Source organism: Dendropsophus ebraccatus, chromosome 3 (genome assembly GCF_027789765.1).
Source record: "Dendropsophus ebraccatus isolate aDenEbr1 chromosome 3, aDenEbr1.pat, whole genome shotgun sequence".
In the NCBI taxonomy this organism is placed as follows: domain Eukaryota; kingdom Metazoa; phylum Chordata; class Amphibia; order Anura; family Hylidae; genus Dendropsophus; species Dendropsophus ebraccatus.
This window is the reverse complement of record NC_091456.1, coordinates 113789378-114366093: the sequence shown is the minus strand read 5'-3', so window position 1 is coordinate 114366093 and position 576716 is coordinate 113789378. Positions and strand designations below refer to the sequence as shown.

General features: G+C 43.9%; 2 protein-coding genes across 2 annotated transcripts; one reads left to right on the top strand and one right to left on the bottom strand.

The window, feature by feature from the left end:
• The first annotated feature begins 119173 nt into the window (after positions 1-119173).
• LOC138787292 (hepatocyte nuclear factor 6-like) lies at positions 119174-223516 on the top strand. Its single transcript, XM_069964520.1, has 2 exons — positions 119174-120206; positions 223197-223516. Exons 1-2 carry the CDS (start codon positions 119174-119176, stop codon positions 223487-223489), a joined length of 1326 nt encoding a protein of 441 aa, XP_069820621.1. The 3' UTR covers positions 223490-223516.
• Positions 223517-258651: 35135 nt separating this feature from the next.
• On the bottom strand, positions 258652-576048 carry ATP8B3 (ATPase phospholipid transporting 8B3). The gene is made up of 28 exons (XM_069963518.1): positions 575975-576048; positions 555558-555632; positions 519016-519107; positions 512610-512723; positions 500895-500993; positions 498902-498963; positions 487969-488041; positions 482262-482332; positions 472494-472576; positions 435622-435780; positions 432949-433037; positions 432357-432550; positions 426874-427082; positions 426740-426768; positions 388094-388250; positions 385330-385518; positions 385131-385243; positions 382055-382219; positions 372490-372601; positions 367605-367680; positions 358588-358729; positions 311466-311742; positions 309421-309644; positions 305731-305814; positions 303098-303337; positions 288628-288766; positions 267178-267308; positions 258652-258873 (listed from the first exon to the last, which is right to left on the bottom strand). The coding sequence occupies exons 2-28, from the start codon at positions 555613-555615 to the stop codon at positions 258652-258654; spliced, it is 3603 nt and encodes a 1200-aa protein (XP_069819619.1). The 5' UTR covers positions 555616-555632; positions 575975-576048.
• Between the last annotated feature and the right edge of the window lie 668 nt (positions 576049-576716).

The following is a 576716-nucleotide window of genomic DNA, read 5'->3' as shown; positions in this document are numbered from 1 at the left end:
CCATTCTGGAAAAATTCAAAGTTACACCAACATTTTAGTGTAAAAAATTAAATTTTTCATTTTCACGGCACATTGTGCCTGTCACCAGTGGGGTCCATATGCCCACTATACCCCTTGTTACATTCCTTGAGGGGTGTAGTTTCCATAATTGGGTCACTTGTGGGGGGTTTACAATGATTTGGCAGCACGGGGGCTCTGCGAACCCGACATGGCCTCCGTCCTCCATTCTGGCCAAATCCAGCTTCCAAAATCCAAATTGCGCTCTTTCCCTTTGGAGGCTTTCCGTGCGCCGACTTTGCACTTTGTGTCCACATGTGGGGAACCCCTGTAATCGGGGGAAATTGCTCTACATGATTAGTGGTTTATTTTTTCTTTTAACCCCTTGTGAACATGAAAAATTCAAAGTTACACCAACGTTTTAGTGTAAAAAATTTAATTTTTAATTTTCACGCCACATTGTTCCACATTTGTGTCTGTCACCAGTGGGGTCCATGTGCTCACTATACTTCTTTTTAAATTCCTTGAGGGGTGCAGTTTCCATAATGGGGTCACTTGTGGGGGGTTTCCACTGTTTTGGCAGCACGGGGGCTCTGCGAACCCAACATGGCCTTCGTCCTCCATTTTGGCCAAATCCAGCTTCCAAAAGCCAAATGGTGCTCCTACTTTTTTAAGGCGTGTCCTGCACCCGCATGATACATTATGTCCCCATGCAGGGTATTTTTGTACTTGGGGGAAATTTCTCTACAAGTTTTATGGGTTTTTTTCCCTTTTAACCCCTTGTCAGCCTGAAAAATTTAAGGCTAGACCAAGTTTTAGTGTAAAAAAAATTTCATTTTTCAATTTCACGGCACATTGTGTCTGTCACTAGTGGGGTCAATGTGCTCACTATACCCCTTGTTACGTTCCCCCAGGGGACTAGTTTCCTAAATGGTGTCCCTTTAGGGGTGTTTGTTAGGTTTTGGCACCCCAGAGCCTCTGCCAACCAGAAGTGGTACTTTGAAAATTGGCCAATTGTAATGAGGCTTCAAAATTCACTAGGCGCTCCTTTGTATCTGAGGCTTGTGGTTGTGTCAAAGAGCACAATAGGGCCACATATCGTATATTTCTATAAACTGCAGACATGGGGCAATACAAATTGTGGTGCATTTCTCTGGAAATAGGTTTTCTATTATGAGAGATATCTGATTACAATATAATTTCTGCAAAGAAAATTGAAATTTTCAATTTTCTCACACACTTAGCTTTTATTTCTGTGACTCACCTAAAGGGTTAAAAAACTTTCTGGAATTGATTTTGAACAGTTTGGGGGGTGCAGTTTCTGAAATGGGGTGCTTTGTGGGGCTTCATGATATACAGCCCCCTCAAATCCCCTTCAAATGTGAACTGGTCCCTTGAAAAATCTGATTTTTCAATTCTTGCGAAATTTTCGAAAAACGCTGCTAAACTTTGAAGCTTTCTATTGTCTTAAACAATTGAACGCAAGTTTAATAAATGCTGCCAACATAAAGTAGACATGTTGCTAATGCTATTTCATATCTAATTTATGTGTCATAACCATTTTCCTTACAAGCACAACATTTCAAAGTTAGAAAAATGCAATTTTTTTAAATTTTTCACGTTATTTTGGGGTTTTTCATAAAGATAAGCTACAAGTATTGACTCAACTTTACCCAAAAAATTAAGTATAACATGTCACAAGAAAACAATCTCAGAATCAACCGGATAGGTAAAAGCACCCCGAAGTTATTAATAGATAAAGTGACACTGGTCATATTCCTGAAATTTGGTCCGGTCCTTAAGGCCATTTTGGGCTCCGTCCTTAAGGGGTTAACCCCTTAACCACTAGACGACGCAGGGCGTATAGTTACGCCATGGAAGTCTGTCCCCAGACGACCTAGGGCGTAACTGTACGCCCTGGGTGTTTCTCCCGCTATGAAGCGCGCTCCGGAGCGGAGCGCGCTTCATAGGAGGTGGGGGCCGGCTGCAGTGAGCAGCCAGGACGTCCCCGGTAATGACACGCTGCAGCGATCGCGCTGCCGCGTGTCATTAACTCCTTAAACGCCGCGACCGCAGCGTTTAAGTGTAAGTGACAGGGGGAGTCCCCTGTCACTTACCGATCGGGACCCCCGCAGTCACACTATAAAACGGACTGCCGGAGGTCTCTCACCTGCCTCCGTGCGGTCCGATCGGCGATCTGCTGCACTAAGCCTGCACAGGCAGGCTCAATGAGCAGATCGCCGATAACACTGATCAATGCTATGCCTATGGCATAGCAATGGTCAGTGTAAAAATCCAAGTACTGGATGTAAAAGTCCCCCAAAGGGACTTCAAATGTGTAAAAAAAAAAAGTTAAAAACACTAACACACTACCCCAAAACCCCTCCCCCAATAAAAGTTGAAATCACCCCCCTTTCCCGTTATATAAATAAAACATATAAAAATAAATAAACAAATAAACATATAATATACCGTAGCGTGCGTAATTGTCCAATCTATTAAAATATAACAAGTGTCATTGCGAACGGTAAACGGCGTACACGGAAAGAGGGAAAAAAGTGCGCGGATTACCTATTTTATGTTACATTATATATAAAAAAAAATTATAAAAAGTGATCAAAACGTCCAATCTTCTTAAATATGGTATTAATAAAAACTAGAGATCATGGCGGAAAAAATGACACCACATACAGCCCCATAGGTGAAAAAATAAAACCGTTATAAGCGTCACAATAGTCCCATTTTATTTATAATTAATTGCCAAAAAAAAGGATTTCATTTTAAAAAAATATATAACATTAGAGAATCTGTGTAACCTGCATATGGTTGTGTTCGGGCTGACCTATAGAATAATAGTGTCATGTCGCTGTTACCATATAGTGCATTACGTAGACACAGGAACCCCCCAAACGTTACCATATTGCATTCTTTTTTGCGATTTCACCAATTTATATCTTCATAAATAATAATTTTGGGATTCCGTCATACATGTTATGGTAAAATGAAAGACGCCATTACACAGTACAACTATTCCTGTAACAAATAAGCACTTACATGGCTTGTAGATAGAAAACTGAAAGTGCTAGAGCTCTTAGAAGGGGAGAAGGGAAAAACGGAAACACTAAGATTAAAATTTGCGCGGTCCACTGGGTCATTTTGGGCCTGGTCCTCAAAGGGTTAAGGACCGGGCCTGAAATGACCTTAAGGACCGGAGCAAATTTTATGAATATGACCTGTGTCACTTTATTCATTAATAACTTCGGGATGCTTTTATCTATCCGGCTGATTCTGAGATTGTTTTCTCGTGACATATTGTACTTCACATTTCATGTAAATTGGAGTCGATACTTATAACGCATCTTTATGAAAAAACCCAAAATACAGAAAATGGTTATACCACATAAATTATATATTAAATAGCATTACCAACATGTCTACTTTATGTTGGCGGCATTTATTAAACTATCTTTCTTTTTTTGGGGGGGCAATAGAAAGCGTAAAACATTAGCAGCAAATTTCCAAATTTTCTGTAGAATTTCAAAATCAGATATTTTTAGGGACCTGTTCAGGTTTAAAGTGTATTTGAGGGGACTGTATGTTAGAAAGCCCCACAAAGCACCCCATTTCAGAAACTGCACCCCCCAAGCTCTGCAAAAGCACATCCAGAAAGTTTTTTAACCCTTTAGGGGAGTCACAGAAATAAAAGCTAAGGGAAGCATTTATTAAGTCCGGCGTTTTTTACGCCGGACGTAAAAATGCCCCCGCAGCTCCGGCGCTACGGAGATTTATGTAGAGGCGGACTGCCTCTACATAAATCCCGTGTGCGCCGTTGCGCACCGCCGAAAACCTACGCCAGCTGAGGACTGGAGTAGGTTTTCGGTGTACATTTTGGCGGAACGGATGATAAATCGCGCGGACTCTAAGTCCGCGCCCTCCGTTCCGCCCACTTTCCGCCCCTTTTCCGCCCCCTGGCGTACTCGGCGGAAAGTGCCGATTTGCGAATATTTTATTCGCAAATCGGCCATTTGCGTATTAAAAAATACGCAAATCGGCACTTTCCGCCGAAAATCATCCGTTCGCCGGATGATACATGTGGCCCTAAGTGTGTAAGAAATGTGAAAATTGTAATTTTCTGTGCAGAGATTTTATTGTAATCCAATATTTTTCATAATTATAAACCTATTACCATAGAAATGCACCCCAATATTTATTGCCCCGTTTCTGCAGTTTATAGAAATACCCCATATGTGGCCCTATTGCGCTATTTGACGCAACCACAAGCCTCAGATATAAAGGAGCGCCTAGTGAATTTCAATGGCTCCGTTATATTTGGTTATTTCTGACTGTACCACTTCAGGTTGGCAGAGGCTCTGGGGTGCCAAAACCTAAAAAACACCCCTAAAGGGACACCATTTAGAAAACTACACCCCTCAAGGAATGTAACAAGGTGTGCGGTGAGCATCTGGACCCCACAAGTGCTTCACAGATTTTCCGAACAATATGGCATGAAAAAAGACAAAAGTATTTTTTACACTAAAACGTTGTTCTAGCCTTCAATTTTTCATTTTCACAAAGGGATAAAAGGGGGAAAAAAACACAAAACATGTAGCGCAGTTTCTCCCGAGTACGGAAATACCCCACATGTGGACATAAAGTGCCAAGCGGGCGCAGCACGGGCCTCCGAAGGGAAGGAGCGCCAATTGGCTTTTGGAAGCTGGATTTCACTGGAATGGATTTCAAGGGCCACGTCGCATTTACAGAGCCCTCGTGCTGCCAAAACACTGGAACCCCCCCACAAGTGACCCCATTCTGGAAACTACACCCCTTAAGGAATCTAACAAGGGGTGCAGTAAGCATATGGACAAATGTGACGTGAAAGTGAAAATTTTCAGTTTTTCACTTTCACGGCACAAATGTGCCCGTCATCAAGGGGTCCATATCCTCATTGCACCCCTTGTTAGATTCCTTGTGGGGGTTTCCACTGTCTTGGCAGCACGAGGGCTCTGTAAATGCGACATGGCGTTCATCATCCATTCTAGCCAAATCCAACCTCCAAAATCCAAATGGCGCTCCTTACCTTCGGAGGCTTGCCCTGCACTCATATGGCGCTTTATGTCCACATGTGGGGTATTTACGGACTCGGGGGAAATTGCTCTACACACTTTGTGTTTTTTTTCTCTTTTAACCCCTTGTGAAAATGATAAATTCAAGGCTAGACCAACACTTGTTCCACATTTGTGCCAGTCACCAGTGGGGTCCATATGCTCACTACACCCCTAGTTACATTCCTTGAGGGGTGTAGTTTCCATAATGGGGTCACTTGTGGGGGGTTTCAACTGTCTTTGCAACAGAGGGGCCTTATAAATGCAACATGGCCCCTCGAAATCCATTGCAGCCAAATCCAGCCTCAAGAAACCAAATGGCGCTTCTTCCCTTTGGAGGCTTACCCTGCACCCGCATGGCGCTTTATGTCCACATGTGGGGTATTTCCGTTCACAGGGGAAATTGCTCTACCCATTTTGTGTTTTTTTTTATCTTTTAGCCCCTTGTGAAAATGAAAAAATCATGACAAGATCAATGATTTAGAGTAAAAATTTTAAAAAAAATTACACTAAATGTTGGTCTAGCCTTGATTTTTTTCCATTTCCACAAGGGGTTAAAAAAGAAAATAAACGCAAAACGTGTAGGGTAATTTCCCCTGAGTAAGAAAATACCCCACATGTGGACATAATTTGCCATATGGGCACAGGGCAAGCCACCAAAGGGACAGAGCGCCATTTAGAGGCTGGAATGGAGGATGGAGGCCATGTCGCAATTACAAAGCTCCTGTGCTGCCAAAACAGTAGAAACCCCCCACAAGTGACCCCATTCTGGAAATTACACCCCATAAGGAATCTAACGAGGAGTGCAGTGAGCATATGGACCCTACTGGTAACAGGCACATATGTAGAAAATGTGCCGTGAAAATAAAAAATACCATTTTTTTCATTTTCACGTCCCAAATGTGGCTGTCACCAGGGGGCCATATCCCCTCTGCCCCCCTTGTTAGATTCCTTATGGGGTGTAGTTTCCAGAATGGAGTCACTTGGGGGGGTTTCTACTGTCCTGGCCGCACAGAGGCTTTGTAATTGCATCATGGCAAGCCTCTAATGGGAATGGCGGCCATACCTATTTAGCTGGGGAAAAGGGACAATTCTAATCTATTTGGGGGTATTAGGCTACAGTAGCTCGGGCAGCGAGGGACCGGAAGAGGGGATGCTGGTATAAAAGTTATCCCCGTACAGGTGGTAACCTTTATCCAGCAGTGGGAAGATCAGTTCCTGAACGATCTCCTCACTAACTCGGAGGAGGGGGGGGGCATCTGGGGGCTGGATTCGGGTGTCCCTTCCTTCATACACTCTAAGGGTACGTGCACACTGTGGAATGGCTAAGGATAACCCTTTGTGCATTCCGCAGCTGGCACCCACCGGCGGACTGATGCGGGCGCGCGTCTCCGTCCGTGTCATAGACTCTATTCTATGCACGGGCGGATTTCGCTCTCCGTCCTATGTGTTCATTCTTTGGATGGACGATGGAATCCACCCATGCATAACATGGAGTCTATGACACGGGTGGAGACGCACGCCTGCATCAGTCCGCCGGCGGGTGCCAGCTGCGGAATGCACAAAGGGTTATCCTTCGCCATTCCGCTGTGTGCACCTACCCTAAATCTGTAAGTGTACCCTGAGGTACTCTCACAGAGTTTGTAGAATTTCACGCCATACTGTCATCTCTTATTGGGACGGTACTGGCGGAAAAGACGTGTCTGGGGTGCAGCGTACGCTACGCTACCCCCAGACACGTCACTGGATGATGAGGATCCCCCCATTCATCCTCACTGGCTGTTTCGGTGTGCGAAGCAATAATAACGTATGCGTCTGATACCAAAAACACCCTGGGGGCCACTTTTATATGGGGATTGGTATATGGGGTATGTAGTGGTGTAGTGTCAAACTTTATTCAGTGTAGTGTGGTGTAATGTAGTGTTTTTTTACAGTAAGTATAAAAAAAAAAATTATGCCGAAAATGGTGTTGCTGATAAATGCCGCACTTATGTGCGGCACTTATGAGCAGACCGTGACAGTAGGATATAGAAAAAAAACACCCTACGCAAAAAGGAGGAGTTGCTGATTAGCAGCGCACTTTTGTGCGATGCTGATCAACACTCAGCGGCGATAGGATGCGGAAAATAGAAAGAAAAAAAATTTGGAAAACAAATTTTTTACTACATACTGAAAATCCCTATAGCTGCTGATAACTGTATTACACTTATCAGCCGCTAGAGGGTAGCAGAGCGCAAAAGACGACGCTGGAGCCGAAAAAAGCCGAAGGGGACCGCACGGAAGAAGCCGAAGCCCCGAAGAGAAGACGAGGATGCCACGAACCCGGAAGACGCCGATCAGGACCCTGGGACAGGTGAGTAATGTACAAATACCTGCTCTGGACCCCTCAGCTACCTAGCTGAGGGGTCCAGATCAGGTATTTATTGCTTTTGGGGACTTTGATCCCCTCCATGCCGACAGGGAGAGATGGCCTGCAGTGTATTTCAGCAGGCCATCTCTCCCGATCGCATGCGGCCGGTCCGCGGCGCCCTCTTAAAGGACCCGCGTACCGGTACGTCATGGGTCCTTAAGTGACAGTGATCCATGACGTACCGGTACGCCATGGGTCCTTAAGAGGTTAAGCTTTCGAATATTTAACTAATTGCTCATCTGTACTAATTATCCACAAGTTTTCTGTACCTTGAAAAGTATGGAAATTGAAAAATGAATGTAAAACAAAGATTGTACTGTAGAAAAAAAAAAGATCGGTACACCAAGTATGGTTTATGAAGAAATTATAAGCTTCTTTGATTAAAAAGTAGGAGGAACTAGATTCAAAATATAGGTGAAAACGTATTATAACATCTAGTTACATGATTAGTTTAGTGTAAGCTTTCTTACACACCCTTCAGTGGAATATATATTTTGATGGCTTGCATTTACACTGCACCCTTTATCACAGAAACCTTATTGCTGCGGCCATTAGAATATATTGTATTTTGAATTAAAAATCATGCATTTGACAGTGTTGTATATTCTGAAGTGGTGAATATTCTGAATATTGAATAAGATTGTACTATTGTTTCTATGTTGTCGGTTCAAATTATAGTGTGCAGCCAGAAGTCAATGTTTGTTGTCACAAAATAGCTGTAAGAGCTCAGCCCCCTCCGGAAAAAAAAAACAAAAAACAGTTACTCTATATGATATGAATTGCAAATGCTCCCTGTCTCATCTATGTCTTGTGTCAGACAAAAACCCAGCACTGTCTAAATTCATCCAGATAGTCTATATTCAGTAGGTTATCCTACATTAACTGTAGGATTATTGAGGTTTCGAAATGTATTTTCAAAGCACTGTGGCTGTTGGAGCTGATTTGCTAGGTCTAGCAGGGTTGAATCAATATACTGCCAGGGGAGAAGCTTTTACTCGACCACTGCGGTACTTGTTCTCCCATTGATCCGTCCTCTCTGCTTCTATCTGAAATCCATCTCTTTTCTCGCGGGCTGTGGTTACCAAGCAACAAGGAAGGGTGTGGGGAGGGGGACATATAGGTGTAATGAACTGTGATTGGCTCCCACTTACTTTGTCCAACCAAGTGGTCAGCTGGCTGCAGAGCGATGTGTGCTCGGACATTGGCTCTTGGATCTCCACTTAAAACCCAAAAATCAATTTAATCTTTAGGTTAACCTTTATCAAAATATCGAGCTGCGTCTTATCAGGCTTTGCCACTGCTCCCTGTCCAGAGATTGGGGAGGCTTTTTTGGAAGGTATAGAGATAGATGGTTAAAAATGTTGAATGAGAATGGAATCAAAATAATTATACCAAGTACAGTAAATTTCTCTTTAATTAGGGGTATACAGGATCTCTTTGAATGTGCAATGTCAGCTTTGTCAGAGGTTAGTATGATAATAACAGTTCTAGGCATAATTAAACTGTGCCTGGACAATGTTCTAGGTCAAGCAGTGTGTGATTAAGCACCTCTCTATATTTTCTATTTCTAAAGTGCCAACATATTCTGCAGTACTTACAATTCAGGTGGTATGTATAAAGACAAATATCCGGTGAGTTCTAGTTGACATAAGTGACACAAGGAAACATGGATTTGTACTAAGGATCAGTTAGAAAATATAAAGCATACATTTCTATGAAACCTTAGCTTTTTAAATTTGTCTGCAAAAAAAAAAACACAAAAAAAAATCAAACACTTGGTGTTTCATATTTATGCATTAAAGCCTTAATCTGTACTCACAAAATCTATAGATTGGTGGGGGTCTGACCCACTGCACCCCTGCAAATCAGCTGTTAACTTCTGTCCATCCTTCACATCACGGTACTAATATTATTGGCAGGGCATAATACAGTGTTTTCCTATTAAAGTACAGTATCTTAAATCTGTATTGCATTCATTTTTTGAAGACAGTAATGTTGTGTAATTGGTAATTAATTGGACTATTCACATTGATATATACACTTCTCAAAAAAAAAAAAAATAAATAAATAAAGGGAACACTCAAATAACACATCCTAGATGTGAATGAATGAAATATTCTCATTGAATACTTTGTTCTGTACAAAGTTGAATGTGCTGACAACAAAATCACACAAAAATCATCAATGGATATCAAATTTATTAACCAATAGAGGCCTGGATTTAGAGTCACAGACAAAATTAAAGTGGAAAAACAAACTCCAGGTTGATTAAACTTTGATGTAATGTCTTTAAAACAAGTCAAAATGAGGTTCAGTATTGTGTGTGGCCACCACGTGCCTATATGACCTCCCATGCTCCTCATGAAGTTGCAGATGGTCTCCTGAGGGATCTCCTCCCAGACCTGGACTAAAGCATCCGCCAACTCCTGCACAGTCTGTGGTGCAACGTGACGTTGGTGGATGGAGCAAGACATGAAGTCCCAGATGTGCTCAATCGGATTCAGGTCTGGGGAACGGGCAGGCCAGTCCATAGCTTCAATGCCTTCATCTTGCAGGAACTGCTGACACACTCCAGCTACATGAGGTCTAGCATTGTCCTGCATTAGGAGGAACCCAGGGCCAACCGCACCAGTATAGGGTCTCACAAGGGGTCTGATGATCTTATCTTGGTATCTAATGGCAGTCTGGCTACCTCTGGCGAGCACATGGAGGTCTGTGCGGCCCTCCAAAGTAATGCCACCCCACACCATTACTGACCCACTGCCATAGTGGTCATGCTGAAGGATTTTGCAGGAAGCAGATTGCTCTCCATGGCATCTCCAGACACACATGTGCTCAGTGTGAACCTGCTTTCATCTGTGAAGATGAAATGCCAAGCGTCCTGCACAGTGTTGGGCTCTGAGCACAACCCCAATCTGTGGACATCGGGCCCTCATACCATGCCATCCTCATGGAGTTGATTTCTAACAGTTTGCTGCTGGGTTGTTGCCCTCCTATGGCCTCCTCCATGTCTCCTGGTGTATTGGCCTGTCTCCTGGTAGGACCTTCAGCCTCTTGACACTATGCTGACAGACACAGCAAACCTTTTTGTCACAGCTCGCACTGATGTGCCATCCTGGATGATCTGCACTGCCTGAGCCACTTGTGTGGGTTGTACAGTCCCTCTCATGCTACGAGTGTGAAAGTACCACCAATATTCAAAAGTGACCAAAACATCAGCCAGAAAGCATAGGTACTGAGAAGTGGTCTGTGGTCCCCACCTGCAGAACCACTCCTTTATTAAGTGTGTATTGCCAATTGCCAATAATTTCCACCTGTTATCTTATCTATGAATTTGAATGTCAATCAGTGTTGCTTCCTAAGCAGACAGTTTAATTTCACAGAAGTTTGACTTACTTGGAGTTATATTTTGTTGCTTAATGCTGTGTTTACACGGAACGATTATCGTGCGATTATCGTCTAAACGCTGATCGTTATTAAAAAAAAAAAACATTGTTCTTTCAATATTGTTAAACATACGATCGGGCGAATTATCGCTCCGTGTAAACACAGCATAAGAGTTCCCTTAATTTTTTTGAGCAGTGTATTTCCAAGCACTGAGTTTGAAGATGTTCAGCAGCATCAAAGAGAAAGAAGAGAGAGAGCTAACCACTCATGCACTGTGTGCACCATTCTTTCTCGGGAAAAATTTTGCTCTTAGGATTGATTATGGGTCAAAGTGTTGTGGACAGGGATAACCAAACTGAGATGGGAATACCCCTTTAAAAATTTTAACTCTAGAAACGGCATGGGGGCATGTGGATGAGAACTTTTTAAAAGCCATAACTCTTTAATTTTTTCATCTACAGAGCCATATAAGGCCTTTTTTCTTTGCAAGACCAATTATACTTTTTAAAGACAACTTTCATTTTACCATAAAATGTATGTTGAAACTATTTGTTGGGTTAAAGAAAAAGTATAGCAAATTTTGGGGGTATTGTTTTTACCCCATGCAAGTTACAGCAAAACATGTAATCATACTGACCCGCAAAATACAGATAACAATGATACCAAATTTATCCATATATAACCTACAACTAAAAGATGCTGGACAAAATACTAAATTTTATCAAAAAATACTTTATTATTACATACAGAAAATATATTTTAAAAACATATTAAAAAAGGGAGCAGAAAATCATACAACACATACATCAGATGGTATACAAGGCAGAAAAAGTTGATATGATATGTTCTATATACTGAACAGATGATGGTATATCACTTGACCCACAGAGGTGCGGAAAGTGCACACAAAAAAAAGGGGTGTACTAAAAGATAATAATAATAAGTATATAATGCTGCAAGTGCAGACTAAGGTGCAAGCTATGTGCAATCTCAATAATGCAAAACAAAAAAATAAAAAATTAGGAAGAAATATATATCACAAAATAATACCTCAGACCTCTGGGTGTAAAAATGTCCTGCCTAGTACGGCGAAACGCAGCGTTGGGTGAGTGGTAGTACTAGGTAAGTAAAAAAATTATTTTGCTTAATTTGGAAATGTATCTATGGGAAAAGGTTCTATAATAAACTAATATGTATGCCTGTATTTTAGTTGTTCTACAGCAATATTTCATTTAAAAAAGAAAAAAGAATTTTTTTTATGGGGGGAGAAGAATAAGTCTTGGGGTTTATGTTCCTAATTTTGTTAGATCCTAGCAATGCCCCAGGCTCACTGCTTCCTCTGACATTGCCAACACATAGGCAGAGAAACAGATTGCTGATCTCAGGGAGACCAGCCAAACCTTAACACTGCCGACTGCTAGAGAAAGCGCTCAATGCAGTGAAATCCTAGGTGCATTGCCCCCTGGGAAACATAAATATGTGAAAGAAGAGCCTATGGAACCTCATTGAAGAGCCTCGAAACAAATGACTAGCCACATATCCCTCCAGGAAGGACCCAGCCAAGTACCCAACACACAGGCAGGTCACTGTACAGGAAATGCTCAATTACTTTGAATATCAGGGACCATGCACCATGAAAGCAGCAGGAGATAGGTTTCAGACAGGTATTATTTTTATTTTTAAAGGGCATGTATCCTGTTTCTAAATTGTTTCTATTTTATGATTGTAATTTTTTGTATTTTATATTTATTTAATTTTTGAGGCCTACCATCTTGTCTGAGCTGTTTTTAACAACATTCAGTGATATGCTTTACAGCAAGCCCCCTGAACATTGATCTCTGATCTCCTACTGAGATGAATGTGAAACATTACTGAGTATATCCTGTGAATATCAACATTTTTTTTTCAGTATTTCAATTCAAAAAGGGACCTTCATTACATGAAGAGGGAACTTTTTCAAGCGTTTATTTCTGTTAAAGTTGATGATTATGGATTACAACAAAGAAAAACCCAAAAGTCAGTTTTTCAGAAAATGAGAATAATTAACCCAATAAACAGAGCCAGAAGCGTCTTATCTGGGCCAAGGAAAAGAAGAACTGGATTGTTGATCGGTGGTCCAAGGTGCTGTTTCAGATGAAAGTAAATTTTGAATTTCATGTGGAAATCAAGGTCCTAGAGTCTGGAGGAAAAGTGGAGAGGCACACAATCCAAGCTGCTTGAGGTCTAGTGTGAAGTTTCCACGATCAGTGATGGTTTGGGGAGCCATGTCATCTGCTGCCGTCTACCAGGAAATTTTAGAGCACTTGAGGCTTCCCTGTGCTGAAAAGATTTTTGGAGATGGAATTTTCATCTTCCAGCAGGGTTTGGCACCTGTCCACACTGCCAAAAGGACCTATACCTTGTTTACTAACCACAGCATCACTGTGCTTTATTGGCCAGCTCGCCAGATCTTAACCACATAGAAAATTTATGGGGTATTGTCAAGAGGAAGATAAAAGACACCAGACCCAACAATGCAGACGAGCTGAAGGCCGCTATCAAAGTAACCTGGGCTTCAATATCACCTCTGCAGTGCCATCAGCTGATCGCCTCCATGCCACACCGCATTGATATCTTCATTCATGCAAAAGGTGCCCCGACCAAGTATTGAGGGCATTTACTGTAAAGACTTTTCATTTGGTCGACATTTCTGTGGTAAAAACTTTTTTTTTTACTTGGTTTTATATAATATTCTAAGTTTCTGAAATACTGACTTTTGTTTTTTTCTTGGCTGTAATCCATAATCATTAACTTTAACAGAAATAAACGCTTGAAAAAGTTCACTCTGTATGTAATGACTCTATAGAATATATGATGTCACTTTTTGAATTGAATTACTAAAAAAAAAATGTTAGGGTTGATATTCAAATTTATTGCAAACCACTGTTTATATATATATATATATATATATATATATATATATATATATATATATATATATTGTAGACATGTCACAGGAGAAGTGCTCGAGGGGGTGTACATCTCGCCTAGGTTACTTCATAGTGTGAGATGGTAAGTCCAGGAGGGATCTGTTGCTCAGCAGTGTTATGCTGCTGAGTTGTTATTTATTTTTACCGGGCCTGGATTTACATGGAATGGCAGGTAGGTTTTGGTAGTGGGAATTGCCATTCCCTCCCCTCGATCCAGTTCAGGTGTTGGGATCAGGTGATCTCTGACCCTAATCAGCCTGAGAAGGTAAAAGATGGTTGCTCTCAGCCAGGAGTGATCAGCCTGTGTGTTTGGTGGAAGCTGCGAATGCAGCCTCTGCTGGAGCTTATATACACCCTGCGATATCAAGGTGAAAGACGCACTGTTATCAAGTGTCAGATAGGTGAAAAGACCTGTTAGTAAGCGCCCAGACGGGCAAGACCTTTTTGTTTGTTTTGTTCTTAAAAGCACGGTGTTGCTGTATTTATGTTTGCTGGACTGTTGATCTTTTTTAAGTCCAAGTCTGATGTGAACTGTGTCCAAACACACCATCCCCCGGGAGGATCTCTACAATATATATATATATATATATATATATATATAAAATATGATTTACGGCAAGAAAAGACCAGTGCATGTTTCTAGTCTGCCCTTTTAGTATTTCCCTTTCTATTATCTTGGGATAGATATACGTTTTAGGTCAGGGGTCTCAAACTCGCGGCCCGCGGGCCAACTGCGGCCCTCGGGACACTAGTTTGCGGCCCCCACCTCAATGGTAGCTTTCCTGTAAGTGCGGCCCTCATCAGCTGCTCAGCTGCGATTGGTTGAGCTTAACTTTATGCTCAGCCAATCGCGGCTGAGCAGCTGACGATGCGGCACAGGTGGGCCGGCATCAGGGACGAGGGAGAGGTGGGCGGCGGCGGCGGCGGCGGTGGTGATGGGAGGGGAGGTGAGCGGTGCAGGGGCCTACAGCCACCTAGCAGAGCCGCCGCCCCCTAGCGTCCATGCCACACATGCAGCTCCCCGGTCTCTGGAGGAGGAGGCCGCGGGGACTGCAAGGTGATCGCATCGCTGCAAGTCCTGGGGCTGTTCAGCAGGATCAGGGGAAGCAGTGCAGACCCCCAATCCTGCTTTACAGCCCCAGGACTTGCAGCGATGCGATCACCTCACCCTGCAGTCCCCGCGGCCTCCTCCTCCAGAGATCGAGGATCTGCATGTGCGGCTGAGAGGAGAGTGCCGGTGCCGGGGGTGAGAGGAGGAGGAGGGGTGTGTGCCCAGCTCCCCCCAGTCCCCTCTCAGTGACCCCCAGCTCCCCCCAGTGCCCTGTGTCACCCCCCAGTCCCCTCTCAGAGACCCCTAGTCCCCTTTGTCACCCCCAGTCCCCTCTCAGAGACCCCCAGTCCCCTTTGTCACCCCCAGTCCCCTGTGTCACCCCCCTGCTCCCCCCAGTCCCCTGTGTCACCCCCCAGCTCCCCTGTGTCACCCCCTGTGTCACCCCCTCCTCCCCCAGCTTCCCTGTGTCACCCCCTCCTCCCCCCAGCTCCCCTGTGTCACCCTCTGCTCCCCCCAGTCCCCTGTGTCACCCCCCTGCTTCCCCCAGTCCTGTGTCACCCCCAGCTCCCCTCTGTCACCCCTGCTCCCCCAGTCCCCTGTGTCACCCCCAGTCCCCTTTGTCACCCCCAGTCCCCTGTGTCACCCCCTGCTCCCCCCAGTCCCCTGTGTCACCCCCCAGCTCCCCCCAGTCCCCTGTGTCACCCCCAGTCCACTTCTTGTGGAAAACCTAATGCGGCCCAGCTTCACCGAGACTCTACCTCCATCGCCCCCCCGGGTAAATTGATTTTAAGACCCATGTTTTAGGTAATTAGGTCTCCTCTGTTCCCCCATATACTAGCTAAACCCTTCAGTGCTTCCCGATGGTAGTTTGCCTCCCTTCCCCCCCCCCATTTTCCCATATACCATGTTTCCCCAAAAATGCAAAGATGTACTATGTCTTATTTTCAGGGGATGTCTTATTTTTCCATGAAGAATTCACACAAAAAAATGAACAAAACAAAAGAATTAACATTTATTATATACTGCACAGTAGTTGTCATCATAAACGAGCATAACCACACATATCCCTGGTGGTGGAGGGGGTCTTACATTCGGAGGATGCCTTATTTTCAGGGGGATGCCTTATTTTAAGCTATCCTGTAAATCCTCCACTATGCCTTATTTTTGGAGGATGTCTTATTTTCAGGGAAACAGAGTAGTATTTAGGCCTCTATGCAGGCTTGGACTGGGCCAACGGGGAGCTAGGGAAACCCCAAGTGGGCCCCGAGCTGGAGTGGGGCCCTACCTCTCACATTGATAATCCCCCTTGTAGGTATCCCGGGTAGGTAGTGCCTGTGGTAGTTGCCTTGCCCAAGTGAATAATAACTCCAATGTTGGTACCTCCCCCATATATCCCATGGCATTTGCCCCCACTGAATAAATAATATCCCCCTTGCAATAGAGTTCCAGGAATGTCATGCTGTCCCTGCCTTCCCTTGCTGTCCCTAGTGGCGATCGGGCAGCAGGAGGAGGCTCACACAGCCCCCTCCTGCTGCCCCTTCCTGGAGGGGAGCCGTGCTCCCTCCCGGGCAGTTAACCCCTTAAGCGCCACGGTCTGTGGGACCATAGCTTCTATGGGGAATCGGAGGGAGATCTGTATATAATACACTAATCAGTGGCTTTGGAGTCAAGAGGTAGCTTTTTTTTTTTTTTTTTTTTTTGTGTGCCCTTCCGCTGCTGAGTGCCGATCAGCATTGGACGTAAGTGCGGCATTTATCAGCAACTCCTTTTTTGGCGTAGGTTTTTTTCCCCCCTTACTGTTAAAAACAAGTATAAAACACTACATTACACTACACTAGCCTACATTACATTACTTGAAATAAAGTTTTACACTACACCACTACACTACATTACATTTACATACCCCCATATACCAATCCCCGTATAAAAATGTCCCAGAAAGTGTTTTCGGTGGAGGAGGTATACACGCTTATTGCCTCCGACACCGAAACTGCCAGTGAGGATGAATGGGGGCAACCCCATCCCGCCCCCTGCCCCCAGACAGGTGACCCCATCCATCCTGCCCCCCTGCCCCCCCAGACAGGTGACCCCATCTGGACCCCAGACCCCCCAAATTATCAGCCCGCTTTGTGGCAATGGCGGGAATCCAAATTAACCCCATAGGTCTCAGAGAAATAGACTTTTTCAAGCTTTATTTCTCTGGTGACCTTGTAAAACAAACAAACCTGTACACGCACCAATTTATAGCCCAGAACCCCTCCTCTTCTTTTGCTAGGCCCATGGTGTGGACCCCTTGTGATGCAGGTAAAAAGGCAACATTTCGGGGGCTCCTGCTGCACATGGGCCTAGTTAAAAAAAAAAAGCACAATTCGGCAATACTAGAGTGGGGATATTATGTATAATACCCCACTTTACACTATGGCCATGGGACGGTTTCGATTCAAAGCCCTCCTAAAATTCTTGCATTACAATGACAAGGCAAGATGCCCCCCGTGAGATGATCCCTCATATGACCGACTGTACAAAGTACGGCCGGTCATTTAGCATTTCTCAGCCAAATTGACTGAGATGTATGTCCCAGAGAATACATTTCAGTAGATGAGTCCCTCCTGAGCTTCAAAGGAAGACTCCATTTCCGCCAGTACCTTCCCAATAAAAGATTGCGGTATGGCGTGAAATTATACAAACTCTGTGAGAGTACCTCAGGGTACACTTACAGATTTAGAGTATATGAGGGTAGGGACACCCAATTCCAACCCCCAGAATGCCGCCCCATCCTCGGAGTTAGTGGGAAGATCGTTTGGGAACTCATTTACCCAGTGCTGTATGTTGATAACTTTTATACCAGCATCCCCTTGTTTCGGTCCCTCGCTGCCCGAACTACTGTAGCTTACGGCACAATCCGAAAAAAAAAGAACCCTCCCAAGTCATCTGGTTAGGCAACTGATGGCAAGGGGTGCAAGCAAGGCCTATGCCTGTGAAAATATGTTGTTGGTCAAATATAAGGACAAACACGATGTCCTTATTTTGACCACAATTCACAGGAATAGCGTCACCCCTGTCCCTGTGCGTGGTACCACAAACGTGGTGAACAAACCTGATTGTGTTCTAGAGTACAATCAGTATATGGGAGGAGTTGATCCCTCAGATCAAGTCCTCAAACCATATAACTCCACGAGAAAAAACAGACGGTGGTATAAAAAGGTGGCCGTATATCTGGTACAGACAGCAATGTACAACGCTTTTGTGCTGTACCAATGTGTCGGCCACCCTGGGAAATTCCTTCAATTCCATAAAGCAGTGATCAAAGCCCTGATATTCGGCAGCCACGGAGCGGGCCCCAGCGCTTCTGGATATGAAGGACCCCGTATCGTACAGGGACAACATTTTCCAGGTGAAGTCCCGCACACTGGAAAAAAGGGGAGTTCCCAAAAGAAGTGCAGAGTGTGCAACAAAAGGGGGATCAGGAAGGACACCATTTACCAGTGTGACACCTGTCCTGATCACCCCGGCCTCTGCATAAAGGATTGCTTCAAGGCGTACCACACGTCATTGGAGTTCTAAATTTTCTAAATTCTGTCCCTTATTCCTATTTCAGGGTCACGTTGATCCAGGGATTATTCTGATTGCCATTATGGAGTCGGGAAGGAATTTTTTCCCTGTGATAATGCTACTGTTGTCTGCCTCACAAGGGTTTTTTGCCTTACTCTGGATCAACACAGGTTGAATTTGATGGATTCCTGTCATTTTCAACCTTATAAACTAATAATTGGCCTAATACCCCCAAATAAATTAAAATTGTCCCTTTTCCCCAACTAAATAGGCATGGCCCCCATTCCCATTAGAGGCTTGCCATGTTGCATTTACAAAGCCTCTGTGCTTCCAAGACAGTAGACCCCCCACAAGTGACCCTATTCTGGAAACTAACAAGGGGTGCAGTCGGCATATGGCCCCCTGGTGACGGGCACATTTGTGCCGCGAAAATTAAAAAAATGGTATTTTTCATCTTCACAGCACATGTTCTACATATGTGCCCGTCACCAGTCGGGTCCATATGCTCACTGCACCCCTTGTTAGATTCCTTGAGGGGTGTAGTTTCCAGAATGGGGTCACTTGTGGGGGGTTCGAACTGTCCTGGCAGCACAGGAGCTTTGTAAATGTGACATGGCCTCCATCCTTCATTCCAGCCTCTAAATGGCGCTCTGTCCCTTTGGTGGCTTTCCCTGTGCCCATATGGCACATTATGTCCACATGTGTGGTATTTTCGTATTCAGGGGAAATTACCCTATACGTTTTGCATTTATTTTCTCTTTTAACCCCTTGTGGAAATGAAAAAATCAAGGCTAGACCAACATTTAGTGTAAAAAAATAATAAACTTTTTACACTAAATCATTGATCTAGTCTTTATTTTTTCATTTTAACAAGGGGTTAAAAGATGAAAATAAACACAAAATGTGTAGCGCAATTTCCCCCAAGTACGAAAATTCCCCACATGTTGACATAAATCGCCAGGCAGGTGCAGGGTAAGCCTCCGCAGGGAGGGAGCTCCATTTGGCTAGAATGGATGGTGAATGCCATGTCACATTTTCAAAGGCCCTGTGTTGCCAAGACAGTGAAACTTCCCCAAAAGTTACCTCATTCTGGAAAGTGCACCCCTCAAGGAATCTAACAAGGGGTGCAGTGAGGATATGGACCGCTTGATGATGGGCACATTTGTGCTGTGAAAATGAAAAAACTAAAATTTTCACTTTCATGTCACATTGTTTCACATTTGTGCCTGTCACCAGTGGGGTCCATATGCTCACTGCACCCCTTGTTAGATTCCTTGAGGGGTGTAGTTTCCAGAATGGGGTCACTTGTGGGGGTTTACCACTGTCCTGGCAGCACGAGGGTCTTTGTAAATGCAACATGGCCCTCGAAATCCATTCCAGCCAAATCCAGCCTCCAAAAGCCAAATGGCGCTCCTTCCCTTCAGAGGCCCGTTGTGCTGGTGCATGGCGCTTTATGTCCACATGTGTGGTATTTCCATACTCGGGACAAACTGCTCTACACGTTGTTTTTTTTCTCTTTTAAACCCTTGTGAAAATGAAAAATTCACGCTAGGCCAATGTTTAAGTGTAAAAAATTTATTTTTATACAACATCATTGATCTAGTCTTGACATTTCTCATTTGCACAAGGGGTTAAAAGAGAAGAAACAGAACAAAACATGTAGAGAAAATTCCCCCGAGTACAAAAATACCCCACATGTGGACTTAAGGCGCTATGCGGCCGCAAGACGAGCCTCCAACGGGAAGGAGCGCCATTTAGCTTTTTGGGGCTGGATTTGGGTAGAATGGATTTCGAGGGCCATGTTGCATTTAAAAATTCCCTGTGCTGCTCTGGACAGTTCCTATCTCAGACAGACTGAAAAGAAAACAACGTTTACTGCAGGACGTACAGCAGCAAGTATGGGAAAACGTAAATTAGAAGTAAATTATAAATCTATATTCATATAACTTTCTGAAACCATTTGATTTGAAAGAAAAAAGAACATCTTAAATAGTATAGGAGAGAAATAAGGAGTAGATTGATCCAGCTTTCCATGGTCATAAAAGCTTCAGACGACAAACTAAATATAAGAATCCATGAAGACTTCTGGAAGCTACTGTACATGAGAAACTTCTCTTATCTGCTGACAGTTACATTATAAAGACTTTAGAGATTCATATATAACCCTTTTGTGTCTTTCCTTTCCTTGTCAGGTGCGAGGCAAATGGGAAACACCACCTTGGCAGGTCAGTAAAGTGGGGAACACCCCCATGAGAAATGCTTATCTAAAGCGCACAATAGTTGTACAATAAAATACAATGTGATACAGAAAAACAGGCAAGTCCAAGTGCTTAAACATAACAGAATCGGGGTCTCCCACTACCAACCCCACTTTTTCAATGTAAGTCGAGCCCCATGTTTCACCAACATCCCCCTGGCAACGCATTTATGAGCCTCCCGACTACGATTGTGACCGACGGGGGAGCATACCAGGGAGGAGGAAAAACAACCAAGAGAAGATAGGTGCTCTGTAATGAAAAAAAAGCGCCCAAGGTAAAAGTAGGTTCGCCGCAAGAACCCTAAAAGAAGAACACAACAGAGCTGTCTCAAGGCAAGCAACACAACAGAACGTTACCATTGAGAATGATAGTTTTAAATGCGTTTGTTTTATTTCTTTACTATTAGCAAAGTTAGTTAGTTAGTTAGTTGTAGGGGGTGGCTCAGGACACCTGGCAGACTGGAAGTGAACAAGGCCATCAGCAGGGCAATGGGCGTGGCCATCAGCAGGAGGCAAGACATTGTGAGGTGGAGACAAGGAGATGGAGCTGGAATCACCAGGAGTATACTGAGTAAAAGCTGTATTACAAGGCCCGAGGATCATTCTAAGCAAGCACCAATCTGCTATCTCGGTGCCTGCTTACAGAACCTATTACATGGCTATGTGTAATTGGGTCCTAAGGAAGACTGGTAGCCCACAGAGTATCTCTGTCAAACCATTTGCTGGTATTGAAAGTTGCAAAGCTACTATTATACTTGTCTCCATGCCAGGGAAGTGACATAGGAAATCACCCTACTATATATAAAAAAGTATTCTGCTGTTCATTGTTGTCCACTGGACCCAGTATAGCAAACATTTGTCCCTCAAGGCAGGACAATTACAATGATAAGTAACTTGTTTAACTTTCATTTTACCTGATTGGTCTTAAAAAATTAAAACTTTTAAAAAAAAACGAAATGTGTTTAAAATTACTCTATTACCATTATTATGACATTTTTACTTATTGGTAAACGTCATTTTTTCCATTATCTCTATTAGTAGCTTGCTTGCGTATATGAGACTTTTTCATCACTTTTTAATACAATTTTTCTTATTTAACCAAAAATCTGCAATTTTGCACATGTGCCGTTAATTCCATATGCCATAATTTGAAGTCATTAAGAAACATATTGTCAGCGTCATGTATGGCAAAAGGCAGTCTGACAAGACACGGGTAGTGAGCTCTAAGCTGACTCCGCCCACTGTCCTTGCTTACTTGTCACGAGACAGTCTTTGGCGACTGCGGACAACCATGGTGAAATAGGGTGAAATACAGAACAGAGACAAACAAACACAATTAATCCAAGGTCAACAATCCGGTTTGGTAAAGGCGGGCAGCAAAAATACAAAATCGTCAGACAAGTCGGGTCAAGGAGAACAGGCTATAAGTCTGCAGGTGGCAGACAGGATAGAGAGGGAACAAGCAAGGGTCAGAGAAACACACAGCAGATATCAGAGGGAGTACGCTTAGCCTAGATTTCTCTAATAGTCAGGAACTACTGCTGGCCACAGAGACTATTTATAAGGAACCAGGAGTCCGGTCCAGATCCCATTGGACTGGCGCTTAGCTAATCAAAGACCCTCACTGGCAGAGGCACCTGCCTGTCAAGGTAAGCCCAAGACTGCTCAGCTGCAGGAATCAGCTAGCCGTGAACAGTAACCCTATCATTGCCAGAGGCTGAGAGGCAAAGCGGGTGTGGCTGAACAGATAAAAACAGAGCCCTGTTCACACAAGGTTCAGTGCCTTCTGCGCTGCAATCCCCTAACTGAGGAGCGCAAAGGCATATTCCTGACACATGTTCAAAAGATTTGGAGACTAATACTGACCTCCACAATACCTCTAGTAACCAGCCTGAGTGTGTGCCAACAATAACCACCCTCCTGTTTCATCTAGCCAGTTGCTTACCCATATTTATTAATTTTCCCAGAATCCTCAATTTATAAACTAACCTTTCATGTGCCATAGTATAAAATGCCTTTGAAAAGTCCAGCTACACAACATCCACAGCCTCACCAAAGTCCAGACTATAACTGACCTCCTCGTAGAAGGTGATCTGAAGACTAATCTGACAGGACCAATCCCTCATTTTCATTAGGACCATTACATTAGTATAGCATCTCTTAGAAAACTCTCAAATACTTTACACAGAATAGATCATACTTACAAGGGGAAAGGGGGAAGAATCTGCACAACCCACAATGGGGTTCTTCCTAAGACATACCAAGAATAATGAGCATGCTACACATAGAACAAAGGGTTATGTCACCAAAGAAGTAGCACACCCACAATATTACAAAATGTAAACTATTTTTATTTTAATATCACAAAGAGAAAAGACTTTAGAAACAGCAGTCAGAGGAAGCCAAATCCTTATACAAGTTTAAAAACAATTAAAAACATCCTAACCATGGGAAACCCATACAATACAAGGGGTCACTCGGGCCTGCAACACAATAAACAATAGAGAGAAGCTTACAAACCCTCCAGCTCTAGCGAATAAAGTGCTGTATACATTAACCAGTTTACCTACGTTACATGGACAAGAAGACAGGTGCCTAAGGTGCCAGACTGGCTAATGCACATGCCTCCCCTTATAGCTCAATAAAACAATGATCACACTCTGTGTAATAAAAAGAAATTCTGTATGGAGAAACAAAATGACATTGTAAATGTAAGTATAACATATAACATAGGTCAAAGAACGCATACGCTATTTTGATGGCGCATACGCCTATCCAAAATGGAGCCCTTAGTTTGTACCATAAAACGCATGTGCAAGTCAAGAAGTAGTTACTGCGCATGCTGATCAGTCACAATAGAAACCAAAATGTTGAAAAATTGTCCACATTCAGAAGATGTTTAGGCACTGGATTATGGGAGCATGAGCAGTACAGTCCATATGTAGCACAGACTAAATATAGATATGCACAACTGCAACGGCGACTTGTATGCACACACAAACGTTAGAATGGCATGTTAGCCTAAAAGTCTGCACAACATGTATCACACTAGACACACCTAACAGTCGAAGAGTTTTTTACTCTTGTTTTGCGTGGACAAAGTTGATACATTAGGCTTGTCACTGTAAGTTCCATATATTGACCAGATCAATAATATTTAGTGAGCCAAAAAGTTCTTATACTTTTTATATTTAAAAAGCAATATACAGAACTTCAACCAAATCGAGCCACACGACATTCGACACAAACAAGTGGAAAGGTTTGACAAATCTCCCGGATTGAGGCACCATCCCTGACTGATAATATATGACAATAGTGATATCTGTCGGCCCAAATGGGCACAGAATACATGGCCACAAAGAAATCAAACCGGCATAAGTGGTGCTGTAACTATTATACATAGTGCCACAACAGGCACATTACAGTACCATGCCAGAAATTACAAAAATAACAATACACATTATAGAAGTCCAAGGGGTCCAAAACTGCTGTATAATGTATAATCTTGTAGGAGATTGAGACTTAAAATCCCCTAGGTAATCGTGACGGGTATATCCAAAGAACAGAGGTTGAAGCTGATCCACCAGAGTCCACAAAAAGAGTAGATGTTTAGGTAGAAAAGTAAGTCATCATCAGAACAGGAACCACCATCACTACAAGGACAAGGCCTAGTGAAAAACCATACACAAATCATTAAAGCAGTGTGAGGGGGAAAAAAAGGTATATGTGTGTTGGTAGACGATGTGTATTAAATGCAATAAGATAAGATATGCGATAAGGTGCAAACGTGTTAACAGTGAACGTATATGAGGATAGGAAAAGAGACCTGGTCCGAAAACGGATGGGGAACAATAAGACATGAACAAAAACCAAATAAAAATTTTACAAAAAAATACGTAAAAAACTAACTCTAAGGAAAAATTTGTATAATATTATTCATATTGACGATACTTACTAAACAGCCTATTTGTAGAAACCAGTATACAAGAGCTCTTCATTCATCCCATCAGGGACAAGACAGCCAAGCTTGAAGATCCATCTGGATTTTGTACGTAAAAGAAGTTTACTAACATTACCACCCATCATACCCACAGACATTCTCTCCAGACCAATTACCTTTAAACCCTCGCACCTACCACCATGTTTCTCATTTCTGCTCTGACAATTTATGTATTCCTTCAGTTTATGCTGGTCATTGTCTCTGGGGTTACAAAAGCTCTGCATCGGAGCCATAAACTTGCATATACTACATTTCCCGCACCGGTATGAGCCCCTCAATCATGGGCCCTGTCCCTGTTGTAGTGGATCGGACAAAATGGCTGTGGGGGAGAAGATCCTTTAAGTTCCTTGCTCATTTAGCCATGAGGGGGATCAGTCTGTTATGTGTGGAATCAAGTGAGGTTCAACCTTGAGTATTTTCCAATTTTTTTCCAAGATGGAATGGATGTCACGCCACTTGTTGTTAGAGGTTGATTTCAGCCTGGGTTGAAAAAGTTGTACCCTTTTAGTATCACGAGCACGTTGGAACACTCTTGCAATTGTTCTTCTGGGATATCCCCTTGCTTTAAATCTCTGGGTCAGGAGGCCAGCTTCACTTCTAAGGTCACAATCATTTGAGCAGTTCCATCTGATCCTATAGAATTGTCCCACCGGGATATTGATATATTGGGGATGAAAACTTATATAATGGAGAAGACTGTCACTGTCTTCTCCTGGAACAAGGTAGTCTTGTTTCTGTTTGCAGCTAACTTCAATTTTAGGTCCAGGAATTCCGCCTCCGTCTCTGAAATGTGAAATGTAAGAAGGATGTTAAAACCATTCTGATTTAGTAAGGTCCGAAAAGTTTCTCATTCCTTCCTGCTAATGGTCCATAGAACGAGTACATTGTCTATGTACCGGTACTATTTTAAAACATTTTGTTGAAAATTGGCCATGGGTACTCATGGCCGTGAGTACCCTCCCACCACCCGAAGAAGAGTTTGGCATAGGAGGGGGCACAATGAGCCCCCATGGCCGTACCCAACACTCTGTCTGTATCACTTCCCATTGAATGAAAGATAATTCTGATTGAGTATGAAGTAGAGATGTTCCAACAGAAATTGAATATGGTGAATGTCATCCAATGGCAAGAATGTTGAAATAGCCCTTACCCCCAATTGATGTTACAGGAATGTTATAGGAATTACAGGCTTATCCACCTTCAAAAATTTCAATTCATTCTTAGTAATCTTTCTTGTATTATTGGCTGCTTCCAACAATCTGTCTAGTTTTCCCTTAAAAGTCTATGTTGGATATGAGGGTAGAACAGAATAATAATTACTGTTACTCAGTTGGCACCCAGCCTCTTGTACATACTGATCTGTGGGCCATAGAACAATATTGCTGCCCTTATCAGCTTCTTTGATAACAAATTCATTATTGTCCATCAAATTCTTAAGGGCCTGAGGTTCACTTCTGTTCAGAGTCTCACCACTGTTGTTATTATTCCTTAGTTGCTTAATATCTCTCATTACAGTATTAAAGAAGCTATGGACACATTGGAACAGTATGAAAAATGTAGTTGCCTGTGATGTAAGTCTTAAAGGGAACCTGTCACCCCCCGTGCCGGGGTGACAGGCTCCAGACCCCCGCTACAGCCCCCTATACTCACCTGATCCCGCCGGGTCCCACTTCTGGATCCGGTCGGGTCACGGAGATATCAGCTGCTGCAGCCCAGCGCGTGCGCTGAGAGATGAGTCCAACGCTCATAGAGAATGATGGAGCGCTGGACTCTCCGTCATTCTCTATGAGCGTTGGACTCATTTCTCAGCGCACGCGCCGGGCTGCAGCGGCTGATATCTCCGTGACCCGACCGGATCCAGAAGCGGGACCCGGTGGGATCAGGTGAGTATAGGGGGCTGTAGCGGGGGGTCGGGAGCCTGTCACCCCGGCACGGGGGGTGACAGGTTCCCTTTAATGTAAATTTCTTCCAACCTGTTGGAACCTCACTATCCTCTAAAAGTGACAATAAGTTCAAAAAGATTCCTCAATCTTCTTCCACTTTGGTATCAATGACAGATGGTTGGTGGTATAGAAGCTTGAAAGTAACTTGTCTGCAAAATAAATATGTTTTTGATAACTTCAAACTTATCCAATCTATTCATTGGTACAAATGATGATGCTTTTTGTAACACCGGTTGTTCCGTCTCAGTCAAGACATAAGAAGACAAATTGATGATTTGCATGTCCGTTGGGTCAGTCTTACCTTGTTCTATCCGTGAGGTATTTAATGTTACTAACGTCTCTTATGAAGTTATAGGTTGGGGGATTTGCCTGTGCTGTGGGCTTTTTTTTTGCAATTTTTTACATCCCCTCCGGGTTTTGTGTCTGTGTCGCTTACATCTGAGGATATAAAAAAATCGCTTGATTGCACATCAGTTGTGTCAGACATAGTATGTTGTTTGTTTGGGGCCTTGGATCTCCCACGTCTGTTTTCAGAGTGTGTCCATTTGAAAACATAGCCACTTTTAAAATCACTTCTATCGCTTTGGAATTTACGTTTTTACCAGCTATAATCTCTTTCTCAGATGCATCAATAATTTCTTTCAATGTACTCTGAAAGGGTAATACCAAGACGTCTGATTAAACTTTGCTAAGGCTGCTAACAGCTTTTTTTTTTCTTCCTCACACTGTGCTTCACTGATTTGTGTATGGTTTTTCACTAGGCTTTGTCCATGTAGTAATGGTGATTCCTGTTGTGGTGATGACTCACCTTTCTACCTAAACAGTTATTCTTCATCTTTCTGTGGACTCTCGTGGATCAGCTTCAGCCTCTGTTCTCTGGATATACCTATCATGATTATCTAGGGGATTTTAAATCTCAATCTCCTACAAGGATATGCATCATACAGCAGTCTTGTGTTTATGGTTTACATAAACTTTGAGGTCTTCTTTCACTATGGACGAACTTTGGAGTCTGTCCTGTGCCCAACAATAAAGATTACTCCTTGGACTTCTATAATGTATATAGTTATTTTTGTATTTTCTGACATGGTACTGTATTGTGCCTGTTGTGGCACTATGTATAGTGGTTCCAGCTCCACTTATCACTTGGTTACAGCACCACTTTCCGGTTTGATTTCTATTAGTATTGTCATATATTGATCAGCAAAAACAATCCAGAAAAGGATCACTCAAAATGCAGGACAACTAATAATATAGCAAACAAAATTTTATTTATTTAATCCATATACAGTGGAATTTTGGATTACGAGCATAATTAGTTCTGGGACCATGCTTGTAATCCAAATGCACTCTTATACCAAAGCATAATTTCACAGAAGAAATCGTTGAAATGCAGAAAATTGGTTCCCCACCCCAAAATAATATTTTTTTATTCAGAATAACATGTAGAACAGATGAAAAAAAACTATGAGAAACAGTTGAATCTTTGATATTATCAGTTACTGTACAGTATCGCAATCAGCATGTGGTGTATAATGTATAGTAAATGCATAAATCTGGAAAACGCAGCAGTTTGTAGATACATGATGGAGCTGCAGATCCCCATAGTGCAGTAGTGTTACAACAGGCTGTTACAACAGGCTGCTATCAGAGGTCTGTGTGGTCACATGACAGCAATAGAGAAGGGGGGTGTTAAGCATGGACCAATCAGGAGTGAGCAGGGTAGATGTGAGCACAATATAGCAGCACTCTCTATCCGGGGAGGGAGGGGTTACCGCTATAAAGAGATTACCTCCACAGCCCTGTCCCCTGATGCAAGCTGCAGCCTGAAGTGGATCTGCTATGATTTGGAAGTTTAGGGAGACTTCCTGGCAGTGTCGGACTGGCCCACCAGAGAACCGGAGGATCCTACTTTGGGCCTCTGGCTTTGGAACCTGCACAAACACTGACTGACATGTTGTTTCTCATTGTTTTTTCATTGGTGGGCCCCAGGATCCTTTCCTCTGGTGGGCTCCAGGTACCCCAGTCTGACACTGCTTCCTTGGTCAGAGTACAGTGCTGTAGACCACCTGTGCAGACCATGCCCCTCCCCCACTCCCCTTCCCACCCAGTACAGAAAGCTCTTAATCCAAGTTGCTCTTAAACCAAGGTACCACTGTAGTTTATAAAAACAATAAAAAAAGGAGACTAGAAGCAGTACCAAACACAAAAAGAATACAGTGAGGGGACATAGAAGTATAATTCATATAATTAAATATTGCACATGCTCAACAATAAATATATATGTATACGTATAGCAATGCATGCATCCACCACTAGATAGTACAAAATAATTAGACCAAACAATATCGATGCAGGGCAATCTGAAATAATAGAAAGTATTTAAGGACCAAAAAAGATTCAACCCATAAAGAAGGACAAACAGAATAAATGAATGGAACAAAATATATCACAAAATTAGAATGATGGATGCATGTGCTAAATGCCTTATTCACCTACTCACCCTACGCGTGTTAGGGTTAGGGTAATAAGGGTAATGAGTAGGGAGGAAAACCTGTGTTAAATCCCAAAACTAGCCAATGAGAAGTGTCTCCCACAGGTGAGACCTACTCACCATTATGACATGTATAGGTAGAGCAGGGAACATCACTTGGATGCCAGACATAACATGGCGGAGTTGGCACTCAGTACCGGTCACATGACTACAAGCATGTCATGTGACACTGGAAATGACATGCTCGTGTATAGAGGCCTTATGCTGCCTCAACCCCGGCGCTTTGGCTTTCATGCAGGGCCGGGACAATGAGTTTTGGTGCCCTAGGCAGAGAGGGCAAATGCCCCCCCCCCCCCAAAAAAAAAAAATTATATATATAGAGAGAGAGAGAGTCTCCATACACCCCCTCAGATAATATAGCCCCCACAGTGTATAGCCAGTGTATATACAGTCTCCATACACCCCCTCAGATAGTATAGCCCCCACAGTGTACAGCCAGTGTATATTCAGTCTCCATACACCCCCTCAGATAGTATAGCCCCCACAGTGTATAGCCAGTGTATATACAGTCTCCATACACCCCCTCACATAGTATAAAACCCACAGTGTACAGCCAGTATATATATACAGTCTCCATACACCCCCTCACATAGATCCCAGTGGATGAGGCAGCCTGGAAGCGTCCTGCCCTCTGTCAGTGTGGGGAGACAGGGGACGATTTTTACTTCATCAAAAGAGGTATTTCCCATACTGTACTGTCTCCTGGCTGCTGTTTAGCTATAATTTAAAATATATAATATTTATAATATAATATGAAAACGCCACGATTTTGCGCAAATCAGGACTAAACAGCAGCCAGGAGACAGTACAGTAAAGAGATGGCGAAGGAGGAGGAGGAGGAAGAAAGAAAATACAGGGGTGTGGAGAGGGGAGGACAATCAGGGGTTCACAGTGTGGGGAGGGGGGTGAAGGTTGCCCAGTGTGGAGTGAGGGGGGGGGGGGGCAGGGGGGTACAGGGTGACACCAGTCTGGGATGGGGGGAGACACATAAGAGAGTTGAAGTCCAGTGTTTATTTGGGGGTCTGGTCTGGTTGTACATTATTCTATACTTAACCCCTTAATAACTGCCCTCTTCAAATATATATCACATTTATATAAACCTTACCTACTATCTGCAGGGGTAGGGAACCTTGGCTCTCCAGCTGTTGCAGAACTACAACTCCCATCATCATACCTCCCAACTTTTTGGACAGCCAAAGACGGACACTTTGGTTCGCGCTAGGAAAATTTTACAGACAATTCTATACTTTTTAATTCAAAGATGCATTCACACATCCAGGATCTTTCGCGGATTGATGGATTAAGTTATATTGATATCTGCACATCCTGTATGTGTGACTGCATCCTTAGGTCCCATTCACACATCAAGAACCCTGTATGTAATTGCGGACCCACAACTGCGGACAGGATTTCTGATTTAAATAGGTGATACCAACGCACAATGGCTTAACCATTTTTTTTTTTTTTTTTGCGGCATGGATCATGTCCCCAAAACGGATCTGTAACACCTACAGATGTGTGTATGGGGCCATATGGTCTGCATGTGTGACATGATGTGTGACAGCGGCCATAATGTCACATGACTCATCTGAATATAACAATTTTTAGAATCCAACTTGCACCACATGATAGAATAATATGCACATTTGGTTCTATTATAAAGTAAGAACAACATAGAAAACATAGAACAACATAGAAAGTATATTAATGCAAATCTAATTCAGAGGTCAAAAAGAGGGACATGTAAGTAGTAAAGAGGGACCTGTCCCTCCAAAAGAGGGACACTTGGGAGGTATGCATCATGTCTGGACAGCCAAAGTTTTAGCTTTGTCCATGTATGATGGGAGTTGTAGTTTTGCAACAACTGGAGAGCCAAGGTTCCCTACACCAATCTATAAAGCACCTGTATCTGTATATACAGTGACCATGATACAAGAGTCATTTTTCTAAATTATTTTTATTTTGAATTTGGTGATGGTGAGTGGAGTTGATTGAACATCCGCTGGTGAGTGGAGTTGATTGAACATCGGGAAATCTTAGGTGCTATAGAACGCGAACATTCTTGAACCTGCCACATTAGATTGCTGATGCCTTTCCAGTCCGTGGGGAAGGAGGAGACTGCCCGAGTGCCACCTGGAATTCTAGGCTGAATCCCGGAATTCCATGCAGTACCTGGGCACTCTCCTCCTTCCCCACGGACCGAGAAGGCATCAGCAATCTAATACGGCAGGATTGTGAGTGTTCGAGTTCAATCAAACCTAGGATTTCCCGAGGTTTGATCGACTCTACTGCTGAGCGTACCTGTGCATTAGGAGACGGCACCATAGAATCACATTACACTGGGTGTCACACTGGAGATAGATCAGGAAGCTTCCCCTCCTAATTCACAGGTACAGACAGCAGGGAGCAGAGACAACTGCGCCTCCTCAGGTACAGACAGCAGGGAGCTGAGACAACGGCACCTCCTCAGGTACAGACAGCAGGAAGCGGAGACAACGGCGCCTCCTCAGGTACAGACAGCAGGGAGCGGAGACAACGGCGCCTCCGTTAAGGTAGTTAGGGACCAAATTTTAAATGGGAAAAATGGAAGTAGTTTAAAAAATGCTGATTGAGCCCAGAGCTGCCTGATAATCATTCTTCATAAAAACATTCCCGGTGCACAGTAAATATGACATTATCTATCCCACATTGTGAACACCACACTAGTGCTGCCAGGAGAGATGAGCGAATCGCTCATCTAAACTTCATAAAAATATATATATATATATATATATATACTGTATATGTTATATACCAGCAGTGAAAGGACGACATGGACCCCCTGTGCTTACTGTGCACACGGGGGTGGAGGGAAATCTTTGCCCTGGGTGTAGGAGACCCTAGCTACACCTCTGGTATAACCCCCACAGTGTACAGCCAGTATATATACAGTCTCCATACACCCCCTCACATAGTATAGCCCTCACAGTGTATAGCCAGTATATATACAGTCTCCATACACCCCCTCACATAGTATAACCCCCACAGTGTACAGCCAGTATATACAGTCTCCATAACCCCCTCACATAGTATAACCCCACAGTGTATAGCCAGTATATATACAGTCTCCATACACCCCCTCAGATTGTATAGCCCCCACAGTGTATAGCCAGTGTATATAGTATTCTTACACTCCCTCAGATGGTATAGCCTCCACAGTGTAGCAGCAGCCCCCACTGCCTGACCTGGAAGCAGCTTACCGGGTTACTACCAGGCCACACTCCTCTTCTCGCCTCCCTGGCTCCAGACAGCATGTAACATATTAGTAAGAAGCTCATTGGTCAGAAGGTGCAGAGCCAAGCAGAAGAGGAGGAGTTGTAGATGTCTGCCGCCGCGGGACTATAGCCCTCAGCCATGGAGAAGGGATGCTGTGCAAGGGGTGAGGTCGGGTGAGGGGATTGTTTCTTCACTCATTGTCCGCCCGGGGGAGGGGGTGGGCGGTAGCACAGAGCTGCAACAGCTTCAGGGAGAGAGGAGGAGTGATCACTGTCTGCCCAGGGGAGCGGGGAGGGAGGGAGAGTGAGTGGGAGGAGGACAGGTGCTGGTGTAATGTAAGGTGGAGGGGCGGCGCTCGGCAGCGTGGGGCTGGAGCCTGCAGCACCTTCACGGCTCACTGTCTGTCCGGGGTGGGGGTGCTGGTTGTATGTGAGGCGGAGATGCAGCGCTTGGCGGCCATCAGGAGTACAGTAGCCTAGTAAAAAAAATAAATTTTAAGACATTGAAATTGCGCCCCCTGTATTTTACCACTAGATGGCGCCCTAGGCCATCGCCTACCTTGGCATACCCTTTGTCCCGACCCTGCTTTCATGTGTTCAGCTTGTTTGGGCCAAATGTCATGTGACTCGATTTGATTTGAGTGAACTTCAAATGGTAAGCCTTTTACAGTAAATGGACACGGTTTATGTTAAACAAGTACTTTTTGGCACACTATATATTATTGATCTGGTCTAAATGGCGGATATGACACTTCCAGTGACAATATATTCCTATACTACCACAAGCCTGCCCAGGTTAAACAACATATATCTGTCAGGATTGTGCCTTTTCGCTCTTCAGTTTAGACTGTGCAGCGGAGAAGGCGCTGATTCCTGAACCTGGTCTGAACAGGGATCTGTCTGGCAGTGAAGGAGTTACTCTGCTGCTAAATTCTTTGCTACTCAGGATTCCTTCAGCTTCTCAGTATTGTGTTCTCTTGACTGACAGACGCCTCTGCCAGCCAGAGTTTACTTGCACAGGTGGATTCAGGCGGCCGTTGCAACGAGATTATGGATTGGGCTCCTGGTCTATTATAAAAGCATGACACTCCAGCAGTTTGATGCTGGCTATTGAGTTATACTCTGCTACAGCTTTTACCTCTGCTATTGCTGTGTATTTCTGACTTTTTGGGTTTGTTTCCTGACTTCCCTGTTTTGCAGCCTGCCCTGACCTTGCCGCCTGACTTTGACTGGATCTTGATTTTGTACTTTTGCCGCCTGATGTGCCGACCCAGATTGTCTACTCTGGCCCATTGTGTTTGTTTTGTCTGTCACTGTTCTTTGTTACACTTTATAGCCATGTTCACACAATGTAAGTTTGAATGCGCCCACATCAGAACTCTGCGGCGTTAAAGATCCAGCCGGAATGATCTTTTCTGAGACCAGCCGTTCCATGACACGGCCAGGTCACGGAACGGCCGGTCTCATACTAAGTGTGCACATAGTCTATCAGTGTAGGGACTGCCATCGTGGTTGTCCACAGCCACCTAGAGCTGTCCGTGGCAATTAGGCAAGGAGAGTGGGCGGGTTCATCTAAGGCTCACTGTCTGTGTCCTGTCTGACTGCCTTTTGCCATAACCTAACGCTGACAATATTCTTCAAAAAGACTATAAAACAAACGTAATCAAATTACAATGCTTTATTAAATAATCAAATACATGATAAGAAGTAGACAGAACTGATTAAAAAATAATTCTTCACACAGGATGAAAAGGCAATGCCAAATCTAAACCAACTCATCCAAAATCACATACAGACATGAGCTCTAGTGATCCACATGGGGAAGCGGAAAATAGGTGCACCCACCAAAGTTTGCAAAAAAACATAAATTCTTTATTAGTAATAATTTATAATGTACAAATAACAAAAAACACAAAAGCTGGACACAAACATCTAAAAACACTTAAAAAGCCCAAAAGGGGCACAATGAACAAATAATTGAACAAAATATGCTCACTTCCAAACCGGAGAGCTACTACTATACTGTTCCAGGGTCAAATTGCAGGTGACATATACTAAATTATTATCTAAAACATGTATTGCACATCCTCAAATGCCCTCTTAAAAGTATGCAAATAAGATTTATAAACCCATGATTCCTACACAATACCATCCATGATTACAAAGAATTCATATATAACTTATACTGCTAATTAAAGTGCTTGTGCCAAGACATATACCAATTCTGAAAACATAAATGAAAAATCTATACTATCACAATAGCATGCAAAGTCATCACAAGAACATTAAATGTAACAAGGAAAAGAGGATGGCAATAAAAGAAAGGTTATAACACAAATATCACATAATGAAGATGTCACCAAGAGCCCTGGTAGCTACTCCAGACCAAGAACCCTACACGTATCGTCACTCCCAAATGGTGACTTCGTCAGGGGCAATGATTCAGAGCAAACAGCCCAACTTATGTATCATGTATACCGGAAATAACATAACATGTTAATTAAACAAATTACCCTCTTGGTTGGAGTGAGACTGCCACACATGTGTCCTAATGGGCGTCCATGGCGTGCGCCTCATCTACCACGCAAGTCTGCAAGTCTAGATGCGTTCCATCCCAATCCTACCCTGGAAATGACTTATGCGTTCCACCACATGATATCCTGCATTCCAAAGCACGTATCCCGGTGCGTCATCACGCCCGCTTATTGGTGACTTAAGATACGTTCCCTTAGAAAAGATTGCGCTCATATATGTATCCTCTCCCATGGTCACATTTAAACAAGACTATCAACCTGTGCATGCGCCAATGCCTGTCTTATTAAATCTCGTAAAACATTATCTCCGCACTTCCTTACATCAATCAATTCTTACCTATCCATCATATCCCCTAAGCAGCCATTGGTGTGGGACAATCTAGGGGGGTGGGGCCTAGAGCTTTAGGTTGGCACTAAAAGTGGAGCGACGTGGCACATAGGCCGCAAGGCCCCGCCCACATATACCAATCCACAGGTGATAAAAACGACTTTTTACCAAAGCAAGCACCATGAGGTATAATATAAAATAGGTAATGAAAGTGGTAACATTTACCTTTTACACATGTGTAGAGCAGTCAAAATGCAAATAGGGGGTGACAGTGTCACTTTAAGCTCCCTGATTATGTGTTTCTGCCACATGGGGAAGCGTCTATACGCCAGCGGCCTAGTACATTGCACATAAAAGGGAGTGATTAGGTGAGGGAAGTGTGGCCTCCGTGATCAATCCAGACGCAAAGAGCACGTTGGAGGTTAACTACACGCAGTCTGACAGGTAATATCACAGCCTAGGATCCATTTACACAGAAAGATTATCTGACAGATTATCTGCCAAAGATTTGAAGCAAAGCCAGGAATGAATTAGAAAAGAGGAGAAATCTCAGGCTTTCCATTATGACCTGTTCCCTGTTTATAGTCTGTTTCTGGCTTTGGCTTCAAATCTTTGGCCCATAATCTGTCAGATAATCTTTCTGTGTAAATGGACCTTTACATTCCCTGATTCTTACCATAAATGTTACATTGTTGCCGCACTTGCACTCTAGGATTTCAGAGGCGCATAGAGGTTAGAGAGCACTAGAGCTGGGGCAGTGCAATAAACACTCGTATCTGTATGTGATTTTACCCATTGTGCGTTTGGATTTGGCATTGCCTTGTACATCTATCCTCTTAGATGTAATTATGCTGCTGTGAAATTCCATCCTGTGTGAAGAATTACTTTTTACTCTGTTCTGTCCATTTTTTTTATGATGTATTTGATTATTTAAGTATTATTTAGTAAGAAATATTAATTATTTAAGTATTTTGATTACATTTGTTTTATAGCCTTTTTGTAGGATATATATACACTTCCAGTGACAAACCTAATGTAAAAACATTGTCCACCCAAATCAATAGAAAAAAATATTCGACTGTTAGGTGTGTGTCTAGTATGATACATGTTTTGCAAACTTTTAGACTAACCTGCCATTGTAGCGTTTGTTTATGGACGCAAGTCGCCTTTGCAGAATGCACATATCTATTTTCAGTCTGTGCTAAATACAGTCTGTACTGCTTATGCTCCCATAATCCAGTGCTTATACATCTATAGGCTGTGTTCACACTACGTATATTTCAGTCAGTATTGCAACCAAAACCAGGAGTGGATTAAAAACACAGAAAGGATCTGTCCACACAATGTTGAAATTGAGTGGATGGCCGCCATATAACAGTAAATAACTGCCATTATTTCAATATAACAGCCGTTGTTCTAAAATACCAGCAAATATTTGCTATTAAATGGCGGCCATCCACTCAATTTCAACATTGTGTGAACAGATCCTCTCTGTGTTTTTAATCCACTCCTGGTTTTGGTTGCAATATGAGGACCACAATACTGACTGAAATATACGTAGTGTGAACCCAGCCTTAGAATGTGGACAATGTTTCAACATATTGCTTTTTATTGTGACTGATCAGCATGCGCAGTAACTACTTCTTGACTTGTGCATGCCTTTTATAGTAGTAACTAGGGATGAGCGAACCGAACCGTTACGAACCAGATTCGTTACGAACTTTGCAAAAAGTTTGGTTCGGTACCGAACCGAACTTTCAAAAAGTTTGTGACGAAGTTCGTTAAAATCGCAACGGCGTCGCAAAACTGTACTTTAATCAGAGAATAGAACAGGCTACAAGGGATTATTACTCCTATAATCCTTTGTATCCTGTTATTATGTGAATATCAAGGTGTGTGACGTCACTCCAGGAACAGGAAGTGCCTGAGCGTCCATGTTCTTTCTCATTGTGTGTCTAGACTGCAGAGAGAGGAGGTGTACGTTAGGCAGAGAGGGAAAACACATAGATTACATATCAAAACAACTGGATAAGTACAGGGAGAGATAGAGAAGGAGTATATATTGTTTGTGACAGAAGCCGGAGAGAGGAAGAAAAAAAAAAAATCACAAGATCCAGGGAAAGCTTGATAAGCTCATACATAGTGAAAGAGGCTGAGAAATCAAGAATTAGGTAGAGAGAGGGAGAGATAGCCATCTAACTCAAAAATCGTGATATCTAGGGAGAGAAAAGTGAGAAGAGTCACTCAGGAGTCAGGACATGTAGCATTGAACCAGCTACTGTGACAGAGAGGAGACGCTAGACTTTTGTTTGTTTGTGATCAGCTGTTGTAGGTGACGCTAAGTCAGCGCCTCACAAAAGCTGTCCGTTTGTGCTCTGCTGGTTGCCGTTAACCCCGGCTAGCTGCCCACAACCAAAAAAGTTTAATAAAAACCTTAAAAAAAAAAAAAATTGGTTTGTTTGTTATCAGCTGTTCTAGGTGACGCTAAGTCAGCGCCTCACAAAAGCTGTCCGTTTGTGCTCTGCTGGTTGCCGTTAACCCCGGCTAGCTGCCCGCAACCAAAAAAGTTTAAAAAAAAACCTTAAAAAAAAAAAATTGGTTTGTTTGTTATCAGCTGTTCTAGGTGACGCTAAGTCAGCACCTCACAAAAGCTGTCCGTTTGTGCTCTGCTGGTTGCCGTTAACCCCGGCTAGCTGCCCGCAACCAAAAAAGTTAACAAAAAAAACCTTAAAAAAAAAAAATTGGTTTGTTTGTTATCAGCTGTTCTAGGTGACGCTAAGTCAGCACCTCACAAAAGCTGTCCGTTTGTGCTCTGCTGGTTGCCGTTGCCGCTAGCTGCCCGCAACCAAAAAAGTAAAAAAAAAAAACCTTCAAAAAAAATTTAAAAAAGTTGGTTTGTTTATTTGTGATCAGCTGTTCTATTTGAGGCGAAGTCAGCGCCCCACAAAAGCTGTCCGTTTGTGCTCTGCTGGTTGCCGTCAAACCCCTCTAGCCACCTGCAACCAAAAAAGTTAAAAGAAAAACCTTAAAAAAAATTTTTAAAAAAAGTTGGTTTGTTTGTTTGTTTGTGATCAGCTTGTTCTATTTGAGGCGAAGTCAGCGCCCCACAAAAGCTGTCCGTTTGTACTCTGCTGGTTGCCGTCAAACCCCTCTAGCCACCCGCAACCAAAAAAGTTAAAAAAAAAACCTTCAAAAAAAATAAAAAAAAGTTGGTTGGTTTGTTTGTTTGTTTGTTTGTGATCAGCTTGTTCTATTTGAGGCGAAGTCAACGCCCCACAAAAGCTGTCCGTTTGTGCTCTGCTGGTTGCCGTCAAACCCCTCTAGCCACCCGCAACCAAAAAAGTAAAAAAAAAAACCTTAAAAAAAATTAAAAAAAGTTTGTTTGTTTGTTTGTTTGTGATCAGCTTGTTCTATTTGAGGCGAAGTCAGCGCCCCACAAAAGCTGTCCGTTTGTGCTCTGCTGGTTGCCGTCAAACCCCTTTAGCCACCCGCAACCAAAAAAGTTACAAAAAAAAAAAAAATTGTTTTTTTGGGATAACCTGTAAATTTCTCCTTTGCTGGGTGCCTCCAACCCACAAAGCAATAGTCACTGAAAATTTGTGCCTTCTGCCCAATAGATTATTTCTTTTTCAAAATTTACACCAACCAAAGAACTATGTCCAAGCGTCCTACTTCCAGCACTTCCCAGGCAAGGACTGCAACGGCAGGCGGTGAGGGTAGGAGAAGTGGCAGCACCAGGCCCGGCGGCAGCCGGGGCAACAGACGTGGCAGCAGGGTGCAGCTACCCCAGACAACCAGTGGTTCTGTAAGAACCACACAGCCAGCGGTTCTAGATTGGCTTACCCAATCCTCCACTTCCACCGCCCAAAGCTCCCAAACGAGGTCGGCTGGATCATCCGACACCACCCTTACATGGGAGGGTCAGCGACAGTCCTCTGCCCCCTGTTATTACTATGCCACCCACCTCTGGGGCACTTTCTGCCAGGGAACTGTTGGCAAATCTTGATCTGCATTTGGATTCTCTACCACTTTTTAGTGATGATGAGGAGGAGGATGAGGTAGTCCACCAAAGGCAGCAGGTGGAACGTGCAGAGACTGCAGAGGAGGTGGTGGCTGTAAGCCAGGGAAGGGCATCCAGTGCCCAACCTGAGATCCTGTCCCAGCCACTGGAGGACGGTAGCAGTGGTGGTGATGATGATGTCGCCGATCTGACGAGGCGCCCCCAAGCACCATTATCCTCAGTGTCATCAGGGGAGGAAAATGAGGTGCTACCGAAGCAGCAACATCCCACTGCTGCAAGGAAGCGAGGCACAAGAGGGAGGGGTAGAAGACAATCTACCAGGCAGAGTCCATTACCTCCAAGCTTTGGTCCTGAGAGAGGACCCTCAGGCAGCAGTGACAGCCAACAGACCGCAAGACCCCCCGTGGCTGGCAGCAAACTACGGTCCTCTGTCGTCTGGCAGTTCTTTCGGCTGGGGACAGATAAGCACATCGCTCTGTGCCTGCTGTGCAATGAGAGGGTCAGTCGTGGGAGGGGTGATAATCTTGGGACAACATCCATGAGGAAGCACATGGAAAGGCAACACCAACAGGCCTGGAAAAAACGTGACCCCAATACCAACTCCTGTCAGGATGCACCATACACTGCAGATCCCATCATGCAGCATCTTGTCACTGCAACTCAGGCCGCGTCAGCCTCAGTTGCCAGAAGCAGCACAGTCTCACTGCCATGTACACCCCTAATGAGGCAGCAATCCCTGACCGAGTCCATGGGCAAACGTCAGGTGTACTCCAGCAGCCACCCCATGACACAGAAACTGTCCGGACACCTGGTTAAGCTGCTGGTGCTTCAGTCCCTGCCATTTAATCTTGTGGACTCCCAGCCTTTCAGGGATTTCGTGGCTTGTGCGCACCCCAGATGGCGAGTCCCCAGCCACCAATACTTCTCGAGCAAAGCTGTCCCATCACTGCACAGTTATGTGAAGAGAAAGGTTGGCGACTCATTGGGACTCTCGGTGTCCAAGACCGTGCACCTGAGTGCTGATGTCTGGTCCTCTAATTATGGGCAAGGCCAGTACATGGCAGTTACTGCCCATTGGGTCAACATCCTCCCAGGAGACCATCAGGAACTTGGCCCATTCTTGCCACTGTCACCTCCACCGTGCTTTAGGGGGCCAGCAGCGGGTAGCACAAGTTCTGCCTCCACCACCACTGCAGTCCAACCTGACCCAGTGTCTTACCACCGATGTCAGGCCCGCCACTCTCAGGCTGTCCTCTATTTGGTGAGCCTGGGTCAACGAAGCCACAGTGGGCAGGAGCTCCTCCGAACCATCAGGGAGGAGATAGCTGAATAGCTGACCCCACGTCGACTAACGGTGGGAAGTGTCGTAGCGGACAACGGGAGGAACATTGTCTCTGCAGTTCAGCGGGGAGGGCTGACTCATACACCTTGTATGGCACATGTGATCAACCTCATAGTGCAGAGGTTTCTCCGATCATTTCATGCACTACATGACCTTCTGAGGATGTCACGTAGAGTGTGCAAACATTTCAGCCACTCCTACGCTGCAAGGAACACCCTGCTCAGAATACAGAGACAGCGCTGTATGCCCCAACATCGGCTAATCTGCGACGTGCCAACCCGCTGGAATTCTGCCCTCCATATGCTCGACCGCCTGTAAGAGCAAAGGTCAGCCGTAACAGACTACCTCATGGGGCAATCAGGCACCTTCACGCCACACTGCGACTTCCAAGTAACACACTGGCAGTTTATGCGGGAAGTCTGCCAATTGTTGATCCCTTTTGAGGACGCGACTCTCTTTGTGAGCAGGCAGCACTATGGGATCAACGACATCATCCCACTTCTCCATGTTCTGGAAAGTGCGCTGAGCAACATCATCAGCGAGGATTCCCAGGCCATAACTCCAAGGCTGAACATTGCCTTGAGCCCAGAGCTGGATGAAGTGCAGATGGAGGTTGAGGAGGGGGAAGATGTCTACGCCCAGCCATTCCGCACACCGCCACCTGGCTTCTCTGCCCTCCATCACAGGAGGAGATGGAGGATGAGGTGGTAGAGGAAGAGGAGGAAGACCCCAGCAGACCCTGGAACTACACCAAGGACAGTGTAGAGGAGAGGCGGTCATTGTCCTTGGTGCAGATGGCAAGGTGTCTGCGGGAGTGTCTGCGGAATGATAGCCGGATTGTGGACATCTGCCAGAGGGACCAATACTGGCTGGCCACCCTGTTGGACCCTCGCTTCCGCCGCAAAATGGCAGAATTCTTCCCGCCATCACAGAGGGAGGCTAAACTGGTGTACTACAGGGACATGCTCACCAGTCAGTTGGTCTCAACTTACCTGCGAGACCAGCCAGGTTCCCAGACAACATCCTCTGGGGGGAAACCAGCGTGCTCCACTCCCACCACCACTAGTGGAGGCTTCAGAAGTCGCTACAGCCTGCAAGCTCTCATGAGCGATTTCATGCAGCTAGCTGGTGAAGAAGGGACACAGCACCGGACTCATGGCGTGGACCAGCATGAGCTCAGCCACCAGGTCACTGCCTACCTTGATTCTACCCTGCCCCAAAGTGTCACCGACCCCGTGCAGTACTGGGCAGAAAAACTAGAGATTTGGCCTCAACTGGCAGAGTTTGCCTTGGCTCTGCTGTCCTGCCCAGCCAGTAGTGTGGCGTCAGAGAGGGTATTTAGTGCGGCGGGTAACATCATAACACGACAAAGAACAAGGCTCTCTTGCCACAGTGTGGAGATGCTCACTTTTGTTAAGATGAATCGTGCCTGGATTACATGGGATTATACCACCCCCCTGCCTCATGTGAATGACTAAGTCATCAGTCACCCGTCTTGCATGGCAATCCGTGTGTCCAAGAAATTGACCTTGATATCCTAAATATGTGCCCAACGTAAAAATCCGTAATTTAACTTATTAAGTAATGTTCCCCCTTTAGACCCCAAATTTTTTAAAAAAATCATCTTAAAAATTCCCAACTTAATTCGGATACATTTGAAAGAACAGATCCCCATTTCCAAATTTGATGCCCATGGTGTGTTGGCCATTTAACATCTCCACACCAGATTAATGCCTTGCACCAGTGCACCGTCCAACCCATACTCCAAGATCAGTAGCAACCCTAAAATAATCCCCACGACTATGCTTCAAAAAGTGTGGATTTCACCTTTTGTTAACTTTAGCCGTGGGGTTCTATCCCTGACACCCGTGCCAAGGAACACTACTCACCGTTTTGTGAGCGCTTACTAACTGTTCTTGAGGTATTTTGTGGATATCATGAGAGTAGTGAAATCTTGCACCGCAAATCCCGATGGGGTTCTTCTGTGTGCAAATTATTTCACGCCTCTCATGCAGTCACGCGTGGAATAAGGCTGTCTATGGGGTATATATCACGGAGGCTGCTGTCCTTCAACTGTGATATAAAAAACCACCACAGTTAGTTACAGCAAACAGTTGCTGAAAGGCAGGTTATCTTGCCTTCTTTACGGGTGCCTTTACAATAGGAGGCTTTTTTGTGGTTCCCTGCTGGCTAAAATCCACAGCGCATCGTTGGCTGATTTTATGCCACCTACAGTACTATTGGGCTGGGCGCAAATACCCAGTTCAGCGCAGAACTGCGTGTGTCCGGCCGGCACCCTAGTACTGAATGCCATTTGGTGAACGGTATAAAAAGGCCCTGTGGATTTTACTCAGCAGACCCGCAGCCACATGTGAAGGTACCCATAGGGTGAGGTTTTTTGGGAGTGACAAAAGCGAGGGTGGGAGGTCACTCCCATACCCCATCAGGGTTTTTTTCCCCTACCCACTTTAAAAGATAAGTCCAGGCAGTCAATAACTTTCTGTACCCTTACTTGACCCAGAAACTTATTAATTGACCGGACTTATCCTTTAAGCCAGCTGGTGACAGCACTTAAAAAACACAAAAGCATACATCCATGTATTGGATGCTACACCCGGTTAGGACATCAAACTGGTGTTAAGAAAAAAAAATATATATATGTGTATCGCCAACAGCCATAGGCCCAGATTCAACAGGTTTGACACCAGAGTAGTTGCGTCAATTTGTAAAGCAAGTGCCAGTGAGGTGTCAATTTAATGAAAATTGGACACGTATTTTTGGATAATGGAACTGGGGTAAAGCCTTCTTGAATCTGTACCTTTTTAAATGTCCTTTCTTCACCTCATGGATTCTGAGGGTGAGGTTCTCTGTCTATTTTACCGTATCCGTATCCTGCTAGAATAGGTGTAATGTTAGAGGGGGTGTTTTTTAACGTTGACTGTTCTGTGCAGAACTCTACATTAACATGATGTCATGTTTAAAGAATGATTTTTACACACATGCATATCCTTAGCTTCAAACTTTAGTTGTCTGTGTAACGCCTGGAGTAGTGGATCCACTGGACCGTCACCAGCGATGGCACTAACCTCACCAGGGAGCGGAGGCTAAGGGGCCGCTGGTTTTCACTAGAGCCCGCCGCAAGGCGGGATGGACCTGCTGCGGCAGGCGACCCCCAGGTCGCTACCCCTGGCTTGGTTGCTAGTGACGGCAGGCGAGGCGTGGCAGGAGCAGTAGGCGGGAGATGGTGCTGGCAGAGGTCTGTAGGCGTAACCGCAGGTGACAGGCTGACCACAGGAGCAATAGTGTAACAGAGGAGCAGGAACCAGGAACAAGGACTAGGGACCAGGTAGCGGATAGGAATCAGGAACAGGGACTAGGGACCAGGTAGCGGATAGGAATCAGGAACAACAGGGAGCTGGGCCAAACACTATGGGAAGCATGTAGAGGCTCCAACACGAGGGACAGGGCACGCTGGGATTTATAGGGAGTGATTGGGTGCAACTACCAATTAGGGGCGGACTGGCCCTTTAAATCTGAGACAGCCGGCGCGCGCGTCCCCGCCTCCTAGGGCGCGCGCGCCGGCTGTCTCAGATTTAAAGGGCGGCACAGACGGAGACCGGCCGGCACAGACGGAGACCGGAGCGGGACGAGGTGAGGCGCCCCCCGGGGCCGAACAGACAGCAGCGCCGGGTCCCTGCACAAGGACCCCGGCAGCTGCGTGGGACAGAGGGAGGTCGCGGCGGCGCCATGACAGTACCCCCCCCCTTTGGCCTCCCCCTCTTTCTAGCCTGCAGGAACCTCTTGATGAGATCTTTGTCCAGGATGTTAGCCTCGGGTTCCCAGGACCTCTCCTCAGGACCAAATCCTTTCCAGTCCACCAGGAAGAATTGTCTCCCTCTGACAGTTTTCATGGCCAGAATGTCTTTAACAACGTAGACGTCGTCAGAGACGGCTTGTGGAACAGAGAACAGAGACTTATCTGAGAACCGGTTGAGGACCACTGGCTTCAAAAGGGAGACATGGAAGGAGTTCGGAATCCGCATAGTAGGGGGTAGGCAGAGTTTGTAGGTGACAGGGTTGATGCGTTTTAGCACCGAGAAAGGACCAAGGAATCGAGGACCCAACTTGTAGCCGGGAATCTTGAGTCGAACATATTTGGCCGAGAGCCAGACTTTGTCACCTGGAAGAAAATTCGTGGCAGGTCTCCTCTTCTTATCAGCCTGGTCCTTCATGCGTTCAGAGGCTTTGAGTAAGGACTGTCGAGTTTGTTCCCAGATCGACTGCAGGTCAGATAACAACTCCTCCACGGCTGGGACCCCAGAGGATGGAGAGAGAGGCAGAGGAGGACAAGGGTGATGCCCGTAGACCACATAGAAAGGAGACTTGCCTGTGGAACTCGAGTCCAGATGGTTATAGGAGAATTCCGCCCATGGAAGTAGATCGGACCAGTTGTCTTGGCGGCTGGACACAAAATGACGTAGGTAGTTACCCAGGATCTGATTGACTCTCTCCACTTGCCCGTTGGTCTGGGGATGATAGGCCGATGAGAAGTCCAGCTTCACTTGGAGCTGCGAGCAGAGGGCACGCCAAAACTTGGAGACAAATTGAGAGCCTCGGTCGGACACAATGTGAAGAGGAAGTCCATGCAGGCGGAAGATGTGTCGGAAGAACAACTGAGCCAGACGAGGAGCAGAGGGTAGTCCAGGAAGGGCCACGAAGTGAGCCATTTTAAAGAAGCGGTCAGTCACCACCCAAATGACTGTATTGCCCGCAGATGGAGGTAGGTCCGTGATGAAATCCATCCCAATGTGGTGCCAGGGATGGTCCGGGACTGGCAAGGGCAAAAGTAGGCCGGCAGGTCTTTGACGGGGAGACTTATTCCTGGCACAGACTGCGCAGGAAGCCACAAAGTCCTTGACATCCTGGAGGAGATTGGGCCACCAGTAGTGACGGGAGATCAATTGCCCGGTCTTTTGAGCTCCTGGATGCCCGGCCACCAAAGAGGAATGCCCCCACTTCAAGATACGTTTTCGGAGTGCGGGGCGCACATAAGTCTTACCGGGAGGCAGTCTCTGCAGAGCAGAAGTGGCAACTGGTACTAGGCGATCGGGAGGTATTATATGACGAGGAGATTCCTCTTGCCCCATGACATCGGATGCTCGGGATAATGCATCGGCCTTTATATTCTTCTCGGCTGGACGGAAATGAATGGTAAAGTTGAACCGAGAGAAGAAGAGGGACCACCTGGCCTGCCGGGGATTGAGGCGTTGAGCCGATTGGAGGTAGAGGAGGTTCTTGTGGTCTGTGTAGTTAACGGGATGTTTAGCCCCCTCTAGGAGATGACGCCACTCCTCCAGTGCCAACTTAATAGCCAGGAGCTCACGGTCTCCAATCGTATAGTTCCTCTCGGCAGGGGAGAAAGTCTTAGAAAAGAACCCGCAGGTTCTGGTCTTGCCTGATCTGTCCCTTTGCGAGAGGACAGCTCCTGCGCCCACAGAAGATGCATCGACTTCAAGAGAAAACGGCCTGGAGACATCCGGACGGACTAGAGCAGGAGCAGAGGCAAAGGCAGACTTTAGGCTATTGAAGGCTTGTTCGGCCTCTGGAGGCCAACGTCTGGGATCCGCCTTCTTCTTGGTGAGAGCCACTATGGGTGCGACCAGGGTTGAGAAGTGAGGGATGAATTGCCGATAATAGTTGGCAAATCCAAGGAAACGTTGGATAGCTCTAAGTCCCACAGGGCGTGGCCACTGGAGGACAGCTGAGAGCTTGGCCGGATCCATTTGTAAACCCTGGTCGGAGACGATATAGCCAAGAAAAGGAAGACTGCGCTGATGGAAAACGCACTTCTCTAGCTTGGCGTATAGATGATTGGCCCGTAGTCTTCGTAGGACCTGACGCACTTGTGCCACATGAGTCTGCTGGTCAGGGGAGAAGACCAAAATGTCGTCAAGATAGACAATGACACAGACATAGAGGAGGTCTCGGAAGATATCATTCACGAATTCCTGGAAGACCGCTGGGGCATTGCATAGGCCGAATGGCATGACCAGATATTCGTAGTGCCCATCTCTGGTGTTGAAAGCGGTCTTCCATTCGTCTCCTTCACGAATACGGATCAAGTTATACGCTCCCCTGAGATCCAGCTTGGAGAAGATCCTAGCTCCACGAAGACGGTCGAATAGTTCGGGGATTAGCGGAAGAGGATAGCGGTTCTTGACAGTCACCTTATTTAAGCCCCGGTAGTCTATGCATGGGCGGAAGGAACCATCCTTCTTCTGCACAAAGAAAAATCCAGCGCCAGCGGGAGACGTGGATTTACGAATGAAGCCCTTCTGTAAGTTCTCCCGGATGTAGGAGGACATGTCTTGAGTCTCGGGCACAGAGAGGGGGTATACTCGACCCCGTGGAGGAGAAGTTCCTGGAAGAAGGTCTATAGGGCAATCATAGGGCCGATGAGGTGGTAGGGAGTCCGCCTCCTTAGCCGAGAAGACATCAACGAAGTCTTGGTAATCCTCCGGTAGTCCAGACAGAGGCTTGGCGTAAGCAGGTGACCTCGTAGAGCATTTGGGTTGAGGAGACCTCAGACACCTATTTGGACAGTTCTGGCCCCAACTGAGAACCTCCCCAGTTCTCCAGTCAAGCTTAGGGGTATGTAATTGCAGCCAAGGAAGACCCAGCAGGATGTTGGAAGAGGAATGGCGCAAGACGTAGAAGGAGATCCTCTCCTGATGTAAGGCGCCCACCTGGAGGATTAGGGGTACAGTCTGGCAGTGTACAGCTTCGTTAAGAATCTCGCCCGTGACCGAAGAGATAGACCGGGGTTGGGCTAGCTGGATCACGGGTAGCCGCCATCTTTGGACCAACGAAGCAGAAATGAAACTGCCAGCAGCACCAGAGTCGATGAAGGCAGTGGTCTGGAGAACTTGCCCAGAGGGTGTCTGGATGGAGACTGGCATAGTCAACCTTGGAGAGGTGGCATTCACACCTAGGGAGGCCTCTCCCACCGGACCTAGGTGCGAGCGTTTCCCGGACGCTGAGGACGTTGGGGACATCTCTGCCGATAGTGATCAACACCACCACAATAAAGGCAGAGATTCAGCTCCAGTCGACGGGCCCTCTCATCAGTCGTCAGGCGAGCTCGTTCCACCTGCATAGGCACTTCTGGAGACGACTGAGGCATAGGAGCAACGGGATTCTGGAACACCGGTGCCAGACGAGGGTGACGACGGGGCAGACTCAGACGCCGTTCTTGCCGGACCTCCTCCTCTCTCTCGGAAAACCTGGTGTAGACTCTGGTAGCCAGTAGAATGAGTTCGTTCAAGGAGGTAGGCAGGTCTCGGGCAGCGAGCACATCCTTCACTTGACTGGACAGGCCCTTTTTAAAGGTGGCAATCAGAGCGGCCTCATTCCAGTCTAGTTCTGCAGCCAGGGTGCGGAACTGGATGGCGTAATCACCAAAGGAGGAAGTTCCTTGGGATAGATTGAGGAGAGCAGTCTCAGCCGCAGACGCACGGGCTGGTTCCTCAAAGACAGAGCGGAACTCGGCCAGGAAGATTCGGAGATTGGCAGCAACAGGATCATCACGGTCCCATAGTGGTGTGGCCCAGGCCAGAGCTCTACCTTCCAATAGGCTGATAATGAAAGCCACTTTAGAGCGCTCGGTGGCAAACTGACTGCTTAGAAGTTCGATATACATAGTGCATTGGGTCAGGAATCCTCTGCACAACTTGGGGTCACCTCCATATTTACTTGGGAGAGCCAGTCGTAGTTTTGAAGAGGCTGCAGGAGGTGATGACTGCTGAGCTGTGGTATGCTGCTGTACGGCTGCAGTCAGTTGTTGGATCAGCTGTGACTGTTGCTGGATCTGTTGAGCCTGTAGGGCGACCACTCGGGCTACTTCGCGGATATCAGGCACCTCGCCGGGATCCATGGTTGGAGCCTACTGTAACGCCTAGAGTAGTGGATCCACTGGACCGTCACCAGCGATTGCACTAACCTCACCAGGGAGCGGAGTCTAAGGGGCCGCTGGTTTTCACCAGAGCCCGCCGCAAGGCGGGATGGACTTGCTGCGGCAGGCGACCCCCCAGGTCGCTACCCCTGGCTTGGTTGCTAGTGACGGCAGGCGAGGCGTGGCAGGAACAGTAGGCGGGAGATGGTGCTGGCAGAGGTCTGTAGGCGTAACCGCAGGTGATAGGCTGAACACAGGAGCAATAGTGTAACAAAGGAGCAGGAACCAGGAACAATGACTAGGGACCAGGTAGCGGATAGGAATCAGGAACAGGGACTAGGGACCAGGTAGCGGATAGGAATCAGGAACAGGGAGCTGGGCCAAACACTATGGGAAGCATGTAGAGGCTCCAACACGAGGGACAGGGCACGCTGGGATTTATAGGGAGTGATTGGGTGCAACTACCAATTAAAGACGAACTGCCCCTTTAAATCTGAGACAGCCGGCGCGCGCGCCCTAGGAGGCGGGGACGCGCGCGCCGGCCTGCACAGATGGAGACCGGAGCGGGACGAGGTGAGGCGCCCCCCGGGGCCGAACAGACAGCAGCGCCGGGTCCCTGCACAAGGACCCCGGCAGCTGCGTGGGACAGAGGGAGGTCGCGGCGGCGGCCCGGAGCACGGGACGCCGCCGCGGCCTTGACAGTCTGTACTAGGTCCTTCTGGGTCCAAAAGAATACTACTCCTACTAATGCCCCGACAGTCAATTGTCTATTTGGAAACATACTGGGTGGAAACTGCCTTCTCAACTTGTCTGTCTGAACAATACTAGCCTGAGAGCCATCAACTGCTGCCTTCTCCTGGTCCTCAACTGGTCTGTTTTAAATAATACTGACATGGAATCAATCAAATGCTGCCTCCTCCTCAAGTAGCCGCTTCTCAATAATACTGGCCTGAAATTGATCAACTGCTGCCTCCTCCAGCTGCTCAAGTAGTCTTTTTTTAATTACACTGGGCTGGAATAGATCAACTGCTGCCTCCTCATCCTCAATTAGCCTCTCCTCCATAATCCTGGCCTGGAATAGATAAACTGCTGCTGCCTCCTCCTCAAGTAGCCTCTCCTCGATAATACTGGCCTGGAATCAATCAACCGCTGCCTCCTCCTGCTGTTCAAGTAGTCTGTTTTTAATTATACTGGCATGTAATCGATCAACTGCTGCCTCATTCTCCTCAAGTAGCCTCTCCTCGATTATACTGGCCTGTAATCAATCAACTGCTGCCTCATCCTCCTCAATTAGCCTCTCCTCAATAATACTGGCCTGTAATCGATCAACTGCTGCCTCATCCTCCTCAAGTAGCCTCTCCTCGATTATACTGGCCTGGAATCAATCAACTGCTACCTCCTCCTGCTCTTCTAGTAGTCTCTTTTTAATTATACTGGCCTGTAATCGATCAACTGCTGCCTCATCCTCCTCATGTAGCCTCTCCTCGATTATACTGGCCTGGAATCAATCAACTGCGGCCTCATCCTCTTCAAGTAGCCTCTCCTCGATTATACTGGCCTGTAATCGATCAACTGCTGCCTCATCCTCCTCAAGTAGCCTCTCCTCGATTTTACTGGCCTGGAATCAATCAACTGCTGCCTCCTCCTGCTCTTCTAGTAGTCTCTTTTTAATTATACTGGCCTGTAATCGATCAGCTGCTGCCTCATCCTCCTCAAGTAGCCTCTCCTCGATAATACTGGCCTGGAATCAATCAACTGCTGCTGCCTCCTCCTCCTTAATTAGCCTCTCCTCCATAATACTGGCCTGGAATCAATCAACTGCTGCCTCATCTTCCTCAAGTAGCCTCTCCTCCATAATACTGGCCTGGAATCGATCAACTGCTGCCTCATCTTCCTCAAGTAGCCTCTCCTCCATAATACCGGCCTGGAATCGATCAACTGCTGCCTCATCCTCCTCAAGTAGCCTCTCCTTAATAATACTGGCCTGGAATCGATCAACTGCTGCCTCATCCTCCTCAAGTAGCCTCTCCTCAATAATACTGGCCTGGAATCGATCAACTGCTGCCTCATCCTCCTCAAGTAGCCTCTCCTTAATAATACTGGCCTGGAATCGATCAACTGCTGCCTCATCCTCCTCAAGTAGCCTCTCCTCAATAATACTGGCCTGGAATTGATCAACTGCTGCCTCATCCTCCTCAAGTAGCCTATCCTCGATTATACTGGCCTGGAATCAATCAACTGCTGCCTCCTCCTCATATATCCTCTCCTCGATAATGCTGGCCTGGATTCGATCAACTGCTGCCTGCTCCTCATCAAGTAGCCTCTCCTTGATAATCCTGGCCTGGAATCGATCAACTGCTGCCTCCTGCTCCTGAAGTAGTCTGGTTTTAATAATACTGGCCTGGAATCAATCAACTGCTGCCTTATCTTCCTTAAGTAGCCTCTCCTCAATAATACTGGACTGGAATCAATCAACTGCTGCCTCCTCCTGCTGCTCAACTTGTCTCTTCTCAACAATACTGGACTGAGAGGCGAGCAATCTACTGCTGCCTCCTCCTGGTTCTCGACTTGTCTCTTCTCAACAATACTGGCCTGGGTGCAATCAAGTGCTGCCGCATCCTCCTTGTAAACTTTTTTTTCCAATATTTTTTTTTCACTATTTTGGCACTTTGATTCACTATATTTTATAAATTTTATTCCTATTATTATTATTTTTTTTTTTTCTCATTATTTTTGGAAAAAAATTTTCCCACTTTTTTTCATTGTAATATCAACTGCAACTAAACGAAACTATACCCTATCACACTCCCACTATTGTAGCTGCAATTATTCAGCCGTTAGAGCAAGGTTCGTTTTTGGTTCGGTTCGGACCGATCCGAAATTCACGAAAGTTCGCCAGATCGAACCGAACCGAACTTTTCAAAAGTTCGCTCATCCCTAGTAGTAATTGAATATGGGCTCCATTCTGGATAGGGGCAGGCGCATGCGCCATCAAAACTTTGTTGCATTAGCTGGGATATATACAATAGCGTATGCGCTCTTTGACCTATGTTATATGTTATATTTATGATCTCATTTTGTTCAGTCTCATAATAAATCCTTACGGCAGAGTTGTGTATTGATGATACGCAGTATTTGTGCCTCCAAACATAATTGCTTCTTCTTATACAGATCATGCTCATTGCTTTATTGATCCATAAGTTACACTTTATCCTTTTGCTGTTATACACATACATTGCCTTACCAGTATTGTAGCACTGCAGGAAGTTTTGCTACTGGAGATGTTCTGAAAGGGCACAGGCACAGTGCCTGCTGGAAGTTACGTCTATGCCCTCTTGTTGTTACACATATAACAAATTTTTGCCGATTCTGTTTTGGCGCATACGCACTCTCTTATCCTGTACATCGCAGATGCTATCTTGCTCTGGCTCTTGGCATGCATCCCCCACTTGGCTGCTATGATATATAAATAGGATCTCTATACAGTATTCCCTACCGCTGACGAAGTTCCTATCGGGATGTAGTGCGTAGAGCATTATGGGTCGCCACGATGTGTTGCTTCTCTCCCTCTTGACATGGTGATATGATTTATTACTTTTTTTAATCTCTTTTTTACTTCGTTTGCACTGGTTCACTTTGATCTTACTATTTAGTGCAATAATCAGCTGCATATCACTTTACATCACATGCCTGATTAAGGGCCCTATTACATGGCCTGACATTACACTAAACCAGCGCTGATCTGCTAGAGAGGCTGCACTACACTGCAAATATCCTCCCAGTTTGGGAGGCTTGTCTGACTAAGGGTCCTATTACAAGGCCCGTCATTACACTGTAAACGAGCACTAATCTGCTAGATCACTACTAGCTTAACAAGCCCATACACGGCTCAATTTGCGCAACAAGGGCTTCACTGACATCATTAGTGTTTCATTGTAGCCTTTGCTTTGGGATAAAAACAATGGAGATACTTGTCCAGGCTCCCCTGGTGTCCGCCAGGCTTGTTCCTGTGTTTCCCACTCATCGTAACTGCCTAAGGTGAAAGATCCAAACTCTGGCCGAGATGGGACAATGCCACTGCCAGTGATCAGCCAAGCGTCCTGTCACTTCAGAGACTAGTTTGAAGGTGCCAGTGGTGGGTGCGGTGAGTGAAGAACACAGGAACATGGGGGAGCATTAACAGGTAAGTACAATGTTTTTTCTTTACTCTAGCATCAGCCATGCATAACTATTACACGTAACAATTCTTCTTTAGTTACATCTCTGAGATTGCCTACAGGCATGCCTCCAATCCACAAGCACTGGAGACATTCTTGATATTAGAGGGGGACACAGAAGCTGTCAAAGACATACTTACTGCTCCCGGTGATCCTAGTCACGAAGTGACGTCACAGCACGGCCACTGTTCAGAGAGTGGTGGTTGGTAGCCAATGCAAAGAGCTGTTAACTATAGGGGAAGAGAAGAGGGCCAATATACAAAAGTAACAAACAGCAACAAAATTGCTTATAATTACATTTTCTATCTAATAGTAAAAGTTTAGGAGATGTCCACTTCGGGAAGATAGCCAGGAAAAGTGGACATTTTATTAAATAGACTGCCGCTAATAATGTTCATTAAGGCCCTATATTCTTTCACCTGTAAAAATGCTTTTAATAATTGGTGGACAGTGTCACTGAGGAGGGGGTTCTAAGCTGTTGAGTCCTACTGAAATAAACACTGGACTGAAACAGGGAAACGTGACTCAATGGACCGGTCCCCAAATGATTAAACCAATTATTACAAGGAATAAGAAGCCACAGACCCCTGTTACAGAGATAAATCTACAATGCACAGCATGGCTGCTTCTGCTGTGAATTTAATCCATTCAAACACAGGTGGCAACTGTCACAACATATAGTGCATTGCAGTGCAATGGCACCAGCTGGTCACTGGACAGAAGAACTAGCTACATGAACTTAAAGGGGTTATCTGGGGAACAACTTTTTTTAAAGGGAACCATTCACCCCGTGGCCCCCATTAGAAACAGACATACAGTGACATAAAGGTCAATATACTTACCATATCGCTCCCGGTCCCGTCCCGGATCTCGTTGTTGACACGGAGAAATCGCTGATTCTTCTTCTCCCGCCCATTATGGTAATGAGCTGAGATGAGTCCAACGTCCATAGGAAACGACGGACGAGTCCAACTTATTCATGAGGTCCTCTTCTCGTCGCCGCCCATCCACGCCTCCTGGAACTTGATTGACGTCTTCAGTCTTCAGTCTTCTGCCGAATTCCAGCGCAGGCGCCGCTGCGATGGTCTCGTCACCTCTTCTGCGCCTGCACGGTAAACAGGATGCGTGTTCGAGCCAATCGGCGCACGCGCAGTAAACAGTGGAGCTGCAGAGCGGCTTCAATTGTGAACTGCGCATGCGCCGAAAACGACCGTCACGGCGCCTGCGCGGGATCCGGCGAGAAGAAAGAAGACGAGGAGGAAGAAGACCCGGCGTCAATCAAGTGTCGGAGGCGGGGAGAAGGCTGGACTTCGGGCCGGCGGCGCTCATTACCATAATGGGCGCGAGAAGAAGAATCGGCGATTTCTCCGTGTCAACAACGAGATCCGGGACGGGACCGGGAGCGATGTGGTAAGTATATTGACCTTTATGTCACTGTATGTCTGTTTCTAACGGGGGCCACGGGGTGAATGGTTCCCTTTAAATGTGTGGTGAGGCTGGTGGAAAAAAACAAACTGTTACCTTCCCTGCTTCCCCACTAAGGGTGGGTTCATACTGAGGAATTCTCGCGGATAAACTCTGCGGAATTCCGCAGTATGTCCGCGCTCACGGCCGCGCGCCTTTCCGCCGGCTCCATAGACACCATTCTATGGGCCGGCATATTCCGTTATCCGCCGAAAGAAGTGACAAGTGACTAATTGGAGTCCACAATTGAATGGCAAATAATTGCCGCTATTTTAAAACAATTGCCGTTATTTGCCATGAACTGGCGGCCATCTACTAAATTTCAACAGTGTGTGGACATAGCTTTTTTTGTGTTTTCAATCCACTCCTTGTTTCGGTTGAAAAATACTGACTAAATACTGAGCAAAAATAGTCTTTTAAGTGCAACTGCTATGAGAAAATATAGTTTGTGAAAAGCATACTATTACATCATAATTTCTCCCAAACAGCCATAGCCTGTAGCAAGACTTTTATTAGACATACATTTTTTTGTCTATTAAGACTGATAGATTTCCTAGCAAATAGCAATATATATATATATATATATATATATATATATATATATATATACAGTGATGCCTTGCATTAGGAGTATAAAATTCGTCTCTGGGCCATGCTTCTAATCCAAATCCCATAATCCAATCCATTTCCCATAAGAAATCATAGAAATGCAGACAATTGGTTACACACCCCAAAACTAATGATTTATTATTCTGAATAACATGTAGCACAGATGAAACAAACATTCAGAAACAGCAGAATATGTGATATTATAAGTTATTGTACAGTAATGAAGAGGATGGGAAACACAAGGGCTGACAGAAACTGCAGGGAGCATGAAGGAATGAGCAGGGCAGATGTGGGCACATACATGCAGGGCTCTCTGTCCGGGGAGAGAGGGGTTACAGCTATGGAGAGATTACCCCCCACAGTCCTGTCCCCTGATGCAAGCCCCAGCCTGAAGTAGATCTGCTATGATTTGGGAGGTGAAGGAGACTTCCTGGGTCAGAGTACAGTGCTGTAGACCCCGCTATGCAGACCATGCCCCTCCCCCACTCACACTCCCACCCAGTACAGGGAGCTCTTAAACCAAGTCACAATTTTGAAAAACTGTGAGCTCTTAAACGCTCTTAAACCAAGTTACTCTTAAATCAAGGTACCACTGTGTATGTGTATATATATATATATATATATATATATATATATATATATATATATATATATATATAATTATATAGTACCCATTTATTTGGGATCTTTGTTTATATCAAATAATGTAACACAGGGGTTAATTATTTAGAATTCATCTTCTCAAGCAGGAGCAGCAAACACTATTGAGAGACCGGATTTATTTGGAGTTTGTTTCTAGCAGGGGAGGGATTTTACTGGAAGCTTTGAAATGACTGAGGGGAAAGAAGTCTGTGGTGGGTTGGAGAGAAAACCACTCAAGTCTTTCAATTCATCTGCAAATCTCTCCATGAAGTAAAGCTTCTCAGAGACATGCAGAGGGTTAACACAGTCTAATAACTGACAGTTCCCAAAAGGAGGGGCCTTGAGAACCTTATTTGTTCCAGGAAAATCTGTGCAGGTGTCAGACATCTCCCCACTTGTGTCTGTCTGGTAGAAAGGAAGGTCATACCTTCAACAGATTCTATCACAAGTTCAGCTTCACTATATGGTATATTATACCCTAAATCGTAGCATTCATCATCGTGTTTTATAGTGTATTACTTTGACAACCTCCTCTTGATGTGCATTTTATAGGGGGGGGATCTACTTTTCTACCTTAGTTTACGGCCACAATGGCATACTAAATCAGTATGCTTCTGTGCCATGCTCTGTAAGATGCAGTTTAGGATAACAACACATAGAGCAGTAAGTGACAATCCCAATTGGCACTGTATGTTTGCCATTAGCCATGGGCACAGATTGAGCATGTTTGATTCAGCATTCGATTACCCATGGCTAAAGAAGTTGGATGCAGCCTAGGGAGTTTGGGAAAACAAGGATACAGCCTATTGCTATGTTCCCACTATCTAAAAATAAGGGTAAATAATGGCCATTGTTGCAAAACAACGGACATTATTAATGATCATGATTAGAGATGAGCGAAGCAGCAGGAAATTTGCAAGGTTCTTTAATATGGGGGGCAGATTCGACAATATTCTTGAATTTAAATGAATCTCATTAAAACAGCCAAACTATAATAGCTACAATAGTTGAACTATTACAGAGTAGCAATTTTTTTCAACAGATGTTGTTCTTACAGTGTAAAAAATTGGAAATTTACCCTAATGGTGCATTCACATGTCATTCCCTGGCTGCTGTGTAAAACCATCATAAAATCATTATGGGAAATATGTAGTTTCAGTGTTGAACTTGGTAGTTCCGGACTAAAATTTGTATTATCTGCCCGCCTCATAGTACTGAAAGGTGGCTGAAAAAGAGCTGCGCATCTGCAGAGATTTTTAGGCAGCAGAAACCAAAAAGCAACTATTTACAGATGAATGATCTATAATTATGGGTCCATTTACACAGAAAGATTATCTGACAGATTATCTGCCAATGTAAATGTCAAATCTTTGGCAGATAATCTGTCAGATAATCTTTCTGTGTAAACGGACCCTAATGCTGGGTTTACACGGAAAGATTATCGTTCGAATTTGAACGATAACGATGGAATTCGAATGATAATCGAACGTGTAAACGCAGCGAACAATCGAACGACGAGCGAGAAATCGTTCATTTTGATCTTTTATCTTGTTCTTAAATCATCGTTCATCGTTCGCAAAAATTTCGCAGATCGTTCCGTGTAAACAGTCGTCGCACGAAAGTCCGGCCGCTTGCAGCCCGGCCCCCCGCTCATCTGCAGCCCCTGCGCCGGCTTGATCGCCACCCCCGCCGCCCCAATCGCCACCCCCGCCGCTCCGATCACCACCCCGGCCCCCCTATCGCCACCCTCCCTGCCCCCACCGCTCTGATTGCCGCCCCCGCCGCCATGATCGCCACCCCCGCCGTCTCTCCGTTCGCCATCCCTGCCGCCCAGATCGCCACCCCCGCCGCCGCTCCGATCGCCCCCGCCGCCCCGGCCACGAGCATACGTTACCTGCTCCGCGTAGCAGGTCTTCGAAATCCCCGGCTCCCCTCTTCAGTGCATTGATTGGCTGAAGAAGTGAGCCGGAAATTTCAAACGAGCAGAAACAGAGCTGTTTAAAATTCCCGGCTCAACTCTTCAGCCAATCAATGCACGGCAGCACTGATTGGCTGAAGAGGAGCCGTTTGAAATTCCTGGCTCACCTCTTCAGCCAATCAATGCACTGAAGAGGGGAGCCGAGGATTTCGAAGGTAACATATGCTTGCAGAGGCGGGGGGGGGGGGAGGGCTGGCGACCGGAGCGGCGGCACCGGGGGGGGGGGCGATCGGAGCGGCGGCGGCGGGGTTGGCGATCGGAGTGGCGGCGGGGGTGGCGATCGGAGCGGCAGGGGTGGCGATCGGAGCAGCGGGGGTGGCGATCAGGGCAACGCAGTGGGCTGCGGTTGACCGTGGGGCTGGGCTGCGGATGAGCGGGGGGCCGGGCTGCGAGCGGGGGGCCAGGCTGCGGGTGGGGGGCCAGGCTGCGGGCTCGCGTTAGCAAAACGATCGCAAAACGATTTTTCCGTACGATATATCGTACCGTCTAAACGCTGATCGTTATGAAAAAATTATCGTTACTCCGACATCGTTAATCGTACGATCGGGACAATTATCGTTTCGTGTAATCCCAGCATAAGGCAGGGTAACCTGCTTTTCAGCAACAGATAACTACTGGTAGTAGCTTTAGGAGTTTCTTTTATCACGTTTACAGGACATCATCCTCTGTGATGTATACCCGATCAAGGACCCTTCTTATAGCTTTAAACCACTCAAGAAATCACAAGAGCCATTAAAACATCACACCAAGTACCCTATCAGGAACCATTGTGCGAGCTCTAAGTACCCTTGCGATAACTTAAAAACCCCAGGACCAGTTATGGTCCAATTACCATTCTTGTCCTTAGAAATAGAACACAAATGGCAAAATTCCTTGGCACAAGTGCCAGAGTTGAAATCCCACGGCTATGGTTAACAAGAAGGGAGATGTCATGGGGATGTGTGTCTGTGTAGTGTCCTAGCACAGGTGTGCCACTAAGTTTCTATGCACCTGGGAAAAGTAACTCACTCATGTTCTCACAAAGGGAATGAAGAAAAAGTGTATTATGTGTTTTTCCTAACTAGGTGTCACTGCTGTATTCTTGTATTATGCATAGCTGAAGAATGCATTGGGTTAACTGTTATTGTCACATGTTTGTTCTTGTCCTATAACAGCAGCAGGCCTGTTTCCCTAAATTTTCTACCCTATAACCTCTACTCTCTCTTTTACACGCACAGCACCACCAATCCTACACTAGCTAAGGTAACCCTGTAAAAAGGAGCTATTTCCTGGTGGGAGGGTCTTTTTTTACTTGAATCAGTGGAGAGAGCAAGACACACAGAGAGAGATTTCTTCTATGCTACTACCTCTCAGGAGGAAGAGAAGTCCTCTGAGGAGCACATTGTCCATGCCAGGGATACAGTACCTTCCACACCACACAGGGAAGTCTCCTAGAGTTTGGTAATGACCCCAGTAGAACAAAGCAGCAGTTTAGCCTAGCCTATCCTACTGCAACGCATAGCTATTTTTGGAAGTCTTGCAAAGTCTGCTCAAACCAGCGCTGGGACCTCAAACTACCCTAGCAGGACAGGTATCCCAACACTTGAGGGCATAAGGCGGTCCAATCACAGATATCTTTAGAGTATTTCTCTTCTCAACTACGTCGTCCCAGCAGAGTACATTGATTCATTGGACAGGGCCCTCAAGACGCTGCTTTACTCTACTCTACTCTTACTTACAAAGTCTATTACAACTACCTCTTGCCTGCACCTGCATCCCAAAGTATATTATCTTGTATTGCACTGAAGATCTAAAGTAAACGGAAGTTATCCTGTTTAAGCTACTGGACTCTGGTCTGTCATTTTGTACCTGCACCTACAAGTGTAACCTACCAGGTTACACTTGGGTTACCTCACACAGGGGGCAACATAAGGGGGGGCATCTATAAGGGGGATAACACTGGGGGGTCATTTGTAAGGGAGACAACATGGAGGAGGGCAATCTGTATGGGGCTAAAACGTGCGGGGGGCATCTATAAAAGGGACAACACAGGGGGCTTCTATAAACTTAGCAACATAAGGGGGCCATCTATAAAGAGGGGAAACAAATGGGAGCATCTATAAGGAAGGCAACATAAGGGGGCATCTATAAGGGGACAACATAAGGGGGGCATCTATAAGGGGAACAACACAGAGGGACATTTATAAGTCTGATAACACAGGTGGCCATCTATAAGGGGGAAGGACAACACAAGGGGCCATTTATAAGGGGGAAAACACAGGGGGGCAGAGGGGGACTAAATAGAGGGGGCCACCTATTAGAGGGTATACACAGAGGGGACATTTATAAGGGGGGATAGACAGAGGGGGGCCATATATAAGGAAGACTACACATAGGCGACATATATAAGGGGCACTACACAAAGGGGGGCATCTATAAGGGGGACTACAAAGGGGCCATTTGATAGGGTGACTACGGGGGGCAAATAATATAGGGGATACACAGAGGGGGGACAACAAAGGGGCCATGTACAAGGGGGACTACACGGGGGCATATACAATAGGGGATACACAGAGGGTGTCATCTACTATAGGGGAAACAACAGAGGGGGGCTCTCTAGTAGATGCACATGGAGCCATCTATATGAAAGACTGAACAAGCGGCCATCTATAAAATGGCTACACAGAGGGGGGTTATACTTTAAGGGGAACATATAGAGTCAGCCCACCTACTAAATGAGGGAACAAAGGGGCCAATACAGATGAGCAGTTTCTAAAGAGATGATGGTAGTGCCAGAATGGTGCACACTAGTGGGAGTACAAGTATTCTCCTTTACCTCTTCTACTTCTACACCTCTTCCAACAGAGCACACTTACTACAGTGGGTAGGGCTCCTCTGGCAACTTCTCTCCCCTCTCTCTCTCTCTCTCTCTCTCTCTCTACTACAAAACACCTACTACTACAAGCACTGGTCCTACCTTCACTGTCAATACCTGAGTTCTCTGTAAAAATTTGCACTGTTTAAGTACATGTACTATTTGCAAGTTACTATTCAGTAAAGTATTCTATTTTATTAAAACACACAGTTGTATATTCGTACGGTACCCAGAGGAATAACCTTGCAAGTAATGTGGAGGGGGCCTATCTTTTAGGCTATGCCTGGAACATCGCTGCCATCTTAAAAAGCCGACATATTGGATCATGAGCAGGTTTTTCCAATAGGAAGGTAGTCCCATATCATAGGAGCATAGGAGCAGAGCTGACCCTGGTGCTGGACACAGAGCGGAAGGCTCTGAATCACAAGAGAATGTGATTTCGACAACTCATTTCTGAGACAATTCATTTTCTCTTTTTGTTTCTGAAAAAAAAAGTGTTTTTTGACTCACCATGTATATTCAGTATTGCAAGCCAACTCTGCCTTGTGGGTCTTTGGAGTAGTCTTTCAAAATCTTTGCTTATCAATACTTAAATATATATGCACAAACAGTGAAAGGGACATTTTGCACAAAAACAACTTACAGTATGCCTCTAGATAAGTACAGTGGTGCCTTGGATTACGAGCATAATTCGTTCCGGGACCGTGCTTGTAATCCAAATCACTCTTAAACCAAAGCAAATTTTCCCATAAGAAATCATAGAAATGCAGACAATTAGTTCCACACCCCAAAAATGATTTATTATTCTGAATAACATGTAAAACAAATGAAACAAACATTCAGAAACAGCAGAATATGTGATATTATAAGTTACTGTACAGTAATGGAGAGGATGGGAAACACAAGGGCTGACAGAGACTGCAGGGAGCATGAAGGAATGAGCAGTGTAGATGTGGGCACAGTATAGCAGCTCTCTCTGTCCGGAGAGAAAGAGGTTACAGCTATGAAGAGATTACCTCCACAGTCCTGTCCCCTGATGTAAGCCCCAGCTTGAAGTGGATCTGCCATGATTTGGAAGGTGAGGGAGACTTCCTGGGTCAGAGTACAGTGCTTTAGACCCCGCTATGCAGACCATGCCCCTCCCCCACTAATTATATGCCACTGCTCCACCAATGTCCACTGCTGTCTTTCGAGAAAATTGATGTTACGCCGCTGGTCCACCAATGTCCACTGCTTTTCTGGGAGAATATTGATGTTACCCCGCTGGTTCACTGATGTCCATTGCTGTCCTGGGGAAAAATTGTTGTTACACCGCTGCTCCACCAATGTCCGCTGCTCTCCACTGCAGAAATTGAATGATCGACTGGCTGTATTACATTTTTTTTTTAAATGAGATTTTCCAAGAACATGCATTAACAAATTTGTCATTCTGTAATGGCCCAAGCACTGTAGCTACTATAGTTTCACACTTTTCTTTAAATTTGTTAAGATTCGATTTGCAAATATTTATAAATTTGACCCAATATTCACAAAACTTATTAAACCAATTTCCGGCTGTTTTGCTCCTCTCTAGTATCGACTCATATAGGTAATAATGCTCTGTAGCACTATATGGAAGCTTTATCGATTCATGTAAGAGGTGAACCACTGCGAAGTTATAGTAGGAGTCATCATAGGGCAGATTAGTAAACAGTGTCAGTTCATATGGATAATGATCTGCTGAAGTATTATAGTATGACTCACATTTGTCTATTAGTGGAGGCTTGTTTGATGCTAGACTTTAGTAGAGTGGAATGAAATAAAATGGAATATTACTTTTGGCGCACAGGACCTCTCACCACTCTGGAGAGCAATCATCCCATTTAGCATTAGGGTAGCTTCACACGTACCGACTCGCAGCGTTAATAACGGCTAGTCGGCTAGGTCCTGGCGGCAAGTTATTAACGCTGCGAATCGGTATGTGTGAAGCTACCCTTAGGGTGTGAGCCGTAGACTCTGTCCAGATGTCTGAGGTTGGAGATGTTGATTGCGCTGTGGTTACAGTGGCCCAGGAGACATGTACTGGACACATGTCTGTAACCCCATTGCAGATACTTCCGGGTGTTGGACCTGGTGGGGATCTGGCACTTGAATTTGGCTCTTGTTTGCATGTCCTGACTTGTGTTTTGTACATTAGTAGCTCATCTTCAGAGGCTGTTGTGGACTAAGCAAATAGTCAAATAGCATGATGTCATAAATGGTAGGTTGCATATAAATGTCTAGAGGCATTTTGGAGCTATACTTCAGCTCTTTCCTCAGTAGAAGTAATGTTCATTTACCTAAGTCACTAGGTATTTAAAAAAGCTTCCAATAAATTAAATTTATTACAAGATTTAATGAAAGATTGATTATATCATTGGCATAGTAATGTATTTGAATTGCATAAAATAATGAAGTAGATGATAAACTAAAATAGAGTGGTCCCTAATAGAACTTCTTAATATATATATTTTTTTAAAAAGTAATATTCAGTGTCATATGTGAATTGTACTGTATGTACTCGAAGTACTAAAGGTGAATAGAATTAAGAAAAAAAATAGAATGCATGAAGTGTAATTTGGCTAAATATTTTCATTTGTATATACAGTACTACGATGAAAGAAGTTGGCCATATTTACATCATGATTTAAAGTGTAACTATAAAATATTTTGACCTTTCAGTTTTAGTTATGGTGTGTATCAATCTAAAACATAACTTTTACTTCTTATATTAAAATACATGGACATACATAAAAACTTAAAAAAAACTCTGCCACATTACATACAATGACCACAGATGTTAGGAACCGGACAGCAGGACAATACAAGACAGTGAGCCCTAAGCTTAGCCCCGCCCACTGTCCTCTACCTACTTGCCACAATCCGCCCTAAGATGGCGGCGAGCAACTGGGCGACAGTCCCTGCACTGGCCAGGTGGAACACAAATACAAAATAGACAGACAAACACAATGAAGAATAGTCCACAATCCGGGTCACAACAGTCGGGCAGCAAAAGTACAAAATCAGAATCCAAAGGCGTAATCAGAAAACAGGCAATATGATCAGGGACAGGCAAGCAAGGGAGGTCAGAGATACAATGCAGTAGTCAGGAGATGCAAAGAAACAGAATCCACAAGCAGGCAGAGACTAAGTCAATAACCAGCAATGATATCCCAGACTGAGGTAGTTATATAGGAGGCCAGGGTTCTGATCCAGAACATAATTGGACCATCCCCCTGATCTCCAAGCACAGACACCTGAGAACAAAACAGATCCACTGGCAGGATGACCTGTCAGTCACAGCAGAACCAAAACACAGGTTAACCCTGACATGGCCAGACAGAACTCAGCAGGTGAATTTGGGTGTGTCTCCCAACAAAAGTGAGCAAATAAACCAGTGTTCACACACTGCAAACAAAAACACAAACAGAATACAAGAATTTCAACGCCTTTTCGGCAGCACAGCATGAGCCGAGGGGCGCATAACGCTCCGCAAAGATACCATCCTGACAGTACCCCCCCCTTTTACGAGGGGCCTCAGGACCCTCACAGGACTCAACTTCACTTAGAAGATTGCCATCTGACTCCCATTCATCAGAAGAAGAGTCCATGGCATGGAGAACAGGTTTACTGACGGAACGAGCAAAGGAACATGATAAATTCACATCAGATATGGGCAAATCAGTTACAGTAGGACTTGAAATATTTATTTCACATGAGGGTACCTGTGCGCCCAAGTGACCTTCCTGGGAGTCACCTGGACGCCGATGATCCGGGAGCCGGTTAGCTTGCCGCTTGGGATGCTTGTGGCAGAAATTGATGAAGTGGCTACTGTCACCACAGTAATAACACAGACCGTTGTGTCTACGATGTTCTCGCCTGGTCCTGGCATCCAATTGTCCCAGCTGCATGGGCTCGTCCTCATGTATATCAGGGATAACAACAGAGTGTTTGACAGAGCAGGGGACAGAGGTCTTAGAAGGGTCAGAGCCTACTTTCTCCCTATGTCTGTCACGGAGCCTACGGTCTATGCGAATAGCCAAATTCATGGCCTGCTTTAGGGTGGAAGGATCTGGATGTCCTGTCCAGGCATCCTTAATGTCATCAGATAACCCCTGCTTAAATTTGCATCTAAGCGCAGGATCGTTCCATCCGGATGGAACGCACCACTGGCGGAACTCGGCACAATATTCCTCCACTGGTCGCTTGCCTTGTCTCAAAACTGTCAACTGCCTTTCAGCTGCTACTGCCCTGTCAGGGTCATCATACAGTAATTCCAATGCGGAGAAAAACTGATCCACAGAAGACAATTCAGTGGCATCTGGAGGCAAAGAAAAGGCCCACTCCTGCGGAGGTCCTTGTAAGAGTGACATAACTATGCCCACTCTCTGGCTCTCATCCCCAGAGGACCGGGGACAAAGTCTGAAAAACAACTTACATCCCTCTCTGAAGATCCGAAAGGCCCTTCTCTCGCCCTTGAACCTATCAGGAAGCTGCACTGGAGGTTCTGGGGAAACAGCAGCAGATAGCATGGCATTTTGGCCCAGGAAAGACTCTACCTGCTGCACCCGTTGTGTAAGGTCCAGAACAAGCTGGTTGAGACTTTGCATTTGCTCAACCAGAGCTTTCATGGGGTCCATAGCAAGGTGGAGAGAGAGAAGAGAAAGAAAAAAAAAAAGTAAGGCTGGTTATTCTGTTAGGAACCGCACAGCAGGACAATACAAGACAGTGAGCCCTAAGCTTAGCCCCGCCCACTGTCCTCTACCTACTTGCCACAATCCGCCCTAAGATGGCGGCGAGCAACTGGGCAGGAGTCCCTGCACTGGCTAGGTGGAACACAAATACAAAACAGACAGACAAACACAATGAAGAATAGTCCACAATCCGGGTCACAACAGTCGGGCAGCAAAAGTACAAAATCAGGATCCAAAGGCGTAATCAGAAAACAGGCAATATGATCAGGGACAGGCAAGCAAGGGAGGTCAGAGATACAATGCAGTAGTCAGGAGATGCAAAGAAACAGAATCCACAAGCAGGCAGAGACTAAGTCAATAACCAGCAATGATATCCCAGACTGAGGTAGTTATATAGGAGGCCAGGGTTCTGATCCAGAACATAATTGGACCATCCCCCTGATCTCCAAGCACAGACACCTGAGAACAAAACAGATCCGCTGGCAGGAAGACCTGTCAGTCACAGCAGAACCAAAACACAGGTTAACCCTGACATGGCCAGACAGAACTCAGCAGGTGAATTTGGGTGTGTCTCCCAACAAAAGTGAGCAAATAAACCAGTGTTCACACACTGCAAACAAAAACACAAACAGAATACAAGAATTTCAGCGCCTTTTCGGCAGCACAGCATGAGCCGAGGGGCGCATAACGCTCCGCAAAGATACCATCCTGACAACAGACTTTTGATAATGCAGAGTAGGGATAGGGACAGTATAACTTACGGTTCTGAAGTTTTCAAGGTCAGCCGACCCCAAACTTACTGATGGTCTGGGAAACAAAAAAATCCCACAGTGAGTCACATTGATTACTGTACCTCAAAAATTAAAAGAACCTTGATAGCTGGAAAAATACCCTAGTCAACCCTCAATGTAGACCAGGCTCTCCCTAGTCTGTCCCTGTCCCAAAACACAAGGCCATTGAAAAAACAGAGGTATAAGACGGGCTCTGGATGAGGTCACAGTTTATCTACATATAGTGATGTGATCCCCATCCATTGTAGCCCTATTAGGACTGTTTTTTCAATGGCCTTGTGTTTTGGGACAGGGACAGACTAGGGAGAGCCTGGTCTACATCGAGGGTTGACTAGGGTATTTTCCCAGCTATCAAGGTTCTTTTAATTTTTGAGGTACAGTAATCAATGTGACTCATTGTGGGATTTTTTTGTTTCCCAGACCATCAGTAAGTTTGGGGTCGGCTGACCTTGAAAACTTCAGAACCGTAAGTTATACTGTCCCTATCCCTACTCTGCATTATCAAAAGTCTGTGGTCATTGTATGTAATGTGGCAGAGTTTTTTAAATTTATGTTGTTATGTATGTCCATGTATTTTAATATAAGTAGTAAAAGTTATGTTTTAGATTGATACACACCATGAATTTTTTGCAGTTAATGTTTTGGACTTATAAGTGGTGAAACCCGACCATTATTCTTTTGCTGTGATTTTGTTTTAGTTAGCTTAGGCCATGATAACAATTTTTGCAATATACATTAATAACCTAAAATGAACAGTTTTTTAAATACATAAGGCGGACTATGCCCTTATAGCCCTCTCTGGTTCTGACTTATTTCTGCATTCCTGCTGGACACGCCCCCTCCCTGCAGATCCGTACTTAGTGTACAGACTCTGACAGCAGCATTAGATAACAGCCCTGACACAGAGAGAAACAGAAACAAAACCTCCTCCCCCCCCTCTTAGCAGCACGTTCTCCCCCCTCCCCTCACAAAGGTGACTAAGCAGAGCTGAGGGTGTTGTGTGTGAGGAGCAGCGCAGGGGAGGAGCTGGATGGAGGGACAAGTACTCAGTGCTTCAACAAGGAGGGACATGCCAGTCATGACCCAGCCAATTTACTGCACGAGGGAGAGTGGGTGAGTCACTGAGGGGAGGATTACAAGTCCCAGCACAACACAGCTGTAGTCCTTCCATAGTACATATAACATTCACTATCAGATGTCTGCAGCAGGTGCCCCTACCTCCATGGCTGACATTATCCTACAGTGTAATTAAAGCAGATGACTGTATCTAATCCCACTGTGTGTGATACCATCGGCTGGTGCTTTGTATCTAATCTTACATTGTGATACTGTATGCTGGGGCTGTATCTAATCCTGCTATGTGTGATACATGTGCTGCTCAGTGGATAGAGAGACCCAGCCAGGGAGATGAGGGATAGGCCACGCCCACTTTCATGCAGCCAGGGAGATGAGGGATAGGCCAAGCCCACTTTCTCTTAGCCAGAAGAAAAATTCATTTATTCTTCTGAGCCAAACAACTGGGGATATCTCAGCGAGCGCACAAGCTATCAACGCAGTTTAGGGCTCTTTTTAAAGGGTAACACTTGGGCTTTTTATTTGAGAAATTTCTTTTTTTGGCTACTGAAATTATAGTTATGCTTTAACAAAATAAGATGATTATAACAATAAAAATAGAGGAAATAATCAAGACTGACGAAAATAAAATTGATACAAATATAACTGTACAATATAACAAAGTACATACAAAAAGGGGCATAGGTAGAAAACAACCAAAAATAAAATTCCACAGATTTGGACACATAGATGGATTATATGATCAAATTCTGAAAATATTTCTATATGATATTGCCTGATTAAAAATGCATAAAGAAATATACAAAGCTTGAAATGCATGAATGAAAATGAGATTGAGACTGGGAAAGGTCTGTCCCCTTCTCCAATTGACTGTGAATATAATCTTAGATGGATTTTGATTGTGATAAGATTTGAACTGTTCTGACAGGGGATGTTTGTCCTTACCTTTCTTGATGATACAAATGTGTTCTTCTAGTTACACTTTGAATGTCTTTTTGGTCCTTCCTATGTATTGTTTATTACATGGGCATTGAATCAGATATATAACTCCATTGATGTAACAAGTAAGGGCCCTATTCCACCGGACGATTATCGTTCAGATTATCGTTAAATCGTTCGAATCTAAACGATAATCGTTCGGTTGAAATGTAGTTAACGATTAACGACCGAACGAGAAATCGTTGATCGCTTTATAAGACCTGGACCTATTTCTATCGTTGCTTGTTCGCGAAACGTTTGCAAATCGTTCGCATTGAATAAGACATCGTTCGGTTGTTTGCAATAGATACGAACGCAATAGCGAATAAATAGCGAAGAAAAACAATCGCAATTACGATCATAAGTAATGATTATCGTTCCATGGAAATGAGTGAACGTTTTCAGGTCTTTCGCAATAGCGGTCGTTTGAGATTGTTAATCGTTAACGATTATGCAAACGATAATCGTCCGGTGGAATAGGGCCCTAATGGTGGTTTTACATGGAACGATGTATCGTTCGAATTTGCACGATAACGGTCGAATTGGAACGATAATCATACGTGTAAATGCAGCGAACGATCAATCGACGAGTGAAAAATCGTTCATTTTGATCTTTGAACAAGTTCTCAAATCGTCTTTGATTGTTCGCAAAAAATTCGCAGATCGTTCAGTGTAAACAGTCTTTCAACGATTTTCCCTATGTGTGAGATAGGCTTAAGCGATCGCAAAACGAATATTCCGTACGATGTATCGTTCCGTCTAAACGCTGATCGTAATAAAAGAAAATTGTTCATTCAAAATCGTTAATCGTGCGATTGGGCGAATTATCGCTCCGTGTAAAACCACCATTAGAGTTGTGTGAGTGCAGGGGGGGATGGGGGTCAGGTGGGTTGTGTGGGGAGGGGTCAGGTCGGGTAGTGTGTGTGTGGGGGTCAGGTGCAGTAGTGTGTGCTAGAAACCCTCCTTTGGCCAATGATTGGCCCATGTAAAGGTGTCCGCGATCACCTGAGGAGCGGGAAACACAAGCTCAACAACTGATCGCCTCTTTTTTGCTGGCAGTAAAAGCTATTGGTATTGATAAAACAATACATTTAAGTGGCCAAACAAATGATGGAATTAACACCAGTGTAGCCCGGCTGCTTGTTTAATCATGCCACTGCAAGTAAGGGCCGATCTGCATCCTTGCACAGCCATATCAGCCGTGAAAAAGGACCTTAATAGAGATTAGCGAACCTCAGGCATGCTCGAGTCCATCCAAACCCGAACTTTTGGCATTTGATTAGCGGTGGCTGCTGAACTTGGATAAAGCTCTAAGGTTGTCTGGAAAACATGGATAAAGCCAATGACTATATCCATGTTTTCCACATAGCCTTAGAGCTTTATCCAAAAAGAAAAAGAGGAGCTGGAGAGCTATACACAATTTTTATCCATTAGTGCTAAACAGTACTATTAGTAATACTATATTAGTAACTTATGTGTCGGGTGATTGTTTTATTTAAATATAATTTTCTTATCTTTGATTAATGAATGTAATGGGGGCAGGTAAACCTTTGCTACCTTTAGCTTTTTTTTTTAAACAATATTTTATTAGTGGCTTATGTAATATTTGAACATACATATTGAAAATTCATTACATATTCAAAAAGAAAGTCGCTCACAGGCAACAAAGGATTGTATGTTTACAATATCATACAGATACCATGAGCCTTTGTAATAACCTTAAAAGATATATTATCATATACAATACAACATAGTCTTACCAAAAACATAGGTAGAAAAACAGTAACCTATAATATCACCTTAAAACATGGTATAGATGTCAGATATTCAAATATGCTACCAATAGAATGGAGAGAATTGTCTTTAACAGAGAAAGGGAAAAGCTTAAGATATTTGGAGTGCTCCCAGAGTTCCCTTTTGGGCGGCCATGCAATACCAATCAGTGTCCTTAAATTGATTAATGACAGAGTCTCTCTCTTCTATAGTAAAATCATGAATTAGAAATTGTGTCCATTTGGACATAAATGTTTTTGTTGATTTTTCTTTGGTGCGCAATACATCCAAAAGTTCCCAATGAAAGATCTCCTTCAGAGCAGAGATTACCTCAGAAATGTCTGGTAGAGTATCCAGTATCCAGTGTCTTAATAAACATTTCAGGGAAACTAATAGAGTTAAATGAATTCCTTTAGAAGTAAGTAATTTAGGAGAGGGAGTACTAGAGTCTATATCAATAAAATAAAAAAGATAACAAAGAGGGAGAAGTGGTATGGCATGGCCCCAAGTGGACAAAAGATAGAGCCGCACAGAGTCCCAAAATTGCTGCACTCACGTGCAGGCCCAGGCGCAATGAAACAAGTCTGCTTTAGGAAGTGAACATTTCGGGCAACTGTTTATGTGAGCAGTGTGGGAGTTGGAAAAAGGAATATTAAAGGCATATATAGCCTTGTGTATAAAGCGGAAATGTATTTCACGTAGAACCACATTAGGAGTGGCAGAATGCACTAGTTGAGATCCTCTCAATATTTGTTGGGTCAGATCCTCTGAAAAAATTACGCAGGACCATTTTTTAAAATACCTTTAACTTTATCGCTGTTTTGCAGTGATTTGCTACTTTTACAGAAAAAGAAGATTCTGACTTTAGACTAAAAGTACAAATGCTGGTGAAGCATGTAGCTTTGCTTACCTTCAAAATCCATTTGTTTTATCTGTCCATAATATTCACTTTTACCATGTCCCCTCATTACTTTCTTAATTCTCTGAATGCATTGTTTTCTATTAGCTGTTCATCGCAGCCCTCCCACCCTGCTTACTCCCCTCCAACAGCACTCCTGACAGTTCCCTGTCCAAAGCTGCTGCAGAACATTGCTCTACACAGCAAGTTTGCAAAAGCTGCTGTATCATTTCCTATCTGCTATTTTGCCTGTGGCATTACTTAGCACAATGCAGCATGCTTTAAATACACCACATTCTTCCTTAAATGATGGAGAGGCTGGTCAGAGGTGATGACATCACTCAAGGCAGAGCAACATCTGAGAGACAACATGCAGCCAAGCCAACTGAGACAAGCTGTTGTGATGATGTGTTGTCTTGTGACAGGTGAAAAACGGTGGAGATGGATACCATATTATGTAGGCTTTTATTTTCAACCTTCTGTCAGGGTTAAATCAAACAAAATTATGCCGAAGCCAGTATTATTAGTGATAATACTATATTAGTAAGTTATATACCTTGGGTGGTGATGATTTACTTTTCAGTTACTTATCATTTTTTTTAATGCGGAATACCCCTTTAATCTAGAACTGTATAGTATACATATGCAAAATAACTTCTGTATTTTAAAACATATTTATTTACCCAGCTAAATTTTTAAGTTGAATTATATGCAAGTCATCTCCTCCAATTCTGATCCATTCTAAGTTTAATGAAGTCGACAGCAAAATTGACATGTTCATGAAGGAGAATGATGTCAATAATCTTCCTATCTAGGAACTACATTGGAATCTGATTAGCACAGATTTTACAGGACTGAGGTCAGGATAAGACAAAGAAGAAAACAGAGAATTGAAAGAAGCTTCATCACTGAATAACCTGTGAGTGTAGACAAGGGTGAGAAGAGAGCACACTGCACAGAAGGTGGAATTATTCAAGGTTAGTTTGAGAGAAATTTTAAGATATATACTTGAAAAAGACAAAGAAAATGTATTTACCAGGATAACATAAAAAATATATAAACCATAAATTACATGTAACTCAAGGACAGGGCACTCACAGAGATTGAATTTAAAGGGAACCCTGAACTGCTGTATACAGCTCCTGCAGCAGCCGCGGCACGTACCGGCCGCGGCTGCAGGAGCAGTTGTATACCCGGAAAAAAAGGACTTTAATGCCTCGGGCGCATTACAGGCTGCGGAGGGGAAGTAGTCATCTGGGTTGCTCCCTGACGGTATCTAGCGCCCGGCCTGTCAGCGCGCTCAGAGAGGATTATTGACAGGCAGAGAGGTCCTTTACAGGCCTCTCTGTCTGTCAATCATCTCTCTGGGTATACAGCTGCTGCTGCAGCCGCGGACGGTACATGCCGCGGCTGCTGCAGGAGCTGTATACAGCAGTTCAGGGAACCATATCAGCCAGATTGGGCTAATTGGTTCCCTTTAAGCCTTTATCTGGGTATTGTTCCAGATTCTAACATATATACATTACAGATATACATATATTATTATTTTTCAATTTTAAGGTTAAAACTTTGCTCTTTATTGTCATCACTGATGAGCTACATATGTGAAAGGATTATCCGTAGAAAATCTTTTTCTTTCAAATCAACTCAAATCAAATCAATTTCAGAAAGTTATATAGATTTGTAATTTACTATTTAAAATCTCAAGTCTTCCAATACTTATCAGCTGCTGTATGTCCTGCAGGAAATGTTTGTGTTCAGTTTGACACAGCGCTCTCTACTGACATCTCTGTCCGAGACAGGAACTACTGATTTGCTGTTGCTCTTGAAACTTTGTCTCAGAGGTGTCAGCAGAGAGAACTGTGTGTAAATTACAAATCTTTATGACTTTCTGAAACCAGGTCATTTGAAAGAAAAAGATTTTTGATGGATAACCCCTTTAAGGATGCATGATACTTTAGTCATATGACCCATTCTCGACAGCTTCTGCTAAAAGAGTGTTATGAAGAAGGAGTCTCCCAGGTTAACAAATTTCCCAGATTGTGACCAGTTTCTGCAAACTAAGCCCAACCTTCTCTTCCCAGAGGGCTGGATTTTTCTAGTAAGAACTAGCTAGACCAGGAAAGGAGCAGCAGGTGTAAGTCTAGTCCAAGGGCAGGCCCTGTGTGAAACAATTTAGGCCTAATTTAGATTTGTCTAAACGTGCGGTTCAGAGGGGGACCTTAAGACATCACAGGAGAACCCCAGGGGAGAGTACTTAGGTATGAATAGGATGTTTATTATCAAAAAATGTAAATGACCATAGTACCCTTTAACCCCTTAACGACATCGGGCGTAAGTGTACGCCCCCGCAGGGTGGGCTTTAACGCAAACGGGCGTACACTTACGTTCGGTGTTTCCCCGATCGTTGTGTGTTCACCCACAGCGATCGGAGAAGATGGCCTGCTGTAATGTATAGTAGGCCATCCCTGCTTGTCGGCGCGGGGGGTGATTACCCCCCCCCCCGTGCCGACGATCGCTGCTATATGCTGATCAATACAGATCAGCAAATAGCAGCTAAATTAAGCTTTCCGGGTCATCGGTGACCCGGAAAGCAATGGCGATTGGTGCTGTCCGAGACATGGCGACGATGCCACCCCCACGATAGCCGTGATAGGCCGGCCAGTACGCGTCTTCATCGGGTCGCTTCCGGGTTTCGTCGGGTCCAGCGTCGTCTAACTTCGGAAATGTTCGGCTCTTCGGGCTTCGGAGGCGTCGGAAGTCTTCGCCAGCGTCGCTCTACTGCCCCTACTGAATATTATTCACTTATCAGTTGCTTTGGGTTAAAAAAAAAAAATAAATTTCCCCAATTTTTTTTTTTCCTTTTTATGCGCCCTAACGCCGCTGATTGCTGATCAGCATTGCACGTAAGTGTGCCGCTGATCAGCAACTCCTCCTTTTTGGCGTAGGGGCGTTTTTTCCCCCCTATATCCTACCGCCACTGTCTGCTGATAAGTGCCGCACATAAGTGCGGCATTTATCAACAGCTCCTTTATTGGCGTAGGGATATTTTTTCTTACTGTCAAAAAAACGTAAAAAACACTACATTACACTATACTACATGAAATAAAGTTTTACACTACACTACATTACACATTTACATACCCCATATACCAATCCCCGAACAAAGATGGCCCCCAGGGTGTTTTCGGTGGCGGACGCATACACTATTATTGCCTCCGACACCGAAACAGCCAGTAAGGATGAATGAGGGAGATCCTTTTTCCCTCCATTCATCCTCATCCTCATCATCCAGTGACGTGTCTGGAGGTAGCCCCCCAGACACGTCTTTTCCGCCAGTACCGTCCCAATAAGAGATATGGGGATGGCGTGAAATTCTACAAACTCTGTGAGCGTACCTCAGGCTAGACTTACAGATTTAGGCTAGGTTTACACTATGTAACTGTGCGGCTGTATTTTTTATGCGGCTGTAAATGTGCGGATGAAACTCCGGCCGTGGGAAAAAATAGACATGCGGCTCAAAACATACGGTCATTTACTTGGAAATCTGGTTCAACTAAAAATAACAAATAAAATCTTAAGAAAGTAATGCAAACACCTCTGGATGCATTTGGGAAAGCAGGGGACACAGTTTACATGAATTGCTATTACCGGGGTTTGCGATCCTCTGCACTAATGCCGATGTCTCTCATGGTTAATCTATTAAAATAATAAAACACATTTTCGTTGTAATAAAGTGCCTTTCGTTGTTCAATAATTAAATTTAAACTAATCCATCATTTTGCAATTAAATATACTGTTAAAATAAATAGATATATAAATAAATGTATATTTATATATATATTTATTTTTTGACAGTATATTTAATTGCAAAATGATGGATTCGTTAGAATTAAATTATTGACCAACGAAACTGAATTTATTTCAATGAAATTGTGTTTTATTAATTAAATTAATTAGTACAGGAAGCTCCATAAGCCGTTAATTCATATGCCGGCAATAGAGCATTCTGTACTAATCATCACTTTACTTTAATGAAAACATCAAATGTTTCTTCTAATTATGTTATCACAATAGCATTATTAGAAGAAACATTTAGAATTATATGTGCGCTCAGCTGATAGGCTGATCGGCTCAGCGCACATATAATTAGCGGGTCCGCAGCACAGTGACTTCATTGTGCTGCGGACCAGCGAAGAGGCAACATCGGGGTGAGTATAGAGCTCTCCCCACCCCCTCCCCAGCACTGCACCCCTCCCAGCAAGGAAGGGGGGGTCAGTTAACCCCTTCCTTGCTGGGATGGGTGCAGTCTGACATCAGTCTGGCCCCCAAGGGGTTAAGGGGGATGCAATACATCCTCCCTTAACCCCTTGGGGGCCAGACTGTAAGCAGCGATCTGTAAAGATGCTGCATACTGTAAGGTGCACAACACCGCTCACAATGATGGGTGTTGTGCTCCTGTTTGTGTGTTTTTTGTGTGTTTCTCCCTTTTTGTTTTTCAGATATCGGTATCCTGTGGATTACGTGGACTATGTCGATGACCAGCGTTTTTTTAATGTTTTTTTTTAATAAAATGGTCAATGAGGGGTGTGGGGGTGTTTTTATTTGAATAAAAACATTTTTTAACTTGTCTCTTGTCTTTATTTCTTTACTTTATAGACTTAGTAGTGGAAGCCGTCTAATAGACGGAATACATTACTAAGTTGGGGCCTAGTGTTAGCTGGTATAAAATGGCTAACACTAACCCCCTATTATTACCCCAGTACCCAATGCCACCAGGGGTACTGGGAAGAGCCGGGTGCCAGTGGTCCCGGAGCGTCAAAATTGGCGCTCCTGGACCGGGCGGCAGCAGGCTGGTAAGATTTAGGCTGGGGAGGGCCTAAACCAATGGCTCTTCCCACCCTGGTGTTACCAGGCTGCTGTCGTTTGGTTTTTAACTCGGCTGGTTATAAAAATAGGGGGGACCCTATGCGTTTTTTTTAAATTATTTATTTATTTAAAAAAAAACGCATAGGGTCCCCCCTATTTTTATAACCAGCCGGGTTAAAAACCAAACGACAGCAGCCTGGTAACACCAGGGTGGGAAGAGCCATTGGTTTAGGCCCTCCCCAGCCTAAATCTTACCAGCCTGCTGCCGCCCGGTCCAGGAGCGCCAATTTTGACGCTCCGGGACAACTGGAACCCGGCTCTTCCCAGTACCCCTGGTGGCAATGGGTACTGGGGTAATAATAGGGGGTTAGTGTTATCCATTTTATACCGGCTAACACTAGGCCCCGACTTAGTAATGGATTCCGTCTATTAGACGGCTTCCACTACTAAGTCTATAAAGTAAAGAAATAAAGACAAGACACAATTTAAAAAAAAATTTTATTTAAATAAAAACACCCCCATACCCCTCATTGACCATTTTATTAAAAAAAAAACATTAAAAAAAACGCTGGTCATCGACGTAGTCCACGGAATCCGACGTAATCCACAGGATACCGATATCTGAAAAACAAAAAGGGAGAAACACACAAAAAACACACAAACAGGAGCACAACACCCATCATTGTGAGCGGTGTTGTGCACCTTACAGTATGCAGCATCTTTACAGATCGCTGCTTACAGTCTGGCCCCCAAGGGGTTAAGGGAGGATGTATTGCATCCCCCTTAACCCCTTGGGGGCCAGACTGATGTCAGACTGCACCCATCCCAGCAAGGAAGGGGTTAACTGACCCCCCCTTCCTTGCTGGGAGGGGTGCAGTGCTGGGGAGGGGGTGGGGAGAGCTCTATACTCACCCCGATGTGTCATCTTCGCTGGTCCGCAGCACAATGAAGTCACTGTGCTGCGGACCGGCTCATTATATGTGCGCTGAGCCGATCAGCCAATCAGCTGAGCGCACATATAATTCTAAATGTTTCCTCTAATAATGCTATTGTGATAACATAATTAGAAGAAACATTTGATGTTTTCATTAAAGTAAAGTGATGATTAGTACAGAAAGCTCTATTGCCGGCATATGAATTAACGGCTTATGGAGCTTCCTGTACTAATTAATATTTAATTAATAAAACACATTTTCGATGAAATAAATTCAGTTTCGTTGGTCAATAATTTAATTCTAACGAATCCATCATTGTGCAATTAAATATACTGTAAAAAAATAAATATATATAAATATACATTTATTTATATATCTATTTATTTTAACAGTATATTTAATTGCAAAATGATGGATTCGTTAGAATTAAATTATTGACCAACGAAAGGGACTTTATTACAAAGAGAATGTGTTTTATTAATTTATTATATTAACTATTAGAGGCATCGGCATTCGGCATCATTGCCGGCTATTTTTGAAGTACTCCGTACGGACCGCCTGTCAATCCTCGGTCGCATGTCCAGCCGCAAACAATGGTCTTGTTCATTTTTTACGGGTCCGTTTACGATCGGGCCGTAGATTCATACATAGTGTGCACTGTGCAGCCGTATATCCTATACTTTCCAGCGTACGCATGAACCACCAAAAATACCGCCGCACAATTACAGCCGCAAATACAGCCGCACAGTTACATAGTCTGAACCTGGCCTTAGGGTACGTGCACACTGCGGAATGGCGAAGGATAACCCATTGTACATTCCGCAGCTGGCACCCGCTAGTGGACTGATGTGGGTGCGAGCATCTCCACCCGTGTCATAGACTCCATTCTATGCACGTGCTGATTCCGTCGTCCGTCCAAAGAATGAATGCGTTCATTCTTTGGACAGAGGGCGGAATCCGCCCGTGCATAGAATGGAGTGTGACACGAGCGGAGACGCACGCATCCATCACTCCGCCGGTGGGTGCCAGCTGCGGAATGCACAAAGGGTTATCCTTCTCCATTCCGCAGTGTGCATGTACCCTTAGAGTGTATGAAGGAAGGGACACCCGAATCCAGCCCCCAGATGCCCCCCCCATCCTCGGAGTTAGTGGGAAGATCGTTCAGGAACTGATCTTCCCACTGCTGGATAAAGGTTACCACCTGTACAGGGATAACTTTTATACTAGCACCCCCTCTTCCGGTCCCTCGCTCCCCGAGCTACTGTAGCTTGCGGCACAATCCAAAAATATCTGAAGCAGTAATACCAGCCCTAATAATTAACAGCCATGGAGCGGACCCATGGAGCGGCTTCTGGATATGAAGGACCCCGTATCGCACCAGGAAAACATTTTCCAGGTGATGTCCCCCACACTGGAAAACAGGAGACCCCAGAAGAAGTGCAGAGTGTGGCGTAACAGGGGGATCAGGAAGGACACCATTTTCCAGTGTGCAACATGTCCTGATGACCCCGGCCTCTGTATACTGGATCGCTTCAAGGCGTACTACACGTCATTGGAGATCTACATTTTCTAAATTCTCTCCCTTATTCCTATTTCAGGCGTCACGTTGATCCAGGGATTATTCTGATTGCCATTATGGAGTCGGGAAGGAATTTTTTCCCAGTGATGAGGCTACTGTCGTCTGCCTTACGAGGGTTTTTTTTTGCCTTTCTCTGGATCAACACAGGTTGAATTTGATGAACACCTGTCATTTTCAACCTTATGAACTAATAATTGTCCTAATACCCCCAATTAGAATTGTCCCTTTTCCACAGCTAAATAGATATGGCCGCCAATCCCATTAGAGGATGCCATGATGCAATTACAAAGCCTCTGTGCTGCCAGGACAGAAGAAACCCCCCCACAAGTGATCCCATTCTGGAAACTACACCCCATAAGGAATCTAACAAGGGGGGCAGCGGGGATATGGCTCCCTGGTGACGGGCATATTTGTGCCGAAAAAAAAAAAAAAAATGGTATTTTTTATTTTCACGGCACATGTTCTACATATGTGCCCGTTACCAGTGGGGTCCATATGCTCACTGCACCCCTTGTTTTATTTCTTATGGGGTTTCTACTGTCCTGGCAGCACAGGAGCTTTGTAAATGCGACATGGCCTCCATCCTCCATTCCAGACTCTAAAGAGCGCTCTGTCTCTTTGGTGGCTTGCCCTGTGCCCATATGGCACATTATGTCCACATGTGGGGTATTTTCGTACTCGGGGGAAATTACCCTACACATTTTGCATTCATTTTTTTTTAACCCCTTGTGGAAATGAAAAAAAAATCAAGGCTAGACCAACATTTAGTGTAAAAAATGTTTAATTTTTACACTAAATCATTGATCTTGTCTTGATTTTTTCATTTTCTCAAGGGGTTAAAAGATAACAAAAACACAAAATGTTTAGAGCAATTTTCCCTGAGTACAGAAATACCCCACATGTGGACATAAAGCGCCATGCGGGTGAAGGGTAAGCCTCCAAAGGGAAGGAGCGCCATTTGGCTTTTGGAGGTTGGATTTGGCTGGAATGGATTTCGAGGGGCCTTGTTGCATTTGAAAGGCCTCTGTGTTGCCAAGACAGTTGAAACCCCCCACAAGTGACCCCATTATGGAAACTACACCCCTCAGGGAATGTAACAATGGGTGTAGTGAGCATATGGACCCCACTGGTGACGGGCACAAATGTGGAACAATGTGGCGTGAAAATGAAATATTACATTTTTTACACTATAATGTTGGTTCAGCCTTAAATTTTTCATTTTCACAAGGGGTTAAAAGAGAAAAAAAAAATGTGTAAAGCAATTTCCCCCAAGACTGTAAATACCCCACATGTGGACATAAAGCGCCATTTGGATGCAGGGCAAGCCTCCGAAAGGAAGGAGCGCCATTTGGATTTTGGAGGCTGGATTTGGCCAGAATGGATGATGAACGCCATGTCGCATTTACAGAGCCGTCGTGCTGCCAAAACACTGGAAACCCCCCACAAGTGACCATATTCTGGAAACTACACCCCTCAGGGAATCTAACAAGGGGTACAGTGAGGATAGGGACCCCTTGATGACGGGCAAATTTGTGACGTGAAAGTGAAAAAATTTAAGTTTTCACTTTCAGGTCACATTGTTCCATTTACATTGTTACATTTGTGCCAGTCACCAGTGGGGTCCATATGCTCACTGCACCCCTTGTTAGATTCCTTGAGGGGTGTAGTTTCCAGAATGGGTCACTTGTGGGGGGTTTCCAGTGTTTTGGCAGCACGAGGGCTCTGTAAATGCGACATGGCCCTTGAAATCAATTCCAGTGAAATCCAGCTTCCAAAAGCCAATTGGCGCTCCTTCACTTTGGACGCTCGTGCTGCGCCCGCTTGGCACTTTATGTCCACATGTGGGGTATTTCCATACTCGGGAGAAACTGCGCTACAGGTTTGGTGTTTTTTTTTCTTTTATCCCATTGTAAAAATGAAAAATGAAGGCTAGAACAACGTTTTAGTGTAGAAAATAGAATTTTTCCTTTTTTACGCCACATTGTACTGAAAATCTGTGAAGCACCTGTGGGGTCCAAATGCTCACCGCACCCCTTGTTACATTCCTTGAGGGGTGTAGTTTTCTAAATGGTGTCCCTTTAGGGGTGTTTTTTAGGTTTTGGCACCCCAGAGGCTCTGCCAAGCTGAAGTGGTACAGTCAAAAATGACCAAAAATAACGGAGCCATTGAAATTCACTAGGCGCTCCTTTATATCTGAGGCTTGTGGTTGCGTCAAATAGCGCATTAGGGCCACATATGTGGTATTTCTATAAACTGCAGAAATGGGGCAATCAATATTGGGGTGCATTTCTCTGGGAATAGGTTTATAATTATGAAAGATATTGGATTACAATACAATCTCTGCACAGAAAATTACAATTTTCAAATTTCTTACACACTTAGCTTTTATTTGTGTGACTCCCCTAAAGGGTTAAACTTTCTGGATGTGCTTTTGCAGAGTTTGGGGGGTGCAGTTTCTGAAATGGGGTGCTTTCTGGGGCTTTATAACATACAGTCACCTCAAATACACTTTAAGGCCAGGTTCAGACTATGTAACTGTGCGGCTGTATTTGCGGCTGTAATTGTGCGGCGGTATTTTTGGTGGTTCATGCGTACGCTGGAAAGTATAGGATATACGGCTGCACAGTGCACACTATGTATGAATCTACGGCCCGATCGTAAACGGACCCGTAAAAAATGAACAAGACCATTGTTTGCGGCTGGACATGCGGCCGAGGATTGACAGGCGGTCCGTACGGAGTACTTCAAAAATAGCCGGCAATGATGCCGAATGCCGATGCCTCTAATAGTTAATATATTAAATTAATAAAACACATTTTCTTTGTAATAAAGTCCCTTTCGTTGGTCAATAATTTAATTCTAACGAATCCATCATTTTGCAATTAAATATACTGTCAAATAATAAATATATATATAAATATACATTTATTTATATATATATTTATTTTAACAGTATATTTAATTGCAAAATGATGGATTAGTTTAAATTTAATTATTGAACAACGAAAGGGACTTTATTACAACGAAAATGTGTTTTATTATTTTAATAGATTAACCATGAGAGACATCGGCATTAGTGCAGAGGATCGCAAACCCCGGTAATAGCAATTCATGTAAACTGTGTTCTCTGCTTTCCCAGATGCATCCAGAGGTGTTTGCATCACTTTCTTAAGATTTTATTTGTTATTTTTAGTTGAACCAGATTTCAAAGTAAATGACCGTATGTTTTGAGCCGCATGTCTATTTTTTCCCACGTCCGGAGTTTCATCCGCACATTTACAGCCGCATAAAAAATACAGCCGCACAGTTACATAGTGTGAACCTAGCCTAAACCTGAACAGGTCCCTAAAATTATCTGATTTTGAAATTTTACAGAAAATTTGGAAAATTGCTGCTAAAGTTTTAAGCTTTCTATTGTCTAAAAAAGATAGTTTAATAAATGCCGCCAACATAAAGTAGACATGTTGCTAATGCTATTTTATATATAATTTATGTGGCATAACCATTTTCTGTATAAGCAGAAAAGTTTCAAAGTTGGAAAAATGCATTTTTTCAAAAATGTTCACGTTATTTTGTTTTTTTTCATAAAGATTCGTTATGAGTATTGACTCCAATTTACCAGAAATATAAAGTACAATATGTCACGAGAAAACTATCTCAGAATCAGCCGGATAGGTAAAAGCATCCTGAAGTTATTAATGAATAAAGTGACACAGGTCATATTCATAAAATTTGTCTCTGTCCTTAAGGCCATTTCAGGCTCTGTCCTTAAGGGGTTAATAGAGATTTATGAATACTATTCGATCGAATAGTACGCTATTCACGGTATTCGGCTGCCATCGAATATTCAAGCCAAAACGCTGTAAAAATTTGATTCGCCCTCCCACATCCCCTGACGCTTTTTTCCAGACAATAAACATGCAGGGGGAGGGACAGGCACTAGGAATAGGGAGGATGTTAAAAAAAAACACCTCTAACTGTGATTGGCTGGCTAAACCATGTGACTTCCTGAATACAAGAATAGTCATTTGAGATTCGTGTCAAATGCTGTTTGAGAAGGACAAACTGTATACCAGGGAGAGAGCTTTTAGGTGAAGTTAGGTAGGAAGGGACCCCCAAAAGCCCTTGTTAGGGCTAAAACTATTACAAAAAAAAAAATACAATTCCCCAAAAGCCCTTGTTAGGGCTAAAACTATTACAAAAAAAAATACAAAAAAACCCCAGAGATTTTAAAGCTGTTGTGAGACAGGCAGTGTATACACAACCTGTATAAGCTGTTGTGAGACAGGCAGTGTATACACACACTGTATAGACTGTTGTGAGACAGGCAGTGCATACACACACTGTATAAGCTGTTGTGAGACAGGCAGTGTATACACACACTATAAGCTGTTGTGAACCAGGCAGTGTCTATAAACTGTATAAACTGTTGTCAGACAGGCAGTGTGTATACCCACTGATAGTGTATACAGCGGTATAGTGTGTGTGTGTGTGTGTGGGATAATAGCTGTTATCTTGCTACTACTGATTTGCGCAGTCTGCGTCCAGTGAAAGTGTATACCATCCCTTTATTTCTATTGTAAAAACAATTCTATATCCGGTATACGGCTGTATACTGTAATTGTGGGATAATACCTTTTATCTTGCTACTACAGATTTGTGCAGTCTGCGTCAAGTGAAGGTGTTGACCAGCCCTTTATTTCTATCATTGTAAAAACGATTCTATATCCGCTATACGGCTGTATACTGTTAGTATGGGATAAATTAAAAACTGGTACAGCTAAATTGTATTGAAAAAAGTTAAACGGCTACTACAAAGCGTAGCGCAAAGCAAAGAGGACAGAGACGCGGAAATGCTGCTGGGGTTTCAAGCCGCGGTCAAGTGAATAGGCATACAGCGCGTGCTTCAGAGGAACGTCCAGTATCGCACGCATCCCTGGCTTTATAGGACAGTGGTGCAGGAGGCAGGGTACAGAACTGTTGAGGCCCAATCAGTGTGATCAAGTTTTACGATGAATGGCGAAGAGTGCTTCCAGTCATTTATCCACTCACTTCAGTCTCGAGGCTAGCCAAGAGTGTTTCACTCATGTCTTCAAATCTGCACAATTAGTCCATCATAGTCATCCCACCCTTGCCCACTCCGAGGAGCTCTTTTCAGGTCTTTTTCCCCAGTTGGAAAGTGTTCAAATACTTGATGAATCCCAAGAGTTACCTGAGGATTTTATCTGTAGCGATGCGCAAAATCTGGAGCATTCGCCATGTCCAGTTGATTTTGCTGTTGTGGACCGGCAACCTGAAGTCGTGAGCACTGACTATGAGGAGGCCCAATTGCCATTAAGCCATACAGTTGGCAATCTCAGTGTGCAGGAGGAGCAGCAGAGTGAGGAGATAGAGGGGGAGGGGCTGGACGATGAAGCGAACGACCCGACCTGGCAAGGGGTGATGTCCAGTGGGAAAAGAAGTGGAGGTGTGGAGGCCCGCGCCACACCAAAAAAGGCGCAAAGAGGCAGAGGGATGTCCAGAGGTAGAGGACAGATGAATCAGCGAAGGCAGCCCAGAGTCAACAGGAACAAAGTTTTTCCCAGAAGCAGCCAGTCACGCCAAGCTCCCCCCTTGAGGTCACGCAGTTCTTTGGTGTGGAGGTTTTTTAACGTTTGCGCGAATGACAAGCTGAGCGCGGTGTGCACGCTATGTCACTCCAAATTGAGTTGACGCTCGGAGAACAGCAACTTGACCACCTCGGCCATGTGGCATCACCTGAAAGCAAAGCACTGGGCTCAGTGGGAAAGAGTAAACATAGGAGAACCTGTGCCGGTGTTGCCACTGCTGACTCTTCTCCTGTTTTCTCTGCTAGCGCTACAGTCCAGACCACCAGCCGGGACTCACCACCTCGCCATCTGCCTGTGCTTCGGCCACTTTGGTGCCTTCTTCACCTTCCCCTTTGCCAGCGTCTGCTCCTTCGCCTGCACCGTCATGTGCCTCTGCACTGCAAATGTTAATCAGTCAAGCATTTGATTTCAGGCGTAAGTGCGCCTCTACCAGGGTTGGACTGGGACTGAAAAGCAAAAACTATATTACCATCAGATACCAGGTGTACACAGATGCTGCAGACTATAGAAGAGAATACAGCTGTGATCAGATGCAGTCACAGGTAGAATACTATAGATGACCTGTCCGCTCTTCTGTGGTTGTGCTGTTCCCCTGTTATCACTCCTGGAAATCTAGGAACACATTGATCACAGCAAGAGCTGCATGAACATCACCAACCACGTCCTGCCCCTTACCATTCCTTGTCCCCACTGTCCAATTATGACTGACTGTAACAGACTATGTGGGGACACATTCTATTGACCAGAGGATTAGTAACTGTGGGATACATGGAGTAATGTTATATTATTGTGTCACTATAAGTCCCCATGTAGACCAGGCCTGCTGTCTCATGTTTCCAGGAGGAATAACAGAGGAAGACAATAGAGATGAGCGAACCGGGTTCGGGTTCGAGTCGATCCAAACCCGAATGTTCGGCATTTGATTAGCTGGGGCTGTTGAACTTGGATAAAGCTCTAAGGTTGTCTGGAAAACATGGATACAGCCAATGACTATATCCATGTTTTCCCCATAGCCTTAGGGCTTTATCCAATTTCAGCAGCCACTGCTAATCAAATGCCAAAAGTTTGGGTTTGGATCGACTCGAGCATGCTTGAGGTTCGCTCATCTCTAGAAGAGAACAACACAAAGCTCTAACTAAAGTTGCTCTGCAACTGTTATCTCATGGAGGGAGCAAATAACAGGAGAGCTGACAGTGACTTCATATACCAGGCAACACCTTCTTTCATCACTCTCCTGTACGACACTCCTAAAAAAAATCAACCCCAGATGCCTGAATAAACTAATTCTGCAGACCCCTAAACAAAATTAATATCCCAGACCCCTGATTAAATAGAATCTACCAACCCAAAAATACATTTATGACCTGGACCCCCAAATAAATTTATGCTGCAGACCTAAAATAAACATGTAACTTCAGACCCACATTTACTTATACCCCAAACACCAAAAGAAATACAGATCCCAGACCACCTTCCCCTACACAGCTTAATCCCCTCAACTTCCATTCTCTACAGTGTGCACCAAGTCCATACTCTGCCCTTCTCTATAGTGCACCAACTCCATACTCTACCCTTCTCTATAGTGCACCAACTCCATACTCTGCCCTTCTCTATAGTGTGCACCAACTCCATACTCTGCCCTTCTCTATAGTGCACCAACTCCATACTCTACCCTTCTCTATAGTGCACCAACTCCATACTCTGCCCTTCTCTATAGTGTGCACCAACTCCATACTCTACCCTTCTCTGTAGTGCACCAACTCCATACTCTGCCCTTCTCTATAGTGCACCAACTCCATACTCTGCCCTTCTCTATAGTGCACCAACTCCATACTCTGCCCTTCTCTATAGTGTGCACCAACTCCATACTCTGCCCTTCTCTATAGTGCAACAACTCCATACTCTACCCTTCTCTATAGTGCACCAACTCCATACTCTGCCCTTCTCTATAGTGTGCACCAACTCCATACTCTACCCTTCTCTATAGTGCACCAACTCCATACTCTACCCTTCTCTATAGTGCACCAACTCCATACTCTGCCCTTCTCTATAGTGTGCACCAACTCCATACTCTACCCTTCTCTATAGTGCACCAACTCCATACTCTGCCCTTCTCTATAGTGTGCACCAACTCCATACTCTACCCTTCTCTGTAGTGCACCAACTCCATATTCTGCCCTTCTCTATAGTGTGCACCAACTCCATACTCTACCCTTCTCTGTAGTGCACCAACTCCATACTCTGCCCTTCTCTATAGTGCACCAACTCCATACTCTGCCCTTCTCTATAGTGCACCAACTCCATACTCTGCCCTTCTCTATAGTGCATCAACTACATACTCTGCCCTTCTCTATAGGAAGCACCTCCTTCTCCTCCAGGTAACACAGAGGGGGTACAACCATAGTTACACTGCCAGGAGCTGCACAATGTGTGTGCGATGTGCTGCATTACTGTCTCACACAGAATTAATAATGATTTTATTACTGTGTCACACAGTAGTACTACTACTATATAGTGTGTGAGCAGCAATATTAGCCATCAACAGGGGCAGACACAGACAGCAGTAGACCTCTGTGCAAAGAATGTGCCTGAGTCCCCCATAAAATAAGTGTACCCCCTCTCTCCTCCCCTATAGAAGTGATTACACAGTGGTTACACCCAGGAACTCACAGGGCCCCCATATAGTTTATATAGGCCTCTTCTGTGCCCCTACAGTGTATAAAGGCCTCCTCTGTGCCCCTATATAGTGTTAAAGAGGAGTGCAAGCTAACTTAGAAAATGATAACTGAGAACAAAAAAAGGGCGAGTCTGAGGGGAAAAAAACGCTGAGCACATCCAATTATATATATATATATATAATATATCATTGGACGTGCTCAACGTTTTATTCTTCAGGCTTGCCCTTTTTTGTTCTTGCTACTGTGCCCCAATTAGTTATATATGTCCCCTCCTTGCTCTCCCCTACGAGAAAAAAAACCCCTCACCTGTCACTAGCTCCCCAGCCACTCCTCTCTCTCCCGGCAGCATTCTCCCTGCAGCTGCTGGTCCTCTCCCGGCAGCGCGGGTCTTCTCTCTCATCTTCCGGCACAGGCAGCTTTGGTAAAGAGACTCTGCCTGAGCCGGATGTGCCCCGTAGCCGCTGTCATCCACCTGTGCGTGTGCGTCTTAAAGACACGCACAGGAAAGATAGAGGCTGTGTGGCACATCCGGCGCAGGCAGAGTCTCTGTACGAAAGCTGCCTGCACCGGAAGATGAGAGAAAAGACCCGTGCTGCCGGGAGAGGACCAGAAAGGATCGGGTGATAGGTAAATTCACTTCTTCCCCCTCCCCCCACCCACAAGCAGCCCGCAGCCCACGGCTGCTTATTAAGCAGCGCTGCGGTAGAGGGCTGTAGCGGTGCTGTACATTTTTAGTAATGTAATTTTTTTTAATCACGCAGCCCGGGCGCCACATGGAATGGGCCGCCCAGCAGGCATTTGCCGGTTTGCCAGATTACTAGTCGGGGCCTGGCCTCTACTCACCCCTCTGCCCAAGCCTTAAACTGCCATATCTCCAAATTGCTGGCCATGGAGATGTTGCCGTTTCGGCTTGTGTAGACGCAAGCCTTCCGTGACCTGATGGCAGCTGCCGCACCTCGGTATTCCGTCCCTAGCCGCCACAACTTTTCCAGGTGTGTTGTCCCCGCCTTGCACCAGCACGTGTCCCGTAACATCGGGCGGGTCCTGAGTTACGTGGTTAGCGTGAAGGTCCACTTGACCAGCGATGCATGGACAAGTGCTTGCGGCCAGGGACGCTATATCTCACTGACGGCACACTGAGTGAATGTTGTGGAGGGGGGTACTGGGTCTCAAGCAGGGAAAGCCTCCCTCCTCCCCCGGCTTAGATTGCCAGCACGGGCTCTGACAACCCCTCCCTCTCCTCCTCCCCCTCCTCCTCCTCTATAAAATCGTCCTCAGCGGTGAGCTAGAAACTCTGCAGCACTGGCATGGGGAGACGTCAGCAGGCCGTGCTCAAGCTTATCAGCCTGGGTGATAAGAAGCACAGCACCCCAGAGGTAAAGGATGCCATCTTGCAGCAGGCAGAAACATGGCTGTCGCCGCTGCAGCTGGGACTAGGTCATGTGTGATAATGGTTGTAACTTGGTGGTAGCTCTGGAGCTTGGAGAACTCCAACACGTTCCATGCCTGGTGTTGCAGCACTTTTTAAAGACCTACCCAGACCTGCCGGAGTTACTGGTGGAAGTGCAGCGCCTGTGCGCCCACTTTCGGAAGTCCACTGTGGCAGGGCCGTCTTAACAGCATTATGGGCCCCTGGGCAGAGGTGCGAATTACCCCCCCCCCCTCCCTAGCTGCCGCCGCCCCTCTTATCTGGTAAGGTACAGTGGTACCTTGGTTTAAGAGTAACTTGGTTTAAGAGATCACAGTTTTTCAAAACTGTGACTTGGTTTAAGAGCATTGTTTTGGTTTAAGAGCTCCCTGTATTGGGTGGGAGGGCGGGTGGAGGAGGGACATGGTCTGAATAGCGGGGTCTACAGCTCTGTACTCTGACCCAGGAAGTCTCCCTCACCTGCCAAATCATAGCAGATCCACTTCAGGCTGGGGCCTACATCAGGGGACAGGACTGTGGAGGTAATCTCTCCATAGCTGTAACCCCTCTCTCCCCGTACAGGAGTGCTGCATGTATGTGCCCACATCTGTCCTGCTCATTCCTTCATGCTCCCTGCAGTCTCTGTCGCCCTTGTGTTTCCCATCCGCTCCATTACTGTACAGTAACTTATAATATCACAATATGTTTGTTTCATCTGTTTTACATGTTATTCAGAATAATAAATCATTATTTTTTGGGTGTGGAACCAATTGTCTGCATTTCTATAATTTCTTATGGGAAAATTTGCTTTGGTTTAAGAGTGATTTGGATTACAAGCATGGTCCTGGAACGAATTATGCTCGTAATCCAAGGCACCACTGTATATTGCCTATAATAGTGATTGTCATATATGTTGCACACATACAGTATATCACTATTACAGGCAATATACCTTACCACCTATTTATCTACCATATAGATACAGGTATAAGGGTGGAGCAGTAGGTAGGTGGTTATATAGCCTATAATAGTGATATATGTGTACAAATATATATATGGGGGGTACAGGTATATGTGGGGTATACAGGTGGTGGGTAAAAGCCTAATTAATATATATTGGTGCCCCTCTCTATATATGAGACATGTTGCTGTCCCTCTGCATATACGCCATGTTGTCTCCCTGTATACTGTATAATACAGGGAGTCTGTGTATACTGTATTATACAGTATACAGGGAAACAACACGGCTTATATATAGAGAAGGGCAAAACAACATGTCTTATATATACAGAGGGGCAACAACATGACTATTATAGATTAGAACCATGTTGTTTCCCTGTATGTATACTGTATAATACAATATACAGGGAAACAACATGGTTCATATATAATAGTCATGTTGTTGCCCCTCTGTATATATGAGACATGTTGTTTTGCCCTTCTCTATATATAAGCTGTGTTGTTTCCCTGTATATTGTATTATACAGTATACATACAGGGAGACAACAATGGAGTGATAGGTGAAGGATAAGTATATAATACACTGCTGTATACACTGAATGGAGATATATATACACACTCAGGAGGAGGATAAGTATATAATACACTGCTGTATACACTGAATGGAGATATATATACACACTCAGGAGGAGGATAAGTATATAATACACTGCTGTATACACTGAATGGAGATATATATACACACTCAGGAGGAGGATAAGTATATAATACACTGCTGTATACACTAAATGGAGATATATATACACACTCAGGAGGAGGATAAGTATATAATACACTGCTGTATACACTGAATGGAGATATATATACACACTCAGGAGGAGGATAAGTATATAATACACTGCTGTATACACTGAATGGAGATATATATACACTCAGGAGGAGGATAAGTATATAATACACTGCTGTATACACTGAATGGAGATATATATACACACTCGCTGCAGAGGGCGGCCGGCACTCGGGAAGATCCGCTGGCCTCCCGAAGAAGACGTCACTGCTGAGGATCGGAGACCGTGGTCGGCACGTGACAGGTAATGTATAGCGCACCACACTTCCGGGTACACGGGTGGGGGTGGTGGGACACGGGGAAGGGGGCCATTCACAGACATAACATACATTACAAAGTTGTATAACTTTGTAATGTGTGTTATTCTGTGAATAATTTTTTATCGCCAGACAACCCCTTTAAATCTGAGGCAGCCGGCGCGCGCACGCCCTAGGAGGGGGGGACGCGCGCGCCGGCCGGGACAGACGGAGACAGGAGCGGGGCGAGGTAAGACGCCCCCCGGGGCCGAACTAGTAGCAGCGCCAGGTCCCTGTACATGGACCCCAGCGGCTGCATGAGGCAGAGGGAAGTTGTGGTGGCGGCCCGGAGCACGGGACGCCGCCGCAGCCGTGACACCCGGCCCGGTGAGCTGAAGGGATCCGCAATCGCATTGGGGGGGGGGGGGAGGGTTGGGGGATCCTGCCACTAGACCCCAGGGAAGGCTGCAGGGAAGACTTTTAGATGCAGCTGTCATGTTTGACAGCTGCATCTAACGGTCTTAATTAGAGGGAGCGGCAATTGGCCGCTCCCGCTAATAGCCGCGGTCCCGTGTTGCAGATGGCTGTCGGGATCGTGGCAGTTCCCTAGTGGACGCATGGCGTACGGTTGTCATTGTAAATAACTTTTGACATGTCATTGAGACACGTCAAAAGTTTTGATCGCTCTAGGTCTGAGTTTACCGATTCTGAGAACAAGCCAGGAGAAATATTCGCTCAGTTTGGTCCTTTCCCCTCTTATAATGTAAGTCTATGGAGCAATACTCACACATAGTGGGGAGACGGCGCGCTGTAGCGCGGTCCTCTTCTATCTCTTTCCCACAATTGGTACAGGTCTAAACACACTGGCCCGGACCAAACTTTTGACATGTCAGAGAGTCATAGCAAGGCAAGTTCCAACAATACCACTATAGTAAATGGGTCCACAGGGACAATAGGATGGGGGATGCACGCTAGCAGGTCAATAATCCAAGAAACTGACACTCATGTAACCAACCGTAGAGAGAAAGTCCGACAGCATCCAGGAATGAAGATCAAGTTTCTTTTATTGTACATCCAGGTATATCAGTGAACATGCAATGTTTTGACCGATCCGGTCTTTATCAAAACGATGCATGTTCACTGATGAACCTGTGCAATAAAAGAAACTTAATTTGACATGGGGTAGAGGAGGCATAACAATAAAGCATTGCTCACTTTTCCCTGTGCCAACTGACTGGCCATGGGACCCTGCCAGAAGGCATTTTCCCCCAAGTTGTGATGACATCACGATTCAGGGGAACAGGGACATCCTATCTTATAGACAGGCCACTCAGCCAATAGGTGACTGGAGCGGCGTCCCGCCAGTCCATCAGCCGGGTCCTGACGTCGGCTCTGGTGGAGATCCCGGAGCCTGGTTGGAGTTCCGCAGTGGCAATTCGTCACTAAAGAGGCACAGGAGAGGTGAGTTAGTACCGTTTTTAGTACTACTTAAAAATTTATTGTTGACCACACATCTTCCATGTAAAGGTACTGCAAACTAGCGCTGATCCGCGGCCCACAAATCTTTTACTCTAAAAGGACCCTAAGCTATTTGCGCAACTCCCATTAAAGGCAATGGGAGTTATGTAAATTGTGCTTGTGCTTTTTTAGGCTGCTGACCACATATGGTGGCTGTAAACTGGCTGGAGGGTTTGGGGGGGGCTCTGATCTGAAGAAAGGTGCAGGTCCCAGAGGTGGGATCTAGGGGACAATTATGGCATGTTCTGTGTCCCAGATGGATATACACCTTCTAATGGGTTTAAGCCACTGGTCTCACACTGCCAACACACAGGGGAGAGGGATGCCTCACAATAAACAAATTTGGGAGTGAGGTTTATGTCGTATCTATACACCGTTCTTACCGAAATCCCCATTTCCATGTCCCATACCAGATTTATTGAGAGGTGTGTACCTCTCAGTGGAATCTGTCTTATCTACATTAGCTCTGGAGCCAATCAATGACTGAGATGGGAGGGCACCACAGTAGAGCAGGCTGCCACTGCAGAGACAAGTCCATCTCAAAAGTTATGGGTGAAGCATTCAGCTAGGGACTTAAAGTGACACTGTCGCCTCCTTTTTGCATTCTGACATCTCTACACCAGGGCCGTCTTAACAGCATTATGGGCCCCTGGGCAGAGGTGCGAATTGCCCCCCCCCCCAGCGGCCACCGCCATCAAAACCCCCTTATCTGGTAAGGTATATTGCCTATAATAGTGATTGTCATATATGTTGCACACATACAGTATATCACTATTATAGGCAATATACCTTGCCACCTATTTATCAACCATATAGATACAGGTATAAAGGTGGAGCAGTAGGTAGGTGGTTATATAGCCTATAATAGTGATATACGTGTACAACCATACCATATATTATAATATATATATATATATATATATATATATATATATATATATATGGGGTACAGGTATATGTGGGGTATACAGGTGGTGGGTAAAAGCCTAATTAATATATATTGGTGCCCCTCTCTATATATGAGACATGTTCCTGTCCCTCTGCATATACGCCATGTTTTCTCCCTGTATACTGTATAATACAGGGAGTCTGTGTATACTGTATAATACAATATACAGGGAAACAACATGGTTCATATATAGAGAAGGGCAAAACAACATGGTTCATATATACAGAGGGGCAACAACATGACTATTATATATGTTGTTGTTGCCCGTCTGTATATATGAGACATGTTGTTTTGCCCTTCTCTATATATAAGCCATGTTGTTTCCCTGTATATTGTATTATACAGTATACATACAGGGAGACAACATGGTTCTCATATATAATAGTCATGTTGTTGCCCGTCTGTATATATGAGACATGTTGTTTTGCCCTTCTCTATATATAAGCCATGTTGTTTCCCTGTATATTGTATTATACAGTATACAGGAAGACAACAATGGAGAGATATATACACATTCAGGAGGAGGATAAGTATATAATACACTGCTGTATACACTGAATGGAGATATATATACACACTCAGGAGGAGGATAAGTATATAATACACTGCTGTATACACTGAATGGAGATATATATACACACTCAGGAGGAGGATAAGTATATAATACACTGCTGTATACACTGAATGGAGATATATACACACTCAGGAGGAGGATAAGTATATAATACACTGCTGTATACACTGAATGGAGATATATATACACACTCAGGAGGAGGATAAGTATATAATACACTGCTGTATACACTGAATGGAGATATATATACACACTCAGGAGGAGGATAAGTATATAATACACTGCTGTATACACTGAATGGAGATATATATATACACTCAGAGGAGTTACACCCCCGATCCCTCCCCCTCCCTGTTTACCAGTTCACCCAGGGCCCTGTCTGCATCCCTACAGAGAGCACTCCCATGATTAACCCCTTCCCTGCCAGCTAGCCTCCCCCCTCTGGTATCAGCACATACTCACTCAGGCTTTGTGCTTCAGGCCTCCAGCTTCTCCTTCCTCTCAGGGCTCTGCTGGTGACGTCACTCTCCTGCTCCGCACGGGAATGCAGGGGGTGAGAGAGACCTCTAGTGACCGGAAGCAGAATGTAGCTTCCGGCCACAAGAGCGAGCTGTGCACAGCCCCTATCTGCCAGCGCTGATCAGGAGCACTCCCAGTTAAAGGGCCAGGGAATATGACACAGGGCAGGGGCCCCCTAGGACGCATGGGCCCCCGGGCAGCCGCCTACCATGCCCAATGGTTAAGACGGCCCTGCACTGTGGCGGCTGCTAGCCTTAAAAGGCTACAAAAACAACTGCATTTGCCCGAACACCGGCTGTTGTGCGATGTAACCACTCGCTGGAATTCTACTTATCATATGCTGTCCAGGGTGTGTGAGCAGCAAAGAGCTCTCATGGAATACCAGCTTCAAAACCCACGGGTGCCTTTAACTCCGCTCCCTAAGTGTGCCAACCATGAGTGGCCATGGATGACAGATTTATGCAATGTTTTAAGGATATTCAAGGAGTCCACCAAGAGGGTCAGCTGCGACGATGCCATAGTGAGCGTAACCATCCCACTCCTATGCGTCATTAAAGAATCCCTCATCACCATCAGGAAGAATGCCTTGCACGCATCGGAGGCCGGGATAGGAGGAGATGTGACAGAGCTAGACAGTCACAATACACTCCTTTAGCTTCCCAGCGTCAATTCCTGGAGGAAGAAGAGGAGGAGGAGGCTGTTGGCCACACTGTCGGCGAGGCTAGTGGTGCAGTTGTGTGTGTCCCATTGGTCCAGCAAGATTGGGGCGAAGAGGAGGAGGAAATATTGAGCGATCCTTCTGGTGGGGGCAGCCAAGTAATGCCAATTCACAGTCTGGCACACATGGCTGAATTTATGTTGGGCTGCTTTGCGAGGGACAAACGCGTTGTCCACATAATGGGGAGCAAAAAATACTGGGTTTTTGCAATGCTGGACCCCCGGTATAAAGATAATGTCTGCTCATTCATTCCAGTAGAGGAGAAGACCACCAGACTACTTGAGTACCAGAGAGAACTGCTGCAGAATATGATGGAGATATTCCCACCTTCCATTGCTGGCAGCAGAGAAGAGAGTTTCTCCCAAAGCCGGACAACATCCATCAGGTCCACGGCCACCAGGGGAACACTCTCCAAAGTATGGGACACGTTCATGGCCCCCCCTCGCCAAAGTACCATCACTGCAGGGCCTAGTACGAACAGGAGGGACAAGTATCGGCGGATGTTGCAGGAGTACCTGGCCGACCACAACCCTTTCCTCCTCAATCCCTCGGCGCCCTACACATATTGGGTCTCCAAGTTAGACACCTGGCTCGAACTCTTATTATACGCCTTGGAGGTGCTGGCCTGCCCTGCTGCCAGCTTTCTATCTGAGTCTTTGATGCAGCTGGGGGCATCATCACAGCCGCCTGTCAACTGGCATTGCTGACCGGCTGACACTCATCAAAATGAACGCTTAGTGGATAGACCCAGACTTTGCTTCTCCACTAGTTGAAAGCCTTGAGAAGGGAAGTGGCATGTTTCAGCTCTAGGTCATTTCCTCTTCCTCCAATACCATAGAAATGGGCCATTTAAAAAAAAATTATCAAGGCTCACCTGAAGGACCATGTTCACAATTTTTTTAAGGGCTCACCTCATGGGCCTAATATCAGAGGCCTCTATACAATTTTTTGAGGGTTCACCTCATGGGCCTAAGTTCATATGCCGCTATACAATTTTTTTGAGGGCTCACCTCATGGGCCTAAGTTAGTATGACGCTATAAAAAATTTTTGAGGGCTCACCTCATGGGCCTAAATTAGTATGCCTCTATACAATTTTTTTGAGGGCTCACCTCATGGGCCAAAGTTCATAGGCCTCTATAAATTTTTTTGAGGGCTCACTTCATAGGCCTCTATACAATTTTTTCAAGGGCTGACCTCATGGGCCTTAAGCTAATTCTTCAAGGGCTCACCTCATGGGCCTTGTGAGAAGATACTATTTGTCATTTTAGAGGACAGATACGTGTCACGAGGTGCCTGGCCTTAGTAAGGTGAACCCGTAGCTTTAGACAGTAACTGTAGGTTATTGACACTTTTAATAAATGCGCCAGCTGTTTCCACAGCTGATCCGGTTCCGGCTTTACTGGAGCAGTCAAAGTAACAGGAGGGACAACTGCTCCCACATATTCTAGGCTTTTACATTGCCTCAAAAAAATAAAGGACTGCTGTTTGGCTAAACAGCATGGGGAGAGAGACTCTACTGCCTTTTAAAGTAATCCCCACACCAACTGTTTTTTATTATTTAAATGGCTGCATGATGAATTTTCTTTGGCTTAATATTTGGCTTTCTGTCCACGCTAATGTAGAGGAAATAAGTTGTCTGAGTATTTTTTCCATTATACAAAGCGGTTATATTGTGTTTGGAGTCTATAGTTGATAGTCTGTGATAGTGGCGTAATACTGAAAGTGGATATATATACCATATTTTTCGCTTTATAAGATGCATCTGTCTATAATAGCCATCCCTGATTTGGACCACTGAAAACAGGAAAAAAATATTGTATGCTAATTAAACTTCCCTGGTGGTATAAGGTCATGAAGGGGATAATGCAGTGAAGGGGTCAAAGTTTATTAAAATGAAAGTGTCTTGTATCTGCACATACACAGCTGCTGCATGCACAACACACTCAGCTCTGCTACACCATACACTCTCAGCTCAGCTACACACTCAGCTTTGTTACACCATACACTCTCAGCCCAGCTACACACTCAGCTCTGCTACACCACAGACTCTCAGCTACATACTCAGCTCTGCTACACCATACATTCTCAGATCAGCTGCACCACTGGTCCCACCCCATTGACGCCCATTGGTTGGCCGACATAAAGGGGGTGGGGTCTAGACCTTTTAGCCAGCCTGTTCCAATGGCCGGTGAGGGGGTGGGGCCAACTGTGATGTTGTGGGCGGGCCTAAGTGGCGCTAATGGCATGAGGCCCCTCCCACTTAACACAATCTGCAGTTGATAAAAGATAACTTTTTACAAGCACCGTGACATATGATATAAAATAAGGTATGAAAACCGCTAAATTTACCCTTTACACCTGTGTAGAGAAGTCAGAATGCAAAAAGGAGGTGACAGTGTCACTTTAAGAGCCGAGCTTATAGGTCTAACTCTCAGTTATGTTGGCAGCTATGTGAGAAAATACAGAGTGATCATACATGAAAAACATTTAAAATAAAGCCAACAAAGGGACCTTAACCCCTTAACAACATCGGGCTCAAACTTACGCCCTCGCGCCCTGGTACTTAGCGCATCAGGGCGTAAATTTACGCCCGATGTTTCCCCGATCGCTGCGTGTTCGCACACAGCGATCGGGGAAGATGGTTAACACCCCCCGTGCTTACGATCGCCGCTATTGGCTGATCAATTCAGATCAGCCAATAGCGGCGATCGGAACCGTTCCGGGTCATCGATGTCCGAGGACGGCACCGACCGCCATTACTGTAAAAAGTAATGGTGATCACGGTGCCACCGGCCCGATCGCCGTGAACGGCCGGCCGTTCACGGCGATCGGGCCGGTGGCACGGCGATCAGAGTCCCCCAAAATAGTAAATACCTGCTCTGGACCCCTCAGCTACCCCTCAGGTATTTGTACATTACTCACCTGTCCCGGGGTCCTGATCGGCGTCTTCCGGGTTTGCGGCGTCCTCAGTCTTCTCATTCGGTCTTCGGCTTTTTCCGGCGGTCCCCATCGGCTTTTTTCGGCTATTTTCGGCTCCAGCCTCGTCTTTTTCCGGATTTTGCGCTCTGCTGCCCCCTAACGGCTGATATGTGTAATACACTTATCAGCAGCTACAGTGATGTTCAGAATGTAGAAAAAGGTTGTTTTTTTTTCCAATTTCTTTTTTTTTTCTATTTTCCGCACCCTATCGCTGCTGAGTGTTGATCAGCATCAGCAACTCCTCCTTTTTGGAGTAGGGTGTTTTTTTTCTATATCCTACTGCCACGGTCTGCTGATAAGTGCCGCACATAAGTGCGGCATTTATCAGCAACGCCTTTGTTGGCGTAGGTTTTTTTTTATACTTACTGTAAAAAAAAAAACACGTAAAAAACACATTACACCACACTACATTGAATAAAGTTTGACACTACACCACTACATACCCCATATACCAATCCCCGTATAAAGATGGCCCCCAGGGTGTTTTCGGCGTCAGAGGGATACGTTATTATTGCCTCCGACACCGAAACAACCAGTGAGGATGAATGGGGGGATCCTTCTTTCCTCCATTCATCCTCATCCTCCTCATCATCCAGTGACGTGTCTGCAGCGTACGCTGCCCCCCAGACACGTCTTTTCCGCCAGTACCGTCCCAATAAGAGATGACGATATGGCGTGAAATTCTACAAACTCTGTGAGCGTACCTCTGGGTACTCTTACAGATTAAGGGTACGTGCACACTGCGGAATGGAGAAGGATAACCCTTTGTGCATTCCGCAGCTGGCACCCGCCGGCGGACTGATGCGGGCGCATGTCTCCACCCGTGTCATAGACTCCATTCTATGCACAGGCGGATTCCATCGTCCATCCAAAGAATGAATACGTTGGACGGAGAGCGGAATCCGCCCGTGCATATAATGGAGTCTATGACACGGATGGAGACATGCGCCTGCATCACTCCGCCGGTGGGTGCCAGCTGCGGAATGCACAAAGGGTTATCTGTTGCGATTCTGCAGTGTGCAAGTACCCTTAGAGTGTATGAAGGAAGGGACACCCGAATCCAGCCCCCAGATGCCCCCAGATGTCCCCTCCCCCCCCCATCCTCGGAACAAGTGGGAAGATCGTCCGGGAACTGATCTTCCCACTGCTGGATAAAGGTTACCACCCGTACGGGGATAACTTTTATACCAGCACCCCCCTCTTCCGGTCCCTCGCTGCCCTGTAGCTTGCGGCACGATCCGAACATATCAGAAGTAGTAATAGAGCCCTAATATTTAGCAGCCATGGAGCGGACCCAGCGCTTCTGGATATGAAGGACCCCGTATCGCACCAGGACAACATTCTCCAGGTGACGTCCCCCACACTGGAGAAAGGGAGACCCCAGAAGAAGTGCAGAGTGTGACGTAACAGGGGGATCAGGAAGGACACCATTTTCCAGTGTGACACCTGTCCTGATCACCCTGGCCTCTGCATACTGGATCGCTCCAAGGCGTACCACACGTCATTGGGGTTCTACATTATCTAAATTCTGTCCCTTATTCCTATTTCAGGGGTCACGTTGGTCCAGGGATTATTCTGATTGCCATTATGGAGTCGGGAAGGAATTTTTTCCCTGTGATGAGGCTACTGTTGTCTGCCTTACGAGGGTTTTTTGCCTTCCTCTGGATCAACACAGGTTGAATTTAATGGACACCTGTCATTTTCAACCTTATAAACTAATAATTGGCCTAATACCCCCAAATAAATTAGAATTGTCCCTTTTCCCCAGCTAAGTAGGTATGGCCACCATTCCCATTAGAGGATGCCATGATGCAATTACAAGGTAGAAAGGGGTAAGGGTGCACAACGGGTGTGGGTTGTTGGTGCTTTTCACGGACGGGTTTGTGACCCCAATATATAGTAATAGAAAAATCTGTAGCACTCTTTTCATGCAGCAGTGATAAATAGTTTATTTACAGCGTGATGGGAACAAAGCCAGGTACATATGCAATAATGATGCAAGCAAAAAATTATTTTGGTAGAGGCGACTGATGACGTTTCGACCCTACCAGGGTCTTTTTCAACGTCGCTGTGGGTAGTGTAGGCAGGAGTGCTCCTGGCGTTCTCCTGTGCGTGTCAAAGCCTCTGTGCGGCCAGGACAGTAGAAACCCCCCACAAGTGACCCCATTCTGGAAACTACACCCCATAAGGAATCTAACAAGGGGGGCAGCGGGGATATGGCCCCCTGCTGACGGCCACATTTGGGACGTGAAAATGAAAAAAATGGTATTTTTTATTTTCTCGGCACATGTTCTACGTAAGTGCCCATCACCAGTGGGGCCCATGTGCTCACTGCACCCCTTGTTAGATTCCTTATGGGGTGTAGTTTCCAGAATGGGGTCACTTGTCGGGGGTTTCTACTGTCCTGGCAGCACAGGAGCTTTGTAAATGCGACATGGCCTCCATCCTCCATTCCAGCCTCTAAATGGCGCTCTGTCCCTTTGGTGGCTTGCCCTGTGCCCATATGGCACATTATGCCCACATGTGGGGTATTTTCGTACTCAGGAGAAACTATCCTACACGTTTTGTGTTCATTTTCTTTTTTAACCCCTTGTGGAAATGGAAAAAATCAAGGCTAGACCAACATTTAGTGTAATTTTTGTAAAATTTTTACTCTAAATCATTAATCTTGTCATTATTTTTTCATTTTCACAAGGGGCTAAAAGATAAAAAAAAAACACTAAATGTGTAGCGCAATTTCCCCTGAGTACGGAAATACCCCACATGTGGACATAAAGCGCCATGCGGGTGCAGGGTAAGCCTCCAAAGGGAAGGAGCGCCATTTGGTTTTTGAAGGCTGGATTTGGATGGAATGGATTTCGAGGGGCCATGTTGCATTCAAAAGGCCCCTGTGTTGCCAAGACAGTTGAAACCCCCCACAAGTGACCCCATTATGAACAATGTGGCGTGAAAATGAAATATTACATTTTTTACACTATAATGTTGGTTTAGCCTTGAATTTATCATTTTCACAAGGGGTTAAAAGAGGGAAAAAAACAAAATGTGTAGAGCAATTTCCCCCGAGTCCGTAAATACCCCACATGTGGACATAAAGCGCCATGTGGGCGCAGGGCAAGCCTCCGAAGGGAAGGAGCGCCATTTGGATTTTGGAGGTTGGATTTGGCCAGAATGGATGATGAACGCCATGTCGCATTTACAGAGCCCTCGTGCTGCCAAAACACTGGAAACCCCCCACAAGTGACCCCATTCTGGAAACTGCACCCCTCAGGGAATCTAACAAGGGGTTCAGTGAGGATATGGACCCCTTGATGATGGGCACATTTGTGCCATGAAAGTGAAAAAATGAAAATTTTCCCTTTCACGTCACATTGTTCCACATTTGTGCCCGTCACCAGTGGGGTCCATATGCTCACTGAACCCCTTGTTAGATTCCTTGAGGGGTGTAGTTTCCAGAATGGGGTCACTTGTGGGGGGTTTCTAGTGTCTTTGCAGCACGAGGGCTCTGTAAATGCGACATGGCCCTCAAAATCCATTCCAGTGAAATCCAGCTACCAAAAGCCAATTGGCGCTCCTTCCCTTTGGAGGCTCGTCCTGCGCCCCCTTGGCACTTTATCGCCACATGTGGGGTATTTCCGTACTCGGGAGAAACTGCGCTACACATTTTGTGTCTTTTTTTTCCTCTTATCCCTTTAAGAAAATGAAAAATTGAAGGCTAGAACAACATTTTAGTGTAAAAAATAATTTTTTCTTTTTTCACGCCATATTGTTCGGAAAATCTGTGAAGCACCTGTGGGGTCCAAATGCTCACCGCACCCCTTGTTACATTCCTTGAAGGGTGTAGTTTTCTAAATGGTGTCCCTTTAGGGGTGTTTTTTAGGTTTTGGCACCCCAGAGCCTCTGCCAACCTGAAGTGGTACAGTCAAAAATGACCAAATATAACTGAGGCATTGAAATTCACTAGGCGCTCCTTTATATCTGAGGCTTGTGGTTGCGTCAACTAGCGCAATAGGGCCGCATATGGGGTATTTCTATAAACTGCAGAAACGGGGCAATAAATATTGGGGTGCATTTCTCTGGTAATAGGTTTATAATTATGAAAAATATTGGATTACAATAAAATCTCTGCACAGAAAATTAAAATTTTCAAATTTCTTACACACTTGGCTTTTATTTCTGTGACTCCCCTAAAGGGTTAAAACACTTTCTGGATATGCTTTTGCAGAGTGTGGGGGGTGCAGTTTCTGAAATGGGGTGCTTTGTGGGGCTTTCTAACATACAGGCCCCTCAAATACACTTTAAACCTGAACAGGTCCCTAAAAATATCTGATTTTGAAATTTTACTGAAAATTTGGAAATTTGCTGCTGATGTTTTAAGCTTCCTGTTGTCTAAAAAAAATGAAAGATCGTTTAATAAATGCTGCCAACATAAATTAGACATGTTGCTAATGCTATTTAATATATAATTTATGTGGTATAACCACTTTCTGTATAAGCAAAAAAGTTTCAAAGTTGGAAAAATGCATTTTTTCACATTATTTGGGGTTTTTTCATAAAGATTCGTTATGAGTATCGACTCCAATTTACCAGAAATGTAAAGTACAATATGTCACAAGAAAACAATCTCAGAATCAGCCGGATAGGTAAAAGCATCCCGAAGTTATTAATGAATAAAGTGACACTGGTCATATACATAAAATTTGTCTCTGTCATTAAAGGGGTTATCCAGCGCTGCAAAAACATGGCCACTTTCCCCCCTACTGTTGTCTCCAGTTTGGGTGGGGTTTTGAAACTCAGTTCCATTGAACCAAATGGAGCTTAACTGCAAACCACACCTGAACTGGAGACAACAGTAGGGGGAAAAGTGGCCATATTTTTGTAGCGCTGGATAACCCCTTTAAGGCCATTTCAGGCTCTGTCCTTAAGGGGTTAATGGTAGTAAAGGTCTAAGGACCTACAACCAGGCTACATAGTCCTGTAATCTGCTCCAGCTGTGGCTAATACAAAGAAATCACTTTTGCCAGGGGAACACCAGTTAAGATAGTCTCACCCTGCTCAATGCTCACCCATAATCCAAGCTTTTCATAATAGGTTTCTGTTACATGAATTCATCCATTTGTCTCTGGCATATCCTGACTCACAACCTGAAGATTCTGAAAATCCTCACTTCCTGGTCCACTCTGTTTCCACTCCCCTGAAACAGAGGTCACATGATCTCTGCCCCTTCTGTTGCCAGGCAAGCTGTAATACCTCATCTGTAAACCTGCCTGGCACTGACATCATACAGTGATCACCTGGCCAAGGGCTGGAAACAACAGCCTCTCCTAAGTGTTAAAAAAGGAGACATTGTGAAGACATCGTTGAGACATTGCTCTATCTCTAATTTATCTATGTAGATTATAAGATAGATAGATATGGGATGACCCCGCGGAGAGTATAGGCCCCGGATAGCCACTTGCCAGATGTTATGGTCACGGTTATGGTCCCCCCCCCCTATCACCCCTCCCCCTTCCCTGTATCCATCCCCTCCTTGGTTTAACTTGATGGACATGTGTCTTTTTTCAACCATATTAACTATGTAACTATGTAACTATGGTTATGGCACGAGGGTATGTGGCTAGTCCACGGGAACCTGACACCGCAGGTCCCCAATTCTTCGTTGCCCCTAGTCAAGGCACCAATGACTAGACCAATGCCAGGGTTCAGAAACAACGGGAGTTCTACGTTTATTGGAACGGCAATGCTAATAGCAACAGTCTCTGGATGCAACCAGGAATAGGCAGAATCAGGTACCAAGGAGGAGATGGGTGGTGTTGCAATAGGCCGTAGTATATGAGTGTCTCTTTGGTTAGGAGGAATCTTTACGGAGAATGGGAGTAGTAGTTCCCTTTGGAGAATGATGCTGGGTACAGCGGTGATAAGGAGAATACTTGCAGTTAGCGATGAGAAGAATATGGCGACTTTGGAAAATGGACTCAGATCTTTGAATAGACAGGAATCTTGAAGAATACGCCAGATCACACCATGTGACCAACATATGAACAAAACAATATAGATAGCAGAATAATGACAATATAAGACATAGGACCAGACTTGACTACTGGGGGTACATAAAATAAACATATGCAGTGGCCACTAAACTTTCCAGCACCATACCATGTAGAATATGTGTAAAGAGAAAGAACCTTTAGTGCTGGGACACGAAAGAAAGAAAGAAAGAGACTGTGATTAAGCTCCGTTCACACAAAGGAAAACTGGCGAAAGAATCCCACCAACCTCTGTGTCATAATGGCAGTCTATGGGAGGCTCGGGCGCCTCCTCCACATGTTCATTCTTCATAGAACCGGATTAAAGGGAGGGCACCAGGGGCACGTGCCTAGGGGCCTCCACCACTAGGGGGCCTACACCAGCCCAGACCTGGAAGTGGTGTCTGGGAGCCAGTCCGACGCGCAAAAAGCATGTGGAAACCCTACCTGGACACAGCACTGGCCACACTGCATGCTGTCCAGGAAGGGAGGGAGGTGTAGGGTTAATCCTGTGTAAGCATCTCCCTCCTGGCAGGCTCAGACTCCCCGTGGGTATTCCTGTCAAGCTTCCGGGTAGATGTCTCCTGCCGAGGTCCTCACTCCCCCCTCGCCCCTCCCCCTCACTGAGGAGAGGACAGCGTGGGACCTCAGCAAGGAAACCTGATCTCTCCAGCAGGGATGCAACATCTTGAAGCATGCTGGAGGATCTGTCACAGTGGCTTTCAGGCTGAAGGAACAGAGAAGAGCCAAAGGAGAGAAGACCTGTCATCTGCCCAGATCAGGTGAGTATGAGGCTTTGTTTTGTATTGGCACATCAGAGCAGGGATATATACTATAGGGGCATATATCAGAGCAGGGATATATACTATAGGGGCATATATCAGAGCAGGGGGCATATACTATGGAGGCATATATCAGAGCAGGGGTATATACTATAGGGGCATATATCAGAGCAGGGGTATATACTATAGGGGCATATATCAGAGCAGGGGGCATATACTATAGGGGCATATATCAGAGCAGGGGTATATACTATAGGGGCATATATCAGAGCAGGGGTATATACTATAGGGGCATATATCAGAGCAGGGGTATATACTATAGGGGCATATATCAGAGCAGGAGGCATATACTATGGGGGCATATATCAGAGCAGGGGTATATACTATGGGGGCATATATCAGAGCAGGGGTATATACTATAGGGGCATATATCAGAGCAGGGGTAAATATATATATATATATATATATATATATATATATAGCACCTGTGTGCAGCATATCACATGTAGCCTGTGTGCAGTGTATGATATATACAGCCTGTGTGCAGTGTATGATATATAGCCTGTGTGAAGTGTATGATATATAGCCTGTGTGCAGTGTATGGTATATAGCCTGTGTACAGTGTATGATATATAGCCTGTGTGCAGTGTATGGTATATATCCTGTGTGCAGTGTATGGTATTTAGCCTGTGTGCAGTGCATGATATATATCCTGTGTGCAGTGTATGGTATATAGCCTGTGTGCAGCCTATTATATATAGCCTGTGTGCAGTGTATGATATACTGTATAGCCTGTGTGCCGTGTATGATATATAGCCTGTGTGCAGTGTATGATATATAGCCTGTGTGCAATAGATTCTACACAACCTTTAAGTACTTTCTGGGTGCTCTTCACTGCTTCAGGTAGTTTATATGGTTGGGAACTGAAGATGGGACCTAGACTTGCAAGTCCAGGTTCTGCCTGCGATTCACAACTGCATATGCTAGCTGTGGTGGCTAACACAGTGGGCAAGAGAGCACAGAAAGTACTTAAGCGCTGTGTTCTCGCATTTAATTAAGTGGGAACCCACCGAGATACTCACCCCTTCCCCATTCTGTTTCTAGGGCCTGGCATCTTCCTCTGGACTGCAGCCTCTAGGGACCATCATATGCAGAACAGAGGAGGATGCTGAGCCATACAGCCAGGAGTGAGGAGGGGTAGGTGCTAAGTCCCCTACAGTAATCAGCCACCTATATAGATTGCTGTATGGTTTCTTTGTGGGGGAAGAAAATGGGGGGGCCCCCAACAAAATTGTTGCCCCGGGCCTCCACCAACCTTAATCCGGCCCTGATTCTTCAGCGCGGAGAAGGGAGGTGCGTGAGCCTCCCATAGACTGTCATTATGGCACGGAAGCTGGCGGGATTCCATGGCAGAGAATTCCGCTAGTTTTACTCCGTGTGAACAAAGCCATAGGGCCCTAATACATTAATAAATTATCTGACAGATTTTTTTTAAGCCAAAGCCAGGAATGGATGTAAAAAGAAGAGAAATTTCAGTCTTTCTTTAATTACCTGTTCTCTGTGTATAGACCATTCCTGGCTTTGTCAGATTATCTGTTGGTGTAATAAGGCCCTTGCTGTGCAAAGCAGAAGCAGATCCAGCCAGTTGTGCACAGATACTACAAAACAGGGGCAGGTATCTGGCAGTTGGTTCTTATGTGCAATGCATGCTGGGAGATGTATTTCCCGGCCGGGTACCATGACACATCCTGACACCCGGATCATTTGTAAATATTTGAATCTGGAGCTAGCAGCAGTGTAGACAAGTAGGAAAAGTGTCAAACAATCAGTGGGGGGATTGATGAGTGCTTTGGGGATCTCATTATTTTTTTTTCCTGAAAGTGCTGGATGAAAGCAGTGCTGTGGCTATCCAGACTACAGCAGTTTTTGCAATAAAGAGCTGACAGATATGTTAGCAAAAATTCAACTTAATGGAGAACTTTGACCAAATTTAGAAACAAATCTAAAGCAGGGCGAAAACTGCTCACACCAGCTCACCGATCACCGCTGGGCTCCAGTTTCTCCCGACTTCCTGTGTCGCCATGTTCTGGCGGGAAGTACCTGCTCAGCCAGTCAGTGACTGCAGCAGTGTCTAGTCCCAGTCAGTGACTGCAGCAGTGTCAAGTCCCAGTCAGTGACTGCAGCAGTGTCAAGTCCCAGTCAGTGACTGCAGCAGTGTCAAGTCCCAGTCAGTGACTGCAGCAGTGTCAAGTCCCAGTCAGTGACTGGCTGGGTGGGCATTTCTCAGCCGGGATGTGATGTTGCAGGAGAACTATGGGGACACAGGAACAGGTACGTTTTGCTTCTTTATTATGTTCCCCCCACCTAATGCCGACCCAGGGGTTTTTTCCCCTGGAGTTCCCCTTTAATCCCTGGATAGTTCAATGGATTTTAGGTTCGTATTGGCAGCTTTGTGTTAGTGAAGACTGCAGGAAAAAAGAATTTAGAGATATCTAGCAAACTCAAAATCAGTCAGAAGTATGGCTCGGCAGTAGAGAAACCAAGTTAAACGCTTGGCTGCATAGCTAAAGGTGTACCCAGTAGGAAGAGGGAAATTGCGATCCTGCTGTATAGAGCTCCAACAAGACCACATCTGAAATACTGTGTTTAATTCTGAAAACCTCACCTACAAAAAGAGATTGGTATAAAAAAAAATAAAAAAAAACTTGTAAATGCATACAGCTTATGAGGAAAGACCTAAAGATCTGTGTAGCCTTGAGGAAAGTAGGGAAGATGATATGTTACAACATTAAATAGGGGTTAGAAGGAAAGAGCTAAAAAAATTGGGCACAATACTAGGCACATTGTGGAAAGGTAGAAGGCAACATGAGGAAATTTTAATTTACTGAATACTGAGTAGTAGATGCTTGGAACAAACTTCCAGCAGATATGGTTGGTAACTGATTTTAAACACGCCTAGGATAAACATATATCTATCCTAAGGGGAAAAAAAAGTCAGACTACATGAACCAGGTCTTATTCTACCAACAATCTTGTACAATATACAATGTACAATAAACAATGTTTCTACAATATATATGACCATACGTGGATAACCCCTTGCTTTTGGTAAGCTCTGGGTTACTGTGTCCTGTGTATTCCTCCAAATCTGTGCTACAGTTGCACCTCAGGCTCATAAATTAGCCAGTATGCAGATACCGCAAGTATTTATTACCATCTTTTTACAGTATAGGGTAGTGTAGATTTGATTACCCTTCCAGGCTGGGTTTACATATATTCAGCAGTCCAGCATCCTTCTTTTGATGACAAATGATGCCACAACGGATGGCAAAAATGCATCAGTTGTCATCATGTGTCCTATCCTTTTTTTCATTAACCATCAAAGCCGGACAGCAGAACGCTGCAAGCTGTGTTCTGCTGTCCGGCCTGTTCAGCAATCTGGAGCACTACATGCTTTGAACTGCTGGATAAATGTAAACCTATAAGTTACCAATCCAGAAAGTCACTCAGCCAAGACTTCTGCATATCTGAAATTGGCTCCTCCACTTTTCAGGGGTTTTAATATACATGAAAATGCAAATATAAAATTGCAGCTTCTTAAAATGTATCATTTACTATGTCGTTCTTACATGTTTTTTTCATTGTTTTTTCAAGCATGTTTTCAAAACCTATAGAGACCTACAGTAAGGGTAAAAAATAAATTAAAGGAGAAGGCTGCATTTATAAAGATACACCCCTGATGCCAAAAATGAGACAAAATGTGACATATGTGTAAATATAGATAGAGATCAATGGTCCAATTTATCAGAACCTTGAAAAATCATGGCAGGTCCAACTGTGGTCATACCATAGACACTAAAATGTGGCTACATTAAACCATCTAAAATCTGCCTCAGATTACATTCAGACAAAGGTAATTCCTTTTCCTTTTTTTCTGATTATTGCAAAATTAGAGATCATGATTTAAATGCTGGACCAATTTTTATCCTATTGGAATGAATAGGATTCATCATAGGATTTTATTCATTTGTGACAAAATATATAAAAAATTAGGCTAAATGAAAAGATAGTGTTAACTCCATATCAATTACCAATCTCAGTGTCCTCACCAATGATCAGTTATCCATGTCATTTACTATTATTATTGCATGAGTAAACATTACAAATATTTTTAAAAAACACAATCCCCACACCCCTTTACTTCTTCTTCTTCTTCTTCTTCTTCTTCTTCTTCTTCTTCTTCTTCTTCTTCTTCTTCTTCTTCTTCTTCTTCTTCTTCTTATTATTATTATTATTATTATTATTATTATTATATACCATTTATGTGTTTCTGATTTTGCCTTTGATTCAGACTCCTAGATAATCTAGGTGGAATGCCAGTAAATACTAAGTTAATCTAAGGCCATATTTACATAAGTGCCTATTCATATGAAGACTGGTTTGCTGCAGGTATTATATACATGCACGTTTTTCAGTGGGACACATGATACTATCCTCCCAGTCTTTTAATGCACCTCCTGCTCTTTGGAATAAGCACAAATACTGAGCAAAGACTGTAATCACGTGTATCTCAAGACTCTGTGCTCTGTAATGAACCAGCGAGCCTTTATGACTGTATTTGTCAGGTCAATACCACCTACAGAGGTAAGTGAAGCTTCCTTGTCTGCTGTACGGCTAGTCTCAGTAGTGGTAGGAAGAAGAATGACTAGGATGTATATTGTTGCTACTACAGCTTGGTCCAGAAGCCTGTGCCCCATTTCCTGGCAGCCTGGGGACTGTGGTATAAAGTTCACACGAAGGGTGGGAGTTTGTTAACTTTACAAATAAATGACAAATTAAACCTAGGTAAATGTCTGACATTGATTTTTGGATGTCGCAGCCACTTTTCTTTTGTGCAGCTGTTTATGGAGAAATAATGTGCAGGTGGAAGAGCAGCTGGATGTGTGGGGTAAGCGGCAGCCCTGGGCACAGGACGGGCACAGGGTGGGCATAGGACTGGCACAGGGTGGGCACAGGACAGGCACACGGTGCTAGAGGCTTCTACAGGTCTAATGCGGGCTACAATGTCTGGCCGTCTGATATATATATATATATATATATATATATTATATATATATATATATATATATATTATTTATTTGTTATTATTATTCACTCAATTATAAGTAAAATTTATGTTTCTGTATCTGCAAAAAAAAATTGAAAGTCTATGTAGCTGAGTCCGTGGATGTACTATAACTGACAGTATACACAGCCAGCAGTCTTCTTGTATAGAAACCTCGCTGGATTAAAGGGAATTTTACTGGAGTACTACATGCACGGGCAAGGATTCTCGTCATTGTAGATATTACAATTTGGAGCTCTATATATTATTGTATATGGTTGTATAAATTACATTGTATCGCTGTACATTTATTGTGGGGCTCTACATATTATTGTATATATCGTATAGGGTTGTACATATTGCATTGTATCGCTGTACATTTATTGTGGGGCTCTACATATTATTTTATGTGGTTGTATATATCACATTGGATGGCTGTACATACATTGTGAGGCTCTAGTTATTATTGTATGTATTGTACGTGGTTGTACATGTATTGCTAAACATACATTGTGGAACTCTATATATTATTGTATGTATTGTATATGGTTGTACATATTACATTGTATCGCTGTACATGCATTGGTGGGCTCTACATATTTTATATCTTTGTATATATCACATTGGATGGCTGTACATACATTGTGAGGCTCTAGTTATTATTGTATGTAGTGTACATGGTTATACATGTATCGCTGTACATACATTGTGCGGGTCTAGATATTATTGTATGTATTGTATATGGTTGCACATATTACATTGTATTTTGTACATTGTGGGACTCTAGATATATAATGTATTGTATGTGGTTCTACATGTATCACTGTACATACATTGTGGGGCTCTAGATATATAATGTATTGTATGTGGTTGTACATGTATCACTGTACATACATTGTGGGGCTCTAGATATATAATGTATTGTATGTGGTTCTACATGTATCACTGTACATACATTGTGGGGCTCTAGATATATAATGTATTGTATGTGGTTGTACATGTATCACTGTACATACATTGTGGGGCTCTAGATATATAATGTATTGTATGTGGTTGTACATGTATCACTGTACATACATTGTGGGGCTCTAGATATATAATGTATTGTATGTGGTTCTACATGTATCACTGTACATACATTGTGGGGCTCTAGATATATAATGTATTGTATGTGGTTGTACATGTATCACTGTACATACATTGTGGGGCTCTAGATATATAATGTATTGTATGTGGTTGTACATGTATCACTGTACATACATTGTGGGGCTCTAGATATATAATGTATTGTATGTGGTTGTACATGTATCACTGTACATACATTGTGGGGCTCTAGATATATAATGTATTGTATGTGGTTGTACATGTATCACTGTACATACATTGTGGGGCTCTAGATATATAATGTATTGGATGTGGTTGTACATGTATCACTGTACATACATTGTGGGGCTCTAGATATATAATGTATTGTATGTGGTTGTACATGTATCACTGTACATACATTGTGGGGCTCTACATATATAATGTATTGTATGTGGTTGTACATGTATCACTGTACATACATTGTGGGGCTCTAGATATATAATGTATTGTATGTGGTTCTACATGTATCACTGTACATACATTGTGGGGCTCTAGATATATAATGTATTGTATGTGGTTGTACATGTATCACTGTACATACATTGTGGGGCTCTAGATATATAATGTATTGTATGTGGTTGTACATGTATCACTGTACATACATTGTGGGGCTCTAGATATATAATGTATTGTATGTGGTTGTACATGTATCACTGTACATACATTGTGGGACTCTAGATATATAATGTATTGTATGTGGTTGTACATGTATCACTGTACATACATTGTGGGGCTCTAGATATATAATGTATTGGATGTGGTTGTACATGTATCACTGTACATACATTGTGGGGCTCTAGATATATAATGTATTGTATGTGGTTGTACATGTATCACTGTACATACATTGTGGGGCTCTACATATATAATGTATTGTATGTGGTTGTACATGTATCACTGTACATACATTGTGGGGCTCTAGATATATAATGTATTGTATGTGGTTGTACATGTATCACTGTACATACATTGTGGGGCTCTAGATATATAATGTATTGTATGTGGTTGTACATGTATCACTGTACATACATTGTGGGGCTCTAGATATATAATGTATTGTATGTGGTTGTACATGTATCACTGTACATACATTGTAGGGCTCTAGATATATAATGTATTGTATGTGGTTGTACATGTATCACTGTACATACATTGTGGGGCTCTAGATATATAATGTATTGTATGTGGTTGTACATGTATCACTGTACATACATTGTGGGGCTCTAGATATATAATGTATTGTATGTGGTTGTACATGTATCACTGTACATACATTGTAGGGCTCTAGATATATAATGTATTGTATGTGGTTGTACATGTATCACTGTACATACATTGTGGGGCTCTAGATATATAATGTATTGTATGTGGTTGTACATGTATCACTGTACATACATTGTGGGGCTCTAGATATATAATGTATTGTATGTGGTTGTACATGTATCACTGTACATACATTGTGGGGCTCTACATATATAATGTATTGTATGTGGTTGTACATGTATCACTGTACATACATTGTGGGGCTCTACATATTTTATATCTTTGTATATATTCCATTCGATGACTGTACATACATTGTGCGGCTCTAGATACTGTTTCCTGTGGGTGTAAATGTTGCAGTATATGGCTGTATTGGAGTGCATATATATTACAATTTTGTTTCTTTTTTTTATTTTCACAAACTCTCATAAAATAGGAAGCCTGTCTGATTTATATAGGTTTCTATAGATTTATGTAGGTAGTCTTAGTGTTAGTCGCCTATGTACAATAGGATTAACAATGGCAGCTCTGTGCCCTCTGTCCCCACATTTAGCCGCTTCTCCCCTATAGATTATTTCGATTTTGCAGCAATCAGTAGTGACGCGGATACTCAGGCAATTTCTTCCGATCGACTGCGAAGCCCCAGACAAGGCTTTAAGATGTGAGAAAGTAACGTGTGCCTTAAATAAGACTTCACTGATCAATGAGAAGGAAGCTTGAGGAGCCGGGAACCAAGTGTTCTATCTATCTATCTATCTATCTATCTATCTGTCTGTCTGTCTGTCTGTCTGTGATCTATCTCCCCTTTTATCTACGTTTTATAAACCATAGCAATCTTCCTATATTCCTGTTCCTAGTTCTGCTTCCGTGTGTGCATACATACTATATAGCAGCTCTTCAGTATACCTTGCTGTTTGCTCCTGTGCAACAACGAATTCTCACCGATCGGATACAAAATTCTGTACAAAGTGAATGGAATCTATCAAGCGTCTTTTGCTTTCACAAGGCAGCATATTGGTCAGTACTTATAGCAGTGAGTAGCACGAGATATAAAACCCCATCTCTTCGTACACACAGTGCGTTTCCTCCACCCCAGGTTTAGGCAATATTCATGCTAAATACAACAAAAAGTGTGAAAGTCACCCAAAGGGTGATGTTTTGTGTAACACAAATACTAGTTTCGTCTGCCCAATTGAACCCCTCAATGCACATTGAAGGGTGCGCATTAAAGAAACAAACAGGCAAATATTCTGGTGAAAGGTGGACACGGAGAGTCCATAGCCCAGCACCTGCAGGACGAGCCGAGGAGGCAGGGAAATGGAAGAGGGACAAGAAGAGTTAAGAAAGAAGAAAATGAGAGTGGGAAGAGGAATCGATAATTAGCAGCTGTCAGATGAAGAAGCCGAGCTCAGCAGCGTCCGCACATCACCTCCCATGTCAGGCGGCGGGATATGGCGGCTGCACATCAGCACATCACTCATCGCTCCTATGGAATTCCACAGTGGGCAATACTGTATAGTCCACAGTGGGCAATACTGTATAGTCCAGAGTGGGCAATACTATATAGTCCAGAGTGGGCAATACTATATAGTCCAGAGTGGGCAATACTATATAGTCCAGAGTGGGCAATACTATACAGTCCAGAGTGGGCAATACTATATAGTCCAGAGTGGGCAATACTATATAGTCCAGAGGATACAATACTATATAGTCCAGAGTGGGCAATACTATATAGTCCAGAGTGGGCAATACTATATAGTCCAGAGGATACAATACTATATAGTCCAGAGTGGGCAATACTATATAGTCCAGAGTGGGCAATACTATATAGTCCAGAGGATACAATACTATATAGTCCAGAGTGGGCAATACTATATAGTCCAGAGTGGGCAATACTGTATAGTCCAGAGTGGGCAATACTATATAGTCCAGAGTGGGCAATACTATATAGTCCAGAGTGGGCAATACTATATAGTCCAGAGTGGTCAATATAGTCCAGAGTGGACAATACTGTATAGTCCAGAGTGGGCAATATAGTCCAGAGCGGACAATACTATATAGTCCAGAGCGGACAATACTATATAGTCCAGAGTGGGCAATACTATATAGTCAACAGTGGGCAATACTATATAGTCCAGAGTGGGCAATACTATATAATCCAGAGTATACAATACTATAGTCCAGAGTATACAATACTATATAGTCCAGAGTGGGCAATACTATATAGTCCAGAGTGGGCAATACTATATAGACCAGAGTGGGCAATACTATATAGTCCAGAGTGGGCAATACTATATAGTCCAGAGTATACAATACTATATAGTCCAGAGTGTACAATACTATATAGTCCAGAGTGGGCAATACTATATAGTCCAGAGTGGACAATACTATATAGTCCAGAGTGGACAATACTATATAGTCCAGAGTGGACAATACTTTATAGTCCAGAGTGGGCAATACTATATAGTCCAGAGTGGGCAATACTATATAGTCCAGAGTGGACAATACTATATAGTCCAGAGTGGACAATACTATATAGTCCAGAGTGGACAATACTTTATAGTCCAGAGTGGGCAATACTATATAGTCCAGAGTATACAATACTATATAGTCCAGAGTATACAATACTATATAGTCCAGAGTGGGCAATACTATATAGTCCAGAGTGTACAATACTATATAGTCCAGAGTGGGCAATACTATATAGTCCATAGTGGACAATACTATATAGTCCAGAGTGTACAATACTATATAGTCCAGAGTGGGCAATACTATATAGTCCAGAGTATACAATACTATATAGTCCAGAGTGTGCAATACTATATAGTCCAGAGTGGGCAATACTATATAGTCCAGAGTGGGCAATACTATATAATCCAGAGTGGACAATACTATATAGTCCAGAGTGTACAATACTATATATTCCACAGTGTATACAATACTATATAGTCCAGAGTGTACAATACTATATATTCCAGAGTGGACAATAATATATAGTCCAGAGTGCACAATACTATATATTCCAGAGTATACAATACTATATAGTCCAGAGTGGACAATACTATATAGTCCAGAGTGGACAATACTATATATTCCAGAGTATACAATACTATATAGTCCAGAGTGGACAATACTATATAGTCCAGAGTGGACAATACTTTATATTCCAGAGTATACAATACTATATAGTCCAGAGTATACAATACTATATAGTCCACAGTGTATAATACTATATATTCCACAGTGTATAATACTATATATTCCACAGTGTATAATACGATATATTCCACAGTGTATAATACTATATATTCCACAGGGTATAATACTATATATTCCACAGTGTATAATACGATATATTCCATGCACACATTGCAGTACAGTATCACACTGTGCAACAAGCACTTGCTTCTAGAAACTTCCTATCGAGCTGTCCGGGCATGGTGGCCTCATACTAGAGACCTCACTTGTGCTGTACTAATATTGGGTGTGCTGTACTAATATTGGGGTGTTCTATACTAATATTAGGGTGTACTATACTAATATTGGGGTGTGCTGTACTAATATTGGGATGTGTTGTACTAATATTGGGTGTGCTGTACTAATATTGGGTGTGCTGTACTAATATTGGGATGTGTTGTACTAATATTGGGTGTGCTGTACTAATATTGGGATGTGTTTTACTAATATTGGGGTGTGCTGTACTAATATTGGGGTGTGCTCTACTAATATTGGGGTGTGCTCTACTAATATTGGGATGTGTTGTACTAATATTGGGTGTGCTGTACTAATATTGGGTGTGCTGTACTAATATTGGGATGTGTTGTGCTAATATTGTGGTGTGCTGTACTAATATTGGGGTGTGCTGTACTAATATTGGGATGTGTTGTACTAATATTGGGATGTGCTGTACTAATATTGGGATGTGTTGTGCTAATATTGTGGTGTGCTGTACTAATATTGGGGTGTGCTGTACTAATATTGGGGTGTGCTCTACTAATATTGGGGTGTGCTATACTCACCGTGTAGAAGGATTAGGCGTCTCTGTTGTTGTCTCTCCCCTTTGTGGACCCCCTCACACCCCAGCTCCCCTCCCCCGCCCGGCTGTTCCCTAATGTCTTTCTTCCCCACTCTGTTTATCAGCACATTTTTCTGCCTTTTGCTTAATGATATTGTATTGATTAACAGGGAGCAATGGGGTGTCTCCGAATGGGAACTCACGCTAGCAGGGCTCAATTATATTTTACTAATTACTAAAAGGACCTCTCTCCGAGCTCCAGTAGGGATGTTCAATTAATAACAGTCCTGGAGCAAAATTAAGAGCACCATTCATCTGAGCCGAGCTGGACAAATTATGGATCGCCATCAGGCCACGGGCTTGGAGGCAGGGCTGTGTGGGATGTCTACTACAAAGAGACCGAGAGGAGATATATATATATATATATATATATATATATATATATATATATATATATATATATATATATACTTGCCCCAGAGCCCTGGGATTGGGATGTTCTGGTGTTTGGACCCCTGTAGGTGAGGCCACAGTTACCCTGTACGGGAGTGACAAGATACTGGTGCGGATTCCCCCAGGGTCCTAGTCTCCCCCCTACAATCCCTGAGATCCCCTGTGTTTTGCCTTATAAATGTAATCTTCCTGTGCACCTGATTGTCCTTTCTCCTTTTCCTACAAAAGAAGCTTCACAGCTTCGAGCAAAGCGCCTTTTCCATCCCAATCATATTGATCTGGCTGATACATGGAGATGTCTTATGAACAATACGCATATTCTGCAGGCAGAGCCATCCACGAATGAGCCTGGATATACAGGGGTATTGGGAATGTATTCAACTCCATACAAGCATTCTAGTATATAAAGACAGGACAGTCTCTCTCTCTCTCTCTCTCTCTCTCTCTCTCTCTCTCTCTCTCCATAATCAGGTATATCACGTATATCTGTCTATTGTTGTCTATTATTCGCAAGCATAGGATAATAATTGGACAGGTTGAGAAAGCAAAACTTAAGGATGTGACACGAATCTTCTGTGAATGTATATATGTATTTCAACCCTATGTTATCTATGATATATATATATATATATATGGTGTTGTTGTGGCAGCAGCAGCATATATCAGCCTGATGCAGCTCACACGAGGCATGCTGACTATATGAGTTATTGCAGAAATCCATTTCATTGTGGAAAATCAAATGTTTCCCCTTTCCATTATAAATTACATTTTGTAATAGGAGACTCTCATTCAATAACAATTTCAGATAAGTCATGCTCCCACCCCCCTTCTCCACATTGGGAATACATTGCAATGATTTGATAGAAATAAACTCTATCAATAGATTTAGTGGTATTTGGGGTATCAAAGAGAAAGAGGCTTGTGATATTGACGTCTTCTTTACAGATGCAGTTTCACAACGGGCTAAGGATTTAAAATGGCGAGATATAGATTTTACTTTGCTCAATGCAATTCTTCAGTCTGTTTTTTTTTTTATTATTGACCTGTTAGGGGGAAAAACACATAATATTGGAACTTTTTCAATAATAATTTAAATATTAGTTGTTGTCATTAGTGAGTTTATAAGATAATAATAAAAACAAAGCCCACACCTGAGGAGAGGAGGAGAGATGTCCCAGACCAACTCATCGTGTGAACAATGCGTGTGTGACAGACCAGGGGAAACATGAGACAACTCTACAGAGGCTATGCTGCTGAGGAGAAGCCATCTCACCTGCCCAGCTATTGCTGGACATAGCATACATTATTGCCTATGGGGAAAATACAGCTCATCTATCAAACAACTGGTCAGAAATAGGGACATCCACTTTACTCTATCTCAGCCCAGGAAGTTTCATTGTGGTTGTTTTCATTGTCGTCTTTGTTTATGTCGACATATAAATGTGTAAAATATCTATAAAATAATAACTACAGAACAGATAGGGGCATTGGCTACACAAATGCTTCCTTCACTGTTTTTTTTCCTTTACACTTCCCATTACCCACTACCCCTGTACATTTTCATTTACCTACATCTACATACGAAACATATATTACTTTTTGGACTGAATACATGCTTGAGGACAGCCTTCGCCTTCACCTCCACCTCCATAGGAAGCCCAAGGGCCTGTACTTCCATAGTATGTCCCACTGTTATAGAATTAGTGCTACTTGACTCTTATTGTAATCTATCTATGGGTCCATTTACACAGAAAGATTATCTGACAGATTATCTGCCAAAGATTTGAAGCCAAAGCCAGGAACAGACTATAAACAGAGATCAGGTCATAAAAGAAAGCCTGAGATATCTCCTCTTTTCAAATCCATTCCTGGATTTGGCTTCAAATCTTTCGCAGATAATCTGTCAGATAATCTTTCTGTGTAAATGGACCCTATCATTTATCAATCAATCAGTATCTATCTATCTATCTATCTATCTATCATTAATCAATCAGTATCTATCTATCTATCTATCTATCTATCTATCTATCTATCTATCTATCTATTGGTGCGTTTACACAGACAGATTTATCTGACAGATCTTTGAAGCCAAAACCAGGCACAGACTATAAACAGGGATCAGGTCATAACGGAAAGACTGGGAATTCTCCTCTTTTCAAATCCGTTCCTGGCTTTGGCTTCCAAAATCTGTCAGATAAATCTTTCTGTGTAAATGCACCCTATCTCCTATCTATCTATCTATCTATCTATCTATCTATCATTAATCAATCAGTATCTATCTATCTATCTATCTATCTCCTATCTATCTATCTATCTCCTATCATCTATCTATCTATCTATCTATCTATCATTTATCAATCAATCAGTATCTATCTATCTGTCTATTGCTGCGTTTACACAGACAGATTTATCTGACAGATCTTTGAAGCCCAAACCAGGAACAGACTATAAACAGGGATCAGGTCATAAAGGAAAGACTGGGATCTTTCCTCTTTTCAAATCCATTCCTGGCTTTGGCTTCCAAAATCTGTCAGATAAATCTGTCTGTGTAAACGCAGCATATCTATCATTTATCAATCAATCAATCAATCAATCAGTATCTATCTATCTATCTATCTATCTATCTATCAATCATTCTAGCATCTCTGCGTCTGCTATATTTCATAATTCATAGGTAATGTATAAATTGTGGTCCAGATTTATGCACCGCCTGTGATAGTCACTGTCCAATTGTAAGCGAGTCTCGTTAATAAAATCTCTCTCTCTCTCTCTCTCTCTCTCTCTCTCTCTCTCTCTCTCTCTCTCTCTCTCTCTCTCTCTCTCTCTCTCTCTCTCTCTCTCTCTCTCTCTATAACATTTCCATGTTATTATTAGTTAGAGCCAGTAGTGAATCTATGTACACCAGGTGGTAAGGCATATATGTGTGGCAGGCTGTGTGGTGGCGGTGGAGGTGCCCAGTTGCAGCTCGCTGTGGAGTGTGCTGAGGAGCAGGAGTGCAGCAATGACAGGTACTTATCGATGGGCAGAGGGATGCTGACGTCAGGCAGTGCTGGCTGTGAGACTGAGGCTGGCAGGAGGTCTGAGCTCCAATATTATCTGCAGCTTTTCAGCTCTAGACACACCACAAAGCCAGAAGCAGCAAGCATCACTGGAGGAGAGGAGACCTCTAGCCAGCAATCACCCAGCGATTGTATCCCAGCAAAGGAGGGGGGAGTGGAGCAGGGAGAGCTCATCAAGTCATGCAGGATTGACTGCAAAGGAGAAGCTAATCGATGGCAAAGCTTTGAATCTGAATTAGCTTGGAAAGCAAAAGGAGAAGAAAGGAAAGGAGGAGGAGGGGGCACGTAGAATAAACCTGCAAGCAAGATGGAACTTACAATGGAGAATTTGGGGAACATTCACAGTGTATCCCATTCCCAAGCTGGAGAGCTCATGAGCTCCACACACGGCAGACAAGCTTCCCACAGGAACCTGGTTTCTCACGGCCGACCTGCTATGGTGACAAGCATGGCTTCCATACTGGACGGGGGGGAGTACAGAGGCGAGCATAGCCTATCTGGCCCACTGCATCCTGCTATGAACATGTCTTGTGAATCCCCATCTGGAATGAGCCTAAGCAGCACCTACACGACCCTAACCCCCCTCCAACACCTACCCCCCATCTCTACGGTATCTGACAAGTTTCACCACCCGCATCACCACCACCACCATCACCATCACCACCACCAGAGGTTGGCAGGGAACGTCAGTGGAAGTTTTACTCTGATGAGGGACGAGAGGGCCTTAACATCTATGGGCAATATCTACAGTCACTACCCAAAGGACATGGCCACCATGGGCCAGCCGCTGTCTCCCCTATCCAATGGCCTAGGCACTTTACACAACTCACAACAGTCACTGGGCCCCTATGGTCCTGCAGGCCACTTAGCCAATGATAAAATGTTGACACCAAATGGATTTGAATCTCACGCTGCCATGTTGTCGAGGAGCGAGGAGCATCTTACAAGAAGCTTAGGTGCTCCGGGAAGTGGCATGATGCCCCCTCTGAATGGCATGCATCCTCATGGTCACCATCACTCATCGTCCAGTGGCTCAATAATCAGCGACAGGGACAGGCAGGCATCCACTTCTGCTGCCCAGGCTGGTGCCAATGGGCAAGTGGAAGAGATTAACACTAAAGAGGTTGCTCAGAGGATCACGGCCGAACTGAAGAGATACAGTATACCACAAGCCATTTTTGCCCAAAGGATCTTGTGCAGGTCCCAGGGAACCCTTTCTGATCTCCTGAGGAACCCAAAGCCTTGGAGTAAGCTGAAGTCGGGGCGGGAGACTTTCCGGAGAATGTGGAAGTGGTTGCAGGAACCCGAGTTCCAGAGGATGTCTGCCCTCAGGCTGGCAGGTAAGTCTGCTCCCTATAGTACACAGCATACACATATTGTATGGAGAACCTTCTGCTCACATCAACCAATGAATTGGTATATATGATGATAATAATAATAATAATAATAAGCTAAGAAACATAAGGAATATAACATAAGGAATAAACATTCAATTTCCCAGTCAGACAGATTCATTACAGCTCCCCAAAATAGCAGGAAGACTTTGTGACTCTAAAAGTGATATTCTACATAAACAGAGAGGTCAAATACCTTTGGATACAAATAATACTTAGGGGTATTCCACTAAAATATCCATATCATGTCAATAGCCGTAATATCCTAACTCCACGTGTTACACAAAGATGCAAACGGCTACTATGTGCCATCCTTCAACTCGACTGAGTCCAGTGCAACGTTGGAGGCTACTCTATTCTATTCTATACAGACCCGGGACCGATTTCTAGTAGGTCAGACCATTTCATGTGCTATGTGGGAATAGGACTGAACATTTGGAAAACAAATCTGCATAAAAATATTGAAGGCTATTATTACTCCTATTTTCAGATATATCTAGAAAGATGGTGTTTATGAGGGTCTAGGAGGGTGTATATGCATCATCTTTATTCTCTGCTAACCTTACTCAAATCTTATAATGCTACAATTCTACGACCTTGTAAACTGAACCGTATTCATGGGAAATGATAGCAACTACGATGACTTAAAGGGGAACATTATTCTGGAGGAACTACTCTGCAACCTGCACTGATCTTGCAGATTGCAAACTTTGTTATGTTCCACCTTGACACACAGCTTCAATGCCTATAGGTTGGAAAATCTTTTCACCTTAACCTCTTGTTTACTTTCTCATTCTGTTTGTTGTGTTGGAAACAGCAAGATCATCTAGTATGGTTTATTGATATAATACCCATAACAGCTCACAGAACATAGGCATAATTCTAGTTTTTACTTTCTCCAAGAAGGCCAAATGGGCCTGGAAGCTGCCTAGCTCCTACCACATAGCCCGGCTCTACACATAGCCACGTCCGTCACATAGCCCTGTCCGTCACATAGCCCTGTCCGTCACATAGCTCTGTCCGTCACATAGCCCTGTCCGTCACATAGCCCTGTCCGTGACATAGCTCTGTCCGTCACATAGCTCTGTCCGTCACATAGCCCTGTCCGTCACATAGCCCTGTCCGTGACATAGCTCTGTCCGTCACATAGCTCTGTCCGTCACATAGCCCTGTCCGTCACATAGCCCTGTCCGTCACATAGCTCTGTCCGTCACATAGCTCTGTCCGTCACATAGCCCTGTCCGTTACATAGCCCTGTCCGTCACATAGCTCTGTCCGTCACATAGCTCTGTCCGTCACATAGCCCTTTCTTCCACATAGCCCTGTGCCTCACATAGCCCTGCTCGTCACATATCCCTGTCCGTCACATAGTCCTGTCCGTCACATAGTCCTGTCCGTCACATAGTCCTGTCCGTCACAAAGCCCTGTCCGTCACATAGCCCTTTCTTCCACATAGCCCTGTGCCTCACATAGCCCTGCTCGTCACATATCCCTGTCCGTCACATATCCCTGTCCGTCACATATCCCTGTCTGTCACATATCCCTGTCCGTCACATAGCTCTGTCTGTCACATATCCCTGTCCGTCACATAGCTCTGTCTGTCACATATCCCTGTCCGTCACATAGCTCTGTCAGTCACATAGCCCTGCTCCTCACATAGTTACCTGTCTCAGGGACCATTCTGCCTTATGGCACTTGCCTTTTTTATTTTCAGGACCACTCTAAAATAACGGAAGTATAATAATAATAATAATAATAATAATAATAATAATAATAATAATTATTATTATTATTATTGTTCTTGTTCATTTCTATATATAGAGGATTGTGTAGGCAATATAATGGCTGTTTACTAATAATAGTTCTTGCAGACCTGTAATTTTAAAATACAAATATTCCATTTAGAATCAGGAAATCATCTAGAAATGACAGAGCAGCTGGAACAGATAGTGAAGAAAAGCCCTTCAAAGTGAAGTCTTGATTCAGACGTCTGAAAATCGGACAAAACGTCCATATAAGTGATAGTAAACTATAGGCAGGGATTTGCTGACTGCTGTAAATACTTCTTCTGTATACACAGAATCATCATCATCATTAATATTAGTATAAGACATATGGATTGAACTTGGTCAATATTTTGCGATAGTTATGGACACAACTCCTGAGGAAGAAAACTTCCAGTAGATCAGTGCCAATGGATCATTAGTGTAAACCTAGCATTTGGCCTTGACTACCTATTTCCTATATACACAGGGAAATACAAAAGTGAGGGACCAAGAATACAGAATCTTGCTTCTAGATCCTCTCTCAGCTGCTCCCCGGCCTATCGATCCATGCTAGGCCTCTTCATCTCACAAATGGCAGATCCAATCAATTATCTATAGCACACGGATAAAACCCCCAGGGATTTACCCTTCTGTCCGACCGACTCTCATCACACCAGTCACAATGCTGATCTATCTATCTCCTATCTATCTATCTATCTATCTATCTATCTATCTATCTATCTATCTATCTATCTATCTATCTCCTATCTATTTATTTATTATCTATCTATTTATTTATTATCTATCTATCTATCTATCTATCTATCTATCTATCTATCTATCTATCTATCTATCTATCCATCCCTCTGCTCCCCAGGAATTATTATTTATTGTATTATATTGATATCCCTATGGTAGTGTTTCTATGCCTTCCTATACAGACATTGCCTCGTTTGCCATTATTCCAAATAATTGCAATAACCCTGATAAAATGAAACTATACAAACATTCTGGACACAATTTTCTCATCAGACATACTTAAAGCTTTAGTTTTTTTGCGTGGATTTTGAAGGAACTGATTGGTGTGACCAGTAGATGTATTACAGCAGAATAATGGGGGCAGGAGATGCAAGTGGGATGAAGTCTGGGCACTTGTGACTTCCCTGTACCTGTCCCAAGCCAGTCTGCCTATTAGCTGCCGGTGCCAGCCTACAGCCGCTTGTGGCTCTCCAGCTGACAACAGGCGGGCTGTCTCCTTCCAGCCTTCAGATGGAGGCAATGCTGGACTGAGGATTCATATGCCTGTAGTGTAATTCAGATGGCTGCAATTAGGGCAGGATAGTGGCATCCTTTAGTTCCAGTCAATGCCCTATTGAAAAGCAGTTAATAGAATGCAAATTGTTCTGGCTTTACAAGGTTCTGGTAAATAAAGATTTAAACACTGCCACAATTGGCTCTTTAAGTACCTTTCTTGTTCAATCTAATTGAGCAGTTTCAGTTTTATATCTTGCTCACTAATATAAAAATAATCACCTGGAGACCACTAAGGCGATTGTCCATTATTTGCAGATAGATTGACACTGTTTAGTCGGTCATGTAATATCCTGTATCATATCAACACGTGTATGTTATAAAAGAAATAAAAAGAATATATATATATATATATATATATATATATATATATATATATATATATATATATATATATATAAAAACATACACCTCATAATATGATGTATACACCACAATACATCTACACTATATTGTACCGCATGTAACCTTTTTTTTTATAAGCAAAATTACACAGACACACACGCACAGATAGTACAACCCAAAATAAAATGTAAGTAATTTAATTTATGAAATTACACACACACACACACACACACACACACACACACACACACACACACTACGTATAGTGCACCATTTCAGTAAATATAATAGCCTTTACCCTACAAATAATTGTGTGAATTGTCTGGGGTGTGTTCTGGGGTTGCTGCCACAAACCTTAATGAATTGACCACCCTTTTCCTAGGTACATTTAATATTCCATGCTAATATATTAATCAATGCTTCGGGAAAACAAAGGTATAAACCGCAGATTAATAATTAACCATGCATGTTGGAGATTGCCTGCCCTGCTATCCACAGCCGGGAGATTTCCCAGCCAGACATCTGTTGCAGGATTCTGTATTGCTGCGAGTGCTAACAATGTACGGACAATCTAAGGTTCTCTTCTATATCTGTCTGTCTGTCCACCGGTCTATCCGTCTTTCTATTGATGTATGATCTATCGATCTATCTGTCTGTCTGTCTATATGCTCCGTGTATTTGTGTATATGTATTTGTTGCTGGATGTCTGCGAGGGGCTCTCCTGAGAAGGAATAGAGGACATCTGCATACTCCCTTGCATATCCAATTCGCTGATTACATTTAAACTGGTAATTATATGGAGAGAGGAATTGGTTTGGGGTGGAAGAAGCATGCAAGAAGTGGATCAATAAATTCGAATTACTATCCCTAATTCATCACAGTCAGGGAAATCGATTTAATCTGTGCCTTCTACAAATATTGTTTAGATAGCAAGTTAAAAAAATTATATATATATATATATATATATATATATATATATATATATATATATATATATATATATTACACACATAATATAAACACGTAATAAATGTACATGAGTAGTAGGTTATATTATCGTTTTTTTCTATATGTTGTGTATAAAAGCAAGATGATATTCAGTGTATTCTAGACCTAATATAATACAATATGGCTTCAGCTAGTAATACTATATAATACATGGCACTTTCTTGTGTTACACCACTGTACAATAAGACTCCTAGGCTAGTATTACAGATCGGCCGGTTTGGGATTTGGCTGGTCCTTCATCCTGAGTGAGTGTCACAATAAATCCAGCAAACCTATATGTATACATTATTGATTGCAATGATTCCCCATTCTCCTTAATATGCCAGAGTACATTTCTATCTAAACGCTTTTACTTGTTATAAGGTGACTGTGTCATTTTTCTTCCTGGAGCAAAGATGAGGCTGACAGGAGTCTCCTAGCACACATGCAGGCACCAATATGACAGTACAGGTGTAACAAGTATGTACATGTACACATCCCCAGCACTGTACTGTGCACACATTACTCTTGTCTATGTATAATCTGGGCACCTGATGATTTCTTGTAAAGGAAGAGGGATTGAAACATAGAGGTTGTGTATTAATCCACAGTCTGTCTGTCTATCAATCAATCAATCAATCAATCAATCAATCAATCATAACTACTCTACTTTAGAATGTAATACTTCTGGCTGGATGGGCATCCTCCTGTATGGCCTGCTGGTTCACTATCTCTCTCGGGCTTGGTAGTGAAATACCAGATTGAAACTGATGCTAGGACTGATCCCATTGTTTTCAAAGAGATTGGTGTCCAGCTTCAGTGGAGACACCATACTGGTCCAGACCCCAGATAGGAAACACATTTGCAACATTTTGTAGCTCTGAAACTTTTGTTCTTGAAATTGTGAAAAAGCCTGATGACAACAGATGCATTTCTTTCATCGGGTGCAGCATTAGCTTGGATCAGTTTTTTTTTTTTAAGAAGAAAAAATGCAACTACAATGTAGTATGTAAACTAAGCATAAGGCTATGTTCCCACTACAAGTACTAACAACGGCTGGAATTAATGATAAACATTAACTGCGGTCGTTGTTTTACAGTATATGGTGGGAATATAGCCTAAGGCCAAGTTCACACAATATATTTTTTCACTAACTAATGGCCGTTGCTGCAGGATTTCAACAACAGATGCTATTTAGTGAAAAATCAAATAACATTGTTTTCTATAGAAGTCCGGCCAGAGTATATACACACAGTATACACTACGGCCGGGATTTCATGCGGCCGCATTCAAAATTGATATGTCAATTTTGTGCAGCCACTATTAATTGAATAGTGGCTGCACAATGTTAACAGTCCAGACAATGTAAAATGCATCTCTGGCCGCACCTTACATTGTCTGCAATGGTTAATTAGAATGCGGGCACACCCGAATGTTCCCACATTCCAATTCAAAAGAAATAAAGGTTATCCAGCCGTTACTGGTCATACATTGTGTGAACCCGGCCTCAAAGTGTACCACTCACGACAGCCTGCTTCTGTGATCTTCTATTAATCTGGAAGTTAAGGTCTCCATGGATACAGACACGCAATGCGCCTGACCCCCATTGGATCTAATGATCTGGAAGTGGGCTGCTGGAACAGGTACACTTGAAGATATTCAAATTTTTTTCCATAAAAAATCATTTGTATGTGTGTATAGAGTTGCCACAGGTGGTGGACCGTTAGTAGCCACACATGGGCCTCAGTGGCACTAAATGCCATTTTCCATTTAAAAGAATACAACTATTAAAAGAAGACATGATATTTGTGGGGCCTTGTTACAGAGTTTCATACACTTTCATCCATGCATTTTTTGTATGATAATGCAATTATATTATAAGATATGATCTATAAGTCTTTTTGAATAAAAGAACACATTCAGAAAGCAAAGGCTTTTGTACCACCTACCAATTATTATTCAAATTTGTCTCAGTCAAACAGCTCAGTGACATTCTATGGGATACATATCCACGATACAGCTATATTTCCAGATCAAGTGGCATCAATGTATCGATTACATCAACAATACTTCTTCATATACCCGATGGTGTTCTAGAAAGGAAAAACATAAAACAGCTCTTTTGCAATATAGATACAGTTCTTATGACTGCTTTGGCCAATTTCAGATTATTATGTTTAGCGTTCATGTCGCTGCTGTATTAGTCTTATGGTAGAATAAGTGTCAGTCTTGGAGCCTGCCATGTGGTCACCAAGAATATGATAAACAGCAGTAAACTACAAAAAAGTGCATGTAATAAAAACAATGCCATAAAACAGCATGCCAGCTTTTACTGCTGGCCATATTGTAGCCCCACCTAGGGTGGACAGTGGCTGCTACTTGTCTTTACCATAAAGGTTTCTAAGCAGAAACAGTCAATCTAGTGACCAATAGTTCAGTAAGAATAGATTGGTTTTGCTTCAGTAGACAAAGCAGTTATTGTTAATGATCTGAAAATCGGTCGGATCAGTAATGATTATCAGTGCATCTATGGCCAATGGCTATTTATTTTCATATGCAAATAGTGTGGCGGCAACCAATTCAAAATTCTTTTAGAAGCTGTTTATATGCTACGTTTATATTGGTGATGATTGGCAGACAAAGATTTTTTATAATTTTTTTTTTCTGGCATATGAGGCAGATTTTAATCAGAACAATCACGCTTATACACTGGAATGTAGATTGATATTGGTTTGATTGGATGCACATTCATTAGAAATGTGTATGTCTAACGTATGTATAATGTAGCCTTGGAGTGTTTTCACAAGAGCCAAATATTATTGGTACCGTGCCTCAAGGGAAGGTATCACAATGTGGTTTGTGGTTGCAAGGTGGTTTTGGTTGTTGCTTCTATAGGTGTAACAAGTTGCTTAAAGTGGTACTCCAGAGAGGAAAAAAATGTTTTCAAATAAACCAGTTATACAAATGTGTAAAATACTTCTATATAAAATATCAAGTCTTCCAGCTGCTGTATGTCCTACAGGAAGTGGTGTTTTCTTTCCAGTCTGACACAGTGCTCTCTGTTGCCACCTCTGTCAGTGACAGGAACTGTCCAGAGCCGAGAGGGATTTGCTGCTGCTCTGGACAGTTCCTGTCATGGACAGAGGTGGCAGCAGAGAGCACTGTGTCAGACTGAAATAAAAACAACACTCCTGCAGGACATACAGCATCTGAAAAGTACTGGAAAATGAGATTTTTTAAATAGAAGTAAATTGCAAATATGTAAAGCTTTCTGAAACCAGTAGAATAGAATTTTTTTTTACCAGGCTATTCATTTAAGATGAAGTTTAGTATAAAAATATTTGGTGTGTGTGGGAGGATGACTTTAATATTCTCACCTTTGCATAGAACTGGATGTTTTCCTGTTTTAAAGTGAATGTACCATCAGGTCTTGTGGTGTTGCCATGTACAGTGGCCCTCCAGCTATTGGTACTTCAAACACTGCATAGCAACAACATTGATTACTAAAAAAAATACCTTTTTAAACAAAGTATCCCTTTTCTATAGACTTCTATTCAATAAAAAAAAATACACTGTTATTTTTTATACTTATATTTCCCTCAAAGTGAATGTTCATGAGGTTCATGAAGTTTATGAATAGACCAGCGCTCGCCCTCAGTGTGATGAAACCCCTTCACATTGTGTGTGTGTGGATTAATTGATTGTAATGGAATTGTGTCACAGAGGGAGGGGGTATCGTCACACTGTGCGTGGACGGGCCCGCCTTCAGTGCATCAGGCTGGGCCGGTGCCTGGGAATAGACTGGGGCCAGTCTATTCATATAAAAAACGTAAAGCGATGTACCTGATGTACATTTGCTTTAAGCGGAAAAAAAAGCGAAGGTGTTTTTTTTTTTAAATTGAATAAAAGTCTATAGAAAAAGGGATTTCAGCGCACACATTATGTAAAAAGCATTTTTTTTAGTAATTAATGTTGTTGCTATGCAGTGTTTAAAGTACCAATAGCTGGAGGACCACTGTACATGGCAGCACCCACAGAGCCTGACACCAGTAGTGGATTATAATAGGTCCTTCTCAGGCGGTAGGCCCTCAGGGCCCTGAGCTTCTGGGGGGCCCATGGCCACCCAAAAAGACTTATATTTAGTGGTGTATTGTCTCCTGGCTACATTTCTACCATGATTTGCAAAAAAATTTGCAGCTTTTTTCCGCAATTTTGCACAGATCAAGGCATCATGACATCATCTATCCCATACTATGCACACCACGCTAGTGCTGCCATAGTTACAGTGGGGTGGGGGGGGGGGCACAGGCTTGGTGAACAGCCCGGGGCCTATGGTAAAGTTAATCTGCCCCTGCCTGATACTAAAGTGTTGGGGAGAGTACTAGCATTTAGTGGTACGCATCTCATCATTTTTCTTCATTGAGTCAGTGTGGGCACTGACCCAGAATGGGAGAGATCAGTGAGATGACTTAGCATGACTCTGTCTATTTAGTTCTCAAAGAATGAGTAGACTTGAGGGCCTAAGATGAACAGTGACAAGCCACATAGTGGAGAATAGTGCAAGTGTCAGGCTTTTCTTTGTAATTTTTGCCTCAGCTATGGTGATTTCCATCAGGGTTTCTATTTGTTTGCCGGATGGAATAGAACAGACTTACGCAACACCACACAGGCGTAATAAAAGTATACTGTACATTACACCAAAAGGCAGTCATCATAGCTGTACAAATTACCCTATTTGCAGCCGAGCACAGCTGCAAATGGGCACCAATCAGCGAGATTGCCGCTTGTTCGCAATGCCTTTACACTGGTTGTTCATGTGGCCATTTACGTTAATTATTATTGGCCTCACGTCTCCTGTTTACACAGAGAAATGTGAGGTCAATAACGCTAATATTTAATGCCGCACTAAAGATCCAATCAGCTGACAAGCTGCATTTTTCCCGCTCATTGGCTGGACGCTGGCACTTTTATATAGCCAAATTACCAGCCCAAATGAGCGTTTCTAGGAACATTTGTTGGCGATAATCGTCCCGTGTAAAAGGGCCTTTAATTAAGCTCAAGAGTAGGGGGCAACAGAGTGGAAGTATAGAACTGAGTTTGGGCAGGGTTAAGAGAAAGACAACCGGCACCAACGGAAATAGGGCACACTCAGCAGAGCATAGAGGACTGGATGTTCCAGCAAAAAATCATCATTTTATCCAGGAAGTGGAGCCTCGATGCAGTAGTAAGTGCAGGGAAAAAAGCACTTTATAAGCATTTCCCGTAATAAGTGTATAGTGGCAATTTGTATAACTTTTGGGGGGCAAAACAATAATTTAATAAAAAATTTCACCGGACTTCTCCCTTAGGCTATGTTCACACAACGTTTTTTTCAGCTCCATTTAAAATGACGTCCATTATTTTGAGTCTAAAATAATGGAGGTTTTTCGAAGCCTGGCATCCCCTTGCAATGATGGGTGTTTGCACATTATTTTAGTTTGGGGTCACTAATTGGCCTTTGGTTGTGGCTTAATTGAAAAATCCATTGAATTTAAAGAAGCAGTTCATTTTTTTTGGGCCCCCCCGGTAGCCTGTGGCATGTATACTTACAGAAGATGATTGGTGTCCCGCGGCGTAGCTCCGGTCCCATCCCGTGGTGCCGTTCAAATCTGGTGCGCGCTCACTTCCGCCGGCTGCTGTGAGTCTTCTTCTCTGTCCTGTCATTATACGCCGGAAGTCACTCGCTTCCATGCATTCTCTATGGAAGCGCGTGACTTCCGGCGTTCAAATTACAAGGCCGAGAAGAGGAGTCACAGCGCCAGCGGAAGTGAGCGCGCGCCGGATTTGAACAGCACCACGGGATGGGGCCGGAGCTACGCCGCGGGACACCTTTCATCTTCTGTAAGTATACATGCCACAGGTTACCGGGGGGGCCCAAAAAAAAAAGTGAACTGCTTCTTTAATAGTAAAAACGGAGAAAGAACGGTGACAAAAGAAGAACTGTGTGTGAACAACTAATAAAAAACGTCCACTATTTGTAAAAAACGTCCAAAAATAATGTTCATGTTCATTATTTTGACGTCCGCGGCAAAAACATCCGTTTTTCAGTGCATTGTGTGCATAGGACATCCGCCTTCCCATTGACTTCAATGCAATTGCATTGAAGTCAGTTAAATTGCTGCAAAAACGGACGTTTTTTAAATAGTGAAATCGGACGTTTTTTTTCCCATTTTTGACGTTGTGTGAACATAGCCTTAACCTGCTGTTATATTAATTATTGTTAAGTACACAAGTTAAATACAGTTATATACAATGGTTCCTTTAAACATATTGGACACCTTTCTGGAAAATACTCAGATTGGAAGTATCCACTAAGTATCCTGGGACTATACTATTGTATTTTAGGTATTGAAGCATCTGTGAAAGGGGCTTAGAACAACATCCATATTATGTTACCATTGGTGTACAATAAGAGCCCCATACAGCTGGGACAGGCCTTCTGGACACTCACAAAGACAACTTTGGTGAAACTAGATGTATTGTGATTGTGAGAATGTTCAGAGTGAGAATGCTCAGAATTTAGTCAGGCCAGTGCCAGGCCAGTGCCAGTTTACACACACACACACACACACCGTCCAAATGACGGACGTTTTTATTAGGTGCCATATAACAGCAAATAACGGCTATTGTTATAAAATAATGGTTGTTATTTGCTGTTACATTGCGGCCACCCAATAAAAATGGCCGTTTTTGGACTGTGTGTAAAAATAGCGTGAAAATCTTTACTACGCATGAAATCCCGCTTACATACCTTTATCTTAATAAACAAATCATCCAAGTAAATAAATTTTACAGATTACCTGAGTCCATGGCATTTCATCAGACATTCATCAATGCAAGGGATGATTATGGATAAAAGCAACTAAACTACTGAAAGAGACTACTAAATGAGACTCAATCCGGGAAAAGTCAGGAGTCTTTTAGGCTATGTTCACACGCCGTGGAATAAAAGAAAAATGCAGCCCTATATAGCTTTGAGGGTAAAATATCTTTCTGTTTTCAATTTAATACTGCACTCCATCGAAGTAAATAGAAAAAATGGCCATCATTGCACACACTGTATAATGAACATGCTTATTATTTATGACCTGCTTTTGCAACAAACAGCCATTTTTGTTACCTGTTTACACATTGCTTTATTTCTATTTTACAACTATATATTTTTTTTCTTTGTGTTAACAAGGCTTAAGCTTTAGGCTTAAGCATTAGCTTGTGTAAAATTTTTTAGCTGTAATGGCTGCGACCACACAATGTCTTTTTTTGGCCGTTTGACTGGCCTTTTAATTTTTGGCCGTTTGACTGCCTTCCTTGATTTTTCAATTATTGTCTGTTATTTAAATGCCGGTCGTCCAGAAAGATGGCCATCAAACTGCCAGAAAAAGACAACGTGTGTTCATGGCCAAATGCTGCTTTACGGTAAAAAAAAATCTGCTAAAAACAACAAACAACAGAATAATAAAAAAAACAACACAATTATTATTTTAGGCTGCCATTATAAAATAATTGACGTTATTTTGCCTAAAAAGATGTTGCGGAACATAGCCTATGATTATATCCATTGCTGTATCTATGTTTTCCAGGACTCCCTAGAGCTGCATTCAACTTCTTCAGCCACCAGTATTCAAATGCCTCGAACTGCCCTTAACTGCCCATAATTATTATTTATGGCTGTAAATATAAAATAATGGCATATATATATATATATATATATATATATATATATATATATATATATATAGTCTGTTTTCACATAAAAAGATGTTGTGGGAACATAGCGATACTGTGTTTTATTGTAGGCAATGGAAAAAAAGTTAAATATCAGCTGTGTGAACAAAGTCTAGTTGGAGTCAGAGAAATTAAAAAACTAGTCAGCATAAAATGTGAAGAAAAAAAGAAATTACTATTACCATTAAACAACACATATAAGAGGCTGATAAACAAAACAATCCAAATATCACATAATATACATCAGTTTATAGAAATGTTATTCATATCTTCAATACAGAGTATCCTATTTTAATTTATTTACCAATATATTATTTACAATCTTAGTTTCTCTTTTAAGTATACAGTCAATCCCAGCTTTGGATGGTATGTTCAATATATGCTATAGTGTTTACTATAAAGAGAAAATTCTGTTTCTGAAGATGAACTCTCTTTTTTGCTAATATCAATGGATGACCTTGTGTCCTTTGTAAAGAACTGAATCCCAAAAGGATTATTTGTATTGACTGTGAATATATTTGTTTATAGTTGCATTTAACAACTGATTTTAATGCATTTAATCATAGGATATGGCCCAATATGGCTAATGGCTAGTGGATTCCTTAATAAACATTTTATGTTTTTGTTGTGTGTACACAGTATTTTGTTAATCAAAATACTTTGTACCTTAAATAGGTTAACTAGAAAGCAGAAAAGGTCCTACCTTTTCTGCTCTCCGGCACTAAACTTCCTCCCTCTGCCCTGATCTGTACTGATACTTCCGCAGACTAGAGGGGGGTGGGAGCTTATTGTGAACAATGATCAATAATTGCCCAATCTTATGGTGCGTTTACACAGACAGATTTATCTGACAGATCTTTGAAGCCAAAACCAGGAACAGACTATAAACAGGGATCAGGTCATAAAGGAAAGACTGGGATCTATCCTCTTTCCAAATCCATTCCTGACTTTGGCTTCCAAAATCTGTCAGATAAATCTTTCTGTGTAAACGGACCCTTACAGGTGTTGCTGTGTTGGACATTGCATGTTGTTGTGGTTTCGTCGAAGAGTGCTCCCGTCCTCTCTCATTTGGGGAAGTTATCAGCACAGATGTACAGAAGGGACCAGAAGAGCGTTGGAGAGCAGAAGAAGTAGGACCTTTTCTGCTCCCTAGATGCTCGATTAGCATATTTTTTACCTTCCCTTTCTTTCTTTTTTCTTCCTATCCATCTAGACAGCAATTTCCTGCATAATCAAAGATAATTAACATGCAGTTTATACAATCAGATAAATAAATGGATGATCTAGTAGATCGGGACTCATTTACATCCGATTCCAGCCCTGTCATACATCCTTTAGACTAGGCAGTGTAAGGTTTACCATGTTGATAAATCTGAAACATTCTTAGACTGTTTAGACTGTACCTTGATCAAGCTCAGGTACGCGAAACGTGCGTTGGGGAAAGGAAGGTGTCCACGGACCATCGGACTTCAAGATATACATACTTAGCTGCACTGGCACTTTGCTTTGTGTTCACTTATTTTGGAAGCTGATTGCCCCACGGGGGACGGATTCAGGAGTGGCATTTCTATGTCAGGGAGACTATAGGAGATATGTTTGCAGCACTTGCTCTTTTTATTTATTCTCATGCTCCCCTCTGATACCTATGTGCTTCCCCTATAATTGTTTTGTCCAGGTGGGATCTGTAGTGTACCCATACCACTTCTGCATTTCTGCTAATACATTTATATGTTTTTAATCATGTTATTTTTTGAATATGTCTAATAAAGGATTTGTGATTTGAATATTTCAAAGTGGTGCCTTTATTGTAGAATTTCTTTGTGGTATACAGGTATCCACGGTACATAATTTTGGTCTATACAGGATTTATTATATGTTTAGTCTACACTGTCTAAAGGCCCTAGGAACACCTATTTACCCTATAATCATCGAGCAAACACTCTTTTATCTTTTGTGTGGCTGGTAAAATCATTGTTAGTGCTTGTATATATCCCGAAATATGAGCTGTGCAGCCAATAACAATGTATTTCAGTTGCCACACAAACATTACGGCGACTGTTCTTGCAGCCCGGCCTCTCAATTGCTCATGCCTAAAGGCATAGAAAGTTGGCGGCCATGTATAAGGGTCCCGAGAATGGTGGTTTTCGTAAGCCATACAATTGTTCCTCTGGGGTCAAAGGGGTCTTCCTGCCCTTTACATTTTTGTATATATTACTGCCTTTAAATATGAAAAAGAGTTTATACTTACCTAACCACGCTTCCAGGGGTTCCTTCTGCTGCATCTTCAGCTCCCTCTCTGAACGCTTGGCCAATCACTGACTCAAGTGGAACAGTGCCGCAGCCAGTGATTGGCTGAGGGGGCTGTCATCTCACTATTCCCTCTCAGTAGTGGCCACAGTTCAGCGAGGGAACCTGAAGATGCCGCAGGAGGACATCAGGGGAGCATGACATCTAATTTTTGCTATGCAGCCCAAGCACTATATAAAAAAATTAAATAGCTGGAGCGCTCCTTTAAATGAAAAAAAAAGATCTTCCACAGTTGCCAAAAGCCATCAGACAGCTATCACACTGGTGAAAGTGGCCTCAGCCTCCATCATTCCCCATGTTCCAGTCATTTTCTATAACCTTGAACAGTGTTTTCTAGTATTTGCCTTGGTAAGTTTAATGTATGTGTGTATTTCCAGAAAGCACATTCACCTAAGAGCACATCTTCGATACTACCGGCTCTTTAATGGGACTTTATTCCCATCATATGTCATTTTGCTTTTTTTTTCACATGCAGGCTATGTTCACACACCATCAAATGTCAGATGTTTTTATTGGATATCTGCAATGTAAAGCAAAATAATAGCCATTATTTTATTACAATTGGCAGTTTTTAAATGAATAATGGTCATTGTTATAACATAATAGCCATTATTTGGCATCACATTGCATCTATTCAATAAAAAGGTCTGTCATTTTGACTGTATGTAAGAAAAAATTTCTTTGTAGTATAATGGAAATCCAAACATCCGATATACTGTTTGTACATGCTGCATTGTACTGAAAAGTTTTTCTCCAGTTTAGGGAACTGTAAATATAGTGTAAGCATAAGGCTATGTTCACACTATGTAAAAGTACGGCTGTTGTTGCCATCAGCAACAACGGCCGTACTTTGTACGGGTGAACACACCGCATGTTGTTTTATCAGAACACTGTGCCGCATAATCTTTTTTTCAGAAAATTGCTGATACTTTGCTGATACTTAAGTACCGGCCGGGATGATCTTTGCAGAGACCGGCCGGTCTCTTACGCTGTGTGAACATAGCCTTAAACATATGTTTAGACTAGAGATGAGCGAATTTACTGTAGGAATGAAGTGAATGGCTTTGTTCCTATCTGCATTCTGCTCATCCGTCTGCGGGCTCTGAAGTGTGCTCTGCTCTCTGCTGCTCCTCAGGTGCTGGGAAAACATGGATCCAGTCCTGGGAAATGTCTCCCAGTTTCCCAGGACTGGATCCATCTTTTTCCAGCACCTGAGAAGGAGTGGCACGGAGCAGAGCAGCATGGAGTGGCGCAGACTTCATAGCCCTCGTACAGATGAGCAGAATTCAGATAGGAATGAAGCGATTTGCTTCATTCCTACAGTAAATTTGCTCATCTCTAGTTTAGACCTGTTTTGCAATTCAAATATATTTGCCAATTAAATAATCTTTTCACAATTTTTTTTTGTTCAATATAAATATTGATACAAGAGGAAAATGAAGATCAATATCCCCCTTAATTCTCATTAAGACATGGGAAGAATTGATTAAACAGACCAAGGGGGAGATTTATCAAACATGGTGTAAAGTGAAACTGGCTCAGTTGCACCTAATGCAACCAATCAGTTGCAACCAATCAGATTCCACTTTTCATTTTCCAAAGAGTCTCTGAGGAATGAAAAGTGGAATCTGATTGGTTGCTAGGGGCAACTGAGCCAGTTTCACTTTACACCATGTTTGATCAATCTCCCCCTTTATTTCCTTGCCCTGTGATTTTGTGCCTCCTCTGAGATGCAGATTGTGGAATTATGTCATCATATCACCTGTATCAGTCCACAGAAGCTGGGCCTGGTTAGGCAAGGCCATACCAGAGTGAGAACAGGAACATGTCAGTGTCATGAGCAGGAAGAAGTCTTTTTAGAGGTCACAGTGCAGAATATAAAAACTTTTAGAGGTCACAGTATGTACTATATTTATAATCAGGGTCAGTATCGGTTAGCATAAGTTTTTTCCATTTTTTCCATTCAAAGGTAGTTAGCAGAGGCAACACACGAGTAGCGGATGAGTAGTAGGCATCCGCTGTTTAAAAGCATGCTTTGACATGCAAAATAGCTGTTGTCTACTACTCATCCGCTACTTGTGTGTTGCCAGTTGATGGAATTAAGTTACTCTTTTTTTTTTTTTTTTTTTTTTTGCTACAATCGGTGAGTGTCTCTGCTATCTATCTTTGTATAAAAATGCTTGGACAAAACTGTCTTTTATGTTGAGAGAGCACCACTGATAGCATTGTTTCTGAAGGACGCTACAACGATCACCCCTGTGTCCCATGCTCATAAAAGGGAGTGCTGAGGTTTACCTGTGTTTGATTGAATGATTACACAGACAGTTTTTTTTTATTTACCGGAAAAAACCTTAAATTTTAGGCCGTGCACAGTGTGCATTCAAATAAATAGGTACTGTCATTTCAACTAATTTTGCATAGATCAATAGTCCAAGCGAATATAAGAAACTTTGCATATCTTATCAGACAAAAATGTCATTTACTCTGAACTACCAGCTCAGCAATGCCGTTTATTTTTGAAGGGGGAGGAGTGAGATGGAAGGGGGAGTGCCTCGGGACACATAGTCTGCAGAGATAGAGAAAGACAACTAGTAGACAACTTGCAGAGCAGAAATCTGCAGACAAATGCCATACATCAAATAAATATTAAAGATATTATATTATATATTGTATTAAAAATACAAATGTATGTTTCTCCTATTTTATAGTGCGTGCACATAGCCTCAAATGGTGCACTGCATCATGTTCAGAGGGCACAGTGTTTGGCAATATAATATTCAGAGGACACAGTTTGTGGCAGTATAATATTCCAAGGGCACAGATTGTGGCAGTATTATATTCAGAGAGTGCACTATATATAAGTATTATGTTCAGAGGGCACAGTGAGTGGCAGTATTATATTCACAGAGTGCAATATGCAATAGTATTATGTTCAGAGGGCACAGTGTGTGGCAGTATTATATTCGGAGGATACAGTGTGTAGTAGTATGAGGAGCCAAAGATGTGTGGGCATCAAAGTCACTTGGCGTCATTGTGCAAAAGTAAATATTGGGCTAGGCTGGTTGGCACCTCCTTTCAGTCTCTGTCCTATACTGTTCAAGGAAGCTACACCGTTTATAAAATTATTACTTAATTACTTAAATTATTACTTAAATTATAAATTAAAAAACAAAACAAAAAAGGGTTTTGGGGGCATTATGTCCTGCTTGCTGAGGCAGCACATATGATACATGGATCCCATTAAAAAGAATTTGATCTGCATACGATACATAACTTAGCATGAAGTAAGGGTGCGTTTACACCATACCTCCCAACTTTTTGAACAGCCAAAGAGGGACACTTGTGGTTCACTCCAGGAACATTTTACAGCAATTTCAAAACTGTTTAATTCAAAGAAGATCCTGTATGAGTGACTGCATCCTTAGGTCCCATCTACACATCAGTAACCCTGTTTGTAATTGCAGACCTACAACCACAGACAGGATTAGGAACGTGGTTCAGCAACTGTCCGCATTTGCAGGGGCCCACTGTCAAGTGGCTGACGTGGACACACAATGGCTTAATATTTTTTTTGTGCCATGGATCATGGCCCCAAAACGGATCTGTAACACCTACAGATGTGTGTATGGGGCCATATTAACTGCATGTGTGAAAGGGGCCATAATGTCACATGATTCATCTGATTTTAACAACTTATAGGATCCAACTTGTACCACCTGATGGAATAATATGTAAGTTTGCATCTATTATACAGTAAGAAACCAGACACTTTCTAGAGCAACATAAAAAGTTAATTAATTCAAATCTAATTCCTAGGTTGAAAAGAGGGACATGTAAGGGGCAAAGAGGGACAGAGGGACGTGGGTCCAAAGTAGGGACTGTCCCTCCAAAAGAGGGACACCTTGGGAGGTATGGTTTACACAGAGAGATTTGTCTGACAGATTTTTGAAGACAAGGTCAGGAACAGACTGTAAACAGAGAAAAGGTCATAAAGAAAAGTCTGAGATTTCTCAAATCCATTCTTGGCTTTGGCTTAAAAAATCTCTCAGATAAATCTCTTAGTTTAAATGCACCAATAAAGCTCTAGTTTGCTCCATTAGGGTCTACGAATGACCCATTCACATAGACTAGAGTCTTTGTGAATGGGTCAGATCTTCCTGCTGGCTGGGTGTGGTGCACAATGAGTACAGGAGTACACTTCAAATAGTACACTGGTGCATAAGAGGCAAACCATTGTGGCATTATTAGTAAATGAGGGGTACAGTTGGGGCGTTATTGGAGAGGACATTATCATCGTATGGTACACTAATGGGGGCACCATACTTCGCAGAGACAAGTCGCAATTGGAAGAAGTCATCATGGCCGTCTGAGTGAGATGGAGAGGAAAAGGGAAGAGAACACCTTCAATCAGAGAAGACGTCATCTGTGAGTCACTGGTTGTAACATTAATAACCTATACAGGCTGCAAAACTCCTATATAATACTAATACCTACCACTATATGGGCACTTTATGACAGGGATATTGGTTTTGTTGGTTTTTCAGGTAGATACAGTCTATGTGGTAGTGTAGTAGAGGGATGATTTGGCCCTTGTATTGCATTACTACATCTTATAAGTGCAGGACTGTATTTTCCAAAGATATGCACTCTGAGATCACAGGTGCCTCAGGGTTAAGGGTTAAATATGTTCTTTGCTCTGTTCACTGTTTAACCAATCACAGGTGCAGGTACCTTACACATTAGTCTACCAACTGTACTTCTTCCCTCTCTTTTCTTTGCACTGTTCCCACCAATAGGAGTTTAGTCCCAGTCACCTCTATATAAGGATAGCTAGTTCCTGGTGAGAGGTCTTCTTTAATGGATGGTGGAAAGAGACAGACTGAAACAGAGAGTTCCTGCTGCAATGGATCACTGGGCCTTGAACAAGAGAGACAGGTTTTCTTCCATGAGAGACTTTTAATCAAAGATGCACTAGTAAACTCAAAGGTGGGCTAACCGTCCTCTGGGTTAACCTTGTCTACGCCACAGACAGGACAGTCAGGAAAGTCTACAGAGTCAAGAGACTGATTTCCAGTAGGACAAAGAGCATACGCTGATGTATCCTACTGATCTTCGCTAGACCACCTTAGGAAGGCTCGAGGAGTTAGCTACACCCAGTTTTGAAGGACTGGGGCTTGGACTACTAAACATGTCACTCCCTGTTCTGTTTTGGCAAAAGGCGGAATTCTCTCTTCTGTTCTTCTAACCATGAGTATGAGGATTCTCAACAGTACACTCAGTATTCTGTCAACGATACACTTCTATATTAGATAAGGTCCAAAAGATGGTCCCTTACACCTAGCCTAAGTCAAGCTACACTTTTCCTACTATATCCAACTATACTTCTTCTATCAGCTATATTCTCAAGTCACTACCTCAAGCACTACTATCATTTATATCTGCACCTAGTAAGCTGTTTCTTGTTGTATCTTGTATCGCACTGAAACTTTGCACTAAAAGTCACTGTTTGGTTAAGTGCTGGACTCTGTGTTCATTTATCCGTTGCACCCTTACCCGTTACCTTTTTTCAAGTGCCTGGACTTCCAGGGTGGGTAACGCCACTCCTAGCCACTGTGAAAAGGAGTAATATATATATATATATATATATATATATATTACCACTGGTCTCATAAATAAATACTAGTGAACTATGCAAACTGATAATTCTGCCACATACTACCCATAAACAATACTGTACAATATTTCAGTTTTAGAAAGCTGAGAAATCATGGTTTGAAGACTACTGATATAAAGACCACACAGACTATTGGGGGATTTATTTAATTGCTGGAGGCGTGGCAAATAATCAAATTATGCCTTTCATTTAGGGCCTCTGAGAAATGAAAGCTGAACTCAGGCCTCCTTCACACGTCCACCCTGCCTTTATTTTCAAACACATTCTGTTCTGCTCTAATCTGTGCAAAACAGCCCAGCAGTTCTAGGCAGAAGAGGGAGGAGTTTGTATGTCATAGGCTTGCAGCTGACAGAGGTGTTCACTAACATAGTGGGCAGGAAGCTGTCTGTTCTTGTGTCAGACACTGTCTAGAGTGTCCACAGTGCTAACAACTGGACAACCAATAATGCCCAGCCAGGAAAGAGGACAATATCCAATTGCTTAAATTATTGTCATTTTACATACAAGTATACTTGCTGATGGTTGTAAAATTTCCTTTTTCATTTTTTTTGCAATGGAGTTGTTTGCCTTATGGTGCTATCATATATCATATATATGCTTTTCTAATTTGGAAATCTGCCTTATAAGGAGGCTCTGATTTCTGTTGTTAGTCAATACACATAATAGCATTCTTCTAGCACGTTTGGATTTACATTATAGTTTCATAGTGATACATGTATGCCTTGCCTTGAAACATTTGAATCATTTGTGAGAGGTTGTAGAGGATGCTTAATATGCTGATCTCCAGTTTCTGTGTGTTTTTTTTTCCTTATGTGTTTTATATACAGCTGGCTGCTAAGAGACCTGATCTATAGCGGGTTTGAACTGAATCTGTATTGATTTTTGCCCTAGCTTTGCAGAGAGACAAGCTCACCCCCTCTCTATACTAAGTCAGAAACCAACATAGCCTTAGCTTCAACTGTGATCAAGCAAATAGTACTCCCCAACCACCTCTTGGAAAAGTTATTACACAGACAGCTAAGGATGTGCAGTACATCAAAATAAGGGTGGTAGGCAGGAGGAGGGCGCAATTTATAGACCTATCTAGTTGACTCATTAAGACCAGCAGAATTACTATACTCTGGGATTTAAGGAGATGCAATAGATAAATAGAAGATGGTCTGTAGCTATATTAAAACCGAATCTTTATAAATAGATTTTAAAGTGGCAGAATATATAGAGTATGTGGTAAAAAAAAAACACACACACACACATCAATAACAATTAATTGTCAAGACATGTAAAAGATATCCTCACTAAAGCCATTTACAGAGGGGGTTGTATATATTAAAGGTATATAATTTCTCAACATTAAGATTAATCTTCAACATATATGTTACAGTGCTATGTGTTAAGAAAGTCTTTCATACTAGATGAGGTTATACTGGACAGCATGTAAAATTAATTTATTATAGCTTGGAGCCTTGGTACAGATGAATCTGTTCATTTGCCCATGTTTGCTTAGGGGGTATTGATGGTGTTATTTAACCCCTTCAGGACCGGACTAATTTATATTTTTGCACTATATTTTTTCCTCTTCGTGTTTAAAAGGCCATAGTGATTCCTTTTTATCACCTACAGACCCACATGAGCCCTTATTTTTTGGGCTACTAATTGTACTTTGCAATGGCAGACTTAATTTTTCCATTATATATGCTGCGAAAAAGGGAAAAAAAATTTTGCGTGGTGAAATTGAAAATAAAATGCATGGTAAAACTGACATGTTATCTATGGTGCTCAAGTCTGTATGATTGCAAGGATAGGTAACTTGTATAACCTTTTGATCACTTTTTATTCCAATTTTTCTGGATTTAATGTGACAAAAAATCCGCAATTTTGCTCTCTGGCATTTTTTGCGCCATTTACCGCGCGAGATCAGGAATATGATAATTTAATAGTTTAGGAGATAACGCTTGCTGAGATATATTTTATTTCTTTTTATTTATATAATAGGAAAAGGTGGGGTGATTAAAATTTTTATTAGAGGAAGGGATTTTTTTTACACAGTAATTAGAAGTTTCCCCTATAAACTACATTTTTGTGCTCTCCTCTCTTTCTTTGGCCTAGGCCTATGTGAGCTGTCATCCAAGGTTTCTCTACCCCCTGCCTATTATCCCCCCATTATCATTAATACTAAGTGTGTGGATAGTCCAGGTGTCATTAACAGAGCATTTTATTTGCTGAAAAAACACCCCAAAACAGCCAAAAGTTTTTCCTGCTATCATGCATTTTTTCCTGGCATTTCATTGTAAATTACTATAGATATTTTTAGCTCTGGCATGATTATTTATCATGTGATTCCAAGATTTCTATTGAAGAACTATTAGGAAGTTTGCAAATAGATGTAACTTTTTCTTTCCACTGCTGTTGAACACAGGCCCTGCAACCTAAAAAGACTGCAAAAGACTGAAAAAACGCTATAGCAAAAAATGCCATGTGGGTATTATGTTTAATTTTTCCCCATTGACTTTAACATCCGGCTGTACTGCTGTTGAGCCAGAAAAAAAAAAAAACGCTTTACACCAAATTTGCTGTTTTTAGTGCAGTTTTACCAAGCCTCTGTGGCTGCCATCAGTGATCTGCTCTTACAGCTTGCCATAGGCACAAAAAAATGAGCCCTTACACAGCTTCATAGCTGGAAAAATAAAACTGTTATAGAGGTCAGAATAGGGCATTAAAAAATATACAAAGTGTGTATCCTCTTGATTGTAGTGACCTGCACATTACAGATAAAATGTTAAGTTTACTGTATCATTCATGAACGGTGTAAAAACAAGACTTCACATAAGTTTTTTGAGTTTTTTGGTAAAAAGGTTTACAGTAGAATGAAGGATGTGATCAAGTACAATTAATTCTCAAAAAATAGGCCCTCCTATGGCCTGGAGATTCAAAAATGAAGGAGTTATGGCTCTTAAAATGTGAGGAGAGAAAAACAAAAAATTGGCTTAGGCTTTAGGCTATGTTCACACACAGTAAAATAATACCAAAATATGACCATAATCTAAAACTAATCTGAAACTAAAACAGTGTGCGAACAGTTAAAATAAAATGGCTGTATTGGAAAAATAATGTGGCAAATAAGGTTCAATATTTGGACGGTCTTCATCCAGTACATGAATATGCAAAAGAGGAGCCCGTGAAGCCTCATTGAAGAGTCTCAAAACACAGGACTAGCCAGATATCCCTCCGGGAAGGACCCAGCCAAGGGGCAGCTCCTGTTAGGAAACCACCAAAACCACCATATTAAGTGGCCCTATAAGTCAATGTAATGACAAGGGATAAACCAAGGCCAGGTTACCATCCACATACAGCTGTTTTGGGGTGTTGCCCCTCATCAGTGTGGAGCAGGATTCTGGCTAGGTGGGAGCAATGCCTAGTAGAGCCATAAGAGATCCCGGAGGGATATCTGGCTAGTCCTGTGTTTTGAGACTCTTCAATGAGGCTCCACAGGCTCCTCTTTTGCATATTCATGTTTCCCAGGGGGCAATGCACCTAGGACTTCACTGCATTGAGCGCTTTCACTAGCAGCCGGCAGTGTTGTTGTTTGGCTGGTCTCCTTGAGTTCAGCAATCTGTTCATCCGGTACAGTCATCATTCTATACAATGTGTGCAATGCTGTCTAATTTCCCATTGACTTCAATGAAACAGATTATTACATTGAAAATACGGTTGTATTTTTTTAACCTTAAGACGGCCATTATATTTACATTGTGGGAACATACAGTAGGCTAAAAATGTAGGTTATGTTCACACAACGTCAAAAATTGAGAAAAGGCGTTCAATTATGATATTTAAAAAAAGTCAGTTTTTGCCGCGATTTAACTGACTGCAATGGCAATGCATTGAAGTCAATGGGAAGACGGACTTCCAATGCACACAGTGTATTGAATAACGGATGTTTTTACCACAGACGTCAAAATAATGGACATGATCATTATTTTCGGACATCTTTTGCCAACAGCGGATGTTTTTTATTAGTTGTTCACACACAGTTTTTCTTTTGTCACAGTTCTTTCCCTGTTTTTACTATTAAACTGGACTTTTTATTTAAGCCACAGCCAAAGTCCAATTAGTAACCCCAAACTAGAATAATGTACATACACCAGTCATTGCAAGGGGAGGCCAGGCTGCTAAATGACGTCCGTTATTTTAGACTCAAAATGACGGACGTTATTTTAAACAGAGCTGAAAAAACGTTGTGTGAACATAGCCATGCTCTTAAAATGTCTCTAATTTGACCCCTCTATTTTTGTATTTTTCTGATCTATGGGGTTGTATAAAGGATCTTTTTTGTGCTGTGTACTGTATTCTGTAGTTTCTATCAGTACCATTTTTTTTAAACAAAAAACAACTTCTGATACATGATGTGACCAAAAATCAGCATGTTCACACAACGTTTTTTCAGCTCCGTTTAAAATATTGTCCGTCATTTTGAGTCTAAAATAACGGACGTCAATTAGCAACCTGGCCTCCCTTTGGTGTTTGTACATTATTCTAGTTTGGGTTTACTAATTTGCCTTTGGGTGCGGCTTAATTGAAAAGTTAATTGAGTTTAATAGTAAAAACGAAGAAAGAACGGTAACAAAAGAAAAACTGTGTGTGAACAACTAATAAAACACGTCCGCTGTTGGCAAAAGATGTCCGAAAATAGTGATCATGTTCATTATTTTGACGTCTACAGTAAAAATGTCCATTATTCAATACACTGTGTGCATTGGACGTCTTCCCATTGACATCAATGCATTGCCATTGCAGTCAGTTTAATCGTGACTTTTTTTAAATGTCAAAATCGGGCACCTTTTCTCAATTTTTTATGTTGTGTGAACATAGCCAGTTTGGTGTTTTGGCATTCTTTTTTATTTTATTTATGCTGTTAACCATGCAGGATAAATAACATATTTTAGTAGCTTAGACAGTTCCACATGAGGTGATACTAAACATGTTTATTTTAATTTTTATTATTTTATTGGACAAATAGGTGATTTGAAATTTATTAACAGAGGGTTTTCTTAAAAAAAAAACCCAACCTTTTTTTTTTATTTGTTGTCATTTAGGGGACCCTAGGGGACCTTTATAAGCAATCATTAGATTACTTATACTCATCCCTGCAATGCCATAGCATCTGAGCTCTGCTAGATTTACTATTGCTGGCTGCCATATTAACAGATCAAATTCACATTCATAATCACATTTTGGGGGTGCCAATCAGACACCTGACAGGAGCAGCATATTGATTGCAGCATTCGAAAGGTTAAATGACTCACAGCAGCATGATTGCTGATGTCACTTATTAGAAGCAGGTGTCTGCCACAGAAAGTAACCATTACTCACCATGTGTAGAGTGGGCTCAGCTCCTTCAGTGGGATACAATTCAGTGGGCTGGTAAAAGCCTTAGGTAGAAGTACAGTAGAGTTGAATAAAAACTAGATGTGCATTTCCAGGAGAAAATACATAGTGCTTGAAAAGAGCACCCCTTTAACAATGACTTCCATTTAATAGAAACTTTAACCATTGATACCCTTCCTTTAAAAGAGACTTTGGTACCGTCCCTCAAAGAGCAACTGTGGTGCAGTCCCTCTAAGAGCGACTTTGGTGCTGGCCCTTTAAGAGCAACTTATGTATCGTCCCTTTAAGAGCAACTTATTTAACGCCCCTTGAAGAGTGACTGATGATTTGTTCCTTTAAGAGTGACTTATGTACCACCCCTTGAATAGCAACTTATGTATCACTCCTTGAATAGCAACCTATGTACCACCACTTGAAAAGCGACTTTGGTGTCATCCCTTTAAGAGTGACTTTGGTACCATACCTTTAAAAGTTAGTTTGGTACTGTCCCTTTAAGAGTGAATTTGGTACCAGCCCTTTAAGAGCAACTGATAATGACCTCTTAACAGTGACATCCAAAGTGACCTTATAATGGTAAAGAAAATCGCTTGAATTGTTTAAATCTATATTTATGTCAGTGGGGCAAAATCATAATGCCAATATGGGACATGTAACAAGGAAAAACGTGTCTGTGTGAACAATGTCCACTATCACATGTATATCTCTCTCACTGATATATATGTGGATTTATGTGCTCCCAGTGATCAGGCTGCCACCTGCCTGTTTGTATACATCTGCATCATAGTTTTCTGGTGCACAATGTTCAATACTTGTCTGTCTTATAACTTCTGGTACATCCAATAAAGAAAAGTATTTCACTCACATTTAGTCGTTCTGTTTTCTGTTTATTCTTAGATGTTTTTCAGTTGTTTGTTTCACATTGTTAGCGTGGGCTCTCTCAGGTGTGCATCAACCGGAGGGGCGTTCCTTGCAGCCGTGACGCGACGTTTCGGGGTCGCCCCCTTACTCATGCGTGCAGGCTGATTGGACATGCTCCTCTTTATTCACTGTAGCCCGGCCCTTAGTGTCTCGTCATTAGGAATACACAATGATAAGTTACAACCTTATTCACATCATAGTAAAGACACATTATTGTTATATATATAGTCGGCCAAGCCTATGATATAAAAAGAAAGCTGGGAGATTACCTAAAGTTGTATTACAAAAAAGATTTAAAACTACATATTTCATTAAGTCCTTGTGGTTCAAGGCTATGCATAGTCTTAATCCAGTAGCATTCTCTTTGCAACAGCCTTTTTCTAACCTCTGCCTGTGTGCCAGTCACGTCTAGTTCTTCTAATATAACCCATTTCAATTCATACACATGATGTCCCATTTTTTTGAAATGTTGAACCACAATGACTTAATGAAATATGTAGTTTTAAATCTTTTTTGTAACACAACTTTAGGTCATCTCCCAGCTTTCTTTTTATATCATAGGCTTGGCCGACTATATATATAACAATAATGTGTCTTTACTATGATGTGAATAAGGTTGTAACTTATCATTGTGTATTCCTAATGACGAGACACTAAGGGCCGGGCTACAGTGAATAAAGAGGAGCATGTCCAATCAGCCTGCACGCATGAGTAAGGGGGTGACCCCGAAACGTCGCGTCACGGCTGCAAGGAACGCCCCTCCGGTTGATGCACACCTGAGAGAGCCCACGCTACCAATGTGAAACAAACAACTGAAAAACATCTAAGAATAAACAGAAAACAGAACGACTAAATGTGAGTGAAATACTTTTCTTTATTGGATGTACCAGAAGTTATAAGACAGACAAGTATTGAACATTGTGCACCAGAAAACTATGATGCAGAAATATGGGACATGTGACTGCGTGGATGTTGTCAGGCAGGAACTGAGTGAAAGACCTGCGAGTTTCTTTTGCAGCTTGAACGGAGTCTGTGTGCAAAGTAGTTTGGGCTGTATTAGTTGCAGAAAATAAACTGAAAGGAGAAGAATAAAGAAAAAGGATTACAATTAGAGATGAGCGAACCTCGAGCATGCTCGAGTCCATCCGAACCCGATCGTTCGGCATTTGATTAGCGGGGGCGCTGAACTTGGATAAAGCTCTAAGGTTGTCTGGAAAACATGGATACAGCCAATGACTATATCCATGTTTACCACATAGCCTTAGGGCTTTATCCAACTTCAGCAGCCACCGCTAATCAAATGCCGAACGATCGGGTTCCGATGGACTCGAGCATGCTCGAGGTTCGCCCATCTCTAATTACAATACAGTGCTTTTTCAAGGGGTAGTCATAACAAAAAGAAAGATAACATTTTGAAACACATTTCTACATTTTTTATTTGTTGTTTAATATATAGTTAAAGTCATAATGATTACTTTATTCACCAATAATAAATAAAAAAAAATGCAAGTTATAACTTACAAGTATCACTGGTCAAATTCTTTGACAAGTCTTGAATTAACAGAAATATGTGCGTGTAATGCCTTCCTTACACTATAAGGCTATGTTCACACAACGTGAACAACTGGCTGTTCCGTGACCCCGGCCGGGCCACGGAACGGCCGGTCTCTGCACAGATCATCCTGGCCGGTACTGCAGTACCGGCCGGATGATCTTTATGGCCATAGTGTTCTGATGCAGGCGCATCAGTGCGCGTCCGCATCAGAACTCCCCATAGGACACCGCTCGCTTCATTGTGTGAACTGACAGGGTTTTCTACAGCTGCAATTCACTGAATTGCGGCCGCAGAAAACTGACATGTCAGTTCTTTGCGGCGCCGCACGGGATCCCTGCCGGAGCAAATACGATGTGTATATGCTCCGGCCGGGATCCCATAGAACAATAGGCTATGTTCCCCTCCGCACAAAGTACGGCCGTTGTTGCCGATGGCAACATTGGCCATTTTTTTCCATAGTGTGAACATAGCCTAATACTATAAAGAGACAACATGTGTGAACTCCTATTTAGATAGACAAGTACATAACAATAGTGCAAGTACAATCACCATCACCTGACGTCATCACGTTACACAGTCCTTTTAAAGGCAAACTAATTACACCAACCAAACCTATACAAAAATTCCACCAATAATACACCAGTTAAAAAGAACAAGAACGTTTCTTATGCAGTTGCGATATATCATGTTTTTTGTTTTCAATAATAACCATGTAAATCAGAACGGTCATTGAGACCAAGTGGTCCATAGACTTCAGTCCTCATTATAAGTTCTGTTTCCTTCTTTATAAGACGATTGTCTCTGCCACCTCCCATCAGGGAATTCTTAACCTGTAATAGTCCCATAAAGCGCAGTTTACACACATCACTACTATGAACAGATCGCATATGTGCTATCACCTTCGGGCACCCTTTGCCTGTTCGTATGGACCTTACATGCTCTGCAAAACGCTGGTACTTAGGACAGATGGTATTACCAATATAATAAAAACCGCAACTGCATATTAATGCATAAACTACAAAAGCAGTGCGTCAGGTAATAAAATCCCGTATCTCGCACATAGTACCTCCTAGCCTCACTGTCTTTGTCTCTTTTAAGTTACCACAATAGTTACAATTCCTACACTTATGATTGCCACATAATCTATTTTGACCCAATTATGTTTGCATGTCTTTGTTTTTATCACAGTTTTTAAAACGGCCTCTAACCAGTTTATCACGTATATTTTTACACCTATCTATTAAAAAGCCATCAATGGTTTCTTTTGAGTGAGGTCACGTAATGCTTCTTCACCTTCTAATAAATGCCAAACCTTAAATAACACAGATCCAACAGTGTTGTCCATAGGTCCATGTCTGAATGTGAATACAAACCTATCCATTTTTTCTTTTTTATGTCTACCTCCATGAATTAGACTTGCACTAGGCTAGGAGGTACTATGTAGGAGATACTGGATTTTATTATATGCCGCACTGCTTTTGTAGTAGTAATATGCAGTATGCGGTTTTTATTATATTGGTAATACTACCCGTCCTATGTACCAGCGTTTTGCAGAACATGTAAGGTCCAATACGAACAGACAAAGGGTGCCTGAAGGTGATAGCACATATGCAATCTGTTCATAGTAGTGATGTGTCTGAACTGTGCTTTACAGGTTACGGCTGGGTTCACACTATGTATATTTGAGGCTGTATATTTGAGGCTGTATAGCAACCAAAACAAGGAGTGGATTGAAAACACAGAAAGGCTATGTTCACATAATGTTGTAATTGAGTGGATGGCCGTCATTTAATGGCAAATATTTTAGAACAACGGCTGTTGTATTGAAATAATGGAAGTTATTTACCGTTATATGGCGGCCATCCACTCAATTACAACATTATGTGAACAGAGCCTTTCTGTGTTTTCAATCCACTCCTGGTTTTGGTTGCTATGAGGACCTGACATGAGGACCAAATACAGCCTCATATATACATAGTGTTAACCCAGCCTAAGAATTCCTTGATGGGAGGTGGCAGAGACAATCGTCTTATAAAGAAGGAAACAGAACTTATAATGAGGACTGAAGTCTTGGGACCACTTGGTCTCAATGACCGTTCTGATTTACATGGTTATTATTGAAAACAAAAAACATGATATATCGCAACTGCATAAGAAACGTTCTTGTTCTTTTTAACTGGTGTATTATTGGTGGAATTTTTGTATAGGTTTGGTTGGTGTAATTAGTTTGCCTTTAAAAGGACTGTGTAACATGATGACGTCAGGGCCGAGAGGAAGCGTGGTGTTTGAACACGCAAAACCGGCTATCGCCTATTCTTTCATCTGTATTTATGTTCCTGCATTTATGTGAATAAAGAAAGTTATTGTATGAAGATGCAGTGGTGAGTGCCTCAACTTTCAAGAGCTTTTGTGAAAACTACCTACTGTACAGTCTAAGTGTTGATAGAGCACCATCTGCGTTGTTCTGGAATCAAGGGACCATCTACATGGTGCGGTTTTACCCTATAGGTGGTAGTGCCGAAATTACCTTTGATAAGGGATAGTGCAAGTACAGTTGTAGTGCATAGGAGTAAGGGTACCTTTTACTATGGACATTTGAAGACATTTGCTATAAAGGAAGGCCGTCACCATCTCACGTTACTTTACTTTCAAGGGTTAACTCACACTGTGTTGTTCTGTTGTGCACACTTGTACTGTATTGAACTTTGTTTTGTATGTAATGTGTCTTTGTAATTGCACTGTACCTGCACCATACTCTAAAGGGGTTAATACAAGACCAAGCTATGACACAAGCTGGAAGATTTATCAAACTGGTGTAAAGTAGAACTGTCTCAGTTGCCCCTGGCAACCAAATTCCACTTTTCATTCTTCACAGATTCTTTAAAAAATGAAAGTTAGAATCTGATTGGTTGCTAGGGGCAACTGAGCCAATTCTACTTTACGCCGTGTTTGATTAATCTCCCCCACAAAGCTTAGAAGCTGGTAGTTTTCCATTGTTGCTGTGAGAAAGCATGCAGAGCTTTCGGAAAGAAACTTTTGGAGGGAAAAAACAAACAGAACTTTTTAATGTTGTTTATGTCTAGAAAAAAACTGCTGTGTCATTCCCATAGACTTGTATGAAAACTTAATACAAGTTTATGGCAGACTAAAGTTTAAATCACATATGCAATAGCTATTGAAAGTGCAGTGAGAGAGTGTTGGAAACACAGAGACCCTGCTGGCTTGATTCCTTACCTTACTGCTGAATTCACAGCTTACACTGCTCACTAATGCTTTGTGATAACCTCTACCCTGCTGCTACTTCTAAGGGTATACTACAGAAAAATAGGGAAGCAGGACCTCCTGTTATTTGTGTGTCCAGGAAAAAAAAAAGCTATTCTCCACCCACTTGGAAGCTGAGGTCAAGTTTCTGAAACAGCTAAAGCTCTTTGCTACTGAACTGACAAGGCTGTTTTACTATGATAGCGAAGACCTTCAACTGTTTTGGAGCTTACTGCATCATAATGAATTTTATTGCAAGGAGTTCCAGCAGTTTGGGACAAACAGTGTGCTTACATACAGAATATATGGAACATGGGAATCCAGCCTTAGGATCACCTACACTGCAACTTGCTGTAATACCTCAGATTGATTTTAAAGTCAATGAGTCAGTGACAAGTGACTATCCTATTTTGTGCAGACAGGACATTACAAATATATGGCATGTGAAAAAACAGTCCAGTGTATTGCTCCATAGAAGTTCATACATTCTAGATTGTCTGTGATTACAGGTAGTATACGGGTAGAAATACACAGTTATGTGAAGGAGGCCTAAACGGGACACAGTATCTTTCCCTGTATGATTTTCAGTTTTATGACACTTGACCGGGGAAAGGTGGGGAGAGCAAAAAAGAACGTAAGAAAGAAATCAGTCACGAGTGACCTTTGATTTAGTTTGAGGAGACTCATTTAGTTGATAAGTTGCAGACAAGTCCTCAATGTCTCATTATTAAACCCTTATTGCTGGAGCCTAGAGAAAGGTATGTGAAAATAAGGGGTTTGGCACAGAGATAAAGGGACACATTCCAAATAGCTATAATTTAAAGTTGGACATTTCTACAAATATATTTTTAGTATAACTAGAAGCAAACAAAATAGGAGCTGAAAGTCCAAGCCAATATGGAATGGAATAATATTAATAATAATAACAACAAAAAAACAACAACATAATAATAATAATAACAATAACAATAATAATAATAATACTACAATAAAATAGTAAATTTCTTTTGAAGATTGAAGATATTTTGTAGCTTTGTGTTGCTGTAGACTGCCATCACACATGGCATCTTTTAGAAAGCTTCCACTGCAGGTTTTGAGCCAAAAACTGTGGATTTAAAAGAAATGGGGAATATAAAAGAATGACATCTGGTTTCTGCCGGATCCACATCTGGCTTTGGCTCAAAAACTGCAGCAGTAGTTTTCCAAAAAGTATATTTCACTAGAGATTTTCAGCTACCATGTGACTGCAGTGTTTTGCTGTGCAGGCTCACGGCTGCATGTGAGTTGCAATGCTACCTTATTCACTTGCATACAGCGTGCAACCAGAAATTGCCATGTTCCCCTAGCCTTATGCTTATGTTTTCTTTTGACTTAAATTACAATCAATAGTTCACCCCTTTTAACCCTCCTTCTTCCATAAGATTTCTAAAAGACAGAAACAGAAGCATACAGAAAATCCTGAGATTGGGGCATGTTAGTTAGATTAATTTCCTGCCTACTCTTAATCCATTAGTCATTTCTAGGTTTATTGTTACATTAATCCTTCCTGGAAAAGGAGTTGCCGACACTTGCATTTTAACACTCCGTTCCGGTACCATAACCTGGTTAGCAGATTTATCCAGGACATACGGTTGTTACATCTGACATATTTTTACGTGCTGAGTTTTGGAGTTTATTGCCCTTTTGCTGGATGTGGGCCCAACTACTGGTACCATGACATTACGATTTGTTCAATCCCCCACTGATTGTTTGACACTTTTCCCACTTGTCTACACTGCTGCTAGCCCCAGATTCAAATATTTACAAATGATCCGGGTGTCATGATGTGTCATGGCACCCGGACGGGAAATTACATCTCCCAGCATGCATTGCACATAAGAACCAGCTGCCAGATACCTGCCCCTGTCTTGTAGTATCTGTGCACAACTGGCTGAATCTGCTTCTACTTTGCACAGTAAGGGCCCTATTACACCAACAGATTATCTGACAGATTTTTTTTGAGCCAAAACCAGAAATGGACTATGAACAGAGAACAAGTAATAAAGGAAAGACTGAGATTTTTCCTCTTCTCAAATCCATTCCTGGCTTTGGTTTAAAAAAATCTGTCAAATAATCTGTTTGTGTAATAGGGCCCTTAGCCTTCAAAGGTGACAGCATGTGATCAGTATGGAGCTGGATCTGCAGAGCTGTGTGTGCTATGGCCCCTCCTGTATACCACCATCTGCAGCATTACCTATGTGAAGACCTGACCCCTCCACTGCTGTCCTGGCTGAAAGTGGGATAAAAGGGGAGACAGACATGGGAGGTTTCTATTGTAATGGATGCACCTGTTATATTGACTGTCTGTTCCAGATTATATAGTTAAAAGGTCAGCACCATATTGTAATGGCGTCACTAAATATACAAAATATCGTCATGACATCCTTAAAATTATACTCTATAAGTGTATGTATGTTGTGTATAAATGTGTGTGTGTGTTGTGTATAAATGTTTGTGTGCACCCTAGTTACAGGGAGCCAGTTACTTGTCATCAGTGGTCTAGCATCAGCACCTGGGCAAGCCAGGAATCTGTGTCCATTAAACCGTGGAGCACTAGCAATCCCTGTCTCCCTACAATAGTAAAGGCATCAGAGATGCATATGATCCAAGAGTTAGGGGGCTCTTGTTTCACCAGTTCAGGGATGAACCTTACGCTGCTATGGTGTCTTTGACTGTTTAATTCTCCAGCAGATCCTTACACAGTTCTGTATTTCCTATAGCGTACTACGCAACGCGCTCCTAAAATACATAATACACACCATGATGGCCTGAAATTAATTATAATACACAATGTGTTGACCTAAAATTCCGTATAATACACACTGTGGCCCCCTGAAATCCCTTATAATACACACCTGATCCCCTAAAATCCATCATAATAAACACTGTGCCCTCCTGAAATTCACATTGCAGCTCCCTGAAATTCATTATAATACACACTGTGATGCTCTGAAATTCATTGTAAGGCACTGTTCATAAATAGTATTTCCGTCAGTCTTTTTTCAACCAAAATATGGAGTGGAACTGACGGCAAAATTATAATGGAAACATTTGCACAGTTACTTGGGGTGATTGATCAAACATGGTGTAAAGTGGAACTGGCTGAGTTGCCCCTAGCAACCAATCAGATTCCACCTTTCATTTTCCAAAGAGCCTGTGAAAAATAAAAGGTGGAATCTGATTGGTTGCTAGGGGCAACTCAGCCAGTTCCACTTTACACCATATTTGATAAATCTCCTCCACTGTGTTTTAAACCAACCCCTTGTTTTGGTTGAAAAAAGACTTAGCAAAAGACTGATGGAAATACTATGTGTAAACATAGCCTAAAACATACTGTGACCCTCTGTTATCTATTAAAATACACACTGTGATACCCTAAATTTCATCATTATATATACCATGACCCCCGAAAATTCATTATATTACACAGAATGACCCCCTGAAATTCTGTATAATATACACTATGTCCCTAATATATCTATATATATATTTATCTATCCACATGTAAAATTATGCCCTAATAAAGAGACCCTAGTCTGACACTGATCAATAGCACCTCCATCCCCCAGAGCTCACTCAGCAGTGATCCATAGCTCCATCTATCTCCCCCCCCCCCCCCCCGACCTCTCTCTCCCCTATATTATTATTATATAGTATTTTTTAAAGGGGGAGTGCCTAGGTAACCAAATACCTTGTTGAAGCAGTAGCGTAGCTATCATGTAGGCAGACCAGGCAGCTGCCTTGGGGCTTGGGCTTCCAGGGGGCCCATAAAACTACTGGAAGATCTCACTTCTGATAACAGCTGAGAGTGTCAGCAGTGTATAAGATCACGGATGCTCACTAGTTGTGCTGATTTCTAGACATCAGGGGGCCTGATTGTTCTGTTCCCGCTCTGTGTGTAGATGACCTGGTGACCTATTCTCTCTCCCTATACCATCCGCTGTCCCACACTGACCTCACTTAGATAATCACATAGATAATGGCCCTCTTACATATCTAAAGAGAAGTAGCGAGTTTCCAGGTTTTTTTCAGAGGCCCTGCTGCTCCATGCAGCTGCTGCAGGACTTATGGGCATATGTTCTGTCTACATCTCTTGATTTGCAATACATTTCTGTAAAAAGAATGCAGCAACACATTTCCATAGAATCAGTAGATGTAGACACAGTCATTGTGGAGCCCGGCTAAAAGTAGATGGGAATAAGAATCTTCATAATGTGAAGCAGGTAAGAAATATACTGTGTATAGGTAGTGTATTATACAGTATCAGGCTATGTTCACACCACGTTGTTGCCGATTGTTATAATGGCCGTGATTAATAAGAATATATACGTTACATTACCGTCTATGAAATCCCGGCCAGAGTGTATACTATGGCGCGGCGCCGCAAGAAACTGACATGTCATTCATTGAATACCGGCCTCAGAAAACCCTGTCAGTGCACACTATGGAGCGTGTGCCTCTGGCCGCACGCTCCATAGTGTGCAGTGGGGAGTTCTGAAGCAGGCGCATCCGCGCATGGCAGTACCGGCCAGGGTGGTCTTTTCTGAGACCGGCAGTTCCTTGACCCGGCCAGCTCATGGAACGGCTGGTCTCTTACAAGGTCTGAACATGGCCTAAGGCTGGGTTCAACAGTATAACAGTATAATAGTGGCCGTTCTGTGACACGGCCCCTGTCTGTGAAGTTCATCCAGGCCGGTACTACATTACTACAGTACTGGTCGATGAACTTCATTTCTTTTTAACTGGAATGCAGGCGCATTCGGGTGTGACCGCATTCCACCTAACCATAGCCAAAAAGTGCGTCCAGAGACGGACTTTACATTGTCTGCTCTGTCAGTCTTGTGCAGCCGGTATTCAATGAATAGCGGAAAGACATGTCAGTTTTTCCTGCAGCCCATTGGAATCCCGGAAGGAGTGTATATGTAACGTCCCACCACGTTGGTTCTTTTTCTTTTCTTTTCTTTTTATGTGTTATAGACCTGTCCAAAAAGTTCTTTCGTCAGCTTAAGTGATGCTGCAGTGTTTAGAAGTTATTTTATTGTGCACCACTAGATGTCAGTATTGTATATGTCTGAGTATTGCACAGCTGATGGGTTACATTTTTTTTCCCTTCTGTACCACATGGTTCTGTGCACCAATGAGAGTTCTCTCTCTTCTCTACCTGTCCCTATCTTTCTCTTTTCTCATACTCTCCTCTCACCCACTCACAGCACACCTTACAGGGGCTGTAGAAGGAAGTCACATGAGGAGAGAAAGTGTAGCTCAGTCCTAGTCAGATTCCTCAAGTAACCTCACTCCACACTATGCAGTGTTAAGCTTCCACAAGAGAGGACAAGTCAGGGATCATCCTAACCCACACCATAGACAAGGAGGAACACAGTGCAGGACAGTATCCATAAAGAAGAAAGGAACTGATCCGGATAGAGCAAAGTTGCTAGAAGCCTATGAACTCTATCCCTCAGCATTCCGCTCATCCCAGGTAACAAGGTCTGGGGCTTGTGTCACCCTCTAGGATGGGTCACTCGACACTGGTGGGCAATAGGTGGTGCAAAGACCAAAGAGTCAAAAAATAGGCACAAGTATTCTCTCTACTCTCAAGTATACTCCTATCTTTACCTCCGAAGTTCCGTCAGAGCACAGTACTAATTTGGGTTGGGACTCTCTTGACATCCTCCTCTCTTCTGATCCTTTATTTCACCTCTCATCACGCAACTCAGCCAGCACGACTGTACCACTGCTTCTACTCTCAGTGCAGATCTGAACTCTCTAAAGTATTAAGTAAATCAAGTGTAAAGTATAGTATGAAGGCAAAATTGTATTATCTGCTGCCTACCTCAAGTATCTTCAGAGAAAACAAGATTGTAGTTATGCTAAAGAGACTCTGTGATTCCTTTTCAAGCACCGACACAGCACACACAACTTCCTGGGGTCATCTCCCCTTTCTGTGGATAGCAGTACCAATAGTCCGGGTGGGTCACTTCTCCACTCCGGACCACCGTGATAAGTACTCAAGGGACCCCGCAACAACCCAGCAGGTAACTGCACACAGGGGAACAAGGTATAGCCAGTCCATTAAACTAAAAGCAGGTGTGCCACCATACCTGTGTGCCCAACTGGCACTGGCGTCACGACACAATACCACCGGGCAAGGCTATATCTCCGCCAACCACCATAAAAAGCATGTGATCGGCCGTCTGTACCTGCTCACCGGCGGGGCAGTCACCACATATACAGAGTGTATACACTCTGGACAGGATTTCATAGATTTCAATATGATCAGCCAATTCATTAAATAACGTCCGTAGTTGCAAAACTCCAACTATGGCCGTTGTTTAATGAATTTTCACGCTGTGTGAGCTTAGCCTATTAATGTAAAAGACTTCCTGCATATGTAGATTTGCAAAAGCATGTTGGTGTGTGTAGAAGTACAGTATGTGTGTAAATGTGTGCCAATGGGTGTAAAAAAAAAAAAGTGCATGTGTGTTTTAATACACTGGTGGGCCCGGTGCAAAGCCCTCAAGAGTGGGCCCCCTCCCCCCGAACCCAGCATTATCAATCAGAATCGGTCCTTATGCACAGTATAATGCCTTGAAAGTGCCCGCACACTGTATTAACCCTTAAGGACCGGGCCAATTGCAAGTTTTGCATTTTCGTTTTTTCTTCCTTGTGCTTAAAAGGTCATAGCACTTGCATTTTTTCACCTAGAAACCCACATGAGCCCTTATTTTTTGCGCCGTTAATTGCACTTTGTAATGACAGACTGATTTTTTTCCATAAAGTACACTGCAAAAGCAGAAAAAAATTAAATGTGTGGTGAAATTGAAAAAAAACAAATTTTTTTGGAGGGTTTTTGTTTTTACGCTCTTCGCCCTGAGGTAAAACTGACTTGTTTGAATTGCGAAAATACGGGCGAACCGTGAACATAGGCCCGTAGTATAGTTATGCTTCCTAGCTTGTTTCGAAGCGGTCTGAAGCAGGTCATTTACTTGGAAATCTTTGCCCAGCCCCGTAAACCACATAGAACCTTTTTAATATAAAAATCAAGTTCGATTTGGCTGAAAAAAGTATTCCGTACGGGGCCGCATTGAAATCCACGGCCGTGAGTTGAACCAGTTCCGGCCGCAAACAATGGTCTTGTTCATTTTTCACAGGCTCATACGTAGTGTGCATTGTGCGGCCGGATATCGTATACTTTCAAGCGTACGCATCAACCTCAAAACTACGGGCGTATATTCGCGGTTCACACTACGGCCGGAAATATATGTAGTGTGAACATAGCCTAATAGCGCATTTATCCTTTGGTCTATGGGGCTGTGTGAGGTGTCATTTTTTGCGCCATGATCTGTACTTTCTATGGGTACCTTGATTGCGCATATGCAACTTTTTGATCGCTTTTTATTACAATTTTTCTGGATTTGATGCAACCAAAAATGCGCAATTTTGCACTTTGGGATTTTTTTGCTCGATAAAATTAATATTTTGGGTGATTACGCATGTGGCGATACTAAACATGTTTATTTATTTATTTTTATTTATAAAAAAGGGGGTGATTCAAACTTTTCTTAGGGGAGGTTTTTTTTTTTTTTTATTAATAATAACTTTTTTTTTTTTTACACATACTAGAAGTCCCCCTGATCTCTCATTGAGATCTATGCAGTATAGTAATACTGCATAGATCAATGAGATCGGCACTCGATTGCTTTTAGCTGCTGCAGCCAAAAGCAATCGAGTGCCGAACCGGGATCAGCGCCATTACGCCACAGACCCCGGCGGGTGAGGACACGGGGATCGCTCCTCTGCGACAATGGTGTGTGTGTGAGGGGGGCAATCCCCCCACTAGACACCAGGGAACAGGCTGCAAGAAGTATTCAGATGCAGCTGTCGACTTTGACAGCTGCATCTGAATACTTAGCGGGCACGGCGATCGGCCGTGTTCCCGGGCTACAAGCGGTACCCAGGATCGCGGCGGTTCAAAGCACTGCTTCATTGTGACTTTAACATCCATGCATTAATGACCTTTGGTCATGAAGAGGTCCAAGGGAGAGCTGAATGCTTTTCTTGAAAAATATAATATTTTAAGTTATGGGCACTAGATTACATGTAATAGGACATTGATCCAGGGATTTATTCTGATTGCCATATTGTCAACAATTTTCCTCCCTTTGATGGGGCAATTGGCATCTGCCTCTTGAGGTTTTTTGCCTTCCTCTGGATCAACATTGTAGGGTTATACTGTAAGTTGAACTTAATGGACTCCTCTCTTTTTTCAACCTTATTAACTATTTAACAATGTATGAAACTATGATGCCAATACACCAATATAGATTGTTGTATTGGTAGATTGCATTGTATTATTGTGTGAAAAAAAAAATTAAAAAAAGAGCTGTGATGAGGAGGCTACAAAGAATCCAAGCCTCTGTTTACATGTTGATGTATGCACCAGAAAAGATCCTGATACCTACCTAATGGATCCATAGGGACCCAGGTACTCTGCGTTTGTTTCTGGATATATTGGAATACACCTGGCACCTTTTTTTCCTATAAAGGAAAGTGTGGTTTGCTTAAATGTTGATGTCAGTGGTGGTTGGGGTTACAGATGAGGTATTACCGCTTCCCTGGCAAACAGAAGAGACAGACCATGTGATCTGGTTCCAGAAGGGAGGGAGAGGACAGAGGAGTGGAGACAAAGTGGACCAAAAAGTATGGATTTTCAGCAGCTTCAGGGTGTGAGTCAGGATGTGCTGCTTTGATTATAAGTTTATGCCTTGTTTGGCCAATAACTGTGTCCCCCTCCACTCTGCAGTATGGTTGTTTTTCTCTTTAATCTCCCCCTAAGCAGCCAAATACAGTACATGTATCCCACCTGTGCAGCCACATACAGTACATGTATCCAACCTGTACAGCCACTTACAGTACATGTATCCCACCTGTGCAGCCACATACAGAACATGTATCCCACCTGTACAGCAACATAAGTACATGTCTCCCACCTGTGCAGCCACATACAATACATGTATCCCACCGGTACAGCCACATACAGTACATGTATCCCACCTGTGCAGCCACATACAGTACATGTATCCCACCTGTACAGCCACATACAGTACATGTCTCCCGCCTGTGCAGCCAGATACAGTACATGTATCCCACCTGTGCAGCCACATACAGTACATGTATCCCACCTGTGCAGCCACATACAGTACATGTATCCCACCTGTGCCCCAACAGTGATTAAAGGCTGATTTGTTCTATCCTCTATTAGTGCTGTTTTGGAGTCACTTCCACACTCTATATATACACTACATATATACTCTCATCCCCCACACAGCATACAGTGTACAATGCACCCAGGACCCTCCAAGTACAACAGCTGCAAACACTACAACTCCCAGCATTTACTGTCTGCAGCCCTCAGGATGGCTGGGATTTGAAGTACATATGAATAGACAACTCAAGGGGTTGTCCTCTCAGTAAGTACAACTCCCAGCATTCTCTGAGAACTTCATAAGTGTAAGGCATTCTGAGAGTTGTAGTTATTGTTATTCAGGCAGCTGTGGTCACAGATACATCAGTACAGGATGGGACCAGGTCAGCATGTTGCTTCTGATGGGTTCTTTATTTAGGTTCCCCCATGATCAGTTCTATTGGTGGGCCACAGGTACCCCAGTCCCATACTGGGGCCTGCACAGACTGCAGTACAGTCCTCTAGTGGGCCCTGACATTTGTGTTGTAGGACCCTCCAGAGAAACCAGGACACGTACTGGATACCTGGGTGTACATATGTGTGCGCCTTTAAGGCAGAAAGGTGGAGAAACAAATGGGTTATGGGGGCCCAAACACATTTTTTCATAGGGGACCTCTGCAGTCTGTGTCCGCCCCTGTTTACAGTATAATGTCTAACTAACTTTATCTTCACATGACAATCATCAATCATATGAAGAAAAATCTTTTACAATTTAAGATGTTTCATCTTTTTAGTTAATTTAATTCTGTCCACTGAAAGGTCCTGGCAACTGCTCCAAGCTTGTCTAGGTTTCTCTGTCAAGGTAGCTCGATGGTATTGATGGTGTTACTTGAAGAGCGGTAACTAGACCATACTCTGTCATCATGTAAAGATTCTGCTTTCAATTCACCCACTAAACCTGGCTTTCATTGAGATATATTGAAGCATTAGTTCATGGAAAATTGAGCTGCACACTTTACTCCAAACAGTTCTGTTCTGGTTTGTATTTACACTGTTAAATTAACAAAGAAAAATAACTACTTGCTAAAAAGTGCAAGACTGAGAATATGTAACAAAGCTCTTTCACTGTATTTCACCAATGAAGAATTAGAGAATTGTTTATTTTCTTTAGCAACTTGTGCCCACTTTCACCCTAAATTGAGAAACTATTTCTTATTATAAGTAGTTATTACTAGTTATAACGTTCAAGGCTCACATTTTATTCTCCCATGTAGTAACCACATTGAGGGTGCCCCCAGCGACAGCTTTTATGCAGCGTTTTTCTGGCCTCCACAAAAACACCAGAAATACTACCAAAGATTATATTTGCATTTTTTTTTGCTGTATTTTTTTTTTGCATTTTTTTGGGGTGAAAAAAAAAATGGCTTTTTTGATACGAACAGAAGAAATTACATTGAACTCTATGGGAGAGAAACGCCACAGTTTGCAGAAAAACTAAAAAAAAACTGTGACAGAACCAAAAAAACGCCAGAGAGGAGAATAAAAATTCTATTGACTTAGCTAACATCTGCCTGTAGCACCCATGGTGGTTTTTTTTTTTGCTTTTTTGCAGGTTTAGCCAGTGTAAAACCTATCCTTAGAGCCCAATTCTCATCCCTCTTGGTTAGTGATTACACATGAAGAAGGAAAGGGGGTGGTTTTTGAAAGTGCTTATACCAAGCTCCGGTGTCCTTGTGGTGAACGAGATGCTGATATCTAAACAACACCAGAAGAGTAGTTGAGAGCAACTTTAAGAACTATGCCTTTTTAAGGCCTGACAACCTTCTTCCTCAGATGCTAAAGGTGGTCAAGCCTTTGAAAAACGTAATGCCTTAATAAGTCTCTCTCATCTACACTTCTGGTGCCGCTTGGATATCGCCGAGGGCACCGTAAGGGCACCGGAGCCAGGTATCAGTACGAAGCCACTTCCTCCTGCATTGGATCATCAGCCAATAGTAGCTACTCTTTGGCTTGAGTTACTTATACTATGCCCATATAGATGTTGTACCTGTATGCACAACTAACCCAGATGAGTAGACTCAGGGCTTACATCTCTTTCACACATTCCACATCCAGTGGGCACACAATTTTACCAATAAGCTGTACTCTGAAAACCATTCATCTATTCACCATCTCACATGGCCATGATATCTTCTGCATGCACTTCTCAGCAGTAATCACATTATAGGTTCATTCAAAGCTTACATCTCATTCCCCCAGTAGTAATCACACCAAGGGCACACAACTCTTCCCCTCTGTAGTAATCACACCAAGGGCACACAACTCATCCCCCAAGTCCCACCTGGAAAACAGGAATACAGCCTAGGTCATATGCTGTATTCCTGTTTTCTGGGTGGGACTCTGACTGTCTCCACACTCCCTACGGAAAACAGGAAGACGGCAGGATTCAAATGTTGATGGTTCAGGTTCGCACAAACCTGAACCTTGGCACACAAGTAGTAATCACTTTCAAGGTTCACAGCTTATCATCTCCCCAGTAGTTATTTTAGGACTCACAAATTATTCCCCCTTCCCCTGCACTTATTACGACTGACATTCCATCACTAGCACCCCTAATAATAGTAATTTTTCATATATTTTTGCTTTCCCTGGCCTTACACCTTCCAAACAGAAGTCATGCCTCATCTTATTCCCCTATCCTTGCAGCAACAGTCATGCCCCTTTGCATCTACACACTCTCCCACTTTTGTAGATGCTTGGAACAAACCTCCAGCAGATGTGGTTGGTAAATCTACAATAAGTGAGTTTAAATCTGCCTGGGATAAACCTATATCTATCCAAGATAATAAGAAAGGAATTACTAAGATGGCAAGCTAGATGGGCCAAGTGGTCTTTTTCTGTCAACAATCTTCTAAGTTTCTTTTTCCCGACACATATTAAAACACAGCTGACAGCCCATCCTACACCTTACCTGCTGCTGATAAAGTGAAAGCATCATACCACAATTACGGCTCCCCATCTGGTCTCTTGCCCCTTTCTGGCTGGCTGAGTCATGGGTGCACATAAAGCATAGAGCTGGAATAGAGCTCATGCATGGAAATTGTCCAGTGTAGGACGTATCTATGGCTACATGGTCTTCCACTGGGCAAGATTTATTGTGACAAATACCCTTTAAATTTCCCTAATGCACTAAAGGCCCTCCATATGCCTTGAAATGTAGTCCAGATACATAGCTGTATAACAGAAAATACCTAAATAATACGGCCGCTTATTGAGCATGTCATTATTTGTTCAGTGGAATTCATACATTAAAAAATTGTACAGTATTCCACCATAGAACAGTGCCCCACTAATTATTATCACTTCTCTAATATATATTTTATTGTGGCGCAGAGATGTATTATACCCGCATGCATGAGCCCTTTGCAGATGCTGTTGTATAAAATGTATACTGCAGGCATATAACTAGAGATGAGCGAATTTACAGTACAAACAAAGCAAATCAATTTGTTAGCTCCAGAATCTGCTTATCAGCCTGCTGCTTTTGAAGTCCATGCCGCTCTACCCTGGGTGCCTGGAAAAACGGGATCCAGTCCTGGGAACTTCTCCCAGGACTGGATCAAGTTTTTCCAGGCAGCTGGGGTGGAACAGCAGGGAGCAACATGGAGATCAAAGGCAGAAAGCTGATAAGCAGATTGCCAAGCTTGCTTAGTGCTGTAAATTCGCTCATCTCTACATATAAGACATTCTACAGGAAATAGCAATGCTCTGGAGGAAATATATATGCCCCGCCTTGCTGGAAAAACTGAAGCAGCTGTTGTTTCTGTTATCATAGGACAGTAGCAGCTTTTCTGATATGAATTATAAGACAGAAATGAAGCTTACTCCCTCGTACGTCTTGAATAAATTTTACAGAATGTGGAATAGCAGACTACCCATATCTCATTATCTCTGGCCAAGTCTTAACAACCCCAAGACACGTAATTATCAGGCCAGTGTGCCAGTAATATCAAACATGTAGTTAACGCTTCTCCAGGGGGTATCAATAAAATTGACAGGCCTAGGCATTATTGATTCTCTTCTCTGCTTCTCTCTGCTTTTCCTTACAACCATCCCCCAATGTCAGGGGCTCAACAAAGCAAAGTCTGCATTTGTGATACACACACTTACATATATTAATGTATATGTAATGCATATGACACGTCACAGTTTTAAATACACACACACACACACACACACATATATATATGTACACTGAATTAGCATGGACCAATCATGGTGCATGCCTACCTTAATGTATCATGAACCTTGTTCCCATAAACATTAAAATGTGTGACATTTTACAACAGTAATAGTGATAGCCCTATGAGGCAGTTATCCACAAATTTTTCAGCTTAAAATGAGGTTACATGCTGCTTGATTTCCTGCATTTTTATGTGTCTGAGTGCCATTATTAAGCCAGAAACAAAGCTAGTCATCTGCTGTTAACTTGAATATGTCCTTTTGTCTTTTATGGCTTCATTCTGTATTGCTGCACACTATCGCTTTGCACACTATATCGATATGAGGCTGATCCACCATTAACTATTTTATGAACAATGACTCCCCCTCTTCTGAATGTGCAAGACTCAAAGAGCATGACCTCCCTATAAAATATATTTCCCTCTTATGAGCCCTTAATATTGATCAGATTTATAAATATCACATGCCTTTTTATTGGCAGAGAAACATAAGATTATCTTTTGGGTACCTTAAAAGTACCCCAAATTCTCTGTCACAATAATGGGGATATAGCTAGTAAGATAATTTGCAGATTGGCTACGTTAATAAAAATGTATTATATTTATTGATTTGGAGGTAGCCCTTCACCATAGTAACCACTGCACAGTAGTTTAGCAGCTTGGAAGAAACGTTTGCTGGAATAGTGTTAGATTATAGCCATTCCTCATTTATAAAGCCTTGGACTCCTCTAGGGTTCCTTTTCTTTTTTGTGATAGGAAAACTATTTAATACAAAACTTACATATACTGGATCTAGTGTGTGTTTCCTATATGTATATACATGCATATTCATTACTACCTTTACAATGCCTATTTGCTGAGCCTATTGATAATGTCTGATTTGTTAATATATTATACAGTCTAGATATAGTTATTGTCCTAGTTTGATTTTCTAACCCTTTAATATTAATAATTCATGTGCTTTCAGTTGTCAGCATGATGTGCATGCAGAATTGGTATTTTTTTTTTTTTACTGTACAGGAGTACAGTAGTATAAAGCCAGGCTGAAGCATCAGATTGACACGTATCATGATGGAAACCTGACAGACACCATGAAAGTCAATGGTGTCTGACAGGTGGCGCCATTTATGTCCATTATGTGGGAGATCTCACTCCACCATTGTTTTTGTTGTTCTCCTCTCCTGTTGGTTTTATGCACCATTATCTAGTAGTATATTATACTAAGATTCTCTGGTCTTCTTCCAGAGTGTGTGTATATATATATATATATATATATATATATATATATATATATATTTATATATATATACGCACACACACACACACACACACACACATCTATACATCCACAATTTTTATATATACCAGCCGGGCCACGATGGGCAGCCGGGAGCCTCCAAAGCAAGCTGGAGTGGGGACCAGGTACTGTATGTTCCTGGGACACGGGGGTTAATGGCGCTGAGTTTGACATACTTGCAGCAGGATGACAATCCCTCTGCCAGTATGTCATCCCATTGAATTGAACGGATCCGCAGCTGATTTCCCTGTGAACTCGCAGCGTAAAATCCGCTGTCAACGTACCCTTAAAGTGAATGAAAGACCAGGTTTTTACATGAACACTACATGCTGGTGCCGCTGTCCTTATTTTGAACCATCTTTCAAATGGCCGATCTTTTCCCAAGAAATGGGCCATTCTGAAGCGGGCTGGCCAGGCCCCAGTGTAGCGAAACCCCCTTTGAGGCTGCTTTATTGATTCTAATATATAAAATATAGAAATTATCATACTAATGAACAAACAATGTGTACATACACCAAAGCATTTGGGCACAATTAACCCCTTAAGGATCAGGCCTAAAATGGCCTTAAGGACCGGAGCAAATTTTATGAATATGACCTGTGTCACTTTATTCATTAATAACTTCGGGATGCTTTTACCTATCCGGCTGATTCTGAGATTGTTTTCTCGTGACATATTGTACTTCACATTTCTTGTAAATTGGAGTCGATACTTATAACGAATCTTTATGAAAAAAACCCAAATAACATGAAAAATTGTAAAAAAATGCATTTTTACAACTTTAAACCTTTTCTGCTTATACAGAAAATGGTTATGCCACATAAAATATATATTTAATAGCATTAGCAACATGTCTACTTTATGTTGGCAGCATTTATTAAACTATGAACTGGAGAGAATGGAACGGCTGCACATCCCATCTATGGCTGATACTAATGCCGCTAGGCCTATATTAAAAATCAACACCAGAGTGTCTGTATATGAATTGATCAAGCCATATTGCCCCGTGTACCACCGCGCAGGTCCTCTGGTCCACACGGGTCCCTACGCTAACTCCACACCGTGTCGGTCAGCGACCGCCAACCCCGCAAAGCGTGCACATGCAGGGAAGGGAGGCCATGGAATGGTCCTGCAACCCCAATGTCACAGGACCAGACCCAAAAAGCCCCACCAAAACCCAGCCAGCACCACCGGCGGGGAAGGCTGCCCCCAAACGACACAAGTATGGATATGGTATTACACTTACCATTGCTGCTCTCACAGAATGGGGAAGGCATAAGGTCCAGACATGTGAGCACAGGCATATCCTGCTAATTTTGGTCATGTGGGTCTTATAAAGGAGTGCGAGCTGTTCAGAGAGGGAGAACTGTGAAATACGAACTGGAGAGAATGGAACGGCTGCACATCCCATCTATGGCTGATACTAATGCCGCTAGGCCTATATTAAAAATCAACACCAGAGTGTCTGTATATGAATTGATCAAGCCATATTGCCCCGTGTACCACCGCGCAGGTCCTCTGGTCCACACGGGTCCCTACGCTAACTCCACACCGTGTCGGTCAGCGACCGCCAACCCCGCAAAGCGTGCACATGCAGGGAAGGGAGGCCATGGAACGGTCCTGCAACCCCAATGTCACAGGAACAGACCGAAAGACCCCACCAAAACCCAGCCAGCACCACCGGCGGGGAAGGCTGCCCCCAAACGACACAGAAGGCATAAGGTCCAGACATGTGAGCACAGGCAGACCTAAAGTCTTCCCCATTCTGTGTGAGCAGCAATGGTAAGTGTAATACCATATCCATACTTGTGTCGTTTGGGGGCAGCCTTCCCCGCCGGTGGTGCTGGCTGGGTTTTGGTGGGGCTTTTTGGGTCTGGTCCTGTGACATTGGGGTTGCAGGGCCGTTCCATGGCCTCCCTTCCCTGCATGTGCACGCTTTGCGGGGTTGGCGGTCGCTGACCGACACGGTGTGGAGTTAGCGTAGGGACCCGTGTGGACCAGAGGACCTGCGCGGTGGTACATGGGGCAATATGGCTTGATCAATTCATATACAGACACTCTGGTGTTGATTTTTAATATAGGCCTAGCGGCATTAGTATCAGCCATAGATGGGATGTGCAGCCGTTCCTTTCTCTCCAGTTTCCGTGTTTTACAGTTCTCCCTCTCTGAACAGCTCGCACTCCTTTATAGGACCCACATGACCAAAATTAGCAGGATATGCCTGTGCTCACATGTCTGGACCTTATGTCTTCCCCATTCTGTGAGAGCAGCAATGGTAAATGTAATACCATATCCATACTTGTATCGTTTGGGGGCAGCCTTCCCCGCCGGTGGTGCTGGCTGGGTTTTGGTGGGGCTTTTTGGGTCTGGTCCTGTGACATTGGGGTTGCAGGGCCGTTCCATGGCCTCCCTTCCCTGCATGTGCACGCTTTGCGGGGTTGGCGGTCGCTGACCGACACGGTGTGGAGTTAGTGTAGGGACCCGTGTGGACCAAAGGACCTGCGCGGTGGTACACGGGGCAATATGGCTTGATCAATTCATATACAGACACTCTGTTGTTGATTTTTAATATAGGCTTAGCGGCATTAGTATCAGCCATAGATGGGATGTGCAGCGGTTCCTTTCTCTCCAGTTTCCGTGTTTTACAGTTCTCCCTCTCTGTACAGCTCGCACTCCTTTATAGGACCCACATGACCAAAATTAGCAGGATATGCCTGTGCTCACATGTCTGGACCTTATGTCTTCCCCATTCTGTGAGAGCAGCAATGGTAAGTGTAATACCATATCCATACTTGTGTCGTTTGGGGGCAGCCTTCCCCGCCGGTGGTGCTGGCTGGGTTTTGGTGGGGCTTTTTGGGTCTGGTCCTGTGACATTGGGGTTGCAGGGCCGTTCCATGGCCTCTCTTCCCTGCATGTGCACGCTTTGCGGGGTTGGTGGTCGCTGACCGACACGGTGTGGAGTTAGCGTAGGGACCCGTGTGGACCAGAGGACCTGCGCGGTGGTACACGGGGCAATATGGCTTGATCAATTCATATACAGACACTCTGGTGTTGATTTTTAATATAGGCCTAGCGGCATTAGTATCAGCCATAGATGGGATGTGCAGCCGTTCCATTCTCTCCAGTTTACATTTATTAAACTATATTTCATTTTTTTTTAGACAATAGAAAGCGTAAAACATTAGCAGCAAATTTCCAAATTTTCAGTAAAATTTCAAAATCAGATATTTTTAGGGACCTGTTCAGGTTTACTAAAAGTGTATTTGAGGGGCCTGTATGTTAGAAAGCCCCACAAAGCACCCCATTTCAGAAACTGCACCCCCCAAACTCTGCAAAAGCACATCCAGAAAGTTTTTTAACCCTTTAGGCAGGGCCGTCTTAACAGCATTATGGGCCCCTGGGCAGAGGTGTGAATTGGGCCCCCCCCCCCAACCGCCGCCATCAAATCCCCCACATCTTTGCATATAGTGCCCCCCATAGTAGCCAATCCCCCCATATAGTGCCCCCCATAATAGCCAATCCCCCCATATAGTGCCCCCCATAATAGCCAGTGCCCCCTTAGTAGTCAGGCCCCCCCCATAGTAGCCAGTGCCCCCCATAGTAGCCAGTGCCCCCATAGTAGCCAGTGCCCCCCATAGTAGCCAGTGCCCCCATAGTAGCCAGTGCCCCCCATAGTTGCCAGTGCCCCCATAGTAGCCAGTGCCCCCCATAGTAGCCAGTGCCCCCTTAGTAGCCAGGCCCCCCCATAGTAGCCAGTGCCCCCATAGTAGCCAGTGCCCCCATAGTAGCCAGTGCCCCCCATAGTAGCCAATCCCCCCATATAGTGCCCCCCATAATAGCCAATCCCCCCATATAGTGCCCCCATAGTAGCCAGTGCCCCCCATAGTAGCCAGTGCCCCCTTAGTAGTCAGGCCCCCCCCCATAGTAGCCAGTGCCCCCCATAGTAGCCAGTGCCCCCATAGTAGCCAGTGCCCCCCATAGTAGCCAATCCCCCCATATAGTGCCCCCCATAATAGCCAATCCCCCCATATAGTGCCCCCATAGTAGCCAGTGCCCCCCATAGTAGCCAGTGCCCCCTTAGTAGTCAGGCCCCCCCCCATAGTAGCCAGTGCCCCCCATAGTAGCCAGTGCCCCCATAGTAGCCAGTGCCCACCATAGTAGCCAGTGCCCCCATAGTAGCCAGTGCCCCCCATAGTAGCCAGTGCCCCCCATAGTAGCCAGTGCCCCCATAGTAGCCAGTGCCCCCCATAGTAGTCAGGCCCCCCCATAGTAGCCAGTGCCCCCCATAGTAGCCAGTGCCCCCATAGTAGCCAGTGCCCCCATAGTAGCCAGTGCCCCCCATAGTAGCCAGTGCCCCCTTAGTAGTCAGGCCCCCCCATAGTAGCCAGTGCCCCCCATAGTAGCCAGTGTCCCCATAGTAGCCAGTGCCCCCCATAGTAGCCAGTGCCCCCCATAGTAGTCAGTGCCCCCCCCAAAACAACAAACCAGTTACTCACCCGTCCGCCGGCCCCAGCAGCTGATGTCTCCCGTCAGCGCGTCACTCCCGTCATTCTCCGGGCAAGGCAGCGGGGTACAGAGATGCTGCTTGTGCCGGAAGTGTCCTGCAGCCTGTATCATGAATGATAGAGGCTGCACAACACTCCGGGACAAAGGCAGCGTCTCTGTACCCCGCTGCCTGTGCCCGGAGGATGACGGGAGTGACACGCTGACGGGAGACATCAGCTGCTGGGGCCGGCGGACGGGTGAGTAACTGGACAGCCCGCCTCTTCTATCGCTGCTTAGCTGAGCCGATCAGAAGATCAGGAAAGTGCTGCTCATTGCACTTTCCTGGGCTTCTGATCGGCTCAGCTGAAAAGCGATAGAAGGGGCGGGCTGGGCGGGCGGAGGGGGTCACTCAGGGCCGCTCACTATGCATATGCATTGTGAGCGGCAATACAGGGGGCGGGCAGGACGGCTTCCTTGCGGTGCTCAGCACTGCTTGGGAGCCGTCTTCGCTTTATAGGACGCACTTAGTTTTATAAGTGCGTCTTATAAAGCGAAAAATACAGATATGTCACAAAGGGCAGGGGCCCCCTAGGATGCAAGGGCCCCCGGGCAGCCGCCTACCCTGCCCAATGGGTAAGACGGCCCTGCCTTTAGGGGAGTCACAGAAATAAAAGCTAAGTGTGTAAGAAATTTGAAAATTTTAATTTTCTGTGCAGAGATTTTATTGTAATCCAATATTTTTCATAATTATAAACTTATTACCAGAGAAATGCACCCCAATATTTATTGCCCCGTTTCTGCAGTTTATAGAAATACCCCATGTGTGGCCCTATTGCGCTATTTGACGCAACCACAAGCCTCAGATATAAGGGAGCGCCTAGTGCATTTCAATGGCTCCGTTATATTTGGTCATTTCTGACTGTACCACTTCAGCTTGGCAGAGGCTCTGGGGTGCCAAAACCTAAAAAACACCACTAAAGGGACACCATTCAGAAAACTACACCCCTCAAGGAATGTAACTAGGGGTGCGGTGAGCATCTGGACCCCACAGGTGCTTCACAGATTTTCCCAACAATATGGCGTGAAAAAAGACAAAAGTATTTTTTACACTAAAACGTTGTTCTAGACTTCAATTTTTTATTTTCACAAAGGGATAAAAGGAAAAAAAAAAACACAAAACATGTAGCGCAGTTTCTCCCGAGTACAGAAAAACCCCACATGTGGACATAAAGTGCCAAGCGGGCGCAGGACGAGCCTCCAAAGGGAAGGAGCGCCAATTGGCTTTTGGAAGCTGGATTTCACTGGAATGGATTTCAAGGGCCACGTCGCATTTACAGAGCCCTCGTGCTGCCAAAACACTGGAAAACCCCCACAAGTGACCCCATTCTGGAAACTACACCCCTCAAGGAATCTAACAAGGGGTGCAGTGAGCATATGGACCCCACTGGTGACGGGCACAAATGTGGAACAATGTGACGTGAAAGTGAAAAATTCAATTTTTTCACTTTCACGGCACAAATGTGCCCGTCATCAAGGGGTCCATATCCTCATTGCACCCCTTGTTAGATTCCTTAAGGGGTGTAGTTTCCAGAATGGGGTCACTTGTGTTGGGTTTCCACTGTCCTGGCAGCACGAGGGCTCTGTAAATGCGACATGGCGTTCATCATCCATTCTAGCCAAATCCAACCTCCAAAATCCAAATGGCGCTCCTTCCCTTGAGAGGCTTGCCCTGCACCCACATGGCGCTTTATTCCACATGTGGGGTATTTACGGACTCGGGGGAAATTGTTTTAAACATTTTGTGTGTTTTTTTCTCTTTTAACCCCTTGTGAAAATGATAAATTCAAGGCTAGACCAACATTATAGTGTAAAAAATGTAATATTTCATTTTCACACCACATTGTTCCACATTTGTGCCCATCACCAGTGGGGTCCATATGCTCACTACACCCCTTGTTACATTCCTTGAGGGGTGTAGTTTCCATAATGGGGTCACTTGTGGGGGGTTTCAACTGTCTTGGCAACACAGGGGCCTTTTAAATGCAACATGGCCCCTCAAAATCCATTCCAGCCAAATCCAGCCTCAAAAAACCAAATGGCGCTCCTTCCCTTCGGAGGCTTACCCTGCACCCGCATGGCGCTTTATGTCCACATGTGGGGTATTTACGTACTCAGGGGAAATTGCTCTACAAATTTTGTGTTTTTTTTAATTTTTTAGCCCTTTGTGAAAATGAAAAAATCAAGACAAGATTAATGATTTAGAAATTAAAAATTTAAAACAAATTACACTGTAGGTCTAGCCTTGATTTTTTTCCATTTCCACAAGGGGTTAAAAAAGAAAATAAACGCAAAGCGTGTAGGGTAATTTCCCCTGCGTACGAAAATACCCCACATATGGGCACAGGGCAAGCCACCAAAGGGACAGAGCGCCATTTAGAGGCTGGAATGGAGGATGGAGGCCATGTCGCAATTACAAAGCTCCTGTGCTGCCAGGACAGTAGAAACCCCCCACAAGTGACCCCATTCTGGAAACTACACCCCATAAGGAATCTAACAAGGCGTGCAGTGAGCATATGGACCCCACTGGTAACAGGCACATATGTAGAACATGTGCCGTGAAAATAAAAAATACAATTTTTTTTCATTTTCACGTCCCAAATGTGTCCGTCACCAGGGGGCCATATCCCCGATGCCCCCCTTGTTAGATATGCTGATCTGAATTGATCAGCCAATAGCAGCGATCGTCAGCACGGGAGGGGTTAATCACCCCCCGTGCCAACAAGCAGGAATGGCCTGCTATACATTATAGCAGGCCATCTTCCCCGATCGCTGCGTGTGTACACGCAGCGATTGGGGAAACCGCGGACATAAATGTACGCCCGTTTGCGTTAAGGCACGGGTTTTGGGGGCGTACACTTACGCCTGCGGTCGTTAAGGGGTTAAAGAAAGATTAACAATGATTTTGTGGTCAGCTCAAAAGATGCAATCAACCAGACATTAACAAATTTTCATTAGTCATTTGATCAAATTATCAACAGATTAGACTAATCTAACCTGCTGATAGTTCCCTTGTGGGCATGTGGCACTGAGGATGAGGGTATGTCTCTAAACTTCATCCTCAGCACAAGTGCTGTTAGGGACACTATTGGTGGAGCTACCATTATTAGTGGGAAGCCCCCCCTCCTGTGCTCCTGACGGCTTTCCAGGCAGAGGATTTCACTACTAACAGCACAGGAACATTGCTGAGGATGATGGTAAGAGACATACCTTCATCCTCAGCGCACCATGCCCACTAGGGAGCTATCAGCAGGTTAGATTTGTCTAACCTGCTGATAGTTCTACTTAAACATACACCATCATTTACATTATCATTAACCCTTCTCTACCATAGACCATAAATTATGTAATCAGTAACCCCCTTAAAGGGAATGTGTCATAAAAATGACATTGTTTAAATAATGTTTTTACGTTAAGCATATTTTTTTCGTGATAAAATATTGCTATTTTTGTCGCAATTTAGATGGACTGTTCAATTGGCTGCGAAAAAGTGTCAAAAGCGTAGCAAAAACGCATAATGCAAAAAAAAGCTATGTGTGAATATAGCCTTATAGTCCTCAACACATTATCATTAATAACTCCACTCTCCTGGATCACCAAGGAAGATATCACTAACCCCTCCACTACACTTGGACACCTAGTTGTGCTAAACACATCAATACCTTGGGCCAGGCATTCTAACATTAACCAATTCATTACCCTAGACAAGACCAGATCATGATCACTTGTGGTCTATTACAGTAAAATAACTCATTATAAGGCACTTGTGTGTTGCTTATAGTATGGGATAGATAATGTCTATGCATAAACAACAAGAAGGTAGACACCGGCACTACCACTGGAGAGATAGATGAAGCGCCGTATCCCGTCGGGTTCGACACTATATAGGAACCAAATCTCCTACGACCACTGGTTGGTGCTCACTCTCTTAGCTAGCAAAGACAGCAATAATAATCCACGTAGAGAGAGAATAAAGAGGGCACTCACCCTATGGTGTGATCTTCTTTATTGTAGCGTTGTGGTTAAAAAATTTACAGGACATATGCGGGCTTCTTGCAGGACGCCAGACACCTGTGAAATAGGTAACAGCTGGTTCGCGCTTGCGCGCTTCGTCAGACCTCGCCTCTCCTGTCCGTACTGGGTTTAAAAACATGCCCCCGATGACGTACAGCAGTGGGCGTTACATTCTGGATAAAAACAAATGTGGATTTCTTGGTACAAGCATATGCTTAAATAAACATATTCAGTTCAATCTTGTCATTTAAGCCTATATCGGCTTGCGCTTTTGTTCTCAGTATAAGTCGGGCTTCTTTTTGCAACAATATTTTATTTGTATCCTGCCCGGCTTTATTGAACACGCGCTCTAAGCCTACAAACTTCAAGCATTTTGTGTTCCCTCCATGGGTTTCATTTACGTGTTTAATCAGTTTTGTGGCTCCTTTTTCTGTCCTACAGGAATATATATGTTCATAGAATCTTCTATTAAGGTTTCTTATAGTTTTACCTATGTAATGGACACCGCATTCACACACTATGGCGTAAACTACTCCCTTAGTCCTGCAACAAATAAAATCTGTGATATCGCAGGTATAACCCCCTAAAGTTACGGTTTTTGTTGTTAGGCATTGTTCACACCACTTACAATTTCCGCATTTGTGCATACCTTTGGGGGCGATGTTTTTTATCCATGACTGGTTTCTCTTTTTTTCTTTAAACCTGCTGTGCACTAGTATATCTTTTAAATTTTTGCATCTTTTAAAGGTTACTATGGGTTTTTCTGAATAGATTTGTGAAAGGACCTCATCTTTTTCTATAAGATACCAGTTTTTTTGGATGGTTTCACGTATTTTATCCGCTAGGGGGCAAAATTTAAAGGCAAAGGCAAACCTAGAGTGTACCTTATATTTTTTATTATTATTTTTTAGTAATTCATTTCTTTGTTTTTTAAAGGCTCTATTTTTTGCTACCTCTAAATCTGCCCTCGAATACCCTCTCTGAACTAAGCGGGATGTCAGTTCATTTGCTTTTTCCTGATATGTTTCATCTGTTCCATTTATCCGTCTTAGCCGTAGATATTGGCCGTATGGAACGGCCGATTTCACGTGTGTAGGGTGGTAACTTCCATAGTGGAGCAGGGTATTTGAGGCCGTAGGCTTACGGTAGCTTACTGTTGTTATAGTATCATTTTTTATTTGGACTAAGACGTCTAAAAACTCGGTCTCTTTACTGTCTATTTTGCTAGTGAACGACATATTGTACTCATTACTGTTCAGATAGCACACAAACTCAGTGAACAGTTCTTTAGTGCCTGTCCAGATTATGAAAATGTCGTCCACAAAACGCAGATAACATTTCATAAATCTGGAGTAGGAATTTTTTATACTGAAAATGTTTTCACGCTCAAAACCGGCCAGGAATAGGTTCGCCAGGGTGCATGCGACCGGCGTCCCCATCGCTGTACCGCTGCGTTGTCTATACCATTTGTCGTTGAAAACAAAATTGTTATTCTCCAGGACAAATAGTAAGCCGTCACAAACAAAGTCACATAAATCTGTGCTTATTTCAGTTTTTTCGAGGAGCTTACGGATGGTATCTACCCCTAATTTTTGGGGGATTTTTGTATACAGGCTTTCGACATCGATGGTAGCCAGGTATGCTCCTTCTTGCCATCCGATGTCGTTTATTGCCTTTAAAAAGTCATTAGTATCTTTGATCAATGCTGGTATTTCGTTCAGTAGCGGACGCAATAGCCAATCTAAATATTGGGAAAGGGGCTCTGTGACTGATCCTATCCCAGAGACTATAGGTCTACCGGGAGGGGCTATAAGTGTTTTGTGGATTTTGGGAACGAAATACCAGCATGGATCTTTTGGTATACTAGGAAGAAGTTTTTCTGCTTTTTTGCGGGATAGGGTACCCTTTTCTACATGTCTACGTAAAAACGTTTGGAGTTTGTTTTTTACTTTTTGTGTCGGGTTTTCTTTTAATACTTCGTAATTGTCGTGGTCATTCAACTGTCGTGTGGCTTCCTGTAAATAATAGGTTTTACTCATAATCACAGCGTTACCCCCCTTGTCCGCTTTTTTTATAATTATTTCATCATTGTTTTTCAACCATTTTAGGGCTGCAATGTCTTTTGCGGTAAGATTTTTTGGAGGATTAGGGTATATCAAAGCCTTCATGTCCTCTAGGACCTTGAAGCGGAACAGATCAAGATTACTCCCTGCTTGGACCGGGGGGGTAAAGCTGGATTTTACGCCACCTGAAAAAAATGGTGAATTACAGTCAACATTTAAATTCTCCACACCTTGACCTGCTAAAGCTAGAAGATTTTTTAAACATTCTACATCTTCTTCTGTGTTTGCTCCCGCCAGGCTGAAACCCAATTTTTCTGACGTTATAGGGATTTCTCCCTCTAGGTCGGGAGTTTGGTTCTCTAACCCCTGTGCGAAGAACCTTTTCAGATTTAGTTTACGTATGGATTTATATAGGTCAATTTCAAAATTTACTAAGTCAAAAGGTTCTGCCACACAAAAATTTAAACCTTTATTTAGCAAGTCTATAACTTCTTGGTTTAGTTCCTCATCAGTTAGATTCACTACCGTCGGTGGATCGTTTAGTCCTTCTTCCACGTTACTTGTTTTTTCCTCACTACTGTCTCTTTGTTGGTTTCTATTCCTTCGTCTACCTCTCCTGGTTTTTTTCTTTCTCCTAAAGGGATCTGTTGATTTCCTTGACTTTGTTGATTTTCTTGCTCACTTTGTCTTTTATCCTGGGTTTTTGGATGTGTTGGACCCGGTATAGCGTTTTTTCTTGTATGTTTGTCATATTTTGAGTTTTCATCGGTAGAGGATGATTCTGATTCTGTAGTCCAAAAATCTGTGGTCTTTAGTTTTTAGACGTCTTAGTCCAAATAAAAAATGATACTATAACAACAGTAAGCTACCGTAAGCCTACGGCCTCAAATACCCTGCTCCACTATGGAAGTTACCACCCTACACACGTGAAATCGGCCGTTCCATACGGCCAATATCTACGGCTAAGACGGATAAATGGAACAGATGAAACATATCAGGAAAAAGCAAATGAACTGACATCCCGCTTAGTTCAGAGAGGGTATTCGAGGGCAGATTTAGAGGTAGCAAAAAATAGAGCCTTTAAAAAACAAAGAAATGAATTACTAAAAAATAATAATAAAAAATATAAGGTACACTCTAGGTTTGCCTTTGCCTTTAAATTTTGCCCCCTAGCGGATAAAATACGTGAAACCATCCAAAAAAAACTGGTATCTTATAGAAAAAGATGAGGTCCTTTCACAAATCTATTCAGAAAAACCCATAGTAACCTTTAAAAGATGCAAAAATTTAAAAGATATACTAGTGCACAGCAGGTTTAAAGAAAAAAAGAGAAACCAGTCATGGATAAAAAACATCGCCCCCAAAGGTATGCACAAATGCGGAAATTGTAAGTGGTGTGAACAATGCCTAACAACAAAAACCGTAACTTTAGGGGGTTATACCTGCGATATCACAGATTTTATTTGTTGCAGGACTAAGGGAGTAGTTTACGCCATAGTGTGTGAATGCGGTGTCCATTACATAGGTAAAACTATAAGAAACCTTAATAGAAGATTCTATGAACATATATATTCCTGTAGGACAGAAAAAGGAGCCACAAAACTGATTAAACACGTAAATGAAACCCATGGAGGGAACACAAAATGCTTGAAGTTTGTAGGCTTAGAGCGCGTGTTCAATAAAGCCGGGCAGGATACAAATAAAATATTGTTGCAAAAAGAAGCCCGACTTATACTGAGAACAAAAGCGCAAGCCGATATAGGCTTAAATGACAAGATTGAACTGAATATGTTTATTTAAGCATATGCTTGTACCAAGAAATCCACATTTGTTTTTATCCAGAATGTAACGCCCACTGCTGTACGTCATCGGGGGCATGTTTTTAAACCCAGTACGGACAGGAGAGGCGAGGTCTGACGAAGCGCGCAAGCGCGAACCAGCTGTTACCTATTTCACAGGTGTCTGGCGTCCTGCAAGAAGCCCGCATATGTCCTGTAAATTTTTTAACCACAACGCTACAATAAAGAAGATCACACCATAGGGTGAGTGCCCTCTTTATTCTCTCTCTACGGGGATAGATAATGTCATATTACCATGTACCTGTAAAGTTTTATGAAAAATGATTATCAGGCAACTCTGTGCTTACTTTTAATTTTCTAAATTACTTTCATTTTGAAATTGGTGCCTAAATGACTTAACAGAGGTGCCATTGTCTCTGCTCCTTGCTGTTTGTACCTGTGAATTAGGAGGTGGACCTTCCTGATACGTCTCCAGTTTGGGACCCAGTGTTATGTCATTCTATAGTGCAAGGCTGGAAAAGGGTGTCATCAAGGGGTTAAAGTATAAAAATAGTGTACTACCCCCCTCCCTCTCAATTCAATTCCAGACCTCAACCTGAATGTATGAGTCTGTTTGGGCCGCCATGGGTCCCCAGGAGTTCAGGGCCCTGGCCTACCACCCAAAACGGACTTATAATTCTAATAGTTAAAAAACTTGAACAATAGAAATATAAAGTGCAGGAAAATGTTTTCTTATAGTGCATTGATAAAATTAGCCATAGCTAAGGATAGGTTGGATAGTGTACCTCAAGACCCCCACCCCCGGACCTACACCTAGCCTGGTTGCCGGCACACGCTGCTGAATCCTCCCCTGCCGCCGCCACACATCACCTGCTCAGGCCGCCCCGCATCATGTCTGTGCCGCCGCTGCCCCTGCAATCAGCTTAACTCAGCTGGAAAAGTCATGTGTGCTCTGCTCAGCTGAGCCCACATGACTTTTCCAGGCCGCGACCGCCTTTCCCTGGCCTGGATGTCTCTCCTTCCAGCAGGTGCACTGATATGATGTCATTGCGCCTGCTAGAGGATCCGTCCCAGCGGTGACAGGAGAGAAGATCCGCAGATAGAGGGACCCGCTCCGTGCCAGGATTAGGTGAGTATAATGTTTGTTTTTTTCTGATGGGCAATGCAGGGGACAGCACAGGGGACAGAATTACAATAGGGACAGCACAGGGGACAATATTACAATGGGGACAGCACAGGGGACAGAATTACAATGGGGACGGCACAGGGGACAATATTACAATGGGGACAGAACAGGGGACAGAATTACAATGGGGACAGCACAGGGGACAATATTACAATGGGGACAGCACAGGGGACAGAATTACAATGGGGACAGCACAGGGGACAATATTACAATGGGGACAGCACAGGGGACAGAATTACAAGCACAGGGGAACAGTATTAGAATGGGGACAGCACATGGGACAGTATTACAATGGGGACAGCACAGGGGACAGAGTTACAAGCACAGGGGAACAGTATTACAATGGGGACAGCACAGGGGACAGTATTACAATGGGGACAGCACAGGGGGACAGTATTACAATGGGGACAGCACAGGGGGACAGTATTACAATGGGGACAGCACAGGGGGACAGTTTTACAATGGGGACAGAGCACAGGGGGACAGTATTACAATGGGGACAGTATTACAATTGGGACAGAGCACAGGCAGACAATATTACAATGGGGACAGAGCACAGGGAAACAGTATTACAATGGGGACAGAGCATAGGGGACAGTATTACAATGGGAACAGTATTACAATGAGGTCAGTATTACAATGGGACAGATCACAGGACATTATTACTTTGGGGACAGTATTAGAATGGGGCAGAGCACAGGGGACGTTATTACTATATGTAGGGCACAGCAGCAGGCATTACTATATGGAGGCAAAGCATGGGGCATTATTACTATATGGGGGTACAGCAGGAGAGCAGGGGGTATTATTACTGTATGGGGTACAGCAGGACAGCAAAGGTTATTATTACTATATGGGGGACAGCAGTAGGCATTATTACTATATGGAAGCACAGCAGGGGGCATTATTACTATATGGGGCACAGCAGGGGATCCTAAACACAGGGGGCAACCCACATACATACTAAATATACTGCACATGACACAAAAATGTGGAAAGAAGTTGTTGTAAAAGTATGAAGCCTAAGATGTTTGTCTGGCAGGTTCAGAAGAGATGAAGTGTAGCTGCAAGAAATCATCATGGTGGTCTGGGCCAGATGGAGAGGGAAAGGAAAGTGACACCTCAGATCAAAGAAGACGTCACCGGTGAGTCACTGTATGATTTTTGAAGGGTTGAGTAATACTGCTCTGTGCCCTGGCTGCCGCTGTCTGTATACATTACCTCTCTCCTTGCTGCACGGGGTCCCGGCTTCCTGCTCTCCCCCCAGCGAATCAGTGGCTGCGGCTGGGCACCACACTGATTTGCTGGGCGGGAGAGCAGGAAGCTGGGACCCCGTGCAGCAAGGAGAGAGGTAATGTATACAGACAGCGGGAGCCGATTAAGGGGTTAAGGGGGCGGGTGAATTACATACTCGCAGCGGTCTTTCAGTATGTATTCACAGGGATCTGCCAGGAACTTACCTCGTAGCAGATTTCCGCTGCGATTTGTCCTGTGTGAACCCACTCTTAGACTTCCTCTTTCCATTACCTGTTAAGCCATGTAGATTTTATAGAATGACATAGCTGGATTAGGGTTGCCGAAGGTCCCTCTGCAAAAAATCTGTTGAGGCATCCACCATACTTATAGGAACGAACTATAGCTGCATATTAAAACTGTGGTAAATCAGGACACAGTCAAAGTGCAAATGCTTAAACAGATTAGTGCACAGTCTAGTGTAAGTGCTGCCACCAGTCAGTGCAGAATCTAGTGTAAACACTGCAGGAGCTCAGTGCACAGTCTAGTATAAGGGTATGTTCACACTATGCCATGGAATCCCACCTGCCTCAGTGTGCCATAGCCTGTCTAAGGGAGGGCTTGCGTTCCTCCGTTGCCGCTGCTCTTCACTTGGGGAATTGAAATGTCAATTCTTTAAAGTGAATGTACCATTAGGCCCAGGCTAAACAACTGGAGTCGGGCCGACCCACCCCCAGTGGGAGGAACCCCCCGCCCCTCTATGACACGCCTCCATTAAAATCAATTGAGCCGTATCATAGAGGGGCGGGGTTTTCTTCCCACTGGGAAGACTCCAGTGCTTCAGGCTGGGACTGATGATACATTTACTTTAAGCGGAGAGCACAGCAGTGGAGGTGCGCGAGCCCTCCCATAGACACTGAGACAGGTGGGATTCTGCGGCAGAGAGTTCTGCCAAGGAATTCCACCTGATTTACTCAGTGTGAACATACCCTAACTTACCCCCAATCAGTGCGCAGTCTAGTGTAAATGCTACTTCTGGTCAATCAAGACTAGTGAAAATGCTGTCTCTGGTTAGTCCAAAATCAAGCATAAATGCGCCTCCAAACAATCTACAAGTTATTGTAAATACCCCACTGTCTAGTGTGAATGACACCCTTGGTCAGTGAATATTCCTCTGTAAACCCTGAAGTAGTTCAGAGCAGTCTGGTGTAAACACTTCCCTGGTCCCCCACAGTTAAAGGGAACCTGTCACCCCCCGTGCCGGGGTGACAGGCTCCCGACCCCCCGTTAGAGCTCCATATACTTACCTAATCCCGCCGGGTCCCGCTTCTGGATCCGGTCGGGTCACGGAGATCTCAGCCGCTGCAGCCCAGCGTGCGCGCTGAGAGATGAGTCCAACACCCATAGAGAATGACAGGAGAGTCCAGCGCTCTGTCATTCTCTATGAGCGTTGGACTCATCTCTCAGCGCGCGCGCCGGGCTGCAGCGGCTGAGATCTCCGTCACCCGACCACCTCCAGAAGCGGGACCTGGCGGGATTAGGTAAGTATATGGGGCTCTAACGGGGGGTCGGGAGCCTGTCACCCCGGCACGGGGGGTGACAGGTTCCCTTTAAGTGTAAATGTTGTACCTGGTCAGTCCACAGCCTGTCTAGTCTCTGAGGGGAGGGGATAGAAGAAACAGGAAGTAGCAGTGGGGGACATGAGGTACTGTATGGGGAGGGAGAGAAGGAGAAAGTACCACTTGGTAGTAAAAGATTCACGATGTGTGCTGGGGCCCTGGGTATGTGGGAAACATTGTATAGCAGGTGTTTTGTGGGGGAATAAAAGGGCACAAAAATAAAGTCACTACTGCTTGTACAGGACACAGGTGGGCAACAGCTTCAGTAGCTTACTGACTCAGCTACACAGGGATCTGGAGAGGGTCCCACAGCCCGCTTAGTTGCCCCTAGGGCCATATTATCACGGAGATCCAGCTCCATACCATCCAGGGTAAGGATGATGTGAGAATTAGTGACAGAACTTACCTCTGCATGCACACTCCTCCAAGCAGGTTCCTGTACCCCCTGCTGGTAGACAGCTGGCAGCCTTTGTTGTGTCCAGCCCTGCAGCTGAATAGTCACTGACTAACTGCAAAGATATGCCACCCATAAAGCAGCTGCAGGAGCTCAATAGACAGTCAAGCTGCACGATGTAAGCATTAAACTCTATTAAAGGGGACGTGTTACCTACATTGTCTTTGACTGTAATTTTTTTTTATTTCAGTTTTTGTACATTGTTAGGGGGGCTGCCATATTGCCTGGGCTGTTTTTAACGCCATTTAGTGACATGAGCAACACTCATGAGTCCCCTTGAGATCAATGTAAAACATCACTCAGCGTGCTCTATGACCTTTGGATCTGCTATTGTCTCCTCTATCTACTGGTGTCACATATGTACAGATCACTTTACAGCAGCCTCCACTTATCACTTCAGACAGACTAGGAAGTTTCCACTTAGCTTTGGCCCCAGTGGTAAGAAGAAAACTGCAAGATTTCAGGATTATTTTATAATATAGATAGAAAATGTGAAAAAATGTCACTAAAAATTCTTATATCATAATACGAACCTTGCATAAGTGATGTGGTTATAGGGACCCAGACACATTTTTTGCACAGGGGCCCTGTGCGGTCTTGTGTTCGCCCCTGGCTTGAGATTAAGGACATTTGATAAAAAAAATTTCCCAGGAGTTTTCTTAGTTATTTTAACATGACTCTAATAAACTTGTCTTGCCATATAATTAATGTGTCTTTGTCTTCTGAAGTAACCGACCCAGCCGGCCTCTGTCTAAGTATGTGCTTCCAAAAAGCTCTCTGGATGGCCCTACCCTGTGTGATCAGCCTGTGTACTCAGCTGACAGGCACTCTGCATACGGGACAGGATATAAACCTCTCGTGTCCTGCACACAGAGCTCCTGTCAGCTGCTGGAAGATGCACCGAGAGTCTCTTGTATACTCATCCACACAACACAATAAGGCAGATATCATTTCTGTTTTCCTTGATAAACAAATACTAGAAATAAAATTGGCCTACACAGCTCTGGGAGTCGGGTCGTGACTAGAGATGAGCAAACTTTTCAAAAGTTCGGTCCAACCGGATTTTTTTGGAAAGTTCGGTTCCTCCGAATTTCGGATTACTTCGGATTTCATAGTTTAAAGCATCTATAGGATACGGGGGTAGTGTATTTGGTTGAATTTAGGGCTCTACATGTCAGTAACATCGTTATCTTTTCGATATCTCAAAGTCATTTTTTTTTTCTACTTCAATATTCACCATCACATGGTCTATGCAGGAAATTCACCATTACAGGGTCTATGCAAGAAATTCACCATTACAGGGTCTATGCAGGAAAAAGGTCACAAATGCAGTGAAGGAGCAGCAGTAGTCATTGGAGGCCAGTGCAGGATCTGCAGTAGCCAACATGGAGGGCAGGCAGGATCAGCAGTAGCCAACATGGAGGGCAGGCAGGATAAGCAGTAGCCAACATGGAGGCCAGGCAGGAGCAGCAGTAGTCAACATGGAGGCCAGGGAGGAGCAACAGTAGTCAACATGGAGGGCAGGCAGGATCAGCAGTAGCCAACACGGAGGTCAGGCAGGAGCAGCAGTAGCCAACATGGAGGCCAGGCAGGAGCAACAGTAGCCTACATGGAGGCCAGGCAGGAGCAACAGTAGTCAACATTGAGGGCAGGCAGGATTAGCAGTAGCCAACATGTAGGCCAGGCAGGAGCAGCAGTAGCCAACATGGAGGCCAGGCAGGAGCAACAGTAGTCAACATGGAGGGCAGGCAGGAGCAGCAGTAGCCAACATGGAGGCCAGGCAGGAGCAGTAGTAGCCAACATGGAGGCCAGGCAGGAGCAGCAGTAGCCAACATGGAGGCCAGGCAGGAGCAACAGTAGCCACCATGGAGGGCAGGCAGGATCAGCAGTAGCCAACGTGGAGGCAAGGCAGGAGCAGCAGGAACCAACATGGAGGCCAAGCAGGAGCAGCAGTAGTCAACATGGATGCCAGTTAAGTCCCAGCAGTAGTCAACATGGAGGCCAACTAAGGCCCAGCAGTAGCCAACAAGGAGGCAAGGGCAGGCACCACAGTAGTCAACCTAGATGCCAGTTAAGGCCCAGCAGTAGCCAACATGGAGGCAAGGGCAGGCACACCAGTAGTCAACCTGGATGCCAGTTAAGGCCCAGCAGTAGCCAACATGGAGGCAAGGGCAGGCACAGCAGTAGTCAACCTAGATGCCAGTTAAGGCCCAGCAATAGCCAACATGGAGGCAAGGGCAGGCACACCAGTAGTCAACCTGGATGCCAGTTAAGGCCCAGCAGTAGTCAACATGGATGCCAGTTAAGGCCCAGCAGTAGCCAACATGGAGGCAAGGGCAGGCACAGCAGTAGTAGACATGGATGGCAGTTAAGGCCCAGCAGTAGCCAACATGGAGCTAAGGGCAGGAGCAACAGTAGTCAACATGGAGGCCAGGCAGGAGCAGCAGTAGCCAACATGGAGGCAAGGGCAGGCACAGCAGTAGTCAACATGGATGCCAGTTAAGGCCCAGCAGTAGCCAATTATGAGGCCAGTGAAGGCACAGCAGTAGTCAACATGGATGCTAGTTAAGGCACAGCAGTAACCAACATGGAAGCCAGTACAGGAGCAGCAGTAGTCAACATGGAGGCAAGGGCAGGCACAGCAGTAGTCAACATGGATGCCAGTTAAGTCCCAGCAGTAGCCAACATGGTGGCCAGGGCAGGAGCAGCAGTAGTCAACATGGACGCCAGTTAAGGCACAGCAGTAGCCAATTATGAGGCCAGTGAAGGCACAGCAGTAGTCAACATGGATGCCAGTTAAGGCACAGCAGTAGCCAACATGGAGGCAAGGGCAGGCACAGCAGTAGTGAAGATGGATGCTAGTTAAGGCGCAGCAGTAGCCAATATGGAGGCCAGTGAAGGCCCAGCAGTAGCCAATATGGAGGCCAGGGCAGGAGTAGCAGTTGTAATGGGGTGACATGAGCAGCAGAAGCAGAATAATGAGGTCCATGGACAGGCGAGAGGTAGCAAGGCAGCAGGAATGGTGGAATGACCAGTAAGGTCTAGTTCACATATAGGCCATAATAGATGCAGGAAAGGTCCTACATCTTGGTGACAACAGGACCAAATCCTACTCTGTGGTATCAGTAGAAGGTGTCACAAAGTCCTTATCTATCCATATGGCAATCATTTTGATGAAAGTTAGACGTTCCACACTATCACAGGACAATCTGGTTCTCACAGGGGTTCTGGCACGTTAGGTGACAACTTAGAGTCCAAAAACACCTGGACTTGCTGTTTGAGGTGTGCCGCCATGTCCTGCCGCTGTGCTGGTGCTCCTGTTACCCCAGCCTGTGGCTGCATGAAAGCGTGCATCATGGACATCAGGCTCAGACTGGTGCCCCTGCTCATGCCACCCAAGCTGCTAGAGGAGGATGTGGAGGAGGCAGCCATGCTGTTGTGGCCCTGGTGGAAATGGCGTGAATGAGAGTGCCGTGTTCCAAAGGCTGCCACTAACTGTGCACCCAGCTCCTCTCTATAATAATTAATTTTTTCCTCCTGTTGGGAAGGGTGAATGAATTCACAAAGCTTGTTGTGATACCATGGGTCCAGTAGCGTGGCCAGCCAGAACTCATCCTGTTGAAGAATCCTTTGCAAGCGTGGGTCAGCCCAAAAGCATATCAACATGCGCTTAGCCATTTCCACTAAAGGAGTCCCCGCCTCCTTCTCCACAGCATACTGCCAATGGGTACTGCCTCCATCCTCCTCATCCTCCTCATAGCACTGCATATCCTCCTCTGGCCCCCCTCTGGTCTGGCAGGAAGGCTCATCTCCTTCTCCTCCACCCGTCTCCCCTAAGAGTTCCTGTGCGTTCAGGTCCTCCTCCTCCTCAACTTCCTCTCCCTGTTCTTCCGCCAAGCCTTCCTCCAGCGACCCAGGCTGCGACAGTGGCAAGACCTCTTCCCCCTTGCCACTGAGTCACATAAGCATCAGCTCCAGTACATGAAGCATGGGTATGATGGCGCTCAGTCCTGTGTCTTGCCCACTGACCAGAAAGGTGGCCTCCTCAAAGGGTCGTAGCAAGCAGCACATGTCACGCATGAACTGCCACTGGCCGAGCTCCAGGTTACACAGGGGAGTCGCCGTGTTCGCCTGCATCAAGAGGAAATCAGTCAAGGCCTTCCTCTGCTCATAGAGTTGGTACAGCATGTGGAGGGTGGAGTTCCACCGCGTAGCTACATCGCAAATGAGACGATGGTTGGGAAGACCATTCCTCCGCTGCAGGTCGAGGAGTATGTGGTGAGAGCGACTTGAATGGCTGAAATGGTTACACAGCTTTCGAGCCATTGACAGCACAGTCTGTAAATGGGATGAAGACTTTAGAAAGTGTGTAACTATTAGGTTTAAAACATGTGCTATACACAGGGCGTACCTCATACCTCCTCGACGCAGCACAGAGAGAATGTTGCTGCCATTGTCACTCACCACCGTCCTAACTTTAAGATGGCGTGGAGTCAGACACAAGAGGATTTCCGTCTCGAGCAGGCGGTGCAGCACTTCCCCTGTGTGTCTCCTTTCACCCAGGCAGGCTAGATGCAGCACAGCGTGACACCTCCATGCTACACCCAAGTGGTACAAGGGAGGAACACTGGCGGTTGAGGAGGTTTTGGACGTACTGGAGGAGGTGGAGGAGGACCGCGACACAGGAACTCTGCTGTGACAACGGGGTGGTGTGATCGCCCTTCCCTGGCCAAGTTGCTGGGGCCATATTACATTTACCCACTGAGCAGTAATGGACATATACTGCCCTTGCCCGTAATTACAGCTCCAGATGTCTGTGGTTAAATGTACATGTCTGCTCACTGAATGGCTCAGCGAGTCAGCAACCTTTTCGCGAACATAGCTATACATGGCCGGGATAGCTGTGTTGGAAAAGTAGTGTCGACTCGGCACTACTCTGCACACGACATCAGTTCACGGAGAGTCGACAACTTTAAACGGCAGAGCCTGGAGCACCAGCATTTTGGCCAGGTGGGCATTCAGCTTGACTGCTGCGGGATTGTAGGGTGCATATGTCTGCCTCAGGTATAGGGACTCCATGATGCCAGGCTGCCTACTGCTAGCAACACAGGGGCCACCAGCCAAAGAAGGGAGTGAAGCCACACTCCCTTCCACAGAGGAGGTCTGACTCTGTGAAAGACCCCCCTGACTAATGCTGCTTCCTGCTGCTGTTGACCGCGGGTCTGCCTGGGCCTTCTGTGACCCACTATCACCCCGTTTCTCCCAGGAGGAAAGGTGGTGGCGCTTCATATGGGCAGCAATGGCGCTGGTGCCAGGATGGCAACTCTTGCCTCTTTTAATGCACCTGTCGCACAGGCGACAGATGACCACATAGGTATCCTCCAGGCACTTTTAAAAAAACTGCCACACAGGCGAGGTGTAGAGTCTAGTACCGACAGGTTGCGAGGATGGGTGGGCGCTGCCGATACTAGGACCTGCAGTGGAGGAGGTTTCCCCAGTGGTCATCTGCTTGTCCCGGCTACGCTTCCAACTTGTTAGTTGACTACTGCTGCCTGTCTGCTTTTTAGTTGTGGCGGGCCTGCTGGCGGACGGATTCACGGTTTTCGAATCCATCGAATAAGCCGAATCCTGCAGTGGATCCCATGTAACATCCGATGTAGCATCATCCTGTTCCAGAATGATGCTATCATCCTCATCAGGCTCCTGCCCAGCCCTCTCTCGTCTACTGCCTACTGCTCTCCTGCCAGGCCTAACATGGGCCTGCTGTGATATCGCCTCCGACACAGCTATGCCCTGCACTTGATTGTCCCCTGTCTCTTCCTCCACGTGCTCTTTATCATCAAAGAGCAGTTGGCTGCTCATAGACGCCAACAGTTCCCTTGCAGGCGGCGGTTCAAAAGTTGGAGGATGGAGGACGTGGGGGAATTGCTGCGTGCCCGTGCTAAGTCAGGGTCACGTCCGAGGTACTCACAAATACCTGACTGGCTGTCTCACTACTCATCCTTGTGGACGTCAAAGTGTGAGCCAGCCACTCCAGGACTGAGGAATTAGACTTGTGGACACAACCCTTGTGTGACAAAGGAAGCTCAGGCCTGCCACTGGACCCTCTTCCTGTGCTACTTCCTCTTCTGCCCCTTGAGCCAGACTTTCTGCCCTGCCCTCTGCCTGAAACGCTTTGTGAGGTTTCCTGCTGCCTCTGTGCCATGACTTTATATTCAAATTCTGATTGCTACACTTGGTAGATGAGAACAGTATTTTCTGTAATATACAGGACTTGTGTATATATATATATGACTTGTAATATATAGGACAAGTATAGAAATTGTCTATATATATATATATATATATATATATATATATATATATAGCACGTTTTTTAGGGTCCAAGTATAGAAATTGTCTATATATATATATATATATATATATATATATATATATATAGCACTTTTTTTTAAAGATATAATGCTATACACCTGCACCAGGTATTTTTGTCTCTCAGGGTAAGACGGATGTGATATACACACTATCAGAAGTATAGGACTTGTATATCTGTACAGCACGTTTTGGTTCCGTGCACCCTTTGCTGTCCTATGCCTAATCTATCTATCTTTCGCCCTCTCTATAATTCTCTCTCAATCACTTGATGTTTCTCCTCTCCGCTTTCCTAATCTTTCCTTTCCTTTCCCACAATATCTTCTCAGTAGTCTGTAGTACACAATAGCAGCAGCAGCACCAGCAGCTTGCTTCCTCTCTCTCTCTCTCTCTCTCTCTCCACACTGCGTGGTGCAGTCATGTGACCGCTCCTCTTAAAGCAATACCGACGTCACACAGGGGGTGGGCTAGTGCAAGATCCCTGCTGATTGGATGTGTTCCGGGCATCATGGGAAAGCGCTTTTCCTGCCCGGAACACTTCCTGCTTTCTAGAATGGCGGCTGCCATTTTAGAAAGCAAGGAAAAAAAAGAAAAATCTGAGTTGATTTCCAAAAATCCGAATCCGATCGGACTCGGATTTTTGGAAAAATCCGAACTGGATCCCATACTGGCCGAACCCGTTCGCTCATCTCTAGTGACATCACTATTTTATCCAGGAAGTGAAGCCTTGATGCAGTAGTAAGTGCAGGGAAAAGCACTTTATAAGCAATTCCCGTAATAAGTGTATATTGGGGATTTGTATAACTTTTGAGGGGCAATACAATACTTTAATAAAAATTTTCGCTGTACTTCTCCTTTAGGTCCTAAAACGACCTGGGCATTGAGGCATCAAACAAGCAAACAAACTGTGTATTCCTACTAAAGTGCCTTCACTCCTTAAGGACCAATACGCCAATGGTGTATATTAGTGATTTGTTTAACTTTTGGGAGGCAAAACAATACTTTAATATTTGCTATGTTGGAGCCTAGTGATCAAAAGCATACAAGTTGTGCTACCTAATTCAGGATAATTTTATTCCCAGTATTTGTTTATCAAGAATAACTGGCGTATAAACGAAAAAAATTCCAAAGAAAAAGAATAGCTTTTTTTTTTTTTAAATTTAAGCGCGCATAAAAAAATTTTTTTCTGGTTTCGCAGCATATTTTATGCAAAAATCAAGTCTGCCATTGCAGAGCACAATTAGTGACGCAAAAAGTAAGGGCTCATGTGGGTTTCTAGGGGAAAAAATGCTAAAAGTGCTATGGGCTTTTAAACACAAGGAGGAAAAAACGAAAACGCAAAAACGAAAATTGGTTCCATCCTTAAGAGGTTAAAAAGCACTCAAGGCATTCGGTAGAACATCGAGCGCGATCAAGCACCCTGATGCTCATTCGAACATTTTGCTCGACCACTCATCTCTAATAGTAAAGCATCAAATTGTTTAAATGACTGTATTTGTTTGTGTCTGTCTGTCTGAAGCATCATCACAATGAACCTGCTGGCCTGCCACCCTCTAAAGACAGTGTTGTCCCACCCAAAATACTTTTTTTATTTATTTTAAATGGGGATATGTGATACAGTTTACTTGCACAGGAACCTTTGGTTTTCGTTGTCTGATATATGGCTAATGATGTTACTACAACTACTACTAAATACTTGTAATAGCAGCAATGGAGGTAAAATACTACACTCAACCCAAAGTATATATGTTTTTCAACAATATGCACTGAGTTCACAAGATTTCTTAGGATGTTAGCTATGGTTTAGCTGTTTATTAATAATAAAAGATCATTGATTTCTTGTTTAATGAATAGCCTTCACCAATGCGTTCAACAGTTTCATCCTGCAGATTTATTGGGGTATGGAACAAAGGGAATAGGAGAAAGCTATAATACAAAACTCATTGTCTACTGAAAATATGGACCAGTGTAAACAATGAAGAGGCTTCAGCACCTGCCTGTGAACATAGGGCTTCTTCAGCCACCATTCTAACGATGTCCTATACTACTTTTAAAAACTGAATAGCTTGTTTCAGAAGCTTGTTGTGGGCTGCTGATCTATGACATCCAGGGGCCTACCAAATGACCCTGTATGACTTTCAAAGGAGCATATATTTGCTGGTGGCAAAAAAAAAATTATTGTATTTATATTTTCCATATACAGTAAAGTTATATATCTCTCTCTGTCTATATACAGTGGTACCTCGGTTCTCGAACTTAATTGGTTCCTGAAGGCAGTTTGAGAACCGAGCAGTTTTAGAACCGAGCAGTGTCTTCCCACAGGAAATTATGTAAATGTGTTTAATTGGTTCCAGCAGCCACCGATAATTTCCTACAATACTATACTGTACAGTACATTACAGAGCAGCACTATACTGTACAGTACATTATATACAAGAAACATTTAACAGAACCAGCAATTATAGTACAGTAGTCACCAACTCCTCACTCACAACCCTTTACTGTATAGAGTCTCCCCTACCCCAGCACTGTAACGGATGGGAGATGGTGGTGCACTGCCTGTACTACTACTGTACTGTATATGCACTCCAGCAATCTTATACAATACAGGATGAGAGATTATGGAGCACTGACTATACTACTACTGTGCTGTATATGCACTCCAGCAATCTTATACAGTACTGTACTGTATGTGAAGCCTCACCAGTGCTAAACTCACCAGGCACAACCCACCATCCGCGCTTCGTTCAGAGTACTTCATGACTGGGGGCCCAAAAAATGTTTGAGAACCAAGCAAGAGTTTGAGAACCAAAGCAAAGTTTCCTTGAAAATACAATTTTTCCATAAGAAATCATTATTGAAATACAGTTTATTCCACATCCCAAAATAATGACTTTTTATTCTGAATAACAGGTAAAACAAATGAAAAAAAAAAAAAAAAAACATTTAGAAACAGCTAAATATGTCATATTATATGTTACTGTAGGGTATAGCAATTAGCATGTGGAGTATAATGTATACTATGTGCATAAACCTGAAAAAACAGCAGCAGTTTGTAAATATTGGATGGAACTGCAGACCCCTATAATGCAGTAGTGTAGTTCAACAGGCTAGAATAGAAAAGCAGAGCAGCTGTCAGAGGTCTGTGTGGTCACATGGCAGCAATAGGGAAGGGGTGTGTGTTCAGCATGGACAAATCACAAAGTGAGAATCACAGAGCTGTGCAGGGGTACAGTGACAGAAACTTCTCTATACAGCAGTGTGAATGGCTTAGTGTAAGTGCAGGCACATTATAGCAGCAGTGTGTATAGCTGAGTGTAAGTGCAGATACATTATAGCAGGAATGCACTCTTTGTGGGCACAACATGCAGCACTCTGTCTAGGGAGAGAGGGGTTACAGCTATGGAGAGATTATCTCCACAGTCCTGTTCCCTGATAAAAGACCTCGTCTGAAGGGGATCTGCTTCTGAATAAAACATGAAAAAACTTGGTGCACCATGACGTAGAGGTTTGTCATAGCTAGCTGTCAACCACATTCCTGCCACAGCTGCGGAAATCTATGTCTGGTCTCGAAAGTTTAAGCCTGTAGATTTATAGTGATGACAGGGGGAGGAGGCTCCCCCTGTTGCCCATTGGCACCCTCTACCAGCTATGGAATTGTGGCGCCCCACCACGGGTGTTTCTAGTTTGGGCATGTGCCGCAAAAACCTTGTACTTAAGAGTTAAGTGGTGATAAAGGTGTAATGTAAGTTTCACCACTAGATGTCACTATGTATTTCTTTGTATGTTGCAGAGCTGTAGTCATTCAAGGGTTACTGTCTTATTATGTTATTCAGTGCACCAATGAGAGATGCCTTTCTTTTTCTACCTATCTCTGCACTATATACATACACAATACCACCCCAAGGGAACAGTTCAGTTCAATATAGACTAGTGGTGATAGTGGACACACTATACAGCTATACTTACAGTCAAGATGCAGTGCTAAGCACTTAAGGAGGACAACACTCCAACCGACACTAAACAGCCTAAACAGAGGAACTGACCCGGATAGAGCAAAGCAGCCGTATCCAAGGCCTACGTACTCTATCTGGCAACGCAGGTGACACCTGCATACAATCGGACACTTAGCCCAACTCAGGTAACCAGGACTGGGGCTTGTGTCACCCTCGTAGGACGGGTAAACCGACACTGCAGGGCAGAAGGTGGTTTAGCGACACTCATGTCGACACACGGGCACAAGAATTCTTCTCACAAGTATTTCTTCTTCAAGTATTTCTTCTCACAAGTTCCGGCAAAGCACATTACTAAATTGGTTTGGGACTCTCCCGACAAACTCCTCTCCACTCCTCTGAACTCTCCTATTCTACCTCAGCACGTCAGCATCTCTCAGCACAAATTCAGTGAACTTTAGTCTGTATCTTAGAAGTCACTTGTTAAACCACTATCCTGTATTGTCAGAGACTTTTCAGTAAAGATCATTTATTCTACTGGGACTCAGTGACAATTGCACCAGCACCTATACACACAGGCTACACCGTCCTTGGGTCATTTTCCCCTTTCTGTGGGTGGCGGTACCAACAGTCCGGGTTGGTCATGTCCCCTAACTGGACCACCGTGATAATAGCCCAAGGGACCCATCAAAGCCAAACAGGTCACCGGCCATTGGGGATCAATATAGCCAGGCACAAAAAACTAAAAGCAGGTATACCATCACACCTGTGTGCACACCTGAGTTAGCACTGGCATCATGACTACATCCTAACCCGCTGAGCTGTACTACACAACCGACCAACCACCACAGAAGTGGCGTCACCATGAACAACTTAGCAGGTGAATGGTCGAGCTACCACAGAATCTTTTAGATCCAGCCACAGGCTGGGTATCACAGGCTGTCAGAATAATACTGAGTGTATAGAAGTACAGATGTACTGCTGTGTGCTATACTAGCGATCTGATGATTGCAGCGTCAAGGCCCTGAATAAATTCCTTGAGAGTGTAGTCAGTGGCTGGCTGGCAAATTTTAGCTTGGGGGGCAATCACACAGCACTGTCCCGCAGGTAGTGGCCAATCGTTAGGGTAACTCAGTTCTGAATTTGATGTTGCCCGTATAGCCCTTATATACAGTCACTGGCAGAATATATAACCAGTAGAGAAGATATGTCAGCTCTGCTAACATGTCTGCTTTACAATGAACTTATTCCCTAAATAATAACTCTGGCCTCTACAGCAACTCAAATAAATTCAGACCCCAGACAAGATCCTCAAGTGAGTTATTAAGACCTCAGACCAGAGACATGGCTGATAACAGGTCATACACTCTACCTCTCCACAGCCTGAAATGGCTGATAACAGAGATCAACAGACTTTCATCCATCCTATAGTGAGCTTCTGCAGGATGTAGAAGGGAAGCAAGAACTATCACAGTGACCTCTGGCAGTGCTGGGACCTCTGGAGTGGCCTCTAGTTCATGTACAAGAACTTTTACATTAGAGGTCACTGAGGTGACAAGTACAGGGGCTGAAGTGACCAGGGCTGGGCAGCATCCTCCTGAATACTGTGCCCACAGTATCCATGCAGATCTATGCACACAGATGGTCAGATCAACCCCTATATTTGTTCAGTCTCCCCCCACAGAATAAAAGACTTTACACTGCCTAACCAACCTGTGGGAGCTGTGGGAAGCCGTGGACAGCCAGTGGAAAGCTGTGGGCGGCCTGTGGGAAGCTGTGGGCAGCCTGTGGGAGCTGTGGGAAGCTGTGGGCAGCCTGTGGAAGCTGAGCTGGCTCCTAAGAGAGAGGAGCACTTACAGAACGCAGATGTGTAAGGTCGGGGGGCGGAGCTATGTAATCTTCAGGAGGTGGAGAAGTCCTGCGGCTCATGGAAGACAGGATGCTGGCTATGCAGGCTAGCTCAAAACTTGTGGATGACTCCACAAAGATGTCGGCCGCATACAGAGTAGTGCTCCTGGCTTCTGCTCACAAAGTATAGTAAGGCACACCCTTTGTGCAACGCTGTGGATGCTGAACAACTTTATGTTATGTTTGCAAATACCAGCGGCCCCAAGCATCCATCCTGGGTTTAGTTTACTCATTAGGTCACTTGTCAGGGGTTCCACCTGTACTGGTATCTTAGGAATTGGGCTTATGCAACAGGACACCCTGAAACCAGTCCAGCAAAATTTGTGCTAAAAATGCTGCTCCTTTCCTTCTGTGCCTTGGGGTCCTTGCACAATAAGTAAAAGAGCCTAAATTAACGACCGGAGTTCCCACGGCGGATTCCGCTCAAAATTCTGTAACTGTATAACTGTTATATACAGTATGAAGCACAATTATTAATGTGCACCTTTGGCATTCTCCGCGGAAAAGCCCAGATTTTTGCCTTTCAGTTGTGTACGCCAGGCATAAGCTCTAGTTGCCTAATGGGGTGCAGCAAGGCGGGGAGGAGGCATAGCCTCCTCTGGCACCTAATTTATCATAATTTAAGCCTAGAAAAAGGTATTAACCATGGCAGAAATCTACACCGGCTGCAAAGCAGGTGTAAATTTCTGAGCACACCACATGAGCACGCGGCAGGTGCAGGTCCCACCAATTTTACTAAGAGGCATGGGGCTTAGTAAGGGTGAATAGGGGCGGAGCTTGATTTAAAGCGACTCTGTACCCACATTCTGTCCCCCCAAAACCATTTGTTCCTTTGGATAGCTGCTTTTAATCCAAGATCTGTCCTGGGGTCCCTTCGGTAGGTGATGCAGTTATTGTCCTAAAAAACAACTTTTAAACTTGCAGTCCTGTGTCAAATTGGTGTGGCCTAGAGTGTCTATGCCCTAGGCTTGCACAGCCTCTCCGTCCTTCCTCCACACCCTCTTAACCATTAGGAACGCCCCTGGGCAGCATTTCTCCTATTCGTCACTTAACGATCCAACACATGTGCAGTGTTCACACAGGTGATGAACAGCAGAAATCCTGCCTGGGGGCATTCCTTATGGTGAAGAGGGCTGGGAGGAGAGACGGAGAGGCCGTGAAAGTCTAGGGCATAGACACTTTAGGCCACACCAATAGGACAATAAGTGCATCACCTGCTGAATGGACCCCAGAACAGATCTTGGATTGAAAGCAGCTATAAAAAGATGCAAGCAGTTTGGTTTTTTTTTTTTGGGGGGGGGCAGATTGTAGGTACAGAGTCGCCTTAAGACTGGCATAAGAGTATGCCAGTCTTAATAAATATCAGTATTCAAAAGGAGAACCTGTGGAGCCTCATCTAAGAGTCTCAAAACGCAGGACTAGCCAGATGTCCCTCCGGTAAGGACCCAGCCAAGGGGTGGCTCCTGTAAGGAAACCACCAAAACCACCATATTGAGTGGGCTTATAAGTCAATGTAATGACAAAGGAAAACCCAGGACAGGTATCCATCCACAAACAGCTGTTTCCGGGTGTTGACCCTCATCAGTGTGGAGCAGGATATCTGGCTAGTCCTTTGTTTTGAGGCTCTTAAATGAGGCTCCACGGATTTGTCTTTTGCATATTTATGTTTCCCAGGGAGCAATTCACCTAGGATTTCACTGCACTGAGCGCTTTAACTATCAGTCGGCCGTGTTATCTTTGTCTGGTCTCCCTAAGATCAGTGATCTGTTTCTCTTAATAAATATCAGGTGGTCCCAGGAGCGTTGGCCCCACCTTGCCCTTCCCAAGGAGCTACACTTTTGATACACTATACTGTGGACTGACCTGGAGACAGCTTCAACTGACAAGGGTCAGGGTTAACACTAGAGTAAGGACTGACCAGAGCAACCAGACCAGAGCATTTAAAGTCTACCTGTCATAAACCTTTTTTTTTCTTTTTTTTAAGAAATCAACACTGGTTGTAAATGCAAGCAGTTTTGCAGTATACTGTTTTAAATCAGTGTATACAACTTTCAAACTGCTGTCCATGCTCCTTCTCTGCTGATATTTGGTCTTTTCTCACTTCAAAAAAGAGACCAAACATGTTCCTTTGCATGTTCATGTAAGGAATGCCACCTGTTCATCATGCAGATGGTTTATCAACTGAGAGAAATTAACTTGATCTTATTATTGACTTCTTGTAACAGCACACGGCCGTGTTCGTTAGCCCCTACCTGTTCTGGGTCACACTGTGCTGTGATGATCTCCCTCTCTCTTAGCTTAGGCTCTTGGCCTCCTGTAGGATTGGGCAAGCATGTGCCTATCCATCTGAAGTATGTCCTAACATTGCATCCTGCACTTCTACCACAGAAGAAGAGTACCTATTCCCGGACTCCAGCACTCCTTCAGTTCTTCAATCGGTGGTCTCCGAGGTCCTTCCCTAATGGTAGTGACATGGGAGTTGCCAGCAGCGAAGTCCATCCTGCCTTGCGGCAGGCGCTGGTGAAGATTGGGTGCTCCTTATACTCCTTGGGGAAGAAATGCCATCACTCCTAGGTGATCCAGGGGATTCAAAAGTTTGTGCTTGGACCATCCATTACACTTATGCTAATTATATTATCCAAAAAGCAGGTTACCAGAAGAAGGCACAGAGGGAACATAGACCACAGTTCGATAAAAAAGGGAGAAACATAGTGGCCATATGTAAATGTTCATTTAAACTTTAAAAAATAAAAAATGATTTAAGTATATTGTCACAACCCCTGTTCATTTAAAAAAAAAAAATTGTGACCATGCCTCTTTCAGCCCTAAGGACCAGGCCAGATTTTATTTTTGAACTTTCGTTTTTTCTTTCTTGTGTTTAAAAGGCCATAGCGCTTGCATTTTTTAACCTACAGACGCAATGACAGACTTAATTTTTTCATAAAATATTTTTTCATAACTGGAAAAAAATTAATTGCGCTGTAAAATAAAAAAAAAAAAAAAAAGCAAACAATCTTTTTCATTTGGGGTGGGGTGGGGGGGTTGTGTTTACGACATTGCGTTCACCCCTGGATACACCAACAAAACACTTTTTTAATACGGGTGTAGGTGTGAAGTAAATCACCAGAGTCAGTTTAAATTTGAACAAGAAAACTATTTTTCACTGTAATCCCTCGAATGCAATACAGGGTAGTAAGTCCTTTCTTTAAATAGAAGTGTAAATTTTATATATATATATATATATATATATATATATATAATCCAATCCTTAAGCTGGGTATCTTTAGATTTGGACACAGCTTCTCGCTGGAGGAATAATGCTTAAATACTTTATTTAATTGAAAAGTCTTTGAATACTGTAGCTTGGCTTTAGGAGAGGAGAGAGGAGTGTACTGAGGGTTACTACAGGGTTAAGGGGCCTACCTAGACCCTGAGGTACTCAACTGAAGGGGCTTTAAGAGAAAATAACTATGCCCATGGGTATTATTCTTCCACCTATCGCTGTCTATGGGCACCTAGTGACATAGAGCAGGAACATAGGCCCCACCTTATGGGTAGAGCTAGCCTTAGGGGTGACCCCTAAGGAACCTAGCAAACTGCAGTGAAGTCTTTCAGCATACAACTTTTACCTATTCACTGTCTTGTAGTCACGTCTTAGTTATCAGGAGAGAAAATAGCCGCCCAGTGCAGGTAGAGTATCCCTTTAGTTCTCTTTTACCCCAGCCTCCTCAGTATGCCTTTAGCCAAACATGGCTAAGATGATGTTGTTTTGAGAGAAGTAATATACTCCTTGTTTTGGGGTCTTTAACTGGGGAGCCATGACATCAGCTCCCTCACTGAAATCCTCTTAGAGAAAATCCTTACTCGACTGACTTTCCTCAGGGGAATAATCTAATCCCTGATTGGCCAGACACTTGAGGCACCTAGCTCAGGGATTGGACAGTGAACATCACCTCATACCTAATGACAGTTAGACAGTTAACCCTTTCCTTCATTTAGGCATATAATTCATACAACACAGTGACATCTTGTGGCATAAAATAAAAAGTGCAGGAACACAGGAACAAACAGGGTATACAGGCAGATAATTATAGAGGGTCTGGGAGAGAAAGGATACACAGCAGGTCATAAACAGGCAGCTTCCCCTGCAGAGCCCTCCACTACATGACTTTAGTGATGTCTTTATAGGAGGTCCTGACCCCGCACAGCCTCCCGGGGTGTGTGCAAGTCTGCAAGTACAGTAAGCAGACAAGTCTAGAGAAATTTAATGTACACTACCGTTTAAAAGTTTGGGATCACCCAAACAATGTTGTGTTTTCCATGAAAAGTCACACTTCTTCACCACCATACATTGTGAAATGAATAGAAAATAGAGTCAAGACATTGACAAGGCTAGAAATAATGATTTGTATTTGAAATAACATTGTTTTTACATCAAACCTTGCTTTTGTCAAAGAATCCACCTTTTGCAGCAATTACAGCATTGCACACCTTTGGCATTCTAGCTATTAATCTGTTGAGGTAAGCTGGAGAAATTGCACCCCACGCTTCTAGAAGCAGCTCCCACAAGTTGGATTGGTTGGATGGGCACTTCTGGCGTACCATACGGTCAAGCTGCTCCCACAACAGCTCAATGGGGTTCAGATCTGGTTACTGCGCTGGCCACTCCATTACCGATAGAATACCAGCTGCCTTCTTCTGCTGTAGATAGTTCTTACACAATTTGGAGGTGTGTTTAGGGTCATTGTCCTGTTGTAGGATGAAATTGGCTCCAATCAAGCGCTGTCCACTGGGTATGGCATGGCGTTGCAAAATTGAGTGATAGCCTTCCTTATTCAGAATCCCTTTTACCCTGTACAAATCTCCCACCTTACCAGCACCAAAGCAACCCCAGACCATCACATTACCTCCACCATGCTTAACAGATGGTGTCAGGCATTCTTCCAGCATCTTTTCATTTGTTCTGCGTCTCACAAACGTTCTTCTTTGTGATCCAAACACCTCAAACTTGGATTCGTCCGTCCACAACACTTTTTTCCAGTCTTCCTCTGTCCAATATCTGTGTTCTTTTGCCCATCTTAATCTTTTTCTTTTATTGGCCAGTCTCAGATATGGCTTTTTCTTTGCCACTTTGCCCTGAAGGCCAAAATCCCGCAGCCGCCTCTTCACTGTAGATGTTGACACTGGTGTTTTGCGGGTACTATTTAATGAAGATGCCAGTTGGGGACCCGTGAGGCGTCTGTTTCTCAAACTAGAGACTGTCATTTGCTTATCTTCTTGCTTAGTTGTGCAACGCGGCCTCCCACTTCTTTTTCTACTCTGGTTAAAGCCTGTTTGTGCTGTCCTCTGAAGGGAGTAGTACACACCGTTGTAGGAAATCTTCAATTTCTTAGCAATTTCTCGCATGGAATAGCCATCATTTCTAAGAACAAGAATAGACTGTCGAGTTTCAGATGAAAGTTCTCTTTTTCTGGCCATTTTGAGCGTTTAATTGACCCCACAAATGTGATGCTCCAGAAACACAATCTGCTCAATTCATTTTTTTCCTCTAATACAGCAAATACTAACTGAGAAATGGAACTCAATATTTATTCTCCTTATTTTAATGTTTCTAGAAATCCCACATATGTGGCCGCAGTGCGTCACCTGACTCAACCACAGGCCTCAGACAGGACAGAGAACTGGTGAATTTTGGGCCCCTTTTTTATTTCAGATTTTTTAAACCATTATACCATGTCACAGAGGCCTTACGGTGCCAAAATATTTGTGTAAGACAAGTTGACATTTCCATTTGTACCATTCTGGGAGACATGTGACACCCTGATAATTTTTATAAAAATTTTTATAGGTGGTAAGAATAAAAAACACAATTTAGCAGCTGTTTTTTTATCATTTTTTTGTACACTGTTTAGTATATGTTACATATGACATGTTATCGTTATTCATCAGGCCGCTACGATTGCAGTGATATCCATTTTATATAGCTTTTGTTATAGTTTATGGCACTTATACTATAAATACGGTTTGTGTCTTGCATATTGTAAGAGCAGTACTATTTTTATTTTTTTAACAATAGAGCTATGTGAGGGCTTTTTTTTTTTTTGCTGCATAAGCTGATGTTTTAAGTGGTACACCTTTTGGGTACATGTGACGTTTTGTTTTCTTACTATAATTTTTTTTTACGGCATTAACTGGACAGGACAATTAATGTAACAGGTTAATAGACGGGGTCATTACAGACGCAGCGATACCAAATATGTGTATTTTATTCATAGGGCATATAAAGGGGGGGGAATGTTTATATTTATTTATTTATATTTATTTATTTAATTAATTCATTTATGTAACTTATTTTTTTATTTATGTATGTATATATGTGTGTTTTTTCCACTTTAACCTTTGCAGGTACCTCTATAATACATTACAGCACATGATCAGTGCTGTAATGTATTATAGAGTGACTGAGCTGTCAGAACACTGACAGCTCATTCAAATGATCAGGTCCCTGCCTCATTATATCATTAACCTCCTGGAGCCGTGCGATCATTCGTGGGGGGTGAAGGGGGGGTTGGAGTGAGCAGATCTCAATATGGGGTTAACTTCCCGGGGAGAGGGGGGGGGGGCGGTTTCTCTATGGGCAGGGGCATTGTGACACAGCCTCCTCCCGCTTCCCTTTCACCTCTAGGGACAGCAGGGGGTGGGAGTGAAAGCATGACGTTCCTGGAACGTCATGTTGCAGGAACTACCTGCTTTACATGGCGTTCCGGGAATGTCATTTTGCGGCAAGGGGTTAAAAGGTTAAGCTGCAGGAATAGTCTTTTATTCGGGTGCGTGAGGCAAGGGGAGAGCCGGGATCTACTCATCTGGGCTGTAACTAGTCACGGCTCTCTGCCTGTCAGCGTGCTCTAAAGAGGTGATTGACAGGAAAAGTGACTTCTAACAGGCCCGAAAAAAGGACGAATTCCTGCAGATAAAGGTACCACAGACCACATAGAACACATGGTAAAGCAGAGGTTTACTCCATCTATCAGCCGCTGCTAGTAGCTTTAGAAAGAAATTCTTAGTGATTGGTTCGCTCTAAGGACATGGGTCCCACACTTTGGACACTTATTGCTCATTTGCCTAGATAAAGAAATGCCAATTCCTTAGCTTATAAGCAGAAGTCTACTATAAAATATAGATTTAAAAAAAGTTTTCAAAAATAAAGGTATGCCTATGAAGGTGCTTTTTTTTATTCTATTTCACCACATGAAATGTATAATGCAGCCAGAGGCTATGTTCACACAACGCTTTTTCAGCTACGTTTAACCCTTAGACGACCCTGGACGTAGGGTTACGTCATGGAAGTCTGTCCCCAGACGACCCATGACGTAACCTTACGTCCTGGGTGTTTCTCCCGCTATGAAGCGTGCTCCGGAGCGGAGTGCGCTTAATAGCAGGTGGGGGCCGGCTGCAATCAGCAGCCGGGACCTCACCAGCAATGACACGCTGCAGCGATCGCGCTGCCGCGTGTCATTAACCCCTTAAACGCCGCGATCACGGCGCGACCGCGGCGTTTAAGTGTAAGTGACAGGGGGAGTCCCCTGTCACTTTCCGATTGGGACCCCCGCAGTGCGATTGCGGGGGTCCCGATCATTGAAACGGACTGCCGGAGGTCTCTCACCTGCCTCCGTGCGGTCCGATCGGCGACCTGCTACACTGAGCCTGCACAGGCAGGCTCAATGAGCAGATCGCCGATAACACTGATCAATGCTATGCCTATGGCATAGCAATCATCAGTGTAGAAATCTAAGTATTGTATGTACAAGTCCCCCAAAGGGACTTCAAAAGTGTAAAAAAAAAAAGTTCAAAACACTAACACACTACCCCAAAGCCCCTCCCCCAATAAAAGTCTAAATCACCCCCCTTTCCCATTATATAAATAAAACATATAAAAATGAATAAATAGATAAACATATAATATACCGTAGCGTGCGTAATTGTCCGATCTATTAAAATATAACAAGCGTCATTGTGACCGGTAAACGGCGTACACGAAAAGAGGGGAAAAAGTGCGCAGATTACCTATTTTATGTTACATTATATATTAAAAAAAATCAATAAAAAGTGATCAAAACGTCCGATCTTCACAAATATGGTATTAATAAAAACTAGAGATCATGGCGGAAAAAATGACACCACATACAGCCCGTAGGTGAAAAAATAAAACCGTTATAAGCGTCACAATAAGCCCATTTTATTAATATTTAATTGGCAAAAAAAAGGATTTCATAAAAAAATACATATATAACATTAGAGAATCTGTGTAACCTGCATATGGTTGTGTTCGGACTGACCTATAGAATAATAGTGTCATGTCGCTGTTACCATATAGTGCATTACGTAGACACAGGAACCCCCCAAACATTACCATATTGCATTCTTTTTTACGATTTCACCTATTTATATCTTCATAAATAATATATTTGGAATTCCATCGTACATGTTATGGTAAAATGAATGACGCCATTACACAGTACAACTATTCCTGTAAAAAACAAGCACTTACATGGCTTGTAGATAGAAAACTGAAAGTGCTAGAGCTCTTAGAAGGGGAGGAGGGAAAAACGGAAACACTAAGATCAAAATTTGCGCGGTCCACTGGGTCATTTTGGGCCTGGTCCTCAAAGGGTTAAAATGACGTCCGTTATTTTGAGTCTAAAATAACGGACGTTTTTTAGCAGCCTGCCTCCCCTTAGTGCAATGACTGATGTTTGCACATTATTTCAGTTTGGGATTACTAATTGCTCTTTGGGTGTGTCTTACTTTAAAAGTCCATTGAGTTTAATAGTAAAAACAGAGGAAGAACGGTTACAAAAGAAGAACTGTGTGTGAACAACTAATAAAAAATGTCCGCTGTTTGAAAAAGACGTCTGAAAATAATGTTCATGTTCATTATTTTGACAACCGCAGCAAAAACGTCAGTTTTTCAATGCATAGTGTGCATTGGACGTCCGTCTTCCCATTGACTCCAATGCATTGCCATTGCAGTCAGTTAAATCGTGGCAAAAACGAACGTTTTTTAAATAGCGAAATCGGACGTTTTTTCTCCATTTTTGATGTTGTGTGAACATAGCCATACACTAGCAAGAGCTAGATACAAGATATAAATACAATCTACTCAGAAAACATTGAACATATTTGTAGGTAAGCCTATCTTCTATGTACTACATGGATTAGGGCAGAAGACTAAGGCCCCTTTAAAGGCTGGCTGTTTAGAGGCCTACTATCATAAGGTGAAAAGGAATACTACCCTATGACACATACACTTTTATCTGACAGATCATTGAAGCCAAAGCCAGGAACAAACTATAAACAGAGAACAGGTCATAAAGAAAATACAGAGATTTCTCCTTTTTTCACATCCATTCCTGGTTTTGGTTTTAGGGTGCGTTCACACCTACAGGATCCGCAGCAGATCTGCAGCAGATCCACAGCAGATTTGATGGTGCAGATTTGATGCTGTGTTCAGTTAATTAAATGAAATCTGCTGCGGATCCTGTAAGTGTGAACGTACCCTTAAGAATCTGTCAGATAAATCTGTGTGTGTAATAGGGGCCTACACTGTCCCTTCCCAGTAATGCCTGGTAAGCCACTCATGGAAAGTGAAGTGAAACTTCTTAAACCTACATAAGTGCAGGCAATAACACAGCTATATTCCAAACAAAACCACAAGCTGCCGCTCTTTTTCTTGACCCTGGCTGCAAGCTACAGAGCTCAGAGCTTTGGCTTTGTTAACTTTGTTATGTTTTTCCATTGCTCATGTTTCTGTTATGGTGTTTAAAATTTTTCTGGTCAAAACATGAATGAATGTTTCAGTATTTTTCCTGTACCACCCTTTTCTGAGACCATTTTAGTTTTTGTTTTTTTTAAGTATAGGGTCTTATAAGACGGCATCATTTTAATTTGACGCTCTTTAGAATTGTCCAGCCTTTATTAACATAAACGTTTATTTTATTATTCTGTTTAGAAAAGGTGCTGAATATTTACTTGTGATAGTCTGGAAAATGTGTTATTGATTTTTTGCAAAGAAGGTTGACTGAAATGTCTTGCATACAGTGCAAAAAGGACATGAAAAGGATGAGTAAAGAACACTCTATTAAATCTCAAGCTTGTCTGCACTTAATGAGTTATGCCACAGACCAGTAGCTATCCAGAGTAGAGAATTGTGGAACATTTGTAAACGGACTAGTTGAGTGGGGCAGGAAAATCTATCTTCACACACATGGCTGAGTGGACCCACAATCTGTCGATAGAATAGATCTTTAAAGCTACACCACAAATGCATTGCAGGCAAATTCTATGCTATGTATGTAAAATCACTCTCTGGAGAGATGGCCAAAATGAAATCTGTGTTCTGGAAAGGAAAGAGAAGCAAAAAATAAGGCTGCCTCACATTAAAGTTTTTGCCGATGTATGAAATAGACTGCGGGCATATTTTAACATTAGCTGTCCAATCATCACTCTTCAAAATAAAGGGAAAAGTAAAAAAAAAAAACAAGTCGATTTATTGCTGTACTGATTATTTATTCAATTCATATTCATTCTGCCTCATATGTATGGATTTCTGCAAAGCCCACATGATTGCCCAAAGAATTGGGCAATCATAAATGTCTGCAGCAAATCTGTTGTAATTGAAACTAGCCTATGGGTTCACACATATCACATAAAGATGCTACTGCAGGCATACATTTTCAGAAAGACATATGCCAAAATCCAGAAGTGTAATATCTAGACATGAGCAAAGTTTTAAAAAGTTTGGTTCAGCAGGTTTGGCATAAAATTCACAAACTTGCAATCTGAGGCTATATTCACACAACGTTTTTTCAGTTCAGTTTAAAATTACTTCTGTTATTTTGAGGCTAAACGGACGTTATTTAGCAGCCTGGCCTCCCCTTAGTGCAATGACTGGTGTTTGCACATTATTCTAGTTTGGTTAACTAATTGGCCTTTGGGTGGGGCTTAATGGAAAAGTCCATTGAATTAATAGTAAAGACGGAGAAAGAACAGTGGAAAAAGGAAAACTGTGTGTGAACTACTAATACAAAACATCTGCTGTTTGAAAAAGACTTCCGAAAATAATGATCATGTTCATTATTTTGACATCTGCGGCAAAAACGTCTGTTATTCAATACACTGTGTGCATTGGACGTCTGTCTTCCAATTGCCTTCATTGCATTGCTATTATAGTCAGTTAAATCACGGCAAAAACGGCTGTTATTTTAATTATAAAAATCTGCCACTTTTTCTCTATTTTTGACATTGTTTGAACATAGCCTGAACCTTAATGAACAACAATACTTACCAGTCTGTGCTCCCCGGTTGTCCTCCTCTTTCTCTCCAGTCCCCAGCAGCCAAGATCCCTGGTTCCTGGGGCAACACCGTGGCCAGTGATTGGCTGAGCAGGCTATCACTCTTGTCTGGAGAATGACAACCCGCTCGGCCTATCACTGGCAGCAGCACTGTCCTGTCTCAATCAGTAATTGGCTGAGTGGGCTGGAGGTGGCTGGAGACACCAGAGACACAGAGAAAGACACCCTGGGAGCATACCTTTTTTTTTTTCGTGCAGCCGACATTTTGTTCAAATTTGAAAACGAAGCTTTGAGAAATTTGCAAACTTTGTTGCGAACCCTGCTTCACTTTGGTCATCCCTAGTAATAACACTTTTTGCCAATAAAAGTGTACCATAAAAAAATGAAACGCAACCATATACTAGAAAGAACTAAGTACAAGATATAAATGCGATCCAAATACATTTGGTAGATGAGTGTGTCTTCTCCAGAAGATGAAATGGGTGGGGTAGGGTAGAAGACTAAACTGTCCCTACCTACTAAACCCTAGTAAGGCCCCTATTACACATACAGATTTATCTGACAGATTATTGAAGCCAAAGCCAGGAACGAATTTGAAAAGAGGAGAAATCTCAGTCTTTCCTTTATGACCTGTTCTTTTTTTATAGTCTGTTCCTGGCTTTGGCTTCAATGATCTGTCAGATAAATGTGTATGTGTAATAGGGTAGTATTCCTTTTGATCCCATTACAGTAGGCCTCTTAACAGCCAGCCTTAATAGGGCCCTTAGGGCCCTATTCCACCAGACGATTATCGTTCGCATAATCGTTAACTATTAACAATCTCAAACGACCGCTATTGCGAAAGACCTGAAAACGCTCACTCATTTCCATAGAACGATAATCGTTACTTATGATCGTATTTGGGATCATTTTTTCTTCGCTATTTCTTCGCTATTGCGTTCGTATCTACTGCGAACGACCGAACGACATCTTATTCAATGTGAACGATTTGCGAACGTTTTGCGAACGAGCAACGATAAAAATAGGTCCAGGTCTTATAAAGCGATCAATGATTTCTTGTTCGGTCGTTAATCGTTAACTGCATTTTAACCGAACGATTATCGTTTAGATTCGAACGATTTAACGATAATCTGAACGATAATCGTCCGGTGGAATAAGGCCCTTAGTCTTCTGCCCTTATCTTGTATTTAGCTCTTGGTAATGTATGGTTGCATTACACATTTTTGGGGTGAAATAGAATCAAAGTGAAGCTTTTCTTTTAGACTTCTGGGTTTTAGTATACTAATTCAATTTGAAAAAGTGTCAAGTTTTACCTCCTAGCATAGTGGTCTAGAACAGCGCTTCTCAAACTCTTTCTACTGGAGCCTCACCCAACACACTAAGCTATCACCAGGCAGACAAAGGGGAAATCTGGGCTTCATCATCTGTGGTGGAAGTCCTTTTAAAAGTGACAAATACTGCTAGGGCTACCTTTTATCTGTCTCCTAAGCTCTATATACCAATAAAGCAAGTGTAAAATAATTTAACAATGTTGCTAAAATGGAGATTGTTGAAACAAGTGAAAGGACTCTGCAGATCATAGTCACTTTGAGACTGTGAACTGCCTCCCTATCTGTGCCTCACCAATATCTAGGGGACGCCTCACAGTTTGAGAAGCACTGGTCAAGAATAACATTAAAATGTATTTTTTTTTTCCTTTTTTAATCAGAAAGTCACAAGATGTGTGTGCTTTCAGGTAGAGTGTCTTCCCATTTAACTTTGGGAGTAAAACCTAGACAATGCGCTTTGAGTTGGTGTTGTAAATCCCATAATTATATAATTATTGTGTGGATTTATTAGTAGATGATGCTATATGATTATAATAATATATGTATATATAATATACTGATTCAGGTTCCAGGTGAATAGGAGCATAGTGCACCTAAATGATCCTTTTATATAAATTAATAATGTATAGAAATTAACAAAGTCTAAGCACTTACCAATTTGCAAACAACTACGTTCATCTGTTCTTCATATTAACATATATATATATATATATATATATTATATTATATATTTATATATATATATATATATATATATATATATTATTGCTGACAGTTTTTATTGAGTGAAATGCAAGTGCAGTACAAAAAAGAGAGCTAGTTAAACAACAGTGAGTATTTTCATTTCAGTAACCAAAATAGCTAAATGTAACAAAGAAAACAAACACTGTAAATAACATTAAAACAGCTGTTACAATTTTTCCAAGTTTTTATTGCCCTCCCAGAAACCCTCATGGAAAAAAACGGAATTTGACAAATGACCAACTGCAATGGGAGAAATAAAAACATAATCAATATATTTAAAAAGCAAAAAAAAAAAAAAAAAAAGGTCTGGTTACTAGTTATTAAACAGAAAACACCTCTTTGTGTATTCACTCATGTATAGACTGCAGTGGTTAAACTACCCACTTAGGGACAGCAGGTAATCTTTGAAAGCAGTTGGCAAGTCATTGTATTTTCAGCAAATCACTTGCACTTAACTTAAATGTGGTGGAAATTGTAGGTTATATTACAGAAAAATACACTAGGAATATTGCCAACATTTAGAAAACAAGAAAGGAGAAGGATGTTTTGAGAGTATAATAGTGACTTTGTAAAGCTGACAGAAGAGATAGAGATAAAGCCATCAGGTCATCTTTAAATGGTCCATAGATATCTCCATGGGTGGTATTATTTGTCTACTGGACTTGTAAACCATTGCTATCTTATTACTAGTATGTAGCACTTTATTATCTAGACTCTTAGACTTTCATCATTAAGCACATTTGAATAAATATAGGATTGCACGATGGTCAAGGAAAACATATTCTTTAATGAAAAGACAGGAAAAGTCACTTGTTTCCCCGCAACACTTTGAATATAATTTGTCAGAAATCTCAAGTTTAAATTCTGAGTGAGTAGGAAATTTAGCAGTCACTACTATTACTATAGTAATCATCCTTTGAAACTATTAAAAAGAATAATAATAATAGTAATTATATGATGAACATGCAAAAGCCTTAACAAGGACATATTGATTAAGCAACACTCATAATAAGGGTCAATTTCTAAATGTAGAATTAATAATAACTCAATGTAAAGAGTACATATTAGTAAAAGTTTCTTATGGAGATACCTAAGAAAAATTTCTGACACATCATTATAGTCATATATTTCATTACCCATCCTATACTGACATCACCACTGAGATCACCACAATATTCAGTAGGACAGTTAAAACCTTCCCACCACATTCATACCTGTACATTACTGAAGGGGTTGCCTGGGCAGGGCACTTTTTAGTTATCTCCTTGGGAATAGGGTAACATAGACACAAACTGATACATGAACAGTAACACGTCCGTTCATGCATCATTTTGTTGTTCGAAAAAACATTCGTTGAAAGCCAATCAGCAAGCTGGCACACGTTACCACTTCCCTGACAATCCCAGTCATGCCCCATTGGGTGAAAAATGTCCACAGGACCAGACCTGTGTTCTCAATAGGGCAAAGTTAATGAAAGGTTACTGATTACAAGGGTCCTAAAACAGTGGGATTGTATGTGCTGGTAGCTGTGATACCATTACTGAGACAGGATGAGGGGGTGAAAACAGAAAAAAGGAAAAAATGGCAGCACCTCTATGCCTCTGTTCATACTGCAGGTTGCAAGTTGCATGTGTCTAAAGTACAGACAAAAATACAAAAAATGCAACAGCAACCCACAGATGCAAGCTCTTACCGTATATACTCCCCCGGTGTAAACACGATAAAAACCTGTGTAAACATTCACAGAGCCTTCTTTAAATTGAACCACAATTGTGCTTATTGTTAACGGTTGCAGTAAGATTTAAAATATTTTTTGGAGAGTCACTATAATTGGCCTTGCATGTTATCCACCCCACCCCTTCCTAACAGTTTATCGTCTCAATCATAAAAACCTAGACACTCTATCTCTGGATAAGGAAGTCATTAATTGTCCAAGAGGGTTGCCCTACAAATCTATCACTAGCAAGCAAAAATTTACACATCCTTTTCCTCAGTCATGTGTTCATTGCAGTCTAGTTTATTTAAGCATTTGCAGCCTAGTACAGAATCGCCAAGCAGGCAGGGATTAGGGCTCAAACTCTTTTTGTCACTCTTTCACGTGACAGAACATTTGTATCTTGTCTCCTCATTCAGGCAGTTGGATGGACAAGTCCTGTGGGACTTCCACAGGTTTATTTTTTATGGATGTTGTCTTGTACACGTTGGCTGTGGATAGGCGGATACATTTGCCTGTGATGACTACTCCTGGTGTGTGAAGCAAGTTTGTTCCATTCCCCCTAGCTTGCATTTGCCACTTCCTCCACCTGGGATTTGTGCTTCCACAGAGCCCTTGCTTTTTAACCCAATGGGTGATACAGCAAGGTGGGCACCCAGTAATTAGCACTGCTGATGTGGGCAACTCAGTGGTGGCTTTGCTGGAACTACTGCGTGTGGTGTCTGAGGTGAGCCTGGCAGCCAGCCAGCCAGGAGAGGACAAGTTGTCCTTGGTGCAGAATCTCTCCTCTGGGTCCACTGCATCCCCCTAGCTACGCTACATTAAAACCCTTGTGCTGATGGGGTTTCCACCCTGCTGTAATGACAAATCATTGCAGCATTGTGTTTAAGTCACATATGAGTGGTGGGTGAGAAGGTCCAAGTAAGGCTGCAGTGCAGAAAGGCAAGCAGCAGGGTGAAAATAGGTAAAATTCGCACACATGCCTTGCACTTTATGCAGCAGCTTTGCCATGGCAGCTCAGCACCAACAGGATATGTACATGCGTCAGGCAAGGGATTTAAACAGGCTTGGGCAAGCAAACAGGTTCGGGCCACTGCTGGTCTGAATTTTCGCCCATTATTGCACAGCGCCTTTCCTGGATTGAAGATAAGTGACAGCAACTGCTCGTCTGTCTGCTGGTCCATACCCCCCGACAGCTCTGACAAGGTGTGTGGTTTGTCCCTCAGACAGCTGATTTTCAGAACAACAAACTCTTGCTCATCCCCAGCTATGCTGAAGTTGGTGATGCATCAGCTATGCTGAGAGTATGAGAGGTGGCAGAGCAGGAAGATTGGTATTAGGAGGAGGCAACGATTGACATCTAGTGATCCAGTGTGATGGTAGGACATGTGACAAAACACTTCACGCCTGAGCCCCAGCCGCCGGTACCAGAACCAAGTGGAAAATTAGGGAGATGTAAGCCCCCGTCCGGGCTTACTGGTCCACATATTGGTAATCATGTGGACCTTGCCAATGATGTTGCACAATGCACACCTTATTTTCTCCCCAACCTGTTGATATAGAGCAGGCATGTCCAAAGTCCGGCCGGAGGGCCATTTGCGGCCCGCGTTCCGAACTTTTACGGCCCCCAGGTATCCACCTTGCTATTATCTGCCTGTGTTATAAAGCATATAGCATGTAAAATGGTCGGCCCTCGCACATGTTCACTTCATCAAATTTGGCACTCTTCGAAAAAAGTTTGGACATGCCTGATATAGAGGCAGGAATGGTGCACCTTGAAAAGCAATGGCAGCTTGGAATCACCTAGAATAGTAAAGTGCTGTGGAATACTTGGAATACTTTGACACTATATGAGTAAAAAATAGCACTTTTAATACTAAGGGCTAGCCATCCCAATTAGAACCAGGGCTTGTGCGTGTGAGTGCGAGTGTTTTGGGTATGGAACACTAAAAAAAACTTCCCTAGGTCAGTGGAGATTCTTGTTTCTGATGGTGTTACTGATATTTTCACACCAGGGCCATATCTCTTCTGTGGTCTTCATTTTTAACATAGTTAATAATGTTGAAAGAAGACAAGAGTCCATTAGGTTCAACCGAGAAAAAACTACTGTGTTTATCCAGGGGAAGGCAAAAACCCTTATGAGGCAGATAACAATTGCCCCAACACAGGGAGAAAAATCCTTTCCAATAGCAATCAAAATAATCCCTGAGTCAATGATCAACATTTTGATATTCTAGTTTAGTGTCTAGTTTGTGTTCCTATTTTAACTACTTCCCATAACTTAGTATTACGCATCCTTACTCCAGTAGTCATCTATCTATATATCTGTTGTTACCCTTATTTTACTTCACTTTTCAGCCCTCTACCCCCTCCTGGAGACACAACTTGCAAAGCACAGTGTCTTGTCGTCACAGGGGAGATACCACACCCTGGAGCTCCTCTGAGCTGGCTTTGGTGAGCTCAGTCTCTAAGTGTGGTGGCCAGTACCAGCCAACCAACTGGCTTCTGGCCGCTGAGTAGTTGGGACTGGTTATCTGCCACCCTGCCCTCCGTACTTTCATGGGCTTCAGTCCATGATGAGTCTAGGACCTTGTCATTGTTGTTTTGTATCTAGTATTGGACAACCCTTATTTTGACCATTCACTTATTTTCTCATCCACCTGTTAAACAGAATAACAGTCCAGAGATTGAACATCTTTTACATGTAATTAATAGTACATTTTGGGGGCCAAACCCCCTTTCTCAAGCATGAAAGGTTTACATAGGAGGTATTGTTAAAAGTTTGAGCACTTTGGGTTATATGTAAAAAAATTAGAATTAATAAGAATAAGTTAAAAAGATTATTTCCTGTGTGTGTTTTGTCTATTTAGGGTGCCTTCACACCTACCGGATCCACAGCAGATTTGACTAAATGAATGAACACAGCATTAAATCCGCACTGTAAAATCCGCTGCGGATCTGATGTGTGTGAAAGCACCCTTAAGAAGTTTTGGAATCAGAGTTATAGGAAAGTTTCCTGCCGTCACCTGATGCAGGACTAAAGGGAATTTTTCAATATTGTAATTGGGAATGTTTTAATATTGTAATTGAGAATATTCTAGCTAAAACATACAGCATAACTCAATAGATGAAGTAGGAAAAAAATGGGATTAATGTTAAGACTCATGTACTGTATATGTCAGCAAACTGTCAAAATGGGATACCGAAATATAGATGTAGCAAAGTTAATGATCCCAGTCTGGTGCAATATCATGATACAAAGGAGTACTATGCAGTTGAAGCAGCTTATTTTTCTAATAACATAACCCAGAAATTTGTTGTCATAATCCAAAAACTGTGATTGTTAATTCTGCTGCAGGCAGGGGCCTGATTGACTTAAGTTATCTAAATGAATCTAATAAGTGAGTGCATTCAGACCAATTTTCTAGTGTATACTGTATGGGGGGCATTTATTAAGTCCAGCGTTTTTTACGCCGGACTTAAAAATGCCCCCCCAGCTCCGGCGCTACGGAGATTTATGTAGAGGCGGATTGCCTCTACATAAATCCCGTGCGCGCCGGTGCGCACCGCCGAAAACCTACGCCAGCTGAGAACTGGAGTAGGTTTTCGGCGTATATTTGGGCGGAACGGATGGTAAATCGCGCGGACTCTGAGTCCGCGCCCCCGGTCCGCCCACTACACGCCCCCTTTCGCCCCCCTGGCGTACTCGGTGGAAAGTGCCGATTTGCGAATATTTTATTCGCAAATCGGCCATTTGCGTATAAAAAAATACGCAAATCGGCACTTTCCTCCAAAAATCATCCGTACACCGGATGATACATGTGGCCCTATGTGTTCTCACTAGCTGTCACTATCTGACTATGTTTGGGCCACCGAAGTTAATGGGGTCTGTGGTTATCTGTGCTTTTATATGTTGGCATCCCATTTTGACATTTTGATGTATATTTCCCTTGGAAACAAGTATAAAATGGGCACCACTTAATAGTTAACAAAATATTAAGAATAGGGGTTCACCTATGCTCCAAAAAATAAAGTGGAGTAAAGTGAGAAACAACGCAGAGCATGATAACACGTGCACACCCTATGCGTGATTAAGGTTTTTTGAAACTGGCTAGAAAAAGTATTTTAAAAAAATCTAAAATAATATACATACACACCCCCAAATAGGGGATGTGTAACAACACTTTTGAAGCGCACAATACGCTACTATAGGATTCCCCGGTACACAGAAATACAGAAAATAAGCATATAAAGAACATCCATGTGTTATGGATGCTTAACACATGGATACCTGTGAAGTGCATAAATGTGCGAACAATAATATGGATGTTGGTATGAGACTATGTTCACACAACGATTTTAAACAGCTGATATCTGATACTAATAATAATGGCCATTATTTTGAGTACCAAAACAGCCGTTTTTTAACATACTTTGATGGTCGTCATTCCAATGACGTCCGTTGGTACATTATTTATATTTAAGTTAAATGATGGCCACTTTCATTAACCTTTTGGGTGTGGGTATTTTTAAAGATCATTGAATTTTGTTAAAAGGTGGTGAAAAAAATAGTTTGTCAACAACTTAAAATAACGGCCATTATTTGCTCAATAACAGCCAGCAACAAATGTACTGAACATTAATTTGACAGCCGCTGCGAACAACGGACGTTATTCTATGCATTGTATGAACAGCCGTTGTTTCCATAGACTTCAATGAAAATCATTGAAGATTGAAAATGATGGCCATTATTTTAAGTATCAAATAGCCATTATTTTACTAAAAAAGACAAGAAAAGTGTGTGAACATGGCCTAACCGTATAAAAATGCAACCTGAGAATCTGATGTCCAGGACAACAGCATGTAAAAGACCCCATACCTTATGCTATACTTCATGTAGCTTCATTAGGAGTTAGGTATTATGGGGGAGATTTATCAAACATGGTGTCAAGTGAAACTGGCTCAGTTGCCCCTAGCAACCAATCAGACTCCACCTTTCATTTTCTAAAGAGTCTGTGAGGAATGAAAGGTGGAATCTGATTGGTTGCTAGGGGCAACTGAGCCAGTTTCTCTTTACACCATGTTTGATAAATCTCCCCCAATGTGTGTAATTTATTATCAGATAACTTACATGTGGAACACTGTACAGTATACCTTACAGTATACAGTATGCCTTGGAAGGTACAGTCATAATGTAAACCTAGTTTTAAAAAATAAGAAAATTTAATCTTTGTTAGGGTCCTATTAGACTAGCTGATGGCTGCCTGATCAGTAATGTAAACGAGCAACGATCTGCTAGATTGGCGCTCATTTACTGAGCCTATTACATAGCTAGATTATCGTTTAGCAAGGGCTGCTCGGACATTGTTGTCTGTGCAGCCCCTGTGCTAAACTGTTCATACATTACCTCTTCACACTCCCAGTGTTCTCCTGCCTTTTGCTCTCTTCCCAACACTGCGCTTCAGCTTCTCTGAGCTGACAGGCCGCGCAACCAATCACTGGCCAGTGATTGGCTGAGCAGCCTGTCAGCTAAGTGGTGTCCGGAAGAAAGCAGAATGTAAGAGACCGGGAACGTGGAGAGGTAATGTATGAACAGTTTATTTAACCCTTTAAGGACAGAGCAAATTTCGATTTTTGCGTTTTCGGTTTTTCCTCCTTGTGCATAAAAGGCCATAGCACTTGCATTTTTCCACCTAGAGACCCACATGAGCCCTTATTTTTTGCGTCACTAATTGTACTTTGCAATGACAGGCTGAATTTTTGCATAAAGTACACTGCGAAACCAGAAAAAAATTCAAAGTGTGGTGAAATTGAAAAAAAAAAAACGCATTTTGTTTATTTGGGGGAAATGTGTTTTTACGCCATTCGCCCTGGGGTAAAACTGACTTGTTATATATGTTCCTCAAGTCGTTACGATTAAAACGATATGTAACATGTATAACTTATATTGTATCGGATGGCCTGTAAAAAATTTAAACCATTGTCAACAAATATACAACACTTAAAACCGCTCCATTCCCAGGCTTATAGCGCTTTTATCCTTTGGTCTATGGGGCTGTGTCAGGTGTCATTTTTTTGCGCCATGACATGTTCTTTCTATCGGTACCTTGATTGCGCATATACGACTTTTTGATCGCTTTTTATTACAATTTTTCTGGATTTGATGCGACCAAAAATGCGCAATTTTGCACTTTGGGATTTTTTTTTGCGCTGACGCCATTTACCGTGCGAGATCAGGAATGTGATTAATTAATAGTTCGGGCGATTACGCACGCGGCGATAGCAAACATGTTTATTTATTTATTTATTTACTTTTATTTATAACCTGGGAAAAGGGGGGTGATTCAGACTTTTATTAGGGGAGGGGGATTTTTACTAATAATGACATTTTTTTTTTACTTTAACACTTATACTAGAAGCCCCCCTGGGGGACTTCTAGTATAAGTGCTTTGATCTCTCATTAAGATCTCTGCAGCATAGATATGCTGCAGAGATCCATGAGATAGGCACCGAGCCGGGGACGGCGCCATCTTGGAGCGGTCCACGGCCGGCTTCATTTACGGAGATCGCTCCTCCGGGACAACATCCCGGAGGAGCGATCTCCCCACTAGACACCAGGGATGACGCTGCGTCCGGTAATCGGATGCAGCTGTCAACTTTGACAGCTGCATCCGATTACTGTATTAGCGGGCACGGCGATCGGACCGTGCCCGCTAATACCTACGGTCCCGGGCTACACGCGGCACCCGGGACCGGCGCGGTTCAGAGCGGGGCCGCCGCGCGGCCCCGCTCTGAACTCCCTTGCCGGCATCAGGGCGTAAATTTACGCCCGATGTCGTTAAGGGGTTAATCATTAGCCGTCGGCCATGCATCGCTATTTCACATATTGATGCTATACATGCCCACTCCAAACATTGCCTCCTCCATGTTTACTGGATAATGTAGTTAGTTTCAGATCATGAGCACTTCTTTTCCATCTTCATTTTGTTCCTTTTACATATTTCTGGTACAAGTTAATGTTGGCTTCATCTGTCCAAAGAACTGGCTAGCTTTTTATTACGTATTTATGCCAAATCTTTCCCTTCAGTATGAGTGTTCCCATTGGTTTGCATTTTAAGATAATCTTCTGTATTAACATTCATGAAGGCATCTCATTTTTCGCTTGGCTAGATGTTGTCCTTTAGTGTCTGAGCTTGCTTGCAATGCTTTCCTTATTTTCTGACAATATGCAGAATTGTAGATTTGAACACTCCTATCGTTTCTATTATGTTGATGATTTTTTATGCTAGAGCACCGTGAAAACTACCTACCAAGCAGGAGGTATATGGTGCATGCCTCCTGCTTATTGAGCACATGCTGGGCTAGGTGCAGATGTCTCAAGCCAGCGGGTGTTAAAGGTCTTTTACAGGGTCTGATTATCGTTCAGGAGTTGCTAAAAACGCTCCATTGGCTGAAAATTTACCCTTGTGAAAGTGACAGTGATCCTTGGAAGGCTTTAAAATTTATTGTTATCGGCCACACATCTTCCTGTGTAAACAGGGGATGTGCGGCCAATAACAATAATGGAGAAACTGACATCACAGGTATGCATATATATATACTGTCAGTTTCCATGGCTGTACACACAATCCTTGTACCACTTGATTTGTTGTGCCGTGTGAAGGCACTGCAAATGCGCCCTGGTCTTGCTCATCAGTGACCTCCAGCAGCCCGCGGACAAACAATCTTTACATTTAAAAAGACCTTGAGACTCTAAGTAGTAATGTATACAGCATTGCAACTTACCTCAGGCTAGCACATATCTGCCAGATCTGTGTCTGACCCAGTGAATCTTGTAAAGATTTGATCAAAATGAGATTTGGCCAAACTGTACAGTGCATTGTACAGTGCATTTTATAGAGGTGAAGAACCTATTTCATTCTACTGCAATATTTAACTTGTCATTCTGGGGAACCAAAGGCCGTTCAAACAATAGATGCCTTTATTCTCCATCTGCATTTATACCTTTTTTGTGCATACAGTTATTGACTGTACTTTTCCATACATAACCTTTATGTATCATTGGATGAGGATACCCTATCTATTATACCTTTGGCCCTGATGGAGTGCACAACAATAAATGCATTGGTGTGAATCTAATCTCGCCATGTCTGGTGTACTGTTAAGTGTCATCTAATAGATGTATTGAGCTGAACACTACAAAGGTGTATATATCAATTAATTTTTGATTTTTCCTGCCTTATATGGGCAAGACTAGTCAGCAAATGTACACATGCAAGCATCACATTCTGGATTCTGCCATACGTACAGCTGTGATTGATTTTCTTTGTATGCAGCTGTAATAAGACAGATGGGGGAAAATTATGTTGTGCAGCATCAGCAAAATGTAAAAACAATGACTGATCATCAAGCAGCCCTTTTTACTGCAATATTTTTGTGTATAAAACAATTATAAATTATCTCTATTGAACACAGTACTTCTAATAAATTTCTAATACCTATACAGTCACAGTAACACTGCCACAAAGTTGTCGGTGAGGCACAGTTGGGAATGTAGGTTATAGACAGAGGTTTTTTTTGTGGTTGCACCCACCCCTGATTTAGCAACATGGTTGACCTGCAGTACTGTGAGCTCATGTTATGCACCTTGCTTGTTATGTACCAACAGCCGTCATTGCACCAAAGGGCGGCCAAACAGTGAAATGATTGATGTCCTTTTTGAATGGAGAGGAAAAACCATTGTGTGAACATAGCCACAGCCTTTAACGGATGGTAAGATGCTTGCCTGTCCGCTCACTTTAAACCTGTCAAAAAGTCACTGTCAGCCGCCCATGTGTCAGGGTAATAAGAGATATGTGGCCAACAGCTCTGGCCGCACAATTATCAAGCTGTGTAACAAATTCTGTAAGCGAATGCCAATCTACTAGCTGTGTAATATGGCCTTTTAGATTGATGAAGCAACGGTTTTGGGAAGGCTGCATCGCATAGCAGTAAGGAGGAGGTGCTGGAATGTAATTGACTGACAACTAAGGAAAGGAAGTACCTGTGTGTGTACTGAAAAACAGCAAGACCCTGCTCCCTTTCTTAGAAATGAAAGGATGAGAAATAGCTGTACACTATGGAGGGAGCATCCAGAAAGCAAGGGCTCAGTGCATGCCCAGATTGGTAATCTGTCTGACCAGGCAAACGCCCGCTGGGTAGCCACTAATACCAATCCGTGGGCTGCCGGTCCCGCTGCATACTTGGACCGGCGGCCCTCTGCAGGGGTCGTGAACAGCGCTATGTGGTGGGGCAGGCTATTCTACTGTTGTGTCCAGTTTGGGTGGGGTTTTGAAACTCAGTTCCATTGAAGTAAATGGAGCTTAATTGCAAACTGCACCTGAACTGGAGACAACAGTAGGGGGAAAAGTGGCCATGTTTTTGTAGCGCTGGATAACCCCTTTAACTTCACAGGCCGTGCTTCCCTGTGGTGTGGTGACCTGTGATCTCTGCACGGCCTCCTCTTCACCCTCCCTGTGCAGCGTTTAGGATCTTCTGTCTCCTTCCATCCAAGCTTACCTGTGCCCCTGATTTTTGAGTAAGCAATATTACTTGTGCTCTCTGTCTGTCTTAATAATATTTCTGTCTCCTCTTTTGTTCTATCTATCTATCTATCTATCTATCTATCTATCTATCTATTTATCTATCTATCTCCTCTTTTGTTCTATTATCTATCCTTCTGTCTATCTTAGATAGATAGATAGATAAATAGATATAGATAGATAGATAGATAGATAGATACAATAGATAGATAGATAGATAAATAGATATAGATAGATAGATAGATACAATAGATAGATAGATAGATAGATAGATAGATAGATAGATAGATAGTCACAGTACTTGTACTACTCTATTGTCCCATAGTACCTGCAAGCAAAACCTAATGCAAAACAAGCAGAAATTCCTTGTGGAGCTCATGCCATGAACTTCGCTCGGAATCCCGCCTGCCTCAATGACTCAGTGTGATGTCTCACGTGCTTCTGCTCAAAGAATTGACATGTCAATTCTTTTAGCGGAGAGCAGAGGCGCGCAAGACATCACACTAAATCATTGAGGAAGGCGGGATTCCCAGCGGAGGTCAGCCTGTTGTGTCTTACTTGATTTCTTCTGGTGGGCCCCATGTACCCCAGTCCGACACTGAATCCATTGCAGATTTGATGCTGCTGAAATACATAAATATGCAACATCAATGGACAGTAGATTGTTTTATCTTTATTTTTATGCGTTGATGATGGGATTCACATATTTAACCCTTAGGGGACACAGCCAGTTTTCATTTTTGCGTTTTCGTTTTTCCCTCCTCGTGTATATAAGGCCATAGCGCCTGCATTTTTCCACCTAGATACCCAAATGAGCCCTTATTTTTTGCGCAACTAATTGTACTTTGCTATGGCAGATGTAATTTTTGCCTAAAATGTGCCGGGAAACCAGAAAAAAAATTATATGTGTGGTGAAATTGAAAAAAAAAATGTTTTTTTTTTTATTTGGGGGGGGGTTGTTTTTACTATGTCCGCCCTGGGGTAAAACTGACTCGTTATATATGTTCCTTAAGTTGTTACGATTACAACGATATGTAACATGTATAACTTTTATTTGATTTGATGGCTTGTAAAAAATTTAAACCTTTTAAAGAAAATATATGTTCTTTAAAATCGCTCCATTCCCAGGCTTATAGCGCTTTTATCCTTTGGTCTATGGGGCTGTTTGAGGTGTCATTTTTTGCGCCATGATGTGATCTTTCTATCGGTACCTTGATTGCGCATATATGACTTTTTGATCGCTTTTTATTACAATTATTCTGGATTTGATGCGACCAAAAATGCGCAATTTTGCACTTTGGGATTTTTTTGCGCTGACGCCGTTTACCATGTGAGATCAGGAATGTGATTAATTAATAGTTCGGGCGATTACGCACGCGGCGATAGCAAGCATGTTTGTTTATTAATTAATTTATTTATTTTTATTTATAAAATGGGGAAAGGGGGGTGATTCAAACTTTTATTAGGGGAGGGGATTTTGTGTTATTAAAAATACATTTTTCTTTTACTTTATACATATACTAGAAGCCCCCCTGGGGGACTTCTAGTATATGCACTCTGATCTCTCATAGAGATCTATGCAACATAGTTATACTGCATGAATCCATGAGATCGGTGTTCTATTACTTTTGGCTGCTGCAGCCAAAAGTAATAGAATGCCGAGCCGGGATCAGCGCCATTACGGAGCAGACCCCGGCCCGGGATGGATGCGGGGATCGCCCCCCCGCAATCGCGCCGCAGGGGGGCGATCCCCCCACTAGACCACCAGGTATGGAGATTATCAAGTATTTAGAAGCAGCTGTCAACTTTGACAGCTGCTTCTAAGTACTTAATTAGCGGGCACGGCGATCGGACCGTGCCCGCTAATAGCCGCGATCCCGGGCTACACGCGGCACCCGGGATCGCGGCAGTTCAGAGGGGGGTCGCCGCGCGACCCCCCTCTGAACTCCCATAGCGGCACGAGGACGTTCAATAACGTCCTGGTGCAGCTATGGGTTAAGGAAGTAGTGGTGAACATGGCCAATTAAAGCAAAATTCTCTACAGCATGTATAGTACACTGCTATCTATGATATATAGAGGAGGATATGGTAGGTATGTGCTCCTGCTGAGGTTTGAGTGCCAGGGCTGATTTTAAGTCCCAGTCCGGCCCTGGCTCAGTGTCAGCAGTAAGAGAACTAAAATCACCTTGTCACTACCCTAAAGAGTTAATTTTACGAAACCATGCAGATTTTTACAGCTCTTTTAAAATGACAGGTATGCTTTACATAAATGTATTATTTTAATAAAAATATTAATCTTAGTTATCTAATTCCTTTATTCATAGATCATAACCTAGTTATGGACATTTTAAAGAGGGTGTAACATCAGGTACATCCTCTTTAATCTGACCCACAGATAGAACGGCGCTGTCACGGAGAAGCCGTTGCCGTGGTCCATTTTTTTAACCGCGGCCCAATTCCCGTGTACAGTGCCATTCGCTGCATGGGTCTCGGGCCAGGGCTGAAGCACAGGAGGCAGGCCGGCCAGTGGGCGGAATCCCCGGGCCCTCTATGACGCGGCTCCATTGATTGTAGAGGGGAGGTAATTCTCTCCCACTGGGGCTGGGCTGGCCCACCTCCTGTGCTTCAGCCCTGGCCCGGTACCCGTGCATAGAATGGCGCCGTACACTAGAACCAGGCTGCGGTTCAAAAAAAGGACCGCGGCACCGGCTTCCCTGTGATGGCGCCGTTCTATCCGTTGGTCAGATTAAAGAGGATGTACCTGATGGTACTTCCTCTTTAAAGGCTTTGGGCACCTTTTGAAAACATAGATTTTTTTTTAAATCTTGTTTAGTACATTTTATGGTAAAAATTTAAAAAGTTGCCAGTTTTGCTTCTACAATGTGTGAGCTCTATTTTCTCAACATACTTTTACACAGCCTATATAGATCTCTCCTGCTAGCTGTCTTTTGTCTGCTTCTCCCCCTCCTACTATATATTTGTTCAGAACTAAAATGTCTAATTCTAATCATGCATGTGTTCACCCTTTCTGTATTTTTCAGCTTGTAAACGCAAAGAACAAGAACAACAGAAAGACCGTAATCTTCAGCCAAAGAAGCAGCGTTTAGTATTCACAGACCTTCAACGACGTACGCTTATTGCTATCTTCAAAGAAAATAAACGTCCTTCAAAGGAGATGCAAATAACAATTTCCCAGCAGCTAGGCTTGGAGCTCAACACTGTCAGTAATTTCTTTATGAATGCTCGACGACGGTGCATGAACCGATGGCAAGAAGAACCTGGAGTCAATCCTGGGATGCCTTCAACATCTACTAGCACTTTTTCCAAGGCATGAGTTCTTTACAGATTTACATTCTGAAATGAAATCCCCAGTTACAAAAAACATGGAATATACTGAAAACCAGTGAAAATTCTAGTATTGCAAGACACTATAAACACAAAAATCAATAGCTGTGCTTCTTTATAAGGTTTTGTTCGTCCATCTGCATTTCTTATTCACAACGAACAGACTGAATAACATCATTTAGGCATATATTTTATCTTTTTACCTGTATATGCAGAAAGCATCCACTCACAAAAAAAACACTGTGGGTGTTTAGTAGTAGTATAACAATTGCAACAAATCACCAGTCAATGATAGACAAACTATTACATTACTTAATTAAAAAAAGACATTAATGAAGCCATTAATGATGAAAAACTCCACTGCATTGGGGTTTGTACAAGCACATTCTCAAGTAGAGATCATTCTTCAAAAATACATTCTCCTTCTCAAACATGACTTGAAAGCAAACAAACTAACAAACAAAAAATGCCAAAAAGCAACTATAACTACCAAATACAAATAATACAAGTACTAATGCCTCCAATATTTTTTCAGTTTCCAAATAAAACACCTTTTAATGTATTTAAACAGCTAATACACAGGAATCACCTGAAATGGGAAGGACACAGACTGGTGGATTTCAGCGCAAGATAATGGTATTTTGTGCCAATAACAACTGCCTTAAAGCTTTCAGTAGAAGATGGTACTTTACCAAAGAGATGTACAGTTTCCCATCGTATTCCTATAACATTGTAGAAAAAAAGAAAAAGAAAAAAAAAGTGGCCAAAAAGTGTTAATTCTTCTTAGAGCTGATTCTTCTTCTAAAATAAGTAGTCCTGGTGAAGGTACAATTCCAAAATCATCCATCTGGACCTAATACTTGACTCATGTTATAGGTTTTAAGCCTCACTACAATGCAGAAGTGGTAGGTGGGTAAATACAACAAGGACAGACTTTATGAAATGATGCGGGTATTAAACTATATAGCTATATAAAGGACCATCTCAATTATGTGTTTTAAATAAAGCTTCTTCATTTTATGGTATAAGAATTGTATATTAAGTAGGCACCTTGATGAAAAAGTATATACAATATATACTAGGAAACATAACTGGGAAATGAAGAAGCCAAAGCAACCTTTTTTAGTGAAAGGTACTTGAATAATAATATTATTTCCATTGTTTTCTATTCTATAATTTGGACTCGTCCTTATTATCAAACTATAACAAAGGGGATGATACGTAATGATACTGTGATGGAGTAATGTAAATCATTTCAAATTGAAAGGTATCCATGTATACCTCCCAAGCATCAAGAAATCATTTTACTAAATGTTTCTAAAAGCTGAAGATATTAACATGGATCTCAATTTGACAACCAAAGAGATGACATATTTCTACCTGGGGCAACATGAAGACATTTTACTTACTAGTCACTAGGTGGGAGAAATGACATTTAAGACATTTCTAGTGAGAACCTCATAGAAAAGGCTACCTCACTTGAGTTTTCAATTTGTGATTGAAAAAAAAAAATCACACCTGATACCAAAGATTTTGTTCCTACTTGCCTGGTCTGTGCTGAAATGCACTTTCTGAAATGTGTGTGTGTCATGTGTTCATTTCCTGCTGTCCACATCTTCCCTCTGTCTTTAAGATTACTTGCTTATTTAAGTGTCTTCTCAGTTTTCAGTCTCATTACAGAGTGATGTTTTAGAATGTAAAAAGCTGCTGAACAGAGCACAATATTTTGGCACAGAAAATTGCAACAGCGCACACTAGCAACCAATCAGATTCTGACATTTTTCTAGTAGTATTTTGTTTTGGAAAAAGTGGAAGTTATAAGATAAAAGAAACATGTTGCTTCCTTCCCAAAAAATGCCAATAATTTCAGTGGGCAGTGTGTGATGTTACAGCTCAGCATTATTCCCTTAGCTGCATTACCAGACACTGCCCATGGATGAGTGGCAACCATCCTGGTTGGAAGAAACTCTGCTTCATTAACCTCATGCAACCTTTAAAATGATCATTTCACTGGGTCAGAAATCTTTTTCTGGTTCACCTTTTCCAATAATATCATAAAGGTTCTTATTATTCTAAGCTTCTTATTGTTTCCCAGTGCTTATAATACATTTATAAATAGGGAAATTGTAAAATGCTCTGCATACATGAAATGTAAGTTAAACTCGATTTAAACTCGGTTAATGTGTAGGAGACTATATTAACATATTCCGTGTGACTCAAGTTTGAAGTAAATCTTAGTTTACAGTTTATGTACATAAAATATGCATACAAAATCACTTTACAAAGTAAGTTCATTTTCGTACAAGCATATTCAGGGGAAATTTTTTCAGCCATGTAGTGGATCTTTGTGGAATGTCACGGAATGACCTTGGTGTGGCGCATCCCTTCTAGTCCTACACTAGACAAAACACTATGGGGGAAATTTACAAAAATTCTCTAATTCTTAGTGTAGTCAGTGTAGAGATGCATTACATTTTTAAATCAACAAATAAAATAAAATAAAAATCAACAGGGGTTGTGATTACAGTTTATTGTAATCACAGTGTATTGCAGTTTTGCAATGTACTCTTTTTTCCCACTATGTTTAAATAAACATTATACATATGACCACTAAGTGTCTCCCTTCACTGTGCATGTGTACAGCTGCTGTGCACCCAATATAATTAGCCTAAATTACTTGTCCTTGGTTGATATAGAGTCTGCATGATGAGTGGGCAAAGGATTGGAACTTAATATGTTTAGTCTTTTTTTTTTTAAACAGAGAATAGACCAAATACCAGCACAAACCATAGTTTGGCCATATGCATAACAATGATTTAAACATTGAAACCTAAAAAGAAAATAAAAATAAAGGGAGTATATTTCAAAACTGCTTGTTATTACAACCCATTCAGCCATGCCGCTTATCAAGCCAGGCCCAGGCTTTGTTCTCCTTTTTGTGGCGAATGTATCGGGTTTTCTTGGTAATGTACAAACATTTCCATTAAGGTAGTGTTATCATATGTTTATGTCACTGTAAATTTCCCCTTGTAAATGACAAAGTAATCAATGTAATTTATGTTTACCTTATTGCTACAGTATTTTAAAAAAGGGAATAGAAGCTAAATTAATTGCAGCAAAACAAAGTATACTAGAAAAAAAACATGAATTTATATATAATAACCATATGGGTTCTTCACTAGAACACCTTCTAAAACAAAGGCTCAAGATTACCTCAAACACCTAGCAGCTTTGAACTCTGCCAAAGAAATCCTCTGAGATGTACAGACCACTGATAAAAACATTCAGCACAGACCTCTCAAGCTTTTCACAATGTTCTCTGAAATACCTCAAAAGTTTAATGTATTGTTTATGTGAATATACTTAGCTAGTTTTTGAAATTTGTGACTTGAAGCTTTCTACGGTTAAATTATATTTTTTTCTTTGCCGAAATATGTGGCACGATCCTTTCTCTGATGCATAAAATGGGAGACATTTTGAATGTTCAAGGGTTTACAGACAAACAAGTAAAGACAATTGAGGGCAGGTCTGCAGAGTTTACATTTTTAGACATTACTGTCACTTTGGCCCTTCTTCTGCTGAGAGTACTTAATACCTTCTTTACAGCATAGAGGTCCAAATGCCTTTTACTTTGCTTTGTTCATGATCATTTTATTCTGTCACCTTGTATGACAGTATTTCTATGTTCTGTGTTAAAAATGTACTTTGAAGAGAGGTTAGTGAAAAACGAATTCATCATTTTATGCATGACAAATGTATTGTTTTCTTAACTGCTGTATTTTTTCCTGAATAAGTGGGGAGCGGGGGAGGGGGTTGGGTTAGAGGAGGGGGAAATATTCTGCATGAGCAGAGGTATTGCATAGATGCAGTTCTCCTGACATGAGGTGGACATTGTTCCTCTAAAGATACTTCATCATCTGAACAATTGTCATATGCTAAAGAATATGGACTGAAATTTTCTAAAATTTATATTAGCCAACAAATAACTCACATTAAATAGTAGAATAATAACATCTTAGTCATCTGGACATTGGTTGTACTGTTAAGGAATGGCATAAACATGTCTGACATAAAAAAGGGAAGCTATTCATTTTTAAAGCTTATACTGCCACACAACTCCTTCATACTGCACAAGAGCCTCCTCTCGAAAGCATTTTCTGATGTATAGGAATACAATGACTTTTGTTGCTACTGACCTTCCATTGTTTAAAGATATGTACCACATGATATAACTTTATTTACTGGATCTCTAATGTGTGTATTAGGCAATACCATACAGCAAAATAAAGATATGCTGTTACATTGTGGCCTAGTGCATGACAAAGGATTTTAGCATACGATGGATGAATAGGAGTCTAAGATTCATGTAGAAATAAGGAATATCAAGTAGTTGGATTAGTAGAGATGGATGATTTACACACATCTTTCAGCTCCCCCCACTCCCGACTTGTAACTTTTTTTTTTTTTGGCTGGCTTTGAGGTGGCCTTTACTAGGGTAGAAAAATATACTATCACTATTCTTCTATTACTAAGGTTCCCAAATGATAACTAGCCTATATTGTACCATATACAAGATTATTAACTCCTAATATCTAATGTTAAATGAATAGTTACTTAGGTATTGAATTTACAAGGGTCTTTGTCTAAAAGCAAAGTCAAGAAGAGACAATCACTTATGAAATAAATTCTTAGACTTTGTAGCAGAATCAATGATTCAATCTGTGAGTACTTTGCTTTACATTTTGGCTCCTCATTACTGCCCCATCTCAGCTAAAGTCAATATAGAGGAAGTGTGTATCATTTTGACTGTATGATGGTCACGTATGACATTTACAAGTATTGCTACAAAGCAAATGTAAAGTTACTGAATAGGAAAAATCCCACATTGAAGTAATAAAACAACCTACCCCCACCAGCATATCAAATGCTTTGAGCACATATTTTCTTGTTTTATTGATGACACGCGGTTGGTAAGCTTCAGAGCCTCCCTGTTCAAAACCAAAGATTTCTAAGTAATGACAATCCCTTCTTATCTAAAGCAATTCTTAACCTTTTGGGAGACACTGAAGCTAGATATACTAACTAAATGTCCAACACAAATCCAAAAATTATTGTACATTTCAAAATTGAATGCATTCATTGATGCAGTCCAAGATTTAGCTGAGAGAACATACCTCAAAGTGAGCTGTATCTATGACAATGTATAAATGTGAAAACAAAATAGCAATGTGCATTACGCTTCTTCATTCAATTTGTACAGGGGAGAACTTACTAGAGTTGCTTTGAAAATGTAAAATAAATTTACAGTTCTACATTTTCCCAACAACTGATCCAAACTGAATAGAAAATATATATCACCTCAAAATGACAAACTGATGGGTCCTGATGCATTTTTGTATTCCATATAAATAAATTAGAACCATGAAAAGATGCTTTCCTTTTTTTATTTTAAGAATGTAAGACTGATGTAGCCTAACCACTACTGTAACTGAGCTAAACCCTAAGAATACTGTGGAGCTGTGCAGTACCTTATTTGTAGCAGGCGGAAATATACTAAATGACTAGATGGCAATTGTTTAAGTTTCTATCAATTGGGAATAAAAAAAATAGCACAAGTTTGCAGAGACTGCAAAAACAAAAATTTGCATGAATTATTTTTTATGGTCATAAGCTGTAAGTATTTACCAGACATGTAACACTGTCACAAGAAACCCAAATGTATAAGGGCTCCCTTCATTTACAAATATTTTTACTTTTTAACATTTAAAACTTTTTTTGTGTGTTATTTAAGGCCTTATATACACTCCCGTAATTTATGGATCCGTATTTCTATTGGGCTATTCACACTATCAATATATCCTACAACGACCACCAGACCTGCCCGGGTCTCTATAAACAAATTCCTAAAAAAAACGGCTACTGATGTTTAATAAATATAATTCTCTTTATTGTCACAAAAATATATATCAATAAAATCACAACATGAAGTAAAAATCATGCACACAAGAGGTACCGTCTAAGCAAAATGATACAAATAGACACAACAATGTGTCACTAGGTATAAAGGTATCCACTACTGTGTGGATCCTGCCAACAACATGGTATAAGCTCTGATGCTCAATGTTGCACTATTGCTATTGCACTAAACCCAGGTGAAAGAGAACCCACTCCTCTGTGAACAAGCGGTACGCGAAACGTGCGTTGGAGGTGGCAGCACACAATTACATCAGGTACTGTCTATTTGTCCCAGTTAGTGTGTTTATTGTGGGAGAACTTTCTCATTACTGTGTTCATACTCTCTTTCACCTGGGTTTAGTGCAATAGCAATAGTGCAACATTGAGCATCAGAGCTTATACCATGTTGTTGGCAGGATCCACACAGTAGTGGATACCTTTATACCTAGTGACACATTGTTGTGTCTATTTGTATCATTTTGCTTAGACGGTACCTCTTGTGTGCATGATTTTTACTTCATGTTGTGATTTTATTGATATATATTTTTGTGACAATAAAGAGAATTATATTTATTAAACATCAGTAGCCGTTTTTTTTAGGAATCTATTCACACTATCAGTAGATTACAAGAATGCATACCAATGCTAAAATAAAAGGACATGTGCCTACCTAGATTTATTTTACGGATCCTCTCATAGAAACCAATAGGATCTGCTATTTTTTAAGGATTGTAACCTGTTTGGCATCTGTATTTCCGTAAAAAAATAAGGAGGACTCATAAATCATAAGGTTGTGTTTCTAAGCAACCAGAACTAGGAAGAAGGAAATGCAGAAACACATGTGCTTGCAAACAGAAAGAGAATAAACTAATTAATAAATTAATTCATTAACAGAACTGTCTCACAGTAAAGCAAACCAGATATGGCAAAGTAAAATGGTTGACAGACGATTTAGTGACTTTTTTTTAGGGGTTGGGCATACTGGTGCTAGTTTTTTTTTTTTTAACCTACTCAACTTTATTAACTATTATTGTGCAGTGAGTAAAACAAATATGGATTTACGGAAATACAGATGCCCAATCCGTATTTTTTAGCGGATTGTGCGGGAGGACCCTACGGACTTGAAAACAATACTAAATGTGTGAATAAGACCTTAGTCCTATAGAGAATAGGAAAAACACCATAAGGTTTCCTTCAGACTCTAAATTTGCATGTTTTATTTTTTTAGCAGAAAATAGGCCACAAAAACTGACACCAGTTTTTCCTGCTTTTTGGTGTTTTTTCTGGCATTTTCTCTTTTGAGGCATTTTTATCTCTAGTGTTTTATCCCCTGTATATTTTTTTCATTGTAAGTCATTACAAGTGGGTTAAAAATGCCACAAAAATTGGGGAAAAATGGCAAAGTCTCCGTGAAACAAATGCAGAAAACATAGCCTTCTGTGATTTAACAAAACATTAAGAATAGCTTTAATAAAAAATTATTACCGAATGGTAAAAAGGAGCAGTGTAAGAGACAAGCCTCATCCATACATCATCAACTGCATAAAAACATTCATAACTTCACTACCTGTATCCTGCGTGTGTCCAGTAATGTTTTATACAGTTAATGATCTATGATGGATGTTTGTCTCCCACATTTTGCTCCTTTTTACCATTCCGTAATTGATATTTTTTCAATAAAGTTATCATTGATGTGCAGCCAGTCTGAGCCCAAGTGCCAATGGCAAAAAAACTGAAAATTCTTAAATTGCCCTGGTAAAATGAAAGATAATTTGTGATTGGTTGTTATAGGCAAGTCAGGCAGTTTTTGTCCTCGGATTGATAACTCTGGGTCATTATATCTAGATTTTTCAGTAGTTTGGTACAGACATCTGGCCCCAGTATTTTTTCACAATTTGGGTAAATTAAAAAAGGTATGTTGGCTATAACAGAAATTCTGTTAGCACTGTTATACCACCATTGCATACATCATGCATTTCATGAAATGTCAAGGTAGCTATTAATATTTCATACAAAAGTTGAAACACAACTAGGGATGAAGAGAAAAGTGGCAAGCTTATCAAAAAGAAAAAAAGAAAAAAACAACAACACTGTGTAAGATTTAGGAGTCAATTATGTTTTTATTGTAGGAATTGCATGCTTTTATGGGCTACAGTTTGACTGAATCATAGATACACTTGAAAGGGTAAGAATGGTTTATGGATTATATTCTAATCTGAATATATGCTATCTACTGTAATCGTTGTATTTTCCATCGTTGTTTAAGGTTGTTAGAGGTATTAAATCATAAAGACATTTGTACACCATAGAATTCTGCCCACTGTGTGTTCAGGGGGTCTTTTAAAGCTTATGAGGGACAACTACAACTGAAAATGTGCCACTTGTTTATCATAGTCTTGCATGGAAAACATTATCTGTAGTAAATTCTTTGAATAGATCTGTAAAGGTAAAGTAAAATGGCCAGTGATATCAACTTACTGTGGGTGTGAGAGACAGTTAAAGAAAAATTAGACAAACTGTAGAGGGCAAAACATAAAGCATGCATAAACAGATTTGGCATACTTAATGGGCATTGACAATATTACAAGATTGTTCAAGATTAGAAAAAAGGTTGGTTTTGTCAAGGAACTTTGGGGGCAATTTATGAAACTGGTGCAAAGTGGAATTGTCTTAGTTGCCTCTAGCAACCAATCAGATTCCACCTTTCATTTTTCAAAGAGTCTTTGAGGAATGAAAAGTGGAATCTGATTGGTTGCTAGGGACAACTAAGACAATTCTACTTTACACCATGTTTGATAAATCTCCCCCTTTGTCTCTGAAACTTGGCTCCATTGAAATAAATTTAGCTTAACTGTACCAGTCACAGTCTGTAGTACAAAGTGGGACACTATGGGGGAGATAACCAAAAAATTGTAATTCTTACACAATGTGGACCTAGAGTAGATATTCTAAGGATGCACCAAGTTTTTAACAAAAGAGAAGAGCACATCCAAAAGAAACGTCACTTTAATCACACCAGTGTACCAATGCACACCAATGCACTGGCATCATTAAAGTGAAGTTTCCTATGAATGTGCTGTCTCCTTATTGTCACAACTGTCCATATTGTGAGACTAGCACCATTTATCACATGTTTGTCTGGTGCCACTGGGACTTGTATACTGTACAGATTTTTAACAGTGACATCTTTAGAGTGCCCTGTGTAACTTCGCACCATTTATTAGTTGGTTTAGATTTAAATCACAAATAATGTGTGTGGCTTAAATGCATCAAAACTGTGCCACCTCTTGGTGCATTTAAGTCCCACCCCTTTTTGCTGAGGCTCTGTCTGTTTTCTGGGAAGCCACCTTCCCCCCAATTGATAGAGTTAAAAAAGTGTTTAAACGTGTGTTAAGCTCATTGCAAGTTGTGTATGCTAATTTTTTGGTACAAAATTACCGGTAAATTACATCTAATAAAACAATTCTGATACCACCTCATTCCCTGTCCTCCCCCCATGAAAAAAAAAAAACTATAGAAGGGTTTCAAACGCAGTGGTCCAGATTTATTATTACAAATCAGACAGAATTCTAGAGTAATTTGGACCAAAGCATGACTTACATGATGTTTACTAGGGTTTAAGACTCTTTTTAGGCACTTTTCAGAAAGGTTGGTAAAATTTTAACTGCTATATACTGCTCATAGCAACCAATTATATAGTAGCTTACCTTTCATTTTACCAGCGCTGATAACTAAGCTGTGATTGAGTGCCGTGGGCAGTTTACATCAAATTCTATTTTAGGCTATGTTCCCAAAACGTTTTTTTTCTTGTCCGTTTATCATTTTTAAAATGAGTTCAAAATTATGTCCGTTATTTTGAGGATTGGCCACCCATCAGTGCAATAACAACTGCTGGTACGTTATTTTTGTTAAGGTGGAATAATTGGCCTTTGGGTGTGTCTTTATTTGAAAAGTTCGTTCAATTTAGTAGTAAAAACTGTGTGAACAACTAAAAAATAATTTCTGCTATTTGCAACAGATGTCTGAAAATAGCATCCCCCTGCCATCATCCTCTCCAGCAGCCACAGCCCGCACAGCTCTGGGAGTCGGGTCGTGACATCACCATTTTATCCAGGAAGTGAAGCTTTGATGCAGTAGTAAGTGCAGGCAAAAAAGCACTTTATGTGCATTTTCCGTAATAAGTGTATATTGGTGACTTGTATAACTGTTGGGGGGGGGGGGGGGCAATACAATACTTTAATAAAAATTTTCGCCGGACTTCTCCTTTAAATCCCAAGAATAATGGACTTTTTTTTTTTTATGTTGTGTGAACATAGCTTTACACAAAAATGAACCAACCCTCTTAGCGCAAAAGTCCAAGAATATGAATAAGATTTAGGCTATATTCCCACACCAGCCTGTTTTGCCTGTTTAACAGTAGTCATTTCGGACGACCTCCCTTTGAGTAAAATAACGGCTGTTATTTTATATTGCTGGCCGTGATTATACAAATAACATCCATGATTATAAAACAACAGCCTTTTTTGGCCTCAAAATTACTGTTGTTCTAAAACAAAGCCATCAAATGGCTGAAGAAAGACGGTGTTAACATATACTTAAATAAGAAGTCGGGGTTCTATTATTTTTTTAAAAACAGCAGGGCAGGAGGTGGCAGGACCCCGCCTCGGCTGCTGACTGGCTGTGCAGGGTTAACACTTCATATCCTAGGTCCCTGCTCAGACTGGAAAGCGTCGGAAGTGCCTCTTGTTATGTTCAGCCACCTCCTTTGCTGCTGTTTTCAAAAAAATAATGGACTCCAGACTTCTCCTTTAACCAACAGACATAGTCAATGCACTAAATCTATCCCATTACATGACCTCCCCCTTAAACCCCCTAAGGTTATGTTCACAAACAGTAAAAGAAAAGAAAAATAGGACTGTAAAAAAGGTATAAAATATGGTCGTATTTTGAATCTAATAATGTGCTACATTAAAGTCTATGGTTCTAAAAAAATAACTTCATCCTTTTTATTTCACATTCCAAAACCATTGTGGCCCAGAAATATCAATCTGTCTGAGATACAAAATGTGTCTGATTTGCCCATAACAACCTATCCTGGCTCACCTATTATTTTACCAAAGCTTGTTGAAAAAACACAGCGTGGGTTCAAGGCAGCTTCATAAATCTGGGCCTAATTTTGACTTTTAGGGGAAATGCTTTCAATTTTTTTTTGTAGTTTTTCACAAAGAGATGGAGTCAAAGAATGAGAAATATAAAGAAAAAAAACATTGCAGTTTATGTAGCAGTTTTACTAGCCATTTTTTTTAAAAACAAATTTGGATTTAAAAGGAGAAGTAAATACAAAGATTACCTTTCTAGTATAAAAACATCAACTTTTTCTTTTAAATGCTCTGATGAAACCAGCATTAGAAATGTTTCACATGTGCACACTATAGATCTTTTTCTGAGTCTTTATTAGGGAATAAACTCACAATTTCAGGTTGCACTGCATTTTTTGATACTGCAGTGAAATTCTTTCATGGTTTAATGAAACTGCCAAGGAACCTGATTGTGTGTTTTCACCTTTACAGATTCAAGTCTCTGCCTAACCACAGGCCTAATAACCCAACTAACAGCATCATAAATAACAATGATGCTGTCAGTTCAGGTTTGTACAGCTACAGTTGGGCCAGGGCTTGGGGCTGCAATATGGACACAAAAATGTAGGCTTATCATGTGCATGTGAAACCAGCCTTAAAGTGACTCTGTACCCACAATCTAACCCCCCCCCCCCCCCAAACCACTTGTACCTTCAGATAGCTGCTTTTAATCCAAGATCTGTTCTGTGATTCATTCGGCAGGTGATGCGGTTATTGTCATAAAAAAATAATTTGAAAATTGCAACCCCGTGCCCTACAGGCGTATCTGTGCCCTAACTTTGCACCACCCCTCCGTCCCTCCTCCCCACTCTCTTCATCATTAGGAATGCCACTGGAACATTTACTTCTGTTTGAACATTGCACAGGTGTCTTAATGATCCAGCCCATGTGCTGTGGTAACACAGGTGGGGAATAGGAAGCAATCTGCCTGGAGCATTCCTAATGATGAGGAGGGTGGGGAGGAGGGACGGAGGGGTGGTGCAAAGTTAGGGCACAGATATGCCTGTAGGGCACGGAGCTGCAAGTTTAAAAGATGTTTTTTAGCACAATAACTGCATCCCCTGCCAAACGGACCGCAGAACAGATCTTGGATTAAAAGCAGCTATCCAAAGGTACAAGCGGTTTGGGGGGGTCAGATTGTGGGTACAGAGTCGCTTTAAAGGGGTATTCTGTTTCTAATATTTTATTGTTGGCTATAAACTCCTTATGGCACATTGGGTTATTATTCATTTTACTGCTAACAGAGCTGCAGAAACCAGTCAAATGACCCCCAAAACTGGTTCTCCTTTATCATATGCCATTCATCCATCACATGATCTGCAGTCATTATGCCAGCCCCAATGTATACAGAATGCTAGGAGAAGTAGTGGGATGGAGCAGGGAAGCAGACTGCTAGGAGGAGCAGTGGTAGGGGGGCCGCATGGGGGGTTCAGACTGCTAGAAAAAGTAGTTGGAGGGAAAAGGCAGGGATACAGACTGCCAGAAGCAGTAGTGTGAGGGAGCAGGCAGGGATACAGATTGCTGGAAGGAGTAGTGGGAAGGGGCAGGCAGGGCTATAAAAAAAAACTACTGACTGCCCCAACCAGGAATTTTTGGTGCACAATGAGCAGCTGAGATTGGCTAATAGGGAGATGAAAGAACCAAAAACACATCAAGGTATTGAAATATCTTTATTTCTGCACATCTCCACATTTTGTGGCTCTATTATGACCTTTTATTGTCCTGGATAGCACCTTTAAAGGGAAAAATGTTTCCAGTTTTTACATCGGTTTTGATGTGCCTGAATTTACCTATGTTTGGTTGGACATGCTTACAGAGACCATCAAAACCTCTTTGAATGGAGCAGCTATAAATTGTAGTGTTCAGCTGAAATGTTTAGGAAAGCACTGTTTAGGTAGTATAAGAAATGCCGCTGTGCTGAACACAAGTAAATACATTGCAAACTGCTTAAGGCAAGCTTTCAACTTTGACTGTCAGTTTATTGGGGGTGTATAGACAATATTTGTTGTAAAAGCCTAATTTTTGTGTTGCAATGTTAAAAGCAAAACAAATTTTCTTGTTGTCTGGCACTTTACCCAAGATTCTATTGTGTTTATGTCTAGTGTAAGGTTTTATGGCCTTGCTATGATGATCACTCTCTGGATTCTGGCTGTAACTTAATGCTCCAGACTCCCATTCTTGAGCATTTTTGAAAAACCAGTGCATCTTACATTTGTTCACCTTTACTCGTTTTTAAGTGTGTTGTACGTTTCTGAAATTTATGTTAAATAAATTATTTTTTAATCATTCAACTAATGTTTTATATTTTTTATTGACATTCTTTTTGATCACTGGTTCAAAACCATTCACTACTGCAAATCACATGACACCAAGGGGGGGGGGGACTACTGGCATAGAATTCATAGGTGCTGCTACAGGGTGGGCTAACATATGGATTCAATATCCACCCAGGCTTGAGGCATAAAAGGGGAAGCAGCAGGCATCCTTCTCTACTTAGATGCAATTTGTTTAAAATCATAATAAAATCGCTGTGTTTTTACAGTAATTGTGTGTAAATTGTGGAAAAACTGCAAAGAGCCCCTCAGAAGCTGGAAATTCAAGGACAACAAATATATTACTAACCTCTTCACAGTGCTATTAAAGTGTTATTAGATAAGAGAAAAACAGGTGTGGCCAACGCCTAGGAAGTCACAAAAAATATATTTTATGATGCCCTACTAACAATATCAGTCCATGTTCAATAGATCAACCCCACAACAGCAAAAGCATGGGCTGCAGATTGTTAAAATCTATCAGTGTGCAATATCATTCTTTTTTTAACCCTTTTTTTTAACTCTTTGATGTCCGTGATCTATCTCCACTGCTATTTTTTTCCATCTCCACATTTATTACTTATAAATATTGCTGTTTGTATTAATTTATGACATATCTGAAATATGCACATAAATTTATGTAATTTATGAAAGTAATTGTCAATAAAGCATGTGTGTGGATATATATTTACAGTTAATACAGTTGAAAAAAGACACATGTTTATCCAGCTGAACCAAGGAGGGGATGGATAAAGGGAAGGGGTGGGTGATGGGTAGGTTCTATACATATAGTACAGACCAAAAGTGTGGACACACCTTCCTATTCAAAGAGTTTTCTGTATTTTCATGACTATGAAAATTTTAGATTCACACTGAAGGCATCAAAACTATGAACTAACATGTGGAATTAGTGTGAAACAACTGAAAATGTCTGATATCCTACGTTCTTTAAAGTATCCACCTTTTGCTTTGATTACTGCTTTGAACACACTTGGCATGCTTGATAAAGACCAGTAGGTCGAAACGTTGCATTTCTGCTGTACCCTGCTTCTATCTTGAAGGAGTTCCCAGAGATACTTAGCACTTGTTGGCCTTTTTGCCTTCACTCTGCGGTCCTGCTCACCCCAAACCATCTTGATTGGGTTCTGGTCTGGTGACTGTGGAGGCCAAGTCATCTGGCGTTGCGCCCTATCACTCTCCTTCTCTGTCAAATAGCCCTAAACGCAAACCGGGTGGAATAGCATGCTGCTGCATGATGCTGTGGTAGCCATGCTGGTTCAGTATGCCTTCAATTTTGAATTAATGCACCCCCACACCATCACACCTCCTCCTTCATGCTTCACGGTGTGAACCAGGCATGTAGAGTCCATCCGTTCACCTTTTCTGCCTCGCACAAAGACACAGTGGTTGAAAGCAAAGATCTCAAATTTGGACTCATCAGACCAAAGCAGAGATTTCCACTGGTCTAATGTCTATTCCTTGTGTTCTTTAGCCCAAACAAGTCTCTTTTGCTTGTTTCCTGTCCTTAGCAGTGGTTTCCTAGCAGCTATTTTACCATGAAGGCTGCTGCACAAAGTCTGCTCTTACCAGTTGTTGTAGAGATGTGTCTGCTGCTAGAACTTCTCCTCCTCAGCAGAGGTGACTCCTGGTCTTTCTTTCCTGGGGCAGTCCTCATGTGAGCCAGTTTCTTTGTAGCGCTTGATGGTTTTTGCAACTGCTTTTGGGGACACTTTCAAAGTTTTCCCAATTTTCCTGACTGACTGACCTCCATTTCTTTAAGTAATGATTGCTACTAGTTTTTCTTTACTTAGCTGCCTTTTTATTGCCAGAATACAAATTCTAACAGTCTATTCAGTAGGACTATCAGCTGTGTATCCACCTGACTTCTGCACAACACAACTGATGGTCCCAACCCCATTTATAAGGCAAGAAATCCCACTTATTAAACCTGACAGGGCACACCTGTGAAGTAAAAACCATTTCAGGAGACTAGCTCTTGAAGCTCATCAAGAGAATGCCAAGAGTTTGCAAAACAGGAATCAAAGCAAAAGGTAGCTACTTTTTTTGTTAAGTATATAATTCCACATGTGTTAATTCATAGTTTTGATGCCTTCAATGTGAATCTACAATTTTCATAGTCATGAAAATACAGAAAACTCTTTGAATGAGAAGGTGGGTCCAAACTTTTAGTCTGTGCTGTATGTGTAGTGACCCACTAGGCACTACAAAGTTTTATCTTCAATATGACATGCTTTGTATAAAGAGACTGTATAATACACTATGATTGGTGTCCAGCAGGTGGCAGTGCATTGCCAGCATGTTAACAGTGAGCATTAGGACCCAGCGTCCTTCCACTTGAAGTGGGTTGCCCAGGCAACAGTAGGAAGTCCTACAGGTCTCCTCAGAGAGAGTTGAGTAAGATGTAGTCGGTGAGGAGGAGCAGACAAGTGCACTCCATGATAGCCAGCCATAAGCAGCTGTGTGCTGACTAAAACCTTCAAGTAAGTGAAGTAACCTGCAGAGCAGGCAAATAACTATAACCACTAAGGCAGAGGGAACCCAATGCTCACTTCATGCAACCTGAATGGAAAGTGACTGAACACCATTCCAAAGTGCTGTATTCCTGTGTAAACCAGAAAGTAAAGTCCCTCAGTTATATCACGCAGTCTATTCATTGTCTCCAAACACTGTAAACCAAGAACCTCATTGCTGTGACGGGGCCTCAGGAGAGCCAGGACTGCGAAGGTAGGAGTAAAACACTGTGACACTATTTACCCTGATAACAACAGCGGCACTCTACTGGCCCTAATAGCGCCTCCAGCCCCAAACCCAAAAGTGACTTTTACATGCTTAAAGAAGCTAAATACTGCATTTACTTATTCACACTGGCAGAAGAGGGGTTAATCGGCCATTTTGTTTCCTATACAAGGAACATAGAAGGCCAAGTGCTCTTCCCATGCGCTCTGGCACAGAAAAGATTAGACTGCCCTCCTGCTGCCCATATATGGAGAGAGGCTGTGTGCTGGACTGTGCTATTACATGGTGTGTCTATGTGGATTGCTTGCAAGTGTCCCTGTGAATAAAATCTATGCTAAAGCCCCCTCTATAAGTGTCTGTTACAGAAATAAGAGTTCAGCAAGCTGCTTTACCAGAGGAGCCAACCTTTTTCAAGGGGGAGCGTAAAATAAAGCTGGCATTGTGAAAAAAGGAACCCAGCCAGGCTATACACTCATCAAGCTCCTGAGTCCCTGGAGTACAGGATTTTATGCTGTGGACACCTGAGTGAGTACTATTGTTCAAATAAAACAGGGAAAAGACTGTTTGAAGCATTAGCTATTTCCCTGAGTGGCACATTTCCCAAGAACAAGTTGCTGCATTTATTCTTAAAGGAGTCACGTCCCCATTTCCTGTCTGTTGCCCATAACAACGCACCACAAAAATATAAGTTAGCTCAAATAAATCTGATAGGCTGGTGCAGAAAGTTGAGGACAATGTCGGACAGTGAAGACAACACCCAAGTGGGCCACAGCAGTTCTTCAGCTTCCATTACACCCAGCTGCATTATGCAAATAAGTATGCCATACTATCCAGGCGCATCATGGTATCCTCATTATGATGGAACACCTGGTACCCTTCAAGAATTTAGAGAAAAAATGCAAAGTCATTTTAAACTGTGCTCTGTTACTGAAGAACAGAGAGTTGAAATTTTGATCAACCCATTACAAGGACCTGCACTCCGTGAGGTCAAGTCCTGGCCTGGACATGAGCCCCAAAACAGTAAACATATCCTAGACCGACTAAGTGTTACCATTGAGTCTAGAACTGCTTCTGAGCTGAAGAAGCGTTTCTTTGGGATGAGACAACGCCCCAAGGAGTCGCTTAGAGACTATTTCCTGACCCTGCAGGAAGCACGGCGAGCTGTTGTTTGGGTCGATCCTCATGAAGCAGTAGGTCAAGATCAAACCCTTTGTGAACAGTTTATTGAAGGTATGTTAGACAAGACTCACAGGAGCCAGATGAAAATGTTGTCTGTACAGCATCCGAATGCTTCTTTCCTAGAATTCAAAGAACTATCCATAGAAATACTAGAGGAGAAATCTGTGCCAGAATGGCAAGAAGATAACAGAAGTGTGACGACTCCCATACCAGCACCTGTAAGTCTGGTGGTCGAACAGAGTGCTCAGTCCCCGACTGCTAGTCTCACATCGCGCTAAAACTATGGAAAAAGTAGAGAAAGAAGCAACACTGGCTAACCAAATATCACACCTTACCGAAGCAATGGAAAGAACGATGAAGCGGATGGATCGACTAGAAAACCCCTCTGGACGAGGAAGAGAAAGTCCTCCCATAGGGAACCGAGAGCGACAGTGAGAAAGACAGTGGCAACCACCGGTTAGACGCTCGGGTACCTGGTATCAGAGCCCTAGAGGACTACAGTGTAAATATTGTCACGGCAAAGGGCACCGTGAGGAAGATTGCTGGCAGTTAAACGACAATCCCCTGAGGCTGCGGGACACCCCTCAGGTGGATAGCCGATAGGTCCCAGAGATGCAACATGGATGCTAAAGTATGTGGGTTCTAGGCCTACAGTCGAAGTCAGCATTAACGGTGTGAGCTTCCCTGCCTTGATTGACACTGGATCACAAGTGACCACTATGAAAGCCGCAGAATTTGAAAGGTGTAGTAATGGGGCGCAGTTAACAAAAACTCCAGAGGCCGGGCTCCACGCTTACGCAAGTCGATCATTAAGAGAACCGGAGCAAAATGATCAAAACTATAGCTCCTTCAAGTTAGAGCTTCTTGCTTTGGTATGGGCAGTGACCGAAAAATTCAAAGACTATCTAGCAGCTGCTACATTCACTGCCTACACGGACAATAACCCATTGGCGCACTTAAACTCAGCCCTAGAACAAAGGTGGGCTTTCCCACTAGCTAGTTTCAACTTTACCAAATACCAAACTTTATCAAATACCGGTCCGGTAAAGCCAATGACAATGCCGATGCTTTGTCATGGTAACCCGCAGAGAAGGAACTTAAATCCATTGATGATCAGTGGGAAGATGTGGAAATTCCTGCTTTCTATGCCCGATTTGCACGGCAAGAGACTCAGCAGATCAAGCATAACGCCCTCAGTGGTCCCCAGCAGAGTGATCTTGTTCCTCCAGTTGAAAAGGAACGCTGGCTAAAGCTTCAGGCGGAAAGCAGAGTCATCGATAAACTATTGGATTACTTCTCCAGTGGGTGAGTTCCAGAGAGAATCCGAAGACACAGAGCTGACACGGCTTTGGCGACTGAGAAAATCCCTCTTCTGCCAGTGTGATTTAGTAAATGCAGTATTCAGCTGCTTTAAGCAGGTAAAAGTCACTTTTGGGGTTTCTAACCTCAGTCTTTCTCAGGGAGGCATCTCTGGATATTAGTAGGGTACTGATGGATCAAGGCGCAGAAATCTTAATCCTGTTCGTGACGCCATTTTGCAACATCCGCACCGTGGGCTGGAGGCGCTATTAGGACCATTAGGGTGCCGGTGCTGAATCACAAGTGACCACTATAAGGGCCGCAGCATTTGAAAGGTGTAGTAATGGGGCGCAGTTAACAAAAACTCCAGAGGCCTGGCTCCACATCATAGCTACTAATGGAAAATCTGTACCCATACACGGTTATTGGGAGCCATCCCTGCAGATTGGAGAAATAGAACTTTCCCAACGAGGAGTGATTGTGATCCAGGTCCCTGAGGATGAAAACTTTTCAGTGATCTTGGGCACCAACGTACTTCCCGATTGCTATGCTGAAGTCCTGGAAGCCCTACGAAAGACTTTACTGAATGTGCCTAGAGGCTCTCAGAAGGCCATCCATAAAACTATGAAAGTGCTTGCAGCTCAACAGAGGTTTACTAATGTCAAAGGAGAAATATGCCATGCTCGCATCAAAGACTCTCAACCAATCCGGCTGCAACCTGGCACTGAGACTATGGTGTGGTGTAGAGCTTTCATGGGACTTCAAGGACAAGATTACCCGGCATTGATAGAACTGACCCTAATAGGAGATGACTGTCACAGCCGCGGCGGCGTCCCGCGTTCCGGGCCGCCGCCGCGACCGCTTCCTGCCCCATGCAGCAGCCGGTGTCCATAGTCGGGGACCCGGCGCTGCTATCACCTCGGCCCCGGGGGGCGCCTCACCTCTCCACGCTCCTGTCTCCCGCTGTGCCGGCCGGCGCGCGCGTCCCCGCCTCCTAGGGCGCGCGCGCCGGCTGTCTCAGATTTAAAGGTGCAGTGCGCTCTTAATTGGTAGTTGCACCTAATCACTCCCCTATAAATCCCAGCATGCCCTGTCCCCTGGGTTGGAGCCTCTACTTGCTTCCCATAGCGTTTGGCCCAGCTCCCTCTTGTTCCTGTGTCCTGTCCGTTACCTGGTCCCAAGTCCCTGTTCCTGAGTCCTGTCCGTTACCTGGTCCCTAGTCCCTGTTCCTGGTTCCTGTTCCCCTGTCACTCCACCTGTTCCCGTGTCCAGCCTGTCACGTGCTCTCTCATCTGCAGACTATTGCCTGTGCCATCTCCTGCCACGCCTCGCCTGCCGACACCAGCAACCAAGCCAGGGGTAGCGACCTGGGGGTCGCCTGCCGCAGCAAGTCCATCCCGCCTTGCGGCGAGCTCTGGTGAAAACCAGCGGCCCCTTAGACTCCGCTCCCTGGTGAGGTTTGTGCCATCGCTGGTGCCGGTCCAGTGGATCCACTACTCCGGGCGTTACAGTAGGCTCCAACCATGGATCCCGGCGAGGTGCCCGATCTCCGTGACGTCGCCAGAGTGGTCACTCAGCAGGCACAACAAATCCAGAAACAGTCACAGCAGATCCAGCAACTCACTGCCGCCTTACAGCAGCAGACTACTGCCCAGCGCACACCACCTCCTGACGCTTCTTCTTCACTCCGACTGGCCCTCCCAAGCAAGTACTCTGGGGACTCTAAGTTGTGCAGAGGATTCTTGACTCAGTGCACCATGCACATTGAACTTTTGAGTAGTCAGTTTTCCACCGAGCGCTCTAAAGTGGCTTTCATCATCAGCCTATTAGAGGGTAGAGCCCTGGCCTGGGCCACGCCACTGTGGGACCGTGATGATCCAGTCGCTGCCAATCTCCGGGCCTTCCTATTCGAGTTTCGCTCCGTCTTTGAGGAACCTGCCCGTGCTTCTTCAGCCGAGACTGCTCTCCTCAACCTCTCTCAAGGCAGCTCCTCTGTTGGTGATTACGCCATCCAGTTCCGCACCCTGGCAGCCGAATTGGACTGGAACGAGGCCGCCCTATTGGCCACCTTCAAGAAGGGCCTGTCTAGTCGTGTGAGAGACGTGCTCGCTGCCCGAGACCTGCCTACCTCCCTGAACGAACTCATTCTACTGGCCACCCGAGTTGATACTCGTTTTTCGGAGAGGGAGGAGGAGGTTCGGCATGAACATTTACTAACCCGTTCCCGTCGCCATCCCCAGCTGGCGCCGGTTTTCCAGAATCCTGACCTTTCGATGTCCCAACCCTCTCCTGAGATTCCTATGCAGGTGGAACGGGCTCACCTGACGCCTGATGAAAGAATCCGGCGCCTGGAGCAGAATCTCTGTCTCTATTGCGGGGGTTCCGATCACTTCCGGCTGGGATGTCCCCTACGTCCCCAAACATCCGGAAAATGCTCGCACCTAGGTCCGGTGGGACAGGTGTCCCTAGGTGTGAATGCCACCATTCCAAGTCTGTCTATGCCAGTTTCCATCCGGACTCTCTCAGGACGAAATCATCAGACTACTGCCTTCCTCGATTCTGGGTCAGCAGGCAGTTTTATTGCGGCAACATTGGTCCAAAGATGGCGGCTACCCGTGACCCGACTAGCCAGGCCCCTGACTATCTCCTCGGTCACAGGCGAAATTCTTACCGACCGTGTGTACTACCAGACCGCACCTTTAGTCCTCCAGGTGGGTCCTTTACATCAAGAAAAGATATCCTTCTACGTCCTGCCCCATTCTTCCCCCGCGGTCCTCCTGGGACTCCCGTGGCTGCAAGAACATGCCCCTCAACTGGACTGGAGAACCGGGGAGATTCTCAGTTGGGGTCAGGACTGTTCCAACCAGTGTCTCAGGTCACCTCAGACCAAGTGTACTATGTCGTTTCCTGTCCCAGCCAAGCCTCTATCCGACCTATCGGCAGAAGACCAAGACTCGGCGGATGCCTTCTCTGCCGAGGTGTACCCTCTCTCCGTACCCAAGGCTAAGGTCGGGCCCCCTCACCACCGGGAGAACTTACAGAAGGTCCTCGTCCACAGACCCATAGTCCCTTGCCATGTTTTACCGCCTGATCGCCTAGCACCAGTCGTCACCTCCTCGCTTCGGAGAGTACCCCCCGGAAAGACTCGTGTTCACCCTGCGCTTCGAAGAGGTATTTTGAAGTGGGGTCATTCCTCGTTGGAGGCCGGGCACCCTGGAGTCCGTAAGACCGGCCAACGGATCTCTCGCCACTACTGGTGGTCCAGTTTGTTTCAAGATGTCAAAGACTTTGTGGCTTCCTGTGCCATCTGCAGGCAAGAAAGAGGGGGAGGCCAAAGGGGGGGGGGGTACTGTCACAGCCGCGGCGGCGTCCCGCGTTCCGGGCCGCCGCCGCGACCGCTTCCTGCCCCATGCAGCAGCCGGTGTCCATAGTCGGGGACCCGGCGCTGCTATCACCTCGGCCCCGGGGGGCGCCTCACCTCTCCACGCTCCTGTCTCCCGCTGTGCCGGCCGGCGCGCGCGTCCCCGCCTCCTAGGGCGCGCGCGCGCCGGCTGTCTCAGATTTAAAGGGGCAGTGCGCTCTTAATTGGTAGTTGCACCTAATCACTCCCCTATAAATCCCAGCATGCCCTGTCCCCTGGGTTGGAGCCTCTACTTGCTTCCCATAGCGTTTGGCCCAGCTCCCTCTTGTTCCTGTGTCCTGTCCGTTACCTGGTCCCAAGTCCCTGTTCCTGAGTCCTGTCCGTTACCTGGTCCCTAGTCCCTGTTCCTGGTTCCTGTTCCCCTGTCACTCCACCTGTTCCCGTGTCCAGCCTGTCACGTGCTCTCTCATCTGCAGACTATTGCCTGTGCCATCTCCTGCCACGCCTCGCCTGCCGACACCAGCAACCAAGCCAGGGGTAGCGACCTGGGGGTCGCCTGCCGCAGCAAGTCCATCCCGCCTTGCGGCGGGCTCTGGTGAAAACCAGCGGCCCCTTAGACTCCGCTCCCTGGTGAGGTTTGTGCCATCGCTGGTGCCGGTCCAGTGGATCCACTACTCCGGGCGTTACAATGACATACCTGTCATGGCGGCTAGAAGTCTTGTGACAGTATCTCGTGGCCAAGTACCCATTTGTTTGTTGAACCTTAGCAACCAGCCAGTGGACTTGAGAAAGTATCAGGCAGTAGCCAGCTTATACAGTGTTCATCAGGAAGATCTACTTGAAACGTCTGTTACTGCTGTCCAACAAACCTCTTCAGCAGGCAACTCAACTGAAGATCCAGATTCACAATCCTGGCTGTCCGAATTAAGTATCGGTGATGACACCACCTCCACTGAAGAGGTTAAAGGTGAGCTGGAAGTAGCCAAGCAATATCATCAAGTCTTCGGCAAACATTCTATGGACTATGGACAGACCAGTTTAATTCAGCATACCATACCAACTGGTATGCATCCTCCTATCAGGGAGAGATACCGGCCTGTGCCTCCTGCCATGTACCAACAAGTGAAGACAATGGTCCAAGATATGAAAACCACCAACATTGTCCAGGATAGCCACCGTCCCTGGGCTGCTCCCCTAGTCCTAGTAAGGAAGAAGGATGGAACAATCCACTTCTGTGTGGACTATCGTAAGATCAACAACATAACGCATAAGGATGCCTATCCATTGATTCGGATAGAGGAGTCACTTGCAGCTTTAGGCTCTGCAGCCTACTTCTCAACTCTGGATTTGACCAGTGGCTACTGGCAAGTCCCCATGGCACCAGAGGACAAAGAGAAAACAGCCTTTACTACCCCGATGGGCCTCTTTGAATTCAACTATATGCCATTCGGGCTGTGCAATGCTCCCGGAACTTTTCAGAGATTCATGGAGAGATGCCTAGGACTTTGAAACTTAGAGACAGTCCTAATGTACTTGGATGACGTAATAGTGTACTCCAAAACCTATGAAGAACACCAACAGCATCTGGCGGAAGTGCTTGAAAATCTGGCGCAGCATGGGTTAGAGTTAAGCCTTCAAAGCAGTGCTTTCCCAGACGCAGAATGGAACCGAAAGAGTAATCGCTTATGCAAGTCGATCATTGAGAGAACTGGAGCAAAATGATCAAAACTATAGCTCCTTCAAGTTAGAGCTTCTTGCTTTGGTATGGGCAGTGACCGAAAAATTCAGAGACTATCTAGCAGCTGCTACATTTACTGCCTACACGTACAATAACCCATGGGCGCACTTAAACTCAGCTCGCTTGGGAGCTCTAGAACAAAGGTGGACTTCCCCACTAGCTAGTTTCAACTTTACCATCAAATACTGGTAAGGCCAATGACAATGCCGATGCTTTGTCCAGGTTACCCGCAGAGAAGGAACTTAAATCCATTGATGATCAGTGGGAAGATGTGGAAATGCCTGCTTTCTATGCCCGATTTGCATGGCAAGAGACTCAGCAGATCAAGCATAACGCCCTCAGTGGTCCCCAGCAGAGTGATCTTGTTCCTCCAGTTGAAAAGGAATGCTGGCTAAAGCTTCAGGCGAAAAGCAAAGTCATCGGTGAACTATTGGATTAATTCTCCAGTGGGTGAGTTCCAGAGAGAATCCGAAGACACAGGGCTGACACAGAACTGACACGGCTTTGGCGACTGAGAAAATCCCTCTTCTGGCAGCGTGAATTAGTAAATGAAGTATTCAGCTGCTTTAAGCAGGTAAAAGTCACTTTTGGTGTTTCTAACCTCAGTCTTTCTCAGGAGGGCACCTCTGGATATTAGTAGGGTACTGATGGATCAAGGCGCAGAAATCTTAATCCTGTTTGTGACGCCATTTTGCAACGTCCGCACGGTGGGCTGGAGGCTCTATTAGGACCAGTAGGGTGCCGCTGTTGTTATCAGGGTAAATAGTGTCACAGTGTTTTACTCCTACCTTTGCAGTCCTGGCTCTCCTGAGGCCCCGTCACAGCAATGAGGTTGTTGGTTTACAGTGTTTGGAGACAATGAATAGGCTGCTTGATATAACTGAGGGACTTTACTTTCTGGTTTACACAGGAATACAGCACTTTGGAATGGTGTTCAGTCACTTTCCAGTCAGGTTGCATGAAGTGAGCATTGGGTTCCCTCTGCCTTAGTGGTTATAGCCTTAATCTGGCTGGTGAGAAACTCTCCTCTCTCTCTCCTTGCTTTGCCTGCTATGCACTCAGCAGGTTACTTCACTTACTTAAAGGTTTTAGTCAGCACACGGCTGCTTATGGCTGGCTATCATGGAGTGCACTTGACTGCTCCTCCTCACCGACTACATCTTACTCAACTCTCTCTGAGGAGACCTGTAGGACCTCCTACAGGCAACCCACTTCACGTAGAAGGACGCTGGGTCCTAATGCTCACTGTTAACATGCTGGCAATCCATTGCCACCTGCTGGACACCAATGATAATGCATTATACAGTCACTTTATACAAAGCATGTCATATTGCAGATAAAACTTTGTAGTGCCTGGTGGGACTCTACATATGCATTTATGTTTTTTGGGTATAAGAACTTATCTAAGCCTGTTCTGAAGTCCTCCACTGTTTTTGCTCTGACCAGATCCAAGGTTCCACAGCTTTACTATTCTCATGGTAAAGAATACTTGTTGCCTCCGGAGATTGAACATTTTTTCTCTTCAGGCGGAGGTAGTGCCCCCTTGTTTTTTGTGGAGGTTTTACCTTGAACATCTTTCCCCCGTATTTATGGTAGGGGTTATTTATATGTTTAAATTAAGGATGGTCCGAACCTGACGAGGTTGGGTTTGTATGAACCCGAACGCTCGGCATCAGGTTCCCGCTGTCTGGCCGCTCCGTGCAGCCGGGAGGACTGCATGGAAAACTGGGATACAACCTATGGCTATGGCTGTATCCCAGTTTTCCTGGCGGTCCTCCCGGCTGCACGGAGCCGAGCATTCGGGTTCATACGAACCCAACCTCGTCAGGTTCGGACCATCGTTAATTTAAACATATAAATAAACCCTACCATAAATACAGGGAAAGATGTTCAAGGTAAAACCTCCACAAAAAACAAGGGGGCACTACCTCCGCCTGGAGAGAAAAAATGTTCAATCTCCGGAGGCAACAAGTCTTCTTTACCATGAGAATCATTGCCGAGAGTTAGGGTTGGGGTTCGTATGAACCCGAACCTCGGCGGGTTCGGACCATCCCTAGTGTAAATAAATTAATCATATCTCCCTTTAAACGTCTCTTCTTAAGACTAAACAAATTTAACTCCCTTAACCCTAATCAGCAATATGTGTATATATGTTCCTGCCGCCGATACTCTGTGCAGCAGGAATGTATATACACGTTCCTGACTTTGAGGGGAATTTGATGTGTGTAAGACCGCTGCAGTGTGAGTAGCCCCGCATACATCAGTGTCCCAGAAGCCCAGCATAATGACAGGCAGTTGTAACCCCGCAGCTGCCTGTTATTAACTCCTTAAATGCTATGCCGCGGTTAAGAAAGTCAGTGACAGGATAAGAACCTGTAGAAACAAAGAACAAAAAGAAGGGCAGAGCGCCTTATAGAGTAGTGCCTCTGGATTGAAATAATGATCTAATACACATTAAAAATCACTGCTCACCTTTTGGGGTTGTGGAAACAGGGCCACAACACCCAGCAGCACATGTAATGGTGTGTCCAACACACCTCCTAGGGATCGGGGTAGCAGCAGTCTTCACCCGTGGAATCAGGTAAAAGCAAATGGTGCCAAAAAATGACAAAAAAAATGACCTGGAGATTGCGCTCACCTCCGAACAACGAAGTAGAAACCGATGTTCACATAAAACACTATTTATTCAGTCCAACAATAACGCGTTTCAGGGCTATGGCGCCCATTCGCCAGATTCAGGACAAACATCTGAACCTGAAAAGGGGCGCCATATCCCTGAAACGCATTATTGTTGGACTGAATAAATCGTGTTTTATGTGAACATCGGTTTCTACTTTGTTGTTCGGTGGTGAGCGCAATCTCCAGGATAAGAACCTGTCACTGACTGATCGGGACCCCTGCAGCCATTCTGTGCGGGTCCCAATCACTGGTACTGACAGGCAGGGGTAAGCCGCTTACCTCTATCCTGTCAGATTGGCGATCTGTAGATAGAGTCTGCTCTCAGGCAGACTTTATGTACAGATTGCCAATAGTACTGTTTTTAAAACATTATTAAATTAATTAATAAACCCCTAATAAACACCCCATTAAAAGTTTAAAATACCTCCTTACCTATTATAATGTTCCCGCATGGTGAATGGCGTACACGGAAAAAAAACTGGATTGCTGATTATTTAAAATTAAATATCAGAATTTTTTTTTATAAAAAGCGATCAAAAATTCTTTTACACCAATATGATATTTATAAAAACTAGATATCATGGCGCAAAAACACCCCAACCAGCCCTGTAGGTTGAAAAATAAAAGCGTTTTGGGTCTTAGAAGGCGGGAGGAAACATTGCTTCATACCCCTTATTAGTTTAGTTGCCCGTCTTTGTACCCTCTCCAGCTCTAGAACATCCTTTCTATGAATCGGGTTCCAAAACTGGACAGCATACTCCAGATGAGGCCGCACCAAAGCTTTATAAAGCAGTAATATTATATCCCTGTCCCGAGAGTCCATGCCTTTTATAATGCATGACGATATTCTGCTGGCCTTAGAAACCGCTGACTGACACTGTGTGCTGTTCTGTAGTCTATTATCTACAAGTCCACCCAGATCCTTCTCCATCAGCGACTCTCCCAGAGTAACTCCTCCTAGGACATATGATGCATGTGGGTTATAAGTACCCAGGTTCAACTTTACATTTATCCACATTAAACCTCATTTGCCAAGAGGACGCCCAAACACTCAAAAAGGGAGATTTAACAAACATGGTGTAAAGTGAAACTGGCTCAGTTGCCCCTAGGAACCAATCAGATTCCACTCTATTCCTCACAGACTCTTTGGAAAACGAAAGGTGGAATTGGATTGGTTGCTAGGGGCAACTGAGCCAGAGCCCTTTACACCATGTTTGATAAATCTCCCCCCGATGTGTCTAAGGCATCCTGAAACATCTGCACACCTTCCATAGACTATACTGTACTACAAAGCTTGGTGTCATCTGCAACGATAGAAACATTGCTGTTAATTCCATCCTCAATATCATTAATAAACAAGTTAGACAGAAGGGGGCCCAGTACTCACCTTTGGGTTACACTGTAGTGTCCCAGCACAGGTGTGCCACTAAGTTTTTATTGCACCTGGGCAAAGTAGCTCACTCAGGTTTTTACAGTGGCATGAAGTCAAGATGTACTAAGTGTTTTCCCTACTAGGTTTTGCTGCTGTACTTACTGTGTATCTTGTATTGATAAAGGAAACATTGGGTTAACTGCTGTTTGTCACAAGTTTGTTTTCTCTCCTACCACAGGTGCAGGTGTTTTCCTACCTTTTTCTATCCCATCATCTCTCTTCTCTTTTCTGCACACACACAGCCCCACCAATCACTAGGAAGTTTGGTTTGCCCCTATAAAAGGGAGGTTAGTCCCTGGTGGGAGGAGTTCTTCTGGGGTCTTTTGTCAGGATTTTGGAAGAGACAGACACAGAGTGAGATGTTTCCTAAGTTGTTAACCACCACTAGCATGCAGTGCTTGACCCTCAAGAGGAAAGGACATCCTCTGAGGATCACCTTGTCCACGCCAGGGATACTCTCAACACAATACAGGGCAGCATACCCGAGCTAGGTACTGACCCCTGTAGGACAAAGCTGCAGTTCACTTAGGGGTCCTTCTGTAACGCACGGCTATTCTGGGAAATCCTATGAAGTCTGCTCAGCCCAGCGCAGGGACCTGGGAGCTCCTACTACCCTAGCAGGACAGGTATCTCGACCCTGTGGGGCATAAGCCAGTCAGAACAAGTAAGGGATCTATATGCGAGTATGAGTATCTTCCTCTTCTTCTTTTGTTATTTACTCTGCTATCCCAGCATCCCAGATTCCACAGCTACATTGGACAGGGCTCTCTAGACCAGTGCTTCTCAAACTTTTTCTACTGGAGCCTCACCCAACAGACCAAGGCAATGCCTGGGCCTCACCAGACTAACCAAGAGGTCGCCTGGGCCTCACCATCTGTGGTGAAAGTCCATTTAAAAGCTGAAAATAATGCTAGGGCTACCATTCACCTGTCTCCCAAGCGCTATATACTAATAAAACTAGTACAAAATAAATAAATAATGTTGATCAAATGGAGATTTTTGCAAACCGCAAAAGGACTGTGCAGATTATAGTTACTTTTGTGACAACTGGCTCCCCAGTTGGGCCTCACGAACAACTAGGGGGCACCTCACTGGTGAGGCCAGCCTCACAGTTTGAGAAGCACTTCTCTAGACACTCCTCTACTCTCACTTCTATAGTTACTACTACTTCTACCTCATACCTGCACATGCAGTAACTGAAGCCTTGTTACTGTATTGCACTGAAGATTTTAAGTAAACGGATGGTTAAGCTGCTGGACTCTGCCTATCATTCTGCGCCTACACAGCAGGTTACACTTGGGTTATCCAAACCTGCGGAACCTTAATTCACTCATCAGACACCCACAAGGGACTGTGTCAAATGCTTTTGCAAAATCCAGGTACACTATATCCACAGCCATCCCCATATCCAGGCTTCTACTCACCTCCTCATAAAAACATATTAGGTACCACGGTGCTCCCTTATCTAGGAGTGTCAATTACCAGATACCCGTCCCAACTGTACAAATACAATATAATTTCCTTTCAAAAATATCTAGAATCCCAACTGAGCGCCTGGACACACTCCTTTGTGGGGAGAGCAAATCTCCTGAAATTAGTGATATTCCCCAAACTGCTCTATATATTCCAGTCCCTGCCACTGATCCCCCGCCCCAAGGACATAGAAATCCTAAATAAACTTTTCCGCAGATTTATCTGGAATAACCGTAGAGCAAGAATAAGACTTCACATCTTACAACATAAATCAAATGGAGGAATCAACTTTCCCGATCTATCTCTCTATAGTCTGGCGACACAGCTACGGGTGGTGGGTGACTGGATACCTGGCTCTTCAGTATATACAGATACAACTCTTGACCAACAGTTCGTGCCAAACATATCTCTGGTCAACCTCTTACACCTACCCCACTCTAAGCTACCCCTATATGTCAAACGGAACCCCCTCCTGCACACCACTTGGAAAGCCTGGACTAAAAGTAGGCGTATACTCTCCTTAAGACCTCATTACTCCCTATTATTGACACTAACGCATAACCCTACCTTCCAAAATGGCACCTCCCTGCCTATATTCCATAGATGGCATGCAAACGGGATATCTCGTCTGGCAAATCTGGCAGACAGGCCCAGAAACGACCACTCTCCTTCAATGAGCTCCGCCTGCACAACGAGATTGTGGGTCCCCATCCCTTCTATTATCTCCAAAGTTATAGTTACATTGTTAAGGTGGTTCGACACATGTCTGGTGATGACCGGGATGACCCTTTCCTGGCTTTGACACCTTCCAAGCAATTAAACCCTAAGCAAATAACAACCTATTATATGTGGCTGACCCACAAGTATGATTACTTCACCACCACCACAGGAATATCATACTGGACCACAGTGATAGATGACCTCACGGTGGACGATATCTTACAAGCCTCACGCACTGCAGAAAAATACTTACCTTCTGCCTTCTATTGGGAAATGGCTTATAAAATTACCCATAGAGCCTATGTTTCTCCTCATAGGGGATTCCTTATTGGAAACACAACAGACCACTCCTGCCTGAAGTGCAAGGCCCCACACGCTGACCTCTTTCATTGTTTATGGGCATGCCCGTCTATACAGGCTTTTTGGAGGGTGGTTGTCACATTTGTCACCACCCATCTTGGACTTCCCTGCTCCCTCACCCCCCTTTGGTGTATATTCGGCATTCCCACAGAAGAACCCCCAATACGATCTCATCTCCTTCCCCGAGATGCTGCTCCTCCTCCTTTCCTCCGGGTGCCCAGAGCCCCCCCCCCCCACATGCCCCCTAAGTTGTCATGTTAAATGATCCTATATAATATGCTTTATCTTTATGAGAAAAGAAAAGTAATGTGCTATCATATTTTTGTTTTGTTGTTTGTTGACAATATGCTCATTGTATCGTACTCCTATATTACTTTTGACCTTCCCCTTTACTTTCTGTAGCCCTTCCCTTTTGATGCTGTTGAAAAATTTTCAATAAATACAAGGTTTAAAAAAAACACAAACATTATTAGGTTAGTTTGACAACTTCTGTACTTATAATATTGTTACCCCCATATATTCCTGTATGTAGTCATTTATAAGCCCCTCAAATATTTTCCACTTAACGGACGTTAAGCTTACCGGTCTATAGTTACCTGGGGAAGTCCTAGAGCCCTTTTTGAATATTGACACTATATTTGCCTTATGGCAGCCCCTCGGCACAATACCAGTCACCAAAGAATCACTAAATATTTTGTACAAGGATAATGAAATTACAGAACTGAGTTCCATAAGAACTCTGGGGTGTAATCTATCAGGCCCCAGAGCTTTGCTAACATTCATTTTATTTAATTTACCTTGGACCATATCTATGGTAAGCCAGTTCAGTACATTACAAGTGTAGCACTGCCCATGCCCATCTCAGCACTGACCCTGATTACCTCAGATCCATCCTCATCTTTTGTATATACAGAGCTGAAGAACCCATTCATTAACTCAGCTTTCTCCTGATCCCCAGTAATTAACTTATTTAGGGGTCCTACATGGTCCTACTTACCCAGTTTTTTTTGCATTCTTTTTGCAGAATTTTTTTAGGGGGTTCTTTTGCCATCTGCCTTTCACTGTTAATTTTTGCTGCTTTTATTACCTTTTACATATTTTTATAAGTTGTTTGTAATTTTTAAAGGCTACAACTGATCCCTCTGATTTGTATTTTTGAATGGCCTTTTTTTGCCATTTATAGTCCTTTTAACCTCAGTTGTAAGCCATGCAGGATTTGATTTTAATCGTTTATATTTGTTACCCATAGGAATAAATTTATAGTTATTTAATGTGGATTTGAAGATTACTCATTTATTACCTGTATTATTTGACAGCAGCCACTTCCAGTCTAGGTCCTGAAGTTCAGCCCTTGACCGGAAAATTGTTTTTTTTTTATTTTTTTTTATTTAAATGTTTTTGCCCTTCCAACATGTCTTTGTTTTCTACACTTCAAGCCAAAAGTCACTATATTGTGTTCACTGTTACGAATGTGTATGGGCCGTCACATCCCCAATCATATATACAGGATGGTCCAAAAGCAGGTGAGCAGAAAATAATATTTATTTTGATTTATACATACAACACAAGCATAACATTGACAATTGAATTTTTATTCTGAACAATAATACAAATTTTATCAACGCAAGTGCTCAAACTGTTTTCCATCACAATTTGCACATCTTTAAAGTCTGCATCTTACGCTTCAACAAACATTTCTGCACAAGTCTATTAGTATTAATTTTTTGAAATGCATCTATTTTGTAATTTTGAAAATTTGGGGGTTTTCAACTATAAACTTTGTCCTTGAGTACTCCCCAAAAGAAAAAATCCATTGAGGTCAAGTCTGGTGAACGTGCCATCCAATAAAATGGGCCTCTTCAGCCAACTCATTTATTAGGAAGTGTTTCATCAAGATACTCATGTTTTCATTATATGATGTTATCTAAAATTACTGGATTTCCTGGATTTCATTACCCATCCTTCAATAAACCATGAATTAGCTGTGGACGATAAGCTTTCCACCCAATTGATTTCAGGATTTGCATGATAGAAGCTCATGAAATTCCCAATTCCAAAGAGGCTCTTCTGGTGGACTTTTTTGGACTCTAAACAAATGTTTCAGCAACAAGTTGTTTATTATTTTTTGTACAGGCTGTTTTGGGTCGACCAGTTTTTAGAGCATTAAAGTGTCACTGTCGTTAAAACTTTCAAAATCTAAATCAACAGTAGATGTGATGTAAAGCAAGTTTGCAATTTACATTATTTTATTTTTTTTAGTTATCGAAAACATGGCACTTCCTGTTTTCTGACTTTTTTTTTCTTAAAAAACAGGAAACAGTCAGAAAACAGTAAGTCCTTTGTATCGCAGGCCATCTGAGCGCTCACAGAGAGAAGCCAGTCATGTGATTGATGGAGCTGTAACTCTCTGTACTGGCTGGAATTCCTGTTTTTTTTAATGAACACAAGTCAGAAAATCTGCCTTCAGGAGACTGGACCTGGATTTCTGGTAAGTTCTGCTTTGTTTTACAGCATGATAACGAAAAACATAACGAAAAACATATGTCATATACCTGGTACCATCAGAGCACACACATAAAAAAGTTTAAAATAATGACTGGGATATAGATCGCAACATTGCACAAGATGCTGGGCTTAGTAAACCATATACCATCTGTATAAGGTGCAAGGTTATGTATGTGGTTTACTAAGCCCAGCATCTTGTGCAATGTTGTTATCTATATCCCAGTCATTATTTTAAACTTTTTTATGTGTGTGCTCTGATGGTACCAGTTATATGACATATGTTATGTAATGTTATTTATTATTGATTTTATATGCATCATGATTTTTTGTATATTGTATACACTTTCCTCATTCCATTGGAAACGCCCCCTAATGGGTGTTTATTTTTTGTACCTGAGCCTATTTAAGTAACCTTCCTGCTATCCTATGTTATGCACTTTGTTTTATCTGATGAAGAGGACGTATGTCTTCGAAACGCGTCATGTTTGTGCTATACTAAGTATTTTTTTACTATATTAAATTCATTTATTTAAGCTTTCGGCCACTTCTCTGTGTGGACAGCGCTGACCTAGAGTACCTTAATTTCTATTTATTTTATTCTCTTATTTCCCCCATGGCCAAGGAATCACTTGGTCTAAAAGAAACCTAACCCTCTTGGTACAACTCCACTTTTAGCGTCCAAACAGATCAGAATATTCAGGGGGTTATAAGAATAGAGATTGTCTATCTATAATTTTGCAATTATATATAAAACAATAAAGAAGCTACTATATTTATCTCTCTGCATTCCCCAGGTGCCCTCCTATGGGTCTTCAGAATCCTCACAGGAAGTGTGAAGAGGTAAATATAGCTTCTTTATTGTTTTATATATATATACATATATATATATATATATATATATACATACTTGAAACTATAGATAATGTTTTCTTTATCCAGATAACCCCTTTAATCCATGGGGCATGATAACAGCTTAAGAATTCAATAAAGCTGTTACATTCAACCGCCTGAAAGGGAAACTAGCAGCAGGTTAGAGGCCTCTAACCTGTTGTTATGTTACCATAGGGCAGGAGAAGCTGAGGAAGATTATTTTCGTACCTTCATCCTCAGCCTCCATCCTTCTTTCATTCTCTTACCTTAATTATCAATGCTATTTTCCTAAAATCCTGCATTAGATGGTTTGCAGTGTACTAATCCAGCCGAAAGCTGGATCTGGTGTTAATTTTTTTTGCACAAACCAAGCAGTTAGCACAAAAATCTTTAACCTTTTTGCTAACGTATGCCCTGCTTGTCGGATGAGCAGGGATGGGGTGTGACAAGATGGAGAGGAAGTGTGGCCTCCTTGCACAACTGATTTATCATGACTTACACCTGCCAGCAGTTGTAAATCATGGTGACAATTTACACCAGCTCAAAGCAAGTGAAGATTTTTGTGACAGTTGTACAAGGTGTTATATGAAAATATAAAAATGCTATATGTAAATATGAAAATGCAAAAATGGAAATTGCCTGTGCTGTATTCTCATAGGCAAAATCCAATGTCCTTACGGGGTTAATGGTACAGATATTATAGAACAGAACACTACAATTTATGTTTGTTTTTGTTTTTTTGTTAATCATCTGATTCATGGGGAAAGGGAGGGATCCAATACAAACTTTCAGGAAACTCTGCCTTTGGCTCCTGAGCTCCCTCCATGCTACCTGTCCCAACTGTTTCTGTACCAGTACATAAGGGAGATTCATAGTATCTTGATGTTTTTTGTGGTGCTTGGTACTAAGGCTATTTACTGTGATTTCTGCACCAGAACTGTTTGTAGGGAGCTTCATGGCAAGAGTTTCCATAGCAGACAGCTGTATGCTATCTGTATGCTATATCTTTGACAGGTACACCTCCTAGTAACTTACAGAACATATGCAAGTACCTCAAGGGGGCAGTATACAAGGGGGCAGCCATACAATGCCCAGTCTGTGTTATACTGTCTGAATTACAGATCTTAGGGATGCATGCATACGCACAGCATGTCATTAGACTATAGAGGTGTTCAGTACATTGCCCGTATCTAAAATTAAAACAAAATAAAAATTTTTAGCTACTCATGCTATTCTAAGCAAAGCAAAAACATATTTGCATCGTAACTGATGCACATAAAGGATGCAATGATCCAAAGGCACAACTAATCCCTTTGTTCAGAACAGTATATGAAAGGAGCATAAACAATGATAGGGTATTTTATATGACTTTTTTATGAATTATGGTCTGATTCATCTTTGGTGGCATTTCCAGGAACCTCTGGAACATTTGGTTTAGACCTGCGTAGGCTTGTTCCCTTTGTAATAAGATCAGCATAACCTTCTTTGTGGGAAAAAGCATAGCTGGATCTGCGATTTAAACTTCCTCTTTTGAAAGGTGTTCTCATTGCAACTGTATTAACATCAGTTTGTCTTTTTGTCCCATAGGATTTTCGCTGTAAGTAAAAAAGTATGTTAGTCAGTTCCATAATCTAAGTATTGACAAATAACATACAGTATCTTGAGACTTCTAGTAGAGAAAGTATAAAAAAGAACACGATTCTCCTAAAAAGAATGTTAATTTTTTTCATTAACTGTAAAAATAAATTTAGGGGGAGGTTTATCAAACATGGTGTAAAGTGAAAATGGCTCAGTTGCCCCTAGCAACCAATCAGATTCCACCTTTCATTCCTCACAGACTCTTTGGAAAATGAAAGGTAGAATCTGATTGGTTGCTAGGGGCAACTGAGACAGTTTCACTTTACTTTTTTAAATGTATTCCATTAATCACAACAAGTATAGAGGTTGTTTTGCTACTTTTTCTAGTTTGTTTCTGACAATGTTACAGTATAACTATTTTAAGTGGATTTCATACCATATGAAGATGTCCTGTACCATGGTTTGGGAACAGGTCTGCTATTAGCTCAAATAGCACAAAAATTATAAATTTGATCTATCCACTAGGGGACATTTCCATTGATTAACAAACTAAATACCCACAGATTAAAGATTAAAATAATGCTTGAAACAATATAAACAAATTTGAGAGGGTTATCGTTTTTATGCATATGCTCAGGGAGGTGGGTATTAAAAAAAAGAAAACATCCCCCCCCTCCCTCCCTCCTATTGGCTCAATCCCCTTAAATCTGAAGTGCACACACTGGGCTCATCTCACGATATGCGAGATGACTACGCAATCTGGTACTAAAGAAGGAGATAAATCTTGAAAAAGTGCACACTGACGATAATATGGGACATATATTATCCCTTACACCTGTCCTGGGACAGAAGATATAACAAGAACGCACAACAACCAACCAACAAAGTGTACGGTTCACACTAGATATCCCCTTATTACTAGAATACAATGCAACCAATCCCACAACAACTACTCAGCAATAAGGAGTCGCAACTCCTTGCTCATATCCATTACTCTGCAGTACCAACGTTAATAACTAATTGACGCTTTTATGTAGCCCTATCTATTTTGTGGACTGTCAATTGAATGATATGACATTCTCTGTTAAATTGTTTACCCCCTTGTTTACTTCACTTATTATTATTACTGTAAGAAAAAAAAGGATAAAAGATTTTCTTATGTAAATGCAATTTTATTGAAAAATAAAAATACAGATTTGGAAAAAAAAAAAAGAAAACATACACTCACCTTCCTAGTTCCCTTCCCGCTGATGGTATCACAGAGATCCAGTCCCTGTTGCACAGGGATTTTGAGTTTGTGGATTTGTATGTATAGGAATACTACAGATTGATTTCCACTCATTGTTCTGAAGTTATCTGTAACTTATTAAGCCAGGGGGCAGAACCAGGGGTCAGAGAGCAAAAACGTATGGCAGAAAGGAAGGAATGTCAGCCGAACAACACCCTTGGAATTTACTAAAGATGAATCACTTGGAAATTTGTTTTGCGAAGTTTGCAAATATTCGCAAATCACATACAAACGAATCTAAAACAAATCTAAACAGGCAAACTAAAGTAGCTACAATAGTGGGACAATTACAGAGTAGCGATTTTTTTCAAAGGCTGTTGCTGTGACAGTGTCAAAGATTGGAAAACGTCAATTTATTTTAGAAATGTAAATCAGCCTGTCAATCATTCAATCTCCATCATGGACAGTAGTGGACGTAGTGGGCATAATATTAGTTTTCTCCCAGGACAGCAGTGGACATTGGCAAATGAGTTATTAAGATGGACATTTTGTTCACTTTGACTTCCTATTAAGCTCACCCAGCACCCAGTCACTTGGTATAATGAACAACCACCCAGTTACTTAGTTTACTGGACAATGGCTTGACTGCTCCCACAGAAAACCACCCACAACCCACCCCCTATCCTCTCTGTCCCTATCTCTGTGTATTTCTCTCCCTGCTCTAACTGCCTGCTGTGACCTACTCTCCACTACACACAGCCGACTGGCCACCTCCAAGAAGCCAATCACCTTATATAGAAGGTGATGGGTGGGGGGTGTTGCTGACATCAGTCGGGTTTGCAGCTGACTGGAGGGGAGCAAGTAATTATGGATAATACCTTGCTCCCGCCAAAAGAGAGCACTGTAAGCTAACATGTCTGGACGCCATGTTTAGCAAATTTGTTAAACGAATCACTGTAAATGCTCTTTACTGCGCAAAGACAATTGCAGCACGATTCACAGTGAATCTGCTTCACTAGACTCGCTTAGCTCATCTTTACAATATACACAGCCCTTACTGACCCCTGGGCTGTTATTGGACTTACCGTGTTAAGAGTATAGTGGCTTATCCATACCCGGCTGGTTGATTGACTTGGACTGTATACCATTCTATATTTTGCTCCTAGTCAGCATAGGGAACATTGCCAAGTTGGAGGCTTCTATTTAGGGCAGATCATTCAAGCAGGCAGGGACAATGGGCTGTGTTCAGTACAAGCCTTATCATCACAGGCCAGACTAAATACTGCTATTTCTCATGGAACGCAATGATGGTGCTAGTAGAACAGATGCAAGGCCTGACACTGTTGGTGCAGGAGGAGACAGCAACACTAGACCTTCACAGTTTCAGTTTGCCGCAACAGTTCAACCCATTCCCCTGGAACCCCCTGTCCAAGTCCAAGACAATATTTTCAGAGATAGAAAGGCCTTTATGGTCTTCTGAAAGAGATCTCTGTTATTTTTTTTCACCTCAGTCCAAGTTCCTCAGGAAGTGAGGCACAACGTTTAGGGATTAATAAGTTACTTCTGCAGAGAGCCTTCTCCCTACCCATGATGGGTCTAATGTAAAACGAATCTAAGAGGGCAGACTCCACTTTTTACTCTGTGACCGGATAAAAGACCAATTGACAAATATTGTGCGTCGTTTAATCGGTGATGCTTTCCATCCCGTTGGAATGACCTGGATCTTTATTTTCAGTTCAAACTAGGACTTTCTGACGCCATAAAAGACCTCTTGGTGGCTTAGCATAAACTTGATGAGGCCATGACATAGTGGTAAAGCTTGATTGTTATAGACAGAACTAACATGAGAGGTCTTCAATACCAGTGCAACGATTTATGACAACCCCTTCTGTCATCACTCTACTCCAGTCATTTCAGTAGTCAAGGAACCTATGCAGCTTGGAGCCTCCTCTGCTAGTGAACAGAAAACCCTTTGTAGGACTCAGGGGCTCTGTTTCTACTGTGGTGGTGCAGACCACTTCTTTCAGGAGTATCCTGAAAAAAGTCTAAGCTTGAAAACTTCAAGCACAGCACTGAAATGCGTTGTCCATTTTTTCAATAAGGTTAATGACCCTATGTTTTTCTTTGTCTTTTTTATGTGGCTGTAACATGTGCTCAAGCAAAAGTTCACAGGACTCATTTTCCTAAGGAGCTTTGTCTTTTGCCTGTACCCAAATGTTCCTGTACCCACATCTTAATTTTCTTTTGATTCTTCTTTTAAATTGGTTTTGTCAGATAATCTTACTCTCCAAAATCTCTAATAAACATATCACATTTCATGGTATTTTTCAGACTGCTGTGTGTATGTAGTGAAAGTGATCTGCCAGGACCTAGCCGATTTGGAGCATTATTAACGCTGCGAGTCGGTACGTGTGAAGCTACCCTAACAGACACACCGGTTGACTTATTTGCTTCGGACTGAAGATGAGTTGAATAATCACGGTAATAATAGTAGTTCATCAAGCACTTTTTCTGTTACTGATTGTGACCATAACAATGTGGAGGTTATCGTAAAAGATCTGGGCACCGTCTGGGTCCAGGATGCGACCAAAAATGCACAATTTTCCACTTTGGGATTTTGTTACGCTTACGCTGTTTACCGTGCAAGGTTAGAAATTAAATAAATTAATAATTTGGGCAATTACGCACACGCCGATACCAAACATGTTTATTTATTTTTATTTATAACATGGGAAAAGGAGGGGGATTCAAACTTTTACTAGGGGAGGTTTTTTTTTTATCAATAATAACACTATTTATTTATTTCATATACTAAAAGCCCTCTGTCGTTAAGGGGTTAATGGTGTGAGGTGGCATTTCTTTGGAGAGTCGCAAAGCCCTCCATGTGCTCCCCAGAGTACACTGACTGCCATTAGGTACCGAGATGAAGTCCTCAGACCCCTTGTGAGACTATATGTTGGTGCGGATGGTCTTGGATTTATTCTAATGCAGGACAATGCTAGACCTTAAGTGGATCGAGTGTTCCTGCAAGATGAAGGCATTAAAGCTATGGACTGGCCCGCCTGTTTCCCAGACCTGAATCTGATTGAGCACATCTGGGACATCATGTCTCACTCCATCCACCAACGCCACGTTGGACCACAGAGTGTCCTCGTACAGTAGAACCCCCTCTTTGTGCCCCATATATTAGGTAGGCTCCTTTGTGATGCCATACAGTAAATAGATCCCCTCTGTGCACCCATATAGTAGTTATTGCCTTGGTGTGGACTAGCAAAAAAGGAAAACCATTTTGATAATCTATGCTCCACTTGCCTGATGTGTGGATGGAGGGGAGTCAACAGCAAGGCTGGGAAGGGGGGGGGGTGTACTTTCCCCCTGTGCCCAATTTACCATCATTTTACACCTAAAAACAGGCGGAGATCATGGTGGAAATCTAGACCAGATCAAAGCTGTGTAGATTTCTGAGGATGGCACATTTTTTGCTCTTTTTGTTTATCCTCCCTTCCTTAAAAGCTGAGCCTGCTCCCTAGACAGCTGGCAGTCTGAGCACTGATCTCACTATAGCATTGCATAGACCAGTATTAGCAATCTAATGCTTATAAAAAAAAAGTCCCTAGGGGGACTTCAAATGTGTAAAAGTAAATATCTAAGTAAAAAAAAGTTTGAAAAAAATATAAAAGATAACTCCCACAACCCAAATCACCCTCCTTTTCCCATTTTTAAAGTAAAAAAAATGTAAACCAAAATTAAAAAAAAAAACATTCACTGCTCAAAAAATAAAGGGAACACTTAAATAACACAATATAACTCTAAGTGAATCAGACTTCTGTGAAATCAAAATGTCCACTAATGCTGCGTTTACACGGAATACACGCAATAACGATTGCATTTGAGCGATAATCGTTCCGTGTATACATAGCAAACGATCAAGCGATGAGCGGAAAATCATTCATTTTGATCTTTCAACATGTTCTCAAATCGTCGTTCATCGTTCGCTAAAAATTTGCAGATCGTTTCGTGTAAACAGTCTTTCAAAGATTCACCCTATGTAAAAGATTTTTCTTACGATTTTTCTAACAATTTATTCTTCTAAACGCTGATCGTTATAAAAACCAAATTGTTGCTTCAAAATCGTTAAACGATCGGATCGATTGGGCGAATTATCGCTCCGTGTAAACGTAGCATTAGGAAGCAACACTGACAAACAATTTCACATGCAAGACTAACTCAAAAAGGAGTGGTTTTGCAGATGGGGACCTCAGACCACTTCTCAGTACCTATGCTTTGTGGCTGATGTTTTGGTCACTTTTGAATGTTGGTGGTGCTTTAACACTTGTGGTAGCATGAGACGGAGTTTACAACCCACACAAGTGGCTCAGGTAGTGCAGCTCATCCTGGATGGCAAGAAGCAAGAAGGTTTGCTGTGTCTGTCAGTGTAGTGTCCAGAGACTGAAGGCTCTACCAAAAGAGAGGCCAGGATACCAGGAACCCTGTGCTCTTTACAGATGAAAGCAGGTTCACATTGAGCACATGTGATAGAGTCTGGAGACGCTGTGGAGAGTGATCTGCTGCCTGCAAAATCCTTCAGCATGACTGGTTTGGCAGTGGGTCATTAACCCCTTAAAGACAGAGCCAATTTCGATTTTTGCACTTCTGTTTTTTTCCTCCTTGTGCTTAAAAGGCCATAGCAGTTGCATTTTTTCACCTAGAAACCCACATGAGCCCTTATTTTTTACACCACTAATTGTACTTTGCAATGACAGGCTGAATTTTTTTCATAAAAACACTGCAAAAAAAAAAACAAAAAAACGCATTTTGTTTATTTATGGGGTATTTGTTTTTACGCCGTTCTCCCTGGGTTAAAACTGACTTGTTAATATATGTTCCTAAAGTCGTTACGATTACAACGATATGTAACATGTAACTTTTCTTTTATCTGATGGCCTGTAAAAAATTCTAACCATTGTTAACATAAATATGTTCCTTAAAATCGCTCTATTCCCAGGCTTATAGCGCTTTTATCCTTTGGTCTATGGGGCTGTGTCATTTTTTGCGCCATGATGTGTTCTTTCTATCGGTACCTTGATTGCGCATAAACGACTTCTAGATCGCTTTTTATTACAATTTTTCTGGATTTGATGCGACCAAAAATGCACAATTTTCCACTTTGGGATTTTGTTACGCTTACGCTGTTTACCGTGCAAGGTTAGAAATTAAATAAATTAATAATTTGGGCAATTACGCACGCGCGATACCAAACATGTTTATTTATTTTTATTTATAACATGGGAAAAGGAGGGGGATTCAAACTTTTACTAGGGGAGGTTTTTTTTTTATCAATAATAACACTATTTATTTATTTATTTATTTCATATACTAGAAGCCCTCTGTCGTTAAGGGGTTAATGGTGTTAGGTGGCATTTCTTTGGAGAGTCGCAAAGCCCTCCAAGTGCTCACCAGAGTACACTGACTGCCATTAGGTACCGAGATGAAGTCCTCAGACCCCTTGTGAGACCATATGTTGGTGCGCATGGTCTTGGATTTCTTCTAATGCAGGACAATGCTAGACCTTAAGTGGATCGAGTGTTCCTGCAAGATGAAGGCATTAAAGCTATGGACTGGCCCGCCTGTTTCCCAGACCTGAATCTGATTGAGCACATCTGGGACATCATGTCTCACTCCATCCACCAACGCCACGTTGGACCACAGAGTGTCCAGGAGTTGGCGGATGCTTTAGTGGATGTGGAGGCATGTGGGGGTCACTGACAATACTGATCCTCATTTTGACTTGTTTTAAGGACATTATATTAAAATTAACCTGTAGTCTGTTCTTCCACTTAATTTTTTTGTGTGACTCCAAATTAAGGCCTCCATTGGTTAATAAATGTGATTTCCATTGATGATCTTTGTGTGATTTTGTTGTCAGCACATTCAACTTTGTACAGAACAAAGTATTCAATGATAATATTTCATTCATTCAGATCTAGGATGTGTTATTTGAGTGTTCCCTTTTTTTCAGCAGTGTATTTGGTATTGCTGCATGCAGAATTGCCTGACCTATTAAAATATAATGTTCTTTTTGCCCCCAAATTAAATCTTTCTGGCAGAGAATTCACTTTGCCATCACATGTCCCCCACACATTTCCCTTGCAACCTGCCTAGGCTCCCTTTGGTCAACTACATAAAACTCATACAAATCCCCCCTCATAAACATACACACCAACTCTTTCACATCTCAGCAGCTACTAGAAAAACAAACCTGATTAGCATCCAATGCACATATCCTCTATATTTTTCTAGAAAAACCCACCTTCCAATTGCGGATGGATTGGGTAAAGGTATCTCTGCAAAAAAAATCTCGAGTCTTTATTTATTTAAATTTTTTTTACTTACGGACCTCTAATAACAGACTACTTCCACCTCACATTAAGCATTAAATTAGAAGATGCTTCAACTCAACCACATGGTATTGAGAACAGAATGTCATAGGGAATGACCCTTTAACCTAAAATCACTTCAGACTCAATGTGCAAATGGTATATTTTTATGGAGACTTTCTTCTGTAGTTTGGGGGGGGGGTCTGTTTTTGGCAATTCTCATGTCTGTATTGGGTCTGTGTACTGCCATTAGCAGTGAGCTGTTGCATTTTTTTTTGTGTGTGTGTTTTTGCGTATTTTTCATGTGCTTACCTACTTTACCCATATATGAAATTTAGCGGATGCTATTTTTGCATATTGCAGATCCGTAAAACTAAAAGAGGATGAACACAGCCCCATTGAAATCAACTACAGAACATGTGAATTTGGCTTTTTAGTTAAACAAACTTTTAACAACAGCATTTGATCAATGGTGGCTGCTGAAGTTGGATGTAGCCCTAGGGAGTCTGTATTCATGCTTTCCAGGATTGCCTAGGGCTGCATCCAACTTTAGCAGCCACCGCTAATCAAATGCTGCATGTATGGCTTCTGTTACTAGTTTGCGCAACTCTATTAACAGTAAAATTACATAATCCTATAGTATATTTAAAGATAATTCATTTTCAGCGTTACATCCTAACATCTTGTCTAGTCTGATTTGTGCAGGTAATACTTACATGGTGTACTCGGTTATGACCATACATATTGGTGATAAAACTGGCAAGAAGTGAAGGAAGAATGCTTATTCCTACTGCTAGCAAAATTATTAGCCAGATGAATCCATGACATAATGTATTTCTGTTTGCATCTGAAAGAAATAAGCATTATATTTTCTTAACATAAATATAAGCCTGATTGAATATTCAAATTAGCAATATATGTTTTATAATTTGATGTGGAAAGTTTTTATGGTGGTGTGCATGTACAAAGACCCTGACTGATGGCGGAAAGGAAAAGTGCACAAATACTGAACTGGCTGGAACTTTTTTTGTTTAGCTCTTCTGGGAGATTAGGGGTTAGCAATATAAAGGATATCGCTTAAACACCACTTTACAAAGTCCCTTTACTTCCTTATTGTCTTTCCTAAATCTATATTTGTATTCTCAAGTACAGTGGTGCCTCGTTTCTCATTCCTCTGAACTTGAACATATTGGTGCTCTAACAATATTTTCAAGAAAAGTTTCAGAACTCTTGCTCGGTTTTCAAACATGTTTTAGGCAATCAGTTTTGAAGTAAAAAACCACATAGTGCAGGTGCTTTTGGCATCACTGTGTAGCTAAACTGTGTTCCCTATTTGCCACTGGCTTGAGTCTTCCCCTCCATTCCTCCCCTCTACTGTATTGTTGGTATCAGCTAGCTCCTCCAGCTGACACCATACACCTGCGCTATAAAGAATAAGGGTCCATGTGTGTGCACTGTAGTGATGAAATTGTACATTTTTCAATGAAACATACAGGCACAACAGTTAGCTATTGGTGGATGTTGCATGGGAAATAAATGATCGGCTCTCAAACAGCTTACCAGACCTGATTGTGGTTAAGAACAGGGGTACAACTGTACTTGCAACTAGCTCACTGGCAGTAAGAATACCCATGTCTAGCTCTTAATCCCCAGTTATAAAATACCCCATTCAAAACCTTGCGGTGCTCATTTTACTTAAATACATATAGTACATTTCCCCTATACAGAGTTGGCATACATGCTGCGGATTCCATAACAGAATTCTCAGGTAAATCAAGGTAAGATCTTGACACAGCATGAAGGATCTCGATTGCCTTCTTCAGCAAAGAAACCTAATGAAGAAGGCAATAGAGATCCTTTGAAATGCATTGTCCTGATAGTATGATAAAAAGTTGCTGGATACAGCCTTATATGTCTTGACCAACGGTCAGGAGTGCCAGTTGAAGCCACTAGTTTTTGTTTTCTGCATTCTCCATAGAAAGCAGACTGCATTTTGTACAAAAGACTCCCCTCATGCAGCCGTTAAGGGTAAACAGAGAGGGCTCTGCATTTAAATAGTATCTGTGCCCCCTCTCCCTGGTGTCTAGTGGGGGATCTCCCCCCGCGATGCGATGAGTTGGGGCTCAGCGTCGGAATGATGCTAGATCTGGCTTGGCAATCAGTGTATCTGGTCTGCAGTAGACCAGTATAATAGAACACTGATCTGATGGATCATTGCTCTATTATATACACAGCATTGATCTCAATGGGAGATCAGTGCTGTGTATATAGATGTCCCCCAGGGGGCTTCTAATTACTGTATGTAAAATAAAAATAAAAAAAGTTTTTTTTTATTAATAAAGAATCCCCTCCCCTAATAAAAGTTCAAATCACTCCCCTTTTCCAATTTTATAAAAAAAAAAAAAAAAAAAAAAAACATATTTGGTATCACCGCGTGCATAATCGCTTGAACTAAATTATCACATTCCTGATCTTGTACGGTAAACTACGTAAGGGCAAAAACCAGCCAAAGTGCGCATTTTTGTTTACATCAAATCCAGAAAAAATTTAATAAAAAGTGATCAAAAAGTCACATATACCCAAACAAGGTACCGAAAGAAAGCAATTTTAAAAACATGCAAGTTACATATTGTTGTAATCGTACTGACTGAGGAACATAGATAACATGTCAGTTTTACCATAGGGCGAACAATCAAAACACAAAACCCGTCAAAATAAAAGGAATTGCACCTTTTCTTCCAATTTCACTGCACATATAATTTATTTCTGGTTTTGCAGCATATTTTATAGAAAAATTGGTGTTGCAAAAAATAAAGGCTCATGTGGGTCTGTAGCGGAAAATATGCAAGCGCAGTGGCCTTTTAAACACGAGCAGGAAAAAACTAAAGCACAAAAATGAAAACTGGCTCTGTCGTTAAAGGGGTTGTGTGGGAAGTATTCATAGAGTACCTCTGTTACATCTGGATCTGCCTACAATATATTGTAGACTAAAATCGGTGTGATATTTTTCTCACTTCAGGGACTCTTATCATAAGTGGTGGCAATAAGTCTAATGAGTGGTTTTTCCTCTTTTGTTTTTTTATGTTAATGTGTATATCTTTGCTTTGGTTAGGATCATCTGAGGGTAGCTATGAAACCCACCATGTCTCACATGTATGATGGTAAATTAACCATGAATTCTTTATGAATTTTATTAACATATTGGCTTGTCTTTGTGTACGATATACACCTTTGTGGGTTTTAAGAAAAGCATTAAATGTTGCTTATCTCCATGGAAATTACAAAGAAAGAATTATTGGCTCACTTGCTGTAAAAAAAAATCTATCCATTTAGCCTTTGTCATTAATTGGTGGCAATCTAGTTCTCTCTACATGAAATCCAGTAAATGCTGGTTGGGCACTGCAAATTCGTATAATGACTATAACAGTGCAATCAAAATCTGAGCTAAATATGCAAAATGGTGCTCCTCCATTTCTGAGCCCTGCCGTGTGACTTAAATGGGTACTGTCATTAAAGAGACTCTGTCAGCAGGTTGATGCTGTCCTATCTAAGGGTAGCATAAACTAGAGAGAGAGAAACTGAACAGAATGATGTATCACTTACATTGTTCTGTGCAGCTGATTTAGAGATCCTGAATAACATGGACAATAAGTACTGTAGTCCTCTCCATTATGTGTGTGAGCCTAGTAGTCCTCATTATTCACAAGAAGGAGAAAACTCCGCCCACCAGCCGCTGATTGGCAGTTATCTATCTATGCTGTGCACAGGCAGTCAACTGTCAATCAGCAGCTGGAGGGTGGAAGGAGGGTTGTGGCAAGAATCCTATTCACCTGTATATTAGAATGGCTGAACAGAATGATGCAAGTAATACACCGATCTGTTCAGCATTTCACTAGTTTATGCTGCTCTCATTTAGAGCGGCATAAACCTAGTGACAGATTCCCTTTAAAAACAACTTTGCACATTCTGGCTAAGGCATCAATAGCATATTTCTGTGTGAAATTTAAAGTTATAAAAAACACACTAAATCTCTCAGGTGGGTCAGGGGTACCAATCTATTCACAATTAGGGCCCTATTCCAAGGAATGATAATTATCGCTCCATGGAATAGAGACAACAATCAGCCGATGATTGTGTCATCGGTTGATCATTTATTTAGGTTCAAGCCTAAAATCATCGGGCACCGAATGCACATATTTGCATGGAAAAGTGGTGTGTGCAGCCGACAACCGGCGATTTCACCAGCATCATACATTAGCTAAGCATGTTGCAGATCTTCTCCTGCGCTTTTTCTTCCTCCCGGTCCCGCGCGAAGCAGCAGCTTCTGTGCGGCCTGTCTGAGCTGACAGACCGCTCAGCCAATCACTGGCCAGAACCGCCGCAGCTGGGAGGAAGAAGGAGTGCAGGAGAAGACCTGCAACATGGATAGGTAATGTATAGTGTTTAACCCCTTAGCGACCCATGACGTATCTGATACGTCATGGTGCCGCGGGGGGTGTTCAGAGCGGGGTCCCGCCGGGACCCCGCTCTGAACGGCGCTGATCCCGGCTGACAAGTGCAGCCGGGCAGTGCCTCTGTTAGCCGGCGTGGGTCCCGTTGCCGCGCCGGCTAACTAAGCACTTCAATGCAGCTGTCAAACCTGACAGCTGCATTGAAGTGCTTTATGCACACTATCCCTGGTGTCTAGTGGGTCGGATCTCCCCCCCGCGATGCGATCACGGGGGGGAGATCCGTTCTTCTGGCCGGCCCGGGTCTCAGCGTCGGAATGACGCTGATCCCGGCTCGGCAATAGATTGCTATGGCCTGCAGCAGGCCATAGTAATCTATGACCGATCTCATGGATCTTTGCTGTGTATATACACAGCATTGATCTCTATGAGAGATCAGTGCTGTCTATATAGAAGCCCCCCAGGGGGGGCTTTTACAGTCCATGTAAAAAAGTGTTTTTATTAATAAAAAATCCCCTCCCCTAATAAAAGTCCAAATCACCCCCCTTTTCCCATTTTATAAATATAAATTAATAAATAAACAAATAAATAAACATATTTAGTATGCCACACACGTAATCGCCCGAACTATTAATTAATCACATTCCTGATCTCGCACGGTAAACGGCGTCAGCGCAAAAAAATTCCAAAGTGCAAAATTGCGCATTTTTGGTCGCATCAAATCCAGAAAAAATGTAATAAAAAGTGATCAAAAAGTCATATATGCGCAATCAAGGTACCGATAGAAAGAACGCATCATTGCGCAAAAAATGACACCTCACACAGCCCCATAGACCAAAGGATAAAAGCGCTATAAGCCTGGGAATGGAGCGATTTTAAGGAACGTATATTTGTTAACAACGGTTTGAATTTTTTACAGGCCATCCGATACAATATAAGTTATACATGTTAAATATCATAGTAATCATAACGACTTGAGGAACATGCATAACAAGTCAGTTTTACCATGGGACGAACGGCGTAAATGCAAAACTCCCCGAAATCAAAACAAATTAGTTTTTTTTTCAATTTGACAGCGCAAATGATTTTTTTCCGGTTTCGCAGCATATGTTATGGAAAAATAATGCCTGTCATTACAAAGTACAATTGGTTTCGCAAAAAATAAGCGCTCATATACGTCTCTAGGTGAAAAAATGCAAGCGCTGTTGACTTAAAATGGAATAAGCAAAAGCGCAAAAACGAAAATTGGCTTTGACCTTAAGGGGTTAAAAAAGGTCATCGGTAACGATGTCCCTGCAGCCCTTGCTAAACGATTATCAGGCCATTTAATAGGCCTAGTAAACGAGCGCCGATCTAGCCAATCGGCGCTTGTTTACATTATTGATCGGTCCCCCATCGTGAAATAGAACCCTTAGTCAAATAACCCTTGGGCTGAAGCCCAGGGCATTAAACCCTGTGCTTTAAACCAGGGCTTTAATTAGTGACTAATAAAAGCAGTATAGAAGTTTAAAACCACAATATCAGGTGGTTAGTATCAATCACTGGTACTAAACTGTCCCGCAAAATACCTTGCAGCACTGGGAAATTTCTTACCCTGACAATCGTTTTTAGAAAGCGGTTGTGCAAATTTTTTGACAGTGAATTTGTGTAATTTTAATATTTCCCCCAATCACAGAAAAGTTTAGCAATTTTTTATCGCTAATTTATGCTAAAAAAGCACAATTTTAGCAATAATTGCACAATTCTCATAAATTTGCACAATTTTAGCAAGAATTGCTAAATTATCTATAAAATTGCATTTAAATACAGTAAAGCTATTTTTCAGTACATCAGTACATTTATTTATACTGTAAAAATAAATTATAGTTGTCAAAATCATAAACACATAGTATATAGGATTAGTTCAGGAGATTATCTAATGTGCCTCTCTGTCTCTCCAAAGTCAGATCCCTGCACCGTGACTGTCAGCATGGGAGCAGAGCTTTGGATCTCCTGTCACTTTCTGGTCACTGTTAAAATTGCTATAATTATTAGTGTGCATTCATTGACAATGGGCAGTGGAGCTAAAAATAGTGAAACCTAGGGGTCAATTAAAACTTCAATAATAAATTTTAAAATTTCACACAGAAAACAAGATTTTTTTGTATATGCCGTAAATTGCAAAAATGCTACATATTGATGCCTCTGTAAGAATATGCAAATTAGTTTTAGGTTACAAACACACTTGGCGGGTCTGCAGCGAGTCTCCATGCTGCAGAGACTCGCTGCAGATCCCGGCCCTATACTTTTAATGGCAGACAAACACGCAGCAGGGATGTACATCCCTGCTGCGAGTTTGTCTGCAGCCCACCCCATTAACCCCCCTGGCCGCCGGAGCTGATACTTCACCTGATCCCGGCTCCGGCAGTTCCCGATGTCTTCAGCAAGCCGGAGCGGGGACCAGGTGAAGTATCAGCTCCCGCGGCCGGGGGGTTAATGGGGTGGGCTGCAAACAAACTCGCAGCAGGGAAGTACATCCCTGCTGCGTGTTTGTCTGCCATTAAAAGTATAGGGCCGGGATCTGCAGCGAGTCTCGCTGCAAAAACGCAGCATGGAGACTCGCTGCAGACCCGCCAAGTGTGTTTGTAACCTTAATGAGAGGTGGTAGAGAATCATTTTGGGCAGAGGAGGAACATAATGAGGTATATTTACCTGTCTCAGTGCCCAGCCAGCGCCACTTCCCGCTCCTGAACCCCGCTGACAGTCTGCAAATCTTTCTTCCTGCTATGTAATGACCCGGCTGACGGATGCCCTGCTCAGCCAGTCAGGGCCGTATTAAGAGCTGCTGCTGCCATAGGCACTATACCTATAGACGCCCCATCGTGGCGGAGCGTGGTTTCGGCCACATGCATTTCTTTACTTGTAGAAGCGTTGTCTGAATCACATTTTTATGATTTTTAACTGCTTAACACATACATTTCTGCATTGAATAAATGATTAGAGCAGTCTGCATATTGTCTGAAGGTATTTTCACCACAGGATTGGTAGATTGGTAGGTAATAGCTCCAGGCGACACAGCCAGACCAGACCTAAACAATACCGCTACACCAGAACTGATCATACCACCCCCTCCCCCCCTCAAAAAGTCACCAGATTGACTGGCAAGTCTGCCTGGGAGGTGGGAGACTAAAAAAATAAAAACAAAAAATCCCCCCCCACCACCCGCAAGGTGCTGCCCTAGGCACTGGACCACGGGTGCCTAGTGGTAGATACGGCCCTGCAGCCAGTCAGTGTCTGAGGCGAGAGACCACTGCAGTCACTGTTTGGCTGAGTAGGCTAAAACCATCCTTTAGTCAAGTTTCAGCTGGGTCGTGACGTACCCCACAGCTGGAAGAAAATGAAATCTGGCGGGGTACGGGAGCCCGGTGATGCGGCGCAGCTCGGGAAGTAGATCCAGTAAGCATATTTTCTTTATTGTGTTCCCCCCCATCTCCTGCCGAAAATTATTCCAGACTAGAGATGAGCGAACCGGGTTCGGGTTCGAGTCCATCCGAACCCGATCGTTCGGCATTTGATTAGCGGTGGCTTGGATAAAGCTCTAAGGTTGTCTGGAAAACATGGATACAGCCAATGACTATATCCATGTTTTCCACATAGCCTTAGGGCTTTATCCAACTTCAGCAGCCATCACTAATCAAATGCCAAAAGTTCAGGTTCAGATGGACTCGAGCATGCTCGAGGTTCGCTCATCTCTATTCCAGACATAACCTTCCTCCCCCTTGCCGGACTTCTCCAATAAAAATATACGTTTTTTTTTATTTTTTATGTCATGACTCTTTTTATACCTCAAAAAACCCCTGAGGACAAGGACTAATGTGATTAATCTGTGGTGAAAAATATTTGTTTTGTAAGTGACAAAAGTTAAAGAAAAAATTTAAGCCTTGAAAAAAGTTTCAGATTTGATGGAATACAAACCTGTTTATATTGGATCTTTTAAATGCTGCAGTCAATAGTTTTTGTATGGCATGGTGAACCTTTGACCAATGCTTTTGCATTTGCTTGCACCTGCACTTTTAATCTGTGGATTGCTCTGCTTTTGTACAGACATATATATATATATATATATATATATATATATATATATATATATATATATATATATATTTCTTTATTTTTCGCTGTCCTAAATTTTAATTATTAAAAATATTTGGATCAAATTGGAAAAAAAATAGACAGTGCCACCGTGTGGCAAAGATTATTGTTTTCATGCACAATGTTTATACCAAACCTTTTAAATGCTGCAGTGAATAGTTTTTGTATGGGATAGTGAACCTTTGACCAAGGCTTTTGCACTTGCTTGTACCCGCACTTTTAATCTGTGCATTGTTCTGCTTTTGTACAGAATTTTTTTTTCACAGTCCTAAATTTTAAATATTAAAAATATTTGGATCAAACAGGATAAAGGAACAGACAGTGGCCACTGTGTGGCAAAGAATATTGTTATCATGCACAATGTGTTCATTGTTATTCTGATGCTCGTTAGTTATGAATATAGTAATATTTGTCCTTTGTATGGTGGTAAAATTGGTCTTGGTATACTGGATTTGGTGGGTACCAGCAATGAAAATATTTTGGTGCTAATGTTTAGCTTTTGTATCTGGTTTCATTGGTATGACTAATGTTGCATTTACACAGAGAGATTTATCTGACAGATTTTTGAAGCCAAAGCCATGAATGGACTATAAACAGAGAACAGGTCATAAAGGAAAGACTGAGATCCATCTTCTTTTCAAATCCATTTCTGGCTTTGGTTTCCAAAGTCAGATAAATCTTTCTGTGTAAATGCACTACAAGGGTCCATTTACACAGAAAGATTATCTGACAGATTATCTGCCAAAGATTTGAAGCCAAAGCCAGAAACAGATTATAAACAGAGATCAGGTTATGAAGGAAAGCCTTAGATTTCTCCTGTTCTCAAATCCATTTCTGTCTTTGGCTCCAAATCTTTGGCAGATAATCTTTCTGTGTAAATGGACCCTAATTGTTAGGTATACAGTATGATACATAGAATAGTGTCTTACAGCAATGTTGTCTGAACTGAGCTTTGGGAACCCCTGAGACATATTGCTGCTTCTTTATCCCATGGTGCATACTGGTGCCCAGCCAAAGAAAGGGAGGAAACAGAGCAGCAGATGACCAAAGAGGATATTTAGCGTGAGAAAATGACATAGGAGAACAGCTTTTTTACATGAATTATGTTATTTTAAATGGCACAACCCCTTTAAAATAATTTTGATTCAATCAGAATAAGCTATGGCCACCTAGTAGACACAATACATGTCGGGAATCTCGCATGAACATTAAGAAAATACTAAAGTGAACCAGGCAAAACAAACTTGTGACTAAGTGCCAACAGTGTCTTGATCGCAGATTATTGGTGCTAAGTGAGAAGCACAAATTTAAGGGCAACAAAACCGTCTCAACCCTAGGGGGGGATAGTTTTAGTTAGCGCGCGTTAGACCGGCACGTGATACACGGCGCAATATGGTTTGATCAAATTATTTACCAACATCCTGGCTTTGGTTTTTAAAAATAGCCTAGCGGCATAAGTATCAGCCATAGGTGTGATGTGCAGCAGCTCCTTTCTCTCCATGTCGCATTTTATATTCCTCCCTTTTCTGAGCAGCTGGCACTCCCCTTCAAAAGAACCACATGACCCAAATCAGCAGGATATACCTGTCAGTACCTCATGTCTTTTCCATTCTGTTTGCAGCAGTGGTGGTGAGTGCAATACCATATTCATACTTGTGTTGTTTGGGGGAAGCCTTCTCCGCCGGTGGTGCCGGCTGGGTTTGGGGGAGAATTTTGGGTTTGGTCCTGTGACATTGGGGTTGCAGGGCCATTCCATGGACTCCCTTCCCTGCATGTGCACGCTTTGCGTGGTTGGCGGTCACTGACCAACACAGTGTGGAGTTAGGGTAGGAACCCGTGTGAACCAGGGGAGCGGCACGTGGTACATGGGGAAATATAGTTTGATCAAATTATATACCAACATCCTGGCGTTGGTTTTAAAAAATAGCCTAGCAGCATTAGTATCAGCCATAGGTGTGATGTGCTGCAGCTCCTTTCTCTCCATGTCGCTAGTTTTAGTTAGTCTGACCCTGGCCAGAAAAGATAAAAATTTTGTCTAGTTAGTACTTGCTAGAGCAAGAAAGTGTATAGAAGTGTCTACAAGCTTCAGAGCTAAATACTATATAAAAGAGTTTAACTGCTTGGCCCTGTGAAAAGGTTTGATTAGTTTCCGGTTTACAATTAAAGCCTGCTACAAGCAAGATAACCTTGTGCCGCGTACAGAAACCGATTGCCATTGCTAGGTGTCTGGTATTGTCAGTTGGTATAAAGGTTCCTATGCTGTTATCTATTTTATTTAACAGACTGCCCTATTAATTTTTGGCCACAAGATGTCGCCACTGATTTTTGTGTAATTACCAGAACATTGAGGTCTATGGAGGATAATGATAATGAAGTACCCCGCTGATATTGCTTGAGTAATCTCAAGGGATTAGCTCCACCCAGATGTCCTACCCCAAGGCCCTTATTCCTGGACATGGCACTCTGTGATCTGACCCAGCAAAGAGGCGGCATTCTGTAAACTATAAGTACGGGTTTCTCTCAGTACCAGATTATAATAGGTCGGGAGCTCGGGGCCCTGAGATTCTGGGGGGCCCATGGCCACCCAAACAGACTTGTACTTTGTGCCACCCAGGAGCAGCCTAGTACCTAGGCTTTATCCCTGTTTTACAGGTGGTACTCGGGCTTGCTCCACCTTTCCCATGGAACGGGAAGGCATCGGGAATCAAATGACGAAGGTTCGAGTTTGATCGAACCTAAGATTTCCCGAGTCCATCAGGTTCAACCTAGGGAAACCCTACTGTGTTAATCCAGGGGAAGGCAAAAACCCCTATGGGGCAGATGTCAATTGCCCCATCACAGAGAAATTTCCTTCCCGACTCCAATGGCAATCAGAACAATCCCTGGATCAACGTATCACCGGAAATCTAATGCCCATAACTTGTAATGGTATGTTTTTCAAGAAATGCATCCAGGCCTCCCTTGAACTTTAATGAATCGGCCATGACAACATCATGTGGCAGAGAGTTCCACAGTCTCACTGCTCTTACAGTAAAGAATCTGTGTTGATGCTGATGGTGAAATCTTCTTTCCTCTAGACGTAGAGGATGCCCCCTTGTCATGGTTACAGACCCAGGAGTAGAAAGATCACTACAAAGATCTCTGTACTGTCCTTTCATATATTTTTACATTGTGATCAGATAGACCCTAAGACGTCTTTTTCCTAGCGTAAATAACCCCAAGCTTGATAACCTGTCCTGGTACTGTAACCCACCCATTCCCTTAATGACCTTTGTTGCCCTCCTCTGCACCGGCTCCAGTTCAGCTGTGTCCTTCTTATATACCGATTCTCAAAACAACACGCAGTATTCCATTTGTGGTCTGACCAGTTATTTATATGAATGACGGCAATAGATAGAATATGTCTGTTACCCTTATTTTTTGTGCCACATGCATGTGCAGCATGTATAATGTATTAGCAAATGTAAACACCTGCATATTTTAAATGTACAGATTTATACTACAAACTGACTTTAAATTCAAGGTAAAATAGCACTGTTTGTTAGAAAAACAACCCCCTATATTAATAATAATAATAATAATAATAACAACAACAACCATGATAATAATAGCAATTCAAAATCACAATTAATTAAACACTATGGGGGAGATTTATTAAAGGGTGTAAATATACACCTGGTGTAAACTGCCAACAGCAACCAATCACAGCTCAGCTTTTAGCTCTGGAAAAATATAAGAGGAGCTGTGATTGGTTGCTGTGGGCAGTTTACACCAGGTGTATATTTACACCCTTTCATGAATCTCCCCAAAATGTGTAAAATAACTGCAATTTGACTCCCTCTAGTGCATTTACACAGAGAGATTTATCTGACAGATTTTTTAAGCCAAAGCCAGGAATGGATTTGAAATGGGGAGAAATCTCAGTCTTTCCTTTATGACCTGCTCCCTGTTTATAGTCTGTTCCTGGCTTTGGCTTCAAAGATCTGTCAGATAAATCTCGCTGTGTAAACGCACCATTAGAATTAGTTATATGACTTGTAGTGCATGGAATTAGTCACAGGGGACGCAGTCATTGTGATATTGAGCAGAGTTAAAATACAGCTTAATGCAAAATGAGTGGAATGATCCATGGATGTGTATTGGTTTATTGGCTGGCTCTAAAATTGAATGAAGTTGTCTGTTGATTTATTGCTGTGATTACTGTGTTAGTATGGTATATCTTATTTAACAGGATTTAGTTAAAAGTAAAATGAAAGACACAGCACTGCTTGACAATAAAAATTTACAAAGTTGTTACATAAAAGTATACACAGTAAAATTAGCATACAGAAAGATTTTACAAAGTGAACATACAATCCCTGGTAAATAAATATGGAAACACCAAACTTAAAGTGTCACTGTCATTTTAACTTTCAAAATCTAAATCACCAGTAGATGTGAAATAAAGCAAGTTTACAATAAACAGTCATTATTATTTTTGTTGTTGTTATCATGCTGTAAAACAAACCTGAACTTACCAGAAATCCAGGTCCAGTCTCCTGAAGGCAGATTTTCTGACTTGTGCTGGTTGAAAAAAAAACAGACTAAACACAGGAATTCTGGGCATTACAGAGTCACAGCTCATCGACCATCGTGGCAATGAATCACATGACTGCCTTCTCTCGCTTGTGAGCGCACTGATGGCCTGGGATACACAGGACTTTATCGTTTCCTGTTTTTTGAGAAAAAAAAGTGTCAGGAAACAGGAAGTGCCATGTTTTCCATGATAACTAAAAAGAAAAAATAATGAATGTAAATTGCAAACTTGCTTTATATCACATCTACTGTTGATTTACACTTTGAAAGTTTTAACGACAGTAACACTTTAACCCCTTAGTGACCGCCGATACGGCTTTTTACGGCAGTCACTAAGGGTCCTTATTCTGCTGCCATGAGCTTTTTACGGCGATGGCAGAGAATAAGGCTGCGGGGCCGGGACGGCCCCCACCCCATCCCCCCAGCTACCGGAGGTAGCTGAGGGGTTGGGGCAGTGTGTGGGGTCCGACAATCGCCGCTATTAACGTTATAGCGGCGGCCGTCGGTAAAGGGGATTACCGATGCCGCCTTTCATCTCCCCCCGTCGTGAATCTACAGCGGGGGGAGATGAAATAAGTGTCCCCCAGACTTCAGATCAGCCCCCCCTAGTAGGGCGATCACTAACCCCCCTCCCCCGGCGGCCATCAGATCCAAGATGGCGCCGCCATCGCTGTGAACAGACTAATGTCTGTTCACAGTGATGGAAAAGTTAAAATGAATGAAAATCCCATGCTCTCCGCCACCGGAGGTAGCGGAGAGCATGGGGCAGTGATCGGGGACCCCCCTGTGGGGTCCCGGTACAATCGATCAGCGGTATATACTATATACCACTGATCGCTTGTGCCACGTGCATCCCGGCACTTTTTATCACCTGTCACCATGAATGATTGGTGACAGGGGATAAAAAGTGATGTCCCCCCACCCCCCAAGTCGCCCCCCAACCCCCCTGTCACCCCCGTCCCCCAGTCACCCCCCCCTACCCCTTATACATTACCTGATCCTGGAGCTCCTTCCTCTTTGGCGTCCTGGCTGGTTATGAAGTGCGCATGCGCTCCACAACCAGCCAACTCTGAAAATTTAAAGTGACAGAGACCAATTTGGTCTCTGTCACTGAACTATAATTACTGTGATAGAAAATATCACAGTAATCATAGTAATACAGTGAAAATGAATGTATAAAGTACAAAAAGTGACAAACATACAAAAAAATAAAACACACACTTTTTATTATAGTAATAATTGCAGTTTACTCCCAAATTACCCCTAACCCCCCCAGATTACCCGTAACCACTGCACGTTGCCCATAACAACTGCACGTTGCCCGTAACCACCGCACGTTGCCTGTAACCACCCCAAATTGCCAGTGACCCCCTCCAGATTGCCCGTAACCACCCCAAATTACATGTACCCACCCCAGATTACCTATAAGCACTTCAGTTTATCAGTAACAATCCCAGATTGTCTGTAACCCTTCCAGGTTGCACATAACCCCCCCAGGTTCCCCGTAATCACGCCAGATTACACGTAACCCCCCAGATTGCACGTAACCACCGCACGTTGCCTCTGACCACGCCACAATGCCTCTGACCACCGCACGTCGCCTCTGACCACCACACGTCGCCTCTGACCACCCCAAATTGCCAATGACCCCCTCCAGATTGCGGTGCCCATGCCAGATTACAGGTACCCACCTCAGATTGCCTATAAGAACTTCAATTTATCCGTAACCACCCCACGTTGCCCGTAACCACCCCAGATTGTCTGTAAGCACTGCAGGTTGCCCGTAACCACCCCAGATTGTCTGTAAGCACAGCAGGTTGCCCGTAACCAGCCCACATTGCCCGTAACCACCCCACGTTGCCTGTAACCACCCCACGTTGCCTGTAACCACAGCAGGTTGCCCGTGACCAACGCACGTCGCCTCTGACCACCGCACGTCACCTCTGACCATGCCACGTTGCCTATAACCACCGCAAGTTGCCTCTGACCACCCCAAATTGCCAATGAACCCCTCCAGATTGCGGTAACCATGCCAGATTACAGGTACCCACCCGAGATTACCTATAAGCACTTCAGTTTATCTGTAACCACCCCACATTGCCCGTAACCACCCCACGTTGCCCGTAACCACCCCAGATTGTCTGTAAGCACTGCAGGTTGCCCGTAACCACCACACGTTGCCCATAACCACCACACGTTGCCCGTAACCACCCCACGTTGCCTGTAACCACTCCAGATTGTCTGTAAGCACCACAGGTTGCCCGTAACCACCACACGTTGCCCATAACCACCACACGTTGCCCGTAACCACCCCACGTTGCCTGTAACCACTCCAGATTGTCTGTAACCACCCCAGGTTGCCGTAACCACAGCAGGTTGCCCGTGACCACCCCATGTTGTCCGTAACCACCCCAGATTATCTGTAACTACCTCAGGTTGCCCATAACCACCCCAGACTGTCCGTAACAACCCCACATTACCTGTAATCTCATTTTTTTTTTCATTTTAGTAACTGCGCTATTCTAATAACTATTACTAGCTGCGGTTTTGTTCCAGTAAATTGGCGCTCCTTCCCTTCTGAGCCCTGCTGTGTGCCCATACAGTGGTTTATGCCCACATATGAGGTACCGTTTTACTCAGAAGAACCTGCGTTACAGATTTTGGGGTACGTTTTCTCTCCTGTTCCTCGTCAAATTGAGAAATTTCAAACTAAACCAACATATTATTGGAAAAATTCGAGTTTTCATTTTTACTGGCCAATTTTGAATACTTTCCTCTAATACCTGTGGGGTCAAAATGGTCACCACACCCCAAGATGAATTCTTTGAGAGGTGCACTTTCCAAAATGGGGTGACTTTTGGGGGGAATCTATTCTGCTGACACTACAGGGGCTCTGCAAACGCACCTGGCGCTCAGAAACGTCTTCAGAAAAATCTGCACTGAAAATGCTAATTGGCGCTCCTTCCCTTCTGAGCCCGGCTGTGTGCCCATACAGTGGTTTATGCCCACATGTGGTGTACCGTTCTACTCAGGAGAACCTGCGTTACATATATTGGGTTGACATTTATCTCCTGTTCCTCGTGAAATTGAGAAATTTCAAACTAAAGGAACATATTATTGGAAAAATTCGAGTTTTTCATTTTTACTGTCTACTTTTGAATACTTTCCTCTAATACCTGTGGGGTCAAAAAGCTCACCACACCCCAAAATGAATTCTTTGAGGGGTGCACTTTCCAAAATAGAGTGACTTATTGGGAGATTTTACTCTGCGGACACTACAGGGGCACTGCAAACGCACCTGGCGCTCGCAAACTTTAAGATGTGTAGTTTCCAAAATAGGGTCACTAATGGGGTTTTCAGGATTCCAGACTTCTAAATTCATTTAAAAAAAGAACTGGTCCCTAAAAAAATCAGCTTTGGAAACTTTCATGAAAATGTGATAATTTGCTGATAAATTTCTAAGCCCCATAACACCCTAAAAAGTAAAATATGTTTACCAAATTATGCCAGAATAAAGAAGATATATTGATAATGTGACTTAGTAACTAATTTATGTGCTACGACGTTGGTTTTTTAGAAGCAGAGAATTTCAAAGTTCATAAAATGCTATTTTTTAAAATTTTTCATGATATTTTGATGTTTTTCACAAAAAACACACAAAGTAGTGACCAAATTTTGCCACTAACATAAAGTGCCATATGTGACGAAAAAACAGTCTCAGAATCGCTAGCATACGTTAAAGCATCACTGAGCTATAAGAGCATAAAGTGAGACAGGTCAGATTTTGAAAAATTAGCCTGGTCATTAAGGCCCAAACTAGCTGCAGCACGAAGGGGTTAAAGATGTTGAAACCACTTTTTTTTTTTTTTTTTTTTAATTTACAAGCAGTGTCAAGTATGACAAGAGCTTAGGAAAGAATCTCTGACACTTTGTACTGTAGAATAAAAGCATTTTTCTACATCTTGGAAGCACAGCTGGATATCTGTACCATGTATCTCTTTGACCTAACAGATATTTAACAGCAGTTTGGAGTGTGAATCGCACTGAAAATAAGGAAGTAAAAAATATGTATTAATTTATTTGAATAAATTAAAGAAAAAATTCTTCAGCGAGGAGCTGTGGCCAATATAGATGATACATGCCCCTTAATGTAAAAATTCACACGCCTGACTGTATAATCATGCCCATCAAATATTTTGGGTTGGCTACATATCATTTTTAACTCTATGTAGAAGAAAAAAGCAAAAGCAAAAGATCCAAAAAGTTACTTCTCATCTGGTCTAAATTATTTTAAGAAATAGACATCACTAATGATGAATATTCTAGATCAAGCTGATTGCATCTGACAGACAGTTAGACAGATCAAATTTGCAGGATTAAGCCTCGTCACGAACCAGTTTATTTTTCATTAACACCATATATGTTCAGATCAATTGTGATTGGTCTGCTTGCTTGCTATGCAACTGATCCGATATGTACTGTAAATGTTGCTGAAGAACACTCTTACAATTCAACTTACAATAATAATAATAATAATAATAATAATACAAATGATATAGTTATAGAGCTTTTGTCACATCTGTAGGGGTATAGTGTCTTAAAGGGGTACTCTGGCACTTAAACACGTTTTATATAGTGTTGCCCATCTTTAACCCCTTCGCGTCAGTAACATGTATATATACGTTCCCACTGTACATACCCCGTGCAGCAGGAATATATATATATATATATATATACGTTCCTGTAACTGACGGGGTTATTGATAGAGCAGGATAGCTGCAGGGATAGCGATCCCGCTCTCATCTGTGTCCGGGGTCTCAGGAAGTGAGAGTCAGCTGCGATCCCGCAGCCAACTCTTAATAACCACTTAAACGGCGCGATCTACAGCAATCACGATGTTTAAGGTACTCAGTGACAGATTAAGCATCTGTCACTGAGTGATCAGGATCAGCGCTGCTGCGGGGGTCCCGATCGCATGTGCCGACAGGCAGGGGTAAGCTCCTTACCTCCGTCCTGTCGGATCCGTGATCTATGTATAGAGTCTGCTCTCAGGCAGGCTCTATACATAAATCGCTGATAACACTGATCTATGCTATGCTATGGCATAGCATAGATCAGTATATGCAATCTAATAATTGCATATATTACAGTGTTATTTTTTTTTTAAAAGTGTAATAAAAGGTTTTTAAAAGTATTAAAAAAAAACCTTATAAACCCCCTCCCAATAAAAGTTTAAAATATCCCCTTGCCCATTATAAAAATATAAATAAATACATTTATAAATATATATAAATACATAAATACATATCGTCCGATCTATTAAAATATAACATATATTGTTCCCGCACAGTGAATGGCGTAAATGGAAACAAACAAACAAAAAAAAAACGCACCAGCATGGCTGATTTTATTAAATTATATATCACAAAAAAATTCATAAAGAGCAATAAAATTTTTCTGTTACACCAATATGATATTAATAAAAACTAAAGATCATGACGCAAAAAATTACACCTCAACCAGCCTTGTAGGTGGAAAAATAAAAGCGCTATGACTCTGGGTTCACACTACGTATATTTCAGTCAGTATTGTGGTCCTCATATTGCAACCAAAACCAGGAGTGGATTAAAAACACAGAAAGGGTCTGTTCACACAATGTTGAAATTGAAAGGATGGCCGCCATTTAATGGCAAATATTTGCTGTTATTTTAAAACAAAGGCTGTTGTATTGAAATAATGGCAGTTATTTACTGTTATATGGCGGCCATCCACTCAATTTCATCGTCGTTCGCAAAAAATTCGCCGATCGGCTGAAGAGGAGCCGTTTGAATTTCCCGGCTCCCCTCTTCATCCAATCAATGCAAGGCTGCACTGATTGGCTGAAGAGGAGCCGTTTGAAATTTCCGGCTCCCCTCTTTAGCCAATCAGGGCACGGAAGAGCGGAGCCGGGGATGTCGAAGACCTGCTACGCGGAGCAGGTAACGTATGCTCGCGGCCGGGCCGGCGGGGGCGACCGGAGTGGTGGCGGCGGGGGGAGGGGGTGGCGATCGGAGCGGCGGCGGGGGGTGGCGATCGGAGTGGCGGCGGCGGGGGTTGGCGATCGGAGCGGCGGGGGTGGCGATCAGAGCGGTAGCGGGGGGCGATCGGAGCGGCGGGGGTGGCGATCGGAGCGGCGGGGTGGCGATCGGGGCGGCGCAGGGGGCTGCGGTTGACCGTGGGGCCGGGCTGCGGATGAGCAGGGGGCCGGGCTGCGAGCAGGGGGGCAGGCTGCGGGCGGGCCGGGCTGCGGGCGCGCGATCGCCAAAGCGATTGCAAAACGATTTTTCCGTACGATATTTTTCCGTACGAAATCTTTAATCGTGCAATCGGCCCAATAATCGCCTCGTGTAAACTTAGCATAAGGGTCCATTTACACAGAAAGATTATCTGCCAAAGATTTGAAGCCAAAGCCAGAAACAGACTATAAACAGAGATTTGTCCTCTTTTCAAATCCATTCCTGGCTTTGGCTTCAGATCTTAATTTGAGATAATTTGTCAGATAATCTTTCTGTGTAAATGGACCCTAAGTCATGATAAATTAGGAGTGGAAGAAGGCCACACCCTGTCCCAGCCTTGCCGCACCCCCTGTCTGCCCATTGGGTGAAAGGGACTTACATTCGAAAAAAAAAACCTCAGATTTTTGCACAAACAGGGTGCTTTTCACAAAATTCTGTGAATTTCACATATTGGGCAGGTTCAGGCTTGATAAATCTGGCCCCTAGACTCTTGTAGGTGAATAAAAGCTATTAGAATCTTAGACAGTGTAAACTTAGTCTAAGAATGTGTTAGATTTTTAACAGTGAGTGGTGCTGTTAGAAGATCTAGCCTATTTTTACACTGTTCCGGATAAACTTGCACACTTTATTAACTATATTATTTGAAGGCACAAATGTGCGCGAAAAATTTGTTGCCACATTAAAGCCATACCCCTTTCCAAAAATACCATGCCCACAAGTCTAAAAAATGGCTAAACTACACTTGAGTTATGGTATAAGTCATAGAAATAAAAAAAAAATAATTGTACCAGATTTTTTTGCTCTTATTTATTTTTATTGATTATTTCCCATAATAATTGCAGTGAATGTACCACCAGGTGAATGTACCACCAGGTACATCGCAGTGTTTTTTTTTTTTTTTTTTAAACTGTTGGTCTATTCCCGAGAAGTACTAGAGGCAGCCCGCCAGGTCCCAGGTAACGATCTCCCCTCCACTCTGTGATGCAGCTCTATTAATTCTGAAAACCATGAAACCATGTCACAGAGTGAAGGGGTTTCGTCACACTGTCGGCCGGCAGGAAGATGGAGGGGGGGGGGGGGCGGTGCTCGGGAATAGACCGGCGCCATGTGTGGGAACCAGGTGGCAGGTACAAAAAAAGGACAGCGCCACCGACATCCCCGTGCCGGCCTGTTAATGTAATAAACCAAAAGCGATGTAACTGGGGATACAGTTGCTTTAAAAACCTAAATGTTTGAGCACAACCTAACATAGGTATTGATTACAAAACTGTCTGTAGTCATAGATTATTAAAAATCTAAATATTTTGCAATTTGCTTTCAGGGCCGCTTCTGCCATGAGGCGAGATGGGCATATTGCTCAGGACGAAGTTTTTTTGGGGTGGAATGGAGTGGCCATAAATTATACTGTCTGCTACACACCACTGATGTCATTACCCCCATATTCTGCAGATAATAGCTGGATACAGATGTAGAATGCAGGGAAGTCAAGACTGCAAACACTCTGTAGGTATTGGTATCTGCTTCATACAATAATTGCTTTTATTCTCGGAGAAACAATGAAGATTAAAGAATTACACACTGGTGTAAACTTTTTCTGTCTTGACCTTACCAAGAATGGAAGATAATGCTGGAACAGGGTGATTTATGGTGGAGCTGGATTGTGTATATGAACCTATTATTATTATTATTGGCTGCAAATTTTCTGCACACATGCATTAATTATGATTATCAATAAGCTTGAGGTGGGTGATGGGGCACTCTGGGAAGGGGGGGGGGAGGCTTTTGCCTCAGGCAGCAGAAAAATTGGCCCTGTTTGCTATGGGTGAATCTCAAAAGCGTAGCTATTATTTTAAAGACAAGATGAAGGAAGGTCAAATTTAAACTCTACATCAAAATTAAGATTTCCAAAAGTTTAGTTTAGCAGATTTACTAAATATTTTGGCATTAAATTTGGGTCTGGCTGAACGGCAGCGAAAAGCTATTTTTATTGTCACATTGCTTTCTATGGCTATGTTCACACAACGTCAAACATGGAGAAAAAACGTCCGATTTTACTATTTAAAAAAAGTCAGTTTTTGCCGCGATTTAACTGACTGCAATGACAATGCATTGGAGTCAATGGGAAGACGGACGTCCAATGCACACTATGCATTGAAAAACGGACGTTTTTGCTGCGGAAATCAAAATAATGAACATGAACATTATTTTCGGACGTCTTTTCCAAACAGCGGACGTTGTTTATTAGTTGTTCACACACAGTTCTTCTTTTGTAACCGTTCTTTCTCCGTTTTTACTATTAAATTCAATGGACTTTTAAATTAAGACACACCCAAAGGGCAATTAGTAACCCCAAACTAAAATAATGTGCAAACATAAGGGGAGGCAGGCTGCTAAAAAACGTCTGTTATTTTAGACTCAAAATAACGGACGTCATTTTAAACGTAGCTGAAAAAAATGTTGTGTGAACATAGCCTATGGGTGAAGTGGCTTTCGGGTTGTAAACCCCTTGCACCGATGTTTTTGCTGTAATGTAATATACTATAAGGAACTTCTGATGAACTTCAGTAAGAATGTTTAAAAAATTTTGTTTGCTCCCAAATCAAGGTTTTTGCAAAAATGTAAACGAATCTCGGTTCAGTAAGTTCGTTCATCTAGAAACCAGCTCTAACCACAGTTAAAAACTATAGGGAAATGTTATGCCATATATAACATAAGAAGAAATAAATACGTTCCTTACCTGGAAATTGAAAGATGGTTGGCATAAGTCTAAATAGTGGGCTTGACTGAGTGAGAAAAGTCATCAGAAAATAACCTATTGGGCTCACCACGAATGCAAGCACTGATACCAGAGTCCAGTAAGATATCTCAAAGGTGATCTGCAGATTGTAAGAAAATATTACATAGAATAATGAGATGAATCACACACACACACACACATATATATATATATATATATATATATATATATATATATATATATACAGTGGTACCTTGGTTTAAGAGTAACTTGGTTTAAGAGCGTTTTGCAAAAAGAGCTCACAGTTTTTTAAAATTGTGACTTGGTTTAAGAGCATTGCTTTGGTTTAAGAGCTCCTGGTATTGGGTGGGAGCGTGAGTGGGGGAGGGGCATGGCCTGCATAGCGGGGTCTGCAGCACAGTACTCTGACCCAGGAAGTCTCTCTCACCTTCCAATTTATAGCAGATCCACTTCAGGCTGGGGCTTGCATCAGGGGACCGGACTGTGGGGGTAATCTCTTTATAGCTTTAACCCCTCTCTCCCCGAACAGAGAGTGCTGCTATACTGTGTCCACATCTGCCCTGCTCATTCCTTCATGCTCCCTGCAGTCTCTATCAGTCCTTGTGTTTCCCATCCTCTCCATTCCTGCTATAATGTGCTTGCACTCACACTCAGCTATACACACTGCTGCTATAATGTGCTTGCACTCATACTCAGCTATACACACTGCTCCTATAATGATTATAAAATGATTTTTGGGGTGTGGAACCAATTGTCTACATTTCAATGATTTCTTATGGGAAAATTTGCTTTGGTATAAGAGTGGATTTGGATTACAAGCACGGTCCCGGAACGAATTATGTTCGGAATCCAAGGCACCACTGTATATATATATATATATATATATATATATATATATATATATATATATAAACTAAAAGATAACATTACTTGGACATTTAGTAACAATGAACAGTACTGTACTATCTCCGGGTATTGTGTGACAGATCTTGCAGAGTTGTTCTGTGAGTACTCCCATGATGTTGAGCAGTAAGATAGTGGCAGCAGCATGGGAGCCAGGGAGGTAAGTATTCTTTTCACACAATCCATCCGCAGGCACATAAAAAAAAAGTCCCTTTCCCCGGACTACCCCTTTAACTCCAGTACATCATGGCGTCCCTAAAGAAGTAGAGAGGGGGCTCACAAAATGCTAATTAACCATTTAAATGTCGCTGTCAAGACTGACAGCAGCATTTAAATATCCTGAGAATGGAGCCAGAAGCAGTTGGCTCCTACTGGCCTACTGGCTGCCATGTTACTGCAGCCTTGGATCCTATTCACTTTAATGCTACACTATTTGTAAATCAAAACAACCATTGATCAATAGATTTTTTCTGGAAAACCTCTTTAACTGTAGCAGGGGAATTAGATGTAAAATTGATCGGAACCTATTCATATCCAAATTGATTTGTACACTTTAACCCCTTAAGGACCGGGCCTAAAATGGCCTTAAGGACCGAGGCAAATTTTATGAATATGACCAGTGTCACTTTATTCATTAATAACTTCGGGATGCTTTTACCTATCCGGCTGATTCTGAGATTGTTTTCTCGTGACATATTGTACTTTACATTTCTGGTAAATTGGAGTCAATACTTATAACAAATCTTTATGAAAACAAAACAAATAACATGAAAAATTGCATTTTTCCAACTTTGAAACTTTTCTGCTTATACAGAAAATGGTTATGCCACATAAATTATATATTATATAGCATTAGCAACATGTCTACTTTATGTTGGCGGCATTTATTAAACTATCTTTCACTTTTTTTAGACAATAGAAAGCTTAAAACATTAGCAGCAAATTTCCAAATTTTCAGTAAAATTTCAAAATCAGATATTTTTAGGGACCTTGTTCAGGTTTAAAGTGTATTTGAGGGGACTGTATGTTAGAAAGCCCCACAAAGCACCCCATTTCCGAAACTGCACCCCCCAAACTCTGCAAAAGCACATACAGAAAGTTTTTTTAACCCTTTAGGAGAGTCACAGAAATAAAAGCTAAGGGCCCTATTCCACGGGACGCTATTGCGTTCGTATCTACTGAAAGAGTGACCGAACGATGTCTTATTCAATGTGAACGATTTGAGAACGCTTTGCGAACGAGCAACAATAAAAATAGGTCCAGGTCTTATAAAGCGATCAACGATTTCTCGTTCGGTCGTTAATCGTTAACTGCTATTCAAAGAAACGATTATCGTTTAGATTCGAACGATTTAACGATAATCTGAACGATAATCGTCCGGTGGAATAGGACCCTAAGTGTGTAAGAAATGTGAAAATTTTAATTTTCTGTGCAGATTTTAATGTAATCCAATATCTTTCATAATTATAAACCTATTACCAGAGAAATGCACCCCAATATTGATTGCCCCGTTTCTGCAGTTTATAGAAATACCCCATACAGTATGTGGCCCTATTGCGCTATTTGATGCAAGCACAAGCCTCAGATACAAAGGAGCGCCTAGGGAATTTAAACCACTTCAGGTTGGCAGAGGCTCTGGGGTGCCAAAACAAAAAAACACCCCTAAAAGGGACACCATTTAGAAAACTACACCCCTTGAGGAATGTAACAAGGGGTGCGGTGAGCATTTGGACCCCACAGGTGCTTCACAGATTTTCAGAACAATGTGGCGTGAAAAAAGAAAAATGTATTTTTTACACTAAAACGTTGTTTTAGCCTTCAATTTTTCATTTTCACAAAGGAATAAAAGGAATAAAACCCCAAAAACCGTGTAGCGCAGTTTCTCCAGAGTACGGAAATACCCCACATGTGGACATAAAGTGCCAAGCAGGCGCAGCACGAGCCTCCAAAGGGAAGGAGCGCCAATTGGCCTTTGCAAGCTGGATTTTACTGGAATGGATTTCAAGGGTCATGTCGCATTTACAAAGCAATCGTGCTGCCAAGACACTGGAAACCCCCCACAAGTGACCCCATTCTGTAAACTACATCCCTCAAGGAATTTAACAAGGGGTGCAGTGAGCAAATGGACCCCACTGGTGACGGGCACAAATGTGGAACAATGTGACGTGAAAGGAAAAATTTTCATTTTTCCACTTTCACGGCACAAATGTGCCCGTCATCAAGAGGTCCATATCCTCACTGCATCCCTTGTTAGGTTCCTTGAAGGGTGTAGTTTCCAGAATGGGGTCACTTGTGGGGGGTTCCAGTGTTTTGGCAGCATGAGGGTTCTGTAAATGCAACATGGCGTTCATCATCCATTCTAGCCAAATCCAGCCTTCAAAATCCAAATGGCACTCCTTCCCTTCGGAGGATTGCCCTGCACCCACATGGCGCTCTATGTCCACACATTTTGTGTGTTTTTTTTAATCTTTTAACCCCTTGTGAAAATGAAAAAATCAAGGCTAGACTAACATTATAGTGTAAAAAATGTAATATTTCAGTTTCACGCCACATTGTTCCACATTTGTGCCCGTGGGGTCCATCTGCTCACTACACCCCTTGTTACATTCTTTGAGGGGTGTAGTTTCTATAATGGGGTCACTTGTGGGGGGTTTCAACTGTCTTGGCAACACAGGGGCCTTTTAAATGCAACATGGCCCTTGAAATCCATTCCAGCCAAATCCAGCCTCCAAAAGCCTTCCTTTGGAGGCTTACCCTGCACCGGCATGTCGCCTTAAGTCAACATGTGGGAAATTTCCGTACTCAGGGGAAATTGCTCTACACATTTTGTGTTTTTTTTAAATCTTTTAACCCCTTGTTAAAATGAAAGAATCAAGACAAGATCAATGATTTAGTATAAAAATTAAAAAAGTTTTACTCTAAATGTTGGTCTAGCCTTGATTTTTTCCATTTCCACAAGAGGTTAAAAAAGGAAATGAACGCAAAACGTGTAGGGTAATTTCCCCTGAGTACGAAAATACCCCACATGTGGACATAATGTGCCATATGGGCACAGGGCAAGCCACCAAAGGGAAAGAGCGCCATTTAGAGGCTGGAATGGAGGATGGAGGCCATGTCGCAATTACAAAGCTCCTGTGCTGCCAGGACAGTAGAAACCCCCCCATAAGTGACCCTATTCTGGAAACTACACCCCTCAAGGAATCTAACAAGGGGTGCAGTGAGCATATAGACCCCACTGGTGACTGGCACATATGTAGAACATGTGGTGTGAAAATAACAAATCCCATTTTTTTCCTTTTTTACGGCACAAATGTGTCCGTCACCAGGGGCCAATATCCCGGCTGCCCCCCTTGCTAGATTCCATATGGGGTGTAGTTTCCAGAATGGGGTCACTTGTGGGGGGTTTCTACTATCCTGGCCGCACAGAGGCTTTGTAATTGCATCATGGCAAATCTCTAATGGGAATGGCGGCCATACCTATTTAGCTGGGGAAAAGGGACAATTTAAATTTATTTGGGGGTATTAGGCCAATTATTAGTTTATAAGGTTGAAAATGACAGGTGTCCATCAAATTCAACCTGTGTTGATCCAGAGGAAGGCAAAAAACCCTCGTAAGGCAGACGACAGTAAAAATTCCTTCCTGACTCCATAATGGCAATCAGAATAATCCCTGAAATAGGAATAAGAGACAGAATTTAGAAAATGTGGAACTCCAATGACGTGTGGTACGCCTTAAAGCGATCCAGTATGCAGAGGCCGGGGCGATCAGGACAGGTGTCACACTGGAAAATGGTGTCCTTCCCTGATCCCCCACACTCTGCACTTCTTCTGGGGTCTCCTGTTTTCCAGTGTGGGGGACGTCACCTGGAAAATGTTGCCCTGGTGCGATACGGGGTCCTTCATATCCAGAAGCGCTCTAGGTACACTCTAAGGGTACCTGCACACTGGGGAATGGTGAAGGATAACCCTTTGTACATTCCGCAGCTGGCAGCCGCCGGCGGACTGATGCGGGCGCGCACGTCTCCGCACATGTCATAGACTCCATTCTATGTACGGGCGGATTCCGCCCTCTGTCCAAAGAATGAATGACCTCTATTGGGCCCTTAGACGACAAGTCACTAAGTTAGATACCTGGCATGTTTTTAAATACTGGGAGGCCTACTTTGATAAGGAAGACCTCTCCAAACCTATTATAGAAGGCTGGCTAATTGTACGCAAGGCAGTCATAAATGAAACTTGGGAGAGAAACCCAGTACAAAATCATACATCACGCAACTTATGGGTTTGATCTCCCCAAGACCCCTGCAAATCCGGACTGTATTGAGGCCTGTCCTAATTGTAACACTAGATGCACAGATCTGGTCCATGGCCTAGTTACGTGTCCCTTGTCCAGACATTTTTGGGTCTCTCTGAAAGACCTTCTACTGCATAAACTCAAGATATCTATACCACTGGACCCACTTACTCTTCTGTTCCATACCTCCTCTGAGGAGGTTAAGATGACTGCTTTGTGCCATGTGTTTATCTTGGTCGCTAAGAGATGTTTACTAGCTAAGTGGTTAGTGTCCCAAATGCCACGACTGGATGAAGTCATCCTTCAGGTGAAAAAATACATGTACTTTGATCATATGGAGGTTTCCCGCTCACTCGAGAAACTGACTGCAGGTTTCTTTAAAAAGTGGAAAACTTTTATATGTACCTTCCTAACACATGACGAAATCCAACACTTAATGGTCCGATTCAGTCATACGACCTGGTACCTCCGGAGGGATGTGGCCGGAACTCTGGGTAAACTGAAAATTAGGAGTTAAACAACGTAGTGGTTGGTTATTTTGTGTCATCTATACTTTCCCTTATAAACAGTTTCCGACAAGATAGACCGTGAGCACTGTTGGGTGGGGGAGGGGGGGGGAGGTGGGCAAGTATATTGTATGTCAGAATGTTTTTCTTACTTCTGTTGTTTTGCCTCTGGCCTACGTTGGGCCAATTGGCTCTTATTGTCAACCAATTCTAAGGTGGAACTTCCTATCCACCCTGTTTGTATCTTTAAAATGTAAAAAGCTATTAAAAATTATTTAAAAAATAAAATAAAAGAATGAACGTGTTCATTCTGTGGATGGACAACGGAATCCGCCCGTGCATAGAATGGAGTCTATGACATGGGCGGAGACGCGCGTGCGCGCATCAGTCCGCTGGCGGGTGCCAGCTGAGGAATGTACAAAGGGTTATCCTTCTCCATTCCGCAATGTGTACGTACCCTAAATCTGTAAGTGTACCCTGAGGTACGCTCACAGAGTTTGTAGAATTTCACGCCAAACAGTCATCTCTTATTGGGACTGTACTGGCGGAAAAGACGTGTCTGGGGGGCAGCATACACTACGCTACCCCCAGACACGTCACAGGATGATGAGGATGAGGATGAATAGGGGGAAAAAAGGATGGGGGGGGATTCATCTTCACTGGCTGTTTTGGTGTCGGAGGCAATAATAGCGTATGCGTCCGACGCCGAAAACACCCTGGGGGCCATTTTTATTCGGGGCATTGGTATATGGGGTATGTAAATGTGTAGTGGTGTAGTGTAAAACTTTATTCCGTGTAGTGTAATGGTGTTTTTTACATGTTTTTTTAACATTAAGTATAAAAAAAAACCTACGCCAAAAAAGGAGCTGCCGATAAATGCCGCACTTATGTGCGGCACTTATCAGCAGACCGTGGCTGTAGGATATAGGAGTGCTGATCAGCACTCAGTGGCGATAGGCTGTGGAAAAAAAATAAATGGAAAAAAAATAGAAAAAACTTTCTTCAATACTATAGCTACTGATATGTGTATTATATACACTTATCAGCCGCTAGGGGGCAGTCGAACGCAAATTCCGGACAAAGCCGAAGTTTGCCGACGCTGGAGCCGATGATTGCCGAAGTGGACCGCCGGAAAAGCTGAAGACGCTGACGAAGACGAGATCGGGACCCGGAAGACGCGATCGGAGCGCTGGATCAGGTGAGTGTGGGTCAATACCTGCTGTGGACACCTCAGCTACCTAGCTGAGGTGTCCACAGCAGGTATTTAACCCTTTCTTGGGGTACTTATATCGCCGTGACCGGGCGGCCGGTCCCGGCGATCGGGACGTGGCACCGTGGCCACCATTACTTTTAACAGTAATGGCGGTCGGTGCCGTTCTCGGACAGCACCGACCGCCATTGCTTTCAGGGCCATCGGGTCACCAATGACCCGGGAAGCTGCAGATCGCCGCCATTGGCTGATCTGAATTGATCAGCCAATAGCGCCAATCGTCAGCACGGGGGGGGGGGGGTTAATCACCCCCCGTGCCTACAAGCAGGGAGGGCCTGCTATACATTATAGCAGGCCATCTTCCCTGATCGCTGCGTGTGTGAAACCACGGGCGTTAAGACACGGACTTTGGGGGCGTACATTTACGTCCGCGGTCGTTAAGGGGTTAAAGGGAACAGATCACATCGCTCGCTCTCCGCAAACTGCCCCCTGTATCTTGTAGCTACCCTGCACTGATCTCAGAAGCATTTGGCAGCCTTATAGAGAATGAAAGGAGCACCAACTGTGGCCAGGCAGGTGAGTTGAGCTCCTATTCATTGAGGGGCAATTAGGTCCACATTTTCAGGCCCCGAGGGTATGTTCACACATGTTGGATTTTCATTGTGTTAACACAATTTACCCCTTTAAGACAGAGTCCTTCAATGCAATGTCGCCCCTAGCATTCTAAAAGCAATAGCACTTTTATTTTTCCACCTACAGGGCTGGTTGGGGTGTCATTTTTTGCTCCATGATCTTTAGTTTTTATTAATATCATATTCATGTAACAGAAAATTTTTGATCGCTTTTTATTCACTTTTTTTCTGATATATAATTTAATAAAATCAGCAATCCTGGTGTGTTTTTTTGTTTGTTTGTTTACACCGTTCACTGTGCGGGAACAATAATGTTATGTTTTAATAGATTGGACAATTCCACGCGCTTCAATGTGTAATATAATGTATTTATTTATTACTTTATTTTTTTATATTTTTATTTTTTATAATGGGCAAGGGGGTATTTTAAACTTTTATTGGAAGGGGGTTATAAGGGGTTTTTAATACTTTTAAAAACTTTTTTATTACACTTTTTTTTTACACTTTTTTCACTTTACAATATGCAATCATTAGATTGCACATACTGATCTATGCTATGCCATAGCATAGCATAGATCAGTGTTATTAGCAATCTATGTATAGAGCCTGCCAGAGAGCAGATTTTATTCATAGATCGCCAAATCGACAGGATGGAGGTAAGAAGCTTACCCCCGCCCCGCCCCGCCCCCAATTGGGACCCCTGCAGCATGGCTGCGGGGGTCCCGATCACTCAGTGACAGAAACGCTGGACTTCATAAATGTACCCCTAAAAAAAACGCTGGACTTCATAAATGTCCCCCTATGTGTGAATATAGCCTAAGGCTATGTTCACACATAGTATTTAATTAGTGTTAATTAGCGCTATTTTGCAGCACATAAAATCATAAAATGCTGCAAATAAATGCAATGTTCCTCCCCGCTTTCTAAGAGCCATAGTGCTTTTATTTTTCCACCTACAAGGCTGGTAGGGGTGTAATTTTTTGCGCCATGATCTCTAGTTTTTATTACAATGATATTGGTGTAAAAGAAAAAATTTGATTTATTTTTATTTTTTTCCTGATATATATTTAAAAAAAAACAATTTAACAATTATGTTATATTTTAATAGATCAGACAATTCCATATGCTACGATATGTAATATGTTAATTTATTACTTTTTTTTTTTTTAGAATGGGCACGGAGGTGTTTTAAACCTTTATTTGGGGGGTTTATAAGGTGTGTTTTTTGGTTTTTTTTTTAAATACTTTTGAAAAAGTATTTTTTTTAATGACATTTTTTTTCACTTATGTTATACTGTTAAACATGCAATCTTTAGGTTGCATCTACTGATCTACTGATGCTGTGGCATAGCATAGCATAGATCAGTGTTATTGGTTATCGATATAGATCGTGGCGTTTAAAAGTTTAATGACAGGCAGCTGTGGGATCATTATCTCTGGCCCTGAACACACTGATGACATCAAAAGCCCCTCACTGTCAGGAACGTATATATACGCTCCTGCTGCATGGGGCATGTGCAACAGGAACGTATATATAGGTATTGTGGACATAAAGGGGTTAAAGTGCCGTCAATTTAAGTGTCAATTTTATTTCAATTTCAATTATTTCAATTTAATTTAATTTCAATTATAATTCAATTTTAATTTAAATTCAATTCCATTTTGAACGTCCACTGCATTGAGCGACGCTTTCTGCCAGGACAGCAGTGGACATTGGTGGACCAGTGGCATATCATCAATTTTCTCCCAGGACAGCAGTGGATATTGGTAAATGAGCAGTGTAAAATGACACTTTCTCCCTGGACAGCAGTGGACATTGGTGGACCAGATGTATCAAATCAGAGACTACAGAGAAGTACTAGGCTCACTGTTAGCTTTCTTGCTGACAGTCCTGGCAAGTAAAATTGGGTCTAAGACACCACAGGAGACAAGGCAGGGGAAACATCCTGACCTTGCCATGGAATGGTGGTGCCACTATTCCAGTACAACCCATTAGTTGGCTACTGCCTACCGTGGAGCTTGAACTTTGAAGGATCCAGTCAACAATCCCAGCCTAGCTGGTGTTCACCTGCCCAATAGGTGTAACTGATAGCTGAACACTAGGTGTAACACTCCCACAACTCTGTTTTCCTCTGGCACCACCCTGTGTGCCACCTTGGTCACTGACACTGCCCATACCCTGAGAAGAGCCTGATTTTTTTTTACATACATGGACATATTGCTTGTATTTGGATTTTTAAAAGGAACAAAATAAATGTTATTAGATCATGGATAGTGCCAGTGATTTCATAGCACCCAACCACTGACAATAAGATATATATTTTTTTTAACCAGCGCCCACAAAGTTATAAAGGCAGATACCGTCTTCATTGATGTAAGAAAATTCGTATAACACACTTTGAGTTGAGTGTGCTCACTAATGCTGCGTTTACACGTAACGATTATCGTGCAAATTTGCGTGATAACGATCGAATTCGAACGATAATCGTACGTGTAAACGCAGCGAACGATCAAACGACGAGTGAGAAATCGTTCATTTTGTTCTTTGAACATGTTCTCAAATCGTCGTTGATCATTCGCAAAAAATTCGCAGATCGTTCCGTGGGAACAGCGTTCAACGATTTAACCAATGTGTGAGATAGGCTTAAGCGATCGCAAAACAAATTTTCCGTACGATATATCATACCGTCTAAACGCTGATCGTTTTGGAAAAAAAACCTGTTACTCCGACATTGTTAATCGTACGATCGGGCCAATTATCGTTTCGTGTAAACGCAGCATGAGTTTGGAAAGTGGACGCTCATTTCACTGATGTAAGCAAATTGGTATAACACACTATGGGGAAGATTTATCAAACTGGTGTAAGATAGGACTGGTTCAGATTCCAATTTTCATTCCTCACACTTTGGAAAATGAAAGGTGGAATCTGATTGGTTGCTAGGGGTAACTGTGCCAATTCTAATTTACACCATGTTTGATAAATCTCCCTCTATGAGTCAAAAATATGGAGTTTGTCTTTACTGGTCCCAGTGACTTTATATAGTGCACAACAGGCACCCAGTTACTTGGATACTGGCTTGACAGCTCCCACAGAAAATCGCCCGCAATCTACCCACAATCCACCTCCTATCCTCTCTTCTCCTCTTTGTCCCTATCTTTCTGTTTTTCTATCCCTGCTTTGCTCTAACTGCCTGCTGCGATCCTGCTCCAAACTACACACACAGCCGACTGGCCGCCTCCAGTAAAACTAATCACCCTGTATAGAGGGTGAGGGGGGTTGCTGACATCACAGTGGGGTTTGCAGGTGATTGGAGGGGTGCAACGGATTATGGATAACCCATTTCTCCTGCCAAAAGACAGTACTATTAGCTGAATCTGACTTCACCATATTCGCTTCGCTCATCTCTAGTGCTAATTAAATACTATGTGTGAATAGCTTAGCGCAATGAAATGATGAAGCAGTGCAATAAAATTTACATAGCATTTTCATTGTGTTACTGCACAACCCAAGTAATCAGCTTATCACCACCTATTCTATGGATGGGGGATAACAAGCCCAAGTAGGAACTTCAGGCTATGTTCACATACAGCATTTAATTAGTGTTTAATTACTGTTAATTAGAGCTATTTAGTTGCGAATTGCGCAATTGCAGTAAAATAGCTATTTTTTTGCAATTCTATTAAAATCACAGCAAAAATGGTGTTATGTTATTGAGGAATTTACGGCATAATGGTGCTAAATAATGCTAAGTAAATGCTATGTGTAAACATAGCAATAGGCTTCCTGGAAATATACTGCATTATATTTTATAACCTTTTTTGACAGGTTGCCAATGCATACTATCAATGTACAGGTAAAAAAAAAATGTGCACATGTGCTAGAATGCATACATTCAGTCACTACCTACATTTTAAGGCTATGTTCATACAATGTAAGAGACCGGAACAGCCAGTATAAGTAAAGATCATCCCGGCATCCATACGCGCCCGCATCAGCACTCCCCACTGCACACTATAGAGCGTGCGGCCGGAGCCGCTCGCTCCATAGTGTGCACTGACAGAGTTTTCTGCGACCACTATTCACTGAATAACGGCCACAGAAAACTGACATGTCAGTTTTATACTGCGCCGCGAGAGATCCCGGAGCCGTATAGTATAGTATGTGTATACGCTCTGGCCGGGATTCCATAGATGCCAGGTAACGTATATTAATCACAGCCGTTGTTGCAATCGACAACAACAGCCGTACTTTTACAAAAATATATGTTGTGTGAACATGGCCTAAAGGGGTTATCCAGTTAAGTAAAATATATGATGAGTCATGCCTCCTCCTGGAGACTAACAATTGGTTCCATACATGTCATTACCTTATCTGTCTCCTTCTCTCAGTTTTGAGCATTCTGTTTCTGCTAAAGACATAGAAAACTGTGTGGGAGCTGCTGAGTCCCTTTTTATCCTCTCCTCCCAACTTCCTTCCAGGCTGCTGATGTAAACATCTCCCTATCTGCAACATTGTAGCAACTTTGTAATGAAGGGAAAGATAATTACAGTGAATTCTTCAGTTACTTAAAGGGGTTGTCCGGCGATAAAAAAATTATTCACAGAATAACACACATTACAAAGTTATACAACTTTGTAATGTATGTTATGTCTGTGAATGGCCCCCTTCCCCGTGTCCCACCACCCCCACCCGTGTACCCGGAAGTGTGGTGCGCTATACATTACCTGTCACGTGCCGACCACGGTCTCCGATCCTCAGCAGTGACGTCTTCTTCGGGAGCCCGGCGGATCTTCCCGAGTGCCAGCCGCCCTCTGCAGCGTCATCCGAAGCTCAGCCGCGATTGGCTGAGCATAACTGTGCTCAGCCAATCGCGGCTGAGCTGCTGATGACGTGGCCGCGTCATCAGCAGCTCAGCCGCGATTGGCTGAGCACAGTTATGCTCAGCCAATCGCGGCTGAGCTTCGGATGACGCTGCAGAGGGTGGCTGGCACTCGGGAAGATCCGCCGGCCTCCCGAAGAAGACGTCACTGCTGACGATCGGAGACCATGGACGACACGAGATGCGGTGAGTATAATGCACCACACTTCCGGGTCTAGCGTGGGTGGGGGGAAACACGGGGAAGGGGGCCATTCACAGACATAACATACATTACAAAGTTGTATAACTTTGTAATGTGTGTTATTCTGTGAATAATTTTTTATCGCCGGACAACCCCTTTAACCTCAGATTACCTATCCCCCCCCCCCCGCATAACAAAGAAGCTACAATGTTGCGGATAAATCCTGCCAGGGACTTGTTTACATCATATAAAAATGTGTAGAATTTTAGTCCTCTAAACCACAAAAAGTCCCAACCTTTACGTGTCACAGTTTTAATAGATAAAGAAATAAAATAACATCATATAATATCAGATTGTCTTGTAAAAATATATGTATAAAATGGACATAAATAAATAAATATATGATGGTACCTAGTGCAGTGAGACATTCGATAGTGGCCAGGTTGAGTTACACTTATTTCATTATACGTATAGAGAATGGCGTCTATGACGCCGCTCACCCGTCCCGATTGAGGTGATGGCTGCTGTCGTGGCTCTCTCCCTCCTACGAAGGCTGACAGTTGTAATCACTTCGATTCTGGACTGGAGATGCTCTTGCAGCGCGTCCTCGTGGTGTTCGGCCACTATTGCTACTGCTTACCACTGCCACTGACGAAGGGGTTAATTATTATAACCTTGAAACGCGTTTGGCGCAATATATGAACTGTTTATTTTCCAATATTCCAACTCGCAAGTTATACCGCCATACAGTTATACCTTTCCTCACCCGACCGATTTACGGCACCAATTCACGGCAACAATCTGGTATCCTTACTAGCATCTCACTCTAGACGGAGATACCCGAAGTGAGAACGAGGCCGCAGAACGAGGCCGGGATACAGAACGAGGCTGTGACATAGAACGAGGCCGGATACCGGCGCGCGAACACCAAACACCACGAGGACGCGCTGCAAGAGCATCTCCAGTCCAGAATCGAAGTGATTACAACTGTCAGCCTTCGTAGGAGGGAGAGAGCCACGACAGCAGCCATCACCTCAATCAGGACGGGTGAGCGGCGTCATAGACGCCATTCTCTATACGTATAATGAAATAAGTGTAACTCAACCTGGCCACTATCGAATGTCTCACTGCACCAGGTACCGGGAGCTGTGAGTCACATGAAAAGGACCACAAGTCCAAAAAGAATCTGAGGTTTGAAACACTGCTAATAACATCTACTGGCCAGTACCCAGCGGTAACACATTGACTTTTAACCATCATCATTTTAAGGCTATCTTTTTCGATCTATATATGTTGTATATGACTTTTTAATAACCAAGACCATCATATATTTATTTATTTATTTATGTCCATTTTATACATATATTTTTACAAGACAATCTGATATTATATGATGTTATTTTATTTCTTTATCTATTAAAACTGTGACACGTAAAGGTTGGGACTTTTTGTGGTTTAGAGGACTAAAATTCTACACATTTTTATATGTTTTTTCCTTGCCCATTTCTAGGTAGGGGCTTTTTTAGGTATACCTCAACCCATTTAGATACTAAGACTGTGAGCTGCGCCTGTACATTCCTCCTCTTGTTTACATCAGCCTTCTTGAAGGGAGGTGAAGGAGGGGGTTTAGAGCCGAGACAGACTGAACAGCTCTCATACAGTTTTTTGTGCAGAAAACAGCAGCTCAAAACTGAGGAAAGGAGGCCGATAAGGTAATGACATGTATGGAATGAACTGTTAGTCTCTAGGAGGAGGGATGGTTTATTATAAATTTTACCTAACCGGGTAACCCCTTTAAAGTCTTTGAACAGTTGAAATACATTTACGATAATGATTATCTTACCTCCACAGAGACAGTCAGCAAAACTGAGGTTGCTGTTATTACTGCATAAGATTGATAGTCACAGGTACTACCAGGCCCTGAAGTGTCATGGCATGCCCCATATGCTATAAAGAATGATGATAATGAAGTTATTATTCCCTTCACAAAAGACCACGCAAATATCTTGTATGTGAAAAGAGAACCCATCTGTCCAACTTTATATAATTCAGGAAGTTGTAGGCTCATTTTGGCACTGGTATCCTTAAAGAAAATTAATAAAATGATTAGAACTAGATGTAAAATGGCTATGTACATGTAATGTTTTTACATTTTATATACCATATCTGTTGAAAGCCTTATAGATCATCAAAATCTTAATAAAAGTAATTAAAAGCAGTGATCAGCTCAGTGCAATTTTAATATCTAGATGACATTTAATAGACCTGCACTAAGCGCGGGAACTAGGGGACGGTTCAAAAAAAGGGCTGCGCCACCAGCATCCCGGGGCCGCCACTGGTCCATTCATGTAAAAAACCCAAAGCGATATACCTGATGGTACATTCGCTTTAACAGCAAAACTTTATTTGCAAATAATTATGATTAAAAGGGCCCTATTTGTAACTCTTATAATGGTTTTATATTGATTTTTTGCACCATAATCTCTAGTTTTTATTGATACCATATTTGTGTAGATGGGACATTTTAACTGCTTTTTATAAATTTTCTTCGGATATGTAATGTAACAATAAAATCAGCAAATCTGGCCCCTTTTTCCTCTTTTCATTTATGTTGTTCACTGTGTGGGAACAATATTGCTATATTTTAATAGATCAGATTGAACAAGCTACAATAGCAAATGTGTTTATTTTTAGACTTTTTAACCCCTTCCCGTCAGCACAATGTATATATACGTTCCTGCTGTGACTGGGTTAATGATGTGAGCAGGAGCATAGCGATCACGCTCACATCAAAGTCCGGGGCCGCAGGTAATGAGAATCAGCTGCGATCCCGCAGCCCACTCTCATTAAGCCCTTAAAGTGACTGTACCACCAGGCTCAGACAGAAACACTGGAGGCGGCCCAACCCACCCTAAGTGGGAAGAAACCTAAGCCCCTCTGTGATAGGGTTCCATTGATTCTAATGGAGTCACGTCATGGAGGGGCTGGGGTTTCTTCCCACAAAGGGTGGGTCGGCCCGCCTCCAGTGCTTCTGCCTGGGCCTGGTGGTACAGTCACTTTAAGGTGCTCAGTGACAGATCAAGCATCTGTCACTGAGTGATCGGGACCCACGAAGCCGTGCTGCAGGGGTCCCGATCGCATGTGTCGACAGGCGGGAGTAAGCTCCTTACCTCCGTTTGTCGATCTATGTGTAGAGTCTGCTCTCAGGCAGGCTCTATACATACAGTAGATCGCCGATAACACTGATCTATGCTATGGCATAGCATAGATCAGTATATGCAATCTAATGATTGCATGTTTTACTGTGTTAAAAGTGAAAAAAAAGTGTAATAAAAAAGTTTTTAAAAGTATTGAAAAACCCCTTATAACCCCCCCCCCCAATAAAAGTTTAAAATACCCCCCCCCTTGCCCATTATAAAAATAAAAATATAAATAAATAAAATACATATACTATAATATAGTATATTTATTTATATATACTATATTACATATCGTAGCATGCGGAATTGTCCGATCTATTAAAATATAACATTATTGTTCCCACACGCTGATCGGCGTAAACGGGAAAAAAATAAAACGCACCAGGATTGCTGATTTTATTACAAAAAAATTAATAAAAGCAATCAAAATTTTTTCTGTTACACCAATAAGATATTAATAAAAACTAGAGATCATGGCACAAAAAATAACACCACAATCAACCCTGTAGGTGGAAAAATAAAAGCGCTATGGCTCTTAGAAGGCGGGGAGGAACATTGCATTAATTTGACCCGGACTTTTGTACATCAAAGGGCTCTGTCTTGAAGGGGTTAAAGTACCCTAAGGGGTTTATTACATGCATTCATTATATGGCCATTTCATGGCATTGATCAGTGATCAGATTACATTTACAAAATCCAATTTCATATATCTTATTAGGGAATTCTGAGTTAACAGAAATGGTACTTGCATAAGAATCCTCATCGTGTTCCAAATACTGTTCTCCTCAGCTCTTTGTGATACCACAGTGAGCTGAAACATAACTTTATTTGCAGCAACCATAATAGCATAGTTATGGTTGGGAAAAAAAGTTCCTTAAGAGGAAGGCACAAACCCTCACGAGGCAGATGCTTACTCCAAAATGGCAATCAGAATAAATCCCTGGATCAACATTCTATCACGTAATCTAGTGCCCATAACTTGTAATATTATATTTTAAAAAGAAAAGCCTCAAGGTCTATCTGAAACTTATTTAGTAAATCAGCAATGACAGCATTATGTGGCAGAGAACAAGATCATATGGCATTATTGGCTTTCCAGTCACAGGAGACAGTTACAGTCAGACTTGACAATGGTAGGCACAGATATTTTTGTTTTCTGATATAAAGGTTTGTCTACCATTTGCAATAGTTCAGAATTTAGTTTTATAAATAACACAATTTAAAATATGATTTTCATAAACAATTTAATTGGACAAAAAAGGGATTATTCTCTTACTTGTTCAAGTAATCCCATAGTCAAAGCTGGAAAGATAGTGAAGGATACTGAGTAAAGTGCTATAAACCAGCTGTCAAAGACTGTCTGTGGGATGAAAAAAAACAACAGAGTTTATTAAAGAACATGTGCAAATGAGAATTTATAAGACTTTTAGGCTATGTTGCATTGACTGCCGCCATTTAATGGAAAATAATTGGCGTTATTTCAAGACAATGGCTGTTGTTTTAAAATAATGGCAATTATTTGCTATTAAATGACAGCTACAGTTAGGGCCAGAAATATTTGGAAAGTGACACAAGTTTTGTTATTTTAGCTGTTTACAAAAACATGTTCAGAAATACAATTATATATAATAATATGGGCTGAAAGTGCACACTCCCAGCTGCAATATGAGAGTTTACACATCCAAATCAGAGAAAGGGTTTGGGAATGATAGCTCTGTAATGCATAGCCTCCTCTTTTTCAAGGGACCAAAAGTAATTGGACAATGGACTCTAAGGGCTGCAATTAACTCTGAAGGCGTCTCCCTCGTTAACCTGTAATCAATGAAGTAGTTAAAAGGTCTGGGGTTGATTCCAGGTGTGTGGTTTTGCATTTGGAAGCTGTTGCTGTGACCAGACAACATGCGGTCAAAGGAACTCTCAATTGAGGTGAAGCAGAACATCCTGAGGCTGAAAAAAAAGAAAAAATCCATCAGAGAGATAGCAGACATGCTTGGAGTAGCAAAATCAACAGTCGGGTACATTCTAAGAAAAAAAGGAATTGACTGGTGAGCTTGGGAACTCAAAAAGGCCTGGGCGTCCACGGAAGACAACAGTGGTGGATGATCGCCGCATACTTTCTTTGGTGAAGAAGAACCCGTTCAAATGCTGCAAAGTTGATCGGACGGCGCTTCATAGTACAGATGGACAATGACCCCAAGCATACAGCCAAAGCTACCCAGGAGTTCATGAGTGCAAAAAAGTGGAACATTCTGCAATGGCCAAGTCAATCACCAGATCTTAACCCAATTGAGAATGCATTTCACTTGCTCAAATCCAGACTTAAGACGGAAAGACCCACAAACAAGCAAGACCTGAAGGCTGCGGCTGTAAAGGCCTGGCAAAGCATTAAGAAGGAGGAAACCCAGCGTTTGGTGATGTCCATGGGTTCCAGACTTAAGGCAGTGATTGCCAACAAAATATTGAAAAAAAAATATTTTGTTTGGGTTATTTTTATTTGTCCAATTACTTTTGAGCTCCTAAACTGTGGAGTGTTTGTAAAGAAATGTGTACAATTCCTACATTTTCTATCAGATATTTTTGTTCAACCCTTTAAATTAAACATTCCAATCTGCACTTGAATTCTGTTGTAGAGGTTTCATTAAAAATCCAATGCGGTGGCATGCAGAGCCCAACTCGCGAAAATTGTGTCACTGTCCAAATATTTCTGGCCCTAACTGTAAGCCCTTATTTTTTGCACCACTAATTTTACTTTGCAATGGCAGACTTAATTTTTGCATTAAATATTCTGCAAAACCAGAAAAAAAATTATATGCTTGGTGAAATAAAAAAAAAAACACAAAACAAAACAATGCAATTCCTTTTATTGGGGGGCTTCCTTTTTATGCCATTCGTCCTATGGTAAAAATGTTATACATGTTCCTCAAGTCGGTACGATTAAAACGATATATAACTTGCATAACTTTTATATTTGATGGCTTTTAAAAAAATAAAATCTTTTACAGAAACATTTCTTAAAATTGCTCTACTTCCATGCTTACGCTTTTATTGTTTTGTCTATGGGGCTGTGTTAGGTGTAATTTTTTGTGCAATGATCTGTACTTTCTGTTGGTACCTTGATTGCGTAAATGCGACTTTTTGAACGCTTTTTTATGACAATTTTTCAGGATTTGATGTGACCAAAAATGCAGAATTTTGCACTTTGGTGGGGTTTTGTGCTTAAGCTGTTTACCGTGCGAGATCAGGAATGAGATAATTTAATAGTTCGGGCTATTATGCATGCCGCGAAATATGTTTCTTTACTTATTTTTATTTATAAAATGGGAAAAGAGGGGTGTTTCAGATTTTCATTAGGGAAGGGGGCTTTTTATTATTAAAAACACTTTTTTTTTTACTTATACAGTAATAAGAGGTCCCCCTGGGGGACTTCTAATATAACTACACTGATCCCTCATAAGATGCTTTATACAGCACCGATCAATGGGAGTGTCATTCCGACACCGAGGCCCGGGCCTGTAAGTTGAAGGAATCCCCCTTCACGATCGCATCGTGGGGGGGGGGGGGGTCCCGCCACTAGACGCCAGGGAAATGGCCATAGAAGACTTTTAAATGCAGCTGCACATAGCACCTGGGACCACGGCAGTTCAGAGTGAGGGTTGCGGCGCTAATGACGAGATGGCGTAAATGTACGTCATCCGTCATTAAGGGTACAAACCCACTTAACGTATTTACTGCGTGAATCAGTCTTAAAAATAAGCAGGCAAAACGCAGTTTGGCTTTATACGATTGTTCTGCATTAAAATACGCAATTGCGTATTTTTGAAGCGTGAAGCTTGTTGTTAGCAAAGCATCAGTTGTTAACAACCTGTTTGAAAAACGCATGTAGCTTCACGCTTCAAAAATACGCAATTGCGTATTTTAATGCAGAACAATGGTATAAAGCCAACCTGCGTTTTGCCTGCTTATTTTTAAGACTGATTCACGCAGTAAATACGTTAAGTGGGTTTGTACCCTTTGGGGTTAAATTGGTAATTTTACCTATGGCAGGCTGTAGCAGTAGATCTGTCATGACATCCATCTACACCTAGTAAAGATCTCGTGACAATGGATCAGATTCCCATGATCACATGATAGAAAGGTACTAATCTGGTCCATAAAATGTATATACCTGTTTACTTTAACAGTGGCATTTAGAGGATTAAATTGCGGTCATGGAAAATTTCTCTGCAATGTGTCTGCAATTAGCAGCTTCTCTCAGCTGCTTAGAGCAACAGGCAGCTGCTGGGTATAGGGACTACTCGATACACTCTTAATAGTGCCTTGGCAAAAGTACCTGTCATGGGTCAATAAGGGGTTAAAGATTCTCTTTTTTCATGCTTATGATCATACTCCTTCATACTCCTGACCAAATTCTCCTCTGCTCCTGCTAGCTGCCAGATTTTAAAAATGATTAGTTGCCAGTAACAGACTGGAACACCAGAGGCACCAAATAATGTAAAAAGGCAGCAGAGCATTAGGCCTCATGGCCTTCTCCGTAACCATGGACCCGGAGCTAAAGACAGGACTAAATTAGGATAGATATATGTTAATTTCAGTTATGTTTAAATTCAGTTACTGTAGCTTTTCCAACCATCTACTGGAAGTTTGTTCCAAGCATCTACTACTCTTTCAGTAATGTCATTTAATCCACTAACATTTTATTTAGATTTCCCTACCACTTGATTGCACTGGTGACTCATTTTAAAGCTGTCAGAAATAACTACCCCTAAATCCTTCTCTTTTGAAGTCTTTGCTAACACAGAACTGCCAATATAAATCTTGAATTTAGGATTCTTCCTCTCCAAAGCACATTAAAGGGAAACTGACAGCTCGGATATGCATATGCATGGTAGGTACTTAGTTTTAACTATAAAACATGCAAATTAATTTTAACTTGAAATTTAAAATTTGTTTATATATTGATACAAACCAGGGCTGTGAATCCATTAAAACATGCAAACCACACATGACAGAGGACACTGGCAGATGTTTTATAGAAGAAATAGCGTAAGAACTTTGCAATTCGTAAGTAAGACCAACGCCCATGAATAAGAAGAAGACGCTGTAGGTAAGAAAACTGAGCCAACGCATAGTCACTGGCCTGGACAGCTTGTGTTCCTTCTAATCCACTAATGCCAACTCCAATATGAGCAGCTGAACAGAGAGAGAGAAAAAAAGGTTGACATATTTAAGTCACCCAATATACAAATAATCAATACTTTGCACTTTTCTAATGATTAATCATCTATGTGTACATTATATGTATACATAATATGGATTATATGTATACATAATATGGATTATGGATATTATTGAACACTTTATATGTATTACATTTTCAGTATGGCTTTGTAGTTATTATTGAAGGACATGCATCATTTGGCATTTTGAATTGTCGTTGGGGATATATGCATGAATTTATATTAATACCTTTGTTTATAAATTTTCTTTTCTTCATTTTATATAGAGGACCGACCCTTACGTATTTTATTCACTTTTAAATGCTATGCACTTAGGTATTAGTTTAAAGGGATTTTCCCACATATAAAAGATATCAATGAAAAAACTGTTTCTTCCAATATACTGTAAGGGTAAATTCACACGGGCGTCTCGCACAAGAAATCCGCAGCTAATCCGCAGCTAAACCGCAGCTAATCCGCAATACACATATTCTTCTTCTTATTATTAATATGTGTATTGCGGATTAGCTGCGGTTTAGCTGCGGATTTCTTATGCGAGACGCCCGTGTGAATTTACCCTAAGTCATCACACAGGTTACTGGCAAATTTTACTGTGGTTGAATCTTCATTGAAAAGAAGTTGAAGACGTTGGATGCAGTCTTGTGCTCAAAGTTCGCTCATCTCTAATGGGCAGCCTAGTGTAATTCCCCTGCATTATATTACAACCAGTAGCGGATTATAATAGGTCCTTTTCGGGCGGTTGCCCAGGGCCAAGAGCGCCTGGGGGGCCCAAGGCCACCCAAAAAGACTTATACTTTCAGTAGTGTGTTGTCTCCTGGCTACAGTTTTGCCATGATTTTCAAATATTGCTGCTTTTTAACCACAGTTTTGCACAAATCAAGGCATCATGAGATTATCTATCCTGTACTATGAACACCAGGCTAGTGTTGCCATAGTTACAGTAGAGTTGGGGGGCCCAAGCTTGGTCAACAGCCCGGGGCCTATGGTAAAGTTAATCCGCCCCTGATTACAACCCTAGCATTCTTTTAAGTAAAATTATGCTATGACTAATGTTTGTGTGTGAGCTCCAGTTTGGCTCTGGCTAGTGTGTTTTGCTACTTGTAATGGCATCAGCAAGAGGAGGATTTAAGGAGAATACAGGTGCCCTGCACAATTGGTATATGTGCTGATAGCTGTTAGCAGTGTTACACCAGGACTGTGTACTACACCTGTATTGCACAAACTGTTGCACAATCTAACCTCCAATATTACATACACTGCATGTGTATTGTGAAGTATTGTGGGACCAACAGAGGAAATCATGGGGTTCCCACTCTCCCATGAAACAGCATTCTGTAGCTGTGCTTTTTTTTCACTGATGTCCCCAAAGTTCAGGTTTAATAAATCCCTCCCCCCCTTCCCCTCTATTTTTTGCATAGGTTGTAGATGACATTTAATATTCGATCTGTATGGGATACCCTGTTTGACATGAATTAATTCATGCATATGATGTTGCAACTGCATTTCTCTGTTTTCCAAGTTGCCTTGTGCAATAAAGTACACAGAGCAAAAATTATGTTGTAGCAACTGGTAAAACATGTTTTTTACATCAATTTTTTCCATTTTTAATGAATTTGGACATGTTGAAAAACAAATAAAATGTAAAACATATCGCCAGGCCTGAAAATGTGCTAAACCTTACTAAAAGATATAGAGATCTTTATTGGTTCAAATATATTCTTACATTAGTCCTGTAGTACTTACAACAAATAGCTGTTCATAACCATAAACTCACTTTTAATCATGTTGACATCATTTGCTCCATCCCCGATTGCAAGAGTAGTGGCCTTTTTGTGTTTTTTAACAAGTTGAACAATCATAGCTTTTTGCTTTGGAGTCACCCTGCAGCAGATAACAGCCTGGCACTTGGTTGCCAAATCTATAAATGCGTATTCACGCATGTTGGCTTCCTCTTCACTTGGATTCCTAGTCTTCCTGTAACATATATCTCGTAGCTTACTGAAAAAATCTCTCTTCTTTATTTTCCAGTCGTATGTTCCTAAAACTTGAACCTGTGAAAAGATCATTAACTTTTACAAATTTTAGGAAACTAACAAATACTAAACTTGTATCATTTAGAGGGACATGACAGTACAAAACATGTAGTATCACATTGTACTGTAGAGAGGCACTACTAGACAGCCAATCACTGCATGGACTTTAGTAATACCAGTAAAATTTTATTTGTCAATCATCTAGTTATTTATATGTGCAGCAGACCCTGACTGTATGTAACATTGTATGTTGAGTCTGGTTTCAAGTTAAAATGGTCCAGAAAGGATCATTGTATGTTGAAAATATTTTAACCTGAGGCCATTTTAAGTTAAAGGACAACTGTATAGTACTTGCTTATGAATTATCATGAGTGGTCCTAAATATATTACTATTAGGGTTTATTGTCCTTAGGGGTTGTTTACACTACGGAATTTGAGCGAAATTTCAAGAGGAGTCTTTGGCACAGACTCCACCTGTCCCATTCATTCAATAGGATGTCTTACTCACACTCTGCCATCTGCCCATGTCAGATTCTTTGGGTAGATGGCAGAGTGCACGTGAGACATCCCATTGAAAGAATGGGACAGAAGGAAATGTAAATCAACAGTAGATGTGAAATAAAGCAAGTTTGCAATATATAGTCATTATTTTCATTTCTCATGGAAAACACGGCACTTCCTGTGTTTAGACTCTGTGTTTCCCAGGTCATCTGCACGATCACAGAGAAGACAGTCATTTCATTGATGAACACATTAAGCATGAAACTCTGTACTGGCCAGACTTGTGTTTAGTCTCTTTTTTTCCAACCAGCACAGAAAATCTGGACCTGGATTTCTGGTATAGCTTTGTTTTATAGCATGACAACTAAGGGTATAAACCCACACACCGTATAAGCAGCGTATTTACTGCTGCGATACGCAGCAAATACGCAGCAAACACGCAGCAAATACGCAGCAAAAACGCAGCAGATTATATCTAAATAACTGAACACAGCATCAAATCTGTACCAACAAATCTGCTGCGTATTTGTTGCGTATCTGCTGTGTATACGGTGTGTGGGTTTGTACCCTAAAAAAGAAAAAAATACTGAATGTATATAACAAACTTGCTTTATTCCACATATACTGTTAATTTAGACTTTGAAAGTTGCAATGACAGGTACACTTTAACCCCTTAATGACCGAGCCAATTTTCATTATTGCACTTTCGTTTTTTCCTCTTCGTGTTTAAAAGGCCATAATTCTTGCATATGTTCACCTACAGACCCATATGAGCCCTTATTTTTTGCGGCACCAATTATACTTTGCAATTACAGACTGCAAAAACAGAAAAAAATATTTGTGCAGTGGAATTGAAAAAAGGTTCCATTCTTTTTATTTTGAGGGGTTTCATGTTTACGCCATTTGCCCTAAGGTAAAAATGACATGTGATCTATGTTCCTCAAGTCAGTATAATTACAAAGATATATAACTTGTATAACTTTCATTTTATTTGACGCCTTTTAAAAATGAAAACCTTTAAAAAAAAAAAATTGTGTTTAAAATTGTTCTATTACTATCCCTATAAAGCTTTTTTTGCTTGGGGCTGTTCTTTCTTTCCGTACCTTACTTGCATATATGCAACTTTTTGATCACTTTTTATTATTATTTTTTTTTCTGCACTTGATGTAAACAAAAATGCACAATTTTGCATCTTGGCGGGTTTTTGCGCTTACGCCGTTTACCATAAAAGATCAGGAATGTGATAATTTAATAGATTGGGCAATTATGCATGCAGCAATACCAAATTATTATTATATTTTTATTTATAAAATTGAAAAAGGGGGTTGATTTAAACTTTCATTAGGGGAGTGTTTTTTTGGTTTTTTTTTACATACATTAATTAAAAATCCTCCTGGGGGGACATGTAATACAACTACACTGATCTATCATGCAGCATACATATTACAGCACTGATCAATTAGATTAGTGCTGTATTGGTCTGGTCTGCAGCAGACTCTGTTTACCTTTAATGGCAGTAGGATTGGGGCAAATTGGGCCCACGGTTTCTTGGATAATTCACGGTGCTAAGACACATCAACCCAGTCGCCTACAAACTCTGTCTGCCTCCCACCATGTGGATCTCAAACACCTTCCACATCTCCCTCTCTGTCCGTGGTTCCTGCTGCCTGTGGTCCCAGCCCGTGTCTGCTGTCCAGGTTCCAGCCGTGAGTCCTGCTGTGTTCCTGCCTATGTGTCTCTAGCTGCACCTCGCCTGCCTCCGCTAGCAAGCCAAGCCAGGGGTAGCGACGTGGGGGTTGCCTGCCACAGCAAATCCAACTCACCTTGCAACAGGCTCTGGTGAAGACCAGAGGCTTTCACACATCCAGAAAATCTGTCCGGATTTCCTATCAGGAAATCCGGGCGGATTTCTGCACTCATTGGAATACATTATTCACAGACACCCTTCAGGATTTTCCCAAAGGGTATCTGTTCCGGAAAATAGGATTTTTTGGATCCTGTCCTATTTTTGTCCGGAAACTCGACACGGACGCCCCCCATAGAAGTCTATGGGAGTGCCGGAACCCCACACGCTTTCCTGATGCACACTGCTCCCGTCTGCCCTGGCCTGCTGCCGTTGTACTCCCAACCTCCTGCTGCCTTCCCCCCCCCCCCGCGGGACCTCAGTGCCTGCCACCCAACCAAACCCCCCCCCCAGACCTCAACAATGCCTGCCGCACGACCAACCCTCCCCCCCGGACCTCATGGCCTGCTGCCCGAATGCCCCCCCCCCCTGGACATCACTATCAGATGCCCCCCCCCCCCCCCAGACCTCAGCGCCTGCCGCCCAAACAACATCACCCCATGGTTACCTCCTGGACTGAAAGAACAGGATGACTAGGGAGGCCAAAGCAGGATCCGGGACAGGTGAGATTATCCCCTAAAACTACTACTCCCATCATGTCCTACTCACAGTCCATGATGGGAGTTGTAGTTCTTCAAGAGATTAGAGGATGACTCAGTATAGGAGGCTAGTCTAAGTACAAAAATGGTGCGTGGCTAATCCATAAATGTTAGCACTGCCCAAAAGACTCCAATTTGAGGCTCAATAAAGTAAAAACATTTACTAAAAGTGCACAATATTTACGCGTTTCGAGGAACAGAAGTCCTCTTCGTCAGAATAGCAGTGCAGGGACAGGAACAGGACCTCTGTTCCTCGAAACGCGTAAATATTGTGCACTTTTAATAAATGTTTTTGCTTTATTGAGCCTCAAATTGGAGTCTTTTGGGCAGCGCTAACATTTATGGATTAGCCACGCATCATTTTTGTACCTAGACTAGCCTTATTCCCACGGGCCCCCACTTGGGAGCATCCCGTTTGGGCTATCCTAGTTGGCCTGCAGCCCTGCACTCTCCACCGAAGCACCATATCCTGGCATCTTCTGAAGACCTGGTACCCATTTGGGTGATATGCATAAAGCCCAAGGGGCTTGAAGGTGAGCACCCCATCAGCACCTTGCATTTTTAACTGACTTGTTTGTACGGTATCACACGAGGCGCTGCTGCCTGGCTTTTTTCTCTCTCCCTTGTTCAGTATAGGAGGGGGGAGGCAGTGGCACAATGGAACTACATCTCCCATCATGGTGTGTGTGGAATCACAGACAGGTATATGAAATATACCATTTACAGAGGCAGATTAAATGTACCCTAGGATCCGCCCTATCCGCCCAACATGGGCCCTTCATCCCCCTCAGTGTGCTACTGGCCCTTATAATATATGGCCCATTATGATGCTGTCCCCTATAATAGATGGCCCCCTGTGCTTCTGCTCCATATAGCAGATGTATTCTATAAACGTACAATAGATAAGCGCTGCCTATTGCTCTAATCCTGTGGTTGTATGACTAATGGAGTTGCGTGTCAGGAGCATGATCAGTTACATATTTCCCATATAACAGATGCTCTATGCTATAGCCCCCTACAGTAGATAGCCTCTGTGCTACTGCCACCTATAGTATTTGGCCTCCTGTGCTGATGTCCCCTATAATAAATGGCACCTGCGCTGCTGCCCCGGCCCTCTATGCTGCTGTCCACTAAAAAATAATGTGTTAAATGTGTTAAAAATACCATGGAACAACCACAAAGATGTACTAACCGTGAGGTATGTTAATAATATAGTAAGACCAAATTCGGAACATCACTAATAAATATGAGGTGCAATAGAAATATTGTTAGCACCATCTGGTGGCCAAAGTATAGGTAACAATCACTGTATTGCAATAGTTTGTTTGGGGAAATCACACATGTTCTCATAGGGAATGCTTGCTCATGTAACCAGCAATGCACCAAGTAAATGTATGAAGTGTAAAAAAAAAAGACAGTCCTAAAGGCCACCCAAACCTCACTGGTAGCTTACCAACCCCTGGAACAAAGAAACCTTAGCTCCTGCTAAAGCGGGAAAAACATATGTTGGGCTGTCCAGGGGTTGGTAAGATGGGTAAGTTGGTATCGGTGGGATTTGTGGTGGCCTTTAAGACTGACTTTGTATATTGCATCCGTTTCTCTGGATGAGATTGTCACTCTGTGGGGGATTATTAAACTTTATAAATGTCATACATTTACTTGGTGCATTGCTGGATGAGCAAGCACTTCCTAGCTAACTATTTAATCATATGTGATATCCCCAAACAGCACTGATTGCAACACAGTGATTGTTACCTATACCTTGGCCACCAGATGGTGCTAAAGATATTTCTTTTTTTTTTTTTAATTCTAAATTTTATTACATTTTTAAATTTTTATACATCGGGGGGTACAATTGGCGACTCGCAGGGCGCTGAAATAATCATATACAGACACATAATGCAGACAAACCTAACCACGGCTCCCATAAAGTACACTCATTTGGCATATCAAACCTACATAAAGGATAGGGAGTGAGCTAGCGCTCGACCTTGGAAAGGTCCGGAGACCAACAGAGAACAAAAGAAGGGGGGGGAGGGGGGGAAAGTGAGGGGGGGGGGGCGGATGGGAAGAGGGGAAGTGCAGAGAGGGGTGGTAGAAGGAGGTAGGCTGCTCCTCACTTAGCCAGCAGAGACCTATATTCAGGAGACTCGGTGAACCTTTCCCAGTAATACCAGGTCTTAAAGAACCTAGAGTTTCGGGCATGAAGTTGAGCAGTCAGGTCCTCCATATGTTTGATGTCCTCCACTTTCCGTATCCACAGTGCAAGGCTAGGGGGGTCAGGTTGGCGCCGCAGAGCGGGTATACAGGCCCGGGCGGCATTGATCAGGTGGCGGAGAATCGAGGTACGGTAACTTTTGAGAGGGATGTCGGACACATGCAGGAGGAAAAGAGCAGGCGAGAAAGGGAGGGGGTAGTCAGTAAAAGTGGAGGCAATACGCCAAACCTCTTTCCAGAAAGACTCCAACCTGGGACAACTCCAGAACGTATGGAGGAGGGAGCCCTCCTCGCCGCATTCCCTCCAGCATTGTGGGGACACCTCAGGGAAGATCCTGTGCAGTCGAACAGGCACCCGGTACCAACGGGAGAGGAGCTTGTAGCCCGCTTCCTGTATGCGGGAGGAGATCGAGGAGGAATGCGTGCACCGGAGCACTCTGTCCACCTGTACAGCGGTGAAGGAGGTGTTCAAGTCTTCCTCCCAGGCCCCGAGAAAGGGGGGAGATGGTTGATCGGGGGGTGAGCCCAACATGGCATAGAGGGTGGAAAGAGAGTGTCGGAGAGGGCCGGAGCCCAGGCACAGGGATTCAAAAGGTGTGTGTGGACGGGCAAAGCAGGAGGGCATGGGAAGGGTACGTAGGAAGTGATGGAGCTGAAGTGATCTCCAGAACCCAAAGGGGGTGGGGTCATTAAGGGCGTTAAGGTCAGAGAGCGAGGGCCATGCTGTGCCCCTGAGAAAGGATTGGGCACGAAAGCGACCCTCCCGGGACCAAGTGCGGAAGGCAGGGTCTTCCATCCCCGGGCGGAACGAGGGGTTATCCAGAATTGGGAACAGGGGAGAAGGGTGAGGGGCCATGAAGCTAGCGGAGAGATGCTTATGGCAGACCCGGAGTGTCGGGGCAATAGTGGGGTGGGAGCTCACAAGATTGGCGGAGGCCGGGAGCCAGGGAGCTGCCAGCAAAGACACTGGAGCAACTGCCTTTTCCAGATCCACCCATAGCTTCGAGGAGGAGTGACGGTGCCAGTCCAGCACTCTGGACAGGTGGGAGGCGACATAGTATTGATAGGTGTTGGGCAGTCCCAGACCTCCCTTTGATTTGGGGCGATATAAAACTGTCTTTGCTATGCGTGGTTGTTTGTGAGCCCATATGAATTTAGTAAGAAGTGAGGAGAGTTGCCTGAAGTATGACAGAGGCACCGTGACCGGGAGGGCCTGAAAGAGGTATAGTAAGCGAGGTAGGACATTCATTTTAAAAATTGCACAACGGCCAAACCAGGAGAAGGTGCCTCTGTGCCAGCGAAGCAAGTCCCCTTCTATCGTCTGGAGCATAGGCGGGAAGTTCGTTTTGTACAGGTCAGATGTGGAAGGGGTGAGCTGTACCCCCAAATATTTGAGGGAAGAGCGGGCCCAACGGAAGGGGAAGGACGCCTCGAGAGAGGAAGCTACCTCGGGGGGGAGGGATATGTTGAGAGCCTCCGACTTCTGGAGATTAATTTTATAGTTAGAGAGGGCCTGGTAGCGGGAGAGTTCTGACAGCAGGTTAGGAAGTGAGATTATGGGCCGGGTAAGGAAGAACAGGAGGTCATCCGCGTAAGCCGCAACTCTGTGTTCCACCGGCCCCACCCGTACCCCAGAGATGTCCGGATTACGCCTCACATGCCTGAGGAAGGGTTCCAGGGTCAGGATAAAGATCAGTGGGGAGAGGGGGCAGCCCTGTCGTGTACCGTTCGTGATAGGGAAGGAAGCTGAGAGAAGGCCATTGACCGAAACCCGGGCCGAGGGGTGGGAGTATAAAGAGCCTATCCACTCCAGCATGTGAGGCCCGAGACCAATATGCCTCAGTGTGGCAAAGAGGAAGGGCCAGGCTACACGGTCAAAGGCCTTCTCCGCGTCTGTGGACAGAAGCATGACGGGGAGGGAAGAGGAGCGGGCTAGATGGACGATGTTTATGGCTCTAATGGTATTATCGCGGGCCTCTCGCATGGGCATAAACCCTACTTGGTCAGGGTGTATTATGGCTTGGAGAAATGGGGTAAGACGAGCCGCCAGAATTTTAGAAAAGAATTTGAGGTCCAGGTTCAGGAGGGAAATGGGACGGTAATTTTGGCACAATGAGGGGTCTTTGCCGTCTTTGGGGATGACGGAGATATGGGCGCGGAGGGCATCTAGGGGGAGGGTGGAGCCAGTGGGTACCGAGTTAAAGGCAGACAGGAAGTGGTCCCGGAGGAGAGGCCCAAAGGTTTTGTAATAGGGCAAGGTGAACCCGTCGGGACCTGGGGATTTGCCCGAAGGGGACGTCTTAAGAGCCCAATCCCATTCTGAGGTTGTAATGGGGGATTCAAGCGCGGCGGCTTCCGTCTCTGACAACGTCGGCAGTCCCGATTCTGCCAGGTACGAGGCAACTGCCGAGTGAAAGGGTGGGGAATCCAGTGAGGACGAAGGGGTTGGCAGGCTATAGAGGGAGGTATAATAGTCCTTGAAGGATTCTGCTATCTGGGAAGTTAAGGACTGTTTTGATCCGGAGGAGGAAGTAATCTGGGGGATGAAAGAGCGGGCTCTCTGTTGGCGCAGTGCCCGGGCTAGGGTCTTACCCGGTTTGTTGCCAAATTCAAAATAGTGACGGCGGCATCGCGCTAGAGAGGCCTTGGCGTTTGCAAAGGTGAGATCTCTCAGCTTTCCGCGCAGATCCGCTAATTCCGACCCTGTGGCAGGATCCAGACTCGCCTTATGACGTTTGTCTAGCTAAAGATATTTCTATTGCACCTTGTATCTATCATATTAAAGGGGTACTCCAGCGTGGGGGCACTTTTGCATCACGGCGCTCCAGTCCCCAGTTCCCGGCCGCTTCCGGGTGTCTGACGCGGGCCCGAGACGTGACGTCTCAGGTCCGCTCAGCCAGTCAGTGAGTTGGCTCCTTCACTGAGTGGCTGAGCGGACCTGAGTCGTCACGTCTCGGGCCCGCGTCAGACATCCAGAAGCGGCCGGGAACAGGGCACCGGACAGGGGGCAGGTGAGTGGACGTCTTTTCCCTCGGCCACCTCGTCCCCGGTCTCAGCGCAAAAGTGCCCCTGGCTGGAGTACATCTTTAATGATTTTCCAAATTATTATAGTGCTTGAAAAGCACTATATTGTAATCCGTAGTCTTCTTCTTCTTCTTCCTTTTCTTCTTCTTCCAGCCATTTTTCTGCGCGTAATACAGCCCGAACCGCTTTGCGCACACACTCCATTCAAACTGCGTTTCGAAGCCCTCGGCGGTGTGAGGTGTGCTATCTATTTTTCGTTTCGATCGGATTTGTCTTTTTTAAGAAATTTACGTTAAACGACCCCAAATTTCCCATAGAAAATAATGGCCCATTGCAAATAATGGCCACACTCTAACCGCTAACAGCCAATCACAGCACATATGCAAATAGCTGAAAAATAGCAGCCAATAGGAACTCTAAGGTTTTGTCAGGCAATGTATCACACCATCCACAGTCACATGTCCACTATTGGCCAATAGAAGATGTAATATATGGAAGGTGCTTAATGATTTTGTCTCACTGACATGAGGAAGATTGTCATGGTAACCGAGCAATGATCTTTACCATTGTAAGTACCCAGATCACTCTTAAAGGGACCCAGGTCGCCCTTAAAGGAACGCAAGTCGCTCTTAAAGGGACCCAAGTCGCTCTTAAAGGGACGGGAGCCATGTCGCTCTTAAAGGGACCCAAGTCGTTCTTAAAGGGACCCAAGTCGCTCTTAAAAGGACGGGACCCAAGTCACTCTTAAAGGGTCCCATGTAGCTCTTAAAGGGATCCAAGTCGCTCTTAAAGTGACGGGACCCAAGTTGCTCTTAAACGGAAGGAACGCATGTTGCTCTAAAAGAGACCCAAGTCACTCCAAAAGGTATGGGACCCATGCCGCTCGTAAAGAGACATATGTCGCTAGAGCGACCCGGGTCCTTTTAATAGCGACCGGGTCCTTTTACAAGCGACCCGGGTCCCTTTAAGAGTGGCCTGGGTCCCTTTAAGAGTGGCCTGGGTCCCTTTAAGAGAGTCCTGGGTCCCTTTAAGAGCGTCCTGGGTCCCTTTAAGAGCGACCTGGGTCCCTTTAAGAGCGAAATGGGTCCCTTTAAGAGTGAAATGGGTCCCTTTAAGGGCAAAATATATCCCTGTAAGCGTGAAATTGGTCCCTTTAATAGCGACCTGGGTCCCTTAAAGACCATCCTGGGTCCCTTTAAGAGCGAAATGGGTCCCTTTAAGAGTGAAATGGGTCCCTTTAAGAGCAAAATATGTCACTTTAAGCGTGAAATTGGTCCTTTTAAGAGCGACCTGGGTCCCTTTAAGAACAAAATATGTCCCTTTAAGAGCGAAATATGTCCCTTTAAGAGCAAAATGGATCCCTTTAAGAGCGACCTAGGTCCCTTTAAGAGCTATCCACCTAGAAACCCACATGAGCCCTTATTTTATGCATCACTAATTGTACTTTGCAATGACAGGCTGAATTTTTGCATAAAGTACACTGCGAAACCAGAAAAAAATTCAAAGTGTGGTGAAATTGAAAAAAAAATGCATTTTGTTTATTTGGGGGAAAACTGACTTGTTAGATATGTTCCTCAAGTCGTTACGATTACAACGATATGTAACATGTATAACTTTTATTGTATCTGATGGCCTGTAAAAAATTCAAACCATTGTCAACAAATATACGTCACTTAAAATCGCTCCATTCCCATGCTTATAGCGCTTTTATCCTTTGGTCTATGGGGCTGTTTGAGGTGTCATTTTTTACGCCATGATGTGTTCTTTCTATCGGTACCTTGATTGCGCATATACAACTTTTTGATCGCTTTTTATTACAATTTTTCTGGATTTGATGCGACCGAAAATGCGCAATTTTGCACTTTGGGATTTTTTGGCGCTGATGCCGTTTACCGTGCGAGATCAGGAATGTGATTAATTAATAGTTCAGGCGATTACGCACGCGGCGATAGCAAACACGTTTATTTATTTATTTTTATTAATAACCTGGGAAAAGGGGGGTGATTCAGACTTTTATTAGGGGAGGGGGCTTTTTACTATAAACAACACTTTTTTTTTTACTTTTACACATATACTAGAAGCCCCCCTGGGGGACTTCTAGTATAAGTGCTCTGATCTCTCATAGAGATCTCTGCAGCATAGATATGCTGTAGAGATCCATGAGATAGGCACTCGTTTACTTCCGGCTGCTGCAGTCGGAAGTAAACGAGTGCCGAGCCAGGGACAGCGCCATCTTGGAGCGGTCCCCGGCCGGCTTCAGTTACGGAGATCGCTCCTCCGGGATAATATCCCGGAGGAGCGATCTCCCCACTAGACACCAGGGATGACGCTGCGTCCGGTAATCGGATGCAGCTGTCAACTTTGACAGCTGCATCTGATTACTGTATTAGCGGGCACGGCGATCGGACCGAGCCCGCTAATACCTGCGGTCCCGGGCTACAAGCGGCACCCGGGACCGCCGCGGTTCAGAGCAGGGTCGCCGCGCGTCCCAGCTCTGAACGTCCCTAACGGCATCAGGGCGTAAATATACGCCCTATGTCGTTAAGGGGTTAAGAGCGACCTGGGTCCCTTTAAGAGCGACCTGGGTCCCTTTAAGAGCAAAATATGTCCCTTTAAGAGCAAAATGGGTCCCTTTAAGAGCGACCTAGGTCCCTTTAAGAGCGAAATAGGTCCCTTTAAGAGCGAAATGGGTCCCTTTTAAGAGCGACCTGGGTCCCTTTAACAGCGACCTGGGTCCCTTTGAGAGCAAAATATTTCCCTTTAAGAGCAAAATGGGTCCTTTTAAGAGCGATCTGGGTCCCTTTAAGAGCAAAATATGTCCCTTTAAGAGCTAAATATGTCCCTTTTAAGAGCGAAATGGGTCCCTTTAAGCGTGAATTGGTCCCTTTAAGAGTGAAATTGGTCCCTTTAAGAGCAAAATATGTCCCTTTAACAGCAAAATGGGTCCCTTTAAGAGCGACCTGGGTCCCTTTAAGAGCGAAATATGTCCCTTTAAGAGCAAAATGGGTCCTTTTAAGAGCGACCTGGGTCCCTTTAAGAGCGACCTGGGTCCCTTTAAGAGCGAAATGGGTCCCTTTAAGCGTGAAATTAGTCCCTTTAAGAGTGAAATTGGTCCCTTTAAGAGCGACCTGTGTCCCTTTAAGAGTGACCTGGGTCTCTTTAAGAGCGAACTGGGTCCATTTAAAAGTGAACTGGGTCCCTTTTAGTACGATCTGGGTCCCTTTAAAATTGACCTTAGTCCCTTTAAGAGCGAAATGGGTCCCTTTAAGAGCGACCTGGGTCACTCTAAGAGCGACCTGGGACCCAAGTCGCTCTTAAAGGGACAGCACCCAGCATTTATGTTAAAAGGAAGTCACTGGTAAACGGGCGCTCTTTTCAAGCACTATGTATTTCCCTGGAAATGCAAATCTAGTTATTATTAACAAACCTCACTGGTTCAAACCCCTCCAGTTAGTACATCTTTGTGGTTATTCCATGGTCTTTTTAACATATTTTATGTGTACAAATCAAGATTGAAATTTTAATTTATGCATTTAGGAGTTGTGTAATGTTCTTTGGAATTTAGTAAGGTGATAACACTGTAGTAGATGTCCCCTACAGGTGTCCACTGTAGTAGGTGTCCCCCTGGCTGCTGCCCGCTATAATAGATGGCCCCCTGACTGCTGCCCCCTATAATAGATGGCCCCATGTAATGCTGGCTTCACCCAATGAGAGATGGCCATGTGATGCTGGCTGCCCCCTATGATAGTTGGCACTCTGTTATGCTGGCTGCCTCCTATTATAGATGCCCCCCCCATGATGCTGCCTGCCTCCAATGATAGATGGCCCCCTGTGATGCTGGCTGCCCCCCCTATGATAGATGGCCCCATGTGAGGCTGGCTGCCCCCCTATGATAGATGTCCCCCTGTGATGCTGGCTGCCCCCCTATGATAGATGGCCCCCTGTGATGCTGGCTGCGCCCCTATGATAGATGGCCCCCGTGGTGCTGGCTGTGCCCCTATAGCCCGTATAATGCTGGCTGCCCACTATGATAGATGGCCCCCTGTGATGCTGGCTGCGCCCCTATGATAGATGGCCCCCGTGGTGCTGGATGTGCCTCTATAGCCCCTATGATGCTGGCTGCCCACTATGATAGATGGACCCCTGTGATGCTGGCTGCCCCCCTATGATAGATGGACCCCTGTGATGCTGGCTGCGCCCCTATGATAGATGGCCCCCTGTGAAGCTGGTTGCCCCCCTATGATAGATGTCCCCCTGTGATGCTGGCTGCCCCCCTATGATAGATGGCCCCCTGTGATGCTGGCTGCGCCCCTATGATAGATGGCCCCCGTGGTGCTGGCTATGCCCCTATAGCCCCTATGATGCTGGCTGCCCACTATGATAGATGGACCCCTGTGATGCTGGCTGCCCCCCTATGATAGATGGACCCCTGTGAAGCTGGTTGCCCCCCTATGATAGATGTCCCCCTGTGATGCTGGCTGCCCCCCTATGATAGATGGCCCCCTGTGATGCTGGCTGCGCCCCTATGATAGATGGCCCCCGTGGTGCTGGCTGTGCCCCTATAGTCCCTATGATGCTGGCTGCCCCTTATGATAGATGGCCCCCTGTGATGCTGGATACCCCACCTATGATAAATGGCCCCCTGTGATGCTGGCTGCGCCCCTATCATAGATGGCCCCCGTGGTGCTGGCTGTGCCCCTATAGTCCCAATGATGCTGGCTGCCCCCTATGATAGATGGCCCCCTGTGATGCTGGATACCCCACCTATGATAAATGGCCCCCTGTGATGCTGACTGTGCCCCTATAGCCCACTATGATGCTGGCTGCCCCCTATGATAGATGGATCCCTATGATGCTGGCTGCCCCCCTATGATAGATGGCCCCCTGTGATGCTGGCTGTGCCCCTATGATAGATGGTCCCCTGTGATGCTGGCTGCGCCCCTATGATAGATGGCCCCCTGTGATGCTGGCTGTGCCCATATAGCCCCCTATGATAGATGGCCCCTTGTTATGCTGGCTGCCCCCTATGATGCTGGCTGCCCCTATGATAGATAGCCCCCTGCCATGCTGGCTGTGCCCATTTGATATATGGGCCCCCTGACTGCTACCCCCACTATAGCAGATGGCAAATAACTCACCTACCACACGACCCCCCCCCCCCCCCCCGCACTAGACTGGCTGCTGCTGATCCTCTTGCGGCATGGCCTCTTCTGTCTCATTCTGACGTAAGCAGTGTGTACTTTGAATGCTGCCTGCAGCAATAATCCTGGCCATCTGGAGTGAAAATTGCATGTGCGTCAAAGGTACACACACAATTCAACAGTGCATTCACCAGGGAATTCGGGACAGGCATCCTGCATTACCAGGAAGGCACTGCAGTTCAGCATGCAACTTTGGGGCCCACCAGATGACCCTCTGAGTGCAGTGCTGAGTTGAATGTAATAGTATGATGTGGGTGGGGCCTCAGGCCATGTGTCTCCCTAACAGTGTCAGCAGTTTAGAATGTGAATTGCAGCTGACAGATTCCCTTTAAGAGAACTGACACTAACAAATTAATCGGGGATTTTAATCAACTAGTTACAAGTTTTATACTGAATCTGAGTCTTGGCGACAGGCTCCCTTTAAAGGGGGTTAAAGGGGTTTTGGACAAAATTGACTCATGAGCTATCAACTGCTGACATGGGGCATTTACTAGGTATTACTGCCACTTTAGGGTACATGCACACTGCGGAATGGAGACAGATAACCTGTTGCGCATTCTGCAGCTTGCACCTGCCGGCGGACTGAGGCGGGCGCATGTGTTCATTCTTTTGATGGACAACGAAATCCGCCCATGCATAGAGTCTATGACACGGACGGAGACATGTGCGCCCGCTTCAGTCTGCCAGCAGGTGCGAGCTGTGGAATGCGGGACGGGTTATCCGTCGCCATTCTGCAGTGTGCACGTACTCTTATGGTGGTTTTATTCCATGGCAATTGCCATTATTGTGGCAAGCAGATAAGATATCTATCTATCAAAAAAATTGTAGCAATGAGGGCCAGCCATGTATATATAACAAAGCAAATCCCTGCGGCACTCCAAGTAGTGAATAAAGTGTCAAGGTGGTTTATTCAAAGTTTCAGTCTAAGGCTACGTGCACACAGAGCAAAAGTGGCGGAATTCTTCGCCGCGAAATGCCACCAGCCTCCCTGTCATAATGGAAGTCTATGGGAGGCTCGTGCGCCTCCTCTCTCCGTGCTGAAGAATGATCATGTTCATTCTTCAGCGTGGGAAGAGAAGGCACGTGATCCACTTTTGCTCTGTGTGCACGTAGCCTAAGACTACGTTCACACAATTTGCAATTTGCAACAACGCCGTGATTAATTCAAAAGATACTTTGCATTGAAAATGAATGGAATCCCGTCCGGAGTGTATACACATAGCATACGCTCCGTCTGGGATTGCAAGCAGATGCTCAGAAAACTGACACGTCAGTTTTGTGCGGCCGCTATTAATTGAATAGCAGCCGCTCAGAACTGTCAGTTCACATAATGGAAAGTGCGGTTCCAGCCGCACCTTTCATTGTTTGCTATCGTGAATTGGGATGTGGGTGCACACGGATCAGCATCCCAATTCAACAGAAATTAAGTTTATCTGGCCAGTACCGGCCAGGATGATCTTCACTGACACTGGCCATTCAGTGACACGACCGGGTATAAAAACATACAGTAATTAAAGGGTAACTTATCTGCAGAGAAGCCATATTAGTGTAACTAATTTACTCGTGCTGTGAAACGCAGGCCAGATTGGACCACACAGTGGAGTGAACTTCAGGCTAGGTTCACACAACGTCAAAAAATGGCCATTTTTATATAAAAAATAACGGCCATTTTGCCGCGTTTTAACTGACTACAATGGCAATGCAGTGAAGTCAATGGGAGGACGGACATCCAATGCACACAATGCATTGAAAAATGGCCGTTTTACAGCGGTACAAACGGGCGTTTTTCAATGCGTTGTGTGCATTGGACGTCCGTCCTCCCATTGACTTCACTGCATTGCCATTGTAGTCAGTTAAATCGCGGCAAAACGGTCGTTATTTTTTTAATATAAAAACGGCCGTTTTTTTACCTAGCCTTACATTGGAATGCAGTGCAACTGCTCCATTCGCACATGCGCTCAGCGGACCAATACTGCTTCATGAAACACTGATGAGAAAGGGGAGGAAGAGAATTTATAAGCGATCAGCCATTAACTCTTTGGGGGCTAATATATGATACAATAAATTACAGCAAAATGTATAGGGATATACTAGATTTGGTGTACTACTACCATTCGGGGCATGTTAATCCACATCGGCAATTAGCACAAGAAGCAGGAGTGACTTCTCCAGAACCTAGAGAGATCACACTGGATTTGGTGAACTGTCAATCATCGTTGCGAGGAAATCCAAATGAAAGACTGTCACTGATTCCTGTGGAAGCTGTATGTCCCATCACATTCACACTACAACATCTAGTTCATCTGTTTGCTATAATAAGGGTAATATATATGTTATACATCAGGGAAAGACAAGTGTATATGGGGTTTCTCACATAGGAGTGTACATTAATTATAAATAATTGATGATCAATCCTGGTGGTTGTCCATACTGTATGTTGCTCCAAAAAATTTGCTTGAATGTCAGATTGTAAATAAATAAAATGAGAATATTAGTGTATAGTACTGAAATGTATTCAAAATACAGAGTTTAAGCTAATAAACAGCATGATGAAAAATGAACGGGGTCCTTTTGTTATTATACATTATAGTACCTGGGTAGAATGTCATACTCTACGTTAAGGCCATGCAGTTTGAGTGTTTTAAAGAGACTCTGTCAAAAGGTTTATGCAGCCCTATCTAAGAATACCATAAAGTAGTGACAGAGAACCTGAACAAAATGATATATCACGTACATTGTTCTGTGCAGCAGATTCTGAGATATCCTCCTGAATAACATGGACAATAAGTAGTCCTCTCCATTATGTGTGTGAGCCCAGTAGTCCTGGATATTCATGAAAACCAGAAAATTCTGCCCACCAGCTGCTGATTCTGCCAATCAGCAGCTGGAGGGCGGGGTGGGTGGCAGGAATCCTTTTCTCCTTCATATTTGGAGAATGGCTGAACACTGATAATACACTGATCTGTTCAGCATTTATATCATTATAGTGCTTGAAAAAACACTATATTGTAATCTGTATTCTTCTTCCATTTCTTCTTCTTCTTCCAGCCATTCTTCTGCGATTAATACAACCTGAACCACTTTGCGAACAGACTCCGTTCAAACTGTGTTTCGAAGCCCTCGGCGGTGACAGGTGTACTACCTATTTTAGGTTTCGATCGGATTTGTCGTTTTTAAGAAATTTAAGTTTAAAGACCCCTAATTTCCCATAGAAAATAATGGCCACACTGTAAACGCTAACAGCCAATCACAGCACATATGCAAAAAGCTGAAATATAGCAGCCAATAGAAATTCAAAGGTCTTGTCAGTCAATGCCTCACAACATCCACATAGTCATATGTCTACTATTGGCCAATAGAAGATGTAGAAGATGGAAGGTCCTTAACGATTTTGTCTCACTGACATGAGTAAGATTGTTATGGTAACCAAGCAATGATCTTTGTCAGTGAAGTAGCAGAAGTACCAAAGTCGCTTTTAGGCTGGGTTCATACTACGTATATTTCAGTCAGTATTGTGGTCCTCATATTGCAACCAAAACCAGGAGTGGATTAAAAACACAGAAAGAATCTGTTCACACAATGTTGAAATTGAGTGGATGGCCGCCATATAACAGTAAATAACTGCCATTATTTCAATATAACAGCCATTGTTTTAAAATAACAGCAAATATTTGCCATTAAATGGCGGCCATCCACTCAATTTCAACATTGTGTGAACAGATCATTTCTGTGTTTTTAATCCACTCCTGGTTTTGGTTGCAATATGAGGACCACAATACTGACTGAAAAATTACGTAGTGTGAACCCAGCCTTAAAAGGGAGGTACCAAAGTAGATCTTGAAGGGACGGTACCCAAGTCGCTCTTATAGAACGGTACCCAAGCCACTCTAAAAAGGGCGGTACCCAAGTCGCTCTAAAAAGGACGGTACCCAAGCCACTCTTAAAGGGACGGTACCCAAATCGCTCTTAAAGGGACGGTACCCAAGTCGCTCTTAACCCTTAGAGGACCGGGCCAATTTCAATTTTTGCGTTTTTGTCTTTTCCTCCTTGTGCTTTTAAGCCTTTTAAGGCTATAGCAGTTGCATTTTTCACCTAGAAACCCACATGAGCCGTTATTTTTTGCGTCACCAATTGTACTTTGCAATGACAGGCTGAATTTTTTCATAAAGTACACTGCGAAACCAGAAAAAAAATAAATGTGTGGTGAAATTGAAAAAAAAAAAAAACACATTTCTTTTATTTGGGGGGTATTTTTTTATGCCATTCACCCTGGGGTAAAACTGACTTGTTATATATGTCCCTCAAGTCGTTTTGATATGTAAGACAACGATATGTAACATGTATAACTTTTATATTACGAGATGGCATCTAAAAAATTCAAACCATTGTTAGCAAATATATGTTCCATAAAATCACTCCATTCCCATACTTATAATATAATATATAATATATATATGGTCTATGGGGCTGTGTGAGGTATCGTTTTTTGCGCCATGAAGTGTTCTTTCTATCGGTACTTTGCGCATATGCCACTTTTTGATCGCTATTGATTACAATTCTTCTGGATTTAATGCGACCAAAAATGCGCAATTTTGCACCTTGGGATTTTTTTGCGCTTGCGCCGTTTACCGTGCGAGATCAGGAATGTGATTAATTAATAGTTTGGGCGATTACGCACGCGGCGATACCAAACATGTTTATTTATTTATATGTATAACATGGGAAAAGGGGGGTTATTCTGACTTTTATTAGGAGAGGGGGCTTTTTATTATTAATTCTTCAATTATTAATTCTTTTACTTTTACACTTATACTAGAAGCCCCCTGGGGGACTTCTAGTATAAGCACATTGATCTTTCAATGAGATCCATAGTAATACAGCATAGATCGATGACATAGGCACTCGATTGCTTCCGGCTGCTGCAGCCAGAAGCAACTGAATGCCGAGTCGGGATCAGTACCATTACAGCGCAGATCCTGGCTCGGCGCTCTAAACGCCTGTGGGGGGCCCTGGACGTACAGGTACATCCAGGGTCGCCTAAGGGTTAAGGGGACGGTACCCAAGTCGCTCTTAAAGTGGAATTACATAGGTCGCTCTAACGGTTCAATAAGTATATTTATTGATTTTTCAAAGTTTTACACATCATGCAATAAAGAATGTACCACAACAAGTACACTGCAGAAAATTAAGCGAAAACATGCTGTTAAAAAAAGGTATTTCAACACAATACTGGAATGATGTAAGTAACATGAAACATAGAACAAACAACAGACAAAACAACACTGCAAAATTGCAGTGACGTACACATGTATTGGACTAGAGTACATGCAACCAGCTTAGAGTAGTCATTACATGGCTATTGTCATCATGGTAATAAAGGCGGGAGATGTTTGTAAAGGGAAAAGGGAAACTACGTGCTTGTGAGGTGTAAAGACTTGCTAAGGAATCATAGTAGTGACGTACGTGTATATCTGAATGAGCTAAAATATAAAAGATGCATAGGCGGTATAGTAGGCGCTAAAAAAGCAAGTGTGTAAACCTGGCATGCATGGCAGATAAGTGACTAAAATATAGAAAAATAGACATAGGCTAAAGCAAGACACGTATTACAATAAGCAGGCAAATGCTAAAAATTAAAAAAAAAAAAAAAATGGCATGAAGATGAGTACACTATCCAGTAAGCTGGGTACTATATAAACACATACACTACAAATATGCAAACGAATTAAATGCTTTCAAAGGAATGGGGAAACTTAAATCTTAGTAGCTGCATAAACTCCAACTCTAAATAAAGAACATATTAACCATGCATCACTACTAGATGAAGAATACACATGTACTAACTCCCGGCGTATACAACCATCAATAAACAGTTGCGCCTGAGAAAAGATGTCAGGGGTAAATAGTCCAGCCTATGCCGTGTAGCGGGGAGAGGAAAAGACGTGTTGAGAGAAAAAATAGCAACGTAATCTGTCCAATTTAGAAATTAACATGGACTGGAATGCATATTCCACGATGTTAGGAGCTGTATGCCCTCTTCCGGGCTGGTGATCACGAGTTTGGAGTTGTCCTTATGCACTGTAAGATGTATAGAGTTGCACCATTTCTACTGGATACCATTGTCCCTCAAAGTCTTGGTGAAGGTAGTGAGCGCTTTACGCCTTCTGAGCGTTTCGGGCGAGAGGTCCGAGAAAACAGCCACATTCTTATATTCTGCTGGGAGTGATTCAGGGTGCCTAGTTGCGGACAGAAATGCAGTTTTTATGTGCAAAAAGTGCACCCTGGCAATGACATCTCTCGGCACATCCGGTGGTAGATGTTTGGGTCTGGGGACCCTGCGCGACCAATCAATTACCAGTTCTCGGTTGGCACATTGTGGCATTGTTTGCTTAATGAAGCGCTGAATATATGAAGAAAGGTCAGGTAGAGAAATGGATTCAGAGATGTCTCGAAATTTTAAATTGTTGCGTCTTTATAATCATCTAGCTCTAGAGTTTTGTTGGAAAGGTGATTAAGATCATTTTCCAATTTCTTACAGGTTGCTGCTAGGGAATTATGTGACTCGATGACCTAGCTCAGTTTAGACTCTGCGAGCAAAACTCTGTCCTCCACTGCTCTCATAGATGATATGAAATTCTGGACTATGCGGTCCAGGCCGGCCTATAAAGAATCCCTGAAAGAGAGTAAAGTTTGCCGAAAGTAAGTAGTCGTCATCTGGGATTCGGGAGGTTGCAGCAGCTCAGAGAATAGGTGGTCCGGAGCTAGCGAAGCCATAATAGAGTTCCAAGAGCTAGAAGAAGAAATGATATGTAGGGAGAGAGGTATGAGTAGAGATATCTCTGCGGACACATTTAGAGGTGTTGCTGACAAAAATGGGAGCTGTTGGAGAGAGAATTCCCGAAGGGTTAATGATATTCGAGGATTCGAAAGTATTAGATGACGGCTGTGGACTCTGTAAAGCACCAATCTGTGCAGTTATTGTGGTTGATGGTGATGATGAGGGAACAGCGTCCAGTTGCGCCAAATCACGTTGGGGTTCATGAGTTGTCTTTAGTGCTGGATCTTTAGGAGAAAGCGTTCTTTCCTCCTCGTACCTGCAGTAGAGAGTGGCCGTGTTAAGGGCAAAGGAGAGGCAGGTGATGACCGAGAGGGTAATGAAGGCACGGGAGGCAGCGAGCCAAAAGATGACAGAGCGTCTGGAACGGCAAGTACCTCGTCCCGAGATGCTTGTTGCAAATCAGTCGCTGGGGTCAGGGGAGAATCAGCCCTGCCGTCTTTGCAGGAGGGAGAGAGCCGGCCAGACCCAGCTAGCGATAAAGGCGAGCATTGTCTCTGAGCAGCTGTTACACAGGGTGCCGGCAGTCCATCGGAATCCTCAGAGTCTGTCTCCCAGGAGAGGAAGCGACGGGTGCATGGAGAGGGAGCAGGTGCCGGGTCCCGAGATCCAGAGAAGGCAGCTGAGTCCTCTGCTGCCAGTGTACGTGGATTTGCAGAGAGTGCAGCAGAGTAATGGCTCCGTAGGAGACGCTGTGGTGGACGGCCGGCGCCATCTTGTTTTAACGGGACCTGATCCTGTTTCGGCCCGCGCTGCCTGTATCCTTGTCTCCTTTGCCTCTGCATGGTGCGGGTAGGTTCTCCGGGTGTCACGGTACAGGTTCGGTGAGGAGAGAGGAACCGCTGAGGGAGAATTCCAGTAGAAATCGCTAGTGAAAGCTTTGTCGGGCAGGAGCTCACAGAAGACACGTCTGTCCCCGCCGGCTGCAGGCCACGCCCCTCATAGGTCGCTCTAAAAGAGACGTTACCCGAGTTGCTCTAAAAGGGACGTTACCCAAGTCGCTCTTAAAGGGTCAGTACCCAAGTCGATCTTAAAGGGTCAGTACCCAAGTCGCTCTTAAAGGGTCGGTACCCAAGTCGCTCTTAAAGGGACGATACCCAAGTCGCTCTTAAAGGGACGGTACCCGGATCGTTCTTAACCGGACGGTACCCGGATCGTTCTTAAAGGAACGGTACCCGAATCGCTCCTAAAGGGACAGTACCCGAGTCGCTCTTAAAGGGACGTTACCCGAGTCGCTCTTAAAGAGGCGGTACCCGAGTCACTCTTAGAGGGACAGTACCCGAGTCTCTCTTAAAGGGATGTTACCCGAGTCACTCTTAAAGGGACGGTACCCGAGCCCTCTTAAAGGGACAGTACCCAATCCGCTCTTAAAGGGACTGTACCCAAGCCGCTCTTAAAGGGACAGTACCGAAGTCACTCTTAGAGGGACGGTACCCAAGTCACTCTTAAGGGGACAGTACCCAAGTCGCTCTTAAAGGGTCAGTACTTAACCTGGTCTTCAAAGGATGGTGCCTAAGTCTCTTTTAAAGGGACAATACTTAAGTTGCTCTTAAAGGGACAGTATATAGGTCATTTAAAGCGTTGGCACCAAAGTTGCTCCTTAAGGGACTGTACCAAAGTTTCTCTTAAAGGGAGGGTATCAAGGGTTAAAGTTTCTCTTAAAGGGAAGTCACTGTTAAAAGGGCGCTCTTTTCAAGCACTAGGGGGAAGATTTATCAAACTGGTGTAAAGTAGAATTAGATCAGATTGCCTCTTTCATTTTTCAAAGAATCTGTGAGGAATGAAAGTTGGAATCTGATTGGTTGCTAGGGGCAAATAAGACAATTCTACTTTACACCAGTTTGATAAATCTTACCCTATGTATTTCCCTGGAAATGCAAATCTAGTTAGGTTATGCTGCTCTCATTTAAGAAAGCATAAACCTACTGATAGATTCCCTTTAAGCTTAAATATACATTGAAGTTTTTCTTTTTTTTTTTTTTTTTTAACATGGCATGTCTATCACCAGGTAAGTCAAGCTTTTTCTTAGAAATCGTATATCAATAAGGATTCAACCTTGTTTTAACATCATACAAGGTCTAACTCACATACAGAAGTTGGCAAAGACACCAAAGAGCATAAATTATCCAAACAGAATCACAATTTAGATATTGGTAAACTTATGGTGCATTTACAAGGATAGATTTATCTGAAAGATTTTTGAAGCCAAAGCCAGGAACATGACTATAAACAGGGAATAGGTCATAAAGGAACGACTGAGATTTATCTGCTCCTCAAATCCATTCCTGGCTTTGGTTTCAAAAATCTGTCAGATAAATCTCTGTGTGTAAATGAACCATTTAATGTTGCACCAGTACCAACACCAGTCCTTTTTGAATGTACCTGCTATTCATGCAGTTATGCCATGGGAAACACCCTGTTAAGGCAAAAATGTTGTGGCACTACTTTTAGATGTTAAAGTATCAGTTCTGACTAGTCTGTCTCTGAGGTTCCTTGCTCTTTAATATGACATAAGGGTCTGTTTTTAAATCCCATGATGTCTGGATAGCTGTGTTGTTGAATAAGCCAATGTTTGTTAATAATACTTATGATAGTAGTGCTCTGTGAGTTGTATGTAGAGACAAAAGGTATTCTCGATATATTTTTTGGCCTGTGGTAAGAATCTCTGTTGAGGTTATGGCCAGTATGGATATGTTGACTGATCATTGTTTTTGGGTACCCCTTTGCTGAAAATTGTTGGAAAGTGTAGAAAATGGCCCTTATCTAATAATTTTTTTTCATCAACTATTCTCCAGGCCCTCACAAAATGTCTCTTTGGTAAACTCCTAACCATATTGGTAGGATGATTAGATGTGTAGCGAAGCAATGTGTTCTTATCAGTTGGTTCAGTGTGTATACCTGTCTTAATGCATGTACCATCCTTGTCATCTACATTACAGTAACAGTCTACAATAATTACCTCACTAGACATTGCTAGTTAATACACATTGATATCACATCCAAAAGGGTACTCTGCTTACCATAGGCCAAACCAAACCACAGAAATTGAGAATATCTTTTGTCTCTAAATGCAACTTACAGAGCACTACCAACGCCATCGATAGGCATCACTTTTGCAGCCACTTCTGCTGCACAAGGGCCCAGGCCAATAGAGGGTCCCGCCAGGCTCAGACTCTAAAGTGTCAGCTCAGCATGGCACATGTCTGTAGTGGGCCCCCCAGGCGGCATCAGCATTCGGGAAGTATGGGCCCCCTGCTCCTGTGGGGCCCCTTTAGTGACTGGATGCTGTGGCCGGTCGGGGCTGGTTCTCCTCTCCTCCTGCACGCTGCTGCTGCAGACCCCCCCCCCCCCCCCTTCCTGTACTCCACTGTCCGGCATACTTTGTGTGAGGAGGAGGGAGAGCATGTGATGACAGGGAATGAAGGGATCCTGCAGGGTTATGGCTGCCAGGGACAGAACTGTGAAGAGGAGCAGCAGCAGTAGCAGCTCTGACAGTGAGTGATTATTGTCAGTGTGTCTGTCAGGCTGCTGGAAGTTGAAAGATAGAGGGTGGTCTGTGTAAGAGAAAGCACAGAGCCCCCACACCCCTCTCTGTACGTCTGTACGTAAGTTTATGCCTTTTAGCCAATATCTGTGCCCCCCTGCAGCATGGTTGTTTTTCCTCTTTCATCTTACCCTGTGCAGCCACATACAGTACATGTCTCCCACCTGTGCAGCCACATACAGTACCCATCTCCCACCTATGCAGCCACATACAGTACATGTCTCCCACCTGTGCAGCCACATACAGTACATGTCTCCCACCTGTGCAGCCACATACAGTACATGTATCACACCTGTGCAGCCACATACAGTACATGTCTCCCACCTGTGCAGCCACATACAGTACATGTCTCCCACCTGTGCAGCCACATACAGTACATGTCTCCCACCTGTGCAGCCACATACAGTACATGTCTCCCACCTGTGCAGCCACATACAGTACATGTCTCCCACCTGTGCAACCACATACAGTACATGTCTCCCACCTGTGCAGCCACATACAGTACATGTCTCCCACCTGTGCAGCCACATACAGTACATGTCTCCCACCTGTGCAGCCACATACAGTACATGTCTCGCACCTGTGCAGCCACATACAGTACATGTCTCGCACCTGTGCAGCCACATACAGTACATGTCTCGCACCTGTGCAGCCACATACAGTACATATCTCCCACCTGTGCCCAAGCATTGATTAAGGGCCCATTTGTTCTATCCCCTATTTGTGCTGTTCTGGGGTCACATCCGCACTGTAAATTATATATTCTGATCTCTCACACAACATCCAGTGTATAATGCATCCAGGACCCTCCAAGTACAACAGCTGCAATCACTACAACTCCCAGCATTTACTGCAGTCTGCAGCCCTCAGGATGTGCTGGGATTTGAAGTACAAATGAGCAGACAACTACAACTCCCAGCATTATCTGAGAGCTTTATAAGTGTAAGGCTTTCCGAGACTTGTAGTTATACTTATTCAGGCAGCTGTGGTCACAGATACATCAGTCCAAGATGGGACCAGGTCACCATGTCGCTTCTGACGGGTTCTTTATTTAGGCGCCCCCCCATGGTCAGTTCTATTGGTGGGCCACAGATACCCCAGTCCCACGCTGGGCCCTGCACAGACTGCAGTACAGTCCTTTTAGAGGGCCCTGGCATGTGTGATGTAGGGCCCTCCTGAGAAACCAGGACACGTACTAAATTTCCGGGTGTACATATGTGTTTGCCTTTAAGGCAGAAAGGTGGAGAAACAAATGGGTTATGGAGGCCCAAACACTTTTTTTTGCACAGGGGCCCTCTGCAGTCTGTGTCCACCCCTGTCGCCAGTATTATAAACAAACATTGGCTTATTAACCCCTTAAGGACAGAGCCTGAAATGGCTTTAAAGGGGTAGTGCGGCAGTAAAGAATTATTCACAGACTAACACACATTACAAAGTTATACAACTTTGTAATGTATGTTATGTCTGTGAATGGCCCCCTTCCCCGTGTCCCACCACCCCTACCCGTGTACTCGGAAATGTGGTGCGCTATACTCACCTGTCACATGCAGACACCCGTCTCCGATCTTCAGCGAGTGACGTCTTCTTCGGGCGGACAGCGAACAGCTCCGACTGTCCCGAATGCCGGACGCCCTCTGCAGCGTCATCCGATGCTCAGCCGCAATTGGCTGAGCATAAATGTGCTCAGCCAATCGCGGCTGAGCACAGTTGTGACGCGGCGGAGGGGGACGGGCAACAGCGACTCGTCCGTCCGTCCAAAGATGACGTTTGGCACAAGATGGCGGACGGCCCTCGACACGGATCAGGTAATGTATAATGAACCACACTTCCAGGTACACGGGTGGTGGGACACGGGGAACGGGGCGATTCACAGACATAACATACATTACAAAGTTGTATAACTTTTAATGTGTGTTATTCTGTGAATAATTTTTGAGCGCCGCACTACCCCTTTAAGGACAGAGACAAATTTTATGAATATGACCTGTGTCACTTTATTCATTAATAACTTGAGAATGCTTTTACCTATCTGGCTGATTCTAAGATTGTTTTCTCGTGACATTATGGTACTTTACATTTCTGGTAAATTGGAGTCGATACTTATAACGAATCTTTATGAAAAAAAACAAAATAACGTGAAAAAATGCATTTTTCCAACTTTGGAACTTTTCTGCTTATACAGAAAATGGTTATGCCACATAAATTATATATTAAATAGCATTAGCAACATGTCTACTTTATGTTGGCAGCATTTATTGAACTATCTTTCATTTTTTTTAGACAATAGAAAGCTTAAAACATTAGCAGCAATTTTCCAAATTTTCAGTAAAATTTCAAAATCAGATATTTTTAGGGACCTGTTCAGGTGTAAAGTGTATTTGAGGGGACTGTATGTAAGAAAGCCCCACAAAGCACCCCATTTCACCCCCTTTAGGGGAGTCACAGAAATAAAAGCTAAGTGTGTAAGAAATTTGAAAATTTTAATCTTCTGTGCAGAGATTTTATTGTAATCCAAAATTTTTCATAATTGTAAACCTATTACTAGAGAAATGCACCCCAATATTCATTGCCCCGTTTCTGCAGTTTATAGAAATACCCCATACAGTATGTGGCCCTATTGCGCTATTTGACGCAACCACAAGCCTCAGATATAAAGGAGCGCCTAGTGAATTTCAATGCCTCCTTATATTTGGTCATTTCTGACTGTACCACTTCAGGTTGGCAGAGACTCTGGGGTGCCAAAACCTAAAAAACACCCCTAAAAGGACAGCATTTAGAAAAGTACACCCCTCAAGGAATGTAACAAGGGGTGCGGTGAGGATTTGGACCCCACAGGTGCTTCACAGATTTTCGGAACAATGTGGTGTAAAAAAGGAAAAATTCTATATTTTACACTAAAACGTTGTTCTAGCCTTCATTTTTCATTTTTACAAGGGGATAAAAGAACAAAGAAACACCAAATGTGCAGCGCAGTTTCTCCCGAGTACAGAAATACCCCACATGTGGACATAAAGTGCCAAGCAGGCGCAGGACGAGCCTCCAAAGGGAAGGAGCGCCAATTGGCTTTTGGAAGCTGGATTTTACTGGAATGGATTTCAAGGGCCATGTCGCATTTACAGAGCCCTCGTGCTGCCAAAACACTGGAAACCCCCTACAAGTGACACTATTCTGGAAACTACACCCCTCAAGGAATCTAACAAGGGGTGAACTGAGCATATGGACCCCACTGGTGACGGGCACAAATGTGGAACAATGTGACGTGAAAATTTTCATTTTTCCACATTCACGATACAAATGTGCCCGTCATCAAGGGGTCCATACCCTCATTGCACCCCTTGTTAGATTCCTTGAGGGGTGTAGTTTCCAGAATGGGGTCACTTGTGGGTGGTTCTCACTGTCTTGTCTTGAAATCAATGATTTAGTGTAAAAATTTAAAATTTTTACTCTAAATGTTGGTCTAGCCTTGATTTTTTCCATTTCCACAAGGGGTTAAAAAACAAAATGAACGAGAAACGTGTAGGGTAATTTCCCCTGAGTATGAACATACCCAACATGTGGACATAAGGACAAGCCACCAAAGGGACAGAGCGCCATTTAGAGGCTGGAATGGAGGATGGAGGCCATGTCACAATTACAAAGCTCCTGTGCTGCCAGGACAGTAGAAACCCCCCACAAGTGACCCCATTCTGGAAACTACACCCCATATGGAATCTAACAAGGGGTGCAGTGAGCATTTGGCCCCCACTGGTGACGGGCACATATGTAGAACATGTGCCGTGAAAATAAAAATGCCATTTTTTTCATTTTCACGGCACAAATGTGCCCGTCTCCAGGGGGCCATATCCCCGCTGCCCCCTAGTTAGATTCCTTATGGGGTGTAGTTTCCAGAATGGGGTCACTTGTGGGGGGCTTCTACTGTCCTGGCAGCACAGCTGCTTTGTAATTGCATCATGGCATCCTCTAATGGGAATGGCGGCCATACCTATGTAGCTGGGGAAAAGGGACAATTCTAATTTATTTGGGGGTATTAGGCCAATTATTAGTTTATAAGGTTGAAAATGACAGGTGTCCATTAAATTCAACCTGTGTTGATCCAGAGGAAGGCAAAAAAACATCCGTGAGGCAGACGACAGTAGCCTCATCACAGGGAAAAAATTCCTTTCTGACTCCATAATGGCAATCAGAATAATCCCTGGACCAACGTGACTCCTGAAATAGGAATAAGGGACAGAATTTAGAAAATGTAGAACTCCGATGACTGGTGGTACGCCTTGAAGCGATCCTATATGCAGAGGCCGGGGTGATCAGGACAGGTGTCACACTGGAAAATGGTGTCCTTCCTGATCCCCCTGTTACGCCACACTCTGCACTTCTTCTGAGGTCTCCTGTTTTCCAGTGTCGGGGACGTCACCTGAAAAATGTTGCCCTGGTGCGATACGGGGACCTTCATATCCAGAAGTGCTGGGTCCGCTCCATCGCTGCTAAATATTAGGGCTTTATTACTGCTTCTGATATGTTCGGATCGTGCCGCAAGCTACAGTAGCTCGGGTAGCGAGGGACCGAAAGAGGGGGTGCTGGTATAAAAGTTATCCCCGTACAGGTGGTAACCTTTATCCAGCAGTGGGAAGATCAGTTCCCGAACGATCTCCCAACTAGCTCCGAGGATGGGGGGGCATCTGGGGGCATCCTGGGGCTGGATTCGGGTGTCCCTTCCTTCATACACTGTAACGGTACGTGTACACTGCGGAATGGTTAAGGATAACCCTTTGTGCATTACGCAGCTGGCACCCGCCGGCGGACTGATGTGGGGGCGCGTCTCCGCTCGTGTCACACTCCATTCTATGTTCATTCTTTGGACAGACGATGGAATCCGCCTGTGCATAGGATGGAGTCTATGACACGGGGGAGACGCACGCCTGCATCAGTCCGCCGGTGGGTTCCAGCTGCGGAATGCACAAAGGGGTATGTAAATGTGTAATGTAGTGTAGTGTAAAACTTTATTTCATGTAGTGTGTTGTAATGTAGTGTTTTTTACATTTTTTTTTTACAGAAAGAAAAAATATACCTACGCCAAGAAAGGAGTTGCTTATAAATGCTGCACTTATGTGCGCACTTATAAGAAGCCAGTGGCGGTAGGATATAGGGGGGAAAAAACGCCCCTACGCCAGAAAGGAGGAGTTGCTGATCAGCGGCGCACATACGTGCGATGCTAATCAGCACTCAGCGGCGTTAGGGCGCACAAAAAGGAAAAAAAAAATCTTTTTAACTCAAAGCAACTGATCAGTGAATAATATTCACTGATCAGCCGCTAGGGGGCAGTAGAGCAAAGCTTCCAAAGACTTCCGAAGCCCGCCGAAGCCCGAAGAGCCGAATATCTGTGAAGATTTCCGAAGTAAGAAGACGCTGGACCAGCTGGACCCGACGAAACCCAGAAGTCGCGCCGAGGACGACGCAGACCGCCGATCGTCGCTCCGGACGCCGGGATCAGGTGAGTATGGTGCACCTACACCACACACACCTGTTCTGCACCCCTCAGCTAGGTAGCTGAGGGGTGCAGAACCCGGGGACACAGTTTTTTTACAGTTTGATCGCGATCGTGGGGGTGGCATCAGCGCCATCTTTTCCCCGGACACTAATGGCGATTGGTGATGACCGGGAAAGCTGTTTTCAGCTGCTATCGGCTGATCTGTATTGATCAGCTGATAGCAGCGATCGTCAGCACGGGGGGGGGGGGGGGTTAATCACCCCCCGTGCCGAGGAGCAGAGATGGCCTGGTATACATTATAGCAGGCCATCTTCCCCGAACGCTGTGTGTGAACACACGGCAATTGCGGAAACATTGGGCGCAAGTGTACGCCCGTTTGCGTTAAAGCCCACCCTGCGGGGGCGTACACTTATGCCCGTTGTCGTTAAGGGGTTAAACAATGCAGCTATCCAGACATCATTAATTTAGGAATAGACCTCTCATGTCACATAGAAGAGCAAGGAACTTCAGAAAAAGGCTAGGCAGAACATGCATTAATTGCAGTACACTCAAAAAGGACAATCCGTTACACATCCTGGTACTGGTAAAACATTTAAGATAAACACATATCTAAATAGTGATTATAATTGGATAATTTATGTTCTTTGGGGTCTTTGCTATCTTTTGTATGTGAACAAGAAATGTAAGATTTTAAAACAAGGTTAAATCAACAAAGATATGCGATTTGTAAGAAAAGGTCAGACTAACCTATACCCAAGCACTTCACTGAGGCTGGTCATGTTGAAGGTGACTTTAGAGTAATGTTGATAGACCAAATTCCAGCTTTATCCAGAGGTGGTGAAAGGCTTGCCATGATGAAAAAAAGAGAATGTGAATGGATATTTCAGCTTAAAACACTTAAACCGCATGGCCTTAAGGTAGAGTAGAGAGGGAATAGATGAGAAATCTCCCCTTTCCCTTTCCTTCAAGATGTGGTAAGTGGACTAATATAGAGTTGTTCATAAGGAATTGACATATGTACACTGCGTTGCCCGTCATGAAATGATTTACTTACTCTCACATGAATTTGATTTTATATGAACTATATGGGAGATGTACATATGGATTGATTTTATGGACTTTGTATGAAGGTTTTATATGTGTATTTTTATGTGAATTCTGTATATGTCACCTTGACTATGTAAATTTTGCACTTATGTGTATAGGGTTAACTACCCGGGAGGAGGAAATGGACCACCCCTCCTTTAGCCTAATAATTGTGATTCCTTGCTGTATTTAAAGGGGTGCTCCGGCGGGGGGGCACTTTTTTGGGGGGACCGGGGAGGAGGTGGCTGAAATAAAAGACGTCCACTTACCTCCTCTGTTCCAGCGGCGGGTCCCGCATCACGGCGCTCCGGTCCCCGGCCGCTTCCGGGTGTCTGATGCGGGCCCGAGACGTGACGTCTCAGGTCCGCTCAGCCACTCAGTGAAGGAGGCGGGATCTGTTTGTCTGCTCGGATCCTGCCTCCTTCACTGGGTGGCTGAGCGGCCCTGAGACGTAGCGTCTCGGGCGGCGTCAGACACCCGGAAGTGGCCGGGAACCGGGGACCGGAGTGCCGTGATGCGGGACCCGCCGCTGGAACCGGGGAGGTAAGTGGACGTCTTTTTTTTCAGCCACCTCCTCCCCGCTCCCCCCAAAAAAGTGCCCCCACGCTGGAGCACCACTTTAAGTATGGTCTGTGTCATGAGCATCCTATATTTGTCCTTAATCCGACAAAGGTGCGCCATAGCCCTGAAACACGTTATTGTTGGGCTGAATAAATCGTGTTTTATGTGAACATCGGTTTCTACTTCGTGGTTTGGTGGTGAGCGCAATCTCCAGGTCATTTTTGTGTCATTTTTTGGCACCATTTGGTTTTACCTTAAGGTAGAGTATAAGATTTTACCCAGGTACTGTAATTTCTAATAACAAAAGGACCCAGTTAATTTTTCATTAAGTGTATTTTGAATACATTTCAATACTATATACTAATATTCTCATTTTATTTATTATAGTGCTTAAAAAAGCACTATATTGTAATCCGTATTCTTCTTCTTCCGCTTCTTCCTCCCGCCATCCTTCTGCGATTAAAACAGCCCAAACCGCTTTGCGAACAGACTCTGTTCAAACTGCATTTCGAAGCCCTCGGCGGTGACAGGTGTGCTATCTATTCTTGGTTCTGATCGGATTTGTCGTTTTAAAGCAATTTACGTTTAAAGACCCCTCATTTCCTATAGGAAATAATGGCCACACTGTAAACGCCAACAGCCAATCACAGCACATATGCAAATAGCTGAAATACAGCAGCCAATAGAAATTCTAAGGTCTTGTCAGTCAATGCCTCACAACGTCCACTCAGTCACATGTCCACTATTGGCCAATAGAAGATGTAGAAGATGGAAGGTCCTTAAAAGAGATGAGCAAACCTCAAGCATGCTCGAGTTCATCCGAACCCGAGGTTCGGCATTTGATTAGCTACTGAAGTTGGATAAAGCTCTAAGGTTGTCTGGAAAACATGGATACAGCCAATGGCTATATCCATGTTTTCCACATAGCCTTAGGGCTTTATCCAACTTCAGCAGCCCCCATTAATCAAATGCTGAACGCTCGGGTTCGGATGAACACGAGCATGCTCGAGGATCGCTCATTTCTAGTCCTTAACAATTACTGACATGAGTAAGTTTGTCATGGTAACCAAGCAATGATCTCTACCATTATAAGTAGCAGAATTCAGTCAGTAAAGTAGCAGAGCTAAGCCAGCCATGTAGCAGAGCTGATACCCGCACTACGTAGCAGAGCTGAGCCAGCCGTGTAGCAGAGCCGACACCCGCACTACGTAGCAGAGCTGAGGCAGCCATGTAGCAGAGCCGACACCCGCATTACGTAGCAGAGCTGAGGTAGCCGTGTAGCAGAGCCGACACCCGCACTACGTAGCAGAGCTGAGGCAGCTGTGTAGCAGAGCCGACACCTGCACTACGTAGCAGAGCTGAGGAAGCTGTGTAGAAGAGCCGATACCCGCACTACGTAGCAGAGCTGAGCTATATTTAAAATTCTCTTGTTCTTAGAAAGATAGTTATGCTATATGAACTAATTAGTACTGCAACATCTACAACATCTACAACACTTTATAGTGACGTCATTTGGTGAACGTCCTTTTACTTGTTAGGATGTTAGACGGCTTCGATATTTTGCAGTGATTCTTCAAAATTTCTGAAAAATTTCAAATTCTGATTTTATTAGGGACTAGTTTAGTTCTGAAGTGGATTTGTGGGGCCTGTATGTTAGTTACCCCCCATAAATCCCTCCACTGTAAAAAATGCACCCCTTAAATTATTCAAAGTAACATCTCATAAGTTTATTAACCCTTCAGGTGTTTCGTAGAAATTTGAGCAGGTTGGAGGAGAAATTTAAATTTTTCTTTTTTTTTTGGCAGATATTCTATTTTAATCCATTTTTTCCTCTAACACAGCAAATACTAACTGAGAAACGGAACTCAATGGGGGAGATTTATGAAAGGTTGTAAATATACACCTGGTGTAAACTGCCCACAGCAACCAATCACAGCTCAGCTTTCAGCTCTGGTAAAATATAAGATGAGCTGTGATTGGTTGCTGTGGGCAGTTTACACCAGGTGTATATTTACACCCTTTTATAAATCTCCCCCAATATTTATTCCGCTTATTCCAATGTTTTTTAGAAATCCCACTTATTATGTGGCTGCAGTGCATCACCTGACTCAACCACAGGCCTCAGTCATGACAGAGGCCTGGTGAATTTTGGGGCCCTTTTTTTTGTATTTGAGGTTGTTTTTTTTTAGCCATTATACCATGTCACAGAGTACCACTATGCCTGTCGATGCGTATGACCGCGAAACGGCCATCGCTTTAAGTGGAGTGCACCTGTATCTGCCATGTAACCTATTTTGAGCACATGTGGTTACTTTGTATGCTGTCCAGCGATCAATAAAGATTTCTATGAATTTCAAGTGAGTGCCGCAACGTCATCTTTCTCTACCTGTTGTATACCATGTCACAGAGGCCTTGCAGTGCCAGAATATTTGTGTAAGACAAGTTGACGTTTCCATCTGTACCTTTTTCGGGGGGACATGTGACACCCTGATAATTTTTTATTCAATTTTTTATGAGGTGGTACGAATAAAAAACACAATTTAGCAGCTGTTTTTTTTATAATTTTTTTGTATGACATTTACTATACGTCACATATGTTATCATTAGAGATGAGCGAACCTCGGCATGCTCGAGTCGATCCGAACCCGAATGTTCGGCATTTGATTAGTCAGGGCTGCTGAAGTTGGATAAAGCCCTAAGGCTATGTGGAAAACATGGATATAGTCATTGGCTGTATCCAGGTTTTCCAGACCACCTTAGAGCTTTATCCAAGTTTAGCAGCCCCCGCTAATCAAATGCCGAACGTTCGGGTTCGGATGGACTCAAACCCAAACCCGGTTTGCTTTTCTCTAGTTATCATTATTCGTTAGTTATATCTATTATATATAGCTTTTGTTATAGTTTATGGCATTTATACTATAAATACTGTTAATGTCTTGCATTTTGTAAGAGCAGTACTATTTTTATTTTTTCACCAATGGAGTTATGTGAAGGCTTTTTTTGTGGCATAAGCTGCCGTTTTTAGCTTTTATTTATATTTTTTAGGGGGCGGGATTAACAAAAAATTTCATTTTGGTTAGTTTTTTATTAATTCTTTTTTTACGACGTTAATAGGGCGGGATAATTAATGTAACAGGTTAATAGACAGGGTCATTACGGACGCAGTGATACCAAATATGTGTATCTTATTTATAGGGGATCATTTATAAATTGGGATGGGGAATGTGTATATGTATTTATTTACTTATAATTATTTATTTTATTTATTTATGTATCTTATTTGTTTGTTTATTTATTCATGTGTGTAATTGTGTGTGTGTTTAACTTTCACTTTACAGATACATCTATAATACATTACAGCACATGATCAGTGCTGTCGTGTATTTTAGAATGAATCAGCTGTCAGTGCAGGTGCCTGGTTGTTCTCATTCATAGCAGCCCAGACGCATAAAGCAGCATCTGGGTTGCTATGGTACCCCCCCAGACCACGGCACCTATAGGGTTAACTGCCCGGGGGGGAGCGTGGCTCCCCTCCAGGCAGGGGCAGCAGGAGGAGGCTGTGTGACACAGCCTCCTCCTGCTTCCCAATCGCCGCAAGGGACAGCAGGGGGAGGCAGGAAAAGCATGATGATACCCCAGTCGTTCTTAAAGGGATGGTACCCAAGTCGCTCTTAAAGGGATGGTACCCAAGTCGCTCTTAAAGGGACAGTACCCAAGTGGCTCTTAAAGGGACTGTACCAAAGTCACTCTTAAAGGGAGGGTATCAAGGGTTAAAATTTCTATTAAAGGGAAGTCACTGTTAAAGGGGTGCTCTTTCAAGCACTATGTATTTCCCTGGAAATGCAAATCTAGTTTACAATTTGACATTTAAGCAAATTACTTGGAGCAACATATGGGCAACCACCAGGATTGATCATCAGTTATTTACAATTTATGTACACTCCTGTATGTGAGAAACTCCATATACACTTGTCTTTCCCTGACATGTAACAAATATATTCCGTATTATAGAGAACTGATTAACTAAACAATGTAATGTGTAGTGCTTGAAAAAGCACTATATTGCAAACCCTTTTCTTTATTCTTCTACTTTTTCCAGGTTCTCCAAATTTCCTGCAATTTATACAGCCTGAACCACTGCTAAGTATTTTTGCTTTTGGATTTGTCTTTAATAAATTTACATTTAAAATTTAAAAGACCAAAAATTCCCCAAAGAAATAAATGGTGGAATGTACATAAATTCATATATCGCATAGCACAGCACTAAACAGCCAACCACAACGCATAAGCAAATAGCTCAAATGTAGCAGCCAATAGAAACTCGCAGGTCCTTCACCTAATGCCTGATAACACCCATGCAGTCACATGTCCCCTATTGGCCAATAGAAGATGGCAAGTACAAATTTGCCTTACTGACATAGAGATTTCCACAAGATTGTCATGGTAGCCAAGCAATTTTCTTTACCATTATAAGGCCGCTGTGAATGTTACTCTTAAGGAGCCGGTAGCAAGGTCCCTCGTAAAGGGCCAGTACCGAATTAGCTCCTAAAGGACGATACAAAACTTGCTTTTAAAGGGCCAATACTGTATCCACTCTTAATTGGCTGGTACTTAATTTGCTCTTAAAGGGCCAGCACCAAATTTGCTCTTAAAGGGCTGCTGATAAATCTTCTTTGAAAAGGAACGGTTCCGAAATAACTTTAAAGGGCCAATACTGCATTCACTCTTAAAGGACCAGTACTGAATTCACTCCTAAATAGCTGGTACTGAAATCACTCTAAGGCTGGGTTCACACTACGTATATTTCAGTCAGTATTGCAACCAAAACCAGGAGTGGATTAAAAACACAGAAAAGATCTGTTCACACAATGTTGAAATTGAGTTGGAATGTTGAGTGGAAGGCTGCCATATAACAGTAAATAACTGCCATTATTTCAATATAACAGCCGTTGTTCTAAAATAACAGCAAATATTTGCCATTAAATGGCGGCCATCCACTCAATTTCAACATTGTGTGAACAGAGCCTTTCTGTGTTTTTAATCCACTCCTGGTTTTGGTTGCAATACTGACTGAAATATACATATACTGACTGAAATATATGTAGTATGAACCCAGCCTTAAAGGTCTGACACCAAAGTCAATCTTAAAGAGACAGTATTGAATCTGCTCCTATAGTATAGATTTTGATCCTAAAGGGTCGGCAAAGTCGCTCTTAAAGGGTCAGTAAGGCTGATGCCAAATTTGCTTTCAAAGGACCAGTACCGATTTCCCTTATAAAAAGTTGGTACCGAATTTGTTCTTAAAGGGCCAGTACCGAATTTGCTCTTAAAGGGATGGTACTGATTTTTCTCTTAAAGGGACAGACTCGAATTTACTCTGAAAGGGCCGGCACCAATTTTGCTCTTAAAGGGCCGGCACAAAAGTTGCTTCCAAAGAAACAGTACCTAATTCGTTCTTAAAGGGCAGGTACCAACTTTGCTTTTAAAGGGATGGTACCAAACTCGCTTTTAAAGGGCCAATACCACTTTAACTCTTAAAGGACCAATACTGAATACACTCTTACAGGGAAGGTACTAAATTAGCTTTTAAAGGGGTGGTACTGAATTCTCTTTTATAGGGCCGATACTGAATTAGCTCTTAATATGGCCAGTATGGATTTTTCTCTGGGATGACACCAAAGTCTTAATGGGCTGGTACTGAATTCGCTTTTAAAAGGGCCAAAACTCAATTAGCTTTTAAAGAGGCGATTTTGCTCTTAAGGGGCCGACACCAAAGTTTCTCTTAAAGGACCATTACCCTTAAAGAGCAAGAACCAAAGATGCTCATACAGGGCCAGTACCAAAGAACCCATCTAATACACTCTGAACTGACCCATGAAGAAAATAAATATAATGGGTCATTAAATTGTTAAAGTTTCTCTTAAAGGGGTGCTTTGGAAGTCACTGTTAAACTGGCGCTCTTTTCAAGCACTACATATTTTCTACTGGAAATGCACATTTAGTTCTCTTTCTTCTTTCAGTTTCTCCCAATTCTTTGCACTTCTTGGTAAAGGCAAGACAATGAGAACACTTTGCACACAGACTATGTTCAACCTGCGTTTCAAAGACTTCAATGGTGACAGGTATGCTAAGTAATTTTTGTTTCAGTCAGATTTGTCTTAAAGCGACTTTGTACCCACAATCTGCCCCCCCCCCCCCCCAACCACTTGTACCTTTGGATAGCTCCTTTTAATCCAAGATCTGTCCTGGGGTCCGTTCGGCAGGTGATGCAGTTATTGTCCTAAAAAACAACTTTTAAACTTGCAGCCCTGTGGCCAAAGGCCGAGGCTTGGAGTATCTGTGCCCTAACATTGCACCACCCCTCCATCCCTCCTCCTCACCCTCTTTCCTATTCCTCTGCAGTGAACACTGCACAGGTGCCTTCGCTCCTAAAGGGCTGTTACCACATTAATTCTTAAAGAGCCACTGAATTTGCTGTTAAAAGGGATAGAGCCGCATTCATTCTTAAACAGGAAGTCACCAAGTTAACCCCTATAAAACCCTGAATGTACCAGTACGCCACGGCATTCCATGAAGTTTATATATACCACATGGAATTCTATGAAAAATCAGTAAAGTATACAATGTCTCCCATAGTGGGGCTACAAGTTAATGTTGATAAATAAAAAAAATAATAATAAATAATAAAAAGTGCTAAAAAAAAATCAAAAGGGCAAAATTGCTGATTTTTAGTCACATCAAATCCAGAAAAATTATAATAAAAAGTGATCAGAAAGTCACATATATGCAAGCAAGGTACCGCTAGAAAGTATGCAAAAAAGGGGTCCATGGAGCCTCAGTTACGAGTCTCAAAACACGGGAATAGCCAGATATCCCTCTCTCCAGAGAAGGAAGCCCATTGCCAAGGGGTGCCTCCTAGTGGGGAGAGCACCAAACCACCCTGATACGTAGTCCCTCAGGTCCTCACTCTGTTGCGAGCTTTGTGACCTAAATAGGAAAACACCAGGGTGGCCCCTGTAAGTCAAAGTCTAACTCTGTGGTGAGTATAACGACATAAGACAAGGGTTACCAAGGCTAGGCATCCATCCACAGACTGCAGTTTCGGGGTATTTGCCCCTCGTCAGTGTGGAGCAGGATTCTGGCTACTGGGGCAATGATAAATAGACCAACAAAACACAACAATCACTGAACTCAGGGAGAACAGTGAAAAATTCCAATGGAGTACTCATTTACGAGTCTCCATTGATTGTCCCATACAAAATTTAAATATGCAAAAAAGGGGTCCGTGGAGCCTCAGTTACGAGTCTCAAAACACGGGAATAGCCAGATATCCCTCTCTCCGTTCTCACCGTTAGAAAGTAGAGATCATGGCGCAAAAAATGACCCATCACACAGCCCCATAGACCAATTAATAAAAGTGTTATAAGGATGGTAATAGAGTAATTTTAAGGAACATTTAGGTGTTTTTTTTTAAAAGGTTTTAATTTTTAAAATCAGTCAGATAAAATAAAAGATGTAAAAGTTACATATCGTCGTAATCGTACCAATGTGGGGAATATAGATCACATTTAAATTTTACCATAGGGCGAATGGCGTAAACACAAAGGTTCCTCAAATGAAAAAAAATGCTCTGTTCGCAGCATATTTTATGGAAAAATTAAGTCTGTCATTGCAAAGTACAAATAGTAAATAGCAAAAAAATAAGGGATCATGTGGGCCTGTAGGTGAAAAAATGCAAGTGCTATAATCTTTTATACACGAGGAAAATTGGTTTTCTAAGGGTTAAAGTTCAGGGATTGTCCAGCGAAAATCTTTTTCTTTCAAGTCAACTGATATCAGAAAGTTATATAGATTTGTAATTTACTCCTATTAAAAAATCTCAAGTCTTCCCATACTTGTTAGCTGCTGTATGTCCTGGAGGAAATGTTGTCTTGACACAGTGCTCTCTGCTGACAGCTCTGGCCGAGGCAGGAACTCTGTCTCTGTTTTATATGAATCCCCATAGAAAACCTCTCCTGCTCTGGACAGTTCCTGTCTCTGCCAGAGATGTCAGCAGAGAGCACTATGTCAGACTGAAAATGAAACAACATTTTCTGCATGACATTTAGTAGCTAATAAGTATGGGAAGACTTGAGATTTTTCAATAGAAGTAAATTACAAATCTATAAAACTTTCTGACACCAGTTGATTTTCACTGGTCAACCCCTTTTAGTCAGTCTTTAGCTGGGTTCACACTACGTATATTTCAGTCAGTATATGTATATTTCAGTCAGTATATTTAAGTCAGTATTGCAACCAAAACCAGGAGTGAATTAAAAACACAGAAAGGATCTGTTCACACAATGTTGAAATTGAGTGGATGGCCGCCATATAACAGTAAATAACTGCCATTATTTCAATATAACAGCCGTTATTCTAAAATAACAGCAAATATTTGCCATTAAATGGCGGCCATCCACTCAATTTCAACATTGTGTGAACAGAGCTTTTCTGTGTTTTTAATCCACTCCTGGTTTTGGTTGCAATACTGACTGAAATATACTGATTGAAATATACATATACTGACTGAAATATACGTAGTGTGAACGCAGCCTTTGGGTACAAACCCACACACCGTATACGCAGCAAATACGCAACAAATACGCAGCAAATACGCAGCAGTTTGATGGTGAAGATTTAATGCTGAGTTCAGTTATTTAGATCTAATCTGCTGCGTTTTTGTTGCGTATTTGTTGCGTTTTTGCTGCGTATTCGCTGCGTATCGCAGCAGTAAATACGCTGTGTATACGGTGTGTGGGTTTATACCCTTAAAGCGCCAGTACTGAATTCGCTCTTCAAGGGCTGGTACTAAATTAGCTCTGAAGGGGCTGGCACCAAAGTCGCTTTTAAAGGTTCTGTAACAAAGTTGCCCTTTAAAGGGACAGCACCTAAGATGCTCTTAAAGGGCGGGTACCAAAGGGCACATCTAGTACACCCTTAATGGACCCATGACGTTTATTTTTGTGATAGGTCTATCAAGGGTGTTTTAGGCGGGCTCTTATTGATCATGCATGGCAGTTGCGGTACTTTGTTGGTTGTTATTTACAGGGGGTAGATTGATCCCTACAGGGGCACTCTGCGTGGCACTACTGTTTTTGGCCATATGTGTCAGTATAATATTAAGAGACCCAGTATGTGAAAGTATTAAACTCAGATGGAACAGTGTGTGGCATTATAGAAATTTATCTTAGAAGAAAGGGATTTTAATTTGAGTAGCTGAAGACATCTAGGCTGCAAACTCCATGAGATCATTTACATCAATAGATGTAAATGTAAGAAGTCATCATGGTAGTCAGCAACAAGATGGACAAGGAAAGTAAAGAGAAAAAACATGATCAGAGAAGATGTCAGCTGTGAGTCACTGGATATTACTATGCCTTTGACTGCATAGTATCAGCTTGTATGCTCTGCAGCATGGTGAGGTGTTATCACACCTATTTATAAAACAACAACTACCAGCACACTGTTACCCCTGGTTAGGCTGTACTTTCACATGGTAGAAACATATTTGTCAGTGGGCTGACATAAATTTCCTTAGTATATAACACTTAATCTTAGGCACACAGAGCTATTATTTTATTAACAGTAACTAAAATTAACAGCAAATAGCCCGATGAAGTATTTCATTACAATCCATGAGCATCCCTCTGCCATCATCCTCTCCAGCAGCCATAGCCCGCACAGCTCTGGGAGTCGGGTTGTCACATCACCACAGGAGCCAGAAGCAACAAACTCTGCAAGCTAAGTACTTCTATATTGTATTGTGAGCGAGTTTTGGAGCGTGCGAGTTTTTGATCTGAAGTGTGTTTTTGTCTCAAGTGTGGGACTTTAATATTCTGGGAAGGAGTGTATAACATACCTGTTACTGAGTGATATCTGTCCTTACTGGGTTTATAGATAACAAATCCCTGTACACATATAGTATATAGCAAGGTACTATAGATTAGTTTATCTGTATTTATTTTCCTAGAGGTTATATACATTGTATCTGGTTTACTTGGGACACATTACTATAGCCTGTATACACACAAGCTTGCTGGAGGTTACACAGGTGGAAGGGGAGGGGACTGATTGCTAATTAAGAGTTGATAAATTACATCTGTGTGAAGCCTCCCAGTCTCTCAAACACAGGAGCCAGAAGCAACAAACTCTGCAAGCTAAGTACTTCTATATTGTATTGTGAGCGAGTTTTGGAGCGTGCGAGTTTTGGATCTGAAGTGTGTTTTTGTCTCAAGTGTGGGACTTTAATATTCTGGGAAGGAGTGTATAACATACCTGTTACTGAGTGATATCTGTCCTTACTGGGTTTATAGATAACAAATCCCTGTACACATATAGTATATAGCAAGGTACTATAGATTAGTTTATCTGTATTTATTTTCCTAGAGGTTATATACATTGTATCTGGTTTACTTGGGACACATTACTATAGCCTGTATACACACAAGCTTGCTGGAGGTTACACAGGTGGAAGGGGAGGGGACTGATTGCTAATTAAGAGTTGATAAATTACATCTGTGTGAAGCCTCCCAGTCTCTCAAACACAGGAGCCAGAAGCAACAAACTCTGCAAGCTAAGTACTTCTATATTGTATTGTGAGCGAGTTTTGGAGCGTGCGAGTTTTGGATCTGAAGTGTGTTTTTGTCTCAAGTGTGGGACTTTAATATTCTGGGACTTTAGATTTGGGGAGTTTTAGAGGAAAACAAATTGTTTATTTGCTTTTGAACACATTGTTTGCTTTTGTTGCTTGTTTGTTTTTTCTTTCTTTATACATAATATCCCCATATAAATAAGCGCCATGTTTGACAATGCGGCCCAATGTACATCTTGTGCGATGTATGCAATCCTTGATCAACCGATCGAGGGTGCATACCATTGTGGGAGATGTGTGCATGTTGCTGGTTTGGAAGCCCAGATCCTGGATCTAAATGAGCAGCTGCAACGATTGAGATGCATTGGCAAACTGGAAAGGGGTCTGCTTCTCACTGAGCAAGCACTCCAAGGGGTAGATGGGGGAGAGTGTGATAGCATGGAGGTACAGGAGGAAGAGGCAGCTAGTTGGGTCACAGTTAGAAAAAGGGGTAGAGGGAAGAGTGTGAGGGAGGCCAGTCCTGATCTGGCACACCCCAACAAGTTTGCCAAATTGGCGGATGAGGGGGATGTTGATTCAGGGGTGGCATTGCTGCAGCAGGACACTGCCTCTGAAAGCCAGGGGGGTGTCTGCTCCAGTAAGGTGGGAAACAGGAGTTCAGGGCAGGCCAGGCAGGTACTGGTAGTGGGGGACTCAATTATTAGGGGGACAGACAGGGCAATCTGTCACAAAGACCGGGATCGTCGAACAGTGTGTTGCCTTCCTGGCGCTCGAGTTCGTCACATCGCGGATCGGGCTGACAGATTACTGGGAGGGGCTGGCGATGACCCAGCAGTCATGGTGCACATTGGCACCAATGATAAAGTTAGAGGTAGGTGGCGGGTCCTTAAAAATGATTTCAGGGACTTAGGCAGGAAGCTTAAAACTAGGACCTCCAAGGTGATTTTTTCCGAAATATTACCTGTACCACGAGCCACACCTGAGAGACAGCGGGAGATTAGGGAGGTAAATAAGTGGCTCAAGAGCTGGTGTAGGATAGAGGGGTTTGGGTTCATGGAGAACTGGGCCGACTTCTCGGTCGGTTACAGGCTCTACGGTAGGGACGGGCTGCATCTCAATGGGGAGGGTGCAGCCGTGCTGGGGGAGAAGATGGCTAAGAGGTTGGAGGAGTGTTTAAACTAGGGACCGGGGGGGAGGGCAACTACAATATAGTAAGTGAAGACAGAGTAGATGGAGAGCTGGGCCTAGATTATGGAACTGGGGGTGGAGCGGCGGGAGGGGTTAGAATAGTCACTAGTGATAAAAGGAAAGGGAATATGGACAAATATATTAAATGTATGTATACTAATGCTCGAAGCCTCACTAATAAAGCTGAGGAATTAGAACTCATAATGGTTGAAGAGAAATATGATATAGTGGGGATAAGCGAGACATGGCTGGACGAGACCTATGACTGGGCCGTTAATATCCAGGGTTATAGTCTATTCAGAAATGACCGTAAAAATAAGAAAGGGGGAGGGGTCTGTCTATATGTTAAATCATGCCTTAAGCCTATTCTGTGGGAGGATATATGTGATGATAATGTGGAGTCTCTTTGGGTAGAAATAAGGGGAGGGACAAAGAATAATAAAATTCTTATAGGAGTGAGTTATAAACCTCCAAGTATAGTGGAAGAATCAGAAAATCTTCTTATAAGACAAATAGATGCGGCAGCGAAGCAGGGGGAAGTCATTATTATGGGGGACTTTAACTACCCAAATATCAACTGGAAAGCAGAAACCTGCAGCTCCAGGAAGGGAAGCGTGTTTTTGGAAATAGTAAAAGATAATTACCTTTCCCAACTAGTAGAGGAACCAACAAGAGGGGGGGCCCTTCTGGACCTGATCTTAACCAATAGGCCCGACAGAATATCAAAAATAGAGGTGGGGGGTCACCTAGGTAATAGTGACCATAACATAGTAAGTTTTCAATTATCCTTCAATAAAATGATTAGCAGAGGGGCTACAAAAACATTAAATTTCAGGAAGGCTAATTTCCAAAAACTAAGAGAGGACCTTGGGAACATAGACTGGGACAATGCCTTCAGAAATAAAAGTACACAAGAGAAATGGGACATATTTAAGAGCATCCTGGGTAAATCGTGTGAACGACACATACCATATGGGAATAAACGTAGTAGAAATAAGAGAAATCCAATGTGGTTAACTACAGCTGTAAGGGGTGCAATAAATGATAAGAAACAAGCATTCAGACTACTAAAACAAGAAGGTAGTGGGGAAGCATTGAGCAACTATAGACAGAAGAATAGAATGTGTAAAACGCAAATAAAAGAAGCAAAAATAGCAACAGAAAGAAGGATAGCCACAGAAAGTAAAACAAATCCCAAAATGTTCTTCACCTATATAAATAACAAAAGACTTAAAACCGAAAATGTTGGTCCCCTCAAAAATAATCTGGGTGTAATGGTGGAGGGGGAAGAGGAAAAGGCCAATCTACTAAATACATTCTTCTCTACTGTATTCACAGAGGAGAATCCCATAACAGACGACATGACTAGGGATAATGTTAATCCTCCCATAAATCTCACCTGCCTAACACAACAAGAAGTGGGGAAACGCCTTAAAAACATTAAAATCCATAAGTCACCGGGCCCAGAAGGTATCCATCCTAGGGTTTTGCAAGAATTAAATACTGTGTTGGACAGACCGTTATTCCTATTATTTAAAGATTCTATTACGACAGGGATTCTTCCACAGGACTGGCGCATAGCTAATGTGGTACCAATATTCAAGAAGGGGTCAAGGAGTGATCCTGGAAACTACAGGCCTGTAAGTCTAACATCTATAGTAGGTAAAGTATTTGAGGGGATTGTAAGAGATGCTATACTGGAGTATCTTAATGAAAATAATCTTATGACGCAGCACCAGCATGGATTTATGAGGGATCGGTCCTGTCAGACTAATCTGATCGGCTTCTATGAAGAGGTAAGTTATAGACTGGACCTGGGGGAGGCTGTGGATGTTGTGTATCTGGACTTTTCAAAGGCATTTGATACTGTGCCGCATGAAAGGTTGGTCTACAAAATGAGGATACTGGGACTCGGGGAAAACGTATGCAAATGGGTAAGTAACTGGTTGTGTGATAGAAAACAGAGGGTGGTCATTGATGGAACATATTCAGATTGGGTTTTAGTTACTAGTGGGGTACCACAGGGGTCAGTGTTGGGTCCACTTCTTTTTAATATTTTTATTAATGATCTTGTAGAGGGGCTACAGAGTAGAATCTCCATTTTTGCAGATGATACTAAACTGGGTAAAGTAATCAGTACAGAGGAGGATAATATCATATTACAGAGGGATTTGGAGAAGCTAGAGGCTTGGGCGGAGAAATGGCAAATGAAGTTTAATGTGGATAAATGTAAGGTTATGCATTTGGGCCATAGAAATAATAAGTACAGTTATGTGCTAAATAATAAAACACTGGGTAAAACTACTTCCGAAAAGGACCTGGGGGTATTGGTGGACAGTAAACTCAACTTTAGTGATCAGTGCCAGGCAGCAGCTGCCAAGGCTAATAAAATAATGGGGTGCATCAAAAGAGGTATAGATGCTAAAGATGAGAACATAGTTTTGCCTCTTTATAAATCACTGGTCAGACCACACATGGAATACTGTGTACAGTTTTGGGCACCGGTATATAAGAAGGACACAGCTGAACTAGAGCGGGTGCAGAGGAGGGCAACAAAGGTCATAAAGGGAATGGGTGGGTTACAGTACCAGGACAGGTTATCACGCTTGGGGTTATTTACGCTAGAAAAAAGACGTCTTAGGGGCGATCTGATCACAATGTACAAATATATGAATGGACAGTACAGAGATCTTTGTAGTGGTCTTTTTACTCCTAGGTCTGTAACAATGACAAGGGGGCATCCTCTACGTCTAGAGGAAAGAAGATTTCATCATCAGCATCGACGCGGGTTCTTTACTGTACGAGCGGTAAGACTGTGGAACTCTCTGCCACATGATGTTGTCATGGCTGATTCATTAAATAAGTTCAAGGGAGGCCTGGATGATTTTCTTGAAAAATATAATATTACAAGTTATGGGCATTAGATTTCTGGTGATACGTTGATCCGGGGATTGTTCTGGTTGCCATTGCAGTCGGGGGAGGGGGGGGAGTTTCTCCCTGTGGTGGGGCGTTTGTCTTCTGCCCCATAGGGGTTTTTCGCCTTCCTGGATCAACACAGTAGGATTTTCCTAGGTTGAACCTGATGGACTCTTGTCTTCTTTCAACCCTATTTACTATGTTACTATGTTACTATGTTACTATGTTCATACTGAGGAATTCTCGTGGATAATGTCAGCGGAATTCCGCTGTCTGTTCGCGCGCATGGCCGCATGCCTTTCCGCCGGCTCCATAGACACCATTCTGTGGGCCGGCTTATTCCGCTATCCGCCGAAAGAAGTGACATGTCACCTCTTTCGGCGGATAGCGGAAAACGTCGGCCCATAGAGCAGTTCTAGAGCTAGTGAAGATTTCAGACTGCTGGCATCTTCAGATTCTCTGTATCTGAATGGATTAACAAAGAGGCATGGGCCTCTCAGTATATCTGGCCTGGGGCATGGAGGCAGGGATTTATATAGGACTGGCATACAAATACACTGGTTTTGATAAATCCCCCTTTTGTTTTTACAGTGTTTGACTATGATGTAAAAATTACATGTTTATTCTGCAGGTCATTATGGGGTGGCCAACTAGGGTTGCAACAAATGGTATAGTGCAGGGTTAATTGGGTGCAGTGGTGGGTAGTTTATGTCATGTGATGGGGTGGTGTCTCAAGCTGTTTCAGTTATACAAAGTGCAGATACTGCAAATTAGGTTGACTGAATAATTTGGCTTTAAGGCACTTTGGCAGAGATATAGCTTGGTTGCTATGGGTTACAGATCCACTTAAAAGGGTCTCAGTCCAATTAGACTAAACTCTGCTTACAAAGATCTTTACAACTTGGTTGACTGATGACGCATCCAGGAGTAAGATCACCAATATGAAAGCTGATCATTACTGTCTCCGACCTGAGCCCTGCTGAGAGAACATTAGATGCCAGGGGACCCTTGAGCAGAAAATTATCAAACCCTGGACTAGAAGAAGGTTGTAGAACATAAAACTCACCCTCACAGCATGGCTGGAAATGGCTCAGAGGTAACAAAGGGGAGGAAATTTGTAGCCAAAATCATAGGCATCAATGAAATTGTACATTCCCTTGTCAAAGCTTTATTTGTAGACCGTCATCATTGTTATTTATTTATTTTTATATTTAGTAGGAATTGGGTATTTACCATGAAATCTCCAGTGACCACAAGTGCCATCTTTCTTGTCTCCAAACTGCCTCTTTTTTTTCTGAAGATGCTGTTATCCAGAAGATCTTGACCACTGCCAGAAAGATTGTTGTTGTGCTCCCAATACTCCTCTAAGATATCACTGATGAAATAAGAAAACCATATTTTTTATGTTAAAATGCCATATATTAACAGTTCTTTATTAGGCAATCCCTCAGAATAAGCATTGCCCTATGACAAACTATCAATTATTTCCTGCAAACTTGTGTAACTGCAATATTTTTTCATACATTTTTTTCTTTCTAAACTGTTGCCTTAACAGCTGGGAGTAATTAGAAATCAATGTTAGATAGCTAAACAGAAATTTGAGGCTGCTTTAACCAGGGACATTAACAAGCACCACCTACTATGGTTATATATTAAATGGGGAAAAAAAGAGGCTTGATAATGATTGAAATTAAAATTTTACTACCATTACCCATATCATAGGTCGGTCAAGGGGGTACTGACTCTCCTTAACCCTTTGAGGACCAAGCCCAAAATGACCCAGTGGACAGCACAAATTTTGATCTTTGCGCTTTCGTTTTTCGCTTCCTTGCTGCACTTTATTATAGTGCTTGAAAAGCACTATATTGTAATCCGTATTCTTCTTCTTCCGTTTCTCCTTCTTTTTCTTCCAGCTATTTTTCTGCGCTTAATACAGCCCAAACCGCTTTGCACACACTCTCCATTCAAACTGTGTTTCGAAGCCCTTGGCGGTGTGTGGTGTGCTATCTATTTTTCGTTTCGATCAGATTTGTCATTTTTAAGAAATTTAAGTTTAAAAGACCCCAAATTTCCCATAGAAAATAATGGCCCATTGCAAATAATGGCCACACTCTAACCGCTAACAGCCAATCACAGCACATATGCAAATAGCTGAGATATAGCAGCCAATAGGAACTCTAAGGTCTCGTCAGGCATGTATCACACCATCCACAGTCACATGTCCACTATTGGCCAATAGAAGATGTAGAAGATGAAAGGTCCTTAACGATTTTGTCTCACTGACATGAGTAAGATTGTCATGGTAACCGAGCAATGATCTTTACCATTATAAGTACCCAATAATAAGTTCGCTCTTAAAAGAACCCAGGTGGCCCTTAAAGGAACGCAAGTCGCTCTTAAAGGGACCCAAGTCGCTATTAAAGGGACGGGAGCCATGTCGCTCTTAAAGGGACCCAAGTCGTTTTTAAAAGGGACCCAAGTCGTTCTTTTAAGCGTGAAATTGGTCCATTTAAGAGTGAAACTGGTCCCTTTAAGAGCGACCTGGGTCCCTTTAAGAGCGACCCGGGTCCCTTTAAGAGCGACCTGTGTCCCTTTAAGAGCGAAATATGTCCCTTTAAGAGCAAAATGGGTCCCTTTAAGCGTGAAATTGGTCCCTTTAAGAGCGAAATGGGTCCCTTTAAAAGCAACCTGGGTCCTTTTAAAAGCGACCTGGGTCCCTTTAAGAGCGATCTGGGTCCCTTTAAGAGCAAAATGGGTCCCTTTAAGCGTGAAATTGGTCCCTTTAAGAGCGACCTGGGTCCCTTTAAGAGCGAAATGGGTCCCTTTAAGAGCAAAATGGGTCCCTTTAAGAGACCGAAATGGGTCCCTTTAAGCGTGAAATATGTCCCTTTAAGAGCAAAATGGGTCCTTTTAAGAGCAACCTGGGTCCCTTCAAGATCGAAATGGGTCCCTTCAAGCGTGAAATTGGTCCCTTTAAGAGTGAAATTGGTCCCTTTAAGAGCGAAATATGTCCCTTTAAGAGCGAAATATGTCCCTTTAAGAGCGAAATATGTCCCTTTAGGAGCAAAATGGGTCCTTTTAAGAGCGACCTGAGTCCCTTTAAGAGCGAAATTGGTCCTTTTAAGAGTGAAATTGGTCCCTTTAAGAGCAACTTGGGTCCCTTTAAGAGCGAAATATGTCCCTTTAAGAGCAAAATGGGTCCCATTAAGAGCGAAATTGGTCCCTTTAAAAGCGACCTGGGTCTCTTTAACCCCTTAGCGACCCATGACGTATCTGATACGTCATGGTGCCGCTCAGGGTGTTCAGAGAGGGGTCCCGCCAGGACCCCGCTCTGAACGGCGCTGATCCCGGCTGACACGTGCAGCCGGGCAGTGCCTCTATTAGCCGGCGCGGGTCCCGTTGCCGCGCCGGCTAATTAAGCCTCTAAGTGCAGCTGTCAAACCTGACAGCTGCACTTAGATGCTGTGCTCTCCGTGTCCCTGGTGTCTAGTGGGACGGATCTCCCCCCCGCAATGCGATCGCGGGGGGGAGATCCGTTCTTCTGCCCGTGCCGGGCCTCAGCGTCGGAATGACGCTGATCCCGGCTCGGCAATAGATTGCTATGGCCTGCAGCAGGCCATAGCAATCTATGACCGATCTGATCGATCTTTGCTGTGTATATACACAGCATTGATCTCTATGAGAGATCAATGCTGTTTATATACAAGTCCCCCAGGGGGGCTTCTAGTTAAAGTAAAAAAAAAAAGTAAAAAAGTGTTTTTATTAATAAAAAAATCCCCTCCCCTAATAAAAGTCCAAATCACCCCCCTTTTCCCATTTTATAAATATAAATTAATAAATAAATAAATAAACATATTTAGTATCGCCGCGCGCGTAATCGGCCGAACTATTAATTAATCACATTCCTGATCTCGCATGGTAAACGGCGTCAGCACAAAAAAATTCCAAAGTGCAAAATTGCGCATTTTTGGTCGCATCAAATCCAGAAAAAATGTAATAAAAAACGATCAAAAAGTCGTATATGCGCAATCAAGGTACCGATAGAAAGAACATATCATGGCGCAAAAAATGACACCTCACACAGCCCCATAGACCAAAGGATAAAAGCGCTATAAGCCTGGGAATGGAGCGATTTTAAGGAACATATATCTGTTAACAATGGTTTGAATTTTTTACAGGCCATCAGATACAATATAAGTTATACATGTTATATATCATAGTAATCGTAACGACTTGAGGAACATGCTTAACAAGTCAGTTTTACCATAGGACGAATGGCGTAAATGCAAACCTCCCCGAAATCAAAACAAATTAGTTTTTTTTTTCAATTTGACAGCGCAAATGATTTTTTTCCGGTTTCGCAGCATATGTTATGGAAAAATAATGCCTGTCATTGCAAAGTACAATTGGTTTCGCAAAAAATAAGCGCTCATATACGTCTCTAGGTGAAAAAATGCAAGCGCTATGGACTTTTAAACTTATAATGGAATAAGCAAAAGCGCAAAAACGAAAATTGGCTTTGACCTTAAGGGGTTAAAGAGTAACTGTCATGTTTTTTTTAATTGCAGAAATCAGTAGTATAAGCGATTTTAAGAAACTCTGTAATAGGTTTCATCAGCCAAAAAAGCCTCCTTCTGTACTCAAGAAGCAATCTCCCAGCCTCCCCCCTGACTTCTTATCTGTGCATTATCAGGCAAACACGTCTTCATTACAGAGAAGCCAGTGAAGACGGGCTCTGCTCTCTCCATTGTAAGCCTATGAAGGGAGGAGGGGCAGAGGGAGATGAGGGAGCAGGAAGAGGTGACATAAAGGTCAGCTGTTTGTAGACTCTCTGGGCACCTAAAATGCTAAATTCAGGTGTCAGAAAGGTCAGTGCTTATCTATGAACTTACTGAGAGAAGATTGCAGGGTGCTCCGTGCTCAGTCACTCCTAACAGCCCCTCCCCTCTCCATAGCCACATAATGGAGACAGAAATCCTGCTTCATTTGATGTGAGGGGGGAGGCTGGGAGATTGCTTTTTCACTACAGAAGAAAACTTTTTTAGTACATAAAACCTATTACAGAGTTTCTTAAAATCGCTTGTACTATACATATTTAATGTTTTCAGAAAAATGACCCTGAAATGACAGTTACGCTTTAAGAGCGATCTGGGTCCCTTTAAGAGCGAAATGGGTCCCTTTAAGCGTGAAATTGGTCACTTTAAGAATGAAATATGTCCCTTTAAGAGCAAAATGGGTCCTTTTAAGAGCAACCTGGGCCCCTTTAAGAGCGAAATGGGTTCCTTTAAGAGCGAAATTGGTCCCTTTAAGAGTGAAATTGGTCCCTTTAAGAGTGAAATTGGTCACTTTAAGAGTGAAATATGTCCCTTTAAGAGCAAAATGGGTCCCTTTAAGAGCGACCTGGGTCCCTTTAACCTCTTAAGGACATAGGACGTATGCGTACGTCATATGTCCTCACTTGCACTTTGAAGTGCCGCGATCCCGGGTGCCGCGTGTAGCCCGGGACCGCTGCTATTAGCGGGCACGGTCTGATCGCCGTGCCCGCTAATTAGCTAATCGGAGGCAGCTGTCAAAGTTGACAGCTGCCTCCGATTACTGGAGGCAACGTTTCCCTGGGGTCTAGTGGGGGAGATCGCTCCTCCGGGACCTTGTCCCGGAGGAGCGATCTCCGTTACTGATGCCGGCCGGGGACGCGTCCAAGATGGCGCCGTCCTCGGCTCGGCACTCGTTCGTTTTCGGCTGCAGCAGCCGAAAGCAAACGAGTGCCGATCTCATGGATCTCTGCAGCATATCTATGCTGCAGAGATCTCAATGAGAGATCCAAGTGTATATACTAGAAGTCCCCCAGGGGGGCTTCTAGTATATGTGTAAAAAAAAAAAAAAAAAGTGTTGTTAATAGTAAAAAGCCCCCTCCCCTAATAAAAGTCTGAATCACCCCCCTTTTCCCAGGTTTTAAATAAAAGTAAACAAATAAATAAATAAATAAACATGTTTGCTATCGCCGCGTGCGTAATCGCCCGAACTATTAATTAATCACATTCCTGATCTCGTACGGTAAACGGCGTCAGCGCAAAAAAATCCCAAAGTGCAAAATTGCGCATTTTTGGACGCATCAAATCCAGAAAAAATGTAATATAAAGCGATCAAAAAGTCGTATATGCGCAATCAAGGTACCGATAGAAAGATCACATCATGGCGCAAAAAATGACACCTCGCACAGCCCCATAGACCAAAGGATAAAAGTGCTATAAGCCTGGGAATGGAGCGATTTTAAGGAACGTATATTGGTTAACAACGGTTTGAATTTTTTACAGGCCATCAGATACAATATAAGTTATACATGTTATATATCGTTTTAATCGTAACGACTTGAGGAACATGCATAACAAGTCAGTTTTACCCCAGGGCGAATGGCGTAAAAACACATTTCCCCCAAATAAAAGAAATGCGTTTTTTTTTCAATTTCACCACACTTTGAATTTTTTTCTGGTTTCGCAGTGTACTTTGTGCAAAAATTCAGCCTGTAATTGCAAAGTACAATTAGTGACGCAAAAAATAAGGGGTCATGTGGGTTTCTAGGTGGAAAAATGCAAGTGCTATGACCTTTTAAACACAAGGAGGAAAAACCGAAAACGTAAAAACGAAAATGGGCCATGTCCTTAAAGGGTTAAGAGCGACCTGGGTCCCTTTAAGAGCGACCTGGGTCCCTTTAAGAGCGACCCGGGTCCCTTTAAGAGCGACCTGTGTCCCTTTAAGAGCGAAATATGTCCCTTTAAGAGCAAAATGGGTCCCTTTAAGAGTGACCTGGGTCCCATTTAAGAGCGAAATGGGTCCCTTTAAGAGCGAAATTGGTCCCTTTAAGCGTGAAATTGGTCCCTTTAAGAGCAACCTGGGCCCCTTTAAGAGCGAAATGGGTTCCTTTAAGAGCGAAATTGGTCCCTTAAGAGTGAAATTGGTCCCTTTAAGAGCGAAATATGTCCCTTTAAGAGCAAAATGGGTCCTTTTAAGAGCAACCTGGGTCCCTTTAAGAGCAAAATGGGTCCCTTTAAGCGTGAAATTGGTCCCTTTAAGAGTGAAATTGGTCCCTTTAAGAGCAAAATATGTCCCTTTAAGAGCGAAATGTCCCTTTAAGAGCAAAATGGGTCCCTTTAAGAGCAACCTGGGTCCCTTTAAGAGCAAAATATGACCCTTTAAGAGCAAAATGGGTCCCTTTAAGAGCAAAATTGGTCCCTTTAAAAGCGACCTGGGTCCCTCTAAGAGCTACCTGGGTCCCTTTAAGAGCGAACTGGGTCCCTTTAAGAGCGAACTGGGTCCCTTTAAGTGCGATCTGGGTCCCTTTAAGATCGACCTGGGTCCCTTTAAGAGTGAAATGGGTCCTTTTAAGAGCTACCTGGGTCCCCTTAAGAGCGACCTGGGTCCCTTTAAGAGCGACCTGGGTCCCTTTAAGAGCGACCTGGGTCCCTTTAAGAGCGACCTGTGTCCCTTTAAGAGCGAAATATGTCCCTTTAAGAGCAAAATGGGTCCCTTTAAGAGTGACCTGGGTCCCTTTAAGAGCGAAATGGGTCCCTTTAAGAGCGAAATTGGTCCCTTTAAGCGTGAAATTGGTCCCTTTAAGAGCAACCTGGGTCCCTTTTAGCGTGAAATTGGTCCCTTTAAGAGCAAAATGGGTCCTTTTAAGAGCGACCTGGGTCCTTTTAAGAGCGACCTGGGTCCTTTTAAGAGCAACCTGGGTCCCTTTAACCCTTTAAGGACAGAGCAAATTTCGATTTTTGCGTTTTCGGTTTTTCCTCCTTGTGCATAAAAGGCCATAGCACTTGCATTTTTCCACCTAGGAACCCACATGAGCCCTTATTTTTTGCGTCACTAATTGTACTTTGCAATGACAGGCTGAATTTTTGCATAAAGTACACTGCGAAACCAGAAAAAAATTCAAAGTGTGGTGAAATTGAAAAAAAACAACGCATTTTGTTTATTTGGGGGAAATGTGTTTTTACGTCATTCGCCCTGGAGTAAAACTGAATTGTTATATATGTTCCTCAAGTCGTTATGATTAAAACGATATATAACATGTATAACTTATATTGTATCTGATGGCCTGTAAAAAATTTAAACCATTGTCAACAAATATACGTCACTTAAAACCGCTCCATTCCCAGGCTTATAACGATTTTATCCTTTGGTCTATGGGGCTGTGTCAGGTGTCATTTTTTGCGCCATGATATGTTCTTTCTATCGGTACCTTGATTGCGCATATACGAGTTTTTGATCGCTTTTTATTACAATTTTTCTGGATTTGATGTGACCAAAAATGCGCAATTTTGCACTTTGGGATTTTTTTGCGCTGACGCAGTTTACTGTGCGAGATCAGGAATGTGATTAATTAATAGTTCGGGCGATTACGCATGCGGCGATAGCAAACATGTTTATTTATTTATTTACTTTTATTTATAACCTGGGAAAAGGGGGGTGATTCAGACTTTTATTAGGGGAGGGGGCTTTTTACTAATAATGACACTTTTTTTTTTACTTTAACACTTATACTAGAAGCCCCCCTGGGGGACTTCTAGTATAAGTGCTTTGATCTCTCATTGAGATCTCTGCAGCATAGATATGCTGCAGAGATCCATGAGATAGGCACTCGTTTACTTCCGGCTGCTGCAGCCGGAAGTAAACGAGTGCCGAGCCGGGGACGGCGCCATCTTAGAGCGGTCCCCGGCCGCCTTCAGTTACGGAGATCGCTCCTCCGGGATAACATCCCGGAGGAGCGATCTCCCCACTAGACACCAGGGATGACGCTGCGTCCGGTAATCGGATGCAGCTGTCATGTTTGACAGCTGCATCTGATTACTGTATTAGCGGGCACGGCGATCGGACCGTGCCCGCTAATACCAGCGGTCCCGGGCTACACGCGGCACCCGGGACCGCTCTGAACTCCCTTACCGGCATCAGGGCGTAAATTTACGCCCGATGTCGTCAAGGGGTTAAGAGCGAAATAGGTCCCTTTAAGAGTGAAATTGGTCCCTTTAAAAGCGACCTGGGTCCCTTTAAGAGCGAAATGGGTCCCTTTAAGAGCGAGCTGGGGCCCTTTTAGAGCGACCTGGAGTCTTTAAGAGCGAAATATCCCTGGGTCCCTTTAAGTGCGACCTGGGTCCCTTTAAGAGCGAAATGGGTCCTTTAAGAACGAAATTGGTCCTTTTAAGCGTGAAATTGGTCCCTTTAAGCGTGAAATTGGTCCCTTTTAGCGTGAAATTGGTCCCTTTAAGAGCAAAATGGGTCCTTTTAAGAGCGACCTGGGTCCCTTTAAGAGCGAAGGGACCCACGTCGCTCTTAAAGCGACCCAGGTCGCTACTAAAGGGACCCGTGTCGCTCTTAAAGGGACGGGAGCCAAGTTGCTCTTACAGGGATGGGACCCAAGTCACTCTTAAAGGGACGGGACCCAAGTCACTCTTAAAGGGACGGCACCCAGGATTAAAGTTAAAAGGAAGTCACTGGTAAAGGGGCGCTCTTTTCAAGCACTATGTATTTCCCTGGAAATGCAAATCTAGTTGCATCTTGACATTTATCTTCATTCACTTAAGTATATTTTATAATTTTGTCCAGCATTTTTTTTAAATGGATAGGGGTAAATTATTTAGTATTGCAATTTTATTTTTGAGGTAGTGTTTACACATGCAGTAATAAAATAAAAATGCAATGTAAATGCATTATTGAATTGCAGTAATTGATCATTTCATTGCATTAGGGTGCATTTACACAGAAAGATTTATCTGACAGATTTTGGAAGCCAAAGCCAGGAATGGATTTGGAGAGAAGAGAAATCTCAATCTTTCCTTTATGACCTGTTCCCTGTTTATAGTCTGTTCCTGGCTTTGGCTTTAAAGATCTGACAGATAAATCTTTCCGTGTAAACGCACCATTACTTTATTGAAGTAATTACTTAATTGATGTCCAGACACTAATGGTGTGTTTACACAGAGAGATTTATCTAACAGATTTTTGAAGCCAAAACCAGGAGCAGACTATAAACAGGGAACATGTTATAAAGGAAAGACTGAGATTTCTTCTCTTCTCAAATCCATTCCTGGCTTTGGCTTCCAAAATCTTTTAGATAAATCTGTCTGTATAAACCCTCCATTACACAATGAAACTCCAACTTGTGTGAACATACCTTGAGGAGTCTAGTTTTGATATAGTTACATATTTAGTAGTAATTCACTTTTAAACAACTAGAGTAAGCCTTAAAATATTACCAAATCTGCTGTTCATCCAGGATTTCCATGTCATCAGTTAGCAGTTCACAGGAGAAACCAATATTGATTGCAGTTTCTGTTTGAAAAGTAGCATTTTAAAGTCACAATAGGAAATGCAAAAACTGTATCACATTTAGAAACTATTGCAAATAAAGCACATTCAAATTGGATCCGCATCTAATCCGCAATAACCAAACCAAACGTTACAAACATGCTGCAAGTTGAGTTTGCCATTGACTTACAGTACATGATAAACTTTCTCGCAGCGTTTTAATCTGCGGATTTATCGCAATCGTTAAACTCGCAGCGGATCCGCCCGTGTGAATTTACCCTAAAGATATATATGTTGCAGGGAAATTATAGAATCAGGGATTTCATCAAATTCCCGGAAATAATGAAATGAGCACGCTGTTACATTGTTTCCCCGAAGAAAGTCCGGGATTTGATCAAATCACTGACCCCTTTCAGGGAAATAATGAAGTCAGGAGTTGCCCGGCTCTATGTTTATTTATTAAGTAATACAACAATAGTCCTTGAAAAGCAAATTATTAATTTGAAACTAATGAACAAACAAAATAGGTAGTTAAACTGATATTTTTTACTGAATGCAATTTATAAATAACCACATTCATTCATTATTTTTTTTTATTAAAAAAACCTGGAGATTTGTGGCATCTCAAGTTGCACAGTACCTTACTTTTTTTTTTTTTTTTTTTACAGGAACATTTTTTTTGTTTTAAAATTGCATTTTGGACTCTTCACGGGAACACTTCTTTAAATCCTTAAGCTCGAAATAAGGATAATTTTTCTGCAATCTCAGTCAGAGGTCTGGGGAACTGTTTCACTAAATGTTGTAGTAGCTTCTTGAAGAGCGTTTCTAGGTAGCCAATCTTTTATAATTCCAACCGAGGTACTGATTTGGTACAAAAAAAATTTTCTTCACATCTTATACGATCCCTACAATGGTACTGCTATCAACCTTAGTTACATACTCAAAAACTATGCAATCCACTGACATGTCTTTAAATTTCTTCATAGAAACTTCTATTTGTTTTTCAGCTGATCTTTTCAGGTGTTTCGTAGCATTTTCCCTTCCATCTTTAATGCTCTCTGCCTTTCGGCATAAATAGCACAGGATTCTCGACCCGTATCCTTTTTCTCCTACGGTATTGCCACATATATATCCCATGCACCGGATTTCTTTTACAAATGTCACATGAATGGGCTCCATCAGATTCTGTTCCACAAACAATGCAACATGCTTTACTGTCGCTGACTGCCGATTCCCCTTCAGACGCCAGTGATGCAGTTTATGTACTTTAAGGGATCGTTGTGGCTCTCTATGTATTAGGAGAGCCACAGTGATCCCTCAAAGTACATACACTGCATCACTACTACAGAGAAAAGGTAGAGATTACGCTATTCTTTAACCTAAACATAATTCATCTCTAATATAGAGAAAGGACTAATTACCTAATGCTGCTAATCATCTGATGCTGCTAACAATTATACTATCATCCATATCAGATGCATGAGATTAAAGCCCATGAACTGTTGTTAATTATTTTTAATCATTATTTTTAATCATCGATCCTCATTATATGTTTTTCTTCCTCCTTTTTCTTTATTTTAAATATTATCAGACTCATTATATATTTCTCTACTCACATCTACATTTTTTGGATTTTTTCCATTTAGACTCTTTAATTTTTTATTTGGACTCTTTTATTTTAATTTTTTAAAACTTCCATTGTTCTGTTTATTCATATTCATTATTTTTATTGATTCTAAATCATTTTATTTGTATGGTTTCTGGAACCAGAACAATCTCTTCTATATCAAGTTGTGTGTATATATATATATATATATATATATATATATATATATATATATATATATATATATATATATATATATATATATATATATATATATATATATATATATATAATAAATTAGACATTGTACTTTACAATTGATGTACATATTTTAATAACTCATACACTCCCCCTCATTCTAACATGTCTAGAGGACCTTATTTTGTCTTTTTTCTACATGTTTTACATAATCCTTGGAGTACAGGATATAAGGTTAACCTCGCCAAGTTAGTGGCAGTTGATCTCACACTACCACATACTGTATACAGTTTTTAGTTTTTTCCTCATTCTATTCCCTGCAATAAAAAATAAAATAAATAAATAAACAGCTAAGGCAAAATGGCCTCCCCCATGTACTAAAATGCCTGATACATTGGTGGATGATTTATGAAGACCAGTGTACTCGTGCGCCAGTCTTAAATTGGACCCTGCCCCCTTTCCAATGAATGGATTCAAGCAGGTGTAGATTTGGATCATGATTTAAGACTGCGAGCAGACGTAAACCATAAAAAGTGATGTGCGGAAGGAGGCCACGCCTCCTTCCCGCCTTGCAAAGCTCCCCTGCCTTTCGGGTAGGCGGGGGATGTGGCAGGCATGCACCAGGGAGAAGGGGGAAATCTGCCCCTTCAAATCTCCGACTTTACAATTATGCATTTGTGGAGAAGATGGGGGGCTCCACCACTTTCCATGGTCATTTAGAAATTAACATTGATTCAGAGGGAATGAACAGTAATGAAGGTTGCCAGAGGAAAAGCTTGCCTCATTAAATCAGCATATGTGCCATTCAGAAAATTGCCCATTATAGACTGCAATTACATCTTGGCAAACTTAATTTTGCCTGTAGAATTATGCCCAGGGAAACGGTAGTTCAGACAGTTCGACATTCAGTGACACTAATTGTTTTTTTTTTTGTTTTTTTTTTACAGGGAAGGGCAGTCACCGAGGGGTAAAGTATGAAATAATGTACACCCCACCTCCAATCAATTAAAAACATTATTCAAGACTAGAGATGAGCGAACCTCGAGCATGCTTGAGTTCATCTGAACCCGAACGTTTGGTATTTGATTAGCGGGGGATGCTGAAGTTGGATAAATCTCTAAGGTTGTCTGGAAAACATGGATACAGCCAATGACTATATCCATGTTTTCCACCGCTAATCAAATGCCAAACGCTCGGGTTCGGATGAACTTGAGTATGCTCGAGGTTCACTCCCTTTTCAAGACCTCAACCAGACCCCTAAATACAGAAACTTGACTCCAAAACAGACCCCCCTACACTCTTTTTCATATATATATATATATATATATATATATATATATATATATATATATATATACACACGCACACACACTGTTTCCATGACCCTCCACTCTAAGTTATTGCCCTCTTGTGTCCCTCCCTTTACTCCAGACAGGTCATTTTGTAACTCCACCCCCCCCCCCACACACACACACACAATACTGGTCACCCTGTATGCTCCTGCCCCCTCCCCTCTCCCCAGACTGGTCACCCTGTACATTCCACTCCAGACTGGTCAACCCTGTACCCCCCATCCCAGACTGGTCAACCCTGTACCCCCCATCCCAGACTGGTTTCCCTGTCCTCTTTCCACACACTTGTAACATTTGCCTCCCATGGTGGACAAGGTGGCCAGTACCAGCAAACCAACTGGCCGCTGGGTAGCTGTGCCTGGTTGTCCACCACCTCTTCCTCCATACAGTCATGGGCAGGCCCAGCTTCAGGCTTTTGTGGGCCCTTGAGCGACAAAGCCTCAGCAGGCCCCTTTGTATAGCAAATCATTTGGTATCATTGGTAGAGGGTCTCAGCAGATGCCTAAACAAAATACTAGGAAAGCTGGGTGACCTTCATTATACAAGATGCTAGGAAAGCTGGGTGGCCTCCATTAAACAAGATGCTAGGAAAGCTGAGTGACCCCATTATACAAGATGCTAGGAAAGCTGAGTGACCTCCATTATACAAAATGCAAGGAAAGCTGAGTGACAATCATTATACAAGATGCTAGGAAAGCTGAGTGACCCCATTATACTTATTATACAAGATGCTAGGAAAGCTGAGTGACCCCATTATACTTATTATACAAGATGCTAGGAAAGCTGAGTGACCCCATTATACTTACTATACAAGATGCTGGGGAAGCTGAATGACCTCAAACTGGCAGGGATAAGTTGTCATCTTTACTGCTGTACAGTCCTTCTCTCCTTTTCAGGCCCTGCGCACTCAGGCTAATCCTCCACCTGCGGTGGGCGCTGGGGGTGGGGCTTGCCGGGATGGGGGCAGGGATTACTCGGAGATACCCAGGGGTACAGTCCCCGCAAACCTGGAAACTGGGGAAGGAAGGGGGAGGCTGCAGCACCACTCCATGGGTGTCCGGTTGCCCTGCATTCCGGGGGAAGTAAGTGCCGGGGTGGCATGTGCGCCTGCATCCCAATGCACATTGCACACAATGGAGAGTTCGGCTGGAGCCGCACTCTCCATAGAGTGAACTGACATATCAGTTTTTCGTGGAGTTGTTTTGAATCCCGGCCGGAGCGTATGCTAAGAGTTTGGGACGTCACGTCTCGGGCCCGCGTCAGACACCCGGAAGCGACCGGGAACCGTGCACCTGAGCGTCGCAATGCGGGACCCACCGCTGGAACCAGGGAGGTGAGTGGACGTCTTTTCCCTCAGCCACCTCCTCCCCGGTCCCAACAAAAAAGTGCTCCCCCACCCCCCGCTGCTGGAGTACCCCTTTGAGTTTTTTTTATACATTTCACCCGTAAACCAAATATCTTTATCTTTTTAAGAGTACCAACACCCCTACTGTAATATGTGTTCTTAATACACACATGTGCATGAGGTTACGTATTGTTTTACTCCTGTTAATTTTGCAAAATTTTCTGAGATTTTGGAGTTAAAAAAACAAACAAACTATATTTACTGTGTACTGTATACATCTGCATGGTCATCCACAGAAAATTATATCTGTGAAATATCTTCTCATTGCCTACCTTGCTTATCACCAGTGAGCACCCAAACTTTAATATTGCCATTTTTAAGTAGCTGTATTGTTTCTGGAACACGGTCTTGCAGCTTATCTTCAATTGCTGTAGCTCCAAGTAACTAGAAAAGACAAACTAGGGCATTATTAAATATATTAGGGGGTAGTTCACAAAAATCTTTCAAATCAACTGGGGCCATAAAATGCTAGAGATTTGTAACTTACTTTTATTAAAAAAAATCTTGTCTTCCAGTACTTATCAGCTGCTGTATGTCTTGCATCTCGAAGCATTAAAAGATGCTCGAAGCATTAAAAAACGTATACTTACGTGATCACTGTCGGCCACGCAATCTTCAGCCGCCGCCATCTTGTGTCGACAACATCACCTGCTGCGTCACCAGATGACTGACAGCTTGCTTAGCTCTGATTGGCTGAGCAAGTTGTCAACCATCTGACACACGCCAGCCTCCTCTGCAGCATTAGCAGATGACTCACAGCTTGCTCAGCTCCGAAGCTGTAAGCTATGTGAGCAGCTGAATGGAGGGGCAGGGGGTTGAAACCACTGAACCAGGAAGTGAAGAACAGAGAACTGTGATCGGCGCATGATGGACAAATTTCAGGCGGCGAGAGACATTTCGTGGATGGAGAGTATAAACCCCCCGCCGGAGTTGTCCTTAAAAGTCCATGGAAAAATCTCTGCCTGTGCATAAACTGTAAAAAAAAGTCAGGAATGGACTTGAAAAGACAGGGAATCTCAGTCTTTCCTTTATGACCTGCACCCTGTTTATAGTCTGTTCCTGCCTTTGGCACCATGAGCCTTAGACTTAAAGCGACCCACAATCTGACCCCCCCAAACCACTTGTACCTTCGGATAGCTTCTTTTAATCCAAGTTCTGTCCTGGGGTCCCTTCGGCAGGGGATGCAGTTATTGTCCTAAACACAACTTTTAATCCTACAGCGCTGTGTCTAACGGCAGGGGCTTACATTTGTATATGCATTAGGCTGGCACCACCTCTCCGTCCTTCCTCCCCACCCTCCTCATCATTAGGAATGATCCAGGAACATTTTCTGCTGTTTGAGCTTTGCACAGGTGTATTAACGATCCAGCCCATGTTCATTATGCACACAGAAGGGGAATAGGAAGCAATCTGCCTGGAGCATTCCTAATCATGAGGAGGGTGGGGAGGAAGGACAGAGAGGTTGTGCCAACCTAATGCATATACAAATGTAAGCCCCGGCCATTAGACACAGCGCTGTAGGATTAAAAGTAAATTTTTAGCACAATAACTGCATCACCTGCCGAATAGACCCCAGGACAGATCTTGGTTTAAAAGCAGCTATCTGAAGGTACAAGTGGTTTGGGGGGGGGGGAGATTGTGGGTACAGAGTCACTTTAAATATAGAAGACTTGCTACAAATTTCCAAAGTGACAAATCTACAGCTTTTCAGCAGGAAAATTTCGCAGCTGTAGGTTTTAACTTAGATTGTAAACTGAGAAAAGAAATCAGTGAATTTGAAATCTGCAACACTGAATTTATTGAAGTATCAGCAGTATCATTTGACATGTTGTGCTTTTCAAATCCACACCACAGGTCAATTGCCCCACTAATTTTGCACAGATTTTCTTCAAGAGCATAGAATAGACATTTTTAAAATCTTATGTACTTTTAGCCATTGTAAATGCTATAAATTTTCCACACTGAAACGTGAGGCAGTAATTTTGCACCTAACTATATATGCAACTGGACATACCCCATAGCGTTTGCTTTCATTAGTAATAGTACACATGATAAAACTGTCATTCAAGACCAATGATTCTAGTTAAATCTCTTGGCCATCAGTTATTCATAGCTCATTATCGATCCATCAGACTGATTTTCTATTTTTATTGGCTGGTAGTTATCTATAGCCCCTATGCACCCCTGGGTGACTAATTCGTTTTTTAATTTCAAAATTACAGGATCATGAAATAGATTGAAAGCCCTCGCTGGCAGGGCCCTCCCCTAATTTATCTTATAAATGTAATGTGTTATAATCTTGTAACATGTGAAATCTTGTAATCATGCACCATCCAAGCCATATCCGTATACAATAGGGGAGATAAATAAAAGCTGTCTTATTCTTAAACAGTAAAATCCTATAAAGCATTCATAGTATACCTTCACGACCTGTGTCTGTGTTAATTTCATTATCAAAAGCCTTTATTTGGGCTGTAAATAATGTCAAGGATTGGGGGCCTATTGTCAGGGCCGCCATCAGGGCAGTATTGGCAGTCAGGGACAGTCAGGGACCTGGCCTATAATGGGGCCCAGTCATGCCTCTCACATTGTACTTGTGTTGGTAAGAAGAAGACCTTTCCCCACTGTGTGCTTGTGCCGGGCCTGGCAGCTCCCAGGTTGGGCACAGCTATCTTCCTCCCTGTACACCCAGGTGACAGGCAGGAAGATGCAAAAATGTGACGAGTTGGGGAAAAAGGGGTCTCCCGGTGAGGAGCCGTAAGGGGGTCACTGCGACCATGACTACAGGGTTGTGGAGAGTCTCTTATTAAGTAGGAAGTGGGTTCCAGTATAGTGAAGGTAAATAGGCCACAGCCAAAGACTGGGCAAAAATGGCTGCTGGTGAGAGAGAAAGGAGTGGGAGAGCAAGGGGTCTTTGTGTGAGAATAGGGATTAGTATGGCAAGGGCCAACAGAGCTGTATTGGGTTTGAGGACCCAGCCAGGTCCCTTGCAGTGAGAAGCATGTTAGAAGGTTCTGAAAAATTAGATGGATCAAGAAAAGACACCAAAAAGTTACAGATACACGGCAGTGGGTTTGAATTCTGGGGTGCTGGGGACAGCTTGCAGGGATAGTTATGAGACAGTATTGTGAAAATGTATTTGATACATTTGGGGATTGTAAAATGGGGCTACATCTAAACAAGGGCAGGCCGGCTGGAGGCAGGATGACGCTATGTGTTTTATTGCCCATTCTAAAGGAAGCATGGGAGCCCCACCAGGTAGCTAATTCATGGAGGCAAGGAATATGGAGCAATTTGAATACACCATTATGGAGCACATTGTCCTGTGTTCAGCTTTGTGTTGAAGAGGTTGTCTGTGACGGGACAGGTACAGAACTATTTTCTTACAGGTGAAACGCTACCACCCCACCCCCCTTCCTCGGGTTGTGTCTAGTATTGCAGTTCAGCTCCATTTACTTTGAGGGCTGCGGGGCCGAGCATAGACGAGAGACAGAGGATGTTACTGTTTCTGAGAGGGGGAACCTGTGTTTTTCTGTGCCTGGACAACTTCCTTTAAAGTTATTGGAGGAAGCTAGTTTGAATGGTATAGGTCACACTCCATCTGCATTGGGATGACTTTAGAATCTTTAAGGGGGGTTGGGGGTGAGCACATTAAACAGGGGGAAGGCAAAGGCTAAAAAGAACATATGTCAGAAACATAATTGGAAGTCTGCGTTTGGCGTTTCTTATGAATTGTGTACTGTCACTGGTTCTTTTCTTCTCTCATAGGCAAAAAGGTGGCTGGAAGGCGCCGCACCTGGGTCTGCCTAAGGAAAAGTTTTTGAAGTGGGTCAGCAGGACAGACCTGCAGTCTGCACAAATGGATGGTCCAGATAACACGCCCACAGGTGGCAATGATTTAAGTCATTTGAAATATATGCAGCTGATAATCGACATTCACATGGAACTCAGTTATTGGTTGGCAAGATGGCCAATGGTTATGGTTATGTGGCTCTGCATGGTGCAGAGAAGGTGGTGATGGCATGTGGAGTTATTGCTGACGTAGTTTCCCTGTCTATGTTCCAATACTCGCAACCGAGTGGGACCTAAGGGGTTATTTATCAGGGTGGTGTGGTGCTCTCCCCATCATGGAGGCACCCCGTTGGTAACAGGCTAGAGATATCTGGCTATCCCGTGTTTTGAGACTCGTAACTGAGGCTCCACGGACTCTTGTTTTGCATATTTAAATTTTTGGGGGCATCAGTGGAGACTCTTGATTGAGTACTTCATTGAAATTTTTTTTCGCTGTTCTCCTTGAGTTCAGTGATTACTGTGTTTTGTTGGTTGATATGTTCACACTGCGTATGAGTCCGGCCATAGTGCGAACCGCGAATATACGCACGTAGTTTTGAGGTTGATGCGTTCACTTGAAAGTATACGATATACGGCCGCACAGTTCACACTACGTATGAGCTTAGGGCCGGATCGTATGCGGCGCTGTGAAAAATGAACAAGACCATTGTTTGAGGATGGAAATGTTTCAACTCACGGCTGTGGATTTCCATGCGGTCCAGTATGAAGTACTTATTTCAGCCAAATTGAACTAGATTTTTCGATCCAAAAGGTTCTGTGAGTTTTTTTGGGCTGGGCGAAGATTTCCAAGTAAATGACCTGTTTCAGATTGCTTCGAAACAAGCTAGGCAAGCATAACTGTACTACGGGCGTATGTTCGCGGTTCGTCCGCATCCGGCCGCATGTCGATTTTTCCCACGCCTATAGTTTCAGCCCCACATGTACGGCGACATACGAAAACGGACTCATACGCAGTGTGAACATAGCCTTAAAGTGTACCCTTCAGACCAGCAGTGAGATTCTCTGCTAATCTGGAAGGTCGGGTCTCCAAGGACCCAATATTCATGGAGAAGTGACCTTCCCGATCAGCAGAGGGAGATGCAAGAGGGAAATGCAATGTTTCTTTAATTAACCCCTTGGGTGCTGCACTATAAGCAGCAATCAGTAAAGATGCTACATATTGTAAAGTGCAGAACACCTGTCAAAATGATGGGTGTTCTGTCCCTGTTTTTATTTTTTTTGTTCTTCAGATAACGTTATTCTGAGGAATTTTTTTTTGTGTTTCTCCCTCTTTGTTTTTCTGATATCTGTATTATTCTGAGGGTTACATCAGATTCGGTAGAGGTAGAGTACATCAATGGCCAGCATTTTGGGGGGATTTTTTTTAAAATAAAATGGTCAATGGTTAAAATTCACTTGTGTCTTGTGTGAATCCATTACTAAGTCGGGGCCTAGTGTTAGCCAGTATAAAATGTCTAACACGAACTCCCCATTATTACCCCAGCACCCAATTCCACCAGGGGTACTAGGAAGAGCCAGGTGCCAGTAGTCCTGAAGCGTTAAAATTGGCACTCCTGGACTGGGCAGCAGCAGGCTGGTATTATAAGGCTGGGGAGGGACAAAATAAATGTCCCTTCTCAACCTGGTACTACTAGGCTGCTGCTGTTTGGTTTTTAACCTGGCTGGTTATGAAAATAGGGGGGCACTATGCATTTTTTTTTAATCAACGCATAGGGTCACTGACTTTCATCAGAAGGCTTCCGCTACTAAGCCTGTAAAGCAAACAAATAAACACAAGACACAACTTATTCTTATTCAAATAAAAACACCCCCACCACCCTTGTTGACCAATTTTATTTAGAAAAGAAAAATCCCCCAAAACGCTGATCATCAACATAGTCCACTGAATCTAATGTAGTCCTAAGGATATCTGAAAAACAAATAGGGAGAAACACACACAATAAAACAAACAGGAGCAGAACGCTCATCATTTTGACTGGTGTTCTGCACCTTACAGTATGTAGCATCTTTACAGATCGCTACTTACAGTGTGCATTGCATCCCCCTTAACCATTTGGGTGCAATAAGGAACAATGTGGCCCCCAGCGGGTTAAGTGACAATTGCATTGCATCCCCACTTAACCTCCTGGGGGCCATAGTGAGCAATGTAAATCCATACACACTTAACCCCTTGGGGGCCAGACTGATTTGGAGAGTGACAGCCGCTTAGCCAATCAATGGCTGAGGTGCTGTCCCGTCTCAGTCAGCCACTGAATGGCTGAGTGGCTCAGCCAATCATTGACTTAGATGGGTCAGCGTGGTATCCCACCACGGGCGTTTTCTTGTACACCTGTCACAAAAGCTCTTTACTCAAGGTTAAGTCGTGATGTAGTGCACTTTAAAGTTTCACCACTAGGTGTCAGTATTTTATATATATACTCTTATGTATTGCACAGCTGAAGCTAGGAAAGGGTTACAGTTTTATGTGTACCATGTATTTTTGCTGACCTATGGGAGATGCTCTTTACCTCTAGCCTCTTTCTTCTTTTCTTTCTTTGCACACATTCCTTTCCACCACTCACAGGGTACCTTACTTAGCCCCTGTTGTAGGTTACTTGGTGGGAGGAGGTGTAGCGTCAGTTCTTGCCCGGATTCTCGTGGGAGAAAGACACACAGAGCAGATTTCTCTGCTGTAGCCGAGCCAGAGCCTGGCTCTGCCAGGACCCTTGTCCGGGACAAGTCAGTTCAGTTTAGTCTGAGTTCGGTCTAAGACACGTGTGTATGCAGATGCAACTAGAGACACTCCGTTCTTCCAGTATTCCTACTATACCTACTATGCAGTGCTAAACAGAAGAGTCTCGGAACACCTTTGCCCACACCATGAACCAGTCTAAAAGGTGCAGGGCAGTATCCTGATACACAAGAGGAACTAGCCTGGATAGGACAAAGCTACCAGAGGGTCTACGTATCATATCTCGCAGTGCAGGTAACCGGGAAGGCTCAGAAGCTTAGCTTTACCCAGATTACCAAGGCTGGGGCTTGTATGACCCTATTAGGATGAGTCCCTCGACACTGTAGGGGAGAAGGTGGTCAGACTATAGTCTATATACGGGTACAAGTAAACTTCTCACTCTCAAGTATTCTCTCAAGTTTTGGCAGAGTACATTACTACATTGGGTTGGGACACCCTTGACAAACTCCTCTGCTCTACGCTGCTCTACTCTACTCTACTTTCAACTCTTTAAACACCGCTAAAACTACCTATACTCTATTCTACTCCTTCAAGCATCCCCTCAACAAACAAGTTCAAACACTGAAGTCTGTGTAAAGACCTATCTACTTGCTGCAAAAGTGTTTTGGACACGAGACTGTACTGTAAAGCTGTTATATTTTTATATCACTGCGACTCCTTTACTCCGCACTTACAGTATACACACTAGCAGCACAACTTTGGGTATTTTCCCCCTTCTGTGAGTGAAGGTAACGATAATCCGGGTGAGTCAGTTTGCCACTCAGGACTACCGTGACAAGAGCCCAACATCACAATCCAGCAGGTCACCGACCATTTCTGGGGAATACAGTTAGCCACTATATAAAGCAGGTTCCAACATCACACCCCCGCAACCGGGCCGCTACCAAGGGGGGAGGGCCACTGCACTGCCTCCATCCCACTCCCTCTTGTGACCGCAAGCAGTGTTTTGCTAGCGATCCCGAGAGGCTGGCCCCCAGCTGACGTACGGCTCCCAGCTCTGTCCTGTCCCCAGCAGCACACACACCAGTGAGCTCAGTATGCGCCGGGGAAGTACTTCCAGCACGGGGAGCGTCTATAACAAGCACCCCCTGTAACCGGAAGTAACATCCCCGACGCACACTGAGCTCACTGGTGGTGTGCTGCCGGGGACAGGACAGAGCCAAGAGCCGCGCGTCAGCTGGGGGCCACACCGAGCCTGCAGAAGAGAAAAGAGACACGGCGGAGAAACGAGTTGACCGGTGAGTTGTGTTTTTTTTTCTCCTTATCTGTTCTGCGCAGATGGGGGGCTAACATGGGGGGCCATCTATAAGGGGGATACATGGGGGGCTATCTATTAGGGGGATACATGGGGGGCCATCTATAAGGGGGATATACATGGGGGGCCATCTATATGGAGGATGCCATAGGGGCATCTATGAGGGTGCTAACATGGGGGGCATCTGTAAGGGGGATAACATGGGGGCCATCTATAAGGGGAATAACATGGGGGTCATCTATAAGGGGGATAACATGGGGGCCATCTATAAGGGGGGCAACACAAGGGGGACAACATGGGGGGCATATATAATGGGGACAACACAGGGGGACATCTATAAGGGGAACACATTGGGGCCATCTATAAGAGGGACAACACAAGGGGGCCATCTATAAGGGGGTTAACATTGGGGGGGCCATCTATAAGGGGGACTACACAGGGGGCATATACAATAGGGCATGCACAGAGGGATGCATGTCCTATAGTGGTCTACACAGAGGGGGCATATACTATTGGGGGGGTCACATAGAGTCAGTCTATCAACCAAATGAGGGCACAAAGGGGCCAATACAGATGTGCAATTTGTAGAGAGATGAGGATGGTGAGGAGTGAGGAGCCTAATACATTTGTCTGGCAGATTCTGTGGATTCGTGGCTCGGAGAAGTTTTCATGATGGCCCAGAGCAGATGGAGAAGAAGATGAAAAGGGAAGAACTCTAATCAGAGAAGACATCCCCTGTGAATCACTAAAATTAACTGCACTGTAATGTACTGTATATGGAGGACAGAACCTGTGTAGAGCTGGCTCTACCGCTATATGACTGGATGAGGTGATAGTGATATGTGTACAGTGGATTAATCAGTAGCAGCTGTGGGGTTAGTCGGCATGTGGCGGTGTTAGGCAGTATGTGGTGGTAATACTTATTGCTTGTAATCTGGTACTGTGTTTTAATGGATTTAGTATACTTTGAATACTGGTATTATTGGCAATATTGATCTCAGTATACAGGATTTGGTTGGTAACAGTAGGCAGTAATATGTATGGTGATAATATTTCCTATATACTGGTATTATTGGTAATATCGGTCTTGAGATATACCAATAGCATCGCTTGGTGGACGAAGGGGGGGGGGCCCAAGTTGACCTCTTGCCTTAAGGCAAGAGACCTTAGCTACGCCCCTGATCACACCTGTGTGCTGGACTAGCACTGGCGTCACAACACTTACATATTTGTCTGAGCTGTCACAACCACCTGTCATAACATCATCCGGTGGATCACCACAACAGCACCGCAGGCAAGTTGCGCGGTTGTCAGTGGGCCAGAGGAGGTCAAAGAGGACGCCAGGAGAAGGCGGATAGGCGAGTGATCATCGGTATAGGGCCCTGAAATTCCTGATGGCAGCACTGTCTATTGTTCCCTGGGCCCTAGCACCACTATAGACACTACAGGATCTGCAGCAGATTTGATGGCGCTGATTTGAAGCTGCAGATTTGCGCTTTGAATCTGCTGCAGATCCTGTATGTGTGAACGCACCCTTATGCACTCTCAGTGATGCTCACAGCACACACAGCAGAGTGTAACATAGCATTGCTAGGGCCCAGCATACAATAGGCCCCCCTCCTTGATATAAAGGCCTTTTTTAATGAAAATAAAAATACAGGTAACAAAGGTATGTTCTGAATGCTGTCAGTGATATCTATCCAGCAGTGCTGCAAGCTCACTAGGCGGTTAGGGGATGACAGCTTCACTTTAAGGAGTTAACAGACCATAGTGCTAGCAGTATAGCATTGAAACTGCAAGTGGCAGGTCCCCTTAATGTTGAGGTTAGTAATGAAGTGTCAAACTATATGACATCACAGCTAATATTACCTCTACAGTAAGTGTAACAACGGTCATTGAATACACTATCTAGCTTATTTTCATAATCTGCAGATTATTATTCATTTGTATTGCAGTTATAACATATGTAGGAATAAAAAGTTTTGTTTTCTGTTATTACCTGAAGGTCATCTTCCATTTCATTATAAACCATATCCAGACTCTCTAAGCGATTCTGCAGAGAAACACTTGCCTCATGGTACTTATTATTCCACTCTCTGTATACTGAAAGATCTACTTCTTTAAAAGCCAAACATAAAGTTCTTAAGGTTTCCTGAGCAAACATCTAGATTGACAAAATTGAATAAAAATTATTGAAGTTATAGCAGTGAAAAAAATGCACTACTTATTTTTGAGGGATTTGCCCACAAAATATCGATTATCTGCATAAAATGGATAGGTGATAAAAGTCCATTGTAAGGCCAACCATTTACAGTAATTTTCCATTCCATTCTGATGCTGATGGTTAAAAGTAAGGGGATGTGCTTTTATAGTTTTACATATGCATTAAATGGGCACTGTCACAAAAAATAACTTTTGACATATCATCATGACCCGCTCTGATTAGAAGATTTAGCCAGGAATAGACTTACACTGAGAATATTGATGGACTGCGCCCATCAGTTGGGGAGTGCATTGCGCTGCCGCAATCTCCCCCTAGCTATATTTTTTGATCAGAGTGGGTCTCAGTAATGTAAAGTCAAGATTCACTCTCTCATCAGCCATACCCCTATGCAGGCTTTAACTCACCTCTTCATAAAAACATATTAGGTTACACCATGCTGGCTATTACTTATCACACTATTACCTGCCACACATTCTTGTGTATAATCCCTTCTAAACCCAACATATAGTTTTCCTACAATAGATGTTAAGCTTACTGGTCTATATTTGAAGATTGGCACTACATTCGCCTTGTAACAGTCCTTTGGAACAATACCAGTCACCAAATATTCTCTGAATATTTCATACAATGATAAATAAATTACAGACCAGAATTCTCTCAGAACTCTTGGATGCACACTATCAGGTTCTGGAGCTTTGCTTACATTCAGTTTATTTTATTTATCTCTGTCCATATCAATATTAAAGTGATACTGTATCCACCAACCCCCCCCCCCCCCCCCCCCCAAACAGCTGGTACCATCCGTTTGATGAGAGTAAGTCCTTCCCAGTCATGTCTTTTAAAATGCTCCTGGTGGCTAGGATACAGTGAAAAATTATCTTTTATGGTGCGTTCACACATACAGGATCTGCAGCTGATTTTCTGCAGCAGATTTCATTTAAATAACTGAACACAGCATCAAATCTGCTGCAGATTTGCTGCAGATCCTGTAGGTGTGAACGCACCCTTAATCTACAGCAACCAAGTCAATAGGGCGTGGCCTAGAGTGTCTTTGCCCTAGGCCTGAGATGGCTCTCATTCCTTCCACCCTGCCCTGCTTGTCATTAGGAATGTGCCACTTCGAATGGTTAAGGCACATTTGCACTGTTTAGACAAGTGATGAATAGGAGAAATCCTGTCCAGGGGCATTCCTAATAAAGAGGGGGATGGGAATTAAGACAAGAGAGGCGTCACAGGCCTAGAACACAGACACTCTAGGCCATGCCTCATTGACTCGGCTGCTGCAGATTATAGGATAATTTTTTACTTTAACCAAGCTACCAGGTGCATTTTAAAAGATTCGACCGGAAAGTACTTACTCTCATCAAATGGACGGTATCAGCGGTTTGGGTATTGGATTGATGAATACAGTATTGCTTTAAGCCAGTTCAGTACATGACAGGTTTACAGTACTGATACCACCTACCTCAGATCCCCAGTGATCAACTAATCATCGCCATAATTCCTACATGCTGTTACCTTGGCTTTTTTTGCATTTATATATTTAAAGTGTCACTATCGTTATAGCTCACAAAATCTAAATCAACAGGGGATGTGATAGAAGGCATAATTGCAATTTACATATATATTTTTCCCCATTAGTTATCATGCTTTAAAACAAAGCTATATATGTACTTGAAATCCAGGTTCAGTCTCCTGAAAGGCAGCTTTTCAGTCTTGTGCTGGTTGAAAAAAAAGGACCAAACGCAGTCCCCGGCCAGTACAGTTTGTCACGGCTTAATGTGTCCGTCAATCAAATTACTGCCTTCTCTGTGAGCTTGCAGATGACTGGGACTTCTGTGTTTAGTCTCTTTTTTTTTTTCAACCAGCCCAAGACTAAAAAGCTGCTTTCAGGAGACTGGACCAAAGTATACTGGAGTGAAATAAAAAAAAAAAAAAAAAAAAAAAAAAGGGATAGACAAGGGCACCGGCACCTCATGAACCATGAACCAGAGCCAAAGTAGAATAAGCAGTAAAGTTCTCACCTTGAAGCCCCTTGGGGGCTTGTGCATATTGTGTGAAGCAAATGTCATCCACTGGCTAGTGGAGTGTGGTCAAAGGACATTGGGCTGCCAAAGCAGATAGTACCATAACTGGGATACTCCCAAACATGGTACTTCCAAAAAGTAGAGTTTACGCATTTCAGGAGCATATATACTCCCTTTCTCAGAACAAGTGCATATATATTAGATTAAAAGCTAAATTAGAACAATCTTAAATTAATACGGCAGCATGTTTTAATTGTCCTAACAAATCCCTTTTACCTACTTCACCACATTCTGATGTAGCAGATTTGTGCAATTTTAAGGCAGATAATCCACCAAAAATTTGCACAATAACAAAGTACAGTTCAAGATAGGAATTTTGCATTATCAAAAACATATAGAAGTAGTAAAAATATCTGCTATGGATTTAAAGGCTCAGCAATGATCAGTGAGATCGGTGATACATTGCTCTGGCCTGCTGCAGACCAGAGCAATGTATTGCCGAGGCGGGATCAGCATTATTGCGACGCTGAATCCCGGCCAGAAGAACTGATGCGATCGCGTGGTGGGGGGGGTTTCTGGCGGAGATCCGTCCCACTAGACACCAGGAACGTGCGGAGCACAGCATTTAAATGCAGCTGTCAGATTTAGATGCTTAATTAGCTGGCGTGGCAACGTGTTGTTCCCCGGCTAATAGAGACGCTCCCCGGCAGGACCCCTCTCTGAACTCCCCTTGCGCCGCCATGACGTACCAGGTACATCATGGGACATGAAGGGGTTAAAATACATGTATTTCCTTGTAAAGATTGTAATAATTCAATACTCACCTCCAAAGATTTTTCCGTTATCTCCACATCAGAGCAATCTGAACGTAGTCTTTTTAGAATCACATCATCTGCTCCTTTAGTGTAAAGCTTAATCTTTTCTTCTGGATCCCGGACTATTAATCAAATAGTTATAATTTTACACATGCAGAAGAAAATATATGGTTTTATTATAATCCTAAGAAAAAAAAGCACTACAAACCCAATATAGACATCCTCTTACGAACACTATTGAAGTCAAGAATAGCTAGGATTTTATAGGTTCTTTCTACTCCAAGCTCATTTGTAGTGATGCTATCTTGTGTACGTGACAAAAAAACATAGCCAAAATTTCTTGCCATTGTTACTAATGCTTCTTCATCAGGACTTGCTGCTTGGTATACCAGCTCATCTGAGGAAAAAGTAAAATTGAAACAGATTTTTTTAAAATAGCTGTTCTGTGTAGCACTCAACAGAACAGTCAAATACATTACTTCACTTTGACCTCCTATCTAAATTCTTTGACCAGAGGTCAGTGTCATCCAATTCACATTTGGTAGCCTACAATCTGATGTCTCCAGTACAGTGGCTTTACTCTACTCTTTGCCTCATACTCTTTATGTGTGCTGTAAATTCCACTTTACTCACTTAAAGGCGTTATCCAGTGCTACAAAAACTCTTTCTTCCTCAGTAAGCACCACTCTAGTCTTTAATTTGGGTGGGGTTTTGTAACCCAGTTCCATTGAAATGAATGGAGCTTGATTGCAAATTACACCTGAATTGGAGACAAGAGTGGTGCTGTCTGAAAGAAAGTGGAAGTGTTTTTGTAGCACTGGGAAAACCCCGTTAAAGAAACATATTTTTTGCTTATGCTCTTGCATTGCTAAGTACCAGCTACACCAAAGGGATCCAGCCTGTGCACGCTGAGAGGGACATTGTTCTTCAATTAAGTTTTGCATTCTGCAGTGGGTGAAGTCTAGCCAGGGGGTTGTAGAAGTCACATTACAGCAAGGTTGGATATTTACAGTGAGCACTGTTTTACTCTCTATGTCTTCAAGTAACTGCGCCAAACTAGCCAAAGTTGTCAATACCCTCTACAGAAAAGCACAGTACTATTTGGTATAAGTTTGCCCTGTCACCATTGCCTAAAACTCTCTAAGGGTATATTCACACGGACGGGCTCGCAGCGAGATTCTCGCTGCGAGCCCGGCAGGTCCTGGCAGTTCCCATACACTACATACTTGCTGCGGTCTAAACGACCGCAGCGAGTATGTAATTATACCGCCCTTAACCCCTTCTGCTCCCCCGCTGTAAGCATACATTACCTGTCCTTGCTGCACGGGTCCGGCGTCCTGCTCTCCCGTCCGGCCAATCAGTGGCTGCGGCTGGGCAACACACTGATTGGCCGGACAGGAGAGCAGGACGCCGGACCCGTGCAGCAAGGACAGGTAAAGTATGCTTACAGCGGGGGAGCAGAAGGGGTTAAGGGTGGTATAATTACATACTCGCTGCGGTCGTTTAGACCGCAGCAAGTATGTAGTGTATGGGAACTGCCAGGACCTGCCGGGCTCGCAGCGAGAATCTCGCTGCGAGCCCGCCCGTGTGAATATACCCTAAAGCAAACCAAGTCAGAGACTGTTCGTCATTGAACTAAAAGTATCTAAAAGCCTTGCTAATCTTGCACTAAGCAGAAGTCTTTTAAAGGGAATTAACCGGCAGATCTCACCTTGTGGACAAGGACTGCATTGACTGTATTCTCTGTACCAAAGACAGGGGGAGATTTATCAAAGGGTGTAAAATATACACTGCAAACTGCCCACAGCAACCAATCACAGCTCAGCTTTCAGTTCTGGGAAAATTAAAGCTGAGCTGTGATTGGTTACTGTGGGCAATTTACACCAGTGCATATTTTTCACCATTTGATATATCTCCCCCATAAAGTTCAAGTTCTGAAGTTTAGCACTGAATTCCTTGTGATTGTGTCTTGCATCAACACATTGTGGAAAGGGGTGGAAAGGAAAACTTTCTCAGAGTGTGTTAGGATACTGGAAAGCTAGCATACCCTCAGCCCTGTGACAAGTGCCGCAGGGGTACCACAACACCTGCCTACACCCTTTCAGGTATAGGCAAGTTATAAACATGCAAAAACAAGGGTCCCCTAACAGAAACAGTAGTCAAATCTATACCTAATACTACAAGGAGTTTCAGGATAGGTGTCTCACTTAGAGAAAGCTGTGAAACCATCTCCAGTATAGCCCAACATTATCTTCAATGAGACCAATGTACCATTTCCAACTTTTCTTACTGGAAGGAAAAATTCTTTTTCAGCGCAATATCCAGGAGAGATACACAAAGAGTTAATGGTCATGTTAAAAATACTTAAAACTTTATTTTTATTGATACCTATTCATTCCCAGATCAGTTTGAAAGGCAGGGCACAACTCTATATGTGGTGGACAATAGGAAGTGGAAAAGGAAATCTGTCCTGCAATTTCAAAAATACACCTTCCAGAAGAGGATGTGACTACCTACAAAGACCAGCCCACTGGCAATCTCTGAATCTCTTAAGGAAGACTAGGTCAGGTTAGACAAGCATGGAGAGTGCCACAAAAATAAATTGGGTGCTGTGTAGCTCCCTGACACACCCCACCACCACAATTTTTGTATTACTAGAGAGGTAGGGCAGCCTAACCCAACTGTTCTAAATGTGTGGACCCCCAGAGCCTTGTACAAGGATGATGTATGAAAATGGTTTTGCGACGTGGGAAGAGGGGTCCATGGTATCACTATCCCACCCACAGAACTAAGAGGACAGATAGCATACCCATGGACTTCGGGCTGCTAAGCAGTCTTTCTTCCCTCTCTGTAGTGTCTCAAACCATGTACAAGCATGTCTCCCCCTCTACACCAGCTCATGAAAGAGACTGTAAGACTCATAAGAAATTGTTTATTTAATAAATGTTCTTAGCCAAAAGAATAAACCTTACCTCCATCCCTATCCACCATTACAGTGTGACAAATTGCAAGTAGTCGGAAGAATTCTTTTAAAAGGTTATCTTCATTTTGGCGAACCATATCAATTAAGGATTGATCATAAAAGGAAAACTCTTTTTCTGCATATTTATTCCATGTGAAGCTTACTGCCTGAGACAGAAACAACAGGTTTGTGTGAAAGGAAGTAATTCACCATACCAAAATGTGCAACCTCCAATTACTCAAAAGTTCTTAAATGATACAAATGAATGATTTACTACTAGGTGTTTGCCAAGCTGCATTAATGCTGTCATTCATGCAAAAGATGCCCCGACCAAGTATTAAGGGCATTTACTGTACAGACTTTTCATTTGGTCGACACTTCTGTGTTAGAAACCTTTTTTTTTTTTTAGTTGGTTTTAAATAACATTTTAATTTTCTGAAATTTTTTTCTTGGCTGTAATCCATAATCATCAACTTTAACAGAAACAAACGCTTGAAAAAGTTCACTCTGTATGTAATGACTCTAAAGAATATATGAGGTCACTTTTTGAATTAAATTACTGAAACAATTTTTTGGGGTGATATTCTAACTTATTGCAAACCACTGTATGTAAATAATGAACAAATTGCAGCACTTGTCAAGTTGCAGGTATCTCATTCAACTCATTCAAAAAGCTGATTGCCAGGGTGCCAGGATGCTTGCCTTAAAGTGACTCTGTACCCACAATCTGACCCCCCAAACCACTTGTACCTTTGGATAGTTGCTTTTAATCCAATATCTGTCCTGCAATCCATTTGGCAGGAGATGCAGATATTGTGCTAAAAACAACTTTTAAACTGGCAGCCCCGTGCCCTACGGGAGTGGCCTAGATTGTGTATGCATTAGGCTGGCACAACCTCTCTGTCCCTCCTCCCCGCCCTCCTCATCATTAGGAATACTCCAGGCAGATTGCCTCCTATTCCCCACCTGTTTAACCCCAGCACATGGGCTGAATCGTTAAGACACCTGTGCAAAGGTTCAGCATGGAGAAAATGTTCCAGTGGCATTCCTAATGATGAAGAGGGTAGGGAGGAGGGACAAAGTTAGGTCACAGATACTCCCCTAGGGCACAGGGCTGCCAGTTTAAAACTAATTTTTTAGCACAATAACTGCATCACCTGCCAAACGGACCACAGAACAGATCTTGGATTAATAGCAGCAATCTGAAGGTACAAGTGGTTTGGGGGGGTCAGATTGTGGGTACAGAGTCACTTTAACCACCTGGCTGCACTGCTGACTGCTGGGAAACTAACAAATCAGTACCCTAAATCCTTCTCTCCTGGATAACACAGGTAGGATTCCTTCTCCCCCATTTGCATTATTTTACATTTGGAAATGTTGAACTGCAGTTATATCCAGGAATATCACCCTTACTGAAAACTTATGTCAACCAACAACCTTACATGCATAAAATTATACTATGTCATAGCAAACATATTAAAGAAGTTCTCCAACATGGGGTAAAAAAAAAAACCATGCCGCACATAACATTGTTGAACAGTCTGCCCTAGTTCTGAAACAAAAAAAAAAAAAAAAAAACCACATGTTCTGTAACAGCTATGGGCAGGGAATTGGCAGGAGTGCAATGAACTGCTGAGGGAAAGCAAAGCATTCTGGGACTTGTAGTACTGAGCAACAAGGAAGTAAAGCCGCAAAATACAGAACTAAGAAAACAAATTGATTTTTGGTAGCTTCAGAATTGGGGCAGACAGGTAAGCAATGCTATATGTAAGTGATGTCAGAATATTAATTTAAAAACAAAGGAGCTCAACCTTTAACATGCCCAAACATATGATTTTGAAAGCAACCTTCTGAAAACACTGAACAACAGTAAGTGTACCTGATGGTACATTTTCTTTAATACTCAGCTCCAGGTTGTTCGGTGTGCCTTGAATTTGTCTTTGCTTCAGTTGTCGAATTTATGTTTTTTGGTTCTCCCAGCACTTACCTTTGCCGTTGCCTTGTTGCAAATTATGTCTGCAAGGGCAAAATACAGAATCTGTGTTTTGATGGACAAGGGTCTCCTCCTCTGTCTTTCTGTGTTTCTCTGCCTGGACCTATGAGCTTTGAGTCCAGGACTTTGTTTCCCCTATGAGAATCTTTCTTCCTTCTGTCCAGTGTTCCTTTTGCAGTGCATTGAGTGTTTACCCTGTTTCCGTCTCTGGCTTCTGTCCTCCGTTTGTTTTGTTCACCGTTTACTTTGTACCTTTCTGCCTTCTTGGTTCTGACCTGTTTTTTGTGACTACACATTTTTATGCCGTCATTGTACCTTGCCTCTCTGTTGCTGACCGTGCCTGTCTGACCATTCTTTTACGTGTCTTGTCTTTTGTCTGTCTTTTTATCTGTATTTCGTTTGCCCTTGTTTTGTCGGGAATGTCGCCTAGTTGTGGACGGTTGTTTAGGACCTGCTGTGCAAGTAGGCAGGAACAGTGTTGGGGTCCTAGTCTTAGGGCCCACTTGTCCTGTCTTTGTCCCCCAGGTCCCTGACAATGTACAGTAATGGGGCAGTATCATGTATGGCACTGATAGTAGCAACAGGATAGCTATATTCAAGGATAAATGTTTTGTCGCTGTAGGTAGGAGGGTAGGAATGACTGCAGAAGTGAGGGGCATAGCATAGTATAGTAGTATAGTCTGCAGTCTGTGATGGGAAGGGAATGTCTACAATCAGAGAAGATATGACATGTAAATCTTAAGGTGAAATAATTATATATTCTGTAGATGCATCTCATCAGGTCAGATCCTAAACTGCTCTATGATGAGCACAAAACAGATGCAATTTAGGGTCCATATTATCAGGGCCAGCCTTTGGGGTGTGCGACCTGTGCGCTTGCCAGGGCGCCTCACTTCCGGCCAGCTAGGGGGTGCTTCGGCAGACAGAGGGCTGCACTGCACATCTAACTTAGAAATGGAAGTATGATGTTTTGCCTCTCTGCCGGAGCGCCCTCCCAGCTAGCCGCCCACCCTCTTCCATGCCTGGTGGGCTTGCTGAGGGCCCCTGCTGGACTGAGGAGGCTCCAGCAGCTGCCAGACATAGGGAAGAGACTGGCTCCATCCCCCCCTCCTGCACTCTCCGTAGATGCCCCCCTCTCAGCAGGTCCCAGGCTGGACATACCACAGAAGATCCAGTGAAAAGCTGTGGCCACCTCTTCTCTGTCCTGGTCCCCTCCCCCTGCAGTGATGTCTGCCCCCTCCTCTATACAGCTCTGCAGTCGGTGCCGAAGAGGAGGAGGGGGAAGGCCTGCAGGCTGCACAGTTATTAAGAGAGGAAGATGGAGACAAGTGCACTCCTGGAGCCTCGAGGCCAGCATAAAAAGTAAGTGTCTGTGATGTGTCTCTGTGTGTACATAGCTCTGTCATGTGTGTGTGTGTGTGTGTGTGTACATAGCTCTGTCATGTGTCTGTGTGTCTGTACGTAGCTCTGTCATGTGTGTGTGTGTACATAGCTCTGTCATGTGTCTGTACATAGCTCTGTCATGTGTGTGTGTACATAGCTATGTCATGTGGCTGTGTGTGTGTGTGTGTGTGTGTGTATACATAGCTCTGTGATGTGTCTGTGTGTGTATATAGCTCTGTCATGTGTCTGTACATAGCTTTGTCATGTGTGTGTGTGTGTGTGTGTGTGTGTGTACAAAGCTCTGTCATGTGTCTGTCTTTGTGAGGGTTACTACTATACATGTCTGGGGGCACATTCACTTTAATTTTATACTGTGCGCAGTTCCGCCAGACACAGTGGTGTTTGCAGCACCCTCCTGTAACAGTGGAACCCATTAACCTGCCCATCCACCACCTACACTGGTATACTGTGCCCCCTATCTATATCATAAAAATGAAAGTCTGTCTGTCTGTCCCTTATAGGCTTCAAAATGCCTAAACTGTTTGACTCCAAATTTGGCTCGTAGATACATTGGGTGCCCGGGAAGGTTAGAGCGAAGGTCCCGTCCTTACAAGATGTACAGGAGGGGAGGGGGATGGGCATAAGCGCCCCATAGAAATGAATGGGAGAATCTCCACACTTCACACACAGGTGACATAATTAGTGCTGCTCAGTGGAAATGACAGTTGGAAGCCTTAGCAACCAATAGGATTACTACTTTCATTTTCATAGGGAGCTGAAATCTGATTGGATGCCAGGGCCAGCTGCCTCACAACAGATCCACAGAAATAAATGGTAGACCCCTCTACCCTAAATATACAATCAGGGCCGGCTACAGGGTTTTGTGGGCCCTTAGGCAACAAAGCCTCAGCCGTCCCCTTTGTGGAGCAAATCAGATAGCAACAGTAAAACAGTAGGTCCCCCTCTGTGTAGCCCCCTTATAGATGCCCCCCTGTGCCAGACAAACATCTAAGGCACTTCAGCACCTTCCTCTATAAAAGCTCCCAACAATAATAGGACGCTCCTGGTGCCCCTAAAGTTATGTCCTTTCTTTATGCCTTATTCTGTAGTTGGGATCCCATCTGTAGTTGTGCCCCCTCTCTTCACCCCTATCTGTTGCTGTGCCCCCTCTTAGTACACATATCTGTAGTCAGGCCTCCTTTGTGCCACGCAGGCATGGCGTGGTGGCCGGTCCAGAAGCTCTCCGGGAGAGGAGGCCTTCGTGGAGAGGCGGAGATTCCTGGTCAGCTGGAACGCCGGGCAAGGAGATGATTCGCCCGGCGTCGGACGTCTCCTCTGGGATTGGTGGCCGGACTGGGAGGAGTATAAGAGGCGCCCCCAGCCTGAGAGAAGGCAGGAAGGAGGAGTGCGGCACCACAGAGCACGTGAGACGCCGAGGACTTGGTCGGCGCCCGGTACTTGGCACAGTGGTCTGCTACGGGGCAGGGCTGCCTTGGAGAGGAGGGGTAAGCCCTGGCCAGTTACAGCAGTGGCAGCAGGTCTGTCATGCTATGTATAGAAATTATGGTGACTGTGCCCCTTCCCCGGTATAGGTCTCGGAATTTGCTCAGTTTAATCCGTTTTCTGGACAGCAGAGACGCTGGGGGGATCCCAGAACTACATCAGTGGCTGTTAACTTCTGATGTCCTGGAGGGCCGGAACGTTGCTGTGCTGTGCTGAGGAGAAGGTGCTGATAAAAGACATTCCAGCCAGGATGTTTGCAGGCAACAGGTGACAGGTATGTTAACTGACGGGCCCCCTGCGATTAATCTGGTTAATGTACTGGGGAAACTTCCAAGACGTATGATGGGTCTGGCTGTATGAGATATGCCGGACAGCAGGGGACGCACCGCATTAAGCTGCGGCGGATTTTAACACCTGGTCTGTTTTCTTTCTCTCTCCCCTCCTATATTCTTTAAAGTACGTATTGGTCAAAGACTGTGGCCATCTGAAGAAGCATGCAAGCAGAGAAATAAATGTGATCTGAATACCCTTGCTGCACGACCGGCTACCGTTTGGGATAAGTGATCTCTCTCAACGAGTGCTTTGTTGGCAATACATAATCGAGTGCTTTGTTGGCAATACATAATTTATAGATTATCTCATCAAGACCAAGCATATACAATTGACTCTCATAGACTCTCACAGAATACAACCTGGTGTACTGTATTGCCTGCTATACAACATAGCTATTTACTGTTTACGGCGCTACGCGCCTGATGGATTTTCATGCCATATCTGATTACAGACTGAGTAACATTTGATCTGAAGTAATTGGGGGGCTGTCTTGTATGTGAAACTGGGGGCCCCCCTGTCCATATAGCATTAGGGGGAATTGGCTTGCTGCCTGGTTGGAGTGAGGATGCCAACTAAACCACCAAATCGTAAAGGGGGCGGGCTGAATGCTAAAGAAACTAATCCTAATATATCAGTCAATATGGAAAAATTTCTGAAGTCCCCAAGTCCCGGGGGCCGGGGAGGGATTCCCAGTAGGGGCCCCTCCCTGCCCCTCCCAGGGAATTCTAGTCTGGCTGCCTCGGAGGAGTCTGGGTTGTTGGGGGATGAGTCAGCTTCAGTTGGATTGGAGGATATAATGAAAGAGATACTGAAATGTAATAGTACGGTTGCTGGGTTGGTGTCGCAAGTGGGCACGATCTCCGTGGACATTACCTTAATCCGACAGGATACCCAAATGGTAAGGGATAGAGTCTCGGTAATAGAGAAGCAATTTCCCGAGTTGGAGAATAGATTAGAGCGGGTTATGCAAGATGTGAAGGAGCTTAAGAAAGATAATGTGGTTATGAAATCTAAACTGGTAGATATGGAGGATCGTAATAGACGTTGTAACATACGCATGGTGGGTTTTCCAGAAGGTGTAGAGGGGAAGAACCCAGTGCAGTTTGCTCAGGAGTGGATTAAAGAGACGGTTGGTGAAGATGTATTATCTCAGGTTTTCGGTCTGGAACGTGCACATAGGGTGCCCTTTAGAGCTCCCCCTCCAGGGAGTCCACCCAGAACTATAATTATCAAGGTATTGAGCTCAAATGATAGAGATATTATTCTCAGGAAAGTCAGAGAATTAGGAGAAGTAAAGTACAACGGGTATAGAATATCCTTATTTCCAGATTACTCACGAGAAACTCAGTTAAAGCGTAGCTCCTTCAGAGAGGCCAAAAAGAGACTTGGTAAGGTGGGTATCCCGTTCTCATTGCTATTCCCAGCCAAGTTGCGTATAGTTTATAACAACTCTATTCAATTTTTTGAGTCTGAAGGAGAATTGGTAAAATGGATGGACCGCGAGGGGGTTGGCTTATGATTTTATGCTACAAGTTATAGTTATTGATTAAAGTCTGTAGGGGGGGGGGGTGGCCGCGGAGTATAGGGTTGTGTATATTACGGTATGCATAACAGATGGGGGAGGGGGGAGGGGGGAGGGGGGAGAAGGGGGGCGCGGCTCGAGAGCAGGGGCAGGGGAGCCCCTTTCTTTTTTTTTTTTATTTTGTGTTCTCTTCTCTTTTTCTTCTCTTCCCCGTCCCCCATTCCCTGTAAACTGGCTGGAATATGACTAGGATTCTGGTATGGAATGTTCAGGGGATGGCGGACCGAGTTAAGAGAAGTGCAATTGGAGATATTATTAATAGGCACTTGCCTGCTATTATTGGGCTAGTTGAAACATATGCTGATAGAAATAACATAGACATAATGAGGAAAGGTTGGGCTAAATATGAGTTTCACTCTGTTCTCTCTCCTTACTCGTCTGGTGTCTCAGTACATGTCCATAAGAAGGTGGATTTTCAGATGTTGGGGTCTAATGTTGATGATCGGGTTGCATACGTATTTTTGTATGGGAAGTTAGATGGTAAAAAGGTGGTCTTGTCTTTTGTGTACATCCCCCCCCCCTGTTTAGGTTCTGCATTCTGCTTAGGCTGCTCGATTTTATTAAGAACAAGACATATGAACAACTTTATGTTTTGGGCGATTTTAATTGCCCAATGGACCCAGTGATTGATAGAAGAAGCAGTGGCGGGGCTGTGGGGAGGGGGCGGTCGCCTCTTCGCGACTTCTGTGGAGAGGTGGGATGGTCGGACGCTTGGAGGCTGTTACATCCTGAGAAAGTTGAATACTCCTGTTTTAGTGCCTCGTATTATGCAGCGTCTAGGATTGACTTGCTACTATGCAACAAATCTGTGGTTAGTGCCATCTATAAAATTAAGTATGAGCCCAGAACTGTGTCCGACCATGCCCCCCTCTTGGTGGAGCTTTCTGGGGGTAGGCGGCCTGATCCTCCTCCCTCGATGAAAGTTAACCCGTACTGGTTAACAGTGATTAACCCCTTAAGGACCGGGCCTGAAATGGCCTTAAGGACCGGAGTAAATTTTATGAATATGACCAGTGTCACTTTATTCATTAATAACTTCGGGATGCTTTTACCTATCCGGCTGATTCTGAGATTGTTTTCTTGTGACATATTGTACTTCACATTTCTAGTAAATTGGAGTCGATACTTATAACAAATCTTTATGAAAAAAAACAAAATAGCGTGAAAAATTGTGAAAAAATGCATTTTTCCAACTTTACAACTTTTCTGCTTATACAGAAAATGGTTATATCACATAAATTATATATTAAATAGCATTAGCAACATGTCTATTTTATGTTGGCGGCATTTATTAAACTATCTTTCATTTTTTTTAAACAATAGAAAGCGTAAAACATTAGCAGCAAATTTCCAAATTTTCGGTAAAATTTCAAAATCAGATATTTTTAGGGACCTGTTCAGGTTTAAAGTGTATTTGAGGGGACTGTGTGTTAGAAAGCCCCACGAAGCACCCCATTTCAGAAACTGCACCCCCCAAACTCTGCAAAAGCACATCCAGAAAGTTTTTTAACCCTTTAGGGGAGTCACAGAAATAAAAGCTAAGTGTGTAAGAAATTTGAAAATTTAAATTTTCTGTGCAGAGATTTTATTGTAATCCAATATTTTTCATAATTATGACCCTATTACCAGAGAAATGCACCCCAATAATTATTGCCCCGTTTCTGCAGTTTATAGAAATACCCCATATGTGGCCGTATTGCGCTATTTGACGCAACCACAAGCCTCAGATACAAAGGAGCGCCTAGTGAATTTCAATGGCTCCATTATATTTGGTCATTTTTGACTGTACCACTTCAGGTTGGCAGAGGCTCTGGGGTGCCAAAACCTAAAAAACACCCCTAAAGGGACACCATTTAGAAAACTACACCACTCAAGGAATGTAACAAGGGGTGCGGTGAGCATTTGGACCCCACAGGTGCTTCACAGATTTTCCCAACAATGTGGCGTGAAAAAAGACAAAAGTATTTTTTACACTAAAACGTTGTTCTAGCCTTCAATTTTTCATTTTCACAAAGGGATAAAAGGAAAAAAAAGACACAAAAAGTGTAGCGCAGTTTCTCCCGAGTACAGAAATACCCCAGATGTGGCGATAAAGTGCCAAGCGGGCGCAGGACAAGCCTCCAAAGGGAAGGAGCGTTTGGAAGCTGGATTTCACTGGAATGGATTTCAATGGCCACATCGCATTTACAGAGCCCTCGTGCTGCCAAAACACTGGAAACCCCCCACAAGTGACCCCATTCTGGAAACTACACCCCTCAAGGAATCTAACAAGGGGTGCAGTGAGCATATGGACCCCACTGGTGACGGGCACAAATGTGGAACAATGTGACGTGAAAGTGAAAAATTTCATTTTTTCACTTTCATGGCACAAATGTGCCTGTCATCAAGGGGTCCATTTGCTCACTACACCCCTTGTTAGATTCCTTGAGGGGTGTAGTTTCCATAATGGGGTCACTTGTGGGGGGTTTCCACTGTCTTGGCAGCACAAGGGCTCTGTAAATGCGACATGGCGTTCATAATCCATTCTAGCCAAATCCAACCTCCAAAATCCAAATGGCGCTCCTTCCCTTCGGATGCTTGCCCTGCGCCCACATGGCGCTTTATGTCCACATGTGGGGTATTTACGGACTGGGGGGAAATTGCTCTACACATTTTGTGTTTTTTTTTCTCTTTTAACCCCTTGTGAAAATGATAAATTCAAGGCTAGACCAACATTATAGTGTAAAAAATGTAATATTCCATTTTCACGCCACATTGTTCCACATTTGTGCCAGTCACCAGTGGGATCCATATGCTCACTACACCCCTTGTTACATTCCTTGAGGGGTGTAGTTTCCATAATGGGGTCACTTGTGGGGGGTTTCAACTGTCTTGGCAACACAATGGCCTTTTAAATGCAACATGGCCCCTCGAAATCCAATCCAGCCAAATCTAGCCTCAAAAAACCAAATGGCGCTCCTTCCCTTTGGAGGCTTACCCTGCACCCGCATGGCGCTTTATGTCCACATGTGGGGTATTTCCGTACTCAGGAGAAATTGCGCTACACATTTAGTGTTTTTTTTACCTTTTAGCCCCTTGTGAAAATGAAAAAATCATGACAAGATTAATGATTTAGAGTAAAAATTTTAAAAAAATTACACTAAATGTTGGTCTAGCCTTGATTTTTTTCCATTTCCACAAGGGGTTAAAAAAGAAAATGAACACAAAACGTGTAGGGTAATTTCCCCTGAGTACGAAAATACCCCACATGTGGACATAATGTGCCATATGGGCACAGGGCACGCCACCAAAGAGACAGAGCGCCATTTAGAGGCTTGAATGGAGGATGGAGGCCATGTCGCAATTACAAAGCTCCTGTGCTGCCAGGACAGTAGAAACCCCCAACAAGTGACCCCATTCTGGAAATTACACCCCATAAGGAATCTAACGAGGGGTGCAGTGAGCATATGGACCCCACTGGTAACAGGCACATATGGAGAACATATGTCCCAAATGTGGCCGTCACCAGGGGGCCATATACCCGCTGCCCCACTTGTTAGATTCCTTATGGGGTGTAGTTTCCAGAATGGGGTCACTTGTGGGGGGTTTCTACTGTCCTGGCCGCACAGAGGCTTTGTAATTGCATCATGGCATCCTCTAATGGGAATGGCAGCCATACCTACTTAGCTGGGGAAAAGGGACAATTCTAATTTATTTGGGGGTATTAGGCCAATTATTAGTTTATAAGGTTGAAAATGACAGGTGTCCATCAAACTCAACCTGTGTTGATCCAGAGGAAGGCAAAAACCCCTCGTGAGGCAGACGACAGTAGCCTCATCACAGGGGAAAATTCCTTCCCGACTCCATAATGGCGATCAGAATAATCCCTGGATCAACGTGACCCTTGAAATAGGAATAAGGGACAGAATTTAGATAATGTAGAACCCCAATGACGTGTGGTGCGCCTTGGAGCGATCCAGTATGCAGAGGGCGGGGGGGATCAGGACAGGTGTCACACTGGAAAATGGTGTCCCTCCTGATCCCCCTGTTACGCCACACTCTGCACTTCTTCTGGGGTCTCCCTTTCTCCAGTGTGGGGGACGTCAACTGGAAAATGTTGTCCTGGTGCGATAGGGGGTCCTTCATATCCAGAAGCGCTGGGGCCGCTATATGGCTACTAAATATTAGGGCTTTATTACGGCTTCTGATATTTTCGGATCGTGCCGCAAGCTACAGTAGCTCAGGCAGCGAGGGAGCGGAAGAGGGGGTGCTGGTATAAAAGTTATCCCCGTACAGGTGGTGGTGACCTTTATCCAGCAGTGGGAAGATCAGTTCCCGGACGATCTTCCCACTTGTTCCGAGAATGGGGGGGGGCGGGGGCATCTGGGGGCTGGATTCAGGTGTCCCTTCCTTCATACACTCTAAGGGTACGTGCACACTGCGGAATGGCGAAGGATAACCCTTCGTGCATTCCGCAGTTGGCACCCACCGGCGGACTGATGCGGGCGCGCGTCTCCGTCCGTGTCATAGACTCCATTCTATGCACGGGCGGATTCCGCTCTCTGTCCAACGTATTAATTCTTTGGACGGACGATGGAATCCGCCTGTGCATAACATGGAGTCTATGACACGGGTGGAGACGCGCGCCTGCATCAGTCCGCCGGTGGGTGCCAGCTGCGGAATGCACAAAGGTTTATCTTCGCCATTGCGCAGTGTGCACCTACCCTAAATCTGTAAGAGTACCCTGAGGTACGCTCACAGAGTTTGGAGAATTTTACGCCATACCGTCATCTCTTATTGGGACGGTACTGGCGGAAAAGACGTGTCTGGGAGGCAGCATACGCTACGCTACCCCCCAGACATGTCATTGGAGGATGAGGATGAATGGAGGAACGAAGGATCCCCCCATTTATCCTCACTGGCTGTTTCGGTGTCGGAGGCAATAACGTATCCCTCTGACGCCGAAAACACCCTGGGGGTCATCTTTATATGGGGACTAGTATATGGGGTATGTAGTGGTGTAGTGTCAAACTTTATTCAATGTAGTGTGGTGTAATGTAGTGTTTTTTACGTGTTTTTTTTACAGTAAGTATAAAAAAAAAAAAACTACGCCAAAAATGGTGTTGCTGATAAATGCCGCACTTAAGTGCGGCACTTATAAGCAGACCGTGGCAGTAGGATAGAGAAAAAAAACACCCTACGCCAAAAAGGAGGAGTTGCTGATTAGCAGCGCACTTTCGTGTGATGCTGATCAACACTCAGCGGCGATAGGGTGCGGAAAATAGAAAAAAAAAAAATTGAAAAAAAAAAAAAAAAAAAAAATTATTACATACTGAACATCCCTGTAGCTGCTGATAAGTGTATTACACATATCAGCCGCTAGAGGGCAGCAGAGCGGAAAATCACGAAAACCCGACGCTGGAGCCGAAAATAGCCGAACGTGACGTCACGGAAGCCGAAGACCCGAACGAGACCACGAGGACGCCGCGAACCCGGAAGACGCCGATCAGGACCCCGGGAAAGGTGAGTAATGTACGAATACCTGCTCTGGACCCCTCAGCTACCTAGCTGAGGGGTCTGGAGCAGGTATTTATAACTTTTGGGGACTTTGATCGCCGTGAACGGCCGGCCGGTAGCGGCCGGCCGTTCACGGCGATCGGGCCGGTGGCACCTGGCCACCATTACTTTTTACAGTAATGGCGGTCGGTGCCGTCCTCGGACAGCACCGACCGCCATTTTTTCCGGGTCATCGGGTCACCGATGACCCGGAAAGGTTCCGATCGCCGCTATTGGCTGATCTGAACTGATAAGCCAATAGCGGCGATCGTCGGCATGGGGGGGGTTAACAACCCCCCGTGCCGACAGGGAGAGATGGCCTGCAGTGTATTTCTGCAGGCCATCTCTCCCGATCGCATGCGGCCGGTCCGCGGCGCCCTCTTAAAGGACCCGCGTACCGGTACGTCATGGGTCCTTAAGTGACAGTGATCCATGACGTAACGGTACGACATGGGTCCTTAAGAGGTTAACCCTTTAAGGACATGGCCCATTTTCGTTTTTACGTTTTCGGTTTTTCCTCCTTGTGTTTAAAAGGTCATAGCACTTGCATTTTTCCACCTAGAAACCCACATGACCCCTTATTTTTTGCGTCACTAATTGTACTTTGCAATTACAGGCTGAATTTTTGCATAAAGTACACTGCGAAACCAGAAAAAAATTCAAAGTGTGGTGAAATTGAAAAAAAAAACGCATTTCTTTTATTTGGGGGAAATGTGTTTTTACGCCATTCGCCCTGGGGTAAAACTGACTTGTTATGCATGTTCCTCAAGTCGTTACGATTAAAACGATATATAACATGTATAACTTATATTGTATCTGATGGCCTGTAAAAAATTCAAACCGTTGTTAACCAATATACGTTCCTTAAAATCGCTCCATTCCCAGGCTTATAGCGCTTTTATCCTTTGGTCTATGGGGCTGTGCGAGGTGTCATTTTTTGCGCCATGATGTGATCTTTCTATCGGTACCTTGATTGCGCATATACGACTTTTTGATCGCTTTATATTACATTTTTTCTGGATTTGATGCGACCAAAAATGCGCAATTTTGCACTTTGGGATTTTTTTGCGCTGACGCCGTTTACCGTACGAGATGAGGAATGTGATTAATTTATAGTTCGGGCGATTACGCACGCAGCGATAGCAAAAATGTTTATTTATTTATTTATTTATTTGTTTACTTTTATTTAAAACCTGGGAAAAGGGGGGTGATTCAGACTTTTATTAGGGGAGGGGGCTTTTTACTATTAACAACACTTTTTTTTTGATATGCTGCAGAGATCCATGAGATCGGCACTCGTTTGCTTTCGGCTGCTGCAGCCAAAAACGAACGAGTGCTGAGCCGAGGACAGCGCCATCTTGGACGCGTCCCTGGCCGACATAAGTAACGGAGATCGCTCCTCCGGGACAAGGTCCCGGAGGAGCGATCTCCCCCACTAGACCCCAGGGAAACGTTGCCTCCGGTAATCGGAGGCAGCTGTCAACTTTGACAGCTGCCTCCGATTAGCTAATTAGCGGGCACGGCGATCAGACCGTGCCCGCTAATAGCAGCGGTCCCGGGCTACTCGCAGCACCCGGGATCGCGGCACTTCAAAGCGGGGCCGCCGCGCGGCCCCGCTTTGAAGTGCAAGTGAGGACATATGACGTACGCATACGTCCTATGTCCTTAAGAGGTTAAAGGAGAAGTCCGGCGAAAAACTTTTTTCCCTATCCCCTCCCCACATAAGAAGTTATATAACTTCTCAATGTACACTCATTACTGATTATATCCCCTTACCAGATTTTTCCTGCTGCCTCCAGCCACCGGAAGTTGCATTCTTCCCCTTTTCTTGCCTACGTCACAACGAGTCCCTGGTCCCCTGCACCCTGCTGGGTCGTGACGTTCCTCTGAGCAGTCAGCACGCCTCTGAGCCTTGGCACGCCTCCCAGCTCATACACATGCAGGCCAGCCAATCAGCACGCCCCCCAGCCTCATGCTTATGCTGGCCAGCCAATCAGCACCTTCTCCTTCCTGGACCTCCCATTTCTGGTCACATGGTTCCCAGGGCAGAGAAAACAGCTCTGAAAACCATGTGAACGCTCTGTACCTAGCCAGGAGCAGCGTTTTTATTATGGTGGGCTAGAGTGAGCTGAGGTCGGCAATGCTCTTCCCATCCCCCCCCCCCCTACAGGAACCTACAGCAGTGTTCACTAACAGCAGCAACAGGGAGATCAGTGCTGGGGTCTGTTCTCAGTATCATCCTCAGCTATATACACTGAATAGAACAACCTGCAGCAGTGTGGACTGACAGCAGCAGCAGTGCATTAGGGAGATCAGTGCTGGGGTCTGTTCTCAGTATCATCCTCAGCTATATACACTGAATAGAACAACCTGCAGCAGTGTGGACTGACAGCAGCAGCAGGACACCTCCCAGCTTCAGTACTGATTATCAGAGCGGTGTAGTGACCCTCCCGGATAGTAATAGGACCCCCCACCCACAGAAAGGGGAGATGTCCCAAGGTTGCGGTGCAAATGCTGTGCAGGTGGTAGTGAATATTCACAAACTCCGTAGGTAGCGTTGACTTGTTTTACTATTGGCAAATGTGCAACAGGTAATACAGATGAGCTCAGATATACACTTGACAAAGTTCCAATAAATACTGAGATCCTGCTGAGTAGGATGGAGTAGAGTTGAGAGGGTTGTACTGAGGTAACGCAGTAGAGAGGAGGGTGTCGTGAGAGTCTCAACCCATGTAGTAATGTGCTCTGCTGGGATTTTGGAGTATATAGAAGAATACTTGTAGAAAAAGAAGAAGAAGACAACCTGTGCCCATGTATTGACCTTTCCATAGTCTTCACACCACCTTATGCCCACTAGCTTTGGCTGAACCGTACTAATGGGTGACACAGGCCCCAGATCTTGTTACCTGGAATGAGCAGAGTGCTGAGTGTTTCCTGGCTGACACTGGCGCTGCGAGATGGAGTTCATAGACTTTCCAGTAACTTTGCTCCACCCTGATAAGTTCCTAGCTCTTTGGCTTTGTAATGGATACTGTCCTGCACTGTTGTAAATCCTAGTCTCGGCGTGGGTTGAGATGATCCATTGGCTAGTCCTCTCCTGAAGGGTTTAGCACTGCATTATGCAGGATATAGGCACTTAAAGAAAGAAGTTTGTAAGAGGGCTCTGCCCTGCGTCCTACCCATGCGGGGTACTGACTAAGACTACGACTAAAACTCCTCCTCTTCCTGTCCAGCGTGTGAGGTGCGCTGTGGTTGGGTGGAAAGAGTGCAACAGAAGAGCAGAAAGGGAAGAAGTGATAGGACAGAAGAAAGTAAAGATCCTACTGGTTCACAGAATCTGGTACACACAAACACAATAACCCTTTGAGACACTTCACCTGTGCAGCTTCCACACTCCAACATATAGTATAGCGACATCTAGTTGTCATCTTTAACCCCTAGACGACCCTGGGCGTACCCGTCGGCCATGCTCTGAACTGCTGCAGTCCCGGGGGCCACTTGTAGCCTGGGAACGTGGCTATTAGCGACACGGTCTGATTGTCCGCTAAATAAGTAATCAGATGCTGCTGTCAAAGTTGACAGCTGCATCTGATTACTATATGCAGCCTCATCCATGGTGTCTGGTGGGGGGGTCGCCTCCCCGCAACGCGATTGCGGAGGGGAGATCCCCATGTCCTTACCCGGCCGGGGTCTGCACTGTAATGGTGCGACTCGACTGCAGCAGCTGAAAGCAATCCAGTGCCTATCTCATTGATCTATGCTGTATAACTATACTGCATAGATCTCAATGAGAGATCAATATGCCTATACTAGAAGTACCCTAGGGGGACTTCTAGCATAAGTGTAAAAAAAAAGAAAAAAAAGAAAAAAGGGTTATTATTAATAAAAAGCCCCCTCCCCTATTAAAAGTTTAAATCACCCCCCTTTTCCTATGTAATAAATAAAAATAAATAAATAAATATGTTTGGTATCGCCACGTGTGTAATCGCCCAAAGTATTAATTTATTACATTCCTGATCTTGCCCAAAGTGCAAAATTGCCCATTTTTTATCGCATTTTTGAAAGCGATCACAAAGTTGCATATGCGCAATCAAGGTACTGATAGAAAGATTACATCATGGCGCAAAAAGTGACACCTCACACATCCCTATAGAACAAAGGATAAAAGCGTTATAAGCCTGGGAATAGAGCGATTTTAAGGAACATATATTTGTTAACAATGGTTTTAATTTTTACAAGCCATCAGATAAAATAAAAGTTATACATGTTACATATTGTTGTAATTGTAACAACTTGAGGAACATATATAATAAGACAGTTTTACCCCAGGGCAAACTGCGTAAAAATAAAAAAAAATGGGTGTTTTTTTTCTTTCAATTTCACCACATTTAATTTTTTCCTGCTTATGCAGTGTACTTTATAAACAAATTCAACCTGTCATTGCAGAGTACAATTAGTGGCACATAAAATAAAGGCTCATGTGGGTTTCTAGGTGAAAATAATGCAAGTGCCCTTCAAGCACAAGGAGGAAAAAAACGAAAAGGCAAGAATTGAAATTGGCCCGGTCCTCTAAGGGTTAAATACTACTCTGGCTGAAATAAGGCCACAAAAAAGTACAGAAAAGGGTGTGAACAGCAGTAACACCCCTAGTGGGACACCACAGTGGTGTTATACAGGTTGAACGATATTAATTGATGCAGTGTGGTGTTATACAGGCTGAGCAGTATTTATTAGTGCAGTGTGGAGTTGTACAGGTTGAACAGTATTTATTGGTGCAATGTGGTTTTGGGTTATACAGGTTGAGCAGTATTTATTGGTGCAGTGTGGTGTTATACAGGTTGAGTAGTATTTATTGGTGCAGTGTGGTGTTATACAGGTTAAGTAGTATTTATTGGTGCAGTAGGGTGTTGTACAGGTTGAACAGTATTTATTGGTGCAGTGTGGTGTTGGGTTATACAGGTTGAGCAGTATTTATTGGTTTAATGTGGTGTTATACAGGTTAAACATTATTTAATGGTGCAGTGTGGTGTTGGGTAGACAGGTGAAGTAGTAATTATGTTGCAGTGTTCTAGTAAAGTTTTGTTTTTCACTGTGGCTTTAGTAAATACAGAGAAGTATTTATTGCAATATTGCAGTGTTAGTTTGCTACAGGTGGAACAGTATTTATTTCTGCACTATGGTGCTATAATGATAAAAATGCTATAATTCAGAAGTAGACAATTGTACATGCAGCACTAGAATTTCTGTATCAGTTTTGGGATGACACTCCATCCATTATATAGCTGAATCCAAGACACTTTTTTGAAGTACTGAGAATATTATTTCAACAGCCACAGGCCATTAAAGGGTACTCCAGACAGGAGGGCTTTTTTCACTATGGCCAGGGAGGCAAAGCAATGTGGGATCCAGTCAGGGGCGGACTGGGCCACCGGGGGACCGGGGAAACCCCCGGTGGGCCCCAAGGAGGAGTAGGCCCCGCCCCCCAGTCAGGGAGCACGGTCCCCGCGCATCGGGGGCCCCCGTGCTCCTGGGGGGCCCACTCAGCCGCCGATAGCTGGCCGGCACCTTCCCTTCCTTGTGATCGCAAGCTTGCGATCACAAGGGTGCTGCCGCCGCCGCCGCCCCGACAGATGAGCAGCTGCTGGTCCCGGCAGCGTCATCACCACTGAGCTCTGTGCGCGGTGCGGCTGCTAGGACTTCCGGTTCACGTAGCGCATACCGGAAGTCCCAGCCGCTGCGGTGCGCATGGAGCTCAGTGTTGATGGCGCTGTCCAGGACCAGGAGCTGCTCGTCTGTCGGGGAACAGAGGAGAAGAGACCAACGACGGGGGAGCGTGTTGACAGGTGAGTTGAGTTTCGGTTTTGTTTTTTTTATCATAGGGGGTAGATGGACAACATGAGGGGGGTGGGGGAGAGATGGACAACATGAGGAGGGTGGGGGAGAGATGGACAACATGAGGGGGGTGGGGGAGAGATGGACAACATGGGGAGGAGAGATGGACAACATGGGGAGGAGAGATGGACAACATGAGGGGAGGGGGGAGATGGACAACATGAGGGGGGTGGGGGAGAGATGGACAACATGAGGGGAGGGGAGAGATGGACAACATGAGGGGAGGGGAGAGATGGACAACATGAGGGGGGTGGGGGAGAGATGGACAACATGAGGTGGGTGAGGGAGAGATGGACAACATGGGGAGGAGAGATGGACAACATGAGGGGGGAGAGATGGACAACATGGGGGGGGGAGAGATGGACAACATGGGGAGGAGAGATGGACAACATGGGGGGGGAGAGATGGACAACATGGGGGAGGAGAGATGGACAATATGGGGGAGAGATGGACAACATGAGGGGGGGGGGGGAGATGGACAACATGAGAGGGGGGGAAGATGGACAACATGAGAGGGGGGGAGATGGACAACATGAGAGGGGGGGAAGATGGACAACATGGGGGGGGGGGGAGATGGACAACATGAGGGGGGGAGATGGACAACATGGGGGGGGGGGGAGATGGACAACATGGGGGGGAGATGGACAACATGAGGGGGGGAGATGGACAACATGGGGGGGGAGATGGACAACATGGGGGGGGGAGATGGACACCATGGGGGGGTAGATGGACAACATGGGGGGGAGAGATGGACAACATGGGGGGGGAGATGGACAACATGGGGAGGGGAGAGATAGACAACATGGGGGGGGAGATGGACAACATGGGGAGGGGAGAAATGGACAACATGGGGGAGGAGAGATGGACAACATGGGGGAGAGATGGACAACATGAGGGGGGATAGATGGACAACATGGGGGGGGAGAGATGGACAACATGGGGGAGGAGAGATGGACAACATGGGGGAGAGATGGACAACATGAGAGGGGGGGGGGAGATGGACAACATGAGAGGGGGGGAAGATGGACAACATGAGAGGGGGGGGAAGATGGACAACATGAGGGGGGTAAGATGGACAACATGAGGGGGGGGGAGATGGACAACATGAGGGGGGGAGATGGACAACATGGGGGGGGAGATGGACAACATGGGGGGAGAGATGGACAACATGGGGGAGAGATGGACAACATGGGGGGGGGGAGATGGACAACATGGGGGGGAGAGATGGACAACATGGGGGGGAGAGATGGACAACATGGGGGGGGAGATGGACAACATGGGGAGGGGAGAGATGGACAACATAGGGGGGGGAGATGGACAACATGGGGAGGGGAGAGATGGACAACATGAGGGGGGGGAGATGGACAACATGGGGAGGGGAGAGATGGACAACATGGGGGGGGGTGGAGATGGACAACATGGGGGGGAGAGATGGACAACATGGGGGGGGGGGAGATGGACAACATGGGGAGGGGAGAGATGGACAACATGGGGGGGGAGATGGACAACATGGGGAGGGGAGAGATGGACAACATGAGGGGGGGGGGAGATGGACAACATGGGGAGGGGAGAGATGGACAACATAAGGGGGGGGAGATGGACAACATGGGGGAGAGATGGACAACATGGGGGGGTGGAGATGGACAACATGGGGAGGGAGAGATGGACAACATGGGGGGGGAGATGGACAACATGGGGAGGGGAGAGATGGACAACATGAGGGGGGGAGATGGACAACATGGGGAGAGATGGACAACATGAGGGGGCTATAGGGGGGAGATGGACAACATGGGGAGAGATGGACAACATGAGAGGGGGGGGGAGATGGACAACATGAGGGGGGGGGAGATGGACAACATGGGGAGGGGAGAGATGGACAACATGAGGGGGGGGGAGATGGACAACATGGGGAGAGATGGACAACATGAGGGGGCTATAGGGGGGAGATGGACAACATGGGGAGAGATGGACAACATGAGGGGGGGAGATGGACAACATGAGGGGGGGAGATGGACAACATGAGGGGGGGGGGAGATGGACAACATGGGGGGAGAGAGATGGACAACATGGGGGGGAGAGATGGACAACATGGGGGGGGAGAGATGGACAACATGAGGGGGGGGGAGATGGACAACATGAGGGGGCTATAGGGGGGAGATGGACAACATGAGGGGGCTATAGGGGGGATGGACAACATGAGGGGGCTATAGGGGGGGATGGACAACATGAGGGGGGGGAGATGGACAACATGGGGAGAGATGGACAACATGAGGGGGGGGAGATGGACAACATGGGGAGGGGAGAGATGGACAACATGAGGGGGGGGAGATGGACAACATGGGGAGAGATGGACAACATGAGGGGGCTATAGGGGGGAGATGGACAACATGGGGAGAGATGGACAACATGGGGGGGAGATGGACAACATGAGGGGGGAGATGGACAACATGAGGGGGGAGATGGACAACATGGGGGGGAGATGGACAACATGAGGGGGGGAGATGGACAACATGAGGGGGGGGGGGAAATGGACAACATGGGGGGGAGAGATGGACAACATGGGGGGGGAGAGATGGACAACATGAGGGGGGGGGAGATGGACAACATGGGGGGAGATGGACAACATGAGGGGGCTATAGGGGGGATGGACAACATGAGGGGGCTATAGGGGGGGATGGACAACATGAGGGGGCTATAGGGGGGGATGGACAACATGAGGGGGCTATAGGGGGGATGGATAACATGAGGGGGCTATGGGGAGATGGAAAACATGAGGGGGCTATGGGGGGTTGGACAACATGAGGGGGCAATGGACAACATGAGGGGGCTATAGGGGGGAGAGATCGACAACATGAGGGGGCCATATGGGGTGAATGGACATGAGGATATCTATATTGAAGAAGGACAACTTGAGGGGGCTATATATATGGGGATGGACAGCATAAGGGGGGTACCTATATGGGGGATGGACAATATGGGGTGCCATTTATAAGGGGGACAACAGAGGGGGGACTGTAAGGAATATATATATACTGTAAGGAATATATATATATATATATATATATATATATATATATAGAGTGAGGGCGTACAGGGGCCAATACAGATGTGCAGTGTGTATAGAGATGAGGATGGTGACATAGTGAGGAGCCTAATATGTCTGTCTGGCAGATTCTGTGGATTCGTGGCTCATAGAAGTTCTCATTATGGCCCAGGACTGATGGACAACATGGGGAGGGGAGAGATGGACAACATAGGGGGGGGAGATGGACAACATGGGGAGGGGAGAGATGGACAACATGAGGGGGGGGAGATGGACAACATGGGGAGGGGAGAGATGGACAACATGGGGGGGGGGGGAGATGGACAACATGGGGGGGAGAGATGGACAACATGGGGGGGGGGAGATGGACAACATGGGGAGGGGAGAGATGGACAACATGGGGGGGGAGATGGACAACATGGGGAGGGGAGAGATGGACAACATGAGGGGGGGGGGGAGATGGACAACATGGGGAGGGGAGAGATGGACAACATAAGGGGGGGGAGATGGACAACATGGGGGAGAGATGGACAACATGGGGGGGGTGGAGATGGACAACATGGGGAGGGAGAGATGGACAACATGGGGGGGGAGATGGACAACATGGGGAGGGGAGAGATGGACAACATGAGGGGGGGAGATGGACAACATGGGGAGAGATGGACAACATGAGGGGGCTATAGGGGGGAGATGGACAACATGGGGAGAGATGGACAACATGGGGGGGAGATGGACAACATGAGGGGGGGAGATGGACAACATGAGGGGGGAGATGGACAACATGGGGGGGAGATGGACAACATGAGGGGGGGAGATGGACAACATGAGGGGGGGGGGAAATGGACAACATGGGGGGGAGAGATGGACAACATGGGGGGGGAGAGATGGACAACATGAGGGGGGGGGGAGATGGACAACATGGGGGGGAGATGGACAACATGAGGGGGCTATAGGGGGGATGGACAACATGAGGGGGCTATAGGGGGGGATGGACAACATGAGGGGGCTATAGGGGGGATGGACAACATGAGGGGGCTATAGGGGGGATGGATAACATGAGGGGGCTATGGGGAGATGGAAAACATGAGGGGGCTATGGGGGGTTGGACAACATGAGGGGGCAATGGACAACATGAGGGGGCTATTACTGAGGAATCGACAACATGAGGGGGCCATATGGGGTGAATGGACATGAGGATATCTATATTGAAGAAGGACAACTTGAGGGGGCTATATATATGGGGATGGACAGCATAAGGGGGGTTACCTATATGGGGGATGGACAATATGGGGTGCCATTTATAAGGGGGACAACAGAGGGGGGACTGTAAGGAATATATATATACTGTAAGGAATATATATATATATATATATATATATATATATATATATATATAGAGTGAGGGCGTACAGGGGCCAATACAGATGTGCAGTGTGTATAGAGATGAGGATGGTGACATAGTGAGGAGCCTAATATGTCTGTCTGGCAGATTCTGTGGATTCGTGGCTCATAGAAGTTCTCATTATGGCCCAGGACGGATGGACAACATGGGGAGGGGAGAGATGGACAACATAGGGGGGGAGATGGACAACATGGGGAGGGAGAGATGGACAACATGAGGGGGGGAGATGGACAACATGGGGAGGGGAGAGATGGACAACATGGGGGGGGGTGGAGATGGACAACATGGGGGGGAGAGATGGACAACATGGGGGGGGGGAGATGGACAACATGGGGAGGGGAGAGATGGACAACATGGGGGGGGGAGATGGACAACATGGGGAGGGGAGAGATGGACAACATGAGGGGGGGGGGAGATGGACAACATGGGGAGGGGAGAGATGGACAACATAAGGGGGGGGAGATGGACAACATGGGGGAGAGATGGACAACATGGGGGGGGTGGAGATGGACAACATGGGGAGGGAGAGATGGACAACATGGGGGGGGAGATGGACAACATGGGGAGGGGAGAGATGGACAACATGAGGGGGGGAGATGGACAACATGGGGAGAGATGGACAACATGAGGGGGCTATAGGGGGGAGATGGACAACATGGGGAGAGATGGACAACATGAGAGGGGGGGAGATGGACAACATGGGGAGAGATGGACAACATGAGGGGGGGGAGATGGACAACATGGGGAGGGGAGAGATGGACAACATGAGGGGGGGGAGATGGACAACATGGGGAGAGATGGACAACATGAGGGGGCTATAGGGGGGAGATGGACAACATGGGGAGAGATGGACAACATGAGGGGGGGAGATGGACAACATGAGGGGGGGAGATGGACAACATGAGGGGGGGGGGAGATGGACAACATGGGGGGGAGAGAGATGGACAACATGGGGGGGAGAGATGGACAACATGGGGGGGGAGAGATGGACAACATGAGGGGGGGGGAGATGGACAACATGAGGGGGCTATAGGGGGGAGATGGACAACATGAGGGGGCTATAGGGGGGATGGACAACATGAGGGGGCTATAGGGGGGGATGGACAACATGAGGGGGGGGAGATGGACAACATGGGGAGAGATGGACAACATGAGGGGGGGAGATGGACAACATGGGGAGGGGAGAGATGGACAACATGAGGGGGGGGAGATGGACAACATGGGGAGAGATGGACAACATGAGGGGGCTATAGGGGGGAGATGGACAACATGGGGAGAGATGGACAACATGGGGGGGAGATGGACAACATGAGGGGGGGAGATGGACAACATGAGGGGGGGAGATGGACAACATGGGGGGGAGATGGACAACATGAGGGGGGGAGATGGACAACATGAGGGGGGGGGGGAAATGGACAACATGGGGGGGGGAGAGATGGACAACATGGGGGGGGGAGAGATGGACAACATGAGGGGGGGGGAGATGGACAACATGGGGGGGAGATGGACAACATGAGGGGGCTATAGGGGGGATGGACAACATGAGGGGGCTATAGGGGGGATGGACAACATGAGGGGGCTATAGGGGGGGATGGACAACATGAGGGGGCTATAGGGGGGGATGGACAACATGAGGGGGCTATAGGGGGGATGGACAACATGAGGGGGCTATGGGGAGATGGAAAACATGAGGGGGCTATGGGGGGTTGGACAACATGAGGGGCAATGGACAACATGAGGGGGTTATACTGAGGAATCGACAACATGAGGGGGCCATATGGGGTGAATGGACATGAGGATATCTATATTGAAGAAGGACAACTTGAGGGGGCTATATATATGGGGATGGACAGCATAAGGGGGGTACCTATATGGGGGATGGACAATATGGGGTGCCATTTATAAGGGGGACAACAGAGGGGGGACTGTAAGGAATATATATATACTGTAAGGAATATATATATATATATATATATATATATATATATATATATATATATATATATATAGAGTGAGGGCGTACAGGGGCCAATACAGATGTTGCAGTGTGTATAGAGATGAGGATGGTGACATAGTGAGGAGCCTAATATGTCTGTCTGGCAGATTCTGTGGATTCGTGGCTCATAGAAGTTCTCATTATGGCCCAGGACGGATGGAGAAGATGAAAAGGGAAGAACTCCGATCAGAAAAGACGTCCCCTGTGAGTCACCTGATATATTTGCACTGTAATGTATATGTGTATAGAACCTGTGTAGAGCTGTGTCTACCTCTATATGACTGGATGAGGTGATGGTGTTCTGTGTACAGTGAATCTTATTCAGTAGCAGTGGTGGTGTTAGTCAGTATGTGGTGGTATTAGTCAGTAGCAGTGGTGGTGTTAGTCAGTATGTGGTGGTATTAGTCAGTAGCAGTGGTGGTGTTAGTCAGTATGTGGTGGTATTAGTCAGTAGCAGTGGTGGCGTTAGTCAGTATGTGGTGGTATTAGTCAGTATGTGGTGGTAATTGTCAGTATGTGGTGGTATTTGTTGCTTGTAATCCGGTACTGTTTTTTATTGTTCTTAGTATACTAGATTTGGTCAGTAACAATATAGGGATGGTATTGGTTGTGGTGTGGCGGTAATATTTTCCCCTTGTATACTGGTATTATTGGTATACATGATTTGTTCAGTAACAGTATGGCGGTAATATGTATGGTGATAATATTTCCCTCTGATATACTGGTATTATTAGTAATATCACTCTCAGTATACAGGATCTGGTCAGTAACAGTATGGTGGTAATTGTGGCGGTAATATGTATGGTGATAATATTTCCCGCCTATATAATGGTATTATTGGTAAAATCAGTCTCAGTATACAGGATCTGGTCAGTAACAGTATGGCGGTAATATGTGTGGGATATTTGCTCTTTATATACTGGTGTCATTGGTAGCTGTATGACTTTTGTATCTAAGTATACAGCGTTATCATACAAAGGAAATTGTCTTATAGCCCAATTACACCGGCCAATTATCGGTAACAAGCGCTCCTAGGAAGCCCCATGTAAAAGTGTCAGAGATCAGCTGACAAATGCCCCATAGTCGGCTGATTTGATCTTTTGTGCGGCTGTAAAAATCATTGCTGTCGGCTGCACATCTCTGTGTATTCCTGCCCTGCTGATTAGCAATCGTTTGCTGCCCCATACTGCCCCAAATCACGCCGTGTAACTGGACCCTTATTAATGTTACCATAGATAAGTATGGTGGCTGAAGGGTGGGCCCTAAGAATGATTTCCCCTGGTGGGCCCAAGGCACTCCAGTCCGACACTGGATCCAGTGCTGGAATCGGGGAGGTAAATGGACGTCGGTGCTTTCATCCACCCCCTCCCTGGCCATAGTGAAAAAAGCCCTCCCTTCTCTTGTGGCTAAAAACACTGTCTGTACTTTAACAAAGTGTTGGTATAAGGGTTTTTTATTAACGTAAATTCTTGCTTCGTTGGGGGTACTCATTGACTGCATCTTGTTTTTAGGGAGTACTTGGCTTAAAAAGGTTGAGAAACACTGCTATAGAGGCATACAAATAAATATATATATGCTGCGGAAGCTTTATACTGGAGAAAAACAAGTTTTATTCCCGGGCGCGTAACAGGCAGAGGCGGGGAGGTAGTCATCTGAGCAGCGGCAAGGGAGACCAGTAACGGACCTCTCTGCCTGTGAATCATCCCTCCAAGCATGCGGACAGGCAGAGAGTGGTGACTAGACACGGGTGGGGAGCCGCCCAGATGACTACCTCCCTGCCTCTGCCTGTCACGCACCAAAGGAATAAAACTCATTTTTCTCTGGTATAAAGCTTCTGCAGCAGCAGGTACGTGCCACGGCTGCTGCAGGAGCTTTATACAGCGCTCCTGGGAACCATATAAGCCCAATTGGGCTGATTGGTTCCCTTTAAGTGTCCTTTACACTTTGCTGATAGACTACAGATTTTCTGCACTCAGACCTGCAGCAGAAAATCCTTAGTGTATCTGCCCTTGTGCAGTGTCCCAGAACACGCTGTCTGTTTCTCACTGTCAGTTTATTTTTGCTATTACAGCCATGCCTGTTCTGGAAACTATTTGCACTGCAACTGTGACTATGCAGTCCCTATTATCCTCAGGTTCCTGTATATTGTACATGTGTTTAACTCTGTGCAGTGGTATGCAAAGGCTGAGGATCACGTGACCATGCCCTGTAACCATGGTTCCTCCAATGGCCGTCGAGCTTTGGCCAGGAGTACCATGTGACTTCCCCTTGCTAGTTAGTTCCGGCCCCTGCTCCCAAGCAAGGAGGTCGTGTGTTTGTGTCTCTCTTCACCTTCAGAAGAGAGGCTGGTGCTCAGCTGTAACCAAACCTGGCTGTCCGTCTGCTCAAGTGCCTGGAGTATCTTCTCATCTGGGTGTCGTTCCTGTTAATCATCTCCTCATCAAGACAATATTCATACCGCAAGTACTCTAAATCCACCCAGCATCTCTATTCTTCTCTCACTACTATTCCCATCATCCGGCACGTTTCACCTCAGCCTATGCTGCACCATCTTAGCTCTGTCTATACAAGTCTGCTATATACCCGGTTGCATCCGGAAGAGACTGTTGCTACCAGTTACCTCAGTTACAATAAAAGTGTAACCACCGCTGTTACTGAACCCTGGCATTGGTGTCCGTTTACTGGTGCCCTGACTAGGTACAGCGAAGAATCGCATGCCCAGTAGCAATTATACCTCAGTATCTGCAGACCGGTCCCTCAGCTGTGCCATCCTCAGGCCCTATACTGTGACAATCCTCTACCCTGCAGCTGCCCTGGTTCCTGCCCGCTCACAACACTTGCACTGCGAAGTGACCCTCACGGGTCAGGGCATCACACTTGTATAAATAGACCCTTTGTGTGGAGGCTTATGCGTGTGTGTAATGGCCCAGAAAGGTATTTGTCAGGCGTTGGAGATGTATTGTTGCTATTGGCAACCTTAGACAGTCTGTATTAGGACCTATGTATTTGCTGCTTTTTCCTAACTCTGTTATGGAGATAGTGTTTTCTGTCATATATTTATTCAATATGTTGTTATGTATTAATGGCTAATAATACAAGTGTTGAGCTTGATCAGTGCTCCTCCCCTGCAACCTATCACACTCTAGTGATTGGCCAGGGGAAAGCTATCTCCGCCCACCTTCTGCCCAGAAGGGCTGTGCGGTCTCCTCAGTGACAGTTGGTAGTCTGGCATTGCCAGAGTCACATCTAACCTCCCTATGTCACCTCAGTAATCCTGTCAGACTCCATCTTCAACCCCCTAACCTGTTTCCAGTCAGCCATAAGGACTAATACGTGTCTTCAAAGTCTCAGCAGGACATCCTCTGTATTTATTAGTGCCTGCTGTCGGATTGGTGAAGTGATAGAGGGTCTCCCATTCACCTTCCACATCTTCTTGGCTTTCAAGTCAGTGTGTCCATGTGTCTTCCTCTTACATGATAGCGAGCGTTGAAAGCATCAAGTCTCTTCAGTAATTTCAAGTACCTATTCACACGTACCTTATAAAGGCTGGAAAACCGCAAAGTTCCTGGAACAGGTCTGTCTACTTGAAATCCTATTTATCTACCAAGTCTAAGCTATAGTAACCAAGGTAACCCTCCCCCTGAAGCTAAGAAATCTGATCAAGCCAACAGTTTACCGTCATCAGAAGCCCCTGTATTGTATTGTATATAGTTATCCTTCAAGTAAAGTCTTAATATATTTTCACCACTATTGTGTGAAGACTTTTATTAAAAATGATATGTCCCTGTGTGTATGCTGAAGAAGACAAGGGCCCCAGCACCCTCGGACCCCACCGTGACAGAAAGGTTTCAGAAGGTGAGCCCTAAGGTTGCACTACACCACCCAGCAACACAACCTCTCAGCATATCACAGCACAACACCAAAGGGACATTATATGTGTATGCGTGTGTCTGCATGTACTGTGCGTATGTATGTGTGTATGTGTGCTGTGTGTGTCTACGTGTCCTGTGTTTGTCTGTGTGGGGGGCTGGGGGTGGTAGTTGTGGAGGGGGCTGGGGCTGGTAGTTTGGGGAGCTGGGGGTGGTAGTTGTGCAGGGGGCTGGGGGTGGTAGTTTGGGGAGCTGGGGGTGGTAGTTGTTTGGGGTGCTGTGTGTGGTAGTTGTGTGGGGGGGCTGGGGGTGGTAGTTTTGTGTATGGCTGGGGGTAGATGTGTGAATGGTGGAGGGGTAGTTGCATTTATGGCTGGGGGGGTAGGGTAGTTGTGTGTATGGCTGCTGGTAAGGTAGTTGTGTGTTTGGCAGGGGTAGTTGTGTGAATGGCTGGGGGGTAGTTGTGTGTATGGCGGGGGGGGGGGGGGGATGGGTGTTGTCTGGAGGGCTGGGAGGCTGAAGGAGCTTTATGCTACCTTAAAGATGTGTGTGTGTGCAGCGAAAAAAGGTTTTGCACAGGGCGCCATTTACCCTAAGTCTGGGCCTGCATATTTCACTTGGTTAAGGAGAAAAAATATTCACTAAGGGTGCCTTCACACAGGACGTATCGCAGCGGAAATCTCACTGCAAGTTTTGCAGTGAGATCCGCTACAATCTAAGGTCCTGGCAGTTCCCTGTTAATACATATTCGCAGCAGTCTTTCAGAACGCTGCGAGTATGTAAATAACCCGCCCCCTTAACCAGCTGCCGCTGTATACATTACCTGTCTTCAATGCTTGCTGCATGGGGTCCCGGCTTCCTGCTCTCCTGCCCAGCCTATCAGTGGCTGTGGCTGGGCAACACACTGATTGGCTGGGCGGGAAAGGAGGAAGCCGGGACCCTGTGCAGCAAGGATTGCAGACAGGTAATGTATACAACGGCAGCCTGTTAAGGGGGCGGGTGAATTACATACTCCGTCCGAAAGAGCAGGAATCCAGGACCCCGTGCAGCAAGGATTGAAGACAGGTAATGTATACAGCGGCAGCTGGTTAAAGGGGCGCGAAAGTCAGGACCCCGTGCAGAAATGATTGAGGACAGGTAATGTATAAAGCGGCAGCTGGTTAAGGGGGCGGGTGATTTACATACTCGCAGCGTTCTGAAACACTGCTAAGAATGTGTATTCACAGGGGACTGACAGGACCTTAGACCGTAGTGGATCTTGCTGCGTGATTTCTGCTGCGATATGTCCCGTGTAAAGGCACCCTAAAGAACTTCAATTTGGAAGTGATACATTTGCATTTTGGCCTATATGCATTTCTGTTATTTGTTGCTGTATTTACATGGATCAGTGAGTGACTGATATTCTGTATGAAAACAGATTCCAGAAGAAGGTCTCTGATAGGTTTCCAATCTATTTTTGGTAATAAAAAAAAGTATGCAAGTTCTTAGGCTGGCAATACAGCAGTGAGAATATGGCCATAAAGAAGTCACCTGCACTCAGATGCTAGAAAAACATTTAAAAGAAAATAAGGTGGCAAGTGCAGTGTCTCACTGTGTGCCCCCCATGGAATGTTTAAATTGGGTTGATTGCCATTATATTTACAGTATATTTATTGCTAACGTGTTTATGATGTTTTGGCAATTTATACTTTTTGTAGTTTTATTAAGCTGTTTCTACACTGTTAATGGATTGTACTGGCTGTGAGAAAGCCGAATCACTTGTATTAGCTCATAGCACTACATTGGGAACATTCTAGATCATGGGAGATTACGCTATCCCAGCGTCTTTCTGACAAGATAGAGGAAGTTCAGCAGTAGTTAATAGTAGAGAGAGGATGGGTGACTAGTACCTTATTTCCCTCCTTCCAGAGGTAGGCTTTAGGCTATGTTCACACACAAATGGTGCGTGGCTAATCCATAAATGTTAGCTCTGCCCAAAAGACTCCAACAATTAGAGGCAGAAAAAAGTTAAAACATTTTGTGCTCTTTTTTGTGCCTCTAACTGCGTGTAACTTTTTTCTGCCTCTAATTGTTGGAGTCTTTTGGGCAGCACTAACATTTATGGATTAGCCACGCAACATTTTTGTACTTAGACTAGCCTATCCCAACCTGTCCCTATCTGGTCTATCCTGGTTGTCTTACAGCCCTGCACTTTCCTCCAAAGCACCACATCCTTGTATCTTCTTAAGACCTGGTACCCATTTGGGTGATATGTATAAAGCCCAAGAGGCTTGAAGGTGAGCATCAGCATCTTGCAATAATATTTGACTTGTTTGTACGGTATCACACGAGGCGCTGCTGCCTCGCCTTTTTTCTCTCTCTTGTCTATGTTCACACAAAGTATTTTGCTCAGTATTTTGGTGAGTATTTTTCAACCAAAACCAGGAGTGGGTTAAAAACACAGAAGGGCTATGTTCACACACTGTCGAAATTTAGTTGATGGCGGCCATTTAATGGCAAATAATTGCTGTTGTTTTTAAAGCGGTTATCCGGAGCTACAAAAACATGGCCACTTTCCCCCTACTGTTGTCTCCAGTTTGGGTGGGGTTTTGAAACTCAGTTCCATTGAAGTAAATGGAGCTTAAAGGACAACTCCCGCGGGACCCCCCCCCCCCCAAAAAAAAATAAAAACACAGACAGACACCATACTCACCATCCCTCCGGTGACGACCGCCACTGGATTCGTCCGCCGTCCGCCTCTCTGTCACCGCCGTCTAGCGATGTCTCTCATTTCAGGGGGCCAGGTCCATTGGCTGGAGCGCATCACATGGCTTCCATAACTTTGTAATGTGTGTTAAATGAGCAAAAAAAATTTTTCCGTGGGAGTTGTGCAAACCGCACCTGAACTGGAGACAACAGTAGGGGGAAAAGTGGCCATGTTTTTGTAGCGCTGGATAACCCCTTTAAACAAAGACGGAGGACTTTAAGATAGACTAAGCACACAGGGCTTTAGGGCCCATAAACCCTGATGCCACTTAACCGTGGGATGTGATATGCTGTTTGCATTACTATAAATTCAAGGATTCAAATCTAGAAACCTTGACTGTGTGGAGTTGTGAAAAGAGACACTCCATACACATTGGGTTTACCATTTTATCTTCTTCGTCAGCAGAAATGGCCGCCACAGAGTTATGTGAGCCAAATGACCTGCCTACGTTTATATTAGAGCTGGAGCTCCTTAGCGTGTCCTTACCTGACTTACCCTTGCCAAGACTGCCTGTCAATCTTCCTGCTAGTGGCGTAACTACCATAAAGGCAGGGAAGGCAGTTGCTATGGGGCCCTACACTGCAGGGGGCCTGGGGGCCCGTCTCCCCTGTCTTCAAGGTGGCTATGCTACTGATAGTAAAGCACCCTGTCAGAGACGCAGAAGGGAGCGTCTGCAATCCCCTCTTAAACACCTCCGCACCTCCCCCTGACACAGGCTCAGAGCGTCCTGCACCAGTGTCCCCCTCTCTACAAGTGGTACAGTCCCGGGACGTTCTGCTAAGCCCCGCCTCCATTGCCGCAAGTCCCGCCCCCAGTGCCCACCGTGGGTGAGATATTTGCTCATGGCAGAGTGCACAGGGCCTGAGGAGAAGACACACAGCAGGAAAATGGTAACTATCACTGCCAGCTGGAAGTCACCAGCTTCCCTGGCATCCTGTATAATGGGGTCACTCAGCTTACCTAACATCCTGTATAATGGGGTCACCCAGCTTTCCTAGCATCTTATATAATGGGATCACTCAGCTTCCCTGGCATCCTGTATAATGGGGTCACTCAGCTTCCCTGGCATCCTGTATAATGGGGTCACTCAGCTTCCCTGGCATTCTGCATAATGGGGTCAGTCAGCTTCCCTGGCATCCTGTATAATGGGGTCACTCAGCTTCCCTGCATCCTGTATATTGGGGTCACTCAGCTTCCCTGGCATCCTGTATAATGGGGTCACTCAGCTTTCCTGGCATCCTGTATAATGGAGTCACTCAGCTTCCCTGGCATCCTGTATAATGGGGTCAGTCAGCTTCCCTGACATCCTGTATAATGGGGGTCACTCAGCTTCTCTGCATCCTGTATAATGGGGTCACTCAGCTTCCATGTTATCCTGTATAATGGGGTCCCTCAGCTTCCTGGCATCCTGTATAATGGGGTCACTCAGCTTCCCTGCGTCCCGTATAATGGGGTCACCAGCTTTCCTGGCATCCTGTATAATGGGGTCACCAGCTTTCCTGGCATCCTGTATAATGGGGTCACTCAGCTTCCCTGGCATCCTGTATAATGGGGTCACCAGCTTTTGTGGCATCCTGTATAATGGGTTCAGTCAGCTTCCCTGGCATCCTGTATAATGGGGTCAGTCAGCTTCCCAGCATCCTGTATAATGGGGGTCACCCAGCTTCCCTGGCATCCTGTATAATGGAATTCCTCAGCTTCCCTGGCATCCTGTATAATGGGGGTCACTCAGCTTCCCTGGCATCCTGTATAATGGGGTCACTCAGCTTCCCTGGCATCCTGTATAATGGGATCTCTCAGCTTCCCTGGCATCCTGTATAATGGGGTCACTCAGCTTCCCTGGCATCCTGTATAATGGGATCTCTCAGCTTCCCTGGCATCCTGTATAATGGGGTCATTCAGCCTCCCTGCATCCTGTATAATGGGGGTCACTCATCTTCCTTGCATCCTGTATAATGGGGTCACTCATCCTCCCTAGCATCCTGTATAATGGGGTCATCCAGCTTCCCTAGCATCTTGTATAGTAGTCAGTATAATGGAGGTCACCCCCCGGACTCAGAGCACCCCCCAGACCTGCAGGGACTCAGAGCAGCCCCTAAACCCTTCCCCCCCACACACACACACACTGTCTTAAAGCAGCCCGCACCCCGCAGGTGTCTCAGAGATGCCCCAACCAGCAGGGACTCCGAGCGGCCTGCTACCACTCACCCCCCCACCCCAGGGCACAGCGTCTCAGAGCTGCCGAAGGCGTTGGGACAGCTCCATATCGCCGGGAAAGGTAATATGTTGGGGGGCCCCCATAGACTTTTTTGCTATGGGGCCCCATGAATCCTAGTTACGCCCCTGCTTCCTACAACACTTTAACATGGACATCTTATTACTATTAACTGATACAATACTTTATCATTTTAGACTACAGGCAAGGACTGCATGGACATCGCTAACTATGTCTGTGCAGCCCATGCTGACCCATAGTCGGCCCGTGCAATAGCTCAGTAAATAGCAGTTTATGATCGGTCATGTAATAGGACCCTTACTCAAGCAAGCCAGTTTCTTGGTTTGATGGTATTGCATGTAGTTCAGAGGGACATTTTGCCTAAACTTCTTTATTTATTCCAGACAGTGGCAATTTGTGTCCCAACGAGATTTTTTTGGGTCCTGTAGTGGGCAGTGTCTAAAATCGTTGAATAGACCTAGATTATGATTTGCAGCGCTCACCAAGGTCCAATGGCTAATCCTGGATCTCAGCTACTTAGAGGCACAACACTCTAGAGGTATATTATCCTGGTTGGAGTTGGAACGTGTGCCATCCTTTTTTCGCTCCTTATTTGGGGGTGCGACTTAGGCTGCATTTCCACATTCCGTGTTCCTGATAGAACACGGACATGGAATGCCAGTACCGGAGTCCCCCCACGCCCGGACAGCATCTGTAATTAGAGCGAGGTGCTTATGAATACAGTTTTCCCACTTCCAGCATCTAATTACAGATGCTGTCCAGGCACGGGTGGACTCCAGTACTGGTATTCCACGTCCGTGTTCCGTCAGGAACACAGAACGTGGGAATGCAGCCTTACTCTGACACAAGTTCTAGCTTTGATTATCTTTTTAATGCTACTGTGGCAATAAACCACTCTCTCTATCTGCTCTACAATTGTGGCTTGGCATTGTTGACTCCCCACCTTTTTTTTCCATTTGGTACAGAGTTTTGAGCTTCACACTTTATCTGAAGGCGAGGCTAAAGATTTGCACACTAACCCACGGCCTGTCTCAGGCTGCAAAGGCTAAAGAGAAAAATTACAAGATAGAGGCGAGATGGCCCCGCTCACCTACATCATATGTTCCAGATGGCTTCTGATTAATGTTGGAGTGCCTTTCGGCTCAGGGCTCACTCCTTCATATCTGGTGGTAGTGCCCTCTCATTAAAGTTTTCTGGAACAAAATTCCTTATTTATACTTCTTATTCTGGGAAAAGTATCTCTAATACTCCTCAAGTCGCTTTGCTATCCCTGGTCTTTGTCTTAAGGCACATGTTGGCAGCGGCTAGAATGGTGATTCCAAGATATAAGAAAATGACAACAGTGCCCTCACGTTGAGTGGGTGGCAGATTTAAGTGAAATTGGACACATGGAGGAAATAGTAGCTGAGGCACATGATCGGTCTCCTAAATTTGATACAGTGTGGCTCCCGTGGTGATAACACATGAAATCAGAAGAATTCCATGCCTTTCTTACTTTAATCACTTAAATTTTTTTTGTTTGTTTGTTTTGTTTTTGTTTTTCTTCTTCCCTCTTTTCTCAGCGGACAGGGGTTGGGGGTGGGTTTGAGAAGATTTAGATATACAGTGGTGCCTTGGATTACGAGCATAATTCGTTCCGGGACTGTGCTTGTAATCCAAATCCACTCTTAAACCAAAGCAAATTTTCCCATAAGAATTCATAGAAATGATTTATTATTCTGAACAACATTTAAAACAAATGAAACAAACATTCAGAAACAGCTGAATATGTGATATTATAAGTTACTGTACAGTAATGGAGAAGGTGGGAAACACCAGGGCTGACAGAGACTGAAGGGAGTATGAAGGAATGAGCAGGGCAGATATGGGCACAGTATAGTAGCGCTCTCTGTCCGGGAAGAGAGGGGTTACAGCTATGGAGAGATTACCTCCACAGTCCTGTCCCCTGATGTAAGCCCCAGCCTTAAGTGGATCTGCTATGATTTGGAAGGTGAGGGAGACTTTCTGGGTCAGAGTACAGTGCTGTAGACCCTGCTATGCAGACCATGCCCCTCCTCCACTTGTGCTCCCACCCAGTACAGGGAGCTCTTAAAGGGGTTGTCCGGCGAAAAAAATTATTCACAGAATAACACACATTACAAAGTTATACAACTTTGTAATGTATGTTATGTCTGTGAATGGCCCCCTTCCCCGTGTCCCACCACCCCCACCCGTGTACCCGGAAGTGTGGTGCGCTATACATTACCTGTCACGTGCCGACCACGGTCTCCGATCCTCAGCAGTGACGTCTTCTTCGGGAGGCCAGCGGATCTTCCCGAGTGCTGGCCGCCCTCTGCAGCGTCATCCGAAGCTCAGCCGCGATTGGCTGAGCATAACTGTGCTCAGCCAATCGCGGCTGAGCAGCTGATGACGTGGCCGCGTCATCAGCCGCTCAGCCGCGATTGGCTGAGCATAACTGTGCTCAGCCAATCGCGGCTGAGCGGCTGATGACGCGGCCACGTCATCAGCTGCTCAGCCGCGATTGGCTGAGCACAGTTATGCTCAGCCAATCGCGGCTGAGCTTCGGATGACGCTGCAGAGGGCGGCCGGCACTCGGGAAGATCCGCCGAACTTACGAAGAAGACGTCACTGCTGACGATCGGAGACCGTGGACGACACGACATGCGGTGAGTATAATGCACCACACTTCCGGGTCTAGCGTGGGTGGGGGGAAACACGGGGAAGGGGGCCATTCACAGACATAACATACATTACAAAGTTGTATAACTTTGTAATGTGTGTTATTCTGTGAATAATTTTTTTCGCCGGACAACCCCTTTAAACCAAAACAATGCTCTTAAACCAAGTCACAATTTTGAAAAACTGTGAGCTCTTAAACCAAAACGCTCTTAAACCAAGTTACTCTTAAACCAAGGTACCACTGTATAGGTGTTTTGTTTTGTTTTGTTTTTTCCTTTTTTTCCACTTGGTATGATTTGTATTTATGTATTTGAAGTCTGTTTACGTTTCTTCTTTGTTATTTATTTATTGTTGGAAAGAACAAAAAAGTTAAAAAGGAAAATAAAGTTTGATAAAAAAAAAGTCTCATTAGCTTGTTATAATACTGAAAGGTTAAAAAAAAATACTGAAAGACTGGTTTGAAAAAAATCAACATGTCCATAAAATCTCAAGCTTCAAGTAACAGTTGTCCTTGTTATACTTTTGCAATTTTTTAATGTGCATCTCATTGTCTACATTTGGAGTGTTTACGTGACTAATGTCATATGTTTGTATTCGAACTATGCAAAAAAAAAAAAAAAAAAAACAGATTGAACATAAAATTGTGACTGTTATTTCAGGTGACTTTTTAGGATAAGCTGTCCTACTGTACGTATATAAGGAGCAGGACTATATGAAGTATATGCCATCCAACCCCCCCCCCCCCCCCCCCCCCCCCCGGTTACCACCCTGCAAACTCCATCTCTGTCTGCTTTTCCTATGCTCAGTTACAGTGAGGATGCAGACTATCCACTGTGCTGCCTCCTATACATTATATAGACACTAAAAAACAGATACTGCAATCCTACCTCACTGTAGCAAATGTTTAGAAGTTCCCAGACCAACATTGAGCAATCTAACATGCAAATTCAGCATTTTCTGTGGTCAGAAAGTCTGAAAATACACAGGCCGTTTCTCAGCTCCTCCTGCTTACTCATCCGCCTTGGCACCTCCGCCCTCCACAGACTTTCTTCTAATCACTTGTACTATTGATTTATACAAAGTGGTTTGAAATGACAGGTACACTTTAACCAACAAGAATCACTTGGGGCATAGCAGTCCCTGAAGTAAGAATCCAAATCCCTGTGATAATCTTCCTAGCTCATGCTGAGGGACTAAGTGAGAGGAGAAGACAAAAAGACACGTGTCTATGGTGAGAAGATGTACAGGAACCCTATAGCATAATTAACACATTTTAGGGCTTTAGACCAGATCAAAAATGTCATTCTTCCCTGCAGATCCCATTCTTCTTTTTCTAGTCCTCCAAACATTTCTCTTTTTTCAGCTTCAGGGACAAGTGCTCGGTGCAGAACTTGACTCCAATCCAATCACTGGTCAAGAAGGGACACCACTGGGACCAGTAATTGGTTGAGCCTGCAGGTCATGCACCAACCACTTGTCTCAGAAGCAGGAAAAAGTCTGGGGGGCTGGAAGGAGAAGAACAGGTGCTGCAAGAGACCGGGGTTAGGTAAGTTTGCCCTTTTTCTATTTTCCCCCACCTCACCACCCCAGCAGTTTACACAATACTTGTCCCCAGTAATATGCAGATACAGGCACTACTACTTCCATCAAAAGGGAATAATTTGGAGTAAATGGAGTATTGCACTTGTAAGTCTATGCTTGCACTGGTGGTGCTCACTTGTTGGAAATTTAGTGCCGTATTCACATAAACCAAAGAAAAGAAGAGATACAAGGGCACTCACCATTCCGTGCAGTAATCTTTATTGTAATAAAACAGGTAAAGAATTGTCAGCTCTTTATTGTAGTGTAGACTTCAGTTCACATAACTGTGGCAGGCGGCAAGGACGCCAAACGATTTCAGCAGACAGCTGTTTCACGTTTTAGACCTGTTTCGCGTTGAATACGAAACAGCTGTCTGCTGAAAGTGTTTGGCGTCCTCGCCGCCTGCCACAGTTATGTGAACTGAAGTCTACACTACAATAAAGATCACTGCACAGATCTCTTCTTTTCTTTGGTTTACACAACACCTAAAAGGGAGACCCCCTGCTCCAACCACTATTATTTTGTAGTGCTGCAAGTGACCTCCACTGTGGAAAATTTCATCTATTAGTATAAAGTGTGCCACTGTTAAGTATATATGGAAAATCTATATGACCAGACAGTACTCAGAGTATGCCCTGGGGCAAATATAACATCTATGTTCATTGTGCAGCCCCCATCACTGCACCAGGCTACAGAGCATAGTATAACCCTGCGGAACAGCTTGTATCAACCTGACTGCATCCATGACAAGATACGGGGCTAATGCACAAAGCTATTCCACAGGCTTTGTCTCCTGAGATGCTAAAGAAACAAGTATGATAAAACTGCAGAATTGATTTAATAAACAATGAAGTATAAAATACAGTAAAATATATTCCTGTACCTTTAGATCATTCTCACATGAGTTTGTTCCTGCAATAAAAAAAACATAAAGCAAAAACTTTAATTAGACATTCATACAAAAATGCTGTATAATAGAACCAGAAAAAGTAGTCAAAATACTTTGTCATAGGTTACCGTAAGTGTTTCCTGAAATGCAGCATTTCTTGAAGGTCATAATGTTTTGTGTCAGGGTTCCAGTTTTATCAGAAAAAACATATTCAACCTGACCAAGCAAGTCATTAAGGCTAGTTGATCTGGCTTTGGCTGGCATGTCTTTGTCCGCAAAATACATATCAATATCCCAGTCAATATACATGCTGTGGACCAGATGGATGAATTCTAATCTAAAAAATGAATGTGAAATAACATTTTCACAACGCTTGAACAATCTTCTAAAAAATGATTATAAAACAGTCCTAAAATGTATTATAAATTATTATTTTACTGTAGTAGCTAAAAATGTTGACACAGAGACAAGTTGTGTAATTTTACGATTATCTTCAGTTCTTTCCAGACTCCCATGCAAATGACAGGGTTTACCATTCAAGAGTAGAAGGTGCACTACATATGGGGCACCTCCTACTCCTGAGCTGGGCTTGCAGCTATACAGCAATGGGCCTAGAAAGAGCTGAGCAGGAGGCATGCATGGTATGCCTCCTGTCCAGTTAGCCAGCCTCCTGCCCATTCAGTCAGGAAGGGAATCTAGAAGTAGGTTAACACAGTAACATAGTTAATAAGGTTGAAAAATTACAAGAGTCCATCAAATACAACATACAGAAACCCTACTGTGTTGATACAAAGGAAGAATCCTTATGAGGCAGATGACAATTGGCCCATAACAGGGAGAAAAATTCCTTCCCAATATCAAAGTGGCAATCCGAATAAATCCCAGGATCAGTGTTCCATCACATGAAATCTAGTACCCATAACTTGTAATATTATATATTTTTTAAGAAAAGCATCCAGGCCTCCCTTGAACTTATTTAATGAATCAGCCATGATAACATCATGTGGCAGAGAGTTCCATAGTCTCATTGTTTGTACAGTAAAGCATCCGCATCTGTGTTAGTGGGGAAACCTTCTTTCCTCTAAACGTAGAGGATGCCCTATTGTCAGGGCTACAGACCTAGGAGTAAAAAGATCACTACAAAGACCTCTGTATTGTCCATTCATATATTTGTACATTGTAATTTGATCGACTATTGAACATATTCTCATCTTAAGCATCTACGTCTATTTTGATGCATCCCATGATTTTATGAGCCCTGGCAGCCAATTTTCTGCCCAAGCATCCAGCTTCCAAATCTCTCTGTAATATGATATTATCCTCCTCTGTGGTGATTACTTTAACTGGTTTAGTGTCATCTGCAAAAATGGAAATTTAACTCTGTGCCCCTCTACACAGTAATTATTAAACATATTAAAAAGAAGTAGACAAAATACTGACCCCTTTAGCACCCCACTAGTAACTGTAACCCAATCAGAGTATGTTCCATCCATCCTTCATTCACATGGCCCTGTAGATGGAAAAATTACCTCTGTCTTAACACCTTCAAGACAGAACCCTTTGATTCCCTTATGTCCGGGTCAAATTAATGCAATGTTCCTCCCCGCCTTCTAAGAGCCATAGCGCTTTTATTTTTCCACCTACAGGGCTGGTTGGGGTGTCATTTTTTGTGCCATGATCTCTTGTTTTTTTTCATATTGGTGCAACAGAAAAATTTTGATTGCTTTTTATAAATTCTTTTCTGGTATATAATTTTTTTTTAAATCCACAATCTTGACGTTTTTTTTTTTTGGGGGGGGGGGGGGGTTACACGGTTCACCGTGCAGGAACAATAATGTTATATTTCAATAGATCGGACAGTTCTGTATGCTACGATATATAATATGTTTATTTTAAAAAAATATATTTTTATTTCTATAAAGGCCAAGGAAGTATTTAAAACTTTTATTGGGAGGGGGGGGGCTTAAAAGGTTTTTTTTTTTATACTTTTAAAAACTTTTTTTTTAAATACACTTTTTTTTACACTTTTTTTCACTGTAAAACATGCAATCATTGAATTGCATATACTGATTTATGCTATGCCATAGCTTAGCATAGATCAGTGTTATCGGCGATATATGCATAGAGCCTGCCTGAGAGCAGACTCTATACATAGAACACCAATCTGACAGGATGGAGGCAAGTGACTTACCTCCACCCGATGGCACAAGCGATCAGGACCTCCGCAGCATGGCTCAGTGACAGATGCTTGTTCTGTCACTGAGTTCCTTAAAGAGGTATTCCAGGGAAAATCAATAAATTAGCAATGGAAAGGGTTAACCAAGGTTAACCAAGGTTAACCCTTTCCTAAAATACTTACCTGTCCTTTACTGGTCCCTCAAGGAGATCTCCGGTCACGTGAGCGTCCAGCCTGCGACTCCCTGATCCTCTCTCCTTCCGGTCCGGCAACGTCACTAAACCCTCCGGCTCTCCTCCTTATTAGCAGCAGAGCACTAAACCCTGACTGGCTTGGTGGCGTGTAGCCAATCGGGGTTTAGTGCTCTGCGTCCCCCCCACCTGCTGTACGAAGTTAGCCGGGTGCTGATCCCCCCGGCCCCTCCTTCCTGTATCACTATCCCGATTCCCTCGGCCCCCTCCTTCCTGTATCACTACCCCGATCCCCCAGGCCCCCTCCTTCCTGTATCACTACCCCGATACCCCCGGCCTCCTCCTTCCTGTATCACTACCCCGATCCCCCCGGCCCCCTCCTTCCTGTATTCCTACCCCGATCTCCCCGGCCTCCCTCCTTCCTATGTAATCTGTCCTATTCAAAGATCGCTCACCCGCACCCCCGGGTGTAAGTGTGCTGCAGCGCTGGCCCCGATCTCCGCACCTATTGCAAGCAGCTGTACTCAGCTGACAGTGTGTGTGTGTGTAAGGCAGGAGAGATTTCTTGCAAGCGAGAAATCTGTCCTGCCTCACACACACAGCGCCTGTCAGCTGAATACAGCTGCTTGAAATAGGTGCGGAGATCGGGGCCAGCGATGCAGCACACTTACACCGGGGTGTGCGGGTGAGCGATCTTTAAATAGGACAGATTACATAGGAAGGAGGGGGCCGTAGGGATCGGGGTAGTGATACAGGAAGGAGGGGGCTGGAGGGATCAGCACCTAGCTAACTTCGTGCAGCACCTAGCTAACTTCGTGCTAATTTATTGATTTTCCCCGGAATACCCCTTGAAATACCCCTTAAAAATCCACTATAGATTGCGGTGTTTAAGGGGTTAATGGCAAGGAGCTGCAGGATCACAGATGCCTCTCATTACTTCTGGCCCCGGACACACTGATGTGTGCGGGGCCACTCTCACTGTAGCGGTCCCGCACACATCAAACCCCCTGAACTCAGAAACATATACTGTATGTACATTCCTACTGCACGGGGGAAAATAAATATACATGTTACTGACGTGAAGGGGTTAAGGCCATTTTGGGCTCTGTCCTTAATAATTAATTTTACGTGACTGCTCTTAAAAAATTAAAACCTTTAAAAAAAAAAATAATAATAAATATAAAATTGCTCTATTACCATCCGTATAAGGCTTTTATTTTTTGGTCTATGAGGCTGTATGAGGAGTCACTTTTTCTGCCATGATTTCTTCTTTAAATTGATAGCCTGCTTGCTAAGTGCAACTTCTTGATCACTTTTTATTACAATTTTTCTGGATTTTATTTGACCAAAAATCGGCAATTTTGCACTTTAACATACTGTATTTTAGCACTTATGGCACTTACTATATAAGATCAGGAATACCATAATAAAATAATTTAGGCAATTCTGCACACGTCAATACCAAATATGTTTATTCAGGAGCGGGTATAGGGACGGCATGAGGGACGGCAGGAGCCTCCCGAAGATGACGTATTTGACAAGATTACAGACGGGGTCAGTCGATGTATAATTTATGTATACTACACTACACTTTCGGGTACACGGGCGGAGTTGTATAACTTTGTAATGTGTATTATTTTGTGAATAATTTCTTAGCGCCGCAATACTCCTTTAAATGCAGCTGTGATTTTTGACAGCTGCATTTAAACGCTGAATTAGCCAGCGTGGTGAACAGCCCACATTGACTAATGGCAGCCATTCAGAGGGAAGTCAGGGTGCGACCCCTCTGAACCTGTCATAAGGCACTAAGGGGTTAATCACAAGGTTTCTAATGTCTCAGGAGCCTCTAAACACTTTATTGATCAGCATGATGGGGACTTACTGGGGTTATCCAGTGCTATAAAAACATGGCCACTTTCTTTCAGAGACAACATGACTCTTGTCTCCAGTTCAGGTGCGGTTTGCAATTAAGCTCTATTAACTTCAATGGAACTGAGCAGCAAAACCCCGCCCAAGCAGGAGACAAGAGTGGTGCTGTCTCTGGAAAAACTGGCCATGTTTTTGTAGCACTGGATAACCCCTTTAAAGTTTTTCACTTCTTTCGCTATAGAGAAGGTATTCAATAATGTTAGAGGTGGCAACTGGAAAAGGAAGATGTACAATAGAGAGGCATTTTGGATACTAAATTTTGGGACGAGGTTCCTTACAGGGTTGAATTATAGGAATGATCATATGTTTGTTTACTATACCATTATTATTCCCATCCAATTGGATATTAATACACCAGAGGGTGTTACCTGTATCCACCCCACCTATCTGGACAGTGAAGCTGGATTGCGTTTACTGACATGCGCATTCAGTCCAGAAGCAATCCAGGAGGTGGAGTAGGTAAGTGTTTGGTACTGATTTTGTATGTTTTTTTTTAGTATATTTAAGACAGGCAAGCGGTTATATACTTATCCTTGAAAAAGGAGTGTGTATGCCCTAGGCTTGCAACACCCCTCCATCCCTCCTCATCACTAGGAACACCCCTGGGCAGGATTTTTCCTATTCATCACCTGTCTGAACACTGCACAGGTGCCTTAACGATCCAGCTCATGTGCAGTGTCAACAAAGGTAATGAATAGGAGAAATTGTTCTAGGGACATTCCTAATGATGAGGAGGGCAGGGAGGAGGGACGGAGGGATGTCGCAATGGGTACTCTAGGCCATGGGTACTCTAGGCCATGCCAATTTGACACAGGGCTGCAAGTTAAAAAGTTGTTTTTTAGGACAATAACTGCATCACCTGCCGAACAGACCCCAGGACAGATTTTGGAGTGAAAGCAGCTATCCGAAGGTTCAAGCAGTTTGAGGGGGGGGGGGGATTTGTCAGATTTTGGGTACAGAGTCGCTTTAAGTATACTACAGCAGACATTTTACATGTCGGTTTCTCCACTCCTGGTTGATACAGCTGGGGACCAGCTGTCATACTGACAGCCACGTTTTTGCAGTCTCCGCAGAGGGGACCTACACCACCTTATTCTAGACATGCTATGAAAAGGCGATGTCCTGGAATAAGGGCCCTTAATGACCGCATATGGTTGTCATTAAGAAGTTAAATACCGCTAACTCTCAAAACATTTAAATTATAAATACTATAGCAGCATTCTTGTATATAAACCACACATTGTGGAAATTTCAATACACAATTTAATTTCCATTAAAGTACTTTAACTTTGTATTTTCATACTCATGTCCTTACGTGATATACATTGACATCGGCACAATGGTGCTCATCAGAATTGTATAGCCCCAGAAGACAAGGAATGCACTGTAAGCTGGACCCATGTTTGAAGGTAATGGTGGTATATAACTGTGTTTTTCCTGGAACTGGTTTGCCCAAAAACCTGAAGCGAAGGCCAGTGACACAGCACAGACAATTAAAACCACAAATACCTATAAATTAAGTAAACAATGTTACCATCAAAATACTAACATCATCAAATACAATTAATGTAGAAGCACATTTTGCCAAAATAATGATGACCCTACTGCAGCATTTTAGCAGTGTATTTTCATTTAATATATTTGCATCTTTACATTTGTATACTCAGACAGATATACTGGTGTAAACTGCCCTTAGCAACCAATTACAGCTCAGTTCTCAGCTCTAGTAAAATATAAGCAGAGCTGTCATAAGTTGCTGTGGGCAGTCTACACCAGTCTATATTTTACTCCCTTTAATACATCTGGACACAGTGGCTTAATGGGGAGTTTAGTTGATATTTTTGTCCTAATGATGCCTACAAGTTTTCCTTTAAAGCCTAACAATATAGTAAAATATGTACACTTACTATGACCACTATATAATTCATCATAACATCCAATTTAGTTTTCTTCACTGTGAATCTTCCACAGTTTTTCATAATTTTTGAGTCAAATCCTATGAAAGTGAACAAGGATTGTAAAGTACTGCATAAACATTTATTGTGTAGATATTAGTCACATAACAGCTCCTATATTAAATACAAATGGCCTAAAAAGGATATACAGTATATAGTTTAGTTATATATGTAGAGCTGAGACACAAAGACAGGTACATATGTAATATGAAAAGTTATAGTTCTATCTCTGCTTACTTTCAGTGAATGCAGATATACTGACAGCAAGCAGTGATAGAACTATAACTTTTCATATTACAAAAACCTAGGCGCAGGGACACATGTAAGTCTACAGAAGCAGTAGTAATCACTAGCAATGATCAGGTGCATGGAGATGATCCAGATGATGTCCTGGGGGGTCGGGTTACCAAGTAAATAGACAGCTAACCTGGCCCCCAGAGAGGAGATCACATGTACTGTGTCTACAATGGGAGGGGGGAAGAGGGAGCAGCATGTTGTCAGAGTGGACACAGAGATGATGAATTTAGAATTCCAGAGACATAGCATGGTATTGGGAAGGGGGACCGTTTGAATATTGTTTTTGTTACCCCCTTTAAGTCCAGTTATCCCGTTTATAATGTTAAGCTCCTCCTGCACCCTCTTTGTGTGTTACTTGTGTGTAGGCAGGGAAAGTGGGCAGGGACTAGCGAAAGCTTCCCTGTCTGTGTCTCCCCTGTCTCTTCCCTGACCGAGTCCTATCACTGACAATATGAAATAGAGCAAACATCTTGTGTAGGTCACTCAGAACCCTTGTGTTCCAATTGAAAAATATAAGTTGAAGATATATCAAAAAGTTAAAGCTGTAGTTACATGTTAAACTTGTATTAGACATATTAAACCTGTACTAGCACAAAAAGGCCACAAGATGGCAGCATAAGGTAGAGACACAAGCATACACAACCCACAAAACGTTAGAGATAATTGGCTTGCGGGTGAAAAATGTAAAAAGTTCATGCAACAGTGATATTATATCATGAAAGCAGGACATTTAATGGAGAAGTCCGTCAAAAATGGTCCGGCAATACTTTCATAAAATTTTTACCGGACTTCTCCTTTAAGTAAAAGCACGCAATGGTGATTTCGTCATCGCAAACAATTTATTCAAACAAAAGCCAACAACAGTGGTGGGTATACCCCAACAAAAAATGTCAGCGTCTCAATAACTTGTCATTTCTCCTTGAGAATCAATTACAGCTTGACATCATCATCTTATGCTGTTCACAAGTCAACCTATTGCCTACTGAGGCATGGCATCCCCCTTTCCCTGAAGTACGGCCCTCAGGTCATTGAGCTTTTGGGGTACAGAGTTATGCGCCTCTACACAGCGACTCAGCTGATCCCATAGCTTTTCTATGTAATTAAGGTCTGGAGAAAGTGGAGGCCACTCCATTTGTGGTCACCCAGTCTCCAGCAGCCACCCCCTAATGATGCAACATCAATTAGCTGGAGCATAGTGGTTCATGTAGATGAAATTAGGCCTTCCTTGTTTATGGAGAGGCACAATGACTGGATTAATGATGCTCTCACAGTAGTATGAGCTATTCACAAAGTGTAGGGCAGTTCTGTACTGACTAGACACACCTGCCCACACTGTAATATCACCATGTGGTTTATGTGTATTAGTCCGAAAAATTTATGTGATATGGTAGCTCCCTCAAATGAATTTAAGGTTGGGCCCAAGGCACCCTAGTCCCTCATTCTGCAGTTTGTTTGTTTTGGAATAAAAATGACACCCCAACCAGCCCTGTAGGTGTAAAAATAAAAGCGTTATGGCTCTTAGAAGACAAGGAGGAACATTGCTTCATTTTGACCTGGACATCCGTGCATCAATGACCTTCGGTCATGAAGGGGTTAAATTTGAGGCATGTTTGTTTTTTCGATTTGGAAGATTCCTGTCTGTGGCATATACTGTACATACAAGTACATATTTGGAATTGTCATGTCTGCTACAGCTGAGGCTATTAAAGATTTTTAAATAAATAAAAAACTAGCAGAATTTATCTTTTTCTTTCATAATACTGCCTCTTGCTACTTCATGTCTGGGTGCTCTTCATGTGTGAGGTCTGTCTGAGTCAAGTAGGGGCACATATAGGGTATTTCTAAAACATCAGAACTAGGGAAATAAGTATTGAGATGCATTTTTAGTCAACACCTGCTGTGTTATAGGACGTAAAACATTTAATTCTACCTCCAAGAGGTTAATTTTAGCCCACACAGAAGTACACATTCAATATGTGCCAGAGGCGAAACTACAAATGTAGCAACCATAGCGGCAGCTACAGAACCCGCCACATCAGGGGGCCCCATGGCCTGCTCCTGCTATACACTGGGCTCCCTGAGTGGTCATCATTTGCAGCGGCCGAGCAGGCCTCCAGGGATCTGCAAATGTCCCTTTAAATGAAAGTCCTCCTGACGAGTGCTTGCAGTTATGACTAAACTTGGCGGCTTAGTGGTCAGTCAGGAAGGAGGGGGGGGGGGGGGTCAATCAAGAGCTGGCTATGGGGCCGAGCCATTTCTAGTTACGCCCCGATATGTGCCTTATGCAAGTACAAAGATGATATATACTGTATTTGATCAATTACATACCAGCATAAATGACCAGTCCGTAGCAATATTTAGTGTTACGCATTTTACATCCCCTTAGAAGAATGCAATCTTTATCTAAAGAATATTTTTCTCCATTCCATTCCATTGTTCCAATAAAGGAATGCATGTTGCTGTTTGCCTCCTCACAGACAACTTTACCTGAATGCAAAATACAAAGAAGATGATTTTAAAAAGGTCATGTAGCCATTCCAGGACACTACTGTCACATTCTTAGCAGCACTAGCTCATTTGTATCAGCAAGGTCACTCAGAGGCCGCCCGGTTCCTGTGCTTGGTGCTGTTTTTTGGCCGTGCATCAGCCCGACAGGCCAGCCCCCCCCCCCCCCCCCGTGGGACCATATCTCCTCCCCTCTGTGATGCAGCACTATAAAAGCAATGGAGCTGCGTCACAGAGGGGAGGGGATATGGTCCCACTTGGGGCCACTGGGCCCACCCCCAGAGCATAGACCCGGGCTGGTGCACGGCCAAAGAATGGCCTCGAGCTAGGCAACTGGGCAAAGTTAAAAAAAAAAAAAAAGGACTGAACTGAACTGCTACTGTAAAAAAAAAGTGATGTACCTAATAGTATATTCATTTTAATAAACAGAGAGGTCTAAATACTATATGGATGCCAAACTGCTAAATGGGGCACATAGGGGCCTTACTACTTCTGCATGGTGACAGAGGGGCATATCTACTATATTGGGGCACAGAGGGGGCTTAACTACTATGTGGAGACACAGGGAGGCCTGACTAGTAAATTTGGGGGCACAAGGAGGGTCAATCCTTTATATATTGAGGGGCTAGGGGGCTTATCTACTATATGAGGACATCGAAGGATGCAGCCTGAGTATAAATACTAGATGGGGCATAAAGTGGGCACTGTTACAGCGTGGAGCAATACAGATGGGAAATTTGTCTAAAGGTGAGGATGGTCCTGGAGCTGAGAATCTAAAACGTTTGTCTGGTAGATCCTGCGTACACAATTCATGGACTGGAGAAGTCTTTGTGACGGCCAGGCCAGATGGGGAGGAAAATGAAAAGCGAACCACTTCGATTAGCAAAACCATCACTTGTAGTTCACACAGAGAAGATGCCTAGTCACTGGATGTAACTGCACTACTATATACTGGTATTTATAGTAATAAAATAGTTCATATAGTAGGTTTTATTTGGTGACAGTACAGGACACGGGTGTCAACTGTATCCCCCAAGCTGTTACCATCATGAAGAACCATTGGGGCGATTTAAATGATAATTACAACACTGGTATCAGGGTCACCAGGTGCACAGAATGGTACCTTAATGTACCATGCTGCACACCTGGAGCTAGGTTCCCTTTGATCCAATAGATATATATCCTATGATAGCTCATTACATACTACAAAGCATGTGAGAGAGCACTAGGTTTAAAAGGATACTCAAGGGCTTGAGCCATCTCGTCTGGAGGCGAGTCGTGGCTATCTTGGTATCATGTCATGACCAAGGATGCCTCTGATGCAGGGTTGAGGGTGCCCGATGGGTCTTGTGCGTCTTAGAGTATTGGGGCTGGCCTTCACAACCAAAGCCAATCACAAAGGCTGTCCGTGGCTGGTAACTATGGCCCCAATACTCCAATTCTGTGGCGCGTGTGGCATTAACCTTTCCTGCACTGATGTGGAGAGAGTAAAAATAAGTAAGCGCCAGAGTGGTCCTTGAAAGATGGGCCGCTTGCCTGCTACTCATGGGACAGAGCTGTGTGCCTGCTCCCTAGGTAAAATTTGTCAGCCAGCCCCTAGATAGATAGATATATGATAAAAAGAAAGATTGGCAGTATGAAACTGATATCAGCTCATCACATATATTGGATTACACATACATGTACAATCCTAACATGAGAACACAACCAGCTGACATGCCATGGCCCGGGTTGCTGGAACTGATGTTGGGCCTGTTGGTGGGTTCGGGTGTTTTGGGGGCTACTTGTCACGGTGGCCAGGAGTGGTAACACCCATGTATTGACCCCATACGGGCCCCTAAGTTCTATTGCACCTATACACACCTACACTTGGGCTAAACCTTTCTCTGCAGGAGGGGCGCCAAACTGTCCAGAGTGGGTCTTATACCACTGCAGGCTACAGTGACAAGTGCCCAAGTGATCCTAGACCCACTCAGCTACCACACCATTGTACCAGCTGACCCGGCAGTAGACCAAAAGCCACGGGCCATCACACCCACCGCAGGACACATGGCAATCGGACGTTAGTTCAAACAGGCAAAACAGGTGAGTTGACAGAAAAAAACAGTAAAAGGTGTCAGGGACCGGATAGGAGGGACCCTTGCCTAATGTACTAAGTACTCTGCCAGGATATGGTGAAGTGTTTCCGTAGTGTTTGAAGATATCTTTGTACTCACGTATGCAGTTATCTTCCCTAACCGCATTTTGCCTCTCAGTGTCAAGTTTCCGTCCTAATGGGGTTGCATGAGGCCCAGGTCTCTGCAATGAGTGGAGCTGGGTTGTAGAATCCTTCCTACTAAGCTAAATGTCTGTCAGTAGAGAGCGGCTTTCTGGCACTGTGCTATACTGCAGGTACAGTCTTGAAGTATCCGTCCCTTTCTCTAAGATGGCCAACTATCCTGTGTTCTTAGGTAGAATCCCCGGTGTAGGCAAGGGGTGAAGAAACCTTGTTACTCTTCCCTTGGATAGTTAGCTGCAGGAGCAAACTATTTACATGTCCTGCCTGGCCTGAAGCCAGGCACTAACTCTCTGCTAAAGGAAAATTGCTACTATAAAAATGGGGAAAGTGTGTGTAGCTAGACTTAGGGCCACATGTATCATCCGGCGTACGGATGATTTTCGGCGGAAAGTGCCGATTTGCGTATTTTTTATACGCAAATGGCCGATCTGCGAATAAAATATTCGCAAATCGGCACTTTCCGCCGAGTACGCCAGGGGGACGGAAAACGGGGCGTGTAGTGGGTGGAACGGAGGGCGCGGACTTAGAGTCCGCGCGATTTACCATCCGTTCCGCCCAAATGTACGCCGAAAACTTACTCCAGTCCTCAGCTGGCGTAGGTTTTCGGCGGTGCGCACCGGCGCGCACGGGATTTATGTAGAGGCAGTCCGCCTCTACATAAATCCCCGTAGCGCCGGAGCTGCGGGGGCATTTATAAGTCCGGCGTAAAAAACGCCGGACTTAATAAATGCCCCCCTTAGTGTTAGCTGCAGCTATGATGTGAGAGTATGACATCTAGTGGTTGGAGGAAAGAACAGCAGCCTCCTGTCCTAACCTGTGACACTAGAGTGAGACACTTTTACCAAGGTGTAAGAAGAAAAAGAAAACATGCAGTGGGACACTACAGACACTTTGTAATAACTAAAAGCTTATTACCTATACTGCCATTTTATGTAGACAGATATAGTAAGGATAAAGGGGTTCTCAATACTTTAAAGAAAAAATATAGAGATGCTTTCGTCCAAAAACAGCGTCACCCTTGCCCTTAGTTTGTGACTGGTATTGCAAATCCATTCACTTCAGTGGAGCGGAGCTGCAATATCACATACAAACTGAAGAGGAGAGTGGTGCTGTGTCTGGAAGAAGGCCGCTATGTTTTTCCAACCTTGAGTAACTGCTTTAATTTTTACAGAGCTCTATATGTGAAATGGAGAAAGCCTTTTACTTCTCTCTATCCTTATTCACTACATGAAACATAGCAGAATATACCTGAGGTCTGCAGAGGTTCCCCTATGGGTAAGGGCCTGATTTGGGCGATTATCACTCCGTGTAATAGAGAGATCAGCCGATGAAAGGATCATCGGCTGATCGTTTCTTTACACCCTGACCTAAAATCGTCTGCCAACCGCACATTGGCGTGTGTAATAGTGAGGCACAGCTGATAGCGGACGATTCAACAAACATCACCTGTACACGTTCCCGGTCTCCTCCTGCACTCTCTCTCTCCCGGTTCAGAGTGGCCCGTCTAAGCTGACAGGTCACTCAGCCAAACAATGTCTGTGCCGCCCTTGCTAAACATTTATTGGGCTGTGTAATAGGTAGGGCCGTATTTACCACTAGGCACCCGTGGTCCAGTGCCAAGGGCAGCACCTTGCAGAGGGGCAGCCCCAGGGAGCAGGGGGAAGGAAACAATTTTTTTTTTTTTTTTTTAGTCTCCCACCTCCCGTTCAGACTTGCCAGTAAATCTGTTGTCTTTTTGAGGGGGTAGGGGAGGAGGTATGATCAGATCTGGTGGGGAGGTGTTATTCAGATCTGGTATGGCTGTGACGCCTGGAGCTATTACCTACCAATTCTGTTGTGAGAATTCCTTCGGGCAATATGCAGACAGCTCTAATCATTGAATCAATGTTAAAATTTGTGTTTTAAGCAGTTAAAAACCATGACAATGCCATTCAGACAATCTACATGTAGAGAAATGCATGTGGCCGAAACCACGTTCCCCAAGATGGGGGCATCTTCAGGTTTAGTGCCTAGGGCAGCAGCAGCTGTTAATATTATTATGCGATTCACCGTATAGGAATAGTATTGTTATATCTTAATCAATATATACTGTAGATATTTATTTATTTTTACATGTTCTATTTGTAAATTAGGAAAGGAGTGGATTTAAACTTTTATTGGGGAACGGGCATGTCATTATTTTTCTCACTTTGTATGTCCCCATAGGGGACCATTACATTAACCCTGGTCATTGCTGTCTGAAGATTGCTGAGCTGACTGCACAGAGGTAAGTATGAGACCTTTGGCAGACAGGGAAAACAATCATGCTGCAGGGGTCCTAATCGAACAGTGACAGTAGCACAGCCGATCATTTAATGTAAGGCTCTGGCCAGGGGCGTAGCTAGGATTCACGGGGCCCCAAGAGTGACTGGCAGAGCAGAGAGCCAATGGCTGCTTGCTATGACAGTCCACTGTTTTTACCTATAAGGGCCCATTAGGAGCCCTTATGGTTAAATATATAGGTGCAGGAGCAGACTACCTTCTGGCTAACCCCTTATGTTCTGCAGCGTGTAAGTCACCCAAAGTTCAGAAGACAAAGAGATATCTGCTCTACTGCTCATACACTGATAACCCCTGACCTCTGCAAGGAGCTCCGCACATTTTCCTTTCCTACTTCACAGCTGGAGAACAGAGGTCAGAGGTTATCGGAGCAGTAAAGCAGATATCTGTCTTCTGCTTGTTAACCCTTTTTTGTGTTGCAGCATGTAAGTAAATATTGGGGTAACTTACACCCAGCAGTACATAAGGGGTTAAGCAGAAGGACACACGCTCTTACCTTTTCCCCCCGGGCCCCCCTTCCTCCACGGGCCCCACTAAGCTATGTATTGTAATTAGACAACACTTATATAGTACTCTGTGTCCCCAATATCAATCATGAATTACTCAAGGTTCAAAATAAATGACAAAACGCCGCCCTGAGGAAGCGATGCGAAACGGCATTGGAGTGAGGTCTGGGACCTTATATTGGCATTGGAGTGAGCGGACTGGGACCTTATATACTTTTTGGTAACATATTTGTGGCATGTTTATGACTATACCTTGTATTATTACTCTGTTTAGCGTACTGGAGCATTATAGCACATCACTTGCACTTTATTTTGTACATGCATTTATGCTGAATGAGTTGATTATTAGGTTTACAAATATGCACATACACTTTAAGGCTATGTTCACACTGCGTATGAGTCCGGCCGTAGTGCGAACCGCGAATATACGCACGTAGTTTTGAGGTTGATGCGTTCGCTTGAAAGTATACGAAATACGCCCGCACAATGCACACTACGTATGAGCTTACGGCCGGATAGTATGCGGCGCCGTGAAAAATGAAAAAGACCATTGTTTGAGGACGGAAATGTTCCAACTCACAGCCATGGATTTCTATGCGGTCCCGTACGAAGTACTTATTTCAGCCAAATTGAACTTGATTTTTCGACCCAAAAGGTTCTGTGAGTTTTATTGGGCTGGGCGAAGATTTCCAAGTAAATGACTTGTTTCAGATCACTTCGAAACAAGCTAGGGAAGCATAACTGTACTACGGGCGTATGTTCGCGGTTCGTACGCATCCAGCCGCATGCCGATTTTTCCCACGCCCGTAGTTTCAGCGCACATGTACGGCGGCGTACGAAATGCGGCCGGACTCATACGCAGTGTGAACATAGCCTAAATGATTATCAGTTACTCTTGTCCCAGTAGTTGGGGTCTCCCACCTCCTAGGTCTTGATTTTATATGTTTTTTTTTTCTTTTGTGATGGATTTAATAAAGTTTTGTAAATTATTTTGAACCTTGAGTGATTTATGACTGATATTGGGGACACAGAGTACTATATAGGCGTTGTCTAGTATTCAGTCAGGTACTGAGTGTCAGTTTTCAATTATACATTATACATCATTTTCCTAGGAATATAGGTGTTTTCTGGTTCTGGTGCAACTTAACCCGAATGTTTAGCATTTGACTCCTGGTGGCTGGAGAAGATGGACGCAGAAGATGGATGAAGTCCTAGCACTAATTGTTATACAGTCACTATCACTAACTGACTCCTGTCAGAGAGTCTATATGCATCCACTTTGCAAATACATTTTCATGTAGTTAAATGTAGGTTATGTATCTGGGTACTAATCACCCATACACACCCTATGTCCTAGGGGGAGTAAAACAGGTAGAGTGACTTTGTAGAGGAGGATGTAGAGAGTGTATTTCTAGATATATAAATGGGTGTGCTTGTAGGTACATAAATAAAAGCATGCATTGTCAGTCAGCAGGATATTGTTTAACCTCCTGCCTCCGCAGCCTGTTTTGGCCTTATAGGGGAACTCCAGCTAAAGGTAAAAAAAAAAAAAAAATCTGCCGCAGAAGCATATAGCATTGCTTACCTGTGTGATCAAGTTCTAAAACCACCAAAAATCCATTTGTTTTGGAGGTCTTTGTTCTGTATTTTGTGGCTTTACTCCCTGGTTGAGCAACTGCTTAGTATTACAATTTACAGAATGCATCGCTTCCCCTCAGCTGTTCAACACAGTCCTGCACCCTGCGCGTTCTCCGCCGAAAACCGTTGCAGAACATCTAGGCCGCAGTTTCATTGTGTTACTAAATTATTTAATTGCAGTATCAGTTGCCATTTAACTCAAACAGCACTCTGGATTCTCTTCTTGTAACGTTGATATTGGAATTAAATTAAAAAGATCATTACTTTATTTGTGCCTTTTTTTCTTTCCATCTCGTCGCACATATTATGATCAAGCATCTTTTATCTTTGAAGTTGAGCCCCACAAAAAGGACTTTATCCGATATTATCTTACATGGGACATACTGTTTATGCCTTGTTTTTTGTCGAGATGGGATTTGCAGTGCCGGCTCTGATCCTCTATGCCATTTAGCATCATTTACTTGTGTTACTGCATCATTTTTGTGGAGACATTGCAGTACTGCAATGACACTCCAACATGTGTGAACACAGCCCTAATTTCTCTGCAGACTTTTGCACAATCAGTGCTGCAGCTGCTTCTGGCACTAAAGCGATGACTATTGTTAATTACATTATATTAGAAACTTATATATGTTAGGGTGATCGTTTCATTTAAATACAATTTTCTCATACTGATGTACCCCTTTAACCTCTTAAGGACATATGCTGTACCCGTACGGCATATGTCCGCAAGAGGAGTTCTGAGGAGAGCCACGCCCGACTGCTATCTGCAGTTATTAGTGGATGTGGGCCGATTGCTGCTCCCGCTAATTAAGACCGTTAGATGCAGCTGTCAAACATGACAGCTGCATCTAACAGTCTTATTTGCAGCCCATCCCTGGTGTCTAGTGGCGTCGCTGGTGTCTAGTGATCTGATGGATTGGTGCTGTGTTATACAGCTACACTGATCTCTCCGGGGGACTTCTAATTAACGTATAAGTAAAAAAAAAAAAAAGTGTCTTCAGTAATAAAAAAAACCCTCCCCTAATAAAAGTCTGAATCACCCCCCTTTTCCCATTTTATAAATAAAAATAAATAAATAAACAAACAAACATGTGTGGCATCGCTGCGTGCGTAATCGCTTGAACTATTAATTTATCACATTCGTGATCTCGCACGGTAAATAGCGTAAGCGCAAAGACCCGCCAAAGTGCAAAAATTGTGCATTTTTGGTCGCATTAAATCCAGAAAAACTGTAATTAAAAGCGATGAAAAAGACGCATATACGCAATCAAGGTACCAATAAAAATAACACATCATGGCGCAAAAAATGACACCTCAATCAGCCCCATAGACCAAAGGATAAAAGCGTTATAAGCATGGGAATAGAGCGATTTTAACCTCTTAAGGACATATGACGTACCGGTACGTCATATGTCCTCACTTGCACTTCAAAGCGGGGCCGCGCGGCGGCCCCGCTTTGAAGTGCCGCGATCCCGGGTGCCGCGAGTAGCCTGGGACCGCTGCTATTAGCGGGCACGGTCTGATCGCCGTGCCCGCTAATTAGCTAATCGGAGGCAGCTGTCAAAGTTGACAGCTGCCTCCGATTACCGGAGGCAACGTTTCCCTGGTGTCTAGTGGGGGAGATCGCTCCTCCGGGACCTTGTCCCGGAGGAGCGATCTCCGTTACTGATGCCGGCCGGGGACGCGTCCAAGATGGCGCCGTCCTCGGCTCGGCACTTGTTCGTTTTCGGCTGCAGCAGCCGAAAGCAAACGAGTGCCGATCTCATGGATCTCTGCAGCATATCTATGCTGCAGAGATCTCAATGAGAGATCACAGTGTATATACTAGAAGTCCCCTAGGGGGGCTTCTAGTATATGTGTAAAAAAATAAAATAAAGTGTTGTTTATAGTAAAAAGCCCCCTCCCCTAATAAAAGTCTGAATCACCCCCCTTTTCCCAGGTTTTAAATAAAAGTAAACAAATAAATAAATAAATAAACATGTTTGGTATCGCCGCGTGCGTAATCGCCCGAACTATTAATTAATCACATTCCTGATCTCGTACGGTAAACGGCGTCAGCGCAAAAAAATCCCAAAGTGCAAAATTGTGCATTTTTGGTCGCATCAAATCCAGAAAAAATGTAATAAAAAGCGATCAAAAAGACGTATATGGGCAATCAAGGTACCGATAGAAAGAACATGTCATGGCGCAAAAAATGACACCTCGCACAGCCCATAGACCAAAGGATAAAAGCGCTATAAGCCTGGGAATGGAGCGATTTTAAGGAACGTATATTGGTTAACAACGGTTTGAATTTTTTACAGGCCATCCGATACAATATAAGTTATACATGTTATATATCGTTTTAATCGTAACAACTTGAGGAACATGCATAACAAGTCAGTTTTACCCCAGGGCGAATGGCGTAAAAACACATTTCCCCCAAATAAAATAAATGCGTTTTTTTTTTTTAATTTCACCACACTTTGAATTTTTTTCTGGTTTCGCAGTGTACTTTATGCAAAAATTCAGCCTGTAATTGCAAAGTACAATTAGTGACGCAAAAAATAAGGGCTCATGTGGGTTTCTAGGTGGAAAAATGCAAGTGCTATGACCTTTTATGCACAAGGAGGAAAAACCGAAAACGTAAAAACGAAAATGGGCCATGTCCTTAAAGGGTTAAGGAACCTTTTTTTTTCTGCAAAAGATTTTATTTTTTTAAAAGCCATCAAATAATATAAAAGTTATGCAAGTTGCATATTGTACCGCCTTCAGAAACATATATAACATGTCAGTTTTTCCATAGGACGAACGGCATAAAAACGAACCCCCAAAGAAAAAGAATTGCGGTTTGATTTTTTTATTTCACTGCGCATATAATATTTTTCTGGTTTCGCAGCATATTTTATGCAAAAATTAAGTCTGCCATTGCAAAGTACAATTAGTGCCGCAAAAAAAAAGGACACATGTGGGTTTCTAGTTGACAAATTGCAAGGGCTATGGCCTTTTAACCCCTTAAGGACCGAGCCTGAAATGGCCTTAATGACAGAGACAAATTTTATGAATATGACCTGTGTCACTTTAGTCATTAATAACTTCGGGATGCTTTTACCTATCCGGCTGATTCTGAGATTGTTTTCTCGTGACATATTGTACTTTACATTTCTGGTAAATTGGAGTCGATACTCATAACAAATCTTTATGAAAAAAACCCAAATAATGTGAAAAAATTTGAAAAAATGCATTTTTCCAACTTTGAAACTTTTTTGCGTATACAGAAAGTGGTTATACCACATAAATTATATATTAAATAGCATTAGCAACATGTCTACTTTATGTTGGCGGCATTTATTAAACTATCTTTCATTTTTTTTAGACAATAGGGAGCTTAAAACATTAGCAGCAAATTTCCAAATTTTCAGTAAAATTTCAAAATCAGATATTTTTAGGGACCTGTTCAGGTTTAAAGTGTATTTGAGGGGCCTGTATGTTAGAAAGCCCCACAAAGCACCCCATTTCAGAAACTGCACCCCCCAAACTCTGCAAAAGCATATCAAGAAAGTGTTTTAACCCTTTAGGGGAGTCACAGAAATAAAAGCTAAGTGTGTAAGGAATTTGAAAATTTTAATTTTCTGTGCAGAGATTTTATTGTAATCCAATATTTTTCATAATTATAAACCTATTACCAGAGAAATGCACCCCAATAATTATTGTCCCGTTTCTGCAGTTTATAGAAATACCCCATATGTGACCCTATTGCGCTATTTGACGCAACCACAAGCCTCAGATATAAGGGAGCGCCTAGTGAATTTCAACGCCTCCGTTATATTTGGTCATTTTTGACTGTACCACTTCAGGTTGGCAGAGGCTCTGGGGTGCCAAAACCTAAAAAACACCCCTAAAGGGACACCATTTAGAAAACTACACCCCTCAAGGAATGTAACAAGGGGTGCGGTGAGCATCTGGACCCCATATGGCGTGAAAAAAGAAAAATTTATTTTTTACACTAAAACGTTGTTCTAGCCTTCAATTTTTCATTTTCTTAAAGGGATAAGAGGCAAAAAAAGACACAAAATGTGTAGCGCAGTTTCTCCTGAGTACGGAAATACCCCACATGTGGCGATAAAGTGCCAAGGGGGCGCAGGACGAGCCTCCAAAGGGAAGGAGCGCCAATTGGCTTTTGGAAGCTGAATTTCACTGAAAAGGATTTCAAGCGCCATGTCGCATTTACAGAGCCCTCGTGCTGCCAAGACACTGGAAACCCCCCACAAGTGACCCCATTCTGGAAACTACACCCCTCAAGGAATCTAACAAGGGGGGCAGTGAGCATATGGACCCCACTGGTGACGGGCACAAATGTGGAACAATGTGACGTAAAAGTAAAAAATTTCATTTTTTCACTTTCATGGCACAAATGTGCCTGTCATCAAGGGGTCCATATCCTCACTGCACCCCTTGTTAGATTCCCTGAGGGCTGCAGTTTCCAGAATGGGGTCATTTGTGGGGGGTTTCCAGTGTTTTGGCAGCACGAGGGCTCTGTAAATGCGACATGGCGTTCATCATCCATTCTAGCCAAATCCAACCTCCAAAATCCAAATGGCGCTCCTTCCCTTGGGAGGCTTGCCCTGCGCCCACATGGCGCTTTATGTCCACATGTGGGGTATTTACGGACTCGGGGGAAATTGCTCTACACATTTTGTTTTTTTTTCCTCTTTTAACCCCTTGTGAAAATGATATATTTAAGGCTAAACCAACATTATAGTGTAAAAAATGTAATATTTCATTTTCACGCCACATTGTTCCACATTTGTGCCCGTCACCAGTGGGGTCTATATGCTCACTACACCCCTTGTTACATTCCCTGAGGGGTGCAGTTTCCATAATGGGGTCACTTGTGGGGGGTTTCAACTGTCTTGGCAACACAGGGGCCTTTTGAATGCAACATGGCCCCTCGAAATCCATTTCATCCAAATCCAGCCTTTAAAAACCAAATGGCGCTCCGTCCCTTCGGAGGCTTACCCTGCACCCGACTGGCGCTTTATGTACACATGTGGGGTATTTCCGTACTCAGGGGAAATTGCGCTACACATTAAATGTTTTTTTTTATCTTTTAACCCCTTGTGAAAATGAAAAAATCATGACAAGATTAATGATTTAGAGTAAAAATTTTACAAAAATTACACTAAATGTCGGTCTAGCCTTGATTTTTTTCCATTTCCACAAGGAGTTAAAAAAGAAAATTAACACAAAACGTGTAGGGTAGTTTCCCCTGAGTACGAAAATACCCCACATGTGGGCATAATGTGCCATATGGGCACAGGGCAAGCCACCAAAGGGACAGAGCGCCATTTAGAGGCTGGAATGGAGGATGGAGGCCATGTCGCAATTACAAATCTCCTGTGCTGCCAGGACAGTAGAAACCCCCGACAAGTGACTCCATTCTGGGAACTACACCCCATAAGGAATCTAACAAGGGGTGCAGTGAGGATATGGACCCCACTGGTGACGGGCACTTACGTAGAACATGTGCCGAGAAAATAAAAAATACAATTTTTTTCATTTTCACGTCCCAAATGTGGCCGTCACCAGGGGGCCATATCCCCGCTGCCCCCCTTGTTAGATTCCTTATCGGGTGTAGTTTCCAGAATGGGGTCACTTGTGGGGGGTTTCTACTGTCCTGGCCGCACAGAGGCTTTGTAATTGCATCATGGCATCCTCTAATGGGAATGGCGGCCATACCTACTTAGCTGGGGAAAAGGGACAATTCTAATTTATTTGGGGGTATTGGGCCAATTATTAGTTTAGAAGGTTGAAAATGACAGGTGTCCATCAAATTCAACCTGTGTTGATCCAGAGGAAGGCAAAAAACCCTCGTAAGGCAGACGACAGTAGCCTCATCACAGGGGAAAAATTCCTTCCCGACTCCATAATGGCGATCAGAATAATCCCTGGATCAACGTGACCCCTGAAATAGGAATAAGGGACAGAATTTAGATAATGTAGAACCCCAATGACGTGTGGTGCGCCTTGGAGCGATCCAGTATGCAGAGGCCGGGGGGATCAGGACAGGTGTCACACTGGTAAATGGTGTCCTTCCTGATCCCCCTGTTACGCCACACTCTGCACTTCTTCTGGGGTCTCACGTTCTCCTGTGTGCGGGACGTCACCTGGAAAATGTTGTCCTGGTGCGATACGGGGTCCTTCATATCCAGAAGCGCTGGGTCCGCTCCATGGCTGCTAAATATTAGGGCTCTATTACTGCTTCTGATATGTTCGGATCGTGCCGCAAGCTACAGGACAGCGAGGGACCGGAAGAGGGGGTGCTGGTATAAAAGTTATCACCGTACAGGTGGTAACCTTTATCCAGCAGTGGGAAGATCAGTTCCCGGACGATCTTCCCACTTGTTCCGAGGATGGGGGGGGAGGGGGCATCTGGGGGCATCTGGGGCTGGATTCGGGTGTCCCTTCCTACATACACTCTAAGGGTACGTGCACACTGCGGAATCGCGACAGATAACCCTTCGTGCATTCCGCAGTTGGCACCCGCCGGCGGACTGATGCAGGCGCACGTCTCCGTCCGTGTCATAGACTCCATTCTATGCACGGGCGGATTCCGTTCTCCGTCCAACGTGTTCATTCTTTGGACGGACGATGGAATCCGCCCATGCATAACATGGAGTCTATGACACGGGTGGAGACATGCGCCCGCATCAGTCCGCCGGCGGGTGCCAGCTGCGGAATGCACAAAGGGTTATCCTTTGCCATTCCGCAGTGTGCACGTACCCTAAATCTGTAAGTGTACCCTGAGGTACTCTCACAGAGTTTGGAGAATTTCACGCCATACCGTGATCTCTTATTGGGACGGTACTGGCGGAAAAGACGTGTCTGGGAGGCAGCGTACGCTACGCTACCCCCCAGACACGTCACTGGATGATGAGGATGATGAGGATGAATGGAGGAAAGAAGGATCCCCCCCATTCATCCTCACTGGCTGTTTCGGTGTCGGAGGCAATAATAACGTATGCGTCCGACACCGAAAACACCCTGGGGGCCATCTTTATATGGGGATTGGTATATGGGGTATGTAGTGGTGTAGTGTCAAACTTTATTCAATGTAGTGTGGTGTAATGTAGTGTTTTTTACGTGTTACCTACGCCAACAAAGGAGTTGCTGATAAATGCCTCACTTATGTGCGGCACTTATAAGCAGACCGTGGCAGTAGAATATAGAAAAAAAACACCCTACGCCAAAAAGGAGGAGTTGCTGATTAGCAGCGCACTTTCGTGCGATGCTGATCAACACTCAGCGGCGATAGGGTGCGGAAAATAGAAAAAAAAAATTTGAAAAAAAAACCAAAAACTTTTTCTACATTCTGAACATCCCTGTAGCTGCTGATAAGTGTATTACACATATCAGCCGCTAGAGGGCAGCAGAGCGCAAAATACGGAAAAAGCCGACGCTGGAGCCGAAAATAGCCGAGAGAAGCCGAACGTGACGTCACGGAGGAAGCCGAAGACCCGAACGAACACGAGGATGCCGCGAACCCGGAAGACACCGATCAGGAGCCCGGGACAGGTGAGTAATGTACAAATACCTGCTCTGGACCCCTCGGCTACCTAGCTGAGGGGTCCAGGGCAGGTATTTACTATTTTGTGGGACTCTGATCGCCGTGCCACCGGCCCGATCGCCGTGAACGGCCGGCCATTCACGGCGATCGGGCCAGTGGCACGGTGACCACCATTACTTTTTACAGTAATGGCGGTCGGTGCCGTCCTCGCACTGAATTGATCAGCCTATAGCGGCGATCTTAAGCACGGGGGGTGTTAACCACCCCCCGTGCCGTGAAGCTAAGATGGTCTGCTATGATTTATAGCAGGCCATCTTCCCCGACCGCTGTGTGTGAACACACAGCGATCGGGGAAACATCGGGCGTACCTATACGCCCGTTTGCGTTAAAGCCCACCCTGCGGGGGCGTATAGGTACGCCCGATGTCGTTAAGGGGTTAAACACAAGGAGGAAAAAATGAAAACACAAAAACGAAAACGGCTCCCCTTCAGCCAATCAGTGCTGCCTTGCATTTATTGGCTGAAGAGGGGAGCCGGGAATTTCAAACGGCTCCCCTTCAGCCAATCAGTGGGCGGGGGGGGGGCGATCGGAGCGGCGGCCGGGGGGCGATCGGAGCGGCGGGGGTGGCGATCGGATCGGCGGGGGTGGCGATCGCAAAACAATTTTTCTGTACGATATATCGTACCGTCTAAATGCTGATCGTTATAAAAAAAATCGTTACTTCTAAATCGTTAATAATGCGATCGGGCCAATTATCGCTCCGTGTAAATTTAGCATTAGGGCCCATTTACACAGAAGGATTATCTGACAGATTATCTGCCAAAGATTTGAAGCCAAAGCCAGGAATGGATTTGAAAAGAGGAGAAATCACAGTCTTTCCTTTATGACCTGATCCCTGTTTATAGTCTGTTCCTGGTTTTGGCTTCAAAGATCTGTCAGATAAATTTGTCTGTGTAAATGCACCATAATGGTGTGTTTACACAGAAAGATTTATCTGACAGATTTTGGAAGCCAAAGTCAGGAATGGATTTAAAAAGAGGAAAGATCCCAGTCTTTCCTTTATGACCTGTTCCCTGTTTATAGTCTGTTCCTGGTTTTGGCTTCAAAGATCTGTCAGATAAATCTGTCTGTGTAAACGCACCATTATGCTGGGTTTACACGAAACGATAATTGGCCCGATCGTACGTTTAACGATGTTGGAGTAAAAATTTTTTTTTTCATAACGATTAGCGTTTAGACGGTACGATATATCGTATGGAAAAATCATTTTGCGATCGCTTTTTGATCGCACGCCCGCAGCCCGGCCCCCCGCACGCAGCCCGTCCCCCCGCTCAACCGCAGCCCCCTGCACCGCTTTGATCGCCCCCCCCGCCGCCGCTCCGATCACCACCCCCGCCGCCGCCGCTCCAATCGCCCCGCCGCTGCTCCGATCACCCCGCCGACGCTCCGATCGCCCCCCTTCAGCCAATCAGTGCTGCCGTGCATTGATTGGCTGAAGAGGGGAGCCGGGAATTTCAAACGGCTCCTCTTCAGCCAATCAGTGCTGCCGTGCATTGATTGGCTGAAGAGGGGAGCCGGGAATTTCAAACAGCTCCTCTTCAGCCAATCAGTGCTGAAGAGGAGCACTGATTGGCTGAAGAAGAGCCGTTTGAAATTCCCGGCTCACCTCTTCAGCCAATCAATGCGCTGAAGAGGGGAGCCGGGGATTTAAGACCTGCTACGCGGAGCAGGTAACGTATGCCCATGGCCGGTGCGACGGGGGCGATCGGAGCGGCGGCGGCGGGGCAATCGGAGTGGCGGCGATGGGGGGTGGCAATCGGAGCGGCGGCGATGGGGGGTGGCAATCAGAGCGGCGGCGATGGTGGTGGCGATCAGAGCAGCGGCGACGGGGGTGGCAATGGGGGGGGTGGCGATCAAGGCGGCAGGGGTGGCGATCGACCCGGCGCAGGGGGCTGCGGATAAGCGGGGGGTCAGGCTGCGGGCGGCCAGACTTTCGTGCGACGACTGTTTACACGGAACGATCGGCGAATTTTTTGCGAACGACGAACAACGATTTAAGAACAAGATAAAAGATCAAAATGAACGATTTCTCGCTCATTGTTCGATCATTCGCTGCATTTACACATACGATTATCGTTCTAATTCGATCGTTATTGTGAAAATTCGCTTCCATGTAAACCCAGCATTAGAGTTTGCTGCAGAGAACACTTCCAGATAAAGCTGCAGCAAAAAGACAGGCAGACACACACCCTTACTAGGGATGTTCTTGCACACAAAAACGATGCACAGTACAGACGTCAGGACCCATAATAGAACTCTTTGGTGTCCCCCAATGTCCACGCTGTACTGCAGTCTGGGTGGGCCCCTCCAGCTTTACAGATTCTCTGTACCGCTGACACTGCCAAGATCACTTCATATTTGTTTTAAACAAATGTTTGCTTTTTCTCCTTTTATAGATATATGCCTGGGTTTCTAGAACTGATGTTGCATGCTGGTGGGTTCTGGTGTTTTGGAGGCTACTTGTCACAGTGGCCAGGAGTGGTAAAACCCACCCCGGACACACGGCAACCAGACCTTTCATAGGACTAAGGCAAGTTGCGAGGTGTAGGTACAAGTAGGTACAACTTAACCTGAAAAATCTTAGTGCAAACAGTGCTCAGATACTGAGTGCAAAAATAATCAATACAATACTTCAAGAAGTACAGTAGATAGGTGAGTTGATAGAAGAAACAGTAACAGGTGATAGGGATTGGATAGGAGGGCCCTTGCCTAATGTACTAGGCACTCTGCCGTGATGTGGTGAAGCTTTGAAGCGTTCTGAAGAAATCCTCATAATCGTGTATGGCTACTTATCTCACCTAACCGCCTTCTGCCCCACAGTGTTGGATGACCCGTACTCTGGGGTAGTACGAGTCCCAGGTCTCTGCTCTGGCTGGAGATGGCTTGTAATTAGAGATGAGCAAACTTTTCAAAAGTTCGTTCTGACCGGACTTCCGGATTTTTTTAAAAAGTTAGGTTCGACCGGATTTCGCATTTCTTCAGATTTCATAGTTTAAAGCATCTATATGATACAGGGGTAGTGTATCTGGTTGAATTTAGGTCTCTACATGTCAGTAACATCATTATCTTTTCAATATCTCAAATTCAATTTTCTTTTAGACTTGAATATTCACCATTACAGGGTCTATGCAGGAAATTCACCATTACAGGGTCTATGCAGGAAATTCACCATTACAGGGTCTATGCAGGAAAAAGGTCACAAATGCAGTGAAGGAGCAGCAGTAGTCATTGGAGGCCAGTGGAGGTCCAGCAATAGTCATTTGAGGCCAGTACAGAGCAGCAGTAGTTATTGGAGGCCAGTGGAGGTCCAGCAATATTAATTTGAGGCCAGTACAGGAGCAGCAGTAGTGAACATGGAGGCCGCTTCTCTTAAAGCTATACCGACCTGACACAGGGGGTGGGCTAGTGCAACATCTCTGCTGATTGGAAGTGTTCCAGGCATCATGGGAAAGTGCTTTTCCCACCCGAAACACTTCCTGCCTTCTAAAATGGCGGCTGCCATTTTAGAAAGCAAGGAAAAAAATTCGGAGCGGACTTTCAAAAATCCAAATCCGACCAGACTCAGACTTTTGGGAAAATCTGACACGGATCCCATACCGGCCGAACCGGTTCGCTCATCTCTACTTGTAATGTCCTTACTACAAAGCTAAGTGTCTTGTCAGTAGAGAGCAGCTGAACTTGTACTGTGCTCTACTGCAGGTCTAGTCTTGAGTTTGTCTGTCCCTTTTCTAAGGTGGTCGACTGTCCTGTTTTAGCTAGTCTGTCCTCGGCGTGCGCAAGGTTGAAGACTCCCTTGTCTCCGGTTTGCCTAGGGGTCTTATCTAACAACCCATGAAGGTTGGAAAGCTAGTAGCTAGTTATAGCTAGTTATACATGTCCTGCCTGGCCTATAGTCAGGCACTAACTGGTAACTAAAGGAAGTTCTAGAGAAACAAAACAGGTACAAACATAGGGCTGTGCATAAACAAAGGATATTTATTGGCTACTGTTAGTTTGTACAATCACTAGCAGTCAGCAAAGCAAAGTGTATTTAGTCTCCACAAAAGAGTTATATACAAATATATACAATGGGACATAGATCTCTCTTCGTCCACTTAGTTTTTATGTGTCCTAATTGTCACAACAGTCCACTTGGTCTTTATCTATGACAACTAGGGTTAACAATGATCTATGTGTCATCCAGTCATCATCGTCGCAACAACTAGTGACAAATCAATTTTGTCCAAGATCAGTAGTGGTCCGTAGGTCCCTTTTCTAAGGTGGTCGACTGTCCTGTTTTAGCTAGTCTGTCCTCGGCGTGCGCAAAGTTGAAGACTCCCTTGTCTCCGGTTTGCCTAGGGGTCTTATCTAACAACCCATGAAGGTTGGAAAGCTAGTAGCTAGTTATACATGTCCTGCCTGGCCTATAGTCAGGCACTAACTGGTAACTAAAGGAAGTTGTTGCTACAGAAAAAGAAGTGTATGTGTATCTAGACCTAAGTGTTAGCTGCAGCTTTGCTGTGTAAGTGCAACATCTAGTGGTTGAAGTAAGGCACAGCAGCCACCTGTCACACTGTGACATTAGAGTGATACAGTTTTACTAAGGTGTAAGAAGAGGAAGAAAAACACGTTGTGGGACACTACATATATATAAGTCTATTCAGATGCAAAAGCAACTTTTACCTAGTAAAGTTGAAAAAAGAGACAAGGAAGGGGTTCACACAGTTACCCAGGTTAGTAGAAGTAAAATATAGGGGGATATGATTAGTGATGAACAAACATGCTCGGTACTAGATGGTACTCGGATGAGCATCTCGCGATACTTGAGAAAATCTCATCATTCATTTCCTGTAGGTTTGGGAGCTATTTCTCAGCCAATAAACATGCAGGAGACTCTTTGGTACATCCTGCGACCCATACATGTTGATAACAGTGATTGGTTGGCCAAATCAGATGACCCTGCTATATAAAAAGCACGGCTGGCTCGGCTCACATGTATGCTGGAAGAGATTAGGGACAGAGCTGCTGCTGGTCAGGGGGAGCGTTAAAGAGGGAATTAGCGTTCCAGTAGGCAGGGAATACTAGCAAAACAACCAAACAGCCCTTGTAAGGGCTTCCAATCGTTTTTAAATTATAATTACTACAGACTGCTGGCTGGGACTTGTAGTGCTGCTACCACGATTTCAGCAGCACACTGTGGTGATCGGCTGCTGGCAGAAAGGGGACATTAGGTGTTGCACACAGACCACTAAAAAGTGCTCTTTTATTATTTTTTGGCCGGTGGTGCAGCTGACGTACATTGTATTGCTGTGATTTGTAGTATACCTGCATAAAACTCCACTGCCCCCAAAAACTAGTGGGACCACTAGTATATTTCCTGTGTAGTAGTACAGGTAAAGATGAGGGGTGACTGGGGGAAACTGAGGGAGCTGCGGGTGACTCGGGCAAACTGGGGGGGGGACTGAAGCAAACCGAGGTTGACTGAAGGAAGACTGGGACAGGAGTTGACTGAAGAGGGGCTGTGGCAGACTGGGGGTGACTAATGGGGGACTGGGGCAGACACAGGGGGACTGGGGCAGCTGGGGGGGAGGGGGGGGAACACAGGGGGACTGGGGCAGACACCAGGGGACTGGGGCAGCTGGGGGGGACACAGGGGGACTGGGGCAGCTGGGGGGGACTGGAGCAGACACCAGGGGGACTGGGGCAGCTGGGGGTGACTGAAGGGGGTCTGGGGCAGGCAGGGGGTGACTGGGGCAGACTGGGGGTGACACAGGGGGACTGGGTCAGACTGGGGGTGAGACGGGGGGACTGGGGCAGCTGGGGGGACACTGGGGGACTGGGGCAACTGGTGGGGACACAGGGGGACTGGGGCAGCTGGGGGGGCACAGGGGGACTGGAGCAGACACCAGGGGACTGTGGGGGGACACAGGGGGACTGGGGCAGCTGGGGGGGACTGGAGCAGACACCAGGGGGACTGGGGCAGCGGGGGGGGGGACACAGGGGGACTGGGGCAGCTGGGGGGGCACAGGGGGACTGGAGCAGACACCAGGGGACTGGGAAAGCTGGGGGGGGGGACTGGGGAAGCTGGGGGGGACTGGGGCAGCTGGGGGGGACTGGAGCAGACACTAGGGGGACTGGGGCAGCGGGGGGGGGGGGGGGACACAGGGGGACTGAAGCAGCTGGGGGTGACTGAAGGGGGTTGGGGCAGGCAGGGGGTGACTGGGGCAGACTAGGGACACAGGGGGACTGGGGCAGCTGGGGGGGCACAGGGGGACTGGAGCAGACACCAGGGGACTGGGGAAGCTGGGGGGGGGACTGGGGAAGCTGGGGGGGACTGGGGCAGCTGGGGGGGACTGGAGCAGACACTAGGGGGACTGGGGCAGCGGGGGGGTGGGGACACAGGGGGACTGAAGCAGCTGGGGGTGACTGAAGGGGGTTGGGGCAGGCAGGGGGTGACTGGGGCAGACTGGGGTGACAGGGGGACTGGGTCAGACTGGGGGGGGACATGGGGGGGACTGGGGCAGCTGGGGGGACACAGGGGGACTGTGGCAGCTGGGGGGGACACAGGGGGACTGGGGCAGCTGGGGGGGGCACAGGGGGACTGGGGGAGACACAGGGGGACTGGGGAAGCTAGGGGGGACTGGAGCAGACACCAGGGGGACTGGGGCATGGGGGGGGGGGCACAGGGGGACTGGGGCAGGCAGGGGGTGATTGGGGCAGACTGGGGGTGACACAGGGGGACTGGGTCAGACTGGGGGTGACACAGGGGGACTGGGGCAGCTGGTGGGGACACAGGGGGACTTGGGCAGCTGGGGGGGGACACAGGGGAACTGGAGCAGACACCAGGGGACTGGAGCAGCTGGGGGGGACACAGGGGGACTGGAGCAGCTGGGGGGGGGGGGACATAGGGGGACTGGAGCAGCTGGGGGGACACAGGGGGACTGGAGCAGACACCAGGGGACTGGAGCAGCTGGGGGGGGGGACACAGGGGGACTGGAGCAGACACCAAGGGACTGGAGCAGCTGGGGGGGACACAGGGGGACTGGAGAAGACACCAGGGGACTGGGGCAGCTGGGGGGGACACAGGGGGACTGGAGCAGCTGGGGGGGACACAGGGGGACTGGAGCAGACACCAGGGGACTGGGGCAGCTGGGGGGGACACAGGGGGACTGGAGCAGCTGGGGGGGGACACAGGGGGACTGGAGCAGCTGGGGGGACACAAGGGGACTGGAGCAGACACCAGGGGGACTGGGGCAGTTGGGGGGGGGGACACAGAGGGACTGGGGGGACACAGGGACTGGAGCAGACACAGGGGGACTGGGGCAGCTGGTGGGGACACAGGGGGACTGGGGCAGCTGGGGGGGACACAGGGGGACTGGGGCAGCTGGGGGGGGCACAGGGGGACTGGAGCAGACACCAGGGGACTGGGGAAGCTGAAGGGGGGACACAGGGGGACTGGGGCAGCTGGGGGGGACACAGGGGGACTGGAGCAGCTGGGGGGGACACAGGGGGACTGGAGCAGACACCAGGGGACTGGGGAAGCTGAAGGGGGGACACAGGGGGACTGGGGCAGCTGGGGGGGACACAGGGGGACTGGAGCAGACACCAGGGGACTGGGGCAGCTGGGGGGGACATAGGGGGACTGGAGCAGCTGGGGGGATGACACAGGGGGACTGGAGCAGCTGGGGGGACACAAGGGGACTGGAGCAGACACCAGGGGGACTGGGGCAGTTGGGGGGGGGGGACACAGAGGGACTGGGGGGACACAGGGGGACACAGGGACTGGAGCAGACACAGGGGGACTGGGGCAGCTGGTGGGGACACAGGGGGACTGGGGCAGCTGGGGGGGGCACAGGGGGACTGGGGCACAGGGGGGGCACAGGGGGACTGGGGCAGACACCAGGGGACTGGGGAAGCTGAAGGGGGGACACAGGGGGACTGGGGCAGCTGGGGGGGACTGGAGCAGACACCAGGGGGACTGGGGCAGCTGGGGGGGCACAGGGGGACTGGAGCAGACACCAGGGGACTGGGGAAGCTGGGGGGGGGGGACACAGGGGGACTGGAGCAGACACCAGGGGACTGGGGAAGCTGGGGGGGGGACACAGGGGGGCTGGGGCAGCTGGGGGGGACTGGAGCAGACACCTGGGGGCACAGGGGGACTGGGGCAGCTGGGGGTGACTGAAGGGGGTCTGGGGCACGCAGGGGGTGACTGAGGCAGCTGGGGGGACACTGGGGGACTGGGGCAGCTGGTGGGGACACTGGGGGACTGGGGCAGCTGGGGGGGACACAGAGGGACTGGGGCAGCTGGGGGGGACACAGGGGGACTGGAGCAGACACCAGGGGACTGGGGAAACTGGGGGGGGGGCACAGGGGGACTGGAGCAGACACCAGGGGACTGGGGAAGCTGGGGGGGGGGGAAACAGGGGGACTGGGGCAGCTGGGGGGGACACAGGGGGACTGGAGCAGACACCAGGGGACTGGGGAAGCTGGGGGGGCACAGGGGGACTGGGGCAGCAAGGGGGGACTGGAGCAGACACCAGGGGGACTGGGCCAGGGGGGGGGACACAGGGGGACTGGGGCAGCTGGGGGTGACTGAAGGGGGTCTGGGGCACGCAGGGGGTGACTGGGGCAGCTGGGGGGACACTGGGGGACTGGGGCAGCTGGGGGGGACACGAGCAGACACCAGGGGACTGGGGAAGCTGGGGGGGACACAGGGGGACTGGGGCAGCTGGGGGGGGGCACAGGGGGACTGGAGCAGACACCAGGGGACTGGGGAAGCTGGGGGGGGGGGGACACAGGGGGACTAGGGCAGCTGGGGGGGGCACAGGGGGACTGGAGCAGACACCAGGGGACTGGGGAAGCGGGGGGGAAACAGGGGGACTGGGGCAGCTGGGGGGGCACAGGGGGACTGGAGCAGACACCAGGGGACTGGGGAAGCTGGGGGGGGCACAGGGGGACTGGGGGAGACACAGGGGGACTGGGGCAGCTAGGGGGGACTGGAGCAGACACCAGGGGGACTGGGGCAGGCAGGGGGTGATTGGGGCAGACTGGGGGTGACACAGGGGGACTGGGTCAGACTGGGGGTGACACAGGGGGACTGGGGCAGCTGGTGGGGACACAGGGGGACTGGGGCAGACACAGGGGGACTGGGGCAGCTGGGGGGGGACACAGGGGAACTGGAGCAGACACCAGGGGACTGGAGCACCTGGGGGGGACACAGGGGGACTGGAGCAGGTGGGGGGGGGGCATAGGGGTCTGGAGCAGCTGGGGGGACACAGGGGGACTGGAGCAGACACCAGGGGACTGGAGCAGCTGGGGGGGACACAGGGGGACTGGAGCAGACACCAAGGGACTGGAGCAGCTGGGGGGGCACAGGGGGACTGGAGAAGACACCAGGGGACTGGGGCAGCTGGGGGGACACAGGGGGACTGGAGCAGCTGGGGTGGACAAAGGGGGACTGGAGCAGACACCAGGGGACTGGGGCAGCTGGGGGGGACACAGGGGGACTGGAGCAGCTGGGGGGACACAGGGGGACTGGAGCAGCTGGGGGGACACAAGGGGACTGGAGCAGACACCAGGGGGACTGGGGCAGTTGGGGGGGGGGCACAGAGGGACTGGAGCAGACACAGGGGGACTGGGGGGACACAGGGGGACTGGAGCAGACACAGGGGGACTGGGGCAGCTGGTGGGGACACAGGGGGACTGGGGCAGACACAGGGGGACTGGGGCAGCTGGGGGGGGCACAGGGGGACTGGAGCAGCTGGGGGGGACACAGGGGGACTGGAGCAGACACCAGGGGACTGGGGCAGTTGGAAGGAACACAGGGGGACTGGGGAGACACAGGGGGACTGGGGGGACACAGGGGGACTGGAGCAGACACAGGGGGACTGGGGGGACACAGGGGGATTGGAGCAGACACAGGGGGACTGGGGCAGCTGGTGGGGACACAGGGGGACTGGGGCAGACACAGGGGGACTGGAGCAGCTGGGGGAACACAGGGGGACTGGAGCAGCTGGGGGGGACACAGGGGGACTGGAGCAGCTGGGGGGGACACAGGGGGACTGGAGCAGCTGGGGAGACTCAGGGGGACTGGAGCAGACACCAGGGGACTGGAGAAGCTGGTGGGGACACAGGGGGACTGGAGCAGACACCAGGGGACTAGGGCAGCTGGGGGGGGCACAGGGAGACAGGAGCAGCTGGGGGGGACACAGGGGGACTGGAGCAGCTGGGGGGGACACAGGGGGACTGGAGCAGATACCAGGGGGACTGGGGCAGCTGGGGGGACACAGGGGGACTGGGGGGACACAGGGGGACTGGAGCAGCTGGGGGGGGGGACACAGGGGGACTTTGCCCTCCTCTTATTCAGGCACACAGGTTACCCTCCCGGCCACACATGCAGGTCCCGGTCTCTGGAGGAGGCTGCAGAGACTGTAATGGTGATAGCGTTGGTGCCATTACTGGAGCTGTAGAGCGGGATCGGAGGATGCAGATCCCGCTGTTCAGCTCCAGGACCTGCAGGACGCTATCACCATTACAGTCTCTGCAGCCTCCTCCAGAGACCGGGACCTGCATGTGTGGTCGGGGCGACGGGACGCGATATATACAGCTGGTCAGCTGAGGCTGTTAGGCGGAATGCCCGACCGACCTGCACCTCACTTCCCGGCACAAGTCCCATCCGAGCGGGGCGGGGAGAGCAATGCTGTGTGTGCAGGGACGCCAGACCGGACTTGACGGGTGGGCGCATGGATGGACAGGTGCGGTGGGACAGGGCCTGGACAGGTGGGGAGGGAAGGGGTGAGGGCGCTCGGACGGGCGGGGGGCGCTTGGCTGCGGGGGGCGGGCGGCATTGTCACCTGGACCCTGCTGCTCCTCCACCTCCCGCTCTGATACCGGCGTCCCTGCACAAGTTATTGTGCTGTGTGTGCAGTGACGTCGGCATGTCCGAGCTGGAGGAGCAGCAGAAAAAATACAAAAATACCGCAGATACCGTCCTGGCTAAGTTGAGGTTGGTTAACCGACGCCAGTGACTGTATCGGTATTTTTGCGGTATACCGCCCAGCCCTATCCAGAAGTTAAGCCTCCTTCCCCACAGCCTGGCCCCTCCAGTGAAAGTTGGGATTCAGAATTGGAGGAAGGGCTGGTGGATGAGGACGAGCTGACTGACCCAAGCTGAGTGGATAAGCCTAGTGACAGTGCTTCCGAGGGGGAGTGAAGTTCAGCCACAGGACAGGTTGAAAGAGGAAGAGGGGTGGGCAGAGGGAGAAGCAGGGCTAGAGCAAGTAGATCAGCAACTGTTTCACGGAGTCTAACTCCCGTGGCCAGGCCTAGATGTTCCCAAGTCTGGAGAAACTGCGCATGACCGATGGACTGTAGTATGTGACCTGTGCCACGCCTGGATCAGCAGGGGAGCCACCACTACCAACATGCGTAGGTATATGAGTGCTAAACACCCCACTCAGTGGAACCAATGCCGTTCACTTAGTGCTCCTTCCCCTGTGTCACGTGCTGGCTCTGTCAGTCCCCGTGCCCAGGCCCCAGGCATGAGTGCCTGCCGTCCTACACCCACCCCTTCAGCTCCACTATGCTCAAAGTCAAACTCAAAGTCAGACTCCAGACTGCTGGCTGGGACATGCAGTGCAGCTACCAAGATTTTAGCAGCACACTGTGGTGATCGGCTGTTGGCAGAAAGGGGACAGCAGGTATTTGATACAGACCCCTAAGAAGTCCTCAGTACTATTATATTATTATTACTATTATATAGTATATACTACCATCTTTCACAGGTCAGTGAGCTTTGATGTGACTGCAGTCACAAATGAAGAAATAGGAAAATATACTGGTCACATTAGTTTCTGGAGGTTGTGGTATACAATCTGTGGGTAACTGCAGCTATATAGTATTTACCACCATCTTTCACAGGGCAATTAGCAGTGAGCTTGGATGTGACTCACCACTTCTCCCCACCGATTTTGAGTTTCAGTTTGACTTGGAGGTGCTGGGTGCCCTGCCCTTAGCGTGTTGTCAGAGAGGGTCTTCAGTGCAGCCGGTGGCATCATCAGTCACTGATAAGCGCACCCGCCTGTCAACTGACAACGCTGACAGGCTGACATTTATTAATTGTATTATTTCTTTATTTCTTATTGCAGAATTTGCAGCTCTGCAACTCGGCAGCCTCACACATGTACCATGCCTGGCCCACGTCTTCAACCTAGTGTTGGTGCGGTTCCTTAAAACCTACCCCAATTTGGCTGACTTGCTCACCAAGGTGCTCCGCATCTGTGCACATTTCCACAAGTCAACCAGGGAAAGTTACCCCAACTGCTACAGTCAAATTTAAAGTCAAATTGAAAGTCAAAACAGCGGTGGGGGGAGTCACATGATGCAGGAAATGTTACCCCAACTGCTATAGTCAAATTCAAAGTCAAATTCAAAGTCAAAACAGCAGTGGGGGGATAAGTGGGGAGTCACATGATGCAGGAAATGTTACCCCAACTGCTACAGTCAAATTCAAAGTCAAAGCAGCGGTGGGGGGGAAAGTGGGGAGTCCCATTATGCAGGTAATGTTACCCCAACTGCTATAGTCAAATTCAATTTAGCATGCTTGTCTTGTCCATTTCAAACTATATTATATGTGGATGTCATCTTGCGGGTGTCCTCTGCTGTCCTTTCACCAGTACCTTCTACCTTTTTTGGATGTTGTAGCCGTTTTGAAGGCAGGATTGACCAGGTCTTTTTAATCAAATTCCGAGGCCTCTTAAGAAGACTGTATTGTTATTCTTCGTCCCTACCTCCAAAGATATACCTCTCACGCACAACTGCATGAGGGTGTGAGGCTAAATCTAGCCATAATCCAGCTATTTTAATTGGATGTTTGTATTGTCCATCTTGGTCTGTGTCAGTCAAAGTGTTTGGGTGGTTCATATGCTACCTGTGTTTGAATGGTTCCCTATGTTCCCTTTTAGGAACCTCATGGCGGTTGTTGCCCCTTGATACTCTACTGTGTCAGGCCTAATTTTTGTGAGCTTCCAAGCCTACCTCACCTAAAGGCCAGTAAAGGCCACTTCTTTATGGTCTTTTTTTCTAATCTTCAGTTGAAATTTTGAAATCAAATCGACTTCAATTCAAGTGTTATTTTGCAGGGCTGTCTGGTCATCAATTATATCTCCAAGATACACTCCACTGTTCAAAGGAACAGACAGTGAAAATGGTGCATCCTCCTTGTGTTGTCCATTTTGTACCAGACAATCTGTGGATGTCAACTTGCGGGTCTTTTCTGCAGTCCTTTCATTTTTTAGCTGTTTCAAAGGCAGTAGTCAGCTACTGGTCAGTCTATTAATTTAAAAAACAAGAAGTTATTAAGGGAGGAGGAGGGGAGCTGTCTGCTTGTCAGGCACTGGCAGTCTGCCAACGTTCAAAAGAACAGACTGTGAAAATGGTGGATCCTAATTTAGCATCCTCCTTGTGTTGTCCATTTTGTACCAGACAATCTGTGGATGTTGTTGTAGCGTTTTTGAAGGCAGGATTGACCTGGTCTTTTTAATAGACAGGCTACCGCACTTGCCCTCTCTTAGAGACTCTTTAAAGGATTGAAAGTGTACTCATTCAAATTCCGGAGCCTCTTAGGAAGACTGTATTGTTATTCTTCGTCCCTACCTCCAAATATATGCCTCTCACGCACAACTGCATGAGGGTGTGAATCTAAATCTAGCCATAATCCAGCTATTTTTATTGGATGATTGCATTGTCCATCTTGGACTGGGTTAGTGGTGTCAGTTTTTGGGTGGTCCATATGCTACTGGTATTTGTATGGTTCCATGTGTACCCACCACCATGCTGTGTCAGGCTAAATTTTGGGGTAGTTCAAATGCTACCTCTGCTTTAATGCAACTCTGTGTCCTCACCGCCATGCTGTGTCAGGCCTAACTTTTGGGAGGCTCACTTGCTATCTCACTTTTAACCCTTAGGTTAACATACCCGTACGTTCAGGGCCGCCACCATGTGTTCAGAGCGGGGACGCGGGACGGCCACGCTCTGAACCGCCGCGGTCCCGGGTGTCGGGGTGCCGCTCCGATCGCCATGCCTGCTAATACAGCACTCGGATGCAGCTGTCAATGTTGACAGCTGCATCCGATTACTTGATGCAGCTGTTCCCTGGTGTCTAGTGGGGAGGATCGCTCCCGGAGGAGTGATCCACACATCTTACCCTGTCCGGGGTCAGCGCCGTAATGGAGCAGCTGGAAGCAATCAATGTGCCTATCTCATCGATCTATGCTGCATATCTATGCAGCATAGATCACAATGAGAGATCAGAGTACTTATACTAGAAGTCCCCCAGGGGGGCTTCTAGTATAAGTGTAAAAGTAAAAATAAAAGTGTTTTTTTTTTTATAAAAAGACCTCTCCCCTAATAAAAGTTGGAATCACCCCCCTTTTCCCATAATATAAATAAAAATAAATAAACAAACATGTTTGGTATCGCAGCATGCGTAATCGCCAAAACTATTAATTAATCACATTCCTGATCTCTCACGGTAAATGGCGTAAGCGCGAAAAAATCCCAAAGTGCAAAATTGCACATTTTTGGTCACATCAAATCCAGGCCATCAGATACAATGAAAGTTATACATGTTACATATCGTTGTAATCGTAATGACTTGAGCAACATATATAATAGGTCAGTTTTACCCCAGGGCGAACAGCGTAAAAACGAAGAAACCCCAAATAAAAGAAATGCGTTTTTTTTCCAATTTTACCACACTTTGAATTTTTTACTGGTTTCGCAGTGTACTTTATGAAAAAATTCAGCCTGTCCTTGCAAAGTACAATTTATGGCGCAAAAAATAAGGGCTCATGTGGGTTTCTAGGTGAAAAAATGCAAGTACTATGGCCTTTTAATGTGCCTTTTAAGGGAAAAACGAAAACGCAAAAATTTAAATTGGCCCGGTCCTCTAAGGGTTAATGGTTCTCTGTGTCCTCACTGCCATGCTGTGTCAGGCAAAGTGTTTGGGTGGTTTATATGCTACCTGTGTTTGAATGGTTCCCTGTGTTCTCACCGCCATGCTGTGTCAGCCTAAATTTTGGGGTGGTTCATATGCTACCTCTGTTTGAATGGTTCTCTGTGTCCTCACCACTATGCTGTGTCAGGCAAAGTTTTTGGGTGGTTCATCATATGCTACCTGTTTTAACCCTTTAAGGACGGGGCCCATTTTCGTTTTTGCGTTTTCGGTTTTTCCTCCTTGTGTTTAAAAGGCCATAGCATTGCATGTTTCCACCTAGAAACCCAGATGAGCCCTTATTTTTTTCGTCACTAATTTTACTTTGCAATGACAGACTGAATTTTTCCATTTGGTACACTACGAAACCACAAAAAAATTCAAAGTGTGGTAAAATTGAAAAAAAAAACACATTTCTTTTATTTGGGGGAACTGTGTTTTTACGCCATTCGCCCTGGGGTAAAACTGACTTGTTATGCATGTTCCTCAAGTCGTTACAATTAAAACGATATGTAACATGTATAACTTATATTGTATCTGATGGCCTGTAAAAAATTCAAACCATTGTTAACAAATATACGTTCCTTAAAATCGCTACATTCCCAGGCTTATAACGCTTTTATTCTTGGGTCTATGGGGCTGTGTCAGGTGTCATTTTTTGCGCCATGATGTTTACTTTCTATCGGTACATTGATTGTGCATATACGACTTTTTGATCGCTTTTTATTAAATTTTTTCTGGATTTGATGCGACCAAAAATGCGCAATTTTGCACTTTGGGATTTTTTTGCGCTGACGCCGTTTACCGTGTGAGATCAGGAATGTGATTAATTAATAGTTCGGATGATTACGCATGCGGCGATAATAAACATGTTTATTTATTTATTTCTTTGTTTACTTTTATTTAAAACCTGGGAAAAGGGGGGTGATTCAGACTTTTTTTGGGGGAGGGGGTTGTTTACTATAAACAACACTTTTTTTTTTTTTTTTACACATATACTAGAAGCCCCCCTATGGGACTTCTAATATATATACTTTGATCTCTCATTGAGATCTTTGCTGTATATATATTCAGCAAAGATCAATGAGATCGGCACTGGTTTGCTTTCGGCTGCTGCAGCCGGAAACAAACGAGTGCCGAGCCGGGGACGGCGCCATCTTGGACGAGTCCCCGGCCGGCATCAGACAGGGAGATCGCTCCTCCGGGACAACGATCTCCCCCACTAAACACCAGGGAACGGTTGCCTCCGGTAATCGGAGGCAGCTGTCAACTTTGACAGCTGCCTCCGATTACCTGATTAGCGGGCACGGCGATCAGACCGTGCCCGCTAATAGCGGCACAGGGACCGCGGCGCTTCAAAGTGGGGTCGCCTAGCGGCTAATGAGGACATGTGACGTACGGGTACGTCATATGTCCTTAAGAGGTTAATGGTTCCCTGTGTTCTCACTGCCATACTGTGTCAGGCTGAGTTTTTCGGTGGTTTATATGCCTACCTCTATTTTAACCAGGCTGTTGCCCAGAATTTGGCATAATTGTGCGGTTAGGCAACCTCAGAGGCATCCATACATGCTGCCCCTGCTGTTTCCTACCCATTTCTGTTGTGTTTCCATCATTTTCTGAGGTTGACAGGTTTTCACACGACCTTCCCTCTACTGATCTTGGGTCCCTTGCAAAAACGCTTGAGTTTCCCATTGACTTCAATGGGGTTCGTTACTCGAAATGAGCACCCGAGTATCAGGAGATATTCATCTCGAGTAACGAGCACCCGAGCATTTTAGTACTCGCTCATAACTAGATATGATCCATAATATCTGTGAGTTTCATACAGTTTTGAACACATCTTGCAGAAATAAAATTTTCTGCAGAGCAGATGATGCAAAGCTGGAAGTGAATTCAGAAGAAATAGAAGATATAAGGAAAGGTGTTATACTTTCCTTTCTGCATAATCCACTTCTGGCTAATCCACATTTTCTGCTGCAAAAAATCTGCAGCATGAGGTGCTACCCTTTGACTGTGAATGGCAGTAGAAGTAGTATTTGGGCTTAACTATGGTGGCATGGTGTGACTATGGAAACATGGCACATTGCCTTAAATATCCTTTTTTGCGCTTAGTAAAAATTCAGAGGTATGTCCTTAAAAGGTTGATATTGTGCTGCCCTTATATAAAGCATAACAAACATGCTATTCTTACCTTTCTATGCTCCCTCTGTGTCCTTCTGCGACATCTCTGGGTCCCTTGCTGACCGCAACTGCCACCAATTCTGAGACTACCTTGTCTCATAAGTGAAAGCCTGCTCAGACAATCGCTGGCCGTGGTGCTGTCCTGTCTCAGCCTGTGATTGGCTGAGCAAGCTCTCACCACAAGTTGAGTTTATCTCAGAAGTAGCAGCGCCTGCAGTCAGTCAGGCCAGTTGTACCCTTTTTCCCCTGTGGTCGGTGTCCTGCCGGGATGCTACCGGGACCCTTGGAGTAGTGTGATCACGGATGGCCAGAGTGGTGTAGTGACCATCCTGGATTATCGGAACCGCCACCCACAGAAAGGAGAAGTGTCCCAAGGTTATGGTGGGTGCTGTGTAGGTGGATAGCGAAGAATCACGAAGCGAAGAGGATAGCGGATAGCGAAGAGTCTAGTTAACGTAGATAAGCTGGGTTTACTAGATGCAAATGTGCAGCAGGTCATACAGAATGAACTGTATGAGGTTTTTCTGGATAAAGCACAACCGCGCTGTGAGATATAGTTCATAGGCTTACTCACTGGCGGAACTACCGCCGTAGCAGCCATAGCGGCTGCTACGGGGCCCCGCCGCATCAGGGGCCCCGTGACGTGGGTCCCGTGCTCCTCCTGACCCGGCGACTCCTTTCCCCAACTATAGGGAAAAGGAGTCACTGGGCCAGGAGGAGCACGGGACCGACCGACAGCGCTCCTGTCAGTCCCCCGTCAGCGCGCGTATCATAGAGCTCTCTGTGTGCCGGAAGTCGCGGCCGCAGCACAAGCCCACAGAGAGCTCTATGATACGCGCACTGTCGGGGATAGGACGCGACACCCCCGGCATCCGCGCATCAGACGGGGGGACTGACAGGAAAAAGGCTCGACAGGGGAGCGCGTTGTAAGGTGAGTTTGTTTGTTTTTTTTAAACCTGCTTTCCGGGGGGGGGGGGGGAGAGAGAAGGGGGCATCTATAAGGGGGATGGGGAGAAGAGGGCATCTATAAGGGGGATGGGGAGAAGAGGGCATCTATAAGGAAGGGGGGGAGAGGGGGACATCTATAAGGAAGGGGGGGAGAGGAGGGCATCTATAAGGAAGGGGGGATAGGAGAGCATCTATAAGGAAGGGGGGGGAGAGGGGGGACATCTATAAGGAAGGGGGGAGAGGGGGACATCTATAAGGAAGGGGGGAGAGAGGGGGACATCTATAAGGAAGGGGGGAGAGAGGGGGACATCTATAAGGAAGGGGGGAGAGGGGGACATCTATAAGGAAGGGGGGAGAGGGGGACATCTATAAGGGAGGGAGAAGGGGGACATCTATAAGGGAGGGGGGAGAGGAGGGCATCTATAAGGGAGGGGGGAGAGAGGGCCATCTATAAGGAAGGGGGGGAGAGGGGGACATCTATAAGGAAGGGGGGGGACATCTATAAGGGGGGGCAACATAGGGGGAGAGGGGGCCATCTATAAGGGGACAACATAGGGGAGAGGAGCACAACATAGGGGAGAGGGATATTGGATATTATAAAGGGACAACATTGGGGGAGAGGGGAACATCTATAAAGGGACAATATAGGGGGAGAGGGGGCCATCTATAAGAGGACAACATAGGAGGGGCCATCTATAGGGGGGGCAACATAGGGGACCATCTATTAGGGGACAACATGGGGGGCATCTATAAGGGGGACAGCATGGGGGGCTTCTATAAGGGGGGCAACATAAGGGGGCTATTTATAAGGAGGGGCGACAGAGAGGAGGGCCATATAATAAAATGGGATCACATAGAGTCAGCCTTCCCACTAAATGAGGGTGTAAAGGGGCCAATGCAGATGTGCAGTATAGAGAGATGAGGATGGTGCCAGTGTGAGGAGACTAATATGTTTTTCTGGCAGATTCTGTGGATTTGTGGCTCGGAGAAGGAGATGGAGAAGAAAATGAAAAGGGAAGAACTCCGATCAGAGAAGACGTCCCCTGTAAGTCGCCTGATATAATTGTACTGTAATTTATATGGTGTACAGGACCTGTGTAGAGCTGAGTGTGTTGATGGTGTAGTGGTCGATCGAGAGGGGGCGGGCGGGGGGGGCCCCAATCAAAAGTTTGCTATGGGGCCCAGCCATTTCTAGTTACGCCCCTGGGCTTACTGTAACTTTGCTTTATCTAGATCAGTTCCTAGCTCTGTGGCTTTAGTGGATACTGTCCTGCTGTGTAACTTCTTGTCCACAGCGTGGGTTGAGTTTGTCTCTGGCTTGTCCTCTCCTAAGAGGAGTTTAACAGTGCATAGTACTGTGTAGCGTTACTAGTAAGAAAGTGGTTAGAGGTACACTGTCTTGCGTCCTTCCAATACAGGATTCTGGCTAAGACTGAGCCTTGCGGGTACGGGGACCTGGCAGAGGGCCAGGGCCCAGATAGAACCACTGTGGAGAGCTATCTAGCTTGCGTCCTTCCTCCACAATTCCTTAACCCTTTAAGGACATGGCCCATTTTCGTTTTTACGTTTTCGGTTTTTCCTCCTTGTGCATAAAAGGTCATAGCACTTGCATTTTTCCACCTAGAAACCCACATGAGCCCTTATTTTTTGCGTCACTAATTGTACTTTGCAATTACAGGCTGAATTTTTGCATAAAGTACACTGCGAAACCAGAAAAAAATTCAAAGTGTGGTGAAAGTGAAAAAAAAAAACACATTTCTTTTATTTGGGGGAAATGTGTTTTTACGCCATTCGCCCTGGGGTAAAACTGACTTGTTATGCATGTTCCTCAAGTTGTTACGATTAAAACGATATATAACATGTATAACTTATATTGTATCTGATGGCCTGTAAAAAATTCAAACCGTTGTTAACCAATATACGTTCCTTAAAATTGCTCCATTCCCAGGCTTATAGCGCTTTTATCCTTTGGTCTATGAGGGTTGTGCGAGGTGTCATTTTTTGCGCCATGATGTGATCTTTCTATCGGTACCTTGATTGCCCATATACGTCTTTTTGATCGCTTTTTATTACATTTTTTCTGGATTTGATGCGACCAAAAATGCGCAATTTTGCACTTTGGGATTTTTTTGCGCTGACACCGTTTACCGTACGAGATCAGGAATGTGATTAATTAATAGTTCGGGCGATTACGCACGCGGTGATACCAAACATGTTTATTTATTTATTTATTTGTTTACTTTTATTTAAAACCTGGGAAAAGGGGGGTGATTCAGACTTTTATTAGGGGAGGGGGCTTTTTACTATAAACAACACTTTATTTTTTTTTTTTACACATATACTAGAAGCCCCCCTGGGGGACTTCTAGTATATACACTGTGATCTCTCATTGAGATCTCTGCAGCATAGATATGCTGCAGAGATCCATGAGATCGGCACTCGTTTGCTTTCGGCTGCTGCAGCCGGAAGTAAACGAGTGCCGAGCCGGGGACGGCGCCATCTTGGACGCGTCCCCGGCCGGCATCAGTAACGGAGATCGCTCCTCCGGGACAAGGTCCCGGAGGAGCGATCTCCCCCACTAGACACCAGGGAAACGTTGCCTCCGGTAATCGGAGGCAGCTGTCAACGTTGACAGCTGCCTCCGATTAGCTAATTAGCGGGCACGGCGATCAGACCGTGCCCGCTAATAGCAGCGGTCCCGGGCTACTCGCGGCACCCGGGATCGCGGCACTTCAAACAGGGCCGCCGCGCGGCCCCGCTTTGAAGTGCAAGTGAGGACATATGACGTACCGGTACGTCATATGTCCTTAAGAGGTTAAAGGGGTAGTGTGGCGGTAAAAAATTATTCACAGAATAACACACATTACAAAGTTATACAACTTTGTAATGTATGTTATGTCTGTGAATGGCCCCCTTCCCCGTGTCCCACCACCCAGCGATAACTGTGCTCGGCCAATCGCGGCTCAGCGGCTGATGACGCGGCCGGCACTCGGGAAGATCAAAGGTGTTCGGGCCGGCCGGCCGGCCGGCCGAAGGTGACGTTTGGCACAAGATGGCGGACGCGTGTCGGCACGGATCAGGTATGTATAAAACACTACACTTCCGGGTACACGGGTGGGGGTGGTGGGACACGGGGAAGGGGGCCATTCACAGACATAACATACATTACAAAGTTGTATAACTTTGTAATGTGTGTTATTCTGTGAATAATTTTTTACCGCCGCACTACCCCTTTAACACGAAAAACCTAATTCCTTCCTCACCCATTTGACTTACTTCCTCTAGCGTAACTAACGTGCGCTGTGAGTGGATGAAGAGTGCAACAGAAGAAACAAGGAGAGAGGTGATAGGAGAGAAGATTCTGCAGATTCTGGTGACACAAAGAAACAATAACCCTTCATATCCTTCAGCTGTGCGGCTTCCAAATACACATATAATACAGCGACATCGAATGGTGACACCTTTTTGTACAACCTTCATCACCACAATAGTGCAAAAAGTAAAGACTTTTGCGAGGGGTTTATAATACTGTAACACCGCTGGAAAGATACCACATATTGAGTATCAAAAAATGTCCGTTGTTGCATTGAAAATTGCATTAAATCCAGTGCTCAATGGCTTGAGATGATTGACATGTCAATTATTTCAATGGTCGTAGCAAACCATGGCCATTGTTTAATAAATTGTGTGAATAAAAGCAGTTTTTTTCATTGACTTCAATGCAACACATTTCATTATGAAGAGAACAGCCATTGCTTTAATTAAAAACAAGGGCTGTTCTTTTCATAAGATATACATTATGTGAACATAGCCTAAGCATGTGTTGCGGAATTTTGCTATGGGTAAATGCTACTCATGTTCATTTGCAATATTTCTGGGACATTTTATGGCATGAAAATGACCAGTGTTCCTACACCATTTAGAGTTATGGCTGTAATTGTTACATGCCAAAAAATTACACACATAGTTACAAATTGTCCCTAATAAAAAAAAGAATACGGAAAAAAGTTACTCACATTTCAGATATTTTTGTCACTGGAAATGAGATTTTGCTAATTATTTATTGCAGATTTGCTCTCTGGTGCTCTACTGCATAGCAAGCAAAAGATTTTTTTTAATCTGTTAGTATAGTATATATCGTTTGGCCACTACAGTAGATTAAAATCAGCACATAAATGTAAGCTGATGAATCACAGTCATTTCTTATTTGTAAGAAAAAAAAAAAAAGGGACAAAATATGCTCACCATCAAAGGCCGCCAGGGCTTCAGTAGTGCTAAGGCTATTATGTGTAACCATTAAGGCTTGTTTAAACTTGAGATTTGTTTCTCTAGGACAGCAAAAAGAAAAGTAAAAAACAAGAAAATGGTTATTGTCAGGCTCTATGTCATCATATATTATCCTATAAAGAAAAGCAGTTCACCTAAAACCAATGTATGTTGGTATAAGTAAAGTCAGTAAATGTACAGTCATAGAGAAAAACCATTGGCTTGTCTGTTGAATGACATGTCTTTTTCTGCTTGTATGTGGTTTTGATGCATTTGATCCAAGAAAAAAATTCTGTGGCACAGATCTTGTTATTCAATGTAGAAGAAGAATGGAAGCCACACTCACCATCTGACATTTTTAATTCTTTATTTTATCATAAAAGACAGCCGACACAGTGTGGATAATGACCAGGGCAGATGCCAGGCAGGTATTGTAAGAGCCTGTGCAACGCTATCGCGTCGCTGGTCCGTAGAAGCGCGATAGCGCAAAACAGGCTCTTACCATACCTACCTGGCGTCTGCCCTGATCGTTATCCACACTGTGTCTGCTGTATTTTACAGTGCTGGCCAAAAGTATTGGCACCCCTGCAATTCTGTCAGATAATACTCAATTTCTTCCAGAAAATGATTGCAATCACAAATGCTTTGGTATTAATTAGAGATGAGCGAAAACGATTCGATCGAGTAGGTATTCGATCGAATATTGCGGTATTCGAAAGATTAAAATTCAATCGAGTAGTGATACGCGGGAAACATTCGAAAGCCCTCCCATCGCAGTTGGCGCTTTTTTTAATCCAATGAACATGCATGACTTCGAATCTTAAATACTTGGCTACAGCCTATGAGCTTTCGACCTAGCCTGGGAAAGATCTTGCAGCAGGGAGAGATAGGTTTTAGTAGCGTTTTGGTTAGGCAGGCTTATTACAGAACCCAAAAGTCCTTTTCAGGGCTAAGATCAAGCAAAAAAGTAATCTCTGAATCAAAAGCACTTCTCAGTGCTAAGAAATAGATGATATAACAGCAGCATCAGCATCAGCAGATGTACCCTGTGTGTACAAGTGACTTATAGTGTCTCTGTTTAACACCACTAAGGGCACGTTATACATATTGTTCCAGTAGCTCACTAAGGGCACTTGATATATACTGTTTCAGTAGCCCAGTAAAAGGCACGTGATACATATTGTTCTAGTAGCCCAGAAAAAGGCATGTCATACATACTGTTCCAGTAATGTTCGTACAGCATTACGCGTGATACGCGCGAATAACATGACGCTCTGCAGACGCACATTGGAATCATGTATGTAACACTGTGCGAGAAATACGAACGTAATGTGTGAACATTGCCATAAATGTTCGTAAAGCGTTCCCAAAATCGCAGTATAATGCCACTCTCTGCAGTTGCGGTGTTGGGTGCACCCAGGCATGTTTCCCCTAATGTCCCAGTGTCATTCCGGAGGTGTTTGCATCTTTTAGGGAGGTTTCATGGGGGACATGGTGATCTCCAAGTGGTCGACTTTTGATTTCCAAGTGCTGAGAATTTTTTTCCCATAGACTATAATGGGATCGAATACTTGTTCGAATAGTCGAATATCGGTGCCCATTTGATTAAAATTCTCGAAAGCCGAATATTTCACTACTCGCTCATCTCTAGTATTAATCTCTTCATTTAATTTGTCTTAAATGGAATACCACAAAAAGAATTGTCAAAAAGCTAAATTGGATATAATTCCACACCAAACATAAAAAAGGGGGTGGACAAAAGTATTGGCACCCTTAGAAAAATCATATTATGCTTCTCTAATTTGTGTAACAAGGTAAGTAGTAGCACCTGTTACTTACCTGTGGCACATAACAGGTGGTGGCAATAATCAAATCACACTTGCAGCCAGTTGAAACGGATTAAAGTTGACTCAACCTCTGTCCTGTGTCCTTGTGTGTACCACATTGAGCATAGAAAAAAGGTAGAAGACCAAAGAACTGTCTGAGGAGTTGAGGAGCAAAATTGTGAGGAAGCATGAGCAATTTCAAGGCTACAAGTCCATCTCCAAAGACCTGAATGTTCCTGTGTCTACCGTGCACAGTGTTATTAAGATTAAGAAGTTTAAAGCCCATGGCACTGTGGCTAACCTACTTAGATGTGGACAGAAAAGAAAAATTGACAAGAGATTTCAACAAAAGATTGTGCGGATGGTGGCTAAAGAACCTGGACTAACATCCAAACAAGTTCTAGCTGCCCTGCAGTCCGAGGGTACAACAGTGTCAACCCATACTATCCATCGGCATCTGAATGAAAAGGTACTCTATGGTAGGATACCCAGGAAGACCCCACTTTTGACCTAGAGACATAAAAAGCCATGCTGAAGTTTGCCAAAACTTACCTGAGAAAGCCAAAAACTTTTTGGAAGAATATTCTCTGGTCAGATGGGACAAAAAGTAGAGCTTTTTGGGAAAAGGCATCAACAGAGTTTACAGGGGAAAAAAAGAGGCTATCAAAGAAAAGAACACGGTCCCTACATTCAAACATGGCGGAGGTTCCCTAATGTTTTGGGGTTGCTTTTCTGCCTCTGGCACTGGACTGTTTGACCATGTGCATGGCATTATGAAGTCTGAAAACTTGCAGCATTGTCGGGCAGGACAATGACCCAAAACACACTTAAAAAAGCAGTAGAAAATGGTTTGAGAGAAAACACTGGAGACTTCTAAAGTGGCCAGCAATGAGTCCAGACCTGAATCCCATAGAACACCTGTGGAGAGATCTCAAAATGGCAGTTTGGAGAAGGCACCCTTCAAATTTCATGGACCTGGAGCAATTTGCCAAAGAAGAATGGTCTAAAATTCCAGCAGAGCATTGTAAGAAACTCATTGATGGTTACCGAAAGCGGTTGTTCGCAGTTATTTTGTCTAAAGGGTGAGGGTGCCAATGCTTTTGTCTGGCCCATTATTGGAGTTTTGTGTAAACTGATCAATGATTTCACTTTTTTTCATTCTCTTTTGTGTTTTTTTCATTGCAAGCAAAATTAACGAAGATATTATTACCAAAGCATTTGTGATTGTATCATTTTCAGGAAGAAATTGAGTGTTATCTGACAGAATTGCAGGGGTGCCAATACTTTTCTCCAGCACTGTATGATGAAATAAAGAATTGAAACCCTCACATGGTGAGTGTGGCTTCCATTCTATTTCTACATTGGATTTATTTGTTATAAAGCTTTTTGTGGAGCCTGCACCACTTGGACTGTCGTAGCGGAACCTATATGCAGTACGGGTGGTAGTGCAGACCTCTCTGAGGTCTTGTTATTATTGTCGTTATTACCAGAATTCTATATCCCCTTGCCTCTGCAGCCTATTTTGGCCTTCATTTTTATTTTTGCATTTTCCTTTTTACCCCCTTGCCTACTAGAAGCCATAGCGCTTTTATTTTTCAACCTACAGGGCTGGTTGGAGTGTAATTTTTTTAACCATAATCTCTAGTTTTTATTAGTATCATAATTTTTTTATCTTTTTCTTTTAAATAACATTTTTCTGATAATGTGACAAGAAATCCTGGAGCTTTTTCCTCTTTTCCTTTACCATACGGAATAGTTATATCTTAATAGATCGGACAATTGAGCAGGCTATGATATTGGAAATTGGGAAAGAGGGTGTGCTTTAAACTTTTATTAGGGGAGTGACTATGTCATATTTTTAAAATTAATTGTTAACATTTTTTACACTTATGTCCCCCTAGGGGACTATTAGAGGCAAACTCTATGGTCCAAAGTGTAAAATATACACTGGTGTAAACTAGCCACAGCAACCAATCACAGCTCCTCTTTCATTTTACCAGTGCTGAAAGCTGAGTTGTGATTGGTTGCTGTGGGCAGTTTACACCAGTCTATATTTTACACCTTTTAAAAAATCTCCCAATATGAGAAGATTGCCGAGCTGACTGAACAGACATAAGTATTAGACCTCTGGCAGACAGGCAAAATGATCGGGTCCTGTCCTGTCACTGACACTTGTCACTAACATAGCTCCTGTCCATGACACTTACATGCCACTATTGCTGCATTTAAGGGGTTAACAGTAGGGGCAACACTACTGCTGCCAGTCATTAACTGCAGGGACTCTGTCCTCCTTTTCCATAAAATGAGCTCAGCTCCCGTGCTCTTTTCATTGAGCTCCTGTGCATTATGGCTTGCCGGGCATCATGATCAAGAGAGAGATGATTTTTTTTTCCAATTAAAGAGCCACTTCTGCAAAAGTTTTTTTTTTATTTTAATCAACAGGGGTTGTGCAATATATTCTTTTTTTCCTTCACATTTTCTATATTTAACTGATCGATATACATATGGCAACTGGTTGTCTCCCTTCCTGTCACACTGCTGTCCATGCTCCCTGCTTGCCAATATTTGGTCTTTTCTCTGTTCACAAAAAAAAAAAAAAGTCCCAGTCCTTTTTAAGCTCACAGACATGGCCTAGTACTGATTGACAAGCATTTCTGAGCATGCACTGGGTAGGACAAGCCTTCACTGCTTATTCAGTAGCAGAGAATCCTGGGGGTGCTTGCACTGTATGGTCAGCTCTCCTGTCACACAGCACCAAAACCTCTGTGACATTTTACTGACTGAATTGTTGCATGACAAAAAGCATTGTCTCCTGGTGACTTAATAATACAATAAGCCAAAGTTAATTGTCCTCAGTTAATATACAACTTGCATTAAAAACAGGTGTCTTTCCTTGCATGTGCAAAGTTCTGGTAGAAAAGACAAAATATCAGCAAGGACCAGTGTGACAGGATATATAACATTGATTTACAGTATGCACTAAGAGCAGCATTGACCAACTAGGCAACAAATCCCCCTTTGACAGATCAAGCAAAGGTAGATTAATGACTAGATCCAAAACGCTGCTTTCTCATCATGAGTGTGAACAGCACATTTGCGGTAGCCAGCCGATCATAGGAAAAGCATTTGTCTGCAATGCGTTTCGGTTCTATATTGTGGTAAAGCCTTTCTCAAGCATAAAAATACAAGTACATCAACATCCTTAAATACAGAGACTAAAGGCCCTATTCCACCAACAGATCTGACAACAGATTATCTGCCAAAGATTTGAAGCCAAACCCAGGAACAGACTATAATCAGAGAACAGGTCAAAAGACTTTCAAGGGAAAGACTAGATTTCTCCTCTTTTCAAATCCACTCCTGGGTTTGGCTTCAAATCTTTGGCAGATAATCTGTTGTCAGATCTGTTGGTGGAATAGGGCCTTTAGAAAGAAGGTTGCCTGACTACTTCTGGCTCACCTCTTACATCAAAGTTTAAGTAAATAAATAAAATGGTATATCAAATCACTTAAATATCATAAAACAATGCACTGCACAGTTATTTGAACAGACTACCAGTCACCTAAATGCCATAAAACATATATACATTGCATTGATGAATTGACATAAATTACAATGCGCACCTTGAATGAAATTATCTAAAAACAATGTGTCACAATATATAAAGAGTCTTCAACTATCTATATTAGAATCCACGTGCCTAACTCTTGTGTGAGTCTGGACATCACATGTCCACCCACCCAGGAGCTGTGTAGTTTTCATAAGTTGCGCTAGTCTTTCATTCCCCAAAGTCATAGCCACAGTCGCCCTAAAATAAAAAAACACAGTAAAGGAGAAAAAAAACACGGTAAGGGTGCGTTCACACCTACAGGATCTGCAGCAGATCTGCAGCAGATTTGATGCTGTGTTCAGTTATTTAAATGAAATCTGCTGCAGAAAATCAGCTACAATACATGAGAATACCCCACATGTATTACCATCATTAAAATGGAAACATTACATCTTCAGCATACCTGATATGCTTTTAGAGCCAAAGCATACTACTTAAACAAAAAGGTAGAAAACACAGGATTTTTCATAAAAAAAAAAAAAAAGGAACTAGGTGCCTGGATACTGTTTTATAAATCCTTTATAAGCGTGATTATAATCATCCATTATTTAAAAGGTAACCTGTCACCGGGGACGCGGGCACAGAGCCCGCCCGACCCCCTGGTGCAGCCCCCAGATACTTACCCTTTCCGACGAGTCCTGTTTCTGGAGCCGGTCCTGGGATGAAGATATCAGCACCCAAAGCCGTGCGAACGCCACTGAGATGAGTCAGACGCCCATAGAGAATGACGGCTCCATTTATTCTCTATGGGCGTCGGACTCATCTCAGCGGCGCACGCGCACACGGCTTCGCAGGTGATAGGAAGGACAATACAACCTTTACACAAAAAAATAAATAACTATATATGAAATGCTTAAAAAGGATTAATAAAACACAGTTTAGCCAGCCAATGCGAATAATAAAGAGTGTATGATATATACAATGACGTTAGGAGTGTATGATGTGTGTGGGGAGGTAAGTGTGCTGTGATCTGTGTGACGGCGGATCAGAGCGGCCTGCAACCCCCCTCCATATCAAACCCCTTCCCCCTGGAAGATACATTACAGTGGCCCACACAACACCCTACTGTTCCCCAGCCTTGGGACAGAGCATCAGAGCGGAACCAGCAACAACACCTCAACCACCAGAACAGCAAATCAAAGTGATCCCCACCCCCACCCCAGGACAGCAGAAGTGTTGCAGGTGAGGGATACAGTTGCATATATACATGCATACATCTCTCTTGCGGCTGAAGGCAGTATTGTACCTCAAGAGCCTTCTCCATACACATATTCACCTCGCCTGGCGCAGCGTTCGTGCATTCTCCCTGGTGCACAAGTGACATGCCAGTTTTTTTTTTTTAAATAATCAGAGTTTAGATGAATAAATGGTTAGCGTTATTGCGATTCTTTTTTTAAGATCGCTTAAAGCGACTTTGTCCCCCCCCCCCCACCCACCCAAACCACTTGTACCCTCGGATAGCTGCTTTTAATCCAAGATCTGTCCTGGGATCCGTTCGGAAGGTAATGCAAAAACAACTTTTAAACTTGCAACTTTTTAATGCAAGAACAACTTTTAAATTTGCAGCCCGTGCCCTACGGGCGTATCTGTGCCCTAACTTTGCACCACCCCTCCAGCCCTCCTCCCCACCCTCCTCATCATTAGGAATGCTCCAGGCAGATTGTCTTCTTTTCATCAGCTGTGTCAATACTGAACATGGGCTGGATCGTTAAGCACCTGTGCAATGTTCAGCATGTAGAAAATGTTTCAGTGGCATTCCTAATGATAAAGAGGGTGGGGAGGAGAGACGGAGGGGTGGCGCAAAGTTAGGGCACAGATGCAGCCCGTGAGTCTAAAAGTTGTTTTTTAGGACAATAACTGCACCATCCGCCAAACGGACCGTAGGACAGATCTTGCATTAGAAGCAGCTATCCAAAGGTACAAGTGGTTTGGGGGGGTCAGATTGTGGTTAGAGAGTCACGTTAAGCCAATCTCTCACATAGGGTGAATCTTTGAAAGACTGTTTAGATGAAGCGATCTGCGAATTTTTAGCGAACGACGATTTGAGAACATGTTGAAAGATCAAAGCGAACAATTTCTCACTTGTCCCTTAATCGTTCGCTGTGTTTGCACAGAATGATTATAGCTCAAATGCGATCGTTATTGGGAACATTTGAATGATAATCGTTCCTTGTAAACGCAGCATTATTCACAGCAATCAACTCATAAGTTACTGAGCTTCTGCGCCATATCAGCAGGTTCTCTGGGCAAAACCTGCTCATGGTGCCGTTTTAAAGTGTCCCTGTCATTACAACTTTCAAAATCTAAATCAACAGTAGATGTGATATGAAACAAGTTTGCAATTTACATTATTATTATTTTTTGCTGTTATCATGCTAAAAAACAAAGCTGAACTTACCAGAAATCCAGGTCCAGTCTCCTGTAGGCAGATTTTTAGACTTTTAGGGGGAGATTTATCAAACCCGGGGTAAAGTAGAACTGTTTTAGTTGCCCCTAGCAACCAATCAGATTCCACCATTCATTCCTCACAGATTCTTTGAAAAATGGAATCTGTGGAGGAATCTGATTGGTTGCTAGAGGCAACTAAGACAATTCTACTTTACACCAGTTTGATAAATCTCCCACTTAGTGCTGATTGAAAAAAAACAGGAAAACAGGACACAGGAAGGGCCATGTTTTCCATCATAACTAACAATAATAATAATAATAATAATAATAATAATGAATTTAAATGGCAAACTTGCTTTAGATCACACCTACTGTTGATTTAGATTTTGAAAGTTATAACGACAGAAACATTTTAAGTGATTGATGCACTATTTTGTTTATTTACTTAAACTTTGATGTAAGAGGTCAGCAAGAAGTAGTCAGGCCACCATGTATCTAGGTCTCTGTATTCAATGTAGTTGTATTTTTATGCTTGAGAAAGGCTTTACCACAATATAGACTGTTGCATAAACACATTGCAGACAAATGCTTTTTCTATGATCTTCTGGATACCGCAGCAACAGAGCAGTTTAGAGCTCATGATTAATCCACCTGCACTTGGTCTGTCAAAAGGGGGATTTGTTGCCCAGTTGGACAGTGCTGATCTTAGTGCGTTGCCATTTTTCACCTTGATTTTATCGCAGGAGATCCCCATCAAGCATCGGTGGAAACTTTACTAGGAAGCGTATGATGATGTTGTGCCCATTAATTAGCATAGCCTATATGTTCATACATGACCTGCAGATCACTATATACGCAGCCACTAAAATACCATTAGACCAGAAGATGCACCTTTCTCATTCTCTCTTTTTAGTTAACATTGACTTAAACATAAAAACATAAAAATAAAATAAAATGAGTATAATACAAAACTGCTTGTGCACATAACTAGAGATTAGCGAATTTACAGTACAAACAAAGCAAAGTGCTTTGTTAGCTCAGCAGTAGGCTTATTAACCGCCTGCCTTGAACTCAGCGCTGCTCCACTCTGTGTGGGAAGCTGGGAGAAGTTTCCTAGGTTTGGATCTATTTTTCAGGTACCCAGAGAGGAGAGGAGCTGAGTTCAAAGGCAGCAGGCTGATAAGCCGATTGCTGAGCTAACAAAGCACTTTGCTTTATTTGAACTGTAAATTAACTCATCTCTATTCACAACCCCTGTTTCACAACAGAGCCTCTTTAAATATAATTTGGGCCCATATCAGCACTATGAGAGGCACATTAGAAGTGTGGGGGCCACATTCTGGGGGCCCATAAACAGTATGGGCATAGTAGGATGGAGGGGCACAGTATTGGGCATATTAACAGTAAGAAGGGTACAATGTGTCTGCATATTAACAGTGAGGGGGGCAAAGATAGGGTTAATAATTGTATAATACTGTATACCTTAATACAATAGTGATATAGCTACAAATACAAATGTTAAAATATGGCCATATACATTACCATGATAGTGTATCTGAGTGCACCCAGTATACCAAGACCAGTATAACCAATAATACCCATACAAAAGGAGTACATAATACCACCACACTATGACCACTACCATTACATAGCGACCAATTAATATCACTAGTGTTACTAAACAAAAAACACTATATACAGAGTAATATTTGTCTACACAGTAATCATAAAGAGGTAAATATCAGGTCCTAGACAGACTCGGCTGACCGTATATGTGATTATAGTGTCCCTATATCCAATTGAAAAGAGAAAAAAATCAAGACAGCAATCTATTCACTGATGCAAACATAACAAAGGATCAGCAGTTTAAAGTATACTCACAGCCCCTTTATGTTAACAATTTAGATTTTAAGAAATTCTTACCCATCTATATCTGCTGTCTCCACATAACATAGGCTGTTTGGTTCAGAGGTGTAAAGCAAAAACAGGTCTGCCTAGAAAATATAACAATAAATACTCAATGGTATGGTTACACAGATTAAAAAAAATAAATAAATATAATAATAATATTTTATATATATATATATATATATATATATATATGATTTTGGCAGGTTTAGATTATGCAAATGCTATTTAGAAATCACCCACCAGTGTATAGTATGTTAGGCTTATTGTGCATCATGTATACTGTATAATTGTGTGTGTATATCTATTGTATATTCAGTATATCTCACGTCTTAGCTTTCTTTTTCATATCACGGACATAAGAGCTTTAAATGTGTGCATACTATTCTAAAAACGTCCATTATTCAATACATTATGTGCAATGGACATCTGTCTTTCCATTGACTGTAATGCATTGCCATAGCAGTCAGTTAAATCGCGGCAATAACAGACATTATTTTAAATTTCAAAAACAGCTGCCTTGTCTCTATTCTTGACATTGTGTGAACATAGCCCTAACAAGCTGAAGAATGGACATGTCAGCTCGATAAGATGCGGATGCAATGCATATCACCTCCAGATTTCTCTCCTGCAGGGCACTGATCTCACTGATCAGTACTGACAGGAGAAGAAAGAGGACTACGCAGGCACTATTTTTCTTGCTAAAAAATGCGTCTTATAAAACGAAAAATACGGTAGTTGTGCAGTGGGGGTTCATTTTTACGCTGTTCGGTGTTCATTTGTTTGAGCCATGATCCGTCCTTTCTGTCGGTACCTTGCTTGCATTTATGCAATTTTTGATCACAATTTATTACAATTTTTCTGGATTTTATGTGACAAAATCAGCAATTTAGCTTTTTTGCAGATTTCTGCGCTTACTCCATTTACCGTGCGAGATCAGGCATTTGATCATTTAATAGATCAGGCGATTATGCATGCAGAAGTACCAAATATTTGTATTTTTAATTCATAAAATGGAAAAAGGTGCTTCAGACCCTTTTGGGGATGGGGCAAGGAAGGAAAATATTGGGGGGGGGGGGGGAATTTACGAAGCGTACGCCAGGGAGAAGGTGCAGATTTGCCTCTCCTTCCTAGCAAATGCCTCCTGTACGCCCGGCTCACCAGATGGGTGGGCTGGCAGAGCTTGCGGGAGCGTGAAAAGGCGGGGCATGGCCTCCTCCCCCGCCTCATTTTCATGATTTACACCTGCTCGCAGGCGTAAATTATGATCAAAATTTTTTACGCCGGGCGCAAATTCGGGCGCCCGGCCGGATTCGCTAAGAAGCGTGCGCCTCTTAGTGTATCCTGTCTGTGAAAAGGGGGCGGGGCCTTATACAAGACAAGTACAAGTATGCTGGTCTTTGTAATCCCACCCCTTTGTCTTAACCCCTTCGGGACCAGGCTAATTTTCGTTTATGCGTTTTCGTTTTTTCCTCCTTGTGCTTAAAAGGCCATAGCACTTGCATTTTTACACCTACAGACCCACATGAGCCCTTATTTTTTGCGTCACTAATTGTACTTTGCAATGACAGGCTGAATTTTTGCATAAAGTATACTACGAAACCAGAAAAAAATTCAAAGTGTGGTGAAATTGAAAAAAAACCCGCATTTCTTTTATTTGGGGGGGAATGTGTTTTTACGCCATTCGCCCTGGGGTAAAACTGACTTGTTATGCATGTTCCTCAAGTCGTTACGATTAAAACGATATATAACATGTATAACTTATATTGTATCTGATGGCCGGTAAAAAATTCAAACCATTGTTAACAAATATACGTTCCTTAAAATTGCACTATTCCCATACTTATAGCACTTTTATCCTTTGGTCTATGGGGCTGTATGAGGTGTCATTTTTTGCGCCATGATGTTTACTTTCTATCGATACCTTGATTGCGCATATACGACTTTTTGATCGCTTTTTATTAAATTTCTTCTGGATTTGATACGACCAAAAATGCGCAATTTTCCACTTTGGGATTTTTTTGCGCTGTCGCCGTTTACCGTGCGAGATCAGGAATGAGATTAATTAATAGTTCGGACGATTACGCACGCGGCGATAGCAAACATGTTTATTTATTTAAAACTATTAAAACTTTTTTTTTTTTTTTACACATATACTAGAAGCCCCCCTAGGGGACTTCTAGTATATGATCTCTCATTGAGATCTTTGCTGTATAGATATACAGCAAAGATCAATGAGATCGCCACTCGTTTGCTTTCGGCTGCTGCAGCCGAAAACGAACGAGTGCCGAGCCGGGAACGGCGCCATCTTGGAGCGGTCCCCGGCCGGCTTCAGTAACGGAGAACGCTCCGCCACTAGACACCAGGGAAATTCTGTATCCGGTAATCGGATGCAGCTGTCATGTTTGACATCTGCATCTGATTACTGTATTAGCGGGCACGGCAATCAGACCGTGCCCGCTAATACCGGCGGTCCCGGGCTACAAGCGGCACCCGCGCGAGGACGTACAGTTACGTCCTCGCGCGGGAAAGGGTTAAATGTATAAAACTTTGATTACGGTAAGTATACTCACAAAGTATGGCGTGAGCATACAGTAAGGAAGATATGGAAAGACGTTCCAGATATTACCCAAGAAAGCTGGCAGAATATTAGAAACAATATAGAAAGGGTATCTCTTAATCAAGCTCATAAATTTATACAATTCAGGATAATACAAAGAGCATATTACTGTCCAGTTCAATTGGATAAAGATGGGTACTCGGGAGATGGCCTGATGCCCACAGTGTGGGGAAGATAAAGCTAGTTTCCTTCACATAATTTGGGCTTGAAGGAAGATTCAAAAATTCTGGAGGGAGGTTTGGCAGGAGTTAGAAATGAAAAAAAATAGGTTGTGAAGTACCTTTGGTGAGTAGAGTTGTAATTTTGGGGTATTTATCTGGGTGGGGAACGCACAATTTGTTTCTGTCTAAGGGGGTGATTTATCAAAAGGTATAAAATTTAGCCTGGTATGAACGGTCCACAGCAGCCAATTACAGCTCCTCTTTCATTTTACCAAAGCTAAAAGCTGAGCTGTGATTGGTTGCTGTGGGCAGTTTGCACCAGTGTAAATGTTACACTTTTTGATAAATCTGGGTCTACATTTTTATTTTATGCTAGGAAAGTGATTTCCTAGTGATTCCATGGAGAGGGGTTGGGGGGGGAGGAGTTGGGGACATTGATGAGGGAGGGGTTTTTATTATTGTATTAGTGTATTATTGTACACTATTTGCTCCACTATGGTGCAAATTATACACTACACTGATTTCTCATAGGAATCAATGTAGAGTATATAGATTACATAGGAGCAGTTATTCTGCATATTCTCATGGAGTCCTTACCGATTGATCTGTGAGCAAGGATCATTGTCATTGCAAAGTTAAGTTACGGCCTTACAGGTAACAGTAATCGCATTCAGTGAAGCCTGATCACACTACTGTACCACCATTGACACTTTTTAACAGCATTTAAATGACGCTGCCAGCCGGCGCCTGCCAATAGCAGCCAGGAGCATGGCGCTTCACAGAGGGCTGGTGGTGTGAGCCCTCTCTAAACCGCCTTAAAGCGACTCTATACCCACAATCTGACCTACGAGAGTAAATTTGTTTGATAAATTATATATTTTTGTCACTAGCCAACATGTACTTCTTAAGAGGTTTTTTGCTTTCCTGAACGTGGTCATTGATTCTTTAATTGTGTAGAATCAGCCAGAGTCTGTATTAATTTTTCAACTCTGCTTTTCTTGTAGGACTTCTGGCAATCTGGATGTCAAGACAGACCACACAGATGCAAGTGGGAGTCTGGTGCTTCAGCAGGCACAAGCAACACCTCCTTCGGACCAAAATGAGGCAACACAGCAGTCCACAACTAAGGAGCTCATGTTTAGCCCTGACTTTCCACCAAGCACACCTTTACCACACTAGCCATCATGTGCTGATTCTGGACCTAGTCTATGTCTCATGTCAGAAAGCAACCTCAGAGCCAAACACATGCAAGGCCATCACCCCCATTGGTTAATGCCACTCCTCGAGCTTGCCCTAGGGCAGCCTTCCACCATTGCCAAAGGCAATAATCTGATATTACAAATGAGATTCTTGCTCTAGTACAAAGGCAGATGGCTGAAGATGACTGCAATGCTTTTGGCCACACACAAGTCGATGCTCTGTATGCACTCATCGATTACCATCCTGGTAACAGCAGATGACTAGGGATGACTAGGGATGAAATGGGAACGTGGTTTATGCCACATACATTTCTCTACATGTAGAAACATTGTCTGAATTGCGTTTTGCATGGTTTTTAACTGATTAAAACATTCAACAAATTTCCACATTTAGGATAGCTTCACACACAGCTGATTTCACTCTGCGAGTTTGCAGCAAAATCCCCGGCCCCGGCACTTATTGGCTGATGGGGAGCGAGGGGAGCCGGGAGCTTCACTGCAGCCGCGGCGCCGAGCAGGTAATGTATGCTTCGGGCCGGGGCGCGGGATGCGTGGGGTTAAAGGGGACGACTTACATATCCGCAGTGGAATGAAAATTCTGCTGTGGATATGTAACCCCCATAGACCTTCACAGTACATGGATCGGCAGCGGATTCACTGCAAACTCGCAGCGTGAAATCTGCTGCGGATCCGGTACATGTGAAGACAACCTAAATCAATTATTAGAGCAGTCTGCATATTGTCTGAAGGAATTCTCACCACACGATTGGTAGTTTGGTAGGTGATAGCTCCAGGCGTCACATTTAACACCGCCACACCAGACATGAACAATACCACCATACACCCCCGTCCCCGGAAAAAAAAAAAAAAAGGACCAGATTTACTGGCACGTCTAAATAGGAGGTGAGAGAATAAAAACAAAAAAATCCTATCAGGATGACACAAGCCCCAGTCCTTGTCACCTGAGTTGAGCCAAGTGTCTGAAATTATCTGGTGTCACCAGCGCTGCAAGATAGAGTTCTTAGGCTCTTGGCTGTTTTGCTCTTTCCGAATCAGCTACTCTGCTTTAGGATACTGTCCTGCACTTTTAGAGATATGTTGCTTCAGAAAAGAAAGTATCTGTGTTCTTCATAGGTGTACACTACAGCTGGTCTGTCCCGGACAGGGAACCTGGCAGAGGCAGGCTCCTGGCTAAGCTCAGCAGGGATGCCTGATCTGTGTGTCTTGCTCCTTAGAGAAACAAAAAGAAACTGAACTACACTTCCTCTTTCCATGTGACTACTTCCTACAGGGTGTATGCAACAGCTCCTGTGAGTGGTGGGGAAGAGAGTATGAGAAGAAAGGAGGATAGAGATAGGAAGAGTCTCTCTCATTGGCGCACAGAATCACCAGATACAATACAGTAACCCTTACATGACTACAGCTATGCAACATATATACATAAATATACATAGTACTGACATCTAGTGCCAAAACTTATACAATACTTCATCACCACTTCACTTTTGAAGTACCAAGCTTTTGCAAGGTGTGTTCAAAGTAGAAACACCTGTGGGGGTACACCACAAACATGATACAGCATGATGTGTGGAACCTCTTACAATGTCAAAGGTCTACCAGGCCCCGGGTAGTGCAGCATATCTGCTACATGTAGGGGGAAATAGATTTTATTACAATGAGTTATAAGGAGGGAGACAAAGACGTAACATTTTAGTTTTGTTCTTAAAAGGTATCTCACTCACCGGAATAAAGTCATCTTTTTGCAGACGAATAATGTCTCCAACCTGGATGTCCTTCCATCTCTCCCAAGAGAAGCTATAGAAGAAGGACAACATTAAACAGGCTTGAGTAAATCCTAAAGTGTACGACAGTGACATTTTAAAGTTTATAATAGTAAAAAAGAAAAACATTTTTATTGACTACTTTGCATTTTGATTAGAATAGATTTTTAAGAACCAGATGTAACTGCAGAGCGCACTCCTTCCATATTTATTAGGGATTGCAGTATGGCAGATCACAGAGTGCAGTAGTCCCGCCCCCAGAGCATTAAACTATTAATTAATCAATTAATGTATGAATTTCCCAAAACTGCACTGGGGATCAAGGAAAGAAGAATACCCTCATCCTTAGCACTGCTGACTCTATCGTAACATAACCTGAGGCAAACTACATGTATAAGAGCAGATCTACCACTGTAGATATGAAGGCCTTCAGAAGGGGATTCTGAAGAGAGTTGCTGATCATTCCTTAGATGCATGTGGCACCTGTCATTTAGGCTTTTAAATGCCACAATCACTATTGATGAACTAGAACAGACTGTCAGTGAAGCAAGCACACCTCCTGAGTCCACTTCATATTTGACCACTTCATAACCAAAGGTCATTGATCCCCGGATGTCCAGGTCAAATTGGAGCAATGTTCCTCCTTGTCTTCTAGAAGCCATAACGCTTTTTGGTTTCCACCTACATGGCTGGTTGGGGTGTCATTTTTGTGCCATGATCTCTAGTTTATATTGGTATCATATTGGCCTAAAAGAAAAATTTTGATTGCTTTTTACTCATTTCTTTCTGATACATAATTTAAAAAATCAGCAACCCAGGTGTTTTTTTTTCTCTTTTTGTTTATGCTGTTCACTGTGCAGGAACAATATTGTTATATTTTAATAGATCGGACAATTCTGTACACTACAGTTTATAACATGTTTATTTATTTTTACATATTTTATATATTTTATAATATGTTTACTTTTTTAAGTTTTATAATGTGAAAGAAGGTAATTTCAACTTTATCGGGGTTTATTTTTTAAAGTTTTTTTTTTTAAATATGTTTTAAAACCTTTTTTCCACTTTTTTCACAGTTAAATATGCAATCATTAGATTGCATATACTGATCAATGCTATGCCAGATTAATTTTATCGACGATCTGACCGGACGGAGGTAAGTGGCTTACCCCCGCCTGTCTGTTCAAGTGATCAGGACCCAATCAGTCAGTGACAGGAATGGACCCGTCACCAACTAAGTTAAAGGAAAAGTCCAGCGAAAATTTTTATTAAAGTATTGTATTGCCCCCCAAAAGTTATACAAATCACCAATATACACTTATTACAGGAAATGCACATGAAGTGCTTTTTTCCCTGCACTTACTACTGCATCAAGGCTTCACTTCCTGGATAAAATAGTGATGTCACGACCCGACTCCCAGAGCTGTGCAGGCTGTGGCTGCTGGAGAGGATGATGGCAGGGGGACACTGAGGGACACAGGGCACTGGAGGGACACTGAGCATCCCTCTGCCATCATTCTCTCCAGCAGCCACAGCCCGCACAGCTCTGGGAGTCGGGTCGTGATATCACCATGTTATCCACGAAGTGAAGCCTTGATGCAGTAGTAAGTGCAGGGAAAAAAGCACTTTATAAGAATTTCCCGTAAGCGTATATTGGTGATTTAACCCGGCCAATTAAAATTTTTGCGTTTTCATTTTTTCCTTATTGAGCTTAAAAGGCCATAGCCCTTGCATTTTTTCACCTAGAAACCCACATGAGCCCTAATCTTTTGCGCCACTAATTGTACTTTGCAATGACAGGCTGAATTTTTTTTATAAAGTAAACTGTGAAACCAGAAAAAAATTCAAAGTGTGGTGAAATTGAAAAAAAAAAAAACGCATTTCTTTTATTTGTTTTTTTTTTATTTTTACGCCATTCGCCCTGGGGTAAAACTGACTTGTGGTATATGTTCCTCAAGTCGTTATGATTACAACGATATGTAACATGTATAATTTTTCTTGTATCTGATGGCCTGTAAAAAATTCAAACCATTGTTAACAAATATATGTTCCTAAAAATTGCTCCATTCCCAGGCTTAGGCTGGGTTTACACTACGTATATTTCAGTCAGTAATGTGGTCCTCATATTGCAACCAAAACCAGGAGTGGATTAAAAACACAGAAAGGATCTGTTCACACAATGTTGAAATTGAGTGGATAACCGCCATATAACAGTAAATAACTGCCATTATTTCAATATAACAGCCGTTGTTTTAAAATAACAGCAAATATTTGACATTAAATGGCAGCCATCCACTCAATTTCAACATTGTGTGAACAGAGCCTTTCTGTGTTTTTAATCCACTCCTGGTTTTGGTTGCAATATGAGGACCACAATACTGACTGAAATATACGTAGTGTGAACACAGCCTTATAGCGCTTTTATCCTTTGGTCTATGGGGCTGTGTCAGGTGTCATTTTTTGCGCCATGAAGTTTTCCTTCTATTGGTTCCTTGATTGCGCATATGCGACTTTTTGTTTGCTTTTTATTAAAATTTTTCTGGATTTGATGCGAACAAAAATGTGCAATTTTGCACTTTGGGATTTTTTTTGCGCTTACGCCATTTACCGTGCGAGATCGGGAATGTGATAAATTAATAGTTAAGGCGATTATGCACGCGGCGATACCAAACATGTTTAATTGCTTTTTATTTATAAGGCCGGGTTTACATTTGTCCGGCGGCGTTTCCCTCCGGCGCATGAGAAAAGCGCCGGAGGGAAACGCATTGGGATCGTTCAATATATGCGGCGTGCAAAAAGTGACGCCGCACCGCCGGACCGACCGCACGGGAGAACGCAGCATGCAGCGTCCTCCCGTGCGGCCCACAAGGCTGTGCGGCGCCGCAACCACTGAAGTGAATGGAGCGCCGGAGGCAAGCCGTGTGATGACGGATTCTGTATTCACTCGAAGAGGCTCTCTGGCAGCACACCAAAGCCCCAATGTGTGGGATTGGGGTAGTGTGTGTTGGGGTCAGATGGTACACTGTGCAGGGGGTCAGGTGGGGTTGTGTCGGGTCAGGTTTCATTGGTGTTTGTGTGTGTGTGTGTGGGGGGGTCAGGTTGGGAGGTGTGTGTGGTTGGATAAGGGTGGTGGTGTGTAGGTGGATCAGGTGGGGTAGTGTGTTGGGGTGGGTGGGTCTGGTGGGGTAGTGTGGTGGGTGGGTCAAGGTGTGTGTGTGTGTGTGGGGGTAGGTGGGGTAGTGTAGGTGGGTCAAGGTGTGTGTGTGTGTGGGAGGGGTAGGTGGGGTAGTGTAGGTGGGTCAAGGTGTGTGTGTGTGTGTGTGGGGGGGAGGTAGGTAGGGAAGTGTAGGTGGGTCAAGGTGTGTGTGGGGGGCAGGGTAGTGGGGGTGGTCAAGGTGTGTGTGTGTGTGTGAGGGGAGGTAGGTGGGGTAGTGGGGGTGGGTCAAGGTGTGTGTGAGGGGGGTAGGTGGGTTAGTGGGGGTGGGTCAAGGTGTGTGTGTGTGTGTGTGAGGGGGGGTAGGTGGGGTAGTGGGGGTTGGTCAAGGTGTGTGTGTGGGGGGGGGGGGTCAGGTGGGTATGTGTGTGTTTGTGGGGGGGTCAGGCGTATATATACGCCCTTCGATCATTATGGCAGTTCAGAGCGTGGCCGTGCGACGACCCCGCTCTGAACTGACACGGTCCCGGGTGCTTCATGCTTCTAGTATAAGTGTAAAAAAAAAAAGTGTTGTTATTAATTAAAAAAAACTCCCCTAATAAAAGTTTGAATCACGCCCCTTTTCCCATTTTATAAATAAAAATAAATAAATAAACATGTTTGGTATGGCCGCGTGCGTAATTGCCCAAACTATTAATTTATCACAGTCCTGATCTCGCACGGTAAACGGCGCAAGCGCACAAAAATCCAAGAGTGCAGATTGCGCATTTTTGGTTGCATCAAATCCAGAAAAATTGTAATAAAAAAGTGAAAAAAAATCGCAAACATTAAAATCCACCACTGAATACATACATGCAGGGGTGCGGTAGCATGTACACCCTGGAAACCCCATTTGCATTACTTTATGTAGAGCAGTGTAGGGGCTGCCACTATACTATACTGCAAGTACCTAAAAATCCCATTGAAAATGACAGGAAAACCTACAGGGAAAAGAAATGTCAACTGATGAGAGCAAATTATGACAACTGATGGTTTTTGCTGAAAAAAAGGATAGAAAAACTGATGACAACTGATGCATTTTTGGCATCAGTTGTGGCATCAGTTGTGGTCAGTTTTTAGATAAAAACTGCAACTGACGCCAACTTATATATGTAAACCCAGCCTAACATGGGAAAAGGGGGGGTGATTCTGACTTTTATTAGGGGGGGGGGCTTTTTATTAATAATAACACTTTTATTTTTACTTTTACACTTATACTAGAAGCCCCCCTGGGAGACTTCTAATATAACCACATTGATCTCTCATTGAGAAGCAATCGAGTGCCGAGCCGGGATCAGCGCCATTACGGCGCTGACCCCAGACGGGGTAAGGTGTGTGGATCCTCCCCACTAGACACCAGGGATCTGGACCGCGGCTATTAGCGGGCACGGTCTGATCGCCGTGCCCGCTGATAAAGTAATCTGATGCAGCTGTCAAAGTTGACAGCTGCATCCGATTACTTGATGCAGCTGTCAACTTTGACAGCTGCATCCGATTACTTTATTAGCGGGCACGGCGATCGGACCGTGCCCGCTAATAGCCGCGGTCCCGGGCTACGAGTGGGAACCCAGGAGGCGCATGGAGGCGGCCCTGGACGTACGGGTTTATATAACTTTTGGGGGGCAATACAATATTTTAATAAAAATTTTCACTGGACTTCTTCTTTAAACGTCACAATCGCTATGCATCAGCGCACTTAAGGTGTAATCGCGGCTGCCTGTCATTATGCCAGGGTTTGGGGACAGTAATATGTGCAGGGCAGATGGCATTGAATTGGCCCTGCACACATTAAAAATCTTTCACTGTCAGGAACGTATATATGTTCATGCTGCATGGGGCATTAGCAGCATAAATGTATGTAGCAGTATGGCTGGAGTGAAGTGGTTAAAGATTAAATGAAAACTTATTGTGTTGTGGTCACTATTACCTAGGCGACCCTACCTCCCACACACACACACACCACACACACAGACCTCAACCAATAGGCCAGACAGAAGGTAAATAGGCCCTCATTGTTGGTTCCTGTATTTTTTGGGAGAGAGAACTGTTCTTTCTTCCCTGTAAAAAAAAAGTCTGCTTCCTTTGCTGGAGCTGCAGGTTTCTGTTTTCCAGTTTATATTGGAATAGTTAAAGCCCCCATAATAATGACTTCTTTCTGCTTTTGTGCCTAATCTTTTTGTTTTATTTTTAGATTTTTTACTTCTTTCACAATACTTGGAAACTTATAACTCGCAGCTATAAGTATTTTGTTATTCTTCCTCTCTCCCGTTATTTCCACCCAAAGAGGCCACATATTATCATTGCATGATGACAGAATGGGTTTAGGCAGGATTTTACACATAGGCAGACCCCTCCCACTTCCTTATTTTTACAATCAATTTTGAACAGGCTATAGCCCTCCCCACGATGTTATATTCTGATCGCGGATCGATAAAAGTGGGTGGGGCCATGATCGCAGGGCCTATGTAGCACACTGGGGAAAGGGGGGGGGGATGGAATGCTCAGTGAGCTCCACACTTTAAGGCTGGGTTCACACACAGTATATTTGAGGCAGTATTTGGTCCTCATGGTAACCTAAACCAGGAGTGGATTGAAAACACAGAAAGGATCTGTTCACACAATGGTGAAATTGAGTGGATGGCCGCCATATAATGGTAAATAACTCCCATTATTTCAATATAACAGCCGTTGTTTTAAAATAACAGCAAATATTTGCCATAAAATGACGGCCATCCACTCAATTACAACATTATGTGAACATAGCCTTTCTGTGTTTTCAATCCACTCCTGGTTTTGGTTGCCATGAGGACCAAATACTGCCTCAAATATACTGTGTGTGAACCTAGCCTAAGAGTGGGTTAGGCTGCACAGCTCCAATAGCTTCACTGCTCCTACAATGAAGCAAGGAGCTGTGAGGGCCACCCACTGCCTGGGGAAGAGAACACAGACTGCCCCCCTCCTGCACCACTGCCTGGAGGAGAGGAGAACTGCCCTGCATGTTTCAGGTAAGGGAAAGGCCCCCCCGCGGGGTGAAGGGGGCGGGGCCTCGTGTGTGGGGTCATCTACTAGTCTCTGAAAAGTATCTTAATCTGTACAACAACAAGGCAAAGGATAGCCGGCACTATAGCCTGGAGCTGAACCCTCTGGCAAACAGGTAGCGACTGGGGATATGCTCCGCGGTGCTAGACATCAATCGACATCAGATAGAGGTTAAAGATTTTATTTGTTGCAGAACTATTTCAGTGGTCTATGTAATCTTCTGCGATTGCGGAAGATTCTACATAGGCAAAACAAAGCAGGCGCTTCATACCTGTATTAGAGAACACTTTTATTCCCTAAGAACTGGCCCTGGTGCACCAAGATTTATTAGCCACATGAATGAAGTACATGGTAGTAATTTGTCAGCGATTAAGTTTGCAGGGATTGAGAGGGTTAAGGCTAAAACAGGAGAGGAAAGCCACCGCCTTCTGATGAAGGCTGACATAAAATGGATCTTACGTACTGAGGCGGAGGGTCCGGGTGGCCTCAATGATAGAATAGACCGTAGCTTTTTGATATGAGTATATGTCCAATTGTTTTTATATGATTTTAATGTTGTTATAAATGCGATCACATGTTCACATACGTCACTTTGTTTAGCATATTTAGATGGGTTGACGTAACGATGGGGGAGGGGTCCATTGAAGCTCAGTAGCGCGAAACAAGCCTGTTACCCGCACTCAGCTGGCGTCTGTTCTATGATGTCCGCACACTCATAAGAATAAAAGAAGTTGTCATCTTTGCCGGTGAGTGCAGTTTTTAATTTTTTCTTCTTGCAATTGTATCTTAATCTGTATCATGCATTATACAGGACTCCCACCCCCCTCTTAATGTACTGTTCAGGCCCTAGCGAACAGTATACAGTATATGAGTATACAGTATATCCTGTATAATACAGTACTCCCCCCCCCCCCGCTCCATGTACTTTTCAGGGCTTGGTGCCCATATATGCAGAGGGGTGGGGGTTCTTTATGGGCAACAGGCTCTGAATAGTACATGAAGAAGGAGGGTACTGTATCATACAGGATCCCCCTCTATGTATACTGTTCACTAGGGCCTGAAGGTTACATTGGGAAAGGGAGGGGTGGTACCCCAGCTTTCCCAGCATCTTGTAGGCAGTATAATAGGGTCAACCAGCTTACCCACCCTATGCTTAGTATAATCAGGGTCACCCAGCTTTCCCAGGATCCTGTACTCAGTATGATGGAGGTCACGCAGCTTTCCCAGGATTCTGTACTCAGTATGATAGAGGTCACTCAGCTTTCCCAGCATCCTGTAGTCTGTATGATGGAGGTCACCCAGTTTTCCACCATCTTGCAGTCAGTATGATGGAAGTCACCCAGCTTTCCACCATCTTGTAGTCAGTATGATGGAGGTCACCCAGCTATCCCAGCATCTTGTAGTCAGTATGATGGAGGTCATCCAGCTTTCCCAGCATCTTCTTGTTAGTATGATGGGGGTAACCCAGCTTTCCCAGCATCTTGTATAACAGGGTCATCCAGCTTACCCAGCCTATAGTTGGAATGATCAGGGTCACCCAGCTTTCCCAGAATCCTGTACTCAGTATGATGGAGGTCACCCAGCTTTCCCAAGATCCTGTACTCAGTATGATGGAGGTCACTCAGCTTTCCCAGCATCCTATAGTCCATATGATGGAGTTCACTCAGCTTTCCCAGCATCCTGTAGTCCATATGATTGAGGTCACCCAGCTTTCCACCATCTTGTAGCCAGTATGTTGGAGGTCACCCAGCTTTCCCAGCATCTTGTAGTCAGTATGATAGCGGTCACCCAGCTTTCCCAGCATCTTGTAGTCAGTGTGATGGAGGTCACCCAGCTTTTCCAGCATCCTGTAGTCCGTATTATGGAGGTCACCCAGCTTTCCACCATCTTGTAGTCAGTATGATGGAGATCACCCAGCTTTCCCAGCATTTTGTAGTCAGTATGATGAAGGTCACCCAGCTTTCCCAGCATCTTGTAGTCAGTATGATAGCGGTCATCCAGCTTTCACAGCATCTTATACTAAGTATGGAGGTCACCAAGCTTTCCTAGCCTCCTGTATTGTTTGGGGAGCAGAAAAGCAGGCAAAGTTAGGAACCTGGGAAAGCTGGATAACACTTTCTGATACAAGGGTAATATTCTGGGGACCTGATACTGGGGTGTGTATTATACTAAGGACCTGATACTGGGGTCTGTAATGCTCACTCTGTATTGTCCTAATTGTAAGGTCCGTACAATGAGAACAATATAGGAAAAATTCTGCCCCCCCAAACCGTTGACAAGCCACACCCCGCAAACCACACCCCTAATAGGCCACACCCACAAATCCCACCTACAAAAAGCCTGTAACCAACAGAGAAGTCGGCTCAGTTCTCCATTTATCCAAACCCCTCTATCCTACACCAGCTTTTAAGCCAATTGTTTACCTCCCAAATCTCCCGCTGCCTCTTTGGTGTAGTACATGGTACAGGTAATATTTTGGAAAATATTACCTTGTAGATCATTGTACTATGCTTTCTGTCTAAGTTTTCGAAATCATTTTTTGGGACCCTTCACCAAACTCTAACTTGAACCATGACTGGTCTTTGATAACATCTCCCAGTTATCTGTCACCCCGATTCGTAATGTGTTGAACTTGATCGCCAGGTAGGCAACACACTGTTCAACGATCCTGATCTTTGTGACAGATTACCCTGTCTTTAGGCTAGTTTCCCTATGTGTAGCATATTCTACTAGCATTCGAAATACAAAGTATTACTTGCACTTTAAATTAGCCATTAACCTCTATGGAAAAGCGCAATGCTGCAGTTGTAACCCCAAACTGTTACTCTTTAGCATGCAGATTTAGTTGTGTGAGATCCTACCCTTAGGGCATGCTTACATGTTAATTAAGCTGGGTTCACACTATGTATTTCACACTATGTATATTTGAGGCTGTATTTGGTCCTCATGTCAGGTCCTCATAGCAACCAAAACCAGGAATGGATTGAAAACACAGAAAGGCTCTGTCCACACAATGTTGAAATTGAGTGGATGGCCGCCATATAACAGTAAATAACTTCCATTATTTCAATACAACAGCCGTTGTTTTAAAATAACAGCAAATATTTGCCATTAAATGACGGCCATCCACTCAATTACAACATTATGTGAACAGATCCTTTCTGTGTTTTAAAACCACTCCTTGTTTTGGTTGCTATACAGCCTCAAACATACAGCCTCAAATATACGTAGTGTGAACATAGCCTTTAAAGGTTTTAAATAACCCCTTCACATCAGCAATACGTATATATACATTCTTGCTGCACATACCCAGGGCAGTAGGATAGTATATATATATATATGCACAAGCCAAAAAGACAGAAATGGCTGCACATCGCACCCATGGCTGACACGAAAGCTTATTCAGCTACATTTAAAACCAACATCAGAAGTTAGTATATAATTTGGCCAAACCATATTGCCTCATGTACCACGTGCAGGTCTTCTGATACACATGAGTCCCTAACCAAAAAGTATATATATATATGTTACTGACTGTAATGGGCTGTACGGGCATATAAGTGTGTCTGGGGCGAGAGATAATGACTATCCCGCAGCTGCCTGTCATTAACCCCTTAAACGCTGTGATCTAAGCGATTGCAGCGTTTAAGGAAGTCAGTGACAAGACAAGCTCCTGTCACTGACTGATCAGAACCCTTGCAGCATCTATTGATTGCATGTTTTAAAGTGAATAAAAGTGTAATTAAAAAAAGTTTTTAAAAGTAATTAAAAAAACCTTATAACCCGCTCCTCCCAATAAATGTTTAAAATACCTCCTTGCCCATTATAAAAATATTTAAAAATAAACATATTACATATAGTAGTGTAAGGAATATTAGATCTATTAAAATGTAACATTATTGTTCCCACACGGTGAACGACGTAAACGAAAAAAAAAAACACCAGGATTGCAGATTTTTTTAAATTATATATGTGAAAAAAATCAATAAAAAGCGATCAAAATTTTTCTTTTACACCAATATGATATTAATAAAAATTAGAGATCATGGCGCAAAAAACGATACTTCAACCAGCCCTGTAGGTGGAAAAATAAAAGTGCTATGGCTCTTAGAAGCCGGGGAGGAACATTGCATTAATTTGACCCAGACATCCGTGCATCAATGGGCTCAGTCATGAAGGGGTTAAAGAGGAACTAACAACAGGATAGACAAAACCCTATTGCGTACAAGAGGAAGGTATGTCCGTTAAATTCTCCCTCTGCGCCGTTCCTGTGCGGTTAGAAGTGTAATCCTTGATCTGGAGCACTGTTAGGAGCACTGTCCGTCCCAAAGTGCGGCCAGCCTTCCCCTTCTTATGATAATCAATGTAGCAGTTGGGCCAGATTGGCGCTCTGGGGGTGGGGCAGTGCTCCTAACAGTCCTCCGAACCAAGGATTACACTGCTAACAGCATGGGAATGGTGCTGAGGAGGAAGGAAGCAGACATACCTTTCTCTACGGTACCCCGTGCCCAATAGGGGGCTGTCCGCAAGTTAGATTTGTCTAACCTGCTGATAGTTCCCCTTTAAGAAAATACCTTTTTACTTTATATTTAATTTAGCTTTACCAAAGACATACCAATAATATTATTAAATGCATATTTCACTAATAAAAAAGCCACCAACCTTTTTGCTTTTAGGATTTCACATGGTCTGTTGTTTATAGCTTTGTCACTTCTGTGCCGTGCCTAGAAAGTAGAAAAAGATTAAAGGATAAATGTCAGCTAGAAAAGACCTCCTAAACTGCTTGCATGGCTAAATATTTATGTTAACAAAGCATACCTTTATTGCAGGTGGCCGCATTCACCTACAAAAATGCTTTTCAACAAATTTGGTTATCCAATTTATGCACAATGTTGGCTGATCATGCCAACCGCTGCTGACTTGATTGGGCAGCCCGAACTATCTAAGGATAGTTTGGGATTCCCCCCCCCCCCCCCCCCCCCCCCCCCCCCCCCGATCCCTGTCTGTGTGTGTAATAGCATAGGCAACAATCTGGAAATGAGGGGGAAGCAAGTGCTGACAGGTTGGCGCTCACTTACCCCAGATTATAGAGCTGCGTAATACTACCTTTTGGGGGGATAAGAGACTGCACACTTTTTAGGGGAGAAGGGCAGAGGAGGAGGATGGACACATTGGAAGTAAAGGGCACAGGTGGAAAACTAAAAATAAAACATGTCTACTGCTTTTACATAACAAATTAAATTATAATCACTGTGCTGAACTCACTGCTTGTACATAGACAGCCAGGCTATCATTAGGGGATCTCTGTCCTTTCTCTTCTAAGACATGGTCAACTTCTAAAACATATATTTTTTTTAACTACTACCACTTTGGCACAATAGAAACTATCTTTCTGAAAAAAAAAAAAAAACTGTTGCCACAATGCAAGATCCATAATATTGGATTTTGGATCTCTTTCATGTTTTTTCTTAGTTGTGTTTTACATAACATTTTATTATTTGTGGGGAATATAATGCATTTTTATTATTGGGGGAGAGTAAGGGGATATGTTTTATTTTACTTTTTTTTTTTTTTTACTTTTACACTACTGTACATTACTGTACACTAGTGTAACACTTATCAGTGATCTGCTGATCAGTGATACAAAACACTGCAATACTACTGTAGTGTATTTTATGTAGTCTATGTCAGCAATGAGCTGACAGGCCTTCTACACAGCCATGTGTAATCCCTCAGCGCTGAACCTCTGATCACATGAGTACCGCCCTCCACACACACATACAGACTACCCGGAGCAGAGGATAGTTACTACCCCTGGGTAGTTACAGGGGGAGATCAGCTGTCATATTGACAGCCGATCCCCCGCGATACTGGAGCTTCAGCAAGGCAGAGCCTTCGATACATATGCTGTAAAAGGGCGTATGTATCGGAATAAAGCCCATTAGTGACCGCCATGAAAAGTCATATTGGCGATCAGTAATGAGTTATTTACATTGTACATTTACATTATCATTGTAATCATACTGAACATAGATAACAAGTCAATTTCACCACAGGACAAATGGCGTGCTGTCACGTTACCGACTCTTTCAGTTCACAGGTTGGCTGAGCAACTGCCTGGTCAGCCAGTAACTCTGAGCGGGCAAACACTCAGCCAGGTACGTGATGTTGCAGCTGGGAGAGCTGCAGGTCACCAGTGGCTATGATTGGGCCCCCTGGAGCAGCGTTATGAGGCATGAGGATGGGTAAGTTAACATTGTTTATTATTTTCCCACATCTTTCTGCCTATCTATATTTTTTCACTTTTGTTAAAGACATATGTTTGTTAGGCTCAACCAACCAATCACGCAAGCTACAGACTGTGAAGTGGTGGCCCGCAATCAGGAATTCCCAGCATCATGTATCCCTATGATGCCGTGAGCTCAAAACCTGTTCAAGTCTTCCCACTATTGTACTGACACAGCCACACGGCTGTTATGCTGATGACAATACATGATATTGGGAGTTCCTGATTCCGGGCCGCCTCAATGTTCGTAGCTTCCTTGATTCATAGAGTGTATGAATGTGGCCTTAGATGCTGACACGTACTCCTAAAAATATATCTAGATGCCACTATTTTTATGGTAAGATACTGTATTAAAATTATAGTACTTACAATGTCATCACGAAGGTCTTTGATCCCTCTTATAATGAACAGAAAAAGCAAAGGTAGCATTATAGCAAACCATGGCAGTGTAGAAATAGCAGGAACAGTCTGGAAGTAATATACAAATAAAAAAATTTATCCGTTTGCAATATGAAATAAATGTTTTTTCCTTTTCAGGATTTTTTTTTTTTAAATCAGAAAAACTACCAATTATTATATCTAAGTTCTATGAGGTGCAGTGGCAGCTAATGTAATTAGAGGACTGCCAGACTACAGTGTCTCCTAGATCAAGGAATAATAATCATCAAATTCTGGTTAGAGCCAATAGGTATTTTACAGCAAGAATGGTTTTTATATGTATTATATTTAGGGATGAGCGAACTTTTGAAAAGTTCGGTTTGGTTCAATCCGGCGAACTTTCGTGAAGTTCGGATTTGTACGAACCGAACCTAAAACTAACCTTGCTATAATGGCTGAATAATTGCAGCTACAATAGTGGGAGTCTGATAGGGTATAGTTTTGTTTAGTTGCAGTTGCTATTACAAAAAAAGTGGAAAAATAGTGAAAAAAAATTGCCGGCAATAATACCACAAGTAATGGTTAATGTTGAATAAAACTAATTTTCATTCCAAAAAAGCTATTTTTGTTGTTCAATAGCTTAATTAAAACGAATCAATGTTTTTGCAATTAAATATACTGTTAATAAAAAAATATATAAATAAATGTGTAAAATAAGTAGGCTCTCTAGAAGTTGGTGGAATAGTGTGAATGTAGTTCTTATATAGTCAGACAGATAGGGCCACATGTATCATCCGGCGAACGGATGATTTTCGGCGGAAAGTGATGATTTGCGTATTTTTTTATACGCAAATGGCCGATCTGCGAATAAAATATTCGCAAATCGGCACTTTCCGCCGAGTACACCAGGGGGCAGAAAGGGGGCGTGTAGTGGGCGGAACGGAGGGCGCGGACTCAAGAGTCCACGCGATTTACCATCTGTTCCGCCCAAATGTACGCCGAAAACCTACTCCAGTCCTCAGCTGGCGTAGGTTTTCGGCGGTGCGCACCGGCGCGCACGGGATTTATGTAGAGGCAGTCCGCCTCTACATAAATCCCCGTAGCGCCGGAGCTGCGGGGGCATTTATAAGTCCGGCGTAAAAAACGCCGGACTTAATAAATGCCCCCCATAATGTGGAAGAGGGCGTAACTGTACGTCCTCGTGTGGGTGGGGGAGTGCAGGCGGCGACTCCGCTCTTAACCGCCGCGGTCCCGGGTGAGGCATGTAGTCCGGGACCGCCGCTATTAGCGGGCACGGTCCGATCGCCATGCCCGCTAATTAAGTCTTCAGATGAAGCTGTCAAAGTTGACAGCTGCATCTGAAGCCTTACTGCAGCTGTTCCCTGGTGGTCTAGTGGGGAGATGATTGCGCATATGTGACTTTTTGGTCGATTTTTTTTTACAATATTTCTGGATTTGATGCGACCAAAAATGCGCAATTTTGCCCTTTGGTGTTTTTTTTTAAGCTTACGCCATTTACCGTGTGAGATAAGGAATGTGATAAATAGTTCAGGGGATTACGCACGCGGCTATAACAAACATGTTTATTTATTTATTTATAACTTAGGAAAACATGGACGTGCAACATGCTGTCTCCATTCGGTGTAATGTTATCTAGGAGGTGGGACGTGAGAAGGACTGTAGGCAGAAGGTTGTGGAGGTTCAGCATGTGTATTGAAAGGCATCCAATGTAAGATCTGTCTATGCATACATGTCCATTTCCTTGCAGACGCCTGAGAAGTCATGGGATGTTGCGCTAATGTCATGATTGTTACTGAGTTTTGTGTGTAACTTGGAATGTGAAAAATGGAATAAAAACATATTTAAAAAAAAAACAAAAACAAAAAACCTAATATTGTCTCAAATATCTATTCATATATATCTCAATTTATTCTTTATATAAGCTGTTTAGAGAACCTTTTTCACCCTTGGGGTATAGGGTACCAAGGTTAACCTCGACTAGTTATAGGCAGTAGAACTCACACTACTCTTTTTTCTGCTTTCATAGCTATTCAATATCTACCAAATACGAGCAAAATATTAGCTATATGAACTTGGGATAACCAATCATCCTATTTTATCGGATATCTGTGCAAAGGGCCCTGCACAGCAGCATAATTTGGCTCTATATCTATGCGAGTTCCATCTGCTAAGAATGGTTCCATTATATGAACCTATATAAAAGCGAGTTCTTTTTGCAGCAAATGTTTGCAATATATGAACTTAGCAATTTTAGGCATTGTTTTATTGTTAATATGTTTTTAATTGTGTTTTTATTTTTCTGGTATTCAGCTGTATATTAAATAATCAATTGTATTCCACATTATCTGTCTGACTATATACAGTAAGAACTACATTCACACTATTCCACCAACTTCTAGAGAGCCTACTTATTTTACACATTTATTTATATATTTTTTTTATTAACACTATATTTAATTGCAAAAACATTGATTAGTTTTAATTAAGCTATTGAACAACGAAAATAGCTTTTTTAGAACGAATTTTTTTTTTATTATTTAGATATTAACCATTACTTGGTGAGTTTTATTGTCGGGGATCGCTAACCCTGGTAATACCGATTCCTGTAATACCGCTTCCCTGCCTTCCCAGATGCATTCCAGGAGTATTTACATCACTTTATAAAGATGTCTTGGACTTGTCTATTCTGTGATTTTATTTGTTATTTTAACCAGATTCGTTACGAACTTTCTCAAAGCTCGGTTCGGTGGTTCAATACAGTTCAGTTTGCTCAGCCCTAATTATAATATTAACCTTGTGTATTTTACACCCACACAGGAACTGAAACAGAACCAGTGTGTGAGATGTTATAACAACCCAGTTGGAGCTGCATTGTCATTAGCCCCTTCATGAACATACAGTTGGCCATTGGTGTAGGAAGAGATAGGGGTGCACAACAGGTGGCCAGATGGTAGGTGCTTCTCACAGATGGGTATTCACCCAAATACACTGTAATAGAAGACTCCATAGCACTCTTAAAAAGTTTGACGGCGTGCAAAGGGCAAGGCCAGGTATACATACAAAGTCTAGCACCTCTCTGTTAAAAATACAACAAAAGCTTTTTAGGCAACTGTCGACTGTTTTGACCCTAGCCAGGGTCTTTTTCACCGTAGCAGTGGCAATCGATGACAGGGAGCGCTCTTGGAGCTGTCCTGGGGTGTATCAAGCTTTTGATACGCTGATGTAGGCTGGGATATGGGGCATGACAGCCGTGAAGCCCTGCCCACCAACAGTAACATGCAATTTTGAAGGGGGAGACCACCAAGAAATCTCTTATACAGTACGAATGAAATGTCCACAATATAAGCTTAAGAATGGAGCTGAGGTGCCTATATGGAAATGGGGTGACAATATCACTTTAAGCTTCATTCACTTAACTTAAATGGAACTAAGTTGCAAAACCTCATCCAAACTGGAGAAAAAAGTTGTGCTGTCTCTGGAAGAAGGTGGCCATGTTTTATAACGCTTCATAACCCCTTTAATGACAGGCAGCTGCATGATCATGGCTGCCTGACATTATCTCCGGCTCCAAGGACACTAATATGTGAGGGGCCCTGCACACATTAAAACCCCTTTACAGCAGGAATGTATACCTTCCTACTGCACCGGGCATCAGCAATAGGAACGTATGTGTATGTATTGCTGATGTGAAGGCCTTCAAAGACCACTGCATTACATATAAAATTATAAGAGCTAGTATAATTCTTATACACTGTGCACTGTCAAGTAGGTATACATTTTCCTTCGTTTAATGTAGATTCCATACAAATTTGTAAATAACATTAAGCAAAGGCCTTACTCAAGAAAAAAAAAACAGCCGTGAAGTCTGGGCCACTAAGCGACTCAGTTTCATGCAATTTCTGCTCACAGCCTATAGTCAGGGGAAATTTGTCTCTAGCAACTAGACCAGAACAAACAATTCTTTCATCTAAAGTAATAAATTTGAAGTGATCACTTAAAAAAAAAAATGAATTTATATACTCTGTACAACTATCTGTGTTTTTTGTTTTTCTGGTATCTCATCCACTCAAGAACTACTGCTTAGAGCATAACGGCATTACAATCTTTGGCTAGGATGACATAACGTCTTTTTTTGGCCATCAGTGGCCGCTTTTTTAGCCAGCAGTAATTTCACATCCTATATTGTAACCCCTTGACAGGGGTCTCCAAACTACAGCCCTCCAGCTGCTGCAATACTACATTTCCCATCATGCCTGGACACAGTGGCGTAGCTACCATAGAGGCAGGGTAGGCATTTGCTATGGGGCCCACGCAGGAGGGGGGTCCAGGGGAGAAGTAAAGAGCATGTGTCCTTTTGCTCAACTCCTTATGTACTGCAGTGTGTAAGTGACCCAATGTTTACTTACATGCTGCAACACAAAAAAAGGGTTAACAAGCAGAAGACAGATCTCTGCTTCACTGCACTGATAACCTCTGACCTTTGTTCTCCAGCTGCGCAATCAAGTAGGAAAATGTGCAGGGGTAAGGGGTTATCAGTGCACCAGCAGTAAAGCATTATATATATATCTATATATATCTATATATATCTATATATATCTATATATATATATATATATATATATAATGATTTGTGTTGTGCGTAGGGGAGGGGGCCCCTTAAAATTTTTTTGCTATGGGGCCCCATGAATGCTATGCCTCTGCCTGGACAGCCAAATCCAAAGCTTAAGGTCATGGGTCTCCAAACTGCGGCCCTCCAGCTGTGGCAAAACTACATTTCCCATCATAATCAGTTCATAGATAGAAAAAAGTCGGCACTACTACGGCTTCTATCGCATGGGTAGCTATGCCAGCAACGTATATAGCAAATGTTTACTCATACATCCACCTTCTCATGTGGTGCAGCAATCGGATAAAGTTCAGTGGTAACTTATAACGTGCTAGGCAAGAAATAGAAAAAATTCCGAGTGCACTCACCGGTGGGTATAGACAAAGTATCCTTTATTCGCGCATATGAGCGCAGTGTAGATTCACGGGGAGAGGGAGAGGGGGACGCCAACACCTTCCACCTGGTGGAAGGTGTTGGCGTCCCCCTCTCCCTCTCCCCGTGAATCTACACTGCGCTCATATGCGCGAATAAAGGATACTTTGTCTATACCCACCGGTGAGTGCACTCGGAATTTTTTCTATTTCTTGCCTAGCACGTTACATTTCCCATCATGTCTGGACAGCCAAATCCAAAGCTTTAGCTCATGGGTCTCCAAACTGCGGCCCATGTAGTTGGAAAACTACATTTTTCATCATGCCTCAACAGCCAAATCCAAAGGTTTAGCTGTCCAGGCATGATGGGAGTTGTAGTTTCACAACAGCTGGAGGGCCGCAGTTTGGAGACCCATGCTTTAGCTGTCCAGGCAGGATAAGAATTGTGGTTTTGCAACAGCTGGAGGGAAGTTGGGGATCCATACCCTAGGCGACCTAGGGTGTACAGGTACGCCCTGGCCGATTTTAGGTGAAAAACTTTAACTGTTTTAAGAGTCACAATAGGGCCGTTCTGTTAAAGGGGTTGTCCGGCGCTAAAAAATTATTCACAGAATAACACACATTACAAAGTTATACAACTTTGTAATGTATGTTATGTCTGTGAATGGCCCCCTTCCCCGTGTCCCATCACCCCCACCCGTGTACCCGGAAGTGTGGTGCGCTATACATACCTGTCACGTGCCGACCACGGTCTCCGATCCTCAGCAGTGACGTCTTCTTCGGGCGGAAGGCGGATCTTCCAGAGTGCCGGCCGCCCTCTGCAGCGTCATCCGAAGCTCAGCCGCGATTGGCTGAGCATAACTGTGCTCAGCCAATCGCGGCTGAGCGGCTGATGATGCGGCTGATGACGCTGCAGAGGGCGGCCGGCACTCGGGAAGATCCGCCGTCCACCCGAAGAAGACGTCACTGCTGAGGATCGGAGACCGTGGTCGGCACGTGACATGTGAGTATAGCGCACCACACTTCCGGGTACACGAGTGAGGGTGGTGGGACACGGGGAAGGGGGCCATTCACAGACATAACACACATTACAAAGTTGTATAACTTTGTAATGTGTGTTATTCTGTGAATAATTTTTTAGCGACGGACAATCCCTTTAATAATTCATTGGAAAAAAAAATCATAAAAAAAAAATAAAAGAAAATCTGTGTAAATGTGCATATTGTTGTGTTCAGACTGACCTATAGAATAACATGTCATGTCACTTTTACCGTAAAGTGCATTATATAGGCACGGGAAAACCGAAAGGGTGCTGGGGGTAGAAGGCTACTTGTTGGCTACTGCTGGACCTTAACTGGCATCCATGTTGACTAGTGGTGTGCCTGCCCTTGCCTCCTTGTTGCTGGGCCTTAACTGGCATCCATGTTGACTACTGGTGTGCCTGCCCTTGCCTCCTTGTTGCTGGGACTTAACTGGCATCCATGTTGACTACTGGAGTGCCTGCCCTTGCCTCCTTGTTGCTGGGCCTTAACTGGCATCCATGTTGATCACTGATGGGCCTGCCCTTGCTTCCTTGTTGCCTACTGCTGGGCCTTAACTGGCATCCATGTTGACTACTGGTTTTGGACAACACAGATTATTGGGTGTTCACCCTCCTGGACCCTCGGTACAAACCGAACTTTTCCACTGTCATTCCTGCCGAGGAACGCAGTATAAGGCTGGGTTCACACTACGTATATTTCAGGCAGTATTTGGTCCTCAAGTCAGGTCCTCATAGCAACCAAAACCAGGAGTGGATTGAAAACACAGAAAGGCTCTGTTCACACAATGTTGAAATTGAGTGGATGGCCGTCATATAACGGTAAATAACTGCCATTATTTCAATATAACAGCTGTTGTTTTAAAATAACAGCAAATATTTGCCATTAACCCCTTAAGGACCGGGCCTGAAATGGCCTTAAGGACCGGAGCAAATTTTATGAATTTGACCAGTGTCACTTTATTCATTAATAACTTCGGGATGCTTTTACCTATCCGGCTGATTCTGAGATTGTTTTCTCGTGACATATTGTACTTCACATTTCTTGTAAATTGGAGTCGATACTTATAACGAATCTTTATGAAAAAACCCAAAATAGCGTGAAAAATTGTGAAAAAATGCATTTTTCCAACTTTAAAACTTTTCTGCTTATACAGAAAATGGTTATACCACATAAATTATATATTAAATAGCATTAGCAACATGTCTACTTTATGTTGGCGGCATTTATTAAACTATATTTCATATTTTTTTTAGACAATAGGAAGCTTAAAACATTAGCAGCAAATTTCCAAATTTTCAAAAAAATTTCGAAATCAGATATTTTTAGGGAACTGTTCAGGTTGAGGCTGGGTTCACACTATGTATATTTGAGGCTGTATTTGTGAGGCTGTATAGCAACCAAAACCAGGAGTGGATTGAAAACACAGAAAGGCTCTGTTCACATAATGTTGTAATTGAGTGGATGGCCGCCATTTAATGGCAAATATTTGCTGTTATTTTAAAACAACGGCTGTGGTATTGAAATAATGGCCGTTATTTACTGTTATATGGCGGCCATCCACTCAATTTCAACATTGTGTGAACAGATCCTTTCTGTGTTTTCAATCCACTCCTGGTTTTGGTTGCTATGAGGACCTGACATGAGGACCAAATACAGCCTCAAATATACATAGTGTGAACCCAGCCCCCGACAATAAAAGGGGTGAGTTGGTTGTGATCATGTACATGTGACCATGTACAATCCAAGATATGTGATGAGCTGCTAGATATCCACTTCTATCCTATCTATCTATCTATCTATCTATCTATCTATCTATCTCCTATCTATCTCCTATCTATCTATCTATCTATCTATCTGATAAGTACTGGAAGATTTGAGATTTTTAAACAGAGGTAATTTACAAATCTATATAAGTTTCTGAAATCAGTTAATTTTAAAAAATAAAAATTGCTGGAGTACCCCTTTAACTTACTTTAGCATAAGGTGTATAGATACCTGCATTTGCAACTACATGATGGTGCAGGTACAGCAAGGGGGTCAAATGTGTTGGGGGCGCTTGTGAAAATGTGGTAGGGAGGGAGAGCGTTCACCATGGTAGGAGCTTTATAAAGGGAGACAAGTTAGCATGGCCTCTGAGAGAGTGTGGGTGCTGCATGAGGAGGAAGGCTAGGGATCAGAGTGGATGTGGGGGGCCTTCGGCCCCCGGACCTTACTCAGTTCAGCACTGGGGAAGGAAGGGGGGCTTTTATCAAGATTGGGGTTACTTGGAAAAAGCAGTGTGTGAATTACGGTGTTCTACCAAATACAAAAACATCATTCAGTCACTCACAGAAGGCGGCTTCTCTGCATGAATTGCGACTTTTTTTTATATTCAAGGTTGTTCACTTTTCCTTAGGTCTCCATCTGGCCCCGGCCATCATGAAGACTTTTCCGACCATGACTCGTCTCCACAGGATCTGCTAGAGAGACATTTTAGGATCCTCGCTCCAGCATTATCCTCATCTCTATACAAACTCCCCTGTAGTGTAGCCCCCTCTATGCAGCCTCTGTGTAGTATAGGCCTCTCTGTTGTATTGATCCCCTTTCTGGAGTGTAGGCTTCTCTATTGTATTGCCCCCCTGTGTGTAGTACACTCCTCTCCTCCTCTGTTTAGTACAGACCCATGTGCAGTCTCCATCATACTGAGTACTATTGCTGGAAAAGCTAGGTGACCTCCATCATACTGACTACAGGATACTGGGAAAGCTGTGTGACTTCCATTGTATGATGATGGGAAAGCTGGGTGACCTCCATTATACTGAATAGAAGATTCTGGAAAGCTGGGTGACCTCCATCATACTGAGTACAAGATGCTGGAAAGCTGGGTGACCTTCATTACACACTGACATACAGGATGCTGGGAAAGCTGGGTGACCTCCATTATACTGAATAGAAGATTCTGGAAAGCTGGGTGACCTCCATCATACTGAGTACAAGATGCTGGAAAGCTGGGTGACCTTCATTACACACTGACATACAGGATGCTGGGAAAGCTGGGTGGCCTCCATGACACTGATGACAGGATACTGGGAAAGCTGGGTGACCTCCATTATGCTGACTACAGGACACTGGAAAAGCTGGGTGACCTCCATTACACACTGACTACAGCAAGGTTGTCACACTCAGTCCCTCCAGCTGCAAGTCAGAGCTATATATATAATTATATATATCCTGCCGGTCACTTATCACTTATATATCCTGCTCCTCAATTGGTCATATTATATATATATATATATATATATATATATATATATATACAGCAGTGACCAAGTGAGCAACAGGAGACACACACACATATACTGTACATAAATATACAGTATATCTCCTCCTGATCATTTGGTCAGTGGTGTGGGTGGGTGGTTGTGTCTGTCTGTGTGTGTGTTGTCACTCCTCTCACAGTCCTCACTCAGTACCTGACATCTTCCAGCACTCGGCAGCCTCACTCCCTGTCAGAGCTGCTGCTGGACGTCTTCAGTCTCTCCCTGACAGCCATAGACGGTGAGGATCCCTCCAGCTGCTGGTCCCTCCCCTCCCCCTCATACCAGCTCTGTAGGACAGTGAGGGGGAGGGGCCAGCAGCAGCAGCGTGTGAGGAAGAAGCAGGAAGATGCAGGGAGAAGATCCAGCCCTGGCCGGGCTCTGCATCCGACAGCTGAGCGGGCCCCTCAGGAGCAGGGGGCCCGCTATTGTCAGGTGCTGTTGGCTTCTTGGGGGCCCCAGTCACTACAGACATGTGTTAAGGCTGTCTGCAAAAGCAATAGCTTTTGCAGACAGCATTAACAGTCTGAGACCTCAGTGGGCCCTTGCATGAGTGGGCCCGGGAGCGACCGCCCCCTTTGCCCCCACCAAATTTCGCCACTGCTTCAGAAGCTCTCTCTTAAAAATTACAGCAAGCAATTGAATTAAGCATCTGGAGACCCGGGTCTGTATACACCTGATGCAGCTGGTAATTGCTGCCATGCCAGTAGCAAACATAGCTGCTGCGTCAGGTTCACCCAGCCCCTTCCCTGTATGTTTATTGGCTGATCAAAGCTGCCAAACATGCGGGGAGGTGACCATCAATTTTATTCAAGCACCACACAGTATCTGTTTGAGTAATGAGAACCGCAATACTCGAGCAAATAGTGAGCTCGAACGAGCATGTTCGCTCATCTCAGAACAAAATTATATAACAAGCTGCGACTACAATTATAACAAGCTGTGACTACAACACATTCACTTTATATGCCTTTTCATGACTAACCTTCCAATCACTTTGACTATACTGAGTACTCTTTTTTTCTGTTTTCAAACCTATTCCCCTACATATCCCCCAGTGTCCACATCAGCCCCTCTTCCCTTCTACCTCTCGTGGACTGGTTTCATTCAATATTTACATAGCGCTCTGAAATTGAGCATACTTTAAAAATAAAATTATTATTATTATTGTAATAATACATTCTTGAACTCTCATCAACTGTCTCTTTTCAAGTTGCTGTACAGAAATCATCCTCATATGTCACCCAACTATCTGTTGTCTCCTCAGCAGGAGACATTTCCCCTAACCCTGGTTATCACTCTCTCAATATCAACTTCCTTTCCTTGCCCACTTAACATAAAAACCATCATAACTTGATTAAAGATTCCCTGCTCTTGTCTCCTTTAACTGTGTTCTCCTGAACTCCACCTGTGTGAAACAGAGACCACTTCACCCGCTGCTCTATCCTATAGTAGCTTAAATTTTTCTTACAGCTAGATCTTTGGACAGGCATTGTGGAGGAGTCAGTGTACCGCTCTCCCCAAACTTTCCAAGTCTTTCCCCCTGTACCCTCTCTCTCATTCTCCTCTTTGGAAGTCCACACCATAAGACTCTGCTGACCTTTTTCCCTGAAGGTCACAGTCATCTATTGCCTCCTCCTGGCTCACTTCAACATTTTCTTGACCACTTCACTACCTGGCTTCCTCACTTCCTGTTTACTGATATTCTTGCTCTTATCATGGGTGATTTTAACATCCCCATTGGTAACTTTACTAACTCTCTGTCTAAACTTTCAGACCATAACCTTCAGACCATAACCTTCTAGAAATTCTCATCTTCCTCTTGACACCCCAACACCACACGCATACAGAAACCTAAGAGCCATCCACACATAATTTTTGACACTGTACATTTATTACTATTTCCAATCTCTTCCTTCTCTTGTCCTACTCTGGCTAATAACCATTACCCCAACATCCAAGACCACCCTGGTCGAACCATGTTATTAGACATCTGTTTACAGCAATATGCACATAATATGCAGATGCTGCCCTGCCATCAGAGGCTGCATCTAAAATTATGAAGATGACTGCCTGAGCCAATTCATTCATGGTATGGTAAGAGGACCGAACACCCTGCTGTAGGGGCCCTTTTAGACAGCCTGTTGTGCAAAAGAGCTCTGATTAGTGAGATCCAAGTGATATATTACATTACATATATACTTTTTATATTCTTTACCTAGTGTAATCTATAATTTGTTCACATTGCTAAGACATTCACTCAAAAGATATCTATAGATAAAATAGAAAGGTTCTAACCAGTGTTCTAACACCTCCCCCCTAGGGGTTTGTTAATGATCATTTCAACAAGGGACACTTGGGACACTTACCTGCAATATAATAATAAACAGGAAATAGAGGTTAGCTGTCCTGTGAAACTGCTCGAATACATTTAGAGGAATAAATGTGAGGAAGTTGTATTTACTGGTCTTAATAGTGTTGTCCTTGAATAAAAAATAAATAAATAAAAAATAAATACAAAACATTTATAAACAGGAATCATGTTTACCATAAAAGCAATTCTTTACAGAACAAAAAGTGACTGCAAGTTTTTTTTTTAGGCCCCAAAAGCATAGTTTACAGACCAAACCAACTCAGCAAAGGCTACATTTGGTCCATTAAACTGAATGGGCGTGCTTGAAGAAACCAATGCTTAGTTTCCATAGCAAATATATCTTTATTGAATAAGTAAATTTCATAAAACATTTTTAAAAGAACCATACATTAACCCCTTAATGACATCGGGCATAAATGTGCGCCCCCGCAGCGTGTTACTTAACGCAAGCGGACGTACATTTACGCCCGATGTTTAACCGATCGCTGTGTGTGTGTGTGTGTGTGTGTGGGCGATCGGTAATGATGGCTGCTGTAATACACAGCACGCCATCTTATCTTGTCGGCGATCGATGTAATTGCCGACGATCAATGTAATTGGCTGATTTATTCAAATCAGCCAACTACAGGGATTTTCCAGTTCCTGGGTAATCGATGACCCGAGGCCCCGGAAATCAATGGTGATTGGTGCTGTCCGAGACAGCACCAATCACCATTACTGTGTACAGTGAAGAGGGGCATGGTGCCACCCTCCCGATTGCCACTATTACACTATACAATAGCGGCGATCTAAGTCTAAATAAATATTATTACTTTTCTCAGCACCCTTCAGTCAGTTAGCTGAGGTCTGCGATCCCCGGCGGTCCTCTTCTATCTGCGGTCCCCGACGTCCTCTTCTATCTTCGTTAGCTGCGTACGACTCCATTTGGCTTCCGTCGGTTTCCTTCAGCAATCTTCGTCCAGGTACCTTGTACTGCCTCCTAGCGGCTGATTAGTGTATATAATACACTAATCAGTGGCTTTAGGGTGAAGAGGTAGCTTTTTTTTTTTTGCGCCCTTCCGTCACTGAGTGCTGATCAGCATTGCACGTAAGTGCGCCGCTGATCAGCAACTCCTCTTTTTTTTTTACCCCTCCCCCCCTTTTTTTCTATATCCTACCGCCACTTCTATATTATTACTTTTCTCAGCACCCTTCAGTCAGTTAGCTGAGGTCTGCGATCCCCGGCGGTCCTCTTCTATCTGCGGTCCCCGACGTCCTCTTCTATCTTCGTTAGCTGCGTACGACTCCATTTGGCTTCCGTCGGTTTCCTTCAGCAATCTTCGTCCAGGTACCTTGTACTGCCTCCTAGCGGCTGATTAGTGTATATAATACACTAATCAGTGGCTTTAGGGTGAAGAGGTAGCTTTTTTTTTTTTGCGCCCTTCCGTCACTGAGTGCTGATCAGCATTGCACGTAAGTGCGCCGCTGATCAGCAACTCCTCTTTTTTTTTTACCCCTCCCCCCCTTTTTTTCTATATCCTACCGCCACTTCTATATTATTACTTTTCTCAGCACCCTTCAGTCAGTTAGCTGAGGTCTGCGATCCCCGGCGGTCCTCTTCTATCTGCGGTCCCCGACGTCCTCTTCTATCTTCGTTAGCTGCGTACGACTCCATTTGGCTTCCGTCGGTTTCCTTCAGCAATCTTCGTCCAGGTACCTTGTACTGCCTCCTAGCGGCTGATTAGTGTATATAATACACTAATCAGTGGCTTTAGGGTGAAGAGGTAGCTTTTTTTTTTTTGCGCCCTTCCGTCACTGAGTGCTGATCAGCATTGCACGTAAGTGCGCCGCTGATCAGCAACTCCTCTTTTTTTTTTACCCCTCCCCCCCTTTTTTTCTATATCCTACCGCCACTGTCTGCTAATAAGTACCGCACATAAGTGCGGCATTTATCAGCAATGTAGGTCCCCCCCCCCCCCACTGTTAAAAACATGTATAAAACACTACATTACACTACACTACCCCACATTACATTACTTGAAATAAAGTTTTACACTACTACACTACATTACATTTACATACCCCCATATACCAATCCCCGTATAAAAATGTCCCAGAAAGTGTTTTCGGTGGAGAAGGCATAGGCGCTTACTGCCTCCAAAACCGAAACAGCAAGTGAGGATGAATGGGTGGATCCTTCTTTCCTCCATTCATCCTCATCATCATTATCATCATCATCCAGTGATGACGACTTTCCACCTAGACATCCAAGGAGGATGCCTCGGGCTGCCCCCCAGACACGTCATCCCATCCCGCCCCCTGCTTCCCAGACACGTCATCCCATTCCACCTCCTGCCCCCCAAACAGATGACCCCATCCCGCCCCCTGCCCCCCAGACAGACGACCCCTTCTGGACCCCAGACCCCCAAAATTATCAGCCCCAGATTCCTGGCTTTGTGGCAACGGCGGAAATCCAAATTTATCCCACAGGTCTCAGAGAATTAGACTTTTTCAAGCTCTATTTCTCTGGTGACCTTGTAAATTTGATGGTGGTGCAAACAGACCTGTACGCCACCAATTTATAGCCCAGAACCCCTTGTGATGCAGCCGAAATGACAACATTATGGGGGCTCCTGCTGCACATGGGCCTAGTAAAAACAATTCGGCATTACTGGAGTGGGGATATTATGTATAATACCCCACTTTACACTATGGCCATGGGACGGTTTCCTTAAACTCTTGCATTACAATGACAATGCAAGGTGCCCCCCGCAAGATGATCCATCATATGATCGCCTGTACAAAGTACGGGCGGTCATAGAGCATTTCTCAGTCAAATTTACTGGGATGTATATCCCAGAGAAATACATCTCAGTAGATGAGTCCCTCCTGAGCTTCAAAGGAAGACTTCATTTCCGCCAGTACCTTCCCAATAAAACATCACGGTATGGCGTGAAATTATACAAACTCTGTGAGAGTACCTCAGGGTTTACTTACAGATTTAGAGTATATGAGGGTAGGGACACCCAAATCCAACCCCCAGAATGCCCCTCCATCCTCAGAGTTAGTAGGAAGATTGTTTGGGAACTGATCCTCCCACTGCTGGATAAAGGTTATCACCTGTATGTTGATAACTTTTATACCAGCATCCCCCTGTTTCGGTCCCTCGCTGCCCAAACTACTGTAGCTTGTGGCATGATCCGAAAAAATCAAAGGGGCCTTCCAAGTCATCCGGTTAGACTACTGATGGCAAGGGGTGCAAGCAAGGCCTGCGCCTGTGAAAATATGTTGTTGGTCAAATATAAGGACAAACACGATGTCCTTATTTTGACCACAATTCACAGGAATAGCGTCGTCCCTGTCCCTGGTTCATCAAACGTGGTGAACAAACCTGATCGTGTTCTAGACTACAATCAGTATATGGGAGGAGTTCATCTCTCAGATCAAGTCCTCAAACCATATAACGCCACGAGAAAAAACAGAGGGTAATATAAAAAGGTGGCCATATATCTGGTACAGACAGCGATGTACAACGCTTTTATGCTGTACCGATGTGCCAGCCACCCGGGGAAATTCCTTAAATTGCAGGAAGCAGTAATATAAGCCCTAATATTCGGCAGCCACGGAGCGGGCCCCAGCGCTTCTGGATATGAAGGAGAAACAAAACAAAACATGTAGAGAAATTTCCCCCGAGTACAAAAATACCCCACATGTGGACTTAAGTCGCTATGCGGCCGCAAGACGAGCCTCCAATGGGAAGGAGCTCAATTTAGCTTTTTGGGGCTGGATTTGGGTAGAATGGATTTTGAGGGCCATGTTGCATTTAAAAACTCCCTGTGTTGCCAAGACAGTAATATCCCCCCCCCCCACAAGTGGCCCCATTATGGAAACTACACCCCACAAGGAATGTAACAAGGGGTATAGTGGAGTAGAGCACATGGACCCCACTGGTGACGGGCACAAATGTGGAACAATGTGGCGTGAAAATGAAATATTACATTTTTTTACACTATAATGTTGGTTTAGCCTTGAATTTTTCATTTTTACAAGGGGTTAAAAGAGAAATAAAAAAACAATGTGTAGAGCAATTTCCCCTGAGTCCATAAATACCCCACATGTGGACATAAAGCGTCATGTGGGTGCAAGGCAAGCCTCCGAAGGGAAGGAGCGCCATTTGGATTTTGGAGGCAGGATTTGGCTAGAATGGATGATGAACACCATGTTGCATTTGCAGAGCCCTTGTGCTGCCAAGACAGTTAAAACCCCCCACAAGTGACTATTCGGGAAACTACACCCCTTAAGGAACCTAACAAGGGGTGCAGTGAAGATATGGACCCCTTGATAACAGGCACATTTGTGTCATGAAAGTGAAAAAATTTAATTTTTCACTTTCACGTCACATTGTTCCACATTTGTGCCCGTCACCAGTGGGGTCCATATGCTCACTGCACCCCTTGTTAGATTCCTTGAGGGGTGTATTTTCCAGAACGGGGTCACTCGTGGGGGGTTTACAGTGTCTTGGTAGCACGAGGGCTCTGTAAATGCGACATGGCCCTTGAAATCCATTCCAGTGAAATCCTGCTTCCAAAAGCCAATTGGCGCTCCTTCTCTTTGGAGGCCCGTGCTGCGCCCACTTGGCACTTTATGTCCACATATGGGGTATTTCCGTACTCTGTAGAGACTGCGCTACACGTTTTCGTTTTTTTTTCCCTTTTATCACTTTGTGAAAATGAAAAATTGAAGGCTAGAACAACGTTTCAGTGTAAAAAAAAAAATTTTCACGCCACATTGTTCTGAAAATCTGTGAAACACCTGTGGGGTCCAATTGCTCACCGCACCCTTTTTCACATTCCTTAAGGGATGTACCTTCCAGAATGGGGTCACTTGTGGGGGGTTTCCAGTGTTTTGGCACCCCAGAGGCTCTGCCAACCTGAAGTAGTACAGTCAAAAATGACCAAATTTAACGGAGGCATTGAAATTCACTAGGCGCTCCTTTATATCTGAGGCTTGTGGTTGCATCAAATAGCGCAATAGGGCCACATATGGGGTATTTCTATAAACTGCAGAAACGGGGCAATCAATATTGGGGTGCTTTTCTCTGGTAATAGGTTTATAATTATGAAAAATATTGGATTACAATAAAATCTCTGCATAGAAAATTTTAATTTTCAAATTTCTTACACAATTAGCTTTTATTTACTTAACTCCCCTAAAGGGTTAAAAAAACTTTTAATAATTGATATAAATAATTATATCAATAAATATTATTGGTATATTTGCCATGGAAACTCAGCATTGGTTTCTTCAAGTGGCAATTTAGTTAATAGCTGAGATAGCATTATGACTGGTGCACATTCTTATTGCAAATTTAACCCACTGAGTTAAACCTTAGGGATATGTTCACACTGAGTCAAAATGACAGCCACCTTTTTAGATGGCAATCATTGGGTGGCCATTTTTTTAAAAAGCATGGCCAAAAAAAACACATAGTGGGAACATAGCTTAGTAATGCAAAGGTTGAAAGCTGGAGTGGGGTCCCTTCTGCATTGCAATACATCTGTATGCAGGTCTGTTTGGGAAAAATGAATGGGCAAATATTTGATATTGTTGCTACAGTATTTCAGCCTTTATTTACACACAGTGGTACCTTGGTTTATAAATAACTTGGATTAAGAGCGTTTTTGTTTAAGAGCTCACAGTTTTTTAAAATTGTCACTTGGTTTAAGAGCATTGCTTTGGTTTAAGAGATCCCTGAACTGGATGGGAGGGGGAGTGGGGGAGGGGCATGGTCTGCATAGCGTGGTCTACATCCCTGTACTATGACCCAGGAAGTCTCCCTCACCTTTCGAATCATGGCAGATCCACTTCTGGCTGGGGCTTGCATCAGGGGACAGGACTGTGGAGGTAATCTCTTCATAATTGTAACCTCTTTCTTCCCAGACAGAGAGTGCTGCTATACTGTGCCCACATGTCCTGCTCATCCCTTCATACTTCCTGCGGTTTCGGTCAGCCCTTGTGTTTCCCATCCTCTCCATTGCTGCTATAATGTGCTTGCACTCACACTCAGCTATACACACTGCTGCTATACTGTGCATGCACTCTCACTCATTACAGGGATATGCAGTTCCATTCCGTATCTACAAACACTTGATGTTTTTTCAGGTTTATGCAGATACTATACTTTATACACCACATGCTGATTGCTATACTGTACAGTAACTTATATTAGAACATATCCATAGAGAAATATTTTTTTTACGTAGTAAAAGTTTGTTTCAAATGTTTCAAAAGTTTGTACCTATGGAAGTGACCTCTGTTCTCATGGTTAGAGTTCAGTAAGGCAGGTTTTCTTTACCTTATGCATAGAAGGTAACTTTTAGTTTTGGAATATCACTTAATTAAAACAATTAGCATAAACTTACAGCATATTTATTCTTAGTAAAGAAAAGAAAGGTCTTCTTTGTAAATGAGTTATTAAACGTCCTGTTGTTTGCTTTTATTTCCCAGGTGTAATCTGCCAAAAAAGAAACATAATGTTATAAATATGAGGCAATTTTTTAAATAGGCACTGTCATTTCCAAAAATCTTTTGATAATATTCAGACCCTTAGGGCCCTATTCCACAGTAACGATAATCGGCCGGATCGGCCCATTTGGCCCGATTCGTCCAATTATTGTTCGGTGAAATAGAGAGAACGATCAGCCGATGATCGTGTCATCGGCTGATCGTTCATTTAGGGCCAGACCTAAAATCATCGTTCCCCCACCGCGCATCGCTACGGTTGAATAGCGGTGCGTGGCGGGCGACCGACGATTTGACAAGCAGCAGCAGCAGCATACATAACCTGTCCAGGCTTCTTCTCCGCTCTGTCTTCATCCCTGGGTCCCGCGCGCTCTATCTTCAGAATGGCCGGTCAGCTGACGGAGCACTCAGCCAATCACAGGCCGAGAGTGTGGCCTGTCAGCTGACCGGCCATTCTGAAGATAGAGCGCGCGGGACCCGGGGATGAAGACAGAGTGGAGAAGAAGCCTGGACAGGTAATGTATGATGCTGCAAGGGCTGCAAGGACATCGGTAACGATGTCCTTGCAGCACTCGCTCAACGATCATCGGGCCATGGAATAGGCCCAGTAAACGAGCGTCGATCTAGCAGATCACCGCTCGTTTACATCGTTGATTGGGCCCTCCTCGGCCCGTGGAATAGGACCCTTACTAATCAGAACGAGCAGGAAGTGTGGACTAAGGGGGGAATTTATAAAAAGTGCTCCTGCTTTATGTACTTGCACGCCTGTTTTAAAAAATTCCCCCTTCTCTTTCAGCTCTGCGTCACATGATTAAGATGAGTGCATTATGTAAGTCTATGGGGCTGTCTCGCTCACATAGAACTAGAGCAGGGAAAGAGGCTCTACCCACAATGATCGGTCTGAACATTCAGACAGACCCTCTTTAAAATTTTTACACGTCCCTAGGACAGTCTACGCTTTTGAAAAATCTACCCGGGAAATGAACAAAGAATAACTAATGCTGATAAAACATATTACTGTGAGCACTAAGCTACAGTATGTGCACATATCTGATGTATGGACAATGAAACATTTCAGAAACATAAAAAAGCTTTATAGTAAGACTGGGGGAGAGCAGATTATTCACAATTTTTTGGCTTTGCCAGAATATTGAGAGACATTGGTGGGAGGTTTATCAAGAGATAGCAACTAGGGCTAATTGTGATATACAATTGACACCGTGGATATCGATTTTGGGGGACAACCTGGCAGTTGAGGTACCAAGAAAAGGGTGGGAAGAATTGATGTCTTTTCTTTTATGCCCCTCTGACAATAGCTATCTCTTGTGACTCAAGGGGTATAATATTGAAATTTCTGTACTTATGTATTTTTGGAAACTGGTTAACTGTCCATGTTTTACAGTATATGCACAAGATTTATCAACATGGGTCTCAACAGACATAATGTTACTTAACAACATAACATTTAACATAATCTTTGTTTTAGGGTATAAACCCACACACCGTATATGCAGCAGATATGCAACAAATACGCAGCAGATTTGTTGGTACAGATTTGATGCTGTGTTCAGTTATTTAGATCTAATCTGCTGCGAGTTTGCTACGAGTTTGCTGCGTATCGCAGCAGTAAATACGCTGCATATACGGCGTGTGGGTTTATACCCTTAAATCTTTTCTTTTAAAACAAAAACAGAATGTACTAACAAGATGCACAAACCTGATGGGTGCTGGGTCTTACTGACAGAGGAGAAAACATAGCTATAAAGCTATTGTTCTAAAACTACTGTTCTGATCCCCTAAATGGGGAAACATATAATGTAATGCAAAAAAAAAAATTCTAAAACTCATTATTATTTCATTTCATTATTATGCCATTAATAGTGTGGTAAAACTGACCTTTTAATGCTCAGTACAATTACAATAATACCAAATGTATTCAGTTTTTATGTTTTACTAATTAGAAAATGAGAAATGTGACATAAATGCTTCGCCACATTCTGACCCCTAGAGTTTTTATTTTTTCTATTTCACCATTAATGCAGCTATACGAGAGCTTTTTTTTTTATGGATTAGCTATTTTATCTTAGAATTTTGAAGTAGATTTTCTATTGCTTTTTAGCACATTTTTGGGATGTATGGTAGCCAAAAGTCAGCAGTTCTGGAACTGTATTATTTTTTTTCCCATTTATCGCACTTACTTTGTTGAATAAATAATAGTTTATTTAAATAGAGGTTTTGTGAAGGCTCAATCAGATGAAAAATGAAATTATGGAGAAATGCAAAGTGCACAACATCTTATATCCCTAAATTAGGAATTGTACACACACCCATATAGGTCTACTCTTAAGGTATTCCCCCTAGGTGGGTATTATTTAGACCCATAAATAAAAGGGTATGGATTTGTTAAGTTAAGAAGCAAGTTTAAAGAGGACCTGTCACCCCCGGGGTTAGGTGAGTATAGGGGGCTCTAAACGTGCATTTTTTTGCACAAATGAAAAGGGCGCTGCTTCGACTATGGTGATGCTGGCCAAAAGTTTTAAATGACCAAAGCGCTGGAGTTTTAGGCAGTTTTTCAAGGGAATCTGTCAGCCGCAATTCACACTTTAAAACTGCTGCTGTTAAACAGCTGTTAGGTCAAGGATGGTACCTTTCATATAAGTGTCTGTACTTCCAGAATACAGAAAAATGCTTTTATTCCATAGCACAAAGAGTCATAAAGGATTTCCCAAATTCCCAAATGCAACAAGCTGTAATATCTCCTTACAGGACAGAAACTTGGGGAATCCCTGTAACGATGTAGAACCAAATTTTATCTGCATGTGGAAGAACCACACTCCTGCTGACATGAGCACAGTGCAACCCCTCTCTAAACACAGGACTAGCCAGGTATCCCTCTGGGATACAGCTGTTTTGTGGTGTTGCCCCTCATTGTGGAGCAGGATTCTGGCTAGATGGGAGCAATGCCTAGCAGAGCAATAAGAGAAAAAGATTGCTGATCTCAGGGAGACCAGGGAGGCTCCACGGGCTCCGGGATATCTGACTAGTTCTGTGTTTCGAGACTCTTCGATGAGGCTCCACGGGCTCTTCTTTTGCATATTCATGTTTCCCAGGGGGCAATGCACCTAGGACTTCACTGCTTTGAGCGCTTTCACTAGCAGCCATCAGTGTTGTCATTTGGCTGGTCTCCCTGAGATCAGCGATCTGTTTCTCTTATGGCTCTACTAGGCATTGCTCCCACCTAGCCAGAATCCTGCTCCACACTGAAGAGGAGCAACACCCCAAAACAGCTGTATGTGGATGGTTACCTGGCCTTGGTTTTTCCCTTGTCATTAAAATGATATATAGGGCCACTTAATATGGTGGTTTCCTTACAGGAGCCACCCCTCGGCTGGGTCCTTCCCGGAGGGATATCTGGCTAGTCCTGTGTTTCGAGACTCTTTGATGAGGCTCAACGGGCTCTTCTTTTGCATATTCATGTTTCGCAGGGGGCAATGCACCTGTTTCTCTTATGCTATGGCATAGCATAGATCAGTATATGCAATCTAATGATTGCATATTTTACAGGAAATAAAAGTATTAAAAAAAGTGTAATAAAAAAAGTTTTGAAAATTATTCAAAAACGCTTTATTAACCCCCTCCCAATAAAAGTTTAAAAGACCCCCTTGCCCATTATAAAAATATAAATAAATAAACATATTACCTATTGTTGCGTGCGGAATTGTCCGATCTATTAAAATATAACATTATTGTTCCCACGCGGTGAACGGCGTAAGCGGATTGCTGATTTTATTAAATTATATATCAACCGGGTTGCTGTAGGCATTTTGAACACAGTCTCATTATTACCTTCATAGCAGCTTTTTAATATTTGGCTCCTTTTAGTAATGTTGTGTTGTTAGTGACATCACAGTGCAATAGTATGAGATGCGTCCATCTATTTTATTATTTTATTTTTGTTATTCTAAGATCATGTAATCATGTGACCACATCCTAGTCACATGACCGCCGACACTCTAAGTATTGCTACGTTACTACGTCACATTCCGGCTTGTCCGGTTAGGTTATGCGCAGCTGCAGACTCTGGTTCCGCCCCTTACTCACTCTGGCACCATTACATCATTACGTCACGCACCGGAACTCCCGGGAGCGTGGAGTGCGCAGCCGCAGACTATTATGTGACTGGTCATGTGACAGAGTTGCTGCAGGCACTCTGAACACTGTCTCATTGTTACTTTCATAGCAGTTGTTTAATATTTGGTTCCTTTTAGTAGTGTTGTTAGTGACAGTGCAGTGCAATAGTATGAGATTACTTTATCATTTTAATTTTTCTAAGATCTTGTAATCATGTGACCACATCCTAGTCACTTGACTGCCGACGCTCTAAGTATTGCTACGTTACTACGTCACATCCCGGCTTGTCCGGATAGGTTATGTGTAGCTGCAGACTCTGGTTCCGCCCCTTACTCACTCTGGCACCATTACATCATCACGTCACGCATCGGAACTCCCGGGAGCGTGGCGTGCGCAACCGCAGACTCCATTTCCGCCCGCCACCCATCCTGGCGCCATGTCTTCCATGGGGAGATTAACTAGATTACAGGTATATATACCGGCTCATTGTTATTCTGTATTGACTCCTGACGAAGCCGCAACGTAGCGGCGATACGCGTGCGGTATTTCTTTTGTCTGCTACATGGGGACGTGATACGTTCGTAGGGTATGACCTGTTTTTGACTCATGTGATAAGATTTTTTTGATTATTGATTATTATTGTATTGTCATTTTTCCCTTCTTTGAGTCCCATGCTTGGGAGGCCCTTTTGGCCCGGAACACTGTAGCATTGCAGTTGTACCTTTATTCACATGTCCTGCAGTGTGTTTTCCCCTTTTTGGGGATTTTAAATGTTTTTAACGTTAATGTTTTTTGTAGCTGGTACCAATAAAGTTTATTTTTCCTTCACTTTATTTTTGGTGTGCGTCTGACTTCGTTACCCTAGTTTCTTTCTGTCCTTCTCTTCATACATGCTGTCACTTGTCTAGGGTCGTCAGCAGCACCCAGTGTTTTGTTATTTTTGCTTGGTGGTGCCCACCCTGTCTCCTCTATTCTAGCATACTCCAGATGAGGTCCACCAAAGCTTTATAAAGCAGTAATATTATATCCCTGTCCCGAGAGTCCATGCCTCTTTTAATGCATGACAATATCCTGCTGGCCTTAGAAGCAGCTGACTGACATTGTGTGTTGTTCTGTAGTCTATTATCTACAAGTACACCCAGATCCTTCTCTTCCAGCGACTCTCCCAGTGTATCGCCCCCTAGGACATATGATGCATGCGGGTTATTAGTACCCAGGTGCATAATTTTACATTTATCCACATTGAACCTCATTTGTTAAGAGGACGCCTAAACACTTAATGGGGGAGATTTATCAAACATGGTGTAAAGTGAAACTGGCTCAGTTGCCCCTAGCAACCAGATTCCACCTTTCAATTCTCACATGAAAGGTGGAATCTGATTGGTTGCTAGGGGCAACTGAGCCAGTTTCACTCTACACCATGTTTGATAAATCTCCCCCTAAGTCATCCTGTAACATCTGCACATCCTCCATAGACTGTACTGTGCTACAAAGCTTGGTGTCATCTGCAAAGATAGAAACATTGCTGTTAATTCCATCCTCAATATCATTAATAAACAAGTTAAACAGAAGGGGGCCCAGTATTGACCCTTGGGGTACCCCACTTAGGGCCGCCATCAGGGCAGTATTGGTGGTACAGCTGTCAGGGGCCCGGGCTCAAACTAGCATCAAGGGGGGGGGGCCCATCCAGTCTCCCTGTATATAAGCTCCTGACAGCTGTACTGCAGAGGCAGAAAGACACAGGCTGATGTGTGTATGTATGATGATGTGTGTATTTGTGCATGTATGCTGATGTGTGTATTTGTGCATGTATGCTGGTATGTGTATGTATACCGATGTGTGTATTTGTGCATGTGTGATAATGTGTGTATGTATGCTGATGTGTGTATGTGTACACGGGTGCTGATGTGTACATGCATGTGGCCTGATGTGTATATGCATGTGTGCATGCTGATGTGTGTATGCATGTGTGCATGCTGATGTGTGTATGCTGATATGTATATGCATGTGTGCTGATGTGTGTGTGTGTGCATATATGTAAAGTGAGGTTAAAAAAAGAGGTTAAAAATAACAAAGTCTCTATATGATGAATTGCATCGCTAGGTGCCGACCGATTGCGAGATCGTGTTAATAATTGTAAGCCACTATTTCCAATGCATTCCTTTATATGATGATATAAATTTCACCTCAGACTTGTAGTCCTTCTAGATATACCAAGTCTTGGACTTGCAGTCCTTCTGATTACTTAGTTAGTATTGGACTTGTAGTCCTATTAAGTGTACAATTGTCCTTGGACTTTTAGTCCTTCTATATTTTCAGTACCTGTTCTGTTTGTTCAGATCACTTCTCTATAGGCATCTCTCGGTTGGATGCAAAAAGATACAGGTAAAGTGAAAGTACATTGATACTTAGTGGTATTTGTAAATATAATCAGCGTTACTGATTGAAACACTGTAGCGGTAATACCGCTTCTCACCCGTCCCGAGTCAGTAGGTGGTATCATTGTCTCCCTCTCCCTTGCTGTCTCTCAGCGGCCGATCAATGTTAGCAGCTCTTGAAGTAGAGGGATCCTGCAGCGCGTCCTCGTGGTTCTGAGGATCTCTTTGCGCGCGATGTCACAGCCTCGATATCATCCCAGGAGACTCCGTCCGGGACAGGGAGATATAGATAATGCTCAGTCAATAGCTATGTATAAAAATTGCATTTGGGGGGCCCCCAGAGGAACAATACAATCAAAAATATGATTCCAGTAAAAATGAATTATTGTGATAAAAAATTAAAAGATTATGAAATTAATCGGAGTTACGGTAACTAATTCTATGTGGTATTAGTCCGTAGGTATTAATTGCCAAACGCGTTTCAGGGTTCTCAAGATTAACCCTTTTGTCAGTGGCGATAATGTGAGTCTTTACAGCTCCATGTTAATGGGTCATTTATAATCAATTTCTAATTGGTCATGTGATATCCGAAATCCTGGACTGGATCAGAGTGATCCAGACCATATTTTGTGATCTGCATACAATCTTGTTCTCTTTCCCTATGAAGGCATGCATATTGTGTAAACAGGCCTTCATTGTATATTGAAAAACATCATACACTGCAAGCATTATACCCTATACTATTAGCATATTAAAGCAATAGGTTCCTATATTGGTATATTCAGAAAACGCATAAAAAACGCATCCTAGACGCAACAAGTATGAACTATCTCAAATAGGAATACGAGACCGATATCTATGTGAAGCAATAGACATAAGTCAAGGTTTGTATATATGTAATTTTGAAAACATGTTATTGTAAACCAATTATTGATATTTATAGAATATAAATGTACATATAGAGAGATAAAATGTTATGTTTGGTAGATAATACATAAAACATATATTTGCTTGCGTCAAAATAGACGCATAGTGTAACTATAACTCTAAAAATAGAGGATATATATAGACTAAAATATATGATTGCGCAAGAAAGGAATGAAGATATGGAAGATATAATTATAAATATAATAATGTATGTTGAGTACATTATTATATTTATAATTATATCTTCAATATCTTCATTCCTTTCTTGCGCAATCATATATTTTAGTCTATATATATCCTCTATTTTAGAGTTATAGTTACACTATGCGTCTATTTTGACGCAAGCAAATATATGTTTTATCTATTATCTACCAAACATAACATTTTATCACTCTATATGTACATTTATATTCTATAAATATCAATAATTGGTTTAAAATAACATATTTACAAAATTACATATATACAAACCTTGACTTACGTATGTCTATTGCGTCACATAGATATCGGTCTCGTATTCCTATTTGAGATAGTTCATACTTGTTGCGTCTGGGATGCTTTTTTGATGCGTTTTCTGAATATACCAATATAGCAACCTATTGCTTTAATATGCTAATAGTATAAGGTATAATGCTTGCAGTGTGTGATGTTTTTCAATATACAATGAAGGCCTGTTTACACAATATGCATGCCTTCATAGGAAAAGAGAACAAGATTGTATGCAGATCACAAAATATGGTCTGGATCACTCTGATCCAGTCCAGGATTTCGGATATCACATGACCAATTAGAAATCGATTATAAATGACCCATTAACCTGGAGCTGTAAAGAATGACATTATCGCCACTGACGAAAGGGTTAATCTTGAGAACCCTAAAACGCGTTTGGCAATTAATACTTACGGACTAATACCACATAGGATTAGTTACCGTAACTCCGATTAATTTCATAATCTTTACATTTTTTATCACAATAATTCATTTTTACGGGAATCATATTTTTGATTGTATTGATCCTCTGGGGGCCCCCCAAATGCAATTTACACATAGCTATTGACTGAGCATTATCTATATTTCCATGTCCCATACGGAGTCACCTGGGATGATATCGAGGCTGTGACATCGCACGCGAAGAGACCCTCGGAACCACGAGGACGCGCTGCAGGATCCCTCTACTCCAAGAGCTGCTAACATTGATCGGCCGCTGAGAGACAGCAAGGGAGAGGGAGACAACTATAGCACCTACTGACTCGGGACGGGTGAGAAGCGGTATTACCGCTACAGTGTTTCAATCAGTAACGCCGATTATATTTACAAATACCACTAAGTATCAATGTACTTTCACTTTACCTGTATCTTTTTGCATCCAACCGAGAGATACCTATAGAGAAGTGATCTGAACAAACAGAACAGGTACTGAGAATCTAGAAAGGACTAAAAGTCCAAGGACAATTGTACACTTAATAGTCCAATACTACTAAGTAATCAGAAGGACTGCAAGTCCAAGACTTGGTATATCTAGAAGGACTACAAGTCTGAGGTGAAATTCAGAGCCTCTTTCATCATATAAAGGAATGCATTGGAAATAATGGCTTACAATTATTAACATGATCTCGCAATCGGTCGGCACCCAGCGATGCAATTCATCATATAGAGACTTTGTTATTTTTAACCTCTTTTTAACCTCACTTTTTTTCGATTCATATGTGTATGATGTTCTATGATATTTTCGAGCAATATATGATTTTTAGTATGTTTTATCGTAATTAAATTGTTATCATTTGGCTAGATTCGTAGCCAGGCTATTCTATGATTGTGAGCTACACTATAACATATAATTTAGAAGATAAGGCTGTTGTGGTCTTGAGGACTAAAGAATTTCTTTTATGACTAGATCCTGACATGGACAGAGGTGGCAGCAGAGAGCACTGTGTCAGACTTTGACGTTGTTTAATGGAACGTTTTAAACTAAAAGCAACTGTGCACTTTTTCCATATTACTCCTCCTTAGATTACTCCTCCTCCTTAGATTAAAACGTTCCATCAAAGTCTGACACAGTGCTCTCTGCTGCCACCTTTGTCCATGTCAGGAACTGTCCAGAGTAGGAGAGGTTTTCGATGGGGTTTTGCTGCTGCTCTGGACAGTTCCTGACATGGACAGAGGTGGCAGCAGAGAGCACTGTATAAGACTGGAGAGAATACACCACTTCCTGCAGGACAAACAGCAGCTGATAAGTACTGGAAGAATGGAGATTTTTAATAAGTGTTATTTACTAATCTGTAGAACTTTCTGACACCAGTTACCCCTTTAATACTTTGCTTAAAATTTGTGTTCAGAATTGCCTGATATGTTGAAGCTATATGAGAATCACTATTATACTCCTGACTCCTATACTCAATTAATTGTGATTTTGTATGTACTGACCTACCTTGTATTTTTTAAAAGGTGGCCATTCACCTACAATAACTGCCTTTCCCGGCCTCCCTAAAAACATGAGGGCATGACCTTAAAGGGGTTATCCAGCGCTACAATCATTCAGATCAGGATCATTCAGAGTAGGAATTATTGACCACGACTCTCTGGGTACAATTATTAAGCCAGTTTTCAGTCCAGTTACAGACTAAATTTTCTAAACCCATAGACCTTACTTACCCATCAGACGCCCATGAGGGACTGTGTCAAACGCTTTTGCAAAATCCAATTACACTTTATCCACAGCCACGCCCCCATCCAGGCTTCTACCCACCTCCTCATAAAAACATATTAGGTTGCTTTGACAGCTCCTATCCTTAGTAAAACCATGCTGGTAATAACTTAAAGGGGTTATCCAGCACTACAAAAACATGGCCACTTTCTTCCACAGACAGCCCGACTCTTGTCTCCAGCTTGGACGGGACTTTGCTGCTCAGTTTCATTGAAGTGAATGGAGCTTAATTGCAAATCGCACCTAAACTGGAGACAAGAGTCGTGTTGTCTCTGAAAGAAAGTGGGCATGTTTTTGTAGCACTGGATAACCCCTTTAGGGTACAAACACACACACCATATACGCAGCGTATTTACTGCTGCGATACCCAGCAGATACGCAGCAGATTAGATCTAAATAACTGAACACAGCATCAAATCTGCACCATCAAATCTGCTGCAGATCTGCTGCGTATCTGCTGCATATACGGTGTGTGCGTTTGTACCCATAAAGCGACTCTGTACCCACAATCTGCCGCCCCCAAACCGCTTGTACATTCGGATGGCTGCTTTTGACGAGGTCTGTCCTGGGGTTAATTCGGCAGGTTATGCAGTTATTGTCCTAAATAACAAATTTTAGTCTGGGTTAACACACAGTATATTTCAGGCAGTATTTGGTCCTCATGTCAGGTCCTCATAGCAACCAAAACCAGGAATGGATTGAAAACACAGAAAGGCTATGTCCACATAATGTTGAAATTGAGTGGATGGCCGTCATTTAATGGCAAATATTTGCTGTTATTTTAAAACAACGCCTGGTGTATTGAAATAATGGCAGTTATTTACTGTTTATGGCGGCCATCCACTCAATTTCAACATTATGTGGACAGAGCCTTTCTGTGTTTTCAATGCACTCCTGGTTTTGGTTGCTATGAGGACCTGACATGAGGACCAAATACTGCCTGAAATATACTGTGTGTGAACCCAGCCTTAAACTTGCAGCCTTGTGTCAAATTGGCGTGGCCTATTCATGGATGTAGTCCCTTATAAGCCCCTAAAATAGTTTTCCCACAATGGATGTTAAGCTTATGGGTCTATAGTTACCTGGGGAAGACCTATAGCCCTTTCTGAAGATTGGCAAATACAGAACTGAGCTCCCTAAGAACTGTAATCCATCAGGACCTGGAGCTTTGGTTACATTTATTTAATTTATCTTGGACCATATCTATAGTAAACCAGTTCAGTACAATACATGTGTTAGCAGCACTGTCCCCGCCAACCTGGGCACTGGCCCCGCCCACTGCAGCTCCATCCTCTTCTTTTGTATATACAGAGATGAAGAACCCATTAAGTAACTCAGCTTTCTTCTGATCCCCAGTTTTAACTCCCTGTCACCATTACACTGGCGGACCTGTCGCTGCGGCTGCACAGAGGCCCCGAGAGGGACAGAGGCCCGCCGCCCGCTCAGTTATCCCCCTTTCAGCATCCCTAGAAGTTGTGGCTCTGCAGCTTCTAGGGATGCACTGCCGCTATAATCAGTGTTGGACTGGGTCGGGGCCCCAGCCCAGCACCTGCAGACGCACACACACTGATTGTCCCAGGCCCTGGTGGCAGGTTACAATCAGTGTGTGTGCCACCGCTCGTGTTACTGAGGGCCCCCACCCATTTCCCTCTGTGACAGGAGAAGACGCCCCCACTCACACTGTAATCCTTTCCCCTGTGCTGAACAGCATCCGCTGGGTTGACTTGCCCCTCTCCCAGGCCAGGTCACAATGCCGTACAACAGACAGCGTGTTTGGCGCTTTGTCCTTGTCTGGGGGAGGGGCCTGTCAACCCAGCGGATGCCGTACAGTACAGGGGAGAGGAGCAGTCCATTACAGTGAGGGGGTCTGGAGAAGCGGTGGATTCCTGTGTTCCGGGTGATGAGGAGGGGAGCAGGTGGGGGCCTTCAGGTTTTAGTATGATGATGGAGGGGCAGGAGAATAAAGGGGTAGTAGTATGATATGGGGGTAGCTGCATCATATGGGTACAAACTACTAGTATATACAGTATATGTTACTATGAAGGGATAGCAGAGGGCATTTTTACAATATGGAAGGCACAGCAGGGCACCTATTTACTATTGGGGGGGGTCATAGAAGGGGATGTTTTTACTGTATGGGGGGTCATAGAAGATAGTGTTAGGACTATATGGGGGATCCCACCTACTCACTTTACTGCACATGACACCAATAAGTGGAATTACTACTATATGGGAGCCTGTTGGTAGACAAAAAGGGAAGGAAGTTGAAGGAAAAGTGTGGAGCCTAAGATGTTTGTCTGGCAGGTTCTGAAGAGAAGAATTGTAGCTGGAAGAAATCATCATGGAGATCAGGGCCAGATGGAGAGGAAACGGAAAGCGATCGCCTCAGATCACAGAAGACGTCACCCGTGAGTCACTAATTGCCGTTTTTTTGTATTTTGTAGAACATTTAGTAGGTGTGCCCGAAGTGGAAAAGGTTGGTGGGAAACAAAGGGGTGAGGGGGGCCCAGGCAAATTTTTTGCACAGGGGCCCTATGCAGTCTGGGTCCACCCCTGCACCATTATTTAGGCGTCCTACATGCTTTGACCTTGTTTTATTTTGCATTAATATATTTGAAGAATTTGAGGAGGGCGGGTTCTTTTGCTATCTATGGCCACCTGTCTTTCATTGTGAATGCTTGTTGGTTTTATTACCTTTTTACAGGTTTCTTTCCCCTTTGTGGTTTTAGCTGAACTGTGACCCCAATCTTTATCTGGATGGTTAAAAATCACCCATTACCACTACTGTCCCCTCCCGGGCAGCCCTCTGTATTTATTTATGCAATCACCTCAGTAATGTTGGTAGGTCCATAAATTACACCAAGAACATTTTTTTTTTACTGTTTAACTCCCCCACATCCTCACAGTTATCACCCACTATTGTGTCTTTTACACTAATTTTAATATAATTTCTAACATACATACATACTCCTCCTCCCCTTCAGCCCAACCCTTCCCTCATGAAAAATGTAAGGGCCCTATTACACCAAAAGATGTCTGACAGATTATCTGACAGATTTTTTTCAACCAAAGTCAGGAACAGACTACAGGTCATAAAGATAAGACTGGGATTTCTCCTCTTTTCAAATCCACTCCTGGCTTTGGCTGAAAAAATCTGTCAGATAATCTGTCAGGCATCTTTGGTGTAATAGGGCCTTAAAGGAGAAGTCCGGCCAAAATTAATTTTTGATATGTTGTTACTTATGAAAAGTTATACAAATTTCTAATGTACATTAATTATGGGAAATGCACATATAGAGCTATTTCCCTTAATTTAGTAGATCAGGAAGTGTTAGAAATATCTCTGAAGAAGTGACGTCACGACCCAGGATGTAATTCCTATGGAGTGTCCAGCAGGGGGCGCTCTCTATATAGAAGTCTATGGGACTTTATTGTTTCTATGGGTTTCTATGTAATGTAATGTAATGTAATGTAGTGTACAGTGCCTTATTGAATGAATACATCTATGGAATACTTTGGGGAGCAAGTGTCCTTGCTCCCCAAAGTATTGCATAAATGTATTCATTCAATACACAGTAAGCCCGCCGATCCGCCGCATTTCCGCCGCATTCCCGCCGATCCGCCACACGCTGATCCGCCGCATTCCCGCCGATCCGGACCATATACATTGAACTACAGCTCCCATCATCTGCTTCTAGTATGAACAGGTGATGGGAGCTGTAGCTGGGTAATGGATATGACATGCCGCCGGGCGCAGGGGGGAGCCGCTCAGTACACAGGAGCGCTCCCCCTCCTCCTCCTCCTTCCGGGATAACTTCCGCCTATACCAATGCTGACTCCCCGCCTGGCCGCCGCTCTCCGCTCTCATATACCGGCTCCCGGCATCAGCGCGGACACCAGGATGCATCGGGAGCCGGTATGTATGGGGGGGGGGAGAGCGGAGAGCGGCGGCCAGGCAGGGACTCAGCATTGGTATAGGCGGAAGTTATCACGGAAGGAGGAGGAGGAGGGGGGAGCGCTCCTGTGTACTGAGCGGCTCCCCCCTGCGCCCGGCGGCATGTCATATCCATTACCCGGCTACAGCTCCCATCACCTGTTCATACTATAAGCAGATGATGGGAGCTGTAGTTCAATGTATATGGTCCGGATCGGCGGGAATGCGGCGGATCAGCGTGTGGCGGATCGGCGGGAATGCGGCGGAAATTCGGCGGAAATGCGGCGGATCGGCGGGCTTACTGTGTATTGAATGTATTGAATGAATACATTTATGCAATACTTTGGGGAGCAAGGACACTTGCTCCCCAAAGTATTCCATAGATGTATTCATTCAATAAAGCACTGTACACTACATTACATTACATTACATAGAAACCCATAGAAACAATAAAGTCCCATAGACTTCTATATAGAGAGCGCCCCCTGCTGGACACTCCATAGGAATTACACCCTGGGTCGTGACGTCACTTCTTCAGAGATAATTCTAACACTTCCTGATCTACTAAATTAAGGGAAATAGCTCTATATGTGCATTTCCCATAATTAATGTACATTAGAAATTTGTATAACTTTTCATAAGTAACAACATATCAAAAATTAATTTTGGCTGGACTTCTCCTTTAAGTCCCTGAATATGTATAGGATCCATCAGACACTATACTATATTGTCTGTTTGTAGTATCAGACATACTACATTGTTTGATTTGTCCTCCCTCCACATTCCTAGTTTAAAAACCTTTCCACCCCTAATAGGATTCTCTCCCCCAGCACAGCGGACTCCTTCCCATTCAGGTGCAATTTATCTGTGGCAAACAGATTGTACCCCAATGAAAAATTAGCCCAGTGCTCTAAAAACCTGAACCCTTCTCCTTTAGGGTCCATTTACACAGAAAGATTATCTGACAGATTATCTGCCAAATATTTGAAGCCAAAGCCAGGAACGGACTATAAACAGAGATCAGATCTTAAAGGCAAGCCTGAGATTTCTCCTCTTTTCAAATCCATTCCTGGCTTTGGCTTCAAATCTTTGGCAGATAATATGTCAGATAACACTGGTCAACAGCCAAAAAGGTTCCGACATGAAAACAGTTGAACTTAACTAATTTTGGGGTGCTGAGATCGAAAATGTTCAAACTTTGAAATCGGCTCTACTTTTCAAGATATACATAAATATATGTATTTCTATATTTCTCACAGCCTGTGATACAATACTAGGAAAAGTTTGCATCATCAGTGGTATATTGCATCATCTTTTAATGACCAATAGTTATGGTATAAGGCTAGGTTCACACTGCATTTTTGCTTTCCGTGTTTTTCATCCATTTTTTGCGAAAAACAGATTTAAAAAACCCGATGTATTTGTGTGCATCCGTTTTGATCTGCTTTTACATTGACTTCCATTATAAAAAAAAAAGATCTGTTTTTTTTTTTAACGGACACAAAGTAGTGTCAACACTACTTTTGTGTCCGTTAAAAAAAAAAACGGATCTGTTTCGATCCTTTTTTTTTTTTTATAATGGAAGTCAATAAAAAAAAAAAGGATCAAAACGGATGCACACAAATGCATCAGTTTTTTTGCAAAAAAACGGATTGCAAAAACGAATTGCAAAAACGCAGTGTGAACCTAGGCTAAGGCATCGGGGTAAATGGAACCCATCAATGCTTGCAGATTACTGTTGGACAGTTATCAGAGACAATCCCATGTATGAATACAAAAGACGTGTAAATGCACGAGAAGCCATTGAACAAGGACCTACATTCCAGAGTTCAATAAACATAATTAATTTGTAAAAATTCTTGGATCTGCCTGTAAATTGTAGTTGATTTCCAATAGAACTAAGTTTCCTATGAATATATTACAAAAGTTTATGAACAGTAAACTTGCTCCCTTATGATTGCAGAAGTAATAAATATGTATTATACTGTATTCTATACAATTCACAAAACAGTAACATGAGAACGCTTCCATATCATAGAAACTAGAGACAATTAACATTTTTTCCTTGTGATATTTTAATTCAGCACATAAAAATCATTAAAAAATGGATAATTTTATTTCTGAACCTAACAATTTTAGAAAATTTGTTAACCAGTGATAATCTTTCTGTGTAAACGGACCCTTACACCACAGCCTGAGCCATGCATTTAACCCTTAGAGGACGGGACCAATTTTAATTTTTTGTGTTTTAATTTTTTTCTCCTTGTGCTTAAAAGGCCATAGCACTTGCATTTTTTCACCTAGAAACCCACATGAGCCCTTATTTTTTGCACCATTAACTGTACTTTGCAATGACGGTCTGAATTCCTGCATAAAGTACACAGCAAAACCAGAAAAAAATTTAATGTGTGGTAAAATAAAAAACAAAAAAAACAAAAAAAGCATTTCCTTTTTTTTTTTTTAATTTGGGGGGAGGGGGGGGGGGGTTGTTTTTTACGCTGTTGGCCCTAGGGTAAAACTGACTTGTTATATAAGTTCCTCAAGTCAGTACGGTTACAACGATATGTAACATGTATAACTTTTATTTTATTTGATGGCTTGTAAAAAATTTAAACCATCGTTAACAAATATTTGTTCCTTAAAATCGCTCTATTCCCATGCTTGATGGCGCATATGCAACTTTTTGATCGCTTTATATAAAATTTTTCTGAATTTGATGCAACCAAAAATGCGCAATTTTGCACTTTGGGATTTATTTTGCGCTTACGCCGTTTACCGAGAGATCAGGAATTAAATTAATTAATAGTTTGGGCGATTGTGCACGCGGCGATACCAAACATGTTTATTTATTTATTTATTTTTATTTATAACAACATGGAAAAGGGGGGTGATTCAAACTTTCGGGTGCCGAGCTTCGAGTTTCAAGCCGGGATAAGCGTCATTATCCCCGGCTCAGACGTGGGGGGGAAAGACACCAGGGATGGGCTGCAATGAAGTCTTCAGATGCAGCTGTCAACTTTGACAGCTGCATCTGAAGACTTAATTAGCGGGCACAGCGATCGGTCACATGGCACAGGCAGTATTGGCTGTGTTGTGGCTGCTAGGTGGGTGTTAGCCACTTGGGCGCTTGTCACGGTAACCTGGAGTGGTGTTGGTACTCACCTTCGGTAAGACAGGCACTGCTTCCATAGGTTTGGATAACCCAAGTATAACCTAGCGTGTAGGTGCGGAATGACAGAATCCAGTAGCTTAACCAGAATAACGACCATTTACTAAGGTACTTTATTGCAATACAAAATAAGGCTTTCGTAACTGCAGATGCAGACGAGAGGTAGAAGAGGATGGAACAGAAGAAGTGAGAGTAGAGAAGTGTCTTGAGGGCCCTGTCCAATTTAGCTGTGTACTCTGCTGGAATAGCGTAGTGAAGAGAAGAAGAAGATACTTATACTCACATACTTGACCACCTATTGTTCGGATACTCATTCTATCAGGGTAGTACGAGGCCCAAGGCCCCGCGCTTGGTGGAGCAGACATCCCGAAACCTTTCAGAAGAGCTGTGCGTTACAGCAGGGTACATAGGAAAATGGCAGCTTTGTCATGCTGGGGTAAGTACCATACTCAGATATTCTGCCCTGTATCTTGCCTGGCATGGACAAGGTGATCCTTCATTGACGCCCTTTCCTCCTGAGGGGTCTAGCACTGCATGCTAGCTGATGTTACTTGCTGACTTAGAACACTCTCTCTGTGCATTGCTCTCTCTTACAGAACTGACCAGAGAACTCCTCCCAATAGAAACTAAGCCCCTTCTCATGAACAATAAAGTGTCACTGTTGTTATAATTTTCAAAATCTAAATTAAGAAGGGATGTAAAATAAAGCATGTTTACTATAAAAAAAATTATTTTTAGTTATCGTGCTTTAACCCCTTAAGTACAGAGCCTGAAATGGCCTTAATGACAGAGACAAATTTTATGAATATGACCAGTGTCACTTTATTCATTAATAACTTCGGGATGCTTTTACCTATGCGGCTGATTCTGAGATTGTTTTCTCGTGACATATTGTACTTCACATTTCTGGTAAATTGGAGTCGATACTCATAATAAATCTTTATGAAAAAACCCCAAATAACGTGAAAAAATGTGAAAAATTTTTTCCATCTTTGAAACTTTTTTGCTTATACAGAAAGTGGTTATACCACATAAATTATATATTAAATAGCATTAACAACATGTCTACTTTATGTTGGCGGCATTTATTTAATGATATTTCTTTTTTTTTAGACAATAGAAAGCTTAAAACATTAGCAGCAAATTTCCAAATTTTCAGTAAAATTTCAAAATCAGATATTTTTCAGGTTCAGGTTAGGCTGGGTTCACACTATGTATATTTCAGTCAGTATTGTGGTCCTCATATTGCAACCAAAACCAGGAGTGGATTAAAAACACAGAAAGGATCTGTTCACACAATGTTGAAATTGAGTGGATGGCCGCCATATAACAGTAAATAACTGCCATTATTTCAATATAACAGCCGTTGTTTTAAAATAACAGCACATATTTGCCATTAAATGGCGGCCATCCACTCAATTTCAACATTGTGTGAACAGATCCTTTCTGTGTTTTTAATCCACTCCTGGTTTTGGTTGCAATATGAGGACCACAATACTGACTGAAATATACGTAGTGTGAACATAGCCTTAAAGTGTATTTGAGGGGCCTGTATGTTAGAAAGCCCCACAAAGCACCCCATTTCAGAAAATGCACCCCCCACACTCTGCAAAAGCATATCCAGAAAGTTTGTTAACCCTTTAGGGGAGTCACAGAAATAAAAGCTATGTGTGTAAGAAATTTGAAAATTTTAATTTTCTGTGCAGAGATTTTATTGTAATCCAATATTTTTCATAATTATAAACCTATTACCAGAGAAATGCACCCCAATATTGATTGCCCCGTTTCTGCAGTTTATAGAAATACCCCATATGTGGCCCTATTGCGCTATTTGACGCAACCACAAGCCTCAGATATAAAGGAGTGCCTAGTGAATTTCAACGTCTCCGTTATATTTGGTCATTTTTGACCGTACCACTTCAGGTTGGCAGAGGCTCTGGGGTGCCAAAACCTAAAAAACACCCCTAAAGGGACACCATTTAGAAAACTACACCCCTCAAGAAATGTAACAAGGGGTGCGGTGAGCATTTGGACCTCACAGGTGCTTCACAGATTTTCCGAACAATATGGCGTGAAAAAAGAAAAATTTATTTTTTACACTAAAACGTTGTTCTAGCCTTCAATTTTTCATTTTCTTAAAGGGATAAGAGGAAAAAAAAGACACAAAATGTGTAGCGCAGTTTCTCCCGAGTACGGAAATACCCCACATGTGGCGATAAAGCGCCAAGGGGGCGCAGGACGAGCCTCCAAAGGGAAGAAGCGCCAATTGGCTTTTGGAAGCTGAATTTCACTGGAAAGGATTTCAAGGGCCATGTCGCATTTACAGAGCCCTTGTGCTGCCAAGACACTGGAAACCCCCCACAAGTGACCCCATTCTGGAAACTACACCCCTCAAGGAATCTAACAAGGGGTTCAGTGAGCATATGGACCCCACTGGTGACGGGCACAAATGTGGAACACTGTGACGTGAAAGGGAATATTTTCATTTTTTCACTTTCATGGCACAAATGTGCCCGTAGTTTCCAGAATGGGGTCACTTGTGGGGGGTTTCCAGTGTTTTGGCAGCACGAGAGCTCTGTAAACGCGACATGGCGTTCATCATCTATTCTAGCCAAATCCAACCTCCAAAATCTAAATGGAGCTCCTTCCTTTCGGAGGCTTGCCCTGCGCCCACATGGCGCTTTATGTCCACATGTGGGGTATTTACGGACTCAGGGGGAATTGCTCTACACATTTTTTTTTCCTCTTTTAACCCCTTGTGAAAATGATAAATTCAAGGCTAAACCAACATTATAGTGTAAAAAATGTAATATTAAATTTTCACGCCACATTGTTCCACATTTGTGCCCGTCACCAGTGGGGTCCATATGCTCACTACACCCCTTGTTACATTCCTTGAGGGGTGTAGTTTTCATAATGGGGTCACTTGTGGGGGGTTTCAACTGTCTTGGCAACATAGCCCCTCGAAATCCATTCCATCCAAATCCAGCCTTCAAAAACCAAACGGCGCTCCTCGGAGGCTTACCCTGCACCCGCATGGCGCTTTATGTCCACATGTGGGGTATTTCCGTACTCAGGGGAAATTGCGCTACACATTTAGTGTTTTTTTTAAAATCTTTTAGCCCCTTGTGAAAATGAAAAAAAAGCATGACAAGATTAATGATTTAGAGTAAAAACTTTACAAAAATTACACTAAATGTTGGTCTAGCCTTGATTTTCTCCATTTCCACAAGGGGTTAAAAAAGAAAATGAACACGTGTAGGGTAGTTTCCCCTGAGTACGAAAATACCCCACATGTGGGCATAATGTGCCATATGGGCACAGGGCAAGCCACCAAAGGGACAGAGCGCCATTTAGAGGCTGGAATGGAGGATGGAGGCCATGTCGCAATTACAAAGCTGTGCTGCCAGGACAGTAGAAACCCCCGACAAGTGACCCCATTCTGGAAACTACACCCTATAATGTATCTAACAAGGGGTGCAGTGAGCATATGGACCCCACTGGTGACGGGCACTTACGTAGAACATGTGCCGAGAAAATAGAAAATACAATTTTTTTCATTTTCACGTCCCAAATGTGGCCGTCACCAGGGGGCCATATCCCCGCTGCCCCCCTTGTTAGATTCCTTATGGGGGGTTTCTACTGTCCTGGCAGCACAGAGGCTTTGTAATTGCATCATGGCAAGTCTCTGGCAAGCCGCCATTCCGCAGTGTGCACGTACCCTAAATCTGTAGATGTACCCTGAGGTACTCTCACAGAGTTTGTAGAATTTCACGACATACCGTCATCTCTTATTGGGAAAGACGTGTCTGGGGGGCAGCGTACGCTACGCTACCCCCAGACACGTCACTGGATAATGAGGATGATGAGGATGAATGGAGGAACGAAGGATCCCCCCATTCATCCTCACTGGAAAATAGAAAAAAAAAATTTGGAAAAAAAACCCAAAAACTTTTTCTACATTCTGAACATCCCAGTAGCTGCTGATAAGTGTATTACACATATCAGCCGCTAGAGGGCAGCAGAGCACAAAATCCGGAAAAAGACGAGACTGGCGCCGAAAAAAGCCGATGGGGACCGCCGGAAATAGCCGAAGACCCGAAGGAATACGCCGCGAACCCGGAAGACGCCGATCAGGACCCCGGGACAGGTGAGTAATGTACAAATACCTGCTCTGGACCCCTCAGCTACCTAGCTGAGGGGTCCAGAGCTGGTATTTACTATTTTTGTTGACTCTGATCGCCGTGCCACCGGCCCGATCGGCCGGCCGGCCGTTCACGGCGATCGGGCCGGTGGCACCGTGACCACCATTACTTTTTACAGTAATGGCGGTCGGTGCTGTCCTCGGACAGCACTGACCGCCATTCTTTCCGGGTCATCGGGTCACCGATGACCCGGAAAGGTTCCGATCGCCGCTATTGGCTGATCTCAATTGATCAGCCAATAGCGGCGATCGTAAGCACGGGGGGTGTTAACCACCCCCCGTGCCGAGAAGCTTAGATGGCCTGCTATGATTTATAGCAGGCCATCTTCCCCGATCGCTGTGTGCGAACACACAGCGATCGGGGAAACATCGGGCGTAAATTTACGCCATGATGCGTTAAGTACCAGGGTGCGAGGGCGTAAATTTACGCCCGATGTCGTTAAGGGGTTAAAACAAAGCTATATTATTTGTATGCAGGTCCAAGTGTTGATAACTTTGTTGATAAGTATGATAAAAATAAATAAAAATGAATGTAAATTGCAAACTTGCTTTATATCACATGCCCTATTGATTCAGATTTTGAAAGGTATAAAAAGTCTTTAGTCTTTAAGGTGGCACTATGCAATGATGTTACCTTCCTTGGTGGTCTAAGGCCATGAAGGGGATAATGCAGTTAAGAGGGTCAGAGTTTATTGAAATGACAGTGCCCTGTACCTACACATACATAGCTGCTGCATGCACAATACACACTCAGCTATGCTACGTCATATACACCCAGCTACATCCTCTACACTTGGTTCTGCTGTATCATACACCCTTGGCTTGGCTGTACAAACATATCCACAGGCAGACACAATGTTGTATCAAAACACACACACACACACCTCTGCTACACCACAAAGCAAAAAAGGACACAGACAAATTTAAATTCAGATTGTATTTACGTGCAGTATTACTGCAGGTATAGTGTAAAAGAAATTTACAATAGTATTGCCAACAGACACCATTTATATAGATTTATATACATATATAAAACTTAAATAATGTTTTCTTTTTCTTGCATATTTCACCAGCATATTACTGCAATACAATGCAAGCATTATACAGTATTACCTCCAGTATTGTACAGATAATGTAGTTATGAAACATTAGGTGCAGGACCTTTAGGGATGTCAGGGATGTTAGGGATGATTAGTCACATGACTGTGACATCACCGAAGGTCCTTCAGCTCAGTAACTTCCCTATCTGGATGGTAGAGCCTAGAATGTATCCCCTCCTTTGAGTTTTTCACTGTAGGGGATACATTCTAGCATCTTCAGTACTGAAATGCATAGAATGTATCCTCTCCTCTGAGGCTCTCACTATAGGGGATACATTCTAGCATGTTCAGTACTAAAATGGCTAGAAGGTATCCTCTCCTCTGACTGTATCCTCTCCTCTGAGTCTCTGACTGTAGGGTATACATTCTAGCAATTTCAGTATTGAAATATTTAGAAAGTATACCCTCTTAGAGGAGAGGCAATTCAGTACTGAACATGCTAGAATGTATACCCAATTCAGTACTGAACATGCTAGAATGTATACCCTACAGGATACACTCTCTACAGTGAGAGTGTATACTCTCCTCTGAGTCTCTCACTGTAGGGTATACATTCAAGCATGTTTAGTATTGAAATGTCTAGAATATATACCCTCTCAGAGGAGAGGATACACTCAGAGGAGAGGATACATTCTAGGCGTTTCAATAGTAAAAATGCTAGAATGTATCCCCTACAGTGAGAAACTCAAAGGAGAGGATACATTCAAGGCATTTCAGTACTGAAGATGCTAGACTGTTGTAACGCCTGGAGTCGTGGATCCACTGAACCGTCACTAGCGATGGCAGTAACCGCACCAGGGAGCAGAGTCTAAGGGGCCGCTGGTTTTCACCAGAGCCCGCCGCAAGGCGGGATGGACTTGCTGCGGCAGGCGACCCCCAGGTCGCTACCCCTGGCTTGGTTGCTAGTGACAGCAGGCGAGGCGTGGCAGGAGCAGTAGGCAGAAGATGCAGGCAGAGGTCTGTAGGCGTAACCGCAGGTGGCAGGCAGTACTCAGGAACAATGGGTAAGCAGCGGACAGGGGCTAGGGACTGGGACAGCGGACAGGAACTAGGAACAAGGACCGAGGTCAGGAACAACAGGGAGCTGGGCCAAACGCTATGGGAAGCATGTAGGGGCTCCAACACCTGTAGTGGGGCAGGGCTGGAATTTATAGGAGAGTGTGATGTGCAAGAACCAATTAGGGGCGGACTGCCCCTTTAACTCTGAGACAGCCGGCGCGCGCGCCCTAGGAGGCGGGGACGCGCGCGCCGGCCGGCACAGCAATGGACAGGAGCAGGGCGAAGATCTATTGGAAAATCAGTTGAGGACCACTGGCTTTAAGAGGGAAACATGGAAGGAAATCGGGATCTGCATAGTAGGGGGTAGATGGAGTTTGTAGGTGAGTCGGACATATTTGGCCGAGAGCCAGACTTTGTCACCAGGGAGAAAGTTTGTGGCAGGTCTCCTTTTCTTATCCGCCTGGTCCTTCATGCGGTCAGATGCCTTGAGCAAAGACTGTCGAGTCTGTTCCCAGATCAGGTCAGACAACAATTCCTCCACGGCTGGGACCTCGGAGGATGGAGAGAGAGGCAGAGGAGGACGAGGGTGACTCCCATAGACAATATAGAAGGGTGACTTGCCTGTGGAACTCGAGTCCAGGTGGTTGTAGGAAAACTCTGCCCATGGAAGTAGGCTGGACCAGTTGTCTTGGCGAGCTGAGACAAAATGACGTAGATAGTTGCCCAGGATCTGGTTGACCCTCTCCACTAGCCCGTTGGTCTGGATGTGATAGGCAGACGAGAAGTCCAACTTCACTTGGAGCTGTGAGCAGAGGGCACGCCAAAACTTTGAGATGAATTGTGAGCCTCTGTCGGACACAATGTGAAGGGGAAGACCATGGAGGCAGAAGATGTGTTGAAAGAACAACTGGGCCAGACAGGGAGCAGATGGAAGTCCAGGAAGAGCCACAAAGTGAGACATCTTTGAGAAGCGGTCAGTAACCACCCAAATAACTGTGTTGCCCGCAGATAGAGGCAAATCAGTGATGAAGTCCATCCCTATGTGGCGCCAGGGGCTGAAGTAGGCCGGCAGGTCTTTGACGGGACGACTTGTTTTTGGCACAAACGGCACAGGAAGCCACAAAGTCCTTGACATCCTGGAGGAGATTGGGCCACCAGTAGTGGCGGGAGATCAATTGCCCGATCTTTTGAACTCCCGGATGCCCGGCCACCAAAGAGGAATGACCCCACTTCAAAATTTGTGTTCGAAGTGCAAGGCACACATAGGTCCTTCCAGGAGGCACTCTCTGAAGAGTAGAGGTGGCGAGTGGCACTAGACGATCGGGAGGTATAATGTGGCGAGGGGATTCCTCTTGCCCCATAACATCAGATGCTCGGGAAAGTGCATCGGCTTTCACGTTCTTCTCAGCTGGACGGAAATTAATGCTGAAAATGAATTGTGAGAAGAAAAGCGACCACCTGGCCTGCCGGGGATTGAGGCGTTGGGCCGATTGGAGGTAGAGAAGGTTCTTGTGGTCCGTGTAGATGTTGACCGGATGTCTAGCCCCCTCTAGGAGATGACACCACTCCTCCAGTGCCAACTTATTCGCCAAGAGTTCTCGGTCACCAATAGTATAGTTCCTCTCAGCAGGGGAGAAAGTCTTTGATAAGAACCCGCAGGTTCTGGTCTTGCCTGATGCATCCCTTTGCGATAGGACGGCTCCAGCGCCCACTGAAGATGCGTCAACCTCAAGTGAAAACGGCTTGGTGGCATCCGGGCGGACTAGAGCAGGAGCAGAGGCAATGGCAGACTTTAGGCTAGTGAAGGCTTGCTCGGCCTCAGGTGGCCAATGCCTGGGATCCGCCTTCTTCTTAGTGAGAGCCACGATGGGTGCGACCAGGGTAGAGAAATGTGGGATGAACTGCCGATAGTAGTTGGCAAATCCTAGGAGGCGCTGGATAGCTCCAACAGGACGTGGCCACTGGAGAACAGCTGAGAGTTTGGCTGGATCCATCTGTAGACCCCGATCGGAGACAATATACCCAAGAAACTGAAGGCTGCGCTGATGGAAAACGCACTTCTCCAGCTTGGCGTACAAATGATTGGCCCGTAGTCTTCGTAGGACCTGACGTACTTGTCACGTGAGTCTGTTGGTCAGGGGAGAAGACCGGAATGTCATCAAGATAGACGATGACGCAGACATAGAGGAGGTCACGGAATATGTCGTTGACGAATTCCTGGAAGACGGCTGGGGCATTGTATAGGCCAAATGGCATGACCAGGTATTCGTAGTGCCCATCTCTGGTGTTAAAAGCAGTCATCCATTCGTCTCCCATTCGTCTCCTTCACGAATACGGATCAAATTCTACACTCCCCTGAGATCCAGCTTGGAGAAGATCCTGGCTCCACGGAGACGGAGTTTAACTCAGACAGCCGGCGCGCGCGCACCCGCCGGCACTGCGACGGACAGGAGCGGGGCGAGGTGAGGCGCCCCCAGGGGCCGAAGTGGCAGCAGCGCCGGGTCCCTGCATGTGGACACCGGCGGCTGCAGGACAGGGTGAGGGGTGCGGCGGCGGTCCGAAGCGCGGGACGCTGCCGCAGCCCTGACAACTGTATCCACTGAAGTGAGAAACTCCAAAGAGAGGATACGCTCAGAAGAGGATACATTCTATCCAATTCAGTACTGAACATGCTGGAAGGTATACCCTGCAGTGAGAAACTCAGAAGAAAGGATACATTTTAGCATGTTCAGTACTGAAGTGTCTAGAATGTATCCGCTCCTCTGAGTGGATCCTCTCCTCTGAGACTCTCACTGTACGGTATACATTCTAGCAAATTCAGTACTGAAATGGCTAGAATGTATCCTCTCCTCTGAGTTGGGATAAGCGAGTACTAAAATGCTTGGATGCTGGTTACTTGAGACGAATATTTCCCAATAGTCGGGTGCTCGTTTTGAGTAACGAGCCCCATTGAAGTCAATGGGAAACTGAAGCATCTTTGCAGGGGACCCAACCTCAGCAGAGGTAAGGTCGTGTGTAAACCTGTCAACCTAAGAAAATTATGGAAACATCATGGAAATGGTCAGGAAACAGCAAGGGCAGCATGCATGGAAGCCTCTCTGAGGCTGCCTAATCGTACTATTATGCCAAATTCTGGGCAACAGCCTGGTTAAAACAGAGGTAGGCATATGAACCACCCAGTGAACACTGTGAACCATTAAAACAGAGTTAGCATATAAAGAACCCCAAAATTTTGCTTGCCACAGCATGGCAGTGAGAACTCAGTGAACTAGGTAGATAAGGCAGGTGTTCAACCTCAGAAAAATTATGCCTGACACAGCATGGCAGTGAGGACACAGGGAACCATTAAAAGTGAGTGAGGTAGCACGTTAGTCTCCCAAAAATTATGCCAGACACAGCATGGCAGTGAGGATAGAGTGACCAAGGTAGAAGCGGTAGCTGGTCAGCCTCCCAAAAATTATGCCAGACACAGCATGGCAGTGAGGATAGAGTGACCAAGGTAGAAGCGGTAGCTGGTCAGCCTCCCAAAAATTATGCCAGACACAGCATGGCGGAACAAGAATTGGCTGTTGGTTGAGAATTGAAGGAGGAGAGGAGGGCCACGTATCCAGCTTTGCAACCGAGTAGTTGTATGTAGCAGAGTGATCGGGAAGGACATTGGTATGGTCCGCAAGGTACTCCCTCACCATCTTTCTGAAGGCCTCCCCCATACTCTGTCTAGACTGGGGACGGTTGACATAGTCTTGCTGGGGTGCCATGAAACCGTCAAAGGCCTTGGAGAGTGTTACGCTGCCCCTTGACAAGCTGCCTGGTCCACCCCTCCTATGCCCCGCTTTTTTGGCCTACAGAACTATGTCCTCTGGTGCGAGTGGTGTCAGATGGGAAGTACATTTTCAGCTTCTGCACCAGGGCCTGTTGATATTGATTCCCTCTCATACTGCGTTCCTCGGCAGGAATGAGAGTGGAAAAGTTCTGTTTGTACTGAGGGTCCAGGAGGGTGAACACCCAGTAATCAATGTTATCAAAAAAAATTTAACCCGAAGGTCACGTGAAAGACAGTCTAACAAAGTCAGCCATGTGCGCCAGGGTCCCAACACGCAAGAATTCCCTCTCCTCAATAGGCTTACTCTCAATTTCCTCCTCCTCTACCAATTCCTCCTCTTCAGACCATACACGCTTAACAGCTAAGGATTGAGCATGGGTACCCTCTTCAGTTGCGGCAGCAGTCTGCTCCTTTTCCTCTTCCTCTACTTCGTGCTGAGAAAATCATGTCAGGGTGGTATGGCTATCTAGCGGCGGATGTTCTTCCCTTGTCTCCTGAGAAGAAGGCAAAGTTTCAGACTTCAGGCTGAGCAGGGAGGTTTGAAGCAGACACAGCAGCGGAATGGTGAGGTTGATAATGGCGGCATCGCCGCTGACCATCTGTGTTGACTCCTCAAAGGGGCCCAGTACCTGACAGATAGACATCAACATCCACTCCTCCTTGTAGATTTGAGGAAGCTGACTGACCTGACTACCTCTTCTTACCGAGGTTGACATCTGGCATTCCAAAATGGCTCTGCATTGCTGGTAAACCCTGGCAACCATGTGGAAGGTGGAATTCCACTGCGTGGGCACATCGCACAGTAGTCGGTGAGCTGGCAGTTGCAAGCGCCTTTGCACTGCCCTAAAGGTGGCAGCATCTGTGGTTGACTTGTGGAAATGCGCACAGATGTGCAGCACCTTGGTGAGCAAGTCAGTCAAATTGGGGTAGGTCTTAAAGAACAGCTGCACCACTAGGTTGAACACGTGAGCCAGGCATGGTATATGTGTGAGGCTGCCGAGTTGCAGAGCCGCCACCAGGTTCCGCCTGTTGTCACACACAACCATGCCTGGCTTGAGGTTCCGTGGCGCGAGCCAAAGAACGGTCTGCGCCGTGATGCCCTGCAACAGGTCCTGGGCGGTGTGCCTCTTGTGCGGTCCTAGGAGTTGTGCTCAGCAGTTTCAACACCGCCTGTTAGCGCTTACCCAGCACAGTGCTGATGCAGCTAGCGCTACCAAATGGAGGCAACGTGCTCATGGAGGGCAGTTAGCAGTGCAGTTGAGCAGTTAGCAGTGAACTTTGATATGCCTTCACTAAGAAATACAGAAATAAGAAAATATACTGGTGGTCACACTGTTGGTGTACTGCAGCTATTTAGTGTATGCCACCCTCTCACACAGGGCAATTAGCAGTGAGCTTGGATATGCCTTCACTAAGAAATACAGAAATAAAAAAATGTCTAAAATGTATCCTCTCCTCTGAGTGTATCCTCTCTCCTGAGCTTCTCACTGCAGGGTATATATCCTAGCATGTTTCAGTACTGAAATGCCTAGAATGTATCCTCTCCTCTGAGTGTATCCTCGCCTCTGAGTTTCTCACTGCAGGGTATACATTCTAGCATGTTTAGGGCTATGTTTACACATAGTATTTCGGTCAGTCTTTTTTCAACCAAAACCAGGAGTGGGTTGAAAACACAGCAGCTGTGCAAATCTTTCCATTATAATTTAGCCCTGTTTGTTCCACTCCTGTTTTTTGTTGAAAAAAAAAAAAAAAAAAGACTGACAGAAATACTGTGTGTGAACATAGCCTAGTAATGTAAAGTCTAGCGTGTACCCCCTGCTCTGAGAGGGCATACATTCTAGCATGTTTAGTACTGAAATGTCTGGAGTGTATACTCTCCACCAGGTGTATCCTCTACTCTGAGAGGGCATACATTCTAGCAAGCGCAGTTTTGAAAGGTCTGGAGCACAGGTGTCAGACTTCGGCCCTCAGCTGTTATAAACTACATTTTCCATCATGCCTTACCTGTCCAGGCATGATGGGAATTGTAGTTTTACAACTGTTGGAGGGCCGGAGTCTGACATCTCTGGTCTAGAATGTTCTCTTTTCTCACTGCAGGGTATAACGTTCTAGCATGTTCAGTATTGAAATGGCTAGTATGTATCCTCTCCTCTGAGCGTATCCTCTCTTCTAAGCTTGTCACTGAGCGGGCCGTATTACACGGCATGATTGAGAGGTGAAAGCGAGCGGCAACGTGTTAGGTCAGTGCTCACTTCCCCTTTGTTCCCTGCTCGCTGTCTGTGTTATTACACGCACAGACAGTAAGCAGGGGAACCGTGGGCAGCTGCGGCAGGGGCAGCCCGAACAATCCTTAGATCGTTCAAGCTTCCCATTGTAGACAAAAGCGTTATCGTGATCTGGATTTCTCAACCGGTTTGAAGACTACAATCAGCCGATAACGTTGATTATTACACCAAATGATTATCAGGCAGAACGGCCAGGAATCATCAGAGTACGGCCAATAATGCTTTGGTGTAATAGGACTCTTAGCTGTACAGGAACAGGACTTGTGTGTGGGGTCTGTATACAGGGGAGAGGACTGGTGTGTGTGGGGTCTGTATACAGGGGGGGGGGAGGACTTGTGTGTATCATCTGTATACAGGGGAGAGGACTGGTATGTGGGGGTCTGTATACGGGTCGGAGGACTGGTGTGTGTGGGGTGTGTATACAGGGGGAGAGGATTGGTGTGTGGAGTCTTTATACAGGGGGAGAGGACTGGTGTGGGGGGTCTGTATACAGGGGGAGAGGACTGGTGTGTGGGGTCTGTATACAGGGGGAGATGACTGTGACATAGAATTTGCTTACTGTTTGTTGCTCTTTGCTTATTGTTATGCAAGTTATGTTCTTCGCAGGCTTAAAACCTTATTTTTTTCCTATTTCTCCTCATGCAGTGTGCGGTGGGCTGCGCGAGTCGCCCTCCTCCCTTTTTGCTCCTGTGATGCCTGCTCGCTGGGACGGGTGTCGGGGAGCCACTGATTTATATCTTTTACCTAGCCATCTCTTCAGATCAGGTATAGGATGACAGCACCAACATCCAATGCACCAACACTCACCCACACCCCCACCCTGAAATTGCTCTCGTGGAATGTGGCGGGACTTAACTCCCCAGTCAAACGTAAGAGAATCCTGACACATCTCCATCGCTTTAAACCAGGGTGGATAAAAATCAATGATTTTTTTAAAAAAATCAAAAAAATCGGATTTTTTTGATTTAAATCGGATTTTTTTGATTTAAATCGGATTTTTTTCAATAAACTGCTTTTTGAGGAAAATATTTTACCATCCAAAGGTTCTTCCATCATGAGATAAAGCTGAGTTGTTTAACTCAGTAGAATAAAGGCTGTATATGTTCTCAAATGTTACAACATGAACAGAGTTGAGAAAAAGACCTTAATCCTATTGTTCTACAAACCTATGAATACAGAATCATTCCCTTCAGTACCAAGTCCAAGAAGTTAGACAATATGTTTCTGATTGTTTGGACTATTTTTTTTTTTTTTTTGTTTAGCCAAATTAGTTAACATGGATGTTTGTTTAAGCAAATAACGTATGCTGTAATGTTGTTATTGTTTCAGTTGAATAAATCCATTTAAATTGTTATTAAGTTCAGGATTATTTTTCTCCTTCCTAAGTACAACAGAACAGTGGTGTCCAAATATGAATGATTAACCCATTAAACTGGGGAGAAAAAAGTAATATAAAAAGTGATTCTAAAAATCTTCATCTACTTGCATGTTAAAGTAGCAAGAACTAGTTTAGGTAGAAACTTTGATTTAAATCACTGATTTAAATCAAGCCTTCCGGACTAGTGATTTAAATCGTGATTTAAATCGTGATTTAAATCAGTTTGATTTAAAACAAATCCACCCTGCTTTAAACCACAACTAGTGCTACTCCAGGAAACCCACTGGCAGTCTGGAGACAACTCTACCATTAAAGCCCCATGGATAGGCACTTGTATCTCGGCCCCCCACTCCACTAAATCCCGAGGGGTGGCCATCCTCATACATAGAGATCTTCCCCACAAGGTTCATGAACAAATCATAGATCCAGAGGCCAGATACATATTTTTGGATATCACCATCCATGACACTAGATACTTTATCGTGAACACATATGCCCCAAATGTTCAGAATGCAGCCTCTTACTCCAACATACTACAGTTACTAACCACAAAACAACATCATCCTCTACTGTGGGGGGGGGGGGGAGACTTTAATGTCGCTTTAGACCCCCAGCTGGACAGATCGTCACAGATGACCCAGCCACCACAGGCCAACCAAACACTACTCTCCATCTTGACCCAATCTTCTCTATGTGACCCATGGCGCCTGAAAAATGGCTCCTCCAAAGAATATACCTTCTTTTCACACGTTCATAACTCCTTCTCCAGAATAGACAACTTTTTGGTTTCTACCCCTCTATTCCCCCTCGTCCTGGATGCCAAGATACACCCTATCATAATCTCAGATCATGCACCAATAACGCTGACCTTAGACCTTGGCATAGTTACACGCACCAGTAGAAACTGGCGCTTCCCCTCTTATCTTTCAGACTCCGATGATTTTAGGGCCTTTTTAACGCAGGGGTGGGCGAACTATGTGGACGACAATCTGGAGCACGCGGACGACCCTAGTCTCTTGTGGAGGGCCTCTAAGCCTGTCCTGCGAGGGCAGATCATAGCATATGTCTCTCATAGGAAAAAGAAGCAATTAGAAAAATTTGACATTCTGAACACAGAACTGGTCACTGCCCACACCGCCCATCTCCTCACTAACACACCAGAGTCAAAGGAACGATACTTAGAGACTAGACGTCTCCTTGATGCCTACCTCTTGGGCCAAGCTCAATGGTCCATAGACTCCTACAAAAACAAATTCCACCGCTTTGGGAATAAAGCAGGGAGACTCCTGGCCAACCTTACTAAACCCCAAAAACCGAAACATACTATTCTCAAACTAAGGTCCTCAGGCTCAGGCACATATGCAACAAGTCCTGGAGACATCCACAAGGCATTCACCGACTACTATTCCACATTATACACGGCGTCAGGCCCCGACTCCGAAGCAGCATGGTCCTTTTTACACAAGGTCGACCCCCCTAAACTGACCCCAGACCAATTTGAGGCCCTATCCGCTCCCATCACCGAATTAGAATTAACATCCGTGATAAGTAGCCTTCCTTCCCAGAAGTCCCCCGGCCCGGACGGTCTGCCAGGAGAGTACTACAAAATTTTACTCCCACATATTAAACCTACCCTTCTTTCTTTATACAACGCAATATATATAGAAAACATGCAAGTCCCCCAGTTCCACGAATCCCGTACGGTCCTCATCCCTAAACCAAACAGAGACCCTCAACTCGTACAATCCTATCGGCCCATCTCGTTGCTCAATCAGGATTATAAAATTCTAACCAAAATCATAGCTAACCGTTTACAACTAATTCTCCCCTCACTTTTGACTGACTCCCAAATAGGATTTATGCACAATAGGCACTCTACAAAGGGCATCTGTCTGGCGATGGCGGCAACTGTTGCAGCACAATCCCGAGATTCACCACAAACTCTCCTTCTGAGTCTTGACGCCGAAAAGGCATTTGACATGGTCTCCTGGAAGTTCTTAGAGATATCACTTGGATATCGCAATTGCGGAGCTGTTTTTCTCTCCTTTCTGCGCTGTCTCCAGACGGATGCCCAGACATGCTTTACAATAAAAGGACTCAACTCCACACAGATCTCACTATACCCGTCAGGGCTGCCCCCTGTCCCCTCTTTTATTCAACCTTTCCATAGACCCCCTTCTTCGTTTATTACACACAAACTCTTCCCACCAGGGTATTCAACTGGGCTCTAGGGAAATAAGAGTATCGGCATTTGCGGATGACTTATTGTTATTTATTCGCAACCCTAGGCACACGCTAGGTCACGTCCTGCAGCTTTTCACCCAGTATGGGAGTATCTCTGGCTTTACTTTAAACCTGGACAAGTCCGAGGCTTTGATTCTAAAGGGCCCTTCGACCCCAACCTGGGCTACAGAACACAACATAATGTGGGCACGTTCCCACATAAAATATCTAGGAGTCCTCATCACCAGAAACCCCGACAGCCTGTATGCCACTAACATCAAACAATACCACACCCATCTCAAAACTTTATTACAACCCTGGGAATCCTTTACTTTATCCTTCTCGGGAAGAGCCAACTTAATCAAAATGATCGCCACCCATAAAGGCCTGGCAGGCTGTCCGTAGGCTCTCTGATCTACCTGTACACACGTCCTTGCTGCTCCCCTTCCTAGGTAATCCCAACTTCCAGGACGGAAAACCAGCACACATATTTTCCACCTGGCAATCCCATCATAACATAACTAAAGTTTTGGACATACTCTCTCCTGCACTAACTTCTACTCTGTCCTTCACAAGCCAAATTCGCCCTTCCCTCTTCTGCTTTCTTTCCGTTCTTGCAGGCTACCAGTTATGCAAGGAACATACTACACATGATAAAGCCACAAGACAAGGAGGACCTCACAGTCAGTCTCATGGTGAAAACCAAAAACGCCTCACAACTTATCTCTCACTACTATACCTTTTTACGCTCCAATCTCGACTACTCTACCTCTCCACATGGCCTCTCCAAATGGCTGCAACACATGCCCCACCTCACCTCTTCGGATTTGGTGGATACACTGTACAGGGCAAAAAAAATCCTCCCTGCTGCATCCTATTGGGATATGGCAGTTAAAATAACACATAGGGCGTATATATCTCCACACCGAAACTACATAATGGGACGTATTCCGTCGTCTGCGTGCCCCAGATGTCAGGCCCCTAATGCCGACCTTTATCATTGTTTTTGGGACTGTTCGGAAATCCAGGTCTTCTGGAAACAAGTTAGAGACTTTGCATGCGCTAATTTGCTAAACCATGTGCCCCTAACTCCTGAATGGGCCATCTTCGGCCACATAGATTACACCGCCCACCCCTGCTCAAGGGAAGCAAAAAAACTTCTCTTCATTGTATCCGCAGCTGCCAGGAAATCAATATTGCAAGAGTGGCTCTCCCCGACCCCCTATCCCTGCGGCTTTTTCTACAAAAGCTAACCTTTCTTTTTAGAATGGATTGGGTGGAAGCCGCCCTACACAAAGAGTCTAAAGTCAAAGCCTTTTTTCTACTTTGGGACTCCTTTATCCAAATTATGCCCACCAGAATACAACAGAAATTACGGACCACGTTCCAACATACCACTTGGTACTTGGAACAATCACTCTCGTCCAGCCCCCCTGTTTGATAAGACCTGGTTGGTGCTCGACTGATGTTATCCATTACTCTCTATGTTCTCAATGCCTTGGAGGGCGGCTCGCGCCCTTATTGTTGCTCCCACACTGCTTGGCCTGCATTTTCTTGGTTCTCTGTTTTTGTTTGGTTGACAGTTTGTAACACTTCTTGTTAGCCTCCCTGGGGGTGGCAGAATTATACTTAAGGCACATTATCTCGAGCTGCCGTCTTCACTACAACTCCCCAAACTTGGCACAATGTACGAAACTGGTTTATAAGTTTGACATTGCACTGTTACTGGCTCATGAATGTGCTCTGTATGACTACTGTATGTTACTGGTCGATGTATCTATTATTTTTGGCAACCTATGCCACGCCGCCCACACAGTTCTTCTCCTTTCCCCCTTGCCCGTTCCCCCACCCCCTACCCTACCCTATCCATTGTTGTCTAAAAATTTAATAAAAACATGTTGAAAAAAAAAAAAAAGAATTTGCTTACTGTATCACCTCTCTGCTCCCCCCAGCCTGTCCACTCTGCTCCCCGTTTGCCTCCACTGCCTCTCTGCTCCCCGTTCCGCTCATTTCCCCTGCTATAGGCCTCTTGCTCCCCCAGCCTGTCCGCTCCGCTCCCTGTCTGCCCTGCCACCATATGCCTGCTAGGAGGTGTGCCCCTCTGCTCCCCGCCCACCTCCGGTCCTTTCCACCTCGCCCTGCAACATGCCTCCTGCTCCCCCGGCCGGTCTGCTCTGCTCCCCGTCCGCCCAGACGCCATATGCATGCCGGGAGGTGTGCCGTTCTGCTCTCCCGTCCATCCCGCGCCACATGCCTGCTGGGGAGGTGTGACGCTCTGCTCCCCTGCCTGCCTCCACTGCCATGCCTGCCTGGAGTTTCAGTCCGCCCCGCCGCCATATGCCTGCCCGGAGGTGTGCCGCTCTACTCCGCTGTCCGGCTGTGCCGCCAAACATAGAGCCGGGCGACTTCTCTTGTTCATTCCGTCATTTTGCTGAAAGGGTTCAGTGATTTGATCAAATCCCTAGGGAAATGATGTAATGGCGTGTTCATTTAATCATTTCCCAGGATTTGATCAAATTCCTGAATTCTGTCATTTCACTGGAACATATACATACAATATGGACCACTATTAGGAGGGCTGGCTTCTATCTAGGGCTCTATTGGGAGGGCTGGCTACTATGTGGGACTTGTCTCTCTTAAAGGGGTTATCCAGAGCTACAAAAACATGGCCACTTTTCCCCCTACCAGTTAAGGTGCGGTTTGCAATTAAGCTCCATTTACTTAAATGGAACTGAGTTTCAAAACCCCACCCAAACTGTAGACAACAGTAGGTGGAAAGTGGCCATGTTTTTGTAGCGCTGGATAACCCCTTTAAGCTTTCCATCACCCTGCCTTATACCTTCCTATACTTCACATGTCATAGAAATTTATCCTATTATTTATCACAGTGCACAGTGTTGGGAGAAACCGTCACTCTGACAGTGCCAGGAATGTTGCTTGCTGCTCTGACAATGCGTCTGACCTTGCACACACAGTTCAATAAATATGAAGGTTGGCCCATAACTTTGTCCAATTTCTCAATTTTGCCCCATTGTGTATTTAAGTTTGACACCCCGTGATCTGTGGTTACATGATAGGAAAGATGAATTGTCTATATAATCTGTCAAAGATTTGTTAAGACTAGGAGAAGGGGTAAAGGTTGCTGAATGTAGCCATAAATATGCTAGATCTTATTAATTTATCTTACCTGGCTGATCAGAGTTACCTCTTGTTTTCTTTTTTTGGTTCTTTTGTTGGCTCATCATTCACATTTGAAAGAAATCTAAAAATAGAGAGTTTGACATTAAATTTACATCGAAAGTACAAAGGGTTCAACAGCACCGTTAAGTGACGATCGATATGGAAAGCTGGAAAAATTAATGCTTCCAGAATAGTGAAAAAAAAGTTTATTTAGATTCCTGAGTACATGTGAACTACACTAACTAAGGGTATTTATCAAGCATACATTAAGATATACAAAATAAATTAATACTCAAACAGTGAAATAAGAATGCATGGGGTGTATTATCATTGTGTACATACTGTAGAAGAATAAATCCCGGCACACATCAGAGTTCTGCTTAATTTGTTGGTACAATTGGTGCAGTATATACAGGAGGACGCGTTTCGGCTAGATAGCCTTCATCAGTCTGACAGAGTGCCGTCTTCTACAACTATACTTTGTGTACATACTGTGGCCTGGGGTGCTTAGGTGGTTTCCAGCAGGTGGGCATTTGGTGTTTTGGAGCTGGTTCACATGTCACTGCAGAACAGACACTATATACCATATAATCTTGTTGGACATACCGGGAGCTACAATTCTCAGTTCCTGAAGGTCTATAGCTGTCAGGGCATGCAAGGAGTTGTATTTTACAATTTATGGGGTTGGGTGTTACATAGTTCTGGGGTATTCATTTTAAAATGAATACCCCAGACCTATGTAACACCCAACCAACCCCATAGATGGGGAATTACAGCTCCCATCGTGCCCTGACAGCTATAGACCTTTAGGAACTGCTGGGAGTTGTAGTTTTCCCAACAAAATAGATAATTCTGGGGTATCCATTTTACCTTAATAAAAAAATATATATTTTGTTGGGGGAACTACAACTCCCAACAGTTCCTGAAGGTCTATAGCTGTTTGGGCATGTTGGGAGTTGTAGTTCACGATCTATGGGGTTGGGTCTTACATAGTTCTGAGGCAGGACAGCGGACTGAATGGCTAAGCGGGACGCCAGGGAGCCCCAGAAGCAGGGCGGAGGGCGGACGAGTAAAGTATTCATCAGGCAGGGCTGGGTAAGGGGGACGGGGCTTTACATACTCTCAGTGGAAGCAAGAACGTAAACCTATACAGACTGGCAGGACCGGGAATAGCAGCGGATTTTGCTGCGAAACTCACAGCGTTAAATCCACTGCAATTCCGCTGTCCTTATACACAAATATTAATACCCTTCCACTGCCACACACACCCATACACTGACCACACACACCCTTTCACTGCCACACAATGACACACACTGACTACAGACACCCATACACTGACTACACAATGACTACAGACACCCATACACTGCCACACACTGACTACACACACCAATATCCGTCAGATTTTTGCAGCCAAAGCCAGGAACAGACTACTGTGGTGCCTTGGATTATGAGCATAATTTGTCCCAGATTAACCCTCGTCCAGACTATACCCGGGTATAGTTTGGCCTAGGCCAGAGTATACCCCGGGGTATAAAATAGCCTCGGCCAGAGTATACCCCGGGGTATAAAATAGCCTAGGCCAAACTATACCCCTCCAGGCCAGAATATACCCCGGGGTATAAAATGCCCTAGGCCAGAGTATACCCCGGGGTATGAAATGTCCTAGGCCAGAGTATACCCTGGGGTATAAAATAGCCTAGGCCAAACTATATCCGGTGTGTAAAATAGCCTGGACCAAACTATACCCCGAGGTGTAACATAGCCTAGGCCACAGTGTATCCATCTAAAGTCAAATCAGACCACAGTATACCCCGAGGGATAAACTATATACCTAGGGGCAGGGCCGTATTAAGAGCTTCTACTGCCCTTGGCACTAAACCTAAAGACGCCCCATCATGGGGGAGCGTGGTTTCGGCCACATGCATTTCTTTACTTCTAGAAGCGTTGTCTGAATCACATTTTTATGATTTTTAACTGCTAAACACATAAATTTCCACATTGACTGAATGAATAGAGCAGTCTGCATATTGTCTGAAGGAATTCTCACCACAGGATTGGTAGGTAATAGCTCCAGGCGTCACAGCCATACCAGACCTGAACAATACCGCCACACCAGAACTGATCATACCTACCCCCCTAAAAAAAGTCACCAGATTTACTGGCAAGTCTGACCGGGAGGTGGGAGACTAAAAAAAATAATAATAAAAAAGTTGTTTCCCCCCCCCCCCCCCCACTCCCTGGTGCTGCCCCCCTGCAAGGTGCTGCCCTAGGCACCGGACCACGGGTGCCTAGTGGTAAATACGGCCCTGCCTGGGGGTGTACAACAGCCTATGTCAGACTATATCTCTGTGCCATAATGTTATTACTTGTTTTTCTCACCCCTGGCCCAGGCCACAGTATACCCAAGGGGATATATTTTTGGACCCAGGGGTGTAATATAGCCTAGGCAGGGCCGGCCTTTGGGGTGTGCGACCTGTGCACTTGCACAGGGCGCCTCACTCCCAGCCAGCTAGGGGGCGCTTCGGCAGGCAGAGGGCTGCTCTGCATATCTAACTACAAATAGAAGTTAGATGTGCTGTGTTTCTGCCAGAGTGCCTCCTCCCCCCGGCAAAAACACAGCACATATAACTTCTATTTGTAGTTAGATGTGCAGTGTATCTCTCCCAGAGCACCCCCCCCCCCTCCTCCCGCAGCACTCAGCTTCTTTCCTCCCCTGTGCGGCGCTGGAGCATGACGTCACCCGTACCGCACGTCCAGCCAATCAGTAAGGGGACGTGCAGTCTGGGTGCAGTCATGCCCCGGCGCTCAGGTAAGAGAACTCTCGGTGGGGGTCTGGCTCATCAAGGGGGGACTGTGTGATGTCCCCTGGTTAGCTGTGCAGGACGTTTGTCCTGACACTAGATAGCCAGGGGAGAACGGATGTTTGTGGAAATGCCGGGGAACACCCACCAGCAGGGGGCGGCATCAGAGTGTGCAGAGAGAGAGAGAGAAAGGGGGAGGTAAAGCATGGCTGCACCCTTTCGCTCTGTCACTGCCTGGAGCCTCCTCTCCTCCTGCTGCAGCTAGAGGCCGCTCTGCTGTCTGGCCTGTACGGAGGAGCATCCTGCCAGATCTGCAGAGAGACAGTGACAGTTCCTTACTCCTGTAAGTACACACTAGCACTGATAGTGTGGGGGAGGGGGATATTCTGGCTGCTAGCTTACAAAGAAGCATAAGTGTGGTTTTTTTTATTTCTACAGGAGCTTTGACATTATAGGACTACAAACTTCCAATGTGGTCTGTCTGCTGTCTGTGCCCCCCCCCCCTCAAACACACAGACATATCACACTGGGAGTTGTAGTCCCACACAGTCTATATAGAAAGCTGTCCTCTGCACTCTGCAGCTCCTGTAGGACTAAAAGAACTCCTCCTTATGCATAATAGTCACCCCTCATACAGTGTTAGAATAATTAGAATTGTCCCATTTTACCTTGCAGTGCCAGACTGGATAGATTATATATATATATATATATATATATATATATATATATATATATATATATATATATATAGATATGCAGTGTCAGACTGGATAGATAGATAGTACATGCAGTAGCAGGCTGTATGTGTGTGTGTATATATTAGTACATGCAGTAGCATACTGGTGGGTAGGCAAGCAGGTCTGGTATGGCGGTGTTATTCAGTCTTGGTATGGTGGTATTGTTCAGGTCCGGTAGGACGGTGTTATCCAGTCACAGTATGGCGGTATCAGGTCCCGTATGGTGCAGTTATCCAGTCACAGTATGTTGGTATCAGGTCTGGTATGGCGGTGTTATCCAGTCACAGTATGTTGGTATCAGGTCTGGTATGGTGGTGTTATCCAGCCATAGTATGGCGGCATAGTTCAGGTCTGCTACGTTGGTGTTATCCAGCCACAGTATGATGGTATTGTTCAGGGCTGGTATGCAGAATTTAATATGCAACCTTGTTTATATTTTAAGCAGTTAAAAACCATGTAGAAAAAAAGATTCAGACAATGCATGTGGCCGAAACCATGCATCCATTTCTTCCCTAGTAGCCCCGAGGAGGGCCTTGTTAAAAAGTTTGCTATGGGGCCCAGACATTTCTAGTTACACCCCTGGCAGGGGTGATGGTTGTGTGGGAGTGATAGATGTGTGGGGAAGGGCTGGGGGTGGTAGTTGTTTGGGGAGCTGTAGTTGGGTGGGGGCTGGGGTGTTAGTTGTTTGGGGGGGCTGGGGATGGTAGTTGTGTGAATGGCTGGGGGGTAGTTGTGTGTATGGGGGGGGTGTCGGGTGATGGGTGTTGTCTGGAGGCATGGGAGGCTGACGGAGCTTTATGTTACCTTAAGGGGGGGGGCGCCAAAAAGAGGTTTCGCACAGGGCGCCATTTACCCTAAGGCCGGCCCTGAGCCTAGGCCATGCTTTAACCAGGGTATAGTCTAGCCCAGGTCACAATATATCCCAGAGGATAAACTTTATATTTGGGGGTGTAAAACAATCTAGACCAGACTATATCCCTCCAAGTTATCATGCCAGTTCTGGCCCAGGCTACAGTATACCCCAGGGCATATATTCTATACCAGGGGGTGTAAAACAGTCTAGGCCAGAATATATCCCTCCAGGCCTCATGTTATCATTTCACTGGTTTTCTCACTTTATCTCTAATTTGTTGAAAACTGCGCAGATCTTTTTTTTTTTTATCATACTCGGACACAAAACTGTATCCTCTTGTTGGGATATACAGTACAGTGCTAAAATGGAACTGTCAGTAGATGGCGTTGTCCCATCACTGCATCATTTTTTGAGCAGGAGGAGGTTTTTATGGGCTGCGCAAAATTTTACGGTTGTTGCACAGAAATCATCCATAGCCGCAAGTGCCTTGATACATCTTGCTTAATTTATTCCACAATTTTCGCCTAAGGCTGGGTTCGCACTGCATTTTTGCAGTCCGTTTTTTTCATCCTGTGTTTGCAAACAAAAAACGGATTGAAAACGGATTAAAACACATATTTTTTTAGCGTAAACAAAAACACGGTCAATCAAGTTTTTTGTGTACGCTATAAAAACTGATGCATTTCCATCTGTTTTTTGATCCGTTTTTTAATAATAGAAGTTAATGGAAAAACTGATCAAAACAGAGGCACATAAACGCTTCCTTTTTGTCATCCATTTTTAAAAAAACTTATGGGGGGGGAAAAAAAAACAACGGCCTGCAAAATCACAGTGTGAATCAAGCCTAAAACAGCTTGGCTAAAAGGCTACGCTAGGGTAGGATTTTGCGCAAAAAAATTGCACATGATAAATCAAATGAAAACTAATTAATAGAACAACAAATATTGAAAAGAGGTGCAGGCAGTGTTGGACTGGGGTACCTTGGCCCACCAGGGAAATTGATTCTTGGGGCCCACCCAACATATAAAGACATAATCAGCGGCAAACCTTTCACGTTAGTACAGCGACTTTGCATAGAGCTGTGTATGTGACCAGCAATGCTAGTGCACTGCCAGTCACTTATACAGTTGTTACTGATTTATGCAGTTGTGGTAAAACTGCACCATTTATGTAGAAACTTTAATGAAATTCCAACAATATTGCTGTAAAAACACATCAAAAATGTAATGTGTGAACACAGCCTCAGAAGATGAAGGAAAAAATGACCATCTAGTCTGCTCCTCTATTACAATCTCCAGCAGAGGAGACCCATGACGGTTTATTCTAGCCTCACCACAAGCTGTTGGGCTGGAATAAGACTTTAAAGGACCATCATGAAAAGCACATCAGTGGTCATTAAAGCGTTAAAGGGGTACTCTGATAAAAAAAAAAAAAATTTAAATCTGATGTAAGAAGTTACAGATTAGAAAATTACTTCTAATTAAAAATCTTCAGTCTTTCAGTACTTATCAGCTACTGTATGTAAGTGGTGTATTCTTATTAATCTGACACAGTGCTCTCTGCTGCCACCTCTGTCCGTGTCAGGAACTGTCCAGAGCAGCAGCAAATCCCCATAGAAAACCTCTCCTGCTCTGGACAGTTCCTGACATGGACAGAGGTGGCAGCAGAAAGCACTGTGTCAGACTGGAAACAATACACCACTTCCTGCAAGACATACAGCAGCTGATAAGTACGGGAAGACTGGAGATTTTTAATTAGAAGTAATAAACAAATTCGTATAACTTCCTCACACCAGTTAGTTTAAAAAAATATTTTTCACAGGAGTACCCCTTTAAGGTCAATACAAAATGTCAGACAGACGTGATTAAAAGTTTAATCTGTCTCAGGGGTGAGACACCCAACAATGGCCAGAATGTCACTCAGTCCATCATAATGCAAGTGAGGGGCTGAGCACTCATTATAGGAGATGGGTTCCATTATAGTCTATGGGCCCGTCATGTGTAACATGACTGATGGAGTGATGATCTAGCCCCCAGATGAGGTCTCAGCACTGACACCCCGACTGATTGAAACATTTCACACGTCTGCATGATGTCAAAAGTTTTTATAATGACAGTCCAGGCTCTTGCACACATCCGTGTATGCCTCCATAAATGCACCGTCCATAACCGCACGCTGCCCAAGTCTATGCAGCCCGGCTGCAATCTGGGCCATTTAATAACATGTATTTCTTAGGGGTTCTGCTGATTACAGGAAACAAACTTTATATAATATAGTGGAGACAGTGACCTGTAATCAGCCGGACTGCGCACAAGGTCTGGGAGTGATGCTTCACCTGGCTGTTACTATCAGAGAGACCCCGACCAAGCTAAACCTCTCATATGTCAAAAGTTCATTCAAATAACAGTTAACACTTTAAAGACTGCAAATATTCACAATCAATGGCTGCAGCAGGTCATTGCAGTGATTGGCTGAGCGGGTTGTCAGCGAGTCAGGACCAGTAGAAGCAGCAGGAGTGCACCAGTGGAAAGAGAGCGGTAAGCATGGTGTCACACAGCTAGGTTCACACGGTATTTTGGTCATTTTTTTTGTAACCAAAACCGGGAGTGGATCTGAAACACAGAAAGGCTCTGTTCACACGCTGTTGAAATTTAAAATAACGCCAATTATTTGCCATTAAATGGCAGCCATCCACTAAATTTCTACAGTGTGGGAACATAGCCTTTCTGTGTTTTCAATCTACTACTGGTTTTGGTTGCAAAATACTGAGCAAAAATACTGTGTGTGAACCTAGATTTAGGCTGGGTTCACACCACATATAACACCGGCTGTTTTGTGACGCAGCTGGGTCACAGAGCAGCCGGTGTTACTGGAGATCATCCCGGATAGTACTGCAGTACTGGCCGGATGATCTTCATTTCTGCTGAATTCGGATGCAGGTGCACCAGTGTGCACCCGCATCCGAATTCACCACTGCACACAACGGAGCGTGTGGCCGGAGCCGCACACTCCATTGTGTGAACTGCCATGTCTGTACGGCCGCAGAAAAATGACATGTCAGTTTTTCGTGTGGCTGGAGCGTATACTATGTGTATACGCTCCGTCTGGGATTCCATTCATTCCAATACAACGTATGTTTTGCATAAATCGCGGCTGTTATTGCAAATTGCAACAACAGCTAAGATTTATGCAAAACATATGTTGTGTGAACATGGCTTTAAGATGTAATCTGCCATTTTATACATCTACTAGTAGAAGAGAGAGAACACCATGCGGCGCACATAGCGTATTACTGCAGAACAAATGTGTGTAAGTGGCTAAACTTGCTGCTCACCTTGGGCGGTCATGCTACAAGCCCAACACCGCCAGTCACTTTAGCGGTGGTTTGTACACCTTGATGCCGCTTGCAGCCCTTTCAACGGAACCAGGAGACTTGGTACAATAATTCAGCAGCGAAGACAGCACCAAAGTAGTAAAAAATCTTGTGACTTTATTAACTCCCTCTTGTGCAATGTTTTGCCTTTCTCAGAGCTAAAACGAAGAATTTTTACTACTTTAGTGCTGCCTCTGCTGCTGCTCCGGAGGGGGTGCAGTCTGGTGAGGGGGGTGCATAATCCTACCTATCACTGATACTACTGCTCCGGAGGGGGTGCAGTCTGGTGAGGGGGCATAATCCTACCTATCACTGATACTGCTGCTGCTCCGGAGGGGGTGCAGTCAGATGAGGGGGGGCATAATCCTACCTATCACTGATACTACTGCTCCGGAGGGGGTGCAGTCTGGTGAGGGGGGCATAATCCTACCTATCACTGATACTACTGCTCCGGAGGGGGTGCAGTCTGGTGAGGGGGCATAATCCTACCTATCACTGATACTGCTGCTCCGGAGGGGGTGCAGTCAGATGAGGGGGGGCATAATCCTACCTATCACTGATACTACTGCTCCGGAGGGGGTGCAGTCTGGTGAGGGGGTATTATCCTACCTATCACTGATACTACTGCTGCTGCTCTGGAGGGGGTGCAGTCTGGTGAGGGGGCATAATCCTACCTATCACTGATACTGCTGCTCCGGAGGGGGTGCAGTCTGGTGAGGGGGCATAATCCTACCTATCACTGATACTGCTGCTGCTCCGGAGGGGTGCAGTCTGGTGAGGGGGGTATTATCCTACCTATCACTGATACTACTGCTGCTCCGGAGGGGGTGCAGTCTGGTGAGGGGGGGGCATAATCCTACCTATCACTGATACTACTGCTCCGTAAGGGGGTGCAGTCTGGTGAGGGGGGGCATAATCCTACCTATCACTGATACTACTGCTCCGGAGGGGGTGCAGTCTGGTGAGGGGGGGCATAATCCTACCTATCACTGATACTACTGCTCCGGAGGGGGTGCAGTCTGGTGAGGGGGCATAATCCTACCTATCACTGATACTACTGCTCCGGAGGGGGTGCAGTCTGGTGAGGGGGTATTATCCTACCTATCACTGATATTACTGCTGCTGCTCCGGAGGGGGTGCAGTCTGGTGAGGGGGCATAATCCTACCTATCACTGATACTGCTGCTCCGGAGGGGGTGCAGTCTGGTGAGGGGGCATAATCCTACCTATCACTGATACTGCTGCTCCGGAGGGGGTGCAGTCTGGTGAGGGGGCATAATCCTACCTATCACTGATACTACTGCTCCGGAGGGGGTGCAGTCAGATGAGGGGGGCATAATCCTACCTATCACTGATACTACTGCTCCGGAGGGGGTGCAGTCTGGTGAGGGGTATTATCCTACCTATCACTGATACTGCTGCTCCAGAGGGGGTGCAGTCTGGTGAGGGGGGCATAATCCTACCTATCACTGATACTACTGCTCCGGAGGGGGTGCAGTCAGATGAGGGGGGGCATAATCCTACCTATCACTGATACTACTGCTCTGGAGGGGGTGCAGTCTGGTGAGGGGGCATAATCCTACCTATCACTGATACTACTGCTCCGGAGGGGGTGCAGTCTGGTGAGGGGGCATAATCCTACCTATCACTGATACTGCTGCTCCGGAGGGGGTGCAGTCAGATGAGGGGGGGCATAATCCTACCTATCACTGATACTACTGCTCTGGAGGGGGTGCAGTCTGGTGAGGGGGCATAATCCTACCTATCACTGATACTGCTGCTCCGGAGGGGGTGCAGTCAGATGAGGGGGCATAATCCTACCTATCACTGATACTGCTGCTCCAGAGGGGGTGCAGTCTGGTGAGGGGGGCATAATCCTACCTATCACTGATACTACTGCTGCTGCTCTGGAGGGGGTGCAGTCTGGTGAGGGGGGGCATAATCCTACCTATCACTGATACTACTGCTGCTGCTCCGGAGGGGGTGCAGTCTGGTGAGGGGGGCATTATCCCACTTGTGTCTGCTGCTTATATCTTTATTCTTGAGTCGGTACAATAGTTGAGAAGAAGTTCACACTCTGGAGGTCCCAGTTGTGCAGGAGATCCGTGAGGCTTGGGCGATGATCAGCTGATTCAGGATTCTCACATCAAAGATGATAGGTGTCGTATTAGACGTAGGAGTAAGATTTAAATCAATGGATGAGGCGTTTCTAAGGGAATCCTCAATAGATCTGATGATCTCATCTGATGAAACCCGTCATCCATTGATTAAAGCATTACTGTTATATCTACTACAACTCCTATCATCTGTGATGTGAGAATCCTCAGCTGATCAGAGCCCAAGCCTCACGGATCTCCGGCACAACTGGACCTCCAAAGTGTGAACTTCTCATCACATACATACAGTATACATATATACTCAAATAGATATACTGCAGACATACATACTCTATACATATATACTCAAATAGACATACATACTGTATACATATATACACAAATAGACATACTGCAGACATACATACAGTATACATATATACACAAATAGACATACTGCAGACATACACACTGTATACATATATACACAAATAGACATACTGCAGCCATACACACTGTATACATATATACACAAATAGACATACTGCAGCCATACACACTGTATACATATATAAACAAATAGACATACTGCAGCCATACACACTCTATACATATATACTCAAATAGACATACTGCAGCCATACACACTGTATACATATATACACAAATAGACATACTGCAGACATACACACTGTATACATATATACACAAATAGACATACTGCAGACATACATACTATATACATATATACACAAGTAGACATACTGCAGACATACACACTGTATACATATATACACAAATAGACATACTGCAGACATACACACTGTATACATATATACACACAAATAGACATACTGCAGACATACATACTATATACATATATACACAAGTAGACATACTGCAGACATACACACTGTATACATATATACACAAATAGACATACTGCAGCCATACATACTATATACATATATACACAAGTAGACATACTGCAGACATACACACTGTATACATATATACACAAATAGACATACTGCAGCCATACACACTGTATACATATATACACAAATAGACATACTGCAGCCATACACACTCTATACATATATACTCAAATAGACATACTGCAGCCATACACACTGTATACATATATACACAAATAGACATACTGCAGACATACACACGGTATACATATATACACAAATAGACATACTGCAGACATACACACGGTATACATATATACACAAATAGACATACTGCAGACATACATACTGTATACATATATACACAAATAGACATACTGCAGACATACATACTGTATACATATATACACAAGCAGACATACATCCTGTATACATATATACACAAATAGACATACTGCAGACATACACACGGTATACATATATACACAAATAGACATACTGCAGCCATACACACTGTATACATATATACACAAATAGACATACTGCAGCCATACACACTGTATACATATATACACAGACATACTGCAGCCATACATACAGTATACATATATACACAAATAGACATACTGCAGACATACACAAACATGCAGACACAACACACCTTACATATATACATCTAATCATACTAACACACACAGACTCACCAACATGGATACACAGATACAAAAGCATGCAGATTACACATATAAACCATCTATAGAACTACATTACATAATATACACTATATATATGATAGAAAACACACATATATATATATCACTCACATGGATAAACACATGACACATGTACAGACACACACTGATGACAGATAGACAAGTATATACACACACACTCACATGTTCAGCAGGGCAGGAAGCTTCAGTCTTCTTGTCTCCATCTTCTCTTCTCCCTGCCAGGCACAGCAGCCTCTCCCCATCTCCTGTGCACCGACTGCACACATAGCAACAGGAGAGTCACATGATTGCAGAGGGGAGGGGGGATGGAGGAGGCCCTGCTGCTGCTGCTGCTCTCCTGACAGACAGGAAGAGGTCAGGGCTGAGGCCCAGAGCTGATGTAAGGAGCCAGGTGAGCAGGGGGGAGGGGAGGGCCAATCATTATAGAAAGAACAGGCCCTGATGCGGTGCTGAACTCACCCAGCAGTGTGGGAGCCAGCAGGGGCCCCTTGAGCTCCCGACACTAGGCAGCTTCCAAACGGGAGGCCCCTCTCTGGCTTAGGGGAAGGGCCCTGCAAGAGGGAGGAGGGGGTGGATCCCCCCGGCTCCCCGGTGGCCCAATCCGACGCTGGGTGCAGGTATTGGAAACTGATGCAAAATAGCGCAAAACCCTTAATGAGCCTTGCACAGATATTTATGAAGTGCAAAAAATCTCCTTATGAGCCAAACATAGAAATAAAAACAAAAATGTGCAAACACAATGATAAATGTCCCCTATGTGGGAGATTTATCAAACATGGTGTAAAGTGAAACTGTCTCAGTTGCCCCTAGCAACCAATCAGATTCCACTTTTCATTCCTAACAGACTATTTGGAAAATGAAAGATGAAATCTGATTGGTTGCCAGGGGCAACTGAGCCAGTTCTACTTTACACCATGTTTGATACATTTCCCCCTATGTGTTTAGATTTTTAAGATTTCCATCAGTAGCTTCTCACTTATCTCACAGACAAATCCCCTTAAAAATGTTGAAAAATTAAGTATATACCCCGGGGTATAAAATAGCCTAGGCCAAAATATACCCAGGGTATAATCTAGCCTAGGCCATTATAACCCTGGGTATAGTCTGGGCGGGGGGTATACTCTGGTCTGTTACAATGGGACTATGCTTGTAATCCAAATCACTCTTAAACCGAAACATATGTTCTCATAGAAAACTAATGAAATGCCGACAATTGGTTCCACATCCCAAAAATAATGATTTTTTTATTCTAAGCAAAAAGTAAAACAAATGAAACAAATATTTAAAAACAGAGTAATATGTCGTATTATAAGTTACTGTATAGTATAGCAATCAGCATGTGGAGTATTATGTATAGTAAGTGCCTAAACCTGAAAATCGGCAGCAGTTTGTAGTAAGGGGATGGAAATGCAGATCCCAGGCTAGAATAGAGAAGCAGGGCTGCTGTCAGAGGTCTGTGTGGTCACATGACAGCAATGCGGAGAGGTGTGTGTTCAGCATGGACCAATCAGGAAATCAGAATCACAGAGCTGTGCAGGAGTACAGAGACAGAAACTTTTCTAAACAGCAGTGTGAGTGGCTGAATGTGAGTGCAGGCAGATTAAAGCAGGAATTGAGAGGATGGGAAACAGACTGAAGGGAGCATAAAGGAATGAGCAGGGCGCATATGCGGGCACAGTATAGCAGCACTCTCTGTCCGGGGAAACAGGGGTTACAGCTATGGAGAGATTACCTCCACAGTCCTGTCCCTTGATGCAAGCCCCAGTCTGAAGTGGATCTACTAAGATCAGGGAAACTTCCTGGGTCCGGGTACAGTAATGTAGACCAGGCTATGCAGACCATGCCCCTTTCTCGCTCCCCCACCCACCCAGTACAGGGAGCTCTTAAACCAAAGCAATGCTCTTAAACCCAAGTTACAATTTTGCAAAACTGTGAGCTCTTCTTGCAAAGCGCTCTCTATCCAAGTTTCTCCTAAGCCAAGGTACCACTGTAATTTGGAAAAAGAAACGTGAGCACAGTGCTGCCTGATAATCTTTTGTCATAAAACTTTACAGGTACATGATAAAGATGACATTATCTATTCCACACTATAAATAGCACATTAGTGCTGCCATAGTTACAGTGAGGTGGGGGCCCAAGCTTGATGAACAGCCTGGGACCTATGGTTAAGTAAATCTTCCCTTTTTCTGTATATATATATATATATATTTTGTACATATTAATTGGGTGGTGGGTTTGATTTCTTTTTCCTCCTTTATGGTGCGTTCACACCTACAGGATCTGCAGCTGATTTTCTGCAGCAGATTTCATTTAAATAACTGAACACAGCATCAAATCTGCTGCAGATCTGCTGCAGATCCTGTAGGTGTGAACGCACCCTTATTGTAGATTTATTAATAACCTTATTTCTGATGCAGGGCCGTCTTACCCATTGGGCAGGGTAGGCGGCTGCCCGGGGGCCCTTGCTTCCTAGGGGGCCCCCTGCCCTCTGTGACCTGTATTTTTTGCTTTATAAGACGCACTTATAAAACTAAGTGCGTCTTATAAAGCGAAGACGGCTTCCAAGCAGTGCTGAGCACCGCAAGGAAGCCGTCCTGCCCGCCCCCTGTATTGCCGCTCACTATGCATATGCATAGTGAGCGGCCCTGAGCCACCCCCTCCGCCCGCCCCTTCTATCGCTTCTCAGCTGACAGCCGATCAGAAGCCCAGGAAAGTGCAATGAGCAGCACTTTCCTGGGCTTCTGATCGGCTCAGCTAAGTGGCGATAGAAGGGGCGGGCAGTCCAGGAACTCACCCGTCCGCCAGCCCCAGCAGCTGATGTCTCCTGTCAGCGCGCTCCCGACATCCTCCGGCACAGGCAGCGGGGTACAGAGACGCTGCCTGTGTCCTGGATGTGTCATGCAGCAGGTCACTTCCGGCACAGGCAGTCTCTCTGTACCCCGCTGCCTGTGCCCGGAGGATGTCGGGAGTGCGCGCTCTGCCGGGAGAGGAGCTGCTGGGGCCGCCGGACAGGTGAGTAACTGGTTTGTTGTTTTGGGGGTCACTGGCTACTATGGGGGCACTGGCTACTATGGGGGCACTGGCTACTATGGGGGGCACTGGCTACTATGGGGGGCACTGGCTACTATAGGGGTGCTGGCTACTATGGGGGGCACTGGATACTATGGGGGCACTGGCTACTATGGGGGGCACTGGCTACTATGGGGGCACTGGCTACTATAGGGGTACTGGCTACTATGGGGGGCACTGGCTACTATGGGGGGCACTGGCTACTATAGGGGTACTGGCTACTATGGGGGGCACTGGCTACTATGGGGGCACTGGCTACTATGGGGGGCACTGGCTACTATAGGGGTGCTGGCTACTATGGGGGCACTGGCTACTACAGGGGTACTGGCTACTATGGGGGGCACTGGCTACTATAGGGGTACTGGCTTGTATAGGGGTACTTGTAATCCAAATCCACTCTTAAACCAAAGCAAATTTTCCCATAAGAAATCATTCAAATGCAAACAATTGGTTCCACACCCCAAAAATAATGATTTATTATTCTGAATAACATGTAAAACAAATGAAACAAACATTCAGAAACAGCAGAATATGTGATATTATAAATTAGTGTACAGGAAAGGAGAGGATGGGAAACACAAGTGCGGACAGAGACTGCAGGGAGCATGACGGAATGAGCAGGGCAGATGTGGGCACAGTATAGCAGCACTCACTGTCCGGGAAGAGAGGGGTTACAGCTATGAAGAGTTTACCTCTACAGTCCTGCCCCCTGATGCAAGCCCCAGCCTGAAGTGGATCTGCTATGATTTGGAAGGTGAGGGAGACTTCCTGGGTCAGAGTACAGGGCTGTAGACCCCGCTATGCAGACCATGTCCCTCCCCCACTTGCGCTCCCACCCAGTACAGGGAGCTCTTAAACCAAAGCAATGCTCTTAAACCAAGTCACAATTTTGAAAAACTGTGAGCTCTTAAACCAAAACGCTCTTAAACCAAGTTACTCTTAAACCAAGGTACCACTGTATCTATCTATCTATCTATCTATATAATGTCCACAATAGAGCGCACTCCCAGTTCCAGTGCTGGAGTGCCAAGCAACGGAGATTGGATAAAAATCTCCACTAAATAAATCCAAGAATTTTGCGGCACATCCGTATAGTGAAAAAAGTTGTGGTATTTATTGGTACATCAAAAAGCAAGTGCAACGTTTCAGTCTCATCTCGAGACCTTTCTCAAGCCTGAGAAAGGTCTCGAGATGAGACTGAAACGTTGCACTTGCTTTTTGATGTACCAATAAATACCACAACTTTTTTTCACTATACGGATGTGCCGCAAAATTCTTGGATTTATCTATCTATCTATATATATATATATATATATATATATATATATATATATATACTGTACACACACACACAGTACACTGAGAGATTATTTTTTTTAACCCGATAAATATGTGGCAATATACCAATTTGTGAGATATCTAGCATTTTTATTATAGGAGTCTATTTTATGTCATATGCTTCGCAACCATATGCTCCACATATTTTTTTCTATTCTGCGCCATACCCTATAGGCTACTCTCAAGTGGTTGTTATTTAGATAAAGATGGGGGAACTATAGAGTTCCACGTTGAAAATGTCTCTTTAGCCATATTGCCAGAGTCCACGGGTGGGTGCGAGCTGCGGAATCCGCAACAGATTTTCCGTTGGGATTCTGTGGTGTGCACATACCCTCAGTTGTCAATACTGAGGTATCAGAGTCAGGTGTCACACTTGACTTTGAATTCTTACTGTGTCCTTATCAGGGGTCAGTTGTAAGACTTACGTAAAAATGATTCTTGAATCTAATGCTTAGTTTACACGAGGCGATTATTGGCCCGATCGTACGATTAACGATTTCGAAGTAACAATTTTTTTTATAACGATCAGCGTTTAGACGGTACGATATATCATACGGAAAAATCGTTTTGCGATCGTACGCCCGCAGCCCGGGCCGCCCCCCGCTCAACCGCAGCCCCCTGCGCCGCCCCGATTGCCCCCCCCCCGCTCCGATTGCCACCCCCGCCGCTCCGATCGCCACCCCCGCCGCTCCGATCACCCCCCCGCCAGCGCTCTGATCGGCCCGCCGCTCCGATCGCCCCCACCGCCGCGGCCAAGAGCATACATTACCTGCTCGGCGCAGCAGGTCTTCTGACATCCCCGGCTCCCATCTTCAGCGCATTGTTTGGCTGAAGAGATGAGCCGGGAATTTCAAACGGCTCCTCTTCAGCCAATCAGTGCTCCTCTTCAGCACTGATTGGCTGAAGGGGAGCCGTTTGAAATTCCCGGCTCCCCTTGGCGGGGGTGGCGATTGGGGCGGCGGGGGTGGCGATCGGAGCGGCGTCGGCGTCGATCAGAGCGGCGGGGTGGCGATCAAGCCGGCGCAGGGGGCTGCGGATGAGCGTTGGGCCGGGCGGTGGACGGGGCTGCGGGCGGCTGGACTATCGCGCGACGACTGTTTACACGGAACGATCGGCGAATTTTTTGCAATCGGCGAACGACGATTTATGAACATGTTAAAAGATCAAAATGAACGATTTTTCGATCGTTCGCCGCGTTTACACGTACGATTATCGTTCGAATTCGATCGTTATCGTGAAAATTCGCCCGATAGTCGTTTCGTGTAAACGTAGCATAAGGGTCCATTTACACAGAAAGCTTATTTGACAGATTATCTGCCAAAGATTTGAAGCCAAAGCCAGAAATGGATTTGAAAAGAGGAAAAATCTCAGGCTATCCTTTATGACCTGACCTCGGTTACTGGCTTTGGCTTCAAATCTTTGGCAGAAAATCTGTGTAATCTTTGTGTAAATGGACCCTCAGGGCCAATTCACACGAAGTAAGACTGGCAGAACTCTCCGCTGCGGAATCTCGCCAGCCTCTGTGTCATACTAGCTGTCTATGGGAGGCTAGCGCGCCTCCTCTATCCGCACCTCTCCGCTCAAAAGAATTGACATGTCCATTATTCTGCACGAGGCTCCCATAGACAGCCAGTATGACATGGAGGCTGGCTGTGTGAACTGGCCCTTACTTCTGACTATGTACTTATATGAAAACTGTACTGGTGGGTGCTGGAACCAATTAAACACATTTATATTATTTCCTATGGGAAGACACTGCTCGGTTCTCAAACTGCCTTCCAGAACCAAGCTCAAGAACAGAGGTACCACTGTATAAGGTTGCTTTCTTAAAAGGAGTACTCGGGAGGGCGTGGCTAGAAGCCGACATTATCGGTCACACATGAGCGGAGCTCTGTCTGAGCAGGGCTGTTCCCCGCTATAATATCTGCATCCTATCTGGCTGCTATGACCTTCAGCAACATCCCACGCAAGAATAAGCTAGTCACGCCAATCCACTGCCGCGGAAAAGCTAAAGGATTTTGCCCAGCCTGCTCCACAAAATGGCACCTAGCAGCCGCGAGGTACACAAGGACTAGATTCGCCTGCACGAAGCAGTACGGAGACCTCAGATGCTGCAGAGGCTTAACCCATGCTCTCTCATGTCGCTGCTCAGCTGAAAGCTATTTATGCAGCGATACATCAGGCTACTAAGGGCCCTTTTACACAGAAAGATTATCTGACAGATTATCTGCCAAAGATTTGAAGCCAAAACCAGGAATGGATTTGAAAAGAGGAGAAATATCAGGCTTTCCTTTATTACCTGCTCTCTGTTCATAGTCCATTCCTGGCTTTGGCTTCAAATCTTTGACAGATAATCTGTCAGATAATCTTTCCATGTAAAAGGGCCCTAACTCCCTAATTGAAAGATTGAGGAGGTGAAAGTGGATGTTGGGCTCCTGCGACAGGATATGCACAACCTGCGCGAGCGGGTCTGTGAGACAGAGAGCAGAATATCTCAATTGGAGGACACTACTAGTCCTTTACCACCTAAGATTGTGACTTTGGAAAAGTCGGCTGCTGCCTGGGTACAACAGGCTGATAATCTAGAGAACCGGCTAAGAAGAAACAACCTGTGGATTCTCGGTCTGCCTGAGCGCGCAGAGAGTGGAGACCCCTGCAGTTTCATGGAGCAACGGCTGCGAGACCAACTACTAGACGCCACATTCTTTTCAGCTTTCGCAATTGAAAGGGCCCGTCGTGTCCCAGCCAAAACTCTGCCACCGGGAGCCCCTCCATGGCCTTTCCTGGCCCGCTTGCTGAGTAGCCGTAATCGTGATGGGACTCTACTTGCAGCTAGACTGAAGGGTAAAATATGCTACCAGAATACTACAGTAATGCTGTTTCCTTATTTTTCGGCCTCACTGCAGGAGTTAAGGGCCTCCTTCACATCTGTAAAGAGCAGACTGAGAGACCACAGACTTCCCTACTTGATGGCGTACCCAGCTAAACTACGAGTCGTCCATCAGGATCCCACCATTTTCTTTGATACCCCAGCTGAAGCGGAGGACTGGTTGAATCTGCTTGGGCGCCCAGGTAGGACACAAAATGGACACCCTCCGTGAACAGTTGAGATGTCTGCCTCAAGTTCTCATGCTGACACCTTCGGTTTGCTTCTCCTGTATATTCTTTCTGTCAATATGTTTAGTTATTACTTATTCAATACTCGCCATAATGCCAGGTTGTGTAATTTCTGTGTGCAGCCATCGGGGAGCAGGCCCTTCCTATAGTCTGTGTACACACCAGTAGTGGATTATAACAGGGGCGTTCCGGGCGGCAACCCGGGGCCCTGAGCTCCTGGGGGGCCCATGACCACCCAAAAAGAATTATACTTTCAGAGGTGTACTGTCTCCTGGCTACACTTCCGCCATGATTTGCAAAAAAATCACAGTTTTTTAATGGCAATTTTGCACAAATCAGGACATCATGACATTATCCATACTATACTATGAACACCAGGCTAGTGCCACCATAGTTACAGTGGGGTGGGGGGCCCAGGCTTTGTGAACAGCTGGGGGCCTATGGTCAAGTTAATCCGCCCCTGGTACACACCACCTCATACACAGACTTCCCCCGTATTCCTGCCACAATACTTTATAGGCCCTTGTTATTGGACTACCAGTACTTTTTGTTTTTCTGTTGTTCTATTGTAGTCCCGAGCACTTCTCCCTACCATGTCTTTCCGTGTGCTATCTCTTAATGTTCGGGGACTGAGGACACCTAAGAAGAGGGTACTTACCTTTCGCCAAGATATGCAGGCATAATCCACACCTAATAGGTCTGCAGGAAACCCACCTTACCCCCACTACTACCTCCTATTAACATAAACCTAGGGTACAAACAAATTCTACTCATACTTCCTTTTCACGCAGGGTGTCCTTATTGGTACATAGGTCACTTCGTTGGGAGCTAGGATGTACCCATAAAGACCCAGAGGGTAAAGGAGTTTTTGTACAGGCATGGCTGGAGTCACATCTAGTAGTTATCCTGGTCCTTTACTTACCACCCTCAGTGTCTCATACATTCTTTCATGAAGCTGCTCAGTTTGCTGCGCAATACCCCCAGGCGACTGTATTGTTTCTTGGAGATTTTAATCTCCTGCAGGACGTCAGCTGCAACAAAATCCACCCCATTATCCCTCAGCCTCCCCACAAACACACATTGTCTCCCTCCGGCAGGAACCCCCTATCACAAATTGACTACATATTTGGGAATCTTCGGTCAAATAACTGTTTAGTTACCATAGTACATCTACTCAGAGGCATCTCAGACCATGCTTCATTGCTTGCTGACTTTAATGTCTTTCCCCGCTCATCCAATATAGGTTTTAGGAAGATCCATCCATTTTCGCTTACATAGATATTGGAAAATTACAGGATTCCTGATCATCTCGCTACGTTTCTATCTGATAATAATCCTGAACAAAACCACTGTGCCTTCTGGGATGCCTTTAAGACCTACCTACCTGCCGCCAGTCTTCTATTTGCTATGTAAAGCGTGCAGCTAACTTGAGAGAGGACAAACTGGCTCCCGCTTGTAGACAGGCGGAGTCGGTCTATGTAGCTCAGCCTACTGATGAGCATAGGTTGACATGGTTACGGGCAGGACATGAGTACCTTGCGCACCTACAGTAGAAGAATAAGGGCCCTATTACACCAACAGATTATCTGACAGATTTTTTTAAGCCAAAGCCAGGAATGGATTTTAAAAGAGGAAAAATCTCAGTCTTTCCTTTATTACCTGTTTCCTGTTTATAGTCCGTTCCTGGCTTTGGCTCAAAAAAAATCTGTCAGATAATCTGTTGGGGTAATAGGGCCCTAGGCGGAGACTCTTTTTCACCTCTCAGAAGTATTTTGAGATGGCGAATCAATCCAGTGCACTACTGGAACAACTCATACATAGAAATACTGCCTCTCCTGCGGTGCTCAAGATACAATCTGACTCTAGCACAGATATAGTTAACAGATTCACTACTTTCTATTCTGATCTCTATTTAACACATCTTGTCCCTAGTGCGGATGAGATCACTGCCTTCTTAGAGGACATCCGCTTACCGTATCTGACAAAGGATGCGAAAGATTAACTAGACGCGCCTTTCACATTAGAAGAGCTGACAGACGCTTTGGAGCTGTGGTGAAAGGTAAGGCCTCGGGTCCTGATGCTCTTGCAGCAGAGGTGTATGCTCAGTATGCAGACCATCTCTTGCC

What these genes read in the sequence shown, in the direction of transcription:
- LOC138787292 (XM_069964520.1), top strand. Translation starts at nt 119,174, where the DNA reads ATGGAACTTACAATGGAGAATTTGGGGAACATTCACAGTGTATCCCAT. An exon ending in GTCTGCCCTCAGGCTGGCAG is followed by an intron (nt 120,207 to 223,196) that starts GTAAGTCTGCTC and finishes TGTATTTTTCAG; the next exon opens with CTTGTAAACGCAAAGAACAA.
- ATP8B3 (XM_069963518.1), bottom strand. Translation starts at nt 555,615, where the DNA reads ATGATGAGCCAACAAAAGAACCAAAAAAAGAAAACAAGAGGTAACTCT. An exon ending in AGCCCTGGCGGCCTTTGATG is followed by an intron (nt 435,781 to 472,493) that starts GTGAGCATATTT and finishes TTTTGCATTCAG; the next exon opens with GTAAAGTTGTCTGTGAGGAG. An exon ending in GTCATAACCGAGTACACCAT is followed by an intron (nt 258,874 to 267,177) that starts GTAAGTATTACC and finishes TTTTACTTACAG; the next exon opens with CGAAAATCCTATGGGACAAA.